Here is a 576,716-nt window from a genome sequence, read left to right on the forward strand (position 1 = left end):
AATTTATGTGCATGTCGGTAATATCGCCAAGTCCAATGGATAGTAATAACGCCTTGGCGTTACCATCCCTACTTGGATAAGGTTGCCTTGGCAACCTTCTCCAGATACGTCGAAGGTTGGAAAAATTAAAAAGCGCTCTGCCGTAGAGTCATAGACAAGCAATAGTGATTCTCATGTATTAGAGTTAAGTGAGATGGAAACATCAGATGAAGAAAAACATGACACTTCATTTTGATAACCACTCCAGATTATGGTACAAAAATCTTATTGTTCTTAAATACTTACTTATTGTTATTTTTCAGCAAATATATCATTTTGAAGCACCTATAATGTTCAATTGTTAGACCGTATTGCATTCGAAATAATAGGTTGGCGATATTGCCAACAAGGGTTGGAAATATCGCCAAAGATGACTTTTTTTTTAAATTGTCCAGTAAATGTGTAAAAATACCCAAATTATTATTTTAGTGGATTCTACGTAATTTCAAGTAGTTCATTGAATAGCGCAAGTTGTGACATCTTTTTTAATATGACCCACTATCCAACAAAAAAATTCTAAACCTTAGCTTGGCGATATTACCTTCAGACACCTTATAATACTTACAAATGCAATTTAATGTGCTTATTCATTTTTTAAGTACTAAAGAAATGAGACAAAAAATGTATTATAAAAATAAAATAATTGTAAGTTATGACGACGACACTGTTTATTTAGTGTTTATATTGCTTGCCGCCTTTGAAACATGAGAAGGTATTTTGACCAGATAACGATATGACTTGAGCCTAAGCACTTCCGAACAATTTGACCAATTACTCTTCAGTATTGCCCAATAAGATACGTTAGAAAGTAGTAAGCCACACCCGCGTCCATGTGGACTAATACAAGGAGTGATCAATTTTGAAGCAAGCAAATGTTTATATGGTTTATCTTTATTTCTATGCTCTTCGTAGAATTATTGACCGGACCCCAAAAATGCTTCTGGTCCAACTGACATCGTAAGAACAGTACCTACCAGACTGGTACTATCATCTGCCATCTGCCTGTATTATGAATGAAAGTTTGCTTATATTAATTAATTAAATACACTTACCTACCTTATATCAGCACGTTGAAAAACACGAAAATTTTCAATAACTTTTAAACTAGTGATCAGAACAGTTTCCACCTTCAAGGTGGGGGTGTTCTGTGGACTGTGGACTAAGCAATGGAATGGTTGACGTGTGCGTCGCTGTGTAGCAACACCGTACTGCTCGTAACAACCATTTTAGTAGATTTTAATAGATTTTAGTACAACCATTTAGTAGATTTTAGTACTCCGCACACTGCGCAGTAGATTTTAATATCTAATAAAATAAAAATCATCAACTTTTAAGGCGGCTTTTCATTTTCAGTATCTAATTTTTCATACTTTGCTGTCAAATTTAAGGGTTTTCTAAAAATCAAATGTGGTACTACTGGAGAATACAATTCTGTTGGTATTAAATGACATTTGACTTTGACAAATCTTAACGTTAACGTTTAACGTGAATGTTATAAAACCTCGATTTAACGTATGTCGCTACGTTAAGTAACAGGAGAACAGAAAGGCGAAAAGGAAAGATCCTTCTATCTAGTTCTATAAATCCCTCTGAAGCCTTGAGTGGGTGGTACTTGTACTTTGGATACGCCTACAAAATGGTGGCCCGGCAATATTGCATGTACCTATTAAAGTTTTATTAAGAGCAGAAGTGTGCTATATAAATTTTAGTATTTTATAAATAGTTTTACATTTTTATAATGTAGTAAATATACATATTTTAAACTTTTTATCTACATTATATCGCCACACATTATATTTGACACTATCGCCACACATTATATTTGACACTATCGCCACCTATTGGCCAATAGACAAAGTTTTGCAATGTGGCTCATACACCGAACGTGGATCAGATGATCTCCTAGAATTTCTGTTATCCGGATAGTAATTTTGTACGTTTAACTTGCTGTTCATGTTGGACTTGAGGTGCTTGATGAATAAAATTTATTTAATAGATATTATTATCATTTATTATTATTTAATAACGCCAACTTCAAGCCCTTTGGTATTACCTATCTACTTACTTCAGTGCCGGTTTATGCACTGGGCGCTTGGGGAGGGCGCCCAGGGGCCCGGGCCCCGGAGGGGCCCGTAGAGACCCGTTCCTTTTCTTAATAAAAAAAGTTTAGTCCGCTAAATAATCTACATATTTTCCAAAATGGAAAAAAAAGACGACGAAATACCTGCGATTTCGAAATGGTCTGATTTTAAGACTGATGACTTTCTAAAAACTGTGAACTTTTAAACCAAAGAGTGATTTTAAACCAAGGGGTGAGAAAATTGTAAAACAATGTACCAAGATGGAGACAAACCTTATTACAGTCGGAAAAATGAAAGAATACCCATGAACGAACATATAAAACACGCTGTATTTTCCTGTCACCGTGTCACAAAGAAAATTGTCCAGTGCAAGTACATGTAACAATAATTATTACATACACTTGCGCTGGCCAATTTTTTGTGTGACACGGTGACAGGAAAATACAGCGTGTTTTATATGTTCGTTCATGGGTATTCTTTCATTTTTTCTACTGTATAGAAGATTAAATAAAAGCAAATTTTATAGAGGAAAACCCAATGAAAGGAAAGAAAATAGAGAGCTTGGCTAATATACGACGCAAGTGTTTATTGTTTCCCGTGCAAATTTTTTTCAATTGAAAAAATAGTTAACTGATTTTGGACGGATTCACTGGAAACATTTGAATAGTTTGCTCAAATCTCACGAAGAAAGTAAATTTCATCTGAACTCTATGGTTACATTAAGAAAGTAAATTTTATCCAAACTCTATGGTTACATTAAGAACAAGATCATCATTAATTGGAGTTATAGTTATAGACGCTGGCTTGAAAGAGTAAGTAGAACGCGAAGCTGACTATTGGATAAGTTTCATAAGAAGAGTTGTTTTCACTACCAAATTACTTGCTTCTCAAGGATACAATGAGGATTTAACAAGTCGTCATAAAGGAAATTACTTAAGTTGTCTTGTATACTAGGCTAAATTTCACTACTTTTTAGCTGAGCATTTACAACGGAATGCGAATAAATGAAAAAGTTAAATTAGCTATCTGTATCACTAAATTTGCAATGAATTCTTGGAAGTAATGAAATCAAAACTTGTACTCTTTTGACACTTTTGACTCTGTAAATGCTTTAGTTAAAAACTAGGGATCTATCATTCATCAAATCTATTTTTTCCAGTTAAGCAATAACAGAGACGAAAAATTAGCAATTAAAAATGAAGCCAAGACACTGCAGAATAAAATGGATACCTTTGAGACAGTTCTGTTCTATTCACACTGATTTGGACAAAAAATTTGCAACGAGGTAATGCAACAAGCAAAACGTGAACGTGAAGAAACTGTGGACTTAAGCGTGTCAATTGAAGTAGAATTAATGACATCTATTTTGAGATTTGTTGAAGACGTAAGAAATAATATTTTAAGGGAAGTTGAACTAGAAGCCAAAAATATTTTTTACGAAGACGAGGATATCTCAAACATATTCTATACAACTGACCTTCAAAGAACAAAGAAGAACAAAACATTTTTCGATGAAGCAGGTGAAAGTGAAACAATTCAAGAGGAAAGAAATATTCGGAATTGAAGTATTTAATGTTATATGCTACAATAATTACTCAAGTTCTTTTAAAGAGAATTAAATGCTACAAAGATGTTACATCAGCTGTTAGATGTTTTTCTACGCTAAATAAAGAAGCAGTCAAGACGTCAATTAATACTTTATGTGTGAAATATAAAAAAGGTATTGATAAAACCAAAGAGAATTTGCATAGTGAAATTACTCATTCTATAACATGCCTATAATATAGTGGACTCACGCAGATGACATTGATCTCGTTGGAGACTCCATATTGTCCACAAAAGACATTTTCAACAAGGTGGAAGGAGCAACAAGCAAAGTAAAGCTGAGGATTATTGAAGAGACGACGAAATATATGTGTATAAATAGATCGACACGAAGAGACAGGATAGGACAAAATGTGACGGTCAACACCTTTAACTTCGAAAGAGCACAACGTTTTAAGTATCTGGGGGCCATAATTACAGCTGACAACGATGTTACTAAAGAAATAAAAGACAGAACCCAATCAGCAAATCGCTGTCTATTCGCACTGGATAAGCTTATAAAATCAAAAAATCTTACAAGAAGTTCCAAGATCAAAATCTATAAATCTATCGTCAGACCTGTACTAACATATGGTTGCGAAACGTGGACCATGACCAAATCAAACGAAGAAAAGCTCAGACGTTTTGAACGAAAAATACTTTTGGACTAAGATGGGCAGGCCACGTGCACATACTTCATAACGAGAGACTTGCAAGACTGGTATGGGAGGAGATTCCTACTGACAAAAGACCACTCGGACGTCCCAGAATGCGATGGAGAGATAACATCCAAGCAGATCTCCGAAAAATGAATATCCCATTTGACCCTAGGTTGATGGAAGACCGAAGAAATTGGAAGAAAGTTGTACAGTCAGCCAGGACCCACCCAGGGTTGTAGCGCTACGTGATGATGATAGCATGCCAAAAGTTGAATAAATTTATAAAATTTGGTGTCATCCAGGATGTAAGGATTGTAGGCAACATTTCCAAGTATTTTACCTTTACTGCAAGTTTATTTCACGATACCAACTTCTACTGTGTCAGGCGAGCGGTCTTTTTCGGCTTTAAAAAGAATAAAAATATATTTAACGCTAAATTTGGGTCAAGAAAATCTAGGCGCATATCACTATTGTATTATAGGAAATGTTGGAGCAACTAAATTGTGATAGTATTATATGACAGATTACTAATGCCTAGTCAAGAAAAAGTCATCTAATCTTTGTCATATGTATTTTTTTAAATATATTTTTTTGTTTGTCATGCGTTGTTTTGTGTAACTTTCTGTTTTTTTATATATTTTTGAATGTACTTTTTCGAATATTTTTTACATTTACTATTCTTCTTCTTCTTGTTTGGTTTAAAAAAATATTGTATGGATTGATATTGTATGAATGAAAATATTGTAAGTTACAATAAATACATTTATTTTCTTGTTAAAAAAACTGACAACGAATAACAATTAAGGGGGCCCCTAAATATTTAGCGCCCAGGGCCCGAAGTTAGGTTAAACCGGCACTGACTTACTTACCTACTTAGATAATCATAGGCGTAACCAGGGGGGGTTTTGGGGGTTGTAACCCCCCCTTCCCCCATTGGGATGTACTTTGAGCTCTATACGCTTAACACCATAGCCCTCAGACACCTTTCAGTAGTTGTAACCCCCCCCCCTTTCAGGTAGTTGTAACCCTCCCCTTAGGATCATCCTGGTTACGCCTATGTAGATAATCCTCTTGATTCCGTCTGTTCGGAATCAAGAGGATTATCTAAGTAGGATTATCTAGGATTATCTATTATCTAATTGTTTATCTTTTGCATCTATTTTTATTTCTGTCCATGTTTTATTTATTTCTCTATAGGTAGCTACCTCTTCCAGGTTTCTGATGGTCTTCCACTTCTTCTGTATCCTGTCCAAAGGAAAAAAACCAGAGGGCACAAGAAGTAGAGGACGACCATGAAAAAGATGGATTGATGATGTGGAAGAAGACTTGAAAGATTCTAAGGGTCAGAAGATGAAGGGAAGTTGCCAGGAATCGACAGGAGTGGCGACTTCTTTGCAAGCAGGCCAAGATCCACAACGGATTGTCGAGTCACTTATGATGATGACGATTTTTAATGTTATTCTTTTTAGGCCTGGATCCCGCGGATCTACCAAAAAAAGTTTACTTATTAATAGCAAGCAAAGCTGAAAATTTGATAATAGCTTAACGGTGTCTAGTCGGACAAACTTTGATGTATGGGAACACTGGAACAGGGAAAGTTTTAATTGTGGAACAGGTTAAAAATTTGGAACGTCATATTACGAAAACTTTGTTACCTTTTCGTTAAACTATCATGTAAAAATCAGGCTGGTATTTATCACCAACTGGTCGTTTTAATAAGTCCGACACGTGGAACATTTCAAATGACAGGAATTATAATTGGTGATAAATAGCAGTCTGATTTTTGCATGAGAGTTTAATGAAAGGGTAACAAATCAAATGGAAGTTCTGTCTGACAACACACATGGGACGTTTTCGTAGTCTGACTGTCTGACGTTCCAAATTTTTAACTTGTTCCACAATTAAAACTTCCCCTGTTCCAGTGTTACCGTATCAAAGTTTGTCCGACTAGACAAGCTATTAGCAAATTTTCAGCTTGCTATTAATCAACTTTTTTTGGTACGCGGGATCCAGGCCTATTTAATCCCATCCCAGTTTCTTTAATCCATAGTATGACCTTTGCTAGATATAGGTCCTATATAGATACGTCTGGGCCTAGAGCACGCCAAATAGAATTCTATTTTGCTGACGTCACAAAATAGAATTTCATAATGGGAGAATCAGTGACGTCACGTTGCCTAGCAACCGTAGATTCTCCCATTATGAAATTCTATTTTGTGACGTCAGCAAAATAGAATTCTATTTGGCGTGCTCTGGACCCTGCGACCCTGGTCTATTGATTTCTGCAGTTATTGTGTTAAGTACTTTGGTTCAGTGCCGCGCCAGCTCGTGGTAGCGCCTGTGTGCAAAACATTTAATGGCACCCAAAATTAACAATTATTTATTGTCACCAGTGGCACACCCAGGGGGTATTGGTTACAACCCCCTCTAGGGCATATGTAAAATATATAAAGAATAGTAGGAAAATGTAGATAAGTACCTAACTTGTCTTTCACAAACAATACAAAAAAATTTCGGTGCCCAAGCCAACACCTTGCAGAAGAAAATACTAGGTGCGCTACTGATTATAACCAAACAAAAATAACTAAAAATTCTCACACATTCAACAGGAAAATAAAGTAAGATTGACGTAACAACATAAATAAACTAAAGATATAAGTAATATGTACCTAAACATGAATACATCTAGCTATTTTATAAAAAATTAACTTTTCGCGTCTTCACTTCGGAAAATCTTTTTTCTACAATCACTTGATAAAGAAGACTTTTTCGCTTGCCAATGGCAACGAAAAGTTGACGTTAACCACAGCACAACCCCACATACAATAGGGCTTTTCATCGATTGTCATTTGTTTCGAGCTTCTGTCATCTGTCACATAATCGGTGGCGACGCGTGACTTTTTCTAAAGTGTTACCAAACCAGATGTAAAAAAATCTTACTTAAAAAAAATTATTTTGAACCTCCCAAATTTAGTTTTTCTTTTCAATCCTGTGGGATAAAATTAAACAAATCACTATTCCCAAATTATAGGTATGTAATTATGTATATATAACAGGTATAACAATAAATAATAAACAAACTAAACATATTATTCTACCATAAAATTAACATAAAAAAAATGAACAAGTAGGAAAAAACATAGTTTTTGAAAACTATTTTTTATTCATATTTTAATTCTTCCACTTTCAATAATATCATTTTTTTTCTTCGAAATTTAAAAAAATATATACAAGGAGAATAACTTTTCAAGTAGTTGATCAATTACGAAATACGTAGCAACACTATTGCATGTTTAAATGCACCACACTGTAATCTGTAATAGGTACTAAACTAATGTTACCAATCCTCAAAATGGTGACAATACTGATATACACAGCGTGTCCGCGCGCCGTCTCTAAAGCGCTGGTTTCCTCGAAAGCAGTGCCGACAACCTGCGATCGTAACACTGCGATGAATGACGTCATAAAAAACTGTACCACGCAAAATAATAGCGTTGGTTTCCAAGGATGCGTTGGAAGCCACCGCTTGCTGAGCTTGCACATTCCATTGCCCCAGTGAAGAACCTTGAATTTTTCACCGTAATCTGACGTAATTCATCGCAGTGCTACGATCGCTGTTTGTCGGTGCCGCTTTCGAGGAAACCCAGGCTTAACAGAGCCGTCGCTCCTTCAAAATTTTCAGAAACGAGCTAGTCTCGAGCGATAGCGAGGTTTCTCCTGCGTTACCACTGCCAGTATTGGTAACGGCATATAATAACGTGCAATGGATTCACATAATCTCGCCAATATTTTCGTGCGTCTAGTTGGCTATTTACTGAATTAGGTACTATTTTAACAAATATTTCTGTTGGTAAAAAATATAAATGGAATTATTTCATAACAGTTATAAAATCTTTATTGCAAGATTTTTAACTGTTACCAATGGTAACAGTGGTTACATGGACGCTTCGCCAGTGCACATAATATTAATATATCTACGCCATACGTCCTTGGTTTGTATCATTGGTAGGTATATGCCAATGACCTATGACGTAGATATATTAATATTATGTGACACATGACAGAAGCTCGAAACAAATGACTGTAAATGAAAAGCCCTATAAGGGCATCTTTTGTAATTTGTTTCGAGCTTCTGTCATATGTTGTATAATCTGTGTATAATATACACGGATTATACGGCATATGACAGAAGCTCGAAACAAATGACTGTGAATGAAAAGCCCTATATGGTGAATATCAATTTTCATTTAATACTGACTCTATAGAGATGATAGATAAATTTGTCAACCGCTCTTTACTGATGGTCGATCTTAAATAATTTTTTATAAGTTTTCATTTAAAAAAATATCGTTCAGCAGTGGCATCAGATATGGGCAGAGTGAGCAAAATGCGAAGAGCTATTGTTAAATTTGGCCAAACTGCAGTAAATTCGTTTAAAAATATTAATTTTAAAAATTTTTACAAACATCATTATGTAATTCTTTTAACAAAGGCTCAAGCTGTATAATTTCTTCAAACAAATCGTCTCCCGCTATGTCTAGCTGATCAGTAAATCTCATTTTTTTACACCAGGCAACACTCCTTATGGAAAAGTGGTCCCGGTCAAATTTGATGAAAGTTTGGTCAATGATACTTCTTGATGTCTAGATTAAAAAAGTCCATGGCACATGGGTCTGAATAACTACTATTCTCGAGTTACAGCCTTCTGAAGTTATTGGATTCGGGTGCTCGGTTTACGTTAAGTGCACTAATTTACGGTCAAGTGAACGAAAATATTTATTATTAGAAGAAGAGAAACTCATGTTCTTCATACATACTTGCATCTTGTATATGAATTTGTGGTTAAAAATAGTTGGATCGTATTTTAGTCTTCAGAAAACCTCCGAAAAGTCTTCAGAAAACTAAAGAAGTGCAGTATAAAATGTGCTGCTAGATCGATATAAGCATTATCATGTTTTCATGAATGCTTCTCAGTTATGCAATACCAGCAAAACTGCAGTTCGGCTTTATCTTTAGAAAACTACTGAACAGTGGCGGATCTAGGGGGGATAGGGGTAATTCCACCGGTAACATGTTCCAGAAATAATGAAATAACTTTATTTAACGAAAATGAACGAGATGGAGCCATCAAAACACATTTATAACCAAAGAGCGGATAGTGTGACGAAAAGACGTAAGCCCAGAGCACGGGCGCCCATATAAAAAATTTTAGGGGGTGGCAAACGTGAAGATGTTGCTCATTATATTTTGTATACTTTGAATAACCATATATAATTCAAAGCACCCGAAAAGCCAGGGGGGTCATTGAACCCCTGCCCATGGGTATGGGCGCCCATGGCCCAGAGTACGATTTAAGGACCAGAGAAGATGAGTTACGGGTGTTAAGAGTACGAAATTGGAAAACCAAGGCGGAGGATAGAATGGAATGGAAGCTGATTCTCGAATAGACCGAGGTCCACCACAGGGGTTCTACAGCCAATGATGATGAGCTTTTAATACAAAATATTATGGAGAATAATTTTATAGGGTTATTTTTATAACAACTATAATATTCATACTTAGGTGTAATCATATAGAAGAAATGGTCAATCGAGAAGGCTTCATAATCATGATTTTGCTAACTTTCCTGTTTTCGACTTAGACTACCTTAAAGACCTTACGATTGGGATATATCAAATTAAACTGGCACTATCTTACATACAAGATAAAATAATAAGAGAAAATGACAAAGAGTTTCAAATTGATAAGAATATGGATGAACCGGGATTCATAAAAATTCGAATATTTTCTAGATTTCGGCAAGCTACAAAACACCAAGTATTCATTTCCGATACGGTTGATGAAGATAATGATGAAGATGAGCCTGTAGAAGAACCGATTAACGGGTACTACTGTACCTGTCAATCTGGTGCGAGAACTGTAGGTACTTGTGCTCATATCACCAGTGTGTTATGGTTTTTAGGCTTTGCAAGACATCAACCCAATGTTAAGTATCCTGATAGGTCGTTAGTTAACACGACATATGATGCATCTAACCGAAATCAGCAGAATGTTAACATACGAATAGTCGAAGATGATTTAAACCAGATTTTTCCATAGACAATTGTAATTAATATTTAGCATTTACAAACTACCATTTACTTTGTTGTTTTTTTGTATTGAAATCAAATCCATGTTCTCTACCTGTCTTATATCTGATATGCGGCACAAGTTTCATGTCAACTAATGTAATTTTTTATGTTTCAACAATTTTTTCTTTAATTATTCTGGAACATGTTACGAGTGGAATTACCCCCATCCTCCCTAGATCCGCCACTGATCAGTAGTTTTCTAAAGATAAGGCGGACCTGTAGTTTTGCTGGTATTCCATAACTGAGAAGCATTCATGAAAACATGATAATGCTTATATCGATCTAGCAGCACCTTTTATACTGCACTTCTTTAGTTTTCTGAAGACTTTTCGGAGGTTTTCTGAAGACTAAAATACGATCCAACAATTTTTGACCACGAATTCATATACAACACGCAAGTATGTATGAAGAACATGAGTTTCTCTTCTTCTAATAATAAATATTTTCGTTCACTTGACCGTAAATTAGTGCACTTAACGTAAACCGAGCACTCGAATCCAATAACTTCAGAAGGCTGTAACTCAAGAATAGTAGTTATTCAGACCAAGGTGCCATGGACTTTTTTAATCTACACATCAAGAAGTATCATTGACCAAACTTTCATCAAATTTGACCGGGACCACTTTTCCATAAGGAGTGTTGCCTGGTCCTTTCTACAAAAAAGTTTAAAGTGTTCTGTAATGTTCAAAATACTTATATAAAAATTTGAAAGAATCAACATGATTTTCCAATAAGGAAAATATTTCAATTAGTGAAATTAATGCTTGGTCGAGAACACAATAAAAGAAATGAACTTTGTATGGTATTTTAGGATCCAAAATCAGTTGGTCTGTATGTTCGTAATCGAACTGTCTGCTTTTATTCCGATGCAGTAGCAGTAGCTGTGGCTGGTTGAACATCCAGTTTCTGTGCAGTTTCATTTGCTGTGGTAATAACATCATTAAATTCTCTATCTCTCCGAAACCCGAACAAGATCTGTGTTAACTCTTGTAAAGCATTTAAGGCCAACTGCATATTTATTGTTTTTGATTGTAAAATTTTGCTAACAAAGTTAACTTTGATCAGAACTTCATACCATATCAAATGCACACGTGGACGGCGCGGCCCTGCTTTGGTTTATATTATATATGAGCCTAGATCTTTGAACTCTCATACATATTATAATCCCGAAGAACCGCCAGATCTTCGGGATTTGCTACTTGCTTACTGTTTGTCACCTTCATATAGGTACTTTGTTTTACTTGTACCTACTCGTATTAATATACCCATTCTTTTTGCTGCTTTTTCCAATGACCCAATGACGTGAAGGATTTTAATAATATCTAAATGTACCACAGATGCCATGTTATCTGTACTACATGAGGTTTATCAAAGATTAAACAATAATCTGCACACTGCCACTGTTTTTTTGTGATTATGCCAAAGCTTTTGATTGCGTAAATCACGACATTTTGATAAAAAAACTAGATTTCTATGGAATTCGAGGTATTTTTTCGAACTGGTTTCAATCTTACTTGGATAATAGGAAACAACTGGTTAGAGCAAATGATACAGACTCTAGTCTCAAAAATGTTGTATGTGGGGTACCACAAGGTTCAGTATTGGGTCCTCTACTTTTCCTTATCTTTATTAATGACATCACTAGCTTAAAAATCGAGGGAAAAGTTTTTCTTTTTGCTGATGATACCAGTATCACTTGGAGCAACTCAAATATCGCAACTCTTCATGCTACTATAACTTCTGATCTACTCACAATAAAATCCTGGTCCGATTCAAATTTACTCTCTTTTAACGTAGATAAAACAGTAGCATTATCCTATATAGGAGCTCTTCAACCCTTACCTCTTCATAACAGCCATATCAGTATCGTTGATTCTGTAAAGTTTCTTGGTATTTTTTTAGATAGCAATCTTAAATGGTCCCTTCATATTGATGTGTTAAGCAAGAAACTATCCTCAGCTTGCTTTGCAATAAGATCTGTTTCGAAGGAAATGAATTTAGCCTCTTCCAAAATAACATATTTTTCTTTGTTCGAGTCCCATCTTCGATATGATCTCCCTATTTGGGTTTCTGGTACGACTGCCCAATCCGATGTTATTTTTAAATTACAAAAATGAGCAATAAGATATCTGTTTGGCCTCAGAAGAACAACACATTGCAGAAGCTACTTCAAAGATCACAGGATTCTAACACTACCTTCTTTATATATTTTAGAAACTGTTTGCTTAATTCGTAAACATCTACATGTCTTTCCAGCAAGACCTAGACATGACTATTCCACCAGAAAGTCTACCTTTGACATTTATTTACCGATCCCGTTCAGTGAGTTAGTAAAGAAATCTATATTATATTCTGCAAAAAAACTTTACAACCATCTCCCTCTACAACTTAAATCTGCAACATCTTTCCCCAAGTTCCGTAAAATGACTAAATAGTGTAGGAAACAAAGGTTGAACCTTGCAAAATGGACACAAGTCCGGTTTTATTTTTTTTCTGGTATATCAAGGGGTGCTTATTATAAGACTAACTTTTTCTGAAAAAATTTCGCCCCGGAACCTCCCTTTTCACCCCTTTAAAGGGGGTAATTTGTGGTTTTTGCGGAACGTAGCCCTTCCTGTAACTTTTACAAAAAATTTCTTTTATAGAAATATGAAGAGGACTATATTTTCTACGATTTATTTCCACACCATCTCTCTATCATCCACCGTTTAGCGGGGGTGGCGCCCTAAAATTGACAAGTTTTTAAAAAAGATGTTTTTAAAAAATATATATTTTTCCCTAACTGTAACGGAAATTAAGAAGAAATCCTGCGGCAATTATTCACAAATAATTGACTGATTTTTTGGTATAGGTTTCACTTAAGGATAATTTCCCTTTTTTTAATTACAGGGTGTTACATTTTAAAAAACCTCTTTTTGTACCATCTGAACCGTTTATGCTAGAGTAAAAAGACTTTCAGCGATTACCCATGTACTGGTGCTATTTACAAATTTGTATAATACACCCCCATTTTTTCCCCGGAACCACCCCAAAAAAGAGAAGAATTAATAAATAAATTGATTTTCTTGGAATCCTTCACACACAATGCCCTTTATTAATATGCTTCATATATAATTTTGTGCAAGTTATTATTACCCATGCATGGACACTAAAAGCGATTTCCTAGTACAACCCCTGTAGCCAAAAACAATAAATAAAATGGGGGGTTGAAATTTTTTTTTTGTTTTTTGCTTTTTGATCCATGTGGACATATGCTTCATCAATAGTGCTTTTCAAAAATATATATGGTTATTGCAACATCCCTGCGCAAATCACCCCTATCCTTGAAAATATACTGCAGAAACTACCCCTATACCTTATCCAGCATGTTTTTACGATTTTCTCATTACCTATTCATTTTTTTTAAACAAAACTTATACAGGTTAAAGACCACTATTTACTCTAAAAATTAGGTCCTATTCATTTTTTTCGTTTAAGCAACCGTTACGGCACAGTGGCGCCGTAAACCTCATATATGCTTTGACGGGCTCCAGTTTTTGTTTTCTTTTTTCATCATCTGTTCGTTTTATTGATAAAGTACTTATGCAAAATAAAACAACACAGTGTAACCTACAAATTATGACTTATGCACATTTTACATTCTTTGCTCCCCAAAGCCACAGTGGTGGCCCAAAATAAATTTTTGCATATTTTCGCCACCTACATGCATTTTATTGCATTAATGCTACCTTAACAGCACAATATTTACCCTTAGGTGGTCGCTACGCAGTGGCGGATCCAGGGAGGGGTGATGGGGGTGATCACTTCCCCCCCTCTCAAACCAAGTGATATTATATTTTTAGCATTACGCTATAATTACTATTTCCGCTAATTTTATTATCTTATTTCTTTCATTATTCTTTCTCAAAAACGAAACAACGTTGTCATTCGAAATGCACATTCAAATACCAGGGCTTTACCCTGTCACAGCTGTTTCTCGTCTATGCGGCAACAAAGTGCACCCTCATTAATTAAGTACTTTATCAGACAATTATTGTGTCAACAACCCACCTAATGCATCGAGATTGTTAACTGCAATAGTAGACGCCAGACCATAAATGATTTATCGTTCGGTCATCTGGTCAACGGGAAGAAAGATAACAAACCGTTTGTGGGTTTTCTATATCAGTCACTAGCCAAGATGTGAACGATAAACACGTATACCGGCTCGACCTTCCGAGAGACTAAAAACGAAACACATTTTCGTTTTAACAATAAAAATTACCATTCGTTTGTACACATTATTTCTTGGTCGTTTTATTACATTTGTTTTAATTAAATTCCGCAACTCACCCCATAGGAATATTGGTGACCCTCGCGAGTATTTTAAACCGCCGCGAAAATTTAAAAAAAGTTAGTTTTTTTAATATACTTTTGCCGGTTAATAAATACAGTGAACAGCAACAATGACGACCAGTGCCAACAATATCTAGTGTCTCAGATCGGATTGCAGTGGCCATCGGGAAATTGACAGCCGAATTAGCTGACATGAAAATCCAGCTATGTAGCTTGTCAATTGCCCAAGCACACACAAAACACTAACAGCAACCACGCACCAGCACCATGCACCACGCACCAGCATCACGCACCAAGCACCACGCAACAAGCGTCAAGCACCAAGCACCACGCAACAAGCGACAAGCACTACGCACCAAGCATCACGCACCAAGGACCACGCAACAAGCGTCAAGCACCAAGCACCACGCAACAAGCGCCAAGCATCACGCACTAAGCAACACGCACCATGCACCATGCACCACGCACCACGCACCAAACACCGACGACAATGCTCACATTCATTTACTTTTGTCGTCCGGGTAAATAGAAAAGAAATGACCAGCAAAACAAACAACAACAGACCGGGGAGAACAGCAAGATTTAGCGGAAGCTACCAAGAAAGTGTTAGTTGTGACAGTGTAGACACAGTGTAGTAAGTGACTTTTCGTTCTCCTCGTATAAACTTTGCGTTCGTTATTTTTTTTCTATTTTCAATTTTCATTATATGTAATTTGTATATATTATATATTAGCTATCGTTTTAGTCTCTCAGAGGGGGGTATTTAGCATTACGCTATAATTACTATTTCCGCTAATTTTATTATCTTATTTCTTTCATTATTCTTTCTCAAAAACGAAACAACGTTGTCATTCGAAATGCACATTCAAATACCAGGGCTTTACCCTGTCACAGCTGTTTCTCGTCTATGCGGCAACAAAGTGCACCCTCATTAATTAAGTACTTTATCAGACAATTATTGTGTCAACAACCCACCTTAACTGCAATAGTAGACGCCAGACCATAAATGATTTATCGTTCGGTCATCTGGTCAACGGGAAGAAAGATAACAAACCGTTTGTGGGTTTTCTATATCAGTCACTAGCCAAGATGTGAACGATAAACACGTATACCGGCTCGACCTTCCGAGAGACTAAAAACGAAACACATTTTCGTTTTAACAATAAAAATTACCATTCGTTTGTACACATTATTTCTTGGTCGTTTTATTACATTTGTTTTAATTAAATTCCGCAACTCACCCATCGGAATATATTCAAAGATTATAAAAATATTCATTTATTTTTATAGAAATTTAACCAATTGGCACCCCCTCTTAACGATTCTGGATCCGCCACTGTCGCTAAAGCATAAAAAGTCATTCTTATAAAAATAATATTAATATAATATAAGTATTTCTATAAAAATAAATGAATATTTTTATAATCTTCAAATATAATATCACTTGGTTTGAGAGGGGTGGGGGTGCCATCACCCCCATCACCCCTCCCTGGATCCGCCACTGCTTAGCGACCACTTAGGGGTGAATATTGTGCTATTAAGGTAGCATTAACGCAATAAAATGCGTGTAGGTGGCAAAATATGAAAAAATTTATTTTGGGCCACCACTGTAGCTTTGGGGAGCAAAGAATGTAAAATGTGCATAGATCATGATTTGTAGGTTACACTGTGTTGTTTTATTTTACATAAGTACTTTATCAATAAAACAAACAGATGACAAAAAATAAACAAAAACTGGAGCCCGTCAAAGCATATATGAGGTTTACGGCGCCACTGTGCCGTAACGGTTGCTTAAACGAAAAAAATGAATAGGGCCTAATTTTTAGAGTAAATAGTGGTCTTTAACCTTGTATAAGTTTTGTTTAAAAAAAATGAATAGGTAATGAGAAAATCGTAAAAACATGCTGGATAAGGTATAGGGGTAGTTTCTGCAGTATATTTTCAAGGATAGGGGTGGTTTGCGCAGGGATGTTGCAATAACCATATATATTTTTGAAAAGCACTGTTGATGAAGCATATGCCCACATGGATCAAAAAACAAAAAACAAAAAAAAATTTCAACCCCCCATTTTATTTATTGTTTTTGGCTACAGGGGTTGTACTAGGAAATCGCTTTTAGTGTCCATGCATGGGTAATAATAACTTGCACAAAATGATATATGAAGCATAATAATGAAGGGCATTGTGTGTGAAGGATTCCAAGAAAATCACTTTATTTATTAATTCTTCTTTTTTTCTGGGTGGTTCTGGGGAAAAAATGGGGGTGCATTATACAAATTTGTAAATAACACCAGTACATGGGTAATCGCTGAAAGTCTTTTTACTCTAGCATAAACGGTTCAGATGGTATAAAAAGGGGTTTTTTAAAATGTAACACCCTGTAATTAAAAAAAGGGCAATTACCCTTAAGTAAAACCTATACCAAAAAATCAATCATCTATTTGTGAATAATTTCCGCAGCATTTCTTTTTAATTTCCGTTACAGTTAGGGAAAAATATATATTTTTTAAAAACATCTTTTTTAAAAACTTGTCAACTTTGGGGCGCCACCCTTGCTAAACGGTGGATGATATAGAGATGCTGTCGGAAATAAATCGTAGAAAATATAGTCCTCTTCAAATTTCTAACAAAAGAAATTTTTTGTAAAAGGTACAGGAAGGGCTACGTTCTGCAAAAACCATAAATTACCCCCTTTAAAGGGGTGAAAAGGGGGGTTCCGGGGCGAAATTTTTTCAGAAAAAGTTAGTCTTATAATAAGCACCCCTTGATATGCCAGAAAAAAAATAAAACCGGACTTGTGTCCATTTTGCAAGGTTCAACCTCTGTTTCCTACACTAAAAGCCTATTTATCTGAAAGACCATATTATTCAATAGTAGAGTTTCTTAACCAATAACTAAGAAAGTACAGTATTCTTATTTATAAGTAGAATCTTAATCTATATTTGAGTGTCATATGCAGCAGCTTAACTTAACGTATTAAATTTCTTAAGGTAGATTATGCAATTTGCAAATTTTTTTAAATTTTTTTAAATTTTGCAATAGATTGTTACTGTTTTTGTTAGTCGACCACAAACCTCCGAGTAAGGCGGTCGCATTCAGTCCAGAATATTTTAAAACATTTTATATTGTAAACGTTAATTTCGATTTTGTGTACAAAATGTGATTATTTAAATGTGATTTTAATTACCTACATGTTTTAATATCAGTAATTTGAACGTCTCCGTAAACTTGTTTAAATAAATAAATTCAGTTTTTATTTTTAATTACATTTTTACATTTTAAAAGTAAATAAGTGTTTTGGAATCGAGCTAGTTATCATAAGGCAATTAGTGATAATAACTGAAGAAAATATCCAACAATTTCATACCAGTGGAGTGGAGTTAAAAAGGGATATCAAATGAAATGGTGTGCCAACTCATCAATCCGGATATCAGGTGAATAACAATAATATGTCTTATCAACAATATTTTTTTCCTACGTCAATGTCACAGCCCCAAACGGGTTACCATGATCAAAATCAACAGGCCATATATCAGCAAATGCCAGGCTCATCTACTCAAATGCAACCAATTTTCCCACAATATCTTTCACAACCAAATCCTTTACCTCTCCCCCAACACTTAGTATATCAAAATCCACAAAATCCACAGGTAGTCCAACACATGAATGAACAAGCAGCTCCTAACTCTGAATCTGAAGATAAATGGGAGAAAGTAACAAATAAAAAAAGAATAAGAAGTCCCGAAGTGGAAATATCCAGGAAACAAACAAAATTAAGTGATTATTGGCTGCAAAAGCCACTAGAAACAAAAAACTCGTATAGTATGCTTACGGAAGAAAACGAAGAAAGCCAAGACGAAGCAAAAGATCAAGAAAACAATACAAAACATGTACCCAAGCCCCCACCGATAACCATATATAATGTAGGTGTTGTCCAACACATTCATGATCTACTGAAACAAACCACAGGAGATAAATACACTATTAAAACCATTAGTTATGAAACAGTAAAAGTTCAAGTCGTTGAGGCCGAACATTTTAAAAAATTGATCACTGAACTTGATAAAAGGAATACTCAATACCATACTTTTAGGCCAAAAAGCGAGAAAACATTCAGGTTTGTCATAAAAGGACTGCATCATGGTACAGATACTAATGACATAAAGACAAATCTAGCAGCACAAGGCCACGAAGCAGTGAACATTCACAATATAAAACATTATGTATCAAAAACCCCCTTGCCAATGTTTTTCATTGATATCGTATCGAAGGAAAACAACAAAGAGGTTTATAAAATAGAAAAATTAGGAAACAATATCATCAAATGCGAACCTCTTCGTACGAAAAGAACAATCCCCCAGTGTACAAGATGCCAAGACTACGGACACACCAAAACATACTGCCGCAAAGTACACAGATGCGTAAAATGTACAGGCAATCACGAAACAAAAGATTGTCCTCGGAAATCACGTGATGACAAAGTAAAATGTGTCAATTGTAACGGTGACCACCCGGCTAACTATAGAGGATGCCAAGTTCACATTCAACTACAGCAGAAGCTATATCCTACACTAAGAGAGAAAAGAATCATGCAACCGCATATCCAAACAAATAATACTCAACAAATACAACCTGATTTAACCTATGCTCAAATAGTCAACAAAAATCAACCACAGTGTAGCTATAACAACCAAACAATACCAGGACCTAACCAACCTAATAACAACTTAGCCAAGCTGGAAGAAATGATGCAAAAACTCATGGAGCAAATGGGCACAATGCTCAATTTACTTACTACTGTCATCAATAAGATTGCTTAATGGCTTCACAACTTAAATATAAAATAGTAGTCTGGAACGCAAATGGCCTTTATCAACGGGCTAAAGAACTCAAAACATTCATACTTAATCAAAATATTGATATATTATTAATTTCTGAGACACACTTTACAGAAAAACACTACATGCGGATTCCCAACTACAAGTTGTATTATACAAATCACCCAGACGGTAGAGCTCACGGTGGAAGCGCCATGATTATACGTGATTCTATTAAACACTCCGAAATGGAAAAATATAACAAAGACTACCTGCAAGCAACCAGCTTAACAATTGAGGAAGCACACGGCCCAATAACAATATCTGCCTTATACTGCCCACCTAAACATGTCGTTAAAAAAGAACATTTCCTAAAATATTTTAACACTCTAGGGAACAAATTCATTGCAGGTGGAGATTATAATTCAAAACATCCGATGTGGGGTTCTAGACTAACAACTCCAAGAGGCAGAGAATTAGCTAAAGCAATGGTAGAAAATAACCTGCAACAAATTTCTACTGGCGAACCAACTTATTGGCCGTCTGATTTAAACAAAATACCTGATGTCGTTGACTTCTGCATCACAAAAGGCATCGATACCAAAAAATGTAAAGCTGAATCATGCTTTGATTTATCATCAGACCACTCACCCTTTATAATAACAATCTCCGAAAAAATCTTAAACAAAGAACATCAACCAACTTTGCATAACACCAAGACTAACTGGTCCCAATTTAGAGAAAAACTAGACAGCCTGATCTCACTAAATCTGTCCTTGAAAAATGAACTCGAACTTGAATCAGCTGTAGATAAACTAACAGAAAGCATACAAATTGCTGCATGGTACGCGACTCCCAGCTACGAACCATCTCAAAACAGAAATAATGTGTCTCCCACAATTAAACAAAAAATTTTAGAAAAACGACAATTACGTAAAAATTGGCAACAGTCAAGAACGGCAGAAAATAAGAAAAAACTTAACAAAGCAACAAAGGAATTAAAGGAATTAATCCATGAAGAAGAAAACCATGGAATACAAGAATATTTAGAAAATTTAACACCAACTGAAGCTACAGATTATTCACTCTGGAAAGCCACGAAAAAGCTCAAACGGCCCCAACAGCATAACCCACCAATCAAAGATGAGGCAAACACCTGGGCTAGGAACGACAAAGAAAAAGCTGATCTTTTTGGCAAGCACCTTCAAAAAGTATTTACGCCATATCCTTCTACAGTATCTACAGAGGAAGAAACAGAACTAACCAGATTCCTAACAGCACCGTTTCAAATGGATCTGCCCCACACGAAATTTACAGTCAACCAAGTAAAACAAACAATAATAGATGAAATCAACATCAAAAAAGCCCCTGGATTTGACCTAATCTCTGGCAAGATTCTAAAAGAAGTCTCGGATAAGTGCATAAAACTAATCACCTTTATATTTAAAGCAATTCTGCGTCTAAAGTACTTCCCTAGTTCATGGAAAGTGGCACAAATCCTAATGATCCTTAAACCAGGAAAAAGACCGGAAAATGCATCTTCATACCGGCCTATAAGCCTTTTGCCTATGATTAGCAAAGTCTTTGAAAAAATGTACGTAAAAAGGTTGAAAACAATAATAGACGAAAATAAAATAATTCCAGAACACCAATTCGGTTTCCGAGACAAACACGGAACCATAGAACAAGTGCATAGGCTAGTCAACCAAATAAACGAGGATTTTAACTCCAAAAGATACTGTTCTGCTGCTTTCCTTGACATATCTCAGGCTTTTGACAAGGTATGGCACATAGGGCTACAAATAAAATTAAAGAAGCTCCTACCCTATCCTCACTTCCAGCTCTTAAAATCCTACATAGAAAATAGACACTTCCTTGTGAAGCACGGTACCGAGCACACCAAGATATATCCCATTCACTCAGGCATCCCACAAGGCAGCGTTCTCGGCCCAATTCTGTATCTTTTATACACAGCGGACATTCCAACATCTAGTACAACTACAGTTGCAACGTATGCAGACGACACTGCTATCCTGGCATCCCACACAGATCCAACAACAGCATCAAGGAATCTTCAATCAAACCTAAATAGAATTCAGCAATGGATGAAAGTATGGCGCATCAAATCTAATGGAACTAAATCATTACATGTAACATTCACGCTACGCAGAGAAACATGCCCCCCTGTATATATTGATAATTGTCTAATTCCTCAATCCGAGGACGCCAAATATCTTGGCATGCACTTGGACCGCCGCCTTACTTGGAAAAAACATATTTTTACAAAACGAAAACAGCTTGGACTTAAATTGAGAAATATGTATTGGCTCATTGGACGCAATTCCAAACTATCTCTGGATAACAAAATTTTACTCTACAAGTCCATCCTCAAGCCCATATGGACTTATGGGATTCAGCTATGGGGCACTGCTAGCGTCTCCAATACAAACATCTTACAGAGATTTCAAAACAAGGTGCTGCGTTCCATAGTCAATGCGCCATACTATGTATCCAACGAGGTGATTCAACACGACATCCCCCTAGAATCCGTGAAAGAAGCCATACAACGTTTTAGTGTTAAATACTTTGAACGAGTGTTAGTGCATCCTAATGCGTTTGCCAGACAATTAAATGTGCGGGACGTCTTTGAAGTGCGTAGACTAAAACGGCAACTGCCGTCCGACTTAACCAACTGAACGTAATCAAAAGTGTATTCAGACTGATAAAATTTTAGTTTTAGAATTGTAAAGAGGTTACTCACTGGAGTAACTCTCTACATGTCTGTATTTTTTACCATAACAAATGCTTAATGCCCAATGGGCAGATTGTTGTACTCAATGGAGTTAATAATAAAAAAAAAAAAAAACTGTTTTTGTTTCACTTCATTATATTTTATTGTTTTCACCCATTTTGAAAAAATGTGAAATCTTTGTATTATCCACGTCCGTCTGTCCGTCTGTCCGTAACCACAACTCCTCCGGCAATATAGCAGCTAGAATGACAAATGAGGTGTCAAATGAAAGCTGATAATCCAAGGATGGTACTAAAGGTGAGATATTTGACCTTGGCGGTCTGTCCGTCGGTCTGTACGACCGCGAATATAACTCCTCCATCATTATACCAGGTAGAATGACAAATGAGGTGTCAAATGAAAGCTTATAATGCAAGGATGGTACTAAAGGTGAGATATTTGACCTAGGTGGTCTGTGCGTCGGTCCGTACGACCGCGAATATAACTTCTCCGTCATTATACCAGGTAGAATGACAAATGAGGTGTCAAATGAAAGCTAATAATCCTAGGATTGTACTAAAGGTGAGATATTTGACCTAGGCGGTCTGTGCGTCGGTCCCTCCGACCGCGAATATAACTCCTCCGTCATTATACCAGGTAGAATGACAAATGAGGTGTCAAATGAAAGCTGATAATCCAAGGATGGTACTAAAGGTGAGATATTTAACTTACGCGGTCTGTACGTCGGTCCCTCCGACCGCGAATATAACTCCTCCATCGTTATACCAGCTTGAATGATAAATGAGGTGTCAAATGAAAGCTTATAATCCAAGGATGGTACTAAAGGTGAGATATTTGACCTAGGCTGTCTTTCCGTCGGTCCGTACGACCGCGAATATAACTTCTCCGTCATTATACCAGGTAGAATGACAAATGAGGTGTCAAATAAAAGCTGATAATCCAAGGATGGTACTAAGGTGAGATATTTGACATGGGCAATCTTTCCGTCGGTCCGTAGGACCGCCAATGTAACTCCTCTGCCATTATACCGGGTAGAATCACAAATGAGGTGACAAATGTCAAAGTTTAGTAAGAATGACTCAACATTAGTAAATTCGTATATCAATCCACGCAAAGTTACACGTAAAATTCAAATATCGTCTTCCAGTTCTACTTTCGATTACTTTGGGTGAAAACCTAGGACTTACGAAGTCCAATTACCTGTTTATATTGACGATTTATATCATTTTAGTAAATTGTATTTGTTTTGTTCTTATTTATGATTCTTGTAAGCTTTGTCTATAAAATTGTTAAATTTTTCATGACAATAAAGCATATTTCTATTCTATTCTATTCTATTTCCAGCACAACATATACTGAAGATCGATGAATATATTATTCAGATTTGGCAGGTAAAATTAAAGGCAGAAAACTTGATTTATCTGTAAAATAAAGATAACGAAAGTCTAAAAACATTTATTTTACAAGTAATTTATTTGCTCATAAAAAAACATTATATTTTGGAAACCCTCTTCGTAGTTATTGGAATCTAGTAGAAGTCGACTTGATACAATCCTTTAGTAGAAGTGAAGCAAAGCTTTGGTACTGTAGATATGTCGCTTTTAACCCTTGTTGTTTCTGTTTCTTTTCGATCTTTTTCCTGAGCTTTTTTCTTTTGAGGGCCTATATCAAGGCTATATACAGCTCCTGGGAGAAAGTTTACACTTGCAGCTGTCTGGAAAAACAATGGTACTAGTACACTTTAGAAGACCAAAAATAATTATTTTTTTCTCAGAACTTTTATAAAAAATGAACATAACACCTTTTACATATTAATATCTAACTCTTAGGGAATACAAAAAATATATCTTTTTTCATTTATGCAGGTACACTAATTTTGTAGAGGGCGCAAAAGTCGAGGCCTCGAAAAATGATGGTGGACAGTTAATCTCAGGATTGGAGTATCTGAAACAAAAAAAAAGTACTGCAATTGAAAAAGGTAGGTTTCTTACGTGATAATGTACCAGAATATGACCAAAAAATAAAAAATAAATATTTTTTAACCATGAAAAACTGAAGAAAAACGGGCGATTTTTTCACAAAATTTTTTCAAATTTCCGTAAAATCTTTTTTTGCGGAATTTTTCACTAACGGTGGTAAATTATCACGTAAGAAACCTTCCTTTTTCAAATGCCGTAAGATTTTTTTATTTCAGAGATCCCAATCCTGAGATTAACTGTCCGCCATTGGAAGTACTTTATTTGAGGCCTCGACTTTGGCGCCCTCTACAATAATAGTGTACGTTCATAAATGAAAAAATATATATATTTTGTATTCTCTAAGAGTTAGATATTAATATGTAAAAAGATTTATGTTCATTTTGAATAAAGGTTCTGAGAAAAAAAAACTAGAAAAAATGCTTATTTTTGGTCTTCTAAAGTGTACTAGTACCTTAACCTTAATAGGGCTTTTCATTCACAGTCATTTGTTTCGAGCTTCTGTCATGTGACACATAATATTAATATATCTACGTCATACGTTATTGGTATTTTACTATTTACATACAAATCAAAGACGTATGACGTAACGTCATACGTCTTTGATTTGTATGTAAATAGTAAAATACCAATAACGTATGACGTAGATATATTAATATTATGTGTCACATGACAGAAGCTCGAAACAAATGACAATCGATGAAAAGCCCTAAGTATAGGTACATCTTAAGTATATAATCTAATAAAAGGCTAGGACGACACGTCAAGCGGAAACACAGTTTGTCCGGGACGATAACTCTAGCGCCACCTAGGAAAGAAATCTGTACTACCAACTCAAATTTTCCGTGGATCGTGGATTTAACAATTTTTTAGTTAATAAAAGATAACTTTTTATGAGTTTCAATTTTGAAAACTTCTTTCGTTCGAAGCGTTAAAGACACATATAAGTACCTACTGTTAGAAACAGTTTCATAACAACAAAGACATTTGGAACAGATTCTATCAGGTCCATATCAAGAATAAACTGTGCCATCTTCAATGCAGTCCAGTCCAATTTCTGGCCTCTTCATCTATGTTTGCAGCTTTTATATGGTGGCGAAGTCCTTTGATTTCACTAACAATTTATTGCTTATCGAGTAATTGAAAAAGGTAAATAGGTACTCTCCCATATATTTGGGTCTAAAAGTGTCCACCGAAATACAAAGATGAGAATCTATAAAACTTTAATTCGACCAATAACATGCTATGGCAGTGAAGCCTGGGTCCTGAAAGAAACATCCAAAAACAAACTCGACACATTTGAAAGGAAAGTAGGGGAAGTATACCTGAGACGGCATACTGGCTGAGATGGCATATCATGCGTTTTTCGTAAACTATTCCAAATTTGGTGCCTAGTGTGACAGTTTTCAGTTCCTCAAGTTAAAATTTGTCAACATTGTTGAACTTATGCATGTTAGTTTTATTTTGACAGCAGTAGCCTTTGGAATGTTAATTAAGTAGGACAAAATATTTATTGACTTTTTTTGTATCGCATTATAATTCGCGAATCTTTACACCTGAGTTAAGTTTTTAAATTTTGTGATGTTCCTTTACCTTATGCCTATCACGCCTGTATCGATATATATCTTAAAAATGTGCTTAAGAAAAATTAGGTTAAAAAAACGGTATGATTGCAATGTTGCCTGAGATGGCATAGTAAGCAGGTGGATAAGATGGCATAGGTATGCCATCTCACCCTTATGCGTTTTTACACTGCATTAATTTTGTTATATGATTGAAGTTTGTCGTTACAGTTATGGATCGTTTTAAGAGGAATTCGAACCGACAAAATCGATTCCGTCGATATTGAGACAAGTGACGAGGAAGATGCTGCTTACATTTTTTTTAATGGCCTCTTTTCATTATCTCGTTCTCGAAAAACCTGACTAAGATGTGCCAAATGACTAACCTTGCCAAATTTGTGGCAAGTGGTCATATTCCGAATGTGCCGGTGTACCCAAGACTACAAAAAAATTATTTGTGACTTATGAGTCGAGATTAGTGCCTTTATTTCAAGGGTATGCCATCTTACCCACATGTATGTGGGTGAGATGGCACATGTAATACTTTACAATTTATTTTCTCAGAAAAAAACTATAATATGTACCTTGTTAAAAATTAATGTTATATTTATGTAAATGTTCCTAGCACTGACTTTGATTTTTATTACATGTCTAACTCTATCGATTATCGATTACAAAACATTTAAAAAAAAGTATGCCGTCTCAGGCATACCTCCCCTATTGAGGAGAATACTAGGACCTGTGTGGGAAAACGCGGGATCTTCCAAAGTCGATACAACAACTAACTTTATCAACTTTATAAGGAAGCACCCCTGTCAGACTTCATTTTAGAATACAAAGATTGCAATGGGTCGGACATGTGATAAGAATGGGAGAGGATAGGCTACCAAAAAGAGCAATGAATGCTAGAATGCAGGGAAAGAGACCGGTTGGAAGGCCAAGGAGGTGCTGGGAAGACACTAAACAGCGACGCACAAGCCCTTTTAGGAGTCCGTGTATGGAGAAGAGCAGCCTCAGACAAGCAAGGGTGGAGGCAAAAAATAAAGAAGGCCAAGGCTCAGTTTGGGCTGTAGTGCCGTAGAAGAAGAAGAAATAGGTACTCGACCTTAATGATTTTGAATTTTTCGAATACAGTCTCCATTCTTTGTATTCTAGTTTGTAGCTCTTCTCTTGGTGTAGCTTAGCTAAATATGCAAGCATAGATCTTTTAGTTTCATCTTCAAGCGGAAGTCCGGCATCTTCGGTTGTTTCTCTAAGTTTTTAAGCGTCTCCTACTTTTTTTCAAGAGAGATTACCATTTGATCACATTTCTTCAAAGCAAAGTGGAGAGCCTTCGTGACTAAGTCGTATCGACTGTCTTCCAAAAACACCTTCAAACTTCGGAGTTTTTTTTTACATTTTCGAGGCTTAAACCTTCTGTCTGTAAATACCTCTCGGTACTACTGTTTATTTCTTGCAAAATGTACTCCCATAAATGAAGGAATCCAAGAATTTTGAAGTCACAAATCACAAATGTTCGATAGTAAATTTTCAACAGAGCCCCGTCTGTTAATATTTTACGTTATTTCTTAATTTTCATTTTATAATTTTTATGCCAATTTGAGGTCCCCTACATACCAGTGGCCCGGGGCGCACCGCCCGCCCATAGTTACGCCATTGGTTATGCCTATATTGGAGTGACTGTAGAGTGCTGTAGATGGCAATTGATCGGATCCCTATAATCACTGTAAAATATAGAAGAAGAATAGCACTAGAGCTAACTTCAGGTTGTAGGTTGACAAAGTTAGGTTATGTTTTTATTTATTTTGCTTTTGACTTTTAAAGAATATTTAAATGTAAAACAAATTTGAACATGTCAAAGAAAGGAGTGAGCGCCGAAGAAAAGCGAGATCGCATGTTGCAACTATTTTACGAAAGAGGCGAATGCTTTCAACTCAAAGAATTGGAAAAACTAGCGCCTAAAGCTAAAGGTATAGTAGCCAATTCCGTTAAAATCGTCTTAGAACAACTAGTCGAAGATGGATTAGTTGACACAGATAAAATAGGCACATCGGTGTATTTTTGGGCATTTCCAAGTAAGGGTGTAACTGCCCGAAAGAAACAACTAGAAGATTTGAAGCAAGAGCATGAAAAACTGGTTCAGAAACTCAAAGTTGTTGATGAAGCCTTAGAAGCCTCCAAAGGAGAAGAAGATAATGAAGAAAAGTGTAAAAAGGTGTTGGAAGAAATCAGTGATAAGGAATTAGAGCTTAGAAGTTTACAAAAAGACTTGAAAGATCATGAAGAAAACGACCCTGAAAAGTTCGAAGAGATGATCAAGAAAACAGCCGAACTAAAAGATGCTGCCAACAGATGGACTGATAACATATTTGCAATTAAATCGTGGTGCAAGAAGAAGTTTATGCTGGAAGACAGTGTGTTAAATAAACAATTTGGGCTTCCCGAAGATTTCGATTATGTTGAATAAGAAATGTAGATAAGAACCTTTTATATTTTTGTAGATAAAGAAACTCTCAATGAACATTTATATTTTTATAAATAAAATAAGTGAAATACAGTAGGTAAGCATTTTTATTTTGTTCTTCATCAGTTTATGAAGATTATCAGTTGTGAGATATTGGAAGAAAGTACAAAAAATGTAAGCTTAAGCTGGTTGCATCTTTTTCAAACTGACCAGAAAACGAAAGAGATGCTTCTACCTTTGCATGCTTTTGGACAACATTCAGGTAATTATTTAGGGATGTATTTTGCAGAATTTTTCAATGTACAAATCAACATGTAGACGCAATATAAATTGTGAGGAAGTGCAGATCATTGAATTTCTCCCTCCTATTGAGCTACAGCCCAAATCGGGCTCTGACCTCCCCCAGCATCCACCTCCAAATATCTTTATCCCTGGCTGCTCTCCTCCAACCTCAATGTCTCATTTAGTCATTATCCAGTCTTATAAAGATTGCCCAACACAATCTTTATATTTTTGCATAATTTGATTTAGAGGCTTTTTTGTAATAGTGATACAAATTGTGCTTGAACCATACTCTCCACATACCACTCTCACAGATGGGTTGCAATAGCCTTCTCGATCATTTAATATATCATATGTTACAGTTCAAGTTGATTATCCAGTTGGAGTTGACTTTTCCTAGTTTGAGTCAACTCAAACGGCTGGTTTTTGTAAAAGTTGATTATAAATATAAAATGAAGATTTTTATTCAACATTTACTAGTAAAAGTAGACTGCAACTAGTTAAAGTATACTCTTCCCAATGCCATTTAGTAAAAGTTGATACACACAAACAACTGATTCTAGGAGGTAAATTATTCCAGTTTGATTTTTTTGCACAAACTTACTCAAAAAGAGGTCCTTATAACGAATCCACAGGGTGTCAGGTGGTACTGTAATCGAAAAATTGTTTAAACAATTTTTTTTAAACAAATTCACAAAAAAAATTCACTTCGGATATTTTTTTTAGATCATTGATTTGGGTCATTCGGAGCAAAAGAGGTCTTTTGTGATTTTTCTGTAAAATTTATTGTTCTCGAGCTTTACGCGATTTAAAATTTGAAAAATGCGAAAATGACCATTTTCAATGCTTAATAACTCAGTTAAAAATTATTATTATGACCCCCCTACAAGGTACTGAAGAAATATTTGTCATTATTGTATTACTAAGCTGTTATTTTTAATTATTAACAATGAGCGCTAGGAGCGTATTAAGGCGGCTGTCAATGTGAGTACGACTGAGATGCACCATTGGATGGTCGGAATGGAGGATCTTTGACGGTCGCCTCAATACGCTTTTAGCGCTCATTGTTGATAATTAAAAATAACAGCTTAGTAATAAAGTAGAGTAGAGTATTTATTGGTAATAATGTACAAATGTACTTTTACAGGTCAGCAATAATTAAAATTGTCTAAAATTACATTAAAAGTTGACAGTACTTCAGTAAAAAAAACCTATTACTAAAATTTAAAAACTAAACACTAATTAAATTACAGGACAAAACAAAATTTAGATCTGAAGTACTCCTCAAATGAGTAGAAAGCACCCATCAGAAGATAATTTTTAATTTGTCTCTTAAATTGGTTAAAATCAAGACTTTTAATAGATATTGGTATACAGTTATAAAATTTCAATGCTAGGTATCTGGTTCCATTTCTGGTCCTCTCAAGTCGACTGAAGTCTGGTACAAGGGCATCATGATTTCTAGTCTGATAAGTATGCTGTTGTGTTTTAAAATAATGACAAAAATTTCTTCAGGATCTTGTAGGGGGCTTTAATCTTTGATTAGGTGACTTTCTGACTTTCATAATAATAGTTTTTAATCGAGTTATTAAGCCTTAAAAATGGTCATTTCACATATTTCAAATATTAAATCGCCTATAACTCGAAAACTATCAATTTTAGAGAAAAATCACAAGAGACCGTTTTTGCTCCGAATGACCAAAATAATCTAAAAAAAGAATGTGTGTGTACTTTGTACGCACGTAAAAAGATATTCTTCTATTATATAATAGGTAATTTAAACGAAGTAAATATACTTAAAAGGTTATTTGTACTTATTTTATTTAAAAATCAAACTAACTTTCTTATCTACCACTTTCAAAAAAGAAGAATATCTTCAAAAGTTATATAATAATATACTTACAATCATAAAATCTATAAAAAAAATAAAAAAATAATAACTTGCTTGGGGCTTGAACCCACTTCACGTCTACCGCGCCGTACGAAAGTTGACGCCATTTCAAACTGCACCAAACTCTCGTATACGTCATGTGGGAATATACACAAACTAAACGTTAACACCATAAATTTATATGAATTTAATAAAATTATTAGTTTGATTTTTGTCGAAATAAAATACAACAAAATATAGAGTAAGAAAACGATATATGAGATGAAAATTTGTAGAAAGTTTGTTCGTAATCAGATTATGTAAATTAAAGCATTGCCTACTAATAGGTAACTACATTATTTTGTTTACATTTTCCAAATAGATAGGTATTGAAACTATTAGGTATTTCCAACTGAAACATTTAGAATTACGTACCTGCGGCTTTTCAAAACTATTTAAAAAGTCACTATAATTATAAATTTGATTTTATTTCTGTCCACACATCAATAAAAACTAATATTATACAATATTTTTGTTTACCGATAACCTCCATATTGAACAATTATTGACAAATCATTTCAAAATTTCAACACCCAATCAGAGCCCGTATAACAACTAATACCATACTGTCGGTGTGCGCATGCGCGCGGATCAATTAAATTTTACCCTCAATCGATTCGCCGCTAAAGAAGAATATCTTCAAAAATTTGTCCAGAGTGAAATACTTAGTTCTTTATAAAACAGTTCGTGAATTATGCTTTTTGCGCTCGCACGCGATGTTTAGAGCACGATCGGGCCGAGTGCTATACATCGCCTAAGTGTGCAAAAAGTACTTCACGTACAGTTTCATACAATATTTTATCTACCAAAAAACAAATAAAAAAACTGCAACTCTTCGTCACTGGAATACATTCCTATTTTACAATTTTTTAGAACTTTGACATTTAAAAATTCAAACTTCTGTCAAACCACAAAACTGTCAAAACTTTTTTGTAATTTATTGCTCACATATCATCACCATGGCAAGGAGAAAGTTAAGGATATTTGATTATATGAAAGTGTGCTAAAAAACAGTGCGAAAAAGTAAATCCCATTTAAAATACATTATTACTTCAGGCACACTTTAAACCCTTCATGTACTGCTATCTATATTTACAATTTTCACACAATAAAAACTTATACATAATATGAGGTAGAGTAGATAAGAATTATTTTTGTGAATTTGGTTAACAAAAATTGGTTAAACAATTTTTCGACCGCGGTACCACCTGACACTGTGTATTTGTTATAAGGATGTATTTGTTTGAGTAAGTTTGTGCAAAACAATCGAATCACAATAATTTACCTAACGAGGGCGACGTTACAGCCTGGACTAATAAGTAGTTGAAACGGTCAAAACAAAGAGACGCACACTCATCAAAAATGCACGTGAGATTATACTCGTATAAATTGTATAATCTACTTTTACTAACAAGAGTTAGGAAGAGTCAACTTCAACTAGTAAAAGTTGATTTAAATTTTTCAAATCAACTTTTACTGCTCGTTTCAGTTGGTGTTGACTCGAACTAGGAAAAGTCAACTCTAACTGAGAATCAACTTGAACTGTAACATACATATATAAATTAAAGACTTAAGGTGATACAGTAGCGATCAACAGGTAGCAAAAACGCGTTCCAAGATTGCGGCTGTAATTTTGAATATTTTTTCGAGATATTTGGCACACGTATTCGTAATATAATAAAGAATGGCGGTACAGAGCCAAATTTGAAAAATATATTAATATGTAGAAATTACTCTGTAATTAAATACAATATTAAAAAAACGAGCCTGTACCGCCATTAAGAAGAACAAAAAAATACACTTTCTTCAAATAAACTTTATTATCCGATGCCTAGATTTTGTGTCATTTTGGAACTACTAAAATTTTTTATTTCATTAGTAGTTCCAAAATGACACAAAATCTAGGCATCGGATAAAAAAGTTTATTTAAGGAAAGTGTATTTTTTTGTTTTTCTTAATGGCGGTACAGGCTCGTTTTTTTAATATTGTATTTAATTACAGAGTAATTTCCACATATTAATATATTTTTCAAATTGGGCTCTGTACCGCCATTCTTTATTATATTACGAATACGTGTGCCAAATATCTCGAAAAAATATTCAAAATTACAGCCGCAATCTTGGAACGCGTTTTCGCTACCTGTTGATCGCTACTGTTTCCTCTTAATAACAAACGGACCCTATACCAAATTAACACAGGATCCAACGACACAGTTGGACAACAGGATATATGTATAGAATTTGTTATTCAAGTTTAAAGTTTACTTAACAGATTATCAAAGAAAACAAATTAAATCTCATTACAGCGAGACACCTCATTTCTATGGAATACCGAAAGTTCATAAAGTGAATACACCACTTAGACCTATTTGTAGTAATTAAGTACCATTAATTCTCTTTGCAGTGATGAATTGTCAAAATTTTTACTTATACAACTATTCGCAAATAATAAAGACATATTTTTAAATAAATTATCGCTTGAATTTAATTGAAATAATATTTTTGTAACTTTTTACATTAGTTTATTTACAATTGTGACATTAGATAAGACTTTAAAAATAATCAAAACAAACTTAGTAGATAATGATGATACATTGACAACTAGAACAAGACTAAAAATGTATAAGCTATAAAGGAGTTCTTGACATTATGTACTGATAATACCTGTTTTCAACTAAATAATGTATTCAAAAAAAATTTTGATCTAGTAATGGGCTCCAAGATTTCTAGACATCTAGACCTGATCCACAGTATATAGAGGTTCCACAGTAAAATCACTCTTCTGTCGGCGCTTTGATCTCAGGAAGTAATACCGGCAGTACGCAATTGGTAATTCACCAATGGTGGAAGCGGGTTTTCCCTGTTAAAAGCCGTACGTTTCTATGAGAATAGCAATGCGAGAGTGGGGCAAAAGCGACTGCCAACATTGCGCGGTCGCCATGCGCGACTACAGATTTTACTTCCAATTTTTCGGAGAGTGGTTCTACTGTCCCTCTTTATACTGTGCCTGATCACATCCGAAATGAAGAAATAAGAAGAACAGGAAGGATTTTCAATAGGAATGTAATGTGCATGAAAGATGAATGATGGCCAAGATAGGCCTTCCTTAAACTATGTTCCATGGAATAGGAGAGGAAGACCAGTATGAGAATGGAAAGAAGGAATCAGAGGAATAATGAGAGATAGAACCTTAAATGAGGGGGAATGGACCCATCAAAAAGGTGGAGATCGAAATGCAGGATGCAGCAAACGATGTAGGACCCCGTAGATATAGACAGAATTTATTAAATCAGTAAATTTACCTAGAATTAAAAAAATTGTGTAATTTCTTTTTCCATACTTACTCCTGCGGTTTGGAGATCAACAATTCTGAGAAGATGGGGATCTGCTCCACCCATGGCAATGAAATCCTTGGATACATACTTTCCACAATAGAGCTAAAGGAATAAGCATATTTAAATTGAAATAACTGATTACATTTAGGTCTTACTTTTGCTGTAAAAATATCTGGTTCTAAAGTGGCGATTCTCTTTCCAGAGGCATAGTCCCAAAGCTGTAACGGGTCCACTGATTGAAAACTGCAAGTCAATATCTAGAAAAAATTGTTTCATGGTTTTAAAAGATGAAATAAACAAATCAAGTTAGTGTAACATTTTTTTGACCACTTAAAAATTGAGCTTATTGCTGCATAAGTCAGCCAACACACGTTGTTGTTAATTATTTCTCTCATCTGTTTAATTATTCTGTAATGTTAGAACTCAACGAATTATTAAAATAGATAACAAAACCTAAATTTTAAGTCTTTAAGCATGTGTTTAGGTGGTCGAGAACCAAAGTTATGGTAGTTTTAATTTTAACTTTAATCTGACCTATCAAATACATGAATGAAAGTACTGCTGGTAATATAAAGCCACAAACTATGCGTCTCTGCATAAGGTCACCTCCGGAAGGTTAAATATCTGTAGCGATACGATACGCTTCATATATTATTTTTTTAATTGCTAATTTTAAATACTAACTTTCTTTTTTAAACGAAAATAATATGGGTCATTTAAAATTCACATGTGTGTCGTACCTAACATACAAAACCAGATTGAATAAAATTAATGTTTTTTTCTGGGAAACAAATTCCCCATTAAATAGTTACCTTATCAGACCTTAATAAATCACTTTTGAAATGCATTCGCATTCGAATCTATTCCAGCCTCTTTATGTCAATAAATTAGTCTTTAACTTAAAACCACAGACATGTGTTTTCAGTCAGTCAATCCACAACAATGAGTCGATGCTCAACCCTCGCCATAGGCGTTAACCAGGATCATCCTAATTGGTGGTTACAACTATTTTAAAGGAGGGGTGTTACAACTACTGGAAGGTCTCCGAGGGGTATGGTGTTAAGCGTGTAGAGCTCAAAGTACATTCCAATGGGGGGGGGGTATAACCCCCAAAACCCCACTGGTTACGCCTATGACCGTCGCTGGGCCAAACAATAACCACCCTCTTAAGAGATAATATAAACGAAACACGCTTGTTTACCCAAAAATAAATAAATATTACTGTTCGTTGTTTTTACACTTATTTTAATTTACCTAAGTTAATTGATTCCGTCAACACACCACTGAACATATCGAATGCACGTATTTTACGTATTGGATCCCGCGTACCAAAACAAAGTTATAATACGCCTGCGCCCGGATCGTAGGTTTTAACATATAAAAATTCACCCTCATATCGCGCGTAAAGAAGTATAACTTCAAAAAAGTTTAATAATAGCAAGCTGAAAATTTGTTAATAGCTTAACGGTGTCTAGTCGGACAAACTTAGATGTATGGAAACACTGGAATAGGGGAAGTTTAAATTGTGAAACGTGTCATCCTGGCAAGTTTATGTTATGCTTGTGAAAACTAGCAGGTTGTTGAAGTTATACTTTTTTAGGCGGGATTGAGAGTAAAATTTCATAATACTGCGCGCATGCGCACACAGACAGTATGGTGTTTAGTTGCTAAATCTTTCAAGTTATGTATAAATATATCAGTGCAAGAAAAGGTGTGAAAAGAATATAATATTAGTGTTTTTAGTAAATATATTTATTATAATTTTTGTGTCTTTGGATTTGTCTTCCTCAGGAGTAAGATGAGTATTATTAAAACATTTTATTGTATATTTATTATACTTCACACCTTATGTCTGTTTGTAATCGTGAATTGTCATTAGGTACGTCCGAACCGATACAGACACAGTCCTCGTAGCATATTTGATATAGCATTCGGCCAGAGATCGAGAGGTCTTGAGTTCGAATCCGGAGCAATCCTATACTTTTTTTTATTATTTTGAAAGCGGTAAGCACAAAATTAGTGTTTAAAAAAATTAAAACAAACTGTTTAAAGTAGGTATATTTATTTTTAAGAAATCATATAATAGAAGTATAACTTCTTACGTGCGTATAAAGTACACACACATTCTTTTGTTAAGTTTATTCAATAGCAAACTTTATATAATATATGAAAAAATGTTTGGCCGACAAATAATATGTTGGGCATTTTAATAAGTCCGACACGTAGAATATGTCAAATGACAGGAATTATGTTGGTTGTGAATAGCAGTCTGATTTTTGCATGAGAGTTTAATGAAAGTGTAACAAATCAATTATTGGAAGTTCTGTCCGACAAAATACATGGGACGCTTTCGTAGTCTGACGTTTGAAACCTGTAACCTGTTCCACAATTAAAACTTTCCCCGTTCCAGTGTTCCCCTTTATCAAAGTTTGTCCGACTAGACACCGTTAAGCTATTAACAAGTTTTCACCTTGCTATTAATAAACTTTTTTTTGGTACGCGGGATCCAGGCCTTTTGATACGTCTGATTAAAGTTAAAACTGCCACAACTTTGGTTCTCGACCACCTAAAGGTTTGCTTTGTATCAGTTACCTCTGTACCCTTCTGGTTGATGTCCAATCCTTCGCCGCAAATATGAACATTGGATATGTGTCTTATTGCGTAAGGTTGTCTGAGATCCCAAAATTGGACGACATTGTCCCATCCGCCTGTGATTAATTCGTAGTTATTCTTGGGATGAAAGCAAGCGCCAAAAATCCTCGACATGTGTCCGTCGTGCTTATCTGGAAATTCGCTGTAAAACTTTGAGATATTTGGTTAAATAATAACATAAATTTAAAAACTGTTCAAGAAAAATTGATCAAAAAGACAGAAAAGAAACTATCCTATCAAAATGAATACACTGTAATTCTACGCCCCGTTTAGGCAAAAGAGTTTGCGTAAATGGTTTGCAACGGTTTCCACCTTTAACAAATATAAAGACTATAGCCCGATCAAAGAACAATCTGACCCAAAAAAATAAATAAAGGAAGGATGAAAATTTGGGAATAGGTAGTTGAAATTGTCTATTATTATATAAGAAAAAGATTACGATTCTACAGCACCTCCATTTTAAAAAATTGGAGGGGAATACCCCCTCTCGAAGATGAAAAAAATACATTCAAAATAAGACCGGAATTGGATAAAATGACTAATTCTAAACAACTTTTCTTCTATAGAGTTTTTTCACTAAGTCAATACTTTTCGAGTTATTTGCGAGTCAATATATTCATGATTAACAAAATAAAACATGTTTTTGGACCGTTTTTCGGAGATAACTCAAAAAGTAGGTATATTAGCGAAAAAATATTCTTAGCAAAAATATAGCCCATAAAAAATTGAAAAAAATGGTGTATACATGAGGTCTGTAGACCCAGTAGAAGCAGAGTTGCAACTAATGAAAAGTAGATTCTTCTTCGTCAAATTCCAAATCGAATATTTCAATGTGAAATAACCCAAAAAATGGAGCACTTTTAGGGGAAAATACATTTTAACTTTTTTAAAGTGTTTAAAAAAAGGTTTACTTTTGTTTTTTAAAAAAACTTGTAATATTAAAAGTAAGTGAATTACGCTCAAAATATTGTTGGTCCCTTTTATTTTTTGGTAAAATAATCGCGAAAATCACCATCTAATTAGCATCACATATAAATTTTAACATTACTACTTCACAAGTTACTTTGTCTATGTATTATTTATATGACCTGTAAGTTTCATCGGTTCAAAGTGTTTCGTTTTGAAAAAGCTGTAGTTAAAATGGCTTGAACGAGTAACTAATCACGAGTTTAGGCAAATTTTCAACAGCCATAGCATAACCAATTTTTGTCTAACAAGAAAACAAAAAATCAAAAAAATTCAGAAAATCAAAACGTACATTTTATTACTCTTTGAGATTTTTGGTATTCGTAATTGTTTTTAAGTTAATTCCATAAACAATTACGATTTTTTTCAAAATAAAAAAAAATGTTTTATTTTAAACCCAATTTTTTTCAAAACTGAGCACTTTGAACCAATGAAACTTATCGATAATATAAACAATACGTAACTAAAGTAACTTGTACAGCGGTAACGACTAATTTTATTTGAGAAGCTAATTAAGGGGTGATTTTCGCCATTTTTTTACCAAAAAATAAAAGGGACCAACAATATTTTGAGCGTAACTTACTTACTTTTAAAGTTAGAAGTTTTTTTTTTTAAACAAAAATAAACTTTTTTTAAACACTTTAAAAAAGTTGTAATTAATTTTCCCCGAAAAGTGCTCCGTTTTTTGGTTATTTCACATTGAAATATTCGATTTGGAATTTGACGAAGAAGAACTTACATTTCATTAGCTGCAACTCTGCTCTACTGGGTCTGCAGACGTCACGCATACACCATTTTTTTCAATTTTTTTTAAGCTATATTTTTACTAAGAATATTTTTTTTGCTAAAATACTTACTTTTTGAATTATCTCCGAAAAATCGTCCAAAAAATTTTTTTTTTGTTAAAAATGATCACATTAACTCGCAAATAACTCGAAAAGTATTGACTTAGTAAAAAAACTCTATAAAACAAAAGTTACTTAGAATTAGTCATTTTATCCAATTCCGGACTTATTTTGAACGTATATTTTTTCACCCCCGAGAGAAAATTTTTCGTATTTTACAATTTTTGTAAAATGGAGGGGATGTAGAATTGTAAACTTTTTCTTATATAATAATAGACAATTATTTCAACTACCTATTCCCAAATTTTCATCCTTCCTTTATTTTTTTGGAGGTTTTCGTAAAATTGGCGTTCCCTGATCGGGCTGCGAATTTACAAAACCTATACTATTTCAGTCATGGGGCGACTGAATTCGAGTAGGTTTTGTATGCAGAATATTAGTTACATATCCTATGCTATTTCGGTCCAGAAATTGACTGTATCGGTGTAGGATTTGTAAGCGAAATTTTTTACATACATATTATTATTGAGCAAATGTCTATACTGTTTCAGTCATGTAAGTAAAATTAATCAAATATTTACTGTGGATTTATTATTATATCATAAAATTTAGATATGTTTTGAAAATTAAAATTAATAATATATTTGGGAAATATTAAAAATTAAAAACAAATGAATAATTACTAATGTACGAATATTTACCCTGTAAGTTGGAACCATATGGAAAACTTTTTTATTCAATCATCTGATATCAAGCTTTTTCAATAGTATACGAGGGATGTCAAAAAATATCAATTTGTCTCAAGAGTAAAGTACCTTTATATTTGATCAAGAGTAAAGTACCCTAATCTGGATCCATTGACCCCACCAAGAGTTAGATTAACCAATAACTCTAATAGTCGATATCTTTTAGCCAGATTAAGGGAACCGGATATCTTAAAGGCCATTAAACTTCATCTTGCTTATTTACACGACCAACCTGCATCAGTATTTTATGATGGGTATACCAACACAAGTGTTAAATTGTTTCTGGCTTCCGAAGGACTTCCTACAAAGAGTGAAGATCTACGAAAAATTCTTCTAGATTTTAATGATGCTTATGGAATTGGTGCAGATGAGGTAGACGCTGATCTTGCTGCTTTTAGGTCTTTTCTAACTTCGGAAAGAATTATTCACCTACAAAAATCAAGGGAATGCCACCGAAACTACTATTCCGCTGCCTCTCCAAGACGAAATTTTTAAACATCACGACGTGTTCTGAGGGACTAGAATCCTCAAATTATTTTAGTGATAACAACTTTAGCATGGTTCTGATTAATATTCGTTCTATAAGATATAAAACTGATGAATTATTTCTGTTTCTAGAGGAATTAGGGTTTCCACCGATAGTTGTGGTTACTGAGCACTGGCTTGAAGTCAACGAGCCTTTTTTTGTAGAAAAATATTCCACTATTGCTAGGTATGACCGTCCAAGTTCAGCTCATGGAGGCACCCTAATTCTTTCTACAAATAATGATTTTTCTCTAGTAACAAAATATGACTTTCTATTAAGTGAAGCATTCTTTGAGTTTTCCTTAGTTTACAGTAAGAACCTTAATCTTCCGTGGAACTATTTTTTCAGAACCTGCTTAATTTGTTAGATGACCTGCCACATAAAAGCAGAAAAATTTTATGCGGGGACTTCAACATTAATTATGCTGCTGCTTGTGCTACACAAATATCCCTGGTCAACATATTTGAATCATATGGTCTATCAATGCACATTGATTCTCCTACAAGGATTTCAAAGACTTCATCTACCATAATTGATTATATTGTCTCAGATTTCTCACCACTTGATGTCTGCGCTACAACTGTTAATGCGGGACTATCTGATCATGAAGCGGTTTATACGAAGTTTAACATCTTTAGCAAGTACTCCTCGAAAACTCGACGTTTAGGCAGGATTTTTTCCGGTCGGAACTTTCGTAAATTCCAAAATTTATGCTTAACCTCTGAGTGGCACTTTCCTTCCTTGGACGTCGATCATAATTTCAGTGATTTTTTGAATAAGCTGGTCTGTATCTTCAATACAGCATTTCCTTTAATCACAATTAAGCAAAAACATCGCAAACCCTGGACTACCAAAAGTGTCCGCATATCAGCCAAAAACATGCGTTCACTACTGTATATCAAGAAATTTACTACCAACGTCTCTGTTATTGAATATATCACCAAGTACAGGGCAATCTATTTAAAACTTATAAAATCGGCTAAAAAATTGTATTATCAAAATCGTCTCAGAAGCTCCAAAAGTGTTGCAAAAGAAACTTGGTCCATAATAAACGATCTTCGAAGTAAAACTCACACAGCTCAAACATTTTCCCTTCCAGACCCAGAAAATCTAAATGAATACTTTGTTAATGTGAGTAAAAATATAACATCAACTATTGTGTCACAACAAGATCCCATTTCCTATCTCCCTAATTCAAGAAAGGTTTCGAATTCATTCTTTATAAGACCGATTGGTAAATCTGAACTGATCCAAACAATCAAGAGTATCAAAAGCAAATCTTCCTGTAGTACCGATGGACTATCCACAAATATTTTCTCAAATCTCCCAGACAATGTGTTGGGAGTCCTCATCTCTCTAATAAATGATTCTTTTGAGAAAGGTAAATTTCCAGAGTGCCTAAAGACGGCCATCATTATTCCTCTTCATAAGGGTGGTGAAAAATCTATTGCCTGCAATTATAGACCTATTGCATTACTACCGGTACTCTCCAAAATTATTGAAAGACTCATAAAAGCCCGACTTATGTCCTTTCTCGTTGAGAACAAGATTTTATCACAAAATCAGTTCGGCTTTTTAAATAATAAATGTACCACCGATGCCATGTTTTCTGTACTACATGAGGTTTATTAAGCATTAAACAATAATCTCCACACTTCCACTGTTTTTTGTGATTATGCCAAAGCTTTTGATTGTGTAAATCACGACATTTTGATAAAAAAACTAGATTTCTATGGAATTCGAGGTATTTCTTTGAAATGGTTTCAATATTACTTGGAAAATAGGAAACAACTGGTTAGAGCAAATTATACAGACTCTAGTCTCAGAAATGTTGTATGTGGGGTACCACAAGGTTCAGTATTGGGTCCTTTACTTTTCCTTGTCTTTATTAATGACATCACTAGTTTAAAAATCGATGGAAAAGTTTTTCTTTTTGCTGACGATACCAGTATCACTTGGAGCAACTCAAATATCGCAACTCTTCATGCTACTATAACTTCTGATCTACTCACAATAAAATCCTGGTCAGATTCTAATTTACTCTCTTTTAACGTAGATAAAACAGTCGCATTACCCTATAAAGAAACTCTTCAACCCTTACCTCTTCATAACAGCCAGATCAGTATCGTTGATTCTGTAAAGTTTCTTGGTATTTTTTTAGATAGCAACCTTAAATGGTCCCTTCATATCGATGTGTTAAGCAAGAAACTATCCTCAGCTTGCTTTGCAATAAGATCTGTCTCGAAAGAAATGGATTTAGCCTCTTCCAAAATAACATACTTTTCATTGTTCGAGTCCCATCTTCGATATGGTCTGCCTTTTTGGGGTTTTGGTACAGCTGCCCAATCCGATGTTATTTTTAAATTGCAAAAAAGAGCAATCAGATATCTGTTTGGCCTCAGAAGAACAACACATTGCAGAAGCTACTTTAAAGATCACAGAATTCTAACATTACCTTCTTTATATATTTTAGAAACTGTTTGCTTAATTCGTAAACATCTACATGTCTTTCCAGAAAGACCTAGACATGACTATTCCACCAGAAATTCTACTTTTGACATCTATTTACCGATCCCGTCCAGTGAGTTAGTAAAGAAATCTATATTATATTCTGCAAAAAAACTATACAACCATCTCCCTCTACAACTTAAATCTGCAACATCTTTCCCCAAGTTCCGTAAAATGACAAAAGCCTATTTATCTGAAAGACCATATTATTCAATAGCAGAGTTTCTTAACCAATAACTAAGAAATTACAGTATTCTTATGTATAAGTATAATCTTAATCTATATTTGAGTGTCATATGCAGCAGCATAACTTATTAAATCACTTATTAAATTTCTTAAGGTAGATTACGCAATTTGCAATTTTTTTTAAATTTTGCAATAGATTGTTACTGATTTTTATTTGACTTTATTATGTTTTATTTATATTATTATTGTTATTGTTTGTTTTTATTTATGATTCTTGTAAGCTTTGTCTATAAAATTGTTAAATTTTTCATGACAATAAAGCATATTTCTATTCTATTCTATTCTATATATTTCACAAGATTGAAAATTGTTATTACGAAAATTTGTTTGGACTTAAAAATAATTTTCTAATATGCAACTACATTCTTCTAATTAAAAAAAAATGAAATTTTTTCTCTAAAGATACTTTACTCTTAACAGAAATTCATATTTTTTGACATTTCTCATATACTATTTAAAACTTACTAGTAGTAATATCAGATGTAATAATGCAAAAGTAATATCAGATGATTGCATCTTCGGTTTTAGACCATGCAGAACTTTTTATGAAGAATATGTTTCTTTTTTTCGTAAAATCAATAATAAAAAAAGTTTTCCATATGGTTTCAACTTACAGGGACATACTGTATATATTCGTATATTAGTAATTATTCATTTGTTTTTAATTTTTAATATTATCCAAATATATATTATTCATTTTAATTTTCAAAACATATCTAAATTTTATGATATAATAATAAATCCACTAAGTAAATATTTAATTAGTTTTACGTACATGACTGAAACAGTATTGGGACCGTGCAAGTTCGGAAAAGCGACACCTGGTTTCTTCGCTCTGTACTTTTATTCGCACTTTTAATTATATTGGCCAATCATATGGTCTTGGTTGCTGGATAATTGTCAAGGCCATAGTCCAAAAAAATAATAAGAAGAAAAAATAAGATTCAGGTTATGTTATTAAAACGTAAACAACGTGTCAACGTATGTAGTAAATAAAATTAGTTATTAAAATGCAGTAATGCAAGCAAAATACAATTACATAATTACATTTACCTTTATATAATAATTGCATATCATATCAATATTGTGGATCAATATATAATTTTTCTTCTTCATTGACAGTAGATATGAAATATACGTCAATTTGACAATTTCAATTGACAATGAATTATTTAAGAAAGTTACAATATTTCTCCGCTATTCTCGCACGATCGTTTCTCGTATCGCCTCCAAGTACTTGCACACCGCGAATAGACATTTGCTCAATAATAAAAAATTTCACTTACAAATCCTACACCGATACAGTTAATTTCTGGACCGAAATAGCATAGGATATGTAACTAATATTCTGCATACAAAACCTACTCGAATTCAGTCGCCCCCATGACTGAAATAGTATAGGTTTTGTAAATTCGCGGTCGGGCTACTAGAGAAAACAGCCCAGTCAAAAACAGACGATTCCAGGAGTGTTCTTCGAGTATCGACAAGAACGCGAAACAAATCTCATTTGATTAGTCAAAATAGTCAAAACGATCACATCAATCACTTATTTTGTATTTGCTGTCTTTTTCTATAAATAACAAACGTTTGTTTGTACAAATAAAATGAAAGTAAAGATGATTCAGATTTGATTACAGAACAGGGCCTCGACTATGTGCTTATACATATTTAGGCTTTAACTTAGCCTCATCGGAGCACCTATGTAGAGGAACTGAACTGGAATCAAATCTTTTCATCTCTTCGGTGTAATTATGGTACATAGTTCTGCGTGGTTCTGTTATCAAATCTGAATCATCTTTACTTTTATTTTATTCGTATTCACTTTTGTGAGCATAAAAGGAACTAGTTCACTAAAGATTGTTATCACGGTGAACGGCAAGTCGTAGATGCATTTGTAGATCTCTTGTCTACTAATTCACCACTCTGTTTCCATAGTTCTGTATTTTCCATCTTAAAAAGCGCAGAGGATAACAATTTGAATTTTAGTTCCTGCCTCTTCTGACTAATTATTCATAGATGGAGCTATATAGTTGCATCTTTGGTGATTATTTTAATAATTACTCCGAAGAGATGAACATATTTGATTCCAGTTCAGTGGACAATGGTTTTTCTAAAATCCAAAATTATCCAAACTCGAAAAATCACAGAAATCAATTAATATATCATATACAGGATGTTTGGTAAAGAATGGGCCATAGCTTAACCTTAGATTCCTTAGCTTAAAATAATAACCTAAATACAGGGTGTCAAAGTTAAACTTTTATTTTATTTATTTTTGAATATTTCCTGACAGGCATGGGGCAACAACACGAAATTTGGTAAGTGGTGCAGGTATTGTACAATCTACTAAATTATGTTAAGCAAACGTTTCCGGCTACTACCAGAGGCGTACGACGGGGGAACAAGAATAGTTAACCCTTCCCAAATTCTACGTCACTGGCGGAATTGCTACTTTAGTGCAATTTTTTGATTCTCCAATACTTTCTATGTAAAAAACATACTCTTCACTCGTAACGATAAAGCCATTAGTTTTCGAGATGTTTGAAGCTAAAAACGAAGGAGCATGATACATTAATCAAAATAAGTGTGCCTTTTCATTTTTAACTTCAAATATCTCGAAAACTAATGACTTTATCGTTACAAATGAAGAGTATATTATTTGCATATAAAGTATTCGAGAATCTAAAAATTATGCTAAAATAGCAGTTTCATCAGTGGCGTAGAATTTGGGAAGGGTCAACCATTCACTTTCCCCTGTCGTACGCCTCTGGTAGTAGTCAGAAACGATTATTTAACATAATGTAGTAGGGTGTACAGTGCCTACACTTTCTGCCAAGTATCACACGGATATGTCACATTATTTTAAAGTATTCTTTTTCTTAAATCATTTATTCTTTATTTAAAACTTTAAGAACTATGTGTGCTCGGTACTATAAAACTATTTGACGTATCCTTATGGTATTAGGCAGAAAGTGTAGGTACTGTACACCCTACTAAATTATGTTAAATAATCGTTTGTGGTTAATACCAGAGGCGTACGACAGGGGAAAGTGAATGATTGATCCTTCCCAAATTCTACGCCACTGATGAACCTGCTATTATAGCATAATTTTTAGATTCTCCAATACTTTCTATGCAAGTAATATACTTACTCTTCATTCGTAACGATAAAGTAATTATTTTTTGAGATATTTGAAGTTGAAAATGAAAAGGCACACTTATTCTGATTAATGTATTATGCTGCTTCGTTTTTAGCTTCAAATATCTCGAAAACTAATGGCTTTATCGTTACCAGTGAAGAGTATGTTTTTTACATAGAAAGTATTAAAGAATCAAAAAATTGCACTAAAATAGCAATTCCGCCAGTGTGTAGAATTTGGGAAGGGTCAACCATTCATGTTCCCCCGTCGTACGCCTCTGGTAGTAGCCGGAAACGTTTGTTTAACATAATTTAAATATTCAAAAATAAATAAAATAAAAGTTTAACTTTGACACCCTGTTTGCCCCCAAACACGAATGAATGAGTTAATTTAGCCTATGAATCGAGGCGTCTATGAAGAGGAACTACAAAACAAAGATACTTCGCTCAAAAATTGAAGAGAGATGTAATTGGCTTGTAGGGAAGAAAAGATGGCTTTATATTCTAGGATAGATTCCTATCGCAAATTATGACAAGAGTAAACAGAGTACTTACTATTTTAAATCAAAAATAAGAAATTACCTTGGAACCAAAATTCTTTCTTGAGTTCTGGTCTCTTCGTCGTAAAAATGAACTTTCAGATCATCGCCGTATGTAACAAATTTTGGGAATCTTGGATGATAGGTCAGTCCGAAGGTTTGCCGTTTTTCTCTTATTGTATAGAGACATTGATTGAAATTGTAGCTCCAGCATTTCACGCAACCGTTAGCATCTGAAATGATTGGTAGGTTTTAGATGAGTTTTGAAATTATGATTTTACAGCCAGCTTATAACTAAGCTTGCGTACGTAGACATTGGTTGGATTAAGAAGTTTAGTGTTTATGTTGCTGGTCCCAAGCTCGAATAAAGAACAAGGTCACGACAGTAACATCATCACCATTGGCTTTACAACCCATGATGGGTCTTGGCCTGTTCGATAATCAGTTTCCGTTGCTTCCAACCATTCGCCTTGGTTTTCTAATTTTGCACTCTTAACACTCTAAGTGGTCTTCCACCTGGTCCTTAAATCTTGTTCTGGGTCTGTTTCTTCTCCGCACTCCATCCGGTATTTGGTTATAAATGTGTTACAACGGTTCCTCGTTTATTCTCTCTGCGGTTTAGCCACCGTAGCTTGTTTATTTTAATGGACCTACCAAAACTATACTAAATTTACAATCAAGATGTAGTAGAAATAAACAAACCAAGACACGTTAAATGTTACTAGGAGCACTCCCAAATTATAATTCACAATGTATATAGATACATTGTAAATCCCAAATAATGATTTTCAAAGTTTAAACATTGCAAATTATGATTCGGGAGTGCTCCTAGTAGTATTTAACGTGTCTTGGTTTGTTTATTTCTACTGCATCTTGATTGTAAATTTAGTACCTATAGGTACAAATATGTTGTCAAAAAATGTGATGTCAAAAACATATTTTTTAACCACAGAGACCAACACAAATATACATTAAATAACACCCGTGGACACAGATCTATGATAGATTATGCTGTAACCAACAGAGATATACATCCATCAAGAATAATCAACGTAAGATGCTTCAACTCAGCAGATGTAGGGAGCGACCATAGCTTAGTATTATGTAAGATAGGAATCATTATGAAATATCTCACACCCAAGAGGGCAGCACCAACACAAATAAAAATCAAAGTCGAAGGACTACATACGGAATCCACGGAATACTTATACAGGAAAATAATATCAAAGAAGATTTCTGAGAATGGAATATTAGAAAGCGATAACATCGATGAAAGCTGGCAAAAACTCAAAGATAACATAATCAACGCTGCAGCCCCGTGGTTTAGAGAGGAAGTTAAGATAAACTGTGAAAAAAAGAAGAAAGCCTTTTTACAATACAGAACGAAACAAACACAACAAGCATACAACCACTACCAACGAATCAGAAACGAAACGAATACTTTAGTGAGGCAAATAAAAGAGAGCACTGGCAGAGTTTCTCAAAACAGATGGAACACGACTTCTACGGAACACAAAAAGAAGTATGGAGAATGATCAGAGGGCAAAGAAAGAAGATGAACTAATTAATAAAAGCGAAACACATGTAACAGGGGCAGACTACTTCCGATCTCTATTTGCTAAAGGCGACGATAATGAACCACCAACACCTGAAGTTACAACAAACGAAGAAATAAACATCGAAGAGGAAGAGGTAAAGAAAGCATTAAGAAAATTAAAAAATAGAAAATCTCCAGGAGAGGACAGATTATCGAACGACCTCCTAAAGTACGGAGGACAAGATCTAACTAAACAACTATTAATACTAATACAAAAAATAATAGAACAAGACGGAATACCACAAGAATGGAGATCAAGCATCCTAATAGGTACTTCTCTTCAAAAAAGTAGACAAATCGGACCCGGAGAATTACAGAGGAATTAACTTATTAAACACAACATTAAAATTAACAACCAAAGTGATAAACAAATTGAATGAAATTATGAAGGTCATGCACTGACGCTATATTTATAATGAGGCAAGTTCAAGGGAAATCGTTGGAATACAACAAACCGGCATATTTATGTTTCGTGGACCTTAAGAAAGCATTTGACAGGGTCACATTAAACGACGTTATACATTTGTTATGCTCGAGAGTTGTACCTCTAGGAATAATTAAAACGATCGCAAACATCTACCAGAACAACACAATAAAAGTAAAAGTGGATGATGAATTAACTGACCCAATTGAAGCCGGCAATGGGATAAGACAGGGGGAATCCTTGAGTCCTTTATTGTTTAACCTGATCATGGAAGAAATAATAAAAAAAGTAAGAACTAAAAAAGGATACCAAATGGGAGAAAAACAACTTAAAATAATCTGCTATGCTGGCGATGCAATACTAATCTCTCAAAGTGAAGATGATTTACAACGTATGCTGCACCAATTCAATATAATCGCCAGAAAATTTAACATGTTAATTTCCTCACAAAAGACAAAATGCATGGTTATAACAGCAGATCCAATAAGATGTAAATTGGAGCTGGAAGGTCAGATAATAGAACAAGTGATGGATTTTAAATACCTAGGCATCACACTATCTAGCTACGGAAGGCTCGAAACAGAAGTGGAAGATCAAGTGAATAGAGCAAACAGAGCCGCAGGTTGCCTGAATGACACAATATGGAGAAATAAAAATATCGGATAACAAATGAAAGGCAGAATTTACAAAACTGTCGTTAGACCAATCATGACATACGCGGCAGAGAGACGATCCGACACAGAGAGGACAAAAAGATTGCTCGAAACAGCGGAGATGAAAACCCTTCGAAAAATCAATGGGAAGACTCTATGGGACAGAGCTAGAAGTACAGATATACGACGGAGATGCAAGGTGTATAACATTAATAACTATGTAAGAAACAAAAGAATAGAATGGAATGACCACATAAGCCGAATGAAAACAAATAGGATAGTCAGGACAGCGAGAGACGGTTCCCCAATAGGAAGATGATCAGTGGGAAGACCACGAAAACGATGGAACGACAACTTACTAGAGGCACATTGAAAAAACAGACAGATTCATGTCTATACAAAAAGAAGAAGAAGAGAAGAAGAAAGTACAAATATGTCTGAGAATTTTACGTTCAACACAGCCTAATCCTTTTTCATCGCTTTGTGTCATCATCCACCTTTCTGACGCTTAAGTGAGGACGGAATTGATAAGAGTTCTGAGGCCTATAACGTACCTGGGCTAAAAAAGAAAGCATACTTGGAGGAATTTCTCTTTCCTCTAGTAGTTTTTCAATTCCCTCTCTCCAGCTTCTTCTCGCCCTTCCTCTTTTCGTTCTCCTTTGTGGTATGAACACACAAGGAATTTGTTACAACATAGACAAAATCCTTGCTGCAGTCAAAACGAAAAAATCTCCGATCACAAAAATATACATGAAATAGTACTTACATGTTCCTGTGTAACAATTGGTGATCGGATAGACTTTTGAAACCGGTCTGTGCTTGATGCAAGTACAAGGGGCTCTAACGTTCTTCACATCGTCGTCTTCCAGAGTAAACGCGTGTTTTCCAGTAAGAGTTTGATATACCCTGATGACACCATCTGTATAACCAACGGCTATATAATCAAACTCCTCGTTATATTTGCAACATAACGCTTCTCTCGGGCCATCACTAAAAAAGGATTTTGATAATATTCAAAGATGATTCAAAGAGTTCAGGAGGCTACTTCCCTAAGAAAATAAGTACACAGTGATGTGGTGCATCTAATATTAAAATCGGGAAATACGGATCCATCAGAAGTACATCTTAAGAATATATAATGTTCGTGGTGCGACAAGTAGGTACATAGCTTCTCTGTATTTTGGCTCTACTGTCGCAAGAGAAATATGCTATCATGTAATATACATTCTTCTAGATGACCTATGTCAAAATCTCAGCCGAATCGGAGTAGTAGTTTTGTTTGGAACGCGTGTGGAAGTGGGCGTGTCTAGGGATTTTATTAAAATGAAAAAAGAGCAAAGTCGGTCGATGATTCGTTTCTTGCTTTTGGAAGAGAAATCGAACTGCGAACTCAAAGAACCCTTGAATTCGGTGAACGGTGACTCTTCTCCAGGGCCGGCGATAACGGGCCTACAAGGGATGCACTGCAGGCGGGCGCCCCTGTTTGGGGGGGGGCAAAATGAGCTTTTTTTCTGCTGGTGCTATACAAAATAGTAATTTAAAAGAAACCGAAGGGCGCCTATGCTTGTTTTGCAGGCGGGCGCCTTATACCCTAGCGCCGGTACTGCACTTCTCCTTCGATAATAACCATCAAAAATTGATTCAAGGAGTTTCATCGTGGACGTACGTCGATTTTTGATAAGTCGCACCTAGATTAGGGTGACCAAATCATAAACCTGATAAAATGGCACACATCCAAGAAACAGTAGCGCACCTAGAATTTTTCTCTGGGGGGTGGTTGGCTTGGTCATCGAAATTTTTTTGTATTGTTTGTGAAAGACAAGTTACATTTTCCTACTGTTCTTTATATATCTTTCAAATGCCCTGGGAAAAGGGGGTTTAAACCGCAAATCTCTCCTAAATGCGCCTCTGCCAAGGAAGGTTTGAGGCGATACCCAAGGTGGGGCGATTGAAATATGGCCTTTTAGCTAATTTGGGACCTATAAATCGTTTTTAATTTACCTTTGAATATATAATTTACGTACGATCAATACTGCGAAACAGACAGATCTCAAAAACTCCGCCAGAATGACATGGATCAACAACCTGTCAGAACAAAACAGGAAAGAATACAAAATAGCGAGAAACAAAGCCAACTCAACAAATAAAAAGAAGGTTAATGACTGATTTCGGTGGAGGATATTGAAAAAGACAAAAAGCCATAAAATAAAACAATTTAAAAAAAAGTCAGACCACAAAAAATACCCCCAGCATTAAAACAAGAGGACTAAAAAACCAAAAGGGAGAAACCGCATTTGAAGACAAATAGATCAGCGAAATATGTATAACGAAAAAATGCTATTCACTATGAAGAAAACACACTGCGATGAAGAAGTAAGGCCGTACAAGATAACGACGAAGTAGAAATTTTCACAGAAGAAGAAGTACAAAAACAAATATTAAAAACCTAGGAAACGGAAAAGCAGCAGGAGAAGATGAAATAGCAGTAGAATTAATAAAATACGAACGAAGAGAATTACATAAAGAAATAAACCAGCTAATACAACAAATATGGACAAAACAGACTAACAGACAATTGGAACTCAGGTATTATAGTACCTATATATAAAAAAGGAGATCAGGAGAAGTGAATGCATATTACGAGAATAACAGAACGGGTTCAGACCAGGGAGGTAGATTGCATACATACTGTGGAGCAAATAATTTAAAAATCGAGAGAGCACAACAGCGAAATGCACTTACCTAACATGTATTCGTAGATTTTAAAAGTGCTTTTGATCCAATCAATCGGACGAAAATCATGGAGGAGCTAGAAAATGTTGGAATCCCAGAGAAATGCTAATAGTGAACCTAAAGAACACCAGAGCAAGGATCAGTTTCAGCGGAACAATTTCTAAGGAGATCAATGTAAACAAAGGCATGAAACAAGATGATTATATTTTCCCGACACTATTTAATCTGATAGTAATCATAAGGAGGACAAACTTTGCAAACAAAAACATTATTACGGATCAACTTCAACTAAAAAATGACACTTATAAGAGCAGTTGGAAAATTAGATAAGGAAGCGAAGAGAATAGGACTAGAGATAAACCAGCATAAAACAAAATACATGACGACAGGGAAGAATAATACAACAACTCAGAAATATCTTATAACACAGAACCATAAATTTGAAACTGTATCCACCTCTAAAAACCGGAAAAGAAAGAACAGAGGAAAGAATTATGAAAGGCAGAAAACATATGGAATTAATAGAAATCTGCTGAGAAGCAAAACTCTTAAGAGTATAATAAGAAGAAGAAACTCTAAACAGTATAATATGAAGTCTATATAAGACCTTAATAAGACCTATTAATATAGGATGGAAATAATGATGATGAACAAAAAAAGAAGAAGATAGCTTTCTGAAATTTGAAAGAAAAATAATGAGAACAATACTGGGCCAGAATGTAACAAGAGAGGGGGAAATAACAATGAAAACAAATTCCGAAATTGAAGAAAAATTAAAGAGAGAAAATATAGTCAGATACATAAAATCAACCCAACGCAAATACGGGACATTTAGGCGTCCCGAGAGACTCTTTCGAGACCCCGGGACAAATCGTTAAAAAACGGGACAATCCCGTTTTTACAGGTCGTTTGGTCACCCTAACCTAGATGCCCCCACCACTGAGGTTAACGTGAGAAAAATCCACGATCTCGTATGCTAACCTAGCAGACCGCTGAGTAAAGGTGCACGAGGTAGCTGAGACCGCAGACATCTCAAAAGATCGCGTGGATCATATTGGGCATGAAATTTGGTGTATGAGAAAGATGGCGGCGCGATGGTTGACGCGTTTGTTCACTGAGGAAAACAAGCGTAACCATGAAACCACCTGAGACCAGCATCCTAGGCTGTTTAAGCGTAATATGAAGGAGTTTTAACGTTGTTTCATAACGGGCGACTAAACATGGATCCACTGGTATATACCAGAGAGCAAGGAACAGTCGATACAGTGGACATCACCCCGCGAACGTTCTCTGAAGAAGGGAAGACTGGCGAAAAAAGGTAATAGCCAACGTTTTCTGGGATTCACAAGGTATAATCTATATCAACTTCTTAGAAAAGGGCAAAACGGTCACAGTACTTTTCTATGCCGTCTTATTGGGTCGATTAGATGACTAATTGCAGAGAAAACAGCCTCAATTGGGGAAAGAAAAAGTGCTCTTTTTTACCACACCGGCTCACACCTCCGCCGTCGTAATGGCCGGAATTGGACTAGGAACTGCTGTGTCCTCCACCGTATTCTCCAGATTTGGTCCTGTACGACTTCTTTTTGTTTCCAAACTTGAAAAAGTCACTCCCCGGTTAGAAATTGAAGTCGAATGAGGAGATCATCGCTACGGAGACGTTTACTTTCATAACTCGAGAAAACGTATTTTTAAGACGGGTTAAACAAGTTGGAACAGCTCTGGGTCAAGTGTACCTACCGATAAGAAAGGAGAATACGTTCATAATAAGAGAAATATATCACCACTTTTCCAAAATTTTCGTTTTTCTTTTGTATGCTAAGTACTTATTGAACTGTCTTATTAGCCGAAGCAACGAAGCACTAAAAAGTCCAAAACTTAAAAATTTTGTGCAGTAAGATGAATCGTCATGCAACTTTTGCATTAGATTCAGGAGAGTGTCAAGAAAGTTTGTGAACTAAATTGATCTCCGGCAGACGAAAATTTCCATAAGAAAAATGCATTCAAAGTGCATCTCGAAGAGGTGGAAAATGAAAAATGAAAAATTTTTAACTCAGAAAATACTGACGGAAATGAGTTAAATTTTTACACTTAGGGGTTTTAGAGGCCGCTGAATACGAATTTCATCTCGGTGATGGACTCTAAGGTACCTGGCGCCCAGTGAGGAACTATATACGTTGCCTGGAGTTTTATGTTATAATCATTCAAATTCAGTCAATAATCATTACTCGGGGGGTTTTGCTGGTCGCTGAGCGCGAATTTAATGACGGCGATGGTCTCCCAGGTACATGGTTGAATGAAAATGAAAAATTTATATTCAGTGACCTCCAAAACCCCCTAGTAATGGTTATTGACTGATTTGGAATGATTATAACATAAAACTCCATGCGACGAGTTCCACACTGGGCACCAGGTACCTTGGAGTACATTGTCGAGATGAAATTCGTGTTCAACGACCTCCAAAACCCACGAGTATAAAAATTTCCTGAGTTATAAATTTTTCATTTTCCATCACTTCGAATCAACTATTTTCAATGGAAAATAAGCAACAATTTTACCAAAAAAATGATTTTATTAACTTATTATTATTAGGTATTATTTTGTATTTTGACAACGATACCCTACTTGGGTGTCGAAACGTTAATAAAATCTTTTTTTTGGTAAAATTGTGGCTTATTTCCCATTGAAAAGAGTTGATTATAAAAATGCCACAAGGAAATAGCTTCAGAACAACCATCTCTTAGAAATGCACTTTAAATACATTTTTCTTTTGTAATTTTTCATCTGGCCGAGATCAATTTAGTTCACAAACTTTCCTAACTAGTCCAGAAAGCCACTGCGCATTCGCTAGGAAAAATATTCCGATTCGGATTTTTTGCACAATCTTACTCAAAAAGGACCCCTTTTAACAAATTTGCATGTTGCCAGGACCAAAACTAGGTCAAAAATTTTTCAAACGTTTTTTTTTGTTTTTCCTTAAAATGATTTTTTTTGCATGGAACAAAGTTTTTTTAGGTTTTTTGGATCATTCCAAACAGAAAAGGTCTTTAGTGACTTTTCTCTAAAGTTGATAGTTTTTGACATATAAGCAATTAAAAATTGAAAAATTGCGAAATCGGTCATTTTTAACCTTCAAAAACTATGTGAAAAACTGAAAATTTAAATGTTGACAAGGTAGGTAGATATTCTTTGAACATCGATTGATGAAATACCGAAGAGTTTTTTGCAATACAATATTCAAAATTCCTTTGTTTTTTAATTGCTAATCAAGCGTGCGCGACACTATTTTCCACCGTTGCATGTGTATACAGTATGGTGCAAATGAAAGGAATAAATTCGTTATTTCGTTCGATTTTTATTTTTTAAGTTATGATATTGTGGCATATATGGTATACTCCGAAAAGGGTCGATTTTTATTTTTAAGTTTTGATATTGTGGCATATATGGTATACTAGTGACGTCATCCATCTGGGCGTGATGACGTAATCGATGATTTCTTTAAATGAGAATAGGGGTCGTGTGCTAGCTCATTTGAAAGGATCTTCAATTCTCTATTCCGTAATATAAACATTTACATAATTATTTATACAGGGTGTCCAAAATTTTTTTATTAAATTTAATTATTTGACAAAAAAGAAGTAGAAGGACACCCTGTATAAATAATTATGTAAATGTTTACATTACTGAATAGAGAATTGAAGACCTTTCAAATAAGCTAGCACACGACCCCTATTCTCATTTAAAAAAAAATCATCGATTACGTCATCACGCCCAGATGGATGACGTCACTAGTATAACATATATGCCACAATATCATAACTTAAAAATAAAAATCGACCTGTTTTGTGTTTTTCTTCTTAAAATCTCCGGTTTACGAAATAACGAATTTATTCCTTTCATTTGCACCATACTGTCGGTATAAAATAGTGTCGCGCACGCTTGATAAGCAATTAAAAATCAAAGGAGTTTTGAATATTGAATTGCAAAAAACTCTTCGGGATTTCATCAATCGATGTTTAAAGAATATCTACCTACCTTGGCAACATTCAAATTTTCAGTTTTTTATATAGTTTTTGAGGGTTAAAAATGGCCGATTTCGCAATTTTTCGCAAAAACTATCAACTTTAGAGAAATGTCACTAAAGACCTTTTCTGTTTGGAATGATCCAAAAAACCTAAAAAAACTTTGTTCCATGCAAAAGAAATAATTTTAGGAAAAAAACAAAAAAAAAAGTTTAAAAAATGTTTGACCCACTTTTGGTCCTGGCAACATGAAAATTTGTTAAAAGGGGTCCTGTTTGAGTAAGATTGTGCAAAAAATCCGAATCGGAATATTTTTCCTAGCGGATGCGCAGTGGCTTTCTGGACTAAACACTCTCCTGAATCGAATTCAATAAGTTGCATGACGATTCATCTTACTGCACAAAATTCCTAGGTGTAATGCTTCGTTTCCTCACCTATATTATAAAGAAGGTGGTTCACAGTCAAACTTACATTTGAGATACGACAGTCATCCTTCCGTCAACATTTCTGAAATCTATTAGTTTCTTTGACTTTCTAGTGCCCTTATCTTGACTATCTCCAGGGATTTCTTCGAGTTCTTCTGTGCTAAAATTACCCGTACTATCAATGCCAAGCACTTTTCTTTCTTCTTTTTCTTTTTCTTTTAACTAAAAGGATATATTTAATTTCGAAACATTGGTAAAAAAAGGTACTGGTTCAGGTACTCTCCCTTCCTCACAATAAATGGTTTATTCTTTAATTAGTTTTAGAAATTGAAGCAATAAGAAGAATGTAGGTACGCTAGAGAGAAATGGGTAATATAAAACAAAGACCGCATAAAGAAACATAGGTAAAAGAAAGGCAATGAAATAATAAAAACAACCATTGCAACAAAAGGTCTCAAACAGGGATTCGGTCCATCACCAACACTTTTTAACATATACTTACATAAGTAGATCAGGCTTTGAATACATGGTATAAAAAATGTGGACTATCTGACGAAGTCTGCATATTTATATTCTTAACTAGTTTTGATGGGAAATAAGCAACAATTTTACTAAAAAATGATTTTATTAACGTTTCGACGCCCAAATCGGGTGTCGTTGTTCCGCTAGGGATTCCATTTACTATGTTTGCACATTTACTATGTTTTTCTTTTCGCACATTTACTATTGAATCACTAACGCGAGAATTTTACTGTCACCATTGCATGTGGTTGTCTTTTTAAAGACGGATATTCTTGAGTTGGGGTTGATTTCATGTAATCGAATGAACTATCTTTCAGTAAAGTCGTCCCAGGAATGCTAATCATAAATATTGGCAATATCATTTTATAGTCTTCTACTTTAAAATTGCCGATATAAATGAGTCAGATTAAATAAATTATTAGAAGAATTTTTTTATTAAGCAACAACATTTTTGTTTAATTCATTAATATTTTTTGTATTTTGACAACCACACCCGATTTGGGCGTCGAAACGTTAATAAAATCATTTTTTTAGTAAAATTGTGGCTTATTTCCCATCAAAACTAGTTAATTGCAAAAATGCCACAAGAAAATAGCTTCAGAACAACATTTATAAGTATTCTTATTTTATATTATAAATGGTACGGAAATTAAAGGAAGATATGGAGATTTAAGATAAATATGTGTAAGACAGAAGTAAGAAATAATAGACTTGGATCCCGCGTACCAAAAAAAGTTGATTAATGGCAAGCTGAAAATTTGTTAATAGCTTAACGGTGTCTAGTCGGACAAATTTTGATGTATGGGAACACTGGAACATAGGAAATTTTAATTGTGGAACAGGTTAAAAATTTGGAACGTCAGACTACGAAAACGTTCCATGTATTTTGTTGGACAGAACTTCCAATTGATTTTTTATTAGGTTTGTTCTAGCAAACAGTCAAACTAGTCAGAAACCGTCAGCAAACAGTTGGTCAGTGAGAGAACATAATACAGTCACCCTCTACTCGCGTTGGTCCACTATTCGCTGATGGTTTCAAACCGTTTGAAACTGATGCTAGAATAAACCTACCATTTCATTATAGACCTGGATGCCGCATACCAAAAAAAAGTTGATTAATAGTATGATACAATTGATCCAAAAGATGGCATAACCCAGACATCCAAAGTGAAAGTTATCCTCCAACACAAAATTGTTCTATATGGTCCACATTTCCACATAATGTTCAGAAAAAAGTCACACCATTTTGAGCGTCGGGTTTGGGGGGAGAGGGGGAGAAATCGGTAAATTCGTAGTTTTTAAGGTTTTTCGAACATGGACAAGATTAGAAAAACTCAAAGAGCCATGGAACGACAGATGCTTGGTATCTCACTCATAGATCGGCAAACAAACGAAGCAACCCGAAACAAAACAAAAGTAAGGGATGCCGTGGAACAAGCGGCTAAATTAAAATGGAAATGGGCTGGACACAACGAACGTCTCGAAAATGGTAGATGGAGCAAGGAAGTTAGAAACTGGCGACCGTACGAAGCGAAGAGACCAAGAGGAAGACCTCAAATGCGCTGGAGCGATGACATCAGAAGAGTTGCAGGACCAATGTGGAAACGCCTCACACACAACAGAGATGAATGGCGAGAAATGGGAGAGGCCTTTATTCGACATTTCGAATAGAAAAAAGGCTATAAAAAAAAGGTTTTCGTCAATATTTCTAAAACTATGCGGTTTAGCTTGAACAACTTTCTATACAAAAATATTCTACATTAAATTTTAAATAAAAAAGGCCCTTTGCATAATGGTTCTAAAATGAAGGGTTCCAAAGTTACGGAGGTAGTATAATATAATTGGTCCAAAAAAAGGCCTAACCCAGACATCCAAAGTAAAAGTTTTCCTCCAACACCAAATTGTTCTCTATGGTCCACATATTGTTCAGTAAAAAGTTATACCATTTTGAGCGACCGGTTTGGGGGGGGAGATGGGGGAGAAGTCGGTAAGGGAGCGTTCAAGTATTACGTAACGCAAGTTGGGGGGGTCAAAAATTGCGTTACGCAATAGTTAAACGCCCATTACAGTGCGTTACGTAGGGGGGAGGGGGTCAAAAATCTTCAAAAATCGCGTTACGTAATACTTGAACGCTCCCTAAATTAGTAGTTTTTCTTTTACGTTTTTCGTCAATATTTCTAAAACTACACTTTAGCGTAAACAATGTTCTGTACAAAAATGTTCTACATAAAATTTAAAACAAAAACGGTCCTATACATAATTGATATAAAATCAACAGTTCCAGAGTTACGGAGGGTGAAAAGTGGTGGTTTTCAATACGTTTTATATTTTTTGGGCAATTGATGATGATTTTGGGTGGTGAGGTTGACGTTTCTTCAAGGGCTTATCACTAACATACCATCGGCCACTGAAATAGCAAATTTTATTTACGAAACACAATCCTGTTGGTGAAAATTTCTTTCATCAGCAATATGTAATATTATAAATTGCCCAAAAAATATAAAAAGTATCGAAAACCTCCACTTTTCACCCTACCTAACTCTGGAACCATTGATTTTATAACAACTATGAATAAAACCTTTTTTGTTTTAAATTTTATGTAGAACATTATTGTATAGAACATTGTTTACGCTAAAGCATAGTTTTAGAAATATTGACGAAAAACCTAAAAAAAGCTACTAATTTACCGACTTCTTCTTCATCTCCCCCCCTCCAAACCGGACGTTCAAAATGGTGTAACTTTTTACTGAACAATATGTGGACCATATAGAACAATTTGGTGTTGGAGGAAAACTTTTACTTTGGATGTTTAGGTTAGGCCTTTTTTGGACCAATTAGAGGTACATAAGTACTATACTACCTCCGTAACTTTGTAACCGTTCATTTTAGAAGGATTATGCATAGGGCATTTTTTATTTAAAATTTAATGTAGAACATATTTGTATGGAATGTTGTTCATGCTACACCGCATAGTTTTAGAAATATTGACGAAAAACTTAAAAAACTACGAATTTACTGATTTCTCCCCTCTCCCCCCCCCCCCAAACCCGACGGTCAAAATGGTGTGACTATTTTCTGAACCTTCACTTTGGATGTGTCTGGGTTTGGGTCTAGTTATACCATACTACATAATATAGTATACATAATAGCAAGCTGAAAATTTGTTAATAGCTTAACGGTGTCTAGTCGGACAAACTTTGACGTATGGGAACACTGGAACAAGGTAAGTTTTAATTGTGGAACAGGTTAAAAATTTGGAACGTCAGACTACGAAAAGGTTCCATGTATTTTGTCGGACAGAACTTCCAATTGATTTGTTGGCATTTCATTAAACTCTCATTGCAAAAAATCAGACTGGTGTTTATCACCAACTGGGCATTTTATTGGGTGGAACACGAAGAACATGTCAAATGACATGTTGGTTAGTAATAGCATTCTGATTTTTGCATGAGAGTTTAATGAAAGGGTAACAAATCAATTGGATGTTATGTCCTACAAAATACATGGGACGTTTTCGTAATCTGACGTTCCAAATTTTTAAACTGTTCCACTATTATTAAAACTTCCCCTGTTCCAGTGTTTTCGTACATCAAAGTCTGGCCGACTAGACACCGTTAAGCTATTAACAAATTTTCAGCTTGCTATTAATAAACTTTTTTTGGTACGCGGGACCCAGGTCTGTAAGTACTTATTTATGTATTGAATCCGAGGTTAGAGATTTGAACCTAAGTTTAGAAGACACTATTAAGAGTTTTAAGACTTTTAAGTATTTAGGATCAATGCTGAGCCGAGATGGTACTTGTATAAAAAATACATAAAGACGAAAATAGCACCGTAAAAACAAGCCACGAGAAAAACGACGCAAAGAAAACAAAAAATAAGGATCTCAGAGCATAGTGCTGAATATTACCCTATATGGAGCGGAAGTATGGACAATGACAACAACAATACGAAATAAAATAAGATCAGTTGAATTTATTTTTATGAGAAGATGTCTACAAATCACTAGAGAGCATGTAATAAGAACAGAGGAAATATGGAAGAGAATGGAAATACAATGCTCTAATGTTCAATTATATAAAAGTTGGAGAATGGAGCCCTGCAGTGGTACGGGCGTATACAAAGAATGCCATAGCACAGGTAGCCGAAAAGAATATTGGACTGGGACCCGCCGAGAAGAAGACCCAGAGAAAGACTTGCTATGAGATGGAGAACACACATAGGAAATGCTGTGACATATAGGGACCTCAGAGAATGTAACTGGGAGAATATGAAGGACGAAAACGGCCAGCTCATAATGGAAAAAGAAGAAGAAGAAGATTATTTATAATAAGTAAACTCATACCCTAGCAGTAGCAGAAGGACTTTCGGTTGCAGTACTTGGCAAAATAGGTTTGCGAAGATTATTCCTTGGATGAGTAGTAACAAATTCGTATGGAAGCTTCTTATTCACTGCTTGGCTAAAACAATTAACATAATTTTTTAATGCTTTAATGCCTGGTTGCACAACAGATCTTAAGCTTAAGACGTGCCTTAAGCTCAGTTTATGAAACATACGAGTTGCACCATTGAGTCATAGATCAATTTTCAGCTTGAACCGATGTTAGTCTCAACTCCGCGATGTTCTCAGCTTAAGTTGCCGTCTGAGTTTAAGATATAGTCCTAGACAGTCATAATATACAGGGTGTCCAGAAACACTACCGACAAACGAAGACAGGAGATTCCTCAGATAAATTTAAGACATTTTAACCAATTCTTCTAGTCCGAAAATGCTTCCTAAGGGAGCTAGAGCTCTTTGAAGATGGCGTCTTGTAATTAGTATTTCTTAAATAACTCCAAAACGCCTTTATTTAGAAAAATGAAAATTGGTACATTTATCTTCTAGAGATAAATCGATAACATTTATTGTGAATTTCTAGTACTGGCCATAGGCGTCCGTTTTGGGTAGGGCAACGGTTATTTTATCGCATAACTTTTATGTCTTTAACTTTTAAGCATTTTTGACACTGGATTATTAAATTATGAGGTATGCTAGTACTAAAAGATACTCTTGCTTTAAGTCGGTAGAACACACCGTTTTCTAGAAAAATCGATTTGAAAATTTTTTGTTTTTTGAATTTCCAAAAGAAATTAAAAAAAAAACCAATAAAAAAACGAAAACTAGTACGTTTATTTATATTCCAGAGACGAATCGATTTCATTAGTTGCAAATTTCTAGTACCGGTCATATCCGTCAGTTTTGGGTAGGTGAAGGGTTATTTTATCGCATAACTTTTTTGTCTTTAATTTTTAAGAATTTTTGACTTTAGATTATTAAATTGTGAGATATTTTTCTTTTGAATTTTTGACTTTAGATTATTAAATTGTTAGTATATCTCACAATATAATAATCCAGTATCAAAAATGCTTAAAAGTTAAAGACAAAAAAGTTATGCGATAAAATAACCGTTGCCCTACCCAAAACGGACGCCTATGACCGGTACTAGAAATTCACAATGTATGAAATCGATTTATCTCTGGAAGATAAATATGTGTACCCATTTTTGTTTTTCTAAATAGAAGCGTTCTGGAGGTATTTAAGAAAAATTAATTACAAGACGTCATCTTCAAAGAGCTCTAGCTCCCTTAGGAAGCATTTTCGGACTAGGTGAATTGGGTTAAAATGTCTTAAAATTATATGAGGAATCTTCTGTCTTCGTTAGTCGTTAGAGTTTCTGGACACCCTGTATAAGCTGAGCTGGGTTAGGCTAGAACTTAAGATCTGTTGGTGCAACCAGACATAAGAGCTGTCGTTATTTAAAGAGGGTACAAATACGCATTTCATTACAAAACTTACTTTTTCATTTTGAATGTTAATATTAAAGGTTTTCCAAAATATTAATTAGGATTATGATCACGATAATTTATATAAAAATGACAATATTCTACTTAATATGCCATATTAGTTGTGACATTACTTCTTCTTTTTTTATTAAATTTTTGATTATAAACAAACAAAATAGTCCATTGAAAAGTTCTTTTAGAGGACGCAATTGTAGCCTTACTTTATTCAATACCTAATGTCTTAAAATATTCTACTTAAGAGGATCGGTACGTTTTTTAGGCTGCAGTGCTATTCAAATGGGGATTCATTTTTTTCGAATCCTGAGAAAACTAATAAGTATTTTTAAAAAATTTAAACGCAGACTGAAAGATTACGTTATTAGCGAGGGCCTAAAGTCCCTGAGAACTTCTATATTGTTTATTTTAATAAGTTACAGGGGTGAAAAACTAAGAGAAAATTTAGTGTTATTTTTAATTTCAAATATCTCATTCAAAATAAACTTTTTATTTATTCTAAGGGACTTTCGGCCCTCGCTAATAATTTAGTCTTTCATTCTGCGTTTAGATTTTTCAAAAATATTTATTGGTTTTTTCAGGATTCGAAAAAAATGAACTCAATGTCCGTGGTAATATTTTCCAAATCTATCTTTGTCATACAACGCACTTAGTCGAATAGAATATTGTCAGTCAGACACTGACAATCAGTGACAATTTTAAATAATTATTTGACATGAATCGGGAATATTTTTAGTTGTTGATTAAATAATATTGATATATAGTGTATTTGATAAATCATTGATTTAAGAGGTGAACTTTATAAAAGTTATTTATTGTGTATTATTTATGGAAGATAGAAGAAGAGAATACATTAAGATATATTCTGTGATCCAAGTATTTTTTTTTAAAGATGTTCAAAATTGTAAGCGCTCCATAGTAACAATATATTATTAAAAAATCACTTTAACACTTTGCTCTTTTCTCGATTGAGTATTAGTTTTTGTTGTAGGTATATATTATTACAATCACTGAATACATAGCTAGTGAAAAAATTATCACATTTATTAACTGAATTGATAATTTGCAATTATACAAAAAATAACAGTTATTCAAGAACATTCAAAAGCCATCTCTTTAAGCTAGTTATGACATTGTCAAGTAGAATGACATTCTAGTAATATGTACATATCCATACCAGTGTGAATTTTACTACACGTAATTTGCCATGTAAAGACAGAAAAGTTAGGGATAGCCGTAAAATATTTGCGAATTATGTACCCATAGCCTTAAGAGGATCTGTACGTATTTTTGGCTGCAATGCTATTCAAATGGGGATTCATTTTTTTCGAATCCTGAGAAAACTAATAAGTATTTTTGAAACATTTAAACGCAGAATGAAAGATTACGTTATTAGCGAGGGCCGAAAGTCCCTGAGAACTTCTATAATGTTTATTTTAATAAGTTACAGGGGTGAAAAACTAAGAGAAAATTTAGTGTTATTTTTAATTTCAAATATCTCATTTAAAATAAACTTTTTATTTATTATAAGCGACTTTCAGCCCTCGGTAGTAATTTAGTGTTTCATTCTGCGTTTAGATTTTTCAAAAATATTTATTGGTTTTTTCAGATGTCCGTGGTAATATTTTCCAAATCTATCTTTGTCATACAATGCACTCAGTCGAATAGAATATTGTCAGGATAATGTCAGTCAGACACTGACAATCAGTGACAATTTTAGATATTTAACATGAATCGGGAATATTTTGAGTTGTTGATTAAATAATATTGATATATAGTGTATTTGATAAATAATTGATTTAAGACGTGAACTTTATAAAAAGTTATTTATTGTGTATTATTTATGGAAGATAGAAGCAGAGAATACATCAAGATATATTCTGTGATCCAAGTATTTTGTTGCGAAAGATGTTCAAAATTGTAAGCGTTCCATAGTAACAATATATTATTAAAAAATCACTTTAAAGGCCGCGTCTCACCATCAAATAATTTGATCAAACAGTTTGAGCAAACTTGACGTACTTGAGGAAGTACGTCAAAGTGACGTCACAATTGCAGTTTTTTTGAAATTCTAAAAATCTGTGCTCTCACTATCAGTCTAGTTTGATCAAATTTTTTGTATAGGGCTTTTCATCGATTGTCATTTGTTTCGAGCTTCTGTCATATGTTGTATAATCTGTGTATAATATTAATATACACGGACTATACGACATGTGACAGAAGCTCGAAACAAATTACTGTGAATGAAAAGCCCTATTGAGTTGTCTAACTTGTTTGTACTTTATTTAAAATTAAAATTTTTCATTATTATCCGCAGTGAACACTCAGGATGTGACGTCACTAACTGTCACTTTCAGTTTGCTCAAACCAGTTTGATCAAATTATTTGATGGTGGGACGCGGTCTTAACACTTTTCCTCTTTTCTCGATTGAGTATTAGTTGTTGTTGTAGGTACAGTTACGGTCACTGAATAGTTTACACATTAATTTTTATATTGTAATACTGTAAAATTGCAGTTTCGTACGGATTTGATAAATGTCAAAGTCAAAAAATTTTAAACAGTCAGTGCTTGTCAGAAGTTTCGCGAGTGTTGAAAAATAGAATAAAACGATATCAAATTCCTCCAAAATAGTTAGAATGCATTTAAATGATGCGCAAAAAGCAACAGAAATTGCCAAACACGAAGAAGGTTTGGTCTAGGGTTACCGATGAAAAAGTATTTCAGTCATATAGCAATGGCCGAGTAAGAGTTTATAAGATGGGAAGCAATTGAGCAGGCATGTGAAGAGTTTGGTAAATATAATATGAGGGAATTGGTGTTATCTAGCTATGAACAGAAGACTGCAAAGTTGTATTGCAATAATGGGGCTTCCACCAAAAATTAATTATTGTTTAGTATTTATCATCGTTTGTCATTATTTAATATAAAATAGATGTAAAATAAAATGGTTATTTTAAAACCAGACTTCCTTATTTTCGTTATTAAGACCATAATCTATTTTAGTCAAAAAAACTTCTTTCTATACTTTCCATTTTGTTAAGTTTTGTAAAATATATTTACGAGTATAATATTTAGGTTTTTTAATTCTAATCAACCTATTCTAGGTACACCACTGGCAACGTCACTTTGACGTAAACGGTGCGTTTACACGTTTACACGAGGTAAAAATTAAAAAAATCGGCTCCTAGATACGTAAGCCTGTAAACTATTCAATGACCGTAACTGTACATATAAACTATTACAATAACTAAATACATAGTTAGTGAAAAAATTATCATATTTATTAAGGCCCGATTGTTCAATTGGAGATTATCTTCAGATTAAAAATAATCTTCAATTAAACGTAATATTGCGTTGTTCAATGCAAGTTTAACACTTAACCATCTGTTAACCAGAGATTATCTTAACCGCCCAAAAACGAAGGATTAACGGTGTTAACCTTATTTTCTGGTTTTAAATTAAATATTGTCAAGAAAATTCCAGATTAAAACAACCATAGTTATTGTACTAATATATTGTGTTGGTATTGCTGCTTTTAAATCGTAGATAAGATTTAAAATAATTTATTATAATTTAGTGTCTACATAAAATATAATTTTGGCTATTGCTAATAATGGTGTCTTTGATTTTGAAGATGGAGATATCACAGAAGACGAAGAGTTCTTAGTTGTTGTTAATATAATTTTTTCCTCTACGAAAAAATCCTGTTCTTCGAGTAAAAGGAAATAATTTTCATAAGTGGTCAGATAATGAGTTTTTGAATAGATTTCGTGTACCAAAGGAAACAGTTTTTATGATTGTTGATCGTATAAGAGGCAGGCTAGCTCATCCTACAAATAGGTAAACTATTTATAATAGTTAATTAACAAATATATAAAATTATCGGCCAAACCCGATTTTAGGACAAACTAGATTGGCCTATTGGGCTATTTTTTCCCGTAATTTGTAACTGCATCACTTTCTTATTCTCGAGAATATGTTTATATTTTTTAACAAAAGATATTATTTCTTCTTCATCAGCCGTAAAGCTCTAATCCGGTAATACTATATTATTTATCTATGGCTCTAATATTTCCCTTTCTTTTATTATTTTTATATAATACCATTTTTTGAAATTTAAATTTAAAACCATAGAGTTATATATTAGCATAGAGAGAGTGTCATTCAGAGCGAAGTGACGACACCATCTTTTTTATTTGGATTAGTGTTGTTTCACTCTTACGTATAGTAAAGCTGCTACAGTTGTCCTCCTTTTCCGTGCCTATATTCACACTGAATTTCATCATAGATTTTCGATACAATGTGTTAGAAAGAGATGCAGCAAACCAGTCCATGAGATCTTGTCGTCAGGAAGCGCGGAAGGTAGGCTCCCTCTATGTTAATATATACATCTATGTTTAAAACACGAAAATAATCACTGACATGGGAGCGTCACTGCGTCAAAAGTCATGAACACCACCATAGCCACCTTTACTTAACGTAAAGTAAAGGTCTATGACACCACCGTTTATACCACAGAACACAATTTTCAGTACAATTTTCGTGAGAAAATTTGTTCCAAGCCGTTAATTAATAACTGGCAACATTGCCACTGCTTCAGTATTTGGGTTTAATAAATCCGAAAGTTAACCTGCATTGAACAACTTAATTAGAAATAATCTTCGAATTAAATTTAATCATGGTTTACTTAATCCATGAGTTAACCATTGATTGAACAACTGGCCCTAACTGAATTAATAATTTGCAATTATACAAAAAATAACAGTTATCCAAGAACATTCAAAAGCCATCTATTTATGTTATGACATTGTCAAGTAGAATGACATTCTAGTAATATTTACATATCCATACCAGTGTGAATTTTACTACAGGTAATTTGCCATGTAAAGACAGAAAAGGTAGGGATAGCCCACGGGATAGCCGTAAAATATTTGCGAATTATGTACCCATGGCCTTAATATGCCATATTAGTTGTGACATTACTTCTTCACTTTTTATTAAATTTTTGATTATAAACAAAATAGTCCATTACACAGTTTTTTTAGAGGACGCAATTGTAGCCTTACTTTTTTTATTTTTGGTATTATTTTAAGGAAATTTTTTGGAAAGTAGTAAGTATTAAAATTAGTTTAATATTTAAATAAAGTAGGTATAAATAAACTATTTATAATATATTTATTTCGTTTTAATCATATAATAAAGGTAGGTATAACGTCTTAGGTGCGTACAAAGTAAACACACTCTTTGTTTTTAAATTGAATATTAATTTATTTTGTTGTATAATCCACTTCTGCAATAAATGTGATATATTTGATTTAAACTTTTTTCAAAAAATATATATAAAAAGATCATATAATAAAATAATAATACAAAAAAAATAAAAATAATGTTTACCACAAATTAAAATATATAATAAAAAAATATAATATAATATGTATCAAAAAAAAATATTGCAGTATGTACTTATGTTATGAAATAAGAAATTTATGACTATGAATCTGCAATCAGTCACAAACAAGTCTGGCTAATTGGCTCTGCCGAAGCCATTTTTCAAGAAAAAAAAAACTTTTTTCAGGATTTTCTTGTAATTTGACAACAATGTCAACTTAGATCTCTGACGTAGATAATTACGTACAATGACTGTACCAACCATAATATAGAGGTTCAAGAACTAGGTCGATTTTTATTTTTAAATTATGATTGTTTGGCATATATTTGTCATACTAGTGATGTCATCCATCTGGGTGTGATTTGTTTTGAATTAAATTATTTGATACAAAAAGAAGAATCTATGTAACTTATTTAATTCAAAATACATCTTACTCTGCTGCCAGAAAACAGAAAAAAATGTTTTTCACAAATAAACATAGCTTTTCGCTTAAATGCAATATTCACGCTGCCAACTAACTGCCTCTTGGTAGTCTAAACATTTAATTTAAGCGAAAAGCAATATTCATTTGTCAAATATTTTTTTTTCTGTTTTCTGTATACAAAAACAGTAAAATGTATTTTGAATCAAATAAATCAAGTACATTTTTCTTTTTGTGTCAATTATTTTAATTTAAATAATATTTTTTGGACACTCTGTATAAATAATTGTGTTAATGTCTATATTACTGAATACAGAGTTAAATAACCTTTCAAATGAGCCAACACCCGACCACTATTCTGATTTAGAAAAATCATCGATTACGTCATCACTCATCACGCCCCATCATATGATGTCACTAGTATGATATATATGTCAAAAAATAGTGATTTAAAAATAAGAATCGACTTGTCCCGGGATTTTTCTCCAAAGTGGCATATTCTCGAAAAAATGAATTTATTCCATAATCATAAACTATCTGTATTATAACTTTACATAAATACTATGTAACTTTTCTGTTATAAGCTTAATTAAATCCATTTACCCAAGTCAGCATCTTTGTAATTAACTATTTAGATGGGAAATAAGCCACAATTAGATTGAAAAAAAAATAATTTTATTAACGTTTTGATTTGGGCGTCGAAACATTAATAAAATTATTTTTTCAATTTAATTGTGGCTTGATACGGACCTGTTATTATTTAAATAAAAATATGTTGACAGATATCAGTAGCACCAACATAACGACATAACGATTTATAATTCAAGGAAAAACGTTTTTAATGCAAATGCAAATTCAAGCTTTAAAATATCGTTATAATTGAATATTATGCTAACGTTTTATATTATTTTTATTCCATATTTCCAACTATCTATACATTTTTAAAGTTTACCATAATCTGCCTATTTATTAATAACATCTTGTATCCGTGGATACCACGGTTCAGTCACGTCCAGTCAAGTATTTTTTTAATAAAAGAAATGCCGTATAACCTTTAACTTCCAAAAAAAAACTAATTTTATATAACATTTTGCAAATATAAGAAATACAAACATACGTTTTAAAATATATCTTTAAATTTCGCGCGTTGTAATCACCTATTGCCAACACCCAGAAATGAAATTCAAGTTTTCAAGGTTAAAAAATATCATATTTTGTTGAAGCAAGCAAATTTTTTTGGTAAGTTTACATGACAGGAAGTACTTAAAATATACATCCAGATTGTTTTTTAATAATTAAAAACACACTATTCTTGCATAAGTTAGAGATAGTGTCATGGCGAAGTTTGAAGCCTCTAATGGCCATGATGAGGTACGTGTTTATAGTTGGATTCCCATACAGTCCTAACCATAGTGGAAGAACCTTTAGAGCCTTTGTATACCCCGTAGAGCTTTGAAATGATGTGTATTCGCATGCGAATCAATTGCGATGAGTTAATGTGTCTCTAAAATGCGAATGTGCCTAACCTCACGTACTCATAAACAAAGAATAAAGCTGCAGCAAATGGAAACGTCTAAACTCTTATATACCTTTTTAAAACGCTACACAAGCCTTCAGGCCTCTGAGTAATGAAGTTATCTTCTTTTTCTACAATATACTAGACACTAATTTTCCTATTATCCACTCAATCTTACATTTTATTACTATTTCATTCATGTCTTTTCATCCATATAATATCTAATAGTTGTCCAGAGTATGTAATTTCATTATATTGTGCAATTCTATACTTTTGGGACTACAGTAAGTGGTTAATGACCTTCTTTTCACAATTTGTGTTCCTGCATTCTCTTCTTTCCTGCAGAGAGATTTCGTAGAAAGCACAATTTCTATCACCTTCATATTTCTGGGCTCTGAGTAATGAACCTACGTTCTTTTTTTTACAATATACTAAACATATACTCTTCTAATAACTACATTATCTTCACTTTCTCATTATTTCATTCATAAAAATATTTCTATCCATATCTAATACTTTTTCAGAATATGTAACACCATTAATATTATGTTGCAATTCTATACTTTTGGGACTACTCTAAGTGATTTGGCTTCTTCTTGCAGTGCCCTGTCCAATTGTCTAATAACTTTGTTTACGGTAGCTCTAAATAGATTAGTGGTGATCTCTTGATACTACTCCCAACCTGGACCTCTTCTGCCAGCAATCTTGTCCTGTATTACGAGCTGTAGGTTTATGTCTTTGGATGTCTCATTACATCACCAAAATATTGTAACTTTTGAATTTTTATCGTTTTATTTTTATCATTTTATTTTTTATCATTAGTAAGTGGTAAGTGAGCTTTTTTTACAATTTATGTTCCTGTATTCTGTTCTTCATTGTAGAGATTTCGTAGAAATCACAATTTCTATCATCTTCATGTTTTTGGGTTTGTTCATGTCAAATACTTGGACATTTTCTGTGTTTTGAGCATGATCTGGTTAATGGAATCTGTAGCTTTGAAACTGTCATTTCAGTTGTTTAATGTTTTCATATTATATTTTCTTTTATTTTATTGTCCGCTCCATTATATTTTATGTACTTCTAAAGAACTTGTTGTCTACTTGTATAGATTTATAGATTGTTTAGATAGCTTCAGAGTATCTTTTCTACATGTTGTTGTTACTTTCTTAGTCTGTTTCTCGTAAACTTAAATTTAATTTATAAGAAAAATGTATATTTGATCTAAAATAACATTTACAAACTCCCCACATTTTTTTTTGCATTTGGTGATTCCCCTACAGTCCTAACCATAGTGGAACAGCCTTTGTATACCCCGTAGAGCTTTGAAATGTTCTGTAGTCGCATGTGAATGAATTGCGATGAGTTAATGTGTCTCTAAAAGGCGAATGTGCCTAACCTCACATACTCATAAACAGAGAATAACGCTCCAGCAAATGGGAACATATATTATAAATTTTAAAAACGCTACACAAGCCTTCAGGGCTCTAAGCAATGAAGTTATCTCCTCTTTCTACAATATACTAAATGTAGATATTCCTAATAACTACTTAAACTTACACTTCTTATTTCATTCATAAATCTTTCTTCTTCTTTAAGTGCTTTCTCCCAATCGGAGGTTGGATATCACCATCACTATCTTTTCTCTATCTACTACTGCTCTGAAAAGTTCTATAGAACTGCATTTAAACCAGTCCCTTCAATTCTTCAACCATGACACTCTCCTTTTTCCTATACTCTTGCCTCCTCTGTATTATCAGTCTTAGCATTTCATATCGCTGTGCCCTGATTACATTTTCCAGATCTTGTCACTTTCTTATTTTTATTGTGTTTATTATTTTGTATTCTTTGCCCATTTCTTGCAATATACTTCTGTGTTCGCTTTCTTCTATGTCCGTACTATTCTAAGCATTCTTCTGTAATACCACATTTCAAATGACATAGCATTTCTATCACCTTTCTGCTTCCATCTTGCAAAAATGTAGAACTAGTAGAACCTTACCAGGCACTAAATTTATCTGTTTTGTCCTTTGTTAAGTGTATATGTTAATTTAAGTTGCCACCAAACTATTTCATATTAAATGACATTCGACATAATACCTTCTTTTTATTGACGAAATGCCCCTGAAGATGCTCTAGATAGCGAAAGTATGCTTGGGCAAGATTAAATAAATTCAGTACTTGATATCTGCCTTTGCCTTTGTAAAATTCATATCTATATTGCTTCAATGTCCAGCTTTCAACTCCATATTGCGGTATCAAAAGCATGTAGCATCTCAGAGTTCTTACTCTCAGTTCTAATCTAAGGTCTTCGTTGCAGAGAATTGCTTTAATTTTTACAAACGCATTTTTTGTTATTTCTATCCTGGCCCTTATTTCTGTAGTTTGATCATTATTGTCTGAAATTCAGATTCCTAAGTATTTGTATTTATCAACTACTCTTTCTATTGGTCATCATCATTCTCTTTGCCTTATCCCTATGAGGGGTCGGCTTCCCTAATTGCATTTCTCCACACAATTCTATCTTGGGTCATATCAATGTTAATTCCCTTTACCAACATGTCCTGCCTTATTGTCTCCCCCCAGGTCTTTTTTGGTCTTCCTCTCCTACTCCTTCCAGGAATCTGCACTTCAGCTATTCTTTGTATTGGGTGATATGACCAAACCATCTTAACCTATGCTCTCTCATTTTGGCATCAATTGGTGCCACACCTAGACTTCCCCTAATATACTCATTTCTAATTTTATCCTTCTTTCTCACTCCACTCATCCATCTAAGCATTCTCATTTCCGCCACATGCATTCGTTGTTCCTCTTTCTTTTTCACTGCCCAACATTCAGTTCCGTGCATCATAGCCAGTCTTATGGCTGTTTTATAGAATTTTCCCTTCAGCTTCATTTGAATTTTTCTGTCACACAACACACCACACCACTCGCTTCTTTCCACTTCATGTTCGTAAATTGTAGAGTTGAGGAACAAAAATGGGAGATTTAAGGAACAAATAAAACGTTGTTTACCCAATGGCTGTATTTTAAGGACTACTTGTTAAACAAACGTTGAAAGCAACACACTATACAGTAAATAGTAAAGCGGCCAGTAGATGGCAGTGCTATAAAAATATTTAATTTATTTATCTATATCCAACACTCCCACTAGATAAACAAATTAAGAAAATAACATTTATCAAATGTTTATTACACTATCTTAACTAAACCAATCTCTTTCAAAAACTTATTATGTTTCACAGAACTCAAGCTTTTTGTCAAGAGATCAGCTGGCATGTTAGCTGTGTCCAAATATTCCAGCTTTATCAAACCTTTGTTTACAGCTTCTTTGACAAAATGATATCGGATATCAATGTGTTTCGTCCTTCTATTCAATACAGGATTTATTGCTAATTTATGAGCTCCCATATTATCATTATATAGTATAACGATTTCATCAATACCCAACATCTCATACAACAAATTTTTTAAAAAAATAGCCTCTTTAGCAGCTTCTGATACTGCTATGTATTCCGCTTCTGTGCTTGACAGAGAAACACTATTCTGTTTTCTGCTTTCCCAGACAATAGGTCCACCAGAAAACTGAAAATAGAAGCCCGTATAAGATTTTCTGTCATGAGAATTACTCCCCCAACTGGCATCTACATAGCCTTTCAAATAATTATCATTTTTTGAAAAAGTTAAACCATAGTCTTTTGTAGCCTTTAAATATTTTAATATTCGTTTTACATGCTTCCAATGCGTTTCTGAATGATAATTATTAAATTGACTGAGATAACTTACAGGATATGAAATGTCTGGTCTTGTCAAAACTGACAAATACATAAGACCACCTATTAAATTCTGATAAGGCACTTGAGCAGATGCATTATCGTCTCTATTCAAATTTAAACTAATTTCCATTGGGGTAGAAACCTCTTTCGAATCCTCCATATTGAACCTTTTTAACAACTGTTCAATATAGGATTTTTGATCTAAAGTTATAACACCATTCTCTTTATTATGAGTTACTCTCATACCTAAACAATTCTTAATTTCTCCCAAATCTTTAATTCTGAAACATTCATTTAATTTCAACTTTAAATTATCTGATTCATCTGAATCATTAGAAAAAATAAAAAAATCATCAACATAAACAGAGATAATGGTTTTTAGATTATTTTTCATCTTTGTGTATAGACATGGCTCATAATCAGATTTCTTATAACCTAGATTAATTAAGAAATTATCAACTTTTTCATACCAAGACCGAGCTGACTGTTTTAAACCATATATGGCTTTCTTTAGCCTTAATACTTTATTATTTTCAATTTATAAACCTTCAGGTACTGTCATAAAAACTTTTTCTTTTAAATCACCATTTAAAAAAGCCGTCGCAACATCAAGATGAAAAATATCCAAATTCAAATTTGCTGACAAAGCAAATAAAAGTCTTAATGTAGAATGCCTTATGACTGGAGAAAAGGTTTCATTATAATCAACACCAAATTTTTGAGTGTAACCTTTTGCTACCAGTCTTGCACGATATTTCACTTTACCTGAGTTATCAACCTTTTTCTTGTATACCCACTTACACTTCACTACACAACCATCTTCAGGAACATCAACCACTTCCCATGCTGAGTTATCCTCGAAAGACTGCAGTTCTTCTGTCATAGCCCCTAACCATAAGTTACTATCTGGTCTAGACATGGCATCCTCGACACTAACCGGATCAGAGTCACTATCCGAGCACAAATAAGTCACAAACTCATCAAACCTTTTTGGCTTAGGTATTCTTGTTGATCTCCTGATTTCATCCACTGGCAAATTCGGCAAGTCACATACATAATCGGGATCATTGTTCTCAACAATTTCATCAGTCGATGTGTTCTCTTCAACCTGATGATTCTGATCCTGACATGATGTATTATTATCTCCCACTGAATCTAACATTTCTTTTGCCCCATGTTCACCTTCTAAATCAACATGAATCACTTCACACCTTTTTGTGTCTTCCATAATTTGTACGTCTCTACTTACTATTATTTCTTTAGTGGTCGGATTATACACCCTGTATCCTTTCGTAGTCTCAGAGTATCCTACTAAAATGTGCAGAATAGCCTTTTTCTCCCATTTTGATCTTTTTTCTTTTGGAACATGTACCATCACCTTGCTGCCAAATATTCTAAGACCACTAACGTCAGGTTTGCTATCTGTCCACATTTCAAATGGTGTTTTCTTTAAGCCGGAAGCCAGCGATCTATTTTTTAGATAAACAGCTGTGTTTACAGCTTCAGCCCAAAACATTTTTTCAAGATTAGCATCAAACAACAGACATTTTGCCTTTTCTATGATTGTCCGATTTAAACGTTCGGCTACACCATTTTGTTCAGGAGTGTAGGGATTCGTTTTTTGATGTATAATACCATTTACAGTTAAATAATCTTCAAATTCTTTTGAACAAAACTCTCCACCATTGTCACTTCGCAAAGTTTTTATATGGACACCCTTCTGGTTTTCTGCCATACTTTTAAAATTTTTAAAACAATTAAAAACTTCACTTTTTGTTTTAATAAAATAAATGAATACCATTTTACTAAAATCATCTTGGAAAGTAACAAAATATTTAGAGCCACCTAATGATTTGTTTTCCATGGGCCCGCATACATCGCTGTGAATAAGCTGTAATAAACTACTGGCCCTGTGACCTTTTTCTGGAAACGGTAATCTCGTTTGTTTCCCCTCACAACAAACTATACAGTTTTGCTTGTTAATATCAATTTTCCCAGTCACATTCAGTCCATCTACTATTCCATCTTTCATTTTATTTAGATATAGGCTATTTAGATGACCGAAACGTCTGTGCCAGGTGTCCCCAGTTACAAATAAACAATTTTTACGATCTGAAATACATTCAGTATTCAATTTATAAACACCATCTATCAATTCAGCTGTTGCAATAATTCCATTTTTATTGTATATTTTGCAACCTGCATTTTCAAATATAACTTCATTTCCATTTTTAATCAATTGAGAAACAGATAAAAGATTTGTTGTCAGATCAGGAACATATAATATATTATTGATGCTTACCTCTAATCTCTTTTTATCAACAATTGTGGTTACCATCATATCACCAGCACATTTCACTTCCAAACTTTCACTGTTAGCCACAGTTATATTGGAGGAACTTGCATCTCGGATATTTGTCAACCAATCTTTTCTCGCTGTAAGATGCGTGCTGCATCCAGAATCGACATAAAAATCTGTAGATTTAAAGTTTCCACTTAAGAATGTTGCACTAAACGCATTATTATTAGCACTAGGGCACTTATTCATATAATGACCTTTTTGTTTACACCGGAAGCAGGTTATGTTTTTCTTGTTAACTTTTTTGACATGCTTAGTGCTAACTTCACTCGACTTTGACATAAAAGCTGTCTGCTTTTCACTGTTAGTGCTGTCTATCTGCATATCTAGCAATTTAGATTTGATTACATCAGTGGTAATAGATATCCCCGAATGTTCAATTGCCAATAACATTGGAGTATACTGTTCCGGAAGTCCCGCTAGGAGAAGCGATCCCAACCACAAGTCATCAATTTGGAAACCAGTCCTATTCAACTTCTGTGCAGTTTCGATCACCTGATTCACATAGGATTCCATGGAACTGCAATTTTCCAACCTTAGTGATATGAGTGTTCGAAGCAATCCTATTTTCCTCGAAAAACCTGAGTCTTCGAATAACTTTTTCAGCTTATCCCATACATCTTTCGCCGTTTCAGCTTCTTTCACATGCAAATATATGGATGGATCCAAAGTCAATATTAACTTAGCTTTGGCTTTGGCAACAAGCGTTGTGTCTTGTTCAGTTCCCTGAATACACTTTGTTAGTCCTTCTAGAACAAAGACATTCTCAACCGCGAACGACCAGTCCTGGTAGTTATCTCTACCGGTTAAACGCGGCACACTTGTAAGATAATTCACCGCCATTTTCGATACTGTTAATAACCACGTTGTTAACCAACAAACCGACTAACTAACTTTTTATCGAATGAACACACACTGTTTTGATTTGAACGACCAGAAAATCTTCCACTTAATCGTTTGAGCCCATAACCTGTTCGTAAATTGTAGAGTTGAGGAACAAAAATGGGAGATTTAAGGAACAAATAAAACGTTGTTTACCCAATGGCTGTATTTTAAGGACTACTTGTTAAACAAACGTTGAAAGCAACACACTATACAGTAAATAGTAAAGCGGCCAGTAGATGGCAGTGCTATAAAAATATTTAATTTATTTATCTATATCCAACACTTCATCCATCCAGCCGTAATTGTACTGCATGCATCTCCATCTATTTCTCCATTGCTCTGTAATACAGATCCTAGGTACTTAAAACTATTGCTTTTCACAATCATTTCACCATCCAAAGATACCATTTTATTTGTAGTAGCTCCATCTTTAAATGAACATTCCAAATACTCTGTTTTTGTCCTACTAAGTTTTAAACCTTTTTCCTCCAGAGCTTGTCTCCACTGTTCCAGTTTTTGTTCCAAGTCTCTTTCACTATTTCCTACTAACACGACATCATCAGCATACATTAAGCACCATGGAATGTTACCCTGTAGTTTCGCTGTTATCTGGTCCAAAACTAATGAGAATAAATACGGACTAAGCACAGAGCCTTGGTGCAATCCTACTTTCACATGAAATTTATCAGTCTCTCCCACACCTGTCCTAACACTAGTCGTTACTCCTTCATACATATCCCTCACAATCTTTACATATTCACCAGGGACTCCTTTCTTATTGAGTGCCCACCACAGAATCTCTCGAGGAACTCTATTGTATGCTTTCTCAACATCAATGAATACCATATGAGCGTTTGTTTCCTTACTCCTGTATTTTTCCATCAACTGCCTTATAATGAAAATTGCATCTGTTGTTGATCTACCCTGCATAAAGCCAAATTGATTCTCGGATATTTCGGTCTCTTCACGTATCCGTCTATCAATTACTCTTTCCCATATTTTCATGGTGTGGCTAAGCAGTTTTATAGCCCTGTAGTTTGTACGTTGTTGTATATCTCCCTTGTTTTTGTAAACAGGTACCAGTATACTGCTTCTCCATTCGTCTGGCATTTGTCCAACTTCCATAATTCTATTAAATAGACCTGCTAGCCACCTTGTTCCTGTCTCTCCCAATGCTCTCCATACTTCTCCAGGAATATCATCTGGTCCTGCCGCTTTTCCTTTCTTTATTTTTTGAAGCGCTTGAGCCACTTCATCGTTTGTTATTTTGGTGACCATTTCTGCTACTGTCTCCGTTGACTCTACAGGCTGTCTGTCAAATTCTTCATTTAATAAGCTGTCAAAGTACTTTCTCCATCTCTTTTTGACATCCCTTTCATGAACTAGTATTTTATTATTTTCATCTCGGATACATCTAATCTGATTAAAATCTTTTGCTTTCTTTGCTCTCTGTTTGGCTACTTTATATATCTTTTATATATCTAAACCTATGTATAGGTTTGAATACACTTCTGCTTTGGCTTTTTCTACTGCTACTTTCGCTTCCTTTTTTCGCCACCATATAGTTTTGAAGATCTGTGTCGGATCTGGTTTCTTGCCACTTTTTATATAATTTTCTCTTCTCTTTTATTTTTCCTTGTATTTCGTTTGACCACCACCAAGTCCCTTTATCCTCAAACTTTTTTCCTGACGTTTTCCCAAGTATTTCAATAGCAGTCTCTCTAATACTACTGGCCATTTTTCTCCAAATTGTATTAGGGCTTCCTTTCATGTTCAAACATATTTTTTCTACTATTCTTCTCCTGAATAGACCTTCTTTCTCATCTTTCAGCAGCCACCACTTGATTTTTTGTGGTCCTCTCCGATATTTTTGTTTAGTTTCGCTTTTTACTTCGATGTCCAGAACAAGCAGCTTATGTTGTTGGCTTACTGTCTCACTAACTATTATGTTGCAGTCCTTGCATTCACGTATGTCTTCTTTCCTTATCATGAAGTAGTCTATTTGGGATTGATGTTGTCCACTTTTGTAGGTAATAAGTTGAGTTTCTCTCTTTTTAAAGAATGTGTTAACAATCGCCATATCCAATGCTGTTGCCAATTCAAGCATGTCATCTCCAGCTTCATTTCTAATTCCAAAGCCTAATCCCCCATGTATTGTTTCATATCCTGTCTTGGTTTGGCCCACATGTGCATTGAAATCGCCTCCTATTATAACTTTCTCCTCTGCTGGAATATCACTCAGTATGTCTCCTAATTGATCATAGAAAGCTCTTCTTTCATTCTCATCCAGACCTGTTTGGGGAGCATACACACACACACACACAACATTCAATACCTCTTTCTATTAGGTACACTACTCTTTCTATTGATACATTTCCCAAATGTATATTTGTTTTCTTAGTTATTATAATATATTTTTGGTCTTTTTTATATTCATTTTTAGTCCACATTTTTCACAGAAGCTGTATGTTGTGTTTAGTATTAATTGGAGGTGTTCAGTAGAGCTGCCTATAAAACTTTCTATCTATCTAATACTTTTCCAGAATATGTAACTTCATAATATTTTGCAATTCTATACTCTTTGTAAGTGCTTAGTGAGTTTCTTTTCGTAATTTGTATTCTTCTGTTCTGTTGTTCATTTCAGAGAGATTTAACAGAAATCACGATTTCTATCACCTTCACTTTTCCGTGTTTGTTCATGCCAAATATTTGAACAAAACGCCCCTTTATATTTAACCCTCTAGTGCCCTAGTCCGCCTTAAGACCGTAATAAAAGTTTCCAGGCTTACTATTTAAGTATTTTATAGCCAAACCAGCCTCTGGACTAGATTGGATAAGCATCGACTGTTAAAAATTTGGCCGATCAGACAAATTTTTATACCGTAATTTTCAGTTTAGTGAGAAATTTGGTAGTGGTACTAAAAAAATTCGGGCACTAGAGGGTTAATTTGTATACACTCTTGGACATTTTTTGTGTAATTATGACATTTTTGATTATGATCTACTTAATCGAATTTTTGGTTGCATCATATCAGCTGTTCAATATTTTCTTTCTGTATTTCTTTTTATTTCATTATTTTCTCCATTATATTTCATGTACTTCTATTGAACTTGTCCTCTTGTATATATTTATACACTCACCGGCACAAAATTCCGCCACCCAAAAATTTTGATTAAGTTTGACAATCTATACCTTTCTTATTTGTATTCCGATTTTCAAGATTTTTGCAGCATTTTGTAGGTACATCTATTGATGTTGTTTGTTATTATTCCAGTAACAAACATTTTTTGCTTAGATAGCAATATACGGGGGTGAATGTATGGAAGTGTTGTATTTTCTCCTAACTTTAAAAAATTCTGTGGAAAAATTTAAGGGCTGATTTTAATTCATACTCCTTTTGTATTATCCTGGAGGTATCACTAAGGTTTTGGTTTTTGAATTATCCGAATATCTCTTTTTTGTAAGAGCTGTAAATAAAAACACTGCTTTAAAGGTTTTTTTAATTAAAAATATCAAAAGCACTAAAATTAACAAAACAAAACAAAATTAACAACAAAACAAAACAATTCAATAGCTGGTATGTCCACTTCTTGCAGCAACTACTGCTCGCAATCTGTTTGGCATCGAATAAAGATGTGTTATCCTGGCCTGGGAATAGCCCGATATTCCACTACCAAGGCCATAACTGTACCAAATTTTCTGGACGCCTAGGATGACGGAGAATAGCTTTTTTTTAAGTCATTCCATAAATTTTCAATAGGATTGAGATCTGGGCTGCATGCGGGCCATTCCAATCTTATCAATCCAACCTCTATTTTATGAGTTCATCAGTGTTTTTATTTAGAAAAAATGGTACAGCTCTTACAAGAAAAGAAATATTCCGATAATTCAAAAAAGAAAAATTTTATTAATGCCTCCGGGATGATATGACAGGACTATGAAACAAAATCAGCTCTTCCATTTTTCCACAGAATTTTTTAAAATTTGAGAAAATACGACGTTTCCATTCACCCCTGTATAATGCCATGCAAGCAAAATTTTTGTGTTACCGGAATAATACCAAACGATATCAATACATGTACCTACAAATTAGTCCAAGAATCTTGAAAATCGGAGCACAAATAATAAAGTTATAAATTGTAAAACTTAATCAATAAATTTGGATGGCGGAATTTTGTGCCGGTGAGTGTCGATTATTAATTCAGATAGCTTCCGAGTATCTTTTCTATATGTTGTCACTTTCTTAGGCTGTTTATGGTACACAAAAATGTAATCTATGACAAAAATTTATATTTGATCTAAAAAAATATTTCGAAATTCCCCCCACAATATTTTTTGCATTTGATAATTGATAATCCTACATTGAGATAAAATTCCAATATTTTGATGTGAGATACAAACCTTAGATGACGATATATTGTGTAATGTTCCTCAATAAAAGAATAGTTATGTCACAGTGTTGTCTTGAGTTTATATTTAAAAACTGTTTTAAACTTATATAATGTTGAATAAGTATTGTGTACATATTATAGAACAATAAATTAGAGGCAAGTACAATAATTATATTGAGACCTATTAGAGACACGTTGAACATCTCAACAGTAGTCCCTTCTATCCTTGTAGATTTTATGCTAGTGGCTATTCTGCTGTCGTAAGCAAAAACGCAGTATCCACACTGGAAATTAAAACTATAAATTTACAGTGTATATACTGTGTTTTTGCTTACGACAGCAGTATGTTATAATTATAATGCATTAGGTATACTGCCGTCGTAAGCAAAAACGCAGTATCTACACTGTAAATTTACAGGGTACGATACTGCCAAAAAGGCAGTATCTATACTGTAAATTTACATTGTAGATACTGCGTTTTGGCTTACGACAGTATCTACACTGTAAATTTACAGTGTAGATACTGCGTTTTTGCTTACGATGACAGTATTGAACACATTGACTGCCACAGCCATTTTAAGAAATCTGGAGTAAAAAAAAACAAATTTATTTAATCACATTTGGTTGGTTCCAACACAACGAAAAATTGTCATGTAATGATCACGCTCTTGCACAGTAAACTAAATATGTTCCAACAAACAGATGATCAGTCATAGCATAGCATTATCCTTCTGATTGTTCCAACAAAAATTGCGCCCTTCAGTGATAGTTTCCTGAAGATCATTTCAGTATACGGATAAATGCAAGGACTTGTTGGTTTGACCTACTCACTGTGATCGGTTTTCGAATTACCATCACTGGATGGTACAAATGATGAACATGCGCATAAAAACAGTACAAACAGTTCAGTGATGATTTCTAGACTAACAAAAGTTGTGTGTTGGAACAGACCTTATATTACTACGAGATAACTTGTTGGCGTCCTTCCTAGAAAAGAACGCAATCTACGAGTTATGTTGTAGATGGCAGTCAATGTGCTACATCTTTTCGCTAATAAACTTTTTTGTTTTTAAGATTTTAATATAGTGAAGTTAAATAATGAGACGTGGAAAACCTCATCAACCAATTTACAGACCAGGAAGTGGCCCTTTAAAGAAATCGGGTAACGTAGAGGAAACAGAATCAGATTCCAGTGTTTTATATAATCCCAGACATAATCAGTTTGAAAATACGCACGTAGATAGTTCCAAATTTAGAAGTGAAGGTAGTTCACAAGGAGATAGACTTAGGGATTTTAACAGGGTTACTTCAGAATTAGGGGATCTTTCTCTTAATCATGAAGTAACTAAACGCCCAAAAAAACCTGACCAAGTAAGATATTCATTTTAGTTCAAACTTAGGGCATCATTGAGATAACGTTTCACGTTTCAGTGAAGATAGCTACAAATGGTGCATGAGATAACGAGATATTAGTGTTTGGCAGTGTTGCCATATCCTTGTAATAAATCGAAAAAGAGCATGTGATATATAATAATTAATTTATTAAACATGAAAAACATAACGGTAAAATAACGAGAACAATTTTTAATGTTCTGTACTTAATTGTGTCAGAATACTGAAATTTCGGTAAATGCATAAAAATGCAATGTGGCAACTAGTGCTTTGAGGTTTCTGACTCTGACCTTATTGTCAAATTTATCTGCTAATCTATCAAAGGGCAATTGCCAAAAAATTTTTCTGTTAATTAACTGAAATTAATATTGAAACAAACAAATATTTATTCGTTCATGTTTTATACAAATTAAAAAACGCAGAATCCATAAAATAATATAATAAAGCTGTACTTTTTCAAAGCATTCTCTCTACATTATAAGGACAGGTGGACAGGGCAACACTACCAAATGCAAATATTTCTTTCTGTGGACATTCGTTGTAGCTATCTTCACTGGAATGTAATACTGTACGATGTCCCAATCTAACTTAAAATAATCATTCTTCATTTTGCTATACGCTCTGAGCTTCGCTGGTGTCGCTCCTAGCGGACTACTAATTCAACTTTCACCGGTAATTTTTAAATTGATTATTTAATTGTTATCGCTTAATATTTACAACGCAAAAAAGTAATTAAATTGTAATCGATTTTTTAAGATTTTACTAATCATTTTGACGTTTTATTGATAAAATATGAATTTCTTACTTCGGATACTTTCACAATTATCGTGTAGATGGCGCTAAGATTAATTGATTAATTTATAAGTACATATTACGGAACATTAAAAAAACTTAAATTCAGTATTTAAAACGTAAGTATATTTAAGGTAAAAATATATACCACAGCTTTGACCAACTAATATTTTTTATAATTAATGTTTTTAATTTTAATTTTAAATTAATCACTTTAACATTTATGTCAAATTTCCGGTAAACGTTTACAGACTTGCCACTACTGGCGCTCGCGAATTTGTAAATATCCCCTCTACGTACGAGCTCACAGCGTATAACACTACTGCACATCTCTATAACTTTTCTGATTGCTCCGTATACAGTTAATATCTTCTTTTCCAGATTCGCTACGTGCCTAGACCTATTGCTCAACAAGCTAGAGAACAAAATCAGTCACAAGACATGAACCGAAACACATTTGCTCATGCGAATGGCGTCGAAAAAACATCCGATGCCAGTGATACAGTAGGTCATAAGAGAATGCCATATTCTGAACGGAACCAGATGGATCAGAGAAACAACTGGAGGCACGAATCTGCCAGGCAGAAACAGATGGGAGAAGGCAGAGGTATGTGTGATAACATTTTTTTCTTTAGTTCTTTATTATATTATATAGATTACAGAACAATTGAAGACCTATTTACAAAAACAATGTAACTGTATTTTTTAGATTTCTGTAATTTATTAGTGTAAAAACCTAATTTCTATAAAAGAATTTGGAAATTTTAATGACATTATTTATAAATATTATAGATATATGTAATAATATCTATAAAAGTATATATAAATAATATTATTAAAATTTCCAATTCTTTCATGAAAATTGTATTTTTACAGTAAAAAATTACAGAAATCTTAAAAATACAGTTATGTTGTCTTTGTAAATAGGTCTTCAATTATTCAGGATACTTTCACATTTACAACATTAATGCTGTAATAGTATTGGGACCGTGCAAGTTCGGCAAAGCGACCTCTATTTCTACGCTCTGTACTTTTATTCGCACTTTTAATTATATTGGCCAATTATATTAGTCCTGGTTGCTGGATAATTGTCAAGACCATAGTCCAAAAAAATAATAAGAAGAAAAAATAAGATGCAGGTTATGTTTAGCAAACGTAAACAATTGTATGCAGTAAATAAAATCAGTTATTAAAATGCAGTACTGCAAGCAAAATACAATTAATTAAATTTACCTTTATATAATAATTGCATATTATATCAATATTGTCGAGCAATATATAATTTTTCTGCGTCAATGACAGAAGGTATGAAATATACGTCAATTTGACAATTTCAATTGACAATATGAATTATTTAAAATAGTTGCAATATTTCTCCGCGACTCGCGCACGGTCGTTTCTCGTTTCCCTTTCCAAGTACTTGCACACCGCGAATACTGTCCAATGAGTCACTTCACATGAATTATCATTCATGACAAGTTATTTACAGATTAGAATATTATTTATTAGAGCTTAGAATTAGAATATTATTTTTGTTATTCTGTCCGAACTTGTCCAAAAATAGCTTCAGATAATTTTAATAAGTCACAACTTGGATTTTTGTTAAAGAAATTTCTTCCGAAGATTATTGTCACATATTCATTAAATAATTCTCAGATTTTCATTAAAAAATGCTTTATAGCAAGTGTACAGTAGAAACATGCCTCTGTATGTTTGCGTACAATGTCATTTTGTTGTTTTCCTCACATGCTTTTAACAGTTTTGCACTAATCCTATTTGTTCCTTGGCTATTATTGTTCTTTTAAGTCTTGAATTGTCTTAACTATTTCTTGTTCTGTTGGTCTGTCAGGGGTATTTTCGCATCTTAACATTATTTCTTCAGCTTCTTCCTGTTGTCACTTCTATTTAACGTTTCTCTAAGAAACTCTTCTGTCCAGACATTGCATCTTTAGGCTCACTAGCAGTATTCCTTCCCGTTATCTGACATACATACTCTTGTTATACTAACTTTTTTTGTCTTGCTTACTATGCCGTTTTTAAACTAGGAGAAGTAATTCAAATTTAACTCACCCTAATGCTTGTTTGTAATTGGACCAACCTCAGGAGAGTTTACTCCACTGTTATGAAATTTTGACACTGTTGACATTATGAAATTTTGACACTATTGGCATTTCGTAAGTTATGTCAGCGTAAGTTATATCATTATATTTATATGAAGTTATATCAGCGAGTTTTTGGGATTTGTGCGTTATTCCTTTAATTTTTAGATTTTTAGTCTTCTTTTATATAAAAAACAGTACTTTTAGAACTCTTTAGCGACGTATTTAATGATTTTCTAACCAAAAAAAGAAGATGTATTTGGTGGTTTTTCTAGTGACATTATTGGGCGTGAATCTGTATTTTGAGTTTACTCCTCCTAGTTTAAAACATGGTATAGAAATACTTAATTTGTTTGTTTAGCAAGTTTTATTCAATATCTCGTATTTTTCTTCCATTATATCTCGTCTTTTCAGTGCGTTCCCTGCATTCATTTAAATCTTTCTTCGCTTTTCTGTATAGTTCTCTGTGCTTGCTACTTTATGATTGCTTGTCTTCATTTGTTTTTGCTTGAGAACATAATTACTAATAATATAATTATTCGCTGTGGTATCTAAAATAATTCTATTCAACTTTTTTTTTCTAAATCTATTACTGGCACGCCAATGGAGTATTTATTTACTATACTATACTATGCTTTTACTATTCGCTAATTTATATTTCAAACTATTACTTTCATAATTAACACAACTTGAATAAAAACATTAATTGTTTGCTAATTCTTATCAATACATAGATTGTTCACTTGTATTTCCTTATCTATTTTTATTATACAGAAAACATTTGACCTCGAGACATGTTCATAAAAATATTATTGGATGCAATAATAAAACTATTGAATTTTGCCTCAAATTTATTGATTGTTGTGTTGTGTAATTCCCAGAAACATGCTGGTTAAACAATGAAATACGTAATTACAATCTATTTATACCTACTTTTGTATTATCATTGTATTTATAGAGGGTATCAGGTTACGACAAATAAAGTTTTTATTGATTTTTGCAATTTTTGAAGTGAAAAATTCAAGATATTTACGCAGCAAGAAACACCTCTCACTCTCACCTCTACAGTTGCAGACCTTTCTTCTGTCACCTTTTTATGGATCTTTGATATGAAGGCTATTTTCCATTCTGGTGGTGGTTTTAGGCCTCTCAAAAAGCAATTAAATATAACAGCAAGTGGTGCAATAGTGAGTCCGGTCCGTACTTTAAAAGTTCAATGGAGAAACCTGTAGGTCCAGAAGTTCATCCATTTTTCATTGTCATTAGGACTTTCTCTACTTCAATTGGTGTTAAGTTTAGAAATATAAAAAAGGTGTGCGACACGGATGTGTTCTCTCCCCTCTCTGAACAAATTTTTAAAAAGCACTGGATGAAGCAATCGAAGGCATAAAAATCAATGGAGAATTGACAAATAACATCCGATATGCGGACGATACCGTCGTACTTACCAGTAGTATCGATGAACTTCAGTATGTTATGGACAGGGTACAAAGAGCGAGTGAAGAAAGAGGACTTAACCTCAACATAAATAAAACAAAATGGATGCTGGTCAGCAAAACTCAAAAACCTGCCAGAAAATTGAAAATTAAAAATCAACTAATTGAACACGTTGACTCGTATATACAGGGTGAGGCAGATAAAGGGCCTATTAGAAATATCTCGAGAACTAAAGGTAACAAAGATATTCTAGTTCAATCAGAGAGTGCAGCAAGCACCTCTACCGGTTTCGAAACTTATTAGTCTTTCATAAGAAGGCACATACGCTGCTCTCTCTGACCCAACCAAGGCAAACCCCGGCGTGAAGTTACGGATTGCAACGAACGAAATGGCAGGGATGCCCTAGCGGCAAAAAGACTAAGTTTTCAATCTAATAGCACATAAAATAATACCAAAAATATTACTCTACATCCCACCAGATTGAAAACAATGGGAACCTTCTCTGGTTACACCTCTGAGGCTTCTAAAATTTGCAAGCCATAACGGATGCTGAGACTAAAGAAGATGAGGGAATTTTACAATTTATAATTCACGTCCCATCTCCTCAGCACGGTAAAGTTCCAACGAGAATGGTTCCCTTCGTACTCCAATCAGAGTAAACATGTAAATAAAAAATGAATAACCATTTTCAATTTCGTTTCAACACGAAACTACAGCCGCATCATATTCTAGTTCAATCAGAGAGTGCAGCAAGCACCTCTACCGGTTTCGAAACTTATTAGTCTTTCATGAGGAGGCACATATGCTGCTCTCTCTGACCCAACCAAGGCAAACCCCGGCGTGCAGTTACGGATTGCAACGAACGAAATGGCAGAGATGCCCTAGCGGCAACTGTTAGCAAAATACTAAGTTTTCAATCTAATAGCATATAAAATTAGTAGACTATTAGTTAGCACATAAAAGTCTTACAATCCTGCTATTTAAAAAGGGCGACAGAAAGGACATAAAAAATTACAGACCCATCTCACTGCTGTCGCAAACTTATAAAACTATTCATGAGGATTATCAACAACAGGCTAACACACAAATTGGACTCATATCAACCAGTAGAGCAGGCAGGATTCCGAAAGGGATATAGCGCCACTGACCATCTTCTAACAATTAGGACACTAATAGAGAAAGCTAACGAATACCATATAGATCTGCACTTAGCGTTCGTTGACTACGAAAAAGCATTTGACAGCGTGGAAATGTGGGCAATAGAAAAAGCTATAAACAACTGTAGAATAGATTCCAGATACAGAATGCTAATACATAATATAAGAAAGCAACAATGACAGTACAATTGGAAGAAACCACAAAACCCATACCAATTAACAGAGGAGTGCAACAGGGAGATGTTATTTTTCCTAAACTATTTACATTAGCACTGGAAGATGTTTTCAAAACAATGGAATGGACAAACATGGGAATAAACATAAATGGAAAGAAACTAAACTAAGATATGCAGACGATGTACTAGTAATAGCATCAAGTTTTGAAGAACTACAAACTATGCTAACCGAACTAGCAAATGAATCCGAACAAATAGGCCTAAAAATGAATTTTGCCAAAACAAAAACAATGACAAACACACAAGATAATAGAAACGTAATACTAAACGACACCACAATAGAAGCGGTTAATGATTATATATTATATATTTGGGACAGATAATAAAAATAAATAAGGAAAACCAAATAGCTGAGGTAAAAAGAAGGGTCAGATTAGCCTGGGCAGGATTTGGGAAATTAAAATGGGTCCTAAAGAATAAAAACATACAACAATACTTAAAAACAAGAGTATTTGACCAGTGCATACTCCCAATTCTCACATACGCATGCCAAACATGGACCTTGACCAAGGCAAACATGGATAAAATAATGACACAACGAGCCATGGAGAGAGCAGTGTTAGGAGTAAAATTAACAGACAAAAAGCAAAACAACTGGGTAAAAAATAAAACAAAAGTCAAAGACGCAGGACAACATATAGGCAGCCTAAAATGGAGCTTCGCAGGTCATAACTCTAGACAAACGGAAAATAGGTGGAATACCACGATACAACAATGGAGACCATGGACAGGAAAGAGAGCGACCCCAGATGAGATGCGGAAAAGGCCTTTAACTGATAGGAGGAACGCACTGGAAACAGAAAGCACTAAACAGAAGCGAACGGAGGAAACTGGGGGAAGCCTATGTTCAAAATTGGACGAATTAAAGGGCAAAAGAGGAAGAAGAAGCCCATAAAATAATACCAAAAATATTACTCTACATCCCACCAGATTGAAAACAATGGGAACATTCTCTTGTTACACCTCCGAGGCTTCTAAAATTTGCAAGCCATAACGGATGCTGAGATTAAAGAAGATGAGGGAATTTTACAATTTATAATTTACGTCCCATCTCCTCAGCACGGTAAAGTTCCAACGAGAATGGTTCCTTTCGTACTCCAATCAGAGTAAACATGTAAATCAAAAATGAATAACCATTTTCAATTTTGTTGCAACACGAAACTCTAGTTTGAATCATAGGTGCTTTACTTCAGAGGCTTTTAATATCATATCTAATAGTTCAGTTTTTTGAATCTCTTTGGTTTTTAGTTCATTTCGTTGTAGTATTTTACGTCAAATGTCGACTTTCATTTTATATAACTCCCTCAAAACACAGGAACTCGCTTGTTTCGTATGAAATTCCGATTTTTAGTTTTTTATTTAAACCATTACCCAATTGGCATCCATCCAACACGATTTGTATTTGTATACTAGTCTAGCTATCATGAATCAGACAGTCGCCTAACATAACCGCAGCGTAACAATTTCTGAAATTAAAAAGTTTAATTAATCGGTCCACTCGTTTTTCGTTTATTTATTTTTTGTGTTGTGATAATGGGAAAGGATCAAGGTAGGGCGGATCAATTTTTGCTTTTTTTATTTTTCGGTGGACTAGAAAAAGTTTTTTCACATCGAGATAGATTGTTCTATTTCTGTTTTGTTTTGAATTGTTGTTCAGGTTCAAAGACATTTAAATTATACAGTTTTATCGATAAATTTAATCGCTTCCTCAGATGTACAATTCGATAAATTATTTATTTTTCATTAACTTTTTGTTTGTAATGCTGTATTAAGTACTTTCTTGAGATGCAACAGAAAATATTATTTCTTAGAACAATATTATTTCAGAGAAGAAAGAATTTCTCAGTACTTATGAGTAATAGGTGTTTTTTGCAAGTTTTTTTTGTTTTTGAATGATTTTTTTTACTTAAATAAAATTCCAAAATTAAAGTAAAGATGATTCAGACTGTTCCTGACTATTCCTGAATGTTTGACTTAAAATTTCAAAACTTCTTTTAAAGTATTGAAGTATTTATATTTTTATTGAAGTATTTTTATTGAAGTATTGTCTCCGAAATCTTCAAAATACACCTTTACTATCGTATCCAAACTGGGGCCTTGTTGTGCTTTACAAACCCGTACAATTTCAGATGGATCCATGAATTAGTTTAAAAGTGATTTATAATTTGTCTACTACCTATCCGGTCGTGTCTGTGGCTCTAGTTCTTTATTTCTGGTGGTCTGAAATCTCCTTCAACTTTGTCCTGCGATCGTATCATGGTCTCCCTTTTTGGCCTTTCCGCTTCTGGCGTCCAGACTGCAAAACGTCTGGTACCCGGTGAGGTGAGGTTAGGTTCAGTATGAGTGGGCGTCTAGCCATCCTTCCATTCGACTATTGTGCAACACCACTAGGTTAGTCTTAAGTTGTACGTTCAGCCCAACCTTTTTAACAAAGTCTATTATGGCACTTTGGTGACACTTCTACGAAATCGTACGGCTTTAGTTGATCATGCTCAAATGTGTTGAGCCTTATCCTATCCAACCCTGGGCAGCTGTACAGAACGTTTTCCGCCGTCTCGCCATCAACCTGACATAATATACAATTTGCATTTTCTGTGAGTCAAATTTTGTTCATGTGCCCCTTGAGGCAACAGTGTTCTGTTAGGAGACCTACCATAGTTCGTATCTAGTAGATCTTAGAGATAGATCTAAGAGTAAACTTAATTTGTTGCAATTTCCGATTCAATCAGATTCTGAATACAGTTCCAAACTAACTTGGAGTCAATCTGATTCGATTCCGGTGCCTTTAATGCCGCTTGGCTATCACATATAATTTGTATAGATCGTCCCTGCAGTTCTTCTTTATTAGTTCCTGCAGGTACATCTCTATAGCATAAATTTCCGCTTGGAAGATATTAGTTTGATTACCTAGACTTTCACTAAGGCTTGGTTTTTCTCTACTCCATATACTCCAGCTCCAATTCCTTCATCAATTTTAGGGCCGGCAGAGGTACCAGCATTGTTCTGCCATTATGAGATTTATTTTATTCGACTCACCTGCGTTTCTTCCAAAAAAAAAATAGCTTTTCGAAATTATATTTAGATTGCATTGCATGTGGTACCATTGCCAACTTTGGGCAATTTTTAATTATCCCCCCAGACTTGATCCCAACATCCTTTTGCACTGATTCCTGGCCTCTTATCCACCTTCTGGATGCTCCTACATTCGCCTCCTTCTCCATCCATATTTGTCATGAAGGGAGGTCAAGCATGACCTCCATGGAGGCGGTTGGGATAGTCGACATCGTTCCTGTTATGATTAGGCATGCTTCTCGTTGAAGCTTATTCACCTTCTCTTTGGTGGTCTTTTGTTGGAATTTAAACCACCATATTAGTGCGCCCTACGTAATCATAGGTCTGACTACAGTCATATATAGCTAGTACATCTGATTATTTCTCACATATCCTTCGACATGTTAAAGGGAAAGCCTTGCTTTGTTGGTTATTCTTACCAAATGGGCGTTCCATGTATGCCGCATGTCTAGTATTATGCATGCCACAGTAGGCATCCAGATGTTATCTAAGTTCCGACTCCTTGTGAAACTGACTACTACCGTTTTAATGGGATTGACAGGGAGTTGTCCCTGTCGCACCATCTAGTAATGAAATATTTAATGTTCTTTGGAGTGTGCTGGACTGCACTTGTCCCAGTGTGCGTAAAGGAACGAGATCAAGTCATCATCAGTCCACCAGGAGTGACCACAGGGAGAAAGAACTGTCCCTGTAGGCATCCCCCAGCTGTTTTGGCCAAACTCTCCTCTCCTTGTAGTTCTGTTAGAATCAGTCTATTTTCCAGCATTGCTTTGATCCAGTTGCATACGGTAACCAATATTCCTTTTGATGATGCTGCATCATAAAGAAAATTTGGTATTGCATTATTAAATGCGCCTGCATTAATTAAAATTTCTGCCATTGTCACGTCTTTGATTAAACAACTTAAAAATAATCTTTTGTTGCAGGAGTGAACAATGGTTCCGCCAACTCCAACTGGAACCGGTCACGCGACACCCGCAGCGTCGAACCTTCCGGGCCTCCAAGTCGCAACTACAACGAAAAAATCCAGTCAAAGCCACCTAGTGGCAGAAGACATAGTTTAGTCGGAATGGATCAATTTAATAACCTGCCTCCAAGGTGAGTACTTTTATACCATACGTTTAGTTTTCGAAACGCTAAAATCGGCAACATTGCATATGGGAATGAGTTGAATTGCCACTGTAGAATCGACGAATGACTGAATAAATCCGCGCGACTCGTGTGCGGGAAGCGGGGCAGCAGTGTTGCCATGTATTGAGTGTACCCAATATGTATATCTAATTTAAAAGTAAACACACGGTATTATATTGCTTAATTGAAAATACATGAAGTGACGGACAAACGAGAGTTGCTAAGTGTAATAATGCTTGAGGAAAGGCACTATCTGGAAGAAAGTTCTTTTCAATGTTAAGGGGACAATAATAACACATCTTTACCGGACGACGTCTCCGTTTATTCTGATTTTCTAATTAAATATAAAAATGTATTCTTGCAATAATTACACCAATTACTTACAGAACAGAAGAGCGACATTCCTTAAACTACATATGGTCCACGAAATAGAAGACTATTTCCTTTTATTGTGCTGATATATACCACTAATTATTGCCTTTTGTTCACCAAAGTTTATGTTGTAGGTTGCAAAAGAAATATTTAGAAGAGAATAAAATCAAAATACCACCTCAGCCACCGACGGAAGAAAATCATTGGGACGGAAGTAGCGTCACTTTTCAGAAAAATCCAAATTATTCTCAAATGGGGGGAGCTTACTATACACTGCCCATGTCGCCAGCTTCCCATCACCATCAAAACGTAAGTGAAATATTACAATAGAAATTTTAGAATTACATTTGTTGTTCTGAAGCTATTTTCTTGTGACATTTTTATAATCAATTACTTTTAATGGGAAACGTTAATAAAATCATTTTTTTGGTAAAATTGTGGCTTATTTCCCATTAAAAGTAATTGATTACATTTGTGTCAGACAATCAACCCTGTGATGTATCACTCAAGGTAAAATAACGTAAAGTTATCCTGTAGCTAAGTTCTAATCGTCGAATTGGTGTGATGTATCATATTTAACTTAACTACTTGCTTCACTTCTTGAGTTATCTGATGTATCCACTGTCATTTTATAACGCAAGTTATAAAATGATATAATCGCGTATAGTGTAGGAAACAGAGGTTGAACCTTGCAAAATGGACACAAGTCCGGTTTTATTTTTTTTCTGGCATATCAAGGGGTGCTTATTATAAGACTAACTTTTTCTGAAAAAATTTCGCCCCGGAACCCCCCTTTTCACCCCTTTAAAGGGGGTAATTTATGGTTTTTGCAGAACGTAGCCCTTCCTGTACCTTTTACAAAAAATTTCTTTTATAGAAATATGAAGAGGACTATATTTTCTACGACTTATTTCCGACAGCATCTCTCTATCATCCACCGTTTAGCAAGGGTGGCGCCCCAAAGTTGACAAGTTTTTAAAAAAGATGTTTTTAGAAAAAATATATTTTTCGCTAACTGTAACGGAAATTAAAAAGAAATGCTACGGAGATTATTCACAAATATATAATTGATTTTTTCGTATAGGTTTCACTTAAGGGTAATTGCCCTTTTTTTAATTACAGGGTGTTACATTAAAAAAAACCCCTTTTTATACCATCTGAACCGTTTATGCTAGAGTAAAAAGACTTTCAGCGATTACCGATGTACTGGTGTTATTTACAAATTTGTATAATGCACCCCCATTTTTTCCCCGGAACCACCCAAAAAAGAAGAAGAATTAATAAATAAAGTGATTTTCTTGGAATCCTTCACACACAATGCCCTTCATTAATATGCTTCATATATCATTTTGTGCAAGTTATTATTACCCATGCATGGACACTAAACGCGATTTCCTAGTGCAACCCTTGTAGCCAAAAACAATAAATAAAATGGGGGGTTAAAATTTTTTTTTTGTTTTTTGCCTTTTGATCCATATGGGCATATGCTTCATCAATAGTGCTTTTCAAAAATATATATGGTTATTGCAACATCCCTGCGCAAACCACCCCTATCCTTGAAAATATACTGCAGAAACTACCCCTATACCTTATCCAGCATGTTTTTACGATTTTCTCATTACCTATTCATTTTTTTTAAACAAAACTTATACAAGGTTAAAGACCACTATTTACTCTAAAAATTAGGTCCTATTCATTTTTTTCGTTTAAGCAACCGTTACGGCACAGTGGCGCCGTAAACCTCATATATGCTTTGACGGGCTCCAGTTTTTGTTTATTTTTTCGTCATCTGTTTGTTTTATTGATAAAGTACTTATGTAAAATAAAACAACACAGTGTAACCTACAAATCATGACCTATGCACATTTTACATTCTTTGCTCCCCAAAGCTACAGTGGTGGCCCAAAATAAATTTTTTCATATTTTCGCCACCTACACGCATTTTATTGTGTTAATGCTACCTTAATAGCACAATATTCACCCCTAAGTGGTCGCTAAGCAGTGGCGGATCCAGGGAAGGGTGATGGGGGCGATCACCCCCACCCCTCTCAAACCAAGTGATATTATATTTGAAGATTATAAAAATATTCATTTTTTTTTATAGAAATACTTATATAATATTAATATTATTTTTATAAGAATGACTTTTTATGCTTTAGCGACAGTAGCGGATCCAGCATCGTTAAGAGGGGGGTGCCAATTGTTTAAATTTCTATAAAAATAAATGAATATTTTTATAATCTTTGAATATAATATGACTTGGTTTGAGAGGGGGGGGAGGTGTTCACCCCCATCACCCCTCCCTGGATCCGCCACTGCGTAGCGACCACCTAAGGGTAAATATTGTGCTGTTAAGGTAGCATTAATGCAATAAAATGCATGTAGGTGGCAAAAATATGCAAAAATTTATTTTGGGCCACCACTGTGGCTTTGGGGAGCAAAGAATGTAAAATGTGCATAAGTCATAATTTGTAGGTTACACTGTGTTGTTTTATTTTGCATAAGTACTTTATCAATAAAACGAACAGATGACGAAAAAAAAAACAAAAACTGGAGCCCGCCAAAGCATATATGAGGTTTACGGCGCCACTGTGCCGTAACCGTTGCTTATACGAAAAAATGAATAGGACATAATTTTTAGAGTAAATAGTGGTCTTTAAGCTTATATAAGTTTTGTTTAAAAATAATACATAGGTAATGAGAAAATCGTAAAAACATGCTCGCCAAGGGATAGGGGTAGTTTCTGCAGTACATTTTCACGGATAGGGGTGGTTTTCGCAGAGATGTTGCAATAACCATATATATTTTTGAAAAGCACTATTGATGAAGCATATGCCCATATGGATCAAAAAGCAAAAAACAAAAAAAAATTTTCAACCCCCCATTTTATTTATTTTTTTTTGCTTAAGGGGTTGCACTAGGAAATTGCTTTTGGTGTCCATGCATGGGTAATAATAACGTCCACAAAATGATGTATGAAGCATATTAATAAAGGGCATTGTGTGTGAAGGATTCCAAGAAAATCAATTTATTTATTAATTCTTCTTTTTTTTGGGGTGGTTCCGGGGAAAAAATGGGGGTGCATTATACAAATCTGTAAATAGCACCAGTACATGGGTAATCGCTGAAAGTCTTTTTACTCTAGCATAAACGGTTCAGATGGTATAAAAAGAGGTTTTTTAAAATGTAACACCCTGTAATTAAAAAAAGGGCAATTATCCTTAAGTAAAACCTATACCAAAAAATCAGTCAATTATTTGTGAATAATTGCCGCAGGATTTCTTCTTAATTTCCGTTACAGTTAGGGAAAAATATATTTTTTTAAAAACATCTTTTTTAAAAACTTGTCAACTTTAGGGCGCCACCCCCGCTAAACGGTGGATGATAGAGAGATGGTGTTGGAAATAAATCGTAGAAAATATAGTCCTCTTCATATTTCCATAAAAGAAATTTTTTGTAAAAGTTACAGGAAGGGCTACGTTCCGCAAAAACCACAAATTACCCCCTTTAAAGGGGTGAAAAGGGAGGTTCCGGGGCGAATTTTTTTCAGAAAAAGTTAGTCTTATAATAAGCACCCCTTGATATATCAGAAAAAAAATAAAACCGGACTTGTGTCCATTTTGCAAGGTTCAACCTTTGTTTCCTACACTAGTAGTTATGTAAGGATTTGTAAGGTTAGGTTTATCTTTTGATTTGTTTTTAGAAATGTAGTTAATAAATGGCAATTAAAAACACGTAGATAATAAAATTAAAACAATGTTGTTCTGAAAAATTAAAACAATAATTAAAAATAAAAAAATAGACCTAATTTAAAAATAGAAGGTACTGTACACTTTTAAAAATAGAAAAATTATACAAAATACAAATTGAGAGATACAAGAATAAAAAATATGTTTTTAAATTTATAAACATCCAGGGATTTTACTGTTCTAAGTAACCTACTTTTACTTTTATGGTGGTATACCTTCCCATCGTTGTTCCCATCATTCTCTCTCTCGCTCCAACTTGTACTATTTCTACATAAAGTTCTCTTTGTTAGGCAGAACAATACTTACTTCCTTTTTTAACTTCTGGGAAGTAACTCGTCTAATAACGGTGAGCGATACATCACACGGAATTTACGTTAAAAGTTATTGAGACAATTATCTGTCAGAGTTATTTTAACTTAACACAAAACGTTAAAATTAGCTTCGGTGATACATCACAGGGCTGAATGATTTAATGGTTAAAATTTAACACAAGTTAGGGACATTAGTTTCTTGATTTGTATGTTCCTGTGCCCTTTTGCTGTATTTTACTACCCTCTTAAGACATTTTAGGTCATTAGATCAAAACAGAAGTTCAGATTTGCGGGAGAAGATCAAAAAAATAGCTAGGTTCACACCTTCATGTCACACACTTTTTTAAATGGAATTCTTCTTCTTCATGTGCCTATCCGTGATGAATGTTAGCGATCATCACGGCAATCGTTATTAGACGGAGAGGTAGCGCTGAAAAATCTATTTGAATTTACTAAAGCTAGATTTTTCACAGTTGATTACTGTGAGTGTGTAGAGAAACATACTGCGGTCGGTCAAGCGAAACGTAGAACAGGGGTTACTGAGAGGGTATCAAAGTTGCTTTCCTACGAAGGTAATTAAATCCATTTACTAAGGCTGAAAATCAATACACACATTCTAAATTAAATATAAATAAAAGTTATTATAGTTGGGCAGCTGTATGATGGGACAGAGCCGGTCGGTCGGCCCCAATAGTCGATTGAGGAAATAAAGCATTTTGGCTCGCAATTTTTTCGTCCAGCATGGATTTACTTGAAATTTTCACAGAAGGTAGGGAATAGTCCAAGGATCATTTTCTATATCATGCCGCTATCAAAAAACCCTCTAAAAAAGTCGATTTTTTCGTCGAAAAAAACTGTTATTTTCAAGCGCGAATAACTCGAAAAATATTAGTTTTACGAATAAAATGCAAAAAACATTTTTTTCTTAGAATCACTTTTTCCATCGAATTACATGGTTAAAATGTAATAAAAAATTCCCACCCCCGAGATGGGGTGGCAACCACCCCCAAGGTTTTAGCGTATGATAGCGGCAGAATATATAAAATGATCCTTGGACTATTCCCTACCCTCTGTGAAAATTTCAAGTAAATCCATGCTGGAAGAAAAAATTACGAGCCAAAATGCTTTATTTCCTCAATCGACTATTGGGGCCGACCGACCGGCTCTGTCCCGTCATAGAGCTGACCGACTATAATAACTTTTATTTATATTCAATTTAGAATGTGTGTACTGATTTTCAGCCTTAGTAAATGGATTTAATTACCTTCGTAGGAAAGCAACTTTGATACCCTCTCAGTAACCCCTGTTCTACGTTTCGCTTGACCGACCGCAGTATGTTTCTCTACACACTCACAGTAATTAACTGTGAAAAATCTAGCTTTAGTAAATTCAAAGAGATTTTTCAGCACTGCCTCTTGGTCTATATCTCATCTGCAGCAGTGGGGAAAACTGCACAGATGTTGTGGTGAATCAGGTTCTAAGGTTCTTTAACCATGATGTTCTTCCTGAACCTCGCTTTCCAAATATTTTTCCTTGCAGGATGGCCTGTAAGAGGCCATATCTGGATTCATTTTGCATAATGTGTCCGAAGTATTGTAACGTTCGCGATTTGATGGTGATCAGTACCTCTCGGTTCTTCTTCATTCTTCTGAGGACCTCCTCATTATGACCCCGTCAGTCCACGGGATTTTAAGTATTTTCCGATGTAGCCATGTCTCAAATGCTTCTAATTTTCTGCACATATCTTCATTCAATGTCCACGAAAAAAGGTCAGAGAAGACGTAGCATCGCAGCATTCTTACTTTTATACAAAGAAATATATATTGTGGCTCTTGAAGAAGGCCCCATGTGGTTGAAGGTTTTTTTTTACTAAGTTAATGGCACTGGCATAGCCAAAAGGCCAGTCATGTTTACTTATAGTTTTATCAACCATTGCTTACTTACATTTATAATATGTGGTACATTGAGTAACAATAATTTGTATACAATACAATAATAGTGTGTTAGTAAATGCCTAAGGATTTTGTTTACGTATTTTTATTTTTTTATGTATTTTTTTCTTTTTTTTTTTTTTTCTTTTTTTTCTTTTTTTAAATTTTTTATTTCTCTTCGTTTTATTAGGATTTATGTATATTTTTTTGATTGTTTTGTTTGTTTTGTTTTTTTTTGTTATTTTTTTTTATTTTTTAGTACATATTTTTTTTGTTGTTGTTTGCTTGTTTTTTTTTATTTATTGTTTTATTATTTTTTCGTTTTAGGCTTACAATAAAAATTTTTTTGTCTGTCGCAGTACTGCTTACAAAGTAATGTTAGTAGATTTTACATACTGATATATAATATTATAAATACTATTATCCTCTAATGTCAATAGATTTGAAACATTTATTGGAAATTTCATGTTGTAAGATATTCAATTTTGATAAAGCTTGTCAATTTCTAATTTTTTTAAACGGCATTCTAAAAGAATAGGTTGTAAATCGGCAATTTCATCACACAGACATTTATTATTATCTAACAAACCTATTTTACATTTATACACTGCAAATAAGGCATGGTTACATCGCATTCGACTTATAATCCGAATAATTAAACGATTACATATTATATTCTCAAACCATGGTTTGTCCCTTATTTTTGGTTGTATATTCTTAAAAACTGTCCCTTCTCTCCTAATTCATATTTTAGCTGCCAATTTTCCTTTAGTTCCTTTCGAAAAATTGGAATAAAGTCAGACTCTGGTATTTTTGATCCGAGTATTCTTCCATTTTTCGCATCATTTTTTGCTAAAGAATTCACTTCATTTTCATCTATACCTGAATGGGCTTTGATCCATGAAATATAATTTTTTTCCCCTACTTAATACATTGTGATACAATTCCAAAATATCAAGCAGTATATAATTTAAATTAGGATTTAAACAAATGTTTTTAAGGTTTTCTACAGAACTTTTAGAGTCTGTGAATATAACAAATGTATCATCTTCTTGTTCTAAACACATACTAATTCCTAGTTTTATGGCAATAAGCTCTGCACTGAAAATTGACAACATTTTTGGTAGTTTGTATATTAACTTAATATTTTTAGAAGGGTAATAAACGGCACAACCAACTCCATGTTCCGATTTCGATCCATCAGTATAAATTTTTTCATACTCCTTCCACTTAACTGTACAATCCCGATAATATTCTTTTTGTATAATATCACTGTTTTGACACAAGTATCTAACATTAATATGACTCTTTAGGGGATACAATTGGATTGATAAAGTTGTTCATATCTGTGCAGTGGCGGATATAGGAAAATATTTTGGGGGGGCCCAATAACCGGGGAATCCGGGGGGGGGGGGTATGGAATAAGCAGAGGGGGGTTCGGGTATACTCCCACGAAAAAAAATTTAAAGAATTGGTATATTTTTATTTTAATTTAATATTTTAAGTTTACAACTTTATTACAACTTTTTTATTTTAAGTTTACAACACAAAATCAAGGTTTCTTGGTACACTCGCAAACTTGTCAAGAACTTCTTCATTGCTTATTTTAAAGTCTCTGTGGATTGAAAGCAACGCTAGCCCATTAAGCCTATTTTCCGAAGTGCTATTTCTCAAGTATGTTTTTAGCCTTCTTAAACTTGAGAACGATCTTTCCACGGTTGCCACAGAAACAGGCAGAACTGCTAGCAGTTTTAATAGAACATAAATGTTTGGGAAGAAATCTTGGTCACATTTTTCAAGAGAGCTTACGGCTGACTTGGGAAGATTTTCATACTTCTCTTGGCTCCACCTTTCTTTCCACAGCATGAACTCGCTTTCCACAACCTCTTTATGGGACAAATCCTCTTCATAGGAATTGAAAGCAGGTTCCAATGCACAGAAATCAGTTTTGATACAAAATTCTGGAAGGATGTTTTGTAAGGATGCAACTGTTTCCTTGTGAGACTCAAAGCGTTCCTTCAGCGAATTGCAAAAATCGTCTAGGTAAGGTAAATAAACAGCTCGGCGATAGTACTCTTCTTGGGTACTGTATGGAACGTTGTTGCGGGCTGTTTGAAGGCGGCAAATTCTAGGAACCTCCTCTTTAATCTTAAGTTTGTCAGCCCGCTCCTGTATTTGACTATACAGGACTTTAAAGTTGTTATCGGCATTTTCCCTTTCTTTTGAAAGCAGATCTAAGACATTCGAAACATTTTTCACAGCCTGTGTGAGATCTAAGTTCTTTTTTTGAAGATTCTCAGATAAGTTATATGTTTTAGACAGCATATGGCTCAAAACAAAAGTATTTACAAGAAATTGAAATTGAGTGATAGAACTACCTAGAGCGTGTGCCTTAGGCGCTGAGTCACTTGATTCTTCTTCAATTTTCAAAAGGGAAAGACTGACGGGTTCCAATAGTTCCTTAAATAAAAGCACCGAGTCATGCCTCTCCACCCATCTTGTTTCACATAAAGAAATAAGTTTCTTTTTCTTTTGTTCAGGACAACATTCAGTAATGGTTAATTTTAATACTTCAGTTCTTTTGGCTGACTTATGGAAGAATGCGCAGACTTCTTTAATAACGCCCATGCAATTTTTTATAGAAGGTATGTTACTTGCATCTGATAAACATAAGTTTAGGGTATGTGAAGAACAGTGTGTGTACAACGCTAGAGGCAGTTTCTGTTTGATGCACGCTTGCACCCCTCTGAAGGGCCCTCTCATCGTGGAAGCACCATCGTACCCTTGGCCTCTCAATTTGTTCAGGTCAAGCCCTAAGCTTGACAAGGTATCCAAAACTGTGTTAGCTAATGCTGCCCCAGTAACGTCATACACTGGAACAAAAGTCAGGAAATCTTCTCTGATTTTATATGATGAGTCGTCGACATACCGTACACAAAGAGAAAACTGTTCAACTTGACTAATGTCAGTTGTTTCGTCTGCCAAAACAGAGTAAAAAATAGATTTTCTGACATTTGTGACAATCTGACTTTGAATCAAATGACCAAACGTGCTAATCAGTTCATTTTGAATAAAAGAACTTGTGTACATACTCTTACCACCACTGCTCAATAATTGAAGTTTTAGATCATTGTCTCCACTGTTAGCCCTGTATCTGAGCAAAGATCGGAAATTTCCATCATTTTTTTCTGGCTCTTCTAAGCCTATTCGTCCACTGTCACGGTGGCCTCTTAGTGCTATTTGTTGCCTCCCGCAAAATCTTATACTTTCTATTATAGGAATAAGCTTTTTCCTGTTTTCTTTAATATCTATTATTCTTTGAGCATTTAGTTGATTGATAACACTCTCCGATTTTTTAGTTACAACAGATTTTGTATTTTGAGCTACCAAAATTGATCGTTTGTGATATGTACATTTTTCGTGTTTACCAAATACTTCTTTTGCCTTTTTCAAATTAGTGAAAGCCTTATTTACCAATGCCCCTGACATTTGGTGGTCTCCTTTTCCTACAGTTTCGGAGTGAGAAAATATTACGCAGTATTTACAAAATGACCCAGATTTTTCCTCGGAATATGCTAACCACTTAAATTCTTCTAGCCATTTCATTTGAAAAGATCTAGCATGGTTTGAACTAGAAATAGTAGGAAATTTATATCCAATCGGAGGTTTCCAAACATTTTCTAACAGTGAATTTTTTTCTTCATTTGTTAATAGGCCTTGGGCCCGCATATACAATTATTATTTATGACCACACCGTTGAAACTTTTTGTACTTGTTATTTGGGTGGAGTCGGACAAATTTTGAGCTTGGCGCATTATGGTAGTGGGGCGTTTGTCTGTCAAGCGGTGACGAAGTTGTCAATTTTATGCAAGAAAAAAATTTATTACCACATTGGTCATTCTATTTTAATCAATGGATTTTATCATATAAACAACGAAAACAATTTTGTCGGACAAAAATATTGGGGCATATGACGCGTCGGACACGCTAAATATGTCAAATTTATGAAAATAATAAATTTATTACCACATCGGTACTTTTAACGGTATCTATCATAAAACCTTTTTACAATAATGTGGTAACCTTGTCGGACAATTTTCACGGGGCATATGCGCAGTCGGACGCACCGAAGATGTCAATTTCCTGAAAATTTTTTATTTATTACCACAGATGTCATTTTTATTTTGTACTGTTCTTTTACATGTGTAATGCATATTGGATCACTTGTCGGACAAAAATAATGGGGCGTTTTGGTACAATTAAAAGAAGAAGTAATTTTTATGCATACAGGGTGTTTGGTAAAGAATGGGCCATAGCTTAACCTCAGGTTCCTGAGGTTAAAATAGGCCGATTTAAGCTAACTTACCTTAGTACAAAGTTTATAATAGCCGAGATACAGGGTGTCAAAGTTAAACTTTTTTTTTATTTATTATTTAATATTTCCTGATAGGTATGAGATAACAACATGAAATTTTATATTTGGAGGTTTCTTGGGTCGAGAAATCTAAATTCCTTACCAAAAATTATGCATTGCCCAGAGGGCGCCACATATGCCTTTCAGCACTCATTTATTACGTTCAATTTTTTTTATCCCTCACTCTGTATAATTTTGACATTAAAATTTTTATTTTCCTATTAGTTTTACTTAATAAAGGTATACTTCTTTCATCTTCCTAAACTCAACCGTTTTCGAGATAAACGCATTTTAAATATGCGATACACCATCATTTTTAGCATAATATCATTGAAGTTACACCCGAAAAATAACTTAAAATTTATGAAAATAATAAATTTATTACCACATGGATAATTTTAACGGTATCTACCATAAAACCTTTTTACAATAATGTGGTAACCTTGTCGGACAATTTTCACGGGGCATATGCGCAGTCGGACCCGCCGAAAATGTCAATCTCCTGAAATTTTTTTATTTATTACCACAGATGTTATTTTTATTTTGTACTGTTTTTTTACATGTGTAATGCATATTGGATCACTTGTCGGACAAAAATAATGGGGCGTTTTGGTACAAATTAAAAAAAATTAATTTTTATACATTTTTGACTTCATATTAAATTACGTATTTTTCGGCTCATATTACCCGTATGCGCGCCAATGGTGAATATTAAATTCTTAACTGTAGTTAAAAATGTGCAATAACTACCTCTTAAAACCCACCAAATTTCATTTGCATATCTCAACTGGTTTTAAAGCAATAAATAAATCGTCAGTTTGTCAGAAAAACTTCAACACCCCATATCTCGGAAACGATGCATTTGTGGACATACGTTTTTCTCGTAAAGCAAACTGACTTTATTCTGTCATGCACAATTACTCCTTAAAGTTTGCCATTTAAAAACACACTTTGTCTATGAAAAACATGGCTAGTTATTAAAGTCCTTAACTTTTTTATTATCCAACATAAACGAATGAATGAAAAAACTGAATGTTGAGAAGGAATGAGGCTATAGTTAGGTATTAATTTTAGTATTTTATAGATGCTAGAATATTCCACGGGGTGATGCGAACTTTGAGAAAAAACATTTTTCCCTTTTTAAATAGAAATTGAATAAAATTTCTGAGATCGGTAACTTTTGAATGGTATATACAATTTTCAAAATTACAATGGGATAAGACAGGGAGATTCCCTGAGTCCTCTGTTGTTCAACCTGATCATGGACGAAATAATAAAAAAAGTAAGAACAAAAAAAGAATACCAAATGGGAGAAAAACCACTTAAAATAATCAGCTATGCAGACGACGCAATACTAATCTCTCAAAGTGAAGATGATTTACAACGTATGCTGCACGAATTTAATATAACCGCTAGAAAATTTAACATGTAAATTTCCCTAAAAAAGACTAAATGCATGGTTATAACAGCAGATCTAATAAGGTGTAAATTAGAGCTGGAGGGTCAAATAATAGAACAAGTCATGGATTTTAAATATCTAGGCATCACACTATGCAGCTACGGAAAGCTCGAAACAAAAGTGGAAGATCAGGTGAATAAAGCAAACAGAGCCGCAGGTTGCCTGAATGAAACAATATAGAGAAATGAAAACATCAGAAAAGAAGTGAAAGGCAGAATTTACAAAAGAGTCATCAGACCAATAATGACATACGCGGCAGAAACACAACCTGATACAGAAAGGACAAAAAGAATGCTATAGAAACAGCAGAGATGAAAACATTGCGAAAAATCGATGGTAAGACGCTGTGGGATAGAGCTAGAAGTGCAGATATATGAAGGAGATGCAAGGTGGACAACATTAATAACTGGGTGAAACAGAGGTGTAACCAGGATGATCCTTAGGGGGAGTTACGTCTACTTGAAGGTCTCTGGGGGTATGGAATAATAATTGTGTTAAGCGTATAGAGCTCAAAGTACATCCAAAAGGGGGGTTATAACCCCCAAAACCACCCCCTGGTTACGCCTATGGGGTGAAAAGCAGAAGAGTAGAATGGAACGACCACATAAGCCGAATGACAACAAATAGAGTAGTAAGGACGGTCAGAGAAGGTTCCCCAATAGGAAGACGATCAGTGGGAAGACCACGAAAAAGGTGGAATGACAACTTACTGGAGGCACATTGAAAAACAGACAGAGTAATGTCTATATAAAAGGAAGAAGAAGAAGAAGAAGAAGAAGAAGAGAAGAATTTTCAAAATTAAACATGCTTTGGAAAGGTAATGTTCAGTACTAAAGGAAGCTGTAAAGTCGGACTTAAATTTTCTAAATTTTTGGGAGTTTTGGGGACGAGAACGAAAAACAGACTCTAAATGGGACGTAAAATCCACACCCTTGGACCAAAATGGATGGTGGACATATATCTCTTTTCCTATATTTTAAGATTGGATTTGGCCCAATTTTTTCAATTCAGTCACATTTAGAAAATCGAAAATTTCTTGTATAATATAGTGTCGCATGTACGGGAACAGCCGTTCTCTGGGATATAAAAAAATAATAAGCATCAAGGAGACTAAAGCGAACTATAAACAATTTTTCTCGGTTAGATCTACATAGATCAAACTGAAAATTTGTAGAAATACACCTTATAATATTTATAAGGACGTAACGTAGAGAACATTCCTTCTTCTTCTTCTTTCTCATAATCCTTAGTGCCCTTCAGGGCGTCGGATGTCGGGTTCCGCCTTGTAGAGAACATTCTAAAATTTTAAAAAAAATTTCCGAAATTTTCCCTCTTGTCGGAAAATCTTTTTGGAAAATTTTGTGTACAATTCTTTGTCATGCCCTTTTAAGTGTAGTACTTAGCGTGTGTACCAATTTTTAGCTAAATCGATTCAAAAGTAACCGAGAAACACTGTTTTAAATTTTTTTTGATAATACCTCTTCGTCGATAGCCTAAAAGAATTAAGATTTCTGTTAGTTTGCCCCAACATTTTTGTCAGACAATTATATTTTTTGTTTAAGAATAACTTGTAACCTACTACTTTTGTCGGAAAAATGGTTGTAAAGATAAGGGATGCACGAACCCAGCATAATTTGAAAGTATACTTTACTAATAAAAATAAATTTTTTGTCCGACTGTCGAGTTGCCCCAATATTTTTGTCCGACACTTCGATTTTTTGATTAAGAATATAATTACTTATAACCTACTAATGTTGTCGGAAAAATGGTTTTAAAGGTAAGGGTTGCACGAACCCAGTAAGGTTCAAAAGACAGTTTATTAATAAAAATTAAATTTTTTGTCCTACTTTGGATTTGACCCAATATTTTTGTCGGGCACTTAGATTTTTTGATTTGGAATATAACTACTTATAACCTGATACTTGTGTCGGAAATTTTTTTTTATTTCTAGAAAAAAAACTACAGCACGATGTTTGTCGTTGCTCAAGGAGTATGTACACAAATTATCAGATCACAATTTTTCTAAAATTTTCCCTCTTGTCGGAAAATTTTTTAAGAAAATTTTGGGTTCCGATCTACGTCATACCCTTTTAAATGCTTTACTAAGTGTGTGTACCAATTTTCAGCTAAATCGATTCAAAAGTAACCGAGAAACACTGTTTTAAATTTTTTTTTTGATAATACCTCCTCGTCGATAGCCTAAAAGAATTAAGTTTTCTGTTCGTTTGCCCCAACATTTTTGTCAGACAATTATATTTTTTGTTTAAGAATATAATTACTTGTAACCTACTACTTTTGTCGGAAAAATGGTTGTAAAGATAAGGGATGCACGAACCCAGCATAATTTGAAAGTATACTTTACTAATAAAAATAAATTTTTTGTCCGACTGTCGAGTTGCCCCAATATTTTTGTCCGACACTTTGATTTTTTGATTAAGAATATAATTACTTATAACCTACTAATGTTGTCGGAAAAATGGTTTTAAAGGTAAGGGTTGCACGAACCCAGTAAGGTTCAAAAGACAGTTTATTAATAAAAATTAAATTTTTTGTCCTACTTTGGATTTGACCCAATATTTTTGTCGGGCACTTAGATTTTTTGATTTGGAATATAACTACTTATAACCTGATACTTGTGTCGGAAATTTTTTTTTATTTCTAGAAAAAAAACTACAGCACGATGTTTGTCGTTGCTCAAGGAGTATGTACACAAATTATCAGATCACAATTTTTCTAAAATTTTCCCTCTTGTCGGAAAATTTTTTAAGAAAATTTTGGGTTCCGATCTACGTCATACCCTTTTAAATGCTTTACTAAGTGTGTGTACCAATTTTCAGCTAAATCGATTCAAAAGTAACCGAGAAACACTGTTTTAAAATTTTTTTTTGATAATACCTCCTCGTCGATAGCCTAAAAGAATTAAGTTTTCTGTTCGTTTGCCCCAACATTTTTGTCAGACAATTATATTTTTTGTTTAAGAATATAATTACTTGTAACCTACTACTTTTGTCGGAAAAATGGTTGTAAAGATAAGGGATGCACGAACCCAGCATAATTTGAAAGTATACTTTACTAATAAAAATAAATTTTTTGTCCGACTGTCGAGTTGCCCCAATATTTTTGTCCGATACTTTGATTTTTTGATTAAGAATATAATTACTTATAACCTATTAATGTTGTCGGAAAAATGGTTTTAAAGGTAAGGGTTGCACGAAACCAGAAATGTTTAAAAGACAGTTTATTAATAAAAATTAAATTTTTTGTCCGACTTTGGATTTGACCCAATATTTTTGTCGGACACTTAGATTTTTTGATTTGGAATATAACTACTTATAACCTGATACTTGTATCGGAAATTTTTTTTTATTTCGAGAAGAAAAACTACAGAACGATGTTTGTCGTTGTTCAAGGAATATGTACACAAATTATCAGATCACAATTTTTCTAAAATTTTCCGTCTTGTCGGAAAATTTTTTAAGAAAATTTTGGGTTCCGATCTACGCCATACCCTTTTAAATGCTTTACTTGGTGTGTGTACCAATTTTCAGCTAAATCGATTCAAAAGTAACCGAGAAACACTGTTTTAAAATTTTTTTTTTGATAATACCTCCTCGTCGATAGCCTAAAAGAATTAAGTTTTCTGTTCGTTTGCCCCAACATTTTTGTCAGACAATTATATTTTTTGTTTAAGAATATAATTACTTGTAACCTACTACTTTTGTCGGAAAAATGGTTGTAAAGATAAGGGATGCACGAACCCAGCATAATTTGAAAGTATACTTTACTAATAAAAATAAATTTTTTGTCCGGCTGTCGAATTGCCCCAATATTTTTGTCCGACACTTTGATTTTTTGATTAAGAATATAATTACTTATAACCTACTAATGTTGTCGGAAAAATGGTTTTAAAGGTAAGGGTTGCACGAACCGAGAAAGGTTTAAAAGACAGTTTATTAATAAAAATTAAATTTTTTGTCCGACTTTGGATTTGACCCAATATTTTTGTCGGACACTTAGATTTTTTGATTTGGAATATAACTACTTATAACCTGATACTTGTGTCGGAAATTTTTTATTATTTCGAGAAAAAAAACTACAGAACGATGTTTGTCGTTGTTCAAGGAGTATGTACGCAAATATCAGATCACAATTTTTCTAAAATTTTCCCTCTTGTCCGAAATTTTTTTGGGAAAATTTTGGGTACAGCTCTACGTCATACCCTTTTAAATGTTTTACTTAGTGTGTGTACCAATTTTCAGCTAAATCGATTCAAAAATATCCGAAAAAATCTGTGTTAAAATATTTTTGGATAATACCTCCTCGTCCATAGCCTAAAAGAATTAAGTTTCCTGTTCGTTTGTCCCAACATTTTTGTCAGAAAATTACATTTTTTGTTTAAGAGTATAATTACTTTTATCCTACTGCTCTTGTCGGAAAAATGGTTGTAAAGATAAGGGATGCACGAACCCAGAATAGTTTAAAAGTATAGTTTATTAATAAAAATTAAATTTTTTGTCCGACTTTGGATGTGCCCCACTATTTATGTCGGGCACTTAGATTTTTTGATTTGAAATATAACTACTTATAACTTGATACATGTGCTGAAAATTTTTTTTTAATTCGAGAAAAAAAATACAGAACGATGTTTGTCGTTGTTCAAGGAGTATGTACACAAATTATCAGATCACAATTTTTCTAAAATTTTCCCTCTTGTCGGAAAATTTTTTAAGAAAATTTTGGGTTCCGATCTGCGTCATACCCTTTTAAATGCTTTACTTAGTGTGTGTACCAATTTTCAGCTAAATCGATTCAAAAGTAACCGAGAAACACTGTTTTAAATTTTTTTTTGATAATACCTCCTCGTCGATAGCCTAAAAGAATTAAGTTTTCTGTTCGTTTGCCCCAACATTTTTGTCAGACAATTATATTTTTTGTTTAAGAATATAATTACTTGTAACCTACTACTTTTGTCGGAAAAATGGTTGTAAAGATAAGGGATGCACGAAGCCAGCATAATTTGAAAGTATGCTTTATTAATAAAAATAAATTTTTTGTCCGACTGTCGAGTTGCCCCAATATTTTTGTCCGACACTTTGATTTTTTGATTAAGAATATAATTACTTATGATCTACTAATGTTGTCGGAAAAATGGTTTTAAAGGTAAGGGTTGCACGAACCCAGTAAATTTTAAAAGACAGTTTATTAATAAAAATTAAATTTTTTGTCCGACTTTGGATTTGACCCAATATTTTTGTCGGACACTTAGATTTTTTGATATAGAATATAACTACTTATAACCTGATACTTGTGTCAGAAATTTTTTTTAATTGGAAAAAAAAAAACTACAGAACGATGCTTGTCGTTGTTCAAGGAGTATGTAAGCAAATATCAGATCACAATTTTTCAAAAATTTTCCCTCTTGTCCGAAATTTTTTTGGGAAAATTTTGGGTACAGCGCTACGTCATACCCTTTTAAATGTTTTACTTAGTGTGTGTACCAATTTTCAGCTAAATCGATTCAAAAATAACCGAAAAAATCTGTTTTAAAATATTTTTGGATAATACCTCCTCGTCCCTAGCCTAAAAGAATTAAGTTTCCTGTTCGTTTGCCCCAACATTTTTGTCAGACAATTACATTTTTTGTTTAAGAGTATAATTACTTGTATCCTACTACTTTTGTCGGAAAAATGGTTGTAAAGATAAGGGATGCACGAACCCAGAATAGTTTAAAAGTATAGTTTATTAATAAAAATTAAATTTTTTGTCCGACTTTGGATGTGCCCCACTATTTATGTCGGGCACTTAGAGTTTTTGATTTGAAATATAACTACTTATAACCTGATACATGTGCTGAAAATTTTTTTTTAATTGGAGAAAAAAAATACAGAACGATGTTTGTCGTTGTTCAAGGAGTATGTACACAAATTATCAGATCACAATTTTTCTAAAATTTTCCCTCTTGTCGGAAAATTTTTTAAGAAAATTTTGGGTTCCGATCTGCGTCATACCCTTTTAAATGCTTTACTTAGTGTGTGTACCAATTTTCAGCTAAATCGATTCAAAAGTAACCGAGAAACACTGTTTTAAATTTTTTTTTTGATAATACCTCCTCGTCGATAGCCTAAAAGAATTAAGTTTTCTGTTCGTTTGCCCCAACATTTTTGTCAGACAATTATATTTTTTGTTTAAGAATATAATTACTTGTAACCTACTACTTTTGTCGGAAAAATGGTTGTAAAGATAAGGGATGCACGAACCCAGCATAATTTGAAAGTATACTTTACTAATAAAAATAAATTTTTTGTCCGACTGTCGAGTTGCCCCAATATTTTTGTCCGACACTTTGATTTTTTGATTAAGAATATAATTACTTATAACCTACTAATGTTGTCGGAAAAATGGTTTTAAAGGTAAGGGTTGCACGAACCCAGTAAGATTCAAAAGACAGTTTATTAATAAAAATTAAATTTTTTGTCCTACTTTGGATTTGACCCAATATTTTTGTCGGACACTTAGATTTTTTGATTTGGAATATAACTACTTATAACCTGATACTTGTATCGGAAATTTTTTTTTATTTCGAGAAAAAAAACTACAGAACGATGTTTGTCGTTGTTCAAGGAGTATGTACACAAATTATCAGATCACAATTTTTCTAAAATTTTCCGTCTTGTCGGAAAATTTTTTAAGAAAATTTTGGGTTCCGATCTACGTCATACCCTTTTAAATGCTTTACTTGGTGTGTGTACCAATTTTCAGCTAAATCGATTCAAAAGTAACCGAGAAACACTGTTTTAAAATTTTTTTTTTTGATAATACCTCCTCGTCGATAGCCTAAAAGAATTAAGTTTTCTGTTCGTTTGCCCCAACATTTTTGTCAGACAATTATATTTTTTGTTTAAGAATATAATTACTTGTAACCTACTACTTTTGTCGGAAAAATGGTTGTAAAGATAAGGGATGCACGAACCCAGCATAATTTGAAAGTATACTTTACTAATAAAAATAAATTTTTTGTCCGGCTGTCGAATTGCCCCAATATTTTTGTCCGACACTTTGATTTTTTGATTAAGAATATAATTACTTATAACCTACTAATGTTGTCGGAAAAATGGTTTTAAAGGTAAGGGTTGCACGAACCGAGAAAGGTTTAAAAGACAGTTTATTAATAAAAATTAAATTTTTTGTCCGACTTTGGATTTGACCCAATATTTTTGTCGGACACTTAGATTTTTTGATTTGGAATATAACTACTTATAACCTGATACTTGTGTCGGAAATTTTTTTTTATTTCGAGAAAAAAAACTACAGAACGATGTTTGTCGTTGTTCAAGGAGTATGTACGCAAATATCAGATCACAATTTTTCTAAAATTTTCCCTTTGTCCGAAATTTTTTTGGGAAAATTTTGGGTTCCGATCTACGTCATACCCTTTTAAATGCTTTACTAAGTGTGTGTACCAATTTTCAGCTAAATCGATTCAAAAGTAACCGAGAAACACTGTTTTAAAATTTTTTTTTGATAATACCTCCTCGTCGATAGCCTAAAAGAATTAAGTTTTCTGTTCGTTTGCCCCAACATTTTTGTCAGACAATTACATTTTTTGTTTAAGAATATAATTACTTGTAACCTACTACTTTTGTCGGAAAAATGGTTGTAAAGATAAGGGATGCACGAACCCAGCATAATTTGAAAGTATACTTTACTAATAAAAATTAAATTTTTTGTCCGACTGTCGAGTTGCCCCAATATTTTTGTCCGACGCTTTGTTTTTTTGATTAAGAATATAATTACTTATAACCTACTAATGCTGTCGGAAAAATGGTTGTAAATAAAAAAATTTCAGGAAATTGACATCTTCGGCGCGTCCGACTGCGCATATGCCCCGTGAAAATTGTCCGACAAGGTTACCACATTATTGTAAAAAGGTTTTATGATAGATACCGTTAAAATTATCGATGTGGTAATAAATTTATTATTTTCATAAATTTGACATATTTAGCGTGTCCGACGCGTCATATGCCCCAATATTTTTGTCCGACAAAATTGTTTTCGTTGTTTATATGATAAAATCCATTGATTAAAATAGAATGACCAATGTGGTAATAAATTTTTTTCTTGCATAAAATTGACAACTTCGTCACCGCTTGACAGACAAACGCCCCACTACCATAATGCGCCAAGCTCAAAATTTGTCCGACTCCATCCAAATAACAAGTACAAAAAGTTTCAACGGTGTGGTCATAAATAATATTTGTATATGCGGGCCCAAGGCCTATAAGCTTTGAGTAGAGTTGATTTGACAATAGTGTCCAATATCATATTTGTTTGCTCTTACTTGTAATAAGCCTAACTGGTTACGGTCCTCTGCTACTGGAAATAGATCGTAGTAAGTAAAATGTACTGGCTCCGTTAAGAACGACTCTGAGCAAAGTTGCCGTTTAGGGAGATCCCAAAAAAGGAAGGGGAGAATAATGCACGGACGTAAGTGAGGGGTTACCATAATTAGCACCTACTTCCGAGTCCGAGCTTTTTCCCCTTTTTCTTGTTTAATGTCTTAACAATTTTTCTATTACATATTTTTCAAAAATTTTGGAATTCATTTGACAATGATAATCTCCACTATAAAATAGTAGTGTAGGCTCTATAAACCAGTTATGCTCCTTGGATAAATCCTTCCGAACAGCCAGCATGCACAACAAACAGTATATATCAATCTCCATAAAATCAATCAATCTCCATCCACTTCAATATTTTGTGTTAACTTGTATTTTTTAACTTCATCAACCATTTTTCATTTATTTATTTTTATTTCGGGAGGGGCCCGGGCCCCCTCGGCCCCCCCCTTATATTCGCCCTTGTATCTGTGTACATTGTTAATAAAACTTCTTAACTAATAACGGTGTTTTTTTCTTCTCCCAATATTTAGATGTCAAAACCATACTGGCTAAACTGGATATTTTAGCCAATACCTTAAATTTCTGACAAATTAACTGTAACACGAATTTGTCAGATAAAAATCTTCTACGCAGGTTCAGTGGTGGTTCACATGTTTCAGCTTCCATGACGTCTGTAGGCGTACTTTCCAAGTATCCAATACTGAGTCGAAGACATTTGTTTTTTATTTGATCTATTTTTATAAGATTTGATTTCGCTGCTGAATGGTAAAATAAAGAACCATAATCTAAAATAGATCTAACGAGTATTTTATAAAACAGTAACATTATTTTTGGATCCCCTCCCCATGAGGAATGACTGAAAGTTTTTAATAAATTTACACTATTTTCTGTTCTTTTGATTACATAATTTATGTGTTCTTTCCAATTTAATTTACAATCTAAAATTAATCACAATTAATACAATTAATACAATGTGGTTGAAGGTGGATCTAGCTTTTTCCATTCTTCATTTATTAAGGTGGTAAAGCCATTAAAACTTAAAGATTCATTCATGTTGCAGCTGCGTTTCGGATCAAACACGCTACCTGGTAAACCGAGAGGCAGGGGAAGGCTGAATTACGAACAAGAAATGCCCCCACCAGGAACGCCATTTGACTCAATGACACCAGATAGAGTTAGAAGTCCAGCCAGCTCGCGACCTTGTTCACCACCGTCCGTCAGAAGTCCCCAGAGTAGACCCTTGACTCCAGTCAATGATTATTCAGACAACAGACGAGGACAAAGGAGACAAGATGATATGGGGAATAAGGGACAGGATCGAAGAGATAATCAAAGAAGAGAATATGGTCATAGAAGGTTCGTATACAAATAATCATACATACAATCAAAAATACAGTTTTAAAGAAAATAAATTATTAGTCTAAAACATGTTTAAACTTTCTTGAGTATTTTGTAACCAGAATAAAAACCGCTAAACGCCTTAAAAATGAGTGGCGCATACAATATTCCAGCTACAAAAGATCTGATATGAATATTACGTGGCGCGAAAATTGATTTTCATTTTATGCCAAACAAAGTTCTAGTTTTATTTTAAAAGATTTTTTCATAATTGCTCAATTTGAAGAAAAACGCGCCACAAAAGAGTAACTTTGATACAGTTTGAATTTTGAAACTCTTTTGTGGCGCGTTGTACTTCAAATTTAGCAAATATTATGGAAAAATCTTTTAAAATAAAACTAGAATTTTGTTTTGCATCAAAATGAAAATAGATTTTCGCGCCACGTAATATTCATATCAGATCTTTTGTAGCTGGAATATTGTATGCGCCACTCATTCTTCAGCGTTTAGCGGTTTTTTATTGTTGTATCAGGAGTTTTTCAAAGTTATTTATAAATTAAATGTATGAAGTTGAATGCAATGTTTCTCGATTACACGTTAAGCTTTATAAATGGTCGCCTTTGTCGCATTATCTCCCAAATGATCTAGTGTCCATCGAATGTACACTAGATTTTTTTCTATTCGAAATAGATTGAAAAAAATATTGGGATGGCCGGTAAATATACTCGGATTGCCCGTTGCCTGATCAAATTTAGCGCAATTGTCGAAAAACCAAAATTTTCAAAGTTTGTTTTTCAGTTTTTTGGCTATACTGAGCCGTGTGTATGTCTGATCCTGACGGCTTAGATACCATTTGAAAGCATAACTCAACACTATTGATTTGGTGTATTTGCGGTTTCCTGTCTCTTCGTGAACGGAAGATATATACCCCCCAAAAATATGCCATTTTGTACCTACCAAGTCCTATAGCTGGCTTATGGTTGGTCAAAATTTAAAAACTACACCGGTTCTGAATCGGCCCTGACTCCCTCTTCAAACACAGAAAAAAAATTCAGATCGGTTTAACTTTTCCAGTCACATACATACATATCCACAAACATTTTCCCTTTTTTAAATAGAAATTTAGTCATATTTCTGAGCTCGGTAACTTTTGAATGGTACAACCGATTTTCAAAATTAGACATGCGTTGGAAAGGTAATGATCAGTACTATTAGAAGCCGCAAAGGTCGGACTTAAATTTTCGAAGTTTTTGGGAGTTTTGGGGACCAGAACGAAAAACAGACTCTAAATAGGAAGGGCCGTAAAATCCACACCCTTGGACCAAAATGGATGGTTGACATATGAATGGGTGAGTCTTTTCCTGAAGTTTAAGAGGGGAGTTGGCCCAATTTTCAATTCAGTCAGATTTAGAAAATCGAAAATTTCGTGTAAAACCTCGATATAACGGACTAGTTGGGGGGACCGAATGTCCGTTAAAGCCGAAAGTCCGTTATATACAAATAGGTTTAAAATCAACCAATTTTTTTTTAAATATATACTGTATTTGGATACAGTGCACAAATCTGAAGTAAAAAAAGGAATTAAGTTTTGCTTCCTACTTTTTTCTTTTCTACTTCATCTAAAAACTTTCTGCAATATAGATACTCGTTTTGTTGCCAAATTATTCACTGATCCATGGGTTGAATAAGCGATGTGTTTTTTGGTAAGAACATAAATATCTACTAATTTATTAAAGTTGCCATCTTCTGAATGTCAAATATTTTCAAGGGGCAGGAGCGTTGTCTAAAATCAATAAACATTTCATCTATTTCTACGGCATTTCCCGTTTCTTCTCTTGAAATTTTCTCACTGCGGGAACAAATTCTTTAAAGACCAATTTTTGAAAATATCTATGATGAACCATGCCCTATTAGAGCTATAATATGAAACGGGTAGATGATGCATTATATCTTTGACAACTCTAGGTTTACGAGATTTGCCAATAATTATAGCATTCAATTCATGCGATCCATCGGCGTTAGCACAAAGTATTATCGAGATCCTGTCCTTGCTAATTTTTCTTCCAGAATTCGATTTCTTTGCATTTATTTTTTACATTTGATCGGATTTTTTGTCCGTTATATCCGAAGTCCGTTAAATAGAGGTCCATTCTATCGAGGTTTCACTATACAGGGTAGTTCATCTTATTCGCCTCGGCCTCTGTACGGAAAACCACTTGATATTTTAAAAAAATTTTTTCACAGAAATATACAGGGCCTTTAATACTACAACCTAAAAATAATGTGAATTATACAGGGTGTTCCAAAAAAGAGTGGTATATCAAAGTTATATTTTTTCTTATGGAATGCCCTATATCTGATGACATTATTGAATTGACCTTAAAAAATAAGCTATACTTTCATAAGGGTTCCCTATACCTAAATACAGGGTGTTTTGATTTATTTCGATTTGTATAAAAATGTAAGGTTTTAGAAAAAAATAAATATCTACGAATCTCAGAAGCAGTAACAAATTCTTTCTTGGATCTTAATAATAGACTATTTAGCATACTTAAACAGATGCTTATTGCAACAAAATTTCTTACAGGGTGGTCAAAATATGAGATTGTTCTATTAACAAATTCAAGCTGTAATAACTTACTTATTTTAAATGGAACACCCTATATCTTACTAGTCTATCGCGTAGAAAATTTATTTAGCTTTCAATTTGTATTAGGGTTTCCTATACCTATCTTTTTACAGGGTGGTCAAAATATTAGATTGTTCTATTAACAAATTCAAGCTGTAATAACTTACTTATTTTAAATGGAACACCCTGTATCTTACTAGTATATCGAGTAGAAAATTTACTTAGCTTTCAATTCTTATTAGGGTTTCCTATACCTATCTAGCTTCATTTTTTAAATATTTAAAGATTTCCTAATTTGTAAGCTTTAAAAATTAGAATTAAGTACCTATGTCGTGGTTATAATGATGTAACCAATAAAAAACGGTACCGTTTTTAAAAAAAAAACCGTTTTTTATTGCAAAAAAAACGAAGCCTTCGTTTTTTTTGTTTTTTTTCGTTTTTTTTTTATTTTGATTTTTTAAGTGGGTACAGTTTATTTAATGACAAAAACATATAATAAATATAATATTCTGTATAATTTTATAACAAAATAAGTATTATTTCGTTTCATAATTAATTTCGTATAAATCCTTTAAATAAAAAGACCATGGGTATAAACAAAATAAGAAGAGTTTATTCGTTAACTTGCAAAATCAAAGCAAAAATAAGTAATAAAAATTTATCAAATAAAAAAAACAACGTCTTAATGATTGAAAAGGTTCAATTAATTAACCGAATCCCTTAAAGAACACTGATCCGTCCCGTCGCTATCTGCATTTTCTTCAGACTCTGAAGCTTCCTCTTCATCACTTTCAAAGACAGACTCCGACTGATCTGAATTGGATATTATCATTGGTTCCGGTTCAGATTCTAATGCAGGATTGACTGTGAAGCTAGGATAGCTGCAATTGTGTCCTCATTCCATAGAAAAGCCTTTTTGAATAGTCCTTCTTTTGCAATAAAATTGACAACGTCAGCTAAGACGGCTGCTTCATCGACATCTGGCATCTTCTGTGCTACCTTGTATATGACTTCTGTCGCATCAGTCTACATTAAATAAAAAAATTAATAGAAATATAACTAAAACCCACTATAACCTAAAAAAAATTACCATCTCATCTGAGCTAAGTTCGCAGCCACGATATTTTGGATCCAAAAGGTTAGCTACAAAATGAACACTATAAATAGCAAATTTCTTCCGATTTTCAAAAATTGCCCTTGTATCTGCTTCCTCTTTGGATAACAATGGACTTTTAGTGACATTTTCTAATGAGGTGTTAACCATTTTTTTTAATAAATGCAGACATTTTGAAATCGTTGGTGTGTCACCTTCTACAGAGGTAATTGTGTTAGCAATTGGTTCCAGAAGCATAATGTATCCTTGTACCCGGTCCCAAAATATATCGCTTAGAGCATTTTTTTTAAAGATGGGTGTTTGCTTACTGTCTTTTCAACTTCTTCATTGATAGCCATCCTTTTTATTATTTGTTTGTTAGCAAGCAATGATTGTAGACAAAGAACTAATGATCCCCATCTGGTAGGCACTGGGAGTTTAAGACTGCAACTTATTTTTAATTCGTTTTTTTTTCCTTTACCCACGCAGATAATATGTGGCTTTGTCGGATGGCCTTTGTAAGGGCAACAGCCTTGGCAGTAAACGATTTCAGACTTGTTAAATTTAGCACTAAATATTATTATATATATAGTTATTTAAATAAGCACTAAACACAAATATTTCCGGCACAAGGCAAGTAAATCACAAAATAACAACAGAACACCTGCAAAAGCTAATCGGTAATTCCCCGGTTTTCTCAGCGCCAACGAATACGAGCGTCCTGCTAAATTTCGGTGATTCCCCAAAAGCAACGACGTAAAAAAATAATAGATAAAGGCAGTAAGGGTTTAATGTTTCAATATTTTTTAAAAAGGAACGTCAAACACTGAGTTTCTAGATGTTTTGGATATAATATTGAAATATTGGGTGATTTTTAGGCTTACAAACAACTCCTAATATTGATATTGTTAATATTACGTTGATAAACTAATAAAAAACAATTAAAAACAAAAAAAACACGTTTTTTATTGTTTTTTTTTCGTTTTTTTTTAGAATTAAAAAAAAAAACACGTTTTTTTACATCACTACGTGGTTATGTACAACACATCACCAACACCGGCAATATACTTAAATATCTTAGTCAAGATAGTTTCATTAATAAAATACACATTTTTATTATTTAATCACACAGAGTGTTCTTATTTTAAATGACATACTCGATATTCTATTCTTTATAATGGAAGATATTTAAAATCTCTTCAATTCCATGTTAACATTCTCAATACACATGTTATTCTGTAAATATAAATTCCCATGTTATTCTGTAAATACCCATTTTTACATATTTTTGTACAATAGGCTCGTTTTCGTCAAAGTAGCCATTGCATTTAATTGTTTGTAATTGCGATTTAAAGATTCAAACAAAAAGTGGCGTTCTTAAATTTACTTAATAACCGTTGGGTTAAGATATGGAAAATACTTATACGGAATGAAATATAATTTAAATATCTTCCAGAATACGGCATCTAATATAGGGTATGCAGTTTAAAATAAACATATTATTCAATTATACATGTAGGCCAAAATCAACTAAAATAATACAACACTCTGTGTGATTACATGATAACAATGAAAATTTTATTATTAATGACAGTATCTTGTCTAAGTATATTGCCGGTGTTGCTGATGTGTTACATAAACACGACATAGGTACGTATGTAATTCTAATTTTTAAAGCTTACAAATTAGGAAATTTTAAATATTTAAAAAATGAAGGGAGATAGGTATAGGAAACCCTAATAAGAATTAAAAGCTAAGTAAATTTTCTACTCGATAGACTAGTAATCTACAGGGTGTTCTATTTAAAATAAGTAAGTTATTACAGCTTGAATTTGTTAATAGAACAATCTAATATTTTGACCACCCTGTAAAAAGATAGGTATAGGAAACCCTAATACAAATTGAAAGCTAAGTAAATTTTCTACTCGATAGACTAGTAAGATACAGGGGGTTCCATTTAAAATAAGTAAGTTATTACAGCTTGAATTTGGTAATAGAACAATCTCATATTTTGACCACCCTGTAAGAAATTTTGTTGCAATAAGCATCTGTTTAAGTATGCTAAATAGTCTATTATTAAGATCCAAGAAAGAATTTGTTACTGCTTCTTAGATTCGTAGATATTTATTTTTTTCTAAAGCCCTACATTTTTATAAAAATCGAAATAAATCAAAACACCCTGTATTTAGGTATAGGGAACCCTTATGAAAGTATAGCTTATTTTTTAAGGTCAATTCAATAATGTCATCAGATATAGGGTATGCCATAAGAAAAAATATAACTTTGATATACCACTCTTTTTTGGAACACCCTGTATAATTCACATTATTTTTAGATTATAGTATTAAAGGCCCTGTATATTTCTCTGAAGAAATTTTTTTAAAATATCAAGTGGTTTTCCGTACAGAGACCGAGGCGAATAAGATGAACCACCCTGTATATATAGTGTCGCGTGTAAGGGGGTGTGTGTGTGTGCGCCACTGACGAGAACTGCCGTTCTCTGGTAATACATAAACAAGAGCTATTTGTCAGTAATATAATAAAATTTATAACCAAGGTCATTCAAAGTCAAACCACAGTTGTGATTTCCTAAAAAAATGTACATTTTGGATATTATCACGTCGACTTCGCTACGTTGAGCTTTCGACCCCGCCTCTAGAGTTTTTATCTGGACTTATGTGCTCATTATCCTTCAGACAGTGAGTGTAGTAGTGCATTCAGGGAAGTGAGACAAAATTAGACCTGGTGAAGATTCTAGAGGGAAATAACAATATAATAATAAATATAGAGGAACAGGGAGACATATAGGATATAGGGGAGAGAGAGACTAAGATAGAGGTAGAGGGAGACAAATTTGGAAGGGCAATGAGACAAAGATGAGGAAGATGAGACCAAGTTAGAAGGAGAGGGTGGTAAAGATAGATGGAGGGGGTAGAGGGGGAGGAAGAGGTAGAGAGAGTAAGAGTGATAGACAGATATATAGAGAAATAAAGAGATATACTAGAAAATCTGGTAGAAGGCGGAATTGTATCTTCGCATTTACCCTGTGTAAGCTAGCATCAGGTGATGAAAAACTTGTTATAATGATTTATTGAAATAAAAAAGAACAACTTCAAAAATGAACTGATTATTTTAAGTGCAGTCCGGTTATACAAACAAAATATAATTACAATTAAATAAACGGACACAACGACGATATAAAAAATGCCGGTAGTTTCGCGTAGTCTTTCACTTTCAGTTCATATTTGTATTGTGTGAATATTACGAATCGAATGTCTAATATGATCTCATTTAATATGGTTCGACTTTTGACCGTGAATTCGTACACTTCCTTGAAGATCATAATAGGATGTCGCCAGTCAATCCTGGAATTTGCTAAGTGGATAAAAGCAGCACCGTGCATACGGGTTTTAACACAGCGGCGTAGTATTAATCACTGTTGCGCAATTAAAAACAAAAATAAATTTAAAAGTTTGCTTGAAACTCTACATATACAGAGAGAGATAAAGATCGCCAAAAAAAGATGCTTTTGTTTTAAATTGTTTTTTTACTTATTGTTTCTATATTATCGATGGCTTAGTGTGAAAACCTCGTATCTCATTAAATTACAATTTTACAGGAGAGGCAAAAAACTGATTTTTTGCATAATATAATCTAAAAACAAAAACTACCCTTACATATTTTAATTTGAGCACATTGAGACAAATATCTGATCTTGGCCCAGAGCTGAAAGTGTTAAATGTTGCTATTAAATTGAAAATAAAAATATTAACTATGAAAAACACGTAAATATCCTTGCAGTACATAGAGCATTTGCCCAAGTAACTATGATAACCTCGTATATCTTGATATACGTGTTTTTCATCTAAAATGAGGTTGTGTTTATGATTATTTACGAGGTTTTCATTTTTCATAGCTTATTGCACACCTCCAAATACTAGGTTGATACAGTACAAATCTTTTGACTTAAGGTTCATAAAATGTTTCTATATACCGGACTACCTTTTGTTGTTCACAAAAAAACATTTCTCCAAGTCGAATTTTTTAAGCAAACACTCCAAATTAAGTACCAAATTCGTGGTTATAAATATACGTGGTATTCACACTAAATCAAGAGAGCAATTGATATACGTGGTTTCCTTTTTCGGATGTAAGAAAATAGTCTGGTGTATTTGGATTTTTTCTAACAGTTGTAAATCGTGAGATACAAGGTTTTCAAACTAAACCACCAAAATGTCATTTTCGAAAAAAAATGAGATACGAGGTTTTCACACTAAGCCATCGTTATGTAGAATTTATTTTTTTACGTTTTAGGGATGGCAAAAATTTCCCCAGAGAAAGAGACAATTTTAACAATAGGGAAAACTTCAATAGGGATAGAGACAATAATAGAGACGGTTATAGAGAGCATTACAATCAAAGGTGGGAAGACGATTATAGGGAACCACGCCAAAAAGATCGAAACCGAGATGGACACAATAGAGAAAACCACAATAGGGACAATTACAATCGAAGAGATCGAGACCCGAGAGATCCTAGAGACAACAGGGACAATAGAGATAACAGAAATAATAGAGATCATAGGGACGTTAGAGACAATAGGGATAATAGGGAATACAGAGATAATAGGGAATACAGAGATAACAGAGACCACAGAAGAGGTGGAGGTAAGGATAAATTAGATTTTATAAACTTTTCTTTTGTTGCTCATGATATTTTTGACTCGTAGGTGGCGGCCACAGGGATAGACGAAGAGACCATCGTAGGGACAGAGACAGAAGAAGTAGCAGTAAAGATAACTATACCCAGCCCGCTCCCAGCGTAGCTCCTGAAGAAAGCTGGGACGATCCACCAAGCATACAACCAGCGCATTCGATTGCCGAAGTGCAGCCTCAAAGTCAAGCCCGTCCAGAACAACTAGATTTTCACATTAGCTCCGAGGCTATCAATAGTTTGATTCCCAGCATGATATCTTCAACTTTGGTAGGTATAAAACACAAAACTTTGGATCATTCAGCTAGACAAGCTTTACAAAATTTAGCTGTGATAGTCGTCACTAATCTGCATTGCCAATTGCAATCTCTCAATTAACTCAAATTTTTGCTGTCCTATTTCATCGCTTTCTATAATTCGTTTCTTTCCATTCAATACGTCTTCAATTTCGACAGATGTCACTTGAGATTATACAGCTGAATCTGCATATTGGAATAGCCTTCGTACTAAGCAAAACTATTCTTATAACCGGGATATTCTAATAACTGATCATTAATGGCTAGTAGAAACGTTTCAGGACCTCAAATTTCTATTCCTTAAACCGGGATATTCCTATAACAGGTATTCTAATAAGCGGGTTCGACTGTAGTTGACAAAGCGATACCTAATGACCACCCCACAACCAGGTAGATTCAGTGAGATGGTTTTGGCCCATTTCACTGCTCCCTTTTTAGATCTGTTGTGGTCCTCTAGTCCTACATTCACAGAATAATCAGCCGAGAGATCTATTTAGAAAAATACGCTACTTAACAAGAGACTTTAAAGCCAGAACTTGGGCCATTGAAGACAACACTGGAACTCCGAGAACAAACAGAGAAGATATAACAGAGACATGGAGATCGTATTGCAGGGACCTATGATCAACGCCAAGAACCTGTTAACCAAATCTCTGACGAGGTGGAAGAAGAACCTGATTTACATGAAAATTAAGTAAGACTCGTGATCAGTAAGCTCAAATATAATAAAGCACCAGGTCCAGATATGATAACAGCCGAAATGCTTAAAGCCACAGAAGAAACTGGCGTAAAATTACTTCATCTACTCTGTAACCAAATATGGCATTCTAAACAAGGGCCTGAAGACTGGACAAAATCTACAATAACGACAATTCATAAAAAAGGCAGCTTCATAAATGCGACAATTATAGAACTATTTCTCTTAAAATCACATGCCAGTAAAATAATGCTACATATAATCAATGAGAGACTAAAAACATTCCTTCAAAGAGAAATTCCACAAGAGCAAACTGGATTTACCAAAGGTAGAGGTACTCGAGAACACCTGTTGAATATAAGACAGATAATCGAAAAATCTAGGGAATTCAATATTCCACTGTACATAATATGCTTTATAGATTATCGTAAGGCGTTCGACAGGGTCAAGTGGAGACACTTATGGCGAATACTAAAAGAAGTAGGCGTACCCAACACCTTATTTCGCTTATAACTGAACTATACGAACACACTACTGGATCGTTTAAAGTGCTTGACACACTTTCAAACGAATTTCATCCAGAACGGGGTGTCAGACAGGGATGTATACTATCTCCACAATTATTCAATATACATGGAGAGCATATTATGGAAGAGCACTTGAAGGATGGAAAAAAGGCATCTCAATAAATGGTCATAAAATAAACAACCTACGTTTCGCAGATGCCAGCCCAGATGGCAGAAGTCGCCACAGCAAAAATGACCACAATATGGAAGGACTGTCAAATTTCAAGTGCGTTAAAGATGAGGTTGACCAACTGCTTAATATTCCCAATACTGACTTACGGATGTGAATCTTGGACCCTGAGAAATTCGGAAAGAAGAAAGATAGACGCCACTGAAATGTTCTGTTGGAGACGAATGCTACGAATTCCTTGGACCGACCATAGAACAAATAAATCAGTTTTAAGAGAGCTAAAAGTTAGCCAACGACTCTCCAGTAAAGTCCATCTCCAACAATTAAAATGCTTTGGACATGTTATGAGAGCAAACACAGAAAACATGGAAAGGCTCATTATACAAGGAAAGGTGGAAGGCCAAAGATCACGAGGAAGATCCCCAACAAGATGGATCGGTCAAATTACAGGAATATGCAAAAGACCTATGCATGAGTTAAAAGAAATGACCAGAGACAGAGATCTTTGGAGACGGACAATACACGACATCACGTCGACCACTACACTCCCTCCGGGGGGTCAGGATTGAAGAGAGAGAGAGAGTCCTACATTACATTCTCTAGCCTGACCCTTTTTAAAAGGGTCGAGACTGAACATTCCATGTAGTTATTTTCCGGTAGAAAATTGCTAAAGGCAAGAATGCAAGGAAAAAGACCTGTTGGAAGACCAAAAAAGAGATGGGAAGACGAAGTAGATGAGGATGCCAAAAACCTCCTAAAAACGCGTCCATGGAGAAGAACAGCAGTAAATCGAAATAATTGGAGAAGCTTGCTGAAGGAGGCCAAGGCCCGATTTAGGCTGTAGTGCCATTGGATGGATGGATTTTCAGGTGGCTTTTCTTCGCCTAATACAAAGAAATGCACACCTGCCAGGCTGTCACACTGATATAAAATCTGCTCTACTGTTTCTTCTTCTAGGTGACAGATTCTGCATCGGTCATCATCTGCCAATCGCATCAGCTTCAACTGCCAATTCAGCTTACAGTGCCTCGTTAGCAGACCTACTATGGCTTTGACTGTTTTTCTCTCCTTGCTTATTAGGTCTACCGTAAATTTTGGCGAATGTTCTATAATGAACTATTTCGCCTGTCTTTGTCCTGGTGAATTCCTCCACCATCCAGAGATTTCTGAGCTACTCACTTTCTTGTAGCCGTTCTTGTTACTGCCTTTACAAGGTCTCAGAAGGGTTCCGGTCCAACGAATGGCATCGATGGTTTGTTGTTTTGATTTGATGCAAATGGCCTTGTTTGGCCATTTCGTGCCCCGATATCCAGGCTATCATAATCATAACCTTGTTATTTGGCTTACGGGTTAATCCATGCCAAGTGGTCCAATATAAATTAAGTTGGTTGCTTGACTATTTTTAATATTTTTTATTTTTCTATCTTTTAAACTTCAGTCCATAGAGACTACAGAATTCCATTTATTTTATTTTTAAAAAATTTAGTTTGCCGGTGACGGCCATTTTTGTTAAAGCGTATCGATCATTTTCAGGGAAAACATGGCTTCTTTCTTTAGCCAATATTTTTACTGAGATTTGTCCTAGAACAATAAATGAAAAACCAAACTTTTTAGAAAAGTATGCTCTAAAAAACGGCCTATAGCATTATTTAATTTCAAACTACCCTTAAGGCCTTAAATGAACCTCAAAGTTTGAATAGGTGAACTGATAAAATTCCATTTTCAGCATTTTCTTAACAGCATAAGGCAAGCCGATATAGGTTTGTAATTTTTTTCTGGAAAAGACATACGTACATACGTTAAATAAAAAAGAATGTGTGTGTGTACTTTGTACGCACGTAAGAAGTTATACTTCTATTATATGATTTAAACGAAATTAATATACTTTTTATTTATATTTTATTTAAATATTAAACTAATTTATACTTACTACTTCTCAAACATTTTTATTAAAACAGTGCCAAAAATTAAAATAATAAAAGAATAAAACACACACAAACACATTAAAAATGCCACAAATGATTTCTGAACATTAATTGTCGGAAATTTTTTTAACTAAATACGTATTTTCTGAAAATAAAATTATATAATAAATATACTTACAATCATAAAATGTATAAAAAAAAAATAAAAGTTTTTATTGGGATTCGAACCAGCTATCAGCGCGGTTGGTATATTGGGGTTCATTCGCCTTAAACGCTTCGCCACGGAGGCAATGTGTCATTATGTGCGAAGATCGACTAACTAAACGGATTAAGCTTTTGACATTTTTGAATTAAATTAAATTATTTTGATTTTGAATTGAAAAAATACAACAAAACATAGAGTAAGAAAACAATATATTAGGTGAACATTGATAGAAATTTTGATCGTAATCAAATTATGTAAATAAAAGTATTACATACTATGTATTTTGGTAGGTTCAAATAGGTAGGTACCTATGATACATTTACAATTATTACGTGCCTGTTGCTTTTAAAAACTATTTAAATGTCACTACAATTATAAACTTTTTTGTTTCTGTCCTCACAACAATAAAACTAATATACAGTTGAGTCCGCGAGTCTTTACCCGTGCGTCATCATTTAAAGCATACGAAATAAGTCGGAAATTTATTTCACGTAACAACAACTGACAGAAAGTGGCTACTGTTCCGATTACGGGTTTTATTTTAAAATTTGACGTTATCAAATATATAGAACGTCAAATGTAAGTTTTGCTTCAAAATTTTTGTGCAGAATTACAGCTACATTTGAAGTAGCTTAATAAATTATTTTATTATTATTGATTAATAAATAAATAAACAATTTATAAAAAAATTCAATAACATATTTTATTTTTGTTATTTTATTCACTTTGACCGGAATCTAAACACAATCATTTCTTTACTGTGTGAGTAACGTTAGCTTTGTATGTTTTAAATATTAATTGCCAAAATATAATTATTTACCTTAAAATTTCAGAGCCCAATATAAAATTAGTTGTGAAAACAACTGTTTGTGTAATATAAAGAAACTTCAAAACGCAAAAATTAGACAAAAACCGCAAAAAATTCAACTGACTGACAGCCACAAAAATAAACAAAGCAGAAACGTCAAACAAATTGTGCTTAAAATATGAAAACATACCGAATCGTCTTTTTTTGTACCTATCTCTTTTCAATGCATTGAGTCTAGATGGTTCATAAAAATAACATGTGTTTTTACTTAATAACAAACGGCAGCTGGTTTGTCATGAGTTTCATGCGTGAAAGAGAATGATGCTAGATAAAAAGTTTGTGTTTTATCTCGCCAGGTATTAATGACGCACGGGTAAAGACTCGCGGACTCAACTGTATTATACATTTGTTTACCTTTATATTGAACAATTATTTATTATTGACAGATCATTTCAACACCCAATCAGAGCCCGTATAACGACTAATACCATACTGTCGGTGTGCGCATGCGCGCAGATCAATATAAATTCACCCTCAATCTCAATCGCGCCTAAAGAAGTATAACTTCAAAAAAAGTTTGAGACTTGAGTAAATTTTTTCAAAAAAAATCTCAAAAACGTAATTTTTTGAAAAATCTCAAAGTTTGACCCCTTATATCTCTGATGGGCACGGATGAAAAAATTTGAAATTTGGCTGAATGTTAGCCCCTAGCAAGTAGAATAAGGAGTAAAAATTTGGAGTTGCAGACTTACGTCATATGGGAGTTACAGGCCTGAAAAAATGGTAAAAATCAAAATGGTCCAAATTTGAGCGTTTGCGGGCAGGGTAATTAAAATTCAAATAAACTGTCTAATGAAATAAAAATTAATCTATTTTCCAAAGAATAGAGTTCACCTTGATATTTGGCAGTTATTAGATTTTAAGGGAATGCAGAAACAGGTCGATTTTTATTTTTAAATTACAATTTTTTTATATATATTTCATACGTCTCCATGACGTGTCATCGTCAGTGACGTCATCCACCTGGGCGTGATGACGTAATCGATTATTGTTTTAATGGTAATAGGGGTCGTATGTTATCTCATTTGAAAGAGTGTTCAATTCTATGTTCAGTAATATAAACAATAATATAATTATTTATACAGGGTGACCAAAAAATAATTTTTGAATTAAATGAACTGACACAAAAAGTAGAATGTATGTAATTTATTTAACTCAAAATACATTTTATTTCTGTCATAAAATAGAAAAAAAAAATATTATTTGGCAAATAAACATTGCTTTTCGCTTAAATTAAACAAACTGTCAAGAGGTAAGTGGGAGGCTGTTTGTGATTTAATTTAAGCGAAAATAAATGTTTATTTGTGAAATAAACATTTTTTTCTATTTTCTGACAGTAGTACAATGTATTTTTAGTTGCCACAAGACACTTATTCCCATTTAAAAAAATCATCGATTACGTCATCACGCTCTGATGGATGACGTCACGTAGTATGAAATATATCCCAAAAAGTTGCAATATAATAAAAATAAAAATGGACCTATTCGGCATTTCCTTAAAATCTAATAGGTAACTATTGCCAAATATCGAGGTGGACTCTTTTCTTTGGCCCACCCTGTATAAATTTATATTCATTGTGAAATCTGGTGAAAATAGATTAATTTTTATTTCATTAGACAGTTTATTTGAATTTTAATTACCCTGCCCGCAAACGCTCAAATTTTGACCGTTTTGATTTTTACCATTTTTTCAGGCCTGTAACTCCTATATGACGTAAGTCTGCAACTTCAAATTTTTACTCCTTATTCTACTTGCTAGGGGCTAACATTCAGCCAATTTTCAAATTTTTTCATCCGTGCCCATCAGAGATAGGTATAAGGGGTCAAACTTTGAGATTTTTCAAAAAATTACGTTTTTGAGATTTTTTTTTTGAAAAAAGTTACTCAAGTCTCAAAGCTCAAACTTTTTTTATTTAAAGTATGTACGTATGTCTTTTCCAGAAAAAAATTACGAACCAATATCGGGTTGCCTTATGCTGTTAAAAAATGCTGAAAATGGAATTTTATCAGTTTACCTATTCAAACTTTGAGGTTTATTTAAGGCCTTATGGGTAGTTTGAAATTAAATAATGCTATAGGCTGTTTTTTAGAGCATACTTTTCTAAACAGTTTGGTTTTTGATTTATTGTTCTAGGACAAACCTCAGAAAAAATATTGGCTAAAGAGCGAAGCCATGTTTTCCGTGGAAATGATCGATACGCTTTAACAAAAATGGCCGTCACCGGCAAACTAAATTTTTTAAAAATAAAATAAATGGAATTCTGTAGTCTCTATGGACTGAAGTTTAAAAGATAGAAAAATAAAAAAATATTAATAATAGTCAAGCAACCACCTTTGGACCACTTGGCTTGGATTGACCCTTACGGATTCAAAATCGAATATTTTTCCCTACATAGAAATGAGTCTATTGAATGTCGAATGTAATATTTTAAGTTATTCAAAAAACTTTCTCAGCATTTATTGTAATTATTTTACAACCTTTTTTTTTATAAAATTTAGGATTGGAGTGAAGAGGTGGAGCTGCAAGATCGACTAGAATCTGAATATTTGAGTGACGCTCTTACGAGAAGTTCTTCGATAGTCAGTCTGCAAGAAGTAGGAGGCATGAAATCTTTGCCTGTAAACCTTAACGAACAGCCAGCTTCAGCAAGCAAATCTAGAAGGTATGTATATCAAAAATAATTGTTTTCTCATTTTTAATATTGAAATTGTAACCTACTATCAACGGAACGCCAATGTATAAGCTATAATCAACTTTGGGAGTCCATGTGCAGTCTACAATTAACAATTTCGTTGGCTCTAGCCAGCTCATAGATTCTAAAAAGTATATTCGGCCTCCACCAAAAGATACAGCCCTAAACTACAATAAATTAATACATAATTCAAAAAGTATGTTGAACAAAGTACAAGAAGTGCTTAACCAGCTCGATGTTGGTACCAGTTATATACAACCATTTGTCCAGTTGTTAGCTTCATAAACACTCCTGTTTCCATTCTTTCAAAATTCATACTCAATCTTATTAACAACATGACGAACTTCACCCTCGTTTCTCAGTCAAAAACACAAGTCATCTTGTCAACAATCTCCAACAAATCCGACTTCGGCCAAACATTACCATGCTTTCATTTGATGTTAACAATCTTTTTACTTCAGTCCCAAAACAAGAAACTATTAATCTGGTACACTCTCTTCTAAGAGCAAGTTCTCCATTGGTATCGTTATGTTGATGATTGTTTATTGATCATCTCAGGTAACTCGAATACAGCTGATTTATTACTTTCTAAAATTAATCAAATCCACCCCAATATTAAATTCACCATGGAATTAGAGGCATTCCAATCAATTAATTTTCTTGACCTTACTATTACCAGATTAAATGACCACTTCGATTTCAGTATCTTTAGGAAACCGACACAGACTGACCACTTCATACCACTATCTTCTAGCCACCCAATGTCACACAAATTTTCCGCCTTTCAGTTACATACACCGCCTTGAAACCATTCCCTTATCACAATCCAATTACAATAAAGAATTTAAACATACTTCGTCAAATAGCCTTTAATAACGGTTACGATCCACACATCATAGACAAGCTCATTCATAAAAGACAGCTTAAAGTCTTAACACATGCTGCGTTCCATGGGGATTTGACAACCAAACCTACTTATGCTTCTATACCCTTCCACCAAGATAGGCTATCTGGGGATATTTCAAGTACATTATTATCAAAATATGTATGTATGTATTATCAAAAATCAGTAGACAACATCCAAATTTCTTTTAAAGTATCCAACAACTTGGGACAATCTCTATCCAATTCTAAAGATAGTATCAATTACATGAATCGTAGTGGTGTTTATAGACTACAATGTTCTGACTGTGATGCTACTTACATAGGAAGAACTTGTAGATCACTTGCTTCTCGCTCTCTTGAACACACCAAAAGAGAGAACACCTCTACCTTTTCTCAACATCTTAAACTTAAAAATCATACTTTGAACATCCCAGATGATGTCTCTCTACTTCACAACATCCCACAGAAAGACTTTTTAAATTAGACTTGTACGAGGACCTAGAAATAATCAATGAAAAACAAAAAAGTCCGAATTGTGTCAACCGCCATGTTTCGTTCAATCGGGACTTCCAACCGCTCTATCGACAACTTTTTTCTTAACACATTTACAATATTACTTCTCCCCCCCCCTTCTACTGCTTCGTTCACATGTTCACTTTCACACTTATAATTTATCTGGTACAATTCACAATAATCTTCTTTTTATCTTCACCCATCAAACCATTTTCATCTATTCATAACATACATATAAATTACTGATATCATCATCCACACAAATCCACATTATATAAATTTTCATCTATATACAACCCACCACCATATTCTACATATGACTATTCTCACCCTATCTATTCAATCTTCTATAGTAAAACCAAATCAAAAGTCTAATTTTCTTTCTGGGTCCCGTTCATGTTCCATTCTCATTAATTTCCTCATAGACATTTCATACCCATCCCCTCCCCTCCCTACTGTCATCTTCATCTTATGGCGGTTTGGTTTTTAAACCCTTAAGGATCCGGGCAGCCTGCGGGGACTTTAGGAATTAGTCGCCTAAGGTTGAGCCTGTGCTTTTTTAATGATACGTCCCCCTAGATTATTTAGGACTTTTTTACACCTCAGTCACACCCATTGTGACCTTTTTTTAAACTTACACAAATTCCAACAGCCATCAATAAGTTAAATAAATTCGATAACTTTAAATCAACACAAAATTGCTTTTTTAAATCTTAGGTCTTTTGACAACAAGATTTGTTTACTGACTTTAGTTTTCGAATGCAAACATTTGTGTAATGTGGTTTGCCTAACCACATCCACTGACAATATACGTGAATACATTTTTAACTACAACATCTAGTTTATTATATTTTAAATGATTATTTTTCACAATGGAGTGAGTGTTGTTACATCATTTCTTATTTTAACTAGCTGTACATCATAGTCTTTAAATATGACAGGTTAATTTTTCAACTTCCTGTGGAACTGTCACTTCTGTCATGTCATCGTTCAGGAGTCTCCATCTATTTCATTGTCACTTGCTGCCATACTGTCACTATGTGAACAAGTCAAACCATAACTCAGATGTTACCTGGGGCGTATTAGTGAAATATTTCTAACATCCATGTTTAAGTTAGCATTTTTAACCGATGTTTCCTTGATGGATCACTTGTAAAGGGCTTTGACCCACATATACCTTTTATAAAGGATTTTATTGCTTTTTTTGTACCAGTTAGTTTAATAACGATAAAAAATAGACTGAGAATAGTAAAATCAATGAAAGAAAGTCAGTACAAGTAACATTTACCACCCGCCCGGAAATCTGCCCTCCACTCACACTTAACAATACATACATCCCCGTCAGCACCGAAGTGAAATATCTTTGATTGCATATCGACCAAAGGATAACATGGAATAAACACATCCAAATAAAACGCAGACAGTTGGATCTCAAGTTTAGACAAATGTACTGGCTCCTTGGTATTACATTCAAATTGTTATCAAATAACAAACTACTATTATACAAAACCATATTGAAACGAATTTGGACGTTTCTCAGAGTATCCAGTTTGGCTTTTATTTCTTCAAATGTTGTCCCATTTTAAGTGCAGGTACTTAATTACTGAACATTTTCCATTTTTCTTTCCAAAAGAAATAAAAAAATCGCCTTCTTTAGCCGACTATTACAACCAAACAAATTGTTTTTGCCCAAAATATAATATTTTCCATTCGTTAAATGACAGATGTCACAATTTCATGCAGCGCCATCTATCGTAGGTTAGACTAAAGTCAAACCATCCTCATATCACCAAGAAATATATAAAATGTCATTATTTATTCTGACCAGAAACATTTAAGACATTCCATTACATATTCATTTATTTGTAGGCGAAATAGGAGAAGAAGCAAAAACAGGTGAGTCAAATGTTTGAGTTTTTTTGGCAATCTAACAATTATGATCTGTCGTCTAATCCTAATTTTGTATTAAATCATTAATTGTTCTTCTCGCGATATACAATCCATTTAATATTATGATCTTTCACCTATTTTTGACCAATTTTTTTAGTTTTGAACAGTAGAAGGATCCTCCTATTTTATTATTTTTCAGAAGTCGCGTTCGTGACGGCAGCACCTCCCAAACTCGGAACACGAATCGTACCAGACAGAACTCAACTACGAGCATAGACAGTACCTACGATAGCTTCAAAGTACCTCGAGATCCATACCCTGGTTCGTCAAGGAGAAGTTCCCGGGATACTAGGGACACGAGTTACGACAGGTACCACAGCAGTTCGAGGAATGCCAGTCGGGATAGTAGTTGGGATCGTCACCCTCAAAGTAAGTATTCGTTTTTTTCTATCTAATCAGCCTTAAATATCCATCCTTGGACATAAGTCTCCTCTTCCTTCTTCCAGCCTCTCTATCTTTCATCATTTTGCATCCATTTTGATCCGGCGTGTTTCTCAGGTCATCTGACCATTGCATTTGTGGCCTTCCCTTTTTCAGTTTGTGGTTCCACGGTCTCCAATGTATAATCATCTTAGTCCATCTTCCATCCTTCTGCCGTAGGGTATGTCCGGCGAACTTCCATTTAAGCTTTGCTAGTTGGGTTGAGACATCTTTCACTTTTGTTTTGTTACAGATCCATTCGTTTCTTTTCGGTTTTCATGGTTAAGGGCATAGGCGCAAAATGTCGCCTGTAAGAATTTTCAATGCGTTTTAAATGTATTAATTTTTTTCGAATCCTTACAAAAGTAATATAATATATTAAAAGAAAAGAAAAGATGGTTCAGATTTGATAACAGTACTACAGAGCCTCTACTATGTGCTTATACATATTTCGGAATAGCCGTTTCCTCATCGGAGCACCTGGGTAGAGGCACTAAACTGAAATCAAATCCTTTCATTCTTTCCGGGTAATTATCAAAATAATTACCAAATATGCTACTAGCACCATCTATGAATCAAAAGTCTAATAAGTCAGGAAATAAAATTCGAAATTATTTATCCTCTGAGCTTTTTAAGTTGGAAAAATAAAGTATAACAGAGTGGCGAAATACTCGACAAGGGAAATCTAAATTGCATTTCACGTCCTGTCATTCACCGTGATAATAATTTTAGCGAACTATTTCCTTTAATATCCACCAAAGGTGAATAAAGTATAAATTAAAAGAAAAGAAAAGATGGTTCAGATTTGATTACAGTACAGAGCCTTTATTATGTGCTTATACGTAATTCGGAATAGCCGTTTCACGGTGAATGACAGGAGACGTGAAATGCAATTTAGATTTCCCTTGTCGAGTATTTCGCCACTCTGTTATGCTTTATTTTTCCAAAGCTCAGAGGATAAATAATTTCGAATTTTATTTCCTGACTTATTAGACTTTTGATTCATAGATGGTGCTAGTAGCATCTTTGGTAATTATTTTGATAATTACCCGGAAAGGATGAAAGGATTTGATTTCAGTTCAGTGCCTCTACCCAGGTGCTCCGATGAGGAAATGGTTATTCCGAAATACGTATAAGCACATAGTAGAGTACTGTTATCAAATCTGAACCATCTTTATTTTTTTTTAGTTTATATTTTATCCACCTTTGGTGCATATTAAAGGAAATAGTTCGCTAAAATTATTATCACGGTGAATGACAGGACGTGAAATGCAATTTAGATTTCCCTTGTCGAGTATTTCGCCACTCTGTTATGCTTTATTTTTCCAACTTAAAAAGCTCAGAGGATAAATAATTTAGAATTTTATTTTCTGACTTATTAGACGTCTAATAAATACTCTTGAAAAATTTAAACGCAGAATGAAAGATTACATTATTAGTGAGGGCCGAAAGTCCCTGAAAACTTCTATAATGTTTATTTTAATAAGTTACAGGGGTGAAAATAAAAGAGAAAATTTAGTGTGATTTTTAATTGCAAATAGGTATGTCATTCAAAAGAAACTTTTTATTTATTCTAAGGTACTTTCGGCCCTCGGTAATAACGTAATCTTTCATTCTGCGTTTAAATTTTTCAAAAATACTTATTAGTTTTCTCAGGATTCGAAAAAAATGAATACATTTAAAACACGTTAAAAATTTTGACAGGCGACATTTTGCGCATTTCCCCTTAATTCTCAGCATTTATCTTTCCATGGATCTTCCTGTATTTGCTATTTTTTCCATATTTTCTTATGTGAACGTTCAGGTCTGAGCCATGTATCAGGATAGGGAGTATACATTGATTGAAGACTCTTGTTTTTAGGTATTGGGGATATTTAACATTATACTGAATTACTGTTGTTTTGTAATGTTTATTATAAACTATATTCATGGATAAATCTCGGAAATATAAATTGTTGAATCGTCACACAATCATCGGAAAGACTCTTTAACTTTATATTCTTGATTTGTTCTAGGCAAAGGATCTATCAGTGGCAATTGGCGTGAAGACATGGAAAGAAGTAGAAAAAATAGCGACAAAGAAGGCAAACCTACCATGGAAGATATAAAAAATGTCGATGCGAATACCAAAAAAGCTGGAGTGATAGTGCTACCTTCCCAAAAGCAGGAAGTCAATCCAAATGCAGCACCTACCCTTAGTATTGAAGACCATCCAAGGTAAGTTAGAGTTGATTACTAACACACTCAAATGAAAATATGCTCTTATTTATTTAGGTTTTGAGTTGAATTTGGCAACTCAAGCGAGTAAGTTTTGCAGCTTGGGATGCCTGATTTTGAATTAGTTTAATGTCATCTGTCATATACAGTATGAAATCGTGACTGCTCAATTGTCTAGAGTGATAATTGTTCTATAGCAGTATTTATTCATTTTGAGAACCCAAGTTCTGTGTTCTACTTTCCTACAAACAGAAATACCCCAAGAACAAACTGGACTTACCAAAGGTAGAGGTACTCGAGAGCACCTTCTGAACATCAGACAAACAATTGAAAAATTTAATGAAATGAATATCCCTCTATATATTTGTTTTATAGATTATGGCAAAGCGTTCGATAGGGTCAAATGGCAACACTTATGGCCGATACTAAAAGAAGTAGGCGTACCACAACACTTAATTTCGCTTATAAGTGAACTATATGAACACACTACTGGAACAGTCAAAGTGCTCGACACACTCAAACGAATTCCAACCAGAACAAGGTGTCAGACATGGATGTATACTGTCTCCACAAATATTTAATATATATGGGGAGCATATTATGAGAAGAGCACTTAAAATATGGGAAAAGTGCATCTTAATAAATGGCCGAAATAGAAGCAACCTACGGTTTACAGATGACACAGCCCTTCCTGCAAATAGTCAAAAAGAGTTAAGGATCTCATAGGACTGGTTTAAAGCGAAAGTCAAAATGTCACATATCTCGTCAAAATGTTACATGGTGCGTCATCCACATGTCACATCTAACGTCAAAATGTCACACGTCATGTCAATGACGTCATGTCAAAACGTTAAAATGACATCTAGAATTCCTACTTTATGTTGGTTTGAAATGTTTTTCATAACTACACTAACACTTTTTACACTAACATGTAGTTAGGGTCAATGGTGCAACATATTCTGGTGTAAAATGTATTAGAATACATACTTCACATTTTACTCTAATTTGAAATTTTCTCAATGTACAGGTTGTTGAAACAATAAACGTATGTACACAAATGCTTTGTTTCCGAGATACAGGGTGTTGATATTTTTATTTCAAACTGCCAATTTTTTTATTGCTCTAATACCGGTTAAGATATGAAAATTACATTTGGTGGGTTTCAAGAGGTAGTTAAACACAGAATAAAATGATAAAGGTACTTTGTGCAAGAGAACTGAAATTAGACTTGAGAGTTAGGCTGGCAAGGTGTTATATTTTCTCGACTCTGCTTTACGGGATAGAAGCATGGACACTTAACGCATCGACTACTAAAAAGTTGGAAGCATTTGAACTGTGGGTGTATAGAAGAATCCTGAAGATATCATGGACCGAGCATATAACAAACAACGAAGTCATGAGAAGAGTCAACAAAAGACTGGAAATATTGGAAACCATCAAGACACGAAAGCTGCAGTACCTGGGGCATGTTATGCGTAATGAGAGATACAACATACTTCAGTTGATTATACAGGGGAAAATCCAGGGCAAGAGAAGTGTAGGAAGTAGACGAATCTCGTGGTTGCGTAACTTGAGTGAATGGTACGGATGCACATCAACCGAACTATTCAGAGCAGCAGAATCTAAGATCAGAATAGCCATGATGATTGCCAACCTCCGTCGCGGAGATGGCACATGAAGAAGAAGAGGTAGTTATTGCGCATTTTTTGGTAAACAAATAACAATTTTATATTCATAATTGGCGCGCCTACGGGAAATGGTATGAATTTTTTTATAGAAAAAAATATTGCGCCACTGAGATATTTCAAATTAAATATTATTTTTGTATTCCACGTTTAATTTATGAAAAAGGACCCTTCTATTTTTTTCCTATAGTGCACCGTTTTTATGCGAAAAAATAAAACATCGTCGAGCGTGTTTTTCATTTCTTAATACATTATCAAGAACTCTCCAATATGATAATACCAAAGTAGAACAATAACAGAAAATATTACTAAAAATATTTCAACTAGGTGCAAAGCTACAACAAATGTTCAAAATTACCCCCTTTAAAGGTGACAGAATAATTTTATATTCACCATTGGCGCCCGTACAGGTAATGGCCTGAATGAAAAATGTTAAAAAAAACAGTACGTCAATGAGAAACGTCAAATTAAAAATCATTTTTGAATTCCTCGTTCAATTTACAACAAAAAATCATTCTTGTCTTTTTTTATATGCGGCGCCGTTTTTATACAAAAAAATAAAACATCTTAACGCTTACAGATTATTATACATAGAAACATATACATAGAAACATATTATACATACAAATTATTATACATATTATACATAGAAACTTATTTCAAATACTTTGTAAACGTTAAGATATTTTATTTTATTTTATTTACGACAAAAACGATTTTTTGTCGTAAATTGAACGAGGAATTCACAAATGATTTTTAATTTGACATATCTCAGTGGCATACTATTTTTTTCTTTAAATAATTCGGGCCGTTACCGGTACGCGCGCCAATGTTGAATATAAAATTACTGTGTCACCTTTAAAGGAGGTAATTTTGAGCATTTGTTGTAGCCTTGCACATAGTTAAAATCTTTTTAGAAATATTTTCTGTTATTGTTATAGTTTGGCATTATTATATTGGAGAGTTCTTGATAATATATTACGAAATGAAAAATACGCGCGAAGATGTTTTATTTTTTTTGCATAAAAACGGTGCACCATATGAAAAAAAGACAAGAAAGGTTCTTTATCATAAATTAAACGTGGAATACAAAAATAATTTTTAATTTGAAATATCTAAGTGGCGTACTATTTTTTTCTTTAAAAAAATTCAGACCATTACCCGTAGGCGCGCCAATGATGAATATAAAATTGTTATTTGTTTGCCAAAAAATGCGCAATAACTACCTCTTGAAACTCACCAAATTTAATTTTCATAGCTTAAAAGGTCTTAGAGCAATAAAAAAATTCGCAGTTTGAAAAAAAATTCAACACCCCTTATCTTGGAAACGAAGCATTTGCGGACATACGTTTATAGAGCAAACTGTCATTATTTTTTGATGTATATTTTCATGTAAACCCCTAAAGTTTTTCATACTTATTTACTAACACCCTGTATAAGTATATCTTTATGACAACCATAATCTACTTTTCAGGTATCCTGAAGCACGAAAATCTCCAGGTCAACAAAAAAGCCTCTACGATCCCAACAATCCCACAAAACCGATCCTAGTAAAATCCTCCAGTGTCAGAGTCAGCGTACCCGGATTTTCCGACAATGCAGAATCATCTCCACCACAAATGTACACTACAGATCAATTCGGAAACCTGAGGCCTCCGTGGTATGACGAAAACACGGAATCGTTCAAGACTTGCCACTATCCTGACCTGTTGAGGGACATCAAAAGGGCTGACAACGAACTGCAGTACGTCGTTGATAAGGGACTGCTTTTAATGCACTGGGACCAGGTGAGTGTAGATCTAAAACCCTTAGACCTGTCATAATTTTTGTAATACACAACTCCAAGAAATTAACGCACCACTTTAAAAATGAGTCTTTTTTAATGTCTCGAATTTTCTGAACCTGTTGTCCGATTTAAGTGATTTTTTAACATTTTATAATCCCAAATCATGATTTACAAAGTTTATACATTGTAAATTATGATTCGGGAGTGCTCCTAGTAGCATTTAACGTGTCTTGGTTTGTTTATGTCTACTGCATCTTTATTGTAAATTTAGTATAGGACAATTTACAGAGGAGAAAAATACAACTTTTTACGACTCAAAATGGAAGGGAAAGTGGAAGGAAGAACAGGTCCAGGAAGAAGAAAATGCTCCTGGCTAAAGAACGTAAGAGACTGGACAGGCATGGACACACATTCGATACTAAGATCCGCAATATAGAGAGCAATTTGCTGTAGTTATAGCCAACCTTGTTTGTTTGTTTTTTCTTTAGATTGTAATTTTTTATTGAATCATAAACATAAAGTACATAGGACAAGGTTATGCATGGAAGAGCACTGTTTTGTCGAAATGTTCCATGACCATTTTGCATAAATGTGGCCGAATTTCGTTGATGTAGCATTGAATTTCCTCCGTCAATGCACGGAAGGTTGTAGGCTTGTTGACATAGACTTTTTACTTCAAATAACCCCATAAAAAGAAATCCTCTTCTTCTTCTTTTTGTATAGACATGACTCTGTCTGTTTTTTCAATGTGCCTCTAGTAAGTTGTCGTTCCATCGTTTTCGTGGTCTTCTCACTGATAGATCGTCTTCCTATTGGGGAACCGTCTCTCGCTGTTCTGACTACCCTATTTGTTGTCATTCGGCTTATGTGGTCATTCCATTCTATTCTTATGTTTCTTACCCAGTTATTAATGTTATCCACACCGTCGATTTTTCGAAGGGTTTTCATCTCCGCTGTTTCGAGCAATCTTTTTGTCCTTTCTGTGTCGGGTCTTGTTTCTGCCGCGTATGTCATTATTGATCTGATGGCTGTTTTGTAAATTCTGCCTTTCATTTCTTTTCCGATATTTTCATTTCTGCATATTGTGTCATTCAGGCAACCTGCGGCTCTGTTTGCTCTATTCACTTGATCTTCCACTTCTGTTTCGAGCTTTCTGTAGCTAGGTAGTGTGATAGAGATATTTAAACTAGATACTTAAACTCCATTACTTGTTCTATTATCTGACACTCCAGCTCCAATTTACATCTTATTGGATTTGCGGTTATAACCATGCATTTTGTCTTTTTTGAGAAATTAACAAGTTAAATTTTCTGGCGGTTATGTTAAATTGGTGCAGCATACGTTGTAAATCATCTTCACTTTGAGAGATTAGTATTGCATCGTCTGCATAGCAGATTATTTTAAGTTGCCTTTCTCCCATTTGGTACCCTTTTTTAGTTCTTACTTTTTTTATTATTTCATCCATGATCAGGTTGAACAATAAAGGACTCGAGGAATCCCCCTGTCTTATCCCATTGCCGGCTTCAATAGGGTCAGTTAGTTCATCTTCCACTCCTACTTTTATTGTGTTGTTCTGGTAGGAAAGAAATCCAATGGTGTTAAATCACACGATTTAGTGGGCCAATTCTGATCACCGAAACGACAGAGTACACGACCAGGAGCAATGTCTTACGCAGTAACTGACTTATTCCAGAGGCTGTATGGCATGTGACACCGTCTTGTTGAAACCACATGTTGTCTACATCAATATCATCATTTTTCAAACAAAGATAGACAGTTAGATTTGGTTTTGATTCAGAGCACATCATAGGCTGTTCTGAGAATTCCAAAAAGATGAAACTTACGTAAACATATGATGGTGATCTCTGAAACGAAATTAAATCTTAATCTTCTGTAACAATCTTATCGGACTCCTCACGTTCCCTTGTACATTATGAGAGTTTATTTAACTTTATGTGTGTGTTTTCAGGTGGACAAATTGCGAAGTTTCATGAAGGAAGCACTGGAATACCTCATCTGCAAAGCCATTAAGTTCTGTCAAACTGAAAAGGTCGAGCAACATTTTTGGAATATTCTTTATCACAACATTATCGAAGTTACTAGGAAAGCAATCAAAAACGATCCCGACAATAAGGAAAAATATAAAGGTAAGTCAAAATAACTCTTTGCCAACAAGTTTTTTTTGTTCTCCAAAATTCTTGTTGGTCAGTGACAACGTCCACTTACATACGTTAGGCATCCACAAAAATTCGCCGCTCTCTCTCTCTCTAACATATTAATTTCCCTATCTCTGTATTCCTACAAACTTTGGTACACTACACTACTATCTCCTGACTGCGTTACTAGATTCTCCTAGTCCTGGAATAAGATTATGAGATTAAGATTTTTATCAGAATCAGAAGATGAATTAATATTAAATAATATCCAATATTGAACTGGGTCAAGATTGTGTAATATCGACTAACATTTACCTTGATTGTTTATTTAAATATTGAGTGTCGAATCCTTAAGCCACGGCCGCTGAATAAGCACCCGTGTATTTGTAACAATAACACACTTTGATTATTGAAAATAATATAATTAAAAGATCAGAATAAACTTGGTGTTCGTCGAGTGAAGATGTTTTATTATCCCTTAACTACTTAACATTGAAAAGAACCCTTAGCCACCACCTTAGTTACCAGTTATATCAGAACTTATTCAACATCCTGACCTTTAAGTTTTAATTTTCCATATTAACTACTATATTTATTGAGAATATTCTACAATTTTAATTAGATACGGGTCATATTTGACGTTTCAATGTCTCAAAATCGAATTGAACAAATTATTATAAAAATATAAGAAGAATTTTTGCTGTTTCCAATTAACAAAACAAAATAAATTGTTTAGTGGGTAAGTTGTAAATTAATAAAAACAAAAATAAAGTATTTTTAATTAATAGTGTGGTTTGTTCCCTCTAAATATGGCAGTTATATATAGAAATGCCACAAAAATAGTTTCAGAATTGTAATTATTTTCCAATTGACTAAAAGCAATATGACCAAATAGGCCCACTGATGCCATATGTATTCCACACCCACTGACGTCATAAGCTACGTACACTGACGTCACAAACCCCGTCTACATGTATGGGGTCAACCCTCTCCACAGCACACTCCCACCTAGCAATGCACGTTCCGTGTTAACGAGTGAAACGACGATTGTCGCATCAGCCAGTGATAGGGAGCGTAACTATATGTCATATGACGGTAAATTCAAAAGACCTGTAAAATTAACTGGGATTGAGAACTCATTTTAATGTAAAGGATAATCAATATAACCTTAAAATAACAAAATCCTTATCCTATATGATAATATTTATATCGTTGATTGATATGTATTTATCAATCAATAGACAAGGCGAAGACGGCGGGTTCGTTAGAAAAAATATTCCAATGAGATTTTTTGCATAATCACATTCGTGAGACATCGCAGAATAAGGTGTAAGAAGTCGCCCACATGAAAAGTGGTCCAAATTTTTTTTAATCAAATTACAAAAATCAATATTTTTGGCCCGTACAAATTTTTGTTGGGGTTTTTGGACCATTCTGGACAAAAAAAGGTCTCTTGTAATTTTTCTCTAGTTGATCGTTTTCGAGTTATAAACAATTTAAAATGGTAAAAAACGAAAAATGGCGATTTTCAAGGCTTAATAAATTGGTTAAAAGTTATTACTTAATCCTGATAATTTGGTATATTATGTACATATGAAAAAAGAAGAAGAAGAAGATACATAATGGAAAATGTGGTGAGCAACTTGGACAGTCCATAGCGGCCAGCTTTTGAACTGAGTAGAGAGCTGTAGAAGAGTTTGCTATGGAACTCTAAGCACCTCATTGCCTTCCTTATGTGTGAACAGAAAACAAAAAAAGTTGTGACTGGCTAAATGACACCCAAGTCTATGCCATAAAAAAAAGTTATTACATATTATGAAAGTCAGAAAGTGACTAAATCAAAGTTTAAAGCCCCCCTACAAGATCCTGAAAAAATTTGTGTCATTATTTTATTACTAAGCTGTCATTTTTAAGTAATAATAATGAGCGCCTGCACGTATTAGGCGGCCGTCTATAATGAGTGCGAGAGACATGCCATTCCGGCAGTCTTACTCGCACTCACATTTACAGCCGCATCAATACGATCTTACGGCTTATTGTTAATAATTAAAAATAACAGCTTAGTAATAAATTAATGACACAAATTTCTTCAGGATCATGTAGGGGGTCTTTAAACTTTGATTTAGTCACTTTCTGACTTTCATAATAATAATTTTTAACCGAGTCATGAAGTCTTAAAATTTTTAAATTGCTTATAACTCGAAAACCATAAAATTTAGAGAAAAATTACAAGAGACCTTTTTTGTCCAGAATGGTCTAAAAAACCTAAAAAAAATTTGTCCGGGTCAAAAATAATAGTTTTTGCAATTTGATTTAAAAAAATTGTTAAAAAATTTGGACCACTTTTCGCGTGGGCGAGTTTTTGAACCTTATTCTGAGGTGTATTACGAACGAACCCGCCGTTTTCGCATTGTCTAGAACGTTTATAATTCGTATACTATTTAGATTTTCTTGTGTTATTTTGAGGTTATATTTATTTTCCATTACATTAAAATGCCAAAGTGGTTAAAAAATTAAAGAATAAAACATAGAATACAATCTTTATTTATAAAAATGTTTATATGTATGTTCATAAAATATGTTTGTTATCAATTATCAATGTAAAACTTAACACACAACTACCTTATTACTCATATATTTACACAATAATATTATTTATTCATCAGTTTAAACCACAGCATAATTGTATAAATTTGGAATAAAACACAACTGCTGTAATTCACTTTACACTTTTTGTTGCTGGATGCACTATTTAAACGCTATTTATGAAAAAATAAAACAAATAAATATGGCGTCGTATTTTTCTTAAGGAAATGAAAACTGACAAAGAAAGTGACAGAACGAGCTGAACGAACGACGTCCAGAAACCTGCAGAAATAAGACTAGCAGTGCCATCCCGTGGAAGGGCGCAAACTAACAAACGTGCGTTGACCTTGAATATCCCTGTTACATTGCTAGGTGGGGTGTGCTATGACCCTCTCTCTAAATTTGTTGATGTGATTCCGGCGCTTTTAACGCTTTGATATGTGACTGACTTAACATGTCAAGGGCATTGGAGAAGCATGAAGACAGTTGAAGAAAAAACGTCGACTACATTTTGTGGGCGGGGCTTGCACCGTAAGTGGGCGTGTCACGTCAGAGTGGAGTGGGGGACCTAATTGTGATTTACCAAAAATTTACTAACCTAATTTTTTTTGTAGGTTTTTTACTATATCTAATAGACGAAGGTACCAAATATTTCGAGAAGCTTCTTTCTGTTCTCGAGGAAACATTCGATTTCAAACTCAACAACTTCTTGAAAGACAACAATATGGCGTCCCACAAAGGTCTAGGTCTTGTGGGCATGGCTCTGATATCCGCCCAGAAATTGTTTCTGTTCTTGGGAGACCTGGGAAGGTATAGAGAAGAGGTGAACGAGACTTCAAACTATGGAAAATGTAGACAGTAAGTTGTTTGTGTCAAATTATTAATTGACGTGTGTTAATTCTTATTTTTTTATAGGTGGTATATCAAATCTCACGAGATCAATCCAAAGAACGGCAAACCTTACAATCAACTGGCTATATTGGCCGTTTATGCTGTAAGTATATTGTTACATGTGATACTTTTTTAATAAGACTTTTTTTAGTAAACACCTAAGGTGTGTTCATACCTTCATACCACTGAAATCTGGTGATAATTGACCAATTACCAATTCTTCTTGAACAAAGTGAAAAAATAGTATATCAAAGTGTGTAAATAATTTATTTCTTTAGCTGAGCACTTTCGACATAAACTTCATCATCCGAGCTAATGCTTCAATAAAAAAGGAATCTTGTAAGAAAAAGAAGTACAAAACTCTTTTTTATTTACGTCAATTAGTAAAAAGTACTACTACTTGAGGCGTATGCATGAGCATCTTGAAAATATTAATCTGCATTACAATATGCAATGTATGCTTTTGTTTGATTTGTCCTCTGTACAACCCCAAACAGGAAAAACGGCCACATAAACGTTACAGCACAAAAAACTTTTTTCTACGACCGTTTAATAATATGCTCATTATTCACTATTTTTGAATAGATAATAACACCTATTACTGTACCCGCAATAGTTCATTACTCACGGGCTGAAGTTACTTACGGGTCATTACTCACGCGTTGAAGTTAGATTCAAGTGGTGTATGGCACTTTTAATATACTTATTATTAGCAAATAAAATTACTTAAACTTGTTTATTTAATAAAATAATCATTCTAATTTATATCAACAATTAACTTCGAAAAATATTTAAAGGAATTTTAACTGTAACAATAGATCAGTATATTTTTTACGTTTAAATTTCAACATTTGACATTTTAAGATTGACGTTATAAAAAGATTTAGATTTTTATTGGGAGCAAAAGTTATTTTTCATGTAGTCGCCTTAAAATCTGTCTTATTTTTAAAAGCCACCGCCATTATATACCATGACACTAATGACATTTCTATGATTTTAACAGTGTTGCCATAATTATACAGTATGTCCCTGTAAGTTGTATCCATATGGAAAACTTTTTTATTATTAATTTTACGAAAAAAAGTTATTCTTCATAAAAAGCTCTGCATGGTCCAAAACCTAGGATTTAACCATCAAATATCAAATTTTTTGAATATTATACGAGGTATGTCAAAAAGTTTGAATTTCACTCAAGAGTAAAGTAGCTTTATTTTTCACAATATTGAAAATTGCTATTATGAAAAGTTGTTTGGAATTCAAAACTACATTCTAGTATGCAATTACATCCTTCTAATTGAAACATTTTTTTTTGAAAAATTATGGATAACATTATTTTCAGTTATTTCAATTCAGATAACTCTTTTATTATTAATTTTACGAAAAAAGTGATTGTTAATAAAAAGTTCTGCATGGTCTAAAACCTATAATATAACCATCTTATGTCAAATTATATCAATTTTATACGAGGTATGTCAAAAAATATGAATTTTGCTCAAGAGTAAATACGTTTATTTTTCACAATATCGAAAATTGTTATTATGAAAAGTTATTTAGAATTAAAAACTATGTTTCAGTATGTAATTATATCCTTCTAATTGAAATATTCTGAACTATAAAGGTACTTTACTTTTGATCTAAATTTATCTTTTTTGACATACCTCGTATAAAATTGATAAAATTTGATATAAGATAGTTGTATTTTAGGTTTTAGACCATCCAGAACTTTTTATTAAGAATCACTTTTTTTCGTAAAATTAATAATAAAAGAGTTATCTGAATTGAAATAACGGAAAATAATGTTAGTTATCTCTAATTCTTCAAAAAAATTTTTTTTTTTCAATTAGAAGGATGTAATTGCATACTAGAATATAGTCTTTAATTCCAAACAACTTTTCATAATAGTAATGTTCAATATTGTGAAAAATAAAGCTACTTTACTCTTGCGTGAAATTCAAACTTTTTGACATACCTCGTATAATATTCAAAAAAATTGATATTTGATGGTTAAATCCTAGGTTTTGGACCATGCAGAGCTTTTTATAAAGAACAACTTTTTTTCGTAAAATTAATAATAAGAAAGTTTTCCATATGGATACAACTTACAGGGACATACTGCATAAAATATGTTTTCTTATGAAAAATAAAATCTTTCGATTTTAAATAATGTTAGTAGTTGATAATTATATTTTTTACTAATTAAAATAAAAAAGGTCGTAGAAAAAGTATAGTATTCTACTCGAATGTAATGGCTATTACTCACTCTGATGAATTACGACACTCGCCTACGGCTTGTGTCGCAAACTTCATCATCGTGAGTAATAGCCATTACATGCTCGTTGAATAATATACTATTATCATTTTATAATATTTTCAAGATGTCCCCGCATATGCCTCAAGTAGTGGTACTTTTTACTAATTGACGTAAGTAAAAAAAAGAGTTTTGTACTTCTTTTTCTTACAATATTCCTTTTTTTTATTGTAGCATTAGCTCGGATGGTGACGTTTATGTCGAAAGCGCCCAGATAAAGAAATACATTATTTACACACTTTGATATATATTTTTTCACTTCCTTCACTCATTCAAGTGTGTATAAATTTATCAGTCTTTCAACAATTCTTCTTTGACTTAATATTACTAAATGATACTTATATTCTAAGTACTTATTAACCCTATGGTGTCATCTTATTTTCTCTAATAACTATGCACTATAGCTAATACCCAACTAAGCACTATGCTCTGCTTTTACCCTAGTTAACAATTTACACCCAAATTAACTCAAAATTGTTTTTTTTTCATTTGGGTCTTCTTTTTAATCCAATATTATCGATGAGCTGGATGGCCTCGATGTTTTCATGACAATGGAGCCGCTATTCATGACCAGCTGCCATCTTCTTGATAACCTTATCTACATCTTCCGTCTCAAAGTACTCGTGGAGGTGGATATTTCTGATATACCAAAGAGCATCAACAATATTCCTTAAGAGGCTACAGTAGCGATCAACAGGTAGCAACAAACGCGTTCCAAGATTGTGGCTCTAATTTTGAATATTTTGTCGAGATATTTGGCACACATATTCGTAATATAATAAAGAATGGCGGTACAGAGCCCAATTTCAGAAATATGTTAGTACGTGGAAATTACTCTATAACTAAATAAAATATTGAAAAAAGGAGCCTGTACCGCCATTAAGAAGAACAAAAAAATACACTTTCTTCAAATAAACTTTTTTATCCCATGCCTAGATTTTGTGTAATCTTGGAACTACTAAAATTTTATATTTCTAACAAGAAATCGAACATGTTATGACTAAATAACTAATTAGGCAACATAGAGAAATTATCACTGTCATTTTGACAAACCTGCGTCAGATTTTCTCTAATCTGTTCTGTCATCTTTATCGATATCTGTTCAGTGCAGTAGTGTGTTAATTTAAGAATTCGTTTTTGTTGTTTCATAGGAAAGTAGTGTTTATTGATAGTTAATTTATTATATATTTGTTGTTGTTGTATAAGTTGTTGGCCTCTTTGAAAGAATAGATTGTTGTTAATTGTGAGTTTTATTTATATGTAGGTAGGTAAGTATATTTTACGTAAAAATATTTCGAATTCTAATGCAAGTATATAAAGCTTTAGGGGGATTTTTTATTCTAAAAATATTATCAATAGTTTAACAAAATGGAAAAAGTAAATCAAACGAAAAATAAAGTGAAACCTTCCAAGAAAAAGTCCATAAAAAACCGTGCCAAAATTATGCGAAAATCGAAATTTTTTTCGCTTCAAAACAAAAAATGATTATTTATTATTGCTTTATTATTAGATATTTCATGCAAATACCGTTCTAAATACCTATCTTAATATACAATTTTCACCCATTTTGGTTTATTTGTATAAATATCTATTTATTAATAATAAAATCGTTTTCTATTACTTCCATTTAGCGCGACTATGATATTGTCAAAATATTAATCTTAGATAATGTCAAAGATTACCACTGTTGCCAAAGTTTATGATACTATCTCCCGAAGTTATATTTTGTTGCTACCTGTTGATCGCTACTGTTTACTCTTAATACTTTGTTATGAAATCTCTGGATGATCTGGTTATTACTTAAATTAGCGCAGCGCCATAGTTGGCAATCATACATTTGTTTGTATAGCAGTTGTTTGTTATATATGGATAATACTGAGTTTCTTTTTTTTAATTCCAATCTTTCTACATTTAATTTCAACGAATTGTTGTTAATTATGTGTATTTTCATTTCAGAGAAGAAAATTAGATGCTGTATATTACTACATGAGAAGTCTGATGTCTTCAAATCCTGCACCTTCTGCTAGAGAAAACCTCATATCATTATTCGAAGAAAATAGGAAAAAGGTAATAGATAAACCCTTATAATTTATTTGTTTGCAATTGGCAGCTCATTAACTTGTTATAAATGAGCATTGTTATAAATGAGCATTTTTCCAAAAGTAGATAAGTGCGGCCAAAATTATACATACTACTACTACTCCGGTCAACTTACGCATCCGAGGCTACAAAAATTACCATCAAGCTGAAAATTGGCAGGATTGTTCAAAATACCATCATAAATGAAATCTGAAAAGTCTTCGTAACTCCGACCCGTGCTAAAAATTTTACGCGGGGTCAAAGGTTACCAAATATGGTTTTTAGCGATTTTCAGCGAAACGGTAAGTTTTATCGTAAAATTAGTTCTAACAAAAAATGTACATCAGATAATTATCTATAAAAAATGCCTTATTACTTTTTTTCCTGAGAGCCACCGTTTTTGAGATATAACGATTCAAAAAGTGGTAATCGTCATAATATGCGCACACGTTTCCACACCACCTTTGAGGTAGTGTACTTAGCGCGTTTTTTTAACGTGGTTTCCCCAGTAGACCTATTCCACGGATCTGTTATGATTCTGTTTAATTTAAAGCTATTTAAAAATTGATATTGGCAAGGGTTAAAAATAATAAAAGTTATATAAAGCGGTATAAATTAAAAAAAGGTGAATCTATCAAACTGGTTCATAATTTTCTAATACTTCTGCTTCCCTTGTTCTTCTTCTCATTGTTCTTCTTCCTCTTCTTCATCTTATAGTTCTTCTTCTTCTCCTTCTTCTTCTTGTTCTTCTTCTTCTTCTTGTTTATCCTGGGTGAAAGTAAATTGTCCCAATAATGACACATCGCATAGCTCCTCGATAGAATCAAATGAATCCTCAATTGTTGGTGATTCAACATTGGAACACGACCGGTTTTGACAATTAGCGCATGCTACCGAACAAAACAGTCCAACTTCTTTGCAACCACATATAGCGCTACATCCCTTTTTACAGTCGCAACAAATTGTGTTCAGGAGTTTTTCCGGCGCAGGGGGGAGTAAAGTTTGAATTGGTTCTAATGAACTGTCGACTAATTTCCATCCCCAATCTTTTGGATCTAGCTGATAACCAAGCCACACTTGAACTTGGTAATAAACCCGAAAAAGATGTTGATGAGCAGCCGCTGAGGTTGGAGGAAGACAAGATAGCTGCACTTGTTTTTTGTTTCGAGTACTTTTAAAAAAACATGCATATCGAAACTTAATCTAAGCACGTAGTTTTCTTAGGCGCTCCATACATAGAGAGAAGAAAGCTAATTTCGTTGGAAATAACTTCTTGTGGAGTTGAATTAGTTTTTTTTTAAAAACTTCAGCACATTCAAGTAAATCTTGTTTTTCAAACATTTTAAAAACAGTCGTTTTACCCCTCCTGAAAAATGAAGATGTCGTATCACAGCCAGTTATTGCGTGTAAAAATAGTATATGATTTTGACATTTTGCAAAAGTAGATAAACTTTTCGATGAATATATTTCCGATTGGTGTTGAGCTTTTCCAGGTTTTCAAAAAAAAAAGATAGTTTTTTCGATTGGAGTTCTACCAGTGACTAATACGAGCAAGTCTACATCTTCACGTACAACAATAGTTGTATTTGTTAAATTGAATTGCTCTATGGCTGTTTCAATTATCATTACGTCAGCATCATTATTAGCTTGTTTTACCGATATATTTTCAGCAATAAACTTATCTTTGAGCATTGAAATGAACCGAGATTTGTTGTGAGTATTTGCAAGAAATTTCTGTTGAGTGGTAGATCCTGTCATAGATTGATCAAATAAAATATTAGAAGATGAAGATGTTGCTGAAGTTCTACGACGTTGTTCTGCAGCTTTAATATTTCTCGTAAAATCATTATAGCCATCAAATACGACAGTTACTCTGGGACCAAAATGACGCCGTACATACTGAACGTATTTATCTAAGATAACGTTGAATGTTTCTTCGCTATCCCACACAATGCGATTTCGCCACCCAGGAAGATTACGGTGTAATTTGCATAGGTATTTATTAGTACTTAGCAATAAACATTTTGCCTAGAAAGTTGTCTTTCATTATTACGTTCAAACCCTTCTGAGAAAAGAATAGGTAGAGTGATTAGATTAGCCGACGAACGTGTTTATTCCGACAAAACCCATCTTTACAAATTGAACTAAGGCGCATAAATAAAAATAATTATTATAAGTTAATACTTTGTCATATCAATTTACTATTTTTGTTAGGATTTAGCTGTAAAATTCAAATAATTCTTATTATTTTCGCGTTACATTCACTTATACAGCGTATACATTGCATCCCTCGGTAGACCGCAAGCCGTATAGTAGAAACATTATCATATTTATAATCTTATATTATTATGTGTAATATAAGTTAAATTGACCGATAGAATATTATGTTTACTTGTATTACAGCTTCAGTGATGTATATACCTGGTGTACTAATACATATATTATGACGATTAGAAGTCTTTCAACTCTTTGAATCGTTGTATCTCAAAAACAGTGGCTCTTAGGAAAAAACTATTAAGATATTTTTATAGATAATTATCTAACCTACATTTTTTGTTAGAGCTAATTTTACGATAAAACTTACCGTTTCGCTGAAAATCGCTAAAAACCATATTTGGTGACTTTGACCCCGCGTAAATTTTTTAGCACGGGTCGGATTTATGAGGACTTTTTAGATTTCATTTATGATGGTATTTTGAACAATCCTGCCAATTTTCAGCTTGATGATAATTATTGTAGCCTCACTCCTATTTTTGAGTCTAAGTAGACCGGTCTATACGATAGTATCAATCTTTGTTGAAATGTTTCTATTGTTATTATTTTTCGAGGAGTCCACCCAAAAGTACAAGGTATTTAGGATAACCTCTCTCTAGTCGTTTTCTCATTACTGAGTGTCATGATTGCCTAACATAAGAGCAACTATCTCTTTCCATCAGCCTCTATTCTGGGCTGCTCTCATGGACTGAGAGAATGTCTTGGCCACTGGCTTTCTGTACTTGTTCTGTCCATCGAGCAGATGGGCGACCTCTGCGTATACGACCTTCAACATTTCCCGAAATTATGAGTACCTCAAGATTATCATTACTTCGTTTTGCAATATGTCATAGAAACTTTAAGACAAACTTCAAGACAAAGAGTTGAGTTCTTGGAGGATTGTGTGATTTGTTCCGTGCTCTATCCATGAAATTCAAAGCATTCTGCTTCAGCACCACATCTCGAAGACGTCAATTCTTTTCCTATCGTCCGATTCGGTCCGATTCGACAAGGAACGATCTTTCCAAGGTTTGAGGTATTTTTGTCTGCGATATAGATATCGCTATTTGAAAGTCTTGATTTAGAAAATCTATCTATTATAGAAAATATAGTTGTAATAATATTGTAGAAAATATAGTTGCTTGGCTTCGCATTGCAACTGAATAAAAATGGTATACATTTTTATTTTATATTAGTATTACTCCTATAGAGTAACTAGGTCCATTTTCTGTTGGAACTTTACCAAGCTGTACACGGGGTTGTGAATTGCAACATTTTAGAATTCCCTCTTGTCTTCAATGCAGCATCCATCTGGCTTGCAATTTTTAGAAGCCACGGAGGTGTACCAGGAAAATGGTTCAAAAACTTTTTCAATCTTTTAAAAATATTTTATAAATATTTTTATTAGGTTGAAAAACTTAGACTTTCATTTAGCAGATGCCGCTACGCGCCTACTACCTTCACGTCAGTTGCAATGGGGGGACTAATAAATGTCGAAAATTTTTACCTGGAGTAGAGATAGCAGCCTATGCATTCTCTGAAGAGCCTCTAACAAGAGGTGAAATCGTCGATATAGTCGGTTCGCTAAACTCAGACGCAAATGGCTAATGATTTTTGTACGTAACTTTTTTGTTTTTTGCCAATTTTGACAAAATTTGCAAAATTACTAAATATTTAATAATTATTAACTATTTAGTAATGATTTTTTTGGCAATTTTATCAAATTGCCAAAATTACTAGCTTAAATCACTAGCCAGTTGAGTCTGAGTTTGGCGAACAGACTATAAGAGTGGTGACCGCGCTCTATAACTTAAGTAAAAATTAAGACAGTTTTGGCTTCGCACTGCAACTGAATAACAATGGTATACATTTTTATAGTTGTAATGATTTAGATTTGATTTTAAATTTAACATTGAAAGCAATCTAGATCTAGATCTTGAATATGCTGAGCTTCTGTTCGTATTTCTGGTTGAGGGCTATTGGTCGATGTATGGTATGGTATGAGGTTGAAAAATTAGGATAGGGTCTTGCATTATTTGAAGCCATACAAGTAAGAGATACGTTATAAATACTCTGCATTATACAGGGTGTTTCATTGGGAAAATAACATACGTTAACTGTAGAAAGAGGACACTTAGGCGGTCTCAAGAATACCATACTTAATGGGTCTTACTCCATTAATAACAAAGATACTGGGTGTTTTATCTATTTTGCCATTTTCTTATTTGGTTCATAACTTTTTAACCACACTCTATATTTATTTTATATTTGGCACGCAAATATTCTTTAGGGTGTGCAATAAAGTAATTTTGTTCTGAAGCTATTTTCTTGTGGCATTTTTGCAATTAACTAGTTTTGATGGGAAATAAGCCACAATTTTACTAAAAAAATGATTTAATTGACGTTTCGACGCCCAAATCGGGTGTCGTTGTCAAAATACAAAAAATATTAATGAATTAAAAAAAAATGGTGTTGCGTAGTAAAAAAATTCTTCCAATAATTTATTTAATCTGACTCATTTATATCGGCAATTCAGACATATATTATACATTTTAAAGTAAAATTGTAAAAAATATGAAGTAAAGATATTCCGACCCAAAAACAACACCCTGTACATTAAATTTTTTTATAATGGATTTTGCATTTCTAAAGAGGATGAAAAACTAAATTTAATGATATACTTTGAATTTTCGGCAAAATGATTTTTCTGGTAAAATTTTGAATTTGAATTCTGAAATTATGTGAACTAGAGCTTGAAGTAGAAAAAAAATTGAAATATGACTTACAACTTGTTAACCACACTGTATATTTATTTATATTTAACACGCGAATATTATTTAAGGTGTCCAGTCAATTAATTTATTTACAATTATAAAAAATCCAGGGCCGGAAATAAAAATATTGGAAAAATATTCCGACCTAAAAAACACCCTGTATATTAAATTTTTTTAAAATGGATTTTTAATTTGAAAAGTAGATGAAAAACTAAATTTAATGGTATACTTTGAATTTTCGGCAAAATGATTTTTATGGTAAAATTTTGAACTTGAATTCTGAAATTATGTGAATTGCCAAGTTCGAAGTAAAAAAAATTAAAATACGACTTAATCTTAATTTTAATACCATTATTTAATCTAAATTGGTAAGATATTAACATTTTAACTGTTTTGTTTTAATTTTTAGATACTTTGACTACTTTGTTGATTAAAGTGATGTATTTTTATAGACCTTATTATTTATTCATAATTTAAAGATTATTCGCTATAAACTATTTGTCACACATAATAAAAAACACTGAAATGTTAACATTTTACCAATTTAGATTAAATAATAATGTTAAATAATTAAAATTAAGGCGCATTTTAATTTTTTTCTACTTAGAGGTCTCGCAATTCACATAATTTCAGAATTCAAATTTGAAATTTTATCAGAAAAATAATTTTGCCGAAAATTCAAAGTATACCACTAATTTTAGTTTTTCATCCTCTTTTCAAATGCAAAATCCATTTGTTTTAATTTAATGTACATGGTGTTTTTTGGGTAGCAACAGTTTTACAATATTTTTTAATCCGGACCTGGATTTTTTATAATTGTAAATAAATTAATTGATTGGAGAGATTAGAGAATATTCGCGTGGCAAATATAAAATAAATATACAATGTGGTTAACAAAGTTGTAAGTTGTATTTCAATTTTTCTCTACTTAGAACTCTCGCGATTCACATAATTTCAGAATTCAAATTCAAAATTTTACCCAAAAAATCATTTTACCAAAAATTCAAAGTATACCACTAAATTTAGTTTTTCATCCTCTTTTCAAATACAAAATCCATTTTAAAAAAATTTAATGTACAGGGTGTTGTTTTTGGGTCGGAACATTTTTCCAATATTTTTTAATCCGGACCTGGATTTTTTACAATTGTAAATAAATTAATTTATTGTACACCTTAAAGAATATTTGCGTGCCCAATATATAATGAATATACAGTGTGGTTAAAAAGTTATGAACCAAGTAAGAAAATGGGAAAATAGATAAAACACCCAGTATCTTGGGTATTAATGAAGTAAGACCCATTAAGTATGGCATTTTTGAGATCGCCTAAGTGTCCTCTTTCTACAGTTAACCTATGTTACTTTCCCAATGAAACACCCTGTATATAAATACTCGCTACGTTAAGTCCTTTGCGCGCTCTGAGCTCAAGGCCCTTCTGGCATGACTTCATGTTTGATTTTTCTATGTTGTTGAATTCTATTTGCTAAAAAATATCACGTGACACCTTGCACGTCTCTGTAAGTTAAGATGTATGGGCGCTATAGCGCCAGGTCTTTTTGACATGATTCCATGTTTGATTTTGTTGTCGTTGAATTTCATTTGCTAAATTATATCACGTGACAACTTCCAAGTCTTTGTAGTTGAAGCCGTTGAAGTGCTATAAGGCCCTCTTAGCATGATGCCATGTTGTGATTTTATCGATGTTTTTGATGTCCATCTTACACTACCTCCTTTTCAACAATACCCCTTCTTTGCTGCCAATTTCAAACAAATACAATTGCTAAACTTTTATATTAAAAACCCCTTATTGCATTGGTTTAATGAAATTTTTAAAACGGTTGTTTTTTTACATGCTGCATTACAACTACAGTATCATCAGTTATGTGTACGTATTTTTTAAACCTAAATGTTGATGTCTGTAATATTTATGAGGGTTTTTAACACAAGGGAAAATTAGTGTCAAGACGGACGTGTTGTCAATTTTCTAAAAGTAAATTTTGCTGGGAATATTGTCAGGCATCTCTATATCAATCCAAAAACATACAAGGAGAGATAAAAACTGCATTGTGAATGCAGCAATTTTTATATAGGATAAACTTCAATACCTCTAAAGGATAAATGAGGAGGAAGGATACATTATAAACAGAGACTTTTACGGTTTCCAGATATGCAAACATGCCTGGGATAATGAGCACCGAATGCAATAGAAAGATGCATCAATGGCCATGAAACAAATGGAAAACAAAAAGAGAAAAATTAAAGAAGCAGCCCTCATCCTACTAAATAAAGAAAAATGTGTAGCAAACACATCACTAAATAGAATGTAACATAATTTGGTTGCCAATACCGAAAGAAGAAGTCAGCAATTGGGAGGTATTCTTTTTCTCATAGGTATCTTTCAGTGCGTCACAGTTTTTCGATTTCTTTCTAACGCATTAAATTGTATGTGACAGAAAACAAGGCACGTTCGTGATTACAGACATTTATAACATTTATTCTAGTTGTCGATAGATGGCGCTATAATCGAAAAAAAAATGATTTACGAATTATATAATATATCTACGAATATACAATCAGCCCTATTCTGTAACTTTTAACAAATCGAATAGAAATGACCAAGTCGAATCGTAATTACCCAAAATCGGAATGTTTGATATCTATCGCGTCATTTTTGTGTTTGGACTGGTATTCTGTAACTCATATCGTAATCGAAATCTCTGACTTCTATTTCACGCGGTTCTGAGGAGGTGGCAACCGCGCATTAACCAGCGAAATTAGTGTTCTGTAACCTGTTTGTTACTTGAAAAATGACACCGTTGCCATATCCTCAATGTTTTCACACTTTCTTCATACTATCCTCAAAGTTTTGAAAAGTAAATAAAATATTAGTGTAAATACTGGATGCAAAAAGCTCAAAAGAGGATAAATGGTTTTAAATTAGAGTTAATTAAAATTGATATAAAAAAGAAGATAAACTGATAAATAAAAAAGATAAGTGAAGATAAGAAGTATAAATGCTTTTAAATCAAAGATATTTAAATTGATGTTATTAATTCATTGTTATTAATAAATTATTTAAAATTGATATTACCAATAATATGCAATCTTTAAGGCTGTATGACACTATGCATTTTCTTGTATCATTTCTAATATCGTTTCTGATATACATTTTCTTGTATCGTTTCTTGTACGTACATTTGTGCCCTGTATGACACTATGCAAGTTCTTGTATCGAAAATTGTATGAAATTCGGCACGTGATTGGTCGAAATTTTGTTTGTCACCTGTGTCACGTTAAATGTTACATTGATTGGTATGGTAGTACTGCGTCTACAGCTGATTTTAAGGATTTTATAAAATCTATAAACTTTTAAAAACATAAATATAACATTTTAATGTTAACCAGAATTTTTACGTTGACTATTGATTATTTGTGTTTTTTATTTTGTTTTGATATTTGTGCTAAAATATTTGCATTAGAATTATCTTCAGTTTGATCCAAATTAGGAACTATTGTATTTTCCTCTATTAAAAAATTATGCAACATGAAACCCAAAGTTCTACATAGTTTGAACTTTACTAGGAGCTAAATATATGGTTATTAGTAGAACAGTAGTCCATACCAAACGGTATATTAAGTATCAATAAAAGATTTATAAATAATACCTACAAAAACGCAAATAAATTCATCAAGACATAAATCATATAATCTCATTTTCAGCCGTCATTATAACATGTAGATGTTTTACCAGCAGGTTTTACGTTTTTGCTCTTTGAGCAGAAATTGGCGCAGTTCTTGTACAAGAATCTGTGCCTGACACAAATTCTTGTATCGTTTCTAATATCGTTTCTTGTATCTGTGTATGACACTATGCATTTTTTTGACATATCAGAAACGATACAAGAAAATGCATAGTGTCATACAGCCTTTAAGATTTGATTCCAGTTGAAATAACTGCTAAACAACTTTTCCCAAAAATGACATCTTTTCTATAATTTGTTCAGACTATGAGCGTTGACTGATAAATATACAAGTATACTGGTATAATATATTTATCAATTAACGCATAAGAAGTCTATCGTATGCTATTCTTGTGCATTATGCCATTGATTGAAATTGTACAAGAAATATGCGAACAAAATATGGCAACACTGTGAATGGGAAACATTCAGACGCCAAGTAGCAAATAAATAAGGTTAGGTCCAATTCATACTCGTACAACATGTCTAAATGAAATATATATAGTTCTCTAAACAAATAACACCACATACTAAAAATTAAGCAGCTAAAAAAGGTACAAATACTATAAATAATTGTAAATAAGTAGTAATTAATTATTTATATATATATATAAAATATAAACGTCAAAACAAAATGCGCTTGCGTCAACCACAATTCCGATAATCGAAATCTCATCTCGACAGGGTAAATGCTGTCGAAGTGATTTCTATTCACATTACGATTGTAGAGATTCCGAAGTAGTTATGGAATACGGATTTGGACTATTTCTATTCGACTTGGCCACTTCTATTCGATTTTACTGACTTTATCATCGAAATGAGTTACAGAATAGGCATGAATAAAATAAAATATCTGTACAATTTATAAGACTATACAAATCAAAGAAAATAACATTTTATAAATGCAATAAACACAATTGATTTGTTTTTATGCCAAATTTCAAATAAAATGTGACAACTGTCAGATTTAACTAAAATGTCATGTTAGAATAAATGTTATAAATGTATAATTATCACGGACTTACCTTTTTTTCTGAATCATTTGTGACGCACTGAAAAATGCTCATGAAAAGGACTTTACCAACGTTAATGAGTTAATATCATTTCGGAGATACATCTTCCTATAATTAAAGTATATTTTCCAATCTTATCCACAAAAACAAAAACTTGTGTGTAATTTTCCCGTTTGCATTTTTTTACAGTACGAACAAGGCGAGAAGAAACGAAGAGAAGAAAGGCTGGAACGTCAACGCCTACAAATGAAACAAAAAGAATCCGAAGATGCCAGTATCGCACCTGGCTCTCTTAGAAAAGAAACTTGGATACACCCGGAAGGTAGAAGAAAAGTGTACAGGACCAGTCAGGCGAACATCGAACAAAATTATTCGGATGAAGAGGATTTATCTGCTTTGAGTAGTGTCGAGGTAAGGCTTTTACGTATACAGGGTGTTTCATTAACAATTGCCCATATCGTAACTGGAGAAACCTTAGTAGACCAGGGCGCATCTGTAAAAATATTAGTACATTTTGACGTTGAGACGTGACTCAAATTTTTTTGCAGAAATTGCTTGAAAATAACTCAAGTAATAATATTTGAGTTATCCTCACTCTCAAAAAGGTCCGGAACATTGTTTAAATAATCAAAATGTCAAAAAATTAAGGAAAAATTCGATTTTTTTCTTCGTTTTTTAATTATAACTTTAAAAATATTCATTTCCTACAATATAGAATTGGTTAAAAAATTAAAAAATAGTCACCCTTGTTGCAAAATAGCAATAATTGCGAAAAAACCATACAAAAACAAGTATTCGCATTTTACGTTTTTCAACCATTTATGCTACACTTAGGACCTTCATATTTCACCCAAAAAAACTATATGATACAGTAAAATAATACTGTAAATTTCATTAAGATCGGTTCAATAGATTTTGCAAACTAAATTTTGCAATCTATCTAGAAGTGTACTGTACCTTTCATTTACAATTTGCAAAATTAAAATCGATTAACTACCACGGCGTCAGGATTTTTTTTAATAAACATTAATTATTGGTGCTACGCGCAGGTAGTTTGCTCTGATTGGGCATTCCAACGACCTTTGATAATGTTTGATACATTTTAATTGTTATTACATTTCGATATAAATAAATAAATAAATTTGTTGCAAAATAAAAACACAAACTCTATCCTTTGAAATAACACTTTTTTTAGCAAAAATTTTCTTTGTTCATATATTTTAACTTAGAGAATAAAAGTTTATTATTTTTAAACATATGCAATTGTTTAAACCGAAATGGGACGTTTCGATGCCGCCGGTTCATCGCCAGTCCATTTCATCGCCGTCATATCTCGCATTTCCTAGAATTCCTTATTAATACTAAAAATAACTAATAATTGTAACTGTAGAAAATTCGGAAATATATCAGATAGCGATTAATTGACTGGCGATGAATCGGTCGGCATCGGCATCGAACTGGCGGCATCGAAACGGCGGCGATGAAACGTCCTAGACCCGTTTAAACAGTATTTCACAAACAATAATAAAATTAGTTTGATTTTTGTGGAATTAAAATATTAAAATACAACAAAATATAGAATAAGAAAATAATATATTGGATAAAGATTGGAAGAAATTTTGGTGGAAATCAACTTGTGTGAATCGAACACCGCTGTCCTGCGCGTAGCATCAAAAATTAATTTTTATTTAAAAAATTTCCTGGCGCCGTGGTAATTAATCGATTTTAATTGTGCAAATTGCAAATGAAGGGTACAGTACACTTCTATAAGCAAAAAAAAATAATTCAACTTGCTATCTGCTTTATTTTCAGTCCTGCAACATTAAGAGGATCGGTACGTTTTTTCGACTGCAATGCTATTCAAATGGGGATTCATTTTTTTTTCGAATCCTGAGAAAACTAATAAGTATTTTTAAAAAATTTAAACGCAGAATGAAAGATTACGTTATTAGCGAAGGCCGAAAGTACCTGAGAACTTCTATAATGTTTATTTTAATAAGTTACAGGGGTGAAAAACTAAGAGAAAATTTAGTGTTATTTTTAATTTCAAATATCTCATCAAAATAAACTTTTTATTTATTCTGACTTTCGGCCCTCGGTAATAATTTAGTCTTCCATTCTGCGTTTAGATTTTTCAAAAATATTTATTGGTTTTTTCAGGATTCGAAAAAAATGAACACAATGTCCGTGTAATATTTTTCAAATCTATGTTTGTCAGTCAGACACTGACAATCAGTGACAATTTTAAATAATTATTTGACATGAATCGGGAATATTTTTAGTTGTTGATTAAATAATATTGATATATTATAGTGTATTTGATAAATAATTGATTTAAGAGGTGAACTTTATAAAAAGTTATTTATTGTGTATTATTTATGGAAGATAGAAGCAGAGAATACAATAAGATATATTCTGTGATCCAAGTATTTTGTTGTTAAAGATGTTTAAAATTGTAAGCGTTCCATAGTAACAATATATTATTAAAAAATCACTTTAACACTTTTCCTCTTTTTTAGATTGATTATTAGTTTTTGTTGTAGGTACATATAAATTACTACAATCACTGAATACATAGCTAGTGAAAAAATTATTACATTTATTAACTGAATTAATAATTTGCAATTATACAAAAAATAACAGTTATCCAAGAACATTTAAAAGCCATCTCTTTAAGCTAGTTATGACATTGTCAAGTAGAATGACATTCTAGTAATATGTACATATCAATACCAGTGTCAATTTTACTACACGTAATTTGCCATGTAAAGACAGAAAAGGTAGGGATAGCCGTAAAATATTTGCGAATTATGTATCCATAGCCTTAAAAAAAAAATGAATTTTTTTTGCGAAAGCTAAATTGCAAAATTTATTTTGCAAAATCTATAAAACCGATCTTAATGAAATTTACAGTGTTGTTTTAATATATAATAAAGTTTTTCTGGGTAAAATATGAAGGTTCTTATAAATGGTATGAATGGTTTGAAAAACGTAAAATGCGAATAGTTGTTTTTGTATGTTTTTTTTTCGCAATTATTGCTATTTTGTAACAAGGGTGACCATTTTTTAAATTTTTAACCAATTCTATATTGTAGGAAATTTAATTACCCAACTTTTATGTCAATACAACTTTTCTCAAAAGTGAATAGTTTTAAAGTTATAATCAAAAAACCAATAAAAAAATCGAATTTTTCCTTTATATTTTGACATTTTGATTATTTAAACAATGTTCCGGACCATTTTGAGTGGGAGGATAACTCAAATATTATTATTTGAGTTATTTTCAAGCAATTCTGCAAAAAAAATTAAGTCACCTCTCAACGTCCATCTCAAAACAGATGCGCCCTGAACTATAGCACAAATTGCGAAGATTTAACCCAAAACAATTAAATAAAATATTCTTCCTTACCCAGGTACAGAGTGTTTTATTACAAATGTTCTAAAGTGATTTTAGCCCATGGTTAAAGCACCTTTTAATATTTTTTGTTCAAACTTGACACACAGTTTACACATGCTTGGGTACTTTAACTAGTGTTAAAAGATAGTTTTCCGCTGTTACCCGAGGCGTGCTGTAGAGATATATACTTAATTTTCGCCCCTTTTCCCCTTAAAATCTACGCCACTGTCGTAATAATCATTTCAGCATGTTTTTTTGATTCTTCGTTACTTTTTACGTAAATATCATCCTTTGTCTCAATGCGATAGAGTAAGTAGTTTTCAAGTTATTTGCGTTTTAATTTAATAGATTCAATAAGATTATGTATTTTAAAACGTTTTTATATATAGTATTTTTACTACAAAAGCGATATTAAGTAAGTCAAAATTTTTGACTTAAGAGAACTGTCAAAACATTAGATTTTTGTCAAAAATTTTGACCTACGTAATATCGCTTTTGTAGTAAAAATACTATACTTGGCTTGGTTGGTGTCACGGACTCCGCAAATTTTGTAATCCATTTTAAAAATAGTTCTAGGCTACGTAGGTACCTACCTGAAATTTTCAGAATAGCTTTGAACTAGCTAACAATGCAATATTCAACTGCTATTATACAGGGTCATTGATTAGTAGGGTAAAGCTCCGTAGATCCGTTATAGTAATGGATAGCAATAAAAGTTAATTACAAAAATTGTAGCCAACTTTGAGCTTCACATTACAAAATTAGTTAGACTTTTACAGGGTGTTCGATAACATAGTGGCAGATCAAACTTATGTTTTTTTAAATGGAACACCCTATATTTTATTTTATATTCGAAATCTTCTTAACTTCTCCATTACAAAAATATAAAGGTTTGGTTTGTTATACAGGGTATTTACAAAGTTATAACAAATTTTATATGAAAATCGTAACAAGTTCAACACCCTGTATAAATAAAAATAAGCACAACGGCAATGGTTTATTAATGCCATATTTTTTTACTTATTGTCAAAATTTTCATAAATGACTGATATTCCTGATTTTATTTATATTTAATACAGGGTGAGTCAAAACGCAAGTACATTATTTTCTCAGTAATTTTAAATGAAACACCCTGTATTTTATATCACTATCGAAAAGTACTATTACCATACTTTAATTCATATGTAACATTCCCTATGTCTAAATTTATTAGTTTTTGAGATATTTTCATTTTTCAGGTCAAATTATTAATTACGGGTCTAAATCTTTCCAAATTTTAGGTAAACCATGACTAAATTGTCTAAAACTGACAATTTACGATTACTGATTATCAATCTCTAATCAAAGTTGGCTACAATTTTTGTTATTAACTTTTATTGCTATCTATTACTATACCGGATCTACGGAGCTTTTAAATTCATTGATTGATCAATCAATGGATAAATCGATTTTTTTTTATTTCAAACTATTTTAAGAATGTGGATAATGCAATGATATTTTAAAGTACCTACGTTAATAAATCGATATAGTCGGTTCGCTAAACTCAGACACAAATGGCTAGTGATTTTAGTAAGTAATTTTGCCAATTTAGTAAAATTGGCAAAAAAAAATTATTACTAAATAGTTAATAATTACTAAATAGTTAGTAATTTTGCCAATTTTGTCAAAATTGGCCAAAAATAAAAAAATTACCTACCAAAATCACTAGCTAATTGTGTCTGAGTTAAGCGAACTGACTATATCTACAAATTAATGGTGGGTCAGTGGCATTAGACTGCAGACCGAGAGTTGCCTAGTTCGAACACGGCTGTTGCGTATATTTCTTTAATTTTTTTAATAAATAATTAAAATTTGATATACCTAAAATTCATATTTTTTAAGTTAATTACTATATATAAATATTATATATACCATTTTAAACAACCGTGGTATTATAAAAAGTACTTTTTTATACTAGTGTAATTTTTGGAATTATAATTTTAACAGTTAATACACCTACTAAAAATTCATATATAATTCTTTCGAAACATGTTGTGTCCTATATACAGTGCTAGTCAAAAGTCCGTACCCCCCCTCTTATCTTTTGAACGGTTTTACCTATAATAATGAAATTTGGATGGAGGAAATTAACTGACGTAAGCTTCTTAACTAGTTATGACAGGTGACGTAATAGTGACAGATGACGTTACAGAGCCACTGTGACCGATAATTTTAAATGGGACCTTATGGCAAGTGATACCTCGTTTGAAAGGTATTCAAAATACCTACTCAGCCATACTAATTTTTTTGTGTTTTAGTTGATTTTGATTTTGGTGAATAAATTAAATAAATATAATATTGTAGCTTCGCATTTAATTAATAAAAATTCAAAAGTACGCCTATGGTTTTTTTGTCAAAAAAGTTGACGTTTTCGATTCTCTAGTAGTTTTTACGTCAACGTCAACCTTTTTGACAAGTAATCATAGGCGGAATTTTGAATTTTGAATTAATTAAATGAAACTACAATTTTATATTTATTTCATTAATTCGTCAAAATTAGCTTAAACTTAAACAATATTAGTATGACTGAATAGGTATTTTCAATACCTTTCAAACGAGGTGTCACTTGCCATAAGGTCCCATTTAAAATTATCTGTCACAGTGGCGCTGTAAAGTCATCTGTCGCTATTACGTCACCTGTCATGACTAGTTAAGAAGCTTACGTCCGTTTATTTCCTATCTCCAAATTTCACTATTATAGGTATAACCGTTCAAAAGATACGAGGGGGGGTACGGACTTTTGACTAGCACTGTATAACAAAACCGTGTTATTATAAAAAATACTTTTTTATTATAGTATAATTTTTGGAATGTTAAGCATTTTATATCGTCAAATTATTTTATATTCTCTCCTATAAATAATAAAAACGTTTTATTATAAAAAAGTTCTTTTTTATAAAAGTGTAATTATTAAACACATAATCTTATTAAATATAGTTTTCTTTATAGTCGGAAAAATGAAAGAATAACAAACGTTTGTTATAGAAAAAGACAGCAAATACAAAATAAGTGATTGATCGGATCGTTCATGGGTATTCTTTCATTTTTCCGACTGTATGTAGTCTTATGGAATGTAGTTTATTTATGTAGTCTTATGGAATCCATTATCTTTAAACGCAAATAACTTAAAAACAAACTACTTACTTTATCGCAATGAGACAAATGGATGATTTATGTAAAAAGTAACAAGGATTTTATTATAATAAAATTTTACGAGTATATAAATAAAATCTTTTTTTGGTAAAATTGTGGCTTATTTCCCGTTATAAATAGTTGATTAAAAAAAATGCCACAAGGAAATAGCTTCAGAACAACAAGTAACAAGGAATCAAAAAGCAAGCTGACATGATTATTACAACAGTGGCGTAGATTGTGAGGGGGAAAGGGGGCGAAAATGAAGTATATATACAGCACGCCTCTGGTAACAGCGGAAAACTATATTTTAAGACTAGTTAAAGTACCCTAACATGTGTAAACTTTGTGTCAAGTTTGAACAAAAAATATTAAAAGGTGCTTGAACAATGGACTAACATCATTTTAGAATACATGTAATAAAACACTGTGTATCTCGGTAAGGAAGAATAATTTATTTAAGAGTTTTGGGTTAAATCTTCGTATTTTGTGCTAAGGTTTCTTCAGTTACAATATGGACAATTGTTATTGAAACACCCTGTATATATTCTAAGGATTTCCACAGTTTTCACTATATTCCTTCACTCAACCGCTCTCTCCGGTTCTTTCTATTTTGCCAATCCCCTTCCTTCAAATTTCTTCGTTCCATTGCTTCGTCCACTTCATCTCTGAAAGATCTTCTGTACCGGGACTCTGTAACTTTTATAGCGAAAGCGTAAGCGTGATTTCCGAACGCTTTCATCAAGTTATACTCTGTAAACTGCTGTCGGATGACGCCGGCAACACCGAATGGAGTTCGGAAGTAAAGCGAAACGTGATTATTTGTGGTTTCGTTTCACCACGTTTAGCGCTTAGAGTGACGTATTACAAGAATAAATTGACAATTTTACTTGGTTTTGAGGTTGTTTTTTACCACATACCACGTTTCGTTTTTTTGGCCGTTGTTGTTTACAAATACATAGTGTACTTGAGTTTTCAGTTTTCACAAATACATTTTTTTAACATAGAAATATATATAATGTTATCCATCAACGGTTGCAATTCATTAAAAAGGTAATGGAATAAATCTTTATTTAATCTAAACAACTCTATGAATCGTAAATCCGGCAAACCAAAATAATCACTTCTATCCCTTAAAAATCTACCTTCTTCACGAAGCAGCCGTAACTGATCCCTACGTTCTTGTTCGTCGAAAATTATTAAATTTATAGGCAACATTTTATTTAATTTCAACATTAAACACTTGTTTTTGTTTACCTTATGCTTTTTTGGAATGCTGTGTCTAGGTACACGCTAACGTGTACGCAAATAAAAAAGTTAGGTACACGCTTAAACGTCATCAAGTCAATTACGTCATTATTTAGCGTGTACTATGACTAGGTTTTTTGGTACACGCTAATTTGAGCCGCGTGTATGCTGTGGTATAGTATCTGTAAGTATCGCGAGTGTCAGAGTGTGGTTAGATTTTGTCTAATCACGTTATGTTTACACTTTGTAAAGAGTTTTTGTAAAGAGTTTTTAAATTAACTATGAAGTGTGGACAATTATTTAGTTAAAATAAGAAAATCTACGGTTTCGTTTTGATTAAAATTCATTCATTGAAATTCATTTCAATTATTTAGTTCTTTTAATGAGTTTAACAACATTCTAAAACAGTATGAAAAAGATAAGGGACAAAAATTCAGAAGTAGCAGAAGTAATAAGATAAAATATACAGGACAATTGATTAGTGTGAATAGTGTGATAAAGCTCAGTAGTTCCGCTACAGTAATAGATAGCAATAAAAGTTAGTAACAAAAATTGTAGCAAACTTTGAGCTTCATATTATAAAATTAGTTAGAATGTTACAGGGCGTTTTTAACATAGTGGCAGACCAAACTTATGTTTTTTTAAATGGAACACACTATATTTTATTTTATGTTCGAAATCTTCTTAACTTCATCACAAAAATATAACAGTTTATTATGTTATACAGGGTATTCACAAAGTTATAACCAATTTTCTATGAAAATCGTAACAAGTTCAACTCCCTGTATAAAGAAAAATAAACACAACAGCATTGGTTTATAAATTGGTATAATTAACTTATGTATAAAAATTATTTTAACAGTGTTTTGTACATGTCATGTCAACTAAATATTTATTTTGCCTACCTGAATACATACTTTTATATACACATTGATTTAATATTACAATAATTACGTTTGAACATCTGAATAGTTCTGCTTCCCTTCCCTTAATAACAAATATTTTTCTATCAAACAAACACTAACATCAAAATAGCGTGTACCAAAATATACAGTCACTGCGCACGCTAAATAATGACGTCACTTGCTTGATGAAGTTTAATTCGCGTGTACCTAACTGTTTTATTTGCGTACACGTTAGCGTGTACCTAGACACAGCGTTTTTGGAATTATAGGTTAGTTAAATCTGTCAAATATGTAGAATCACATCACATTTCCACAGGACGGAGTTTATCTATGGCATAGAACAAGACAATTATTACAGAACTCTAAAATCTTGAAACGACGTGCTGTGTTGCCGTTAATTTTTTCCCAATCGTTCGTTTCAATTCGGTCCAGTTCGTAGAGTATTGCGATAGTATAGCGAAGCGAAGCCACACAATACAGAGTACGATTCGAACTGAACCGTTGCTTTGCTACGCTTCGCTACGACTTGCTTACGCTTTCGCTATAAAAGTTATAGAGTCCCACTGCTGGGTCTGTATCTCTTCCTTCTTCCTTTCGGGCTCCTCTCTGTTATTCTGCTTATCCAATGCTTTTTGTCTGCTCATCTGACATGTCCGTACCAGGTTAATCTCTTCTGGTCCATGTAGTCAATTATATTTGCGCTCAGTACCATTCTTTTTTTAATCTCTATGCTACTTACTCTATCTCTTCTTGTTACTCTGCAGCTTCCCCTTAGGATTCCATCTCTGTTGCTCTTATTTTGTTTTCGGATTTCTTATTCATTGTCCAATATTCACACCTATAAGTGAGGATACTTCTTCTCATGGTTTTATATGTTCTTCTTTTTGTTTTTATACTGATGTTCTTATCACATAGTACCGGGTTCAATTTTCGTATGCCGTTTCTTGTTTGTCCCCTAGTCTATTTTTTATATCTTCTTCAGTTGTTCCTGTGTTTATTATTTTTTACGCCTTTTGTTAATATTTCTTGATAATAGGCTTTTTTTACATTACTTGTTTACACTTCTTTTCCTAAAATAAAAAAAAAACTTTTTTTTATACTTTTAGACATAAGTACTGTATATTTTTTAAATAATTGGAATCTACTTTTTTTCCAGGTAAATAAACGATTTATCGTGAGCTATCTACATGTACAGGGAAAGCTCATCACAAAAATCGGGTAAGTAAGATAAACTGACTCTTTAAATCTTTTGCGAGAAGAGTTTTCTTTGGAAACTAGTTTTCTTAGGGAACAGATTTGATAATAATGAATAATAAATTTGTTTTCTAGTCAAATAATTGCGATGGTTTCTGTTACAGTTTGGAGAGTTTTCAAGAGACGGCGATGCAGATGTTGAAAGAATTCAGGGCTCTTTTGCAACATTCTCCAGTCCCCATCCCTTGTAACAGGCTCCTCCAATTGCTGGCCCTTAATATGTACGCCATCGATACTACTCAGCTGAAGGGTGAGTAGTTATTTTTTCCTTGTATGCTATTTGATTCTATCAATTAATTATATGTGATTCATCTATAATACAAGGTTACACACTAATTTTTTTTTAGTGTGAACGGTTTATTATTAAAAAAAAGTATAAAACAGTTACATAATTCCAGGGTATTATTTTTTTATTAATGTTGGGCTATATTACTTATTATTGTACAAAAATCATTATTATTACGATCTACGGTTAACGGACTAAGCCCGAAGTTAAGTATGTTTACATAATGCGCGCGCACATATCTAGACACACACACACGAACAAAAAAATTTGGTCTGTGTATTTATAATCAGTCATTTAGTGAAATTATATTTCAGAAATTATAATCAAAATCATTTTGTAGGGATCATTTAACCAAGGGTATTTTAAAGGGATGACATTATTGTAATGTTCATACTCCCTTTTTAGTTACTGATCCTGTTTGGTGAAATATTTTTACTAGTTTTAATACGTATGAGTGATTGAGTTGCTATTTTGATGAAGCTGATTAAATAACCAGGAGAAAAGAAATTATTTTTGAAGTTATACTGCTTTAAGCGCGATTGATAGTGAATTTTTATTATCCCACGCGCCTGCGCACACCGACAGTATGGAGTTAGTTGCTAAATCTTTCATTTTATGTAAGTATGTACCTATCAGCACAACTAAGGTGCGAAAAGAATATATTAGTGTTTTTGGTAAATATATTTATTATAATTTTTGTGTCTTTGGATTTGTCTTAAAACATTTTGATTAAAACATTTTTATTTTTATACTTCACTTGATCTATTTGTCACCGTGATTGGAATTATGTCCGAGAAGTGATGTAAACAGAGCCGTGGTAGGTTATTGGTATAGCATTCGACTACAGATCAAGAGGTTCCGCGTTCAAATTCGGACAATTCATACCCCCTTTTACTTTATCGTACTACATACGCAGTATGAGTATTATAGATAAAGTTATAGGATCGTGCAAAAAATTTTTTTTCAGATTTCACTTTTTTTCGACGTTTTGAGTCCCCCTGAGTCTAAAAATCAAATAAAAAAAACATGTCGGAAGTATGTACGTATGTACGTACGTATGTCGCCACCGCCCAGCAAAAACTACTGGACCGATTTCGATGAAATTCGGTATGAGTAAGTTTAAGAGAATTTTGTCGAGAAACTAAGCTTTTGAAAAAAACCTCTCAAAGGGGGGCCGAAGTAGGGGGGTTATTTGGGGCCCATTTTTGCAAATTTTGACCGAAACGAATGAAATTTAACTTAAAGTTAGCTCATCGATAGGTAAATAGAAATACGGAATTTGACATTTCCAAGTCCAAAATGGCGGCCAGCATGGCCAACCGCCCACCCGATACATTTCCCTACCAATCTAAAAACTTGTTTAAGATAAATTTAATTTGAAAAAACATTTATATAGCCTAATAATGGGGCTATAACAAGAATATTATCGTTTTTCAAAAAAAGTTATGGGTTGCCTATATTTAAGGGGTCAAAACTTGACATAAATTTGAACTAAATTTTCTCAAAAATGACTCCAAGGAATTTGTTTATTTTTTGATATATTTTTGATATCCTATCGGTAAATTGAATAACATTGGTCAGATTTCTTAACTCCTCATAGGAGGGGAGTTATGAATTTTGTATAAAAAAATATTCGAGTGCCCGTAACTACCTCTGTAATAGAAACTAAAATTTGAAATTTGGCAGACATATATAGTACTTTGTTATCTATTAGCACAATAAATTTTACCCACAATATGGCTTCCGGTTTAACCGGAAATGAAAAAAAATCTTAATTTTTTACATACGCCCTGTATATTTTTACATATTTTGAAAGCATGTAAAATTATCTTTCCAATGACATAAAACTCGTTGCTGTAACTCGAAAGTTACAGAAAATTGAAATTTTGCTAGAATCTTGTGTGTGTCCCCTCTCACGCGATCATAGCAGAGCATTATTATAGGGCAGTCAATGAGGGTATTTGGCTCCGAATTCCATCCTACTACATCGATGTACTTGATATTTTCACAGTAAGTAGGGAATAGCTCAAGAAACAAAATCTACCCTATATACTATGGCGCTTTTATCTTGGGGCAATTCCCACCCCTTCAAGGGGGTGGAAAATTTATTGGTCAAAATAAGCATGGAAGTGGCTAGAGAACCTATTTTTAAGCAAAAACTGATCTATACTTTTTTTTGAGAACTCAATACTTTTTGAGTTATGCGTAGTTGAAAATTGGCCATTTTCATTTAAAAATGACACGTTTTCGGACGGTTTTTGTGAATACCTTAAAAACTATGCATCAAACTAAAAACACTATATAAATTTCTTTTTTAATTATAAATAACAAAGAGATTCGTTCCTTCGTAAATTTTCTATTTATAATACAAAAAGAGATATGGTAGGTAAAAAGAGTTTGTTTTTTGGTGCATGCTCAAAGTGCTCATGCTTTTGTAGTGTTTGAAAAGGCCTTTAAAACGAGCACCGTTAAATGTCGGTTACATTCAAACTAAGCGAGATATGGTGCAAAAAAATATATGACTAATGTACTTTAAGGAAAAATGAGAAGTACATACATTTAACCCCTCATTCACCAGAATTTAAATGCATTGTTTTTCTTTTGTAATACCTCTTAATATAGTGTTATTTCTACTTTCAAAAAGTTGGACGGGTGAAAAAAATATGATCAAATTATAGAGCGCATTTTTAAGTTTTCTTAAAATTCTTCCTTTTGCTCCATGCAATTCGAAAATAAAAATGTTCTATCCCCGAGAAGTGGTGAGAACCGCCCCCATGATAAAAGCGCCATAGTATATAGGATAGACTTTGAATTAAGAGATTGGGCTTTGGGCTACTCCCAAAATTTCATTACAATCCATGCAGTAGAATGCAAATATTGTAAACTATTAATTTCTCAGAAAAATGGACTAATTTGAAATGAAAGTATGACTAATATTCTATTGATTTATGCAATAATCTATAGTGTGTCCCCGAACATTTTCTCAAATGCGGGAATTAATGATGCGTAGAACCATAAAATATTTTCAAGTATACAAGGTGTTTCTAAAATATCAAAATAACGAGTAACTTTGTTATTTTTATAGAATGCCAGTATCTAGTACGATAACGATACTAGATCGGTACGATAAAGTTCTCGGGCGGTCCTTCCGTCCAGCGTTTTTTATATTGTTTTAATTAAAAGTTTTGAAAGTGGTTTTGAAAGAATTAAAATCAGTTTAATATTTAAATAAAATACAAGTAAACTGTTTAAAGTATATTTATTTCGTTGAAATCATATAATAGAAGTATAACTTGTTACGTGCGTACAAAGTACACACACATTCTTTTTTTTTTCAATGAAAAAGCCTTTTAATTTTTTTTAGAAAAGTCTCCTTTTTCCCTATTACACAAAAAGCCCCCAGATGTAGTGCGATTTGCTATTACTTTAAGTTTTTATAATGTCTTATTTAGTGTGTGACTAGTTTTTCTGTTTATTTTTGTTTTGTGTCTGTTTTTATTTTATCCATCTTCTTCTTTTCCAAGTGCCATCTCCGCGACGGAGGTCGGCAGTCATCATAGCTATTCGGACTTAGAGACGGCTGCTCTGAAAAATTAATTTGATGTACTGTACATCCGTATCATTCTCTTAGATTGCGCAGCCATAATATTATACGTCTCTATATGCTCCTTTTTCCTTGGATCTTTCCCTGCATAATGAGTTGGACCAAGTTGCATCTCTCTCCACGTGTAATATGTCCGAGATATTCCAATTTTCTGGTTTTGATTGTATTTAACCTTTACCAATTAGGTCTTGTCTTTGACAATGACCTAATTAATTAACCCACTTACCACCTGTGGGAGTCATATGTTGCCCTAAAGCCGCATCCATAGGAATTTTATCCATCCTTTGGATTTTAGGATGTTTATATTTATATGAGACTTTTAGTCTATTTGTAAAAGGTTTCAACCTTTGTATTTTTGGGTGGCTCACCATGTACTTGTTGATGATGCTCTTGTTACAGAGTGAAAACGTTTTGTTTATATGTTTGTAGCCCTATAGGGGCTTTTTAAACTAATATACCTTTTACCAAGATAAAAATTTTTTATTAAATTTTACTTGTTAATAAAATTATTTTTTCCCATTGAAAATAGTTGATTACTTAATATCTACCATCAAATAACAAAAATAATATAAAAATCTAAAAGGAAATTAAATTTTAAACGTACGAAAAATTGCGAAAGGTGTATCTAGAGCAAAAAATAGAGGAACGCTATGTTTGCTATTTAATTGAATTCAATTCTCGATAATTAAAGTATTTATTGTGGATTGATTATAAGCGATACCTCATGTCACCGCTGAATGCATACCTATACAACAGTCATCCATTTCGCATGCATCCAAGATTACATTCTCGAGTTTGAAAATCTAACAACGGATGAAAATTCCTCTAGAAATGCATGTTTATGTGATTTTAATCCAGGACTATTAGGAATCAATCAGGAAATAATTCCTGCATAATGAATTGAGCAGATTAATGGCATTATTCGTTAGGCTACGTCAAAATAACTAAATTCCAAATGGTTACGAAGAGACAGAATATCACGTCAGAATAGTCAGTCGACAAATTGGGTAACAAAACATTTTATAATGAATTTCATGATTTTGAACAATTCTTTCTTCTTTATTTATTTATATGTTTACAAATAATACATATTCGTAATGGCGCGTCCGCATTGGTAAATTTTTCGTGCGTATTGAACTAATGTTGTTCTGAACCTATTTTCTTGTGGCATTTTTGTAATTAACTAGTTTTGATGGGAAATAAGCCACAATTTTATGCCACAATTGGATGCGTTGTCAAAATACAAAAAATATTAATGAATTAAACAAAAATGTTGTTGCTTAGTAAAAAATTCTTCTAATAATTTATTTAATCTGACTCATTTATATCGGCAATTCAGACATATGTTATACATTTTAACGTAGGAGACTTTAAAATGATATTGCCAATATTTATGAGTTGCGTTCTTGGGACGACTTTACTGAAAGATAGTTCATTCGATTACATGAAATCAACCCCAACCCAAGAATTTCCGTCACAAAATATCTTAACTGTGATCTGTCTTTAAAAAGACAACCACATGCAACGGTGACATTAAAATTCTCGCGTTAGCGTTTCTATCGTAAATCACGAGGGAAAACCAGGAAAAAACCTGGTGATACTATCCCGACATCTTGAGTATTAGGTCTTACTCTTGTTTACTCCTAAAACTAATACCAAATTCTGACCTTAATATGTACATATGTTATTTTAAATTATAAATAATATTAATAATACTTAGATATATAAATAATAGCAACATATAAAATATGTACCTACTAACTTGATATGTTATTGACTTACTAATCGTGGTATTTTCTTACTAATCTTACGATTAGTAAGTCAATAACATATCGAGTTAGTACATATTTTATATTTTGGTAATATTTATATATCTATGTATTATTAATATTATTTATAATTTAAAATAACATATCTACATATTAAGGTCAGAACTTGGTATTCGTTTGGTTGGAAGCAGATTTGTTGATCGTTACCTCGGTGAATTGATATGTTGTGGAGTGCAACTATGTAGACTCCCCATGTCTCTACATTCATCACCCTTTTCCTTGCAATTTTTAGAAAGATGGGAATAGGTGTAAGAGAGAATCTGTTTCCGAACTAAGAAATCCAAAGATTTTATTATTTTTAAACATTTATTTGTTTGAAAATGGAGTCTTTTGGGTTTCGACATTTTGTTAATAGAGGTCGCTATAGCGTCTTAATGTTAATTATATTGTGTAATTGATCATCATTATAGTTGCTTTCCTGATGAGAACAAAAGAGTTCGAAATGGTCCATAGAAAGATGGTAATGATCTCTAAATCGAAATTAAATATAATGCCTTTTATCTATATTTATTTCGTTGAAATCATATATTAGAAGTATAACTTCTTACGTGCGTACAAAGTACACACACTTTTTTTAATATTATTTTAATAAAAAACTTAAACATTTTTGACTGGAGAGGTCTGTGTCACAAATAGGAAACTTTTTTGCTTATTTCCCTGAATGACTGGGAATAAACCACAATTTTACTTTTGACAACGATTTCCGAAGTGGAACTGGAAACGTCAAATAAACTTATTTTCAAGTATGCTTATTCCCAGTACAAATAGTAAATCGTGATAACTTTTCGTAGCAATCAATGAAATCGGTATGAACTCTTATATTATAATTAGACAAGTACTGATACATATGACCTAGTGCATAAACTATGGGAATAATTTCTCGATTTAAATGATTCCACATCATCGCGTCAGTTCCATACGAACAGCTATTTCCGCTATTCATAAAATCTTTAGATAGTCCAGGTTGTAAGGCTGCTCCAATATGAAAAATGTTTTTCGATATCTTTGCGGATTCCTGTTATCTTTGCGGATTCCTGTTCGCTTCCAAAAACTGACCATTTTTGAATATTTATTTATTTATTTTTTATTTATTTATAGTACTATACAAATGACCTGGCCTCTTGTGACTAATCCAGGTCGTTTCCTGATGGGACTACAGTAGTTTATCTTTACATTATTATTACTGTAAGAATTTTCTATATTTGACTAATTAACAATAGCCCTAATCTACTACTAATTATGAAAACTACAAATTGTAAACAATTCTAATGAACAAATAATAACAAATAAACAAAAACTAATAAACAAAAGATAAATTATTAATTTTTTTTGAACATATAATTTTTATAAAAGTGCTCCCATTTTTCATTCTCAGATGACAAATAGTCACGAATAATTTTAAGTGCAGGTCTAATCGACTTTATGATATTCTCAATGGTATTTCGGTGAGTCTCAGACCATTGAGTTTTAAAATTTCTGGTTTTTAGTTTAATTTTTTTTTGTTCGATTAATAATTTTTTGATTTATTTTATTTTATTTTATATTTGACATTAATTTTTAATTTTTTTTTATTATATAAATATTTATTTAATTATTCCAATATTTTATTTTATATTTTTATATGTAATTTTAATTTTTTTTCTGTATAATTTCTTATTCAAATTCATAGAGGTTGGTTAGTATTTACTTGATTTCTTCTTCGTCTAATATTATATAATTCTAATTGTTTCTTTTATATTATGTCCGCTAAATTGTTTAGTGTATTAAATAATTCTTTATTTTGTATTATATTTTCTATATTTATGCCAACAAGGTTTCTTCTCATTCTTTGTAGTTCTTGTGTATTTGTTTGTCTTTCGCAATTAAATACTATGTGTGCTGGTGTGCCTATTTCTCCACATTCACAATATTCATTGTCTTTTAAGTTAAATCTATGTAGGTATGTAGGGTACGGACCGTGCCCTGTAAGAAAATGTATTAATCCTTTTTTTGGGTTAAAATAATTTGGTATATTATTTAAATTTGGAGTGAAATTATAGAGATGTCTTGCTTTTTTGAATAGGAACACACAAAGGAACCGTATCAGAATCATTTTCAACGAAAACTTTTTGTGTATAGATTTGCAAAGTCTGTTCGTTTGTGCGTCGCCGCTCCCGCAATATTTAGAGGCCACCTAGCGATGGATTCCCATGTAGTTTTGTCTTTTGAATCCAAATCCGAAAACAGCATTTCGCTACCTCTAACCATCTTCGGGATATCCGACCTCAAAGTCGTCATTGTGACGTCACAAGCCTTCTTTAAATATTTATTTTCTTCCGACATAGAAACGTCAACTCAACTTGTTTTCGTTTGACGCAACTAAGCGTCAACATAAAATTAAAATGTCAAATAAATACATTTTATTTATTTATGTTAATGTAATGTTAAATTATAGTTCACTATTTTTAACGAAAACTTTGTTTATTTTGTATTCATTTATTTTTTCAATAAAATAGTCTAAATATGAATTTTCTTGCAAATATTTATATAAACAAATATAAATAATATGGCATATCCGCTTCAACGTCACATTCGGCTATTCGCGCTGTGCAAGTACTTGGAAGGGAAACGAGAAACGACCGTGCGCGAGTCGCGGAGAAATATTGCAACTATCTTAAATAATTCATATTGTCAATTGAAATTGTCAAATTGACGTATATTTCATATCTTCTGTCATTGAAGCAGAAAAATTATATATTGCTCCACAATACTGATATGATATGCAATTATTATATAAAAGTAAATTTAATTAATTGTATTTTGCTTGCAGTACTGCATTTTAATAACTAATTTTATTTACTACATACAATTGTTTATGTTTGCATAACATAACCTGCATCTTATTTTTTTTTCTTATTATTTTTTTGGACTATGGCCTTGACAATTATGCAGCAACCAGGACTAATATAATTGGCCAATATAATTAAAAATGCGTATAAAAGTACAGAGCGTAGAAATAGAGGTCGCTTTGCCGAACTTGCACGGTCCCAATAAACACCTGCGCCTGTAGTCGGAATCATCACGGCCTGCCCGAGACGCTTGTTTTATTTGACCTGTCTACTCAATGATATATAATATTATGTAGTATATTATATTTATGTATTATTATGTACAGCGTGTCTACTTAAGTTGGACACATATTATGGGAAACGTAATTTTTAAATTTATGAAAAAAACTTATTCTTCATCAAAAGTTCTGTATGCTCTAAAACCGAATATTCAATACTATAAAAAGTTGTTTGGAGTTAAAAACTATGTTCTAATATAATATGCAATCACTTGTATATCCTTCTAATGAAAAAAAAAAAAAAATATTTGAAAATTTTTGTCAAATTACGGATACCAATATCATTTTCATTTATTTCCCTTTTATTATTAATTTTACGAAGAAAAGTTGTTCTTCATAAAAATATCTGCATGGTCTAAAATCTAAGATGCAATCATCATGTTATCAATTTTATTCGAGGTATGTCAAAAATATGAATTTCGCTCTCGAGTAGAGTACCTTTATAGTTCACAATATTTAAATTAGGATATAATTGCATATTAAAACACAGCTTTTAATACTAAACAACTTTTCATAATAGAAATTTTCCATATTATGAATTTAAATACGTAAATAAAGTTTTCGTTATGATAACGCTGGCATTTTCAGCTTGTTCCTACTGGAACAGTCTTACAACCTGGACTATTTTGTAATTTCGTCCATCGAACGGTATAACTGCGAATTAATAACCTATCAAATAGCAACATCGTGATACATCAAACAATGAGGCAGTACGAAAATGCGCCCACGGGGCGTTATCATCTAAGAGTGGCCTTCTGCCGTTTAAGTAAGTAGATCCGTCTTTACGGAATGCGGCGCGGCGCGTCACTAGCGACGCCATCTTGATTGATTAAGGCACTTTATCCGTCTCTTAACGTGTCTTATCCCATGACCGGTGTGCTCTTGCTCTGGTCTGTCTTCTTGATGCATCGCCGCGTTCAGCCAATTTGCTTACATCACATTTGCAATTTATATTTGCGAATGCGAGCCGCGGCATTTCTCTTCTTCTTCTTGCTTGGCATTTGAAAAAGCAAAGTTAAATAACCCAGGAGTATGTACACTGTCTATAGATATACAAAACGTATAGACGTTAACAATTTGAGTTGAGCTTAGTATTGCTGTATGATAATTTGCATAACGGTGAGACAAGAAGCACTGAAAAAGGTGCTCAGAAGTTTATATCCGATTTCGATGTGTGGCTTAGATAACACACTATATAGAATAGTGAACCAAAAGATGAAGTTTAAAAAATGTGTGTACTTTGTGAGCACGTAAGAAGTTATACCTCTATTATTATGATTTCATCATTCAATATTTTCAATAAATATATTTTAAGCAGTTTAATTGTATTTTTATTTAAATATTAAACTAACTTCAATACTTAATGTACATAATACCAAAAATTAAGAATAACGTTAATAATACGTCATTTTTTATGAACTGTAGCCTCCCGCAATTACTTTTCCTTGACGAATCGTAAAAATCTAAATAAACGTCAGATTTTCTGCATAAATTTTTAATTTTCTTTTCATCATATATTTTAATACTAATTATCCTATTTCCAACGACGACAAATCCAAAAAACATTCGCTATCCTTGTCGTACAACGCAATGAGTCGAATAGAATATGGTGACAAGACAGTGATAATTGTAGATATTTGACATGGCATCGGGAATATTTTGAGTTGTTTATTAAATAATATTGATAGTATATTTGATAAATAATTGATTTAAAACATGAACTTAATAAAAAGCTATTTATTGTTTATTACTTATGGAAGATCCAAGCAGAGAATACACCAGGATATATTCCGTGATCCAAGTATTTTGTTTTTAAAGATGTTCAAAATTGTAAAGGTTCCATAGTAACAGTATATTATTAAAAATACACTTTATTACTTTTGTTGTACAGTGTACAGTATATAAATTATTACAATCACTGAATACATAGTTAGTGAAAAAATTATCAGTAGTAATTGCACAAGAGCTCTAAAATTCTATATTAGTTTTAGAGATCGAGTGCAATTTGTTGCGATTATTTCATGAATAAAACTGTTCAAAACCAAAATTTTATTGTAATTTATTTATGTAAGTACAAATTAGTACAATTAAACACACAGTTATTATAATTATTTGACGGTTGAAAGTCACCAGTTTTATAATTTTTAAAACATTAATTGTCATTAATGTCACTGAATGTATTTTTTCATAGCAACGAAGGGCATCTGACGTACAGTTGAGTCCGCGAGTCTTTACCCGTGTGTCATTAATACCTGGCGAGATAAAACTACTTTTTATCTCGCATCATTCTCTTCCACGCATGAAACTCATGACAAACCAGCTGCCGTTTGTTATTAAGTAACAACACATGTTATTTTTATGAACCATCTAGACTCAGTGTATTGAAAAGAGATAGGTACAAAAAAGACGATTCGGTATGTTTTCATATTTTAAGCACAATTTGTTTGACGTTTCTGCTTTGTTTACTTTTGTGACTGTCAGTCAGTTGAATTTTTTGCGGTTTTTGTCGAATTTTTGCGTTTTGAAGTTTCTTTATATTACACAAACAGTTGTTTTCACAAGTAATTTTATATTGGGCTTTGAAATTTTAAGGTAATTAATTATATTTTGGCAATTAATATTTAAAACATACAAAGCTAACGTCATTCACACAATAAAGAAATGATTGTGTTTAGGTTTTAGTCAAAGTGAATAAAATAACAAAAATAAAATATGTTATTGAATTTTTTTATAAATTGTTTATTTATTTATTACTCAATAATAATAAAAAAATTTATTAAGCTACTTCAAATAATGTAGCTGTAATTCTGCACAAAAATTTTGAAGCAAAATTTACATTTGACATTCTGTATACATATTTGATAACGTCAAATTTTATAATAAAACCCGTAATCGGAACAGTAGCCACTTTCTGTCACTTGTTGTTGGGTGAAATAGATTTCCGACTTATTTCGTATGCTTTAAATGATGACGCACGGGTAAAGACTCGCGGACTCAACTGTAATATACTTGACGACGGGCAATTATCAAAAATTATCAGTTTAATTTGTATTCTGTAGCTTTCTATTGGTCAGAATCTCCTATGAATGAAATAATCATATTAATATAACGGAATTAATAATTTATGCGATTGTACAAGTAACAGTTATCCAAGAACATTCAAAAGCCATCTCTTTAAAGTTAATGATGACATTGTCAAGTATGTCAATGTTTACATATCGACACCATTGAGAATTTTACTAATACACGTAATTTGCTGTGTAAAGACAGAAAAAGTAGGGATAGCCGTAAAATATTTGCGCCTATACTCATAAGTCCGGCAAATTGCCTACACTGTTAAGTTGATTATTTCTTTTTTGAAACCTCATATAGATTCAACTTAATACTGGTAGCACCATTCCCTACATATATAATTTCGATTATATACGCATTTCCTTTCATCATTTTTTTACGATCGTTTAAAAAGTCTCGTCTCGTGAGGTCCCGTCAAATATACAACTCGTTCGTACGCGCAAAAAGATGTTCCCAAGATGTTCCAGGAACGCACACCATCAGACAGAAGAAAGAGATTATATATGTATTACAATTCTCGGAAAAGCCAAGATCTAAAATACTACTTTTGACACATCGCCAGACTAAAGACGATATTAAAGCGATGCAAAAAGATTAACGAAACAAGATCTTTCGAGAATTCGCTTTGTTTTTGCGTATAAATGTAGTAAAGATGGTTTAGTGTTCATAAATAATTAACTGCTCCAGACAGAAAGGATATCATTTTATGGTTTTCTTATATTTAGATCTATTAGATGAATGTAATGATTCGTTGTGTTAACACAGAAATACCAACTGTTTTGGATTTAAAATCAAAAATGGGGTATATACACATTTACACCTTACTTTGTGTACAACCCGCATTGGTGTTTGGTACATTTCATGTCAAATCACTCAGGCAAAAAATTTTGGATCTCCGATTTATCTAAAAATTGGTATATAGCTTCTGCGGGACGTTAAAATAAGATATTTAAGGTCAAAAAATCTTCTTCTTTTTTTCTCAAAATGTTATTTTATGCGATTTTACAGTGATTTGGTGTTTATTTAAACAAATTTGCAGTTTCTGTTGCAAAGTATCAATGAAAAACATAATATTTTAATAGAACGGACTCAAAAATGTCATTATATGGCATTATAACAAGTTATTTTTATTCAAAACAAGGTTTTGCTCAAATTTTATAGTGTAGAAAACGTTAAAATACCGTTTTTTTTTACATTTTTCTCCATTCCCAAAATACATCATCGTCGATTTGGCTGAAAATTTTGCTACGGATAGCCAAAACATGGGACTTTAAGTGGTTAGAAGGATTTGAATTACATATATTACAATACCAAAAAAGTTACATGCAGTAATATCAGACTCAAAAGTATATTAGTCCAGTCGGAATAGCATTTGACCTTGCTTGCCGAGCTGCCCAAAATTTTATTTTTCTAATCTTTAGGGGAGTCAATAGTAGCCTAAATTTAAAATCACGAATGAATTCCTCCGTTACGTTAGCCGCCATCTTGATTTTAAAGGAGAACCTGTTTTGCTCAATATCTCCGCCATTTTTAACTTTTCGACAAAAATGGTAGAAACTGAAATTGTTCCAAATAAGTCGTATTTACAATTATTACAATTTCTTTTTAACAATTTTTGTCGGGAGGTCGATATTTTCGTGTTAATTTTACTTACAGTAGACGCCTATATTTTTGACTATGATATTGCATGTAACTTTTTTGGTACTGTAATATAATTCAAATCCTTCTCACCACTTAAAGTCCTATGTTTTGGCTATCTGTGGGCAAATTTTTAGCCAAATCGATTATGACGTATTTTGGGAATGGAGAAAAATGTAAAAAACGGTATTTTAACGTTTTCTACACTATAAAATTCGGTCAAAAAGTTGGTTTGAATCAAAGTAACTTGTTATAATGCCATATAATGACATTTTTGAGTCCCTTGTATTAAAATATTGTTTTCCATTTATACTTTACGATAGAAAATGCAAATTTGTTTAAATAAACACCAAATCACTCTAAAATCACATAAAATAACATTTTGAGAAAAAAAGAAGAAGATTTTTTGACCCTAAATATCTTATTTTTACGTCCCGCAGAAGCTATATACCAATTTTCAGACAAATCGGAGATCCAAAATTTTTTTTGCTCCAAAATTGAGTGATTTGAAATGAAATCACCCGTTTACAAAAAGCTTGAAGACATATTAATATTTATAGTCGTTATTAATCAATTTTTGGGCTCAAAATTATCAGTAGTAATTGCACGAGAGCTCTAAAATTATCGATTTGTTTCCCGATTGACACTTTGACAGTTTTAATTTCACGAACCGAAGGCGAGTGAAATTATGTCAAAGGTGTCACGATGGCTACAAGTCGATAATAATTTTAGAACTCGAGTGTAATTCGCTGAGATTATTTCATGAATAAAACTGTCTTTTTAATTCATTTTAACTAATATTTTATTGATATCTTCACCTGAATATTTGCAAAACCTGTTTCTTGGCATTCTCTGTGACAAGTTGTAAAACATTAATCATCATTAATGTCACTGAATGTTCATTTTTGCGTAGTAACGAAGGGTATCTGACGTAATGCTTGACGACGGGAAATTATCAAAAATTATCGGGTGTAATATCACAAGAGAGTGAGAATAAATTGACAATAATGCGACAGTTTTTCGAAAATTTGTTGTCTATTGCCCAATGACAACAAATTTGAGTAAAAATGAAGCATTATTTTCTTATTTATTCTTACTGTCGTGTAATATTCGTAAGATTATTTTTTAATACGTATATTATGGCTATTTTCTTAAATGTGACAGTTGTCAAAACTAGGAAACTGGTTGCCATTAAACAGAAACAATCTACTTAAAAAAATTCTAAAATTTTGCACTTTGTGTTTCTAGCATGTCGCGAGGATTTAAATTCCACATCCTTAAAGGGATCTATGACTCGGTTAAATTCGTTATAATATAAATCTTGAATAAGTTTGGCGGTTTTGTTCCACATTGTTTTAATCACTGCTTCTTTATAGTCTTCACCATCATTACACCTTTTCATATTGAATGCCCAGTCTTTTAAAATGAGGGCCAATTTTGGGACAGTAGTATCTTGTTCCAGTTTGTAACCCCTTTCATCACAAAATTCTTGGAATTGCTTCCAAATTGAATTGTTGCTAAGTAAAGTATTCTTACTTGCATTTGCTGTAATTTCTATGTTTATTTCTTCCACGGATGCAGAATCAAAACGTTTACTTTCGTTCATTTTATTAACTGTGACAGTTGTCAAAACTAGAAAACGTCACAGTATAATGAGCGGTTGTCATGAAACAGAAACAATCTACTTAAAAAAATTCTCAGTAGTACTTGCACAAGAGCTCTAAAATTCTATATTAATTTTAGAGATCGAGTGCAATTTGTTGCGATTATTTCATGAATAAAACTGTTCAAAACCAAAATTTTATTGTAATTTATTTATGTAAGTACAAATTAGTACAATTAAACAAACAGTTGTTATAAATATTAATTTGACGATTGAAAGTCATCACTTTTATAATTTTTAAAACATTAATTGTTATTAATGTCACTGAATGTATTTTTTCGTAGCAACGAAGGGCATCTGACGTAATATACTTGACGACGGGAAATTATCAAAAATTATTGATTTAATTTAGATTTCTGTAGCTTTCTATTGGTCAGAATCTCCTATGAATGAAATAATCACCGTAATTTTCTACAGTAGCTAATTCTCAGTATAATTTTAATCTGATTGGACAGAATTAAACACGTTATCAAATATCTTACTATACGATTGGAAGTGAAAATCATTAAAAAATAATCGCTGTAATTTTTATTTCTGTAGCTTTTTATTGGTCAGAATCTCTGAATGATATAATCAGTAGTAAATACACGGGAGCTCTAAAATTATCGATTTGTATCTCGATTGACACTTTGAAAGTTTTAATTTCACGACCGGAAGGGGAGTGAAATTATGTCAAAGTGTCACGAGGGCAAACAAATCGATAATTCGAGCTAGAGAGTAATTCGGTAAGATTATTTCATGAATAAAACTGTCTTTTTAAATCATTTTAGCTAATATTTTATTGATATCTTCTCCTGAATATTTGCTAAACCTGTTTCTTGTTGTTCTCTGTGACAAGTTATAAAACATTAATTATCATTAATGTCACTGAATGTATTTTGCGTAGCAACGAAGGGCATCTGACGTAAAATACTTGACGACGGGAAATTATTAAAAATTATCAGTAGTAATTGCACAAGAGCTCTAAAAGTATCGAATTTTTCCCGAGTGACACTTTGACAGTTTTAATTTATGTCAAAGTGTCACGAGGCCAAAAATTTGATAATAATTTTAGAGATCGAGTGCAATTTGTTGCGATTATTTCATGAATAAAACTGTTCAAAACCAAAATTTTATTGTAATTTATTTATGCAAGTACCATTAAACAGACAGTTTTTATAAATATTTGACGATTGAAAGTCATCACTTTTATAATTTTTAAAACATTAATTGTCATTAATGTCACTGAATGTATTTTTTCGTAGCAACGAAGGGCATCTGACGTAATATACTTGACGCCGGGATATCAAAAATTATCACTTTAATTTTTATTTCTGTAGCTTTCTATTGGTCAGAATGTTCTATGAATGAAATAATAGCTGTAATTTTTATTCTTGTAGGTTTCTATTGGTCAGAATCTCTATGAATGAACTAATCGCTGTAATTTTTATTCTTGTAGCTTTCTATTGGTCAGATTCTCTATGAATCAAATAATCGTATTATACTCCTGCACCCTGTATTAAATCATGACTTGAGGAAGTTTGTACTATAATCGGCGTATGAACAAAATATCGAGAACGTATTGGTACCAAACTGATAATAATTCTACTTCCTCATATCTGTAAATATATCTGTAAAACTCAATACTAAGTAAAGTAACTGGTAAATTTTCTTTCATGCCATTCTGAATTATCGGCAATATTAACATGTATATTCGCATGCTGAAGTAATGGCAGCCTTTTAGCCACGGACATTAAACTTAAAATTCGTGTCAATGATTTTAAGCTTCTAAAATCCTCAACTGCTGGGTTTCATTAAGAAGCACGCCACGTCCCGTTAATGATAGCGATTTTATCTTCCGAGAATTCGACACTTTTTATTGTTTCCTCTTTTTTTATTGCGTGCCTCTTACTAGTCCAGGAGCCAGAGTATACTCTTTTGGTTCCATGGGGGTTCGGACAAATAATTCCGGACATAAAATCCCCACAAATTATCCCTGGACAAAAAATGCCCAGACAAATAATCCCCGGACAAAAAATCCCCAGACAAAAAATCCCCACAAAAAATCCCCACAAAAAATCCCGGACAAATTTTGAATATAACATGATTAATTATACAGGGTGTCCAAAATTTTTTTTTAAATTAAATTAATTGTTTAAATAATAATTCAAATTTTTTTTTGGACACCCTGTGTAAATAATGATCTTAATGTTTATAGTACTGTATAGAGAATTGAATAACCTTTCAAATGAGCTAGCACATGACCCCTATTCTCATTTAAAAAAATAGTCGATTACGTCATCACGCCCAGATGGATGACGTCACTAGTACCATATATATGTCAAAAAATCATAATTGAAAAATCGAATAACTTTCGTATTTTACATTTTTTTCTAATTCTGCAAATAAATAGGGCTTACAATACCGGAATTCCGGGATCCCGAATACCGGGATTCCGGACGATTTTTGTCCGGTATTCGATACCGGTATTTATAATAAAAATACCGGTATTTCGGTATTAGCTTAATTTATAAAAAGTGAATTGATGCACAATAAACTTTCTTCTAAGATATTTTTTGCTATTACAAGAAATTATTTTTGAAGATAAACAACCAATATCATTGTAAAAAATATTTATTAAACACGTTTATTACACATACAAGTCAAGTATAGCGCTTTCTAAAAGCGTGAATTTTGTTAATTTAAGGCGAAGGGTTATATCATCTTCTACAACCAAATTATTAAATCTCGTCTATACAAATACATAAAATGAGATTTAGCTAATGCCTCGACAAGGCTCACTCATTTTCTGAATTATTACTAATAATTGAAAATATATAGCGGTCTAAATACAAAGTAATCCATATAAAATAATTGTCACAGTTAGTTAATCTTTGTATTAATATATTTTAAAGTTAAATTAATTTACAAATAGCAAATTTCATAAGTAAAAGTACTATCCTATTATGTAAATGCAAAATTTATCCTAGAATCAAATATATAGTTTTTCTATTTGCACATTTTTTGTATCTATCATTTCTACTCTCTATGTAATGTTATAAACAACATCTACTCATTTCAAAACAAAATTTAATAGGTTTCATAATATATATTATTTAATAACAAGTCGATATAATAAATTAGGATAGTATAAATTTAACGTGTATATTTTTTATTCATAATACCGGTTTTAATACCGGGATCCCGGTATTTTAAATTTTAAATACCAAATACCGGTATTGAGATTTTGGCTCGGTATTGTAAGCCCTATAAATAAAGCAGTTTACAAGGGGATCAAAATATAGTGAATAACCCTGTACATTCATTGGGACCGACCGACCGCCTCTGTCCCGTCATAGAGCTGACCGACTATAATAACTTTTATTTATATTCAATTTAGAATGTGTGTACTGATTTTCAGCCTTAGTAAATGGATTTAATTACCTTCGTAGGAAAGCAACTTTGATACCCTCTCAGTAACCCTGTAGTGAATAACCCTGTATATTCATTGGGACCGACCGACCGCCTCTGTCCCGTCATACAGCTGACCGACTATAATAACTTTTATTTATATTCAATTTAGAATGTGTGTACTGATTTTCAGCCTTAGTAAATGGATTTAATTACCTTCGTAGGAAAGCAACTTTGATACCCTCTCAGTAACCCCTGTTCTACGTTTCCCTTGACCGACCGCAGTATGTTTCTCTACACAATCACAGTAATCAACTGTAAAAAATTTAGCTTAGTAAATTCAAAGAGATTTTTCAGCGCTGCCTCTCAGTCTAATATTCGATAGTCGTCCATGTTAATTACATCAATTTTCGGAACTGTTAAACCGATATGTGTGTACAGAGTTATGTAGTTCGAAGGAGATTTATCAAGATGTAACCGTTCCGAAGTTTCGGCTGGTCCGGATCATTAAGATTGCGGGCGTTTGGGTTATCTAAATAACGACGGTGTCGTCGATATATCTGTGAAATGTAGAACGTGTTATCTAGATTCTTTATGTTTTAACCGTACTCTTAATTTAGAGATTAAGTACAGTTTTTTTAATCAAATATATGATAGTGAAGAATCGTTAGGTTACTTTGGCATATTTGAGATAAAGAATACACACGAATCTTTTCAAGGCCTTCTTTTCTTTGTGGCGTATTCTTGTGTTTTGCAATTTGGATTAAAAAACGAAGTGTATGGTTTTATTAAAAAACGAAGATTTAAAAAATATACACGGTGTAACTGGAGAAACCTTAGCACAAAATACGAAGAATTAACCTAAAACACTTAAATAAAATGTGGTTCCTTACTGAGTTACAGGGTGTTTTATCTAAAAATTTAAAAACTATTTTTGCTCTGCATTTGTAAACTATTCGACGTATCCTTTTCATACTTGGCAGGAAGTATAGGTACTGTACAAACTACTAAATTATGTTAAACAAACGTTTCTGGTTATTACCAGAGGCGTACGACGGGGGAAAGTGAATGGTTGACCCTTTCCAAATTCTACGCCACTGGCGAAATTGCTGTTTTAGTTCAATTTTTGGATTCTCCAATACTTTCTATGAAAATAATATACTCTTCATTCGTAACGATAAAGTCATTAGTTTTCGAGATCTTTGAAGTTAAAAATGAAACGACACGGTTATTTTGATTAATGTATTGTGTCGCTTCATTTTAAATCTCAAAGATCTCGAAAACTAATCATTTTATCGTTCCGAATGAACAGTATGTTATTTAAATAAAAAATATTGCAAAATCAAAAAAATTACACTAAAATAGCAATTTCGTCAGTGGCGTAGAATTTGGGAAGGTTCAATCAGCCACTATCCCCTGTCGTACGCCTCTGGTAGTAGCTAGAAACGTTTATTTATCTTAATTTAGTAGGGTATACAGTACCTACACTTTCTGCCAAGTATGATAAGGATACGCCAAATAGTTTTAAAGTACTGGGTACAAATAATTTTTAAATTTTAATCATATGAATCATATCATAAATTAATCAAAACAACTGTGCCGTTTCATATTTAACTTCAGCTATCTCGAAAACTAACGATTTTATCGCTACCAATGAAGAGTATACTATTTACGTGTAAAGTATTGGACAATCTAAAAATGGCACTAAAATAGTTATTCCTCCAGTGGCTTAGTATTTGAGAAGGGTCAACCATTCACTATCCCCTGTCGTACGCCTCTGGTAGTAGCTAGAAACGTTTGTTTATCATTATTTAGTAGGGTGTCTAGTAGTCGAACTTTCTGCTAAGTATGAAAAGGATACGTCAAATATTTTTAAAATCCTGAGCAAAAATAGTTTTTAAGTTTTTAGATAAAACACCCTGTAACCCAGTAAGGAACCACATTTTATTTAAGTGTTTTGAGTTAAATCTTCGTATTTTGTGCTAAGGCTTCTCCAGTTACTATATGGACAATTATTAATGAAACACCCTGTATAGACTTTACAAATAGTGTTAAGAGGAATTGCAACATCATGTTGTCATTTCTAACTTAAAAATGACTGGACCCATTTTGATGATTTCTAATTTGTTGGATGTGTCTCCGCCTGGAGATTGTGTGCAATTAGCATCATCATTACAGCGTCATCTACATATCTAATGATATTGATACACTTCTCCAAAAAATTAACGCACCATCTTAAAAATGGGTCATTTTTGATGTCTAGAATTTCCTAAACCTACTGTTCGATTTAAGTGATTTTTTATCATGTTATTAGTCATATTCTTTAACAATATCGCTGTAAAAATATTGTTGTTATGACAGGTAAATTGTCATTGTATACTGGCTGGGCCAATCAAACTACGTTTGTATTTAAAGTTTGCAACCCTCTGTGGAATATTCTAGCATTTATAAAATACTGAAATTAAAATCCAACTATAGCTTCACGTTTTCTTAACATTCTGTTTTTTGATTAATTCGCTTATGTTGGATAATAAAAAGGTTAGGTACTTTAACAACTAGCCATGTTTTTCATCAATACAGGGTGTTTTTAGATAAGTACGACAAACTTTAAGGGGTAATTCTGCATTAAAAATAATGACAGTTTGCTTTATAAACGTATGTTCGCAAATGCTTCGTTTACGATATACGGGGTGTTGAAATTTTTGTTACCAACTGATGATTTCTTTATTGCTCTAAAGCCGGTTGAGATCTGCAAATGAAATTTGGTGGATTTTAAGAGGTAGTTATTACGCATTTTTTGACATACAATTAAAAATTCTATATTCACGATTGGCGCGCCTACGGGTAATATGACTCCCGGTAACACTTTGTGAGCAATTGATAGGTTTTGACGGTACTTTTCCCATCAAATAACAGTGAAGAACCAATACACGAAATTTCTTTGAGTCCATTGTTTTCAAAAATCACAAACGTAATAAATAGTACTCAAACGGATTAAAAATCCTATACACTAAAATTGATAAAAATTATGCAAGCTGTTTTCGAAACTCACTGTGTATAAGTTACAAAAATAAAACTTAAAAGAAAACCTTCAGAACTACTGTTTGATTTTTAGATTACAGATGGCACTTCAACCAGTCTTCTTATTCTGTCTGCAAGACTGTCGCCTATCAAAACAATATTTCTACGTATTATTCCTTGCTCTTCGCTAAATCTCTTAGCAATTATTTATGCGTACATTAGAAACAACACTTATATCGCCAACGACTAAAAGAACAAGCAGATTGAACACGAATACGAAATAAAACAATATTTATGTAAATGTCTAACCACACATCATACATCTGTAGTAAATAAAATGTGCCGCATACTTATAGACCTGGATCCCGCGTACCAAAAAACGTTTATTAATAGCAGGCCGGAAATTTATTAATAGCTTAGTGTCTAGTCGGACACACTTTGATGTATGGGAACCCTGGAACAGGGGAAGTTTTAATTGCGGAACAAGTTACGGGTTTGGAACGTTATACTACGAAATCATCCCATGTATTTTGTTGGACAGAACTTCCAATTGATTTGTTACCCTTTCATTAAACTCTCGTACAAAAGTATGACTGCTATTTACCACCAATATATTCCCTGTCATTTGACACTCAGTTGGCTTTCACCTTTCTCTTTGTTAAGACAGAGAAATCGACTCAACCACCCGCATGTTTCGTGGAATAGTCATATGATACTTTGAGGTATCTCTCTAAATACCATCCATCGCCAGGATTTAGTATACAAGTCAATGTAAGGCTTTTAGTCGAAATTTAAGGGTTTAAACCCATGTATTTTTGGTGGCTTAGCATGTAGAGCTTGCAAAGAACACTGATGATACTCTCTTTAGAGCGAAAACGTTCTGTTTTTTAATGTAGCCCTTAATTGGGGTTTTAATATAAATATACCTTTTACACAGAAGATATTTTTCTTCAACTTTTTCATATATTATATAAAGTTTGCTATTGAATATACAGTGCGGTGGAATAAGTGTTGCCCCCCCCCCCTGTTAACTTGTTTATTTTAAGAATATAAGCAAGACGCTCGGACAGGTCGATTTTTAAACTAACCATAGTATATTATAGCATCAACGTTTCGAACTTTACGCGATCCCTCTTCAGGTAACAGGTATAAGTTTGATTTTTTAAAATGGTAAGGTACATCATGTGACACCTCATTTAAAAGCTCTTAAAATACTGATTTCAAAAATGTATAATACTTTAATCCTGTTTGAGAGCGTAGGCGCAAAATTTCGGTCGAACTCTTTTTAAACGCATTTATTTTTTTCGAATTCTGAGGAAACTAATAATTATTTTTGAAAAATTTAAACGCAGAATGAAAGATTGGATTATTACCGAGGGCTGACAGTCTCTTATAATAAACAAAAAGTTTCGTTTAAATGATATATTTGAAATTAAATATCACACTAAATTTTCTCTTTTTTTCACCACTGTGACTTATTAAAATAAACATTATAGGAGTTCTCAGGGACTTTGGCCCATCGAGAATACTGTAATATTTCATTCTGCGTTTAAATTTTTCAAAAATATTCATTAGTTTTTTAAGGATTCGAAAAAAATGATTGCATTTAGAAAGAATTCGACCGAAATATTGCGCCTACGCTCTCAAACAGGATTAAAGTATTATACATTTTTGAAATCAGTATTTTAAGAGCTTTTAAATGAGGTGTCACATGATGTACTTTCCCATTTAAAAAAATCAAAGTTATGGCTGTCACCTAAAGAGGGATCGCGTAAAGTTCGAAACGTTGATGCTATAATATACTATGGTTATTTTAAAAATCGACCTGTCCGAGCGTTTTGCTTATATTCTTAAAATAAACAAGTTAACAGGGGGGGGGGCAACACTTATTCCACCGCACTGTATGTACTTACTTAAAAACAACCTGCTAGTTTTCATAATCATAAACGTGTCAGGATGACACGTTCCACAATTAAAATCACGTTCCACAATTTAACACTTCCCCTGTTCCACTGTTCCCATGCATCAAAGTTTGTCCGACTAGACACCGTTAAGCTATTAACAAATTTTCAGGTTGCTATTAATAAACTTTTTTGGTACGCGAGATCCAGGCCTATTAATTTTTACTCGGGGACCGCCGATAATGTCCTACGAATGACATTCATAAGGTTTATTCGCGTAAAAGTCCATAATAACTGTACTTTTAGGCCGTAAATTCGCGGTAATTGTTGACATTTACTCGGCTTAGAGAAATGTGCTCTAAATGTGCTCGTCTTGGAGAAGACTGAAGATGTGTGCACATACTATTGTATTGTAGTTTTAATATCGCTACGTTCATACATATTACTCTGGGCTAATTAGCAAAATTCATGGAAAAGTTATTTACCAGCAATTTTATTGCTGGAATCGAATTATAAGATCCTATATATTAATAATATAGGTATGCAAAGTCCGCAGATAGTGTGCTACTTTTTTTATAAACAAAATGGCGCCGACAAATCGTATTTTTTTCAATTATTGCTCTATAACTCCGAAGATTTTAACTTTACAACAAAAACACCTTAATAAAAATTCACCGCAATTAAATTCTGCATAGAGATATGTTTTTCACGATTTGCTCCGACGAAAATTTTCCTCGGAAAATGCGGGTTTTCTTAACAAAAACTATAATTTTCAAATAAAGTTTTAGGTAAGTAATTATTAATCAATAATTAAATAGCTTAGTGACATCAACGATTTCTTGGTATAGATTGTAATTCCAGAAGCCGGTGAAAATTAAACGAATATTTTAGCAACAATTCAATTGTTAATTAACAATTTACGATCGCAATAATAACCAAAATAATCATGATACATTGATCAAACTTATAAAGATTATAAAGATGAGATGCTTGTTTAATATTTTATCGACAAAATATAAATTTTTCTTTTTTTTGCATAATCTTTAAATTTTGAAACAAAAAATAGTTATAATACGTAGTCTAATTAGTAAAGTACAAAGAAAGGTTATTTACCAGCAATTTTATTGCTTTAGTCGAACTATAAGATCCTATATATTATTAATATAGGTATGCAAAGTCCACAGATAGTGTGATACTTTTTTTATAAACAAAATGGCGCCGACAAATCGTATTTTTTCAATTATTGCTCTATAACTCCGAAGATTTTAACTTTACACCAAAAATACTCAAAATAAAAATTCACCCCAATTTAATTCTACATAGAGGCATGTTTTTCCCGATTTGCTCCGACGAAAATTTTCCTCGAAAAATGTGGGTTTTCCCAACAAAATCTCGAATTTTCAAATAAATTTTTTGGGCCAGTAATTATTTATTAATAATTATATAGCTTGGTGAAATAAAAGCTTTCTTGGTATAGATTATAAATTCAGAAGCCGGTTAAAATGAAACGAATATTTTAGCAACAATTCAATTGTTAATTAACAATTTACAGTCGCAATAACAACCAAAATAATCATGAGACATTGATCAAACTTAGAAAGATTATAAAGGTGTGATGGCTATTTAATATTTTGTCGACAAAATATAAATTTTTCATTTTTTTCCATAATTTTTAAATGTTTAAAAAAATTGTTATAAACAAATTAACATTTCTTAGAAATTGTTTATTATATTCTAATTTTAAAAAATACTTAAAATGCGTATTTCATAGGTCTTGAAAATGAATGCTTTAAAAAAATTTTCCAACCATTTGCAAAAAAGTTAGGAAACAGCAAAATAAATATACGATATCTCCATTGTTTATAATTTGTTTTAATTGTTTCAAAGCTTAAAAGTGAGTCTATGGTACAATCTAATTACTCACAAAGAATGTCAAAAATTAGTGCAATGGTTATATTTTAATCAAAGATTTAAAATACTTTTTTTTGTAATTTTTAGCGCGAAAGTAGGCTTGATACAGAGCCGGAGATAAAATGTTCACTGGAAGCGACTGACACGCTTAAACTCGAGGGAGGTGTGTATGTGGGCGGGTAGCTACGGTACTGTATTATTCTACTTTCGCGCGTGTAAATTACAAAAAAATATATTTATAATCTTTAATTAAAATATAACCATTAAGCTGATAATCGATATTGTTTTATAAATAATTAGCTTGTACTTTAAACTCACTTCTACGCTTTGAAAGAATTAAAAAAAATTATTAACACTGTAGTAATATGTTTACTTTGCTGTTTCATAACTTTTTTGCAAATCGTTGCAAAAAAGTTTTAAAGCATTCATTTTCAAGATATTTGAAATGCGCATTTTAGCTATTTTTTAAAATTAAAATATAATAAAAACTTTCTGAGAAACGTTAACTTGTTTATAACTATTTTTTTTAAATTTAAAGATTATGCAAAAAAATAAAGAATTTATATTTTGTCGACAAAATGTTAAATAGGCATCTCATCTTTATAAGATTTCAAAGTTTGATCAGTGTATCATAATTATTTTGGTTATTAATGCGACCGTAAATTATTAATTAACAATTGAATTGTTGCTAAAATATTCGTTTAATTTTCACCACCTTCTGGAACTATAATCTAAACCAAGAAGGCTTTTAAGTCACCAAATTATTTAATTATTGGTAAATAATTACTTATCCAAAACTTTATTTGAAAATTAAAGATTTTGTTGGGAAAACCCGCATTTTTCAAGGAAAATTTTCGTCGGAGCAGATCAGGAAAAACACGTCTCTATTCAGAATTTAATCGCGGTGAATTTTTATCTGAGTGTTTTTGTTGTAAAGTTAAAATCTTCTGAGTTCTAGAGCAATAATTGAAAAAAACACGATTTTCGGGCGCCATTTTGTTTATAAGAAAAGTAGCACACTATCTGAGGACTTTGCATACCTATATTATTAATATATAGGATCTTATAATTCGATTCCAGCACTAAAATTGCTGGTAAATAACTTTTCCCAAAAATGGCCTATTTTCCGATAATCAGCCCAGACTATATTTAATATTTTGAAGTAGCATTTATGTAAGAGAAAAGGTTCATTTGGATAAAATTTGGTATGGTGCTTAAGAGGTCAATTGGACATATCGAAATTATGGGGTACGGTCAGCAATGTGATGGCGAGCATTGTGTTGACCTCTGACCTCTGTATAACATATGAGGCAATCAGAAAGAGAGTATGGAGATGTACGTTCAATCTAGAACCCGCTAGTTTATCCTTTTCGCATTGAGTATGTACGCAATGCGAAGGGAAGCAACTCAATGAGCATGAGCATTGGGTACTACATACAAGATAAAAGCAAGAAGACTGTATTAAGTTCTATTTAAAACCAGTAAAATAAAACACAAAGTAACATTATATACATTTAATATTAAAAATCATTAATATCTACAATTCAAATATGGCGTGACAAACGAGACAAAAACCTTTATGTACGGTTGAGAATAATTTATACACAAAGCGACAAAGTCCTTGAACAATAAAAAACATTTTAGCAGAACATATTAGCAGAATGGCTTTACAAGTTGTGAATAAAGTATCCATAAACCAGGTGAACCATACGGGAGTATAATACAAGATAAGACACGTGCAAATAACACAGGCCTACAGAAAAAAAAATTGTTTTGGTGCCGTGAATCCTTAAGCTGATTTTTACTATATTAGGGGCGATAAATCGAAATATGGATTTCGTTTTTTTTGTATCAGCTCTAGTTTTATGGATATGACAAAATCCGAAATTAGAGCTTTAATATTTGAGATAATGAAGAATGTGCTATTCAAAGGAATGTACATTGTTAATTAAACTTATTCCTCAGTATATATTTGTTGTCCTCACTGTATTATGCCTTATTTATGCAAGAAATAATACTTTAATATCGTTACATTACTATTTTATAAGGAAATAAAACAGCTTGGAGAGTATTTTTAAACTTTTAAAATGATACATTTACCACTTGTAAACCCATTCAGCCTCCACCTAATAATGGCTCATAGCCCATGGATCATGCTTTTTTTACATAGGAAGGAAGCTTCCCCAGATAAGTATGGAAAAACTTAAAGCTGGAATCTTTGCTGGATCACAGATCAGACTTCTTACAGAGGATCCGGCTTTTGTGGGGTCAATGAATGAGGTAGAGAAAAACGCTCGGCTTTCATTTGTGGATATTATGAAAAATTTTCTGGGAAATCACAAAAATGAAAACTATGCTGAGCTGGTAAACCGTTTGCTGAATAACTTCCAATCACATGGATGAAATATGAGCATCAAAGTCAACTATCTTCACAGCCACCTGTACCGTTTCGCTGAAAACTTAGATGACACAAGTAATGAGCAAGGTGAGACACTTCACCAAGAGATAAAAACCATTGAGGACCGCTACCAAGGAAGATGGGGCATGGGCAGCCTATGGAAAACTCAAAGACATATTTAAAAGCGATATACCAATTTCTTTAAAACGTAAAACATCTGACCAATGTGTGTTGCCTGTGGTGACTTATGGTGCCGAAACTTTGACATTGATAGCTACAACTTCTAAAATGCTGCAAATAGCTCAGAAAAAAATGGAAAGGTCAATGCTAAGTATATTGCTTCGTGACCGAGTTGGAAATTAAGACTTAGACTAAGAACATGAGTTACCGATGTAATTTCCCGAATTGCCACCCTGAAATGGAATTGGGCCGGGCACGTCGCCCGAATCAGTGATTGGAGGTAGACGAAGAGATTACTGAGTGGAGGCCGAGATTAGACAAAAGAAGTAGAGGAAGACCGACTACTCGTTGGACTGACGATCTCAAGAAAATGTCAAGGAATTGGATGCAAAGTGCTCAAAATGGAGCACAATGGACAAAAATGAGGGAGGCCTATGTCCAGCAGTGGACGCAAAGGGCTGGATGATGATGAAATGGCTTAAAATATACGTATTTTTTAATTGTTTGGTTTTTTTTTTAATTTAGTATATCCATATCAGCATATTCGTATTTTAATGCATAAAAGCTGGCATGACCTACGTTATCTTGAAAACTAGAGCTGATAGAGCAAAACTAAGGCCATATTCGGAATCAGCACCCCAATTTTACCCAAAATCAGCTCTAAACACTTCAGCACCAAAAACACTGTAGGCCTGTGAATTCGTCATGTGATTCTAGGTGTAGCTGGAACAGTTCAGGTGGTCCGACGCTGACTTTTTTCATGAACATTTTCCTTGATTTAAGCTGTCTGGTTTCTGGCGGTTCGTCAAACCTGTATAATTGGTAACTTTCATCGAAAGTTTGCCTGAACTTTTCCACATATTGCGAGGTGCATCTACGAACGTCTGGAGATGCGAATCCAGCTGACCGGTACAGTATAGGGATAGTGGGGTAGATTTCATACAGCCGGTAGTTATTCTACATATTTCATTAAACACGTGTTTAGATGCACCCCAAACGGGACAAGCATATTCCCCTGCTGAGGAGTAGCATAAAGCATCAGCTGTTGACTTTAAGACTTGTGAGTGTGCATCCCACTTGTTCCTTACAAGTTTCTGGAGAAGGTTGTTTCTCGTAGTAACCTTTTTGTCTTGCGCTCTAACAGTGGAACTTGTTAGAGACCGGTCTAGTATGATTCCAAGATATTTGAGCCTATCAGTTTATTCCAAGTGTTGTCCCTCATAAGATACATTCAGTTTTACATGCGCCAAATGGTTGTTGAGATGGAATGCACATACTTGGGTTTTGGTAGGGTTTGGTTTTAATGAGTTTTGCTTGTTAGGTTAGGTAGTAAGTTTAAGTTTAAAGCCTCTTCCATTGTCGACTCTACTTATGTAAGAGTTTTCGCTTGTACGGCGATACCAGATCGTCGGCATAAACAAAACTGTACAATTTGTTATATACTATATTTGCCTTATATCCTTTTTCTCTCGCTTCTTTCATCTGTTTTCGTAATATTTCTCTGTGAATCTGAATTTATTTGGGGTAGTCTTCATCTATGAATATGTTAGTTCCCTTTAATTTATGAGTTGCCTTGATTATTTCTCTTTTTTTATTCCAATCTGTTAGCTCTATTAGCATCGGTCTTGTTTTATTTGCCATTTTCTTTCCATTTCTTCTAATTTCACTTATATCATTTTTTTCATCAAGTTCGATATCCAGTTTTTCTATAACTTTCTGGCTTTCCTTTTTCATAATGGATGTATCCTCATTTTCTGTTTCTCCAATCCCGAAGATTACTATTTTCTTTTTTCTTATTTCTCTTTCTAGGTCATTTATTCTGCCTTCTTGCATTTTCAGTTCTTTCTTTAGTTCTCTATTTTCTAGTTTGATTACCAGGTATTCTTTTTTAATGTTCTCTATTTCTGACTGTAGGCCATCTATTTTGTTTTCCATCCTGATGTCCCTGCCTTCCATGCTTTCCAATTTTTTCATTATTTTCTCCATTTTTCCTTGTTATATCACGGACTTATTTATAAACCGGCGAATATAGTGTTCATCCGAATCCTCGTACCGCGATAAGAACTTTCGCCCAGCAACCCTTCAGAGGTTCAGTGCTTCTCAGTACCATTTATTATCTACATAATTTAAGGTCGACTACAGTTAAATATAATGTAACACCGAAAGTTATTTTGTAACTCTTCGAGGATATGTTTGTCCACCTCTATTAGTCTAAGATCCGAACCTAAATCGACCTTCACCGGGCTGATAATAGAATGAAATATATTTTATAATCAATTAAGTATATTAGAAAATATATTAAAAATAGGTTCGCTAAAAAAATCCTGGACAGACTATTTTTAATTATTTTTTGAAAAATGATTTTTATTAAATATTGCAATATCAAGATAATAAGAAAATTTTGTCCTGACTGAAAGTGTGAAACGTATAGAATGTGCAGCTATTGGGTTGTCATTATTTACCTGGGCGAACTACTGGGTTGGCAGGTATAAACAGGTATGTCGATGCCAGTTACTTTCACTTGATTGGATAATAGAAAAAATTTTATATCACCATAAGCGCTGTTTTATTGCGAACACGTTGATATAGGGTTGTCTGCAAAAAATTCGGTCCTACTAGAGGTTTCCGAATTTTAAAGATTTGAATTTTATCACGCGCGGAAATGTATGACAGAGGTAAAGATCCGAGGTAAATATACAATGTAATACTAAAGGACCCAACATCGCAGTCGCCTGTGATGGGACCCTGAATATAAGAAAGTGCGCATGCTCGGTATGTAAACTGTAGAGGGTAGAGGTACCTCGACTACCCTCCATATAGTTTTTTTATACGAACATTTTTTATAAGTTTCATCAGTAAAATCACTTAAAGACTCGTCCGAGCCACACAAAAAACACTTTTTAGCCATTTTTTATCACAATAATACAGAATAACACGTGTTTTCGATGCAATCCAATATTATAGCTACTCCAAAATAATGCGCACTGTTTACTATATGCAGCGTTGCCAGGCCCAAAAAATTTATTTCCCCAAATTGTGTTTTAAAAGTTGCCAGATTTTCAACAGAATTCCCCAGATTTATAAGGTTTTTTCCAATTCGATACAAAACCGTTCTTAAATCGTTACGCGCATGCACAGTAACGAAAATTTATGCGCAGTTACACATTGTTCGTTACTGCGCATACTCGTAACTGTTAAGAACGGTTTTGTTTGGGGAACCCCAGGGAATATTAAGGCCGCGTCTCACCATCAAATAATTTGATCAAACTGGTTTGAGCAAACTGAAAGTGACAGTTAGTGACGTCACATTCTGAGTGTTCATTGTGGATAATAATGAAAAATTTTAATTTTAAATAAAGTACAAACAAGTTAGACAACTCAATACAAAAAATTTGATCAAACTAGACTGATAGTGAGAGCACAGATTTTTAGAATTTCAAAAAACTGCAATTGTGACGTCACTTTGACGTACTTCCGGAGTTTGCTCAAACTGTTTGATCAAATTATTTGATGGTGGGACGCGGTCTTCATTGTTCGCGGTAGTCACAATTCATCAAACTGTATTTAGGCCTATATGTGGAATCAGTCACCACGATCTTGTCGTTGTAAAACATTTAATATTCACATAATTACTGGACTTTCTAAAATAACTATCTTTTACTAAATTTAATAACATATTTTAGCCAGTTGGATTTCCCCAGATATTAGTCATTTTAAAAAAGTTTTTCCCCAGTCCCCAAAGTTTATCAATTTTCCCCAGTTCTGGGGAAAATTCCCCAGACCTGGCATCCCTGACTATATGGAGGGTAGTCGAGGTACCTCTCCCCTCTACAGTTTACATACCGAGCATGCGCACTTTCTTATATTCAGGGTCCCATCACAGGCGACTGCGATGTTGGGTCCTTTATTATTACATTGTATATTTACCTCGGATCTTTACCTCTGTCATACATTTCCACGCGTGATAAAATTCAAATCTTTAAAATTCGCAAACCTCTAGTAGGACCGAATTTTTTGCAGACAACCCTATATCAACGTGTTCGCAATAAAACAGCGCTTATGGTGATATAAAATTTTTTCTATTATCCAATCAAGTGAAAGTAACTGGCATCGACATACCTGTTTATACCTGCCAACCCAGTAGTTCGCCCAGGTAAATAATGGACAACCCAATAGCTGCACATTCTATACGTTTCACACTTTCAGTCAGGACAAAATTTTCTTATTATCTTGATATTGCAATATTTTAATAAAAATCATTTTTCAAAAAATAATTAAAAATAGTCTGTCCAGGATTTTTTTAGCGAACCTATTTTTAATATATTTTCTAATATACTTAACCCGCCATTACACGCGCTATGAGGGAATCCCTCACCATATTTGTTTATAATCAATGAAATTGTGTAAACTAATACGATAATCTTAAGCACCCAGGAATGCCTTTATCATGGTTCATGAGAGGGTATGAAAAAGTTATAGAATATTTCAGGCGGTCAGTGTGCTGTGTGTATATCGTTAATTAATACAACATACAAGATTATATCCATAATACTGTTTAGAAGATTAACTCCATACGCAGAGGAAATAATAGGCGACTACCAAAGCGGATTCAGACCGGGAAGGTCGACTATAGACCAGATCTTCGTTTTACGCCAGGTGTTGGAAAAAAACTGGGAATTCAACCGCGATGTACACCAAATCTTCGTGGACTTCAAACAAGCTTACGATTCTGTTAGCAGAGAAGCATTGTGGGAGACTATGGTAGAAATGGGAGTACCTGGAAAACTGGTACGATTAGCAAAGGTGAGCACGGAGAACGCTTCCGCACGAATCAGAGTTGGCAGCAACACGTCGGAGGAATTCCTCATTGACACCGGACTTAGACAAGGAGATCCTCTCGCCCCCCTGCTGTTTAACTTCGCACTGGAACATGCAGTAAGGAAAGCTCAGCCACAACTGACAAACGGATTTGCCGCCCAAGGATCAAAAATACTATTAGCCTTTGCGGATGACGTGGACACAATTGCACAATCCACCAAAGATGCAAAAGAAGTTTTCACCCTATTCGAGAACGGAGCCAAGGAAGTTGGTCTTAAGGTCAAAGAGGACAAGACCAAGTACATGGTGGTTACGAAGAACCCAAGACCAAGGGTTAGACAAAACGTAACAATTAATGAATACAATTTTGAAGTCGTCAAAGAATTTAAGTACTTGGGAGCGATCATAACATCTGAAAATAACTATGAAAAGGACGTGGCAGCCAGGATTATTGCAGGAAACAGGGCATATTACTCGTTAAGGACCCTACTTAAATCAAAAATACTCTCAAGACCAGCAAAAATAAGAGTATATAAGACAATAATTCGTCCCACAATAACGTATGGAAGCGAAACCTGGACTCTGAATCAGCGGGAAACAACAAAATTACTGGTACTTGAAAGAAAGGTACTGCGGACTATCTATGGGCCTTGCAGAGAAGAGACAACAGGAGAATGGAGAAGAAGACACAATGATGAACTCCAGACAATATACGGAGATGAAAACATAGTACGCTACATTAAATCAAACAGAATACGATGGGCGGGTCACGTACTAAGATCAAGTGACGAAAAACTTCTAAACGCCACATTCTGGGAAAGGCCCGATGGAAAAAGGTCAGTTGGTCGCCCAAGAAAGAGATGGAAGGACGCAGTAGCCAGCGATCTACGCAAAATGGGAGTACAGCAATGGGAAATAGCTGCTCAGGACCGACAACAATGGAGGGAAATAGTAAACGCGGCCAAGACTCACATAGAGTTGTAGAGCCAAATGATGATGATGATGATGAGTGTGCTGTGTGATAGTTGAAAGGAGAGGCATCCCTCTTCAAGTGAGGGAATTCCTCACTGCGCGTGCAATCACGGTGAAATCACGTTTCTGTTATCTCAAAGAAACTTTTAGGTTTTTATTTAATATTTAGGTAGGTTTAATTAAAATATTATTGTTTGGATTAGCTTAGGAACAGTGGCACACCGAGCGGGGGGTTTGGGGGTTAAAATCCCACCCAGAGCGTATAGAAATATATATAAAAGAAAGTAGGAAAATGAAACTTGTCTTTCACAAATAATATAAAAAACTTTCGGTGTCCAAGCAAACCCCCTCCCCCCCCCCCAGAGGAAAATTCTAGGTCCGCCACTGGTTAAGAACCCATGTTTAAATTTACCTATTCTAATTGGGAAATAAGCCACAATTTAACTTGAAAAATTGATTTTATCGACGTTTCGAATTCCACCTCGGACGTCGTTATCAAAATACAAAATATTAATAGTTAATTATATAAATGCCACAAAGACATAGCTTCAGAACAATTGTTAATTTTAATTTGTAGATTTAGTAAAATGAATTCGCGTAAAGAACGTTAATTTATTCAGTGGCTTGCTGAAATTGAAAATTAAGAAAACTTGCTTTTGATCTATGTATCTATATTATTTTCACTTTTGTTTTGTTAAATTAATAAAAAAAAAATTGGTTTACGAGACTTTCTATAATATGTGAGTAAAACCCATTTTATATTTATACTCGCTACTTCAGTACAAAAGGGCCACAAATCAAAAAATACGAAAATCGCGTTTATTAAAAAAATCTAACCTTAAGCAGTCATATTTTTATATACCACTGAAACCCCCATGTATTTTACGTTTTTTAATATCGAAATAACACTTGCGCCCTTTTTGCATTTTTGTGTTTGAAAGAAAAAATATGGACAAAACCGCCACTTTGTTAGTTGTGTCCTGGCAGTCGAAGTGAACGCACGTTTCCTTTGTGCTAAAGAGCCACATTTCAAAAAACCCTAGTCGTTGTTACCGTTTTTATAAACGAAAGTGCCACATTCCAAAATACGTCCGTTTGGCACAGAAGATTCACGTAAGTACATTATTATCTCTTAAGCAAAAGAGATGTGTAACGAAATACTGTCATTTTATACAAAATATTCGCATAATATATATTTTTTTTCTCAATCAAAAAGGATGTATTACAGAATACGTTCATTTTGCTTATGATATTCTCGTAGTTAGTATATCATTTAAAATAAAAAAGCCATATATTGGGACACGACTGTTTTGCATTTTTTATGACAGTCAAATGTTATTATTAGAAAGTAAACTGCCGTTGTTTTATTTACTTGCACAGTAGACTCTCCATAACGAGAACTGAAATGGCGGGCCAAGACTCTCGTTATAAGCAGATCTCGTTATATCAGACAGCAATAATATTGAAATGTTTTGATGCCTCTTATGTAGTTTATTAACCCCTTAATGTACACGCTCTGATACGAGAGCGTGCCTTATTGGCAATTTTGTACACGCTCTGACACGAGCGACCATTAACCCATTAGACCTATTTATGGGATACTAAAAGTTTAATTTTTTTCAACCATTAAAATGTTTGCTTAAATTGTAAGAAAAAAATTTACCCTGTATATTTTATGATGTAGTAAACTGATTAATACACTTTGTTTGATTATATTACAAACACCCATTCAGTAAAAAAATTATAAACATTGGTCAAATTTTTTTACCTCGTCTAAATTTACTCATAATAATGAAAATTTCATTTCGGCACTATTTTTGTCTCTCTATGGGTTATTATTGTTGAGTAAGGTTTATTACATCCGATAGTCATAAATAAATCTGGTAAAAATACATTGTTGAACAGTAACTCGGAGTGTACCTCGGAGGTCCAGATTTATTTATTATATCTAATAACTTGCCCTAGGAACCGTTGACAATTGATACATTGAATTTTGTTGAATTGTTAAAAACTGTTTTTATTGGAGACACTAAACAGCTGTAAAACATTGATACCTTTTTGATTATCCAGCTAGTGTTAAGACATTAAGTTATAAATTGTACCTTTTAGTAGTAGTTTTGGAATTAACTTTTGTTATTTTTGTAGACTGACATTGTAATATTTTTTTTGATAAGATAAGACTTTTTGTAATAATTTTACTCAAAATCTACATTAATTAGTGACAAAACCATTGATTAAAATGTTTGTTTTTTTGGTATGTGTCCGTTTATTTCAAATTCCTATCATGACATAAGAAATATTTTTTATACAAAAGGGCCATATCTGCTAATATCTCTCTCAGGAAAATACTTACACTCTATCTAAATACAATATCAGATACAGTTTAAATTTACCTTTCTATCAATATATTACTTGCATATAAATGATAAAAAATAAAAGAAAAATGAACCAAAAATAAATATCAAAACTTTGAGTAGCTCCTCTGTAAAAACTGTGATTTTGATTTGTGGCCCTTTTGTATTGAAGTAGCGACATGTTGACATTCATTCTTCCTCGAAATAAGTCGAATTTATGTAGGTGAGGGCGACGCTCATACGCGTGCAACCACGTCACAATAGAAGACGCGTGTAACGGCGGGTTAATTGATTATAAAATATATTTCATTCTATTATCAGCCCGGTGAAGGTTGATTTAGGTTCGGATCTTCTACTATTGTCTACTAAATTTAAATAATATAATGTAACACCGAAAGTTATTTTGGAACTCTTTGAGGACAGGTTCCTCCACCTCTATATTAACTAGTTAATTACTTATTGTTTACTATTTTTTTTTTCGTTGGTATCCAAAAAGTTTGTCTGTACAGATTATTAAATATTATATATTTTGTACTTACAGTTTTTAAAAACTATATTTATCTTCCTCACCAATTTCTATACCTTTAAGCACAATCACCATTCGTTTATTAGCGTTTAAAATACTCGTAATTTCCCAAAAATTGAGTTAAAACCACGGAGCTTTTTAAACACACCTTGTCACTTCGGCTAGAGATGTATTAATTCCTACATTCCTACATTTCTACTTATAATACCTACACCCGAGAGGGTAGAAGGTCTAAAGATTATATTATACAGGGTGCGCCAAACCTCTGGTCTTCTTTGATTACGGCTAAACTATGACATATACAAAAAAATGTTTATAACAAAACTAATGTGTATCAAAGAAGTCTATAATTTAAAATTATTTTCAATTATACAGGGTGAGTCAGAACGACGGTATGAACCAAAGTTGTATTTTTTTAAATGGAACACCCTATATATTAAATCATTTTTGAATATATTATTTAAAAATATGAAAAATTTGTATAAGGTCTTATAGGCCTAAAGTTAATAATTTTCGAAATATTTACATTTTTATTGAGAAAAATTGTAATATTTATAGGGTTGTGGATTATGTTTCCAAGGAAATAAAAATTTAGGTGATAGGTCAAAGTTTTTAAAATATAGTGTTATTTTTAAATAATTTAATATTTTTTACTTTTAGCCATAAAATATACAGTGTGATCACTATTTGCAAATACAAAATTTTCTCATTTTTTTTAAATGGGACACCCTGTATATTAGTTTTGAATTTTATAGTAAATATTACAACCTTTCTTTTGGTATAAGGTTGTATGTACCTAGCATGTTTCGTTTTGTAGATATTTTTAAAAAACTATAGATTTTACGTGTTTGCGGATTTTTTATTTAAATTTTTTTTTGCAAAAAAAATAATTATAATCTGGTTTTAGAAACATACACTAAAATATAAAATATGAAAATAAAAACGTAATTAAAGATTAAAATAAATCGTATGCTAGTACAACTCAATTGAATTTAATAATTTTAAATTATTTTACAAAAAATATTTTACCATATTAATGAATGCATAAAATAGTTACTAAATTAAATAAACAACCAAATTTTAAACCAACCATAGTAATTTTTCTACTACAGCAACTTTCCTGTACCAAATTAATTGTTAGTTAAATTGTATTTAGTTAAACTTTTAAATTTACTTACATACATCTTGAGAATATAAAAATTATTATAAAGTATGCTTTGAAACAAATGAATGTTAAATGTATCATCCAAATTATTTATTAATATAAATAGTATTTACTGGTGTCACAAAAACTGGTAATACTTTTGTAGTTGAAATTTTTGTAACAATTTTTTATATTTTAAATTTTAATTTTTTAACCGAAAAATGTTTGGATATGACATTTGTTTTGGGCGAAACCATTAGAAATTATTACCAGCTTTTGTGACACGAGTAGGTACATAGATACTATTTACTTCTTAATATACTTCCATAACGTTCATTTGTTTCAAAGCATACTTTATACGTTCTCAAGATGTAGGTAAATTAAAAAGTTATTAACTGATCTTACTCGTAAATACAATATAACTAACAATTAATTTGGTACAGGAAAGTTGCTGCGGTAGAAGAATTACTACGATTGATTTAAAATTTGGTTGTTTATTTAATTTAGTAACTAATTTATGTATTCATTAATAAGGTAAAATATTTTTTGTAAAATAATTTAAAGTTATTAAATTCAATTGAATTGTACTAGCATACGATTTATTTTAATCTTTAATTACGTTTTTATTTTCATATTTCATATTTTAGTGTATGTTTCTAAAACCAGATTATAATTATTTTTTTTGCAAAAAAATTTTTAAATAAAAAATCCGCAAAAACGTAAAATCTATAGTTTTTTTAAAATATCTACAAAACGAAACATGCTAGGTACATACAACCTTATACCAAAAGAAAGGTTGTAATATTTACTACCAAACGCAAAACTAATATACAGGGTGTCCCATTTAAAAAAAATGAGAAAATTTTGTATTTGCAAATAGTGATCACACTGTATATTTTATGGCTAAAAGTAAAAAATATTAAATTATTTAAAAATAACACTATATTTTAAAAACTTTGACCTATCACCTAAATTTTTATTTCCTTGGAAACATAATCCACAACCCTATAAATATTACCATTTTTCTCAATAAAAATGTAAATATTTTGAAAATTATTAACTTTAGGCCTATAAGACCTTATACAAATTTTTCATATTTTTAAATAATATATTCAAAAATGATTTAATATACAGGGTGTTCCATTTAAAAAAATAAATCTTTGGTTCATACCGTCGTTCTGACTCACCCTGTATAATTGAAAATAATTTTAAATTATAGATCTCTTTGATACACATTAGTTTTGTTATAAACATTTTTTTGTATATCTCATAGTTTAGCCGTAATCAAAGAAGACCAGAGGTTTGGCGCACCCTGTATAATGTTCTTTTGGCGAATATTGTATAAAGACTGTTGCAAAATTTCGTCATTAAATCTGTCTCTCCTTCCCATTTCCCATTATTTTATTTATTTCATACGTCTATATTTCTTTTAGAAATTGAAAACTCCCTCTATATACTATTTCAATAACTATGACAGCAACATATTAGCGACACTCGGTAACAAAGCAACAAGTGATAAAACATCCAGAAATGTTTTGATTCTTCCGGGTAGCATAAAACGTACCGAGGAAGGAGGAAAAATGGCTGATTCATCCGCAGGTATCAGCAAGTACCGGAGTACCGTTAAATTTAAATAAAAGTCACAGTTACACAAACGTTCCTGTATCATATATCTTGCTAGACCTGGCGGTAAACGTTAAATATGTAACGTGTGGCTTTCACGGCCGTTTCAAACTTCGCATAACAGAAGTGAGAGAGATTCTAATCGCATCTTTATTTTGAAACCAAGTCCGGATTTATCGCCGTATCGCTCTTCGACACCAGAAATTATTTATCTCAAATGCATAGATAGGTATACACACAGAAATGTCTTAAATATTGTGTGGAGGCATAGCGGGTGGTGATTCTTGGAATGTATCATAGGAAAGAACTAAGCTGTTTAATTCCCGATTGCCTAATTGTGTTGGGTCCTATTTTACAACAAATTTTAAAAACTGGGTAAAATTTTCAGCTCTTCGAATACGAAAGAAAGGTTTCATCTAAATTTCATCTTTCATTTTTCATCTATATACTTTACTTGTTCTTTGTCTCTTGGTCACTTTGTCCGAAAAATCTTGTAATATATTTTAAACATACTTCCCGGCTATCTAGAAATCTGAAATTTGCAGAATAGCTCATAACTCGATGATAATTCAATATTCAATAGCTTTTACATGGATGCATTGTGTTAGTATTCCAAAAAATCGTAGTTATTTTAATACTGTTGCACTAGAACTTATATGCCAAGTGTTTATCTCCATACCTATCTAGTCTAGAGTAATAAGGATTTTCTCGGGACACTCAAAGATCCAGGTAGCTGACTACTTTTTTAGTTATTGTATACCTATAGGAAGAAAACCTATCTGTTTCCTGCCTGAAGTTCGCGACCGTTTTTTAATTATTAACAATTTAGTGCAAAAAACGCGATTTTTTCGATTTTTTGCACTCCATTCAAAAGGTAAATAGTTGACATAAAATTACAAAATTCAGTTTTTTAGAACATTGAAAAACCTTCAAAATGCCGATTTTTGAAAGTTAAAAAGTTAATTTGTTGCTACGCAAACTGCAAAATAAGTGAAAATCGTTATTTGTTAATAACTTTTACTAAAACTGCCTTAGAACTTTAGTGTTTCACCCAAAGTTGGGTATTGGCGTATTTAACAAACCTTTAAAATTTAAGACCGATCCATTAATTAGTTTAAGAGTTATTCTATTTGTTTATCCCAGAGACCTTTATTTTGCAATAAGATAAGACAGAAAATAATGAAGATAGGGCAATTCTGAGTATGCCAAATGAAAGTAGAAGAGTAATAGTATCAAAATGTATTAAAAAAAGATAAAAAATAGTTAATATAGTCAAAAATCATAATGTCAAATTTTTGAAATTTTGTAGTTTATAAACATTTAGAATAACTTTAAAAATGTTGTCCGTAAAAGCAATCTTTTTATATATTCGAAAAGATAGTATTTTAACACGAATTTTCAAATAAAAAATTTAGCCTTGATCCATTTGGTACAAAGTTAGCCATATGTTTTTTTTTTAATTCACAGCTAATTTGTTTATAATAATTAAGGAATCTCATTAATGCCATTTTAAAGAATGGTATTTGTATTTTTTCTTAAAAAAATTGCACAAACAATGTACCATCAGAGCACCCTCTACGATTTTTCAAAAATGTAGTTCAAACGATTACTAGGATCCACTACAAATCCACCGAGTTAAAATACCGAAAAAGCAATTTCAAACGAATATAATTTTCTGTATCTCCGGATCAACTCAATGGATTTTGATCTTTCTTTTTTTAATTTGTATGTAATTTCTACGTACATTACAAATATGTAATTTGTTTATAAATTTATTAATTAATAAACAGTCTAATTTGTTTAAACAATTCTTGAAAAAATATTTTTTTTACAAAAATCAATTTTTTTAAATCATAGTATCATTAATGATCATAGAAAAAGTTAAAGTACACTTTAATAAATAAATGATTTTTATTAGATAATTATTTATTGAAGATAATTAATTTATTAAAGTATACATTAACTTTTTCTATAAATAAAAAAAATAATAAAAAAAATATATTATAAAAAAAATAATAAAAAAAAATAAAAAATAAATCACTAAGAGGTTCTAAATCTCCGAGAGGATGAATCGGATTTAGTTCCTACCGTAGTGAAGAAAAAAAAAACAAAAAAAAAACAAATTAATATAGTTGTAAAACAAAAATGAATAACCATTTTCAATTTCGTTGCAAAACGAAAATACAGCCGAACCATATTCCAGTCCAATCAGAGAGTGCTGCAAGCACCTCTACCGGTTTCGAAACTTATTAGTCTCTCATCAGGAGGCACATATGCTGGTGGGATATGTTATATGCCATTAGAGTGAAAACTTAGTCTTTTAATATAGTTGTATTTATTAACATAGTAAGTAGACATTGTTATTTGTAAGCTTTATTTTTTATTATTCTTTATTTTTAAGTGTATACTGGACAATTTTATACTTATGAACGAATAATAATTTTATATGTAGTTACGTGCCTAAAGGTTCTAAACCAAGGCCAGAATCAAAACAAAAAAAAAACTTTTTCTATGATTAATAAAGATATTTAATAATATCTTTTTTCTATGATTAATAAAGATAGAAGTATAATTAAAATCATGGATTTTTGGGAAAAATTATTTTTTCAAAAATTGTTTAAACAAATTAGACTGTTTATGCATTTATATTTGTAAGGTACAGAAAAATTACGTACAAATTAAAAAAGGAACGATCAAAATATATTCAGGAGATACCGAGGTATAGAAAATGATAGTAGTTTTAAGTTTTTTTTTAGTTTTTGAACTCATGCATTTGCCAACTCCCCCTTCACTTACCACGACTAGTCACCAATTGGACTACATTTTTAAAAATTCGTGTGAAATACCAGCTTTTCTAATATGTAAAATGATTTTGTCTACGGACAATATTTTTAAAGTTATTTTAAATGTTTATAAACTACAAAATTTCACACATTTGGCATTAGGATTTTTGACTGTATTAGATAATTTCTTATCTTTTTTTATTACATTTTGATAGCATCAGTTTTCTACTTTCATTTGGCATACGCAGAATTGCTCTATTAGGGGAGTGCATTTAGATTTTCACTTCCGAAAAAATCAAACAAGATAAAACTTTCTGTAATTTCATTAAGAAATGTTTAATAAACAACATATCAAAAAGTTCTACTCGAGAAGTGGGTGCTTCATTTTTTATTAAACAAATGAACAGCGAAGTTAGATATTTTTTTAAATAACTCCGAAAATATAATTTTTAGAAAAAAACTGACTTGACCATTGAAAAATTCAGAAAATTTTACAAAAAAAACCTTATATAAAGATTTTTCTAAAATTAAATCTCTAGCTTCTGTAATTTTTTATTTATAACGCTAAAGTCACCCTTCTCACACACATTGGCGCACTGTAAACTAGCGTTGGAAGAAGTGCACGGTTGAGTTTTTTAAATGTAATTCTTTAACTAATGGATCAAAAGAAATTTTACAAATTGGACATGAAAGAAGATCAAATAAGCTATCTTATGGTTGTAATAAAAAGAAATAAAATGTATGGACATAAGTACGGTGTGGGCGGAAAGTGAGCCTTACATGAATTTTGTTTAAAAATGATTTAAAAATGTCTAACTAATACAATTTTACTTATAAAACTCTCAAATTTACACAACTTACCTCTCAATAAACTTACTAAACGATATTTTGTTAAAAAAAAATCTCAAAAATTTAATTCAAATAATACGATGTCTCAAAAAATGTAATTTTTGAAAACTTCGTAGTTTTACAGAATTCCCACCACTTTAAGACGGTATTACTCAAGTTTGAATAAATCTAATACAATTTTTTTGATATTTTTTTAAAGCTTAGGATATAGTCTTAAAAAAACACTGAATTATTTTAGTTTAAAAGTGAAATAAACAATTTCTTTTTGAGAAAACTAAGAAAGATAACAAAAATGTAATACAAAAACCGAAAATTACCAGATGAAAAATGTATATACAGAGTGATCAAAACTTTTTTGTGTAAAACTTACCTAAAATACATTTAATAATAAGCTTCAACAATAAAAATGTTTAACAAAAAAATTTTTTTTAGCTCTTATACAGTATGTCTGCGTAACTTGGAACCTATTGATAACTTTTTTAATATCAGTTTTACGAAAAAAAGTTATTCTTTATAAAATACTCTGCATCGTATATAACATAAGATACAACCATCAAATATCAAATTTTCTTAATTTTGTACGAGGTATGTCAAAAAATATGAATTTCACTCAAGAGTAAAGTACCTTTATATTTCACAATATCAAAAATTTTTATAAAGAAAAGTTGTTTGGAATTAAAAATTATGTTCCAATATGTAATTATATCCTTCTAATCGAAAATTTGTTTTTTTAAAATTTGTTTCAAATTAATTATACCCAACATCATTAAATTTTCACGTATTATTTATGATAACTGTTTTATTATTAATTTTATGAAGAAAGTTATTCGTCATAAATAGCTGTCCATGGTCTAACACTTAATATGCAAATATAAAATATTATATTTTATCAATATTTTACGAGGTATGTAAAAAAATTATATTTCGCGCAATAAATATGTACCTTTATAGTTCACAATATTTCGATTAGAAGAGTGTAATTGCATATTGACACATCGTCTAAAATTCTGAACAACTTTCCATAATAACAATTTTCAGTATTATGAAAAATATAGGTATTTTACTCATAACCGAAATTTGTTTGATTGGCTTCTACTTCTTTTTCATTTAAATATCCGCCATTTTGGATCCGCCATTTTGAAATTTAAATTTTTAATCTTTAATTCAGATTCAACAACCTGTTAAAAATAAAGACAATAAATGTTTTAGAAAAATGTTCTTTTTATGTTCTTTTTAGAAAATCCGCATTTTGGATCCGCCATTTTATAGTTTATAATGTTAACAATTAAGTTTGGTTTATCAAAGCTCTCAAAAATAAATATACATATGTAGAAATAAATACATTTTGTAAAGAAATTATTATTTTACAACTATTTTTTAAGTTATACGCCAATTTGGATCTGCCATTTTATAATTTAAATTATCAAAATTTGATTCAGGTTCAGCAACCTCTCAAAAATATCCACATATATGTAAACAAACACGTTTTATAAAAAAAATTCGGATTTTACAACTACTTTTTAAGGATTTTTAGGAAAAAATCCGCCATTTTGAATCCGCCATTTTGAATCCGCCATTTTGAATTTGCAAATTGTAATGTCAGATTCGGGTTCAGCATAATCAAAACTAAAATAAAAACATTTTTTATCAAAATAAAATGTTGAATTCACCCATATTCTTAACATCATTTATACAAAATAATTGTTATTGTTTAAACAATTAATAAACAATTAGCGGCGAAATTTGTGAGTAGAACTTTTTACTTTAACATATTTATAAACTAACAAAAAAAGTTTTAGAAAAATATAACCTTGTTTGATTTTTTCCGAAACATTGTATCTTTTCATTCTAATTGCACTCCCCTATATCTTCATTATTTTCTGTCTTATGTTACTGTAAAATAAAGGTCTCTGGGGTAAACAATTAGAATAACTCTTAAACTAATTAATGGATAGGTCTCAAATTTTGAGGTTTTGTTAAGTACCCCAATACCCAACTTTGGGTGAAACACTAAAGATCTAAGGTAGTTTTAGTAAAAGTTATTAACAAATAACGATTTTCACTTATTTTGCAGTTTGCATAGCAACAAATTAACTTTTTAACTTTCAAAAATCGGCATTTTGAAGGATTTTTAATGTTCTAAAAAATTAAATTTTGTAATTTGATGTCAATTATTTAGCTTTTGAATGGGGTGCAAAAAATCGAAAAAATCGCGATTTTTGCACTAAATTGTTAATAATTAAAAACGGACGCGAACTTCAGGCAGGAAACAGATAGGTTTTCTTCCTATAGGTATACAATAACTAAAAAAGTAGTCAGCTACCTGGATCTTTGAGTGTCCCGAACATGGTCTATTTCTAGCTTATTACCCTGGAGCAGTGATTCTCAACCTGTGGGGCGCGCCCCCTAGGGGGGCGCTCTTTTAGTAATGGGGGGGGGGGCGTAAGCATATAAAAATACACACCAACAACATTACCTAATTTACTAAAATCAAAGCAAAACAAAATTCTGACAAAATAAAAAATAAAATACACATGAACACTAATGAGGAGTTATAATCACAAAGAGCACTCAATACTAAAAAGTAAGATTTTACTGTTTTTTGTCAAAATACTCAAGGTACAATATTATTGCATAGATATATTGTTATTGTACGAGGGGGGGGGGGGGCGCGGTGAAAATAATTATGGAAAATTGGGTCGCAAAGGGTAAAAGGTTGAGAAACACTGCCTGGAGTAATCATCCAATATGGTCTAGTGGCTACAATACCTGGCTTTCAGGCGGCTCGGGTTAGATTCCCGGTATCGAAAATCCTGTTTGTTTTTAAAATTGACATCTTGATTTGAAAAATAATTGTTTTTACAATACTTTTTTTATACTGCCTTCTATAAATAATAAAAACGTGGTATTATAAAAAGTGATTTTTTTATAAAAGTGTAATTATTTAATAGATATCTCCTATACGAGGCCCACCTACAACGTGATAACAAACATTCTTTCCTTTTTTTACGTCTTCTGCACCTGCAGAGTTACGCAGACGGTCCACCATATCATTACCTGGAGACGGCTGCTGTATAATTTTTTATTTGTTTTCATCGTACGATTTTATTTAGTACTAGTCTATATAATTTGTTCCAAATTATCGAAAGCACTTAGATGAACTGGGGGCTGTGAACGTTTGATTTGTGTGTCTACCCTAGATGATGTATTTTTTATTCAAATTTCGGCAACGCTCACAAAAACTAATATAAATACATACTAATGCAAAAACTAGTTTGACTCTGTTTTGCTCTGAGAAAGCACTCACTATAGACAATTAAACGTTTTCAGTAATATTGGGTTTCATAATTTCCTTTTAGTGTAGGAAACAGAGGTTGAACCTCGCAAAATGGACACAAGTCAGGTTTTATTTTTTTTCTGATATATCAAGGGGTGCTTATTACGAGAAAAACTTTTTCTTAAAAAATTTCGCCCCGAAACCCCCCTTTTAAGGGGGTAATTTGACATTTTTGCGAAACGTAGCCCTTCCTGTAAGTTTTGCAAAAAATTTACTTAATAGTAAAATGAAGAGGACTATATTTCCTACTATTTATTTCCCGACATCATATGTCTATCACCCACCGTTTAGCGTGGGTGGCGCCCCATAGTTGACAAATTTTTAAAAAATATGTTTAAAAAAAATATTTATCCCTAACTGTAATGAAAATTAAGAAGAAACCCTGCGGCAATTAATCACAAATAAGTGGCTGATTTTTTGGTATAGGTTTCATTTAAGGGCAATTGCATATTTTTTAATTACAGAGTGTTACATTTTAAAAAACCCCTTTTGATACCATCTGAACCGCCTATGCTAGAGTAAAAAAACTTTCAGCGATTATCCATGTACTGGTGTTATTTACAAATTTCTATAATTCACCCCCATTTTATGTCCGGAACCACCCAAAAAAAGGAGAATTAATAAAGAAAGTGATTTTCTTGGAATCCATCACACACCATTCCCTTTATTAAAATGCTTCATATATCATTTTGTGCACGTTCTTAGACTTTTTTTGCTTCTTTACTTTTTTCTCCTATATGTCCATATTTTTCAAAATATTCTCGTAATTATTTATATCCATATGTATGAATCGAATGGACTGTCACCCTGAGAAACTCATTCTTTTTCTTTTTATATTTTGAAGAACTGCATTCAAACAAGATTTTTTTGTATTTTCAGAACTAAACAAGACATATGCATCAAATTAGTTCGTCACCCAAAATCCGTCGTCTATAGTCACGTAGTCACATTGGAATTTAAATAACGCTTATGTCGTCACGTAGGCCTCTAATTATATTTTGTAAAGCTATTTAGAGCTCACAGAATATTGATCATATTATCGTGTAAAAGTCAGAAAAGATATATTTTTTAAGTAAATTGTAATTCTTTTAGTCGATATACAGTGAGCACGTAAAGGTTGGAATAAATTCATTTTCTCAAGAACGGACGATTTTGGAAAAAAATCCCGAAACAGGTCAATTTTTATTTTTAAATTTCGACTTTTTGGCATATATATCATACTAGTGACGTCACCCGTCTGGGCGTGATGACGTCATCGATGATTTTTTTAAATGAGAATAGGGGTCGTATGATAGCTCATTTGAAAGGTAATTCAATTCTTTATTCAGTAATATAAACATTAACATAATTATTTATACAGGGTGCCTAAAAATTTTTTTTTGAATTAAATTTATTGACATAAGAAGAAGAATGTGTGTAATTTATTTAATTCAAAATACATTTTACTGCTATCAGAAAACAGAAAAAAACGTTTTTTCGCAAATAAATGTTGTTTTTTGCTTAAATGCAATATTAAAGCAGCCACCCACCAGCCTCGTGACAATTTGAACATTTAATTTAAGCCAATATCAATGATTATTTTTCAAATATTCATTTTTTTTCTGTTTTCTGAGAGCAGTAAAATGTATTTTGAATTAAATAAATTACATAAATTCTTCTTTTTGTCCATAAATTTAATACAAAAAAATTTTTTTTGGACACCCTGTATAAATAATTATCTTAATGTTTATATTACTGAATAAAGAATTGAATTACCTTTCAAATGAGCTATCACACGACCACTATTCTCATTTAAAAAAATCATCGATGACGTCATCACGCCCAGATGGATGACGTCACTAGTATGATATATATGCCAAAAACTCGTAATTTAAAAATAAAAATTGACCTGTTTCGGGATTTTTTTCCAAAATCGTCCATTCTCGAGAAAATGAATTTATTCCAACCTTTACGTGCTCACTGTATATTTTTTTTATTTAAAAAGTATAGCCGCATCCACCTATGGTGATTAGCGGCGGCTACAGAATACAAAGGTAAATTCTATAAAATATTTCTATGGATTTTAGAAATGTTACAATGTTGTCCATTGAGTAATTAGTGCCCAATAAATTACTTATACATTAGGTATGTCCACTTGCACAAAACACGATTCTTAATGTAAGCTTTTATATCACTCGCGGTATTTCGGCACTCATCTTTTCTATATCAGCACATACGGCAATTTCGCTCGCGCACTGGTTGGCTTTTTCGTTGCCTACAATGCCAATGTCGGATGGTACAGTGGAACCTCGATTATCCGTCAGGGCACCGGACCAAGGGTATGACGGATAATCGAAAAGGCGGTTAACAGAACATTGAAAAAAATTAAAAATTCATAAAATACAGCTCTCTATTGGTGTGTTTTGTTCGACAATATAAGAGAGATTTGTGTTCGTACAATCGAATCAATTTGGTTTAAAATATTCTGAAATCTTTGTTTGTTTGTATTGCTTAACATTTTGCAATGCCTGAATTTCTTAATCGGCGTAACATCATGTTATCTACTTTATTGGCATCTTTTTGTCAAGGATACAACTCGATGAATTGTTGAATGTGCGATGCAGCTTTCTAGGTTCTTTACGCAGATTTTTGTCAGTTGCAATAGTATCATCGACATCGCCACCATCAAATTCGAAGTCTGTGTCAGCTTCTGAATCTGCTTCCTCCGCCTCTGTTGCCGTTTCAACGATTTCATCATCTGTCAACAATGGATAGCTGTTTGCATCCTCACCACAAATTAACCATTTAATATCACATAACCAATATGTCATCTTTAGACCACGAAAACAAAACAGTTAATTCAGCCTTAAAAATATGGTGATAGCATAACTCTACATTTCAGCGAATTTTGTTTGGCTTATCGGCTCAAACACAGCAATGCTCAAACAAAGTGAATTTATGACATAAGTATTTTTTACTTACCTATGTAGTCAATACAACTTATCTACGGACCCTGACGGTTAACAGAGGTGACGGTTAATGGAGAGACGGATAATCGAGGTTACACTGTATCTATAAAAATCTGATTCGTCTAGCGTTTTCTTGAGCCTGCATCAGTTCGAATTTTATGTGTTTCTCAATAGGACATTGCGGATAGATCTGTTTAAGGGTTTGAAGAGCGCTTAGTAAGTCACTTAAGTTAACTGAATTAGAAATGCCATTAGAATTCATATGCATGATAGCTTTGAGCACTGCATAGAGCTTAGCAGATAAAATCGCAATAGAAAATTCAGAAATAAGTGATTGAAAGGTTGGTAGTCGATGGAAAAATTTATCTATATTCTACTCCAGTAGCTTAGTGAATTTTATTATATGAAAATGTAAGTTTACTGGCTAACATGAGATGACTCGCCCTCGGATTCAGAGACCTCGTTACCCAAGTGTCGTAGGATTTTCTTTCTGAGAGTAATGATAAAACGTTTGCATGATTTGTTTTTCAATTGTGTATAAACTTCAGTTAACATATCATGTAATCGCATTAGGTCGGGAGTAAAATCTTGAATAATGATATCAATAGGATTTTTCGCGCCAGTAATATTGCTAATAAGAAGGTTCAGTTGGTCATAATTGAGGACAAAAGGGGTCGAATGATTTTCAATAAAATTTTTGACAGTTTCAAGGTCATATGATTTTGATGATTTCGATGCTACATGCTCCTCGTCGCTTTTAATCTTCTTGGCTTTAGGTTTAGATGTAGGTACAGTAAAGGGTTTTTCTGTATGACTTGTTTCTGGAGAAGTGAGAACCTCGCTGATACTACGTTTCGACTGAAGGTCGACATTAATGGCTATGGAGGTGTCGATGGTGCTAACTTCTTGACTTTCTTCTATATTAGGATTGTTCAGATTATTTGGTGAGCTTTCTTCGACGGGAATTTGTTCGTGAGATAGAATTGTGGCTGTAGGTTGAGGCATAGTTTCGGGTGAGGAAGAAGAGATCGGTTGAGTATTATTTGAATTTGCTATTGATTCCATTTTATCGGGACAGTTTGTGGCGATGTGTCCAGCCTTTTTGCAGGTATAACAGGCCATAGTTTCTAAAGAAAATTCGATATGTTGTATTATCGAAGTCTAAAAGGAATGAGTCGGGTAAGGAGATATTGTGAGGACTAACGTATATTTGTCTTCTGAAGCTCAAAATATGATTGTATTCAGGAAGATTAGAACTTATTTTTAGGAAGGTGACTGGGGAGAGAAGATTAAGTCCTATTTTTTGTCAATAATCAGTTAACAAACTGTGTGGTATACTGGGACATACGCCTGATAAAACGATACGTTCGGCTGGAGATATCAGTCTTCTAGCTTGTACAATATTATACTCGATTTTTATTTGTGCGTGCTTTTGCATAAATTCGTCCACCAGTTGTTTGCTTGAAAGGTACATACATATCCGATTGTTCGATAATCGAGACGAAAATATAATATTTTTTGGGTGAATTAGATTGCCCAACGGAATTAAGTAATCTTGCAGCTTCGTATTTTATAAGCCGCTGAAGACAATCGCTTGCAGTTTCGACGGGAAAGGTGTAGAAGTTGCTAATGAATATGTTTTATTGGTATTTGTCTGCGGTTGTTGTACATGTTGCGAGTCAGAGAGACTCTGAATGTTAGGTTCCATTTTTAAATTTAACACGAGACATGTGTTCAAAACTAATACGGACCTGACCAGTAATTAAGCATGTAATTAAACCAGTAACAAAACTGGAATAAATTGTAGCTTATATCCTACTTTATTGATGTTATTAAATAAGAATTAGCCAAAACTGGTTTACCACGTTTTGTTAAACAAAAATAATACGATGGATGCACTTACTGGTGTCTAATAAACTTGTCACTGAACTTAATCGATATATTGTGTGTATATTGGTCTTTGTTCTTGGAAGATATTGTAGTAGCAATAGTTTTTGGATTTCTTATTTATTTACTAATTTTCACACCCACAAGTCAGGATACTTCTTGTCTTGTATTTTCTTCTCTTTGTTTTTATACTGACCATATATCTTATCCCACAGTACCGGTTCCAATTCCGCTGTTTTATTTCCGTATTGTTCGTTATTACGTATTCAATTTTCTTTAGGTTTATTTCCATTACATTCTTGGTATATTCTTTTTCAGTTTTCTCATCATAAAGCCTAGGTCATCTTCGTCTTGTACGATCACTATTTGGTCGTCAGCAAAACTTCAGGGTATATAGGTATTCTTTTCTTACTGGTATGCCCATTCCTTCGCATTTAATTTTCCATGGTTTCAGGCTTTTTTTCCAGGACTATTTTGGGTAGGGAATGTGGAACAACCATGTAGCAGTCTCTTTGTCGTCTTAAATAACATATTCTATTGCCTGTTTTGATAGCTACTTTGTTATTCTTATAGTGTTTTTATTAATATTCGTGGAACTTCGATGTCTTCCATTGTTTCTCACAGCTTGGTTCTAGGTGCCTTCTTCAGATTTACAAAAGCTAGATGGACGGATCTATTTTTGGCCATTTTTTTTTCTATTAGTTTTTCGCCCCGGTAAATGTGATCTAAGCATGCTTTTCCCTCTGTGTACCCTGCCTGGTCTTCTCCGATTTTTTCTTTATACCTATTTCTAATTTTTTCTTTATGATCTCTCCACAGTCTGCCCATAAACGATATAATGCTGATTCTTCGATAGTTTTCGCAATTTTTTCTATTTCGTTGAAATTAAAAAACCCACCTTTATTAATAATACAACATGGCGCCCTTAAACGGAAAATAACATCAAATTTGTTGTGCTACGAAGTTTCCCTAGTTGAAGTCAAATAATCTTTTTACGATCTAGAAAAATTCAAGATGGAGGTGACCCTACCCAATCCGATGAAATTTGAGGGCAATATAGCCGAACATTTCAGACAATTTAAGGGAGTAGGCACAAATTCTTGGTCCAATGCTATTTAAATACATTCATTATTTTCGCATCCTGAGAAACTATTAAGTATTTTTGAAAAATTTAAACGCAGAATGAAGGATTCTATTATTACCGAGGGCCGAAAGTCCCTTAGAATAAAGTTTCTTTTGAATGAAATATTGAAAATTAAAAATTACACTAGATTTTCTCTTAGTTTTTCACTTCTGTAACTTATTAAAATAAACATTAAGAAGTCCTCAGGGACTTTCGGCCCCTGCTAATAATGTAATCTTTCATTCTGCGTTTGAATTTTTCAAAAATACTTATTACTTTTCTTAGGATTCAAAAAAAAGCATTAGACCAATATTTTGCTGCCCACTTAAGGGGATGGGTACGAACTTTCGCTTCAATGCTATTTAAATGGGATTCCTTTTTTGGAATCCTGAGAAAACTAAAAGTATTTTTGAAAAATTTAAACGCAGAATGAAAGATTACGTTATTACCGAGGGCCGAAAGTCCCTTAAAACTTCTATAATGTTTATTTTAATAAGTTACAGGGGTGAAAAACTAAGAGCAAATTTAGTGTGATTTTTAATTTCAAATATCTCATTCAAAAGAAACTTTTTATTCATTCTAAGGGACTTTCGGCCCTCGGTAATAATAGAATCCTTCATTTTGCGTTTAAATTTTTCAAAAATACTTATTAGTTTTCTCAGGATTCGAAAAAAATGATTACATTTAAAATACATTGAAAATTTTGACAGACGTTAAAATGTTCTTTTCCTCTTAAGCAAAACTTGAAAAATTACTTGATTGCTATTGAAAAGACTATAAAGTCAGAAAAATGAAAGTTGCAATCCCTTTAACTTTAATAGGTGAAGGAGTTGTGGTTATAAACACTTTGAACCTTACAGATGAACAAAAGGGCAATTTTCAAACAGTATTAAACGAACTAGAAGCAAGTCTATGTAGGTATATCAGAAATAAATGTTTGAAAGATTTGTTTTTTATTCACATAATCAGGAAGACGGGCCTTTGGAGATCATTTTTATACAGATATAAAAAAATAGTTCAGTCTTGTGAATTTGGATCCGAATTAGATAAAGCTTTACATATGACAGGATTATCGTGCGCATAAACAGCAAAGAATTGAGAGAAAAAAATATTCGTTCAGAAGAAACTATCTTTAAAAGACGCTGCCATGACACGAATTATCATCCTTAATATGACATCTAACACAAAACATAAATTTAATAGAATAATACTTAGACATAAATATGACAGAAATAAAATGTGAATAGGATCAATAATAGAATAGAAATATGCTTTATTGCCACTGAAAAATTTTACAATTTTACAAAATACAGTCAAAAGAAAAATAATATCAATAACAAATAATAATAACAACTACAATTTCCTTAAATTAGATAAATCGTCAATGTACAGTATATAAGATATAAAAAACAATTTATTGCAAAATTTATATAAATTGCAAATTGAACGTATGTACTTACAACAAATAAATAAATAAATAAAATACAACATTAGGAACTGACAAGTTTAAGCTACTGCGTATGAAACCCATTTTTCTTAGTTATTCATTAAGAAATTCTTCTATTGAATAGTAAGGTCTTTTAGATAAATAGGCTTTTGTCATTTTACGGAACTTTGGGAAAGATGTTACAGATTTAAGTTGTAAAGGGAGATGGTTGTAAAGCTTTTTTGCGGAATATAGTATATATTTCTTTGCTAACTCAGTGGATGGGATCGATAAATAAATATCAAAGATTGAATTTCTGGTGAAGTAAAGATGATCGGGCCTTGCTGGAAAGACATGAAGGTGTTTACGAATTAAACAAACCGTTTCTAGAATAATATAAAGATGGAAGTGTTAAAATTCCGTGATCTCTGAAGTAACTTCTGCAATGTGTAGATCTTCTGAGGCCAAACAGATATCTTATTGCTCTTTTTTGCAATTTAAAAATATCAAATTGGGCAGCTGTACTAGAACCCCAAAAAGGAAGACCATATCGAAGATGAGACTCGAACAAAGAAAAATATGTTATTTTAGAAGATGCTAAATTGAGTTCCCTTGAGACAGATCTTAGTGAATAGCAAGCTGAGGTGAGTTTCTTACTTAACGAATCGATATGAAGGGACCATTAATTTGAGGTTGCTGTCTAAAAAAATACCAAGAAATTTTACAGAATCAACGGTACTGATCTGGCTGTAATTAAGAGGCAAAGGTTGAAGAGCTCCTTTATAGGATAATGCTACTGTTTTATCTACGTTAAAAGAGAGTAAATTAGAGTCAGACCAGGTCTTTATTGTCAGTAGATCCGAAGTTATAGTTTCATGAAGAGGTGCAATAGTTGAGTTGCTCCAAGTGATGCTGGTATCATCAGCAAAAAGAACAATTTTCCCATCCATTTTTAAATTAGTGATGTCATTTATAAAGATAAGGAACAGAAGAGGACCCAATACTGAACCTTGTGGTACTCCACATACAATGTTTTTGAGACTAGATTCAGTACAACTGATTTGTTTTTTACAGCTAGCTGTCAACACTAAGAGTTTTGTATATTTTTAATAAAGGAATAATTGAGGCCATGAGAGCCAGAGTGGCCTAAGTGATTTTAAAATTACTTTACATAATCAAAGAAAATGATCAGAAGCTATCAATGTCCGATTGTTTTAATAATTGTATGTTGACCAATAATGATTCTTGGTCATCATAAAACTAGTAAAACAATCAGCCATTGTTAGCTTCTAATCATTTTCTTTGATTAATGTAAAGTAATGTTAAAATCAGTTAGGCCACTCTGGCTCTCATGGCCTCAATTGTGACTGCCGTTCCGTTATAAAAATATTTTCAAACTGATCTCATGCAATCAAAATATAATCAAGTATATTCAAATGGGAAATAAGCCACAATTTTACCTAAAAATGATTTTATTAACGTTTCGACGCCCAAGTCGGGTGTCGTTGTCAAAATACAAAATAATACTAAATAAACAAAAATGGTGTTGCTTAGTAAAAAATTCTTCTAATAATTTATTTAATCTGACTCATTTATATCGGCAATTCAGACACGTATTATACATTTTAAAGTAGACGACTTTAAAATGATATTGCCAATATTGATGAGTTGCGTTCCTGGGACGACTTTACTAAAAGATAGTTCATTCGATTACATGAAATCAATCCCAACTCAAGAATATCCGCCACAAAAAATCATAGCATGTGATCTGCCTTTAAAAAGACAACCACATGCAACGGTGGCACTGAAATTCTCGCGTTAGAGATTCCATAGTAAATCACGAGGGAAAACCAGGAAAAACCTCGTGATACTATCCCGACATCGTAAGTATTTGGGTTTACATTTAGTTTATTCTCAAAAATAATACCAAATTCTGACTTGTTATTTTAAATTTTAAATAATACTAAAATACTAAATATGTACTAACTCGATATGTTACTGATTTACTAATTGTGGTATTTTCTTTCTATTGACTTCCTCCTTTAATATAGGTAACCACATCCTACTGCATTCTACCGAGGAATTTGCGACACAATTGGTTTCATTTAGCATAATTAGAGCCGCTTCTTTGATTTTTCTCTTTTTACTATCTGCTTCTTTCAGGACTATACTTGAATCTCTCCACTGAACTCTATGTTCATTATCCCATGCGTGTTGACATATTTGAGATCTATCAAATTCTCTATTTTTTATATAGGACTGATGTTCATTTACTCTAACGTCTAATGGTCTTGACGTTTCACCTATATAAAATTGTTCGCATTCACAAGGTATTTTATAAATACAATTCTTTGTTCTTTCTTGTTCACTGTTAGGTTTAGTTTTAGATAGAATAGATCTCAATGTGTTTGTTGTTTTGAATGTTGTTGATATGTTGAATTTATTTCCTATTGTTTTAAGTTTCTCGGATAGTCCTTTTATATATGGTATTGACATTTTCCTCGTATTATTTCTTGTGAATGTTGTAGGATCCCGTTCTAAGTTGTTCTGTTCCATTCGATCCAATCTTGATAATTCCTTATTTATAAACGATATGGAATAATCATTTTTTAATAAAACAGATGTTAACAATTGTTTTTCTTCTAAAAATGAATTTTCGTTAGAACAAGTAATTTTGGCTCTATCATATAAGGATTTAATGATTCCCTTTTTAACGTTGATGTTATGATTTGATTTGTAATTGAGATATCTGTTGGTGTGTGTTGGTTTTCTATACACTTGAGTCTCATATCCAGTATCCTTCTTTGAGACCAAAACATCGAGGAAAGGTAGGGTGTTATTGTATTCCTTTTCCATTGTAAACTTTATTGTCTCTTCTTGATCGTTTATAATATTCAGGAACGTATCCAACAATTCCGATCTATGAGGCCATATGGAAAACACATCATCATATCTCCACCATACTGTGGGTTTTAAATTTTGTTTAGAAATGATATTAGTTTCGAAATCCTCCATAAATATATTAGCCAATAATGGAGATAAAGAAGAGCCCATTGCGAGACCAAAATTTTGTTTATAGAATTCATTATTTAGTTGAAAATAGGTATTATTAGTACATAATGTCAATAACTCCATTATAGCTGATACATTTAGTCTTGTCCTAGTTGTTAATGTATTATCATTTTCTAATTTCGTTTTGATTATGTTTAAAGTTTTATCTAATGGCACATTTGTAAATAAACTGTTTATGTCAAAACTTACTAAAATATTATTTGGATTAAATTCAATATTTGATAATTTGTTTAAAAAATGTTGTGTATTTTTTATAAATGTGTCATTATTATTTGCAAATGGTTTTATAATATTTAATAAAAATTTTGATAGTTCACTACAAGGAGAATTGATAATACTACAAATAGGTCTAAGTGGAATATTTGCTTTGTGAATTTTCGGTACTCCATAAAAATGTGGTGTCTTACTGTAATGACGTGTCATTAATTTTCTTTGATAGTACGTTAGGTCATTTTTAAATTTGAATAAAGTTCTATAGATTTTGTTTTCCAGTGTCTTCGTTGGATCCTTCGTTAATTTGGTATAAGGTCCATTTGTAATTAGATCTGTAATTTTGCCCTCATATTGTACTTTATCCATTATTACAGTTGCATTTCCTTTATCCGCTGGTAGGATTATTATGGAGTCATCATTTTTTAAAGTTTTTAAAGATTTCATTTCCTCTTTGCTGATGTTCTGTTCAATTTTATTAGATTTTTCCAATTTAAGTTTGCATAGTACCCTATATTGTTCTTTTTCATGAGTTGGTATTATATTATTTCCCATTTGAATATACTTGATTATAAAAATGCCACAAGAAAATAGCTTCAGAACAACAATCAAAATATGATACGTTTTCATTTATTGGCGCCATATAATCTTTGTTGGATTTTTCGCTACTAGAAATGTGCTACAATTTTGGCAACGTCGCTCTCCATCACCTAGAAATGTTATTCAACTCATTGTAACAACCTTGGCAAGGTTACGGCCACAAGAAATAATCTTTTCTTTGGACTGTCTCCCTTCCCTCCGCGAGTCATCTCTCTTACTATCGTCCCGTCCCGTTCCGCGGATGCACAATTACATACGAAATTAACATTTTTGGAATGTTCGGTTTTTTTCGGGGGTCGTTTTTTGCTCCGTAGGCGCTTTCGCCAAATATTACGGTTATGTCATGTCAGTATCGACAAGCGAGCCGATCTAGATATTATGTTTATGTATATACCTATATATGCGGCTATGATTGCTGTTGTTGTTCTATGTAACGGTACAGTGGCTTAAGACAAGAATCGATGGTGTTCTTGTCGTAAAATTGTACTGAAATCGACAATTGACTGTTTGTTAATATGTCATCCGCAGAGGCGGTTCCTTAATAAGAACAAATGTGCACGTCCAATAATTTTCTAAATAAACAATTATTAAATTTTATCATTCTTCAAATTATGTTTATTCTATAACTATAACCGGATAATTTATGTATATTATTATAAGTAATAATATTATTAATTATATTATAATATAATAGTAGGGGAGGAAAGTATGCTAAATTTGCAGTTACTCGAGCGTTATGGGGACCTATTGGGTTGTGAAGAGTAGGTCCTAAAACCAAAAAAGTTAAGTTTTCCATAAAGTGGGGAACTTTCCATTTTTTAATTTAATTTTCAATTTCCAACAATCGTTTTTTCCGATTATAGCGCCATCTATCCATAATTCGAAAAATGTCTCGAATAAAAGTTACTTATTTTGACGTAAGGAATTCATATCTGCAATAAAAAATGAGGGCTCCTATTTAACATTTCTACATTCCTATTTAAGATTTTAAAGTAACTCCCCACCCCGCCCTCGTGGGGGTCGTGTTTGGTGGCATTCGATAGATTTTTAAAAAATATTGAATACGTGTATTTTTCCTGATGTTCATTTCGCGAAATTTCGCGCGGGATTCTTATTTAAAATTTTAAAATACCCCCCACCCCAACCCCTTTGTGAGGGTAGTGTTTGGTATCATTCGATTGAATTTTAAAAAATATTGAACACATATTTTTTAGTTTTTCGATCTGACGTTTATTTCTCGAAATATTCGCTTTTTTCTTGTGAAACTTTGTGACTCACCAATTTCCTTACGCCCCGCTCAAACCGTCAGATTTTTGAAATATACACTGTTCTGCATGTACTTAACTTACCATATCTTAATCAGACGATTTCGAGTTTTTCTAAAGATATTTTTTTCGGACCCCACTTAACGAACTTCCCTGTATTAAGATCCAATATCAATATATGGTAGAGGTACATTTACAGTGTACAAGGTTTCTCCCCATATCATAATTTGACGTGCTCGAGTAACTGCAAATATTCCCGCTTGGGTCCCCTACCATTATGCTTCATTAATAATTTAAATTAATTCAATAAACTCCTAACGCCGTCTGCTAACGTATGAAAAAAGCATACTTTATTTTTTATTTTGACAGAAGCGTCAAAGTCAACCCAATTATTAATATTTCCAAGATTATTTCATTCATAGGAGATTCCGACCAATAGAAAGCTACAGAAATAAAAATTAAAGTGATTATTTCATTCGTAGGAGATTCTGACCAATAGAAAGCTACAGAAATAAAAATTAAACTGATTATTTTTTAATTATTTTAACTTCGAATCGTATAGTAAGATATTTGATCATGTGTTTAATTCTGTCCAATCAGATTAAAATTATACTGAGAATTATCTTCTGTAGAAAATTCCCGATAGAATTTTTTTGTTTACCAATTTCCTAGTTTTGACAACTGTCATATTTAAGAAAATATCCATAATATACGTATTAAAAAATAATCTTACGAATATCACACGACAGTAAGAATAAATAAGAAAATAATGCTTCATTTTCTACTCAAATTTGTTGTCATTGGGCAATAGCCACTCGAGCCCTACGGGCTCTCGTGTCTATTGCCAGACAACAAATTTTCGAAAAACTGTCGCATTATTTTCAATTTATTCTCACTCTCTTGTGATATTATACCCGATAATTTTTGATAATATCCCGTCGTCAAGTATATTACGTCAGATGCCCTTCGTTGCTACGAAAAACTACATTCACTGACATTAATGACAATTAATGTTATAAAAATTATAAAAAGTAATGACTTTCGTCAAATATTTATAACAACTGTGTGTTTAATTGTACTAATTTGTACTTACATAAATAAATTATAATAAAATTTTGGTATTGAACAGTTTTATTCATGAAATAATCGCAGCAAATAGCGCTCGATCTCTAAAATTATTATCGAATTTTTGCCCTCGTGACACTTTGACATAATTTCACTCCCCTTCGGGTCGTGAAATTAAAACTGTTAAAGTGCCACTCGGGAAAAATTCGATAATTTTAGAGCTCTTGTGCAATTACTACTGATAATTTTTGATAATATCCCGTCGTCAAGTATATTACGTCAGATGCCCTTCGTTGCTACGAAAAACTACATTCACTGACATTAATGACAATTAATGTTATAAAAATTATAAAAGTGATGACTTTCAACCGTCAGATATTTATAACAACTGTGTGTTTAATTGTACTAATTTGTACTGACATAAATAAATTACAATAAAATTTTGGTTTTGAACAGTTTTATTCATGAAATAATCGCAGCAAATAGCGCTCGATCTCTAAAATTATTATCGAATTTTTACCCTCGTGACACTTTGACATAATTTCACTCCCTTTCGGGTCGTGAAATTAAAACTGTCAAAGTGTCACTCGGGAAAAATTCGATAATTTTAGAGCTCTTGTGCAATTACTACTGATAATTTGTGTAAAATCTAACTAATAAATAAATAATAAAATTCCTTTATTCCTTTTTTATATATTTGTTTAAAAATTATTGTCCGGGATATAAAAAAAATAAATGACGTTTATTAAACGTCATTTAATGTTTACATTATCGACAAATGACCGGACAGACTACTAGATTTGTCTCATTAGGCTTTTATAAGATTAGATAGGTCCATTTAGTTCCTTTATTTTCTGGTGGATAAGTTTGTCATGGTATTTTTTCTTCTAGTGTTCTATCTCTTCACATATTTCTGTAAGCCACTTCCCCTTTGCCTCCACTATCTTTCGTGTTATTTGGTTATAAAATTCTTTATACTTACTGACATCTTTATTCTTGTGTTGTCTTCTCAAATTCATCATTTGAAGGGCTTAATGTGAAACAATGAGAAGCCTCGAAAAGGTAAAAGTAAGATATGAAAAAAAAAAATTAAATATATTTAATTTGGCTTTATATTTGGCTTTATATAATTTATATTTCGATGCATCATGCCCTATGGGACTATAGTTGACAACAATAATCAAAATACTTGAAACTCGAGAAAAAAACAGCCTTTATTTAAAAAAATGTGGCTTGTTACATTATTCCATTAATAATAAATACCCAAATTTTAGATATATGTAGATTCAGAATTTTCTATTATTTTTCTATGAGTTCGGGGTGGTTTCAATCCTATAGGTGTTAAACAGTTGGAATTTTTGACGGGTGTGTTTGGTTTTTATTGACGGACTTTGTTCATTATCCTACAACCAAATGCAATAATATAACAAGCCACGTCATAAGCCACTACATTAATCTTGAATGGTAATAATGTGACAAGCCACACTTAGGAAAAAATTACATATCGCTGGATTTTCACTACTTGTGTCACTTCTAGATAGTACATAGTCAAGGTCACGGTCACTGTCATCAAATGTCAAGTCAACTTTGCTATTTTTCTTTCTAGAATCGTTAGAACTCAATAATTATCCGAAACGCTTCCGCCCATGTTCGCCATTTTGATGTGGCTTGTCATTATATCGAGTAGATACTAGAACAAACTAGGCCTATGCAATAGTGTGACCATAGATTTATCGGGCCCTCTATTAACGAAGGGCTGAGATAATTTGTAAGTGGCTTGTTATACTATTACTTTAACCAAGAATAACACTAACTCTTTTTGAACTTATGTGTGGCTTGTCATTGTTTCACATTAAGCCCTTCATTTGTAATATTTCATCAATCTTCCATGGTTTGCTTGCTGGTTTGTGTTTTTTAGTTTGTCTTTAATTTGGTTAATTCTTGTTTTAAATTCATACCACAACTTGTCAGTTGAATATCAGATGAAATATATACCACTACTAGACGGCGAAATACCATTCAGAGATTATTAATAATAAAAACGACATAACACTGTGAAATACATTAAAATAATCTACTAAGATTGGTAACAGCATCTATCTTCATTTTCTACATACATCTAAATGGCATTAGACATAACGACTTAATGTACTTTAATCGACTTGTGTCGTGTATCTCCACCAGCGGAAAGGACGTCGTGATGTCGATATGTGTATAAAAAGTAAATTAAGAGAAATTAGTTACTTTATTAGCAATTAACTCGGGAATGTTATAAATATGAAAACGAAATGAAGAAAGTAAAATGTCGATGGAACTCGATAATGCAAATAGGCCTGGATCACGCGTACAAAAAAAGTTGATTAATAGCAAACTGAAAATTTGTTAATAGCTTAACGGTGTCTAGTCGGACAAACTTTGATGTATGGGAACACTGGAACAGGGAAAGTTTTAATTGTGGAACAGGTTACAGGTTTCGAACGTCAGACTACGAAAACGTCCTATGTATTTTGTCGGACAGAACTTCCAATTGATTTGTCACCCTTTCATTAAACTCTCATAGGCCAGGAACCAAGCTTTTCACCTTGCAATTTTTACAGAATGGATCGATTTGCTTGAAAATTTGAGAACAAGTAGTGGATAGCCCAAGGATCAAAATCTATATGATACTGAAAGGCGCTTTTACCATGGGGGTGGTTGTCACCCCATCTCGTGGTGGTTGCCACCCCATCTCGGGGTGGAAATTTTTTATTATATTTTGACCGCAAAAGTCGATAAAAACATTCAGTCTAAACAAAAAATGCTTTATACATTTTTGTAACAAAATTAATAGTTTTCGATTTATTCGCTATTTATTCGACAGTGTTAGTTTTATATCGAAAAAATCGATGTTTTTCGATAGGTATACTCATTTACGATTCACTGAATTTTTGCCGTAGAAAAATTTTTTTTCAAACCAAGTTCTTGGAAATTAAATAACCTACAATTTTATACTAAAACATTTTTTCGTATCTCTGATGCTAATTATTCTATTCTGAAGAAAATGTCTTTTTTTACCAAACTACAAAAATTCGTTATTCGCTTTTTAACTCCAGTTTTTTTTTTAAATCTAATCGTTCTAAGCCAGTCAAACTTCTAGAATCTATTAATAATACATAAATAAATAAGAATGAATAAGACCAATGCCTAAAAACACCTATATAACTTACAATATTATGCTTCCAATTGGATTTCTCCTTTTTTTTTTCAAAAAAATATATTGATTTTTTAACCGTAACTTTTTTATGTTTTATGTTAGAAAGCTTGGTAAAAAAGAATGTTATAGGTTTTGCAAGATCTCTAAGCCTATTAATATTAAATCTTTAAAGTCCTCAGTCGCAAAATGAGGTGACTTTGAAAGGGTGAGTAAAGGTGGTTTTTGCATGTTATTACAAGTTTTAATTGTCAATAGCTCACTCAATTTTTGCCGTAGAAAAAAGTTTTGCAAACCATTTTCTTGAGAATTAAATAGGCAACAATTTCATATTTAAACATTTTTTCGTATTTCTGATGCTAATCTTGCTATTCTGAAGAAAAGGCCATTTTTTTTAAACTACAAAAAGTCGTTATTCGCTTTTAACTCCATTTTTTTTAAAAACTAATCATTCTAAGCCGATCAAACTTCTAGAACCTCTAATACCCGGTTGCACCAACAGATCTTAAGCTTAAGTCGAGAATATCATGAGAATTAATATAATATAATTATAATATATTAAAAAAAATAAAAACCTTACTTTGTAAAAGTTATGTGTATTTAAAATCCCTAAAAAGGGCTGTATCACAAAACGTTTTCGGAATCAATATTTATACATATTCCTTTTACAAAATAAGGTTTTTATTTTTTGTGATTTATGGTATACAGCCAGTACAGGAATTTTTCCTTGTGATATTTTTATAATATATTACAATAAGAATGTCATAATATAATAATAGATAATACAGTCGAACCCGCTTATTGGAATAGCCGTCGTGCCAAGAAAAAATATTACTATAACAGGGATATTCTAATAACCGATCATATAAGCCTAGTAAAAACGTTTAGGGACCTCAAATTTCTATTACTTAAACGGGGATATTCCTTTAACCGGTATTCTAATAACCGGGTTCGACTGTAATTGATAATAAGGTAAGAATCTAAAATTATGATGCAACGTAAGTGATACTCAAGGAGGCCCTATTTATAAGTAGAGCTTAGCTAAGCTGGAGCTTAAGATCTGTTGGTGCAACCAGGCATTAATAATACATAAGTAAAAAAGACTAAATTAAGGTCAATGACTAATTTTAATTAGGGTGGTGATTATGGGATTGCTTCCGATCACTTTTTCGCTGAAAAAAGTAGGGATTGACATTCTTTTCATTATAAGTCACTTGATTTTTGAGCTAGAGACTTTTTTATTTGTGGAGATAGATATTTTTAAATACTTTAAATTAGTTTGAACAAGTTGTCCTCGAAAAATGCATAGTTTTCCCGTCTTTTGACTTTGAAACTACAATATTTAGCATTTGACGAAGAAGAGCCAACATATAATACAGTATAGCTCGATTACTATGGGTCTTAAAGAAAATTTAATAAACGGTTTTGTTTATTTTTTCAAAAGGTACATTTTTGTTAAGTAAAGTTGTTTTGATAAAACGAAAACTTTTGGAGTTATTAGCATAAAACTTATTAAAAACATTGATTTTTTCGATATAAAACTAATACTTTCGATAGGGAATAAATCGAAAACTACCAATTTTATCAAAAAACTGTATGGAACGTTTTTTGCTTAGAATGAACGTTTTTACCAACTTTTGCGATTAAAATATAAGATAAAATTTGCACCCCCGAGATGGGGTGGCAACCACCCCCATGGTAAAAGCGCCTTTTGGCATGATATAGATTTTGATCCTTGGACTATCCACTACTTATTTTCAAATTTTCAAGCAAATCGATCCATTTTGTAAAAATTGCGAGGTTTTGTCCTATTTTAAGCTTCATTCCTTGGACTATCATGCAAAAATCAGAATGCTATTTACCACCAATATAAATCCTGTCATTTGACATGTTCTACGTGTCGGACTTATTATAATGCCCAACATATTTGTCGGACAAACATTTTTTCATTAATTATATGTATAAAGTTTACTGTTGAATAAACTTAAAAACAACCTGCTAGTTTTCACAATCATAAACTTGTCATGATGACACGTTCCACAATTAAAATCACGTTCCACAATTAAAATCACGTTCCACAATTAAAACTTCCCCTGCTCCAGTGTTCCCATACATCAAAGTTTGTCCGACTAGACACCGTTAAGCTATTAACAAGTTTTCAACTTACTATTAATCAACTTTTTTTTGGTACGCGGGATCCAGGGCTAAAAGCGAATAGCAAGAGAACTTTTAATTGCTGATTAATAGCAGAACAAGGAATTTAACATTATAACGTCACAAACTGCAGTAGGAAATGAATCTCATGACGCTATAGCCTTTTTCAATCATTCATTAAAGAGTACAAACGAAATGTGGATGACCAATAAGCTAGATACGACAGGTATTCATAACAATGTTTATTAACAATATCTACACTATCTACAGCACAGGGTGTCACAAAAATATTGGCATTAAAAAAGATTGGCAATAATACGCATCCCTGTCTCACCCCACGTCTAATTTCAATTACCTCAGAAATCATTGTTATCAAAAACATTTTTATAAAAAATATGCAGGTTGTCCCGAAAAGATTGGTCATAAATTATACCACAGATTCTGGGGTCAAAAATAGGTTGATTGAACCTCACTTACCTATATACAATAGGTAGTGCACACAAACAAAGTTAGAGCCCTGTGAAGTTACAAAATGAAAATCGATTATTTTTTCATATATCCAAAACTCTTAGAGAATTTTTATTGAAATTGAACATGTGGCAGCAACATCTAAACATGTTCCTTATGACAGGAACATCTAAAAAAAAAAACAACAGTGAAATTTGTACACCCCATAAAAATTTTGTGGGTTTTTGTTCCCTTAAACCCCCCCCCCCAAAATGTTGTGTACGTTAAAATTAAATTATTATTGTGGTACCATTAGTTAAACACATTATTTCTAAAACTTTTTTGCCTCTCAGTATTATTTAGATAAGCCAGTTTTTATCGAGATGCGGTTTCTTTTTTAATATGCTTACATAAAAATTTGATGGTGGTTTCGTTCCTTTAAACCCCCCAAATGTTTGTGTACGTTCCAATTAAACTATCATTGGGGTACCATTGGTTAAACACAGTATTTTTAAAGCTTTTTTGCCTCTTAGTATTTTTCGATAAGGCACCTGTTATCGAGATGTGTATCGTCAGCGAATGCGTGAATTTGCGTCGATCTATTAAAAATAGTTCCATTCATTCTAAGCCACAATACCTGGCGAAAAATTGCCTGACCTCCTGCTTCTTCAAACTATAAAAAGGGAATGAATTCAATTCTCACGCATGGAAGATTTTTTCACAGGTAAAAATTCCTCCACTGGCTAAAACACTCAACGCTAATAGCCTGAGCCGAATTTTTTAATATTGCTCCAAAACGGTTTAAAACTTTTTTTATGAAAATTCCACACCTGTAATTTTGAACCAATCAAAATACGTTATTTTGACAGATCACCATGGCAACGGAGGTATTTTATCGGAAATTTTTTGCTCGTGGGGTACCCAACAGCGAATTATAGTGGAAATTTTTTGACGTTTACAATAACAGAACATTTTTGACAGACTGGTTTTTATTTGTTTACATAATTTAGTTTTGATTCATTTTAGTTACAAAGCTAAGATGTTTTCTATATTCTTCGGACACCTCCTCTCTTCTTAATGGCGAAAATGCAGGACTTTGAATGTTTTCAATTAAGTTTCTATGTCTAATAAAATATATATAATATTTAGACACTAATTTATTTACCTTTTTCCCATTCAGTACTTTCAATTTTGCGTAGTTTAGTTTTAAAAACGCCAAAAAATAATTTTCTATCACTTGTAGTTACTCAAAACTTATGTAAAATTGAAGAATATACTATTTTCTATCTTGAAATGGTATTCCCATGCAACTACAATGAGTAGAAATTACGAATTTGAAAGCCTAAATAATTGCTGACAAAGCTATGGCGCGCTATTAATCTGTTCATGCAGCTTTGGATTTTCAAATGCAAATTTGGTGTGGAATTTTCTTACCGAATACCACGCGAAGTCAAGTTAATATCCGGAAATTTTTTTTTGATCATGAATATTTTTAGAAAATTTCCCTCGTCTGCGACTCGGGAAATTTTCAAAATATTCATGATGTCAAAAAAATTTCCGGAAATAATTTGACCTCTAGTGGTATTACTAGTGAAAATTTATATTATGTGTTAAATACAGGGTGTCCCGGAAAATAGTGCGTTCCTTCAAGGTATGGGCTAAGTGCACCATTTAGAGCAAAAAAGTCTAATAATTTTTTTTTGTTAAGTCAACCGTTTTCAAAAAAATAATTTATTAATTTTAATGCATTTGATTAATGTCCACAGAAAAGCAAATACAGCCGGCAGCGCTGCGTTCCTTCTGTGCTAAAATAATTTTACTGTAACTCAACTATCATGAATCATCGATCATAGGCATAATATACATTGATAAAATACTGATAACAGTAATAGAAAAACAGCATAATATTTGTGTTTATTAAATATCTAATAAATAAGGTTTGTATAGTGTTTTAACTTACATAAAAATTTTTTATTACAATAAAGCTACGTCTTCAAGAAGCATCGATAGAACATGTTGCAAACATTTGAGTACCTGCATTTCTCCATTCAATCTTCTGGGAAGTTCGAATGGTTCAATTAGATGATTATAAAAAATATTCCCAGCCCACAAATTCATACTTTTGTCAACCACGAAAGTTAAACACACCATTCGTAAAAATAAACTTTATCTGCACATAACACTTTACACAGAAATTCGGGTTCTCTGAAGATCTTATTTTACTTGGAGGTAAATAGCCTTGCTGTAAATCTTGCACTAAACGTAATTAACATAATATCATGATACTCGCTATCGAAATCATGACAATATCACAACAATAGGATGTACCTATTCTGGGGTTACAGGTGATTATGATATGACTGTTTGTGTTTACAATTTGTATATTTTTATCTAAGCTGTGTCAAAATAAATAAAACTGCCGTGTTGCCAAATGTAAATTTTAGTAAAATACATTATTTTAATTTTTTGGGGCAACAGATGACTTTAGAAAAAAAATTTATATGAAAGTTTTCTTTTAAATGGTGCATTCTACCCACACCTTTAAGGAACGCACTATTTTCCGGGACACCCTGTATGTAAAAGTAGCGAAATATCTTTTTCCCGATTTTTCTAAAACTAAAATGGCATAGCTCAATGATTGAAGTACTTTTCACTTAGTGAACTAACTAAAGCTAACAAACCACTTACGAGCTCCCCAGCATTTTACACTAAACGCTTTGATACACGGTGTGTCGTGTACTTAATTTTTGTGATAAACGAACAAACGTGATCATCTCATATATCGTAAAATCTGTTGGAAACCTTATCTGCAAATGAGATAATATCCTGGGCAGTTATTATATAGGATATACGCAACTGAATATACTTGACTGACTGAAATTACCGGGCATTAAACAAATGCTAAGAAAAGAACAAAAGTGTAGGTATAAGTTGCGTGATTCTATTCACTTACCATAAATGAAGCAGTTGAGGGAAGATTCAGAAAGTGTTCCAGTGGCGGTGGCAAAGGAGATTTTGTTATTTATAACATTATTCGAGGTCTTTTTAATCTTAACTTCCATTGGTCATTTTACAAGTCTTCCTTTAGGTCCCTTACACGGATAAAAATCCAAGGCATGTCTGTACACGTAACTGAACAAACGAAAAAAAAACTCACTCTATCTTGGCTACCGAAAGAAGAATCCTGAGGAAATTTTTGAGGAAACAACCGCACTATCCATCAGTATTAGTCCACCCCTTTGCTAATCTTTCCACTATAGACCACAAAATTCGTTCTCTCAGTAAGAGATATGTCTTACGCACTATTAAAAGCTCCAGTCCAGTACCAGAACTAAAGAGGCCCTGAAATCTCCTTGTCGTCGCCGTCTAGTCTAGGGCACATACCAGGCGCTCCAAAAAAATTCTATTCCATCTAGCTAAACTTTTACACTTCCTGATAAGTACTTCGATACCCTATAAGATGCTCCTCTTAGATATCGCAGGTAATACTAAGCTGCAAGCCAAAAATGCGGATTAAGAGCCGTTCCAATGTATAGCTGGTAACATCTGAGGTTCGTTCTGCTCACGGTTTGGTTGGCTTCTCCTTTCCTCCAAAAACCACAGCACTCTTAATTTCTGTGGTATTGCATACCACCTTCAACTTCCTTGCTTCACTAGCATTTCTGCCACTCCACCAATTTGTGAATAACGCTGCTCGTCCCCATTCTAAGCTTCCTCTCATAACAAAAAAAGGGGCCAGCAGATCTGCATTTAAGGCGAAAGCCTAAGCGAGGTTTCATAACATTAGATCCCTTTCTTTCATCTTCTGACAATATTACATACTGTGTTGGTAACTATAGTTTTTCTCGCATTCCATGGACTAACGAGATAGATAGCTTGATCGATTTTTGAGTCAACCGCTTTCTTTATGCGGTGCAGGATAAGTCTTTCATACAGCTTATTAGGCCGACCAGGGAACACAAAATTTTACGAAAACCTCCAAAAAAATAAAGGAAGGATGAAAATTTGGGAATAGGTAGTTGAAATTGTCTATTATTATATAAGAAAAAGTTCACAATTCTACATCCCCTCCATTTTACAAAAATTGAAAAATACGGGGTAAAAATTTTGTTCTCAGGGGTGAAAAATATACGTTTAAAGTCCGGAATTGGATAAAATGACTAATTCTAAGTAACTTTTGTTCTATAGAGTTTTTTTACTAAGTCAATACTTTTCGAGTTATTTGTGAGTGAATGTGTTCATTTTTAACAAAAAAAAAAAATGTTTTTGGACGGTTTTTCGGAGATAACTCAAAAAGTATTTTAGCGAAAAAATATTCTTAGTAAAAATATAGCTTATAAAAAATTGAAAAGAATGGTGTATGAGTGACGTCCGCAGACCCAGTAGAAGCAGAGTTGCAGCTAATGAAATGTAGGTTCTTCTTCGTCAAATTCCAAATCGAATATTTCAATGTGAAATAACCAAAAAACGGAGCACTTTTCGGGGAAAATTAATTACAACTTTTTTAAAGTGTTTAAAAAATGGTTTATTTTTGTTTTTTAAAAAACTTATAGCATTAAAAGTAAGTGAGTTACGTTCAAAATATCGTTGGTCCCTTTTATTTTTTGGTAAAAAATGGCGAAAAGCCCCTCTTAATTAGCTTCTCAAATAAAATTAATCGTTACCGCTTTACATGTTACTTTACTTATGTATTGTTTATATTATCTACAGGGTGTTTCATAATTAATTGTCCATATAATAACTGGAGCAACCTTAGCACAAAATACGAAGATTTAACCTAAAACACTTGAATAAAATGTGGTTCCTTACTGAGTTACAGGGTGTTTTATCTAAAAATTTAAAAACTATTTTTGTTGAGCATTTTAAAACTATTTGACGTATCCTTTTTATACTTGGCAGGTAGTATATGTACTGTACAAACTACTAAATTATGTTAAACAAAGGTTTATGGCTATTACCAGAGGCGTACGACGGGGGTAAGTGAATGGTTGGCCCTTTCCAAATTGTACGTTACTGGCGAAATTGCTATTTTAGTTCAATTTTTGGATTCTCCAATACTTTCTATGAAAATAATATACTCTTCATTCGTAACGATAAAGTCATTAGTTTTCGACATATTTAAAGTTAAAAATGAAACGACACGGTTATTTTGATTAATGTATTGTGTGGCTTCATTTTTAATTTCAAATATCTCGAAAACTAATAATTTTATCGTTACGAATGAAGAGTATAATATTTACATAAAAAGTATTGCAAAATTAAAAAATTACACTAAATTTTATTATTTTATTATTTTATTATTTTTAAATTTTAATCATATGAATCATATTTATCATAAATTAATCAAAATAACTGTGCCGTTTCATATTTAACTTCAAATATCTGGAAAATAATGACTTTATCGTTACCAATGAAGATTATATTATCTATGTAGAAAGTATTGGAGAATCTAAAAATGGCACTAAAATAGTACTTCCTCCAGTGGCGTAGAATTTGAGAAGGGGCAACCATTCACCGTCCCCTGTCGTACGCCTCTGGTAGTAGCTAGAAACGTTTGTTTATCATAATTTAGTAGGGTGTCTAGTAGTCGCACTTTCTGCCAAGTATGAAAAGGACACGTCGAATAGTTTTAAAATTCTGATCAAAAATAGTTTTTAAATTTTTAAATAAAACCCCCTGTAACTCAGTAAGGAACCACATTTTATTTAAGTGTTTTAGGTTAAATCTTCGTATTTTGTGCTAAGGTTTCTCCAGTTACTATATGGACAATTATTAATGAAACACCCTGTATAAGTTTCATTGGCTCAAAGTGCTCAGTTTTGAAAAAAATTGGGTTTAAAATAAAATTTTTTAATTTTGAAAAAAATCGTAATTGTTTATGGAATTAACTTAAAACAATTAGGAATACCAAAAATCTCAAAGAGTAATAAAATGTACCTTTTGCTTTTCTGAATATTTTTGATTTTTTGTTTTCTTGTTAAGGAAAAATTGGTTATGCTATGGCTGTTCAAAATTTGCCTAAACTCGTGATTAGTTACTCGTTCAAGCCATTTTAACTACAGCTTTTTCAAAAAGAAGCACTTTGAACCGATGAAACTTATCATATAAATAATACATAGACAAAGTAACTTGTGAAGTGGTAATGTTAAAATTTATATGGGATGCTAATTAGCTAATTAATTATATTAGGGGGTGATTTTCGCGATTTTTTTACCAAAAAATAAAAGGGACGAACAATATTTTGAGCGTAATTCACTTACATTTAATATTACAAGTTTTTTTTTAAAACAAAAGTAAACCTTTTTTTAAACACGTTAAAAAAGTTAAAGTGAATTTTCCCCTAAAAGTGCTCCGTTTTTGGATTATTTCACATTGAAATATTCGATTTGGAATTTGACGAAGAAGAACCTACTTTTCATTAGCTGCAACTCTGCTTCTACTGGGTCTACAGACCTCATGTATACACCATTTTTATCAATTTTTATGGGCTATATTTTTGCTAAGAATATTTTTTTCGCTAAAATACTTACTTTTTGAGTTGTCTCCGAAAAACCGTCCAAAAACATGTTTTATTTTGTTAATCTTGAACATATTCACTCGCAAATAACTCGAAAAGTATTGACTTAGTGAAAAAACTTTATAAAAGAAAAGTTGTTTAGAATCAGTCATTTTATTCAATTCCGGTCTTATTTTGAATGTATTTTGTTCATCTTCGAGAGGAGGTATTCCCCTCCATTTTTTTAAATGGAGGGGATGTAGAATTGTAAACTTTTTCTTATATAATAATAGACAATTTCAACTACCTATTTCCAAATTTTCATCCTTCCTTTATTTTTTTTGGGTCAGATTGTTCTTTGATCGAGCTATATATAGATGGCAGAGCAGTGGTAAGGGGTAAGACCCCATTTTAGCAGTCCCCGTTTCAGCGGTTCTCGATTCCACCGACCCTTTTCAGCAGTCCCCGGTTCAGCGGTACCCATTTCAGCAGTCCCCTTTTCGGCGGTTCTCGATTCCACTGACCCGTTTCAGCGGCGTTTGGTTCTTCAGCATGCCGTTTGAGAGGCATCGTTCAGGAAAATGAGTAAAAACAGGACCCTCTTGGGGACAGTAGTTTTAACAATAAAAAATGAATTTTATAAAATAAACAATAAATTGTCCCAAAATCACCCTATATATAGCTTTGCAATTGCATAAAAAGTAGGGTAATATAGTAAATAATTTGCAAAAAATTTTTTAGATTAATTCATGCAATAGTTTTTGTAAAATTGTAAAAGTTTATCCTAGAGGCTAAATATTTATAACATTATTCTACATAAACCAATTTACTTAGGATGATTCTGCGGGTACCTATCGAAAGAGGGAGAGCGGGTTTATCAAATCAATTTGTTAGAAGTAAAAAAAAAATATTTTTTCTACTAGCATGCGAAAAATCATATTTTCCGCACCAAAAAAACAGTGAGTAAAATTCATTTTTTTTACAACCACTACTCAAAAAGAGCTTTTTCTACGCCCCATTTTTAAAGTTCCTAATATTACACCGGTTTGTTGCACTTAAAACGGCTGTTTATAGTTAGAGTGACAAAATGTAAAAAGGCATTAAAAAAAATGCCACAGCGTTACGTCTTCACGGAATTATCATCAGTTATTCCTCATCTACCGTTTAAAACTTTGAAAACCCTGTAGAACATTTTTACGTGAAATCGATGATTTTTTTCCCCATTAACTGGGGTATATACCAGATACTTAGATATTACCTGTATATTTTCAAACAAGAATAGGTTAAAATAGTATCCTACAATAAAACTAATTACTTATCATTGTCATATTATTATTTTCTTATTGAGACCGCTCTATTGGGGACCGCGTTTATGGGGACCGCTGAATCGGGCACCGCTGAATCGGGGTACCGCTGAAACGGGGACCGCTGTATTGAGACCGCTCAATCGGGGAACGCGCTTATGGGGACCGCTGAATAGGGGTGAAACCGTGGTAAGGTGTATAGGCAACTCTTTAGTGTTTCTGGTTCTTACCCAGTTTTTGGTATAATCATGACTTTTGCTTTTCTCCACAGTTTTGGTATTTGGAGTGCCGTTCGGAAGTTATTGAACAACCATCGGATCCAGATTTTCGTCACGGTACCAAAATGTTTAATTTGCTTTACGCATATATCATCGACCCCTGCGGCTTTCCCATTTTTAAGAGAATTTAGTTCTAGTGGAATTCAGCGAATTTAAAGAAAAATAAAAGTGTGATGTTTGTAACGTTACATATTTTTTCTGGTTTTCTAATAGAAGCAAAATACTAATTTTATGTAAACCAACAAGATTATAAAATTAACACATTAATGATGTACTTAACTTAAGTATTGCCGTATTCCGACCATATGACCTGTAAGGCCGATGCCACATTATGCGTTTTGACCGGATGCGTTTCCGACGCATCCGGTGAAAACGCATAGTGTGACAGATCGGTCCGGTTGCGTTGGAAGCGGATGCGTTTTGAGTCATCGGTACGCGCTTACTACCTGCACCAGACTAAACGCATAGTGTGACAGGTCGGTCCGGTTGCGTTGGAAACGGATGCGTTTTCATCGCATCCGTTCAAAACGCATAATGTGGCATCGGCCTTAATAGTCTCAGCCAACCACATGAAATGTCTTCAATGCAGGAACCAAACCATAAAATTTAAATTCACCACAAGCCAAATTCTACGAAACATTCTCGAGTAGGAATAATAGGAAGAAACCATAAATTATCCCAAGAAAGGAATCTCAACCTAACATCTCCAAAATTAAAAAGATTACCGATTACGGTAGCAGTCAAAATCCACAAAATACATTTTTCTACAACCGTGTTAAAAATGCAATTTTTAGCACTAGTCCTGTCGCCAGGGGGGGTACAACGGCCTCCTTTATTCAGATGGACTTTTTTTACGGACCCAAGTTTTTTTTATGTATTTTGGCCCGTAGAACACGAATTTTTTGGGTAACAGTTGATCCGGATGTCGATAAGATTGTTATAAACAAAGAAGTTGAGGAATTACATAACAGCGATTTCTCGCAAAACAAAACATTTTTTTGTATTTTTTGGGCCATTCTAACCAAAAAATGTTCCTACAAATTTTTTCGTAGGATACATAGTTTTCGAAATAAACGCGGTTGAACTTCCAAAAAATCGAAAAATTGAAATTTTTTAACCTGAATAACTTTTGAATAAAAAATAAAATAGCAATTCTGCTTACCGCATTTGAAAGTTTAAGTCAAATTATATCGGTTTTCAATATTTGCATTGCTAAAAATTTATTTTTTTATTGTTAAAAAAAGCTATAAACACATAGTGTTTCCCGTGCCTAATACATGCGTTTTAACGCATGCTACGTAGAAATAGCCTCGCACTCACTTTTACCTACTCTACCTACTCGTTCGATTTTAAATGAGAAATCATTGAAAACATCACTCAACACTAGGTGTTTATAGCTTGGTTTAACAGTAAAATAATAAATTTTTAGCAGTGCAAACAATTAAAACCGATATAATTTGACTTGAACTTTCAAATGCGGTAAGCAGAATTGCCATTTTATTTTTTAATCAAAAGTTATTTGGGTTCAAAAATTGCAATTTTTCGATTTTTTAAAAGTTCAACCGCGTTTATCTCGAAAACTATGCATCCTACGAAAAAAATTGTAGAAACATTTTTTTGTTAGAATGGCTGAAAAAATACAAAAAAATGTTTTGTTTTGCGAGAAATCGCTGTTATGTAATTCCTCAACTTCTTTGTTTATAACAATATTGTCGACATCCGGATCAACTGTTACCCAAAAAATTCGTGTTCTACGGGTCAAAATACATGAAAAAAACTTGGGTAAGTTCATCTGAATACAGGAGGCCGTTGTACCCCCACTGGCGACAGGACTACACTCCATACGAGCGTTAAAAATGCTACTTTAAGGCACTAGTGCTTTAAAATTTTTATGGCACTACAATTCGTATTGACCGTATAGACAATTTTGATGTAATGTCAAAAAAATATAAAAATGGAATGTCAGTCAAGTTCAAGTAAAAGTTTTTGTAGATATTGTCCTGTAATTACGTCTGTAGAAAAATATTGTATGATATGCGCGTTAAAAAGTACATTTTTAAGGCACTCCTGTAAATTGCAGAACTCGCTATCGCTTATTCTGCAAACTTTCACATGCGTGCCTTAAACGTGTACTTTTAACACTTATATTATAAATAACTATTAGGCAACTTAAAAGGCCTACAGAAAAACTTAGAATAAAAGCATTCGCCCCCGACCTAATTGACGTTTTTCGTACAAGCGAAAAACTCAAAACTCATTATCACAACAAAAAAACAATCTAAATGAATACTTACAAACGCCTGAGCTCAAATAGAGAACTGAACTGAAGTCTCAAAATAATAGTACATTCTTTCACGGTTTTTGTTGTAAATTTTAAAGAACCGCTTGGATTGACATGAAATTTGGCATACGCATAGCTAACATGCCAAAGAAAAAAGTGATATGGTGCCGATGTGTGCATTAGCCCTGGGGGTGAGTTTCACCCCATCTCGGGAGTGAAAAAATATATGTCCAAGGCAAGTCCCGAAATGGATAAACTGACTAATTTTAAGCAACTTTTGACCTATAGAGTTTTTTCACCAAATCAATACTTTTCGAGATATTTGCAAGTGAATATGTTCATTTTTCAACAAAATAACCACGTTTTTAGACGGTTCTTCGCAAATAATTCAAAACGTTAGCATTTTGTCGAAAAAAATATTCTTAGCAAAACTATAGAATATCAAAAAGTGAAAAAATCGGTGTATATATTAGGTCTTTATACCTAGCAAAAACAAAGTTATAGCTAATGAAAAATAGGTTCATATTCGAAAAATTTCAAATAGAATAATTCAATGTGAAATATCCAAATAATCAAACAATCTTGGGGAACACACATTCCAATTTTTTTAAAGTGTTTAAAAAAAGCTTTATTTCTGTTTTTATAAAAAAAATTTCTAGCATCAAATGTAAGCAAGTTACGCTCAAAATAAAGTTGGTCCCTTTTGTTTTGGCAAAAAAATCAGTTAAAAAAAACCCCCAATTAGCAAGTTAAATGAAATTAATCGTTACCGCTTCACAAGTTACTTTAATTATGTTGTGTTTATATGATCTGTAAGTTTCATCGACTCAAAGTGTTTATTTTTGAAAAAATTTGGTTTAAAGTAAAATTTTTAAAAAATTTAATTTTGAAAAAAATGCTTTTTTTTCAAAATAACCTAAAAATTGTTAGAGATACCAAAAATCTTAAACTATAAAAAAAGTCTGCTTTACTTTTCTGAATATTTTGTATTTTTCTGTTTTTCTGTAAGACAAAAATTGGTTAAGATTCGGTGTTTCTAAAAATGCATACACTCGTCATAAGTGACTCGTTCAAGCCCTTTAACTACAGCTCTTTCAAAAATAAGGACTTTGAACCGACAAAACTTACAGATCATATGATCAATACGTACGCGAGTAAAAATCTTGTGAAGTGGTAACAATTAAGTTCATTTGAAATGCTAATTAGGGGTGATTTTCCCGATTTCTTACCAAAAAAGGGGACAAACTTTATTTTGAGCGTAACTTGTTTATTTTTGATGCTAAAAATTTTTTTAAAAAACAAAAATAAGCATTAAAAAAAACACTTTAAAAAAGTTAAAATGAGTTTTCCCCAAAAAAGTGCTTCGTTTTTGGTTATGGCACGTTAAAATATTCGATTTGGAATTTGACGAATATGAACCTATTTTTCATTAGCTATAACTCTGCTTCTACTAGGTATAGTGACCTAATATATACACCATGTTTTTTACTTTTTTACGTGCTATATTTATGATAAGAATTTTTTACATATTCACTCGCAAATAACTCGAAAAGTATTATTTTATAAGTTATATTTAAAAGTATTATTATTTTAAGTTTATTTGGACGAAAGGACATTGCGGAGTCGAAGGTAATGAAATTGCGGATATAGCCGCAAAAAGTAGTCACAGTTGCCACCATATGGACAAAGTATTTAATTTAAAAGATTTGAATAATGCTCTCCAACCTAATATCAGAAGGAAATGGGAAACTGATTACAAAATAATTGCAAATAAATCTACAAACCCTTATTTCAGAATTCACCCTACACTTCCAAAAGACATTCCTCATTTCACCTTTAATTATAATAGAGCACAAATGTCAGTATTGACTCGTTTAAAATTGAATCATGCTCGCTTTCCATCTCATTTATATAAAATTGGAATACTTAACTCTCCTGTCTGTAGTTGTGACAATGTATCCATTGGTGATCTAAATCATATATTTCTAGAATGTTCTCTGAACTCTCAATCTTCTTCAATTCTGTATCAAGAACTAATTCATCACGAGTGTCCATTGCCACTAAATATTACAGCTCTCCTTTCTTCCCCAGATAAAGCGGTACTAGATTCCATCATTAATTTTATCAGAAATTCAAAAATAGCGGTATAGTTTAGAAATAGACAATATGAAATCATTTAATGTAATTAAGAATTTACATGTTTTGTGGCAAATAGATTTTGTCTGATGCCAGGATCTCTCACACACACACAAGTATTATTTTGGTGAAAAAGCTTTATAGAACAAAAGTTGCTTAGAATTAGTAATTTTATCCATTTTCGGACTTATTTCGAACATATATTTTTTACCCCCAAAAAGGGGGTGAAACTCACCCCTAGAGCAAAAGCACACATCGGCACAATATCACTTTTTTTCTTTGACTTGTTAGTGTTAGCTATGTGTATGCCAAATTTCATGTCAATCCAAGCGGTTCTTTAAAATTTAGAGGTTTTGCAATATTTTACCTTTAAAGAACGTACTATAAGATTGTTTAAAGAATGTTATATCGACAGAAAGAGTAGTGTATACTGCTACCATAAAAGTATTATAAAAATCAAGTGGCTATTGTAGAAGTAAATTCGAAATATGTCTTAAGAAATTAAAATACAATTTTACAACAAAACAAGTATGTATGTTACTTTAATAGTACCACATGTGACGTTTATAACATTACATATGTTTTTTGGTTCTCTAATAGTTTCTGGGATTTATTTACCTTTCTTCATTCCAATTAGCATATACTCTGTTTCAGTCCACTGATGCGTAATATCCTTTTATAGCGTTAATGATGATAGTAAAAGAAAAAAAATCTTTTTATGACCAAACGAACAATAAAACCTCACCCTTGGCTCCGTGTTCGAATGTAACTAAATTGGCTGCTGAAGGTATTCCTCAAGAAAAGCAGCAAAATACTAATTTGATTTTATATCCTATCGCGACAGCTTCTACGTCGACTTTAATAATTAAGTATATAAGTTCGAATTAAATTGGCGCCTCTTTACTATTAACTTTAACTATTTCTTTAACTATTTCCTCCTGGGTATGTTCTATTGGATTTTTTTCCAATTCCGCTCGTTTCGCTCTTGATTTATAGTGATGGCTTTTCGCGGAGTTTACTTCTTCTTCATCAGGTACAAAGTGCTGAGCGTCATAAATCTGCTTCGATCAGTGATTTTTACACATTTAATTGATTTCAGACACAGAGAATCCAACAAATAATAGGAAGCTAGGACAAATAATCCCCAGACAAAAATCCCCACAAATAATCCCCGGACAAATAATCCCCGCACAAAAAATCCCCACCAAAAATCCCGGGCAAAAAATCCCCAAGAAATATTTGCTGCCGAATAGTTCTCTATTCGAGGTGTGCAAGTACTTGGAGGGAATACGAGAAACGATCGTGCGCGATTAGCGGAGAAATATTGCAACTTTCTTAAATGATTCATATTGTCAATTGAAATTGTCAAATTGACGTATATTTCAAACCTACTGTCAGTGAAGAAGAAAAATTATATATTGCTCCACAATATTGATATGATATGCAATTATTAGATAAAGGTAAATTTAATTAATTGTATTTTGCTTGCAGTACTGCATTTTAATAACTAATTTTATTTACGACATACAATTGTTTACGTTTTAATAACATAACCTGAATCGGACTTTTTCTTCTTATTATTTTTTTGGACTATGGCCATGACAATTATCCAGTAACCAGGACTAAATATAATTGGCCAATATATTTAAAAGTGCGAAAAATATTGCTGAGCGTAGAAACCAGGTGTCGCTTTGCCGAACTTGCACGGTCCCAATAAGATTTCCCGTGATTGCAATGGACGCAAATGTTTTTCAGCCTCAGTGCATAAGAGTTATAGCAATCGCCATGAAATCTGTTTTAGGCACGAAAATAATGATTAGCAATCAAAATTAAGCATGAATTTAAATTTCGATTACCAAATTTCGCATTCCAATTGTGGGCTGTTTGGCTATGGAAATCATATTTTAATTATTGGCTTAAATCTTTTGCTCACTCTGCTTTGAATAACTCTGTTCAAAACATTGCCTATTCGTGATGATAACCGCTGGTCCTGAAAACGATAATCTTGTTTGTAATACAAAAAACCCTGTTCCTTTTTGCAAATTTAACGTCAAAAAATTTAGTCAGCATTATCAATGACGTTATAGCTCTTCGAGAGTCGTCTCCAGATCTTCTCTGACAGCATCTTTCCACCTTTTTCTACGCAGTCCTACAGACCTTCTCCCGGCTGGCCTCTCCCCGAGGAGCTATGTCTGGTTTGATTTTTGGATACATTTTTAAAGTTTTTTTATGAATGCACACAGATCCTCAATTATGTTTTTTAAAAACCGGATATCGAATAGTAATGCACATAAAGGGTACCCCCCGTTAAGATAGGCAAAATGCCCTCACTCTCAGAATTCAATCTTTTTAATTTTTTTACGTTCTGTGCAATTAAAAAATGAGATAACGCGGATTTCTAGCTCGCCACCCCCCTTACCCCTCCCCCCACAGCCTAAAACGTAGATATTTAGATTTAATTTTTTTTAGTTGGCTTGCAATTGATATAAAAATTTCAAAAAATTCACACGTGTAACTGAGGCTTTTACAAAACATGTCCATTTTTTATGGACCCTTAGGTCGAGTGTACATAACCTCAAATTTTTTTTAACTTTTTTAAAACCTATAACTTTTTTTTGGAGGGGGCTGCAGGTCCAATTTTTTTTGCATTTTGTGTATTTTATCAAAAGCTATCTCTCTGATTTTTTTCAGATTTTTCCGTCAGGAGCGCCATCTTGAAAAATCCGGAAAACTGTTTTTTCAGGGGGTTTTTAGTGATTTTCTCCATTTTATAGACTGCAACATAGATCAACTCAAGGTTTTGTTAATAGATTATGTATAATTTGAAATAAATGAGTATTTTAGGATTATCAAAAATTGGACAAAATACCTTTAAACCCCCCCAAAAACCATGTTCTTTTAAGTTATGTAAGGGTTTTTGCGGGCTTAATGATATTTTTTGAGGTCAATACAGCCTGAATATATTTTTTATTTTTTTACGTTCTATATGATTTTAAAAAATTAGGACTCACCGCAATTGTAGCCCACTTCCCCTATTCCCCCTCCCCCACAGCCAAAAATGTCAATTTGTCGATTTTATTTTTTTTTAAGTTGGTTTGCAATTAGGTTAAAAATGTTGTTCTGAAGCTATTTCTTTGTGGCATTTTTGTAATTAACTATTCTAAATGGGAAATAAGCCACAATTTAACTAAAAAATGATTTTATTTTCCATCTGTAATGCGATAGAGAGAATTCGATGATCTGTGACGCACTGAAAAAATGGTTTGGGACGATCTATATAAATAAGTCAGATTAAATTAAATTATTAGAAGAGTTTTTTACCAAGCAACCTTTTTGTTTAATTTATTTAATATTTTGTATTTTGACAACGACGTCCGTGGTGGACGTCGAAACGTTAATAAAATCATTTTTTAGTTAAATTGTGGCTTATGTCGCATTTAGAATAGTTAGTACCTAATTATTAAATTATAAATTACAAAAAATTCACACGCAGAGCTGAGGCTGTTACAGAACGTCTATTTTTATGGACCCGAAGGTCGAGTGTACATATTATAACCTCATTTTTTTTTTGTTTTTTTATAGGTACGTATAACTTTTTTTGGCGATGGCTGCTAATTTTTTTTTTGTCTTTTGTGTATTTTACAAACCATCTACGTTTGGCTCCTAATGCAATTAGTCCACGCTGTATGCTTGTCCCGTTAGGTAAATTATTCCGATTATTTTTTTTGCACAAACTTACTCAAAAACAGGTCCTTATAACAAATCCACAAGGTGCCAGACAGTACCGCGATCGGAAAATTGTTTAAACATTTTTTTAAACGAATTCAAAAAATCAATTTTTTCACTTCGGACAAATTTGTTTTAGATTCTCTGGATCAAGCTGAGCAAAAAAGGTATCTTGTGATTTTTCTATAAAATTAACTGTTGTCGAGTTACATGCAATTTAAAATTTGAAAAACGCGAAAATGGCCATTTTCAAGGCTTAATAACTCGGTTAAAAATTATTATTATGAAAGTCATAAAGTGATCAACTCAAAGTTTAAAGCCCCCCTGCAATAGCCTAAAGAAATTTTTGTCATTATTTTATTGCTAACTATTATTTTTAATAATTAAAACTGAGCGCTAAGCATGTATTGAAGCGGCCGTCCGCGAGAGAGAGATGTACAATATTTATTGGACGTTTTAAAAAAAATATCGATTGGAAGTCAAAAATACGTTTTAAAAAATAAAAAAGGAATTTTGAGGTTATATGTATGTATTGTACACTCGATCTACACGGGTCTATAAAAAAAATGTTTTGTAGACCCCTCATAAAAATTTTAAATTAATTGCAACTTTAAACAAAAAAAAAAAAAAAATTGAAAAATTGACGTTTTTGTGGGGGTAGGGGGGGGTGGTGTGCTAAAAATGCGATTAGTCTTATTTTTTATTCACATATAACGTAAAAAAAATGAAAAAAAAATTCAGTCTGTATCGATCTCAAAAAATAATATCATTAAGCCCGCAAAAACCCTTACATAACTTAAAAAAAACATGGTTTTTGGGGGGTTTAAAGGTATTTTGCCCAATTTTTGATAATCCTAAAATACTCATTTATTTCAAATTATACATAATCTATTAACAAAACCTTGAGTTGATCTATGTTGCAGTCTATAAAATGGAGAAAATCCCTAAAAACCCCCTAAAAAAACAGTTTTCCGGATTTTTCAAGATGGCGCACCTGACGGAAAAATCTGAAAAAAATCAGAGAGATAGCTTTTGATAAAATACACAAAATGCAAAAAAAATTGGACCTGCAGCCCCCTCCAAAAAAAAGTTATAGGTTTTAAAATAGTTAAAAAAAAATTTGAGGTTATGTACACTCGACCTAAGGGTCCATAAAAAATTGACATGTTTTGTAAAAGCCTCAGCTACACGTGTCAATTTTTTGAAATTTTTAAATCAATTGCAACCCAACTAAAAAAAAATTAAATCTAAAAATCTACGTTTTTGGCTGTGGGGGGAGGGGTAAGGGGGGTGGCGAGCTAAAAATCCGCGTTATCTCATTTTTTAATTGCACAGAACGTAAAAAAATTTAAAAAATTGAATTCTGAGAGTGAGGGCATTTTGCCTATCTTAACGGGGGGTACCCTTTGTTCCCAAAGCACTAAAAAAAGTCAAAATAATCGAAAAGCTTTGTATAACTTTCCTCGCGATGCGTGGTTCTGGCATTGAAATTGAAATTAGCAATAGGGAACTTGCACTAAAAAATTTTTTTTGCATAAAATTGTTAATTTATGTTTAAAAATGTTATATTCAAAATATTACGTCTTAACAATGAATAGTGTACGTACAACATCTGATCAAAGTTCTGCGCCTAAAATTTCCGTTTCAAACAACTTCAAAAGCGCTAGCTTGGGTCTGACGTCACAGGCCACTCTTATCGTTTTTGCCCGTTCGGTGGGCTATTGATTTGAATGCAGTTTGCAATTGCCAGTTGTGCGTGTCGAATAACTGTGACGTTTGCTCGGTATTTATGTTATTGTATTTAGTGTAGTTTAGTGTATTTATTGTGTAATATACTTTATCAAAATGGAAAACAAATCTGCGCAATAGAAGTACTGTATAGTGCCGGGATGCAAAAGCACAACTGTCAGAACATCCAACAAACATTTTTTTACTCTACCAAAAGAACCAAAACGTCGATTAAAATGGCGAAAGGCATGCAGGCGAGATAAAAAGGATATTCACAAAAAAGCATAGGTCTTTATGTCTGTGAGGATCATTTTGATGTAAGTATTTATCTAATTAGCTACCTATTTTCTATTTAAAAAAAATATTAGTTATCGTTTCATGAAAAGTGCCTACTTATACTTGTTTATTTGTTGCAGTTGGAACAAGATATGGATAACTATATAAAATTCAAGATTATGGGTGGTCCCAAAATTATTAAGTCAGGTGTTGTCCGCACATATTTGATTGTCAACCAGACAGAAAACGAGCTTTTTCTCAGCCTGTGAGGGAAGCAGCCCTTAAAAGGGTTAAACGACAGCTTCTTGAAGATGCCGCTTCTACATTTAAGTCTGTTTTAGAGGACAATGATGATAAGAGACAATGTGATCCTAGTTTCACAAACTTAGTACAATCAGGACCTGAATTAAACCAATCAGCTTTACCTCAAAAACTGAATAATGCATCAACACAGACTCACATCAAAATAAGAAGTAAAGGTATTCAGTGCATTCAAAGGAGTGTTACAGTCGGGTTGTCGCCATTGAAAATACATAATAAGGATACAGGAACTTCACCTATAAAAGACTTGCAAATATTTGAAGATACAAAAAGTGAATCAGGAAGTTCTGTATTTGAAGATTATAGTGAATATAGTGGTAGTGACCACTGTTGGTACAATGAAAGTGATTCTTTATCTTGTGATGAAGATACGAAAGAAGAGGAAGCAAAACAATTTAAAAGTTTGTCTTTGAAGTGTACAGTGATGAAGTTACAATACAGACCTAGACTGTATATGGGGCTACCAGAATGTGCATTTTACACGTTTCAATTAATGGAAAAATATTGTAAAATCAAACAATGCATCTATTTTTAACTCTTAAAAAGATAAGAACAGGACAAACATTTATGTCTCTTGGAGATGATTTCGGCATAAGCGAAAGCAATGCATCGAGAATATTTGCAAAATCTGTTCCATTACTTAGTAAATATTTAAGATCTTGTATTTTTAATCCCCAAGTGAGTTCAGTTGAATTAAACTTACCCTTAGCATTTCGAGCTCGTTATAGTAAAGTATTTTGTATTATCGATTGCTTAGAAATTGAAATTGAAAAACCATCAGAGTCTGTTAAACAGTCCTTAACATGGTCTGAGTACAAAAAGTGCAATACTCTAAAATATTTAATTGCTTGCACTCCTGATGGGATTATTAATTTTATTTCTACTGCTTTCGGTGGAAGAACGTCGGATGCAGTTATTCTTGAAACATAGTGGTTTTTTTAAATGTTCATCCACTGAAAGTGGCGGTAATGGCTGACAGGGGTTTTAAACACATAGAGCATTTGTTAGTTAGCAGAGATTGCCAATCAATTAGACCACCAAGTTTATCTTCAAGTACAAAACTTACAAAAAGTGATTGAAACAAAAAGAGTAGCTAGTTTAAGAATTCACATTGAACGAGTTATACGTAGATTAAGAGAATTTGCTTGCTTAGCCCCCCATGCCTGTATTGATAGCAAATTGATATCACATACAGATAATATAACAAAAATTGTTTGTGCACTCATAAATTTACAGTCAGGAGTAATATCGGGAAAGTAATTTTAAATTGATTTTTTTGTATATCTACTCAATGATTTTGTAATCGAAATACAAGGAAAATACGATCGAAATACTAGGAATTTTCAATTAAAGACGATTAAAATGTACTATTGTACTTAATCGCTTTCTTTTGAAAACCCCTCGTGAGTAATAGTACTTATACGTTATAAGCACATTAGTAATTTCTAAAGATTTATAAATTTCACTTTAAAGTAAATAAACTGTTTGTAGAACTATGCAAGAATACAAATAGTAGCTGGTAATTTCCATTTAAATACGATTAAAATGTAATACATATACCCGTAATACCTAATCGCGTTGTTTCCGACTGCTAGCTAGCCCGGTTGACCGTGGCCTCTGACGTCAGACGAATAGAAGGACGTTCAAGAGCCTCCTGAGATTTTTGAATTTTATAGCATTTTCAAAACGTCGTAATTAGCGTACGGGTTAAAAATATTTGTTTTTTTCGCATGCAAGCGTTTTAAGATCATGTTACCTTATGTTTTTTAATATTATTTTCATATTTAAAAATTTATGCAAGTTCCCTATTGTTTTGATACATACCAAATCTTATACTGATATATTATCTGCTCTCATGTACTCAGGCTGAAAAAAAATTGCGTCGATTGCATTCACGGAAAAACTTTTAGGGAACTATTCGGCAGCAAATATTTCTTGGGGATTTTGTGTCGGGGTTTTTTTGAGGGGATATTTTGTCCAAAAAAATTTGTGGGGATTATTTGTCCGGAATTTTTTGTGGGGATTATTTGTGTGGATTTTTGTCCGGGATTATTTGTCCGAACCCCAATAAGAGTTATCAGTTATCTGATATGTAACCTCCTCCGCAGATTAGCAATCTCAGGAGTTGCGATCTCAAAAGAAATATTAGTTTCAGAAAGTCTAACGTTTTTTAGGCATACCTACATGTCAAATTTTAGCCCGATACGGCCATTCGTATATTTATTGACAGCTGAATAAAGTTGAAGTGTTGAAAAAATGGATTCGGGACAAATAATCTCCGGACAAATATTCCCCGACAAAAAATCCCCACAAATTATCCCTGGACAAAAAATCCCCGGAGAAAAAATCCCCGGACAAAAAATCCCCACAAAAAAATCCCGCACAAATAATCCCCACAAATTTTTTTTGGACAAAATATCCCCACAAAAAATCCCGGACAAAAAATCCTCAATAAATATTTGCTGCCGAATAGTTCTCTAAGTTTTCCCGAAATTTTACCAAATTTCGAATTCCAATTCCATGCCGAAAACATCAAATTTTACATGACAAAAAATGTGAGGTTTTTTTAAAAATCTTTAATAGCTGCTCAGGGAGAGGCCAGATGGGAGAAAGTCTGTAGGTCGGCCTAGAAAAAGGTGGAAAGATGCAATCAGCGAAAATCTGGAAAAAATGGGAGTGAGACAGTGGGAAATAGTGGCACAGGCATGACAAACATAGTGGCACAGGCAGTAAACGCGGCAAAGACTCTCGATGAGTTATAACGACATTGATGATAATGACTAAATATTTTTGACATTGAATTTACAAAAACGAACAGGTTTTTTGCATTACAATCAAGATTATCGTTTTCAAGGCAGTGGAAAACGAACAGGTTTTTTGCGTTACAATCAAGAGTATCGTTTTCAAGGCCCGCAGTTATCATCACGAATACGCAACGTTTTGAACATAGTTGTTTAAAGCAGAGTGAGCAAAAGATGAGTGAATAATTACAACGTGATTCCCACAGCCCTTAGCCCATTCCCCATATCTTCCACGATTTTTGAAAAAACTTACACTCTTGTCATGTAAAATTTGAAGTTTTCGACATAGAATTGAAATTTGAAATTTGGTAATCGAAATTATGTACAATTCATGCTTAATCTTAATTGCTATTCATTATTATGGCTACTGCTATCTATACCTCTCATGCATTGAGGCTGAAAAACATTTGCGTCGATTCCATTCACGGGAAATCTTTAAGAAAATTATTCGGCAGCAAATATTTCTTGGGGATATTTTGTCCGGCATTTTTTGTGGGTATATTTTGTCCAAAAAAATTGTGGGGATTATTTGTCCGGGGATTTTTTGTCCAGGGATAATTTGTGGGGATTTTTGTCCGGGATTATTTGACCGGGGATTATTTTGTCCTAGCTTCATTTCGTAGTGGTCGTACATCTACATTGGATGAACCATCCACTGATTACACCGGAAAATAGTCCGCAAAATGATTCTAACTGATCGTATAGTAAAGTTGCCTGGATTGGCAGAGGCCACAACAATTAGTAAAGAGCGTACTAGTCATATTTTGAACAAAGTTTTGAATCTGAAAAAATTATCCTGCCGATGGGTGCCGCGTTCGCTAACCGTTGACCAAAAATATAAACTTGTGACCACTTCTTAGCAGTTTTCATTGGTCTTACTCGCAGTCAATTCTAGTCCAAATATTCCTGTCGTCAAACAGCAGTAGGATCATCTATTTTTGATCAGACTCCACCTTCAAGAACATTTTCCGAGCAATTACATATTGAGCCAGATTAATTATATCTGATAAAAAATATTGAAAAGCATTTAGTTCTAGCTCATACGATTAAGTGGTTGCAATATTTAATTATTAATTAAAACTTATTTATAAAAAACTTCTCCTACATAGGCTCCTTTTTCCTTCATTTTTGTTGCCTATAAATCCAAGCTCTGGTTAATATTGACTAAATTTACCACAAAAGCAACCAAAATTAACTAAATAAAAAAAAATAATAAAAAAATGAAACAAAAATAAATTTAAAAAAATGATTAAATTAAAATATCTATTATCTAAAATAATCTAATAACTAAAAAAAATACAAAAAAATATATAAAAAAATTAAAACAAAAAATTTAAAGAAAAAAATCACTAAGAGGATTTAAACCTCCGAGGGGTATTTTTATTTGTAAAATGTATACACTATGTGTTCTTGATAAACATTATTTATAATATTTATTAACATAGTATACATACATTTATAAACATGGTAACATATAATATTTATTAACATTAGCTGTAATGAGTAGGTAAAATAAGAAGTAAAATATTGTAATATTATTATAATAACCATATTTCACTAAAATTGGCAATATCTTTAATGCATTTACTTTTGATTGAGACTGGCTGAATGACTATAGTCCAAGCAAAAAAAAATAACTAAAACAAATCCAAGAAATATCCTATTTCAGCCATAAAAACATTCAATGGGTCTCCTATATGTTTAGTGATGTATTCAACCCTGTCAGATCAGTATATCGGTTCCCGTTACAAAGTAACAGTGACTCGTATTCGGTACCACCAGCGCTCACAACACCTCAGCGTGGTACTCCAGAGGAAGTTCACTAGCCTATTGAGATGTCAATGCGCTAACGATTGGTTTTTGTTTATTTCGACGTTAGGATTTACATAGCTCACTCGATTCGTAGAGAACTATTATCGGTACTCATAAATTCCAGCGGAAGAATTTGAGGAAAAAACCCTTTATGACTTAACTACTTACGACTTTTTCAACGTTAGACTCAACAAGAGAAATTCGAACGCTCGAGCTTAGCCAAACTGCTGGCGAGGCGCATAAAGACAGTTGAGCAGTTTGTGTTATCGTTATTTTACCGAAGCAAAATATACATACAATACATACATACATACATACATACATACATACTAGTGGAGTCACTGAAGGTGGATAGGAGCTATTACCTCCGATTTCGTTGAACCTCCATCGATTTGCATGAAAATTGGTGAGTGGTTAGAGGATATCTCAAGGAACAAAGGTGACATGGTGTTAACTTGCGCTTTTTCCCGGGGGGTGGATGCCACCCCTTCTCGGGGGTGAAAATTATTTTATTAAAAATAACCCCATAATTCGATAGAGGGACAAATTTCTAGCAAAATTTTTTATATAAAGTTATTAAAATAAATCAAAACTTTTTGAGTTATTAAGGATCAAAGATTTTAATTTTTCTTTAGAAAAATGCATGTTTTTAACCAATTTTTCACTAATAACTCAAAAAGTGTAAGTTTTTACAAAAAAGTTATTATTATCAAAATTGAAGTTAATAAAAAATGAAATAAACCCTTTACTACAAAAACCTTTTAATGTTAACTTAAAGTGAGTTATAGGTAATTGAATGTATATCGGCGAGTAATAAGTATTCAAGCTGAAATAACGGGAAATTGATGCATTTTATAACATAAACTTATTAACATGTGTCAAAGTACTTAAAAATATCTATTAAATGAGCCCCAAAAACATGTTGATAGCGTTAAAATTTATGCTCCAAAATATTTTCAAAGTTTATCTTTTAAAATTTTTTTCCAAAAAATGTTATGGTTTTTTTTTAATAACTCCGTTCGTGTTTACGATATCAGGTTCATCTAAAAACTGTTTAAAATATAATTCCAAGTGCTATTTAAGTACCTTGAATCTAATCTTTTAAACCCCTTAGTTTTTAAAAAATTAAAGGTTAAATGACCCCGGTTGTATGGTTCCCACAGCAAAATTTAAGATTGAAACGTGTCTATCTCGGTTATTTTTACCCCATAGAAATAGTAAAACAGGTAAAATATTTGGCACAGAAAAAACTAAAATTTGGTTACATATAATTTTTTACGTATATTGAGTATTTTTGGAGTTATTATCAAAAGAATATGAGAATTACAATAATTTTAAAAATTATGATTTTTTTAAATTTCATCTTTTTTTCAAAAATATGCATTCTAAACCCGTCAAAATTATCGAAAATATTTCTTATGCTAATATAAATAAGTTCTTGTAAGGATTACTATAAATTTAATTTTTGTGGAAATGGCTAATGTTTTATTTTTCACTTTTTCCTAAAAAATTTCGAAACGGTTCTTTTATTTTCAGTATAACTTGCTTAATTTTGGCGCTATTACCTTGTTCTGAAGCTCATTTGATAGGTATTCCGAAGTACTTTGGCAAATGTTTAGCAGGAATATTTTATATATTGCATCGTTTTCCCGTTATTTAAGCTTGAATACTTAGATTTGAGTACTCGTCGAAAAAAATACACATTCAATTGCCAATAACTCACTTTGAACTAACATTAGTTTAGTTATTTATGTGAGGAATGTATTCAATTTTTTATTATCTTCAATTTTAGTAATAATAACTTTTTTGTTAAAGCTTATAGTTTTTTATTTATACGTGAAAAACCGATTTAAAACATGCATTGTTTTACGAGAAAATAAAATTTTTGGTCTTTAATAACTCAAAAAGTGTTGATTTATTTTAATAACTTTATATAACAAATTTTGCTTATAATTTGTCCCTCTATCGACATATGGTATTATTTTTTATAAAATAATTTTCACCCCCGCGAAGGGGTGGCAACGACCCCTAGGGTAAAAGCGCAAGTTGACATCATGTCACCTTTGTTCCTTGAGGTTTTCTCTAATTACTCACCAATTTTCATGAAAATCGATGCAGGTTCAACGAAATCGGAGGTGAAAACCTTCAGTGACTGCACTATACATACATACATACATATTATGCAGTGATGAGTGCGTTAATAACCGGCAAAATAACGGAAGAGACGAAAAACATAATACGTTGTGGAATAAAATGGGAAACTAGTAGAGGTGCAAAATTATTAATAGAAACTTATAAATTTAGATTATATGGATTATTTCATTCATAGGAGATTCTGACCAATAGAAAGCTACAGAAATAAAAATTAAACTGATAATTTTTGATAATATCCCGTCGTCAAGTATATTACGTCAGATGCCATTCGTTGCTACGAAAAAATACATTCAGTGACATTAATGACTATTAATGTTTTAAAAATTATAAAAGTGATGACTTTCAACCGTCAAATATTTATAACAACTGCGTGTTTAATTGTACTAATTTGTACTTACATAAATAAATTACAATAAAATTTTGGTTTTGAACAGTTTTATTCATGAAATAATCGCAACAAATTGCACTCGATGTCTAAAATTGCCAAAGTGCCACACGGGAAAAATTCGATAATTTTAGAGCTTTTGTGCAATTACTACTGATAGTTTCCCACCTTTAGACGTATCGGAGTCAAACTGTGTCACTTTCCTAATAGGTATACAAATATACTCGGGTGCAAAAAAATCGATCCACTGAAAATTTGGTCATTTTTGATGTCTCGAATTTCCCAAACCTGTTTCATTATCAATATCGCTGTAATAATATTGTTGCTAGACAGGTAAACTGTCATTGTATACCGGGTGTACGAATCAAACTGTGGTTTTCTCAAAGTTCGCATCAGCCTGTGGACTATTCTAGAGTTTATAAAATACTGAAATTAAAAACCAACTATAGCCTCAGGTTTTCTTAACATTCTGTTTTTAGATTCATTCTCTTATGTTGGATAATAAACTTAGGCACTTTAACAACTGACCATGTTCGTCATCAGTACAGGGTGTTTCAAAATAAGGGCGGCAAACTTTAAGGGGTAATTTTACACATGAAAATAATATCAGTTTGCTTTATAATTATATGTCCGCAAACGCTTCGTTTCCGAGATACGGGATGTTCAATTTTTTTTACAAACTAACGATTTATTTATAGCCTAATAAAATAAAAAAAGTCAAAATGTAAATTCGTACAGGTTAAAACAAATTTTATATCAAAGTTTAGGTGGGTACAAAAAATATTTTCAAGAAAGTATCCAAATCATACAAGGGGATCATTGTTTAAATAATTAAAAAGGGGTCATTTTTGCAAAAAAAAATACTTTTTTTAACTGCTGAGGTAATTTACTTATTAATGAAGGTCTATGGGATTTTTTTCTGCAAAATTGAAGGATAAATCTTTCATATAAGGCTTACTAAATTAAATTTGACCCCCTATTTATTTAAATACTTGTATATAAAACTTTAAAAACAAATTTGCAAAAAATTATTTTTAGCGTTTTAAATAAGCACTATCAAATATCTTATTTTACAGAGTAAGTTGCGCTATATTACCAGTATTAATAAAAAAAAAATTGGTCGAAAAATATTTAATATTTTTTGAGATAATGAATTTGTTTTTTAAATGTTACTATATTTTCAATTGCAAACACGCGGTTGTTACCAAAGACATATTCACCTGCTTAAGATCTCTTTATTTTTATTTTTATTTATAGTTTCGATAAATGCATTGAAAATTTTAAATTTCGATTAAACTCCCCCTAAAATGGCATTTGAAAATTATTTAAATTTTTTTATAATTTTTTTTAATAACGTCGCGGGGATTAAGTATTTTGAAATGCCGTTTCGATAATTGGGTTCCTGGGAATTTTTTACTAATTAACAAAATTTTTTAGCCTTTTCTTCTTCTTTTTATTCTTGGAGTTATATTACTACGGGCCCTTTTAGGGTTAAATTTTATTAGGAATATCGAATGTCTGAGTTGTAGATTATATACCTAAAAATATTAAGATTTAACTAAAATCTCTTAAATAAAATTTGGCTACCTACTTTAGGTACTTTAAAACTATTTGACGTATCCTTATCATACTTGGCAGAAAGTGTGGCTATTATACACCCTACTAAATTGTGATTAATAAACGTTTCTAGCTAGTGCCAGAGGCTTACGACAGGGGATAGTGAATGATTGAACCTTCCCAAATTCTACACCACTGAGTGAATTACTATTTTAGCGAAATTTTTCGATTCTCCAATACTTTGTATGTAAATAACTTTATTGGTATCGATAAAGTCATCAGTTTGAGAGATATTAGAAGTTTAAAATTAATGAATGAATGAATCAAAATAACTATGCCGTTTCATTTTTAACGTCCAATATCTCGAAAACTAATGACTTAATCGTTACCAGTAAAGAGTATATTAGTTACATAGAAAGTATTGGAAAATCGAAAAATTTCGCTAAAATAGTAATTCCCTCAGTGGCGTAGAATTTGGGAAGGGTCAACCATTAACTATCCCCTGTTCTACGCCTCTGGTAGTAGCTAGAAACTTTTATTTATCACAATTTAGTAGACTGTATAGCATCCACACTTTCTGCCAAGTATGATAAGGATACGTCAAATAGTTTGAAAGTACTTGGTAAAAATAATTTTTAAATTTTTAAATAAAACACCCTGTAACTCAGTAAGTAGCCATATTTTATTTAAGTGATTTTAGACAAATCTTAATATTTTTAGGTCTAGAATCTACAACTTAGAGATTCGACATTCTTAATGAAACTTAACCCTAAAAGGGCCCGTAGTAATATAACTCCAAGAAAAAAAAAATAAGAGGAAAAAAAGACAAAAAAATTTGTTAATTGGTAAAAAATTCCCAGGAACCCAATTATCGAAATGGCATTTCAAAATATTTAATCCCCGCGACGTTATTAAAAAACAAATTATAAACAAATTTGAATAATTTTCAAATGCCGTTTTAGGGGGAAGTTTAATTGAAATTTGAATTTATCAATATATTTATCGAAAACATACAAAAAAATAAAAATAATAAGATTTAATACAGGTGAATATTTCTTTGGTAACAACCGCGTTTTTGCAATTTAAAATAGAGTAACATTTAATAAACAAATTCAATATCTTAAAAAATATTAAATATTTTTGGACCAATTTTTTTTTGTTTAATACTGACAACATAGCGCAACTTTTTCTTTAAAATAAGATACTTTGTAGTGCTTATTTAAAACACTAAAAATAATTTTTTGCAAATTTGTTTTTAAAGTTTTATGTATAATTATTTAAATAAATAGGGGGTCAAATTTAGTTTAGTAAGTTTTATGTGAAAGATTTACCCTTTAACTTTGCAGAAACCAATCCTATATACCTTCATTAGTAATTAAATGACCTCAGCAGTTAAAAAAGTAATTTTTTTGCAAAAATGACCCCTTTTTAATTAATTAAACAATGATCCCCTTGTATGATTTGGATACTTTCTTGAAAATATCTTTTGTACCCACCTAAACTTTGATATAAAATTTGTTTCAACCTGTACGAATTTACATTTTGATTTACATGTAGTGTAATTTTATTTTACTAGACTATTATCGCTTTAAAACCAGTTGAGATATGCAAATAAAATTTGGTGGATTTTAAGACGTAGTTATTGCACATTTTTTGACATACAATTAAGAATTTAATATTCACCATTAGCGCGCAAACGGGTATTATGACCGATAAATATTACCCGTATGCACGCCAATGGTAAATATAAAATTCTTAATTGTATGTCAAAATAATGTGCAATAACTAGGTCTTAAAACCAATCAAATTTGAATTGCATATCTTAACTGGTATTAAAGCAATAAATAAATTGTCAGTTTGTAAAAAAGAATTGAACATCCCGTATCTCGGAAACGAAGCTTTTGCGGACATATGATTAGAAAGCAAACTGTCATTATTTTCATATGTAAAATTACCCCTTAAAGTTTGCCGCACTTATTTCAAAAAACCCTGTACTGATGACGAACATGGCCAGTTGTTAAAGTACCTAACTTTTTTATTATCCAACATAAGCGAATGAATCTAAAAACAGAATGTTAAGAAAACCTGAGGCTATAGTTGGGTTTTAATTTCAAAATTTTATAAATACTAGAATAGTCCACAGGGTGATGCGAACTTCGAGAAAAAAAAACACAGTTTGACTCGTACACCCGGCATACAATGACAGTTTACATGTCTAGCAACAATATTATTACAGCGATATTGTTAATGAATAAGGCTATAACATGGTAAAAAAATCACTTAAATCGGACAACAGGTTTAGGAAATTCGAGACATCAAAAATGACCAAATCTTCAGTGGATCGATTTTTTTGCACCCGAATGTCTTCTTTGGGTACAAATCATGAGTCTTTTGGAAGTAATTTCCTTTTCCAACAGATAGTATGTAAAATAAAGAATAATCACAAAGAAATACTCTCAAATATTTTTTACATAAACTAATGAAGGAAATAAGACAACTACTAGCGGAAACAAACGCCATACTCAAAAATTCGTAGAACTACATAAAACAAAAAATAACTAAAACGTGACATCAAAAAAAGGAACGAGAACTTCATAGAGCTTAAAATGTGTAAGACCAACATTGGGCATTAAGATAATTATCTAAATTAAAGACACCAATAATAAGGAAGAGAACAAATAATTTAAAGTACCAAAGATAGATGAAGACTTGTGATCGAGGAACTGCAAATTATGGTGGAGGAACTCGGACACATCTCCCAATACGTCGTTTGGCCTAAAAATGGATATGATAACAACAAAGACAATGACCACCACATATAACCCCAGACGTATAACCATAAATTTCAATCAGATAGAATAAGTCCAAGAATATACAGGGTGTCCCGAAAAGATTGGTCATAAATTATACCACACATTCTGGGGTCAAAAATAGTTCGATTGAACCTAACTTAGCTTAGTACAAATGTGTTTATAAAAACAGTTACAGCTCTTTGAAATTACAAAATGAAAATCGATTTTTTTTTTTCAATATATAAACTATTATAGATTTTTTATTGAAAATGGACACGTATCATTCTTATGGCAGGGACATCTTAAAACAAAATTATAGTGAAATTGGTCCACCCCATAAAATTTTATGGGGGTTTTGTTCCCTTAAACCGCCCCAAACGTTTGTGTACGTTCCAAGTAATTCATTATTGTAGTACCGTCAGTTTTTAAAACACAGCGTTTTTAAAACTTTTTTGCCTCTCAGTATTTTCTCGATAAGCCAGTTTTTATCGAGATACGGCTTCTTTTTTAATATATTTACATAAAAATTTTATGGGGGTTTTGTTCCTTTAAATCCCCCAAATGTTTGTGTACGTTCCAATTAAACTATTATTGTGGTACCATTAGTTAAACACAGTGTTTTTAAAACTTTTTGCCTGTTAGTCTTTTTTTGATAAGTCACCTTTTATCGAGATGTGGCTTCTTTTTTAAAATATACCTGAAAATATAAATTACAAATAAATTTTCAGATTATTAACAGGTCTCTATAATCGGACTTAACCATATACAAATATGTGGTGGATTCGACAAATATTCAAAATATCTCGATAAACACTGGCTTATCGAAAAAGTACTAAGAGGCAAACAAGTTTTAAAAACATTGTATTTAACTAATGGTGCCACAATAATAATTTAATTGGAACGTACACAAAAGTTTGGGGGGGTTTAAGTGAACAAAACCCCCATAAAATTTTTTTGGGGTGCTCAAATTTCACTATAATTTTTTTTTAGATGCTGTTGCTATGAGAATGCCACATGTCCATTTTCAATAAAAAATATGTAAAAGTTTTCGATATATGAAAAAAAATCGATTTTCATTTTGTAACTTCAAAGGGCTGTAACTTTTTTTGTGTGCATTATTGTATATAGGTAAGTGAGGTTCAATCAACCTAATTTTGACCACAGAATCTGTGGTATAATTTATGACCATTCTTTTCGGGACACCCTGTATAGAATGTTCTTTTTTTAATGAACGTGTTTCAGTCAAATTTTCGATCCACGTAATTATAAAGACGTACAATAAAAAAATACAAAAGTATTTTACTTGATTATTTTAAGTTTTATTTGTTCTTTGCTCTTTGTTAAATAACTGTAGAAGCATGCCACAGGCAGCAAAAAAGGTGTTTAAAGGTTGGTAATCTGGGATAAATATTTAACAACATTTAACAATAACTCGTTAATTAACAAAAAAAAGTTTGCGCCTTATTATTAAGGTGTTGTAAAAAATCCAATTAACTGTCTCTTCACAACACACAATACAAACATTGCTCGTAATATAATAAAAAAAAATGCTACAGATAATAAACTACATTTTCGGACTTTGAAATCTGTTTAGAAAAACATAGGACCATCTGACAGTACCTCCATACGTATTTTTCATTAACTATGACTTAAAACGATCAGATAGGTACCTGTAATTGTTCCCCCTATTTCGTGTTCTAGATTGGATTCTATTTACGCACATTTATATGTGAACTGCCCGACTCTCGTAGTACAAGTATTTACAATTTATGTTTCATAGACTTCGAAAAAGCATTTGATTGAGTAAGACACGATCTACCATTAAAATAATTGCAGGAAGTAGGTTTAGATAGGAAAGACATCAAACTATTAAAAACTTATACTGGCACCAAAACGCCAGAATTAGGATCGAAGGTTCCACGTCCGCAGAAGTAGAAATTAGGAGGGCTTAGCCAATGATATTATGTTTTGTCACCCCTGCTATTTATAGGGGAGTGCATTTAGATTTTCACTTCGGAAAAAATCAAACAAGATAAAACTTTCTGTAATTTCATTAAGAAATGTTTAATAAACAACATATCAAAAAGTTCTACTCGAGAAGTGGGTGCTTCATTTTTTATTAAACAAATGAACAGCGAAGTTAGATATTTTTTTAAATAACTCCGAAAATATAATTTTTAGAAAAAAACTGACTTGACCATTGAAAAATTCAGAAAATTTTACAAAAAAAACCTTATATAAAGATTTTTCTAAAATTAAATCTCTAGCTTCTGTAATTTTTTATTTATAACGCTAAAGTCACCCTTCTCACACACATTGGCGCACTGTAAACTAGCGTTGGAAGAAGTGCACGGTTGAATTTTTTTAATGTAATTCTTTAACTAATGGATCAAAAGAAATTTTACAAATTGGACATGAAAGAAGATCAAATAAGCTATCTTATGGTTGTAATAAAAAGAAATAAAATGTATGGACATAAGTACGGTGTGGGCGGAAAGTGAGCCTTACATGAATTTTGTTTAAAAATGATTTAAAAATGTGTAACTAATACAATTTTACTTATAAAACTCTCAAATTTGCACAACTTACCTCTCAATATCTTACTAAACGATATTTTGTTCAAAAAAAATCTCAAAAATTTAATTCAAATAATACGATGTCTCAAAAAATGTAATTTTTGAAAACTTCGTAGTTTTACAGAATTCCCACCACTTTAAGACGGTATTACTCAAGTTTGAATAAATCTAATACAATTTTTTTGATATTTTTTTAAAGCTTAGGATATAATCTTAAAAAAACACTTAATTATTTTAGTTTAAAAGTGAAATAAACATTTCTTTTTGAGAAAACTAAGAAAGATAACAAAAATGTAATACAAAAACCGAAAATTACCAGATGAAAAAATGTATATACAGAGTGATCAAAACTTTTTTGTGTAAATCTTACCTAAAATACATTTAATAATAAGCTTCAACAATAATAAATGTTTAACAAAAAATTTTTTTTAGCTCTTATACAGTATGTCTGCGTAACTTGGAACCTATTGACAACTTTTTTAATATCAGTTTTACGAAAAAAAGTTATTCTTTATAAAATACTCTGCATCGTATATAACATAAGATACAACTATCAAATATCAAATTTTCTTAATTTTGTACGAGGTATGTCAAAAAATATGAATTTCACTCAAGAGTAAAGTACCTTTATATTTCACAATATCAAAAATTTTTATAAAGAAAAGTTGTTTGGAATTAAAAATTATGTTCCAATATGTAATTATATCCTTCTAATCGAAAATTTGTTTTTTTAAAATTTGTTTCAAATTAATTATACCCAACATCATTAAATTTTCACGTATTATTTATGATAACTGTTTTATTATTAATTTTATGAAGAAAGTTATTCGTCATAAATAGCTGTGCATGGTCTAACACTTAATATGCAAATATAAAATATTATATTTTATCAATATTTTACGAGGTATGTAAAAAAATTATATTTCGCGCAATAAATATGTACCTTTATAGTTCACAATATTTCGATTAGAAGAGTGTAATTGCATATTGACACATCGTTTTTAATTCTGAACAACTTTCCATAATAACAATTTTCAGTATTATGAAAAATATAGGTATTTTACTCATAACTGAAATTTGTTTGATTGGATTCTACTTTTTTTTCATTTAAATATCCGCCATTTTTGATCCGTCATTTTGAAATTTAAATTTTTAATCTTTAATTCAGATTCAACAACCTGTTAAAAATAAAGACAATAAATGTTTTAGAAAAAAATTCTTTTTATGTTCTTTTTAGAAAATCCGCATTTTGGATCCGCCATTTTATAGTTTATAATGTTAACATTTAAGTTAGGTTTATCAAAGCTCTCAAAAATAAATATACATATGTAGAAATAAATACATTTTGTAAAGAAATTATTATTTTACAACTATTTTTTAAGTTATCCGCTATTTTGAATCTTCCATTTTATAATTTAAATTATCAAAATTTGATTCAGGTTCAGCAACCTCTCAAAAATATCCACATATATGTAAACAAACAAGTTTTATAAAAAAAATTCGGATTTTACAACTACTTTTTAAGGATTTTTAGGAAAGAATCCGCCATTTTGAATCCGCCATTTTGAATTTGCAAATTGTAATGTCAGATTCGAGTTCAGCATAATCAAAACTAAAATAAAAACATTTTTTATCAAAATAAAATGTTGAATTCACCCATATTCTTAACATCATTTATACAAAATAATTGTTATTGTTTAAACAATTAATAAACAATTAGCGGCGAAATTTGTGAGTAGAACTTTTTACTTGTAACATATTTATAAACTAACAAAAAAAGTTTTAGAAAAATATAACCTTGTTTGATTTTTTCCGAAACATTGTATCTTTTCATTCTAATTGCACTCCCCTATTAACCTTTATTCCAAGTACATAAAGTATATTTATACAGCTCCCTGTATTGGGAGCTGTGTCCGAGTTCCTCCACCATAATTTGAAGTTCCCCGAATGTGCTCGCTATAATAGTCGACCAAGAGGACCAACGTCGGAAAAAAATCATTTTAAGACGGCTGATTCTTTCATATATTGTTCCCTATGCTTCCTCGAACACCGTACCGGCCATCTGGCTACTGATACAGGTTGCGTTCATTACTGCGCAGCACACTTGTACAGGTAAACATATCGAATTTAAAATTATTGTAAGACAAAAATTTTTTTGTCATTACTTTTTAAACATTATTAGAACTATTAACTGTAATTGCCAGACATTTCTGTGGTTTAAAAAGTAATGACAACAAAATTTTTCGTCCTAAAATAACTTAAATTCAATATACAGGGTGATTGATGAGTGTGATAAAGCTCAGTAGATCCGCTATAGTAATAGATAGCAATAAAAGTTAATCAAGTATATTCAAATGGGAAATAAGCCACAATTTTACCTAAAAATGATTTTATTAACGTTTCGACGCCCAAGTCGGGTGTCGTTGTCAAAATACAAAATAATACTAAATAAACAAAAATGGTGTTGCTTAGTAATAAATTCTTCTAATAATTTATTTAATCTGACTCATTTATATCGGCAATTCAGACACGTATTATACATTTTAAAGTAGACGACTTTAAAATGATATTGCCAATATTGATGAGTTGCGCTCCTGGGACGACTTTACTAAAAGATAGTTCATTCGATTACATGAAATCAATCCCAACTCAAGAATATCCGCCACAAAAAATCATAGCATGTGATCTGTCTTTAAAAAGACAACCAAATGCAACGGTGGCACTGAAATTCTCGCGTTAGAGATTCCATAGTAAATCACGAGGGAAAACCAGGAAAAACCTCGTTTTCCCTCGTGATTTACTATGGAATCTCTAACGCGAGAATTTCAGTGCCACCGTTGCATTTGGTTGTCTTTTTAAAGACAGATCACATGCTATGATTTTTTGTGGCGGATATTCTTGAGTTGGGATTGATTTCATGTAATCGAATGAACTATCTTTTAGTAAAGTCGTCCCAGGAACGCAACTCATCAATATTGGCAATATCATTTTAAAGTCGTCTACTTTAAAATGTATAATACGTGTCTGAATTGCCGATATAAATGAGTCAGATTAAATAAATTATTAGAAGAATTTTTTACTAAGCAACACCATTTTTGTTTATTTAGTATTATTTTGTATTTTGACAACGACACCCGACTTGGGCGTCGAAACGTTAATAAAATCATTTTTAGGTAAAATTGTGGCTTATTTCCCATTTGAATATACTTGATTATAAAAATGCCACAAGAAAATAGCTTCAGAACAACATAAAAGTTAATAATAAAAATTGTGGCCAACTTTCAGCTTTACATTACGAAATTAGTTAGATTGTTACAGGGTGTTCGATAACATAGTGGCAGACCAAACTTATGTTTTTTTTAAATGGAACACCCTATATTTTATTTTATATTCGAAATCCTCTTAACCTCCCCATCACAAAAATGTAAAGGTTTTTTATGTTATATAGGGCTTTTACAAAGTTATAACCAATTTTTTATGAAAATCGTAACAAGTTCAGCTCCCTATATAAATAAAAAAAAAGCACAACAGCGATGGTTTATTGGTGCAATATTTTTTTGTCGATTGTGAAAATTTTTAAGAATTGTTGATAATGCTACTTTTCCTTATATCGAATACAGGGTGAGTCAAAACGCAAGTACATTCTTTTCTCAGAAATTTTAAATGGAACACCCTGTATTTTATATCACCATCGAAAAGTATCATTACCGCACTTTAATTTTTGTATAATATTCCCTATGCCTAAATTTGTTAGTTTTCGAGATATTTTCATTTTTCAGAGCAAGTTATCAATTAAGGTGTTCTATTTAAAATTACTGAGAAAATAATGTATGTACTTGCGGTTTGACTCATCATGTATTCGATATAAAGAAAATTAGCAATATCAACCATTTTTATAAATTTTGACAATCAACAAAAAAATATGGCACCAATAAACCATTGCTGTTGTGCTTATTTTTATTTATACAGGGAGCTGAACTTATTACGATTTTCGTGGAACATTGGTTATTACTTTGTAAATACCCTGTATAACATAACAAACCTTTATATTTTTGTGATGGAGAAGTTAACAGGATTTCGAATATAAAATAAAATATAGGGTGTTCCAATAAAAAAAACATAAGTTTGGTCTGCCACCCTGTAACATTCGAACTAATTTTGTAATGTGAAGCTCAAAGTTGGCTACAATTTTGAATACTCTGAATACCTTGTCTTGGTTAGACATTTAAAGCTCCCTATGAAGTTCTCGTTCCATTTTTTGATGTCACGTTTTAGTTATTTTTTAATTTTGTTTTATGTAGTTCTAGGTATTTTTGAGTAAGGCTTTTGTTTTCGCTGGTAGTTGTCTTATTTCCTTCATTAGTTTAGTTTTTTTGCTTATTTTGTTTTCTTTAGTCCTTGTTTTGTAAAAAATATTTGACAGTATTTCTTTCTGATCATTCTTTAAGGTAAACACTATCTGCTAGAAAAGAAAATGACTTCCTTGCAAAAGACTCATGATTTGTACCAAACGAAGACATAAAATATATTTTTATAGGAAAGTTAATAGAGAGATATCGAAACCCTATTTAACATCGTCCTTTAATAAAAGATCCTTTATTTTGACATAAATAACCATGCTTATATGTCAAAAGTGTCAAAATAAAGGATCTTTTATTACCAAACGACGGTTTCGATATCTCTCTAATGTATTATAAAAATGTTATAGGTATACTCTTTATCCCCTATCTCTTATAACAGCCCCATATGATTTAAAACATGGAATAAAAGTGGAGACAGTAACCAGCCCTAATTGACGTCCATTAGAATATGTATTTCAACTGAAAAGTGATTTTTCACTCTAATCCTTACTGTGCGTTTCCAATAAATTCCAAGTTTCCACGTGCCACTCCTAGCGGAGATTGGAAATCATCATGGCCACTGCGACTTTGTTAGCAGCGCGCCTAAAAAGTTCAATCGAACTGCACCCGAACCATTCATGTAGATTGCGAAGCCACGATATTTTTCTTCTTCCCACACTACTTTTGCCTTTAATTTTGCCCTGCATGATATTTCTTAAAAGTTCGTACTTTTCACCCCTCATAATGTGCCCCAAGTATTCCATCTTTCTAGTTTTTATCTCATTTATAATTTCGCATCTTTTGTCTAAAGTTTGGAGTACTTGCGTGTTAGTGACGCGGTCCATCCATGATATTTTGAGAATGCGCCTATAGCAGCACATCTCGAATGCTTCGATGTTTTTTATGGTCGACTGTTTAGTGTCCAAACCTCAACTCTAGTGATGAGCGAGACTGGTCTTGGTCTTGCGGTCTTGGTCTTGGTCTTGCAGCAAGACCAAGACCAAGACCGCCTTTTGGTTGCAAGACCAAGACCAAGCTTGCAAGAACAAGACCAAGACCAAGACCGAACCTTGCAAGACCACGCAAGACCAAGACTAACCTGCAAGACTCTTGCACTTTTTTGAGAAAAATTGGTTTTTATTATTTAACTTTATTTTTTAGTTCAATAATATATTTGTTAGAAACCTTAAACAATATCGAATTTTTAAAATACATAATATTTTGGTTATATTTTTAAGTAGTTTTGATTAAGTCAAACGGTTTGCATTTTCTCAACCTTCAAAGTGTCCAGAAGGCAAGTTTTCAAACGGCGATACAGTTCAAGGACAATTGAAATTACTTGTAAGACAAAAAAAATGTAATTATAGATAGGGTAATCCATTTAAAAAAAATGCAATTAAAAACGGTTTTTATGTACCACTAGTTTTCGCTTTTTTGTCTAATAAAAATACTGACACTTATCTCAATTCTTTTCGCATAATCGAGGAAAAATGTAGGTCGTTAAATTTAAAATTAATACAAAAAATATCATAATAAATTTTGAAAAGGGATTCACAATGCTGTGAAAGCATTGTGGCCTGAATAAAAAATAACTGGTTGTCGATTGTAATGTGTCAAGCTTGGTATCGCAAAATCCAAAGCTTAGGTTCAGTTTCTGAATATAATGACAAAAATTCCGATACTGGGAAATTTATAAAATTATTTTTTGGATTAATTTTTTACAATCAACGAAAGTTGGAAGTTGAATTATTTGTGAAAATCCCGGATGACAAAAGCGCAAAGAAGTTTACTGATTTCATAGTTGAAAACTATTTGGAAGAATCTAGGTTTTCCCCAGAAAGGGCCAGTACTACAAATAGTATGTGCCGCACTTGAAATGCATGCGCATCATTTCAGTGTGTTTTAAATTCTAGTTTTTACTACCCACATCCGAATATTTTCAACTTTTTAAATGTCATAATGGGTATTCAATCCAAAAATATGTGAAAATAAAAAGTGCGAATAACTCGTGTTACGAGAGCAATGTAGTTTAAATAAAATTAAAGAACTGCAAGATAACAAATTACAGAATTAAGCGTTTATAACTCCCCATTAGGTATAGTTATTATGTTATAGTATTAGGTCTATAAATAGGTATGGTAAATATAAACGTATTTACTTAAAAGTATGTTTTAGTTAGTTTATAAAAAAAGTTAATTATATTAAATAATGATTAAATAGAGTTAAAAATATTTGATTTTTGTGTTCTCTTAAAAAAATTTAATTTATGTTCTTAAATTTGACCCTCGTAGGATAAATACTACAGTGTTCGAGTGAAAGGTGCAGATCATTATCTGTTAACAACTATAAACCGTTTATCCCTTTTCGTAAAATCCGTGAATTGAAGGTCCTCGACCATTTGTGGCACCTTTAAGAAGCTCTTTTTCTTAACATTTTATTAAAATACAGGGGCAATAAACAATAATCCAGACTCAAGACGTGGTCTGAAGGCAGGCGGCAGGTATCGACAGCATGCAAAACACAACGTGACACAACCGAAGGCCGGCAATTGCAACAAGGGTTGTAAATGCAGGTTTTTCCTACTGATAAACATTACCTTTATAAAAATATACTCTAGTCTCTTTATATAGAGAGAAATAATTAGGTCATTAGGTGAATGTATAATGTTAAAATTGGTATCCGTTTGAAACTATATTCTACATTCTGTTAAAATTTTAAAGCAAATAATATAGTTTCATTCTTCACATCTTTATTTATTTCAATGTACATTGTATTCGAAATTGTTTGGTTCAAATTATTACTACCAAAAAAGCAAGACCAGCAAGACTCTTGCAGCAAGACCAAGACCAAGAACAAGACCGGCTAGTGCAAGACCAAGACCAAGACTGCCTTTTAGCTGCAAGACCAAGACCAAGCTTGCAAGAACAAGTCTTGGTCTTGTTCTTGTTTTGCTCATCACTACTCAACTCCATATAAGAGAGTGGAAAGGACATAACACCGCAGCATTCGTATTCGCAACTTAATGTTGATATCACGATTGCAAAAGAGTTTGCGCATTCTATTAAAGACTGATCTAGCAAATCTGATCTGATAAATATTTCAGTGAATCTTTATTCCGTAGTCTTCAACAAAGAATCTATGTACATATTATATTCTTAAGTGCTCCAAAATGTATAAACATTATCTTAACATTATACAATTCTGCATCTCTACAACACTTGTTTTCCTTCCGTCATTTACAAATCCGATGGAAAATGCTAATTTTCGGTGACTCACTCCCACCTGCGATGCAAATCACTTGTATACCAAAAGGCTTTTAAAGAAATCACTTTGCCCGATCGTCAGTTTTCTCGTTGTACGAAAGTGATTTCATTGCAACGGTATGAAAAAAGTCGCCAGCATGGCAATGCGGCTCTTAGTCATCGGACCGCAACAAAATACGAACAAAATAAAACAAAACCACTGACTTCACTGACCAGAGAAAGGGAAGGTAAGTGGATATGATACACATAGGTAGATACTTTTATTCAATTCGAAAGACTACGGGGTGGCTCTTGAGTTTTTAAGTTTTTAGCTCAGAGAAAACTATTAGTAATACAGAGCAAAGAAACTGCTTGTCAGTAGAAACACAATTAATAGAAAATAGACATATATGCATCGTTGAGGTAACTATAGAAGAAACAAACTGAGATGAGGGAAAACATAATTCAAATTCGAATCATTAACAGAAAATTTTTTAACACAAGCAATGTATATAAAATACTATTCAATTACAATTCAACCTATAGTATATAAATTATTAATATCTCGCCGTAGCGATGACTGTCGCGAGTTCAATGCTTTTTCCCCATCCAAAAAGAAGTGCTATACCTATATTATACAAAATTGGAAAGAAATCCTTTGTAAAAGGTATAACATTTTTTTATTAAAAATCCCTTAAAAGGGCTATTTTCGATTTTTATAAAAAATCATCATATAAAAAATCATTAAGTTGCCATTAAGTCATTGAAATGTGATCAACTCAATTTGGATCCCACGTGTTGGGAAACCTGTATACCTTACCTTAGGGCATTATCCTCTTTGCCATGTGACCATCACAGGCCTTTTTATTGAAGTATACACTTTTAAGGCATCTATATTTTATGTAAAGGGTTTTTACCCAGATATTTTTCTTTTGTGGCTCAGCTAGCATCCAGTTTATCGAACACTGATGATGATTTTTTATAAAAATCGAAAACGTTTTGTTGTGATGTAGCCCTTTTAAGGGATTTTTAATAAAAAAAAATTTTATACCTTTTACAAAGGATTTCTTTCCAATTTTGTGATTGATGGTATACAGCCAACTACAGGAAAACTTTTTCTTTTCCTTGTGGATTTTATATTATACAGGTATCAGCGCGCTAATAACCGGAAAATAACGCAAAAGATGGAAAACATATTAAGTTGTGAGATAAAAAGAAATGAAACTAGTAGAGGTGCGAAATTTAGCGATAAAAACCTATAAATTTACATTATATTTATTGTTTCCCACCTTTAGACGTATCGGACGAGTTTGGCAACTGCCACTGTGATAGTGACAGTTTTAGTTGACATACTCCTCTGATATAATCCGGTCAACTTAGACATCAAAATAGTTGGCAAATAACAAAAATTGCCGGAGAGCCAAATTTTGGTGGAGAGCTAGAGTTTATCATAACAAATAAAGTTTTAAAAGTCCCCATCGATCCCATGTGTGCAACAAAAGTTATTCGGGGTCAAAGGTCAAAATTTGAGATTTTTTGGATTTTTCTCGAAAACGGTAAGTTTTATCAAAAAAAGAACATCAAACCAAAGTTGTAGATCATAACATTCTCTACAAAAATAGTCCTTACAATTTTTTTCCTAAGAGTTACTATTTCTGAGATATCGCGATTTTAAAAGTTACTTTATACATTATATGCACATACAAGCCACGTATACATATACATAATGTGGCACTTCAAGTATAAATGCCTATTTGTGTCTTTTATATAATATATTATACTATTCTGAAAATATTTCTTCAAAAGATAATTAGTTCCAAACTGAATTCCATCTATCCACGTGACCTTGAAAAACATTTGGCTATACCATTGTTTAAAAAATAACAGATTGTCGATTGTAACCAATGGCTACAGTATTGTCCGTAGGCCTTGTTCATATTATCTGTTTCTTTTAGTGCTAAAGGTTCAGTTCAAGTGAATATAAGTACTTATTACAAGCGTCTACCATTTAGCAGACATTACGGGCTTACAGTGACACTGGTAGTTGACGGCTACAGTGACTCGACAAAGAATATTAAAGCTGCAGAACAACGTCGTCGAACTACAAAAACATCATCGGGTTCCGAGATTATCTTTGATGAAAATATAACAGTTCCAGCGAATCAACAACAATTTTTCGCTAACATTAATAATAAATCTCGTTTCATTTGCATGTTAACTGACAAATTAACTGCTGAGAATATTGAAGTGAAACAAGCTAAAAATGACGCAGATGTCCTTATAATTGAGACAGCAATTGAAAAATTTAAGGCAACAAACACAACAATTGTAGTTGGTGAAGATGTTGATTTGTTAGTACTGCTTACTGCAAGGACTCCAGTAGATAAAGTTATTTATTTTCTGAAACCTGGAAGAGCTCAACAGCGAACAGAGATATATTCGTCGAAAAGTTTATCGGCTTATCCCAAATGCCAAAAGTACATTTTATTTTTACATGCGATAACCGGCTGCGACACTACGTCAGCAGTGTACAGAAGGGGCAAAACGTCAGTACTTAAATTATTCGAAAAAAAAAAAAGATTTGAGTGACTGCTGTAAAGTTTTTACAGAACTTTGTCTTGATAAATACCGATACTTAACTTTTGTAAAAAATACGCGAAACAAGAAACAAGTACAACTATCATGTCTTCCTCCAACATCAGCATCTGCTTTTCAACATTTGTATCGAGTACATTATCAAGTTCAAACATGGCTAGGCAATGAACTGAATCCAAAAGACTCGGGTGGGAAATTAATAGATAATATACTTTGGAACTTATTAAAACCTTACTCCCACCTGCTCCAGAAAAACTCCTTAACACTATTTTTTTGCAATTGCAAAAAAGGTTGTAGTGCCAAATGTGGATGTAAAAAAGTCGGGTTGCTGTGTTCTCTAGCGTGTACCAACTGCCAAGGTCAGACTTGCTCAAATGTCCAGTTTAGTACAACAGAGGAAGACTCCTGTGATTTTAATGAAGAGACTCAGTCAAATTTGAATAAATTTTGAACATCCAGCAAGAGGAAGAGGAAAAGATGAAATCGAAGAAGACTTTCAAGAATATAAATCAGATTAAAATATCCAAAGAAATCAAAACAATAGTTAACCTAATAATCAATAGCAATATCAATAATCAATATCAATAATAAGGTAATATCTAGAACTTGACCGATATTGTTTCCTTAAATTATCCTAAAATTGTCAAAACAGTTAGTGGAGTAGGCCTACAGGGGAAACCACGGTAAAAAACGCGCCGAGTACACTACCTCACGGATGGTGTGGAAATGTGTGCATATGTACCATGTAAATGTGACTCATAGAATCGCGATATCTCAGGAATGGCAACTCTTAGGAAAAAATAGTAAGGACTATTTTTGTAGAGAATATTAAGATCTTCAACTTTGGTTTAAGGTTCTTTTTTGATAAAACTTACCGTTTTGGAAAAAAATCCAAAAAATTTCAAATTTTGACCTTTGACCCCGAATAAATTTTGTTGCACACATGGGATCGATGGGGACTTTTAAAACTTTATTTGTAATGGTATACCCTAGCTCTCCACCAAAATTTGGCTCTCCAGCAATTTTTGTTATTTCAAATGTCTATATAGACCGGGTTAATATGTCTAGAATGAGAAATAAGCCATTAAAAAATGATTTTTATTAACGTTTCGACGCCCAAATCGGGTGCCGTTGTCAAAATACAAAATACTATTAATATAAATAAAATGTTGTTGCTTAGTAAAAAAATTCTTCTAATAATTTATTTAATTTGACTCATTTATATCGGCAATTCAGATACATATGATACATTTTAAAGTAGAAGACTTTAAAATGATATTGCCAATATTTATGAGTTGCGTTCCTGGGACGACTTTACTGAAAGATAGTTGATTCGATTACATGAAATCAACCCCAACTCAAGAATATCCGTCACAAAAAAAATCATAGCATGTGATATATATCATACTGAAAGAGGAAGTCAATAGAAAGAAAATACCACAATTAGTAAGTCAATAGTCGAGTTAGTACATATTTTATATTTTAGTATTACTTATATACCCATGTATTATTGATATTATTTATAATTTAAACAAAATTATAGTAAAGTCAGAATTTGGTATTAATTTTGAGAGTAAATTAAATGTAAGACCAAATACTTACGATGTCGGGAGAGTATCACGAGGTTTTTCCTGGTTTTCCCTCGTGATTTACTATGAGATCTCTAACGCGAGAATTTTAATGTCACCGTTGCATGTGGTTGTCTTTTTAAAGACAGATCACATGCTATGATTTTTTTTTGTGACGGATATTCTTGAGTTGGGGTTGATTTCATGTAATCGAATGAACTATCTTTCAGTAAAGTCGTCCCAGGAACGCAACTCATAAATATTGGCAATATCATTTTAAAGTCTTCTACTTTAAAATGTATCATATGTATCTGAATTGCCGATATAAATGAGTCAAATTAAATAAATTATTAGAAGAATTTTTTTACTAAGCAACAACATTTTATTTATATTAATAGTATTTTGTATTTTGACAACGGCACCCGATTTGGGCGTCGAAACGTTAATAAAAATCATTTTTTAATAATATTGTGGCTTATTTCCCATTCTAAATAGTTAAAATTGTAAAAATGCCACAAGAAAATAGCTTCAGAACAACAATATGTCTAGAGGTGGGGAACAATAAATATAATGTAAATTTATTGGTTTTTATCGTTACATTTCACATCTCTACCAGTTTCATTACTTTTTATCTCACAACTTAATATGTTTTCCATCTTTTGCGTTATTTTGCCGGTTATTTGCGTGGTCATCACTGTATACGCGTTGCGTGCGTCCTATACTATTTAAATATACATAAACATAATATATAGGTAATATACATACATCATTTATTTCGACGAAGCGATGACGGTCGCGAACTCAATGCTTTTTCCCCATCCAAAAAGTGCACAACGTCGATAAAGAAGTTTTCACTTCAAAAATTGGAAGCATTCAAGTTGTTGTGCTTCCTTGGGATCCTAAAGATATCGTGGGTCTTGCACACCTCCAGTGAAGATGTTCTTCGACTGATGAATAGGGACCGACTGCTCTTACACCATTATAAAAAGAGGAAAAATCGAATACTTCGGCCATATAGTTGTGTATGTGTTGATAGAGGACCGAAATACCACCTATTTGCCTTTTGACAGGAAAGGGGCTCCCATGGTGATGTAGTCTTACGATGGGAGAATTATTTTGCGCAGCAGCCAATACAGATTTCGGGAAATTTTAAACATGTTGCGTGGGAAACACAAAGAAAAAAAATAATTTAATTGGCAATAATCTGTCAGTGTCTTTTATTCTGATGATATTGAAACAAAGTTTCGAAGGAGCAACTCGGAAATAAAGAAGTTTAATTCAAGATAATTTCTAATTAACGCTTAGGATTGTATCAAAAATCGATTTGTGGCTGACTAGGTACTTGAAAACAATTATTTCAACTTAGACGTCGATCCTCCCTGTAGGCGTTTTGTGACAGAAGAAGCTCCTGCAGCCGGGGGCTCGGGGTCCCGCCAAGTGTCCCCACTTGACCTTTGCAAGGCTGTTTCAAGGTCGATCGTTGGCCGATCTCACGAGGCCGAGGCTTCGTATACACTTTGCTCTCATTATTCCTTTACGGCGTGTTAGTTGTTTTGCTTAGAACAAGAAGAAGAGGAGAGTTTTCTTAGTTGTAGTTTCTTATCGGTGTACACACACACCTCAGGTCGTTTCTGTCTAACGCTTACGCGAGAGGTTTATTTGTAACGGCGAATCCATCCCCGGCGCTTTCGAGAAAACACTTTTTTATGGCGCTGCGGTGTTGCCGATGCCGCCGAATTATGTAATTGGCAGGTTGGTACTAACTAACGGATGTTTAACAAAATGTATCGGACAGTAAAATCAAAAACAGCATCATAACACGTATAACATATCCATAATAGTCCGGGATCCCAGGCTCATTTTCACCATTTATTACTAATAAGCTAATTTTTCGTGAGTAGCTTCATTTTTCAAGGTCTTATCAAAGAGTCCCCCCATTCCAACATGTATCATTAACGAGGTCATGAAAAATAATTACTAACCATCCGATTTTTTTTCTGTTGGTTAGTTAATATTTATACAGGGTGTCACAAAAAGATTGGTCATAAATTATACCACAGATTCTGGGGTCAAAAATAGGTTGATTGAACTTCACTTACCTATATACACACAAAAAAAGTTACAGCCCTTTGAAGTTACAAAATGAAAATCAATTTTTTTCGATATATCGAAAACTCTTAGAGATTTTTCATTGTAAATGGACATGTGGCATTCTTATGACAGCAGCATCTTAAATAAAAATTAAAGTGAAATTTGTGTACCCAATAAAAAATTTATGGGGGTTTTGTTCCCTTAACCCCCCCAAACTTTTGTACGTTCCAATTTAATTATTAGTGTGGCACCATTAGTTAAACACACTGTTTTTAAAACATTTTTGCCTCTTAGGACTTTTTCGATAAGCCAGTGTTTATCGAGATATTTTGAATATTTGTCGAATCCACCACATATTTGTATATGGTTAAGTACGATTATAGAGACCTGTTAATAATCTAAAAATGTATTTATAATTTACATTTTTAGGTATATTTTGAAAAAGAAGCCACATCTCGATAAAGGTGACTTATCAAAAAAAGACTGAGAGGCAAAAAAGTTTTAAAAACACTGTGTGTAAGTAATGGTACCATATAAATAGTTTAATTGGAACGTACACAAACATTTGGGGGGTTCAAAGGAACAAAACTCCCATAAAATTTTTATGTAAATATATTAAAAAAGAAGCCGCATCTCGATAAATACTCGCTTATCGAAAAAAGACTAAGAGGCAAAAAAGTTTTAAAAACGTTGTTTTTAACTAATGGTACCACAATAATGAATTAATTGGAACGTACACAAAAGTTTGGGGGGGGGGTTTAAGGGATCAAAACCCCCATAAAATTATTATGGGGTGGACAAATCTCACTATAATTTTGTTTTAAGATGATCCTGCCATAAGAATGATACATGTTCATTTTCAATAAAAAATCTTTAAAAGTTTTCGATATATTGAAAAAAATCGATTTTCATTTTGTAACTTCAAAGGGCTGTAACTTTTTTTATGAGCACATTTGTACTAAGGTAAGTTAGGTTCAATCGAACTATTTTTGACTCCAGAATGTGTGGTATAATTTATGACCAATCTTTTCGGGACACCCTGTATAATTTAACACCCACGTTGTCCTACAAATTGCTTGATCCGTTATTCCGGTCCTCCAATTAAATACATATTTGAAATTCGTGAAATTAAAAATCAACTTATTTTCTGCTATTAGAGCTGAGTTACACTGGTACAAGTAGGTATGCGTACAGCAGTGTGTTAGCAACGAATATAGATGCATATGCCTTTTCATCACATTTTTTTTGTGCGCATGACAATTCTTGTCGGACTAGCTGTACATACTTGTTTTCTTATAGGACATTATTTTATTTGCATGAAAAATACACTTACCTTTCACGTGATACCTTTGTCCTACAGTTACTAATAAAAAAATGGTCTTGTGGTATTAAAAACTTTTGAACGTAGGACCAGGACAACGTACCACAAAATTTGTAGGACAATGTGGGTGTTAAATAATATAAATATTAACTAACCAACAAAAAAAATCAGGTGGTTAGTAATCATTTTTCATGACCTTGTTAATGATACATGTTGGAAAGGGGGGATACTTTGATAATACCTTACATTTTGTAGGACAAACATTTTTTCGTCTAATTTAGATAAATATCTTGAAAATTAACAAAAAACAACCAGTTAGTAATACATTTTTGAGAATCGTCAAATCAATATTATTTCATCCCCGCTACCCTTGTTAGCTACCACAAACGGAAATTGTTATAGGGAAAAAAGTTGGGCGTTCCGTCAAAATGAAGACAATCACCAAAAATTAGCTTGTTAGTAATAAATAGTGAAAATTGGCCTGGGATTCCGGACTATAATTTTATAATCAATCTTTCGAAAAAACAAACTTAATTTGTGGAGGCTGTAGATTTGAGGTTTAAATAACGTAGTAGTAGTATTGTAGTAGTACTCTGTTTTCATGGGCTAGTTCCAATAAATTACTAAAAACAGGAAATGTTTTGTCAATGGTTTCCACACAATTTAAATCATAAAGATATCCTGAACATAGCAGTTTTCTATGAGTTTTGATTTTCCAAACTTGTTTCAGAGAATAGGAGGTGATATTCATATGCAAATTTTCATTTATGACTTCCCCAGCATTAATCAGTTAGACGATAAGTCACAAAATCAGTATGCGCAGCATCCCATATAGGTATATTCCAATGAGCTTCTTCTTCTTTTTATATAGATATGACACTATTTCTCAATGTGCCTCCGCCCTCCAGTAAGTTTTCTAGCCATCGTTTTCGTAGTCTTTCGTAGTCTTCAGCAAATGTAAGTTTGTACAAACCTTGCATCCCTTTGTGGGATGGAGAGTAGCGCTTGCTACCAAGCAGCGAAGACACCACCGTCTTCCAGGACCAAAATGAAGGAACCAAAGTGAGATTTTTTTGGTTGTCGGAACCTCGGCTAGGTAATAGCTATTTGTATAACAAGGGAGGAAAGTGCTACTTTTCCTCCCGAGAATGAAGTTTACTGCCCGACGCGTAGCGGAGGGCAGTAATCATTCAAGGGAGGAAAAGGTACTTTACTCCCATGTTATACATATGGTTTTTCCACCTTCCTCAAATAACAAGTCATTTTTTTATTTTTACTTAGTTTATTTATGTAACTAACCAACAAAATTTATTAGAACTAAAACTAGCAAGTAGGTACAATATAACTGTCAACTGTCAAATATAAGTCAAATTATTAATGTAAACATTGTTAAATCAAAATAACAATTTACTGTTTTTTACCATTCTGCAAAATAATTCTGTTTTATAAATAAACGTTAAATGTATAGATACTTACGTAATAGAAAATAGATATTGTACAGGGCGTCAATAAGTTATATTTCATGAATGACGTCACTTTTACTTTTCCTCCCTAGGGAGGAAAAATATTTTCCTCCCTAGGGAGGAAAAGTACAACTTTGCTCCCTACAATCAGGTCCGGAAAAGTATACTTTCGGTAGAGGTAGGTGGAAAAAGAATTGTTTTGCAGGTACCTATTAGTGGGTGTATAATTACCCAAGCGAATTTACAATTTCAACTAAAGACACTTGTTACACTATTGAACTATTGTTCTATTGTTTGTAACAATGTATGAACGATCAGTTCATTGTTCGATAGTTATTTTTGTTAAGCGAAATATTGGTTAACTATACGAGGGGAAACAAAACTAACAAAAAGTATGTTGACATTTCAACAATACTTATGTGCAAAACTGCGACACATATCTTTTTTACACCTGAAAGTGAAGTATCTAATATTGAAAAGTGAACTATTTTTAATGGGAAATAAGCCACAATATTACCAAAAAAATGATTTTATTAACGTTTCGAAGCCCAAATCGGGTTTCGTTGTCAAAATACAGAATACTACTAGAATAAACAAAAATGTTGTTGCTGAGTAAAAAAAATCTTCTAATAATTTATTTAATCTGACTCATTTATATTGGCAATTCAGACGTATATTATACATTTTAAAGTAGAAGACTTTAAAATGATATCACCAATATTTATAAGTTGCGTTCCTGGGACGACTTTACTAAAATATAGTTCATTCGATTACATGAAATCAATCCCAACTCAAGAATATCCGTCACAAAAAAATATAGCATGTGATCTGTCTTTAAAAAGACAACCAAGTGCAACGATGACAGTAAAATTCTCGCGTTAGAGATTCCATAGTAAATCACGAGGGAAAACCAGGAAAAAACCTCGTGATACTATCCCGACATCGTAAGTAGTTGGTCTTATATTTAATTTAATTCCAAAAAACTAATACCAAATTCTGACTTTAATATGTTTAAATTATTTCATGCAATTGAATGAACTATCTTTTAGTAAAGTCGTCCCAGGAACGCAACTCATAAATATTGGCGATATCATTTTAAAGTCTTCTACTTTAAAATGTATAATATACGTCTGATTTGCCAATATAAATGAGTCAGATTAAATAAATTATTAAAAGAATTGTTTTTTACTTAGCAACATTTTTGTTTAGTAGTATTTTGTATTTTGACAACGAAACCTGATTTGGGCTTCGAAACGTTAATAAAATCATTTTTTTGGTAAAATTGTGGCTTACTTCCCATTAAAAATAGTTGATTACAAAAATGCAACAAGGAAATAGCTTCAGAACAATATTGAAAAGTGGGAAGATATGGGTCTGACAAAAAATATATCGAGTTCAAATATAGAGAAAACGTTTCCGTTTGTATGAATGAATTAAATGGTTCCTTTGAGTTAGAATTGCTAATCTAAGAGTTATTTTTGGCGCTTGATCTATTGTAACAACAATATTTTGGTGTGTTTACAAATCGCAGGCAGGAATTAACCTCAGACTAAGGAACTTTACGGTTCATTGTGCATGGAATGGTACGAAGGCTGAAACCATATTTTTTACTATCTCGTTTCTTCTCGTAAATAATATTCCATGTCGAATTGTTAACACATGGCCAATGAGAAATAGTTTGGAAAAAGTAACGGTATTTGATACACCACAGCAACAAATGCAAGTTTGTACAAACCTTACATCCCATTGTGGGATGGAGAGTAGCGCTTGCTACCAAGCAGCGCAGACACCACCGTCTTGCAGCAGATCAGGAACAAAAGTGAGATTTTTTTGGTTGTCGGAACCTCGGTTGGTTAAAAGAATTGTTTTGCAGGCATTAGTGGGTGTATAATTACCCAATCAAATCCAAGCAAGTTTGCAGTTTTAACTAAAGACACTTGTTACACTATTGTTCTATTGGTTGCAACAATGTATGAACAACCAGTTCTTTTGAATTTCCTTGTTTTTTATCCTGCTAATTTATGAGTTATTTTTGGTGCTTCATCTATTGTAACAACTAACTTTGAATCCATACTGTATATACATTGACGCAATTCATAATTACAGCAACGCGAAGACCTGTAGTTAGTACCTACATTTTTTCTTAATAATAGAGAATGAAGAAGAACCGTTAATTCGCGTCGATGTGTTGTGAAATACGTGGACCAAGGTCGTATCTTCCTTTTGGACCATATCATTTAAAAATATTTTGGTGTGTTTACAAATCGCAGGCAGGAATGAACCTCAGGCTAAGATTACGGTTCATTGTGCATGGAATGGTACTTGGTACGGAGCCCGAAACCATATTTTTTACCATCTCGTTTCTTCTCGTAAATAATATTCCATGTCGAATTGTTAAGACATGACTCTAGAGTCGTTTAAAGGAAATAAGGATTTAATTTCTAACAAGTTGAAATATCTGAAAAAAGTCGTAATAACCGTTGGTCGATGTGTGACCGCGTAGTTTACAAACAATTTTTGTACCGCTACGCTATGGAACGCTTTCGCCTTTTTTTACTCGAAAATAACGCAACTTTTATTGTTTAAATACTTGACTATACATTAAAATATTCTTATCCTTTATTACCTACATCGCATATTACACTTATTAATCATTGAACATTTTTGTTCAACATTATTTACAATATTTATTTTTAATTATAGATAGTCATCATCATTATTATCTTTGCCTTACCCTATGCGGGGTCGGCTTCCCTAATTGCATTTCTCCACACAACTCTATCTTGGGTCATAGCAATGTTAATCCCCTTTACCAACATGTCCTGCCTTATCGTCTCCCCCCAGGTCTTCTTTGGTCTTCCTCTCCTACTCCTTCCAGGAATCTGAACTTCAGCTATTCTTCGTATTGGGTGATTGGCGTCTCGACGTTGAACATGACCAAACCATCTTAACCTATGCTCTCTCATTTTGGCATCAATTGGTGCCACACCTAGACTTCCCCTAATATACTTTTTTCTAATTTTATCCTTCTTTGTCACTCCACTCATCCATCTAAGCATTCTCATTTCCGCCACATGCATTCGTTGTTCCTCTTTCTTTTTCACTGCCCAACATTCAGTTCCGTGCATCATAGCCGATCTTATGGCTGTTTTATAGAATTTTCCCTTCAGCTTCATTGGAATTTTTTTGTCACACAACACACCACTCGCTTCTTTCCACTTCATCCATCCAGCCCTAATTCTACTGCATGCATCTCCATCTCTTTCTCCATTACTCTGTAGTACCGATCCTAGGTACTTAAAACTATTGCTTTTCACAATCATTTCACCATCCAAAGATACCATTTTATTGTTAGTAACTCCATCTTTAAATGGACATTCCAAATACTCTGTTTTTGTCCTACTAAGTTTTAAACCTTTAATCCTCCAGAGCTTGTCTCCACTGTTCCAGTTTTTGTTCTAAGTCTCTTTCACTATTTCCTATTAACACTACATCATCAGCATACATTAGGCACCATGGAATACTACCCCGTAGTTTCGCTGTTATCTGGTCCAAAACTAATGAGAATAAATAGGGACTAAGCACCGAGCCTTGGTGCAATCCTACTTTCACCTGAAACTTATCAGTCTCTCCCACAGCTGTCCTTACACTAGTCGTTACTCCCTCATACATATCTCCCACAATCTTTACATATTCGCCAGGGACTTCTTTCTTATTGAGTGCCCACCACAGAATCTCTCGAGGAACTCTATCATATGCTTTCTCAAGATCAATGAATACCATATGAGCGTTGGTCTCTTTATTCCTGTATTTTTCCATCAGTTGCCTTACAATAAAAATTGCATCTGTTGTTGATCTGCCCTGCATAAAGCCAAATTGATTATCGGATATTTCGGTTTCTTCACGTATCCGTCTATCAATTACTGTCTCCCATATTTTCATGGTGTGGCTAAGTAGTTTTATAGCCCTGTAGTTTGTGCATTGCTGTATATCTCCCTTGTTTTTGTAGACAGGTACTAATATACTGCTTCTCCATTCGTCTGGCATTTGTCCAACTTCCATAATTCTATTAAATAGACCTGCTAGCCAACTTATTCCTGTCTCTCCCAGTGCTTTCCATACTTCCCCAGGAATATCATCTGGTCCGACTGCTTTTCCTTTCTTTATTTTTTGAAGCGGTTCAGCCACTTCCTCGTTTGTTATTCTGGTAACCATTGCTGTTACTGTCTCCGTTAACTCCACAGACTGTCTGCCAAATTCTTCATTTAATAAACTGTTAAAATACTTTCTCCATCTCTTTTTGACATCCTTTTCGTGAATTAGTATTTTTTTATATCTCGGATATATCTAATCTGATTAAAATCTCTTGCTTTCTTTGCTCTCTGTTTGGCTATTTTATATATCTTTGCTTCGCCTTCCCTGGTATCAAGTTGATCGTATAGGTTTGAATACGCTTCTGCTTTAGCTTTTACTACTGCTACTTTCGCTTTCTTTTTGGCGATCATATAGTTTTGAAGATCTATGTCCGATCTGGTTTCTTGCCACTTTTTATATAATTTTCCCTTCTCTTTTATTTTTCCTTGTACTTGATTTGACCACCACCAAGTCTCTTTATCCTTAAACTTCTTTCCTGACGTTTCCCCAAGTATTTCAATAGCCGTCTCTCTAATAATATTGGCCATTTTTCTCCAAATTGTGTTAGGGCTTCCTTTCATGTTCCAACATATTTTTTCTACTATTCTTTCCCTGAATAGACCTTCCTTCTCATCTTTTAGCATCCACCACTTGATTTTTTGTGGTCCTCTCCGATATTTTTGTTTAGTTTCGCTTTTTACTTCGATGTCCAACACAACCAGCTTATGTTGTTGGCTTACTGTCTCACTAATTATTACCTTGCAGTCCTTGCATTCACGTATGTCTTCTTTCGTTATCATGAAGTAGTCTATTTGGGATTGATGTCCACTTTTGTAGGTAATAAGTTGAGTTTCTCTCTTTTTAAAGAATGTGTTAACAATCGCCATATCCAATGCTGTTGCTAATTCTAGCATGTCATCTCCAGCTTCATTTGTAGTTCCAATTATAGATAGTCATAAATAAAAAAATAAAAACTCTGAGATGCCATTGAACATTCAACAAAATGAGAAAAGTATTATGCAGTAGAGGCCTTAGTTCCTCAAGTAGCACTAACCTCCTCAACTAACTAACTTAGCAACTCAAAATAAGAATATTACCTTCATATGTGTTTTCGGTGCTGCTGTATGGGGTGGAGGCCTGGACCTTAAAGAAAAAAATAAGCGATCGACTTGAAGCATTCGAGATGTGGACCTATTGAAGAATATTACAAATTATTAGAAATAGTAGATAATAAAAGGTACAAATAATAGTAAACAAACTATTTATTTTAACCGAACCGTATTATAATAATATACAAACAAAGAAATTAAGATGTGTCTTCTACAACGTATACTTCAAGACTACTTATCGAACGCAGAACTAACACTAACATACAGTTCTGGCATTTACATCCCTTGTAACATGTGCAATCTTAGGTAAGAGTTTATCGCCCTAATGCATTCGGAGAATTGGCCCAGCCATGAAGAGAGACCCCACATGTGTATTCTAACACTTAACAAAAATAATAAAGTTGAATTCCAACACAAATAAGTTGGGTAACAAGTGTTGAGTAACACGTGTTGAGGACCTCAGAAAAATGAAAAAGGAAAAGGAAATCATGAATACGATTAACATAAGAAAGTTACAATATCTCGGCCACGTTATGAGAGGGGATAAATATGTATTGGAAGAAGACGCATTCCTGGCTAAACAATCTGAGAAAGTGGTATAATTGCAGTTCCATTGACTTCTTTAGAGCTGCAATCTAAAAAGTGGAAATAGCTGTGATTTACCAACCTCCTTAGAGGTGACGGTACCTAAAGAAGAAGAAGCCATTGACTGCAACATTATTAGTAGAGACCCAAATATTATATGCAACAGAAAACAGCAAATATGTGCATACTTATGCAGAAAATTGTTGAAAATATGCACAATTTTTAAGGAATATGCATAATAACGCAAATATGCAGATGTTAATTGTCTTGTTAATAAGTTTTATGAATGAATCCAAGTCGTTAGTTTTAGACTAATTATAGATTCCGCTGCTAATAGAGTTAGTACTAATTTTTTCTTAGTTTCATTGTACATAACACTATTTTCTTATTTTTGCTTTAATATTTTTTAAATGTTTTTCTCCAATTTGGCTTGTGTTACTCGATTCTACTCAATTTCCGACCATTACCATTCACGCCAAGAATAAATACATTTCCAGCGAAGTAACTGTCCTATAAAAGTCTTACTCAGTCACGATTTTCTCATCTAAGAAATTCCGTGTAAAAATTCTATTTACACTTGTAATTCCAGTTGTTAGTTTATTTTATCTCGGCTTAAATGCTCTTTGAGTCATGAAATTTAAATCCCAACCCCTAAATTATGGTCATACTATCGCGCAGTCACTATCAGCTTTTACCGCTACAATTTAATCCTGGACATAGAGGGATACAACTTTCCCATCAAGAAATCTGATGACTGGCACGTCGCTTCGAATTTTTTCATGAGGGTTTTGGATTTATTTTGGTTTATGTATTGGATTCTTGATTTATTTATTTTAAAATGTATTCATTTTATAAAAAATAATAAGTTGTGTGTTGGCAACAAAAGAATTGGTATGGTGTGTTACGCAGATGATGCAGCGATTATTGCCTAATCACAAGATGATCTTCAGAGACAGCTCTGCAATCTACCTCCCAGGAAATTAACCAGAGGCAGCTTCGTAATGAAACAGATCGAAAGATCTCCAAGAAGTAAAAGAAGAAAAGAAGAAGAATATGAAAATCGAGTATTTCCCCCTCGAGCTCGATTAACAGCTCTCATCTTTTCTGGCATAGACTGGATCAAAGCAGTAACCTCGTTTTGCGATATTTTGTTCCCACTCATTTACAGCGCTTGTTCTGACGCTGCCACAGTTTTGAACTCATCATAATTTTCCCTAACTACGCTCTGCAAGTTGTTCCACAAAAATGCTCTATGGAGTTAAGGTCTGAACTTTTTATCAGCGGAGGTCTATGGATTGTCTATAAGGTCTGGGAGGTTTTTATCAATATTCTTGATTGTTTTCATAGTCTGGATTTGCCCTTGAGTGGCTCTCCATTTGTTTTGATGATTCCTTATCAGCCATTTTTGAACCTCATTTCTTGCTGCAACTTTGGTGGTGACACACATTGATTCTGGACCCCAATTTTTGACCCTTCGCTTCGTTATCGATCATTCGCTATCTGTGCACTAAACAGATACGAAGCGAATACGTTCGATAACGAAGCGAAGGGTCAAAAATCGAGCACCTGGGCGCATATAAAGGTTTCCCTTCAGCTTTGTTTTCCCAATAAATCTTCTCGTCCATTCCCATGCACCCCTTCACGACCAGGAATCGATATTAAAGACACTTTTTTGTCTTTTGCCAGATTGTTGAGGACATCTTTGCAGTTCCTTATCAGTTTTGATTTGGTAAGTGGGTTCTTTATGGCCAGAATAGCCGTTTGATTATCTGTCTAAATGTTGATTCTCTTTGTGATGCTACTTAAAACTAAAGAAAAGTAGGTGGTTAACTACTACAGAAAAAATAAAAGGAGTTAGCTCATGAAGTATAGCGGTCAAGTATAGCGGTCAAAGAACAAATACCCAACCAGGAAAATGAAGTCCAAGAAATAATGAATGGGAGGAAAAAATGTATCGAGTGACAAAAAATAGGTCGAATACAGCTCCTTAAGACTATAAATTCGCCAAAAAGAAAGCAAAAATGAGCAAAAATGAGCTTGATGCCAGGGATGGTAAAAGAAAGGTTTGGAAAATCGACAAACATGGAGCAATTTTTTTATACCGACAAGCTGTGGGTACTTTGTTTTATTTTAACCTAAGTTGTACCATTCAATAGGTCCTAGTACACTATCTTGTGGTACAATCACTTTAATTTCTTTCAGCCCAAACGACACCTCCTCCCACTTGACTCTGAAAAATCTGTTTAAAATGTAAGATTCCAATAATTAAGAGTATTTTCGGGTAGTACTCTTTTTACTTTGTGACTGAGATCCTTATGAAATACTCAATCGAAAACTTGAGCAAAGGCGGCTGAACAAATTTTCTTTCCTTCAAGCGTTCTTTCCATTAAATTAGTTATTCTATGTATTTGATCAAAAGTCGAATGACTTTCCCTGAAACCAAACTGATAACTTAAACTGGTATAAGGTTCCGTTCGTCCATTATTTGTTGTCATTTATGTAGCAATAGTTTTCAAGTAGTTTAGAAATTACTATAGGCAACAGAGATATATAGTCCGTCCGCTATAACTTTTCCCATGCGGTACGATTCATTTTCAATCAAATTAAGTCAAAACAGAAAGTGAAACGTACGCCGATGTGTGTAGTATACAGTAAACAAAATGTATATACACATCGACGTTCGTTTCAATTTATGTTTTGACTTAATTTGATTGAAAATGAATCGTACCGCATGGGAAAAGTTATAGCGGACGGACTATAGGTCTGTATGATGAAACTTTATTTTGCAGAATAGGTCATCTCCTTCGTTTGGTTGGAATGTGTTTTTTAAATAATCCGCAAAACTTTTAGAATTTTGTATATTGTTTCTGGCTCAGGTACCATCTATTTGAAGGTTGTACTTGATTGGTTGCTCCAGTTTCTTAGTAGCCTTCCATAATGAATAGTCAGTGCTTTTTTCATACTTCAATTCGCTAAGATAACGTCCAATTGATTCACTGGTACTTTTTTGGTTTTCTCTTCTCTGAAGTTTTTGCATTGCATTGTTTAGTTCTGTTTTATGGGATGGAAATCTTGTTTGTTGCCACCTTTGTCTCAGCTTCAAATTTTTCTGAGATTATTTTTCTTATTTGTTTTGGATATATTTTTTTTCTATTTGTGCTAGGATGAGTGGTGTTCCATTCTGACTCTTTAATCTTTTTTTTTTTTGAATATCTCAAGTTATTTGATTATTTTTAACTTCACAGAAAGATTACTAATTTTGTTCCCAGTTCTTGTTTGAAGCTTTCCCAATCAATCCTTCTTAGTACGTCCCTAAAGGTAACATATTGCAAAACCTCTAAATTTTAAAGAACCGCTTGGATTGACATGAAATTTGGCATAGACATAGCTAACAAGTCAAAGAAAAAAAGTGATATTGTACCGATGTGTGCTTTTGCCCTAGGGGTGACTTTCACCCCCTTTTGGGGGTGAAAAATATATGTTCGAAATAAGTCCGGAAATGGATAAAATGACTAATTCTAAGCAACTTTTGTTCTATAATTTTTTTCACCAAGTTAACACTTTTCGAGTTATTTGCGAGTGAATATGTTAATTTTTCTACAAAATAACCACGTTTTCAGAATGTTTTTCGCAAATAACTCAAAAAGTTAAGTATTTGGTCGAAAAAAAAATCCTATCAAAAATTTATCACGTAAAAAAGTGAAAAACATGGTGTATAATATATTAGGTCAACGTACCTAGTAGAAGCAGAGTTACAGCTAATGAAAAATTGGTTCATATTCGTCAAATTCCAAATCGTATATTTTAACGTGCCATAACCAAAAAACGAAGCACTTTTTTTGGGAAAAACTCATTTTAACTTTTTTAAAGGGTTTAAAAAATGCTGATTTTTGTTTTTTAAAAAATTTTTTTAGCCTAAAAAGTAAACAAGTTACGCTCAAAATAAAGTTGGTCCCTATTTTTTGGTAAGAAATCGGGAAAATCACCCCCTAATTAGCATTTCAAATGAAGTTAATTGTTACCACTTCACAAGTTTTTTACTCGCGTATGTATTGATCACAATATGATCTGTAAGTTTCATCGGTTCAAAGTCCTTATTTTTGAAAGAGCTGTAGTTAAAAGGGCTTGAACGAGTCGCTCATCACGAGTGTATGCAAATTTAGAAACACCGAATCTTAACGAATTTTTGTCTTACGGAAAAACAAAAAAATAGAAAATATTGAGAAAAGTAAAGCCGACTTTTTTTATTATTTAAGATTTTTTGGATCTTAACAATTTTTAAGTTATTTTGAAAAAAAGAAGTTTTTCAAAATTAAAATTTTTAAAAATTTTACTTTAAAACCACATTTTTTCAAAAATAAGCACTTTGGATCGATGAAACTTACAGATCATATAAAGACAACATAAGTAAAGTAACTTGTGAAGCGGTAACGATTAATTTCATTTAAATTACTAATTGTGAGGTGATCTTCCTGATTTTTTTTTGCCAAAACAAAAGGGACCAACTTTATTTTGAGCGTAACTTGCTTACATTTGATGCTAGAATTTTTTTTATAAAAACTGAAATAAAGCTTTTTTTAAACACTTTAAGAAAGGTGTAATGTGTTTTTCCCAAGAATGCTTCATTATTTGGATATTTCACATTGAATTATTCTATTTGGAATTTTTCGAATATCAACCTATTTTTTATTATCTGTAACTCTGCTTTTGCTAGGTATAGAGACCTAATATATACACCATTTTTTCACTTTTTTATGGGCTATAGTTTTGCTAATAATATTTTTTTCGACAAAATGCTTACGTTTTGAATTATTTGCGAAAAACCATCTAGAAACGTGGTTATTTTGTTGAAAAATGAACATATTCACTTGCAAATAACTCGAGAAATATTGATTTGGTGAAAAAACTCTATAGAACAAAAGTTGCTTAAAATTAGTCAGTTTATCCATTTCGGGACTTATTTTCGACATATATTTTTTCACCCCCGAGATGGGGTGGAACTCATCCCCATCTCAAAAGCACACATCGGCACCATATCACTTTTTTTATTTGACATGTTAGCTATGCCTATGCCAAATTTCATGTCAGGCCAAGAGGTTCTTTAAAATTTACAGCAAAAACCGTGAAAGAATGTACTATCTGTTTACTACCCTAAGCCATATCTCCTTTTGTATAGCTTCTTCACTGATTGTTGGAAGGATGGGAGAATGATCTGAATTCATATCACATATCTCTTGTATTTTCAAAAAGTTTGACGCTATATTCCTAAATGTGAAAAAGTCAAGTTTGCTATTTTGGTCATATCAGTTGGCCAGTAAGACGGATTTCCAGTGGATATCGCATTGCAATTTAGTTGTTTATGTACCTTAAGTAGTTATCTACCTTTTGTGCTTATTAATCTTGATTCACATTCCGTATGTTTTGTATTAAAGTCTTCACCTAGCACAAATCTATTACAGTTGAGTCCCCGAATCTTTACCCGTGCGTCATCATTTAAAGCATACGAAATAAGTCGGAAATTTACTAAACGCAACAGCAAGTGACAGAAAGTGGGTATTATTCCGATCACGGGTGATAGTATTAAATTTGACGTTATCAAATAAATAGAATATCAAATTTAAGTTTTGCTTTAAAATTTTGGTGCATAATTACAGCTACATTTGAAGTAGCTTAATAAATTCTTTTATTATCATTGATTAATAAATAAATAAACAATTTATAAAAAAAATTGATAACATATTTTCTTTTTGTTATTTTATTCACTTTGGCGGAACATTAAACACAAGCATTCCTTAACTGTGTCAACAATGAGGTTATTTGTACGTTGTCAAAATTTATCGTAAAATAACATAAACTTATCATAAAATTAGTTGTGAAAACAACTGTTTGTATACTATAAAAAACTTCAAGATGCAAAAATTCGACAAAATAACAGCAAAAAATTCAACAAACTGACAGCCACAAAAGCAAAGAAACCAAAACGTCAGAAATTGTACTTAAAATATGTGAAAACATCCCCAATCGCCTTTCTTTTTATCTATCTCTTTTCAATGCACTTAGTCTAAATCGTTCATAAAAATAACATGTGTTTTTACTTAATAACAGGCGGCAGCTGGTTTGTCATTAGTTTCATGCGTGGAAGAGAATGATGCTAGATAAAAAGTATGTGTTTTATCTCGCCAGGTATTAATGACGCACGGGTAAAGACTCGCGGACTCAACTGTACCTATGGAGCTCAAGAATAGAGCAAATTAAGCAAAAATAAAAAAATCAATTAGATTAGATTGCATTCGAGAGGAAATTTAGTGCACTAAAAGGATGTCAAAAAATTATGGAAAAAGTACTTATATGACTGTGAACCCTGAAAAAATATTACCTAGGTTTGGTTCATTTTTTCATGGCTTTGGTAAGTGTCCCCTTATCTCCCGCTTGGTCTGCGTGCCAATAATATTAGTCCCGTTCTAATAAATTATATAGCAGACGAGAGCGCGTTTTGCGCGCTTATACTCTCATTTTCATGATATAAATAACACGCTACACCTACGTTTTTCTGGTCGGGGCATAAAAACAAAAATTGAAGAACAAGAAGATGGAACCAGTCCTGGGAAAATCTACGGTACGGTAATTTAATCGACGAGAATTTAATGGTGTACTCTTAAAGTGGAAATATGGATTGCTTTTACTAGAGAAGGGACTGTTGCACTACTGAATTTATTATTTTGCATTAACTTTGCTACTATACATCTATAAGAAACTTATCCTTCTTTAACTGATGTTTATATACATTACTATTTGTTAATTAGCCTATATTTGTCCACTGCTGAGCATAGGCCTCCAGTCAAATGCTCCACCTATTTCTATCGTGAGCTGCTTGCACCCAGTTTGTGGCGATGCGCTTTATTTCATCGGTCCCTCTAGTCTGTGGTCGTCCTCTGCTTCATATGCCACATCTTGGTCGCCCTTCCAGAATCTATCTGGCCATCTATCATCTGTCAATCTGGCAACATGTCCGGCCCAAGCCCATTTAGCCATGGCCATTCTTTCAACTGCATCCGCGACTCCTGTTCTTCTTATTTCTTACTTACTTACTAGCTGACGCCCACCCTTCACATGTTAGCCATATAGTGGCGCGCTGACCAGTATAGACGAGCCGTTTCTCGTAGGCGATCTTCATCCTCCTCGGGTGGGGCTGTTATCAGGGCTGGGCACACTGGGAGGTGAGTAGCGTCCATCTGGGGCTGATTACATAGTGGACAGTTGTCATTTTCGCGGACGCCGATGCGATGTAGATGGGAGGCCAGGTAGTCATGCCCCGTAGTTGTTCTGAACACGGCTACACTAATGGATCTCGGCAAGTTGCGAGGGATTGGTGACTCTATTAGGTGGGCCCAAGATTTTCCAGCACCGGCTTGTATTTGCTGCTCTTTTATCTTCGCTTTGATTCCTCTTCTAATGGTGGACTTTGCTGATGTGTACGATTGGAAGCTAGGGGGCTGTGGACTAGGGATCCATTGTAAAGTAATCAGCCACCCTTTTTCAGCAAGTTCGATAGCTGGACGCGGCAAGATATTGTTTTGGCACAGTCGGTATATCAATTTGTCGACAGGGCGAGGATTGCGGCTTGGCAGTCGATGAAGAAGGCACCTTTTTGGGAATGTTGGAAATTCTCAAGATTTTTAGCAGCTTCGGCTATAGCAGCAATTTCGCGGTCGTAGTTGGTGAGAGGGGCACCCACAGCTATGGAGCCTTTGGAGAACGTTGAGACATATCCTGCTCCTGTTTTTCCCGAGTCCGGCATCGAGGAGCCATCGCAGTAGATGTGGAGCCACTCATGCGCTGGGTACTTGGTGTGTATCGTCTCTAGGGCGGCTTTACTTAGGACAATGTCTGACGATAAGTGCTTCGGGTCGTTATGGTTTTCAAGACGCAATTCTGTGTTTGGTAGACAGCGGGCCAGTGTAGTTTGAGCTGAGAAGGGGGCGGCTTCCGACAGGTCAATGTGGTATTTTTCCATGATTTGATTTGCTGCTGTAAGCGGAGTGGTTTGTGTTTTAAGACGTGAGGCTGCTTGTCTGTATTCGTCCCATTTTTGTGGAAGTATTCCTCTTTGCCTTTCCCAGAAGGTTAATGTTGCTCTCTGCGGTATTGTATTGGTTCAATACCGGTCTGGGCTTCCATTGATGTAATCGGTGTTGATTTTGGAGCACCGGTGATGACGTGAAGGGCAGTTTTCAAGCTTGGAGGTGGTGTTTGTACTCGCAGTTATTGTAGCTTCACTCCCATATTCTAATATCGGCCGGACATAGGTTTTGTATGTTGTTACCAAGACATCTTGCGTGGCGCCCCACTTTGTTGCTGTGAGACGTTTGAGCAGTCGACATCTCTTTGTGGCTTTCTCTGCAGTGTCATCGATTTGAGGATTCCACGTCGTTTTCTTACCTATGTACACCCCCAAGTATTTTGTTACATCCTGTCTTTCCAGATCGACTCCTTTGTATGTCAGCTTGACAGCAGTCTGTTTTGTTGAAAGGATAAGTACTTGATATACGGCTTTGATTGTACTGACAGTTAGGCAGTTTTTATCCGCCCATTTTTCTAAATTTTTCAGAGCCTGGTTCTTATTTCTAGGTTTGATACTTTTATTCTAATGGTAATATCACCCAACATTGATCTTTCCATAGCGGATTTTATAGCTTTTATTTTATTTATTGTTCTTTTGGTAGTGTTTCTGCACCATAATTAAAAAACGGTAAGCTGCATTGGTAAAAACCGTTCTTTTTAAACCAACTGGAAGATTAGATTTGAAAATATTCTTCAATCTACACCAATGGCAGAATATGTGAGACCTATCCGTCTCTGTATTTCGGTTGTCTGATGATCTCGAAGCGAATCTCATGCCCTAGATATTTGTAAGCTATTACTTGGTCCATGTGATAGCTTTTAATCTGAATTTTATCGCCGACTACAAGGTTGGTCCTAAATTTTGTCTCTGAAGTGTTAATTTTAAGACCAATTGTTTTTTACTCTTCATAGAGCGTTTCCAGCGTTTTTGTAGCTTTATCAACTCTCTATATCAGATATTAAAATGATACCATCGACAAATCTTAGGTGGTTCTAGAGCTTCACGATACGATACAATATCGATACTTTTTAAATATTGAGTATTGTATTGGTTATGCCAATGAAGTATCGTATCGAGTATCGATATCGGAAATACTTTCTTATAAAAATATCGTATTGATATTGATTTCGATACGATATCGATACAATACTCGATAAAATATCGACATAAAAAGGATTATACATCAGAGCTGTGTTGTAGGCCCTCTATGCCCACTTTTGCATGCTTGGTAAATGGACATTATTCTAAAAATATTACGAATATTGCTTATAACTTATATGTATATTCTTATAAAGATTGAATATGCCTGAATACTTCTTTGAAAGTGGACAAATACTTACTAATTCTGTATTGTTTAAAAACTACTTTTGAAAATATAGGGAAATCCCCGGAGATTCGGAATAAATCGCAATTCAGTATTTGTTAAAAATTATTTTTGAGTCATTATCACTTACTTCCATAATATTGCCACAAATGCCACATGATATAAAAGTGTAATCATAACAGACATTTACTCACTCTCAAGAATTTCAAGTTCATGCACTTAAGTGTAAAATATTATAACAGCTAATGCTTGGGTTGCAGATCACTTATACTTTTATGTAATAAATAATTATGATCCAAATACCTATTCCACAGAATATAATCAAACAACTGTGGCGTTTTATTTTTTTCTCGGTATCAATATTTTCAATAATATCGAGGCAAGCGTATCGACAATACAAGAGTTTGGTATTGACTTCAGATAATGAGTATCGTATCGACATTAATATTGCTAAGGTATGTATTGTATCGTATTGGTTTTCGGTACGATATCAACACAATGTCGATATTTTTATAGAATAGCGTTAAACTCTAGGTGGGTCAGATCCTCTCCAATTACGAGGGTCGTTTTTTTTTCAACCTCCGTTTGTCCATAAAAAATTCCCGTGAAGCGTTTCGCCATTGCGGTGCGCAGTGGGCGACAGCGCATCTCCCCCGCTACACTCTACATTAATCCCGACTTCCAGGCATCAGTCTGTACTGTGCTACACACGAAACAACATGGCCGCGACAATTAGTTCTCCCGCCAAGTGTGAATTACGCGCTGTCATTCGCTTTTTGCAGGCAGAAGGCAATAGTGCAGCTGCAATTCATCGAAGGATGTGTCAAGTGTACGGAGAAGGGTTTATGAGTGATGGAGTTGTGCGTGAATGGTGCCGAAAATTCAAAGAAGGACGAAATGATGTGCATGACGAAGGGGGTCAAGGTCGCAATTCTGTCGTTACAGATGAGCTTGTTCAACGTGTTGATGAAGCGGTGAGAAACAACCGTCGCTTCACTTTAACATCGTTGGCAATGGAATTTCCACAAGTTTCATTTGACACACACACTTGACACATCCTTGATGTGTCAGGTGTGTGTGTCAAATGAAAGCGAATGACAGCGCGTAATTCACACTTGGCGGGAGAACTAATTGTCGCGGCCATGTTGTTTCGTGTGTAGCACAGTACAGACTGATGCCTGGAAGTCGGGATTAATGTAGAGTGTAGCGGGGGAGATGCGCTCTCGCCCACTGCGCACCGCAATGGCGAAACGCTTCACGGGAATTTTTTATGGACAAACGGAGGTTGAAAAAAAAACGACCCTCGTATATTAATTCCCATATTATGTTCTCGCTTTATTCGCTTGAACCAGGACGTGCGTCCTGGTCCTCTCTTCAGTCCTGTTTTTTCTCCCACTTTCTCTTGTATAACTAATCTTCATCATAATAGACTTCTTTATGCAGGAAAGAGACCTGGATTCAGATAATTGACGTTATAGGATGACATGTAGACTAAACTGCGGGAAACAACAATTGCTTCAGGATAACGTTAATGCGGAATTATGCAGTGTCACTTAATGCACGGGGAGGGAGCTAATGTTTCTCTCCCCCGAGCTGTATGTAACAATGACTGTCGATTTCTATTTTCATGAAACTCCATAATTTAGAAAGTGGTATTGTCAAATGTATTTAAACATCAATTTGTTCAGACAAAAATGCATCCTCGCATCATCATCTTAAACACCAAACAAATTTGCGTCACTTGTAAACACAAACCATGCATAATATCCACGTAGGTACCACCTATAATACCATTATAAATGGCATATCTAGAAGCTATATTTCAGTCGTGATTCACCTCGACGCACTTCGTATATTTACAGTTTTTATTTGGATTTTTTATGGTCTTGTTCTAGGGAGTGATGCGTAAGACCCGAGGCTGTGTAATCAATATACCATTAACATTATTCATGATGGAAATTATTTAAAAAGAGAACCAGAAACGTACGACAAAAAGAAAATAGAAAATTATCAGGAGCTCGATGGTCAAACAACAAAATAGACCAGTCAGTGACCACTATTTCTAACGAATTTTTATGGAAACGACAAAAACAACATAATACAATGAATAGAAAAAAAGGAAGACTTACTAACTAGGACTACGAGGGGACAAGCAAGGAGCCTTCAAAAGATCAACATTGCCACATTAAGTACAAACCAGCAAACTCTATTGACGGCTCCCCCGGAAACGTCTACTAGTAGACGGCTAATCCTTCAAACAAATCAATTCAGGTGGCAGACATTAAGCTAGAACGGTTTTCTAACCATAAACAAAATAGTACATTCTTTCACGGTTTTTGCTGTAAATTTTAAAGAACCGCTTGGATTGACATGAAATTTGGCGTACGCATAGCTAACATGTCAAAGAAAAAAAGTGATATAGTGCCGATGTGTGCTTTTGCCCTGGGGGTGAGTTTCACCCCATCTCGGGGGTGAAAAATATATGTCCAAGATAAGTCCCGAAATGGATAAACTGACTAATTTTAAGCAACTTTTGTTCTATAGAGTTTTTTCACCAAATCAATACTTTTCGAGTTATTTGCAAGTGAATATGTTCATTTTTGTACAAAATAACCACGTTTTTAGACGGTCTTTCGCAAATAACTAAAAACGTAAGCATTTTGTCGAAAAAATATTCTTAGCAAAACTATAGCCTATAAAAAAGTGAAAAAAAAACGGTGTATATATTAGGTCTCTATACCTAGAAAAAGCAGAGTTATAGATAATGAAAAATAGGTTCATATTCGAAAAATTCCAAATAGCATAATTCAATGTGAAATATTCAAATAATGAAGCATTCTTGAGGAAAAAACAGTTCAACTTAAATTGTTTAAAAAAGCTTTATTTCTGTTTTTATAAAAAAAAAATTCAACCATCAAATTGGTCCCTTTTGTTTTGGCAAAAAAAATCAGGAAGATCACCCCCCAATTAGCAACTTAAATGAAATTAATCGTTACCGCTTCACAAGTTACTTTACTTATGCTGTGTGTATATGATCTGTAAGTTTCATCGATTCAAAGTGCTTATTTTTGTAAAAATTTAATTTTAAAGTAAATTTTTTAAAAATTTTAATTTTGAAAAAATTAAAATTTTAATTTTTTAAATAACTTAAACTTTGTTAGAGATACCAAAAATCTTAAACAATAAAAAAACTCGGCTTTACTTTTCTGAATATTTTGTATTCTTTTGTTTTTCTGTAAGACAAAAATTGATTAAGATTCGGTGTTTCTAAATGCATACACTCGTGATAAGTGGGCCGTTCAAGCCCTTTTATCTACAGCTCTTTCAAAAATAAGCACTTTGAACCGATGAAACTTACAGATCATATGATCAATACATACGCGAGTAAAAAACTTGTGAAGTGGTAACAAGTAAGTTCATTTAGGGGGCGATTTTCCCGATTTCTTAAGAAAAAAAGGGACCAAATTTATTTTGAGCGTAATTTGTTTACTTTTAATGCCAACAATTAAAAAAAAAAAAACAAAAATAAGCATTTTTAAACACTTTAAAAAGTTAAAATGAGTTTTCCCCAAATAAGTGCTTCGTTTTTGGTTATGGCACGTTGAAATATTCGATTTGGAATTTGACGAATATGAACCTATTTTTTATTAGCTATAACTCTGCTTCTACTAGGTATAGTGACCTAATTATACTTGAAACAGTTATACTTTCTTTGTGTATCTTTAAAATACCATACCATGAAAACAGACAGCAATTTACCATCACATGAGCATGATACAAGAGGCAAACACCTCTACATGATTCCGAAAATGACAGAGTCCTTCTGTCAAAGAAGTTTTCTATTTCTAGCCCCAAAAATATATAATCATATCCCCAGTGATATCAAAGATACTAAGAATGTTCCTCTATTTAAAAAGAAATTAAAATCGTTTCTGATGGAACAAACAAGACATTTTTGTAACATCATTATAGTAGCTTAAATTTACATACATTAAAAAACAAAAAAAAAATGAAACTCTAGAGTCACTACCAATTTTTCTACCTATATTTCAAATTTTATATTGTTTTAAACTTGATTTATTTTGCTTATTTTTTTTTATCATATTTAATAAAACATGCGTATATAATACACCATTCTTCAAAAATATTACTAACTAATTAAGCCATACATTATTGTTTAAAAAATAATAATTATTATTCGTGCTTTATTATTAAACAAAGTATTTATTTTATTATTTTCATTATATTATTTGTTCTACGTATCATATTTACTAAAACATAACTGTGTATTTACAATTAAAAAAACGTACCTATCTATTTATTGTATTATATTATATTGTATTATGTTGCTATTTATGTTATTTACGTTAATATGTTATTATTTATTATTTTATATCCTATTTACCGAAACAGGTGTATCCACACCTCTCGGAGACCTTCGGGTTAATTTATTCACTTAATATGTAAATATCTAAAAAGATTGTACCTATTATTGTTGAATAAATTATTATTATAATTACACAATGTTTTTTTACTTTTTTACGTGCTATATTTTTGATAAGAATTATTTTTTCGACCAAATACTTACTTTTTGAGTTATTTGCGAAAAACCATCTGAATACGTGGTTATTTTGTAGAAAATTTAACATATTCAGTCGCAAGTAACTCTGTGTAAACTTGTTGAAAAAACTTTGTAGAACAAAAGTTGCTTAGAATTAGTCATTTTATCCATTTCCGGACTTTTTTCGAACATATATTTTTCACCCCCAAAAGGGGGTGAAACTCACCCCTAGGGGGTGAAACTCACCCCTAGGGCAAAAGCACACATCGGCACAATATCACTTTTTTCTTTGACTTCTTAGCTATGTGTATGCCAAATTTCATGTCAATCCAAGGGGTTCTTTAAAATTTAGAGGTTTTGCAATATTTTACCTTTAAAGAACTTACAGTGGAACCCCGATAAGTCGGCCCCCGATAACCCGGAAGTCCGGCTAACCCGGACCGATTTTCATCAGATAAACATTTTGATTTTCAATATTTTGTATTTTTCAATTTAATTGTGGCTTATTTCCAATCAAAATAGATAATTATCAGACAAACCTTTCAACAATAAAAATGTATGTAATATAATATTTGAGAGATAATGTGTATCTATGTGTGTAATTTGAACTACAATATGTATGCGATATTAAAAATGACTCATAGCACACGCCGCAGAAACAACAGCCACCTGTCTGTAGTATCTATTCCTTTTTATTTCAAACTGTCAGCATTGTTTAGGAAAGACTATTTAAAAAATTCTTTTATAAACAATGGTCTTTAGTATTGTGTGTCTTGTATTGTTCGCTTCCATTTGCTTACGTTTGGGTTTGGTGTTTTTTTAGTAATTTTAATGAGTAGGTACTCTGCATATTTATAAATATATTTCATGTTATTTCAATTCCAACGGAGTTTATCTGTAAGTATACCGTATTTTATTAATTTTTACCATATTCTCCGGCTATCTCGGATTTTCGATAACCCGGATCGGTCGCGATTAATCCGAGTTATCGAGGTTCCACTGTACTACAATTCATTGAGAAAAAAAGCTGAAGTACATAATATGGCACTGGAAATATCTGGAATAAGAAACATCGTTACATAGTTCATATTTAACTTTGCTTAACGTACAAAACTTCCTCACGTGGCACATACATTGTAATACCAATTTAAATAACTTATTCCATTTATACTGTACTGCGATTAGTCGCATCATAAATTCTTACCAGACATGTTTTAACATGGTCAATTATGTATATCGCAAACAAGTAACCAATAAAGCAACACAAAAAAATCGACCATTTAATTTATATCTATAAATACTGGCCTATATCATCGAACTCTGATAGTACCTCATAAATAGTACCGACGGACATTCCAACGTTGGCAATACGCAACTATGGCGCCGCCATCTAGATATGCTAGATTTTTAGCTTCTGTAGAGATGCTTGAAAATGGACATGACAAATAATAGCAAAATAGCATGAAACCTTGTTAAAAAACTTAGCGGTAGTACTAAGGGACATAAACCATCTTGCAAGATTAGAACAAACCAAGTCTCCACTCAACTACTTGTGAATGGACGAACTAAGAACTGATATAATGACCCAAGCATTAGAAGAAGACGGAATCGGGAGACAAACCACCTATGAACAGGGATATATGATAGATGATATAATATGCAAAGAATAAATCAAACGCCTAGTCCAAGGATCAAAACAATAGATCGTGCAGCTCTATAGCACGTGCTGTAAAGCCTGCGAAATTCCAAAATCATGGAGAAGATTTAAAATAATAGCCTTGTTAAAACCAGGAATGGTCCCAGAAATCCAAGTAGCTGTAGATCTATTTCCTGTTGTGTCACTTTTTCAAACTATACGAGACGCTCATCCTGGCTATAATAAATAAAAAAAAACCGTTAACAAGTACCTCATCGCAAAGGAGGATTCAGACCCGACAAATCTGACACTGGCCAAGTCCTCGTACTAACAGAACACATTGAAGAGGGTTTCGAAGAAAAAAATATAACATGAGCTGCCTTCGTAGATGTAACAGCAGCATGAGACACAGTAAGGCACAAGACACTGCTCCACAAATTGTAAAACAGTCTGAATGATCACCATCTACTTAGGGTAGCACATTCTTTACTGTAAAACAGACGTATTTTCGTCAAGCTGAAAGGCAAAGTAAGTAAGTAGAGAGTTCAAGAGGATGGCCTCTCACAGGGAAGTGTTCTAGTACTAGAGCTTTTTAATATATTAAAAACAACCAACCCACCAAGCACTTCTTCCTCAAGCACAGCTTGCAATATATGTAATATTGTACAATAGGAAGATCTTGCAGATACCAAATTTACACTCTAATAATTGATTGATCCATGTGGGATTGGCAATGTCTGGAATAAAGAGCATCTGTACATAGTTCTTATTTTGCTTTTCTTGATGTAAGAAACTCTCTCACGTGGCACATACATTGTAGTACCAATTTAAATAACTTATTCCACTTACACTGTAGATACTGCGATTAGTCTCATCATAAATTCTCACCGGACATGTTTTAACATAGTCAATTATGTATATCGCAAACAAGTAACCAATAAAGCAACACAAAAAAATCGACCATTTAATTTATATCTATAAATACTGGCCTATATCATCGAACTCTGATAGTACCTCATAAATAGTACCGACGGACATTCCAACGTTGGCAATACGCAACTATGGCGCCGGCTAACCTCAGCATCATTTCAAAAATATCCACTGGCCATTAGCCATTGCTATTAGCCCTCTTCTTCTTCTTCTACTTGAGCTTCTTCGATATGAGATGGGGATAGGCACACGCGTTCGATTTTGAGATTTGCGTTTTGATACGCATGATACAGCGAACAGTGCGTGCGTGTGATTCAACAAGTAATGAAAAAAAAAGATGTAAAGTGCAAAATACACTTGAAAAATATTTTTTCTAAGAGCGTGCAAAATGTCTACTTTCGCGCACGCATTTTAGTTTAGAAAGTTTCACTTTTCCGCACGCGTGTTAATTTAGATATGTTATAAGGCCTTAAAGTAATTATAATACATGCAATAAACTAATATTTAGATATTATTTACTAATTTATTTCAAATATATCTTATTGTGTTCCTAATTTAATGAAATTAACGCGACAATTCGATGAAATAAAATTATTTTGACATAATATTCGAAAGTCAAATCGGTAGACAATAACAGTCGTTTTGAATCGTCGTCATGGAAACCAAGATCGTCGTCATGCTAACTAATTATATTGAAAGTTTGGTTTTGACAACCTTGTCAAAGAATTAATTTGTGTATGTATTTTCAGTAGTAATTGCACAAGAGCTCTAAAATTCTTTGTTAATTTTAGAGCTCGAGTGCAATTTGTTGCGATTATTTCATGAATAAAACTGTTTAAAACCAAAATTTTATTGTAATTTATTTATGTAAGTACAAATTAGTACAAATTAAACACACAGTTGTTATAAATATTTTACGGTTGAAAGTCATCACTTTTATAATTTTTAAAACATTAATTGTCATTAATATCACTGAATGTATTTTTGCGTAGCAACGAAGGGCATCTGACGTAATATACTTGACGGCGGGAAATTATCAAAAATTATTGATTTAATTTAGATTTATGTAGCTTTCTATTGGTCAGAATCTCCTATGAATGAAATAATCATATTAATTAAATTGATTGATTAAGATTTGGTAATTTTTTAAAGACTCTTAGAAAAAATATTGTTCCCAACTCTTGCACAAAGTCTCTTTTCCGCACTCGACTGTTTGCCGAACTCCCGCTTCGCGTCGTTCGGCAAACTGCAATCGCGTGCGGAAAAGAATGTCTTTCTGCACTTGTTAGGAAAATAACTATATTTTTCTTTGTGTTATATCTGGATTTGTATCTTGATATTATATCTAGAAATTTGCATGTATACTTTGAATTCAAAAATCAAATATAAAGTGGCATAATTTTGTGTAACCCAATTCACCTAGTCCGAAAATGCTTCCTAAGGGAGCTAGAGCTCTTTGAAAATGGCGTCTTGTAATTAGTTTTTTTTTAAATACCTCGAGATTCCAGAATGCGTATATGTATTTAGAAAAACGAAAAACGGTAGGTACGCCTATTTATCTTCCAGAGATAAATCGCTAGAGCCAGTCATAGGCATCCATATCAGGATTATTAAATTGTGAGATATTCTAGTACTGAAGGGTACTCTTGCTTTAAGTCGGTAGGATACACAGTTTTTTAGAAAAATATATTTGAAAATTTTTCGTTTTTTGAATTTGACAAAAAAAATTTCAAAAACAATCTGTTTAAAAAAAACGAAAACTGGTACGTTTATTTATCTTCCCGAATCGATTTCATCAATTGCGAATTTATAGTACAGGTTATATGTGTCCGTTTTGGGTAGGTCAACGGTTATTTTATCGCATAACTTTTTTGCCTTTAATTTATAAGCATTTTTGCCTTTTATTTATAAGCATTTTTGACACTAGACTATTAAATTATGAGGTATTCTAGTACTAAAAGTTAGTCTTATTTTAAGTCGGTAAAATACACCGTTTTTCTTTTTTGGATTTTTTTTCACAGTCTTATTTAAATGGATCTGCTAAAAAATATTTGGCAGAATCTGCAACAGGTACTTAGGTGTCATCTATCCTTATATGCTGATACTGTTCTCTCTTATTGGCAAAGTTTAGATGGTGTCAATTTTGTTCCATTCTTTTGTCCAATCTTTTATTTTATCTGTTGAACTTGTAAGTTTCCGTGCAACTTCTTTATTATTTTGTCCAATTGATAATATAACCCTGTTATCCACTAAGATTGTTTTGTCCAATTGATAATATAACCCTGTTATCCACTAAGATTGTTATCTATCATATCGTCCTACAGGTCAGTGATGTTATTGGTGTATAAGGTGCACAGTACCGGTTCCAATACATTACCTTGTGGTATTCTTACCTATAAGAATATATTTTTAAAGTGTCGGGAGTCTTAGTTGAGTGTGTTGTTGTATTGTAAATTGGAGTTCCAATTATTCTTTTAATGTTTTTAGTAAAAGCTTTTCAAAAGCGACAATACAGGAAGTAGAGATAAAGCTGTGTTAGACGAAACTTCATTCTGCCGTTTTCCAGCTTTGCTACTATGCTTTTTTTGCTCCTCAATGTTTATAAATAAAATTGAGTCAAATTTTTGAAAAAAAAAGGAAGAACTTCGTTTTAAAGGGTCGTAGGATACATTTTTTTAAATCGCATCAAAATACCGGTGTTTTTGAATACCAGAATACAAGAAAGATATTCAAGTCCTGCTAACTTGTATTACTTTAATCTTTTAACTGGGTCTGGTTAGATGATGATGTTTCCAGGATCACTTAGGTCATTATACAGGAGATAACGTACATTGTGGGATAAAGTGTGCCCAACCGGGCAGACGTCAGCTTTTATCTTCGTATAAATACGACAATATTACTGTTTCTATGTTGTCCGAGCCTGGTATTTTTAATTCAACGTCACGTCGTGACACTTTGAATAATTTGCCGAAGGCGCAAGGTTATCATGGTTGTGAGGTAGCACATTGTTTAATGTTTACTAATAGTAAATACAATCGTTTTAATAAATTCTTCTACCAAGAACTGATATTGAATTGATCTATATTGAAATTATAATCTAATTTGGTATAATGCTAATTACCAGAGAACGGCAGTTCTCGCCAGTGGCGCACAACACCTCTACATGCGATACTATTTATACACACGAAATTTTCGATTTTCTAAACCTGAGAAAATTGAGCCAAATTCCATCTTAAAGTTTAGGAAAAGACTCGTCCATCCATATGCTACTTCTCCATTTTTGTCCAAGGGTGTGGATTTTACGGCCCTTTCCATTTAGGGTCTGTTTTTCGTTCTCGTCTCCAAAACTCCCAAAAATTTCAAAAACTTAAGTCCGACCTTTGCGCCTTCTGATAGCACAGATCATTACCTTTCCAACGCATGTTTAATTTTGAAAATCGGTTATACCATTCAAAAGTTACCGAGCTCAGAAGTAGGACTCAATTTTTATTTAAAAAGGGGAAAATGTTTGTACATATGTATGTATGTATGTATGTATGTATGTGGAAAAGTTACACCCATCTGAATTATTTTTTCTGTGTTTCAAGAGGGTGTGAGGGCCGATTCAGAACCGGTGTAATTTTTGACTTCTGACTACCCGTAAGCCAGCTATAGGGCTAGGTAGATACAAAATGACAAATTTTTTGGGCGTATATATGTTAGGTTCAAGGAGAGACAGAAAAATCGCAAATACACCAAATCAATAGGGTTGAGTTAAGCTTTCAATTGGTGTCTAAGCGATCAAGCTCAGACATACACACAGCTCAGTATAGCCGAAAAATTGAAAAACTAAACTTTGAAAATTTTGGTTTTTCGACAATTACTCAAAATTTTAACCGACGAATTGCGCTAATAACTGAGCGTTTGTAGAAGGGCTCTAGGCGAATCTAACGGTGTTTACCTCATATCCGGGAAAATTCGAATTTTTAAATTATAGGCTTCATAAGTATAATCAAATCTATTTCCTATGGGGAAAAACGGTTTTTCAAGCTCAATAATCCCTGTAATAGCTTTAGTCTTCATACTTGACCTTAGATGCATCAGATACTACTTGTCAATACGTTTCAAACTCATGTTCAGTGATCAAAATCGGTTAAGGCGTTTAGAAGTTATTAAGCTACAAAAGTATAATCCAATTAACGATTATTCCCGAAATGGTTTATGTAGTTGTAGTGGTTACGACGCTAAATTTGATCTGCAACGGGCAATCCGAGTTCATTTACCGGCCATCCCAATATTTTTATTCAATCTATTTCGACTAGAAAAAAAATCTAGTGTACATTCGATGGACACTAGATCATTTGGGAGATAATGAGAAAAATTGCATTCAGCTTCATACATTTAATTTGTAAATAAGTTGAAAAACTCCTGACACAAGAATAAAAAACCGCTAAACGCCGTAAAAATGAGTGGCGCATACAATACTCCAGTTACAAAAGATATGATATGAAAATTACGTGGCGCGAAAATGTATTTTCAATTAGATGCAAAACAAAATTCTAGTTTTATTTTAAAAGATTTTTCCATAATATTTGCTAAATTTGAAGTAAACGCGCCACAAAAGAGTTTCAAAATTCAAACTGTATCAAAGTTACTCTGTTGTGGCGAGTTTACTTCAAATTTAGCAAATATTATGGAAAAATCTTTTAAAATAAAACTTGAATTTTGTTTTGCATCAAAATCAAAATACATTTTCGCGCCACGTAATTTTCATATAAGATCTTTTGTAGCTGGAATATTGTATGCGCCACTCATTTTTACGGCGTTTAGCGGTTTTTTATTCTTGTATAATAATACCACAACCCTACACTAGAGGTCCTAATATCACTAGACTCGCAGTTGTAATTTCGAAACAAAACATAAAAAATGTTCTATCTCGATTTAAACAACTGTACCCTGGGAAATCAATGTATTTTTTAAAGACTATTTTTATTAACACTATCACTAACCTTTAATTCTTGTTTCAGATCCCCAGTTGCAATGCCAGCCTGGCTACAGATCGGAGCTCCAGGAGCGCGCCTTGATAGTGTCCTTGCAAATGTTCAATCTTATCCTTGAACGATGCGTTAGTACTTTACAAGATTACATATCATCCCATAACGACTTTTCCCATATCTCCTTCCCTCCAGACGCCAATGTCCTTCTTCCCGCCGTCAAAATTTGGTGCGATTGGTTGTTGTGCCACACAGGAGTGTGGAACCCGCCTCCGTCGACACAGGATTTTAAAGTGGGGTAAGTCTCAACGTTATCCAACTATTTCATGTCTATCACACTTTATTTAAGGACACTCGAAGTCTCATTTAACGAAAATGTTAGCATTATGTCACATACAGTCGGAAAAATGAAAGAATACCCATGAACGAACATATAAAACACGCTGTATTTTCCTGTCACTGTGTCACAAAGCAAATTACCCAGCGCAAGTACATGTAATAATAATTATTGCATGTACTTGCGCTGGCCAATTTTTTGTATGACACGGTGACAGGAAAATACAGCGTGTTTTATATGTTCGTTCATGGGTATTCTTTTATTTTTCCTACTGTAGCTCTGTAACCAAAGCACTTAGAGACCTATTTTTATTTTATTTTGAAACTAGATGTATTATTTAGTCCCGCGTAGATTTTTATAAAATTAAAGAGAAAGAATCCTTTATTTTAAATTTTTTTAAAATACTCAAACAAAAAAACACAAAAAAATTTAGATTTTATTTTTTATTTTACTTGTTTTTATACATTTTTCAATAAAATTGGAAAAAAATCCTTTGTAAAAGGTATAAAATTTTATTAAAATCCCTTTAAAGGGCTACATCACAACAAAACGTTTTCGATTTAAAAAAATCATCATCAGTATTAGATCTAAAAATAAGTATAACCGATTTAATGAATATAAAGTTGGTATTTAAATTTTGACTAAGGTTAGAGCAAGTTGGTTATACTTACAAACTGTACTTACAAAGTGCATACTTCAACAAAAAGCCTAATGATGGTCACATGGCAACTAGGATAATGCCCTAAGGTAATGTATTGAAATTTCCCAACACGTGGGATCCAAATTGAGTTATTTACATTTCAATGAATTAATGGCAACTGAATGCGAAATGAGTGATGTTTCTGAAAGGTGTCAAAAGACAGACGGACAACGTGACGTAGAAGTTACCCTGTATTACCACAGCCAACTAATTGTAGTAAAATATTTTTTTAAAAGTTTTTTTACACAGTAATAACAAACATCAACAAAGTTGTGGCTATAATTACCTTTAAGTACCTTGACTATGTAAGGTGTAGGTAGAGTATAAAATGATTTTTATAATGTAAATAGAGAATTAGCCAGAATGTATGCAGCCATCTATACATAATTCAAATGAAGTTGAATTAATTAGCAAATAATGGATCCATTTATGTTAAAGAACATCTGGGACCAAATAATTAAGTGGAAATATTTTTGCTAAGATGTTTCATTTATATGAATAGGTTGATGATTGTGGTTCCTATTTAAAATTGAAGTAAGTCCAACTGTGTTGATGAAAATTTAATTTACTATGAATTAAAAGGAGTTGTTGGTTTAATTGTACTAATGTATTGTATTTTTCAATAAAACTTTACGCGGGACTTGATATAATCTATCTACAACTACTGTAAAAATTTGGACCTTCTATCATCTAAGGATCCAAAGATATTTGACATCAAAAGTTAAAAACCTAGTACATATTCGGGAAATTGCAAAAACAAAAACACTCTAATTAGACCAGGCCGGATCTGTGAAAAAACGTCTATTTTTGGATGTGCGAGGTGGCATTCGGATTTTTGCAGATAAAGTTAGGTGACAGCTTCAATAATAATAATTGACTTATGCTCCTTCTCAAATATGCCCGGAACATTAATAAAATAATTAAAATATATAAAAACTTTGAAAAACATCGATTTTTTTCTACTTTCTTTGCTTATAACTTTAAAACGATTCGTTTTGGAAAAAAGTCGTTGGGATGTAAAATAAAGATAATTGAATTTTGTATCATATTCGTCCGGTTAAAAATGTCATTAAATTATTAACCTTTCTGCAAAATAGCAATAAATACAAAATAATGGGGCAAAAAATACTGTTTTTATTCAATGTTTTTCAAGCACTTTGGTTGCACTTAGAACCTTCGTAATTCGCTCAGAAAATTCTTACAACCTACTTAAATCGTCCACCAAATTTCATTAAAATCGACTTAATAGATTTGGCATAATAATTTTGCAATCTATTTTTTTTTAAGTTAAAATTTTTTAAAAACTTTCTGGACAAAAAGTAGACCATTTAGAAGTTTGCTAATTTTTTTACATATAAAGAGGCGCTCTGCCTATCTAATGCACTTTACAGAACTAAAATTGGATTATTTAAGCGGCCTCAGCAATGTTTTAAAGTTATAAACAATTTTTTGGTTTATTAACAAATACAGTGAGGACGTTTGAGTTGGAATAAATTCATTTTTCAGTTATTTATCAAATAACATTTTTTTCTGTTTTAGCACAACAGTAAAATGTATTTCGAATTAAATAAATTACCTATATACTTTCTTCTTTTTGTCTCAATTAAATAAAAAAAAACATTTTAGGGCACTGTATAAATAATTATGTTAATGTCTATATTAATGAATAGAGAATTAAACAACCTTTCGAATAAGCTAGCACACGACCCCTATTGTCATTTAAAAAAATCATCGATTACGTCATCACACCCAGATGGATGACGTCACTAGTATTATATATATGCCAAAAAATTGTAATTTTTTTTAAATTTTATTCTGGCCTTGGTTCAGAACCTTTAGCCACGTAACTACATATAAAATTATTATTCTTCGCTCATAAGTATAAAATTGTCCAGTATACACTTAAAAATAAAAAATAAAAAAAATAAAGCTTACAAATAACAATGCCTACGTACTATGTTAATAAATACAACTATATTAATTTTTTTTTCACTACGGTAAGAACTAAAACATATATAGGTTACAAAATAATATAATTAATTACAGTAAATATCTCATTCATACATTACATAATACAAAAGAAATACCTATTCATTCAAACGATTAGTTTTACATTCACACTTTTAATTTAATTTTTTGAAGAAATGTCATAATTAGTTTAAAAATTTTAATGTTATCCACACTTAATAGCACATTTAAGTCTAGGGGAGTACTTAAACCTGCTTCCAGCAATTCTTGTAGCAGCCACATACTTGCATTGAGATTTAAGGGACATTTATAATTTACAATTTATATTTAAATTGTAATTTAAATATAAAAATCGACCTGTTTCGGGATTTATCTCCAGAGTCGCCCGTTCCCGAGAAAATGAATTTATTCCAACTCAAACGTCCTCACTATATTTGTTTATAAGCCAAAAAAATGTTTATAACTTTAAAACAGTGCTGAGGCCTCTTAAATAATCCGATTTTAATTCTGTAAAGTGTATTAGATAGGAAGAGCGCCTCTTGAGATGTAAAAAAATTAGCAAACTTCTAAATGGTCTACTTTTTGTTCAGAAAGTTTTTAAAAAAATTTAACTTTTTTAAAAACATTTAGATTGCAAAATTATTATGCAAAAGCTATTATTCGATTTTAATTAAATTCGGTGGACGGATTAAGTATGTTGTAAGAATTTTCTAAGCGAATTACGAAGGTTCTAAGTGCAACCAACGTGGTTGAAAAACATTGAATAAAAACAGGCTTATTTTGCCCCCTTATTTTGTATTTATTGCTATTTTGCAGAAAGGGTAATAATTTAAGACATTTTAAACCAGTCGTATATCATACAAAATTCAATTATCTTTATTTTATTTCCCTACGACGTTGTTCCAAAATGAATCGTTTTAAAGTTATAAGCAATGAAAGTTGAAAAAAATCGATGTTTTTCGAAATTTTTAAATATTTTAATTTTTTTATTAATGTTCCGGGCATATTTAAGAAGGAGCATAAGTCAATTATAATTTCTGAAATTGTCACTTAATTTTATCTGCAAAAATCCAAATGCCACCTCTCACATCCACCTCAAAACAGATCCGCCCTGGTCTAAATAGGCTATAAAGCTACCGGTACACGGTAAGTTAAGTGCAGACTCTCAAAAAAGAAATAATTTTGTAACCATGGATATTTTATACTATAATGTGTTATATATCGTTAGAAAGAGAAGATTTTAGTGAGTAATTTTCAATCATAACCCAAAAAAACTTAAAAAATCTAAATTTTCGAACTTTGGCTGCCGTTAATGAAATTAAACGAAAGTTTTCTCCAACAAATCGGGAAAATGACACTACATGATCTTCTAAACATTGTTAAATATACCTTTCAGCTTTTAAATTGCCCCCTCGAGTTGTAAAAGTTCTGTATGAGCCTCAGCATGTAATTATTAGGGCTCATATTTGACCGATACCGATTAGAAGTAATTTTAATAACAATATATATTTGTCCTTTTCCGAGACGAATGAAGGCGGAATGTGATCGTTTCCCTTTCGTTTTCTATATTCGTCGTCTGCTGTCTTATTAATTGAAAAAGTCGCAGATTAAGGATGTACCAGTAAGAACTTTCAACGCGAAAAGTCTCAGGTTTAAATTACTATTTACCATTTTAATTTTTATTAAATTGGTGGATTCTGCATCTAAGACTCTTCAATTTGTTTTCAATATATATTTATTTTGGTCTGTTAAGCAAAGCTGTAAAATTTTATAGACAGAATCTCAGAATCCCAGAAACATTCCTAGCTCTTCGACTGACTGAATTCCTCCATTACTCAACGTTTTTCCTTTAAAACTTCGGACCTGGAGTTCAAACAAGCATTTAGTTTCGCTAGATTTGAGCATCAGATCATTAAAGGTTTTCACTCGTTGGCTTAAAACATTCCACCAGAAGTTTAAAAAAGGGTCAACGAAAGGTATAAAATGGTTTACAAAGGAGCTGAAAATTTTAGGTGTGTATCAGCTTAAAAATTGGGACTGAAAAGACCAACTGTTACATGTTGAACACCCGTTAAGATGGTATGGGCATGTAATTCGGATAATTAAGTCGCGGTTTCCAAAAGTAGCATGGAAACGTGAAAAACTTAAAACAAGCTAACAACAAGAAAACTCCCAAAGCTTGGAGAAGAACGAGGGTGGCGTTTATTCCCAAACTAGGAAAAACAGATTACAACCTAGCAAAATCATACATGCCTATAAGACTTCATTCATGGAAACCATGGAAAAATCTTGAATGAATACATCAAGAAAAGCAATATTAATAAATACTTACTGAACCTGCAGCAATGGGTGTCTCAAGCAGGGAACTCGGGTGAACGGCTACTTTAGAGGCTACTACAGGTCTCATTCCGCTGGAATTATACATTTCGACTGTAGCTTTAACGACCATCTTGAGATTTAAAGCAAACAATATTTGGAGACCAAATTATGTATTGAATAGTCACACAAAGACTACTGGGACAACTCTTGAGGAATCCATCTTTATGACGAAATCAGATATAGTGACACCAGCATTAAGTTTTACACTGAGAAGATTATATTAGAAGGCAAAATCGAAGGTAAAAGTGATATAAGAAGAAAGAAAAATCCTGACTCCGAAACATCAGATATTGGACCCACACAACAGGGAATTACTTAATTCATCAAGCCCAGAACAGAGAGAAACTTGTATTGATCGACAACCTCGATAGAGGTTGTGGATCTCCACTTAGGAGGAGGAGAAGATTAACAGAAAAAGTCCCAAATATTAATGGTAACTCAATATGGTTCACTGAAGATCTAAAACTGCCCATGGTACTGGTTCAGGACCATGGGCAGTTTTTGGGCAGACATGTAATTATAATAAATCGTATAATAGCCTAGGGCACTATATAACTGTCCCAGGCCAAAATTTTTTGCTTTGGTGGACGCATTCAGGAAATCATGGATGAAGACCCCAAAGCAAAGAAAATCAACATTTACACGAGATAGTCTAGAGCAGGGGTTCCCAAACTTTTTTGTACCACGCCCCCTTTTGTTGAAATGAAAGTTTCTCGCGCCCCCCCCCCCTCCTTTACAATAAATTATATGCTCCTAAATAGGAACAAAACAAAAACAAATAAGAATTAGCTTGAAAACAAAACATTTAATTATTCTGCCATGAGATACAACAATATCAGTTTCCATAAAATCCAAAAATTATTAATAAAAGAAAAATAGATTAGGTTGGTTAGTGAGAGGGATGTGCTTGCATTTTATTTACGTGTATGCCTATTCGTGGCCGAGTTTTAGTAAGTGCACAACACAAGTCACTAGCAACATCAAGTTTATTCCGATACTTTGTTTTAATTGCCACAAGTGTTGAAAATCGCACAAATAGTTACTTGAAAAAGGCAAATATAAATGAAGAGCTTCCCGTGATACAATAAGATACACTTTGAAACATTTTAACCAAAATGAAGGTTTTTCCATTATAACAAAATATTTGGCAGAGGAATCATGCAGAAAATCATTTGGATTTATTTGCAAAGCGTCTTCTTGAAGTGACTCAGGCAGGGAGTCTATGTTGACATGGAATGGATCAGTTGACATTCTGTAAATAAAATTGTCACAAGTGTTTGGGAAGTATTTCTGGAACTCTTCATTTAGGCTCTCCAAATGATTTGATATTTCGATTTTCAAACTTGATCCTTCATAAATATCCTTGAAGCGTGTTTCTTCTGAGATTGGCTCTACTTTAGAGAAATTTGAATAATTTCAGGGGTTTGCTGATATTTTACGCCTCCAAAGTTGAGTAATTAAGCCTCCACCACAATGAGTAACTACTATATTTGAGTCTCCACCCTGCAGTTTTAGGTTAAGGCTGTTCAACGAGTCAAACATGTCTGACAAATAAGCCAATATTACTTGGGTACAATGTTTTTTAAAGGCCATGTTTAGCTCATTTTGCTTTTGATGTTCCCAGGTGATTACTTCATCTCAAAGGTCAAATAATCTTACCAAAATGTTTCCTTTTGAGAGCCATCGTACTTCTATATGAAGTAGTAGTGTTTTGTAATCACTTTCTAAATCTTCACAAAGAGTTTTAAACAGTCGAGTATTCAAAGCACTGTTTTTTTATGTACTTCACTACTTTAATACACAACTTTAAGGCAGCCATAAGTTCATTTGGAAGGGTTTTTGCTGCCAAGGCTTGTCGATGTATAAACAATGTATCCCAATCACATCAGCATTTTTCTCTATTACTAATTGCAAATAGCCTGAGCGAAAACCAAGCATTGAAGGTGCGCCATCTGCGTACATAAACTAATCAGTTTTTGCCAAGAGAGTTCATGTTTGTCAAAAAACTCTCACACTGCTTTCATAGCATTAGTAGCTTTTGTCGTGGTCTCCAGTCTCCAACTCTGTAGAAAAAAGTAGCTCGTCTTTCATTCTTTCGTTTTGAATATACCGAACATAAACAATTAACTGATAACATTGTACTATGTCAGTACTCTAGTCTAGCTGAATAGCAAAAAATGGCGATTATTTTACTGCATCAACTACCTGGTTTTGTATGTCTTCGGTCCTATCATCAATGCGGCGTTTCACAGTGTTGTCAAAAAGAGTTATTTGAGATAACTTTTGCTTACTCTGCGTTACCAGACACAGTTTAACAACCGGTTAATTTTGAGTTTTAGAAAAATAACTAAATTTAATTTAATGTTCAACTTGTCTCGCGCCCCCCCTGATATGACCTCACGCCCCCCAATGGGGGCGCGCCCCCCCAGTTTGAGAGGTGGCTCATATTTTTTTTGCAGAAATTTCTTGGAATTAACTCCTATAATAATAATTGGGTTATCCTCCCACTCAAAAATGTCCGGAACATTGTTTAAATAGTCAAAATGTCAAAAAATGAAGAAAAAATTCGATTATTTTCTTCGTTTTTTGATTATAACTTTCAAAGTATTCACTTTAGAGAAAAGTTGTACTGATATGCAAGTTGCATAATTAAATTTCCTACAATATAGGATTGCTTACAAATTTTAAAAATTGTCACCCTTGTTGCAAAATAGCAATAATTACGAAAAAACTATAATAAAACAAGTATTTGCATTTTACGTTTTTCAACCATTTATGCTACACTTAGGACCTTCATATTTTACCCAGAAAAACTATATAATATAGTAAAACAATACTGTAAATTTTATTAATATCGGTGCAATAGATTTTGCAAAATAAATTTTGAAATCCAGCTTTCGCACAAAAAATTCTTACCGTACCTTTCATTTGCAATTTTTAAAATTAAAATCCAGTAACTACCACGGCGTCAGGAATTTTTTTAAATAAATATTAATTTTTGGTGCTACGCGCAGGACAGCGGTGTTCGATTCATCATCATCATCACTGGCTCGACAGCCCTTTCTGGGTCTTGGCCTGTTCCAGGATTCTTCTCCATTCTGATCTGTTTCGTGCTTTTTTTCTCCAGTTTTTTATTTTTAAGGTTATTCTTCTATATGTAAAAAAATTAAACTTGCTGTCTGCTTTATATTCAGTCCTGCAAGATTTTGAAAAAATTAATTTTTTTGGCGAAAGCTGGATTGCAAAATTTATTTTGCCAAATCTATTCAATCGATCTTAATGAAATTTACAGTATTATTTTCTTATATCATAAAGTTTTTCTTGGTAAAATATGAAGGTCCTAAGTGTAGCATAAATGGTTGAAAAACGTAAAAGGCGAATACTTGTTTTTTATCGTTTTTCGCAATTATTGCTATTTTGCAACAAGGGTGACAATTTTTAAAAATTTTAACGAATTTTATATTGTAGGAAATTTAATTGCGCAACTTTTATGTCAGTACAGCTTTTCTCAGACATGAATACTTTCAAAGTTATAATCAAAAAACGAAGAAAAAAATCGAATGTTTCCTTAATTTTTTGACACTTTGATTATTTAAACAATGTTCCGGACCTTTTTGAGTGGGAGGATAACTCGAAATTTATTATATGAGTTATTTTCAAGCAATTTCTGCAAAAAAATATGAGTCACCTCTCAACGTCCAAATGTACTAATATTTTTACAGATGCGCCCTGGTCTATAGAGGCTATTTTGACAGTAAAGACCCATTAAAGCAAAACTGGTGAGAAACTGCAAAGATCTCCTTAACAACCTGGCAAAAAAACAAAGGGTCTTTAATATGTCGCCGGGTCAGTAAGGAGTGCAAGGGAATGAACGAGCAACAGATTTATTGGCAAAACAAGACTCGAGAGAAACCTTTGTATTTGTAGGCCCAGAAGTGGCTGATAAGGAATCATCTTCAAAAGAAATGGAGATTCACCACGCAGCTTCACTGCAGTTTTTTTATGTCTTATTGCAGTTTTCTTTATTTTGCCGTTATTTCTACTTCTTCTTTCTCTCCCAATTCTTCTCAATGTCTCGTTATTTGTAACTCTGTAACGCATGCTATACTATTCTAACTATACTATACTATACTATACTATATGCTGCTATACTATACTATACTACCTGCTATACTATACTAACGCATGTTAAACACAGTTAGTTTTGCTTATTGTTACTACATCGTAAAATTTAGTGTCCATACTTCGGCACCATAATAAAGTAAATTGATTACGATTATAAATATACTTCTGGCTTTTACAAGAATTTCTTTCCAGTCGTCCCTATCCATCACCTTTCTCCGCCAAGCACGTACATTAGGGTGCATCGAAAAAGGCGAAAAAACAAATTTTTTTTGCGATGGAAAAGTAATACCTCACAAAAGTTGCCCAATCAACTGTCAAGTATTTTGGTAAAATTTTTTCGAAATTGAAAAATATCTTCTGTCCCCCCAAGACAATTAAAAATTTTGAAAAAATGTTAACAGACGAAAAAAATTTTTATTTCGAAACGAAAATGTAATAGCTCACAAAAATTGCCTAATACATTATTTAGTATTTTAGTAAAATTGCGTTGAAATAAAAAAATATTTTCTGCCCCCCACGGCAACTAAAAATTAGAAAAAATACATTAATAGGCGAATTTCTTTTGTAAGGGAAATGTAATACCTTATAGAACTATACCGAATAAATAAATTCGGTTTAAATTGGAAAATATTTTCTGGTTCCACAAGGCAATTAAAAATTTTACTTAAGAAAAGTATACTAAAACATTCTTTTTATAACAAAATAGCCTAAGTTATCCGTCTCCCTGACGTCACCCAAGTTTTTTAATACTAAAATAAATATAAATCAAAGTAAAAAATTAGGTATATAAATATTACAAAAAAATATGGTAAAAGCATTCTATTCGAGGATGTCTTCCGATTTAGCATTAAAGTGAAGCATAGTTTTTCTGGAATCAATTTGAGTTTTTATAAATACATCCCTCGAAGACGCTCCACAAACTGCTAGAGAAGCTTGTGTCACAAGCTTTACACATCGTTCTACACATTGTTTGTGGCAGTGATATTTCTCAATTTCAATGTTAAAAGGGTCTAAGTTAGGATTCTTAATAAAATCTCGCAGATTGTCTCTCGAAAATCTAGAGAATATAGGTGGTCTTTTAAGGTGATATTCTTGTTAGTTAATTACTCAAAGTAGTCGTTTGAATCAAAATTTTTATCGGAGAAAGTTTGAAGACCCTCACGTTTTTTGATTTGGTCACTGGCAAACTTCTTTTGATGTCCAGGGGGTAGATCATGTGAATGTAGCAGACATACAAACCACTGAAGCGGTTTTTAAGATGTTCTTCTAACAGTCGTATTACATCACCCTTAACGCCAGTATTTACGACTGTTTCGTCACATGCAACAGCTGGATTTGATACTCTCTGATATACCAGACAGCGGATACTCATATCCGAAATATTTGCACCCTGGCTCATGCATAAGTGTTATGTGTTCTTCCACGATCGATTGACCATAAAACTTGGTACTGTTTTTTACTTGAGCTAAAGTTTTGTCTTTGCGTCGGTAACTTTCTTCTTTTAAATGTTAAATTATTAGAATTAAAGCCTTTTTCCATATTTCCTCCAATTTAATTGCAACCTGTTCGGCAATACCAGAAAATTCTGACTCTTTTTTGCTGAGTTTTTTATCCTCTTGCAACAACAAAACTTCATCGCTTATTTGTATTTCGGTAAAACATTTTCAGGTATTATTTGGTGGTTACCCAAAAATGGGGCGGTCCACAGCACATCTTGATTTTATTCCCCATGGTCCTGGTTTATCTATTTTAAAAATCTTTAATTTACAAACAACAATAATAACAAAGTAAGGCATCGCACCAAACAAGTGAAAATTACACGTACGGACTCACGAAGCGGGACATTTCAAAGGAATTGGGGAGACTGAAAAAACAAATAAAACTTTAATTAAAATTGTAACTGACAACATTTTAAGTTTTCTTTAATTGATCTTAGATCGAGTTAGCACATATTTTATTCCAAATAATATAAATTGAAATTTCCATAAAAATCAGATATTTAATAAAATTCAAGGTCGTTGGGGGGCAGAAAATTCGCTTAGAAAAAAAAATTAAAGATACTAATATGCTGAAAAATAACACTAGCAACTTTTTCACGCTATTAGATATAAAATTTCTAACTTTTATTTTTTCGATGCACCCTAACGTACATCTCTAAGGTCTTCAACGATGCTATCAAAGAACCTTATTCTGAGTCTTCTTATTCTTCTCTGACTAATGGGTCTGCCAAGGAGCGTTTTTTTAGCTGGATCATTTTGTTTCACCCGGGGTCAATCCATGCCAAGTGGTCCAATATAAATTAAGTTGGTTGCTTGACTATTTTTAATATTTTTTATTTTTCCACCTCTTAAACTTCAGTCCATAGAGAGTACAGAATTCCAGTTATTTTATTTTTAAAAAATTTAGTTTGCCGATGACGGCCATTTTTGTTAAAGCGTATCGATCATTTTCACGGAAAACATGGCTTCGTTCTTTAGCCAATATTTTCACTGAGGTTTATCCTAGAACAATAAATCAAAAACCAAACTTTTTAGAAAAGTGTGCTCTAAAAAGACGGCCTGTAGCGTTATTTAATTTCAAACTACCCTTAAGGCCTTAAATGAACCTAAAAGTTTGAAGAGGTAAACTGATATAATTCAATTTTCAGCATTTTTTTAACAGCCATAAGGCAAGCCGATAATGGTTTGTAATTTGTTCTGCAAAAGATGTACGTGCATACTTTAAATAAAAAAAGTTTGAGCTTTGAGACGAGTAAATTTTTTCAAAAAAATCTCAAAAACGTAATTTTTTGAAAAATCTCAAAGTTTGACCCCTTATATCTCTGATGGGCACGGATGAAAAAATTTGAAATTTTGCTGATTGTTAGCCCCTAGCAAGTAGAATAAGGAGTAAAAATTTGGAGTTGCAGACTTACGTCATATAAGAGTTACAGGCCTGAAAAAATGGTCAAAAATCAAAATGGGCAAAATTTGAGCGTTTGTGGGCAGGGTAATTAAAATTCAAATAAACTGTCTAATGAAATAAAAATTAATCTATTTTCACCAGATTTCACAATGAATACAAATTTATACAGGGTGGGCCAAAGAAAAGAGTTCACCTTGATATTTGACAGTTATTAGATTTAAAGGGAATGCCGAAACAGGTCGATTTTTATTTTTAAATTAAAATTTTTTTTATATTATATTTCATACGTCTCCATGACGTGTCATCGTCAGTGACGTACGTCATCCACCTGTGCGTGATGATGTAATCGATTATTGTTTTAATGGTAATAGGGGTCGTATGTTATCTCATTTGAAAGAATGTTCAATTCTCTGTTCAGTAGTATAAACAATAATATAATTATTTATACAGGGTGGCCAAAAAATAATTTTTGAATTAAATTAATTGACACAAAAAGTAGAATGTATGTAATTTATTTAACTCAAAATACATTTTATTGCTGTCATAAAATAGAAAAACTAGACTGCATAAACTTCACTGATGATGCATAAAAATGCTGAAATAGTTGCTATATGGAGATGGTAGTCCAACTCTAAATCGAATATAAACAAAACCTGCCTTGAACCCTTTTTAATCTTTTTCATTTTACTCAGTTTTTGAGTATTTAGAAACTGTCTTTCGGTCCTTTTCCTAGACGAAGAGAAGGTAAATGCGTGGCCTAAGTGTCCTTTATTTGCTTTCTCCTATTTTCGTCGTCTCTACGTTATTATATATTGTAAAATCCGGGGATATGGGATGCAGCCAGAAAGCAGTTTATTAACGAAAAGTCTTAGATTTAAAATATTGTTTATTATATTTTTATTTCAATTATTCTAATTGTTTAAAAAGTAGTAAACTTTGTATCTGGGGCTTTTCGTTGTTTTCCTCGTAATACGAGAGATGTCGCTGGATTGCGTCTCAAAAGGTGGGTTCATTGCATCGCGATGGTTTGCCTTAAAAGAGGCAGAATGTTTGTATTCCCTTCAGAGTTGTGACTGCATAAACTTCACTGATGATGCATAAGGATGCTGAAATAGTTGCTATATGGAGATGGTAGTCCAACTCTGAATCGAATATAAACAAAACCTGCCTTGAACCCTTTTTAATCAGAAAAAAAAATTATTTGGCAAATAAACATTGCTTTTCGCTTAAATTATATGTTACAAACTGTCAAGAGGTAAGTGGGAGGCTGTTTGTGATTTAATTTAAGCGAAAAGAAATGTTTATTTGTGAAATAAAATGTTTTTCTATTTTCTGACAGCAGTACAATGTATTTTTAGTTGCCACAACACCCCTATTAACATTTAAAAAAATCATCGATTACGTCATCACGCTTTGATGGATGACGTCACGTAGTATGAAATATATTATCCCAAAAAGTTGCAATATAATAAAAATAAAAATGTATCTATTTCGGCATTTCCTTAAAATCTAATAGGTAAATATTGCTAAATATCGAGTTGGACTCTTTTCTTTGGCCCACCCTGTATAAATTTATATTCATTGTGAAATCTGGTGAAAATAGATTAATTTTTATTTCATTAAACAGTTTATTTGAATTTTAATTACCCTGCCCGCAAACGCTCAAATTTTGACCATTTTGATTTTTGACCATTTTTTCAGGCCTGTAACTTCTATATGACGTAAGTCTGTAACGTAAGTCTGTAAATTTTTACTCTTTATTCTACTTGCTGGGGGCTAACATTCCGCGAAATTTCAAATTTTTTCATGCGTGCCCATCAGAGATATAAGGGGTCAAACTTTGAGATTTTTTTTGAAAAAATTTACTCAAGTCTCAAAGCTCAAACTTTTTTTTATTTAAAGTATGTATGTACGTATGTTTTTTCCAGAAAAAAATTAAAAACCAATATCGGCTTGCCTTATGCTGTTAAAAAAATGCTGAAAATGGAAGTTTATCAGTTTACCTATTCAAACTTTGAGGTTCATTTAAGGCATTAAGGGTAGTTTGAAATTAAATAATGCTATAGGCTGTTTTTTTAGAGCATACTTTTCTAAAAAGTTTGATTTTTGATTTATTGTTCTAGGACAAACCTCAGAAAAAATATTGGCTAGAGCGAAGCCATGTTTTCCGTGAAAATGATCGACACGCTTTAACAAAAATGGTCGTCATCGGCAAACTAAATTTTTAAAAAATAAAATGATTGCAATTTTGTACTCTCTATAGACTGAAAAATAGTCAAGCAACCACCTTTGTACCACTTGGCTTGGATTGACCCCCGGTTTACATGCCCTAACCACATCAGATGTTCTATCTTATTTGTTCGTGATTTCTATGTTCTTGAAAAGTAGCAAACAATCTTACTAATTACTGTAGAAAAAAATCCAGCATTTGAAAAGCAATATCACGTTTATAAAATAACTTTTAATCGTGCATCCATCAGTTTACAATAATTGATATTGTCCTAAAGTTGTCATTTGGTGGAATTGACTCCCCTTTATCTTGATGTATTGTTCATTGACGACGTTGTTACAGATCTCCCGGTGATTGTTGGAGCAGGTTGGCAACTTTGATGAATTTGTTGGAGCAGATGGATCAAAGTCAGGCAGTGAGTTTCGCTAAAGAGCCACAAGAAGGTCAGTATTAATGAATTTCGCTTAATTTATCACTTGGCTTGAGCTGGTATTTTGCTAAGACAGCGGGGGTGTAAATGAATATAATGATTAGATACATACTTCCGTATGCGATGAAACATTTATCAATAATTATCTCATAGATTAATTAACTGGAATAAGATATCACTATTCAGTTTATAGCGAATATACCTAGTGAGGATAAAAATTAAGCTAAATTGAACCAAAACATGAATCAATAATAGTTAATTATACAGAAATATCACATGTCTACACTATCATTCCGTTCACAAAGATAATTCTTTTAAATTAATTGTAACTTAGTAAAAATTTATTTCCATAAAATGTCTTGTGTTCTCACCCTTCCCTTACAGCTTTTTATATCTAACTTCTTATTCATCTCTTCATCTAACACTTCCCTTTTCCCTTTAGGCCAGCAAATGAAGCATTTTTGCTCGCATTTTTTTCGTCCAGCATGGATTTACTTGAAATTTTTATAAAAGGTAGGGAATAGTCCAACGATCATTTTCTATATCATGCCGCTGTACGCTAAAACCTTGGGGGTGGTTGCCACCCCATCTCGAGGGTGGGAATTTTTAATGCATTTTAACCATGTAAATCGATGTAAAAAGTAATTCTAAGAAAAAAATGTTTTTTACGTTTTCTTCGTAAAACTAATATTTTTCTAGTTATTCGCGGTTGAAAGTAACAGTTTTTCGACGAAAAAATCCACCTTTTTTGAGGGTTTTTTGAGAATGACTCGAAAAATATGCATTTAATCAAAAAAACTGTAGATATCAAAGTTGTATCTTTTAGTAACACAACCTAAATTATTTTTCTATAATATTTTTACGACCAATACGAACGGAGATACGGCATGTTAAAGTTAGCTTTTTTCGTCAAATGCATAATTTGAAATATTCAAAGCCAAATAACGGGAAAACTTTACATTTTTCGAGGAAAACTGAAATAATATTTTTTCAAGCATACAATTAGACCTTTCAAAAAATAATAATAAAAAGTTTGTAGCACAAAAATTGAGCGACTTATGATTAAAAAAAAAAGGTCGATACCTGCTTTTCTCTACGAAAAAATCAGTGAAAGCCACCCCCTAACTACCCTCCTAATTAAAAATTGGTCTTCACCTTTCTTCAATTCCTTTTATATTTGCATCAAAAATAGATTTTTTGCAATTTCGTATTTTTCATCTTTTTCTTCAAAATATCTCCGAAAATACTGGAGATACGAACAAAATGAGACTACTAAATTGTAGCTTTTTTAATAACTAAAATTTCCTTGTGCATAGATTTTCATTACAGTGAATAGTTAAGAGAGATATAGCTGTTTAAAACCTCTATTTACGAGCAAATACCCCCTTATTCGAGCCCGTTAAACCCACCCCAATTAAAAACTAAGGAATCTTATGAAATTTAATTTACATATAGCCCGGGAGGTAGTGTCAAATTTAACCGGAGCATTTTAGCATGGCCGTTTTCTTTTTATTTAGTTAGGTGTTCCAAAGCTTATTAACAAATGATGTGTTATTAGCTTATTAACAAAGAAACGGTAAAATGTGAAACTTGATGGAAAAACGCTACACCTTATAATATGTCAAATATTTATATATTATATGAATGTTTGTCTGTATGCCCCTTATCGAATCGTAAACTATGCGTTTGATCATATGATGACCTCAAGCAAAGTTGTTGTACATGAACCCGGGAAGGTTTCTGAGTTAATACGACCAATCTAAGTAATCATTATTTACGCAGACACCACAAAAACCATATTGTTTATTAGAAAAAAAAGTATACGCAATATTTTTGAGTATTTTATGGCTTTCTGGTAATTTTTAGGTTTTTAATTTTTAAACATTATTTTTTAGTTCTAAGGCGGTACGAAGTTTGCCGGGTCAGCTAGTTAATAATAAAAAATATTCTTGAACTATGTAGTTTGCCAAAGATTAAAAAGTATAAATCATTAATTTATGAATTTTAGATTGTAAGAAAAAAGCGTCAGCTGAATATATATGATCAAATGGAAAGTTTACGATTCTATAAAAGACATACAGACTGTTTTATATTGTGTCGTATAAATAATAAAAACGTGGTATTATCAAAAAATAATTATTTTCCAAATCAAAATGTCAATTTTAAAAACAAAAAAGATTTTCTGGGCCAGGAATTGAACCCGAGTCGTCTGGGTGAAAGCCAGTAGCTAGGTACTCTTGGCTATTATAAACGTAAGTCATGGAGATAAATATTTGACATATAAGTTGTAGCGTTTTTCCTTCAAGTTTCACATTTTACCTTTTCTTGGCTAAAATCCCCGGATTTGGGCCAGCTGACACATAATTTGTTAATAAGCTTTGGAACACGTAACTAAATAAAAAGAAAACAGCCATGCTAAAATGCTCCGGTTAAATTTGACACTACCTCCCGGGCTAATAGTTTTATAGCTCTTCAAAAATCCTATAAAATCATTTTTGAAAAAACTTTTTATGGCCAAAAATGAAGGAGCTAAGTTTATAAAACGAATTTTTGTTTTCGAAAAATTTGAATAGTCCGCTTATATAATTTTCAATGTATGTAATATAGTCGGTTCGCTAAACTCAGACACAACTGGCTAGTGATTTTAGTAAGTAATTTTGCCAATTTAATAAAATTGGCAAAAAAATAATTACTAAATAGATAATAATTACTAAATAATTAGTAATTTTAGTACAAAAAACAAAAAAATTACCTACTAAAATCATTAGAGTTGTGTCTGAGTTTAGCGAACCGACTATACTTTCTCCACCTGCCTGACCTCAGAGTAGGATATGGAAAGATATACTTTGGTAATTACGTGAGAGAATGGGTCTAGGACATAAATTCTTCCAGGTATCAGGCTATTGGAAGATAACTAAGGTTCACTTGGGCTGGGTCGCAGTTTGAAGTAGATCTATCTTCTACTGGGAACGTAAAAGAGTAGGTTTCTACCTGCTACCTGTCAAGAAACCATACAACGATAGAACTTTTATATGACAATTGCCACATCCCACATCTACTGACGTGACGCAAAGAAATAACGCTATAATTCAAATTATCGAAACGAGAAGAGTTAAATGCATTAAAATATTTGATAGACAGATAAATGAAGACACAGACACCCCTTAGAAAGATGGGGTGATGTTCAAAGTTAGAGACACTGTCTGCTGGAAGTACTGTATCGTTCTAACATTTGTTTCTAAACACAAGTTCAAGTTCAAATTGCTGTTTTCATATTTATCGAGGATCTTAATTCCACATTAAAAACCCAATTTAAGAAAAAAATATAACTGCAAAGCCATTGTTTTTTATTCTCACACCAAACAATAAAAAAGATTTCTGGGAACTTTCTTAAATGTACCAAAGAACGGTAATCACATCGGTTATCCATAACATAACAACAAGTCCGTTTCTCGCTGCTATTGTCCGACCGAAATTTTCGTGTCTTACGTGTATTTAAATTGAGTTATTATTTTAATATTCCGTATTAGTGTAACTGTTTTTTTGTTATTTATTATTGAGCGCAATTAGAAAGAAACGTACGAGTGGGCGTCTTTATATCAGTATCTCACTGGTAAAACTTAATAGTCTAAGATCCCACTGCAGAATCACTATCTTCATTCATAAGTTAGTTAATTAAAATCACGTTTTTATGTAAATTTAGGGGCCGGTTATTCGAACCCTAATCAAAAATGGAATCAACTGATCATTATCAAATATTTAATTACTGTCATTAACTGTCAATGTCAACTTTGTTTGGATTGCTGAAAACATAATTGATTACAATTATGAGATTTATTGATCAATTATGTTAATAACTTATGTTAATTAATAATTAATTAATCAATCAATTATGTTAATTATCATAATGATAATTAACATTACTGTTTTACTGTTTTTATGGATGGCACATTGAGGTCTTGCTCTATCACATAGTTTGGCACGTACCAAGGGGCATTCAGCATTGTTTTAAGGACTTTGTTCTGGACTCTCTGCAGTATTTCTAGGTTAGTTTGACTGGCTGTCCCCCAAAGTTGGATACCATAGTTGTCCACACTGGTTTTAATATAGTTTTATATATCAGCAGTTTGTTTTCAAGAGATAGCTGAATTTTATTACATTTCTCGGAATTTTATTCCTAGTTGTTTTCTTTTTGTAAAAATGTGCTTTTGCCAAGTTAATCTCCTATCAAGATGGATTCCTAGGTACTTGACAGTATCGGTTTGTGGGAGTTGCGTTTCATTTAGATGTTACAGATGGACATGTTTGTCTTTTCATGGTGAAGGTTACATGGATGGATTTACTCTCATTCGCCGTTATCTTCCATTTTTTAAGCCATCTTTGTATATTATTAAGGTCTTTCTGAAGGGTTCTGGATGCTGTATTTGGATCATGGTGAGAGACTAGTACAGCAGTGTCATCAGCAAAAGTTGCACACGTTGTTCTGTTACTTGTGGGTAGGTCAGCAGTGTAGAGCAAGTACAATATCGGTCCCAAGACACTTCCTTGTGGTATTCCGGCTTTTATTGGTCTTAGGCTTGTGTATTCATTATCCTGCTTGACTAGGAAATGTCGGTTGGAAATATAGCTTTTTAGAGTTTGATAAAAAGGATGGGGAAGGTTTTTCTTTAGTTTAAAGAGCATACCAGCATGCCATACCTTGTCGAAGGCCTGACCAATGTCCGGGAATGCAGCAGAACAATACATTTTATTTTCTAGATCACTTCTGATGTGTTTTACCAGTCTATGTACCTGTTCTATCGTTCCGTGTTGTGTTCTGAACCCAAATTGGTGTTGGGAATTAGTTTCCTTTCTTCTATAACTGGGGATAATTGTTTAACCCGGCACCTACCACGTGGGGTGCTGCTAGCACCCCATAACACATTTTTATCAAATATTTGGTATTTCAAGTTTGTTAACCGTGCTGTGCGTCATAGTAGCTTTATATAATATTATATAGCATAGATCTGTTTGCGTTTTAAGTGGTTCTTTAGTGCCATTCTGAACTTTTAGCTCTAAAGTGGAATCGGGGTGTCATCATCTGGCAGTTTAAGTTTTAAATTTTTTTTTGTGTTTTTGATAAACAGGTCAGATTTACATTTTTTATTGTAACAACTGATTTAAATCATTAATATAGTCTCTATACTCAATAAATCTTAATTTTTTTAGATATTTTACTTCATTTTATTTATTATGGGTTGGTACTTGCTAATTTGCTTATCACACCTTTTTAATTTTATTTTTTAACTTTTATAATATATTAGTAGCTAATAAGTTAATAAAGCATGTTTTTTTTATATACTTGTGTAACTCAACACAATATTTTGTTTATAAAGTAAAATTTTTAAGGGGTGATGTGAGCACCCCACGTGGAAGTTGGCGCCTTGCAAAGCCACGTGGCAGGTGCCGGGTTAAGGAGAAGTTTTTCCAAGATTTTTGATAGAAGAGGTAGCAGGCTTATTGGTCTGTATGAAGTCACCTGAGTTTTTTTTTCCCTGGCTTAGGTATGAGAATAATTTGAGCAACTTTCCATTGTTCTGGGTAGTAACCTAGCCTAAATATTGCATTAAATACTTGCGTTATCATTTTCAGACCTTTGCATGTCAATTGCTGCAGTACTTTCCCGTTGATCAGGTCATACCCTGGAGCTTTTTTTGGACTGGGCACTTACTTGCTTCCATACAGCCATGATGTGAACAAGTCAAATTGAGCTCAATGGTACCTCGAGCATGAAACATTGGATATTTTAAACATCCGTGTTTAAGTTCACATTTTATTTCTATGTTCCTGTGACGGATTAATTATAAAGGGTATTTACCAAAACACTGATGATGATCGGTAAACCGATTGAAAACTATTTCTGTTTCGTGATGTAGCCCTGTATAGGGATTGTAACAAATATATATTTTATAAAGGATTTTATGGTTTTTGAAGTTATTCTTCTTTAGGCGCGATGCGATTGAGAGTAAAATTTCATAAATCTGCGCGCATGCGCACACCTACAGTAATAGTTCGTTGCTAATCGTTCAAGATAGGTATGTATGTAAAGTTGACACCATCTTATCGTCCGTTCGGCAAATTCAAACAAAAATATAACTCCAGACGATCTTTTACCACCTTTAGTCCAGACAAATTAATATATGTATTTAATATATTTTTACCACCAAAAATGAGATGTTTTAATCAAATATTGCTTCAATTATAATCTGCAGAATAATTTTGAATCACGTTCCGCTAATGAACTTGCTTTTTTGTCCTTAAAAGTAGAAAAAAAGTTTCAATTCTGTTGCTTAATATTTCATCTAAATATAATCGTCTATCAATTTTAACTATACTAATCCCCAAGTATACATTTTCAAGTGTTAAACTGATTGATTTACGATGAGTAACCCGGTTGTAAAAATACCGGCATGTGCCTTAACAAAGGGACATCGGTTTACTCGAATTTCATAACATACAAATGTTATCTGTTTTAATTTGCCGACGGGCGAAATATCTATGGACCCGACTTTATTTGCATCAGTGCAAATAAGTCATTAAAAGAATATATTAGTGTTTTTAGTAAATGTATTATTTATTATAATTTTTGGAGTTGTCTTTCTCTGTAGTAAGATAATAAAATATTATGTAGCTATAACATTTTTATATGTCTATTTGTCACCGTGTTGTGTAATTATATCCGAAACTTACGTGTCATTTAAAGAAGCTCGGTGGCGTAGTTGGTAGAGCGTTGGGTCGGTGATTGGAAGGTCGCACCGGTCGCGGGTTCCAATCCTGGACGATTCATATTTTTTTTAATTTTTGGTTGTTTTAATAAAATTTTTTTGAAAGTGGTAGATAAGAAAGTTAATTTAATATTTAAATAAAATACAAATAACCTGTTAAGTATACTTACTTCGTTGAAATTATATATAATAGAAGAATTACTTCTTACGTGCGTACAAAGTACACACACATTCTTTTTTTGTAATAAATGGTATACAGCCAACTACAGGAAATTTTTTCCTCGTGGATCTTAAACGGTTACACTAACTGCTCAAAGTGATCCTAAATCGATTATCCACTAATGCCTCTCGTAGATACACTGCCCAGCCCACATTAACGTCGAGTATTAGTGCGTTTAATCGATACAATGCATTTTCATACAACTCCCGGTCGAGAGGCGGTTGATTATCCAAGAAATTAACATTAATAAATACATTAAGAACAATAAGAGCCCAAAGAAAAACCAATTACAGAGTAGTGTATACAAACTGACATGTGATATAACTATCCAAAAATTTACATAGGTCAAACTGGCAGAACATTTAACAAACATATGGCAGAACACTTTCACTTTCTAGATTAATAAACAGTTTCAAATCCTCCATATTCAATATAAAGGCCACAATCTTATAAAAAAGAATGTGTGTGTACTTTGTACGCACGCAAGAAGTTATACTTCTATTATTATGATTTCAACGAAATTAATATACTTAACAGGTTATTTTTATTTTATTTAAATAATAAACCAACTTTCTTTACCTACCAGTTTTAAAAACATTTTATTAAAACGATACCAAAAATATAAAAAAAAAATATGAATCGTCCGGGATTTGAACCCGGGACCTCTTGATCTCCGGTCACATGCTCTACCATTGAGCTATATCCCTTTTGCTTTGACAGGTTACAAGATTTCTCATACATACTGACAAATTTAATACAAAAATATTTTAAATATACTTACTATTATTATAATAGTATATCAACGATATAGTATTCAACGAGCATGTAATGATGGCTATTACTCACGATGATGAAGTTTGCGACACGAGCCGTAGGCGAGTGTCGTAATTCATCAGAGTGAGTAATAGCCATTACATGCGAGTAGAATACTATACTTTTTCTACGACCTTTTTTTATTTTAATTAGTAAAAAAATTAATTATCAACTACTCGAGATTTAAATTATAATAATTTACAAGAATACCTAAATGCTATTTACCCCTAGTACGTGGCTGAATAATTGATTGCCTACTATTACCAAATTATTATTTATTGTAAAAATACAACTAGAAATAGTCAATATAAGTTCTATTTGTTTCCGAAAAATTATAAGCTTAAATTTGTACCTACTGTCAATTAATCTAATAAATAGGAAATGGCTGTTGTCGGTGGACGTATTTCAATAGTTATACTTAATATTTATTTACATTTAACTATAGAGTGTCCCAAAAGTAGTGGAACGGTCGCATATTTCGCGAATTAAACATCGGATCGAAAAACTGAAAAATACGTGTTCAATCATTTTCAAAAATCTATCCAATGACACCAAACACTAACCCCCACTACACCCCTTGGCGGTGGGGTGGGGGGTAACTTTAAAATCTCAAATGGAAACCCCTAGTTTTCTTGCAGATTTGGATTGGTTACGTAAAAGTAAGTAACTTTTATTCAAGACATTTTTTCGAACTGTGGATAGATGGCGCTACAATTGGGAAAAACGATTTATCCTGATACCATAGGTAAATTATAGAAACGGTCTAATATCTCGAGAAATACACTTCCAAATGAGAAACAAAAAAAAAGGTTTTTAATACTTTTCGAAAACCTATCGAATAACACTAAACATGACCCTCCAACCCACCCCCTAGAGGTGGGGTGGGGGGTAACTTTAAAATCTTAAATAGCAACCTCCACTTTTTATTACAGATTCGGATTCGTCATGAAAAATTAAGCAACATTTATTCGAAACATTTTTTAGAATTGTTGATAGATGGCGCTTTAATTGGAAAAATACGATTTATTAGCGCCATCTATCAGCAATTTTAAAAAATGTTTCGACTAAATGTTATTTAATTTTTTATGACGAATTCGAATCTGCAATAAAAAGTGGGGGTTGCTATTTAAGATTTTAAATTTACCCCCCACCCCATCTCCACGGGGTGGGTTAGAAGGTCATGTTTGGTGTTTATCGATAGGTTTTCGAAAAATATTAAAAACTTGTTTTTTGGTTTCTCATTTGGAAGTGTATTTCTCGAGATATTAGACCGTTTCTATAATTTACCTATAATATCAGGATAAATCGTTTTTTCCAATTGTAGCAATATCTATCCACAGATCGAAAAAATGTCTTGAATAAAAGTTCCCTACTTTTACGTAACGAATCCAAATCTGCAAGAAAAACTAGGGGTTTCCATTTGAGATTTTAAAGTTACCCCCCACCCCACCTCCAGGGGGTGTAGTGGGGGTTGGTGTTTGGTGTCATTGAATAGATTTTTGAAAATGATTGAAAACGTATTTTTCAGTTTTTCGATCCGATGTTTAGTTCGCGGAATATTCGACCGTTCCTCTACTTTTGGGACACCCTATATAATATAATAATATAACTATACATAATATGTTATAACATATTTTTACACAATATAACTTGAAAAATAAACACAATATTAGTTATAATTTCCAATTAACATAAACAAAATGAGCTAATGTCACTGTCACTAAAATAAATGATAAACGTCAAAAATTTTAGTAAACAAGATATAAACGTAAAAAATATACTGACATTGTTACAGTTAAAATTCCTTTAAAAATTTTTCGAAGTCAATTATTGATATAAATTACAATAATTATTGTATTAAATAAACAACTTTAAGTAATTTTATTTGCAGTTTGTATACGATTAATATTAAAAGGGGCATGTGTCACTTGAATCTAACTTCAGCCCGTGAGTAATGACCCGTGAGTAACTTCAGCCCGTGAGTAATGAATTATTACTCACAGGTACAGTAATGGGTGCTATTATCTATGAAAAAATAGCGAATAATGAGCATGTTATTAAACGGTCGTAGAAAAAATATCTTATTCCCGAGGATGACAAATGCAAAGACACAAAAATTATAATAAATAATGTATGTATGTATGTATCGGTTTTAGAACGTCTTTCGACGTTGTCCGATGCCTAACTTCCACGTCCTTCTATCATCTCATTGGCCATCTCATAAGATCCCTTGTACTCATTGCTTTGGCTGCCCCTTCTTTCCATGTCTTTTTGGGTCTTCCTCGTTTTTTGCAGTTTGGTGGTACCCACTGCATGATCTTTTTGGGCAATATTGTGTCTTCCATTCTTTGAACATGACCATACCAAATCAACTGTTTCCTCTCAATGTCTGTTGTTAAGTAACAATCTATTCCAATTCGTCGTATTACTTCCTCATTTCGAACTTTTTCCCTACGGGATATACCTAACGATCTTCTAAACACATCCATTTCTACAGCTTCTAATTTTTTCCTGTTGTTCTCGGTTATTCTCCAAGTTTCTGTTCCGTAAAGTAGGCTGCTTTTAATAAGTGTTTCATAGATATTGTATTTTCGCTGTATTCCTATTTGGGAGCTCCAAAGTATTCCATTTAGACAGCCAATTGTTCTTCTAGCTTGTGTTACCCTTTTCTTTATTTCCTCATCGTCTTTTCCCGTTCTATCGAAGATTACTCCCAGGTAAGTGTATTCACTACAGGATGTGATTTGTTATCATAAATAACCTATAATGCACCTATAGAGATCGAACAACAAGCAGGATTCCGAGCAGGAAGATCCTGTATCGACCACATCTTCACGCTCAACCAACTCAATGAAAAAAAAGTAGCCAGAGACAGAGAAATACATCTACTATTCGTTGATCTAACTAAGGCATATGATACCGTACCACTTTGTAAATTATGGCAAGTCCTGGAAAAATCCCCTATTAATATAACTTTAATAAAAGCAGTGCAACAATTCTATAACAATATCCAAGCAAACATAAAAATCAACAGCAGATTATCCAATAGCTTCATGGTGAATAAGGGACTACGACAGGGATGCAGCTTATCGCCAACACTGTTTAAAATCTATATAAATGAGGTCCTGCATAAGTGGCGCAAATCGTGTTCTGGAATGGGGATACAGATAAACGACGACTCAACATTATACACACTGCATTTTGCTGACGATCAGGTGGTGATTGCCCAGGATAAAGATGATCTAATATTTATGACAAACCGGCTGTTTCGAGAATACAAAAAATGGGGCCTATACGTTAATATGAAGAAAACCAAATATATGTGTATAGGAGGACAGAAAAGTGAGTTACATCTAGAGGATGATATGGTTATCGAGCCAAGCTCTGATTATGTATACCTTGGAACGAGAATCCAACAAAGTGGAAGGACAGAATTCGAAATAGAGGAAAGAATTATGAAAGGAAAGAAGGTAATAGGAGCTTTGAACTCGCTACTTTGGTCAAAAACCATATCAAAAGAAAAGAAAACACAGCTTTATAATAGCATCTTTAAAAGCGTGGTACTGTATGGATGTGAAACCTGGCAACTGAATAAGCGAACAGAACAGAAGTTGCTTGCACTGGAAATGGACTTCTGGCGAAGATCGGCCTGCATCTCCAGAGTCTCACATATAACGAATGAACGGGTACGAGATGTTATGAATAGAAAAACAAACATAATTGAAGAAGTCCAACAAAAACAACTTTGTTGGTATGGCCATGTACAAAGAATGGAGGAACATCGACTCCCAAAGCTAATAATTGAATGGCAACCCCCGGAAAGAAGGAAAAGGGTCAGACCGAAAACAACCTGGATAAGTGGAATCCAGAAAGCCATGTCTGAGAGAGATCTCCGACCAGGAGATTGGACAGATCGACGCGGCTGGAGAATAGGAACCGGAAGGCGCAGGACGCTATAAACCGGTGTTATATATAAATAATAAATAATACATTTACTAAAAACACTAATATATTCTTTTCACACCTTTTCTTGCACTGATATATTTATACATAACTTGAAAGATTTAGCAACTAAACGGCATACTTTCTGTGTGCGCATGCGCGCAGTATTATGAAATTTTACTCTCAATCGCGCCTAAAGAAGTATAACTTCAAAAAATATTATCTACAGACCACAAAATCTATCTTTGTACAACACATTTGCAAAGGACGTTTGACAAAGTAGAGAGAAAAAATTACTGGTAGAAAGATAGAAAGAGTAAGTAAGAAGTAACAATTTGAGGAATGTGATTTTAGGAGCCTATTTCTAAAAGTTCGTGTATAATATATTTTGAACGATCTTAAACGGTTACACTAACTGCTCAAAGTGATCCTAAATCGATTATCCACTAATGCCTCTCGTAGATACACTGCCCAGCCCACATTAACGTCGAGTATTAGTGCGTTTAATCGATACAATACCGAGAGGCGGTTGATTATCCAAGAAAGTGGCATTAATAAAATAATCGGCTGTGGCATTCTGTGTTTGTTTGTTGGAGAGGTCATTAAAACACATTCCCCGGTAATTGCCCACTACGAATTACACAACCGTTACCTTTTCGATATCAATCTGTCGTACGGGACGTATTTAGGGTTTCCGGTTATCTGCTATACGGCTTTTTTTTCTTCTTAGTTACATGCTGGGTAAAGGCCATTCGCTACAATATTTTGATGGTTTTATTATTTTACGGGATAATTAATTGCCTATTAACAAAAAAAACATATAAATACTAAGTAGCCAGTGTTTTTAAATATAACCTTTGATACTGTATATCATTTATTTTCTACTATCGGCGATTTGGTAGAAAAGCAAGAAAAGGCGAGTAAAAGATGACAAGAATAAAAAACCGCCAAACGCCGTAAAAATGAGTGGTGCATACAATATTCCAGCTACAAAAGATCTGATATGAATATTACGTGGCGCGAAAATGTATTTTCATTTTGATGCAAAACAAAATTCTAGTTCTATTTTAAAAGATTTTTTCATAATATTTGCCCAATTTGAAGTAAAACGCGCCACAAAAGAGTAACTTTGATACAGTTTAAATTTTGAAACTCTTTTGTGGCGCGTTTACTTCAAATTTAGCAAATATTATGAAACAATCTTTTAAAATAAAACTAGAATTTTGTTTTGCATAAAAATGAAAATACATTTTCGCGCCACGTAATATTCATATCAGATCTTTTGTAGCTGGAATATTGTATGCGCCACTCATTTTTACGCCGTTTAGCGGTTTTTTATTCTTGTAACAGGAGTTTTTCAAAGTTATTTATAAACTAAATGCATAAAGTTGAATGCGATGTTTCTGGATTACACGTTAAGCTTTATAAATGGTCGCCTTTGTCGCATTATCTCCCAAGTGATCTAGTGTCCATCGAATGTACACTAGATTTTTTTTCTATTCGAAATAGATTGAAAAAAATATTGGGATGGCCGGTAAATGAACTCAGAATGACCGTTGCCAGATCAAATTAACATCGTAACCACTACAACTACATTAACCATTTAGGGAATAATCGTTAATTGGATTATACTTTTGTAGCTTAATAACTTCTAAACGGTTTAAGCGATTTTGTTCACTAAACATGAGTTTGAAACGTATTGACAAGTAGTATCTTATGCATCTAAGGTCAAGTATGATAACTGAAGCTATTACAGGAATTATTGAGCTTAAAAAAACCGTTTTCCCATAAGAAATAGATTTGATCATACTTATAAAGCCTATAACTTAAAAATTCGAATTTTCCCGGATATAAGGTATAGACCGTTTGATTCGTCTAGAGTCCTTCTACAAACGCTCAGTTATTGGCGTAATTCGTACGTTGAAATTTTGAGTAATTGTCGAAAAACCAAAATTTTCAAAGTTTAGTTTTTCGGCTATACTGAGCCGTGTGTATGTCTGATCCTGACAGCTTAGACACCATTTGAAAGCTTAACTCAACGCTATTGATTTGGTGTATTTACTGTTCTCCTGTCTCTTCTTCAGCCGAAGATATATACCGCCAAAAAATATGCCGTTTTGTACCTACCAAGTCCTATAGCTGGCTTATGGGTAGTCAAAACTCACAAACTACACCGGTTCTGAATCGGCCCTCACCCCCTCTTCAAACACAGAAAAAAATTCAGATCGGTTTAACTTTTCCACACACATACATACATAATACATACATATAGTCCGTCCGCTATAACTTTTCCCATGCGGTACGATTCATTTTCAATCAAATTAAGTCAAAACAGAAAGTGAAACGTACGCCGATGTGTGTAGTACATAGTATACAGTATACAAAATGTATATACACATCGACGTTCGTTTCAATTTATGTTTTGACTTAATTTGATTGAAAATGAATCGTACCGCATGGGAAAAGTTATAGCGGACGGGCTATATCCACAAACATTTTCCATTTTTTAAATAAAAATTGTCTCATATTTCTGAGCTCGGTAACTTTTGAACGGTATAACCGATTTTCAAAATTAGACATGCATTGGAAAGGTAATGATCGCTTCTATTAGAAGCCGCAAAGGTCGGAGTTAAATTTTCGAAGTTTTTGGGAGTTTTGGGGACGAGAACGAAAAACAGACCCTAACTAGGAAGGGCCGTAAAATTCACACCCTTGGACCAAAATGGATGGTTGCCATATGAATGGGTGAGTCTTATGTGAGTAAAAATCTGAAAAAATCAGTACGTTTTTGGACATAACGATGTATGTTTATAATTTTTTCAGGTTTTTTAAAGCAAAGGATCGCTCAGTAAACGCTAAAAATATGACGGGGGGAACACCAAAAAATGGGTTTTTGCGAATTTTGAGGAATTTCCGGCGAGAAAATGGCAAATCTGTCCCAGCCATTCAAAAGAATACACTAAAAACAATTATGTCGCAGCTAGCCAAAAATTACCTACATAACCTAAAATTTTTTTGAAAAATTAAAAAAATTTTCCTGAACTCAATTTCGATCCAAAAAATCTGAAAAAAATCCGTATGTTTTTGGGCATAACAGTATACATTCACAAATTTTTTTATATTTTTTAAAGCAACGGATCGTTAAAAATTTTTTTTTTTTGAAAAAACACCTTTTTTACGTTAAAGGACACCTGGGTCCACATAGGGAGCTAAAAATTTGGTTAGGGGTTTTTAAATATGTACTTTCTATTTCCAAATCCCAAGTAAGAATCCAGCCGAGTGCAGATTTTACCATCTTATCTCGCTATAGCCTTTATTGCCATTGGAACCAAAGCGTAATTTAAGGAGGCCAATAATTATCAAATTCTAAAGCCAGGATCTAACGGCCCGTCGAGTGCCACACTTCGTTCCAATTGTGGGTATATCACGATTCAAAGAAGCTCGGAAACTCTATTCAGGAAGGGTGCAACTTGCCTTATCCCCCATTTAACTTTGATGCTCTCCGATTGTGTGTTATCTATTTTATGTGTGCTGTCTTGTTATGATATACGTTTTTTATTATTGTTATATCTCGCTTGTACATTTGCTTTTTTTTTGAAAATTGTCATGAGTTGGTCGTGATTGACTCTGTCAAACGCCTTTCCATAATCTATAAAGTAGGAATACACATATTTATTCACGTCCAAACGGCGTTGCGTTAATACTTTCTAACAACAAAGACTCACTAATTCCAACTACATTGCGAAATGTACCTTGTTCATTGTACGACAAAGAGCAACTTTGATGACAGAATAGGCAATAAATGCCTTAATCCTGGAGTTTATTTCTCTGGGTCGTTATAATTAGATCACTCAACATATCTATTGCTATAATGTCCAATTTGTTACGGGATAAAATATTTTTGCGATCTTTTCATTCTTTTATTCTTTTATTTTTTTTTTATTTAAATTTATGTGTCTCGGCAGCAATGGCCATTGACACAAACAATATTGGTTATACAATAATTAATTACAATAAGGACTTAAAACTAAATATTATAACAGTTAATTTCTAAATCTTAAATAACATTAGGTAAAAATTATGAAGAAAAAAAATTGGATATACAATCATTGGATACTATAGAGACGTACAACTAATTATAAAATTGCTTCGGTCTTCTTGGGATACTTCGGACGTTGTTTAGTCATAGTAGCAGTTGCATATGAACTAGTAAGATTACTGGAAGAATTGGATCCAGACATGGTGTTGCTAACAGTGGGGGAACATTGATTTAAATTGTTACTCATGTAGTCAAAAGTAACTTGAATTTGTTTATATTAACGCTTTGGATGTCTGGAAATAAGTGATAAACTTAAATACATCACTGAAATACTGGTTGCCTAACCGTTGGCGTCCGTTGGGACGGGATAGCAACAGTGAAAAACTATTGACAGTTTGACACTGAATCTGTTTAAGTTGGAAGATTATTAAGTAAAACATCTCTTACTGACCGAAGTTACAGCTTGTTCTTGATGATTAACACGTAACACAATTGTTATTAGTCACTATTTGAGCGAAAACTAATTTTGATAACTAGTATTTACAGTAATAATTACAAATTTCGGCACCAATTTACAGATCGATACATACACGTTCTGACGTTAGTTTGACAGTCCCTTTTCATTCTTGAAGTTCCTACTTTTATATCTTTGACAAGTTGCACACTTCTGGGTAATCTCCTTGGGAATGCGGTAGTCCTGTCGGCAGATATAGTTTTCTCGAAAAACCAGCCAAACTTTTCTGCTGCCGATAAGTTCATTGTCCTCATGTAATTTTTTTTTATAATTTTCTCCGCCAATGTCTGGGTCACCAAATATAGATCTTTTCCGTCTATTCTCTTAAAAATATATCATTTTCCCTCTCTGTTCTTCTCCTTTCTCTTTCCTCCAGGTCTTCTTGGTTTGTTCGTATCTCATTTAAAGAAAATACACCTTTGTCTTGTGTTTGTTTAGTCCCACATTTAACGTAACTGCTTCCTTTTTTCGTGTGTCTTCATCTCATGTGAGAGCGTCGGCTATGATGTTATCTTTTCCTTTGATGTATCGGAACTCAAAATCATATTCCTGTAATAACAGGATGCCTCTATGTATTCGATTATTCACTAATCGATTCTTCATGATGTGGACCAACGCTACATGATCCGTTTAGATTGTGAATTTAGCGCCCAACAGATATAACCTTAATTTGTTCACACAAAATAGTACGCTGGCAAACTCTAGTTCTGTCACACTATATTTTCTTTCATGTGTTTTTGTCACCCGAGAGATAAAACATATTGGCACTTCTTGTTCGTTTTGTATTTGCGACAATACTCCTGCAAATTTTTGGATAGACGCATCTGTTCGAAGTATAAAGGGTAGATTATAATAATATATGGGGTGATATATGTTTGTTTCTTTTGAAAATTCTTCTTTTAAAATTTGGAACGACTTCTCCTGTTCTTCTTTCCAATTCCATTGTATCTCTTTCTTTAGTAATTTTAATAAAGGTATTTCCTTTTGACTTAAATCGGGTATTAATCTTTTGAAATAATTAATCGTGCCTATCAAACCTCTTAACGTTTTCAAATTTGTTGGTCTTGGGTATTCGTCGATGAGCTTGACTCGGTCTTCAGCTAAACTAATTCCTTTCGTGTCCAATTTGAAGCCCAAATAGATCACTTCCTTTTGGAAAAATTGAAATTTTTCGATGTTCAATTTTAATCAGGCTGTATCCAGGGTTGGCAGGTTTAAACCAACATGCTTAAAAACTTGGTTTAAACCATGGTTTAAAAATCAACTGTTTTTTTAAGAAAAAAACCTGGTTTTTTTATTGAACCTCCAAACTGATGTTTTTATTTAAAGTTTTTTATACAGCTGCCGCAAATGAATAAAATTAAGATAAATAAATTCTATTTGTTACTTTCGAACTTATAGGGGAGTGCAATTAGAACGAAAACATGCATTGTTTCGGAAAAATTCAAACAAGCTTATATTTTTCTAAAACTTTTTTTGTTAGTTTACATGTTAAAGTAAAAAGTTCTACTCGCAGATTTGGCCCCTAATTGTTTATTAATCGTTTAATTAAACAATAACAATTGTTTTGTATAAATAATTTTAAAAATATTGATAAATTCATTATTCTACTTTAATCAAATATGTTTCTATTTTGTTTTTGATTATGCTAAATCCGAATATGGCATTGCAATTTAAAAATTCTTATACAGAAGCTCTTATACAGTGTGTCTGCGTAGCTAGGAACCACATGGAAAACTTTTTTATTATCAATTTTACGAAAAAAAGTTATTCTTAATAAAATGCTCTGGATAGTCAAAAATCTAAAACTCAACCATCAGATATCAAATTTTATCAATTTTATACGAGTTATGTCAAAAATATAATTTCGTTAGAGAGTAAAGTACCTTTATATTCCAGAATATCAAAAAATGCTATTATGAAAAGTTGTTTGAAATTAGAAACTATGTCTAAATATAAAATTACATCATTCTAATCGAAAAAAAAAATTCAATTTTTTCTCAAATTACGAATGCTCATCATTTTATTACAATTATGATAACTATTTTATTATCACTTTTACGAAAAAAAGTTATTCTTCATAAAATCCTCTCCCTGGTCTAAAATCTAAGATACAATCATCAGATATCAAACTTTTATATACGAGGTATGTAAAAAATATGGATTTTTCTTAAGAGTTAAGTGCCTTTATTATTCACAATATTTCAATTAGAAGGATGTAATTGAACACTAAAACAACTTTTTTAATTCCCAAACAACTTTCTTAATAACAATTTTCGATATTGTGAAATGTAAAGGTACTTTACTCTTGAGTGAAATTCATATTTTTTGACATACCTCGTATAACATTAATTAAATTTGATATTTGATGATTGCATCTTAGATTATATACGATGCAGAGTATTTTATAAAGAATAACTTTTTTTCGTAAAACTGATAATAAAAATGTTATCAATAGGTTTCAAGTTACGCAGACATACTGTATAAGAGCTAAAAAAAATTTTTTGCTGAACATTTATTATTGTTGAAGCTTATTATTAAATGTATTTTAGGTAAGTTTTACAGAAAAAAGTTTTGATCACTTTGTATAAACATTTTTTTAGCTGGTAATTTTCGGTTTTGGTATTACATTTTTCTTATTTTTTTTTTAATTTTCGTAAAAGGAAATAGTTTATTTAATTTCTAAAGTAAAATAATTTAGTGCATTTTAAAGATTACATCCTAAACTTTAAAAAACACTTATAAAACTGTAATAGATATGTTCAAACTTGAGTAATACCGTCTTAAATTGGTGGTAATTCTATATAACTACGAAGATTTCAAAAATTACATTTTTTTGAGACGTCATATCGTTTAAATTAAATTTTTGAGATTTTTTTTGAATGAAACATCATTTAGTAAGATGCTTGAAAGGTAAGTTGTGCAAAATTGAGAGCTTTATAAGAAAAATTGTATTAGTTCCACATTTTTAAATCATGTTTAAACAAAATTCATGTAAGGCTCACTTTCCGCCCACACCGTACTTACGCCCATACATTTTATTTCTTTCTATTATAACCATAAGATAGCTTAATTGTTCTTCTTTCATGTTCAATTTGTAAAATTTTATTTGATCACTTAGTTAAAGAATTACATTAAAATAACTCAACCGTGCACTTCGCCGTACGTTAGTTTACAGTGCGCCAATGTTTGTGAGAAGGGTGACTTTAGCGTTATAAATAAAAAATTATAGAAGATGCAGATTTAATTTTAGAAAATTCTTTATATAAGGTTTTTTTTTAAACTTTTCTGAATTTTTCAATGGTCAAGTCAGTTTTTTTCTAAAATGTATATCTCGGAGTTATTTAAAAATACATCAAATTTCGCAGTTCATTTGTTTAATAAAAAATGAAGCACCCACTTCTCGAGTAGAACTTTTTGATATGTTGTTTATTAAACATTTCTTAATGAAATTAATGAAAATCTATATGCACTCCCCTATTAGCTATTTTGAAAATGTTTTGATACGTTTGAAGATGTTTTTTTGTTATTTTAATTTTTTGTGTGTGTAAATAAAAATAAACGTTGTCTTAATCATTTTTTTCATTGTTTATTACTACTATTTTATAAAATAATTTATTCGTTTTTAAAGTATTTAGACTTATGATACTTTGTATCAAATAAACCTGGTTTAAGCAAAATAAACCCTGGTTATTTTGGTTTTTTTGAAAACACCTTGGATTTTGCCTACCCTGGCTGTATCCAATTCTACCAGAATTACTGTTATATATTTCAAATGACTCTGTTTTTCTCGAGTGACCGTACTCGAATCGAACTATTCAAAAATTCTCTTATTAAAAACAGGGTTGGAAAAAACCCGGGTTTTTTTTAAAGCCCAACCCGACGGGTTTTTTAGGGTTTTTTCGGGTTTTTTTGGGGATTTTCAGTTTTTTATTTAGATTTGATATATAGTTCCTGCTCTATCAAAAGTTTTACAAAAATTATGCATTTTATTGCAAAAATAATAAAATAACAAAATATGCTTACAAAATAAAGCAATGTCAGCAATTTATAAGCAACTATCACATATATGTTGAAATTAGGACAGAGAAGGAGCAAGAATTTGATAAAAATATCTCCAAAATATTAGATAATGTCGCCATATATAGAGAGGCTCTGTATTTGCAAAAACATCTTGCCGTTATTGTGAAAGCTCTAGACAGATTCCAAAGCGATTCTGTAAACATTTCTGATGCAGTAGAAATATGGAAAGATGCCCTCGACCATGATTTGTTACAGTCATACAGACAAGAAATAAAAAAGAGATATGACTTTGCCATTCAACCATTTCACCTTTTTGCAAATACTATGGATCACAAATGCATAGGAAAACGACTTACAGGGGAAGAAGAGGAAACAGTCGAACAATGGGTTGCATCGAATCTTTCTGATGAGTTTTTGGCAGTGATGTTGTCATTCAAGATAAGGATACAGATATGTTCCCCGCAACACTTTTCAAAGAAGAACTTGTCAAAAAATTCTCAGCAAAGAAATGGTGGAAGCTGATATCAATAAAAAATAAAAAAAAAAACAAATAAAATACCATATGAATTTTGTATTTATATGTTATCTTTGTTCTCATGTCCAGCTTCATCTGCATCTATTGAGCGGATTTTTTCTTCATATGGATTAATATGGACTAAGCTTCGCAACAGATTGGGTGCCGATAGAGCTGCAAACTTGGTGAAAATATATAATCATTTAAGAACCGAGTCCTCGTCCTCGACCGAGTCTAACGAATAACGAATGGGAATTGGGAATGTGACAAAAATACAGATTTTGATTTTCCTGATAACTAATATGCTTTGCTGATGCTTTGTTTAACAAGAAACTTGTTTATTTTTTTATTTGTCTATATACCATGTTTAAAATAAGTGTTTTATTAGTTTAGTTTCAGTTTCTCTCGTTTTGTATTCACCTACTACTTACTTCATGGTATTTATGCTAGTTTTTGTTTTTATTCAGAAATAAATATGACGTTCATTCAACTGAAAATTTGCTGTTTTTGAAAAAACCCCAAAAAACCCAATAATAGTGGGTTTTATCAATTGAAAAAACCCGAAAAAACCCGCTGGGTTTTATAAGATGGGAAAATTCTATGCCAACCCTGATTAAAAAAATAAAGCAAGCTATATTATTTAATCCCGATTATCGTTCTAAAATTGAGAAAAGTAACTTCCGACCCGACCATCACGACTCTTGACCGCAACATTTAAATAAATTACGGGTTGGCAGGGTTCAAATTGCCAAAATACAATTTGGCAGTCGAGATTATGCACGTACAGGCAAATTGCAAGAGACGCAATCAAAAATGCAATTTGCCCAATTTGGGCGATGGGAAAACGCCTCATTCTTATCTTTAAAGCCTCGAAATTGGCCCGTCTCGTCGACGTTTTGTAATTAACATTTCAAAAGTATCTTCTTTTAGATGTAAATTCCTCAATTAGTTGGCGAAAATCTCGCAAAATGTAATAAATATTCGTTTTTTTGTTGTTTTATGAGTATAAACGATTTTTTGTATAATTGGTTATAACCTATAATTGCGTAATATGCATAAATAATATTATAAAGACTTAATAATGTATGACAAATACACTCCTGATCAATAAAATCCGGACACTCCCATTTTGGTTGTTTTTTAATTTTGTCTGTGTATAGTGGTTTTAATGGGGAGGAAGTAATGGTAGGGGAGCAAAGTATGCTAAATGTGCAGTCACTCGAGCGTTATGGGGACCTATCGGGGTGTAAAGAGCAGGTCCTAAAACCAAAAAAAGTTAAGTAAAGTTTTCCATTTTAGTGGGGACTTTCCATTTTTAATTTAATTTTCCATTTCCAACAATCTTTTTTTTTAGATTATAGCGCCATCTATCCATAATTCGAAAAAATGTCGCGAATAAAAGTTACTTATTTTTACGTAAGGAATCCAAATCTGCAATAAAAAATGGGGGCTCCCATTTAAGATTTTAAAGTATCCCCCTACCCCACTTCCGCGGGGGTCGTGTTTGGTGCCATTCGATAGATTTTTCAAAAATATTGAATAAGTGTATTTTTCAGTTTTTAGATCTGATGTTCATTTCGCGGAATATCGCTGGATTCGTATTTAAAATTTTAAATTTACCCTCCACCCCTCTCCGTGGGAAATCGTGTTTGGTATCATTCGATAGATTTTTGAAAAATATTGAGCACGAATTTTTTAGTTTTTCGATCTGTCATTCCTTTCGCGAAATATTCGCTTTTTTCTTGTGAAACTTTGGGACTCACCCATTTCCTTACGCCCCGTCAGATTTTTGAAATATACACTGTTTTGCATGTACTTAATTTACCTTATCTTAATCTGACAATTTCGAGTTTTTCTAAGGATAGATTTTTTTTTCGGCCCCCACTTAACGAACTCCCCTGCATTAAGAGCCAATATATTGGAAGAGGTACATTTTCAGGGTACAAGGTTTCTCCCCATGTAATAATCTGACGCGCTCGAGTAACTGCAAAAATCCCCGCTTGGGCTCCCCTACCATAAACATGAATAATAAAAACAGTTCTTTTACTTAATGTTTTTAAATGATCGGGTCACCATAGATACAACATTTTGACATTTGGCACAAAATGATATTTTATCTTGTTTACTAGCAACAGATTTTTGCATTTTTCTATGGCGTATTTCTTCGTTTGGGATTCGGTCTCTCAGGGAGACACCCAACATCTGGCGCTCCATAGCCCTCTAGTTACGCAAATCTTGTTCACTACTTTTTTGTGAGTGTTAATGTTTCCGCTAGTGAGTATGTAACACACACCAGTCAAAATTTTCCTACGTAAGTCCGATTTAAGGGCGGGGTATGGTTTGAAATCAACAAATCAAGCACATTTTGTGAATTTTTTTCGAAGCTATGGTACAATTATTTTATTTTTAAATAAAATAATCATATTAAGTACAATTCAAAGAATATTTAGACAAAAATTCAATCCAAAATATTGAAAAATAAGCCATTGGTGACAAATTTTGACAGGCAGCTCACAAAAAAATTGATTTTGCGGTGGACATCAGAACTCGACACTCGATCATACGAAACAAAAAATTCAAAAATATTTAATTAGATTATGAATTTTGCAAGGTCACAACGTCAAGTTTTTTATTTTTAATGATTTTTGAATTTTTGGTATCATTCAGAAGTCAAAAAAATGAAATTTTTGGTAAAAATTTTGTGAATATCAACAGATTTATTATTGTTGCACAAAAACTAAGCAAAAAAAGAAAAATATATCGACGTTGTTACCTCATGAAATGTCTAAAGAAAATTTGTGCAAAATATCAGGTAGAACGGCCGAGTAGTTTTTCAGTTACAATGTCCACCGCATTTGAAAAAGCAGTTATGAGAAAAATGCGTTTAAAGTTTTTACAACTGCATCTTCATCTTCTTATTTGTCTGCCAAATCGTAAAGTGATGCACATTGAAATATGTTTTTTGAATCAAGGAGTAATCTACAAAAGAGAAGGCGAACAATTGTTTAACGTTTCTCACTACGCTCAAGCGTGCTGGCGTGAAGTCGCGGCAAAGCGAGTCGAGGGTAGGGATATTCAACACGCTGTATCTCTGGTAATTTTACTCCGATTATTTTGAAATTTTCGAAGAGTATTCTTGAAAGTATGCACTTTTATTTGAAATAATAAAAAAAATTAAATATTTCAAACCGTACCCCCCCCCCCCCTTAAATACATAGTTCAATTTACCAAACGCTGCCCAGGCTAATCATATTCCGCGTGAGAGCTCACATGCCTAGTTATCTCTGCCCAACCGAATTTTGTGTGCCAAGTACTTATAACTTAAGTATATAAGATATAGATAGTATCCTCAATATATCTCCCATCTACCACAATATTACGATTTACATAGCACCAGATTAGTCATTATTTACATCTTGTTCATGTTAATCTTTAGTCCGACCTCTAAGGAAGCGTGATATAATTTGTTCAACATTACTATTGCGTCATCAATACGGGCGGCTATAAGGACGATGTCATCACCGAATCTCAAATGACTGAGTTTCTCTGCATTTATGTTGATACCATATTCGTTTACATCTGCCTTCTTACTACTTACTACAATTATGTTCTAAAAGAGTCGTGAATATCTTTGGTAAGATGGTGTCTCCTTGTTCACATAGTCTTACGCTAGCCGTTGCATTTTGGTAGATATATTTAATTATGTTAGTGTAGCGATGGTCTATTCGGCATTCTGTCAATGATTTTAACAGTTTCTGCTGGCTTATAGTATCGAATGCTTTCTCGTAGTCCACCAGTCCACGAATATCAGTGCTATGCCGGTGGTGTGTGTTGACGGAATTAATTAAAAATAAGTGTAACAACGAAGAGTAATATATTTATTTATTTTGGGTAAACAAGCGTGGTGTTTTTGCTAATATCTCGAAAGGGTATTGTTAGCAAGAGCGAGGGTGTGTCTGAATCGTTCGCATGCTGTGTAGAGACTGACTTGCCGGACCACCAACTATTATGTCAACTGGTTTTCGGTTTTGCGATAATGGCCAGAAGGGCCATAAATTACTGCATCTGCCTTTTAAAAGATGAGAACCTTTTTGTATTTTAAGAAGTTGACATAAAGAGTGTGGCAATCTGGCATCGTAATCAATTAGTGTTTCCTTGAAAAAAAAACAGTAATCTTATACAATCTGTTTAGCGATACATTTTTGTTTCTCGAAATCAACGGCCCTTGTTGACATATGGTTTGTGTATTACATATATGAATTTTAAATGACTAATGTTGTTTCGTTTTGAGAAAAGTTATTAAAAATTAAGAAAATAAAATTAGCAAAAATAGTAATTAAAGCGTATCGCTATAGTGCCAATGGTTTGTCGATTTCTGCAGACTTTCCTATCGGGTTCTTTATTACTAGTAGTTCGTTTTATATCCCGATCTAAATCCAGCTTGTTCTCTAGGTTATGATACAACGTTTCCATAAACCTCAGAAATGCCCCTCGTAGTATACTAATTCAAAAATTAAAATAATGGTTATGGAAGTAATAGTGTTAATGTAGCAATTAAAATGCCGGATGGCTATCGTTAAATTATTTATTTACGCAAATAAACGTACGCCTCTTTAATTTTCCGTTCATTTTACACAAAATCATCCTGGTCGGAAGGCGGCTATTTGGTCAGGTAATCGCTGGAATAGCGATTCTCGATGCAGTTCTCGCTGTGATTGGAATGTGTAATTGGTTAATGTGAATGTGTACGAGTACTCGAAACGTACGAGACAACATAGACCATTAAGGTCAGTGTCGCTATTAATAAACGAAGACGACTAAAAATAGCCATAACTTTGTAACGTTCCATTAGATATTATAGCTATATACATAGTTTTATGCATTACGAGAGATGATCCTGTAGTTTTGTGACAAAATAATCCCAAACAGTAATTATCTTCGACAGGGGATTTTTGTACAAGTCTTCGAATTCCTCTGGCAAATAAAAGGTAACAGTGTTATAGAGCAGCATGTTTGAATGGATTAGTTTGAATGAATTAAGATTCATTTAAGACTTACTGCGTGTGGGAATTTCCCTATAAAACAAATTAACGTCACCAGCCATTTCGAAGGTAAATTAAGAAATGCTTAAAATCGTGGGTGTTTTGACAATTTATAGCCTCTGGTAGTAAATGAAAAGTGTTCTAATGGGTTACTCGGAGAAAAGATTATAGTTGAGATAATTACCGGACGTTTTTAATGACATCGCGGATATTTGAAAGCAGTGTATGTCTAGGCCGTAGGAAACTGTCTACATACCTATTTAGAAAAAATAGTTATCGGGTGAACGTATGCTATTCTACCCTCTAGACTCTAGACTAAATAATAAAACTCAAAGACTAGCACAGATTTGTAGAGGAGTGTACCTGTAATAGTGCAGTCACTGAAGGTGAATATGAGCTATTACCTCCGATTTCGTTGAACCTCCATCGATTTGCACGAAAATTGGTGAGTGGTTAGAGGATATCTCAAGGAACAAAGGTGACATGGTGCCAACTTGCGCTTTTACCCTGGGGGTGGATGCCACCCCTCCTCGGGGTGAAAATTATTTTATAAAAAATAACCCCACAATTCGATAGAGCGACAAATTATAAGCAAAATTTGTTATATAAAGTTATTAAAATAAATCAAAACTTTTTGAGTTATTAAAGATCAAAGATTTTAATTTTTCGTGAGAAAAATGCATGTTTTTAACCGATTTTTCATAAATAACTCAAAAACTATAAGTTTTTACAAAAAAGTTATTGTTGTCAAAATTGAGGCTAATAAAAAATCAAATAAATTCCTTACTAGAAAAACCTTTCAATGTTAACTGAAAGTGAGTTATAGGTAATTGAATGTATATTTCTTTCGTCGAGTACCCAAATCTAAGTATTCAAGCTTAAATACCGGGAAAATGATGCATTTTATAACATAAACTTATTAAACATTTGTCAAAGCTAATTGAAATATCTATCAAATAAGTGCTCGAACAAGTGCATTAAAGTTTATGCACCAAAAATGTTTCAAAATGTATCTTTTAAAAATTTTTTTAAATAATGTTATTGTTTTTTTGTAAATAACTCCGTTAAATTTTAAAGTAGCAAGTTCATCTAATGACTGGTTAAAATTTTATTCCAAGAGCTATTAAAAAACGTCAAAATAGTAATTTATACCTCTTACTTTTTTAAAAATAAAAGGTTAAATGGCCCCGGTTACATGGTTCTCGCAGCAAAATTGAAATTTTAAACGTTTCTATCTCGGTTATTTTTTACTCTACGAAAATAGTAAAATGGGTAAAGTATTTGTTACAGAAAAAACTAAAAATTAGTTATTTATCATTTTTTACGTATATTGAGTATTTTTGGAGTTGTTATCAAAAGAAAATGAAAAGTACGATAATTCTAAAAATTCTGATTTTTTTAAATTTATACCTTTTTTTCAAAAATATGCATTCTAAATCGGTCAAATTTGTTGAAATAATTAACTATGATAACATAAATAAATTCTTGTGAGGATTACTACAAATTTTAATTTTTGCGGAAATGGCGTATGTTTAGTTTTTAACTTTTTCCTAAAAAAATCGAAAGGGTTCTCTTATTTTTATCATAACTTGCTTAATTTTCATGCTATTAACTTCTACTGAAGCTCATTTGATAGGTATTCCGAAGTACTTTGACAAGTGCTTAACAAGTATATTCTATAAAATGCATCGTTTTCCCGTTATGTAAGCTTGAATATTTAGATTTGAGTACTCGTCGAAAAAAATATACATTCAATTACCCATAACTCACTTTAAAATAACATTAGTTTAGTTCTTTAAGTAGGGAGTGTATTAAATTTTTTATTATCTTTAATTTTGGTAATAATAGCTTTTTTACAAAAGCTTATAGTTTTTGAGTAATACGTGAAAAACAGCTTTAAAACATCCATTTTTTTAAGAAAAAATAAAATCTTTGATATTTAATAACTCAAAAAGTATTGAATTATGTTAATAACTTTATATAACAAATTTTGCTTAGAAGTTACCCCTCTATCGATTTCTGGTATTATTTTTAATAAAAAATTTCACCCCCGAGAAGGGGTGGCAACCACCCCCAGGGTAAAAGCGCAAGTTAACATCATGTCACCTTTGTTCCTTGAAGTATCTTCTAACTACTTACCAATTTTCATGAAAATCGATGAAGGTTCAACGAAATCGGAGGTGAAAACCTTCAGTGACTCCACTATAAGTAACTTTAAAATCTTAAATAGGAACCACTATTTTTATTGCAATTTTGGACTCCTCATGAAAGAATAAGCAGCACTTATTTAACACATTTTTTAGAATTGTTTCTAGATGGCTCTAATAAATTGCATTTTTCCGATTATAGCGCCATCTATCAACAATTCTAAAAAATGTTTCGAATAAATGTTACTTATTTTTTTATGAGAAATCCAAATCTGCAATAAAAAATGGGGGTTCCTATTTAAGATTTTAAAGTTACCTCCACCCCCACCTCCGGGGTGTGGAGTGGGGGGTCGTGTTTGAGGTCGTTCGATAGGTTTTTGAAAAATATTAAAAACATGTTTTTTGGTTTTTCATTTGGAAGTGTATATCTTGAGATATTAGACCATTTCTGTAATTTATCTATGGTATGACGATAAATCGTTTTACCGATTATAGCGCCATATATCCACAATTCGAAAGAATGTCTCCAATAAAAGTTGCTTACTTTTACGTAAGGAATCTAAATCTGCAATAAAAAATGGAGGTTTCCATTTAAGATTTTAAAGTTACCTCCCACCCTGCCTCCAGGCGGTAGAATGGGGGTCGTTTTTTTAAAATATTAAATACGTTTTTTTCAGTTTTTCGATCCGTTGTTTATTTCGCGAAATATTCGACCGTTCCGCTACTTTTGGGACACCTTGTATAAGTCTGGTTATTCTTTGGATTTTCTTTTGTATAATGTAATGGCCTGATCGTTGAACTTTCGCCTCTCATCCATTTCTCATTTTGTCATCTACGATTTTTTTCTTCATTTCTGATGATTTGAGCAATTTCTCTTGTACATATGTTCCATTTTCCAAGCTCCTGGTCCGTTACATCCGTTTGAATAACATTATTGAAGTTGTACGCTTGAATTTTGTTGTACACTCTGTTTTGTGTACTTCAAATCTTCTTTAACCTGAGCTTAATTTTGACAATATTGAAAGAGCTACTTTAGTTGGAAAAAGTGTTGAAAAAAATCATGACTAAATCAGCACACGCAAACATCCAATTGACTATTGAAGATACTGTAATTGAGAGTGTGGATAACTACAAATACTTAGGAACATGGATAACATCAAATGTAGAACAGACCAAAGAAATTAAGACACGTATTGAAATATCATTCATTAAAAAAGTTTCTCTGTTGTCGGAATATAAGGTTAGAACTACGCCTAAGGATGCTTCGATGTTACGTGTTCTCTACTCTTCTTTATGGCTTGGAAGCGTGGACATTAAAACAAGTCCATCTGAATAAGTTTGCCGTCTTTGAATTTTGGTGTTACAGAAGAATCTTACGAATTATATATATAACATCGGCTTACAACGTTCTTCGACGTCTTCCGATTTCCAATCTCCATCTCGTTCTGTCATTCCATAGATCGTCCTCGAGTTCTCTGTCCCTGATTTCTCTATCAACTCCTTCTCTCCAACTTCTTCTAGGCCTTCCTGGTCTGCGCCTTCCTCTTGGTTGCTATTCGAGGATCTGTCTTGATATTCTATTCTACGGCATTCTCCTTACGTGTCCGTACTAGCTGAGTTGTTTCGTCCTGATGTCGTCAACAATAGTATGTGTAACCCCCATGATTTCTCGGACTCTCTCGTTTGTTATTCTGTCGCGTCTAGATATTCCCGCCGAACGACGCCAGAAGTCCATTTCTGTTGCTCTAAGCATTTTCTCTGTTCTGTCTTTTAGGGGCCAAACTTCTCATCCATATGTTGTGATGCTTTTTATTATAGTGTTATATATATTTTTTTTATTTTCCTTAGAAATATTTTTATCCCACAGTACGCTGTTCAATAAGGATATGCCTTTCCTTCCCTGTATATTTCGTTCCTTAATAGCTGCATCTAATTTTCCGTCTTGAGTGATCTTTACTCAATACCAGGTATTTGTAATCTTCACATAATTTTATTTCTTGATTTTCCTCTACTCGGAGGCTATGTTGGTCTCCTCCGATACTCATGTATTCAGTTTTTTTCCATATTCACTTCTAGACCCCACTCTGTAAACTCTTCTAATAGTTTTCGCATCATGTAACTAAGATCTTCAGAGTCCTGTGTGATGATCACCTGGTCATCCGCAAAGCACAGCGTGTACAAAGTTGAGTCCGTTAGTGGTATGCCCATATTCGTACATTTTCTCTTCCATTTGTTGAGTGCTGCTTCGAGGTATATTTTGAATAGTGTTGGTGAGATACAGCTTCCTTGCCTTAGTCCTTTAGTTACTGTGAATCCAGGTGTTATGAGATTTCCCGTTTTAATTCTTGTTGTTTGTTGGTAGTACAACGTTTTTACGGCTTCAACCAATTCTATATTTACATTTGTTTTCTCCAGTGCCTTCCATAATTTAACCAGTGGGACACTATCATACGCTTTTTTAAGGTCTACAAACATCAGATGGACTTCTTGGCCACGAGCAACTTTCTTTTCAATTATCTGAGTAATGGAGAAAACATGATCTATTGTAGATCGACCTGCGTGAAAACCAGCCTGTTCTTCGGCTTCCATATTTTGGTATTCTTCTTCTATTCGATTTTTAATAAGTTTTCCATATATTCTGCTGATACTACTAGTGACTGCAATTCCTCTATAGTTTTCAGGTTTTGATTTATCTTACGAATTATCATGGATTCAAAGAATGTCAAACGTGTAAGTAACTAGAAGGATAGGAAATAAACCGGAAATAATATTAGCTATCAAAAGACGAAAATTTGAGTACTTGGGACATATGATGAGAGGGCAAAAATACTCATTATTACAACTTATTATGCAAGGAAAAATCCGAGGAAACCGAAATGTGGGAAGACGAAGAACATCCTGGCTTAAGAGCTTACGGGAATGGTTCGAATGCAGTAGTGCAGAGCTATTTAGAGCAAAAGTCAACAGGATCCGCACTGCCAATGATTTCCAACCTTCGATAGAAGATGGAACTTAAAGAAGAAGAAGAAAGAGGTACAAAGGTTGGATTGGCTGTCTTGTATCTGATAGGTAGACCATTGATTTGATTTATCATCTCCCATTTTTAAAAGAAGCAAAAAACGAACAATTTCGATGTCTTCAGAAAATCATAAATAATTTTTATTGTAGACCTAGCACCTTTTGATCTTTTTATGAAAATATCTATTGTAGCCCGATCATGGAACACAAAATTTTACGAAAACCTCCAAAAAAATAAAAGAAGGATGAAAATTTGGGAATAGGTAGTTGAAATTGTCTATTATTATATAAGAAAAAGTTTACAATGCTACATCCTCTCCATTTTACAAAAATGGAGGGTAATACCCCCCTCTCGAAGGTGAAAAATATACATTCAAAATAAATCCGGAATTTAATAAAATGACTAATTCTAAGCAACTTTTGTTCTATAGAGTTTTTCCCCAAGTCAATACTTTTCGAGTTATTTGCAAGTGAATATGTTCATTTTTAACAGAAAAAAACATGTTTTTGGACGGTTTTTCGCAGATAACTCAAAAAGTAAGTATTCTAGCGAAAAAAATATTCTTAGTAAAAATATAGCTTATAAAAAATTGAAAAAAATGGTGTACGCGTGAGGTCTGGAGACCCAGTAGAAGCAGAGTTGTAGCTAATGAAAAGTAGGTTTTTCTTCGTCAAATTCCAAATCGAATATTTCAATGTGAAATATCCAAAAAACAGAGCACTTTTTGGGGAAAATTCATTGTCATCTTTTTTAAAGTGTTTATAAAAAGGTTTATTTTTGTTTTAAAAAAAAAACTTGTAACATTAAAAGTAATTGAGTTACGCTCAAAATATTGTTGGTCTCTTTTATTTTTTGGTACAAAAATCGCGAAAATCACCCCCTAATTAGCTTCCTAAATAAAATTACTCGTTAACGCTTCACAAGTTACTTTACTTATGTATTATTTATATTATTGATAAGTTTCATTGGTTCAAAGTGCTCATTTTTGAAAAAAATTGTGTTTAAAATAAAACATTTTTTTTAATTTTGAAAAAAAAAATGGAATTGTTCATGGAATTAACTTAAAAATTATTAGTAATACCAAAAATCTTAAAGAGTAATAAAATGTACGTTTTGCTTTTCTGAATATTTTTACTTTTTTGTTTTCTTATTAGGCAAAAATTGGTTATGCTATGGCTGTTCAAAATTTGCCTAAACTTGTGATTAGTTACTCGTTCAAGCCATTTTAACTACAGCTTTTTCAAAAATAAGCACTTTGAACCGATGAAACTTACAGATCATGTAAATAATACATAAGCAAAGTAACTTGTGAAGTGGTAATGATAAAATTCATTCGGGGATGCTAACAATATTTTGAGCTTAACTCAATTACTTTTAATGTTACAAGTTTTTTTAAAAAACAAAAATAAACCTTTTTTAAACAATTTAAAAAAGTTGAAATGAATTTTACCCAAAAAGTGCTACGTTTTTGGGTTATTCCACATTGAAATATTCGATTTGGAATTTGATGAAGACGAACCTACTTTTCATTAGCTACAACTCTGCTTCTACTGGGTCTACAGACCTCTAGCATACACCATTTTTTTCAGTTTTTTATAATTCAGTTTTTATATTTTTGCTAAGAATATTTTTTTCGCTGAAATACTTACTTTTTGAGTTATCTCTGAAAAAACCGTCCAAAAACATGTTTTTTTCTGTTAAAAATGAACATATTCACTTGCAAATAACTCGAAAAGTATTGACTTGGGGAAAAACTCTAAAGAACAAAAGTTGCTTAGAATTAGTCATTTTATCCAATTCGGGATTTATTTTGAATGTATATTTTTCACCTTCGAGAGGGGGGTATTCCCCTCCATTTTTGTAAAATGGAGGGGATGTAGCATTGTAAACTTTTTCTTATAATAAAATAATAAACAATTTCAACTACCTATTCCCAAATTTTCATCCTTCCTTTATTTTTTTTTGAGGTCAAATTGTTCTTTGATCGGGCTATTGATCCTGCAGAAATTTTTAATAAACTATTAAATCTACCGCAGCAACATAATATTAGTTCATTTTTTTAATAACGTTTATTCACGAACACTGCTCCAATTGCCTACACCAAAACCTGTCAAAAGTTGATCGTCAATAATTATTATTCGCAATTTCCGATGGTAACGAACCCATTATCGCTTGTTTGTTGTGTCAATTTGGAGAAGAATCTCATTTACCTTATTAATTTCCGAATGGTGGGAACCTGTTATTTTTTTTTCTTCATTTCATTTCTGCGATGTCGTAAACCATATTTGTATTTCGCACGATGTCGTCTCAGACTTGTGGGTTAAGTACACATTCCGAGAACGATTTGTTTTCTTCTTGCAATGTATCAATATATACTTAAGCCGTCATGATCGATTTTTCGCTTACATTTTTTGAATAAATAACGCTGTATTTGGAGCGCAAATTTTAACATATGGGAAATTTACAAGTATCAAGTCAACGGAGTTATCACTTTTGTAGAGGGGACCGCGAATTTTTATTTGATTTTGGTATATTATTGTACCCTAAAAAATTAGCCTATAGCTATTTCGAGCGCTGAAAACCATAAGGGTCCAAGCGCCATTTCAGAAATTTTTAAGGAAACAAACTAATTTTAAACTGTCATAACTTCTTTATTTGAAGGACTGTAAATGTTAAAATTATTTTATACTACAGTGTGCCAAATTATGACAACGCCTAAAGTTAGATAATGGCATAAGTAATATTCTAATGTGTGATTTTGTAACATTTTTACGACCTATGTAGTGTACTTGGTACCTTAATGTACTATAAGCCTTGTACTTGGAACCTTATGGAATTATAAGATAAACACTTCATAGAAAATTTTCAATTTTCCACAATATTCTTAGCGCAATTCCTGAAATTAAGCAAGAATTTTCAAAATAACGCCAATATTTATCCTTAAATTGAAAATCCTAACAAAAAACAATTAAAAAATATTTTTTCTAAATTAAAAACAGAAACTTGGTTAAACTTGAAATGAAAATAAAGAAAAAATACTTACACATTGTAGAAAAATGTACCGAATTAAACTTATCTTGTTTTTATTGAATACATTACGAATCAACAAACGTTTTACTTTATTTCTGACGTAAAATGTCGCTTGGAACCTTATGGACCGAACCTGAAAATATTTCACGTACTTGAAACCATATTTCATTTTTGATTACACCGCCATCTAGAAACAATTCTAGAGTCCTTTACAAAAACCGATTTTGGTATGGTTCTCAACACTCGATTTGTTAGCCCTCTAGGTGACTCTGGGTCTGACTGAGATATGCTCCTTGAAAGGGTCAAAAGTAGCCCTTTTTACCCTATATTTGAAGAGCTATATATTTGAGCCCAGTGGACCGATTTTTGCACACAAGGTCTCATTTTCCTTGTTATAATGTCAACTTTTTGATGAAATAATTTGGAAAAACGCAAAAGATACGTTTTGTTTTCTAGGTTAAAAAGAACGAAAAGAAAACTTACAAAATTGTATGATTTTCAGTTAATTGTCAAAATTTAACTAAACGAACGAGAAAAAAGAATGTGTGTGTACTTTGTACGCACGTAAGAAGTTATACTTCTATTTATGATTTAAACGAAATTAATATACTTTTATTTATATTTTATTTAAATATTAAACTAATTTATACTTACTACTTCTCATACATTTTTATTAAAACAGTGCCAAAAATTAAAATAATAAAAGAATAAAACACACACAAACACATTGAAAAATGCCACAAATTATTTCTGAACAATTTTCGGAAATTTTTTTAACTAAATACGTATTATCTGAAAATAAAATTATATAATAAATACACTTACAATCATAAAATGTATAAAAAAAAATAAAAAAATTAAAGTTTCTATTGGGATTCGAACCCACTTATTAGCGCGGTTGGTGTTGGAATTCATTCATCCACGGAGACTATACGTCATCATGTGCGAAGTTCAAATAACTAAACGGATTAAACTTTTGACAATTGTGAATTAAATCAAATTATTTTGATTTTGAATTGAAATGATTTAGAATTGAAAAAATACAACAAAACATAGAGTAAGAAAACAGTATATTAGGTGAATATTGATAGATATTTTGATGGTAATCAAATTATGTAAATAAAAGTATTACCTACATACTATGTATTTTGGTAGGTTCAAATAGGTAGACCTATGAAATTTTTTATTAGGACACCTGAAACATTTACAATTATCACGTACCTGTTGCTTTTAAAAACTATTTAAAAGCCGCTACAATTATAAACTTTTTTGTTTCTGTCCTCACAACAATAAAACTAATATATTATACAACATTTGTTTACCTCCATATTGAAAAATTATTATTGACAGATCATTTCAACACCCAATCAGAGCCCGTATATCGACTAATACCATACTGTCGGTGTGCGCATGCGCGCATATTATTAATAAATAATCACCCTCATATCGCGCCTAAAGAAGTATAACTTCAAAAAAATGTAAAAACCGACCAATGAAAGTGTTTTTAAATACCTTTCAAATGAGCATTTGTAAATTAAAATAATTTAGTATATTCGAAGATACAGATGAAAAATAGCCAGTTTTTCGAAAATTACATTTGTTACCAACAATCTCTACTTAATGGATTTCTTGGCCCAAGCTTTTAACGATTTTTTTGAATGTCTAAAAATTGAGCTTTTTGCTTCATAAGTAAACCAACACACGTTGTCGTTAATGATTTCTCTCGTCTGTTTGATTACTCTGCAATATTAGAACTCAACGAATTATTAAAGTAGATAACAAAAAAAAATTGTAAACGTCTAAGGAAGCCTTTGGTAGTCGAGAATCAAAGTTATCTTCTTCTTCTTAAAGTTCCATCTCCTAGCGGAGGTTGGATATCATAATGGCTATGGTCACTTTGTTGGCTGCTGTTCTGAACAGTTGTAATGAACTACAGTTAAACCATTCTCTAAGGTTCCTCAGCCAGGAGATGCGTCTTCTTCCTATGCTTCTTCTTCCCTTGATCCTTCCTTGCATAATAACTCTCAGCAGCTCATATTTCTCTCCTCTGGTAATGTGACCCAAATATTCTAGTTTTCTTGTTTTTATACTGTTCATAATTTCTAACTCCTTATTTATACGTCGTAGCACTTCAACATTGGTAATCCTTTGAACCCACTGAATTTTCAACATTCTTCTGTAACACCACATTTCGAACGCTTCTATTTTTCTTATGTGTTGCCTTTTCAATGTCCAAGCTTCCATTCCGTATAGTAATATAGAAAATATGTAGCATCTTAGAGCCCTCAATCTGAGAGGCAACTGAAGGTCTTTGTTTGTAAGCAGTGTCTTCATTTTTATAAATGCTTGCCTTGCTAATTTCTTTGCTTTGGTCATTTTTGCCATCAACCCAGGTTCCCAGATATTTGTATGTCTTTACTTTTTCTATTTGGGTTTGCTCTAGTATTAACCTTTCATTTCCATGTTGTGTTTTTGAGACAATCATAAATTTAGTTTTTTTTCTTGTTTATTTTGAGTCCATATCGAATACAATAATCGTTAATTCTATTTAACAATTCTTGTAGCGACTCCAGGATGTCTGCCATTATAACGGTGTCATCAGCGAATCTTATGTTATTCACTATTCTTCCGTTTATAGAGATTCCATCACTTAGTTCCGCTATCGCTTCCTGAAATATGGCTTCACTGTATACGTTAAACAGTAGCGGCGACAGTACACAACCCTGTCTTACCCCTCTCTTTATATCAATATTCTCGGACTCTTGTTCGTCTATCTTTATATTGGCCTTTTGATTCCAATACAGATTGATGATAATTCGTCTCGTCTGTCTATATCTCTGTTATGCCAGTTTTAATTTTAACGTTGTTGACCAATTTTTTTTGTTACAGGCTGCGACCAAGTTCGTCTTCCAGAAGACAGCGTCTTAAGCGGCTTCACTCCCCTTCTCTATACCGCAGATGACGCAGTCTACGTCAAGAAAGACATCGATTTGGAATCTGCCCACTTCACCCAACGCCTTAATAAACTGCTTTTCTTTGGAACGGTCTACCTTTGCGGCGTCGATCCTCCAGTGTTAAAATTAGAAATAGAAGACGAAGTCAGGGAGTACGTTTCGGTCGTGTGTACGAGTAATAGTAGGGATTCACCGCCAAACACGGAGTTGGTAAGTAAAATAACTTTAAAAATTGGAAAAAAAATCCTTTGTAAAAGGTATAAAATTTTATTAAAATCCCTTTAAAGGGCTAAATCACAACAAAACGTGTTCGATTTTATAAAAAATCATCATCAGTGTTAGATAAACTGGATGCTAGCTGAGCCACCAAAGAAAAATATTCGGGTAAACACCATTTAAATATATCATAGATGCGTTAAAAGTGCACACTTTAATCAAATGCCTTATGATGGTCACATGGCAACTAGGATAATGCCCTAAGGTAATGTATTGAATTTCCCAACACGTGGGATCCAAATTGAGTTGTTTAGATTCCAATGACTTAATGGCAACTTAGTTGCCATTAGCAAAAGGTAACTAAGTTGCCATTAAGTCATTAACAACTCAGTTTGGATCCCACGTGTTGGGAAATTCAATACATTACCTTAGGGCATTATCCTAGTTTTAATGTGACCATCATAAGGCATTTTATTAAAGTATGCACTTTTAACGCATCTATGTTATATTTAAAGGATTTTACCCGAATATTTTTCTTTGGTGGCTCATCTAGCATCCAGTTTATCTAACACTGATGATGATTTTTAATAAAATCGAAAACGTTTTGTTCTGATGTAGCCCTTTAAAGAGATTTTAATAAAATTTTATACCTTTTACAAAGAATTTTTTTCCAATTTTTGTGATTGATGGTATACAGCCAACTACAGGAAAAACATTTTCTTTTCCTTGTGGATTTTTAAAAATATGTAACTTTAACTTAGAAAAAGTAAGGATCCGAGAGGTTGGCTGTATACCACAGTTTGAATAAACTTACAGTGCAGTAAAAAACGGGATGTGACAGTCCAAGAGGGAGAAGCTGAGAAGCATAGCTTTTTTGCGCGCGATCTGTCGTTTCAGTCGATTTTCCAAACGGATTACAATTTCATCAGAACATTTTCGGTCTTAATGGACCATCATCAGTGAAAACATAGTTAGTAATTGAAACTAGCGACTTAAAAAGGTGTAATAAAATTTGGATTACATTTTAAATATATTAAAGAGCAAGTAAAACGTTACTACAACCTTCTCCTCGTTACATAAAAATACACATGCAGCTTGAAAAGACCGAACTTTTTCGAAATTGCGAAATACAGAGGAAAAGGCCGAATATATTGTCTGCAGTCTTTGAAATCTACAGTCCACAGTGTAGCAGATGTAACAATAGCATACATAATTTTGCCTTCAGCTAATGTTCTTCTACTGGGAGCAATATTGCAATTGTTACGTTTATTTTCAGAGGCCGAACAACGATGTGCTACTGGAGAGCTTCAGCGACAACGAAGAAGAGCAGCTGGATCAGACGATTACACCGGGTGCCTCCAGCGAAGTGCGAGACTTGCTGACCCGAAAGGTTGAATTAGAGAAGAGGAAGAGGAGTCAAGAACTACATATGCAACGAGTCAAGGTAAGTGCTGCTTATTCCAAATGTGTTTGTGTAGTTACATTTTAGGTTAGGTTAGGTTTTATAGTAGACAATTGAATAGCCGTCCCGAATAAGGTTGTAACCCACAAAAACATGTTTTGACAGGAAACGTTTTTTTCTCTTGTATACCCTCTTATATTTGAAGGGTGCAGGGAAAAAAGGAGGAATGTCAGAAATTTTCATTTTTTGTTTTAATAATTCATTAGATAGGTTATATTCTGTACTTTACTATACGTAAATAACACTGGTTAAAAATGGGTTGTGTCATGAGCATGAGATAACACTAATAATACAATGCCTATAAAGGAGAAGAAGAGGGAATGTCACGGTGTTACCCGTTAATTAGGGGGAATGTCAGTTGTGAAACACGCAGAAATAAGTGAAAACACATTGTTTTCGTGTGTTCCCACACAATAAATTTTCCAAACATATGATTTTGAAAAAATAAATACCATCAAAACCCTTCATTTGTAATTTGATCTTATGTGATACTGAGATCTTCGTTAATTTCTCTCTATCTTGTCTGATGTTTTCATTTCTGAGTTTCTAACTAACGATATTGTTTATCAATTATTTATAAAGATCAAAGCATCAGTCTTTATCTTTGAGTACCGTGCTCAAATTTTAGGCGTGGGTAGCTTTCATGTTAATTTACCGATATTGTTCTCAATCTTTCGCGGCATGTAACAATTCATTAGCTGATGAGCCAGTCCATTGACGAAGGTTTCGGAGCCATGAATATTTCTTCGTCATGACCACATCTCGAAGGCTTCTAATTTGTTCATCATATTAACCTTCATGATCCAGGTTTCACATGCCCATATAATAATACAGGATACACAGTACTGTAACGAACTTGATTCTTAATAGACTAAGAAACTCGCTGAAAAAGTAATAAATTTTGTCCCCCATTCTGACCGCATAATACTGATACAACTACAGGGAAAACCCATGAATATAAATATAATCCAGACTTACTGCTGATAAATCAAATTCTGAAATTGAGCGCTGGTACACAGAATTGGAAACCATCATTAAACTAGTTCGAAAAACTGAAATAACCATTATAATGGGAGACTTTAACGATAAAGTTGGGGATGAAGCAGTGCCAGAAGTGGCTAGCAAATGGGGACTAGGTAAGAGAAATGACAGAGGCGACAGATTGATAGAATTCTGTCAGCAACATGAATATGTAATTACTAACACCTGGTTTAAACTACCACCAAGAAGGTTATATACCTGAAGTCCCCACAGGATAGAGAGCATAACATCGTCCGCAACCAAATTGACTTTATTCTTGTCAATAAAAGGTACCGCAACTCTTTCAAAAGCGTAAAAACTTTCCCTAGTGCTGACATTGGTTCCGATCATAATCCAGTAGTGGCGCAGATGGAAGTGCGACTAAAAATATGTAAACCACCACAAAAGAAGACTATTAGAATCATATCCGAACAACTCAATGATGAAAAAACCAAAAAGAAAACAGAAAAGCAGCTGAACAATAAACAGCACTAAAGGAGAAAGCACCACAAGAAGAAGAAGATTCTTAGTTGTAAGTCCAGCTGAAAATTGCACAGTATAGATTCAAGTTTCATAAATGTTCCTCTTACAAATTTCTCTACGAGTTTTAATCTCTTTTTCAGGATTTAGTGTCTTGTTTATCCAAGGATCAGTCATGTTCCATTTATTTTGAATAGATCATTTTATGCGAAACAATTTTATTTTTTGGTTTATATCACTTGACTGGAGAGTTACACACAACATATTTACCTTGCTTGACCGTTAAAGAAATGTTTTACCGGACAGTTACTTTAATACCCTCGAAAAAAGGAATGCGACGTTTGCTAAAGCGACATCTGTAGTTATAAACGTGAAAAGGCGTATCGGAAATGTGTCTAAAACGTTTGTTGTCGTTATCTTTAAGTCCGAAGCGACAAGAAATACAACGAGAAGTAGTAGCAAGCAGTAACTGCACATTTTCCCAACAAAACGACCACTTAGATGGAAATGATAAATTCAACAGGTAGAAGAATTTGTCTACTAATATCGTTGCTTGCATATTGCGTGTTTGTTAGTAGTAAACAAGCGCGTCGGTCGTTTTACGTAACTTCTGTTTATATCGTTAGCCAATTGATGTAAATCACGGGGTTCGGGTTCGGATCGGAGCTAACCCAACAGGAATACCGACAGTGGCGTTCGTGAATGAATAGCACTGTGAAAATTGTGACATACACACAACAACTACATCTGGAAACACATTTTAGTACGCATGAGCAGTTTCCATAATCTTATATGTCTCATGTATGCTGCGGATTTGAACTATTGAAGTCTTTACACACTTTAAATACTCCAAAATGATATTTATATTTTGAACGACCTTTTATGCAACGTCTGTATTTAAGAAATGCATAAATTTATAACTCAAAGAGTCCCTGAGCGAATAGTAACAACTGAGACCCAATGGTTAGTTAGTCTTTATTAATAAGACACATTTTTTTAATATAGGAAGAGTACATGAATAAACAAGAAAAGGAATCTGAAATTCTTCCATTTCATATGATACTCGTTAAATTATCGTATCTACATTATTTTCTGATGGGACAGCCGTAGCTCAGTGGCTAAGCCATTGGCGTTCTGAGCCAGAACGCATTAGTTCGATCACCGGACTAACGACGACATTTTCTTTTCTAAAAATGATACGAGCCGTTCCCGTGATTCGGAGAACACGTTAAGCTTTAGGCCCTATTGGGCTAGTGTATATCAACACTAGTTATCTGAAACAGGATTAAAGATTCAATTGACGCCAGGATAATCCGACCAATCTCCCTAGCAAAAATGCCGTAATTATTATTTTTATATTATTTTCTGATTCATGTTATTGTATAAAAATATCTCTGGAGTAAACAAATTTAATGACCTTTAAACTAATTCATATATAGATAGATCTGAATATTTTTGAGGCTTTTTAGGCACTACAAGATCCAACTTGATTCAGTGTGAAAGATGTAGGCTTGTTTGCTTTTAATGGAGCATAAATTTAATTTTTCGACTTTGGGTATATGGCATTTTGAAACTTTCTAATTTTTAAGGAAAAATTTCTGGATTATTTTTTTCAAAAACTTACCTTTTTATTGGTAATTAACAATTCCAACACATTGCTTTTTCCGTACTACATTGGTAATAACCAAAAGAATAACACTGATTTCTCTGCAAGATCCATAATATATAGGTTTTCTTTCTATATTTCTATAGATATATATTAACAAACAAACTTGCTAAATACCCGGATTATTTCCAGGAAAAAAGACCATTTTTTTATTTTCCTGAACTATAAAGTAGTGGGGAGATTACAAACAGGTAATACAAATAAATGTAGTCTCTTGTAATAAATAGTCTCTTAATACCTACAATAATACAATTTTTTCAGAAAATATTTCTTATATAGTGATGGTGTCTTGTTATTTCTTTGAAATACATTAAATATACTTTACACACGTAATATAAATATACAAATAAGTTTGTAGGGTGGCGATAAAAATATTGTGAGAAATGATCGTAGAGAAATAATTGAATTAGTTGTCTCACGAAATTAGAAAAATTAATAGAAAATAAATACATTGAAACGTGGAAGCTTCTTGACCCGTACACCGCCCCCTCCACGATGTAAACCAGGTCTATCAGAGTTTAGCATCGGGTCTCTAATCAACGGAGCTGAAGGTGGGACAGTCAACCTGAAAATTAAAAAAGTATTCACAATAAACAGCACTAAAATAGTAGATGAAACAGTTACATGGCACTGAATATTATTTGTGTGCGGAATAGCCTTATTATTTCCAAAACTAGTTCGATGAACATTCACACAAACATACACAAACAGAACAAGAAAGAAAGAGAAACTAGATATGACTCTAGGCTATAAAGTCTTATTAGATCGCGAATGCAAATGAAACTTAAGTTAAGTCTGTAAACAGATACCACCTCCAAGATATACATATTGAACTTATACCTCCATAGTTATATTCAAATTGAATGACGAAGTGCTTGGCTAACAGTCATCAAGGATAAAATCAAAAACATGTTGTGAAGGACATGCGTAGCGCATATTAGAGAAGCGATTCATGTCACCAAACGAGATATCGAAAAAATGAATTCAGAGCAATTGCGTCTTTACCTTACACTAATTAATACAATTAATCCAACCGATCCATGTGTAGTGTTTTTGATAAACTGACAAAGTTTCGAGCCGATACGGACTCTGACCTTAACGGAAAAACAAACTAAAAAATTGAGAATTTATTACTACAACAGCGGCCAAAGAAGAAACACCATAAACAGAAATTAACAAATTAGTTTCTAACTTTTCAATTCTGACATTGAATGCACCCACGAATAGTATCTTTTCAAAAGGCTTCAATTTTGCTGTTGCAACTGCACTAATTCCTGTAAAACATATCATTAACTAGGTAGAGACGACTATTACTAATCTCCCAGCAGAAATAGCCAAGATCATACGCCAAGACGTATCAAAAATATTAAGAACAGCCAAAACACTAAAAAGAAATTTAACACACGAAGAAAAAGAAGCCTTACATAATTTGAACAATAACAAAGAAATCATCGTGCTTCTAGCTGACAAAGACAACGCTACGGTACTAACGAATATTCAAGACTACGAAGCAAAAATAAACGACGTCCTAAATGATAGAGCATAAGTATCAAAGAATCTCGTCAGACCCTACAACATATCTAGAGAAAAAAAAAGCCAAGATTAAAGCCTCGGACATTTAGAAAGAACATCAGTTCCATATCATACCTGGAGAGAAGTCGTCAAGATGTCCAAAACTTTACGGCCTACCCAAGGCACAAAAGGCAGTATTACCGTTGCGACCAATAGTTAGTTTTATCGGATCTTCTCTAGAACCACTGGAAAAATTTCTGGCTGAACAGCTACAATCATACCCAGAAGAATATATGCTGACATCTCAGTACGACATTTTCTCTTGCACGTTGCTGTTTTTTGTACAAAGGGCCTAGCCGGGTAAGTTGATGAAAACTGCCCCCAACTCGATTCGAATTCCATATAGGTCACCGTTTAGCATATATAGTGAAACTCACTTTCTGAAATTTTTAGCCCCCTAAGTGGTCATGTGACCCTAGAGCCTAATTAGGGTTTTTATGTTTTTATTTTTTATCTCAGCCGCATCGAGAACTAGCGAAAAACTTTAAATAAAAAAGTTGTAAGCTTTAAAAAGTTCTGTCCGAAAATTTTTTTTATATATTCTGGCGGGAAATTTAAATTTTAGAACGATTTTAAAATTTTAAATGAGTATAAAAAAATAATTAAGACATTCGTTTTCACGAAAAAAATATATAACGTGTATTTTTGCATGTTTCACTCTGAATTTTTTCAAATTTTTAAAATTGGTGAAACGCACCTTTAAAAATAAAAAATCGCATTTTTTCGGTTTTTTGTTTCGTTTTTTGATACAATTTTATACATGTTTTTCAAAAAAGGTAACACCGTCACCGTTCTTTTTAAAAAGAAATACAATAAAAATTTTCTCTTTAGAATAGGTAAAAAAACTGAAAAATAATTGAGGTTTGCTTAATAAAAATTTTTTGTAATGCCATCCATTTTCAAGATACAGGGCGTTGAAGAAAACAAAATTTTACACATTTTTTAAGATTTTGCCGAAACTACTGGCAATATTGTAATAAAATTTGGCGAGTTTTAAGAGGTAGTTGTTGTGTATTTTTTGACATACAACTAAGAATTTTATATTTATCCTTGGCGCGCATAGGGGTAATGGTCTGAACTTTTTAAAGAAAAAGGATAGTACGCCACTGACATATTTCAAATTAACGATCGTTTTTTAATTCCTCGTTCAGTTTGTGACAAAAAATCTATCTTTCTATTTTTTCATACGACGCGCCATTTTTATTAAAAAAATAAAACATCTTAACCCTTACAAAGTATTCGAACTTCTATAGTACGCATCTACATATATAAACTCGTACATCCATTATAAAAACTAATTCGAATACTTTGGAAGCGTTAAGATATTTTATTTTTTGCAGCAAAACGGCGCGTCGTATAAAAAAATGAGAACATAGTTTTTTATCACAAATTGAACGAGGAATTCAAAAATGATTGTTTGAAATATGTCATTGGCGTACTGTCTTTTTTTTCTTTGAAAAGTTCAGACCATCACCCCTATGTGCGCCAATGATGAGTATCAAATCCTTAATTGTATGTCAAAACAGGCACAATAACTACCTCTTAAAACCCGCCAAGTTTTATTACAATGTTGCCAGTAGTTTAGACAAAGTCGTAAAAAATGGGTAAAATTTTGTTTTCTTCAACGGGTATCCTGAAAATTGATGGCGTTACAAAAAATTTTTATTAAGCAAACCCCATTATTAAACATTATTTTTCAGTTTTTTACCTATTCTAGTGACGGTGTTACCTTTTTTGAAAAACATGTATAAAATTGTATCAAAAACCGAAAAAATGCGGTTTTTTATTTTTAAAGGTGCGTTTCACCAATTTTAAAAATTTGAAAAAATTCAGGGTGAAACATTATGCAAAAATACACGTTATATATTTTTTTCGTGAAAACGAATGTCTTAGTTATTTTTTTATACTCATTTAAAATTTTAAAATCCTTCCAAAATTTAAATTTCCCGCCAAAAATTAAAAAAATAATTTTTCCACCTACCTCTACCGAAAGTATACTTTTCCGGACCTGATTGTAGGGAGCAAAGTTGTACTTTTCCTCTCTAGGAAGGAAAATATTTTTCCTCCCTAGGGAGGAAAAGTAAAAGTGACGTCATGGTATTTCATTCATGAAATATAACTTATTGACGCCCTGTACAATATCTATTTTCTATTACGTAAGTATCTATACATTTTAATGTTTATTTATAAAACACCCTGTATTTTGCAGAATGGTAAAAAACAGTAAATTGTTATTTTGATTTAACAATGTTTACATTAATAATTTGACTTATTTTGACAGTTGACAGTTATATTGTACCTACTTGTTAGTATTAGTTTTAATAAATTTTGTTGGTTAGTTACATAAATAAATTAAGTAAAAATGAAAAATGACTTGTTATTAATTTGAGGACGGTGGAAAAACCATATGTACAACATGGGAGTAAAGTGCCTTTTCCTCCCTTGAATAATTACTGCCCTCCGCTACGCGCCGGCCAGTAAACTTCATTCTCGGGAGGAAAAGTAGCACTTTCCTCCCTTGTTACACAAATAGCTATTTTTCGGACAGAACCTTTTAGAGCTTACAACTTTTTTTATTTAAGGTTTTTCGCTAGTTCTCGATGCGGCTGAGATAAAAAATAAAAACATAAAAACCCTAGTTAGGCTCTAGGTGGGTCACATAACCACCTAGGGGGCTAAAAATTTCAGAAAGTGAGTTTCACTATATATGCTAAACGGTGACCTATATGGAATTCGAATCGAGTTGGGGGCAGTTTTCATCATCTTATCCGGCTAGGCCCATTGTATGGTTTTCTTAAAAAATGCAGCTGCACTTCTGTTACCATGAACGATACAAGTACGAACTCCATATGTTCCATTTTCACATCTCGGCTACGCCTCTGTTTAGAACGACAATAGTATTCTCACGATTGTTGGCCCCGTCGTCAGGCATTATAGCCACTAATTTAGCCGGTGTGCCTCCTCTTTTCTTATTCTTCTCATTTTCTTCTCTCGATTTTTTCTTGTTGAGCCTTTTAGCTGGCCACACATTTCGTATGGGAATTGGGTTAGCATAATGGCGTGTCTAATATTTTGCTATTATCACCGCTTTTGCTTCATTGTTAGTATGTAATATGCAAAGGTGGCTTACGAGGGTCATCTCAATCACTTTAGGATTGTTAATAGCATCGTTTAATATATGTAATACATAAAGATGAAGGCATATTGTTATTATATCATATCAAACTGACGTTTGATGTCAATTGAATTCAACTTTGAATTTTCACCGTTGCGTTGTGTGCTTATTTATTTATCATATCGTCGGTGATACGGTAATACGTCCGATGTCAAAAATTAAAAATTTTCAGGAGAGGCTACTAAAAACATGATATTTGGAAAATTCTTCAAAACTGTAATAGTATTATATGGTATTATTATCTTGTATTTTGGGGATATATTGAAAATAATAATACCTATCTTTAAGGCATTAATGTGGAAAGAGTTATGACCACGTAGAACGTATTGCCATAAATAGATATTACACATATAGGTAAGGCTGCTGACATAGAACCTATTGCAAATGATGTGGTCTAAGTTAAACTAAATCCAAAGAATAAAGGGAGAAAGGGAAATAAATAAATAAACTGCTCGTCAAAAGTTAGGGATATAGAAAATTATGCTGATTTTCATAGTTGATTTTTTCGCGAACAGACGGATTCCGCTATTTTTTTTTTATTTTAGCCTTTTCTTTAGTATTTACACAGTTGTGCGAAGGTTTACTCAAACTTATTTTTTGTACTTATACCGGGTGGAAGAAAAGAAATGTTCTTCTTTAAATTAACTTTTCCTCCATATTTACTTTTTAACAGATGACATTTCTAACATCAACTCATTATCCCTTAACTTCTACTAGTCTTCCAAAATAATCTACTTTAACTTTTTCCACAGTTTTTATTAAATCGACCAGTCACAACTCTAACTCTATTGATCTCTTCCACCCAATTTCATAACTTCTTGCCATTTGATCAGGTTTTCGTTATAGGTCCAACTAAACTTCAGAAAAATATTTATAAAAGGCTTTTATACTAATTCGTCCACTCTCTTATCCATAGGATGTGGGGTCTGGTTTCTGGGGCGCCCATCCTTTTTCATCACTCCTCATTACAGTAAACAATTCTGATATCAAATCACAAATTATTCACTACCTTCTAATTTTACACATATTGCTTGTTTTCCAATACACCTTCATACATCTATCCAGTTTTAAACCTGTTCAATTCAACTCGATAACTTGGTATAAAAAATAAAAAATAGAAAAAATCCCTATTTCATAAACATGTTTAGTCCTAGATGCCTATGTTACATAAAAGGACCTCATACTTTTGCCAGGTTATTAGTTCAATTGATATTCTCCTTCACTTCCAATATTAACACTCAGGTACCTTAACCAATTAATTCACATATCATTATATCATATCAGTTTCCTCCTGTGACTCATACAACTTATCTTAATTTCGACACTACTTTAATATCAGACTTCCATTTACTACAGACTCTCTAATTTACTCTGCCATTAGTACAATTAAACCAAACACTCCTTTTAATTCATAGTAAATTAAATTTTCAACAGCACAGTTGGACTTACTTCAATTTGAATAGGAACCGCATTCATCAACCTTTGAATTATGTATAGGTGGCTGCATAGATTCTGGCTAATTCTCATTATAAAAATCATTTCATACTCCACGTTCATCTTACATATTCAAGGTACTTACTTAAATGTAATTATAGCCACAACTTTGTTGATGTTTGTTATTACTATGTAAATTTTCATTAAATATTCTACTAACAATTAGTTGGCTGTCGTAATACAGGGTAAATTCCACGTCACGTTGTCCATCTGTCTTTTGACACCTTTCAGAAACATCACTCATTTCGCATTCAGTTGCCATTAAGTCATTGAATTGTGATCAACTCAATTTGGATCCCACGTGTTGGGAAACCTGTATACTTTACCTTAGGGCATTATCCTGTTTGCCATGTGACCATCACAGGCCTTTTTATTGAAGTATGCACTTTTAAGGCATCTATATTTTATGTAAAGGGTTTTTACCCAGATATTTTTCTTTTGTGGCTCAGCTAGCATCCAGTTTGTAAGTATAACCAACTTGCTCTAACCTTTGTCAAAATTTAAATACTAACTTTATATTCATTAAATCGGTTATACTTATTTTTAGATCGAACACTGATGATGATTTTTTATAAAAATCATTGATGGTATACAGCCAACTACAGGAAAACCTTTTCTTTTCCTTGTGGATTTTGTTCTTCTTATGTTAAATCAGAATCGTATTGTAGTCTTATGTATTGTGAATATGTTGTTATTTGAACGTCCCTAATATCTTTAGAAACAAAAAAATAGACGGTTTTGTAATTTAACATGTGTTGTAACCGAAACCAAAGTTTGAGACACCTTGTAGGGAGAAAAAGGCACATAGGTGAGTATACCTCGATATTATGTTGTAGTCTCGTATTTTGTGAATATTTTATTGTTTTAGTTTCTCTGATATCTTTAATAACTAGACGGTATTACTCTTTAATATGTGTTTCTATGTTTTACATGTGTGATGTGATGCATGTCGTCAGTTAAAACACATATTAAAGAGTAATACCATCTAGTTTCTTTGTTATTAAAGATATTGGAGAAATTAAAAAAATAAAATATTCACTAAATATGAGATTACAACATAATATCGACGTATACTCACCTTTGTGCCTTTTTCTCCCTACAAAGTGTCTCAAACTTCTGTCTTTGTTAAAATACATGTTAAATTACAAAACCGTCTATTTTTTTGTTTCTGAAGATATCAGGGACATTAAAACAATATGTTCACAAAACATAACACTATAATGTTCGATGTATACTCAGATTTGTACCTCGTCCTCCCTACAGGGCGTCTCAAACTTAACATAAGAAAAACATATCTTTTCTTCCACCCGGTATAAGTACAAAAAAAAGTTTGAGTAAACCTTTGCATAACTGTGTAAATACTAAAGAAAAATCTAAAATAATAAAAAAAAATTAGCGGACTTCGTTAATATGTTCACGAAAAAATCTACTATGAAAATTCAGCAGAATTTTCTATATCCCTAACTTTTGACGAGCAGTTTATAATTAATCTTTACTAATTACAAAACATGTGCAAATAGAAAACTAAGTTTAGCTGTTGGTAATATTAACATAAACTATGCAAACAGGTAGATGCATTTAGGCATCGATGTGGTTATTATAGAAATGGTGATCTTCTTCTTCACGTGCCATATCAAAATGGCGACCACCATCGCGAAGGCTTCTGCAATATGGAATAATTGTCCTGCATTTGACATCTTTAGTCCATTCACGAATGTTTTTTAATCGAGAAACTTGTTTTCTTCCTATGGTGATGATTACCTGGTATTTCATTTATTGTAAATGAACAAATTTTAATATTTCTATGGGTAATGGTGCTTGAATATAAGAGTGTTTTATTTGGTGAGATGTTCAATTGCATGGGTCTTCTAGACACATCTGCCCATTTCATGCTAAAATCAGTTTTATATTTTATTATACGTTCCACTGGGTCATAGTGAAGTCCCACGAGATCACTAACGCATAGATCACTTTTTTTATTTCCGGGACTTAAATATTCTGCGAAACTCTGCAGTACAGTGATTCAACTTTTGACAAGCTATTGAGAAATTCTGTTACCCATTTTCCTTTTTTCTTCTACTTACTTCTGGTTTTATGCTGGTTTGTTTATATTTTCCCTCGCAGTTTTTCTGAAAGCCCAGGTACGATTCACTCTTAAGCCTAGATAAAGCATTTTTTGCACGTTTTCACTTAGTTGGATCACCATTCCCTCTCCTTGGACGTTTTTTTTCTGACGGCAAACTACAAATAAATCACCAGTAACAGGATCGAACTCTTCTTTAGTAGAGCTATCATCCGATAGAGCGGAATGCAGGCTAATATCATCAGGAGTATTCTGAGCCAGCTAGGTTCTGGATCACTCTATACACTTTCGTCAGATAAATCTTTAGATCTGAATTTTGTTTTCAGTTCTGCGGTGTTCTCATCTAGGATTGTCTGCTGATGTAATCCAGAGCCAAACTAACCAATTTTCTAGCTCGATTCATACTTGACATATACACAGGTACCTTTCAATATTTATCAGCGGTAGCTGCACTCTCAACACTATCTTTAAGCAAAATACGTTGTCACATAGAACATATTGCAGTCAGTCAAGCCGCCCGGCCGACTTATAACGTTTTGCAATAGCTTTAAAATCTAGTTTGTAATCGGATATTTACATGGGACGTATTGCAGGAGCATAGTCAAGGTAATAATAACACTGTTGGTTAGATAAACCAAATAACCGAAATTTTTGACATAGGACGTATTGCCCTTTCACCGACGATATGGCCCTTGACATTTGACACATATTTACATTACACATTGCTTAGAACATAATACACATAGTACATGTTTATAAACGTGCATATTAATTATTTATATAGGCTATTGACCCTTAGGTGTCATCTGGCCTGTCATCGTATAATCTTGTGGGACACCCTTGTGTGATTTGTCTGATGGTTGTGACGGGTAGCTCTATTCGACCAGTCCCAGTAAAACAAAAGTTAAAAATATATTCAAACTAAATAACAAATTAAAAATAATTTCTATATCATATGTACAATAAAATAAAATACGAGCCTTCGTAAATGAAACCAACGGGCTGGGGTCCGACGTTGATGCCAGTGTCAGGTCCATCTTTAATCACTACTTAAACATCGTGAGAACGGCCGATCAGTACTCGGCCCAGGCGAGGTGTCGCAGTTCTGTCATTTTTGGCGGAATTTTATACTTTTAACCAGTGTTTCATGTCCAGCGCGCACCGATGGTATTGGTAGATTGTTGGTGGGAGTGAGGACACACAGAAAGAGGGCTAACTGTTGGCAAACGATGAAGCGTTCGATGACGTTATCGTTACACCGCCTTCTCTATGAAAAAAAAAATGTAGTATACATTTTTTTAGAGCGTGGACCTCTCTGTTGACTATCAAGAAAATGTTTCTAAATCTTTGAAGACATTTCCTACAGTTTCTAACATAGTTTGATATTTGTTTGAACATCTCACGCCAGTAGTAATTTGGCACTATTCGGCAAATGGTTTTCGTAATTCCTACGGGAATGATGGTGGCCTCTGTTGCCAGATCAATACTCTACAGTGTTGACTTCGGATTCTGTCCAGCATAGAATATGTGTTGCGTACTTGATCAAACATCATGAGGTCGAACTCTTCTTCTACGGCGGTCTGTGCCGAGGTCGTCTGGACCGAAGTACAGATTTCTAGACCGAATAGTATTCGTTAAACGAATACCTTAGCCTTAGACAGACAAATAAAAAGGGAAGACTGGGCGAACTTCTTAAAGCAGATAGAATACAAAGATAAATATGGAGAACGATCAGTGGACAAAGAAAAGAGATGAACGAACTAATAAACATGAGACATATTCAGAAGGAAACATGGGCAGCCTATTTTCGATCTCTATTTGCTAAAGGTGATGATAATGAACCAACAACATCAGAAGTGACGACAAACGAAGAAAGAAACATTGAGGAGGGAGAGGTGAAGGAAGCATTAAGGAAATTCAAAAATAGAAGATAAAAATGTATACCATTTTTATTCAGTTGCAATGCGAAGGCAAAACTGTCTTATTTTTCACTTAGTACAGAGAGCGCAAACCAGCACTCTAAATCGACGATTTTCGACTCTAATTGGAGTCATCATCAGAGAGGCGTTTTGCTGCTTTCTGCTCCAAGTGACGAAACTCCGAGAGATTATCCCCGCATTGCAACTGATGTTATGGAGTATAGCGGCATCTGTTAAATGAAAGTCAAAGTTTTCAACCTAAGAAAAATATTAAAAATATTTAAAAATATTCAAAATATTTAAAAATATCCAAAATATTTCTAAAAGATATTTAATTGACAACTTATTGGACCATTTTCCTGGTAACATCTCCATGGCTTCTAAAAATTGCAAGCCAGATGGATGCTACAGCGAAAAAGACAAGAGGGAATTCTAAAAATTTGCAATTCACGACCCCGTCTGTTTAGCTGGTAATATTGGATATTTTTGGATATTTTTAAATATTTTGAATATTTTTATTAGGTTGAAAACAGAAACACAGAGAGGAAAAAAGATTGCTCGAAACAGCAGAGACGAAAACATGTAGAAAAACCGATGGTAAGACGCTATGGAACAGAGCTAGAAGTACAGATATACGACAAAGATGCAAATTGGAGAAGGGCTGAGTAAGAAAGAGCAGAGTAAAATGGAAAGATCGGATAAGCCGAATGACAACAAATAGAGTAGTAAGGACGGCGAGAGACGTTTTCCCAATAGGAAGACGATCAGAGGGAAGTGTCGAGCAACGAAAACGATGGAACGACAACTTAGTAGTAGATACTTTGAAAAACAGACAGAGTCGTGTTTACACAAACGAAACAAGAAGAAGAATTTGTTCAACCTGGGGTGGGATCACGATCGATAGAATTCTAATTTACTGACGTCACAAAACGAATTTTACAATGCGAGAATCAACGGTTGCTAGGCAACGTGACGTCAGCAAAATATAATTCTACTCATCGTGATCCCACCTCAGGTCGTCTATAGTATCTTTTTTTGTTCTCTATTTAGATCCTTCTTCTTCTGTACCTCTCATCTCCGCGACGGAGATTGGCAATCATCGTGGCTATTCTGATCTTAGATGCTGCTGCTCTGAATAGTTCGGTTGATGTGCATCCGTACCATTCCCCCAAGTTACGCAACCATGAGATTCTTCTTCTTCCCACACTTCTCTTGCCCTGGATTTTCGCCTGTATAATTAATTGAAGTATGTTGTATCTCTCATTACGCATAACATGCCCCAGGTATTGCAGCTTTTGTGTCTTGATGGTTTCCAATATTTCCAGTCTTTTGTTGACTCTTCTCATGACTTCGTTGTTTGTCACATGCTCGGTCCATGATATCTTCAGGATTCTTCGATACACCCACAGTTCAAATGCTTCCAACTTTTTAGTAGTCGACGCGTTAAGTGTCCATGTATCCCGTAAAGCAGAGTCGAGAAAATATAACACCTTGCCAGCATAACTCTCAAGTCTAATTTCAGTTCTCTTGCACAAATTATCTTTCTCATTTTATTGAAGTTTGTTCTTGCTTTCTCTATTCGAACTTTGATTTCTTTGGAGTAATCGTTTGTGTGATTAATTATTGTGCCAAGATAGTTGTAGTTTTCAACTTGTTCTAAAGTTTTACCTTTAATTGTCAGGCTTTTATCATTATTTTGGGTTTTTGATATCTTCATAAATTTAGTTTCCTTGATGTTTATTGATAATCCATATTCTTCTCCATACTCAACTATCTTGTTCATTAGCTTTTGGAGGTCTTGAAGGTTGTCTGCTATTATGATAGTATCGTCCGCATATCTAATGTAGTATAAATAATGTAATGTCATTTAGATCCTAATGTAATATAAATATGATCGTGTTGAATATCCCTCGTAGATCAGGCTCAACACCTTCCCCTCCACTCGAGTTGTTTAATTTTCTTGTCAATAGCAGTCGCTGGCTGGTGCTAAAATGCTTAGCATCACTAAAAGGTTGTATTCGGAAAGCGGAAAGGTTAATGTAGGTTGTAATTGTTTATGTTGGTGCAGCTCAAAGATATCTAACAGCAGTTCGTTAATGGACTACCTACTTTTCATGGCGCACAGGTCAAACGGCCTTCTTACCATCGCAATAGTAGAGTAGGCAGGGCCGTTACCTCTAGCTACATCAATATTCTTCTACCCTATTGTTAACTTTGGTCAGTTGCGGCGTATACCAGATATACAGGGTGTATGAAAAGTAGCGGGATGGTCGAATATTGCTTGAAAATTTGAAAAACACGTGTGTCAGTGTTTTTCAAAAATCTATCGAATGGCACCAAACACGACCACCCAACCTCACTCCACAGAGCGGGAAGGGGGCAACTTTGAAATCTTTTCATTCCCCGTTTTTCATTGCAGATTTGGATTCCTCATAAAAAAAATAATTAACTTTTATAAGCAACATTTTGTATCATTGTTGATAGATGGCGCTATAATCGGAATAAACGATTTATCGTTGTACTGTAGGTAAATTAGAAACGGTATATCTCGAGAAATATACTTCCAAACGAAAAGCCAAAAACACGTGTGTAATATTTCTTAAAAATATACAGGGTCTAACAAAGATACACGTCATAAATTAAACCACATATTCTGGGACCAAAAATAGTTCGATTTAACCTAACTTACTTTAGTAGAAATATGCACCTAAAAAAAGTTACAGCCCTTTGAAGTTACAAGATGAAAATCGATTTTTTCGAATATATCGAAAAATATTAGAGATTTTTTATTGAAAATGGATATGTGGCATTCTTATGGCAGGAACATCTTAAAGAAAAATTATAGTGAAATTTGTGTACCCCATAAGAATTTTATGGGACTTTTGTTCCCTTAAACCCTCCAAACTTTTGTGTACGTTCCAATTAAATTATTATTGTGGTACCATTAGTTAAATTCATTATTTTTAAAACTTTTTTGGCCCTTATTATTTTTTCGATAAGGCAGTTTTTATCGAGTTGTGGCTTCTTTTTTAATATGTTTACATAAACATTTTATGGGGGTTTTGTTCTTTTAAACCCCTAAAAATGTTTGTGTACGTCCAATTAAACTATTACTGTGATATCATTAGTGAAACACAGTGTTTCTAAAACTTTTTTGCCTGTTTGTATTTTTTCGATAACGCACATTTTCTCGAGATGTGGCTTCTTTTTTAATATGGCTCAAAATATACCTAAAAATGTAAATCATAAACAAATTTTCATCTTATTACGAAGTCTCCATAATCGTACTTAACCATATACAAATATGTGGTGGATTTGAAAATTATTCAAAATATCTCGATAAAAACTCGACTTTTCGAAAAAGTAGTAAGAGACAAAAAAGTTTTTAAAACATTGTGTTTAACTAATGGTACTTCAATAATAATTAAATTGGAACATACACAAGTTTGGGGGGGTTTAAAGGAACAAAACGCCCATAAAATTTTTATGGGGTGTCTAAATTTCACTATAATTTTTTCTTTAAATACTACTGCCATTCGATATATTGGAAGAAATCGATTTTTATTTTGTAACTTCAAAGGGCTGTAACTTTTTTTATGTGCACATTAGTACTAAGGTAAGTTAAGTTCAATCGAACTATTTTTGGTCCCAGAATATGTGATTAAATTTATGACCTGTATTTTTGTTACACCCTGTATAATGACACCAAACACGACCCCGCACTCGTAGCCCCTGGAGATGGGAAAACTTTGAAATCTTAAATGGAAAACCAAATTTTTTATTGCAGATTAGGATTCTACGTGGAAAAATAGATACGAGGTACCTATTTGAAATATGCAAAAGAAAAATGCTGGATTTAAACCATCACATTACAAATGCTCTGACGACACTGGAAATCTGTTCTATTCTGAGTAAGCTTCTTATGTTTGCGAAAGTTATTGTATTTCCAGTAGGATCTGTTTCCTGCCTGGATTTTTTTCATTTAATACTGTTCTTCTATCATTAGTCCCTTAACTGAGACCCCGAGATATTGATAGTGTTCTACCTTTTCAAACTCATATTCTCCAATATTTGACCTGGGCCTAGATTCCGTGCAGTGTAGATGTCTACACGTAGCTGTCTACTGTAGCTATCTATACTCCAAGGCGATAGTAGTTTTTGTTGGCATTCTAAGCACGTGTGACAACGTTTCGGGAAGTTTCGGCAATGTACTAGTCAAACGAGAAACATTTATGGAAATCTGTAGACATTTAGTATTTGATGTTTAACACAGTAAACACAGCTGTTACAGCGTTGCCACTTTTTATGTAGGAAATCTATTGCATGTTTAGCTACAATCTACTAATACTTACTAAAATAGATTAAAACTTTATTAACTTATTTGTATATAATTGAGGTTTATTTATATAATAAAAACAACAGCTAACTTAACTAGAAATTAATATAATGTGAATGTTTGTGAAAAAACCAAACTTTTTTTACATTTTAACTGGGAAACAATGACTTAGGTTACTTCTAATTAATCTTTATCAGTTTCATATTTAATATTTTTATATAACATTTTGTCATCCATTGATTTTAACATCTGCATGTCTGGATCTTTGGTACAATTCCCAACCTCATTCATTCCTTCTTTGGTAAATAATCTTGAAAATACATTATTATTCAAAAGTTTATTGCGATCATACGTTTTAATACGGTTTAAAACGGAAAAAATGATTTCCAATTTTATATTAGAAACGAGTAAATGCAGCATTTTTTGCAAAGTTACATTATTTAGATATTTTAGCTTTCCGTCGTTAGCTTTTAATAGCCTCACCGAATGCCAGAACTCTTCAATATTACCAGAAATACTACTTACAGTGCTGCTTGAAACAAACAAGTTTTGTGTGTATACCCAGACTCCAGTTTCATTTCTCTGGATTCATTATTATCTACGTACTACGTCCTGAATCTTATTTTCGGTAACGACATTAGGAAATTGTAACAAAAGTCTGAAAATTTCATTTTCATACTTTCATTTCATTATCTAATTTCATTTTAGTCCTAACAAAATGTTGATATATACCAAAAATCTACTAAAAAATATTGCCTACTGAATTTAAAACAAAATATCAAAAATATAACCAAAAAGTAGAAATATACTGAATGTGGCAACGCTGAGCTGTTACTTGGAGTAGAACTCAAAATACCTTCTTTCTTTGTCACGTCTCGACACCTCGCTTTCTGGTGAACGCTTCGAGGCGAATATTTTGATACACGGAATACCAGTCGTATAGAAACGAGTCGATTGATAGATTTCTACACGTCTCGGAATCCCAGTCCTGTATTCTTTCTTGAGCATATTAGGTATTTAGTTTTAATTTGATGTATGGCTCAAACGGTTCATGTAGGTACCAGGAAGATAAAACTCAACAAGGAAATAAAACTGGCGTTTATGTTTACAGATGTGTTACAGTTATTCTGCAAGTTCTCGAAAATTATTTGCATAGCATTGGTATTCCTGATGTGCACACCAAAACGTATGGTCTTCCCGTGATCCACAAGTAGGAAAAATCATCGTCAAATAAATAAACAAGCTCCATTTGATTCGTACGAGAATATGCTTTAAATACCTTATTAATATTAGAATGGAGCGGCTTCCTTTTGGAAAATCGAGTAAAGTAATAAAGCAAGTGACATCGTGCCTCTGATTTCCGAGAACGAAATGGGCTGAACTACGTTAATATTCTATTTGAAAATAATCACAGTTACCTTCTTGTTCAGTCGCACGACGGCGATCTTCGTAAATCTGCTGCACTTTTTCTCGATAGTCTTAGTCCGATCTGAAGATGTTCGTATATGGAAAAAACGCAACTCTTCATTTTGAACACGGAAAAAATGTAACTCTTTGTATACAAATTAGATGAATATTAGAATGTACACTGAGCATCCAAATTAACGCACCACCTTAAAAATTGGGACATTTTTGATGTCTCGTATTTCCTAAACCTGTTGTCCGATTTTAGTGATTTTTTAGTATATTGTAGCTTTATTCTTCAAGAATATCGATGTAATAATATTATTACTAAACAGGTAAGTGTCATTGTATACCGGGTGTAAAAATGATAGTGTGTTTTTTCTTCAAAGTTTGGAACAACCTGTGGAATATTCTAGCGCTAGCGTATATTGTATATAAGATATTGAAATTAAAACTCAACTGCAGCCTACGACTTTCTTAACATTATGCTTTTTACTTCATTCGCTTATTTGGGATAATAAAAAAGTTAGGTACTTTAACAACTAGCCAGGTTATTCATCAATACAGGGTGTTTCTAAATAAGTGCGACAAACTCTAAGGGGTAATTCTACATGAAAAAATAATTACCGTTTGCTTTATAAACATATGTCCACAAATGCTTCGTTTCCGAGATACGGGATGTTGAGTTTTTTCTTACAAACTGACGATTTATTTATTGCTCTGAAACCGGTTGAGGTATGCAAATGAAAGTTGGTAGGTTTTAAGAGGTAGTGATTGCGTATTTTTGACATACAATTAAGAATTTGATATTCACCATTGGCGTGCATACGGGATGTATCTAAAAATTTTAAACCCGTATGCACGCCAATGGTGAATAAAAAATTCTTAATCGTATGTCAAAAAATGCGCAATAACTACCTCTTGAAAACCACCAAATTTCATTTGCGTATCTCGACCAGTTTTAGAGCAATAAATAAATCGTCAGTTTGTAAGAAAAAATTCAACATCCCGTATCTCGGAAACAGAGCATTTGCGGACATATGTTTATAAAGCAAACGGTCATTATTTTTTCATTCAGAATTACCCCTTAAAGTTTGTCGCATTTATTTAGAAACACCCTGTATTGATGAAGAACATGGCTAGTTATTAACGTGCCTAACTTTTTTATTATCCAACATAAACAAATAAATCAAATAAGAAAATGTTAAGAAAGCCTTAGGCTACAATTGAGTTTTAATTTCGATATTTTATCTATGCTAAAACAATTTACCTGTCTAGCAACAATATTATTATAGCGATATTGCTAAAGAATAATGCTATAACCTACTAAAAAAATCACTCAAATCGGACAACAGGTTTAGAAAATTCGAGACATCTAACTTGAATAATTCATCGAGTGACCCGCTTTTTATGATCGCTAGTGTATTTATGATTATTTATACGTTTAGTAGATATACATGATATAGCCTTTGCAAACATTATTCACGACGAAACAGATGTTAGAGATGCCCTCTGGCTCAAAAATCTTTTAATTCTAGTCCGCAATGCCGGAATATTAGAGGGTGGATCGGTCTGCCTCCTTTAGCATTTCCCATATGCACGCATCAGGTGGCCTTAGGTCTGGTGAGTGGGTATCTTACAAAATGATCGCGCAGTATTCGAGGAGACTCCTTGACCATGTGTCAGGTTGTTGCCCGGTCCTGCTGGAACCATTGTTGATTTTAAGCTTGGACCATTTTCGCGAACTTTTTCGCTAGTTGCTAGTTGTTAAAGTACATATCTAACTTTTTTATTATCCCACATAAGCGAATGAATCAAAAAGCAAAATGTTAAGAAAGTATAAGGCTACAGTTGAGTTTTAATTTCAATATTTTATATACGCTAGAATATTCCACAGGGTGTTCCAAACTTTGAGGAAAAAACCCACTATCGTTTTTACACCCGGTATACAATCACAGTTACCTCTTTAGCAATTATATTATTACACCGATATTATTGAAGAATAAAGCTTTAATATACTAAAAAAATCACTCAAATCGGACAACACGTTTAGGAAATACGACACATCAAAAATGTCCCATTTTTAAGGTGGTGGGTTAATTTTGATGCTTAGTGTATACTGCGTTTAAATAAAAGAGCAACAACTAAGGTGTAACGTTAATACTGATTCTTCACAGATAATTAAGGTCACTTATCAATTTTGACTTTTAAACTATTAAGAGACTGAGAAAATTCTCTATAGGTCGGAGTGTAGAATCCTTGGTAACTTTTTGAAGAACTGCCCGGAAAAACGTTGTGACAAATTTTTATAAAGTGATGACTTAGTGAAAAAACACTTTTTATGTGTTAAGCAAACTACTGACGCTATTTATTAGCATTCATTTCAATTCATTAATAGTTAAGAAATACAAATAAGCAACACCTAGATTCACAAAATTTGGAGAGTAGGTAATATGATTAAAACAGTTTTTTGTAGAGTTTCACGATATTCGATGAAAGTATCGATATTGTATTGATATCGTATCGAAAATCAATACGATACCGAAACGCCACAGTTGTTGAATTATATTTCGTGGAATAGGCATTTAGCTAAGTGATCTGCAACCCAATCATCAGCTGTTATAATATTTTACACTTGAGTGCTTGAAATTGAAGCTCTTGAGAGTGACTAAATGACTGTTATGATTACACTGTTTATATCATGAATGTGGCATTTGTGGCAATATTATGGAAGTAAATGATGATGACGCAAAAATAATTTTCAACAAAAATAATGAATTGCGATTTATTCCGAATTTTCGGGATTTCCCTATCTTTTCAAAAGTAGTTTTTAAACAATAGATACAGAATTAGTAAGTATTAGTAGTTTCAAAGAAGCATTCAGCCATATTCAATTTTTATAAGAATCTATAAGTTATAAGAAAGATTTGTAATATTTCTAGAATATTCTTCTTCTTCAGCCTGTGTCCATCCACTGCTGGACATAGGCCTCTTCCATTTGCTTCCATCGATTTCTACTCTTGGCAATTCTCATCCACTGTTTGCTCGCGACTTGTTTGATATCATCTGCCCACCTCTTCTGCGGTCTGCCTACTCCTCGCCTGTTCTCTCTTGGTCTCCAGTTTGTTGGTCTCTGTGTCCATTTTTCGGGATTATCTCGGGCAACATGTCCGACCCATTGCCACTTGAGTCTTGCTATACGTTGTGCGACATTTCTAGAATAATGCCCCCCGTTTGCCAAGCATGCAAAAATGGGCATAAAGAGCATACACAGCTCAGATGTATAATTATTCTTTTTATGTCGATATTTTATCGAGTATTGTATCGATCTCGTATCGAAATCAATATCAATACGATATTTTTCTAAGAAAGTATTGCCGATATCGATACTTCATTGGCATAACCAATACAATACTCAGTACTTCAAAAGTATTGATATTGTATCGTATCGTGAAGCTCTAGTTTTTTGTTATGATCAAACAAATTTCATTTTGGCGTTTGCAACGATTTTCCGGGCAGGTCTTCATTTGTTGCCTGAGCTTTTTACACATTTATAAAGACAGAGGCCGTTAAATAGCGGACATGGGAGAATCTACAATATACATCGACCACCTGCCCGCTTATCTAGATAAAATTCTAACAGAATTCTGCATTCTTAGTACTCAAATATGAGTAAAATATGAGTAAATTGCCAAATCGTGGTATTTCCATTTGAACTTTCTTGTCTTGCAATAGCTTTCTCGATTAAACTTTAGGTTGCAAGTTCATAGTTCCTTGTGACCATGCAAGTTATTGATGATTTGTATATTTGGATGAGATTATAAATTAGCCAAAGGGACTATTTTGAGTCGCAGTCTATTATAGAAAGTTACCTGACTAACAACTGTAGTGTAATTATCAGTATAATATCATATTTATTGACAGTATCATCAGTATCATATTTATTGACAGTAGCTGTCAATAAAACCATATTCTTACCCCACACTTTAACCATTTATTTACCATCGTCGATCGGACAAAAGGGCATTAGAAAACAATTCGATCCTGATGTTTACATCGAATTGTCCACAACCCTTGGATCCTAAGGTACCACTGAGCCACAGAGGGGATAAAGCTACTGGCTTGTGATGAATAGAATAAGATTAAAAATGCAGTTGGCGCTAGGGCATTCCTGCCATTTCGTTCGTTGCAATCCGTAACTGCACCCCCGGGTTTGTCCTGGTTGGGCCCGAGAGAGCAGCATATGTGCCTCCTGATGAGAGACTAATAAGTTTCAAAAGCGGTAGAGGTGCTTGCTGCACTTTCTGATTGAACTAGAATATAATGCGGCTGTAGTTTCGTGTTGCAACGAAATTGAAAATGGTTATTCATTTTTGGTTTACATGTTTACTCTGATTGGAGTATGAAGGGAACCATTCTCGTTGGAACTTTACCGCGCTGAGCAGTTGGGACGTGAATTATAAATTGTAAAATTCCCTCATCGTCTTTAGTCTCAGCATCCGTTATGGCTTGCAAATTTTAGAAGCCTCGGAGGTGTAACCAGAGAAGGTTCCCATTGTTTTCAATCTGGTGGGGTGTAGAGTAATATTTTTAATATATTTTTAATATATTTTTAATGTTGAAAAGTTAGTCTTTAGAATAAGATTAATTTATTTTATTTTAGTCTATTATATTCATCTTCATTTTCCTACCTTTTAAACCTTCCTTGGACTTCTACAAATATTTCAATATCGAAATTAGCCAAATGGGTACAGTTATTCTGTAGCTGTTATAAAAAAGGACGTTTATTAAACGTCATTTAAGGTTTATATGCCAAGTTAACGTCCCGGACAATATGTGTTTTCGAGAGTCCTAGCCTTTTTTGAGATTAGATGTATTTTTAACTATAGGGTAGAGAACTCTTGCCGTTACCCCCGTAGAATGCTTTATTATTAAATTGAACAAAAAATGAAAATTGGTAAACCCGAAACACTGCCACAATTTCCAACGTTGTCGATCGGCCGCATCTGCCGCGGGACGGGCCTAATCGTAGAATTTTTGTGAATAATGTAGTAGGCTGTGAATAGGTTGCTGGGGCACACCTGAATAATTCATTTCGCAAAACGAGAGCCGGCCGGGCCGGTGGCGCACTTTGAATCTTTTATTAACTTCCACTGAGCCAGTGAGCTTCGAGTGGCCGCTGCCGCCAATTTTTATACATTTTTCATTATCATCGTCGAGGTCGACGATATTATCAATTCATTTTGTGCTCGATCGATGAAGTTGTCGACTGCATTCCTGCGCTAATTCCCTGATTTTACAATTATTTGGAAATAATAATACTCTTACTTAGTTTTTCCGTGACCCATATAGTCACATACACACACCTAAACTTATATGGAATCACCATGTATTTCAAAGTAATATTTATTTCTTTTGAAAAAACTTGTTATTGTTGCGAAGATTAAAGGTTTTTATTGAAAATAAACAAATATATAAGACAATGGGACAGTACAGCCCGGTACGGTATAGATTATTTGCTTGAGTTGCAAGTTGAACGAAAATAAATAAACCAACTTTTGCGTCCAAAAACGAAAATATGCCTCATGTGGGGTTATAGAACTTGCAACGAGGAAAGATTATTGGTCTTGTGGAGAAAGTAATGTTCTCAGATGGATATAGCTGCAGAGCTAGGCGTAATACAGGGCGTTCTGTCAAAAAAATATGCTAGATAACAGGAACTAGGAAAGCTCAAAAATAAAACAAGGGAAAGTCACCAAAAGTAATAACGGCTCTCCACGTTTAGTTGTCCAATCAGCTGGAAGACACCCAACCATTTCTCACCTGCAGCTCCAAAGACAGCTTTTGGAAGCTACAGGTGTAACTGTTTCAGTTGAAACGATAAGAAGAAGAGTTTGTACCAAGAAGCATACAGCAGGAGACAGTTATGGGTTCTAAATTGGTGTCTTCACCACGAAAACTGGAACATTGGGAATTGACAAAATGTGCTATTTTCAAAAACAGTCAGGATTTAGTGTAATCAGATGGAAAATCTGGAAGGTCGAGGAAGACAAGCAAGGACGAAAACTGTCAGATCTGTTCAAAAATATACAAGGGGAAGTGTAATGTTCTGGAGAGGAATTGTGATCCGTAAACAAACTCCTTTAATTTTCATCCAATCAACTTTAACTGCTCACAGGTATGTTGGTAACCCGTAGTCAGGCTCTGGAGAGGTGCAACAGGAGAAAATTGAATTTTATTGCTTGATAATCGACCTCTACATACCATTAGAGTGACTTCAGACATCATTGAAGCAGAAGGTATCCCTTGTTTGGAGTGGCCTGATTGCACACCCGAGCTTAATCCTATAGAGTATTTGTGAGATATGCTTAAAAGAAAAGTTAGAGCTCGCCGGGATAATCCACAAAACACCGCACTGCTAGTACAGGCTGCTTTTAAAGGATGGAGCAACCTACCACAACAAAATCTTGATAATTTGATTAGGAGCGTGCCCACGCAAACTGAAGCTTGCATAAGGACTAGAGGTGATAACACTGACTACCACCAAATACAAAAAAAAAACAAGTTAAACATTATTCGTTTTACATTGAAATTTTGTATGCTATTGACTTTAAAACAACTACTTTCAATTTGTTTGTTAATAGTTATTTATGATATTGTAAGTGTTAAAAGTACACGTTTAAGGCACGCATGTGAAAGTTTGCAGAATGAGCGAAGCGAGTTCTGCAATTCACATGAGTGCCTTAAAAATGTACTTTTTAACACGCATATCATACAATATTTTTTCTACAAACGTAATTACAGGACAATATCTACAAAAACTTTTACTTAAACTTGACTGACATTCCATTTTTATATTTTTTTGACATTACATCAAAATTGCCTATACGCTCTGAGCTTCGCTGGTGGCGCTCCTAGCGGATTACTAATTCAACTTTCACCGGTAATTTTTAAATTTATTATTTAATTGTTATCGCTTAACATTTACAACGCAAAAAAGTAATTAAATTGTAATCGATTTTTTTAAGATTTTGCTAATCATTTTGACGTTCTATTGATAAAATATGAATTTCTTACTTCGAATACTTTCACAATTATCGTGTAGATGGCGGTAAGATTTTTAGATTAAATTATAATTACATATTACGGAACATTAAAAAAACTTAAATTCAGTATTTAAAACGTAAGTATATTTAAGGTAAAAATATATACCACAGCTTTGACCAACTAATATTTTTTATAATTAATGTTTTTAATTTTAATTTTAAATTAATCACTTTGACATTTTTGTCAAATTTCCGGTAAACGTTTACAGACTTGCCACTACTGGCGCTCGCGAATTTGTAAATATCCCCTCTACGCACAAGCTCACAGCGTATACGGTCAATACGAACTGCAGTGCCATAAAATTTTTAAAGCACTAGTGCCTTAAAGTAGCATTTTTAACACTCGTATGGAGTGCTAAAAATTGCATTTTTAACACGGTTGTAGAAAAAATACTTTATCGTTTTATTTAATTGTTATGTATTTGTTATTAAATTGCTTTAAAATAAATATTGTTTGACTTCGTGTGTTCGTTTTTGTTTAATTCGCACGGAATAGTAAGAAATATCAGATGATTCCATGTAAGTATGGGTGTGTGTATTCAAATTATTCACCCAACCATCTCGTACTTTTATTGGCATTACTATTTTAATTATTATCAATGCTAAATAGACTCTCATCCGACTACACATTTCGAGTAAAAATTTTTCTTTCAGTTCTCTGATGTGGTCGTACAAAGCGTCGCTAAGTGGGAACTTTTAATTAGAAACAAAGCCAAAGTATAGGCCAGGGATTGAGGAATAGATTAACGAAAAATTCGCACATTAAGGGCGTAGGCGCAAAGCCTTGGTCTAATGCTATTTAAATGCATTCATTTTTTTCGAATCCAAAAAAAACTAATAAATATTTTTGAAAAATTTAAACGCAGAATGAAAGATTACATTATTACCGAGGGCCGAAAGTCCCTGAAAACTTCTACAATGTTTATTTTAATAAGTTACAAGGGTGAAAGACCAAATACATAATAACAACTAAGAAAACAAACATACAAATAAGCATACACTTGGAAAATGTACCGATAGAAAGGGTTGATAAATACAAATACCTATAATAAATTTACATTAAAGATGCAGTAGAAATAAACAAACCAAGACACGTTAAATGCTACTAGGAGCACTCCCGAATCATAATTTACAATGTATAAACTTTGGAAATCATGATTTGGGATTTACAATGTATGTATATACATTGTGAATTATCATTCGGGAGTACTCCTAATAGCATTTAACGTGTCTAGGTTTGTTTGTTTCTACTACATCTTGATTCTAAATTTAGTATAGGAACAAGACCTTGAATTGGAACTGAGAGTAAGAGCTTCGAGATGCTACGTGTCCTCGATACGGCAATATGGACTGGAAAGCTGGACATTGAAGCAAGAACACATAAATAAGTTACAGTCATTTGAAATGTGGTGTTACAGAAGGATGCTTGGAATAGTATGGATACAGAAGAAAACGAACACGGAAGTATTGCGAGAAATAGGCAAAGAACGCGAAATAATAAACACAATAAAAATAAGAAAGTTACAATATCTGGGACACGTAATGAGGGGACAGCGATATGATAAGACTGATAATTAGTGTTGCCCAAAATCTTGGTCTTGCAGCCTTGGTCTTGCTTGTTCTTGCGTTTTCGCAAGACCAAGACCGCCTAATTTTAGCAATACCAAGACCAAGACTTACCGTGCAAGACTTAAGCAAGGACAAGACTAAGCCTGCGAGACTCTTGCGTCTTGCAGTTAGAACTGAGGGTCGTTTTAGGGAGTATATAAGTTCGGCTATATTCTTAGATACTCTATGAGAAACAAAAACAAATTGTGAAAATTTTTTGAAAATTGGATTTATGCGCATTACGAACAATATCATAAACATACATAGCGAATCAAACTATCCATTAAAAAATACTTGACACATTTGACATGTACTCAGAGGTCATTATTATAATGTAAAAATAAAATATTTTGTACAATCTTTTCCAGCAGCCGACTTCTTCGCTCTGAAATTAATTGTCCAGGTTTTGAGAATAGTCGTCTTCTAATCATAACATAACATTCCTGTTTCCCATACAGTAGTAATATCGAATATCGTATAGAAATTTTTTAAAATGTGTCACCTTAGATAATAGAAAATATACTTAATAAGTATATAAGTAATTCATTTTTTTCATTATTAGTTTTCTAGGAATTCAAACACCAGAAATCTTGACGGTATACATAATTATAGTAGGACTATTATGTATTGTTTATGCTGACTGTGCTATGAGGTCACTCGGCTAAACAAAATTTGCCGAAACAGCGCGGCTATTATTTAAAAGTATGATAAGATAATGATAAGAGACAAAAGTATGATCGAAGCGAAGATCGGTGGGATATGCGCATTTTATCAACGAAATTCGATATTTTGAAGACATTCCAGAAGCGGCTACAGATAAAATGTTTTAACAACCCATTAATCAGATAATGTCGGATATCGTGTAAACAAAATACCGAAATATTATTTTAACGATGATGTACACTTCTCCAAGAAATTAACCACCTTAAAAACGAGTCATTTTTAATGTCTCAAATTTCCTAAACCTGTTGTCCGATTTAAGTGATTTTTTTTAATATGTTGTCTTATTCTTTATAAATATGTATTGCTGTAATAATATTGTTGCTAGATCAATTATTGTCATTGAATACCGGGTGTACCAATCAAACTGTGGTTTTTCTCACTCTGTGGAATATTCTAGCATTATGCTAACTTAGTATTCAAGCATGCAATAGGATACTGAAATTAAAACCCAACTATAGCCTCATATTTTCTTAGCATTATGTTCTTTTATTCATTCACTTATATTGGATAATAGAAAAGTTAGGTACTTTTTTATCTAGCCATGTTTTTCATCAATACAGGATGTTTTTAAATAAGTATAGCAAACTTTAATGGGTACCTAATTCTGCACAAAAAAGTAATGACAGTTTGCTTCGTAAACGTTTACTTTATAAATGCTTCGTTTCCCAAATAGGGGGTGTTGAAATTTTTCTTACAAACTGACGATTTATTTATTGCTTTAAAACCGGTTGAGATATGCAAATGAAATTTTGTGGGTTTTAAGAGGTAGTTTTAATTTTAGTTAGTTAGAACATAGGCAGGTATCACTTAGATCGTGGGTTCAAACCCCACCCGGTGTCAGTTGATTAGATATTTATTAATTTGGCTAGTCTTTACTATGGCTGTGATATTCAAGCTTAAAATGTACCTCTCTCTTACGTTGTTCTAAGATATGCAATAGGCTAATGGACAACTGCGAGACTTGCAAGACTGTTGCTGCAAGACCAAGACCGGGAGCGCAATATCAAGACCAAGACCAGGTGTACTGGCGCAAGACCAAGACTATCTAAGTCTCGTCTTGGTCTTGCATTTGGGTAACACTACTGATAATACAGGAAAAGATAAGAGACGGAAGGAGGATTGGAAGAAGGAGAGTGTCATGGTTGAAGAATTTAAGGGACTGGTTTAAATGCAGTTCTATAGAAATCTTCAGAGCAGCGGTAGATAGAGTAAAGATAGTGATGATGATATCCAACCTCTGATTGAGAGACGGCACTTAAAGAAGAAGGTGCGAAAAGAAGAGAAAATTGAGTGTGCTTTTTAATTTCAAATATTTCATTCAATACAAATTTTTTGTTTATTGCAAAGAACTTTCGGCCCTCGGTAATACTGTAATCTTTCATTCTGCGTTTAAATTTTTCAAATTATTTATTAGTTTTCACAGGATTCGAAAAAAAAATGAATGCATTTAAATAGCATTGGACCAAGATTTTGCGCCTACTCCCTAAAAGGTATTTCACATCATTTTAAACACAAGTATCTTCTGGGTTGTTCTTTAGTATCTGATGATTACCAATTTAATCAACTTTAACCTCATACCGTAAACTCTGTCCACATTTTTCGCTTTTGTCAACTGGACCAACGCCATGACCCAATTCTAACGTTGTGCCCCACATAGCAGCCACAAAGCATGCGGTTGTAAATGCAAGAGCTTTTGCACAACACAACACGAATTCCACTTTGGGTTTTAACAACGTGAACTTCACGTTTTCAATTAAAAAATGCATAACATCAAACTACTCAGCAATCACAATATACCTGGTGAAAGCGACGGGTGAGAGGGAGATAAGGGGAGAGTGAAAAACTGATCGTGGAGTAGTTTAGAACATTAATTAATAGGAAAAACAATTAGTAAAAATACTAGGAAGAAACTAAAGAACGACACGGGCATTACATCCTTCGTAAAATGGAGAGTATATGAATTTTTTTTATTTGAGGAGCAGACTTTCAAATCGCAATTTGTCCATATTTTCACATTATGACTTACGAGGTGGCGTTGTATTCGACAAAACATCCTTTATTAGATTACATACTCTTAGACATTCTAAGCTTACTATTTCACGTATATTTTTGGCTTCAAAAATCAAGTAGACAAACAAGACGCATTTTGTCCACTACCGAGAGACAAACAAATAGCACTATTTTGGACAAAATGCGATTCGTTTGTCTTGCAATGCTTTTTTACCACGTAACGACTCTATTTTGCATTTTGTGTGACAGATATTTTAACAAAAACCATTTGTTTTTTATAAATGGCTTGAGCATAAAGCAGGAAGAGGTGTGGTAAAAATAAGTTCCGCGTTGACTGACTTCGTTGATTGAAATATTAATATGCATATTAATCCGTCCAATACCTCAATCAACGCTGACTTTCTAAAAAAGACTGATTTAAGAAACGACAAGTTCGCATGCTAGACTCTGATTTTACTCTCGAGAGTTGTGTACAGAAATATTGACTTTTCTAAAATGTTTTTAAGTTTACTTCAGTCAAAGTAACATATGGTAGGGGAGCAAAGTATGCTAAATGTGCAGTCACTCGAGCGCTTTGGGGACCTATTGGGTTGTGAAAAGTAGGTCCCAAAACCAAAAAAAGTTAAGTAAATTTTTCCATTTTAGTGGGCGCTTGCCATTTTTTAATTTAATTTTCCATTTCCAACAATAGTTTTTTCCGATTATAACGCCATCTATCCATAATTCGAAAAAATGTTTCGAATAAAAGTTACTTATTTTTACCTAAGGAATCCAAATCTGCAATAAAAAATGAGGGCTTCTATTTAAGATTTTAAAGTAACCCCCCACCCAACATCCATGGGGGGTCGTGTTTGGTGCCATTCGATAGATTTTTCAAAAATATTGAATAAGTGTATTTTACAGTTTTTCGATCTGATGTTCATTTCGCGAACTATCGCGGGATTCGTATTTAAAATATTAAATTTACCCCCACCCCTCTCCGTGGGAAGTTGTGTTTATTATCATTCGATAGATTTTTAAAAAATATTGGACACATATTTTTTAGTTTTTCGATCTGTCATTCATTTCGCGAAATATTCGCTTTTTTCTTGTGAAACTTTGGGGCTCACCCATTTCCTTACTCCCGACTCAAATCGTCAGATTTTTGAAATATACACTCTTTTGCATGTACTTAACTTACCTTATCTTAATCTGACAATTTCGAGTTTTTTTAAGGATAGATTTTTTTTTCGGGCCCCCCTTAACGAACTCCCCTGTGTTAAGAGCCAATATATAGTAGAGGTACATCTCCAGGGTACCAGGTTTCTCCCCATATGCTAATCTGACGCGCTCGAGTAACTGCAAAAATCCCCGCTTGGGCTCCCCTACCAATAATACATACTGCCGGAATTGCCAATGAAGCATGCTGTTAAGAAAAAAAAACTGGATAGCTTATCACAATTTTTAGTTAGTTTATCTGGCAAAGAATGGGCGTTAGATCCAGAGTTAACGTGGTTAGATCCAATTTTGAAAGATAGTACCGTGAAAATATAATTGAAAAAGATCAGACCTGCGATCAATGTGAAGATGAAGAAGAATATTGCTGCCTTCTGCAGGATGACATCCATGCCATATGATTTTTTAAAATTTTTCTATGTTGCTTTCCAAACACGCAGAAATGCATCTTTTGTTCATATTTCTATTTTTTTTTATCATTTAGGAACAATCAACCTACATTTTGTCCTTTAAAGACAATCAAATAGCGTATTCTCCATCAAAAAATTTTTTTTTTGAAAAAACTAATAAAGTTTGTTGCTACTTATAAACAGGCCAAATTGGTAATAAAAAAGTACATTTTTTCATATTTTATGTGATTCTTTTAACTTTATTAATAACGGAGTGGCAGTTTTTCTCATTTCCTGAAAAATGCAAAAAATGGACAAAGTGCGATTTGAAAGTCTGCTCCTCATTTACACAAATATATCCGCATCAACCACTAAGAGTTATTAGTGGGGGGACATACACAGACAATATGATACATATTATCACTTTGTGATGATCAGTTCAAGGTACAGTCCGTCCAATATACTTACCGTTGCACGTCATCCGCATCATAGCCCGTGACGTCACACGATACCAACACGAAATATTTAGGCGGCAGGTCTGTTCCTTTTTAGAATCATTTAGCCGAGTACACGGGAATAGTTTATTATATAGATACGCATAGAAATAATATTGGAAGATTTCTATTAAGGTGCATTTAAAGAAACATACCCTAACTTGTTTCATTTAATTTGTATAAGAGGAATATAAAGCGTTTTTATAAAGCACACTTGTTCGGATTACACTCGTAACTGCGATCGAACAAAGGTGACATTTTGGCATAAATTGGTAACATTTATTTAACAGTTGCGGTGATGGCACTTCATATTTGTTTTTATTCTTTACTATAAGCATTTGTTTTATTATATTTACTGTTTTTATTTATTTACTTTAACGTATAAGATTGTAACTTAATTCTTGTTTTCTATTTCTAAAGTTTTTATTTATTTACATTGAATATTAGTTTCTTTTGTTGTACAATCCACTTCCGCAAAATTATGTGATATATTTGATTTAAAATAAATTCAAGAATTTTTTGTAATTGGCAACAATGTCAACTTAGGTCTCTGACGTAGATAATGACGTGTAACGGTAAGTGTATTGGACGGACTGTATGTGACTTGTGAATTACTATTTTAGTTGGGAATAAGCCACAATTTTAGTTTGAAATTAAGTTTATTTGATCTTGGATTTCCACTTCTGAAATCGTTGTCAAAATACAAAGATTTTTTTTTTTCATTTTTTAGTTTATGTTATGTTTGATTCTGATTTTCAAATTTTGTTGACTGTTGTCTATTTTCTTTGTTTTTAACGATATCAGGGAAATTAAAAAAAGAACAAAATGTTGACAAAACATGAGACTACAACATGATTTTAATATTATACTCACCCTTGAATTTTATCCTCCCTACAGCGTATCTCAAACTTAACCCAAGAAGAACGTTTTCTTTCTTCCACCCGGTATAAGCCCAAAATAGATTCTGCAAAACATTTGCCCACAGTGTAAATACAAAAGAAAAAATCCAAAACAATAAAAAAAATTAGACAAGTCCGTTAATCTGTTCAGAAGAAATCGATTATCAAAATCGGCATAATTTTTGGTGGTGCAAAACTTTTAATAGTACATTCTTTCACGATTTTTGCTCTAAATTTTAAAGAACCGCTTGGATTGGCATGAAATTTGGCATACGCATAGCTTACATGTCAAAGAAAAAAAGTGATATTGTGCCGATGTGTGCTTTTGCCCTGGGGGTGACTTTCACCCCCTCTTGGGGGTGAAAAAATATATGTCCAAAATAACTCCGGAAATGGATAAACTGACTAATTTTAAGTAACTTTTGTTCTATAGAGCTTTTTCGCCAAGTCAACACTGTTCGAGTTATTTGCGAGTGAATATGTTCATTTTTAAACAAAATAACTACATTTTTAGAAGGTTTTTCGCAAAAAACTCAAAAAGTAAGTATTTTCTCGAAAAAAAAAGTTCTTAGCAAAAATATGGCCCGTAAAAAAGTAAAAAAAAATGGTGTACGCGTTAGGCCTCTGGGCTTCGTAGAACCAGAGTTATAGCCAATTAAAAATATAATAATATTCACCAAATTTCAAATAGAATATTTCGAAGTGAAATATCCAAAAAATTAAGCACTTTTTGGGGAAAACCCGTTAAAACTTTTTCAAAGTGTTTAAAAAAAGCTTTATTTCTGTTTTTGTAAAAGGTTTCTAGCATTAAATTTAAGCAAGTTCACTCAAAATAAAGTTGGTCACTTTTGTTTTGGCAAAAAAAATCGGGAAGACCACCCACTAATTAGCAACTTAAATGAAATTAATCGTTACTGCTCCACAAATTATTTTATTTACGTTGTGTTTATATGATCTGTAAGTTTCATCGATTCAAAGTGCTTATTTTTGAAAAAAATTGGTTTTAAAGTGAAATTAAAAAAAAATATTTTGAAAAATATGCGTTTTTTTCGAAATAACTTAAAAATTGTTAGAGATACCAAAAATCTCGAAAAACAAAAAAGTCAGCATTGCTTTTCTGAATATCATGTATTTTTTTGTTTTTGTGCTAGACAAAAATTGATTAAGATTTGTTGTTTCTAAATTTGCATACATTCAACCCGTTCAACCCGTCTCGTTCAACCCGTTTTAACTACAGCCCTTTCAAAAATAAGGACTTTGAACCGATGAAACTTACAGATCATATAAACAATACATACACGAGTCAAGAAACTTGTGAAGTCGTAACGATTAAGGTTATTTGAGATACTAATTAGGGGGTGACTTTCCCGAAAGGGACTAACTTTATTTTGAACGTAACTTGTTTACTTTTGATGCTAGAAATTTTTTTTATAAAACAAAAATGAAGCTTTTTTTAAGTTTTCATAAGTTTTCCCCGAAAAGTGCTTTATTTTTGGTTATTTCACGTTAAAGTATTCCATTTGGAATTTGACGAATATGAACCTATTTTTAATTAGCTATAACTCTGTTTCTACTAGGTATAGAGACGTGATATATACACCATTTTTTAAATTTATTACAGGCTATATTTTTGCTAAGAATGTTTTTTCGACAAAATACTTACTATTTGAGTTATTTGCGAATAACCGTCTAAAATCGTGGTTATTTTGTTGAAAAAATCAACATATTCACTGGCAAATAACTCGAAAAGTATTGACTTAGTGAAAAAGCTCTGTAGAACATAAGTTACTTAAAATTAGTCAGTTTATCCATTTCCGGACTTATTTTGGACAAATAATTTTTCACCCCCAAAAGGGGGTGAAAACCACCCGTGGGGCAAAAGCACATATCGGCACAATATCACTTTTTTTCTTTGACTTGTTAGCTATGTGTATGCCAAATTTCATGTCAATCCAAGCGGTTCTTTAAAATTTACAGGTTTTGCAATATTTTACCGTTAAAGAACATACTATAAGTTAAGTTTATTTCCCACAAACGATATTAAAAATAAAAAGTGGTCAAAATAAACGTTCAATGGTACCTAATAAAAAACTAAACATTGTTTCCATTGCTGCCAAGTCGCATTTTCATCAAAGGTACTCCTTCTACACAGTATCGGTATAATTCAATTAACATATTTTCCGGTTAAAACAATTTAGATATCAATTCACTATCTTCGGCTTAATTACCTTCAAACATTTCCATAAATCATCTTTCTCTCGTATCTCTGTCCGTACATTTGAAGTAGTTGAGCCCTAGATCTTAAAATAGCTGAAAGAAATCAATTAGACAGTCTCTATTTCTGAAAGAGAGTGGAAAACAGATAAAGAATCTCGACTCGGCGAGGCTGTGGCTATGAAAGAAAAGAAGCAAGCATATATATGGCTGTTACCTTCGGGTATCATCAATAATTCGGATTGCATCAACTTCCTAGTGTGATGTTATTCTTGACCTCGTAAATTTTGAACCGTTCTTACGGCTTTTGCATTGAAAATAAGATGCACGACATTGTACTTGTTCGATAGACTGTATGCATCGAACGCCACAACATAAGTTGTGTATTTTTCATATAGGAAGATGACCGAGTGGATTCTGTCATCCCAAGACGCACCTTCCCACATCATTACTTTCTTGTGGCTTTTACTCAAAATTTGTTCATGTATATTAGGGTGGGTCGTAAAAAAAATAATGTTTTATTTTTTAATCGCTATACCGCGGAGAACTTGCCTTTGGTGTATACAGCGTGTGTCAGCCAAATGGAATAAATTCAATAGTTCAAATGCTAATTGTTTTTTTGAAAAATTCTGAGACCTGTCAATTAGTATTTCAAATCTAAATTTTTTACATACAATAATAATGTATACAGGGTGTCCCTATTTAGAGATATGACGTCATCGTTAATTTTCTTAAATGGCAACACTGTTATTTTAGTGGCTATTTAGATAGAGCGTGTAAACTTATACATAACTGCAAAATATCAAATTTTTATTTTCTAACATTTACAAGATAATAAAAAATAAAGTTATGTCTGTAATGTGGAATAAACTTAATAGTTCAAATAATAATTGTTTTTTTTTAAATGTTCAGACCTGTCGATTAGTATTTCAAATCGAAATTTTTTACATACAAAATAATGTATACAGTGCCTCCCAATTTAGAGATTTAATGTTATTTTTTAGGGTCCCGGTGAATTCGTAACTATTTTAATCCCCCATCCTAATTACAGGCCAATTGGTAACTCTGACCCTCTCAGGTAATTTTTCGGTAACTGATCAACTACCGGTGAATTCGTAAGTAAATAAAGGTATAATCTTTTAGACTTGAAATAAACATATGGAAAATCTCTTTGCTTTTAAATTATCAGATAGATTTAAATAATTTATCATTGCTAAACATCTAAAAAATATTAAATTTACAATTATTTGATAAAAACCAAGCTCGTGTAGAGCTATACTTGATGGAAATAATATTTTAACACGTGTTAATGAAACACTATAATATTGTTTCAATTATTTTATTAAGATATTTCAATTTTTGCTATTTTTTATAGGTACATATAGTACAAATATAATGTTTTTAAGCAAACCAAGAAACATTCGGTTTAGATTTAAGGTATTAGATTTAATCAATGGTTTCGAATTCACTTGAAGAAAGTTTCGGGTTGGCAGGTCAGGTAAAGAAAGTTACGAATTGGCCGGTGTACATTTTGATTTGAAAATTGTTGTCATTAAAAGTTACGAGTTGGCGCGTGTCCATTTTTTATTAGCTTGTAAATGTTACGGAATAAAAATTTAATATTTTGTAGTTATGTATAACTTTACACACCCTATCAAAATAGCTATCAAAATGATAGCGTTGCCATTTAAGAAAATCAACGATGACGTCATATCTCTAAATTGGGACACCCTGTATACATGATTATCATATGAAAAAAATTTCCATTTGAAATACTAATCGACAGGCTTAAGCAAAAAAAAACAATTAGTATTTAAACTATTGAATTTATTCCATTTGGCTGACACACGCTGTATAAGTAAAATGGAAAGTAAAATAAAGTTATACAGTGAGCACGTAAAGGTTGGAATAAATTCATTGTCTCGAGAATGGACGATTTTGGAAAAAAATCCCGAAACAAACCAATTTTTATTTTTAAATTACGACTTTTTGGCTGTGTTATTACTAGTGACGTCACCCATCTGGGCGTGATTACGTCATCGATGATTTTTTTAAATGAGAATAGGGGTCGTGTGATAGCTCATTTGAAAGGTAATTGAATTTTCCACTCAGTAATATAAACATTAACCTAATTATTTATACAGGGTGACCAAAATTAAATTAAATTTATTGACATAAAAAGAAGAATGTATGTAATTTATTTAGTTTAAAATACATTTTACTGCTCTCAGAAAACAGAAAAAAAATGTTTATTTGAAAAATAATCATTGCTTTTCGCTTAAATTAAATGTTCAAACTGTCAAGAGGCAGGTGGCTGCTTTAATATTGAATTTAAGAAAAAGGCCATATTTATTTGCCAAATTTACATTATTTCCTGTTTTCTGATAGCAGTTAAATGTATTTTGAATTAAATAAATTACACACATTCCTCTTTTTATGTCAATAAGTTTAATTCAAAAAAAATTTTGTTGGACACCCTGTATAAATAATTATGTTAACGTTTATATCACTGAATAGATAATTGAATTACCTTTCAAATGAGCTATCACGCGACCAGTATTCTCATTTAAAAAAATCATCGATGCCGTCATCACGCCCAGATGGGTGACGTCACTAGTATGATATATATGCCAAAAAGTCGTAATTTAAAAATAAAAATTGACCTGTTTCGGGATTTATTTCCAAAATTGCCCGTTCATGAAAAAATTAATTTATTCCAACCTTTACGTGCTCACTGTATATTGAACCCCCAGCGCATCATAATTAAAATTTAGTTTTTTTCAGAAATCAACACATTTTTCAATTATTGTTATAATCTTTAGCCAATAATACTTGAACGTGCTATAGTGAAAACTGTTTAGTTAATAGTTTAAAAAATAGGAAATAAATTTAAAACAGACAATATCTTTTAATTTGCGGTAGCGCAAAGTACTCAAAAATTGGTAAAATTCACATATTAGCACCTTAAAACAAGGTGTGGTCTAGTATGTTGTATTGGGTGTTAATAGCACAATCCATTTTTTGTTCTTTTCCTTTACACTCCATTTAATTGGAATATAATTATTATAGTGTGTTTAAAGTTATAAAGGATATAAATAAAACAACTTATAATTTTAATAACATGTTTAATTGAAACAAAAAAGAAACCAAATTGTAGCTAGACAATGTCAACAAATTAAATGAAATTTTGACTTTAGAAAGAGTCTTTTACTCACTATTTCTGAGTGGGTACGTTGAAGCTGCGCTTGCTGTCAAACTTTGGCATCGAAGCTCTGGATGCTACGGCAGATCTTATGAAACCATCTCGTTTCTTAGCAGCGACGACTTTTTTTGATGCTTCAGTCACTAACTTGAAGCAGCGTTCCATGGCTTGAGTATGACATGGAAATTTTCCAAAGTTCCAATCCTCGAGTGTTCCACCAGCAGTGATTTTAGCCCAAACTTCATCATCAGAGACTCTCCATAACAGTGGTGGTAATGTAATTTCAGTGGTGGTCCAATGAATTAATTCAGTATAGTCAGTCGCATGAAAGTTGATTTTTGGAGGTCGAAAAACCCTAATTGATTCTGTGTTTGTAGCTAACATCCTTGCTTTGATTATTCTTCGGAATCCTAATTCTCGTATGTGCTTCCTTTCATCAACTATCATCCTCAGCAGCAAATTTTCTATCAAATCAACTAGATTTCTACCAGAGAATTTTATTAAAGTAGTTGATCCTGTAATCGAAAGAAATGCATTTTTTCCCACTCAGAAAATTTGTTACTGAGGATGATAGTTGATGAAAGGAAGCACATAAGAGAATTAGGATTCAGAAGAATAATCAAAGCAAGGATATTAGCTACAAAAACAGAAACAGTTAGGGTTTTTCGACCTCCAAAAGTCAACTTTCATGCGACTGAATATACTGAATTAATTGATTGGAACGCCACTGAAATTACACCACCACCTCTGTTACGGAGAGTCTCTGATGATGAAGTTTGGGCTAAAATCACTGCTGGTTAAACAATAGAGGATTGGAACTTTGGAAAATTCCCATGTCATACTCAAGACGTGGAACGCTGCGTTAAGTTAGTGACTGAAGCATCTAAAAAAGTCGTCGGTGCTAAAAGTTGTTTTATTTATATCCTTTATAACTTTAAACACACTATAATAATTATCTTCCCATTAAATGGAGTGTAAAGTAAAAGAACATAAAATGGATTGTGCTATTAACACCCAACTCAACATACTAGACCACACCTTCTTTTAAGGTGCTAATATGTGAATTTTAACAATTTTATTAGTATTTTGCGCTACCGCAAATTAAAAGATATTGTCTGTTTCAAATTTGTTTCCTATTTTTTAAACTATTAACCAAAGAGTTTTCACTATAGCACTTTCAAATATTATTGGCTAAAGATTGTAAAAATAATTGAAAAATGTCTTGATTTCTGAAAAAAAATAAATTTTAAGTATGATGCGTTAGCTGGGGGTTAAATATATAACTTTATTTTACTTTGCATTTTACTTATATACCCCAAAGGCAAGTTTTCCGCGGTATAGCGATTAAAAAATGAAACAATTTTTTTTTTCGACCCACCCCACTGTGTATATTCCAATAATCAATTTAGTATTTTCGGTGGAAATAAGCCACAATTTTACTTTAAAATTAAGTTTATTTGACGTTTCTAGTTCCACTTAGTAAATCGTTCTCATTTTTTAGAACAAATTCTTACCAAAAGTATTCACTTGCATGAAGATACCACAAAAAAATAGTTTCAGAACAATACTCCAATAATCAGTCGAATCAAAGGTTTTTAAGTACACATATTTTATTGTTAGATATTTCTTGGCGTTGGTAATGATAAAGTCTTTCAGGGATTTTTTAATATGTATAATTTATTTTCTTATAGGCAAATTAACATTTTAAAATGAGTAAAAACTTACTTTCTTGTTACACGGTCTCTACAACAAAGTCTTACCATTTTTAGGCGCCGACTTCGAGTATTTCGATTATAACGCAACACGTCGAGATTGATGAAAAACAGCTTTGACATGTGACGACATTCTCTAGACATTGTTGTGTGAATACATGAGCATAATTCGTTAATTTGGAGTCAATCATCCACGACTAACGGCTTCGTTATTGTTCATTAGGTTTTTCAAACAACCGAATAAATTGATGAGCAGCGTTTGTAACGGACGATTAGATGTGAAAATATCGACAGTGGCGCGGATCATTGGCAAATCAATGACATCCTTTGGTGTTTCTTTAATCACGATAATAACAAGTAATTGGACTTCGTAAGTCCTAGGTTTTCACTCAAAGTAATCGAAAATAGAACTGGAAGTCGATATTTGAATGCTTCGTGTAACTTTGCATCGATCGATATACGATTTTACTAATTTTGAGTCATTTTGACTAAACTTTGGGTCATCATTGTTTAAACAGAACTAAACCTAAACTATTGTTACTATAAACTAAACATTATAACTATAGACTAAACATTGTTAAAACCGGAACTAAAGATCAAAACAACTTTTCAATACGCTTCGATTGATGTGTTACATGTACTATTTCTGCGACTGTAACGGCACTTCTGGTTAGCACTTTTTAAGCGGAAATGATATAAAATCCAACACCAAAATTTGTTCTTATCTTGCTAAGGCACGTCGAATGATATATCGCTTATACTATTTCGGTGACTTTAGAACAGTTCATACGATTGCAACTCTAAAACTGGAAGTCTGATGTCAAATTTCTCATCCTTAGTACCATCCTTGGGCTATAAGCTTTCATTTGACACCAAATTTGTCATTCTATCTGTATTAATAATGGAGGAGTTGTATTCGCGGACGGAAAGACAGATGAACAGACAGCCATGAAACCAGAAGTATATATTTGTTCTCATCTTGCGAAGTAGCGTCGAATAATATATCACGTTTACTATTCCGGTGACTTTTAAACAGTACTTCTGGTCGCATTTATAAAACCGGAAGTCATAGGTCAAATTTCGCACATTTAGTACCATCCTTGGGTTATAAGCTTTCATTCGACACGTCAATTGTTATTCTACCTGGTATAGTGACGGAGGAGTTATATTCACAGTCGGACAGACAGACAGTCTAGGTCAAATATCACACATTTAGTAGCGTTCTTGGATTATAAGCTTTCATTTGACACCTCATTTGTCATTCTACGTGGTATAATGGAGGAGGAGTTATATTCGCGGTCGGACGGACCAAGGGAAAGACAGCCTAGGTCAAATATCTCACATTTACTACCATCCTTAGATTATAAGCTTTCATTTGACACCTCATTTGTCATTCTACCTGGTATAATGACGTAGGAGTTATATTCGCGGTCGGACAGACCGACGTACAGACAGCCTAGGTCAAATATCACACCTTTGGTACCATTCTTGGATTATAAGCTTTCATTTGACACCCCATTTGTCATTCTACCTGGTATAATGAAGGAGGAGTTATATTCGCGGTCGGACGGACCGACGGAAAGACAGCCTAAGTCAAATATCTCACATTTACTACCATCCTTGGATTATAAGCTTTCATTTGACACCTCATTTTAGTCCAGGAACCGAAGCATTTCACCTCGCAATTTTTACAGAATGGATCGATTTGCTTGAAAATTTGAGAATAAGTAGTGGATAGTACAAGGATCAAAATCTATATGATGCCGAAAGGCGCTTTTACCATGGGGTCGGTTACCACCCCATCTTAGGGGTGGAAATTTTTTATTATGTTTTAACTGCAAAAGTTGATAAAAACATTCATTCTAAGCAAAAAATGTTCTATACTTTTTTTGATAAAATTAATACTTTTCGATTTATTCGCTATCGAAAGTGTTAGTTTTATATAGAAAAAATCAATGTTTTTCGATATATACTCATTTACACTCAATTTTTGCCGTAGAAAAAATTTTTTCAAACCAAGTTCTTGGGAATTAAATAACCTACAATTTCATATAAAAACAGTTTTTCGTATATCTGATTCTAATCTTTCTATTTTGAAGAAAATGACATTTTTTACCAAACTAAAAAAGTCGTTATTCGCTTTTAACTCTAGTTTTTTAAAACTAATCATTCTAAGCCAGTCAAACTTTTAAAATCTATTAATAATAAACAAATAAAGAAGAATTAATAAGGCCAATGACTAAAAGCAAAGCTAACTTACATTATTATGCTTCCAATTGGATTTCTTTTTTTTTTTTGAAAAAAATATATTGATTTTTTAACCGTAACCTTTTTAATTTTTATCTTAGGAAGTTTGTTAAAAAACAGTTTTGTAGGATTTTACAAGATCTATAAAACTATTAATACCAAATGCTTTTAAAATCCTCAGTCGCAAAAAGTGGTGACTTTGAAAGGGTTAGTAAAGGTGATTTTTGCATGTTATTACAAGATTGAATTGTCAATAGCTCACTCAATTTTTACCGTAGAGAAAATTTTTGCAAACCAAGTTCTTGGGAATTAAATAAGCTACAATTTTATATTAAAATATTTTTTTGTATCTCTGATGATAATCTTTCTATTCTGAAGAAAAGGGAATTTTTTACCAAACTTCAAAAATTCGATGTTTGCTTTTGACTCCATTTTTTTTAAAACTAATCATTATAAGCCAGTTAAACTTCTAGAACGTATTAATAATACATAAGTAAAGAAGGCGAAATAAGGTCAATGACTAATTTTAATCAGGGTGGTGATTAGGGGTTTGCTTTCGATCACTTTTTTGCTGAAAAATATAGGGTCTGACATTCTTTTTATTATAAGCCACCTAATTTTTGAGCTAAAGACTTTTTTTTATTTCTGAAGATAGATATTTTTAAATACTTCAAATTAGTTTAAACAAGTGATCCTCGGAAAATGCATAGTTTTCCCGTCTTTTGACTTTGAAACTACAATATTTAGCATATGCCGAAGAAGACCTAACATATAATAAAGTATAGCTCGTTACTATTGGTCTTAAAGAAAATTAAAAAAAACAGTTTTGTTGATTTTTTCAACAACATTTTTGTTAAGCAAAGTTGTTTTGATAAAACAAAAACTTTTTGAGTTATTTGCAGAAAACTGATTAAAAACATTAATTTTTTTAATATACAACTAACACTTTCGATAACGAATAAATAGAAAACTATTAATTTTATCAAAAAAATGTATAGAACATTTTTTGGTTAGAATGAATGTTTTTACCAACTTTTGTGGTCAAAATATAATAAAAAATTTTCACCCACGACATGGGGTGGCAACCACCCCTATGGTAAAAGCGCCTTTTGGCATCATATAGATTTTGATTCTTAGACTATCCTTTACTTATTCTCAAATTTTCAAGCAAATCGATCCATTCTGTAAAAATTGCGAGATTTTGTCCTATTTTAATCTTCATTACTTGGACTATTTGTCATTCTAGCTGGTATATTGACGGAGGAGTTGTGATGACAGACAGACAGACGGACGTGAATAATTCAAAGTTTTCACATTTTTTCAAAATTGGGTGAAAACAACACTATTTACTATTATTTATTGATTGACATCTAACGATATCATAAGCTAAAGGATACCATATAGATCTGCACTTAGCGTTCTTCGACTACGAAAAAGCTTTTGACAGCGTGGAAATGTGGGCGATAAAGAAAGCTATAACCAACTGTAGAATAGATTCAAGATACAGAGTGCTAATACATAATATATACAAGAAAGCAACAATAGCAATACATACAGAACAAGTAAAAACTTCATTTGTACAATGGTATAAAAAGTTTATTGAAAAACTATAAAAAAATCATCCAAAAGGATTCGCAAAACGTTTTCGATCTAGATCAGATCATCTTCAGTGCGTTCTGCTTAGTAGATGAAACTAGCAACCTTATAAAATAGGTGACATCGAGAAATATGATTTACATGTTGAAAATCTGATGTTAGTAGCGACTCTAAGTTGATGTTAAAAGATTAATGTAGTGCTCAAAGGGCAACATGGTTCACTGCTCGATAAGAACGTGTGGTTCTTGCCAGTTCAATGGACACAGACCAACTTTTTTTTTGTTTGACATGTTAGCTACGTGCATGCCAAATTTCATGTCATTCCAAGTGGTTTTTTTAAATTTAGGGCACAAACCGTGAGTAAACGTACTATACACCGTTATTTTTGCAATAATTTATTAATAAAGCGCTGGTTTCCTCGAAAGCGGTGCCGACAAACTGCTACCATAACACTGCGATGAATGACGTCATAAAAAACTGTACCATGCAAAATAATAGCGATGGTTTCCAAGGATGCGTTGGAAGTCACCGCTTGCTGAGTTTGCACATTCCATTGCCGCAGTAAAGAACCTTGAATTTTATACACCGTACACCGTAATCTGACGTAATTCATCGCAGTGCTACGGTCGCAGTTTGTCGGTGCCGCTTTCGAGGAAACCAGCGCTTAACAAAGTCGGAACGTGGTTTCAGCTATCACGACTAGTGACAATCGATTTAGCGTATAAAAATACTATGAAAAAGACTACAAACTTGCTGTAGATAACGCATTTCGAGCTTTTCGACGAGTAAACAATTATTTTTTTATTAACAAAATAAGAACATATTTTGAGTAATCGCGACTAGTCGCATTCGATTCAGCGGCCAAAAATACACCAGAGAAGACCTTTACACTATCAATTTATTTACAGGGCTTCTAATAATTCCTGAAAACACCTAATTTTACCATAAATTGTTAATAATAATTAAACGCACCACATTTGGGCTTCCAGACCACTTCCATTGGATTCAGCGATTCAAAAAACCTATAATACCACCATCAAATCGAGCTAAACGTGCCCACGGGACCCCCTATGTTGCGACTAGACTAGAGGGAGTTACGTTTAGCTTTTAATAAATTATCTCTATTCTTTTCTGTTCTGCGCTATTTGTGTTGCTTTTTGCTAAGATTTACCTTCATTTTGTAATATCTCTTCAATGTCGAATAAATAAATTGATGAGCGACGTTTGTAACGGACGATTAAATGTGAGAGTGGTGCGGGTCGCGGATCACTAGCAAAACAATCATTTGGTGTTTCTTTAACCACGACAATAACAGTATTTATTGCTTATTGATTTACATCTTCAACATGTTTTGATTAAAAAGAACAAATTAAATAAGTCGGTCAACGGCATAAACGATTTTCTTCCTTTTTGTGTGCTCAATCTTGAAACACATTCGCGATCATCATGGCCCATTTTACTCTTAGTCCAGGAAGCCACTGCGCATCCGCTAAGAAAAATATTCCCCCTTTAGGACCCCTTTTAACAAATTTTCATGTTGCCAGGACCAAAAGTGGGTCAAAAATTTTTTAAACGTTTTTTTTTTTGTTTTTCTCCTAAAATTATTTTTTTTGCATGGAACAAAGTTTTTTTAGGTTTTTGGATCATTCCAAACAGAAAAGATCTTTAGTGACTTTTCTCTAAAGTTGATAGTTTTTTACATATAAGCGATTAAAAATTGAACAATTGCGAAATCGGCCATTTTTAACCCTCAAAAACTATGTGAAAAACTGAAAATTTGAATGTTGCCAAGGTAGGTTGATATTCTTTAAACATCGATTGATGAAATCCCGAAAAAAGTTTTTTGCAATACAGTATTCAAAACTCATTTGTTTTTAAATTTCTAATCACGCGTGCTCGACACTATTTTCCACCGTTGCATATGTATACAGTATGGTGCAAATGAAAGAAATAAATTCGTTATTTCGTAAACCGGCGACTTTAAGGAAAAAACCCAAAACAGGTCAATTTTTATTTTTAAGTTATGATATTGTGGCATTATATGGTATACTAGTGAAGTCATCCGTTTGGGCGTGATGACGCAATCGGTGATTTTTTTAAATGAGAATTGGGGTCCTGTGGTAGCTCATTTGAAAGGTTCTCCAATTCTCTATTGAGTAGTGTAAACATTTACATAAATATTTATACGGCGTATCCAAAAATTTTTTATTAAATTAAATTATTTGACAAAAAAAGAAGTAGAAGGACACCATGTATAAATAATTATATAAATGTTTATATTACTGAATAGAGAATTGAAGAACCTTATTGAATCTGATATGAAGCACACGACCTCTATTCTCATTTAAAAAAATCATCGATTACGTCATCACGTCCAGATGGATGACGTCACTAGTATACCATATATGCCACAATATCATAACTTAAAAATAAAAATCAAACTGTTTCGGGATTTTTCCTTAAAGTCGCCGGTTTACGAAATAACGAATTTATTCCTTTCATTTGCACCATACTGTCGGTGGAAAATGGTGTCGCGCACGCTTGATTAGCAATTAAAAAACAAAGGAGTTTTGCATACTGTATTGCAAAAAACTCTTCGGGATTTCATCAATCGATGTTTAAAGAATATCTACATACCTTGGCAACATTAAAATTTTCAGTTTTTCACATAGTTTTTGCAGGTTAAACATGGCCGATTTCGTAATTTTTCAATTTTTAATCGCTTATATGTCAAAAACTATCAACTTTAGAGAAAAGTCACTAAAAACCTTTTCTGTTTGGAATGATCTAAAAAACCTAAAAAAAACTTTGTTCCATGCAAAAAAAATAATTTTAGGAAAAAAACAAAAAAAAACGTTTAAAAAATTTTTGACCCATTTTTGGAGCAAATTTGTTAAAAGGGGTCCTTTTTGAGTAAGATTGTGCACAAAATCCGAATCGGAATATTTTTCCTAGCGGATGCGCAGTGGCTTTCTGGATTATCTGTCTGCGGTGGTTCTGAAGAGTTCTACAGTTGAGTCCAGGGTTCTTTACTCGTGCGTCATCATTTAAAGCATACGAAATAAGTCGGAAATTTACTAAACGCAACAGCAAGTGACAGAAAGTGGCTACTACTCCGGTCACGAGTTATATTATAAAATTTGACGTTATCAAATAAATGGAATGTCAAATGTAAGTTTTGCTTTCAAATTTTAGTCCAGAATTACAGCTAATGTCGATTCGCTTATCTGAGACACAAATGTCTACACTACAATCACAATAAAGATGCACTAGAAATAAACAAGCACGAGGAGCACTCCCAAATTATGATTTGGGAGTGCTCCTCGAACATTCAACGTGTTTGTTTGTTTATTTCTATATAGTGCATTTTTATTGTGATTGTAGTGTAGACAGTTGTGTCTCAGATTAGCGAATCGATATTACATACGTAGCTTAATAAATTCTTTTAATATCACTAGAGATTATAAATAAATAAAAATAATAAAATTTAAAAAAAATTAATAAAAAAATTCAATAACATATTTTCTTTTTGCCATTTTATTCACTTTGGAGAAACTTAAACACAACCATTCCTTAACTGGGGGAACCAGTTAGCTTTGTATGTTGTAAAAATTAATGGCTAAATAAAATACACTTACCATAAAATTTCAAACTCCAATATAAAATTAGTTGTGAAAACAACTGTTTGTGTAATATAAAAAACTTCAAAATGCAAAAATTCGTCAAAAAAACAGCAAAAAATGCAACACCAGACTGACAGCCACAAAAGCAAACAAACCAGAAACGTCACAAATTGTACTTAAAATCTGAAAAGCGTCTTTTTTGTACCTATCTTTTTTCAATGTACTGAGTCTAGAGGTTCATAAAAATAACATGAGTTTTTACTTAATAACAGGCGGTAGCTGATTTGTCATTAGTTTCATGCGCGGAAGACACTACTAGATAAAAAGTATGTGTTTTATCTCGCCAGGTATTTATGACGCACGGGTAAAGAATCGTGGACTCAACTGTATTGCTGTTTTTCCACTCCACTGCTTTAAATTTTTTTACCAAGACGTGCGTCGTCTCCTCAGTCCTCTTTTTCCTTTCACTTTCCCTTGTATAACCAATCGCATCAACTCATATTTTTCATTTCTTAGTATGCGACCAAAGTAGCTCATTTTTCTTTTCCTTCATAGTGTTGAGTATGTGTTTTTCTTTTTCATCTTTCTTAATGTTTCCGTGTTTGTTACGTGTTGTGTCCATGATATTTGCAACATTCTTCGCTAACCCATCTTAAAGCTGGCAAGTTTTTTTTAATTGCGTCCGTAATTGTCCAGACTTCAACTCCATATAAATGACAGACAATACGTGACATCTCAATACTCTAGTTCAGCGATACTCAACATTTTTCTTTCCTGGGCCACATAGTAGCTATTGCCACAGCTTGCGGGCCGCAGTCAAGATGAAGTAGTATACAGGGTGTTTCATTGGGAAACGGAAATACTGGAATGGTGAATAGAGGTAAATGAGGCGGTTCTAGACATACTAAATTTATTGCTTCACCGACTTTATAACCGAGTTACAGGGTGTTTTATCGATTTTGCCTATAACTTTAGAACCACCTTGTATATTTTTTTGATATTTGTTACACATATGTCACATTTAGAACCCAAATCACCCAACTATTAATCACAAGAAAAATCCAGGTCCGGAGTAAACAAAATTTTAAATCCATTGTGACCTTGAATCAACATCCTGTATATTGAAATTTTCAAAACCAGTTTGCACATTTGAAAAGAGCTTTAATGGAGCTTCCATTTTTTGCGCAGATAATTCAGTGATTTTAATTTTGAAATTATATCACTATTCCCAGTTTATATCATCTTGGTCTATTTTCTCTCATTTTGCCATGAGTGAAAGTGAGTATGCTCCTCCTAGTTACTTTCCCTCTCGTTTTTAGGCACTGTTGTCTGTAGGTGAGGGTCGATCCAGAAGCATTCACAAGATTATTTTTGTAGGTTGTTTTGTGTAATGTGTGGAGCCACGCATTTTGGAGTTTTCGTTTGGCTTCCTTTGCGCGAAGGTGGAAGGCTCAAACTTGGGTTTTAGAAGGATTGGGTCTCAGAGAGTTCTGCGGGTAGTACGCAGTCATTGTGTTGGCAGCTTCGAGTTTCTCTTTTACTTCTTAAAAACTGTGAACTAACGCACATATTGCGAGATAGTCAGAATTCAGGAGGTGCTTGGTTTCAGTCAACGTGGGTTCGTCGTTTATATACACATGAAAAAGCATTTGTGCTAAAACATTTCTTTGTGGGATACCTTTCTTTTGAACTATCCACCTACTTAATTTGCGCTACAGCACGACGAGCAAACGTTTGTTTTGAAGTGAGGTATATGCGACCTTAACTAGATGGTGGTTTTTAGTAGTGGCATACTCCTTGTTGTAGAATAAGAAGCTTGTCAACTTTTTTTTCTCTTCTAGCCAGCACGAATTTCTCGTATAGTTTGAAAAAGTGGCACAACAGAAAACAGGTCTGTAGCTACTGGGATTTTCTGGGTCCTTTCCTGGTTTTAACAAGGATATCATTTTGGAGTTTCGCAGGTGTCTGATTAGTTTTCCGAAAATCGTGATAAACCGTTTTTTGCCCTTCATAGTAGAAGGCCGTGAACTTGAAGGATTCTTGCAACAAATTCATAATTACGCATATCTTCAACATGAGCAACTAATTTTCCGAAATTTTCTATAGTGATGATAGTCCATAAATAAGACTCCATAAATAATTCCCTCTGTCATGCTGACCATACGGAAATAAGAAGTAACAAACAAAGTCGCCTCGTCAAAAAAAAAACATTTAACAAAATTGCGAAAAGTTAATTATTTTTATCTTAAAACGAATCAATTCACTCAAGAATGTAAAACAAAAAAGAGAATGTAGAAAAAAATAACTGTTAAGAAAAATTGGCATTTTGAAAGAATTTGGTTGTGAAATTATTCCACTAGGGGCTTGAAATTAACGGTTATACGACAATCTTTTGATGAACCTTGTATAAATGGTCATTTTGTCTACAGCTTTCTCAATTAAGGTGATACAGTAGCGATCAACAGGTAGCCAAAACGCGTTCCAAGATTGCGGCTATAATTTTGAATATTTTTTCGAGATATTTGGCACACGTATTCGTAATATAATAAATAATGGCGGTACAGAGCCCAATTTGAAAAATATATTAATATGTGGAAATTACTCTGTAATTAAATACAATATTAAAAAAACGAGCCTGTACCGCCATTAAGAAGAACAAAAAAATACACTTTCTTCAAATAAACTTTTTTATACGATGTCTAGATTTTGTGTAATTTTGGAACTACTAATGAAATAAAAAATTTTAGTAGTTCCAAAACGACACAAAATCTAGGCATCGGATAAAAAAATTTATTTGAAGAAAGTGTATTTTTTTGTTCTTCTTAATGGCGGTACAGACTCGTTTTTTTAATATTGTATTTAATTACAGAGTAATTTCCACATATTAATATATTTTTCAAATTGGGCTCTGTACCGCCATTCTTTATTATATTACGAATACGTGTGCCAAATATCTCAAAAAAATATTCAAAATTATAGCCGCAATCTTGGAACGCGTTTTGGCTACCTGTTGATCGCTACTGTTTCCTCTTAAAATTGGACTAAAAATAAAATAAAATAAAAAATATTCAAATTGGGACAAATATTAACCTGTTGAATAAATATTAACCGTTTATTGTACACCTTTACGTATTTCAGTGTTGCGCAAGCAATAGTTATTATAAGAAAAGTGTCGAAAAAAAAATGTATTCTACTTATATCTTTACGAATTCCATTAAAGTTGTCTCTAAGCGCCTACTTAACGTGGTCAACATCTTCGAGGAGGTGAAACTAGGAAGTAGTCGCACGCACACCCACGCTTTCCCACGGCACCGGGCACCGAGACGTGATATGGACGACGACGAAGACGGCGTTCGTGAACGGTCCGTCCTGGAATTCTGCTGTTGGTGATCCTTTTGTATTGCATATAGTTCAAGAGATAATTCACGAAAATATCTAGAAACTGAGCGTTTGGATTAGACGAAAATTGTTTTCAAAACAGAAGATAATAATACAGTCCAACAAAATAAAAAAAATTTAAAAAATCTAACACATTCGTCAAAGAAAAGCGTGGTGCGTCTTCATCAAATAAACGGTTTTCGCACCAAGCTTTTCTTTAACGAATGTATTAGATTTTTTCAATTTTTTTTATTTTTTGCTTTTTAGTTGATTTTTTTTTATAATATGTTTAATTTTAGTCACTCGTAAATAAAGAAAAGCGTTTCTTAATAGTTATTTATGAAACCGTTCGTGAAGTATGCTTTTTGCGAACGCACGCGATTTTTAGAGCACGAGCGACAAAGGAGCGAGTGCTATACATCGCGTAAGTTCGCAAAAAGTACTTCACGCACAGTTTCATACAATATTTTATCTACGATAAACAAATAAAAAAACTGTAACTCTTCGTCACTGGAATTCATTTCTATTCTACAATTTTTAGAACTTTGACATTTAAAAATCCTAACTACTTTCAAACCACAAAACTGTCAAAAATTTTGTTATAAGTCATTGCTCATATTGTCATCACCATGACAACGCGAAAGTTAAGCATATCTGATTATATGAAAGTGTGCCAAAAAACCCATTGAAAGTGTGCGAAAAAGTAAATCCTATTTAATACATTGTTACTTCACGCACTGCTATATATAATGACAGTTTTCACAAACTAAAAACGTATATATAATATGACATAGAGTAGATAAAAATATTTTTCTATGGATGCTATACAATGTGCAACTTCTCTCACTACTTACATACATTCAAAACGAACAATTTCTCAGGAAGTGAGAAGACTCGGCCATTGCAGTGAGAAATATTTTTTCTCACGGGTTCACCGCCGGTTTACATACATATGATCGCCATTTCCATGGTAACATGCACAATAAAAACACAATTATTTTTGTCAAACAAAATGTGTTCATACTTGTCAAAACCTATCAAAAATTACCTTTTAAGACTGTTCAACTGTGAATTATAATTTTAAATAAATAAAGTATATAAATATGAAGAATATTAAATACCTATGTGTATATATGTATTTTATTTCAATTTAGGCATATAATATACTTAAAAGCACCTAAATTATTTAATTTTGAACTATTGACAAACACGCATCCATGGAAAAAATACAGTGTACAACACGAGAGAAAATGACATATTTCTCTCTCGCTTGATTTGCGGCACTCGCTTCGTGCCTCGGCTCGTGCCAACAAACTTCTGCGCTCGTGAGAAATATGCCTTTTTCTCTCTTGTTGTACAATATACTATTTTTTCATATTTGTTTATTTTTTTAAAGTTTCTTCAATGTAAAAAACAAGAGAATTTAAGCATTTTCCGTTAAAATCGTTCTTTTATTTAAACAATTAATAAACAAAAACAATTTTTATTGACTATTCGTGTATTGTTCCCGCGAATGCATATGTCTGCAAATTTTTAGTCATTTGCATTGAAGAAAAGGCGTTCAAATGAACGTCAAAAGATTTGACCCAAACGATTTAACTAAAGAAAAGCGTTTAATTAATTAATAGGACGAAACGAATTCTAATGTTAATTGTAGCACAAAACGTCTCTACCGGTGGTTTTTCTAAGACTACGATAAAAACACGAATTTTTTTAATTCGAGTTTTGGTTGAAGTTTTGTTTCGTATCGTATTGAAATTTGACACGAATAAACGCCGATTTATATATAAACAAATATAATGAGCGTTCAAAATTTGAAACTTTATTGTTTATTTATGAAGCATAAAGTAAACAATTAACGTAAAAAGTAAAATTATGTATAGGTCATATCATTAGCTACAATCCGTAAAAGTTTCAAGTTTCTACATTGTAAAAAAAACAAGATAATTTAAGCATTTTCCATTAAAATCGTTTTTTTTATTTAAACAATTAATAAACATAAAAAGTTTTTTTATTGACTATTCGTGTATTGTTCCCGCGAATGCATATGTCTGCAAATTTTCATTCATTTGCATTGAAGAAAAGTCAGTCAAATTAACGTCTAAAGATTTGATGCAAACTATTGAAGTAAAGAAAAGCGTTTAAATAATAATAATAAAAACAAAATATTGGTTCCGCAGAAGAACAAAACATTTCAAAAATAAGACGAGGAGTACACTGAAACTAAACGTTTCACGCTTATGTTTATGGTTATGGTATATCATATTATATGGGGATGATTATATATGGGGATGAGCCCTTCAGACACTTATACCTCCTACGGCGGGTCCATTGTATCACCCCTATCTTACGGACCAGGTCCACAAGAACCTGGTCTTCGGCGTTTCTGGGGCCCAGGCTGCACCGGGCTCTTATGCTAACCCCCCAGAAACCTTATGGCCTCACAGAAAGCTACAAGTCTCTTAAAAGGCAACTCATTACCTTCGGTTCGTTACCTTCCACACCTGTGTGTCATGTACCCATACCTAGGGCTTACAATAACAAACTAAAATCTGAATACCGGTATTTGATATTTGAAATTTGAAATATCGGGATACCGGTATTAAAACCGGTATTATTATTAAAAAATTAGAAGAGCATCATTAACACTTAAGGACAGCCAAAGTCCGAAAATTGATTTTTTTTTGAATTTTTTGTTTTTTTTTGGTTTATGATTGAAAATTATTCTCTGAAATCTTCTCTTTCCAACGATATATAACACATTATAGTAGAAAATATCCATGGTTACAAAATTATTTGTTTTTTGAACGTCTGCACTCAACTTACCGTATACCGGTAGCTTTATAGCCTATTAAAGTGTTTTATATTTTTGCGATTTCCCGAATACTAGGTTTTTAGCTTTTGATATTTTTATTTGATATTTTTAGCATCCTTAGATGATAGAAGGTCCAAATTTTTACAGTAGTTGTAGATAGATAATATCAAGTCCCGCGTAATAGCCCGATCAGGAAATACAAAATTTTACGAAAACCTCCAAAAAAATAAAGGAAGGATGAAAATTTGGGAATAGGTAGTTGAAATTGTCTATTATTAGGTATATAAGAAAAAGTTTACAATTCTACATCCCCTCCATTTTACAAAAAATGGAGGGGAATACCCCCCTCTCGAAGGTGAAAAATATACATTCAAAATAAGACCGGAATTGGATAAAATGACTAATCCTAAGCAACTTTTCTTCTATAGTATTTTCTTCTATACTTTTCGAGTTATTTGCGAGTGAATATGTTCATTTTTAACAAAAAAAAAAACATGTTTATGGACGGTTTTTGGCAGATAACTCAAAAAGTAAGTACTCTAGCGAAAAAAATATTCCTAGTAAAAATATAGCTTATAAAAAATTGAAAAAATGGTGTACGCGTGAGGTCTGTAGACCCAGTATAAGCAGAGTTGTAGCTAATGAAAAGTAGGTTCTTCTTCGTCAAATTCCAAATCGAATATTTCAATGTGAAATAACCAAAAAACAAAGCACTTTTCGGGGAAAATTCATTACAACTTTTTTAAAGTGTTAAAAAAGGTTTATTTTTGTTTTTTAAAAAAATTTCTAACATTAAAAATAAGTGAGTTACGCTCAAAATATTGTTGGTCGCTTTTATTTTTTGGTACAAATATCGCGAAAATCACCCCCTCATTAGCTTCCCAAATAAAATTAATCGTAGCCGCTTCACAAGTTACTTTACTTATGTGTTGTTTATATTATCTACAAGTTTCATTGGTTCAAAGTGCTCAGTTTTGAAAAAAATTGGGTTTAAAATAAACCATGTTTTTTAATTTTGAAAAAAAAAATGGAATTGTTCATGGAAATAACTTAAAAATTATTAGTAATACCAAAAATCTTAAAGAGTAATAAAATGTACATTTTGCTTTTCTGAATATTTTTCCTTTTTTGTTTTCTTGTTATACTAAAATTGATTATGCTATGGCTGTTCAAAATTTGCCTAAACTCGTGATTAGTTACTCGTTCAAGCCATTTTAACTACAGTTTTTTAAAAAATAAGCACTTTGAACCGATGAAACTTACAGATCATATAAATAATACATAAGCAAAGTAACTTGTGAAGTGGTAATGATCAAATTTATTTGTGATGCTAATTAGGGGGTGATTTTCGCGATTTTTTTAACAAAAAATAAAAGGGACCAACAATATTTTGAGCGTAACTCACTTACTTTTAATGTTACAAGTTTTTTTAAAAAACAAAAATAAACCTTTTTTTAAACACTTTTAAAAAGTTAGAATGAATTTTCCCCGAAAAGTGCTCTGTTTTTTGGTTATTTCTCACTGAAATATTCGATTTGGAATTTGACGAAGAAGAACCTACTTTTCATTAGCTACAACTCTGCTTATACTGGGTCTCCAGACCTCAAGCATAAACCATTTTTTTCAGTTTTTTATTAGCTATATTTTTGCTAAGAATATTTTTCCCTCAAATACTTACTTTTTGAGTTATCTCCGAAAAACCGTCCGAAAACATGTTTTTTTTTTCTGTTAAAAATGAACATATTCACTTGCAAATAACTCGAAAAGTATTGACTTGGGAAAATACTCTATAGAACAAAAGTTGCTTAGAATTAGTCATTTTATCCAATTCCGGACTTATTTTGAATGTATATTTTTCACCTTCGAGAGGGGGGTATTCTCCTCCATTTTTGTAAAATGGAAGGGATGTAGAATTGTAAACTTTTTCTTATATAACAATAGACAATTTCAACTACCTATTCCCAAAATTTCATCCTTCCTGTATTTTTTTTTGAGGTCAGATTGTTCTTTGATCGGGCTACAATGACAAAGATCCGAATATTCCAGTCAAACGTCATACCTGTTATATATCAAATACTAGGTCTGGATCCCGCGTACCAAAAAAAGTTGATTAATAGCAAGCTGAACATTTGTTAATAGCTTAAGGGTGTCTAGTCGGACAAACTTTAATATATTGGAACACTGGAACAGGGGAAGTTTTAATTGTGGAACAGGGTAAAAATTTGGAACGTACTACGAAAACGTCAGATGTATTTCGCCCGACAGAACTTCCAATTGATTTGTTACCCTTTCATTAAACTCTCATGCAAAAATCAGACTGCTATTACTAACCAACATGATTCCTGTCATTTGACATGTTCTTCGTGTTGCACTCATTAAAATGCCTAGTTGGTGATAGACACCAGTCTGATTTTTGCATGAAAGTTTAATGAAAGGGCAACAAATCAACTGGAAGTTCTGTCCGACAAAATACATCTGACGTTTTCGTAGTCTGACGTTAAAATTTTTAACCTGTTCCACCATTGAAACTTCCCCTGTTCCAGTGTTCCCATATTTCAAAGTTTGTCCGACTAGACACCGTTAAGCTATTAACAAATTTTCAGCTTGCTATTAATCAACTTTTTTTTCTTATGCGGGATCCAGACCTATACTCTATGGATTTGAAACCTGTAAAGTGACAAAAACCCTTACAGACAAACTGCTGGTCTTTGTTAAGAGTAAACAGTAGCGATCAACAGGTAGCAACAAATATAACTTCGGGAGACAGTATCATAAACTTTAGCAACAGTGGTAATCTTTGACATTATCTAAGATTAATATTTTGACAATATCATAGTCGCGCTAAATGGAAGTAATAGAAAACGATTTTATTATTAATAAATAGATATTTGTGAAAATAAACCAAAATGGGTAAAAATTGTATGTTAAGATAGGTATTTAGAAAGGTATTTACATGAAATATCTAATAATAAAACAATAATAAATAATCATTTTTTGTTGTGAAGAGAAACAAATTTCGATTTTCGCATAATTTTGGCACGGTTTTTAATTGACTTTTTCTTGGAAGGTTTCACTTTATTTTTCGTTTGATTTACTTTTTCCATTTTGTTAAACTATTGATAATATTTTTAGAATAAAAAATCCTCCTAAACTTTATATACTCGCATTAGAATTCGAAATATTTTTACGTAAAATATACTTACCTACCTACCTACATATAACTAAAACTCACAATTACCAACAATCTATTCTTTCAAAGAGGCAAACAACTTATACAACAACAACAAATATATAATAAATTAACTATCAATAAACACTACTTTGCTATGAAACAACAAAAACGAATTCTTAAATTAACACACTACTGCACTGAACAGGTATCGATAAAGATGACAGAACAGATTAGAGAAAATCTGACGCAGGTTTGTCAAAATGACAGTGATAATTTCTCTATGTTGCCTAATTAGTTATTTAGTTATAATATGTTCGATTTCTTGTTAGAAATAAAAAATTTTAGTAGTTCCAAGATTACACAAAATCTAGGCATGGGATAAAAAAGTTTATTTGAAAAAAGTTTATTTTTTGTTTCTTCTTAATGGCGGCACAGGCTCCTTTTTTCAATATTTTATTTAGTTATAGAGTAATTTCCACGTACTAACATATTTCTGAAATAGGGCTCTGTACCGCCATTCTTTATTATATTACGAATATGTGTGCCAAATATCTCGACAAAATATTCAAAATTAGAGCTGCAATCTTGGAACGCGTTTGTTGCTACCTGTTGATCGCTACTGTAGCCTCTTAACAAATAATGTCTACGAAGAATTGTTTCTCTCTTCTTTTAAGCTTTCTTATTGTTACAATTCTTATAATTATTATAGTTCTTATTATAATTGATTTAAACGGTTTTAGTTGTGTATCAAGCTACTAGACTAATAGCCCTGCCCTCGTCGCCTTAACATTGCGAATGTCAAGTGGACGAGACGAACCGAAACCGAGAACAACTTTTTTCTCGAACGTGAGTTGGTCACGTGTGACGTACACGATTTATATGCAGTTTAGATGTTTGATTCGCGATTTTTAATTAGAATTAGAATCAGGACTAAACGGCCAATAGAATTTTACTATACCGTGTTGTGGGAAGTAGATGTTACGTAGTAAGGTCATCGGTAGATCTATCAAGAAAAAATGTATTAGGTACTAGAATGAGATGCACTGATGGTGGAAGAGCGGATCGTATTTGATTTTTTAGCGGTCCATAAGCAAATTAGGAGATGTTTTGTATTAAACTAAAAAGGGGTAGTTCCCTAGGTTGGCTGTATACCATATAGTTAAAAAACTCTAACATGAAGTAAAAACCACTTCTATGTAAAAGGTATATGTATTTACTAAAAATTTTAAAAAATCCCAATGGATTGAATAAAATATGTCCAAATCAGAACGTTTTCGGATCTATCAGTTCATCATCACTGAAACTAAAATAGAATAAGTAATCCCACTATTAAAATTGAAAAGATGGTTGCAATTTTGAAAGTTAAAAAAATGTGGTTATGATTACTTACACAAATACTTGCTAAATAGCCCCAGAACCAAACAATGGTTGTAATTATAATTCAATCTTGGTAATATAATTGTAATTATAATTCAATATTGCTTATCAAAAAGTCCCTTCTGCCACCTCAAATCGTACAAAATCATAAATTTGTTTGTCCTTTCTACAACCAACACCCGCTGTGCTTAGAATAAACGTCCTATATGCTAAATACTTAGTTAAAGCGTCCTATCTGCATCAAAATTGTGAAGATAGGACTTTTTGGCTAAGTACGTCCTGTTGAAATTATTCAACTGGTGAAACTAATGTTGACCTAGCGCCTATACGAAATATAATATGACTAGGGAAATTACTGTAAATCATCTGAATACCCGATCGCTTCTCATACAGATATTTGAAAAATAATTGGGTGTGATAATTTTTGTTGATTTATTGAAATATAAAATACGTATGCCTCTTAAATATGCATTAATAAACTTATCTAATGAGAAAATGCAGTTAGTAAAATTATTGATGTCTACTCTCGCGTTTCTACTATGGTTTGCGGTCTACCGATGGATGCAGTGTATAAGCTGTATTATATTACGATGCTGACAAAAAAATCTTTATAAAGTAAATAAAACGCATAAATCATAAGAATTATTATTTTAATTTTACAAATGAATACCTACCTAATAATAATTTAATTTGTCATATCAATTTGCTATTTTAGTTGAAACAATTTTGTGGCTTGTTCCCAACTAAAATAGTAAATTGATATGACCAAGTATTAATTTGTAAAATTAAAATAATAATTCTTCTGACTATGCGTTTTATTGATTTTATAAGATTGTTTTGTCGGTACTGTATATGTGTGGGCTCATCACCATAATCTTTTGGCACCATAATGAAAGGCACCTTTGTAGGCGAAATGTTTATTGCTAAGTACTAATAAACATTTATACCTACTACTACTATTTACGAATACACAATAAAATTTATGCAAAAGTTTCTTTACTACATATTATGCAAATAACACCCTAATATTTTCCCAGGGTGTGCGCAAATATCAAGCTCTCTTTTCAAATAAAATAGCCTGGTAGATTTACTTTCATTTAATTTTTCTTGCATTTTGTTATTTTGTGCAAATCCTTCAGGTAGATCGCACTCCCCGAGGTAGACCGTATACTATTAGTAGCATCGTAAAACTTTAATTGCCATTCATATTTAAACTAAAAAAGTCCTATCTGAAAAAATAATAATTCTAAATAACCTATACATTCTTAATACTTAGTTAAAAAGTCCTATCTATCAAATGTCAAACTTGGGGTTGTTTTAGTGATTGCTGGTAAATGAAAAAAAAATTTAATCCTAATTAACTACTTATGTGCAAAAAACCAAAAGTCTGCTTTTTAAAATGAGGATGGCACAGTATTATTTACAAATATTGCTTTTTCTCAAAAGGCTAATATTGTCAGTTAGGACGTTTTTACTTAGCAGGGCAGAGTTGGTCGCCCAAGAAAAATATGGAAGGATGCAGTAACATGTGATCTATCTAAGATAGGGGTACAACAATGGGAGATTATTGTATAAAACCCACAAGAGTGGAGGAACCTAGTAAACGCGGCCAAAACTCACTTGGAGTTGTAGAGTCAAGAAAAAGAAGAAGAAGAACAAAGATGGAACCGACGTAGTAAAGCAAAGTAAAATTCAAAAATGAATAACCATTTTCAATTTCAAAAGAAAATAGTAAATCCTTTATAAAAGGTATATATTTAAAATACAGCCGCACCATATTCTAGTCCAATCAGAGAGAGCAGCAAGCACCTCTACCGGTTTCGAAACTTATTAGTCTCTCATCAGAAGGCACATATGCTGCTCTCTCTGATCCAACCAAAACAAACCCCAGCGTGCAGTCCCGGATTGCAACGAACGAAATGGCATAGATGCCCTAGCGGCAACTGCTAGCAAAAGACTGTTTTCACTCTAATGGCATATAAAACAACATAATGTTACTCTACATCCCACCAGACTGAAAACAATGGGAACCTTCTCTTAAAGTATAATTATTTTGAAGTTCTTCGATTTCTTCGTTACATTTCTCCTCTAAGTATACTTTGCTTTTGTCTTTTATCTCATTGCTAATAGTTTTTGATGAGAGTGTTTTGTCACCCTATCAAGAGTATTTATCTGCAGGTATTCTTATAAATAGGATAGCAATCAGTCTCTACTGAAACTAGAAATTCCTCTATACTTTAAAATATTTTCTATTAAATTGTTAATATCAAAGCATACACAAACTTTTTAAATTAAACGCATTCTTGTATGAAACTCCATAAACTCGTTTCCGACGAAGTCGCTCGAAATTCTTAGAAAAAAACACACTTTTAAAACACAATTTACCAGTCTGGGAATTCCGCTGAATACCAAACAGTACGGCTAGGTACAATTTGACGAAAATTTCGATGTGATGCCCTGTGATATGACGCATACAAATGAGGCTAAACAAAAATTTTAGACCAGGGCATTTAGAACAAAAAAACACCGGAATAAATCGATTTTTAAATACAGCATCTAGAGACTTACAACTTTTTGCATTATGTTCCGGATGACTTCAGGAAAAAAGTCTACAATACAAATACTGGCGAAAATTCGTAATTGCATTTTAGTCTGGGCTGATTATCGGAGAATAGGCCATTTTTGGGAAAAGTTATTTACCAGCAATTTTATTGCTGGAATCGAATTATAAGATCCTATATATTAATATTATAGGTATGCAAAGTCCTCAGATAGTGTGCTACTTTTTTTATAAACAAAATGGCGCACGAAAATCGTGTTTTTTCAAGTATTGCTCTATAACTCCGAAGATTTTAACTTTACAACAAAAACACCCAAATAAAAATTCACCGTGATTAAATTCTGCATAGAGACGCGTTTTTTCCGATCTGCTTCGACGAAAATTTTCCTCGGAAAATGCGGGTTTTCCCAACAAAATCTTTAATTTTCAAATAAAGTTTTAGATAAGCAATTATCTACCAATAATTAAATAATTTGGTGACTTAAAAGTCTTTTTGGTTTAAATTATAGTTCCAGAAGCTGATGAAAATTAAACGAATATTTTAGCAACAATTCAATTGTAAATTAATAATTTACGGTCGCAATAATAACCAAAATAATTATGATACACTGATCAAGCCTTGAAATCTTATAAAGATGAGATGCCTATTTAATATTTTGTCGACAAAATATGATTTTTTTATTTTTTTGCATAATCTTTAAATGTTTAAAAAAAATAGTTATAAACAAATTAACGTTTCTCAGAAAGTGTTTATTATATTATAATTTAAAAAAATAGCTAAAATGGGTATTTTAAATATCTTTAAAATGAATGCTTTAAAACTTTTTTGCAACCATTTGTAAAAAAGTTATGAAACAGCAAAGTAATCATATGATTACTACTGGGTTTATACTTTTTTTTAATTCTTTCAAAGCATAGAAGTGAGTTTAAAGTACAAGCTAATTATTTACAAAAAAATATCGATTATCAGTTTAATAGTTATATTTTAATTAAAGATTATAAATATATTTTTTTGTAATTTACACGCGCGAAAGTAGAGTAACACAGTACTGTAGCTAACATTTTCACTGGGAGCGACGACCGGCCGCGTGATGTACACTTTTAATAAATAATGCATGCTGCGTGTCAGTCGCTTCGAGTGAACATTTTAGCTCCGACTCTGTATCAGGCCTACGTTTGCGCTAAAAATTACAAAAAAAGTGTTTTTAATCTTTGATTAAAATATAACCATTGCAGTAATTTTTGACATTCTTTGTGAGTAATTAGGTTGTACCATAGACTCACTTTTAAGCTTTGAAACAATTAAAACTAATTATAAACAACGGAGATTTCGTATATTTACTTTGCTGTTTCATAACTTTTTTGCAAATGGTTGGAAAATTTTTTTAAAGCATTCATTTTCAAGACCTATGAAATACGCATTTTAAGTATTTTTTTAAATTAGAATATAATGAACAATTTCTGAGAAATGTTAATTTGTTTATAACAATTTTTTTTAAACATTTAAACATTATGCAAAAAAACGAAAAATTTATATTTTGTCGACAAAATATTAAATAGGCATCACACCTTTATAATCTTTCTAAGTTTGATCAATGTCTCATGATTATTTTGGTTGTTATTGCGACAGTAAATTGTTAATTAACAATTGAATTGTTGCTAAAATATTCGTTTCATTTTCACCGGCTTCTGAATTTATAATCTATAACAAGAAAGCTTTTATTTCACCAAGCTATATAATTATTGATAAATAATTACTGGCCCAAAAAATTTATTTGAAAATTCGAGATTTTGTTGGGAAAACCCACATTTTCCGAGGAACATTTTCGTCGGAGCAAATCGGGAAAAACATATCTCTATGCAGAATTAAATTGGGGTGAATTTTTATTTGAGTGTTTTTGGTCTAAAGTTAAAATCTTCGGAGTTATAGAGCAATAATTGAAAAAAATAAGATTTGTCGGCTCCATTTTGTTTATAAAAAAAGTAGCACACTATATGCGGACTTTGCATACCTATATTAATAATATATAGGATCTGATAATTCGATTCCAGCAATAAAATTGCTGGTAAATAACCTTTCTTTGTACTTTACTAATTAGACCAGCGTATTATAACTATTTTTTTTCAAAATTTAAAGGTTATGCAAAAAAAAAGAAAAATTTATAAAAATCCACAAGGAAAAAAGTTTTCCTGTAAAAAAATTTATATATATAAAAAATTTATATTTTATCGATAAAATATTAAATAAGCATCTCATCTTTATAATCTTTATAAGTTTGATCAATGTATCATGATTATTTTGTTTATTATTGCGATCGTAATTTGTTAATTAACAATTGAATTGTTGCTAAAATATTCGTTTAATTTTCACCGGCTTCTGGAATTACAATCTATACCAAGAAAGCTTTGATGTCACTAAGTTACTTAATTATTGATTAATAATTACTTACCTAAAACTTTATTTGAAAATTAGAGTTTTTGTTAGGAAAACCCGCATTTTCCGAGGAACATTTTCGTCGGAGCAAATCGTGAAAAACATATCTCTATGCAGAATTTAATTGCGGTGAATTTTTATTAAGCTGTTTTGGTTGTAAAGTTAAAATCTTCGGAGTTATAGAGCAATTATTGAAAAAAATACGATTTGTCGGCGCCATTTTGTTTATAAAAAAAGTAGCACACTATCTGCGGACTTTGCATACCTATATTATTAATATATAGGATCTTATAATTCGATTCCAGCAATAAAATTGCTGGTAAATAACTTTTCCATGAATTTTGCTAATTAGCCCAGAGTATTTACAGTGCGTAGTACAATGCATCCAAATGTGCATAAACATATCAAAATCAATATATTAAGGGTCAGATCTTGTTACTCGGGAGTTTTTGGTCGCTGAACATACCCGTCTCAACCGACCCCCGGATAGTGATGTTGAAAAAGTAACTATTCGTTACAAAGTACTCGCTACTTACGAATACCGAAAGTAACGATTACTATACAGAGAGGCAAATCATTACTTTGATTACTCTGATCTGATTACTTCATTACTTCGTACCAATCGTATCAGAGCAAGTACCTATTTGAGTATTGTATCTACAATCGGAATCGGACCGGTATTCCACGAGTGTTCGGTATCAGTACAGTTAACTAAAATTTTATCTATGAAGTGCGAAGGCTATGAAGAGTTTTACAGGATTACAGGGCGCTGAGAAGTAGCTGAAACAGAGGGAGGTAAATCATTTAACAAAGCATGCATCCAGAAACAGACGTCAATACGATAAAATACGATTTGTCGAGGTAGATAATTCACAGATGTTTGTTCCTTTGAAAATAAAAATGCAACACATTAGATTTTAATAATAAATACACACTATTCCTATCAGGCGTAGAAAAAAAATACCTAGCTTAGATTGACCGGAAAAAATGTAGAAATGATAATATTTCCAGACTATGATCATCAACTTTAATTTTACATGTAGGTATGGCATTGTTTTTATTAGACCACTAAACATTTAACACTAAAAACACAGGAATAAATCTATTTTTAAATATAGTAGGCACCTAGAGACTTGCAACTTTTTGCATTGTATTTGGGATTAGGGTTACGTCTGGAAAAAAAGTCTACAATAGAAAAATGAGTGGAAATGCATTATTACATTTTAAAGTGTATAAAACGCATCGAAAAATGCATAAACATGATAAAATCATTGATGGATTCGACCGTTACTTGATGGAAGTTCATTTTATCTAACAGTAAAACACTGAAAACGTTTGTTTTCTAACTTCCACAAAATTTATTATAACTAAGTGACTACAGCTGTTATACAGTGAGAAAGGCACTCCGCCGAAACAGCTGTAGTCACTTAGTTATAATAAATTTTGTGGAAGTTAGAAAACAAACGTTTTCAGTGTTTTACTGTTAGATGATAAAATCAGTATATTAAGGGCCAGATTTCGGGGTATTTGGGGTCACTAAACACGAATATGCAATCAGAACCGACCTTCGAAGCACCTGGGTGCCCAGGGTTACTGCTAAGGTACGTCATCTAGAGTTTCGAGGGTTTGTTTTTGGCACTTAATTGATGCAAACAGATTACTCGAGATTACTGATATTGTGGAGCAGCAATGACAGAACAATTAACAACATTAATTAACAAAATCATAAAATACAATAAAATACCGGAAGAATGAAGAACAAGCGAACTAATTCTACTATTCAAAAAGGAGATAAAAAGCAGCCAGAAAACTACAGAGGTATCAACTTGTTAAATACTACCCTAATGTTAAAACTTACAACTAAATTTTTACAAGACTTAATGAATCAGAGTTTAGCAGATGAACAACAGGGTTTTCGTACTGGAAGATCGTGTAACGATGCAATATTCGTCATAAAGCAAATTACTTAGAAATCACTAGAGTATAATAGAGCAGCATTTCTATGTCTGATTGACTTGAAGAAAGCATTTGACAGAGTAGAGTTAAGACTCACAAGTGTAATCCATCTTGTGTGTAATAGAGAATTTCCCTTAGATGTCATAAAAACTATTGAAAAAATCTACCCTAACAACAAAATGGAAGTCAGAATAGATGGACAACTTACAGAATCTATAGATATAGGCAGCGGAATAAGACAGGGACACTCATTATTCCTATACTCTTTAATTTTATCATGGATGAATGTTTATGTACTTTTGGATGCATTTTATACTGCCATTATGCATTTCCACCCATTTTTCTATTGAAGCCTTTTTTCTGTTTCACTATTTCCCTAAAAATCATTTATTTTTTCCTAAATGCCTTGGTCTATGTGTATTTTATTGTTATTATCCAAAAATCTAAAATAATATCTGCCCGGGCCAAAAAGTTAGTAGGATTTATAAAAAAATTCATTTTTAATTATTAATTAGTCTGGACAAAATTATGTCGGGCACCCCTTGTTCTTAAAATAATTTTTAACACAATAGATTACATATCATTTCATTTCTATCCATTAAATAGATCGGTGAAGGTGGTTGTTATATCGGATCTTATACGAAATACTGAGAAATGCGATTTTCGATATGATTACCGGTACTCAAATACAAAAGTAATCATAGTAATCAAAATATCCTACTAATACGAAATAAGTACTGAAAAATGCGATTCTTCATATGATTACCGGTACTCAAATACAAAAGTAATCAAAGTAACGAATACTGTAAATGATTACTTTGTACAAAAGTAACGATTTGTAACGATTACTCGAAAGTAACTATAATCAACATCACTACCCCCGGAGCACCTAGTTACAGGATCACTGCTAAGGCTCTTCATCTGGGGTGTCGAGGGTTTTCAGCACTAAATTGATGCAAACAGATTGCTCGAGGTACTCCTAGAGCACCTGGTGCCCAGAGTCATAGTTAAAGCACACCGTCTTCTGGATTTGCGAGTGTTTTTGGCACTAAATTGACGCAAACAGATTACTCGGGTTATTTTTCTGAGTACGAAGACATAGATGAAGGCGTAATGAGTATCTAGTGTCCAGGGCTGATACAAATAAATAAGAATATAATAATTAATACCGTTTGTTCCTAAAAACCAGCTATTTATTTATTTTTTCAAGAATTTGAATATTAACAATTAATTGACGTATTTATTATTTATAACATTAATGCCTTCACCAGTGCCACTGTCATCAGCATTTAGAACGGTGGAGTCGAAACAATTATTACCTCCTAAACAATTTTACTGTACTGCCAACCTATTATTGACAGTCCATGTCGCTGACACCCTCACATCTTACCATAACCTGTGTTACAAAATACCATTCTCATTTAGGGGGGACCTGGGTCATCCGTATCTCTGTTTTTATTTATTTATTCATTGCTAATTTACAATCTACTTCAAATAAAGTAATAAGTAAATATGATATAAGTTTTTGGCTTGTGGCAGGTGACGTCCATTGGCGACTTCCTGGAATTCACCTAGCAGCTAGATGTTCTGGTCAGTCTTTTTAGGCGTCTGTCAATAAGTAGAGGGTTGAATAATTCGTATATGAGATGGTTTGGATGGTTTGTGCTGCGATTCATGTATCTTATGGAGTGGTCAGGGATCATATCATTGATCATTCCCATTAAAAATAGTTGATATCATTGATGTAAAGAATGTTGAGGTCTGCATGACGGGTTTGGTTTGACACGTACCATGGGGCTTAAGCTAACATACGCATAGTCTTTGACTGGACTGTCTGTAGTATTGGATGGTTTACTACGGCCCCACAGCTTGATTCCGTAAGTCCACACTGATTTGAGTATTGTTTTATGATGTGGTCAATTTCTTTTCTAATGAAAGTTGCCATCTTCTGTTGATTTGCCAGCTCATATTTTTAGCTTTTAGGTCGAGGTGTCGTCGTTTGGCTACAATATGTGATTTCCAAGTTTTTCGTCTAGATGAAGGCCCAGGTACTGTATCTCTGTTTGCTTCCATTTAGTGTCAGAAAGCCTCGAAATTCCAGAAGATGAGATGCGTAGTAGTCACCGTTTGCACTAGGCGCTCCGACGGTCGATTCTGATGTCATATTCATATATATTCAGCAACCCCAAAAGCCCCAGAGTAACCTGTTTGCATCAATTTTGTGCTGAAAACCCTCGAAACTCCAACAGATGATGTGCCTTAGCATTGACCCTGGGCGCCAGGTGCTCCGAGTGTTGGTCCTGATGGCGCATTATGTTCAGCGAATCCAAAAACCCCCGGAGTAATTTGTTTTCATACATTTCATACATACATTCGATAACCCTCGAACCTACAGATGACGTGCCTATTCGTGTAGAGCGACCCGTAAAGCCCCGTGTAACCCCCATGTAAATATACCCCTTAATTTACTGATTGTGACATGTTTAGTGCACTTTTGGATGTACTGTAAGTGTAATTATGTATTTTCCGTGACCAGACATCTCGTAACGCGACAATTCGTAACCGGACAACTGGTAAAGGACAACTCGTAACGGCGACATTTCGTAACAGCGACACTTCGTAACGGCGACAGTTCGTAACTATACAAATTCGTAACGGGCAACTCGTAACATCAAAATTGAATTATTCTGTTTATTTTTATTAACGTGGAAACAAACTGTTATTACAGTTATAATTGAAATTATGTTGTATCAATTTAACGAATCAGTACCGGGATAAACATGTTTAACACATTTTGTATTTCGTGTTTCAGAATATATTAAAAGTTTTTTAACATAAACAAATATTTAAATACATACAAACTTTTAACAATATTTTTAAGGTTTATCACTCTTAGGTCCGGTTTCACCAACAACAAATAAATCAATGAATAGCAGCTATTCGTCGAATAAAATTTATTAGGCGTTGTATAATTCTAGGCTCAGTGGAGGTTGCTCTTCAGATAATGAAAACACCAACTAGTAATGCGAGATTGTATTTATAAGACCGACACTAAGGGTAGTTACCCCGGGAGAACTTTGAGTATTGACTTGTGACTTTTACGCGTTTTAGTTGAAGACTCTAATGATACTACATAGTGATTGAAGTTAAAGGCACCTCTGTCCTGGTTAATTGATTCTTGAGAATGATTCTAAAAATGTATTTTCTCTTGTTGGCAACATGAATTGGGTCACACAAGAGAACAAAGGTTTATACTTAGTCAGCTAATTTAATGTTCATTGCCAAAATATTGTTTATAAATTGCTACAATTAAACAAATTAAATAATCCGCACATGTTTAAATATTATAACAACTTGGCTCGTGTGATGTACGGGGTGATAAAAATATACTGTTCAATATCGGATATGAATAATGAATGTTTGATATTGGACAGACGTTTATATTTTTATTTTGCTTCAATATAATTTTGATAATTTAAAGTTAAACTGACGAATTTACTTTCTTATAAATATTTAAAGCGAGATTAACTTGCCAATTTGTTCGAAGAGTAAATATTTATTTGATCAATTAATAAAATAAGTATTATTTGACGTGAGTGAAATGGAGAAATGTCAGTTTATTGGTTGAATAACTTTATTAATAGAATAAATTACTATTTGTCGTTGGTGAAACCGGCCATTAGTGTTCCTTAAATTTGCATATACCTAAACAAAGGAATAATGAAGTAATTCGTGAAATCTTTAAGCCGACAACCGTCCATAGACGAAATATAAAATGCCTTAAAAAGTTTATCCTTGTAACGTGGTAGGTACGTTAACCCTTAGCATTGAACAGAACTTTTACGAAATAAAATATAATATAGTTTATATTAGTGTACATATGATCGGCATTGACCGCTAATGAACTATGTATGTTGTGATTTAGTATTGTATATATAAACCAACAAGAAGAGGCGACGATTCATTAGATCAATGGTTAGTCACGCGATGAAGAAATAATACGCTAGTCGTGACATTGTTATTGTTTACATATAGACCGTTGTTATGTTTAAATCGAACACTGTTGAAGTTCAAATATATTTAGTGAGAATGAAGGTATTTTATTATACATTCAATTAATCCAATTAATCAATTAATTACCAGCTCATCCTGATACTGATTCGTTAAATTGATAAACACCTTCTTCTTAAAGTGCCTATCTGTTCCGGATGTTGGCGATCATCATGGCTATCTTGACTTTGTTTACCGCAGCGTGGAACAGTTCAGTGGTAGTGGTGTTATACCACTTTCGTAAATTTTGAAGCCAGGAAATCCGTCTTCTTCCCGGTCCCCTTTTACCATTTACCTTCCCTTAGAGAATCAGTTGGAGAAGGCCGTAACGTTCTTGATTTCTCATTACATGTCCTAGATATTCTAATTTTTTGTTTTGATGGTTATGAGAATTTCACACTCTTTCCCCATTCTACTCAGGACTTCCACATTAGTAATTCGGTCAACCCAGGATATACGTAAGAAGCGCCTATAACACCACATTTCGAAAGCTTCGAGCCGATTCATAGATGCAACAGATAGTGTCCACGCTTCCATTCCGTAGAGCAGAACTGTGAATATGTAGCTTTTCAACAGACGGTATTTTCTTTTAAATGATATGTCTCGATTGTTGAAAATGGGTCTCATTTTAACGTATGCTGCTTTCGCTTTTATTATTCGCTGTTTAATTTCTGTCGAGCGGTCCCATTGGCTATTTAAATTCGTACCCAGATATGTATATTGCTTAAATCTTTCGATATTCTGTTGGTTGACTGTAAGTTGAGCGTTTAATACTGTTTTTTTACTAATTGTCATAAATTTGGTCTTCTTTATGTTAAGAGCTAGTCCATATCTGCTGCTGACTTCTGTTATACGATTTGTTAATATCTGTAAATCATTCAGATTATCGGCGAAAACTATGGTGTCATCTGCATATCTAATGTTATTCAACCATTCACCATTTTAACTATTTAGAATGGGAAATAAGCCACAATATTATTAAAAAATGATTTTTATTAACGTTTCGACGCCCAAATCGGGTGCCGTTGTCAAAATACAAAATACTATTCTGACAACGGCACCCGATTTGGGCGTCGAAACGTTAATAAAAATCATTTTTTAATAATATTGTGGCTTATTTCCCATTCTAAATAGTTAAAATTGTAAAAATGCCACAAGAAAATAGCTTCAGAACAACATTAAGAAACCATTCACCATTTATTAATACTCCCTTCACACAACCGTCTACTAAAGCTTCCTTAAATATCCATTCAGAGTAAATATTGAATAGTAGTGGAGATAAAATACTGCCCTGTCGTACTCCTCGTTCTATTGCAATTTTATCAGTTAACTGGTCTTCTATTTTCATTTTTGCCGTTTGATTGTAATAAATGTTTCTAATAAGTCTTAGATCTTTGTTGTCAATTCCAATTTCTTGCATTAGAGTTAATAATGTGTCATGTTTTACTCTGTCAAAGGCTTTCTTGTAATCTATAAAGCATACGTATATATCCCAATTTACATCCCTGCATCTCTGAAATAGCACTTGCACAGCAAAAAGGGCCTCCCGTGTTCCCAGAGCATCACGAAATCCGAATTGTGTTCTTGTTTGTTGTTCCTCGCACTTTGTATAATATATTCGTTTGTGAATGACCTTTAGAAATGTTTTAAGTAAATGGCTCATAAGGCTTATAATTCTGTAGTCTTCGCACTTTCTCGCATTGGGTTTTTTTGGAAGATTTATCTTCTATGGCTAGTTGATTGTAGCCAGTATTGGGGAATTATGCCTGTGTCATATATTTTGTTAAATATATTTGTCAACCATTTTATGCCGTCGTAGTCCATAAATTTTAAGAATTCGGAATGAAAATGATCAGGGCCTACTGCTTTACCATCTTTGGTACTTTTGATGGCATACGTTACTTCTTCAACTGTAAGTGGAGGTCCATTTTCGCAATTGGTGTATGTTGTGATGCCAGTGTTACTTCGTATATCTTGAAAAGTTTTTTCCACGTTTTTAATCCAAATATCCCTTTTCTGTTCTATTTCCAATACTATGTTTCCCTGATTATCTGTCAGAAATCCAGTGTTCTTGTGTTTATATAAGCCAGCAGCTTCTTTGATCTTTTTATGGAGGTTAAACGAATCATGTTTTTGTTGTAATAACTCTATCTCTGTACATTTCGAGCTTAACCAATTTTTTTTTTGCTATTTTAATAGCCCTTTTAATTTCGTTATTTATTTTGTTGTAGTTATTCTGATTATCTTTAACTTTTCTTCTGTTTTCCATCACACATAGAATCTCCTCTGTCATCCATTCTTTTTTCTTTGTTCTTTCAGGTCTTAAGTATTTCTCTGACATTTCTTGACTTACTTTGTGTATTTTTTCTAGTTCTTGTGTTATCTATTTCTGTATGAACCCACGTTTCTTCTTTTAGGCGTTTTTGTACCTCTTCTTTTACTATTTTATTTTTCAGTTGATTAATATCGTATTTCCGAATTTTTGGTCTTCGAATTTTCTTTAAACTAAGTTTCATTTTGGCGACAAGTGGATTATGATCCGATTTTATGTCGAATCCCGGGTACGTTTTTACAGATGTTATAGTTTCTAAATCGTTTGTTGACAAGGATATAGTCTATTTGATTTCTTACTGTGTGATCTGGAGTATCCTGAGGAGATTTCCACGTATACAGTCGTCTTGGAGGAAGATCATAAAAGGTGTTTGTGACTACGAGCTTTTCTTCAGTTGCAAAGTCAATCAAACGGTCTCCACGTTCGTTACGCTGTCCTAGCCCAAGGGATCCTACTAACTTTCCACTTTGTCCTTTGCCAACTTTGGCATTAAAGTCGCCCATTATTAGTAGAATTTCGTTTTTCCGAATCCTTTTGACAATATTAATAAGGTCACTGTAAAATTCTTCTATAATTTCTTCTGGGGCGTCCGCCCCAGAAGAAAATATGATAAACATAATTTCATCTATAACTGTAATAACAGTTAGTTTCCACGTTAACAAAAATAAACAGAATAATTCAATTTGGACGTTACGAATTCAAAAATCTATGCATTCCGGTGTCTTTTGTTCTAAATGCCCTGGTCTATTTGACTGGTGGAAATTTCGATACGATGCCCTGCGATATGACAGTGCATACAAATGAAGCCAAATAAAATTTCGGTGTCGCGGTCTTGAACTTGAACTGGTTTCAGAGGCCGTGGCCGGAATCCGAGCCTCGAGCCGCAGGTTTTGCAGGGACATGGACAGGTGATTTGATCTCTTTCGAGAATCTGATTCTGGTCATTTGCCAAACTTGTTTCTACCCGCTGTTCCGGAATTGATTCAAAACATATGGCGCTCAGATATGGTTTTACGTATATTTTCTAAGTAAAAAGACTAAAAAAATCAAAATAAACTTTGAATTAAACTACACTCCTGGTCAAAAATATCCGGACACTTGCATCATTTTAAATTTTATTTAACCTTTAACTACACGCGCTGGCGTACTTTGTACGCCAGATATAAGAATTCTACTGCAAATTATTTAAAAATTTAATTTTTGACCTTGTTTATCTCTCTAACCTATCACTGGGATGTGCTTTACAATTTTGTTTTAGTTTCGTTATAATCGGCGTTCTGGAAAGATCGTAATTTACATTTTATTATTTGTTGTTTCCGGTGGTGGACAATATACCCCAGGATTATATTACTACAAGTCGTAATATAAGTATATATTTTAATTGTTTTTTAGTCATTATGGCAAAAAATATATTTTTCTTTGTAAACAATACTTTTTCTCCTGTAAAAAATCACATTTAAAAAAAATTTTATTAGTAATTTTATTTATCATGGAATCCAGTTATTCCATGATTCCAGTTATAAATCCCAATTGGCTTACTGAAAAGGAACCCCAAGTATTCACTGATGCCGAATAAGGTTTATAACAAATAACTAAGTGTATTTTTTCAAAAAATATTAAACAAATCCACTGTTTTTAAGTGTATTTTCTTGTGGCGTACAAAGTACGCCACGCGTGTAGTTATGTTATAACTTGATGCGCGGGTAGTTAAAGGTTAATTCTGTAGGTGTTGAGTGGTTTAAATGGACAGGAAGTAAACCATAATTATAGAAATCGTTTATTTAAAACAGTAAAAAAGTAATAATATGAAAAATAAGTAATCTAAACGAAAGTAATAAGTAACGCAAAAAATTGCCATCGTACGAAAAATTAAACAAAAAATAATAACATTTTCATTACCCGCAGTTGGTTGTTCTTTAAGTTTCGTATCGGGTATTGCCTACCCTACATCTGCGGGGGATTTCAATACGCCTAGGCATACTTGCATAAGGTGCTTAATCCGTTCTTGCGGTATATCATCCCATTCGTCATACAACGCTGTTTTCAGCTCTTAAATCGTTTCTGGCAATGATTGTTTCTTTTTAATCTTTTTCTCTAATCATCATCATCATCATGCAACCTCTTCTGTCCACTGCTGGACATAGGTCTCTCCCATTCTTCGCCACTCTTCACGGTTCTGTGCTTCTTGTTGCCATTTCTTGGATATTCGGTTAATGTCGTCCATACAGCGTGTTTGTGGTCGTCCTCTGCTGCGTTTGTCAGTCAATTAGTTTTCTGGTCCATCTGGAGTCTTTCAGTCGCGCTATATGACCTGCCCAATTCCATTTCAGCTTGGCTATACGTTCAACGACATCAGTGATACCTGTTCTTTTCCTTAAGTCTTGGTTCCTTATTTTGTCTTTCTTTGTCACGCCGAGAATCGATCTTTCCATGCGCCTTTGTGCCGCTCGCATTTTTTTTGCGATTTTGCATTTTTGCTAAAAATGCGAGTGGCTTTTTCTAAAAATGTCCCATAAATGTTCTTATAGATTCATGTCATTACTACAAGCGGGCCAATATAAAACTAGAATTATCCATGATGTGGACGCGCATTATCCTGCATAAATAAGAAATTATCCCCAACAAAAGAGGCGTAAGGGACAACACTGTCTTCCAGGCACTGTCGTATGTATATGTCTGCTGTTAGAGTTCCATATTCAATAAAAATTGATTCAGTGCGTCCGGTTAAGAAATACCCGCTCTTACCATAATACCTCTCCCACCAAACGACGTTCTAGGGGAAATACAAATCGTTCTCCGGGTCTCCTCCATACACGTTCGCGTTCGTCTGGAGATCGTAAGGAAAAACGGGACTCCTCAGAAAACATTACAACACTCCATTGCTGAACAGTCCAATCCCTGTGATCATTCGTAAATCTCATCCTGTTAGCTGCATGAGCTGCTCTTAATTTAGGTCATGCTACTGGATTATGAGAACGCAAATCACTTACTTTCATGTCAGACTCTTCTTACCATGTGCAGTTCTCGAGTTCCTCGAGCTTCGAACAAACGACTAGCAAGAACATTTTTTACGTTAAAGAGAGGTTCCCTAATGCAGACATTAAAAAAAAAACCTTCATCACGATGATCTCTGAACCTTTTCAGCCTGATCCTGGTCTTCTAGTGTATTCTCCAGTCTGAAGATACTCCATAAGTTCATCATGGACTGTACTTTTGGCAATATTCAAATGATTTTCATTATATCGTATACTGCGACTATCTTCATGTAATGCCACAACTTTTGCATTATTTTCGGGAGTCATATTAACACGATTTGAAAACAATAATGAACAGTAATCTGAATTTATCATAATAAATGTGAAACTTTTTTGTCCTCTCATTGTCAGATTCATTTTTATCAGCATTTTACTGATGGCTTCCCAAGAAGTTATGTTTTTCACTTTTAATTACTACATTTTTTGCCTTATCGACTAATGAAATAATTATAAAATATTTTTAAATTAATCTTATTACATTTAGTTCTTATTTGTTGTCTTCTTCTTGTTGTTCATTTCATTTCTCCATAATTATCGACATTATGTCATTCAGTTCAATTAAACCAAATATTTTTAAATCGTTTTGTAAGTAGATTTTTGCAAATAAGTAAATAATTATACCACATGTTTTTAATTAGTCAAAATTTTACTTCCTTTGCCAATAGCGCACCTATAAATTTCCTTTTGGGGGGGATTGGCTTGGACACCGAATTTTTTTTGTATTGTTTGTGAAAGACAAGTTACATTTCCCTACTATTCTTTATATATTTTTCAAATGCCGGGGGAATAACCACCAACACCCCCCTGGGTGCACTACTGTCCTTTGCATTAAAGTGGAAAACGCTCATTTCCAAAAATTTCATTTTGTATTGGATAAGAGGATCTGTTGATAAAGAACAAACAAAACAAAAAAAAAACAACAAAATTATATTTCATATCTCATATTTTTTAAGTTTTGTAAAAAGGAATATTTTAAGAAAAATCTACTGTTGTTAATTTGGAATGCATGCTTCCCAGTTAAATTACCATACGTTGTGCGTTAAACAAGATAAATATAAGCACGATCTTGAACACGATAAACGAAAAAAATTAAAACACGGCTAAAGTATGTGCGTCAACGTCTAGTATCTACTGTAGGACTGCACAAATTGAAAGAAGAAGAAAAAGAAGAAAAGTTTCTCAGCAGCCACATGACGCGGTATCGCCCTGTAGGTGTATATACAAGTATATGTTGGATTGCTACAAAAGATTTATTGCCCACCATAGATCGTACATTATCAGTGTAATCGTTGGAATGTCTCGTGCATAATCCTCCACTGTCGTTCGTCGTATTCCTTCTGGTGTAATTAGTGTTTTAGCGTCAGAAAAACACCTTCGTACACGAAAACTAACTAAACATTTGTCTGCATATTTGTATTTCGTAAAACTTTTAAACTACAGCAATTTTATGTGCATTGGTTGACGAAAAACCGGACAGTTAATGTTTTTGTGATTACTCGAAAGTGATAAAGATATAACGGCATAACTTTTTAACAAAATATTCTAAAAGTAATTTTGACTGCAAAACTAACAGGATACTTGTTCTTCCTAGAAAATGCACAGCTCAACATTATTTCTTAAATTGATGACATCAACTCTAATCTTTCAACTATGGTGTGGTAAAAAAACCCACAGTATAGGGAGATAATTATGTAATGTTTCCTCCATATGATCTCGTCCATGAGTTCAGTGCTTCAATCAGAAGCACTGAACACATTTTTGATTGATATTAACTGTAAAGAAGAATTAATCAAATTCGCCATGGAAAATAATACATGACAAGGACAATAACTCACTAGCATTTCTGGAGGTATTAATCATAAAGGAAGATATAGGATATAAGATATGTCTACCACAGCAACAAGTATTTAAATTATCACTAACATCACAGCATTAATATTAAAAATGGAACTATCAAATCACTATGTGATGGAGCTCAAAATACCTGCTTCAAAGAAAATTCCTTTCAGAAAAAATACTTACTAACAAAGATTTTAACCAAAAATGATTATTCATTGCCATGTATAAATAAGGAATTCCACAAGATTAAAGAAAGAAAACTGAACACTAAAAACGATCCACAAATGCTTACAAAAAGGGAGTTGAAGAAAACAACAATACCAAATTAATGTAAAAGGTCTATCAGTAAAATTAGAAGGAATAGGAAATAAATGCAATAAAACCGTTTTATTGTGGCATGTTTAAGTTAAATATTGATTTTATGGGATTAACCTGTAATCGTTTATAATGAGGGAAATAATATGAGCTCATGAGACATATTATGCCCTCATGTTATCTGCTGAGTTCATGGGTATCACTTGTCTAGATATAATGAGTGTTTTTCCGATTTCTGTCGAAACTTCCCAAATTGTTCATGAGACACAAGTACGTGTAAGACATTACGGATGCTTGTGTCTTCTCTGACAAACATACATTATTATATCTCCTGTCTCTCGTTGTTGTGTTTTTAATCGCTTAAGATAGGAATAGGTCTGGATCCCGCGTATGAAAAAAAATTGATTAATAGCAAGCTGAAAATTTGTTAATAGCTTAAGGGTGTCTAGTCGGATAAACTTTGATATATGGGAACACTGGAACAGGGGCAGTTTTAATTGTGGAACAGGTTAAAAATTTGGAACGGTCAGACCACGAAAACGGCACATTTATTTTGTCCGACAGAACAGACTTAAACTCCCCGAACAGAGATTAAACTCTCATGAAAAAATCAGACTGCTATTTATCACCTGTCATAATTCCTGTCATTTGACATATCCTACATGTTCCACTCATTAAAACGCCCATTTGGTGATAAATAGCAGTCTGATTTTTGCATGAGAGTTTAATCTCTGTTCGGAGAGTCTAAGTCTGTTCTGTCGGACAAAATACATGTGCCGTTTTCGTGGTCTGACGGTTTCAGATTTTTAACCTGTTCCACAATTAAAACTTCCCCTGTTCCAGTGTTCCCATATATCAAAGTTTGTCCGACTAGACACCCTTAAGCTATTATCAAATTTTCAGCTTGCTATTAATCAACTTTTTTTTCATACGCGGGATCCAGACCTAGAAAAATATGATACTCTCTGACTTAAGCAGTTGTTGGACTTTCGTGTTTGTTGTACCGATACCGTTTAAATTAAACCATTCACAATAAAATAAAAAGAGTCAGGTTTATTTCAGTCATAAGGATAGAAATAATAATAATGAATATAAACTGCGCGTCATAGAAAACGGGCACCCTAAAAAATGGGTCATTTTTGATGTCGCGTATCTCCTAAACCTGTTGTCCGATTTAAATGGTTTTTTGAACATGTTATAGCCCTAATCTTTGTCAGTATTCCTGTAATAATATTTTTGCTAAAAAGGTAAATTTTCATTGTATACCGGGTGTACGAATCAAACCGTGTTTTTTTCTCAAAGTTCGCAATACCCTGTGGAATATTCTAGCATTTATAAAATACTGAAATTAAAACGCAACTATAGCCTCAGGTTTTCTTAACATTCTGTTTTTTGATTCATTTGCTTATGTTGGATAATACAAAAGTTATGTACTTTAACAACTAGCCATGTTCTTCATCAGTACAGGGTGTTATAAATCTAAAGGGTTATAGGGATTAAATAAGTTCGACAAACTTTAAGGGGTAATTCTGCATTAAAAATAATGACAGTTTGCTTTATAATCATATATCCGCAAAAGCTTCGTTTCCGAGATACGGGATGTTAAATTTTTTCTTACAAACTGATGATTTATTTATTGCTTTAAAACCGGTTGAGATATGCAAATGAAATTTGGTAGGTTTTAAGAGATGGTTATTGCGCATTTTTTAACATTCAACTAAGAATTTTATATTCACTATTGGAGCGCATGCGGGTAATATGACCGATCATATTATTCGTATGCACGCCAATGGTGAATAAAAAATTCTTAATTGTATGTCAAAAAATGTTCAACAATTAGGTCTTAAAACCCACCATATTTCATTTGCATATCTCAACCGGTTTTAGGGCAATAAATAAATAGTCAGTTTGTAAGAAAAAATTCAACATCCTGTATGTCGGAAACGAAGCATTTGCGGACATATGTTTATAAAGCAACCGGTCATTATGTTTTCATGCAGAATTACCCCTTAAAGTTTGTCGTACTTCTTTAGAAACACCCTGTACTGATAAAGAGCATGCATAGTTGTTAAAGTACATAACTTTTGTATTATCCAACGTAAGCGAATGAATCAAAAAACAGAATATTAAGAAAACCTGAGGCTATAGTTGGGTTTTAATTTCAGTATTTTATAAATGCTAGAATATTCCACAGGGTGTTGCGAACTTGAGAAAAAAACACAGTTTGATTCGTACACCCGGTACACAATGAAAATTTACCTTTTTTGCAAAAATATTATTACAGGGATATTGACAAAGAATAGGGCTATAATATATTCAAAAAAATCACTTAAATCGGACAACAGGTTTAGGAGATACGCGACATCAAAAATGACCCATTTTTTAGGGTGCCCGTTTTCTATGACGCGCAGTGTATTAATGAATATTAATATAATAATGAATACATATTATGAGCGAAAAGTACGAACACCTCTCTCTCTCTCTCTCTCTCTTGTCGTTTCCCCATTACTGAGGATCGTGATTTCTTCCAATATTCCTAACGATGTTTCCCCATTGGTCTCTATCATCAGCTGCTCTAAGAGCTTCGCAGAATGAGTTTCCAGCTGAATTCTTTATTTGGTCGGACCATCTAGTTGGTGATCGTCCTCTTGATCTTCTCCCCGGAACGTTTCCAGAAACGATTAATCTCTCCAAACTGTCGTCACCTCTGCGAACCACGTGACCAAAGAATTGCAGAATTCGTTGCAGACATATTGTAGACAGCCTTTTTTTAATATTGAGTTGGTTTAGAATGGAGACGTTTGTCCTATGAGCTATCCATGGTATGCGCAGCATTCTTCTCCAGCACCACATCTCAAAGGCATCAATTTTGTGGCGCTCGCATGCGCGAAGAGTCCAAGTCTCTGCTCCGTATAGAAATATTGAGAATACAAGGGCATTCACCAGTCTCATCTTGATATTTTGAGAGATAGATCTGTCTTTCCAAACTTTAGTTAGGCGACTCATCGCATTTTTTGCCACGAACACACCTCACAAAGGCACAAAAACGCCATTCTAAAAGTGCAGTAGAAAGAACGACATTACCACGGAATCTAGGAGGAAGAGGACTTATGGATATAGGTGAGCAATTAGATAAACAAATTGCTAATTTAAGAAATTATTTTCAGATGCAAACTGAGGGAACCAGAAATGCGCATAAACCACCTCACTAAAGACGAAAAAATGCGCACCTGGATGGCTAACCCTCTGCACGGGCGACATCCCAATGAGGTCAGCCAAGACTATGTCGACAATACAGCGTCGAACTATTGGTTGGCATCAGGAAAGATGTTCCCTGAAACGGAGGGTTCATTACTGGCCATTTAGGATCAGGTTATACCAACCAGAAACTACCTGAAATATATCGTCAAATACCCTCAGGTTCAAAACGACAGATGCCGATATGGATGTCAAGTCCAAGAAACCATCCAACATATTACAGGGGGCTGCCAGGCATTTGCTACAACTGAATACAAGGAACGGCATGACGCAGTGGGAAAGATCCTTCATCAAGAGATAGCTATCAAGCTGGGACTTCTCCAAACGGACCATCTCCCATATTATCAATACGTCCCTGAGAGTATGCTTGAGAATGACAACTACAAGCTATACTGGGACCGCACTGTGCTCACAGACCAAACAGTGGCACATAATAGACCAGATCTCGTACTAGTTAATAAATAACAATAATCTACGTAGTAAATTTACTGAAAAGATCGCCAAGTACAGAGATCTGGAAATTCAAATACGAAGACAATGGAGAATGCAAAGTACCCAGACGATACCTATTATTATGTCTACTACTGGAGTCATTCCGAAGAACCTCCTCGAAAGCATAAAAAGGCTGGGTCTAAATGAACATCTTTACAAGACCATGCAGAAAGCTGTACTACTCGCAATGGCCAGATGTGTACGAAAATTTTTGGGAGATACACCTGCATACCAAGCCATCTAGGGCTCGATAACACGGAAAGAGTCCCACCAGAGCTCAATCCTTTTGATACCGTAGGTATCTGGGATGAGTCAATTTTCCCCTTAGAGGGATTGTGAGCCGTATGGCTAAATCTGATGAATATATAAATATATTTAACGACTATTTTGTGAAAATTTCGAAAAATAAGCGTTTATCGTTTAATAGATAATAGTCAATAGAACTTAAAGACATTTTTTGTTACAGAAAATTCTTAGCCAGTCAGTAGTGAGTGTTCACGTGGAAGTAAGGCCGAAATACCTAGTCCCAGACACCAATTGTTTTATCGATCACATGAATGGTATCAGTGCCATTGCAGAATCCCATTCCTATACGCTTATGGTTCCTATAGTTGGTAAGTAAATACATTTTATCTACTCTATATCATATTATGTATAAGTTTTTAGTTTGTGAAAACTGTCATTATAGATAGTAGTACGTGAAGGGTTTAAAGTGTGCGTGAAGCGTGAAGTAACAATGTATTTTAAATGGGATTTACTTTTTTGCACTGTTTTTTGGCACACTTTCATAATCAAATATTCTTAACTTTCGCGTTGTCATGGTGATGTGAAAGTTCTAAAAATTGTAGAATATAAATGTATTCCTGTGACGAAGAGTTGCAGTTTTTTTTTATTTGTTTTTCATAGATAAAATATTGTATTAAACTGTGCGTGAAGTACTTTTTGCTCACTTACGAGATGTATAAGACACGCCCCGCTCGTGCTCTAAACATCGCGTGCGTTCGCAAAAAGCATACTTCACGAACTGTTTCATAAATAACTATTTTTCAATTTTCTTTGATTTCTTAGTGTTGCTGGTTATTTCGCTGTTGTTATTCCAGTACATATTAGTTTTTGGTTTGTATCCTTGTTTTATTTTTGTTTGTTAAATTTGTATGCATTTCGTGTTTCGTCTTCTCTGACAAAAGAAACTCTTTCGTGTTTATTTTCATGCCAATTATTTCTGCGTTATCTCTTTTCTGTCTACACAATTCACCTGTTCGTCTTTTACTTTTATATACTATTTTTCTTTCTCTAATTCGTCTAGTCAAATATATTCTAGGTGCTTCATTTGGTTCTTCAATGCCGCCTTACATTCATTATCAAACCATTGTGGCCTTCCATTCATTTGTATATAAGTGGTTCCACTTATATACCTACAAATAAATGGACTCAGCGAAGTTCGATGGATAGGTCCCGGAATATATAGAAAAGAAGGCGGAAAAGTGGAAGAAGGTAAAATGGTGTCTGCATTTTGGTTGTTCCACATTAAAATCTTAAAAAAACAACCAAATCACAATTATAATACTTCAATGCAATGCAATAGGACAAGTTCGACGCACAGACAGTGTTGAAGAATTTGGACTAGGCAACAGTAATAACAGAAGTGACAGGTTATAGGAATATTTTGAAGATTATGCAATGATAGTCACTAACACATGGTTTAAATTACCTGAGCGTAGAATGTATACATGGGAAGCACCACATAATGTACACATTACTGTAAAGCCAACAAGAAAGCAAAAAGACTATAAACAAACGATTCAGAAATCTGTTAAAGGTCATACATAATTTGTTAGTCGCTAAAATGGAAACTAATTTAAAAACTGGCAAGAAAAAAGTAAGGATAAGACCAATAGATAAAACTAGATAGATCAAGACCAAGCCCAGATATTAACAATTTTATTTCATTGTCTAAGGAATTACAAAAACTCTGAAACACTTTTGGAATAAAATCATCAGACATAAAGATATCATCACTAACACCTGTATCCAGTAGGTACCTTAACCTTCCGATGACCAAGTGGGGGAAAATGACCCCAGGTCAATAATGACAATTAACAAAAAAATGAAGTTTTTTTTTAATTTTTTTAAAGTTTTTTTTTGCATGGACTTTATGTCATTCAGCCAGTCACAACATGAGTATTAGTGTCATGTGTAGTGTGTATGTTGAGTAAGTGTCTTGTTACTTTGCAAAGTCGACGTCATTAGCGTAAAACTACTTGGAATTACACATAATAGACGGTATTTTACTAAACATCAACTTCAGAATATATTTTTAATTCGTAAAATATAGGGAATTTTTTTTATTTTAAAATATGAGGATATCTAGAATGATATTAAAGTCAAATAAAAAAATAATGAATTAAAAATTGGAAATACTTTTGAATTTATTAAAGAAAAACATACGCTGGGGTCCCAATTTCCCCCGCTTGGTCATCCGAAGGTTAAGGGAGAAATGTATTAAATGTGGTAATAATATCATTAAAATGTGACAGCTCCTAAAACTCCGCTCGTGTCCATAATGAAAACTGACGTTCTAAAGTTACTTCCAGAAAAGATGAAATTTTGTTCCGTGTCCGATTCATCACATTGTTTCCCTAATGTATTAGCCGGAATACTAGATTTATTCATTAAGAGCTCGAAGCAGCAGACGCTTTTATAAAGGTTAATGACGTTAGTTCAGTGTACTTCATTAATTTTTAAAGCGAATTTAGCTGATTTAGAGACTGCAGAGGATTCGAAACGAACGGACTAAATGCATTTTCGGAATCTCTTTAGAACAAATTACGTTTCTATGACAGATAATAGTTTCAGACAAGTTTGTAGTCAAGCGGAGCGGAAAGTCAGTTAACAACTCCAACTTCGAAGTTTCGGCTTGGCGCAGCGTATTCGTTTGTAACAGATTCGGAATCTATACGGGAAGATTAGAGGTGTGGAAGGTTTGTCGATGACAAAGTACCAGTGACTCCTGAAAGTATTTTATTCTTCTGAATTTCAGGATTTGGATATTTGTTGCTTGTTTGTGGCATCAAACAATCTATTCTTTTTCTTAGGGCGCCTATTTGTTCCTATTGTTGGCGATCAGCATGGTTGTCCTAACTTTGCTTGCTGCTATTGGGAATAGTTCGGTTATAGACGCATTGCACGACTTTCTCAGTTTTGAAGCCAATATATTCTTCCTGGTACTCTCTTTCCAAACATCTTGTCCATAAGAATGAGTTGCAACAAGCCATCTGCTCATTTCTCATAATACGGCCAAGATATTCTAATTTTCAATATTAAATTGTGTTAGTAATCTCGCATTTCTTGTCAATTCTACGCAGGGCCTCAATATGTAGGTGTCATCACATCTCTAAAACCTCGAGCTTTTCTAAAAGAGGATCCGAAAGAAGGTAAAATGGAAGAGGCTTCTCTTCTTCGTTTACTAACGTAGAAAACACGTAACGTAACATACAAAAACCATATACATACTTATTTAATATTTCTCGCTTATATTAACTTTTTACTGAACTATATGTGGACATATGAACAATTTGGTGTTGGAGGATAACTTTTACTTTGGATGGGTCTAATTTATTGGGTCTAATTATACCATACTATTATTAGTTAATTCAGAATTAACAGTCCTATTACTAATTATTATTAACCTGTCTACGAGAATACTAACTTAATATATGATATTCATGAGATACGTTCCACCTCTATAGATTCAAATTCTCCTGCTGGAAAATAAGATACATTCACCAAAACTAAACGTCTGATCAGTCTTAAGGTCCCATTTGGTGCCGTAGTGTTAGATGAGTTTGAATTAACGCAGTTTGCAGTTGACTGATTTTATTTCGTCTAAACATAACGAACAGATTGAGATAGGAAAACTGTAACTTTTGGGCATGTCGTCAACAAAACCGGAACTGAGAAATAGGGAACTTCGTTCGCTAATTCCCACTAAATTTTAGTTTACAGTAAAGTCGACAATGTGTACCAAATCAATAAGAATAACTGTAAGCCAAACCGCACACCAAAGAAACATGAAACGAAAAACATGAAACATGAAACGAAAAACATGTTTCATGAAAAGAAAACAATGCTAAACAAATCTCCAAAGTCCGCCTACCAATGAAACGAGTGTGATTCATGCTCATGACACATTTTTATTTTCGAAGAGTTTCATAAATGGCCGGACATATAATTTGTTTAGCAGTGGTTTATTTCCATGAAACGTAATTTACGTTTCATGTTTCTTTGATGTGCGGCCTGCCTTAGGGAATATATAGGGTCGTAAGTTTTTATATAAAATACCTCCACACTTGAAGAGTAAAGTTTTCAACCAGTGCATTTTTCCTATCATGGCAGATGATAACCAAACCTGCAGCCTACGACAAATATGAAAATACTCGTCACAAGATAAAGGGTAACGGGGTATGAATGCCACATAGAAAGAGGAGCGACAGGGTAAGATAAAAAATAAAACTGGAGGATATCACAACTAAAATTGCCAAACTCAAATAGTGCTTCGCAGGCCACACTGCTAGACAAAATTACCAACGTTGGAGACAAAAAGACCAAAGAAAGCCACAATACAACATTGAACGATCTTATAAAGGTAGACGACCAAGAGTAAGACCACAAATGAGATGGGTAGATGAGTTCAAAAACGTAGCCAGAACAAATTTGAAGTATGTTACTCAGGATAGAGGTCGATGGAAGGAGTTGGGAGAGGTCTATGTCCAAAAATGGACGGTAGAAGGCTAAGAAGAGGAAAAAGATGATGATAACCAACCAAAAGAAGAAGACGCACTGAGTTATCCGATATAATATAAGTGTAGACCTCCATATCTTAGGGAGGTTGTTGTTTTATTTTTTAATGTTGTAATTGCCTCCAGAAGTTCTTGAATTTTTATATGGTCACTTCTATATTAAAGATTGTTATTCTAAGTCGTTTGATAAAACTCCCAGAGTTTTATCATAGATTCTTATGGTGTAGCATTTTCTATCAATGTTTTATAATATACTTAAAAATTCATATACCCCCAATCCCTTTTCATTTAACGCCTCGCACGTCAAAATTGAACCAATAACAACAAAGATACGATATAGTGCCTCTTTGACCAGCTATCATGTTTATTTTTTGTCTTAAAAATTCATCTACGCTCAATCATTCATCTACGCCTCGTACGTCAAAATTGAAATAACAATGAAGATACTATATAGTGGCCCTTTGGCAATGCTGACTTGTTTGTTTTTCCTCTTGAAAATTCATCGGTGTCCAATTACCTTTCGCTTAACGTATCACTCGTTCCAATCGGACGAATGACAACGATGATACGATATAGTACCCCTTTGGCAATGTTGCCGTATTTGTTTTTTCTATGAAAACCGTAATCGCCATTCCCTCCCCTTTCCAAGGAGCTCGCTTACTTGAAGATCCGACGAGCCGTCTCAGCTCCACCACAAAAAGCGTCAAAAATTAACAGAATGGACATTAGCGCTTTCTTTTGATGGGATTTTACATAAAGGCGGAGTAGAAATATACAGAGTGTCCTCATAGTCCTTTTACTTTAATTATACAAAATTTGAGTTGCGTATTTTCAATGTCACTAATAAACGTTCCCAATTTTTGCCGATGTTTTCCACGTTTCCCTGTAGGTATAACATGTTTTTGTTTGTTCTGTCGTCTTTTACAAGTTCTTGTGATATGACCATTTTTTTAACTTTGGCTCTGTTTTCGTTAAACAAATAATATACAAGAAGAAAACAATTTCTGCCTGTCGTAGTACTACTTAGCTCTGCAATCTCACGTTTCGCTAGTGTATCATTTCCCCAGTTTCCAAAAAAGACAGTAATGAGCAGAAAGACTCAAGGAAGATATGCCTTGCATTCGCCCTGACGACGTTTCAAACTTAGGGAAACGCCAAAGACCCATATTACTCAGCGTGCTCAAACAATGGACAACTTCATTATACAGGGTGTCCCAAAAAGATTGATCATAAATTATACCACAGATTCTGGGGTATAAAATAGGTTGATTGAAAGTCACTTAGCCTATATACAATAGTGCACACAAAAAAAGTTACAGCCCTTTGAAGTTACAAAATGAAAATATTTTTTTTCATATATCGAAAACTCTTAGAGATTTTTCATTGAAAATGGACATGTGGCATTCTGATGGCAGCAACATCTTAAAAAAATTAAAGTGAAATTTGTGCACCCCATAAAATTTTATGGGGGTTTTGTTCCCTTGAACCCCCTCAAACTTTTGTATACGTTCCAATCTAATTATTAGTGTGGCGCCATTAGTTAAACACACTGTTTTTAAAACATTTTTGCCTGTTATGACTTTGTCGATAAGACAGTGTTTATCGAGATATTTTGAATATTTATCGAATCCACCACATATTTGTATATGGTTATGTACGATTATAGAGACCTGTTAATAATCTGAAAATGTATTTATAATTTACATTTTTAAGTATATTTTGAAAAAGAAGCCACATCTCTACAAAAGATGATTAATCAAAAAAAGACTAAGAGGCAAAAAAGTTTTAAAAACACTGTGTTTAACTAATGGTACCACAATAATAGTTTAATTGGAACGTACACAAACATTTGGGGGGTTTAAAGGAACAAAACTCCCATTAAATTTTTATGTAAATATATTAAAAAAGAAACCGCATCTCGATACAAACTCGGTTATCGAAAAAATGCTAAAAGGCAAAAAAGTTTTAAGAACGTCGTGTTTAACTAATGGTACCACAATAATGAATTAATTGGAACGTACACAAAAGTTTGGGGGGTTTAAGGGATCAAAACCCCCATACAATTTTTATCGGGTGGACAAATATCACTATAATTTTGTTTTAAGATGCTCCTGCCATAAGAATGATACATGTCCATTTTTAATAAAAAACCTTTAATAGTTTGCGATATATTGAAAAAAATCAATTTTCATTTTGTAACTTCAAAGGGCTGAACATTTTTTATGAGCACATTTGTACCAAGGTAAGTTAGGTTCAATCGAACTATTTTTGACTCCCGAATGTGTGGTATAATTGTATAATTTATGACCAATGTTTTCGGGATACCCTGTATAAAAAGGCGAATAAATAAACAAACAAGCGACTCCAGACATATAACTGTAAATGGCAATGAGACAGAATAGGTCCAAGAATATATCGTCTTCCAAATTCTGAAACTTGACAAAGAAAACCAAAGTGCAGAAAAACATTGGATACCTTACAAAGGTAGACCACCAAGAGGAATACCACAGGTAGGTGGGTAGATGACGTCAAAAGAATAGCCGAAATAATTGGAAGTATGTTTCTCGGGATAGAGATCAATGGAAGGAGTTGGGAAAGGTCCAAAAATCTACGGTGGAAAGCTAAGAAGAAGAAAAAGAAGAAGTAGGAGATGATGATGATAATCAACCAAGAGAAGGACCATTGATTTATTATATGGGGCATAAGTATAGCACTCTATATCTTAGAAAGGTTGCTGTTTTATTCTTTGATGTGATCTTTCCCAGAAGTAAAAATTTGTCTTCCGTATCAATCGTTTGCAATGCGACTAATAAACTTTTCTGAGTGCTGATGTGTTCCACATTTTCCTGTATAATATTTTTGTTTGTTTTGTTCACTCTTATTTTAAAAGTTCTTATGATCTGAACGTGTCTTTTTTTCAACTTTTAATTTCATTGTCGTTAAATAAATAATATACAAGAACCAAACAATTTGTACTCGTCTTTTTACTACTTAGTTCTGCTTGCGTTCCGCTATACAGTGTATAATTTCCCCAGTTTCCAACAAAGACAGTAATGAGCCGAAAGGCGCAAGGAAGATATGCCCTGCATTCGCCCTGGCGACGTTTCAGACTTATGGGAAACGCTAAAGACCATATTACTCAGCGTGTTCAAACAATGGACAACTTCATTATATAAAAAAGGCGAATAAATAAACAAACAAGCGACTTCCCGAGTACTTTTGCCTCTCGACGTGTTCACATACACACATAAACACGAAAACCAATGAAGATGCAAATTTTTGCATAGACCATAATACGGAAGCTCCTTGGGTTACCTATCGGTTCACACGCGAAACTTGTACGAGCGTGCACACTCACACTCTGTAGAGGGTGTTGCTTTCTTTCTCGTGTCTTGAAAATTTTGATCTTTTGTCAAATTAACAAGAATAAAAAACCGCTAAACTCGATAATAATTAGTTACGCACACAATATTACAGCTACAAAAGATTGGTATTTCCTAATCTTCCCTTTTCTCAAACTGTAAGCTTTATCAAAGGTAGATACTCTTTTGAGACGTTTTACTTCAAATTCAGCAAATACTATGGAAAAATCTTTCAAAATAAAACTGGAATTTTATTTTCCATCAAAATGAATACATTTTCGCGGCACGTAATATTCAGATTAGCTTTTTTGTAGCTGGAGCATTTTGTGTACCATTCATTTTTACCGCGATTAGCGGTTTTTTATTCTTGTATGAGAAGTTTTTCAAATTATAAACCACTAAACCATTATCGCCCAAATGGTCAAATGGTCAGTCATCTCAATTTTTTTTAAATCTATTTTTTTTGTGTACCGGGTGTCCCAATAAGAATGGCTCTCGGCCATATCTCAGGAACCGTTTATAGTACAGCTTTGAGAAAAAAATATTTATAACAAAAGTTGCCTCGGGAAAAGTCTGGGAATTATTTTCATAATTGTAGGTTCACCGCTAGAGGGCGTAATTAAATATCAAAAATTAAAAAATCAAAATTTTACAAAACTTGTCTATTGAAAGGGCACTGAAAATTCGATAATCGTATTCTTCATAAAATTCTGCGCATATTTTATTTCACAAGTTTAAGTCTACCTTTGCAAATAAGAGGTGACGGTGAGTGGGAACCTTGTTATGAAAAAATGGCTGTAAGTCCGGTTCTGCTAAATCGAATTTTGGAAACTTGGTTTTGTTGAAAATTTTTTGCTCAATTAGAAATCCAATGAAATCAATTAATTTGTGGTCATCTGATTGAATACAACCAATAAAACCAACATTATACTGAAAACAGATCCCATGGGCTGTTTTCACTCAATCATATAGCTATGGATACCTACATTTCGTTTCATTTCGATTTTGACATTTCAAATATTCAATATTTCAAAATGTCACGATTTGGTTGTAATACTGATGAGAATATTAATGAAATTATCGAATCAAATATACCAAAGAATACTGTTTACAGTAAAAAATTTGTATTTTAATTGCACATTTAAATAAATTGTTTCTGCTCTGTATTTTTTTTTTCATAACCAGCAAAAAATTTTCTATCCGAATAACCCTCGAACATTGATAAATGCTCAAAAATTGTTTAACAACTTTCTCAAGCTTGTTGCTTACAGGCAACAGACCTCCGCCTACGGCGTCGGTCTGTTTCCCAGCAACAAGCTTTCGAAGTCTGTTATAAAATTTTTTCGAACAATTATCAATGTCCTTGGGTTATTACTACTGAAAACAGCTCTTTTTCGTCAATGTAAAAGTTATAATTTTGAAACAGCCTATTAAGTAATATGCCAGCTAGGAGGCGTTATTTAATTATTTTGAGAAATCTAGATTTCTTTGGAAAATATTAAATACAAGTATGTATTTTTAATCCTGTATTACAAAATTAGATCAAATTAGCAACATAATAGCGAAAACCGCATGTCGATACCTTTTTTCTGTCTCGAGATATCTTAAGAAACGTGTAAATTTTAAACCTAACCGTTACTGTCACCGGTAAACGAAGTAAAGGAAAGGTAGTGTGCTTTGGAAAAAACAAAGAAACATTTTTCAGATCTCAACGTATATAATTAATTTAAACAACAATAAGACAAACAACACTAAAATATAACAAAGAAATAAAAACAACTACTTAGTGACGGCTTAAATGTTCAAATTATTGCCTATCATTTTTGATAGTCAGATAATTGGACCCTTTCTTTTCGATAATGCTATTATTGGTGAACGCTATCTAATTTTTTTAAGGAATGAATTGCCTCTTCTTCTGCAAGATGTACCGCTAGCAGTTCGTAGTTGTTTCATCACGATGTTTGTCCCGCGCATTTTTCCAGAATAGTAAGATATTTTTTAGATGAGTCATTCGCTGATAGATGGATAGGACGTGGAAGCCTATTTTTTGGCTAGCCAGATCACCAGATTGAACTGTTTTAGACTTTTACTTATGGGGGCGGATTAAAGACCTTTTTTGCCGCTAGGCCCACTACTCGAGAAAACATGATCCAGAAAGTAGGAAACGCCATGCAAAGCATTGCGAGAGCAGAAATTGAGACTGCTGTTCAATATACTCTTAAAGAGTAAAAATACTTGCATCGAAAATTATGGGACATAATTTGAACATTTAAGTCGTCACTAAGTAGTTGTTTTTGTTTCTTTGTTATATTTTATAGTGTTGTTTGTCCTATTGTTGTTTTAATTAATACACGTTGACATCTAAAAAATATTTCTTTGTTTTTTCCACAGCACACTACCTTTCCTTAACTTCGTTTACCGGTGACAGTAACAATTATGTTTAAAATTTACACGTTTGTTAAGATCGCTCGAGATAGAAAAAAGGTATCGACATGCTGTTTTCGCTATTGTGTTGCTAATTTGATCTACTTTTGTAATACATGATTAAAAATGCATACTTGTATTTAATAAATTATTGTTCTATATAGCACAATACAAAACGAAAATCTATCAATTTACTAGAACTACCAACCTAATAAATGTTAAATATTAAATTACGAAAACACTTGTTTATAGAGCATCGATCCGATCGAGTTTACTTTACATCATGCACCTATTGTTTTCCCTGTATACAAGCCTCGGAAGCGATTGAGCCGCGGTGAACGTTTCAAAACCGAATCATTTCAGAGGCACCGCCATAGGCTAACACCTTTTCGCATACAATATCCCCAGCTGTCTGCTTACTACTACATGATATTCCGTCGTTACTACCATCCATGGGAATGTGTAAAATATGCTTTTGTTATCTAGTTATACACAATGCCGCCAACTCTCGAACAAAATAGTGCAATTTGTTACATGGTTCGAAAGACAAGCCAGGCCCACTGGCTATCATTTGGTTATGTATGTAAATTATTGTAAACTATTTCGAGTAAAGGTTCCTGACAGCTCTTGACTCGGAGCTAGAGTTGATTGTTGGTGTTTAAGTTTAAACAATCAATAGGAATATTTAAAATGCTATAACATATCGGATGTTTTAGTTCGAAGATTACTTTTGACAGAGAACATCCTAGAGCGTGTTTACTTATGCATAATATCTATATTATGACTAGTTCTGTTGTATTTTTATAAACATCTTCACCAGTAGACCACCCCGGTAGGTCAGTTAAGATAATGCTGATTTACTGTAGTTCTGTGATACTGAGGATTGAATTTTTTTAGGTACTGAGACAGATGGAAGTCGCTAGGGGCCAAATCTGGTGAATACGATGGATGCTCCAACAATCGAATGCTAATTAATAGATTTTAGCTATTGACTTTGACAACGGATTTCTTCTGCAAACCGGGTCTTTTTCACTAAGTTTTTGCTTCAGATAATCTAAAAGATTACAATTATGTATATTCAGAATCTATATTTTACCAGTTTGCAAGTAATCCACAAACAAAATCCCTTTCGTGTCCACAAAAAAACTTATGTTAACCTTCTTGGTCGATTTCTGGACACGAAATCGTTTCGAATTCGAAGAACCAGGTTCACACGACTTTTGTGCATCTTGTTTTGATTTAAGATCATAGTAATAAAAAAGTATTGAGTTAAAAAAAGAATGTGTGTGTACTTTGCAGGCACGTAAGAAGTTATACTTCTATTATATGATTTCAACGAAATTAATATACTTTAAACGGTTTATTTATATTTTATTTAAATATTAAACTAATTTTAATACTTACTACTTTTCAAAATTTTTTTATTAAAACAGTACCAAAAATTAAAAGAATAAAACACACACAAACACATTGAAAAATGCCACAAATGATTTCTGAACAATAATTGTCGGAAATTTTTTTAACTAAATACCTACGTATTTTCTGAAAAAATATATATATAATAAATATACTTACAATCATAAAATGTATAAAAAAAAATAAAAAAATAAAAGTTTCTATTGGGGTTCGAACCCGCTTATTTTTGCGCAGTTAGTATTGGAATTAATTCATCTTACACTTTCACCCACGGAGACACATGCATCATGTGGGAAGGTCGACGAACTAAACGGTTTAAACTTTTGACAGTTCTGAATTTAACCAAATTATTTTGATTTTTGTAGAATATTGAAATATTAAAATACAACAAAACATAGAGTATGAAAACAATATATTAGGTAAATATTGATAGAAATTTTGATGGTAATCAAATTATGTAAATCAAAGCATTACATACTATTTTGGTAGGTTCATTTTAAATTTTCCAAATAGGTAGGTACCTATGCAATTTTTTATTAGGATACTGAAACATTTACAATTATTACGTACCTGTCGTTTTTAAAAACTATTTAAAAAGTCACTAGAATTATAAACTTGCTTTATTCTTTGCCATCATAATAATATAAACTAATATACACAACATTTCTTTATCCATAATCTCCAACAATTATTGACATGATTTTAACACCCAATTAGATCCCGTATAACGTTTGAGCGACTAATACCATACTGTCGGTGTGCGCATGCGCCCAGGAAAATAAAAATTCACCCTCGTGCCTAAAGAAGTATAACTTCAAAAAATATAGAACAGTTTTTGCATAGAATTAGGTTCTCTAGCCACTGCCGTGGTTATTTTGACCAAAAAATTTTTCACCCACGATGAGGGGTGGGAACCACCCCTAAGATAAAAGCGCCACAGAATATAGGGTAGACTTTGTTTCTTGAGCTATTCCGTACTTACAGTGAAAATATCGAGTAAATTGATGCAATAGGATCGAATTCGGAGCCAAATACTCTCACTGACTGCACTAATAGTGAAAAATTTAACACCTTTCTCTTTGTTACAGTTCTAAGTGAATTAGAAGGTCTCTCGAGAGGCGGCAAAGGCCCCGCCCCGGACTCACGTAGCGCTTTGGATCCGCAGCACGTGAAGAGAGTAGCAGATTGCGCCAGAGAAGCCTTAGAATTCCTCAAGAATAGACACGCCTCAGTGAAATGCGTCACGACCAAAGGCGCTATCCTTCCGTCCACGAATTTTTCCACAGAAGATGACACGATGTGGGACAATAGTTTTAAGAACGACGATAAGATTTTAACTACGTGTTTAGGTTTATGTAAGGGGAATGCACAGGAGGTTTCTGAGGGTAAGTGTCCATCTAGTAATGTAACAATCTCCCAGAAAAAGGTCCCAAAAACTAAGTTTTCTTTCAGTTCCGTCTTTTAACAAAAAAAGTTTTGTCAAACCCGATTTACATAAATCAATTGCTTCCTAAAAGAATTGCGTTATAAATTCGTTTGTATATTAGGAAGAAAGCTGTTTTAGTCTGCCTCTTAAAAAGTATCGACATTATTTGTTTTAGAGAACCCTGTTCTTACAGCTTCTTCGATTTTGTTTATAACGGAACATCTGCATACACTTGCGAATTATTTTAGAGTTGAGAAAATTTGTATATTGTCTCTAGGATGCGAACCTAACTGTTATAATATTTTTACTGGGAACTGCCAAAAAGCGATGTCAGCATTTAGATAGAGCGTGATGTGTTGTTTCGTTATTGGTGGAAAAATCTTTCGACGGCATGAACTGTTTTGTGTGTCCTGATTCGATTGGTTGGATGAGATGATGCGATCGCCAATAGATTTATTTCGCCAGGGAATTGCGATTCATTAGGCCATCGAGTGAGCAAGTCATATTTCAGGGGTTTCTCCGTTCTTAGGGAGCCGTTAATATATTGAGAGAATGTTTTTTATTGTAAAACTTACGATCCTTTTTTTGTTCCAGGGGAACCCCGCAATCTTGTGCGGGAGGTGGTACTTCTGACGGAAGACAGAAACCTGAGGGTGAAAGCCTATGCGCGAGACGTTCCCGTTAGGGAACTGCCCGATTTCATGCGTTGGGCCGGACTGGGATGAACCTAATAGAAATAAAATAAATAATGCCAAAGCAGCTGCTCTCTACATCACATGTAAGGTGCTCCATTAGTCTGGTAAGTTTTATTGAAAGTCTGTTGAGTATTTTTGCTACAGAGAAATAATCAACACATGAATGTGAAAAAATGTGCAAGATATTTCGTTAAATGTTTTATAAGTGTAGCTATAATTATCAATAATGACAACAATGTAGTATAGGAGAGGGGAGTAGTTTGGAATACCGAATATTTCTAAAAATAGATTTACTCTCGAAATCATCACCAATACTGTCGCTTGTCACTCTCACTTTTGTCATTAACATTTTATTTATTATGTTGTTATTTAAAAAAATGTGTTTTAAATAAGGCATAGGTGGTTTAAACCAATAAGCAACCAATGGAATTTCATAAAAAATATTTATTTTTAACTCTTAAAAATAGATTTTTAAGATTAGGTTTCAGTCATTTTTTCTTATGCTCTATTTACAAAAACCACAGATATAATCTACTTTTTATACTGCTCTAAGTACTCTCTGCCTGTCAAGGTTAGCCCACAGTGTTTTTGAATCCAATTTGTCCCCTACTATTTTTTGGAGAATTTACAGAAGGTACGTTTCTTCCTCATTCTTTAGTTGTTCGCATCCATTATACTACTACGCTTGAATATCAGAATGAAACCACTTATTACTGGTAACATTCTAATCATCTCTAGGTCGAAAAGATTAGCATAGGGTCTTTAAATGTTTATTTTTTCTTGTTTTTTTTTGTTTTGTTTTTCTTCATTTCGCTTTTTCTTTTAGTCCAGTATCTAACTCTTTTATATGCGAAGCAAGTTTTTACAGAAGAAAAGCAGAATAGAGTGAAAGTTATTTACTATAGCTAATTACATTTAGAGTCGTTTGACAATATCACTTATGCACCTAGTACTCAAATGTAAATCAGTTATACACGAAGACGGAGTAGACAATGGCATCTCCAAGTTTTGAAACACAATGAGATATGCAACCATATTCCTAGTACATAACAATACTGGTTCTCCTTGCCGTACATAACAATACTGGTTCTCCTTGCCTATCAGTGACGAATGTTGCAGACATGTTGTGTTGAACCAGGTTCTGAGGATCTTTAACCAGGATGTTCTTCATCTTCCTGGACCTCGCTTTCCAAATATCTTATTTCGTGCAAGATAGTTTGTAGGAGGGCATAACTGGAATCGCATAATGTGTCCGAAGTGTTTTAATTTCCGAGATTTGATGGCGGTCAGTACCTCTCGGTTCTTCTTTACTTTTCTGAGGAATTCCTCATTTTTGTGACTCCAAATTGCTTCCAATTTTCTGACCATGTCTTCGTTCAAGGTCCACGATTCAACACCATAAAAAAGGACGGAGAAGACGTAGCATCGCAGTATTCTTACTTTATACCAAGAAAGAGGTTGTGGCTGTTGAAAAATTTTCCCATCCGTTTGTAAGTGGATTATGTAGTTTCATAAATAACTTCTACAGTCTTGGTCATATGTGTTTAACACTACTGCTTTTCTTCATTTTTCTTCTAGACATCTCTAAAAAAATTCTTGTACGTCATATTTACATCTCGTTGTCATGGACCCCCTTCATTTTGAAATCGACCTCTGGGTGTCTATATATGTAGACGAATGTATTCTAGCAAATTTTAAATAAATAAAACTCTCAGTTCGAATTTATATACGACTATTTATTTAAGAACTTTACAACTCGGAATTATATTATCAACTCAATTAAACTAACACTAATTAAAATACGTTATTCCAGAATAATCTACGCCCATCTCTATTTCACCAGTATTCTGAACGCCACTTTTCTACACCCTCGCTACGCGCCGCTTCGCGAGAATGGGAGAATGTCGAGTCAGTCGAGTTGCGGCCGTTATTTGAGGTCGGTCAGAAGTAACTTTTTCGTTACAGTATGATTTAGCGGCACTGTTCATAAAGGCAATACAGTGACAAGAACTCCGGTTTTATACAGGGTGTTTGGTAAAGAATGGGCCATAGCTTAACCTTAGATAGGTTAAAATAGGTCGATTTAAGCTAACTTACCTTAGTACAAAAGTTGATAATAACCGAAATACAGGGTGTCAAAATTAAACTTTTATTTTATTTATTTTTGAATATTTGCTGACAGGCATGGGACAACAACACGAAATTTGGTAAGTGATGCTGGTACTGTACACCCTACTAAATTATGTTAAACAAACGTTTCTGGCAACTACCAGAGGCGTACGACGGGGGAACGTGAATGGTTGACGCTTCCCAAATTCTACGCCACTGGCGGAATTTCTATTTAAGTGCAATTTTTTGATTCTCCAGTACTTTCTCTGTAAATAACATACTCTTCATTCGTAACGATAAAGCCATTAATTTTCGAGATATTTGAAGCTATAAACGAATGAGCATAATACATTAATCAAAATAAGTGTGCCTTTTCATTTTTAACTTCAAATATTTCGAAAACTAATGACTTTATCGTTATTAATGAAGAGTATATTATTTGCATAGAAAGTATTGGAGTATCTAAAAATTATGCTAAAATAGCAGTTTCATTAGTGGCGTAGAATTTGGGATCAACCATTCACTTTCCCCTGTCGTACGCCTCTGGTATTAACCAGAAACGATTATTTAACATAATTTAGTAGGGGTGTATAGTACCTACACTTTCTGCCAAGTATCATAAGGATATGTCAAATAGTTTTATAGTACCGGGCACACATAGTTCTTAAAGTTTTAAATAAAGAATGAATTATTAAAAAAAAGAATACTTTAAAATAATTTGACATATCCGTGTCATACTTTTCAGAAAAAACAGGCACTATACACCCTACTAAATTATGGTAAATAACCGTTTCTGGCTACTACCAGAGGCGTACGACAGGGGATAGTGAATGGTTGACTCTTTCCAAATTCTACACCACTGATGAAACTGCTATTTTAGCATAATTTTTAGATTCTCCAATACTTTCGATGCAGATAATATACTCTTCATTCGTAACGATAAAGTCATTAGTTTTTGAGATATTTGAAGTTAAAAATGAAAAGGCACACTTATTTTGATTAATGTATTATGCTCCTTCGGTTTTAGCTTCAAATATCTCGAAAACTAATGGCTTTATCGTTACGAATTAAGAGTATGTTATTTACAGAGAAAGTACTGGAGAATCAAAAAATTGCACTAAAATAGAAATTCCGCCAGTGGCGTAGAATTTGGGAAGGGTCAGCCATTCATGAGCCCCCGTCGTGCGCCTCTGGTAGTAGCCAGAAACGTTTGTTTAACATAATTTAGTAGGACGTACAGTACCAGCACCACTTACCAAATTTCGTGTTGTTGTCCCATGCCTGTCAAGAAATATTCAAAAATAAATAAAATAAAAGTTTAACTTTGACACCCTGTGTTTCGGTTATTATCAACTTTTGTACTAAGGTAAGTTAGCTTAAATCGACCCAATTTAACCTCAGGAATCTAAGGTTAAGCTATGGCCCATTCTTTACCAAACACCCTGTATATAAGTTTTTATGCATTTGATTATAGTTACACTTTTAAAACTTCGTAACGAAACATCTTGCAAAAGACATAACTTACTTTTTCTGTCTCTTTCAGGTGAAGTCGCGTTGTGTTAAGAACAAATTTGAGTATCACAAAAAATATTATAAAAGGGAACGAAAAAATCACATCACATATTCAGTTTTTTTTTTCGGGTTGTGTCGCTGCATTCCTCCTTTACTCGGTTTACTTGATTTTTTATTTTATGTAGTTTACAGGGCGATTCAAAAATGCGGAAAAGATAGCCTCACAGATTGTTGAATAAATATTATATACAAATTATATACATATTTAAATGATTATTATGTAAATTATGAAGTGTAATAAAGTATTATGTTACTTTGTGGTACTATGTATTTTTATGATATATCAAATAGCGACAACTATACATTTTGAGTCTACTTATTAATTCTAAGACCATTGATAAGGAAAGGCTTCAAAACGAGCTGCTTTGAATTAACAGCTACACTCTATGTTTGCTGTGTCAATATTTATGAGTATGAGATGTACATATTTCGTGCTATCTTCATATGGTACTACAGTCATATGGTACTACTCATGGTACTACTACTACCAGTAGTACTACAGTCCTAGTTGAGTCTTTACCTTCCCTAGTTTAGTTGAATATCTTATAATTATGAATATAATACATCTCATATTTATGAAAATGAGATGCATTTCTTGCTATCTTCATATGCTACAGTAATGTGGGAACTCATTATCACCAGTGATACTACAGTCCCAGTCCCCAGTTGAGTTTCTACCTTTCCTAGTTTAGTCCTAGTCGTTTCGTTCTAGCCTAGTTGTACTAGTCGTTTCTGTTCAAACATTTGAACTTATTTACTTGGTTAACTAATTTATCCTCACCAATCAATGTTTTAAATCTCGTGTTGATGTTTGCATGATAAATATCATATACTAAAACTGATAATACAGGGTAAAATAGAGTGCAAACGCGGACCCGGAAGAAGAAGACACTCATGGCTTCAAAACTTACGCCAATGGTTTGGACTAATATCGATCGAGTTATTCAGAAACTCCGCTAACAAAATTAAAATTGCTATGATGATAGTCAACGTCCGCAACGGACAAGGCACATGAAGAAGAAGAAGAAGTTGATGTTTGCTAACAAAATTTTCTGTTAAGATCTCCTGAGATGTACTATAACAATAACTTCCGTAAAATTTTAGGCACAGGTCTCCTATCGATATTTCTATGTTTTAAGAATTTATACCAGGCTTATACCAAGGTGCTACCATATTCAGTAAAAACATGTATCATTTTTCTTATAATATTTACCCTATATGTGCAGTCTTTTTACTTTTTTACATAATCAAAAAGTTCCTTATCCTGGAGGCCCGCTTTTCTGAATACTTTCACATTTCTGGCTTCGCCCACCCATGATATTCTAAGCATTCGACGAAGACACCACATTTCAAAAACTGAAAGTTTGTTAATGGATCTGGCCTTTACGTCCATTCTTCCATTCCGTACAAAAGAATAAGCCAAACGTTACACTTTGACACCTTGTACAGTCGGAAAAATGAAAGAATACCCATGAACGGTCACATCAATCACCTATTTTGTATTTGCTGTCTTTTTCTATAACAAACGTTTGTTATTTATAGAAAAAGACAGCAAATACAAAATAAGTGATTGATGTGATCGTTTATGGGTATTCTTTCATTTTTTCGACTATATCTCAGGTTGAAATCCAACTTGAGATACAAGGTCAATCAGAAATTTACTTCTTCTTCTTCGTGCGACTAGGATTATTCCTGTTTGTCTGCCTCTTATCCTGTTTCAGTTGTTGTTGACTGTACATTGTCTTCCACCTTTTCGGCGGCCTTCCAACGGGTCTTCTGCTATACGGCTGGCTTGTTGTTTTTACAGATGTTCGCTAATCTATCTGGCTCCATTCGGTTTACATGTTCGTTCCAGTTTTCTTTCTTGTTTTTATCCACCTGTTAATATTTTGAATTTTGCATCGTTCTCGTATACTTCTGTTGCTTTGTCTGTCTCTTGATATGCCCGTTATTGATCTTAATACTTTCATTTCGATATTGTTGATTTGTTGTTTCGTCTTTCTTGTATAGTCTGTATAGTTTCGTCGACCTTGTCTCCGCTGCATATGTTAGGTCTTACTGTTGTCTTGTATACTTTTATTTTGCTTTCCGTGGTCAGATATTTGTGTCTCCATATGGTTTCTCGGAGGCAACCACTTACTCTTGCCGCTTTTGTTGCTTGTGTTGTGGTATCTATTCTTATATTCCTGTCACTAGTGATCTCTACTCCTAGGTAATTGAATTTCATTACTTGTTCTACAATTTTGCCGTCTATTTCTAACTTGCATCTACGCGGCTCTTTACTTATCACTATACATTTAGTTTTATTCTACTGGTGATATTCTCATATAAAGTTTATTTGCTGTGATATTGAAAGTGTGGAGCTGCCTTTGTAGGTCATCCTCGTTATCAGCAATTAGTACTGCATCATCGGAATAGCATAGTATCGTAATTTTATGCGCTCCCATGTGGTATCCATGTCATTTTCTTACTTCGTGAATTATTTGATTCATCACCATATTGAATAACAATGGGCTGAGCGAGTCTCCTTGGCGGATTCCTCCTTTTAGTTATATGCGTTATGTTTCTCCTGTTGACATTATAACTCTGGTCTTGTTGTTCTTGTTAATTTCATTAATAGCCTTATTATTTGGTGGTCTATTTGTTCAGTTTGTAATAAATTTAAGATATCATTTCGCCTCATCCTGTCAAAAGCACTTTTTAAATCTACAAAGCACATGTATGCTGGTTTTCCATATTCAATAGACTTTTCTACTATTTGTCTGATAATAAAAATTGCATCTCTTGTGCTGCGGTTCTTCCGGAAACCTTATTGTTCATCTGCCATGTTCGCTTTTTCCTCGATTTTATCTTTTATGACTGCCGTCAACAATTTTAATGTGCTGTTCATCAGACTAATGCCTCTATAATTTTCAGGATTTTTCGAGTCTCCCTTTTTGAGTATCGGTAGCAGGAGACTTTACTTCCATTCCGCTGGTACTACTCCGATATTTATTATATCGAAATTTACGTAGTCTCAAAAAAGCATTTCCGGCTTGTTCCACTCTGCTCTTTGTTTAAGTCTCTGGATCCCAACTATAGTTAAGCTTAGCAGACCACCCAAGTCTATAATCATTGTTTTTGTCTTCTTGTAGTATTCTCAAAAAAGTTTTAAAAGTGGTTCATTTCATTAGCCGGTAATTATTGCATATTTTCGCACGTGTGTTTTGAGTAGCGCGATAAATGTAGAGCGAAGCCAATCTTTTGGAATCTGGTCCATATCGTAGATATCGTTAAAGAGCTTTACAATAATGTCTAGACTTTCTTCATGAAGTGACTTGATTGCTTCTGAATACACAAAATATCATCTGCTCCTGGGGGTTTTGGTTAATTTTTAATGGTTTGATAGTGTGTACAACCTCAGAATTCAAATTACTCAAGCCGTCTTACCATGGTCTTCCAATTGTGGCGGCTTTTGTGTTCTGTTATTATTGAACATATTGAGAGTTTTATTAGACCAGGGCATATTTTTGGATGTGCGAGGTGGCATTCGGATTTTTGCAGATAAAGTTAAGTGACTTTCAACTTCAACAATAATAATTGACTTATGCTCCTTCTCAAATATGCCCGGAACATTAATAAAAAAATTTTAATATTTAAAAATTTCGAATAACATCGATTTTTTCTACTTTATTGCTCATAACTTTAAAACGATTCATTTTGGAACAAAGTCGTAGGGAAATAAAACAAAGATAATTGAATTTTGTATGATAAACGACTGGTTAAAAATGTCTTGAATTATTACCCTTTCTGAAAAATAGCAATAAATACAAAATAAGGGGGCAAAATAAGCCTGTTTTTATTCAATGTTTTTCAACCACTTTAGAAAAATCTTACGCCAAATTTCATTAAAATCTACCTGATAGATAGATTTTGTAGAATAATTTGGCAATCTAAATTTTTTTTATAAATTTCAAATTTTTTAAAAACTTTCTGAAGAAAAAGTAGACCATGTAGAAGTTTGCTAATTTTTTACAAATTAAGAGGTTCTCTACCTATCTAATACACTTTACAGAATTAAAATCTGATTATTTAAGCGGCCTCAGCACTGTTTTAAAGTTTTAAAACAATAATTTTGGCATTTTCTCGAGAATAGGCGTCTCTGGAGATCTTTCCCGAAACAGGTCGATTTTTATTTTTAAATTATTCTAATTTTTGGTATATATATCGTCATACATCTGGGCGTGATGGCATAATCGATGATTTTTTAAATGAGAATAGGTGCCGTGTGATAGCTCATTCGAAAGGTTATTCAATTTTGTATTCACTAATATAAACATTAACATAATTATTTATACAGGGTTTGAATAAAAAAAAAATTGAATTAAATTAATTCCAATATTTAGATTACGTCATCACACCCAGATGGATGACGTCACTAGTATGATATTTATGCCAAAAAATTATAATTTAAAAATAAAAATCGATCTGTTTCGGGATTTATCTCCAGAGTCGCCCATTCTCAAGAAAATTAATTTATTCCAAATCGAAACGTCCTCACTGTATTTTTTCATTTAGCCAAAACATTGTTTATAACTTTATAACTAACAGTGCTGAGGCCGCTTAAATAATCCGATTTTAATTCTGTAAAGTGTATTAGATAGGTAGAGAACCTCTTTATATGTAAAAAAATTGACAAACTTCTAAATGATCTACTTTTTGTTCAGAAAGTTTTTTACAAATTTGAACTTTTTAAAAAAAATTTAGATTGCAAAATTATTATGCAAAATCTATTAGGTCGATTTTAATGAAATTTGGTGGACGGTTTAAGTATGTTATAAGAACTTTCTAAGCGAATTATGAAGGTTCTCAACCAAAGTGGTTGAAAAACATTGAATAAAAACTATTTTGTCTCCCTTATTTTCTATTTATTGCTAATTTGCAGAAAGGGTAATAATTTAAGACATTTTAAATCAGTCGTATATTATACAAAATTCAATTATCTTTATTTTCTTTCCCTATGACTTTGTTCCAAAATGCAATAAAAGTAGAAAAGGAGCATAAGTTAATTATAATTATTGAAGTTGTCACCTAACTTTATCTGCAAAAATCCGAATGCCACCTCTCACATCTACCTCAGAACAGATCCTCCCTGGTCTATATTGAGAGTATAGGTTTTCAGCCTCGGTGAAACTCAGCCTTCTTGGTCATACTTGATCTTACACTGCCTGCGTTGTTTCATCATATATTTTGGGGTTACTCCTAAATGTACCAACATGTCGCTTATCTGGGTACATTTAGGAGAAAATGGTGGACATACAACTCATACAAGATAAAAAAAAAGGTTAGGCTTCTAGAGTTGTAAATATATATTGATAGCTTTCTGAAAACAAATTTTTTGTCACAATAAAGTTCTTGAATAATTGAGATATGCTATGAATTCAGATTTGACAATATTTACAAAAATGTACAAATTACATATTTGAATGCACTACAATAATTTGAATACTTACACTGCAAATAGTTGTCGCTATTCGATATGAACTGGTAATTTTTGTATTTCCCTGTACATTATCTTATGTGCCATTCTCCTTTATAGGTAATTCTATGAATTTTATACAAAAAAATTGTGAAAACTCTAATTGTAGAGAATAATTTTAAATGTTTTAGTGTCGGGAATCGGGGACAACTTTTTACAAATTTGGGATATAAAACTCAAAACTTTAAACTTTTTTTAATGCCATTCTATTAAAATTATAATTTTAGGGCTGGGAAGAATATTGTTATTTATTGTCAAGCATTTAATGCCATAAGATTGTTGCGAAATTTGGTTTGATGCAAAAATAATACTAATGAACAAGACGTTTTGGAGCTTCTACTAGTGTAGGCTTCAGGTCTTTATGCGTTTTGGAGCTTCGAGAAAAACATAAATTTCAATACCTATATACTAAGAAACTTTGGCTTCAAATGTTTGTGTTTATGTTTGGTTCTATTAAAGTATATCGTTTTTAGGTATGAATCACACTACTTTTTTATCTGTACGTCAACTTTTTTCTTTCTGTATAATATTGTGTCTTTTGCATAGTTTCTTGAGATAATCGCTTCATTTTTGTCAGCTTTCCAACTTCTACGTGATTTTATTCTTTATTGTTGTTCAATCGTTTCGCCGAATTGCCATTCTTATTTGTTTTATGAATTATAACTATAACGTAAAACCAAAAATAAAGAAAATATGGATTACTCCTGTGCACTTCCAGTTAAGCGTGTCAGTGGCGTAGTCAGGGCCGCGTTTAGGTCAATTGACGCCCTAGGCAATTCTCTAGTAGCCGCCCTTCAAACATGTACCATTTTTGCCAAAAAAAAAAAATGCAGAAATTTTTATTTAAATAAGAATACACTACAAATGGATTTAAACTACGATGTTTATATACCTATGACAGAAAAAATTGTCATTCCACTTCGATCACATCAGAGACTTCTTTTCAAAAAAAGACTTTTCAAAAAAAAATTTTTTCTTGACAAAATCGATAACTTGTTAACACGTTCTTGCGTCATACTTGATGGGAAATTTTAATTCTTGACATTTTAGAAAATGACCTTTCAGCGGACACGTTGGCAACGGCAACTGGGATGCACAAATAAATGTACAAAGCAATGTCAAAATTAGGGAAAATATCTTTCAATAACTCTTCTTTAAATAGTAAGATAAGTATGTCAATTGGTGATTTTATTGTGGTAACCAAATGACTCTTTAACTGAATGCATTCGTGTATGAATGATGTATCTTGGTCGTCTTTATTTTGTATCAGATTTTCAGCTTCTTTAATAATTTCTTCATTGCTTAATTTCGGCAAATATGTTAGTAACACGAAAACGTTGATAGATAAGTCGATAAGATTCCAGACGTCTATTCAGGTCTCTTATCAGAGTGTCGATTATAATATAGAATGTGTGGATTTTTATCTCATCACTAGCTGAAAAGTTTGGTTCATCATCGGCCTCCTCGTCAAATTGAATTTTTCTTTTTCTCTTTCTTATTTCTTTATATTTTTTATTTGGGCACAATTTTTTTGGTTTCCTTGCGGAAAGTAATTTAAAAGAGCTTCATACTCTTTAATGACAGAACCCAGATCCATAATTCTTATATAAAAATATTTTTTTTACAGTATTTTTGCCGCCCTCTCGTAGTGTGCCGCCCTAGGCAACTGCCTATATTGCCTAATGGATAAAGTGGCCCTGGGCGTAGTAAATGTGATCACGAAATAAATAAACTAAATTACAATTTGATATCGGTTTTATTATTGGTGCAGGTTGATTATTTTTTGGTTTCGTGGTTGGTTTATTGTTTCTTATGTTGATTTTGTGTGCAATAATTCTATTATGTAAATACTAATGCTTCTGTGCAAGATGCGACAAAAATATTGAAAAAAAAAGGTGACGAAATAACAAACATAAAATAAATACTGTTTTATATTCATTTTGGTTTGTCTTATGTTGAATTCAATTTGAAAAGAATTGTTATTGGAGAGTTGTTGAGATACTACAATCCTAATTCATATTTAGTAAAATGTTGAGTGGGTTGCACATGTGAGTACATGTTAAATGAAATAAAAAAGAAGACGTAGTCACAATTATTTATTGTTTAAATCGGACGACCTGTTTCGATGTCTACAATATGCACATCATCATCAGGTCCGGGTAACAGTAAACTAAATGCTACAAATTACAAAACCAGTATTTATTTCATTCATATTTAATATTTTCTTATTTAAATATGTCTTCTTTCTGCTAGTGATACCGTATGTCCCCTATGTGTCATCAGTGCCGAGTTTTCTTAAATCTGTAACTAGTTTTCCAGTCCCTCGATAGTTCTTTCATTTCTCTCATGGTTTTTCCTCCCTGACTGTCTATTTAGAATATTTGTTCTATCCACGTTTTGACAGGTCCCCCCATCGTTTTGTTCTTTGTTCTTTTTTGTTTCGTGTACCCTTTTGGCAGGTCTACTGTCATCCATTCTGCAAATGTAGCTACACCAACTTAGCTGGTTGCTCTCTGTTGTATGTTTAATATGCATATTGAAAATGAAATCACAAAAACAAGGTATCTTTCTCAATATTCATTTTGCTTCGTTTTTCATTTTGATTGGACAACAAGGTCGCTGTTGTTTTTTGTTGGAGATATAAGTTTTAGTCATATTAGTCATATCTTTACAAACAAAACATTATGTTTTTACAGTCCTGATGTTTTTAGGAGATGGATTAGTTTTTCATGTGACACTTTGTCAAATGCCTTCTCGAAATCGATAAAAGATGCCTACACATGTGTATTAGAACTTGCAAACTAAGTGCTTCCCTCGTTCCCAGTGCTCTGAATCCAAATTAAACTTCACTTAGGTGTTCTTCAATTTGATGTATATGTACAAGTGAATGATGTACATTGATGTACATGTGATGAATTTGATGTATATGTACAAGTGAATGATAGTAAAGAATACTCTAAGTACATGGTTCATCAAACTGATTAATCTATAGTCCGTCCGCTATAACTTTTCCCATGCGGTACGATTCATTTTCAATCAAATTAAGTCAAAACAGAAAGTGAAACGTACGCCGATGTGTGTAGTATATAGTATACAGTATACAAAATGTATATACACATCGACGTTCGTTTCAATTTATGTTTTGACTTAATTTGATTGAAAATGAATCATACCGCATGTGAAAAGTTATAGCGGACGGACTATACAGGGTGTCCAGAAACTCTACCGACAAACGAAGACAGGAGATTCTTCAGATAATTTTAAGTTAATTGAACCCAATTCACTTAGTCCGAAAATGCTTCCTAAGGGAGCTAGAGCTCTTTGAAGATGGCGTCTTGTAATTAGTTTTTCTTAAATACCTCCAGAACGCTTCCATTTAGAAAATCAAAAGTTGGTACGCGTATTTATCTTCAAGATATAAATCTAATCCATCCATTAAAAATTTTTAGTACCGATCATAGGCGTCCGTTTTGGGTAGGGCAACGGTTATTTTATCACATAACTTTTTTATCTTTAACTTTTATGCATTTCTGACACTGGATTATTAAATTATGGAGTATTCTAGTACTAAAAGGTACTCTTGTTTTAAATCTATAGGACACACCGTTTTCTAGAAAAATCGATTTTAAAAATTTTTCGCTCTTTGAATTAAAAAAATTTTTTTCAAAAAAAAACTGTTTAGAAAGACCAAAACTGGTACATTTATTTATATTCCAGAGATAAATCGATTTCATTAATTGCGAATTTCTAGTACTGGTCATAGGCGTCCATTTTGGGTAGGTCAACAGTTATTTTATAGCATAACTTTCTTATCTTGAATTTTTGAGCATTTTTGACACTAGATTATTAAATTATGAGGTGTTTGAGTACTAAAAGTTACTCTTACTTTATGTTGGTAAAATACTTCGTTTTTTGTTGAAAAGTTCTTTTCATTTTTTTTTTTCAAATTCCAAAAATGAAAAATTTCAAATCGATTTTTCTGGAAAACGGTGTGTCCTACCGACTTAAAGCAAGAGTACCTTTTAGTACTAGAATACCTCACAATTTAATAATACGGTGTCAAAAATGCAAAAAAGTTAAGAACAAAAAAGTTATGCGTTAAAATACCCGTTGCTCTACCCAAAACGGACGCCCATCTACTAGAATTTTGCGATAGATGAAATCGATTCATCTCTGAAAACTAAATATGCATACCAATTTTCGTTTTTCTAAATCTAAGCGTCTTGGAGGTATTTAAGAAAAACTAATTTCATGACGCCTTCAAAGAGCTCTAGCTCCCTTAAGAAGCATTTTCGGACTAGATGAATTGGGTTAAATTGTCTTAAAATTATCTGAGGAATCTCCTGTCTTCGTTTGTCGGTAAAGTTTCTGGACACCCTGTATATTCTTCACATCTTCTAACGTGGGTTTTTTTTAGGAAGTAGAATAAATATTGATAGTAGCCAGTCTTCTGATAAGTGACCAGTCTCATATGTATATGCCGTTGAATAGTTTAGTAAGAGCTTTGATTGGGTGTGGGTGTGCCTCTAATAGCCTTAAAATTTCACCAAAATTTCACTGCATTAGGTCCTGGTGATTTCCCTTCTTTTATTCGCTTAATGGCCATAGTTACTTCTTCGTCTGTTATTTCTGGGCTGTCGGGATGGTTTATTTCAGGCGGTCTTCTAGCCCAATAAAATAAAATAAAATCAAAATGTAATTTCGTACAGGTTGGAATACGTTTTTATCAAAGTTTAGGTCCAAACAAAATATATTTTCAAGAAAGTATATGATTCATATGAGGGGATCATTGTTTAAATAATTAGAAATGGGTAATTGTTGCACACAATTTACTTTTTTAACTGCTGCGGTAATTCATGGTTTTATTAAGGTTTTGACAATTTTTTTCTGCAAAGCTGAAGAAACAATCTTTTATATAAGACTTACTAAATTAAATTTGACCAATAATTTATTTAAACAATTTATATCAAAATTAAAAAACAAATTTCCAAAAAAATATTATTTGCATTATAAATAAGCACTATAAAACATTTTGTTTTGCAGAAAACCTTGCGCTATATTACAAGTATAAACCGAAAAAAAAAAAATTTATTGCTAAATATTAAGTAGTTTATGAGATATTTAATTTGTTTATATACAATTACCATTTTTTCAATTGCAAAAACGCAGTTGTTGCCGATAGATTATACAAGTTTTTAAGGTCTCATTTTTTTTGCTTTTATGTATATTTTTGACAAATGTATTGACAAATCAAAATTTCAATTAAACACTAAAACAATTTGTTTAAAACTTGTTTTTTTAATAACATCGCCGGGATTAAAAAAATTTTAAATTATTTTTCGATATTCGTGTTCCTGGTAGTTTTTGACACACTTACAATAGAAAAAATTTTTCTAGATCCATTTTGTGCCGAGATAGCTTTTCCAAGTTTAAAAATTCATAATTGGTTTATTTATCAATATTAACATTTTGAAGTGCGTGAGTACATCTATCAACCCTACTACTCAACAATGTCATTTATATATAAAATATAGAGTTAAAATATTAGAATATTTTTCATTAAATGAAACTTTTTGCATGAAAAGTGGTGCAGTGGTACTTTGCAATATATCCGTTAATAATGGGCATATTTCAATGTTTTTTTTTTTAGTTTAGGGTAGCAGATAAAAATAATATCATCTAAGTGACACTTTTTACAATTAATATTCGTCAATTTGTTATAAACAATTTTTTTCGAAGTTTATTTTCTCTAGATATGATAAATAAAAATTGACACAAAAGATTAAAAAAAAATTAACAAAATAATACTGAATTAGCATTAAAAATTTGCTATATAGTTTTTTCCGTGTACAGTATTAAAGTATAATATACCTATGTATTTTATATTTAATTTCATAATCTTTGTAACGGGTAGTACACTAAACATTGTGTATATATTTGTTAATTTTTATTCACTACATATATTTATATAGAGGTTGTCTTCAAGTTTTTTTTATATATTTTCGTTTGTATTTACATTAACTTTTTTTTGCCAATGATTTCTACAAAGAAAAAAGTTTTTATGTTTATTTAACAAAATTTTACTGTTTTGTTAAATTTTTTAAATAAAAATTTATTTTAATACTGTTTGGTGGTTATCTTTGGTGCCAACTTATATTTATCACAAATTATAGAAAAAAAAATTTTGAAAAAAATATTGTTTATAACAAATTCATGAATATTTATTGCAAAAATGTGGTCATCTTTTCATGTGGTTATCTTTGGTGCCAACTTTGATTTATCACAAATTATAGAAAAAAAAATTTGAAACAAATATTGTTTATAACAAATTCATGAATATTTATTGCAAAAATGGTCATGCATATGTTATTATCTTTATATGCTACCCCAAATTAAAAAACAATATTGAAATTGGCTCATTATTAAATTAACGGATATATTTCAAACTACTCCTCCGTCAATTTTCAGGCAAAAAGTTTTAATTATTTAAGGTGCTATGAAAATCATTATTTTTCAAAATATTCTACAATTTTTATGGCATTATTAAGTAGTAGGATTAATAGATGTACTCACGAATTTTTAAATGTTAGTATTGATAATTAAACAAATTATGAATTTTTAAACTTGGAAAAGCTATCTCGGCAAAAAATGGTTCTAGAAAAATATTTTCCTTTTGTGAATGTGTCAAAAATTACTAGGAACACGAATATCAAAATAATTTCAAAAGTTTTAATCCCGGTAATGTTATTAGAAAAACAAATTACACCAATTTAACGTCGTTTTGGAGGAGTGTTTAATTGAAATTTCGATTTGTCAATACATTTATAGAAAATATACATAAAAGCAAAAAAATGAGACCTTAAAAACTTGTATACTCTATCGACAACAACCGCGTTTTTGCAATTGAAAAAATGCTAATTTGTTATAAACAAATTAAATATCTCATAAACTACCTACTCAATATTTATTAACCAATTTTTTTTTTCAGTTTATACTGGTACCACAGAGCAACTTTTTCTGCAAAACAAAATGTTTTATAGTGCTTATTTGTAATGCAATTAATATTTTTTTGAAAATTTGTCTTTCAATTTGTATTTACAATTATTTAAATAAATTATGGGTCAAATTTAATTTAGTAAGTCTTATATAAAAGATTGTTTCTTCAGCTTTGCACAAAAAAAATGTAAAAACCTTAATAAAAACGTGAATTACCGCAGCAGTTAAAAAAGTAAATTTTGAGATAAAATTACCCATTTTTAACTATTTAAACAATGATCCCCTCGTATGAATATCTTTCTTTCTTGAAAATATCTTTTGTTTTGACTTAAACTTTGATAAAAAAATTATTCCAACCTGTACAGAATTACATTTTGATTTGCATGTATTGTAATTGTATTTGATCGGTTTATTCGTGCTATATCTTCGAATAACTCTTGCATGTATTATTTCCCCATATTCTTAATTTATCTTCAATTGTAGTCAATATCTGGCCTTCGATGTCTACAACTATGCCTGTATTGTATTGTATTCTGGTGTTCTGCACCTGTTTAATCTTTTTGTGCATGTGGAAATCGTCATGTATTCCAATTTCCGTATATTCTTATTTTTGACATTTGTACCTTTTAATTTTCTTCGCTCTTCCATCATCTGCAATGTTTTATCGGTCGTTCATTCTTGCTTCTTTTCTTTTTTGTTCTTTACCATTCATCTATTATTTTTTCTTTTGTAACATTTTTAAATGCAGCTGTTTCTGACGAATCGTTGTATTCATAAGCACGGAGGTCATATTTGCAATCGAATTCAATATCTGATTCATCCAAACCATTTTCAGCAGTTTCAATGTCAAATCATCATAAAATGGCTAGTGGAATATGCAAATTTTATAGGTTTTTTGGACAACCTGTAAATTGATAGAAAAAACTCGACATCATTAATATAAATTCATATTAAAAGACAATAAAGCGGTATTTTAGCCTAAAACGTGCTATTAACAAATAAAATGATCGTTATTAACAAACTTCCGTATAACTGCACAATTTTAAATGGACGTATGATTGATAGCGAATCGATTCGCAAAAAACTGAACGTTATACTCATTTTAGAGTATTTTATGTTGTTGCTAATATTACTTCCGTTACTAATAATCATAAGTTATGTAATAACCGTTAGCCGAAAATATATCGATTAAGTGTCTGTGTCCTTCGCCTTAGATTTTTTTTATTTGGTGTAGAGGTGGAAGGATCCGGAATCGTTACTTCAGTGGGAACCGAATGAATCACAAAAACTTTTGCTCTTTTTACTTTTCCAACTTCTTCTTCACCTTTATAAGCAATTCTGTTTGTTCATTGGCGGATTGATACCTCTATGGAAGGTTGTCACTCCATCTTTTGCGCGGTCGGCTGATACTTCTTCTACCGATTGGTGATTTATCTCTTGCTATTTTGATGCATTTGTCTGATGCATTTGTCATTACTGGTCTTAGACTGGCTTTATAAATTCCTGTCATCTCAGTGTTAATATGTCGGTTTCGCCATATAGTGTTATTAAGGCATCCTGTCAGTCTATTTGATTTTTGTACTTAATTTCTCATTTCTTTGTCCATGCCTCCATAGCTGGACAATGTAAGCCCATTACTCGTTCAATACTGATGCCATCAATTTCAATTTTACATCTGATTGGTTCTTTACTGATTACTATAGTTTTAGTTTTCTGAGATGAAATTTTCATATTAAATTCTTTTGCTCTTATGTTAAATTTGTGGACTAATCTTCGCAGACTATTTTCATCTTTAGCTATCAATATTGCGTTGTCTGCGTAACACAGTATTTTAACTTCTTTGTTTCCCATTCTGTATTTTCTTCCTTTGTTTGTGCTTTTGATGATTTCATCCATGATTAAATTTAAGAGCATATTGCTCAATGAGTCTTACTGTCTTATTTCGCTGCCTGTATCTATGAGTTTTGTTTTTGTTTTTTATTTTCATACAATGCGAAATGGCAAGTAGTTATATCGAAATAAAGATTCAGTACCAAGGAATCGAATCATTAAAAAGAACTATCTTTAATTCACCTCTAGGTCGAAATAGTTTTCTTACGGTACGACATTCATAAATTCTTTTTAATGGTGTTCCAATTTTTAATAAACTGTCAAAATTTTATTGCAATTCTTTGGTACCAAATCCTGGGAATTTCAGTTCACGTCGTAATAATCAGGAAAATTAAAAATTTAAATATTTAGAAGACTATAAGTATTTTTTGTGTGTCTTATTCAACCAGAAAATAGCAAAATTCCTCTTTGTAAAAGGTATACATATTTAAAAATCCCTAAAAAGGGCTACATCGCAACAGAATGTTTTCGGAAGATTCCATCATTAGTGTTTATCACCTAAAATAAGTTAATGCAAACGTGAAGTTAAATTTTGACTAATGTTAAAATTTTTTACGAGATTCTTATTTACAGGTCACATTACATGTTTATGAATATTGAAATACACTTGCTATCATAAAAAGCGGATCACTCGATGAATTACTCAAGTTAGATGTCTCGAATTTTCTAAACCTATTGTCCGATTTGAGTGATTTTTTTAGTATGTTATAGCTTTATTCTTTAACAATATCGCTATAATAATATTGTTGCTAGACAGGTAAATTGTCATTGTATACCGGGTGTAACAATCATACTGTGTTTATTCCTCAAAGTTCGGAACACCCTGTGGAATGTTTTAGCATAGATAAAATATTGAAATTAAAACTCGATTGTAGCCTTAGGCTTTCTTAACATTTTTTTTATTTATTTGTTTATGTTGGATAATAAAAAAGTTAGGCACTTTAACAACTAACCATGTTCTTCATCAATACAGGGTGTTTCTAAATGAGTGCGACCAACTTTAAGGGGTAATTCTGCATGAAAAAATAATGACCGTTTGCTTTATAAACATATGGCAGCAAATTCTTCGTTTTCGAGATACGGGATGTTGAATTTTTTCTTACAAACTGACGATTTATTTATTGCCCTAAAACCGGTTGAGATATGCAAATGAAATTTGGTATGTGTTAAGAGGTAGTTATGGCGCATTTTGTGACATACAATTAAGAATTTTATATTCACCATTGGCGTGCTTACGGGATGTATCTAAAATGTTTATAACCGTATGCACGCCAATGGTGAATATAGAATTATTAATTGTATGTCAAAAAATGTACAATAACTGCCTCTTAAAACCTATCAAATTTCATGTGAATATCTCTACGGGTTTTAGAGCAATAAATAAATTGTCAGTTTGTAAGAAAAACTTCAACATCCCGTATCTCGCAAACGAAGCATTTGCTGACATGTTTATAAAGCAAACTGTCATTATTTTTTCATGCAGAATTATCCCTTAAAGTATGTCGCACTTATTTAGAAACACCCTGTATTGATGAAGAACATGGCTAGTTATTAACGTGCCTAACTTTTTTATTATCCAACATAAACAAATAAATCAAATAAGACAATGTTAAGAAAGCCTTAGGCTACAATTGAGTTTTAATTTCAATATATTATCTATGCTAAAACATTCCACAGGGTGTTCCGAACTTTGAGGAATAAACACAGTATGATTGTTACACCCGGTATACAATGACAATTTACCTGTCTAGCAACAATATTATTATAGCGATATTGCTAAAGAATAAGGCTATAACATACTAAAAAAATCACTCAAATCGGACAACAGGTTTAGAAAATTCGAGACATCTAACTTGAATAATTCATCGAGTGACCCGCTTTTTATGATTGCTAGTGTATTTATGATTATTTATACGTTTAGTAGATATACATGATATAGCCTTTGCAAACATTATTCACGACGAAACAGATGTTAGAGATGCCCTCTGGCTCAAAAATCTTTTAATTCTAGTCCGCAATGCCGGAATGTTAGAGGGTGGATCGGTCTGCCTCCTTCAGCATTTCCCATATGCACGCATCAGGTGGCGTTAGGTCTGGTGAGTGGGTATCTTACAAAATGATCGCGCAGTATTCGAGGAGACTCCTTGACCATGTGTCAGGTTGTTGCCCGGTCCTGCTGGAACCATTGTTGATTTTAAGCTTGGACCATTTTTGCGAACTTTTCCGTATGACCGAAAATAGTACTCCACGATAAAAAATTTTGTTGCAAAACTAAGAACTATCCTGACGCACGTAATCTATTTATAACTGTAAAACAACTTAAGGGTTCTTACCCATATATCTCGGTGGTTTAAAACATGTCATGTGACCGGCAAGTATAACCATCTTGTAATTTTTTTAACCTTAGTCAAAATTATTTAACTTCACGTTTGCTTTAACTTAAATGGTTATACTTAATTTAGGTGATAAACACTGATGATGGAATCTTACTTCCGAAAACATTCTGTTGTGATATTGCCCCTATTTTTCATACGCATATCTCTTCAAAAATCTTATAAAGCACTCGCTAAAGCTCCTTGTTAAATTATGAATTAAACAATAGTACAAAACCTTAATTATACTAAAGCTTTATTTATCTGTGAAAAAGTTGTAGATCATGAGTTATATATCCCAATATTACGAAAAATTTCCCCCTTGTGTTTTAATTTTTATTTTGTTATAGGTCTACTTTTTAAATTCATTTTTCTTTCTTTATTACAAATCGGATTTTTCATATAACACTTAGAGTGTAGTTCATAATGTACTTATCTAATTTTTTTAAATAAGATTAATTGTTGTGCCATCATTAATTGTTAATTTTTCTTGGCAAAAACACTTTTTACTGTATAGTTTTAAATCTATTCGACTATTAGATTATTTAAGATTTATATACAATTTTATTCATGTTGCAATCCTTTGCTCAGGAACTTAGATAGAGTAATTGAAATAAAATGTTTCAATAATTGCTTTGTGCTTTTTAATTATTCCCGTACTACCCTTTCTTCAAAGAAAAGAAGATTACACAATTTTTGGACCAATTGGAAAGAGGTACAACTTCTCTAATAAACCAGAAAGTTGCAAAAAAGTAAAAAAGTAATTGGTAAGTACCTACATATACTTTAAAACCTTTAAAATGAGCTGTGTTAAAAAATTTTTTGGTACATTTATTTATTTCTTCTTCTTTACGTGCCATCGCCGCGACGAAGATTGGCAACCATCATTGCCATTTTAACTTTTGACACTACAGCCCGAAAGAGTTCAGTTGAGCTGCATCCAAACCATTCTCGAGTTTTCCCAACCATGACATTTTTGGTCTACCTATGCTGCGCCTTCCTTTAATCTTTTTCTGTATTATTAATTTAAGGAGTTCATATTCCAATCTATTGAGACATCGTTTATTAAGAGTCCATGTCTCCACACCATACGAAAGAACAATATATAACACTTTAGTACTCGTTTCCTAAGATTTAGGCTGAGGTCTCTACTACATAATATTTGTTTAATATTATTGAATGTATTTCTAGCCTTTTCTATTCTATCTCTGTCACCACGTGTTATATGACCTTAGTATTGCAGTTTTATTATTTTGGTGGAATCCAGTATTTCCCTGCTGTTCTCTATTCTTCTTAGTAGGTACTTCTTCATTGGTTATTCTGTCTGTCCAGGAGATTCACAGCATTCTTCGACATGTCCACATTTCAAATGATTCCAATCTATTGAGACATCGTTTATTAAGAGTCCATGTCTCCACACCATACGAAAGAACAATATATAACACTTTAGTACTCGTTTCCTAAGATTTAGGCTGATGTCTCTACTACATAATATTTGTTTAATATTATTGAATGTATTTCTAGCCTTTTCTATTCTAACTCTGAATTTATTTATTAATAAACGATAATAGTTATTTATGATATAAGTGTAAAAAGTACAGTTTTAAGGCACGCATGTGAAGGTTTGCATAATGAGCGAAGTGAATTCTGCAATTCACATGAGTGCCTTAAAAATGTACTTTTAACACGTATATCATACAATATTTTTTCTACAAACGTGTTAAAAATGCAATAATACAGTTTAAATTATATTTAAAAAAAAAACCTTTAAAAAAAACTTTGATACATTGAAAGGAGATAGTTTTAAATTGCATCGTATATTACGGACCTTAGCAACCATTGTTGACTTAATTGTTTACGGAAGTTTTGAAGCATCTGTCAGACGTCTGTTAGTTTTTTAAAACGCGGTTGTGGATTTTTCGTTAAAATTCAAGAAAATATAGAAAAAGATCAATTTCAAGATATAGAGGTAGCGGTCAGTCGAGCTATCCTGGATTTGTTGCCGAGAAAATCCAGAATGCAATATGATATCGCTTATAATAAGTTTGAGAAATGGTGTGAAGCGAAAGGCGTTTCTGAGAAATATACTGAAAATGTATTTCTGGCGTATTTTGAGGAGAAAGCAAAGGTGTGGAAGGCATAATCTTTGTGGCCGTATTATTCGATGATCAAATCTGTGCTACGTATAAATAGCGACGTAGATATCAGCAACTATTTTAAGCTTATCGCATATTTAAAGTGTCAAGCACAAGGTTACCCGCCAAAAAAATCAAAAATCTTGACTAGAGACCAAATTGACCAGTTTTTGAAGTGTGCATTAGATCAGGGGTCGGCAACCTTTTTCGGATGGCGGGCCATGTTCAAAATAAAATATTTTATGCGGGCCGCATATTCAAATGTAACTTAAATAGTCTTCTTCTTCTTCAGTCTGTTTGCATCCACTCCTGGCCACAGGCCTCCATGAGTTCTTCACTTCTCTCTGTTTTGTGTTATTAGTGCTAGTTACTCCCCACTTGTGTTTTGATATCGTCTAGCCATCGTTGTTGCCGTCTTCCACTACTAAGGCTGTACTCGTCTGGTCTCCGATGTATGTTTCTCGTCCACATTTCGTTGTTTTGTCATGTCACGTGTCCTACCTAGTTTCATTTCATTTGCGCAATTCTTCCAATTACATCCTACACCTTCGTCCTGCTTCATATGTCCTTATTTTCGTATATGTTTTTTCAGAGATACTCGTAACATAGCTCATTCGATGGACCTGTGTTTTCCTTAATCTATACAGAGTGAATTTTATGTATGTAATGCCTTAATTATCTCGGAAACGGCTTGCACCATTTTTATAAATTTTGGTATGTAAGGGTCTTGTGACACGGCCGATATTATGGTGGTATTTATATAGTTTTCGGATCTTCCGTTTTCTGAACTTTCTTATTTGAAATGGGACACCCTGTATCTTTTTTGCGTTTTGAAGTCCTTAAGAAATGCTGATTAATTTTTATGTATTATTCCGTACACCTAAATGCCATAATTTCGTCGTTATTGCTATATTTATCTAACAAAAAATTTAAAACAAGTTATAAAAATCAATTTTCTCGGCCCGACCAGACATTATTTTAGGTTCTTTGGATCATTTTAAATAAAAAAGGTCCCTAATTTTCTCTAAAGTCGATCGTTTTTGAGTAGTTATAAATATTTTTTTACTGAAAAAACGGAAAATGACGGTTTTCAAGGCTCAAAATCCCAAGTAAAAAATATTACTTTTGTAATTACAACCTAAATTCAAGTTCAAACCTTATTATGTTCAAACATTATACGCAGTTTGGGCTTATTTCATTTTTAAAAGATTGTTTTTTAGTTGTTAATGCAGCATGACTGCCAGTTATCTCATAAGCGATTCATTTATACTCTTCTTAAAAAATAATATTTTGGAATAAAACATGCCAAAAATTTTTATGGGGAGCTGATAGAAGAAGGCTTCAAATTTAATTTAGGCTCTTCGTGATTTCAAAAATAATGTTTTTTATTTATGTTTTTGAGCATTGAAAATTGTCATTTTTCGTTGTTTTCAGTATTAAATTGTTTATAACTCAAAAAAGTTCAAACGTACAAAAAGGTTCGTTGTTTTCAGAATTAAATTGTTTATAAGTTTAGAGAAGAATTGTTTTAAAGAACATTTTTTGTTAAATAAATGTAGCAATAACTCTGAAATTGCTGCATTTAGGTATAGGGAATATTACATAAAAAATAATCAGTCTTTTTTAAGGACTTCAAAATGCAAAAAATATTCTGGGTGTCCCATTTGAAATAAGAAAGTTCATTAGATTTTCAGAAAAATGGAAGATCTGACAACAATATAAATACCACCATAATATCGGTCGAATCACAAGACCTTTACACACCAAAATTAATAAAAATCGTGCAAGCCGTTTCCGAGATAATTGAGGCATAAAACTAAATCTGTATATTCATTTTTCATATGTTTTAAGACATTTATAACTTTCTCGTTAGTAAATTTGGTAGTATTTCAGATCCTACATTTAATATTTCCATACCGTGGTTTTCTGGTTTTGCTACCGTGGATGAGTATAAATCTGTATAAATAGTAATCTTCAACAATATTTATTATCTAATTTTTGTCGTTTTAGTGATTCCATTTTTATCTTTTATCTGGTGTATTTGTTGTCGGTCTTTACTACTTATTTAGAGTTTTTAACACTTTCGAACTCTTGTTTTTCTCTCTAATATTTTCGATTTGTTCGGTGTTGTTGTCCCTTATGTCTTGTCTTATTCTTTTTCTTATTGGCTTATTAAGTTTCTTATATTCTAGTGAATTTCGGTCCATGCAACTTCTGTCCATAATCATCTTTTGTGTTTCTGTCTTTAATTTATTAAAATTTGATAAAAAGACGAGACATATAACTAAAGGTTGTCCACAAGGTTCAGTGTGTGGGCCTATTTTTTGGGACATAATGTTAGAAGAACTGCTGGAACGGTTAGCTGTGGATCCTGAAGTTCTAGGGAGCATAGCGTATGCGGATGATTTGCTGCTTATCATAGATGCTAATTCAAGAAGAGAACTAGAAATAAAATCAAATGGAGTACTGGAAAATATAAATGAATGGATGAAAAAAGTTAAACTAACTATATCAGAAACAAAAACAACATATAGCCTTATAAAGGGAAGACTTGAAAGAAATCCAAGTATACAAATAAGGGGGAAAGCAATAAAAAGAACAAAAATAACTAGATATCTTGGTATCATAATCGATGAACCAAGACTCTTTACAAACCATATAAATAGCGTCTGTGAGAAGGCAGCGAAAGTCATGCATTGCATTGCAAGCCTAGCACAAAGGGAGTATAGAATTCCGTTCCAGCATATGCGCGTATACCTGAGTACGATACTTGCCTCAATTGTAGGGTACGGTGCAAGTGTATGGGCACACAGACTAAGGGCCAATTTCTCATATCGAGTTCAACTCCAGTTTAACCTGAACTTCTAGTAAACGTCAGTTTAAAGTCAAAATCGTCTTTCTCAATTCACGTTCAACCGATGGCAGTTTAAACTTGAACGATGCTTGAACGGTAGATTTCGGCCGTTCAAAGATTTCAGAACTCAGTTCAGATGATTCCATGGACTACGCATGCGTTGTATTAACACGAAACGCTGTCATAATATAAATATATCCTATTTTATTATATTAAGCCTAACGATAAACGATAACATTATTTTTGTTTTTATAATATTTATTTATAATTATTAAAATGACTATTTGACTATAAATACTTAAATTTAACTTTATTCAAAAACAGCATAAAAATGGTAGTTCAAAATGGCGACAGTATTTTACCTTTTGCCATCTGTTGGCGTTTCTCGAAAGCTGTAGAACGAGCGCTGACATGAACGCGCAATGAGAAATGCATTTCAAACAAAACCACAGATCACGGGTGAACCTGGTTCAACTGAACCATAGATTAACGCAGGCATGAGAAATCGACCCTAACAAATAATACAAATATTGAAAAACTGAATAAAGCACAAAGAGGTTTCCTTGTTAGAATGACAGGAGCCTTCAGTACTACAGCAACATCAGCTTTAACAGTATTGACTGGTGTAATGCCCATGCACTTGGAAACACAAAAACGTGCATGTAGATATTGGCAAAGAAAAGAAAATTATGAAAAAATAATACAATTAATGGGAATAGAAATCAGAACAAAAAGAGAATTAGAAGAAATATTAAATAGAAAATGGCAAAACGAATGGGATAATTCCCCTAAAGCAAGACGTCTCTATAATTTTATTCCAAATTTAAATAATATACCAAATTATTTTAACCCAAAAAAAGGATTAATCCATTTTCTTACAGGGCACGGTCCGTACCCTACATACCTACATAGATTTAACAAATCAAGTAAATAATATCCAACCTCTATGAATTTTAATAAGAAATTATACAAAAAAAATTAAAATTACATATAAAAATATAAAATAAAATAAAATAAATCAAAAAAAAATATTAATCAAACAAAAAAAAATTAAACTAAAAACCTGAAATTTTAAAACTCAATGGTCTGAAGCTCACCTAAATACCATTGAGAATATCATAAAGTCGATTAGACCTGCACTTAAAATTATTCGTGACTATTTTTAGATGAATAGTGCTGGCATTTCTCATCTGAGAATGAGAAATCGGAGCACTTTTATAAAAATTATATGTTTAAAAAAAAAAAGTAATAATTTATCTTTTGTTTATTAGTTTTTGTTTAGTTGCTGTTATTTGTTTATTAGAATTGTTTACAATTTGTAGTTTTCATAATTAGTAGTAGATTAGGGCTATTGTTAATTAGTCAAATAGAAAAAATTCTTAAAATAATAATATTGTAATAAACTACTGTAATCCCATCAGGAAACGACCTGGATTAGTCACAAGAGGCCAGGTCAATTGTATAGTACTATAAATAAATAAATAAATATTTTTCATAAATTTGTTGTTTTTTTCTAAATTTGTATTAGTGCTTTGGCAGGCCGCGCAAAAAGTTGCAAAGGGCCGCATGCGGCCCGCGGGCCGCAGGTTGCCGACCCCTGCATTAGATGATGAGTATCTTCTGATGAAAGTAGCTGTGATTGTGGGAATATTTTGTGCCTGTCGCAGGGAGGAGCTTTGTCAGTTGACTATTGACGATGTGAAAGATATGGGTACTTCATTACTGATTAAAATACCAGATACTAAAACCAATGATTCACGAAGTTTCACTATTATTGAAAAATTCTATTTGGATATTTATCGAAAATATGCGGCTCTTCGACCAGCAAATGTCGGACATCGGCGATTTTTTCTGAAATACGTGAAAGGTAAATGTACCAGAAATCCGATTGTAATTAATTCGTTTGGAAAAATTCCTGCTGCTATAGCAAGATTTCTGGAACTTCCAAATCCGATCCTTTATACGGAGCATTGTTTTCGTCGCTCTTCAGCGACCTTACTTGCTGATGCTGGCGCAAATTTGACGACAATTAAGGGTCATGGGGATCCTCTACCGTTGCTGAGGGGTACATCGAGGATTCTTTGGAAAATAAGAATTTGATTGCCCGAAAACTGCTGCCGGTGCAGCGAACATCACCAACAACATCCGAAGATATTGTGGCCTCAACTTCGACTGGAAATTTAGTTATTTCTACTTATTCCGCCTTAACCATGGAAAATGGTAAAACTGCAGTGCAAGAAATTCATTTTTCAAATTGCGCAAATTGTACTATTAATATTAATGTTAGTAAATTAATTGCATTGTTAACACGTTTGTAGAATAAAAAATTATTTTAAACTTTCATGGGTCTTGTGTAGTGGAAAACATTTGGCAAAAATTTTTAAATGATTCGTTGAATAGTTTTTAGACGATTCAATTTATTTATCCCAAATTTTCAATTTATTAGATATCTCAAAAATTAATATTTTTTACAACGCTAAAAACTAAGGAAGAGTAGTTGTTCTATTTATTATCATATAGAATGGTGAAAAAAATATATAAAATTTAATTTTGAACGAGTTATTTTAAGCTAATAAAAATAGTGATAAGCTTAGCCCAGGGCTTCCCAAATTGTGCGTCGCGACGCCCTGGGGCGTCGCCGAGTTGTCCCAGGGGCGTCGCGTGTCAGAGCGGACTTTTATTACAGAAAATATATTTATTACAATACTCATATCCTGCAATTGGCAGATAAAGTTACTGGGTTTCAGAATAAGTCGCTCTTATGGAAGATAAAATTAGAAGATCAATAAATTGACTGTTTCCCTGCTTTACAAGGTATTCTACAAGAAAAATCGATAGAAATCCTCGGTTCATCTTTAAAAAATATGTTTATACAACACTTGTTATCATTGTGCGAACACTTTTAGAAATATTTTCCCGAAGATCTGGAGTAATATGACTTGGTCAAAAACCCTTTCCAGTTATCCACATTATCGACACTTTCAACAGAGGAAGAAGAACAACTGACATAATTGTCGTGTGATTCCAGCCTAAAGCTTCAATACGACAATGCCACACGGTTTGAATTTTGGAGCTCAGTTTCTCATGAATATAATGCCATCAGCACTGCAACATTAATGTCCGGTTGCACCAAAAGATCTTAAGCTTAAGTCGAGAATATCATAAGAATTAATATAATATAATTATAATATATTACAATAAGAATACCATAATATAATCTATATATATAAAATTCTCTTTCGCAGGCTTTGTTGCCAAACTCCTCCGAAACGACTTGACCGATTTTCATGAAATTTCGCAGGTGGTCTCGACCGAACATGGAGTAGGTTGTTGTCTATATTTCATAGACGTACGTCATAAGGGGGCTTTGCCCCCCCCTAATATTTTTTTTTATTTTTCGACAAACTGATTTTTCTTAATTATATATGATTCAGAAGCAAAAGATACATACAATCCTAAATTTTCACTTTTCTATCTTTAACCGTTATTTTTTTAAAAAAATTTCGTGGTTTAACATCTATATATATAAAATTCTCTTTCGCAGGCTTTGTTGCCAAACTCCTCCGAAACGACTTGACCGATTTTCATGAAATTTCGCAGGTGGTCTCGACCGAACATGGAGTAGGTTGTTATCTATATTTCATAGACGTACGTCATAAGGGGGCTTTGCCCCCCCCTAATATTTTTTTTTATTTTTCGACAAACTGATTTTTCTTAATTATATATGATTCAGAAGCAAAAGATACATACAATCCTAAATTTTCACTTTTCTATCTTTAACCGTTATTTTTTTAAAAAAATTTCGTAGTTTAACATCTATATATATAAAATTCTCTTTCGCAGGCTTTGTTGCCAAACTCCTCCGAAACCACTTGACCGATTTTCATGAAATTTCGCAGGTGGACTCGACCGAACATGGAGTAGGTTGTTATCTATATTTCATAGACGTACGTCATAAGGGGGCTTTGCCCCCCCTAATATTTTTTTTTATTTTTCGACAAACTGATTTTTCTTAATTATATATGATTCAGAAGCAAAAGATACATACAATCCTAAATTTTCACTTTTCTATCTTTAACCGTTATTTTTTTAAAAAAATTTCGTGGTTTAACATCTATATATATAAAATTCTCTTTCGCAGGCTTTGTTGCCAAACTCCTCCGAAACGACTTGACCGATTTTCATGAAATTTCGCAGGTGGTCTCGACCGAACATGGAGTAGGTTGTTATCTATATTTCATAGACGTACGTCATAAGGGGGCTTTGCCCCCCCCTAATATTTTTTTTTATTTTTCGACAAACTGATTTTTCTTAATTATATATGATTCAGAAGCAAAAGATACATACAATCCTAAATTTTCACTTTTCTATCTTTAACCGTTATTTTTTTAAAAAAATTTCGTGGTTTAACATCTATATATATAAAATTCTCTTTCGCAGGCTTTGTTGCCAAACTCCTCCGAAACCACTTGACCGATTTTCATGAAATTTGGCAGGTGGATTCGACCGGACAGGGAGTAGGTTGTTATCTATATTTCATAGCCGTACGTTATAAGGGGGCTTTGCCCCCCCTAAAATTTTTTTTTATTTTTCGACAAACCCATTTTTCTTAATTGTATATGATTCACAAGCAAAAGATACATATAATCCTAAATTTTCACTTTTCTATCTTTAACCGTTATTTTTTTAAAAAAATTTCGTGGTTTAACATCTATATATATAAAATTCTAATTCGCAGGCTTTGTTACCGTACTCCTCCGAAACCGCTTGACCGATTTTCATGAAATTTGGCAGGTGGATTCGACCGGACAGGGAGTAGGTTGTTATCTATATTTCATAGCCGTACGTTATAAGGGGGCTTTGCCCCCCCTAAAATTTTTTTTTATTTTTCGACAAACCGATTTTTCTTAATTGTATATGATTCACAAGCAAAAGATACATATAATCCTAAATTTTCACTTTTCTATCTTTAACCGTTATTTTTTTAAAAAAATTTCGTAGTTTAACATCTATATATATAAAATTCTAATTCGCAGGCTTTGTTACCGTACTCCTCCGAAACCGCTTGACCGATTTTCATGAAATTTGGCAGGTGGATTCGACCGGACAGGGAGTAGGTTGTTATCTATATTTCATAGCCGTACGTTATAAGGGGGCTTTGCCCCCCCTAAAATTTTTTTTTATTTTTCGACAAACCGATTTTTCTTAATTGTATATGATTCACAAGCAAAAGATACATATAATCCTAAATTTTCACTTTTCTATCTTTAACCGTTATTTTTTTAAAAAAATTTCGTTGTTTAACATCTATATATATAAAATTCTCTTTCGCAGGCTTTGTTGCCAAACTCCTCCGAAACGACTTGACCGATTTTCATGAAATTTCGCAGGTGGTCTCGACCGAACATGGAGTAGGTTGTTATCTATATTTCATAGACGTACGTCATAAGGGGGCTTTGCCCCCCCTAATATTTTTTTTTATTTTTCGACAAACTGATTTTTCTTAATTATATATGATTCAGAAGCAAAAGATACATACAATCCTAAATTTTCACTTTTCTATCTTTAACGTTATTTTTTTAAAAAAATTTCGTAGTTTAACATCTATATATATAAAATTCTCTTTCGCAGGCTTTGTTGCCAAACTCCTCCGAAACCACTTGACCGATTTTCATGAAATTTCGCAGGTGGACTCGACCGAACATGGAGTAGGTTGTTATCTATATTTCATAGCCGTACGTCATAAGGGGGCTTTGCCCCCCCCTAATATTTTTTTTTATTTTTCGACAAACTGATTTTTCTTAATTATATATGATTCAGAAGCAAAAGATACATACAATCCTAAATTTTCACTTTTCTATCTTTAACCGTTATTTTTTTAAAAAAATTTCGTGGTTTAACATCTATATATATAAAATTCTCTTTCGCAGGCTTTGTTGCCAAACTCCTCCGAAACCACTTGACCGATTTTCATGAAATTTCGCAGGTGGACTCGACCGAACATGGAGTAGGTTGTTATCTATATTTCATAGACGTACGTCATAAGGGGGCTTTGCCCCCCCTAATATTTTTTTTTATTTTTCGACAAACTGATTTTTCTTAATTATATATGATTCAGAAGCAAAAGATACATACAATCCTAAATTTTCACTTTTCTATCTTTAACCGTTATTTTTTTAAAAAAATTTCGTGGTTTAACATCTATATATATAAAATTCTCTTTCGCAGGCTTTGTTGCCAAACTCCTCCGAAACCACTTGACCGATTTTCATGAAATTTCGCAGGTGGACTCGACCGAACATGGAGTAGGTTGTTATCTATATTTCATAGACGTACGTCATAAGGGGGCTTTGCCCCCCCTAATATTTTTTTTTATTTTTCGACAAACTGATTTTTCTTAATTATACATGATTCAGAAGCAAAAGATACATACAATCCTAAATTTTCACTTTTCTATCTTTAACCGTTATTTTTTTAAAAAAATTTCGTGGTTTAACATCTATATATATAAAATTCTCTTTCGCAGGCTTTGTTGCCAAACTCCTCCGAAACGACTTGACCGATTTTCATGAAATTTCGCAGGTGGTCTCGACCGAACATGGAGTAGGTTGTTATCTATATTTCATAGACGTACGTCATAAGGGGGCTTTGCCCCCCCCTAATATTTTTTTTTATTTTTCGACAAACTGATTTTTCTTAATTATATATGATTCAGAAGCAAAAGATACATACAATCCTAAATTTTCACTTTTCTATCTTTAACCGTTATTTTTTTAAAAAAATTTCGTGGTTTAACATCTATATATATAAAATTCTCTTTCGCAGGCTTTGTTGCCAAACTCCTCCGAAACCACTTGACCGATTTTCATGAAATTTGGCAGGTGGACTCGACCGGACAGGGAGTAGGTTGTTATCTATATTTCATAGCCGTTCGTTATAAGGGGGCTTTGCCCCCCCTAAAATTTTTTTTTATTTTTCGACAAACCGATTTTTCTTAATTGTATATGATTCACAAGCAAAAGATACATATAATCCTAAATTTTCACTTTTCTATCTTTAACCGTTATTTTTTTAAAAAAATTTCGTGGTTTAACATCTATATATATAAAATTCTAATTCGTAGGCTTTGTTACCGTACTCCTCCGAAACCACTTGACCGATTTTCATGAAATTTCGCAGGTGGACTCGACCGAACATGGAGTAGGTTGTTATCTATATTTCATAGACGTACGTCATAAGGGGGCTTTGCCCCCCCTAATATTTTTTTTTATTTTTCGACAAACTGATTTTTCTTAATTATATATGATTCAGAAGCAAAAGATACATACAATCCTAAATTTTCACTTTTCTATCTTTAACCGTTATTTTTTTAAAAAAATTTCGTGGTTTAACATCTATATATATAAAATTCTCTTTCGCAGGCTTTGTTGCCAAACTCCTCCGAAACGACTTGACCGATTTTCATGAAATTTCGCAGGTGGTCTCGACCGAACATGGAGTAGGTTGTTATCTATATTTCATAGACGTACGTCATAAGGGGGCTTTGCCCCCCCTAATATTTTTTTTTATTTTTCGACAAACTGATTTTTCTTAATTATATATGATTCAGAAGCAAAAGATACATACAATCCTAAATTTTCACTTTTCTATCTTTAACCGTTATTTTTTTAAAAAAATTTCGTAGTTTAACATCTATATATATAAAATTCTCTTTCGCAGGCTTTGTTGCCAAACTCCTCCGAAACCACTTGACCGATTTTCATGAAATTTCGCAGGTGGACTCGACCGAACATGGAGTAGGTTGTTATCTATATTTCATAGACGTACGTCATAAGGGGGCTTTGCCCCCCCTAATATTTTTTTTTATTTTTCGACAAACTGATTTTTCTTAATTATATATGATTCAGAAGCAAAAGATACATACAATCCTAAATTTTCACTTTTCTATCTTTAACCGTTATTTTTTTAAAAAAATTTCGTGGTTTAACATCTATATATATAAAATTCTCTTTCGCAGGCTTTGTTGCCAAACTCCTCCGAAACGACTTGACCGATTTTCATGAAATTTCGCAGGTGGTCTCGACCGAACATGGAGTAGGTTGTTATCTATATTTCATAGACGTACGTCATAAGGGGGCTTTGCCCCCCCCTAATATTTTTTTTTATTTTTCGACAAACTGATTTTTCTTAATTATATATGATTCAGAAGCAAAAGATACATACAATCCTAAATTTTCACTTTTCTATCTTTAACCGTTATTTTTTTAAAAAAATTTCGTGGTTTAACATCTATATATATAAAATTCTCTTTCGCAGGCTTTGTTGCCAAACTCCTCCGAAACCACTTGACCGATTTTCATGAAATTTCGCAGGTGGACTCGACCGAACATGGAGTAGGTTGTTATCTATATTTCATAGACGTACGTCATAAGGGGGCTTTGCCCCCCCTAATATTTTTTTTTATTTTTCGACAAACTGATTTTTCTTAATTATATATGATTCAGAAGCAAAAGATACATACAATCCTAAATTTTCACTTTTCTATCTTTAACCGTTATTTTTTTTAAAAAATTTCGTGGTTTAACATCTATATATATAAAATTCTCTTTCGCAGGCTTTGTTGCCAAACTCCTCCGAAACGACTTGACCGATTTTCATGAAATTTCGCAGGTGGTCTCGACCGAACATGGAGTAGGTTGTTATCTATATTTCATAGACGTACGTCATAAGGGGGCTTTGCCCCCCCTAATATTTTTTTTTATTTTTCGACAAACTGATTTTTCTTAATTATATATGATTCAGAAGCAAAAGATACATACAATCCTAAATTTTCACTTTTCTATCTTTAACCGTTATTTTTTTTAAAAAATTTCGTGGTTTAACATCTATATATATAAAATTCTCTTTCGCAGGCTTTGTTGCCAAACTCCTCCGAAACCACTTGACCGATTTTCATGAAATTTCGCAGGTGGACTCGACCGAACATGGAGTAGGTTGTTATCTATATTTCATAGACGTACGTCATAAGGGGGCTTTGCCCCCCCTAATATTTTTTTTTATTTTTCGACAAACTGATTTTTCTTAATTATATATGATTCAGAAGCATAAGATACATACAATCCTAAATTTTCACTTTTCTATCTTTAACCGTTATTTTTTTTAAAAAATTTCGTGGTTTAACATCTATATATATAAAATTCTCTTTCGCAGGCTTTGTTGCCAAACTCCTCCGAAACGACTTGACCGATTTTCATGAAATTTCGCAGGTGGTCTCGACCGAACATGGAGTAGGTTGTTATCTATATTTCATAGACGTACGTCATAAGGGGGCTTTGCCCCCCCCTAATATTTTTTTTTATTTTTCGACAAACTGATTTTTCTTAATTATATATGATTCAGAAGCAAAAGATACATACAATCCTAAATTTTCACTTTTCTATCTTTAACCGTTATTTTTTTAAAAAAATTTCGTGGTTTAACATCTATATATATAAAATTCTCTTTCGCAGGCTTTGTTGCCAAACTCCTCCGAAACCACTTGACCGATTTTCATGAAATTTGGCAGGTGGACTCGACCGGACAGGGAGTAGGTTGTTATCTATATTTCATAGCCGTTCGTTATAAGGGGGCTTTGCCCCCCCTAAAATTTTTTTTTATTTTTCGACAAACCGATTTTTCTTAATTGTATATGATTCACAAGCAAAAGATACATATAATCCTAAATTTTCACTTTTCTATCTTTAACCGTTATTTTTTTAAAAAAATTTCGTGGTTTAACATCTATATATATAAAATTCTAATTCGTAGGCTTTGTTACCGTACTCCTCCGAAACCACTTGACCGATTTTCATGAAATTTCGCAGGTGGACTCGACCGAACATGGAGTAGGTTGTTATCTATATTTCATAGACGTACGTCATAAGGGGGCTTTGCCCCCCCTAATATTTTTTTTTATTTTTCGACAAACTGATTTTTCTTAATTATATATGATTCAGAAGCAAAAGATACATACAATCCTAAATTTTCACTTTTCTATCTTTAACCGTTATTTTTTTAAAAAAATTTCGTGGTTTAACATCTATATATATAAAATTCTCTTTCGCAGGCTTTGTTGCCAAACTCCTCCGAAACGACTTGACCGATTTTCATGAAATTTCGCAGGTGGTCTCGACCGAACATGGAGTAGGTTGTTATCTATATTTCATAGACGTACGTCATAAGGGGGCTTTGCCCCCCCTAATATTTTTTTTTATTTTTCGACAAACTGATTTTTCTTAATTATATATGATTCAGAAGCAAAAGATACATACAATCCTAAATTTTCACTTTTCTATCTTTAACCGTTATTTTTTTAAAAAAATTTCGTAGTTTAACATCTATATATATAAAATTCTCTTTCGCAGGCTTTGTTGCCAAACTCCTCCGAAACCACTTGACCGATTTTCATGAAATTTCGCAGGTGGACTCGACCGAACATGGAGTAGGTTGTTATCTATATTTCATAGACGTACGTCATAAGGGGGCTTTGCCCCCCCTAATATTTTTTTTTATTTTTCGACAAACTGATTTTTCTTAATTATATATGATTCAGAAGCAAAAGATACATACAATCCTAAATTTTCACTTTTCTATCTTTAACCGTTATTTTTTTAAAAAAATTTCGTGGTTTAACATCTATATATATAAAATTCTCTTTCGCAGGCTTTGTTGCCAAACTCCTCCGAAACGACTTGACCGATTTTCATGAAATTTCGCAGGTGGTCTCGACCGAACATGGAGTAGGTTGTTATCTATATTTCATAGACGTACGTCATAAGGGGGCTTTGCCCCCCCCTAATATTTTTTTTTATTTTTCGACAAACTGATTTTTCTTAATTATATATGATTCAGAAGCAAAAGATACATACAATCCTAAATTTTCACTTTTCTATCTTTAACCGTTATTTTTTTAAAAAAATTTCGTGGTTTAACATCTATATATATAAAATTCTCTTTCGCAGGCTTTGTTGCCAAACTCCTCCGAAACCACTTGACCGATTTTCATGAAATTTGGCAGGTGGACTCGACCGGACAGGGAGTAGGTTGTTATCTATATTTCATAGCCGTACGTTATAAGGGGGCTTTGCCCCCCCTAAAATTTTTTTTTATTTTTCGACAAACCGATTTTTCTTAATTGTATATGATTCACAAGCAAAAGATACATATAATCCTAAATTTTCACTTTTCTATCTTTAACCGTTATTTTTTTAAAAAAATTTCGTGGTTTAACATCTATATATATAAAATTCTAATTCGTAGGCTTTGTTACCGTACTCCTCCGAAACCACTTGACCGATTTTCATGAAATTTCGCAGGTGGACTCGACCGAACATGGAGTAGGTTGTTATCTATATTTCATAGACGTACGTCATAAGGGGGCTTTGCCCCCCCTAATATTTTTTTTTATTTTTCGACAAACTGATTTTTCTTAATTATATATGATTCAGAAGCAAAAGATACATACAATCCTAAATTTTCACTTTTCTATCTTTAACCGTTATTTTTTTAAAAAAATTTCGTGGTTTAACATCTATATATATAAAATTCTCTTTCGCAGGCTTTGTTGCCAAACTCCTCCGAAACGACTTGACCGATTTTCATGAAATTTCGCAGGTGGTCTCGACCGAACATGGAGTAGGTTGTTATCTATATTTCATAGACGTACGTCATAAGGGGGCTTTGCCCCCCCCTAATATTTTTTTTTATTTTTCGACAAACTGATTTTTCTTAATTATATATGATTCAGAAGCAAAAGATACATACAATCCTAAATTTTCACTTTTCTATCTTTAACCGTTATTTTTTTAAAAAAATTTCGTGGTTTAACATCTATATATATAAAATTCTCTTTCGCAGGCTTTGTTGCCAAACTCCTCCGAAACCACTTGACCGATTTTCATGAAATTTGGCAGGTGGACTCGACCGGACAGGGAGTAGGTTGTTATCTATATTTCATAGCCGTACGTTATAAGGGGGCTTTGCCCCCCCTAAAATTTTTTTTTATTTTTCGACAAACCGATTTTTCTTAATTGTATATGATTCACAAGCAAAAGATACATATAATCCTAAATTTTCACTTTTCTATCTTTAACCGTTATTTTTTTAAAAAAATTTCGTGGTTTAACATCTATATATATAAAATTCTAATTCGTAGGCTTTGTTACCGTACTCCTCCGAAACCACTTGACCGATTTTCATGAAATTTCGCAGGTGGACTCGACCGAACATGGAGTAGGTTGTTATCTATATTTCATAGACGTACGTCATAAGGGGGCTTTGCCCCCCCTAATATTTTTTTTTATTTTTCGACAAACTGATTTTTCTTAATTATATATGATTCAGAAGCAAAAGATACATACAATCCTAAATTTTCACTTTTCTATCTTTAACCGTTATTTTTTTAAAAAAATTTCGTGGTTTAACATCTATATATATAAAATTCTCTTTCGCAGGCTTTGTTGCCAAACTCCTCCGAAACGACTTGACCGATTTTCATGAAATTTCGCAGGTGGTCTCGACCGAACATGGAGTAGGTTGTTATCTATATTTCATAGACGTACGTCATAAGGGGGCTTTGCCCCCCCTAATATTTTTTTTTATTTTTCGACAAACTGATTTTTCTTAATTATATATGATTCAGAAGCAAAAGATACATACAATCCTAAATTTTCACTTTTCTATCTTTAACCGTTATTTTTTTAAAAAAATTTCGTAGTTTAACATCTATATATATAAAATTCTCTTTCGCAGGCTTTGTTGCCAAACTCCTCCGAAACCACTTGACCGATTTTCATGAAATTTCGCAGGTGGACTCGACCGAACATGGAGTAGGTTGTTATCTATATTTCATAGACGTACGTCATAAGGGGGCTTTGCCCCCCCTAATATTTTTTTTTATTTTTCGACAAACTGATTTTTCTTAATTATATATGATTCAGAAGCAAAAGATACATACAATCCTAAATTTTCACTTTTCTATCTTTAACCGTTATTTTTTTTAAAAAATTTCGTGGTTTAACATCTATATATATAAAATTCTCTTTCGCAGGCTTTGTTGCCAAACTCCTCCGAAACGACTTGACCGATTTTCATGAAATTTCGCAGGTGGTCTCGACCGAACATGGAGTAGGTTGTTATCTATATTTCATAGACGTACGTCATAAGGGGGCTTTGCCCCCCCCTAATATTTTTTTTTATTTTTCGACAAACTGATTTTTCTTAATTATATATGATTCAGAAGCAAAAGATACATACAATCCTAAATTTTCACTTTTCTATCTTTAACCGTTATTTTTTTAAAAAAATTTCGTGGTTTAACATCTATATATATAAAATTCTCTTTCGCAGGCTTTGTTGCCAAACTCCTCCGAAACCACTTGACCGATTTTCATGAAATTTGGCAGGTGGACTCGACCGGACAGGGAGTAGGTTGTTATCTATATTTCATAGCCGTACGTTATAAGGGGGCTTTGCCCCCCCTAAAATTTTTTTTTATTTTTCGACAAACCGATTTTTCTTAATTGTATATGATTCACAAGCAAAAGATACATATAATCCTAAATTTTCACTTTTCTATCTTTAACCGTTATTTTTTTAAAAAAATTTCGTGGTTTAACATCTATATATATAAAATTCTAATTCGTAGGCTTTGTTACCGTACTCCTCCGAAACCACTTGACCGATTTTCGTGAAATTTGGCAGGTGGACTCCCTGCTGGATCCCGAACAAAACGGTACTATTTTTACTTCTCTAGCGCAGTCCGTTTCCGAACTGCGTTATGCCGTGCTTTAGCGCGAACCGTAAGTCGTAGAAAAATTCTGAGCACAGAATAAGAAACAACGGGAAATTTTATAATAGAAAAGTGCAGCAGATTAACTTTTGGACTCAAATTGGATAAAATATGAATTTTTTAATTTTACGAAATTTTCAAAAAAACTTGCTTTCGCCTGGGCAAACCATCCAGTTTATGCATGTTAACTAGATGAACAAACGAAAAATATCGTGAACACTATTGCGTGTCTTAAATGATCGATAATATTTTTTGTTATTGTCATAATTAATTAATATTTAGAATTTTAAGGTATGAATTAAAAAAATAAAATTTATTTTACATTTAATATTTGATGGGGGCGAGTTAAAAGTGCACTGAGTCATGCAGTGCTCTATGGGTGCAACTTATTATTGTTGCACTTTTAACACAATACGTTACACGCATTGTGTTAAAAGTGCAACAGTATGTTTTTGAATTCCTGAGAGAGAAGGTGTGGTCATATCAAAGGAATGTTATATATGTTTCATATCTCTCAATGCTACTCACTGTGTTGCCTATTCAAAATGGAAGAATATGTGTTTCAATTTATAAGAGAGATGGTGTGGACATATCAAAATAATTTTATACAAATTTGTTTAATATTTCTCAATACAAGTTACTGTTTTGCTGAAAAAATGGAAGAATATGGGTTTGTTTATTCATGAGCGAGATGGTTTGGTCATATGAAAAGAATGTTATATACTATATAACATTGTTTTCGAATATATAAGATATTATGTTTAATATTTCTCAATGCAAATCAGAATTTGGCCGGCTTAAAGGGGAAGAATATGTGTTTGAATTCGTGGGTGAGATGGTTTGGACAGATCAAAAGAAAGTTATAAAATTATGTTTAATATTTCTCAATGCAAATTACTGTTTTACCGACTTAAAAGTGGAAGAATATGTGTTTGTAATTTATGAGGGAGATGGTTTGGTCATATCAAAAGAAAGTTAAGTATATATGTTTAATATTTCTCAATACTACTCACTATTTTGCCTACCTAAAAGTTGAAAAATGTGTGTTTCAATTCATGAGTGAAAGAGTATGACGTATTTGATTTCATTTGAGAGATGGTTTGGTCATATCAATAAAATGTTATATTTTTAATATGTCTCAATGCAAATTACTGTTTTGCCGACTTAAAAGTAGAAGAATATGTGTTTTAATTGATAAGAGAGATGGTTTGGAAATATACAAAGAAAATGATGTCCTGATCCCGCTTATACTAATGATTCCAACGGACTTACCGTTAGAAAATTGCAAGAATAACTTCGTTTAAAAAGTAACGAGTTTTCAGGTTTGGCACACGGAAAATTTTTGCGCGTAGGGAAACCGTCATCGTTATTTATTTTGCACCAAGAATAGAGTATTGTTTATAAAAAAGCATTACATTGATGCAAATTTTTGTCATACATTATTTTTTAGATTTTCTGTTAATTTACTTAGTGAACTTTGAGATATCATTATTTAATTCACAATAACACCGGTACGAAGTTCGTCGGGTCAGTAATTAAAATAAAATTAAAATTATATACAATTTTGTTTACTTTGCTGGTGCAGAATTTAGACACACAACCCTATGACGTCACGACGCGTTTTAGGCTAGCTGCAATAATTTTAATTTAGAATTGTCTTTAGGGGCCAAACGGAACACAAAAACAACTTTTTATCTTTGATAGGTACATGTTTTAAATTATTTTATGTTGCGATTTATAAGATTCTTTTCGAATTTCAAATTTATGCAAGTTCCTTATTGAACTAGAATCAAAATTATAACACATTATCTAATTATGACCCACTATCTAAGGTGCAACGAAGTTCACCGGGTCATCTAGTCTATATATATAAAATTCTCTTTCGCAGGCTTTGTTGCCAAACTCCTCCGAAACCACTTGACCGATTTTCATGAAATTTGGCAGGTGGATTCGACCGGACAGGGAGTAGGTTGTTATCTATATTTCATAGCCGTACGTTATAAGGGGGCTTTGCCCCCCCTAAAATTTTTTTTTATTTTTCGACAAACCGATTTTTCTTAATTGTATATGATTCACAAGCAAAAGATACATATAATCCTAAATTTTCACTTTTCTATCTTTAACCGTTATTTTTTTAAAAAAATTTCGTTGTTTAACATCTATATATATAAAATTCTCTTTCGCAGGCTTTGTTGCCAAACTCCTCCGAAACCACTTGACCGATTTTCATGAAATTTGGCAGGTGGACTCCCTGCTGGATTCCGAACAAAACGGTGCTATTTTTACTTCTCTAGCGCAGTCCGTTTCCGAACTGCGTTATGCCGTGCGTTAGCGCGAACCGTAAGTAGTAGAAAAATTCTGAGCACAGAAGAAGAAACAACGGGAAATTTTATAATAGCAAAGTGCAGCAGATTAACTTTTGGACTCAAATTGGATAAAATATGAATTTTTTAATTTTACGAAATTTTCAAAAAAACTTGCTTTCGCTGGGCAAACCATCCAGTTTATTCATGTTAACTAGATGAACAAACGAAAAATATCGTGAACACTATTGCGTGTCTTAAATGATCGATAATATTTTTTGTTATTGTCATAATTAATTAATATTTAGAATTTTAAGGTATGAATTAAAAAAAAATTTATTTTACATTTAATATTTATTTGATGGGGGCGAGTTAAAAGTGCACTGAGTCATGCAGTGCTCTATGGGTGCAACAGTATGTTTTTGAATTCCTGAGAGAGAAGTTGTGGTCATATCAAAGGAATGTTATATATGTTTCATATCTCTCAATGCTACTCACTGTGTTGCCTATTCAAAATGGAAGAATATGTGTTTTAATTTATAAGAGAGATGGTTTGGACATATCAAAATAATTTTATACAAATTTGTTTAATATTTCTCAATACAAGTTACTGTTTTGCTGAAAAAATGGAAGAATATGGGTTTGTTTATTCATGAGCGAGATGGTTTGGTCATATGAAAAGAATGTTATATACTATATAACATTGTTTTCGAATATATAAGATATTAGGTTTAATATTTCTCAATGCAAATCAGTATTTTGCCGGCTTAAAGGGGAAGAATATGTGTTTGAATTCGTGGGTGAGATGGTTTTGACAGATCAAAAGAAAGTTATAAAATTATGTTTAATATTTCTCAATGCAAATTACTGTTTTACCGACTTAAAAGTGGAAGAATATGTGTTTGTAATTTATGAGGGAGGTGGTTTGGTCATATCAAAAGAAAGTTAAGTATATATGTTTAATATTTCTCAATACTACTTACTATTTTGCCTACCTAAAAGTTGAAAAATGTGTGTTTCAATTCATGAGTGAAAGAGTATGACGTATTTGATTTCATTTGAGAGATGGTTTGGTCATATCAATAAAATGTTATATTTTTAATATGTCTCAATGCAAATTACTGTTTTGCCGACTTAAAAGTAGAAGAATATGTGTTTTAATTGATAAGAGAGATGGTTTGGAAATATACAAAGGAAATGATGTCTTGATTCCGCTTATACTAATGATTCCAACGGACTTACCGTTTGAAAATTGCAAGAATAACTTCGTTTAAAAAGTAACAAGTTTTCAGGTTTGGCACACGGAAAATTTTTGCGCGTAGGGAAACCGTCATCGTTACAGTGGAACCTCGATAAGTCGGATTAATCAGGACCGCGGCCGATCCGGTTTATCGAAAATCCGAGTAAGCCGGAGAATATGGTAAAAATTAATAAAATACTGATACTTACATACAGATAAACTTCCATTATAATTGCAAAAGCATGAAATACATACATAGCACAGTAGGTACATCTAAATTACGTACAGTGGTATACAGTATTGTTCATTTCTTGGTAAAAAACTCATACAGTAACATTTTTATTGTTGAAATGTTTGTTTGATGAAAATCGGTCCGGGTTAGCCGGACTTCCGGGTTATTGGAGGCCGACTTATCGGGGTTCCACTGTATTTATTTTGCACCAAGAATAGAGTATTGTTTATAAAAAAGCATTACATTGATGCAAATTTTTGTCATACATTATTTTTTAGATTTTCTGTTAATTTACTTAGTGAACTTTGAGATATCATTATTTAATTCACAATAACACCGGTACGAAGTTCGTCGGGTCAGTAATTAAAATAAAATTAAAATTATATACAATTTTGTTTACTTTGCTGGTGCAGAATTTAGACACACAACCCTATGACGTCACGACACGTTTTAGGCTAGCTGCAATAATTTAAATTTAGAATTGTTTTTAGGGGCCAAACGGAACACAAAAACAACTTTTTATCTTTGATACATGTTTTAAATTATTTTATGTTGCGATTTATAACATTCTTTTCGAATTTCAAATTTATGCAAGTTCCTTATTGACCTAGAATCAAAATTATAACACATTATCTAATTATGATCCACTATCTAAGGTGCAACGAAGTTCACCGGGTCATCTAGTAATATATATATAATTGATAATAAGGTAAGAATCTAAAATTATGGTGCAACGTACGTGATACTCAAGGTGGCCCTATTTATAAGTAGAGCTTAGCTAAGTTGGAGCTTAAGATCTGTTGGTGCAACCAGGCATAAAGGTTTTATTACCATTTGCGACTTTTACAATATAGGGTGAGGCAAATAACTAGCCTATTAGAAATATCTCGAGAACTAAAGCCAACAGAATCATGAAAATTGGAATAAAGGGGTTTTGAAGGATGATCTATTAAATGAAAATATTTTCATCTCTTTGCAACTTCCGGTTATACCGGAAGTTGCTTATAACTTCGTTTTTTTAAATGGGACACCCTGTATATTTTTACATTTTTGGATTCTCTTTGATGTCTTCTTTCTTAAAATATGAGGTTTTGTAATATTATACAGGGTATTTTAAAAGATAATTACGTTTTTTTATTAATTTCGTAGCAACATTCACACCCTGTAGAATTGTAGTTGTTTGACATCTAAAACTCTACTTACGTTCAAATGATTTTTAATATAGTCTACTATTGTTAAAAATCATTAGTATAGCTAAATTTTAAATTTTAGTATACAGGGTTGGTCTAAACTCGGAATGAGTATTTTCTGAGGTTTCTTAAATGGAACACCCTGTATTTTTGTATTGTAATGAAATGATATTTTATAGTACTTTTTTATTTCTTAAGCATTCCCTATACCTAACTGCTTTAATTTGTGAGTTATTGGCGATTCAAGCTAAGCATTAATTGCAACAAAAAATACGTAAAATTTTATGAGGTTGGCCGTGAAAATACTCAATCCCAAATAATTTTTCAGAAATAAAAACATATTAATCCAGACTGATCCTTAAAATTACCAATAATGGTTTAGCTATCAAAATACCTACGTAGTTACGATTGTTGGTGCGATTAACAATTAAGCACAAATTAAAGCAGTTAGGTATAAGGAATGCTTAAGAAATCAAAAAGTACCATAAAATATCATTTCATTACAACACTAAAATACAGGGTGTTCCATTTAAGAAAACTCAGAAAATACTCATTCCGAGTTTCGACCAACCCTGTATACTAAAATTAAAAATTTAGCTATACGAATGATTCTTAACAATAGTAGAGTATAACAAAAATCATTTGAACGTAAGTAGAGTTTTAGATGTCAAACAACTACAATTCTACAGGGTGTGAATGTTGCTTCGAAATTAATAAAAAAACGTAATTATCTTTTAAAATATATTACATAATAATATTACATAATAATAATATTACAAAACCTCATATTTTAAGAAAGAAGACATCGAAGAGAATCCAAAAATGTAAAAATATACAGGGTGTCCTATTTAAAAAAACGAAGTTGTAAAGAGATGAAAATATTTTCAGTTAATAGATCATCCTTCAAAACCCCTTTATTCCAATTTTCATGATTCTGTTGCCATTAGTTCTCGAGATATTTCTAATAGGCCCTTTATTTGCCTCACCCTGTATATAAGCACCAGAGACGACGAAAATACATAGAAGAAAGCAAATAAAGGACACTTTGGCCACGTATTTACCTTCTTTTCGTCTAGGAAAGGACCGACAGACAGTTTCAGGTACTCAAATCTAAGTAAAGATGAAAAAGATAAAGGTAGTTTTTGTTTTTATTTGATTCAGAGTTGGACCACCATCTCCATATAGCTATTTCAGCATCTATACATCCTCAGTGAAGCTATGCAGTCACAACTCTGAAACAAATATCAACAACTCTGCCTATTTAAGGGAAAACATCGCGATGCAATGATTCCACCTTTTGAGACGCAAAACAGCGACATCTCTCGTAATACGAGGACGACGAAAAGCCCTAGATACAAAATTTACTACTTTTATACAATTAGAATAATTGAAATAAAAATAATAAACAATATTTTAAATCCAAGACTTTTCGTTAAGAAACTGCTTTCTGGCTGCATCCTGTATCTCCGGCTTTTACAATATATAAGCATAAGAGACGACGAATATAGAAGAAAGCAAATAAAGGACACTGGCCACGTATTTACCTTCTTTTCGTCTAGGAAAAGGACCGAAAGACAGTTTCAGGTACTCAAATCTGAGTAAAGATCAAAAAGATAAAAGCAGTTTTTGTTTTTATTTGATTCAGAGTTGGACCATTATCAAAATATAAATGTTCAACTAGTTTTTTTGTTATAACTATAACCTGTTACTAGGCTAGTACTTACTAAAACTGGTAAATTTTATTGTGGGTTAGGTTCAGAGGCGTCACAAAAAAATACCAAAGTCTCAAGGGTGTCACAGTACGAATAAGTTTGGGAAGCCCTGGCTTAGCCAATATTTAACTTTACTTCCTATGTATATCTTTGGATCCATACACCTGCGACAGAGAGAAGTGCTGCCCTGTATGGCTAGCCCTATTTTTTCGCATATAAAGCTCCACATAGGATTCTGTGATGTCTCTTGCGATTCTTCTTATCAAGTTTAGATCATCTGCGTACATTACAATCCGCTTAATGTAGGAAACAGAGGTTGAACTTCGCAAACTCGACATAAGTCGATGACGTTTCGCAAAAACTTCAAATAACCCCCTTTAAAGGGATGGAAATGGGTATTCCGATTCCGGGGCGTAATCTTTTAAGAAAAAGTTTGTCTCATAATAAGCACCCCTTGATATATGTACCAGGAAAAAAAATAAAACCGGACTTGTGTCGAGTTTGCGAAGTTCAACCTCTGTTTCCACACTATTAAACTTATTAAACAATAAAATGTTTGGGTTTACGGACATTTTGCTTGTAACATAAAATCGTATAAAAACTTTCAGTCGTGAGAGAAAATAGAGGACCCATCTAGACCTTAAACCTGCAGGATAGTTATCTTTTTTGTAATTGTTTTGGCATAAAACAATCATTTTGCTTGCTTCAAGTTCATTTTGGTAAACAAGTCCGAAACTTTATTATTACATGATAAAAATCATGAATAAAGCTAACATAAGCAGGATGTTTCAAAATTTTCTTACATTCAGTCAAGTTTAATTTTTAAGTCCTTACCCCCTTATTTTTTTCCGTCGAAAAATAATACCCTCTAGCTGGCTTCAATTCTGTCTTAATAAGATCATAGGGAGTTCGAGATCGAGGTTATTTAATAGAATCCTGTAATTCGTATTAACAATACAATTTCAACCTCAAATGTCAAGAAATATCTACGACTACATAAAAATATAATTAAAAATGATTAACAACCATTCATTTAATAGTTTCGTGTTTAATAAAAATAAAGATCAAATCTGAATACGTCCTTTTTAAATAAAATTCAATTTCTCATGGTTAAATTTTATAATAACATATATCTAATTCTGAAAGTAACTACGAAAAAAAAAAAGAAGAAGTGTTCATGCAATTTTCCAATTTGTTATCGCAAATTCTCAGGATACGTGAAGTAATTAGTATCTGTTATGTTTTGAAAATAAAGTTGAAGGTAATGTGCTTTTCTGTAATAAAATATAACAATGAAAGAAAATGGAAAAATAAAATTATGGAACTAATTCAGAAGATATTCAGTGGCGTTTCAACTGTTTAGTATGAGAGAATATAAGCATCCAAAATGTCTAAGAAACACATAAAAAAGTAATGTACCATCGTAATGCCTGATTAGTCAGCAATGAATTCACCTTAGTTTCAGTGTAATACTAGGGCAGTCCGATAAGTACTCAGCCTCTCCGCCGGATGGCGCCACTGTCGCAAATGAAGTGTCTTCTTTTTCTTCTTTACGTGCCATCTCCGCGACGAAGGTTGGCCATCGTTGCTATTCTCACTTTTGACACTACAGTCCGAAAGAGAAAAAATATGTCCAAAATAAGTGCGGAAATGGGTAAACTGACTAATTTTAAGTAACTATTGTTCTATAGAGCTTTTTCGCGAAGTCAACACTTTTCCAGTTATTTGCTAGTGAATATGTTCATTTTTCAACAAAATAACCACATTTTTAGACAGTTTTTTGCAAGTAACTCAAAAAGTAAGTATTTTGTCAAAAAAAAACGTTCTTAGCAAAATATAGCATGTAAAAAAGGAAAAAAATGGTGTACGCGTTAGGTCTCTGGACCTTGTAGAACCAGAGTTATATACCAATGAAAAATAGATTCATGTTCCTCAAATTTCAAATAGAATATTCCGACGTGAAATATTCAAAAAATTAAGCACTTTTTGTAGACAACCCAATATAACTAGGTTTTTAAAAAAAGATTTATTTCTGTTTTTATAAAAAGTTTCTAGCATTAAATTTAAGCAAGTTACGCTCAAAATAAAATTGGTCCTTTTTGTTTTGGCAAAAAAAGATCGGGAAGACCACCCCCTAATTAGCAACTTAAATAAAATTAATCGTTACCGCTCCACAAATTATTTTACTTATGTTGTGTTTATATGATCTGTAAGTTTCATCGATTCAAAGCGCTTATTTAAAAACAAAATTGGTTTTAAAATAAAAATTTTCAAAATTTTAATTTTGAAAAATATGTTTTTTTTTTCAAAATAACTTAAAAATTGTTAGATACCAAAAATCTCGAAAAACAAAAAAAGTCATCATTGCTTTTTTGAATATTATGTATTTTTGTTTTTCTGTTAGACAAAAATTGATTAAGATTTGGTGTTTCTAAATTTGCATACATTCGTGATCAATGACTCGTTCAAGCCCTTTTAACTACAGCCCTTTCAGAAATAATGACTTTGAACCGATGAAACTTACAGATCATATAAACAATACATACAGGAGCCAAAAAAGTTCTGAAGACGTAACAATTAAGTTCATTTGAGATACTAATTAGGAGGTGATTTTCTCGATTTTTTTACCAAAAAAAAGGGACTAACTTTATTTTGAGCGTAACTTGTTTACTTTTGATGCTAGAAATTTTTTTTATAAGACAAAATGAAGCTTTTTTTAAACACTTTAAATAAGTTGTAATAAGATTTCCCCGAAATGTGCTTCATTTTTGGTTATTTCACGTTAAAGTATTCCATTTGGAATTTGACGAATATGAACCTATTTTTCATTAGCTATAACTCTGCTTCTACTAGGTATAGAGACGTGATATATACACCATTTTTTACAGGCTATATTTTTGCTAAGAATGTTTTTTCGGCAAAATACTTACTATTTGAGTTATTTGCGAAAAATCGTCTAAAAGCGTGGTTATTTTGTTGAAAAAATGAACATATTTACTGGCAAATAACTCGAAAAGTATTGACTTGGTGAAAAAACTCTATAGAACAAAAGTTACTTAAAATTAGTCAGTTTATCCATTTCCGGACTTACTTTGGACGAATATTTTTTCACCCCCGAGAGTGGGTGAAAACCACCCCCAGGGCAAAAGCACATGTCAGCATAATATCACTTTTTTCTTTGACTTGTTAGCTATGTGAATGCCAAATTTCATGTCATTCCAAGCGGTTCTTTAAAATTTAGAGGTTTTCCAATATTGTGCCGTTAAAGAATGGACTAAATACTATAATGAGAATAATAATCCCTCTGTGGGCTATTTATATCCTCTTATAATTCGGACTTTGAAAGTAAACGATACGTGAGTCTCTGCGAGGTTACACAAACTCCGTCAATCAACCTTCGTTTTGTTTGTGTATGTAGAAACAACATTTTTTGTAACAACCTAATTACTTAAATTATATACATTTTTTATATGCATATTATATTATACAGTAAGGGTTTTTTTCCTTAGATACTGTACACATGTAATCGAATGAACTATCTCTCAGTAAAGTCGTCCCAGGAACGCAACTGATAAATATATGCCTGAATTGCCGATATAAATGAGTCAGATTAAATAAATTATTAGAAGAATTTTTTACTAAGTTAACAATATTTGTTTATTTTATTAATATTTTGTATTTTGACAACGACATCCGATTTTGACGTCGAAACGTTAATAAAATCATTTTTTTAGTTAAATTGTGGCTTATTTCCCATTTAGAATAGTTGGTTAGGAATGTAGTGTGAGTTACTCTGAATCATATTTCATGATTTAATAGGAAGTCGGTATAAACATATAGCACTTATACCATTAGATTATTAGATCTAATTTTGGTCCAGTTAGCACGTCATTTTCGTACAAAAAAAATTGGAAGATATATGTTTCGCTTTACTATATCCGCTAGTAAAAGTTGTATTTAAAATAAAACCGAAGAAATTGCAAGCGTCAACGTTCAGCGATTCTTCTGAGTCGTCACGACAGGGTACAAGGCCCATGAACGGGGAACACCACTGATTATTTCATACATGCATGAAGAAACAAAGTAATTCTGTTATGTGTGTTGGTAAGTATAAAATGGTAATAAGATAATGGAGCTTACCTGTGTTCTCCATCGAGATCCCACGGCGGAGATTATCGCCTTGCGCACGAAAAGTACCAAGTCAAGTTAGTCCAGGCTGTATGCTCGCCCCCGTTATGTAAATTATTCCGATTCGTTTTTTTTTGCACGAACTTACTCTAAAAGCCCATTAGTCCGTTCTTTAACGGTAAAATATTGCAAAACCTCTAAATTTTAAAGAACCGCTTGGATTGACATGAAATTTGGCATACACATAGCTAACCAGTCATAGAAAAAAAGTAATATTGTGCCGATATGTGCTTTTGACCTGGGGGTGGTTTTCACCCCCTCTTGGGGGTGAAAAAATATTCGTCCAAAGAAAGTCAGGAAATGGATAAACTGGCTAATTTTAAGTAACTTTTGTTCTATAGAGTTTTTTCACTAAGTCAATACTTTTCGAGTTATTTGGCAGTGAATATGTTCATTTTTTCAACAAAATAACCACTCTTTTAGACGGTTTTTCGCAAATAACTCAAATTGTAAGTATTTTGTCGAAAAAACATTCTTAGTAAAAATATAGCCTGTAAGAAATTAAAAAAAAATGGTGTATATATCACGTCTCTACAACTAGTAGAAGCAGAGTTATAGCTAATGAAAAATAGGTTCATATTCGTCAAATTCCAAATGGAATAATTTAACGTGAAATAACCAAAAATTAAGCACATTTCGGGGAAAACTCATTACAACTTATTTAAAGTGTTTAAAAAAGCTTCATTTTTGTTTTATAAAAAAAATTTCTAGCATCAAAATTAAATAAGTTACGCTCAAAATAAAGTTAGTCCCTTTTGGTTTTGGTAAAAAAATCGAGAAAATCACCCCCTAATTAGTATCTTAAATGAACTTAATCGTTACGACTTCACATGTTTCTTGACTCGTGTATATATTGTTTATATGATCTGTAAGTTTGATCGGTTTAAAGTCCTTATTGAAAGGGCTGTAGTTAAAAGGGGTTGAACGAGTCACTGATCACGAATGTATGCAAATTTAGAAACACCAAATCTTAATCAATTTTTGTCGAACAAAAAAATACATGATATTCAGAACAGCAAATCTGACTTTTTTTGTTTTTCGAGATTTTTGGTATCTCTAACAATTTTTAAGTTATTTTGAAAAAAAGCATCTTTTTCAAAATTTAAATGTTTAAAAATTTTACTTTGAAACCAACTTTTTTTTAAAATTAGCACTTTGAATCGATGAAACTTACAGATCATATAAACACAACATAAGTAAAATAATTTATGGAGCGATAACGATTAATTTCATTTAAGTTGCTAATTAGGGGGTGGTCTTCCCGGTTTTTTTTTTCAAAAACAAAAGGGACCAACTTTATTTTGAGCGTAACTTGCTTAAATTTAATGCTAGAAACTTTTTGTAAAAACAGAAATAAAGCTTTTTTTAAACACTTTAAAAAAGTTGTAATGGGTTTTCCCCAAAAAGTGCTTAATTTTTTGGATATTTCACGTCGAAATATTCTATTTGAAATTTGGTGAATATGAATCTATTTTTCATTGGCTATAACTCTGGTTCTACGAGATCCAGAGACCTATCGCGTACATCATTTTTTTTACTTTTTTATATGCTATATTTTTTCTAAGAACGTTTTTTTCGACAAAATACTTACTTTTTGAGTTATTTGCGAAAAACCGTCTAAAAATGTGGTTATTTTGTTGAAAAATGAACATATTCACTCGCAAATAACTCGAAAAGTGTTGACTTGGCGAAAAAGCTCTAGAGAACAAAAGTTACTTAAAATTAGTCAGTTTACCCATTTCCGAACTTATTTTGGACATATATTTTTTCACCCCCAAGAGGGGGTGAAAGTCACCCCCAGGGCAAAAGCACACATCGGCACAATATCACTTTTTTTCTTTGACATGTAAGCTATACGTATGCCAAATTTCATGTCAATCCAAGCGGTTCTTTAAAATTTAGAGCAAAAACCGTGAAAGAATGGACTACATCAGAAATGACTATCTACAAGTTATTAAAAGCCTCATCGAAAAATGTATCGATTACAACAAACCACTCGTCTTAATATTTGTGGATTATGAGACAGAATTTGACACAGTAAACCATCAGAAAATGCTAGAAGCTTTAAAATAATGCCGAATAGATCATCGCTACACCACTGTCATCAAAAATATCTACGATAATGCTACGGCACGCGTCAGACTCGTGCCGTAGATACCTTAAGTTCAACAGCCATCGTGGAGTTCGCCAGGGTAACACCATTTCGCCAAAACTGTTCACAACATTGTTGGAATACATGTATTGGATTATAATGATTACTCAATAGGAGTTCCTTATGATAAATCCACAGGGTATCAGGAGGTACCGCGGTAGGAAAATTGTTCAAACAATTTCTTTTGAACAAATTCAAAAAATCAATTTTTTCACTTTGAAAAATATTTTAGATTCTTTGGACCATTTTGAGCAAAAAAGGTCTCCCATGATTTTTCTCTAAATGACGTAATTTAAAATTTGAAAAAACGCCGAAATTAGGCTATTGATTTCATGTATTATACAAAGGAACTACAACGTTAACGGGGTTTTATTATTTCATATGGTCAATGAATCTCAATATATGAAAAAACCGCGGAGTGCTACCATTTAAAGGGGTGCGTTTTTGAGAAATGGGTGAATTAGTCCCTCGGCACAGGTTACATTAGGGTGAGTTCTATGCACTTTTGGTACAAACACGTCTACATAAAAATTGTTCCTGGTTAAATTTCCTATATAAATATAACTTTTTAAAGTCAAAGATAGTTTTTTTTTACAAAAATATATTCAAAAGAAAAAGCACAAAGAAACCCAAAAGAAAGAAATTTTGTTTTTTGTCCCATAACTTTTGTCCACGGTGATATAGGTATAGACATTGCTTCACAGAAAAAAATCATACACATTTTGTCTTTAAAATTAGGTTTAGTAGAGGTCATTATGATTTACAGTTTTCGAAATATGATTTTTGAAATTTCGCCACTCACAGCAATTTTGGGCATTTTTCCTTGTTATTTCGCAAATATTGTTATGTAACTTTTTTCTACGTAACTTTAGGCATATGCAATGGTACATGTAAGAGGAATAGAAATCAATTACCTTTAAAATGTTCTACTGTATAATGTTGTACGACTTCTTTTAAAGAGGTTATCTTTTTCAAGACTTTATAATTTTAACGAGTTTTTATATTTTTTAGGATTATTTTTTAAATTTCCCATTATAACTTTTTTGTTCTACATTTAGGTATATATTATATAATAAAAAAGAAAGCTTATTCTGTTTACTTTATATTCTGGTGTATAATAAAAAATTCTAGGATTATTTCTTAATAAGATATGCTTTTTCAAAATGTAATAAGTACTTGCAACGATTTTTGATTTTAGGATTATTTTTTAAATTCCTCATTATAACTTTTTTATGTGATTGTGCGTTATGATTGAATCTTATTTTTTATAGGTAATACTTTGGATCCACTTGACTCGGCCGGGCAAACTTCAAAATATGGATTAATTAAAATATTTACTGTCAAAGCTCCTGCACCACAAGCTTTGTTTGAAAATATAGCATGTAAATGTACCAAAGGATGTACAAAAAACTGCGGTTGTAGGAAGATAGGAATTAGTTGTTCAATATCCTGCAAAGGGTGCATGTGCAATGTGCATGGGTACTAATTGTGGGAACTCTAAGATAACTGAGGTGTCAGAGAAAGCTATTGAAGCTAATGCTAATGAAGAGATGTACTTTGATTTTGAAAATTTTTTAAATCGCAACGTTTAAATAATTTTAACTAAAGTGATGTCTTCTAAGACTAATGTTTATGTAATTTTTGTAAAAGAAATAATTTTAAATAATACAGGTAAAAAAATATCAAAGAATCATTCGCTTTCCATTACATATTTAAATATAGATGAATCACCATTTTAAAGAACAGAAAGTAAGCCCTTTTCATTGAGCAATATATAGTATATTCATACAAGAAAAAAAAAGTTATAATGAGAAATTTCAAGAATAATCGTAAAAAATGTAAAAAATAATATTTTTTTATATTAGGTATTATATAATATATAATATAATATTAAATTATATACCGGGTGGTGAATTGGAAAGCGGGCCATAGGAAACTCAATGTAAAATTCTAAGCTGTTAAATTCCTGCTTCCCTAATTATTTTACATCAAAAGTCATCAGAAACTATTTGTAGAGAATTGAAATCTCTATTGAAAACAACTGTTAATATTGTTCTATGAACAATAATTATTCAAAATTTTGTAAAAATATAATACAATTTTCAGAGTAATACGCCAAAGCTAGGCCACACATAATACAATAATGTGTATAAGATTGCATTTGTTGACAATGAATTTATTATATTAACAATTAGAACTGTCAATTTTTTTAATTATTTTATCATTTTTTGTTTAAAACACAATAAAGTTGATAAGATACCCTTAGTTAAGGAGAAAGTATTAATAATAAAGATATTTTCTTCAGTCAATAATGTGCTCAATGTCAGTTAAATAGTAACGTGTGGCCTAACATACCCACACATACCTACTGCGGTAAATACATTATATTTTTCAAAATTTTGGAATGTGTTTAAATCGTAGAACAATTGTAACTTCTGTTTTTAATACAGATTTCAATCCTCTACAAATAACTTCTCATGACTTTTGATGTAACATAATTAGGGAAGCAGGAATTCAACAGTTTAGAATTTTACATTGAGTTTCCTATGGCCCGTTTTCCGATTCACCACCCGGTATACTGTATATAATATAATATTATATAATATATTATATAATAGTATTATTTTATTTTTATATTATACTATAAAAAATCGTTAAAAGTATAAAAACTTGAAAAACCATAATCTCTTTAAAAAAAGTCGTACAACGTTACACAATAGACCATTTTAAAGGTAATTGATTTCTATTCCTATTACGTATACCATTGCATATACCTAAAGTTACGTAAAAAAAAGTTACAGAACAATATTTGCGAAATAACAAGGAAAATTGCCCAAAATTGCTGTGAGTGGCGAACTTTGAAAAATCATATTTCGAAAACTGTAAATCCTAATTACCTATACCAAATAACATTTTAAAGAAAAAATATGTAGGTTTTTTTTTCTGTAAAGCAATGTCTATACCTATATCCTCGTGGACAAAAGTTATGGGACAAAAAACAAAATTTCTTTCTTTTGGGTTTGTTTGTGCTTTTTCTTTTGAATATATTTTTGTAAAAAAAAGTATCAGTGACTTTTAAAAGTGATATTTAGATAGGAAATTTAACCAGGAACAATTTTTATGTAGATATGTTTGTACCAAAAGTGCATAGAACTCACCCTAATGTAACCTGTGCCCAGGGACTAATTCACCAATTTCTCAAAAACGCACCCCTTTAAATGGTAGCACTCCGCGGTTTTTTCATATATAGATGTACGTTGACCATATGCAATAATAAAACCCCGTTAATGTTGTAGTTCCTTTTAGCTATCTTATTTTGAATATAATCAATAGCCTAAATGGCCATTTTCAAGGCTTAATAACTCACTTAAAAATTATTATGAAAATCAGAAGGTGACCCAATCAAAGTTTAAAGCCCCCTACAAGATCCTGAAGAAATTTTTGTTATTATTTTATGACAAAGCTGTTATTTTTATTTATTAACAATTATTGAGGCTAAGCGCGTATTCAGGCCGTCAATGGTGAGTGCGAGTGAGATGCAGCATTGGACGGTCGGAATGGTGCATCTCTTTCGCACTCACCATTGACGGCCGCCTAATACGCGCTTAGCGCTCATTGTTAATAATAAAAAATAAGAGCTTAGTAACAAATTAATGACACAAATTTCTTCAGGAGGAGGCTTTAAACTTTGATTTGGTCACTTTCTGACTTTCATAATATTAATTTTTAACAGAGTTATTAAAACTTGAAAATAGCCATTTTCGCGTTTTTCAAATTTTAAATCGCGTATAACTAGACAACGATCAATTTTAGAGAAAAATCAGAAGAGACCTTTTTTGCTCATGACCCAAAGAATCAAAAAAAATTTCCAAAGTGAAAAAATTTATACTTAGTTGAAAGACTGATTCTTGTGAAAAAATTGATTCTTTAAATTTGTTAAAAAAAAAAAAAGAATGTGTGTACTTTGTACGCACGTAAGAAGTTATACTTCTATTATATGATTTCAACGAAATAAATACACTTAAAAATTTATTTGTATTTTATTTAATTAATAAACTAATTTTGATATTACCACTTTCAAAAATTGTTTATTAAAACAATACCAAAAATTAAAAAAAAAAAGGATAACAATCGTCCGTGTCAGGATTTGAACCCGGGACCTTCGCGTTATGTAGTCGAATGCTCTACCAATAACCCATCAGGGTTTTGTTTTTACGGCTTCTGGGACGTAATTACAAATGACGGTGACAAATAGATCAAGTGAAGTATTAAATATAAAAATATTTAAAATACTTATTATCTTACTCCCAAGAAAGACAAATCCAAAGACACAAAAATTATAATAAATATATTTACTAAAAACACTAATATATTATTTTCAAACCTTAGTTGCGCTGATACATACATAAATTGGCTGATTTAGCAACTAACAACATACTGTCAGTGTGAGCATGCGCCAGGGAATGTAAAAATTCACCCTCGTGCCTAAAGAAATATAACTTCAAAAATTTAAACAATTTTCCGAACGCGTTACGGTCTGGCACCCTGTGGATTTGTAATAAGGACATATTTTTCAGTATGTTTTTGCAAAAAAAATTAATCAGAATAATTTACCTAACGGGAGCAAGCATACGGCCTGGACTAAGAGGGAATATTTTTTAACGCCGCCTGTCTAGATTTGTTTACTGGAACTAAAAGGCTTTTCGAACACCGCCACAAAATTACATATTTTCACAGAAATAGTTTATGGCTGCGAATGATACTTATAGGATGATGGACTAATACAAGCCGCAGCGTCAAAATGTGAATGACTTTATAAAAGTGTAAAATATTTTTGGATTTTAAACAATTTTGAAGCTTCTGCATTTTCGAATAGTGAAACAGTTTAAAAATAAACGATGTACAGAGAGGGGCGAAATTATGGAATAAATTCATTTTCTCTAAAAAGGACCATTTTGGAGAAAAAATCCGAAACAAGTCGATTTTTAAATTACAATTTTTTGGCATATATTTCATACTAGTGACGTCATCCATCTGAGCGTGATGACGTCATGGATGATTTTTTAAATGGGAATAGGGGACGTGTGGTACGTCAAATTAATTGACGCAAAAAGAAAAATGTATATACCTAATTTATTTAACTCGAAACATTGTACTACTGCCAGAATGTAGAAAAAATGTTTTATTTCACAAATAAACATTTATTTTCGCTTATTATTTTTTTTATTTATCCAATGCATCGACAACTAATGGCCATTGGCATGGTAGGTACTGTGAATTTTTGCAGTTAGGTACCTATTTAATAGTCACCTAGTGTCATGTGCAGTGTGTGTGTTGAGTAAGTGTCTTGTTACTTTGCAAAGTCGATGTCATTGTCTTTGTAAAAGAGACGTTAATTGTATCCGAACGTCTGCGGTCCCTCCGGTGAGAACCGATCCCACAAAAACAGAAACTATTTTAATTTATTAAAAATAAAAATGTATACCATTTTTTTTTATTCAGTTGCAATGCGAAGGCAAAACAATCTTATTTTTCACTTAGAGTACGGAGCGCAGTCCAGCACTCTGAACCGACGATTTTCGACTCTTATTGGAGTCATCTTCGGAGAGGCGTAGGCCTGCTGCTCCATACTCGAAGTGACCAACCATGAAAGCTTATCCCTTCATTGCAACTGACGTGTATGGATTAGGTGACTAGCGTCATCTGGCAATTGAAAGGTAAAGTTTTCAATCCTAATAGCAACATTAATAATATTGAAAAATATTAAAAATATTACTAAAAGATTTTTAAATTGAAAACTTATTGGTCCATTTCCCTGGTGACATCTCCAAGGCTTCTACAATATGCAAGCCAGATGGATGCTGCAGTGAAGACAAAAGGAAAGGAATTCTACACTAGGTAATTCACATTTCATTTTTTATTTTCAGTTATTAATTATTTATAACCAGCTGACCTGGCGAACTTCGTACCACCTTAGAAATATATAAAATGTACTAAAGTTCACATGCTTTTTAGTTCCAAAAAATTGCGCTTTATTTATCGTCATGGTATCCTCTGGAGGACATCCTCTCCTTTGTATTTCTCCTTGGTGATTGTGGCTCAGCAAATTAATAATAAATTTACTTGAGAGTTACATTGAGAAAGTAAACTAACAATTAATCGCCACTACTACTTTCGATACATAAACAACTATATTGCTCTTTACTGAGTAAGAAGTGACACCGTTAGACACCTGGTGAGATGACTGGTCTTTCAACTGATAATTATTACTGGTCAGTTATCGAACTTTGTTAGAAATTATTAAGTTACTAATCTGGCTATTAACAAATAAGAGTAGGTCATAAAAGGGCAAAAATTCAGTGTTGTATGTATTTTTTAATTATTCTTGTTCCTTTGACACCATAAACCTGGATTGGTCTCTGCCTGTATAGTTGTTATGTCCTTGTCCATTGTCGTACATTCATAGTTTTCAGGTCGTCTTCAACGTCAAACAACCATATGGTTCTAGGCCTTAATTTATTTCGTTTTCATGTCGACATCTATTGTAATATTTTCGTTATTGTTTTTGTATCTTCTTGTCTCTAGACATATACCAGCCATAACAGTCTTTCACTTCTCACAAATTTTACAATATCATACCCTTCATTGAATTCATTAATTTCGCCGATTCTCGATACTCGCGGGGTTGGCATCTAGGTTCATGACTTTAACTAAGATCATCATACGATCAAATGCATAGTTTGCGAGTCTATAAGGAACATACATACATACATAGGTACATACATACAAACATTCATTTTTATTTATATAGAAGAGGTAATATTTAGATGGCTATTTTAGGTGAATAATTAGGATTGTATGTATCTTTTGATTCTACATCAAATAAAATTAACAAAGAACAGTTTGTCCAAAAAAATAAAAAATAATTATGGGGGCAAGCCCCCCTTTTACTTAGATTGGTCGTACCAACTCAGAAACCATCCCGGGTTCATGTACAACAACTTCGATTAAGGTCATCATACGATCAAATGCATAGTTTGCGAGTCTATAAGGAACATACATACATACATACAAACATTCATTTTTATTTATATAGATAAACGAAAAATGTTTGACCCTGGTGAGATTCGAACTCACGACCATTGTGATCTTTCGACCCAAAGGTAGGCTCTCTTAGCAAAAAGTGTTTATTTTTGTTAAATCCGTCAAAAAGGTTGAGAATTCTTATTAAGTATTTTTTTTTATTTTGTAATAAATTTTCAATAAAAAATATGACACTAAGACAAACAAATTTATTTAGGTTTTTTGTTTCAAATCACATAATAAATCAATTTTAATTTGTTTGAATCATCGTCTTTTTCAGGGGGTTATTTGGTTTTTTTTATGCATCTTTTAAGGGATGCAACGATTGCCTAAAAGTGTTTATTAGTCGAGGAAATGAAGCTGAAAAAATAGCAAAACCTCGCAATTTTTTCGTCCAGCATCGATTTGTACAAAAATTTGGGATTAGGCTCATTACACCCTCTAGTTCATTTTCTATATTGAGCCGTTGTACGCTTTGGTTTTTTAAGGGTGAAAACTACCCCTAATTGTAAAAAATTATATAACATTTTAAACTTTAATATTGTCAACATTTGGTTCTTATTAGTTACATAATGATTGTTTTATGCTTTAAGATATACTATCATAATATTTCAACCCTTAAAACCACCCTTGTTGGAGCTATATATAAAAATTAACTTATCCTAAAAGAATAATTATATAAAAATAAAGAATAATAAAAAAAAAATTATATAAAACATTGTAAACTTTAATATGGGTAAAATTTGGTTTTGATTGGTTAAATAATGATTGCTTTATACTTTAGGATATGATATCATAATATTTCAACCCTTACAAACCACCCTTAATAACATTACAGTTTTTATAAGTAGATATTTTAATAGATCTATACAGAAAAAAAGTAGAATTAAAGAATTACAAAAACATTTATTTGCACAAAAATACGAATTTACAAATATGTACAAATACAAATAGTTTTTTAGTCATCTTCCAGTATACGAACCGGTTCTGTGGTATTATACATACATTGAAAATTATCCATAAACGGAATATCCGAATTTTTCGAAAAAAAAAATTTGTTTTATAAACACAGCTCCTTCATTTTTGGCGATAAAAAGTTTTTTCAAAAATGACTTTGTAGGATTCTTGAAGAGTTATAAGACTGTGTAAACTAAATTCCGTAAAATCCCTTAGTTTTTAATTAGGGTGGGTTTAAAGGGCTCGAACAAGGGGGTGTTTGCTCTTAAATAGAGGTTTTAAACAGCTATATCTCGCTAACTTTTCACTGTAATAAAAATTTATACACACGAAAATTTTAGTTATTATAAAAGCTATAATTTAGTAGTCCGTAATTTTTTTCGTATCTCCAGTATTTTCGAAGATATTCTCAAATAAAAAAATGAAAAATGGGAAATTCCAAAAAATTATTTTTTTTTAACTGCAATTTTTCTAAAATTAGGCGTTATAAATAAGCCAAATTTTTTGGGTGTATTGATATGACAAATATAAAAGAAATTACAGAAAGGCGAAGACCAATTTTTAATATGGAGGGTAGTTAGGGGGTTGTTTTCACTGATTTTTTTCATAGAGAAAAGCAGGTAGCGACCTTTTTTTGATCATAAGTCGTTTAATTTTCAGGCTAGAAACTTTTTATTATTATATTTTGAAAGGCCTAACTGTATAATTAAAAAAAGAATATTTAAGTTTTCCTCAAAAAATGCAAAGTTTTTCCGTTATTTTACTTTGAATATTTCAAATTATGCATTTGACGAAAAAAGCTAACTTTTAACATGCCGTATCTCGGTTTATATTTGTCTAACCGATATTACAGAAAAAGAATTTGATTTGTGTTACTAAAAGATACAATTTTGATATCCACAGTTTTTTTGATTAAATGTATATTTTTCGAGGTATTCTCAAAAAACCCTCTAAAAAAGTCGATTTTTTCATCGAAAAACTGTTACTTTCAAGCGCGAATAACTCGAAAAATATTAGGTTTACAAAGAAAATGTAAAAAACATTTTTTTCTTAGAATTACGTTTTACATCGGTTTACATGGTTAAAATGTAATAAAAAATTCCCGCCCCCGAGATGGGTTGGCAACCACCCCCAAGGTTTTAGCGTACAGCGGTATGATATAGAAAATCATCCTTGGACTATTCACTACCTGTATAAAGATAAGGATATAAACACCGAATAGCGATAAAGGTATTTATTGATAGAACCGACACTAGGGTAATTCTACCCCGGGAGTACTTCCGAACACTGACTAATTACTGATACGCGATTAGCTAAAGACTGATGTAGACTGATGAATGCTCTTTCTCTAGGCCAGATATCTTGGTTTTATAGAAGCTTAAATTGGGTCATTGGTGACACGATGCCCGCGTGATTTGTATATTTAATTAAGGTAAATAATTCTACTTTTGTCAGCACTTTCGTGTCATTTCCAAATTATATTGTTGATAATTGACCAATTTGGATCTAAACTAATAATCTACGTGTGTGAATATAAAAACAAATAAATTCGTGCAATCTACTGGGTGGTATAATTATTCTGTTCAATATCGGATATGAATTCTGAATATTTGTTATTGGACACTACCTTCTGTGAAAATTTCAAGTAAATCCATGCTGGACGAAAAAATTGCGAGCCAAAATGCTTCATTTCCTCGACTATATGTGCTAAAGATATATCTTTTCTCAAAGTATTTTTACCTATGGTTACCTAAACCGCACTGATGAAGACCAATGAGAAATATGCATTTACAGATGATTTCATATTTTTATATTATTTTTCATCATGTTTTGCGAGGTATAGTGTTATGGTAGGGGAGCCCAAGAGGGGATTTTTGCAGTTACTTGAGCGCGTCAGATTAACATATGGGGAGAAACCTGGTACCCTGCAGATGTACCTCTACCATATATTGGCTCTTAACATAGTGAAGTTCGTTAAGGGGAGCCCGAAAAAAAAACTATCCTTAAAAATACTCGAAATTGTCAGATTAAGATAAGGTGAGTTAAGTACAGGGCCGGCGATAACGGGCCTGCAAGGGATGCAATGCAGGCGGGCGCCCCTGATTGGGGGGCGCCAAAATGAGTGTCTTTTTCTGCTGGTGTTACACAAAATCATAGAAAAATTAATTTTTTGAATATGGTTGAAATAACAAACATAAGTTTGGGAGTGTGACGTAGTGTTTCGCGCAGGTGGTTTCTACCAGTGGCGGAAGGAAATTTAAAATAATTTTTAATACGTATATTCAATTAAAGTAAATAATTACCAAACTGGCCGTTTCCATGATAACGTAACACTAGTAAACAAGAACCACTGCGCATCGTCGAGTTATGAATCATATTCCCAAACTTAAGTTTGTTGCATGAGATGCCAGTATAACAGAATAATAATGACAATAATGATATAATACGCTTGGTTTCTTACACTGATGGCATTGTGAAGATCAACGAAAATTTCTTTTTTCGTTCCTTTCCAACAAAAAGATTTATTGAAATTGATGATTCAATGGCCGCGGTTGATACGAAAAAATGTCAGAAATATTGTAGAAATGGAATATTTCCATTGACTATAGGTATGCGTGGTCAAAGATTTGAGATTGGAGCGAATATGAGGAGGAAAAATGGGCTACAAAATTTAATTCTAACACAAAATCCTCTGACTTTTTTTGTTCCATGTACTGCGCACACATTCAATTTAACAATAAATGACTCTGCAAACAGTTCAAGACATATATACATAACTTTTTTTCATCGTCCCCAAAACGTTGGAATATTTTATTACAAGTTATATCAAATTTAAATCTAAAGTAATCGTCAGATACGCGCTGGGAAAGTAGTGTATGTCTTACAGTTAAAGGTTTTTATTTGAAGTTTAATAATTTGGTATCATTTACTCAATAGAATTAATCCAATAGTAAAGCTATTCAAGAGGAAAATATAAATATTCGTTACTTATGAAATCTATCGAGAAATTAAATTATGTTTCTGAATATCGACACGATAAAAATTATAACAAAATTTTGGAGGCTGCAGAACAATTAAGTGAAAATGTTGGTATATGGAGAAACAGAATTCAAATCTATATTAGAAGTTCGACAGTTAAAAAAGAAGCGTCAATTTGTTTATGAACAACCTAAAACAGCCGAAGAGAGGGTTTTTATACCCTAGTTTTTTGTTTTTTATACCCTTATAGATACTCCTTTATGGTAATTAAACGAACTTTTTGACTTATTAGAAAATCACTTTAAGAGCACACAGAAGCGATCAACAGGTAGCAACAAACGCGGTCCAAGATTGCAAAAGTTCTGCGAACTTTCAAAAGTGACGCAACAGTGCGTCGGTAATTCGACACTGACAGTGACGTTTATACTATCAAAAACAATCATTTTTATATACATAGGCGCGAAATGTTGCCAAGTCAGTGACGTTCGATTTTTTGTTATAAAAAAATCGATTTTTAGTAGTTCCAATGTGATACAAAATCTAGGCACGGGATAAAAAAGTTTATTTGAAGAAAGTGTATTTTTTTGTCTTTCTTAATGGCGGTACTGGCTCCTTTTTTCAATATTTTATTTAGTTATAGAGTCATTTCCACATACTAACATATTTCTGAAATTGGACTCTGTACCGCCATTGTTTATTATATTACGAATATATGTGCCAAAAATCTCGACAAAATATTCAAAATTAGAGCCGCAATCTTGGAACGCGTTTGTTGCTACCTGTTGATCGCTACTGTTTGCTCTTAATACGTAGCTTTAGGTTTTTATACAATGTGTTCGAGACAAATAACAAAGATTTAAGAAAACACTGACAATTTACAAGTAAGTTTGACACACGGTGATAACAAAGGTGTTAACTCCATAGAATTTTTCGAGGAAATATTGATATATATATATATATATATATACAGATATTTTTAGTGCAAGTGCAAATACGACAATACCAGTAAATCCATTAAAAATTTTAAAATTTATAATCTCAAATCCATTATCTTTTTCAAATTTTGCAATGCAATAGAATTAATTTAGTCACGGCTCCAGTAAGCGTAGTGAATGGCGAACACTCATTTTCAAAATCCTATGGATAATTTTGTAGAAATTTAAATAAGGAAAATAATGTTTTTAAGATATTTTCATCTTAATTACATTTTGTACCATTGCCAGAAGATAAAATATCATATAGGTACCTAATTAAACCGAAGGGCGCCTTAGCTAGTTTTGCAGGCGGGCGCCTTATACCCTAGCGCCGGCACTGGTTAAGTACATACAAAAGAGTGTATATTTCAAAAATCTGAGAATTTGAGTGGGGCGTAAGGAAATGCGTGAGTCAAAAAGTTTCACAACAAAAGCGAATTTTTCGCGGAGTGAACATCAGATCGAAAAACTAAAAATACATCTTCAATATTTTTCAAAAATCTATCGAATGATACTAAACATCAAGGTAAATTTCAAATTTTATATACAAACCCCGCGATTTTTCGCAAAATGAACATCAGATCGAAAAACTGCAAAATACACTTTCAAAATGTTTTTGAAAAATATATCGAATGGTACCAAACACGACCCCCGCGGAGGTGGGGTGGGGGTTACTTTAAAATCTTAAATGGGACCCCCAAATTTTTATTGCAGATTTGGATTCTTTACGTAAAAATAAGCAAATTTTTTCAAGACATTTTTTCGAATTATGGATAGATGGAGCTATAATCGGAAAAAACGATTGTTGGAAATGGAAAATTAAATTAAAAAATGGAAAGTCCCACTAAAATGGAAAATTTTACTTAACTTTTTTTTTAGTTTTAGGACCTAATAATCACAACCCAATAGGTCCCCATAACTCGAGTGACTGCGAATTTAGCATACTTTGCTCCCCTAGCATTAGTCACTTTGTCATATGGACAATTATTTTGCTGCATTTTGTTTTCCAAAAACTAAAGTATGATGGAAAATTGACAAATTGTCTACCTGCCATTTTTTACTCTCGTTAAATTCAGCCCCCTAGGTCTTAATTGGACCAGATTCATTCAATTTTCATGAAAATTCGGAAAATGCATAAAATCCATCTCCGGAAATATATTGTTGACCGGCAAATTCTGCAAAAATTAGTACGTAGCAACAGATAATCCCTTTTAGAGGTGCTAATCTGATTATATTCGCTGAACGGTAGACGAGATCAGTCCTAGCGGCTCACTTAAAACATGACACCGCGGCATTGCATTTACATTATACGCTGATGCGTTCTCAAAAAGTGGATGGATCGTTTTTTCTTTGTTTGGTGGTCTAGGTTGATGCACTTGTGCTCTCTCGTCACTCTTTGTTTCAATTCACAATTCTCTAGCAAATAACAAACTCAAACATTTGCTACTGTGTAATAATTGCCTTGGGAATGAATACGGTGAGCCGTACGAACTCAGGTGCAATCACAGGAGCGGATTTCGATACTTATTTTTTTTTATCGATTACGTAAAAAATAGATACCAGAAAATAATTGGTATTTAAGTATGTGAAAAATAATTTCCGATTATTAGTACATACATTTCGGAAATTATAATACTAGACCAGGGCGGATCTGTGAAAAACGTCTATTTTTGCACGATTGATCATTTTTGACTGTTTACCGTGACAGATTTTACGTCAGTAGGTGACATTTACTAGCAACTCGACGGTAAGTAATCCAACTCGACGGTAAGTACTCCAACTCGACGGTAAGTAATTCACATACCGTCGAGTTAAAAAATCTCTTAATTTAAATTAAATTTTTTGAAAGAATAAAGAAAACTAACGAATTATTTATTAATATTGAAACTTATGGTACAATTTGTTAAATTATTTAATGAAATCCCACTTGTTTGGGCTGTGGTTTCACTTCTAACAGAAACTCCTGCAGAATCGCATGCATTAGTAGTATTACAGTAGACTCCCGTAAGTTCGGCCACCTCGGGACCGGACCCTAGGCCGAACTTAAAAGTGGCCGAACTAACCGATGCTTATCTAAAAAATGCCCATTTAGTGTTTGTATGGATCTAGCAAAAACAAAACACTTGTACATTAAGTAGAAGACAACACAGAGGAATACTCTGACATATATTTAACATAATATATGAAAAGATAGATCGTTACAAAAATACTATAAAACAATACTTACAGAACTCTAGGCCTAATAAAATTTAAAAATATTGCACATTGGTGGTTTGGCTTCTTAAACACCTAAAAAAAGTCAGTAATTTTTTCTGAATTTTCTTTTCTAATGATTTTTTATGTGCAAAGTGTGTGACTAATGCTCAGAGAGCCGGCCGGACTAAGCGGAGACCGAACTAACCGAGGCCGAACTTACGGGAGTCTACTGTACTAGTATTGCACAATATTTTTTCGGCAAAATCTATTTTATTTTGAAGAGAATCGTCTATGTAGCTGTCTGCCACTGTCGATGAACGCCAACCTCCATGACGCTTTAATCCGAGGACATCAAAACCTTTATTAGCCAAAAGCGTTGCTGATGTCCTCCTGAAACGAATGGCCAGTATAGTTCTCGGGATTAGGCAAATTTAAGAATTTGGCAATTTGAGAAGGTCAGCCCCGATTGTCCTTTTCCCTATTACTTGAGCACAACATTTTCCTTTGGCGTATCTTAAGAACAAATGATTTGATTTTACTTGTAATGACGAAGTTTTATATACTTTTGCAGAATTTGTAAATATGGAATTTTATCGTCTGGTTTATTAAGGACTGTAAAAGTACGCTGGATGTTCGTTTTTGTATTGGGTACTTTTACAATCATTAAACCATCGGTTTGTTGGATGTCATTCATAGTAATATTATATAATTCTTCTCTTCTACAGGCACCAGATATTCCCAATATCATTGCGACCTACAAATTATGAAAAAATCTTCATTAGAGTATTTCTTGTACCTAAACTAGCTTATATTACCTTGTGAACTAGAAATTCTTCATCCGGTGCTTCCATCAGAAATTTTTCAAATTGCTCCCGTGTTAAATGCTCGCTTTCTTAGGCCTATAGCCAACATTTTTTCTCTTCAAATACGCGATCAAAGTTGAAAACTTGGAAATATCAATGCCATCATAAAGAAAAACGGTGGATTTAATCATTGAATATTCTTTTCAGAGGCTTCCAGGAGCTTTCAACTTCATATGTCTTTGAACGAAATATGCCAATAGTCTTTTCTTCGATTCTTAAATTCTTGCCTTCGCACCATTTTTTAAAACTTTGGTAGGTATTTTGATAACGGATTTTGGATTTTTAGGGAATAATTGCGGAACACCCTTCTTCCCAAGCCCGTTCAATTTCTTCAAATTCACTTTCGCTCATATTTTAATTTATAATAATCAAAATTGTACTTAAAATTATTGACAACTAAATAAAAACTCAATTCTCCATTGTTGTTATGCACCCTAGTTTTTACCTAACAACCAAAGTATCTATCTTGATAAAATGAATGAAACTAGTCAATATGACGAAAATGTTTAATTTTATAATTTATAATGGTATCAATCGTGCAAAAAACGTTATAAGCATGTCGAACGTTAAGGGTAACCGATCTCAGACAATAATTGGAGTCGTCGCTCCGCTCCTCCTCCAAACAATTGTCTTCGATCGGTATAAAACCCTTACCGTTCTCCATACTTAATATACTATTTTGGATGTGCGAGGTGGTATTCGGATTTTTGCAGATAAAGTTAGGTGACAACTTCAACAATAATAATTGACTTATGCTCCTTCACAAATATGCCCGGAACATTAATAAAAAAATTAAAATATTTAAAAATTTCGAAAAACATCGATTTTTTTCTGCTTTCTTTGCTTATAACTTTAAAACGATTCATTTTGGAACAAAGTCGTAGGAAAATAATATAAAGAGATAATTGAATTTTGTATGATAAACGACTGGATAAAAATGTCTTAAATTACTACCCTTTCTGCAAAATAGCAATAAATACAAAATAAAGGGGCAAAACAAGCCTGTTTTTATTCAATGCTTTTCAACCACTTTGGTTGCACTTAGAACTTTCGTAATTCGCTTAGAAAATTCTTACAACATACTTAAATCGTTCACCAAATTTCATTAAAATCGACCTGATAGACTTTGCAGAATAATTTTGCAATCTAAAGTTCAATTTTTTTTAAAAACTTTTTGAAGAAAATGTGGATTATTTAGAGGTTTGCTATTTTTTTTTTAAATATAAAGAGGTTCTCTACCTATCTAATAGATTTTACAGAATTAAAATCGTTATAGTAGATTTTACAGAATTAAAATCGTTATAAACTTAAAAATTAATTATAAAATTAAAGTTATAAACAGTTTTTTTGGCTTATAAACATATACAGTGAGGACGTTTGAGTTGGCATAAATTCATTTTCTCGAGAATAGGCGTCTCTGGAGGTAAATCCCGAAACAGGTCGATTTTTATTTTTAAATTCTAATTTTTTGGAATATATATCATACTAGTGACGTCATTCATCTGGGCGTGATGACGTAATCGATGATTTTTTTAAATGAGAATAGGTGCCGTGTGATAGTTCAATCGAAAGGCTATTAAATTTTGTATTCACTAATATAAATATTAACATAATTATTTATACAGGTTTGTATTAAAAAATGTTTTGAATTAAATTAATTCCAATATTTAGATTACGTCATCACACCCAGATGGATAACGTCACTAGTTGATATTTATGCCAAAAAAATTTAATTTAAAAATAAAAATCGATCTGTTTCGGGATTTATCTCCAGAGTCGCCCATTCTCAATAAAATGAATTTATTCCAACTCAAACGTCCTCACTGTATTTGTTTATAAGCCAAAACATTGTTTATAACTTTAAAACAGTACTAAGGCCGCTTAATTAATCCGATTTGAATTCTGTAAAGTATATTAGATAGGTAGAGAACCTCTTTATATGTAAAAAAAATGACAAACTTCTAAATGGTCTAATTTTTGTTCAGAAAGTTTTTTAAAAATTTGAACTGTTTTAAAAAAATTTCGATTGCAAAATTATTATGCAAAATCTATTGGGTCCATTTTAATGAAATTTTGTGGACGGTTTAAATATGTTGTAAGAATTTTCTAAGCGAATTATGAAGTTTCTAAGTGCAACCAAAGTGGTTGAAAAACATTGAATAAAAACAGTATTTTTTGCCACATTATTTTATATTTATTGCTATTTTGCAGAAAGGGTAATAATTTAAAACCTTTTAAACCAGTCGTATATTATACAAAATTCAATTATCTTTATTTTTTTCCCTACGACTTTGTTCCAAAATAAATCGTTTTAAAGTTATAAGCAATGAAAGTAGAAAAAATTGATATTTTTCGAAATTTTTCCAATTCTGATTGAATTGTATATGGATCTAAATCCCCAATTATTTTCAGCTTCAATAAATATCTAAAACAATAAAAGAAATAATGTTATTGCTTGCAAAATTCATCAATATTGATAAATATCAGAGAAAAATGAACATTGATAAAAATTGTTTGCCCTACCTTTCTCCAAACATCTGGTGTCTCCAATAATAATTTCCTTAAATAATCACTTTGCAGTGTGGTAAAGTTTATAAAGTTCACAAAATACAGCAAACGAAATCCAAATGAATCCAAAATATGACGATAAACAGTGAAATGATGAAATGAAATGATATTACAAAATTACAAACATAACCTCTGTAACCTGTATGCCATGTGCCATGCCAACCAGAACCAGAAGTCACGTGGTTTGGATTGCCTAAATACATATACACGCGCAGCAAATTTGAAAATGAATGCAAATTGAATAGTAAATGGCCTCTCTTAAAATATAGGACATTGGTAGTATGTTCATAGAATGTCTTGTGGTAACATTCCACGAATAACTTAATCAGATATTCACCGAATGTTCCTTGAATGTCCAGTACATTCAAACATTAATAGAACTTTGATAGTACATTCCTGGAATGTTTTGTGTTGTTAGGGAAGTTGTATAGCTATTAGGCCTATTTAACGTTTAAATAGTAACGGGAATAGTAAATACTACATTACTACATTTTATTTTGATTGGGCCTAGTTCAAGGTTTCTGTCAGCTGCGAAAGAGATAATTAATTTGACTTCCTGTCTTCGTTGATTGCTTGAAGTCAAAGCATGTTTTTTTTAAGTAAACCGATCAGCCTTCGATCAAAATGTCCGTATATTATTAAACATTATATTTTGGATCATTCTAAGGAGAACTTCAGTTTTATGGAACATAGTATGGATCTAAAAGATCTTTTAGTTTTCCGATTTTCTATTGGATGTGGATTGTAGAATCTAATCTCTGTGAAAGCCTTCGTTAGCCGTATTTTTTGTATGAAGAAAAAACCCACGTGTTGCTTCCGCATGGATCTTCCATAAGTTGGTATAGAAGCTGTAAATTATATTGCAAATATTAGTTGGAGACCTTTGTCCGCTGAAGTCGCAAGTTAAGCATATTTATTCCGATTGTATGTTGGCCGAAATGCAAAGTAATGAGGTTTTTGGATGCAACTGTGTCTTTTGGTTCTTTGTAAGAATTTTGATGGTGTAAAGACAACCCTCCCTGATTTATCTGTTCCTAAGATAAATAATATTTTATTAGTTCTTTAAAGTCATATAAAAATAATTATTTGACAGTTTTATTTTAAAAAAATCTAAACGGGAACTGGTGTATGTTTTCAAAAGACTGATAGTGTGTAAATAAATTTATTAAATCAGCTAAGTACTTTCAGCATATTAATGCCATCATCAGAGCTATCCTATAAAAAGACTAAGTTGGAAAATCTTATTCATAAAAAATTATAAAGTGAAACTTACGTCTTATAGGTGTAAAAACCTCAAAAGAAGAGAAAACTTCGAACAAACACATTCTATAGTTTAAAATCAACCCAGGGATATAACCACTGGTTAGGGTAAAAACCCTTAAATGTTTAAAAAATCACATTTAATGTGTTTTTATAAAATGGCTACCATTCTTACAAACAACAGCTGTTACTGACAATAGTCAAAAACGACAGGCTGCTGACGGAAACAATAGTTCCTAGCGACATCTGTGTTATTAAAATTATTTAAAATTTTTTGAAAATGACTAAGTTGTCATATGTAGCTTACTAATTGGTATGAAGTTGAAGTTAATAAGAAAAACTAAAGTTAAATTTAAATGACAATTGTTAAGTTTAAAGTAAAGTTAAATGTGAAAATAATCAAATTATCAAAGTATTATTAATTATTAAAAAACCAAACAACCAGTCAGTTCTGACCAAATATAGAAGTGAGATAGATGAAAACCAAGGAGAAGCACCGTTGGACAAGCTCAGAGTTCCAAAACTGTTTGAAAACAATATTATTATTAAAAAAGCCAAATCGAAAATATTTACTTAATTGTAATCAATGAAAGAAAATTCAAATATGTTATAAAGTAATGTTAAAAAACTAGATCAATTGTTGGGCATGCTGAATATAACAGTATTAAAGAAACTTCTTAAAGATTGGATCAAATTTACAATTTAATTGAACCTGGGTGTTAACACAATTTTGAGGATTTCTTTTTAATTCCCTGCTAATTTCTAAGTCTTCTAATAAATTCATTTTTGTATAGTTGTTAATGGGTATACTATGTAGAATCCTACTATCTCTGTGGGGACTGAAGTTATGTTTAGAAGCATGTAAGTGATTGCCAAAACTAGATTTGTCAATCTTAGACAAATGTTCTTTGATGCGTGTTTCCAAAGGTCGCATAGTTCTCCCCACATAGGTAACAGGGCAGTCTCCACATTACAATTTGTATATACCACTTTTTGATGTTTTCCAATTTTATCTTTGGTGTGAGAAAAAATAGATTTGATATTTTCCTTACATTTGAATGATAGTTTAAGGTTGGGGATGTTATTTAAGATTTTGGCTATATTATCTGAAGGATAACCTATGTATGATATTGATCTATACATAACTGCTGTAGTGGAATTGTTAAGGACAGAATTGTAAGCTAGAGATCTATTCCTTTTACTCCTTAATTTGTTGAGGATGTTATCAACTAAAGTAGGGGAGTAACCATTACTATATGCAAGTTGTTTGATAATATCTAATTCTGAATTGAAATTAGTATCTGATAATGGTAGACTAAGTAAACGATGGATGTAGCAATAAAAAGTTTTATTTTAAACTAATGTAAAGAGCTCTTAGGGACCTACTTATTTGAAACCTCTTATAACCTGTGTATTTACTTATCTAATTTATAATTCTCACATATTTTTGCTGGCGCCCTGTTTGTTAGATATTCCTAAAATCTACTTTGAATAAATCATTTTAGGACTGACTAAAATGATTTCTTCCTATGTTTTCCAACCCATCCCAGATAAGTCTCAAATCTCTAGGTCTGACTCTTAATATGGTTTCTGTTTTTCTTAGTTAGCTATAGTTGTTACAACGAAAGTGTCTTCCTTGGTAACATGGCCTTGGCAGCTTTTTATTATTAAATATATAGATTTATATCAAGTAACCATTATCTCCACAAATACTTTATCAGCATAAACCACCTTTCATTTTTATTTTCAAGGACTTTCCCGTACAATGAACCCTTTTCTAAAGCCTCATCTTTACCCTCGAGAGTCCGGTCCTGCCTTATCATTCATCAGTACATAGTACCTACACGATACGTTTTTCGATGCATCAAGATCGTCAACCAAACTCATCGACCTGAATCGACGGCGGTAAAATCGAGTAAAGTACATGTCATGCCTTATTCGGGATATTTCTCCATTTTTTCGAAATCCCTCTATTCTCTTGTCGCTAAATACCACTATCCGATCCTGCTAAGCTAACCGATCTGGGTGCTTTACGTTTGAAGGGTTACGACGATTCGAAGAATACTTTTTTTATCCAGATTGTCTCAAGTACAATTGAATGATTATTTAAAAAAAAATCATCGATTACGAAAGCTTCCGGCTCAAGAGCTCGATCTTATACATCAAAAAAAGAACCTATATACCAAATTTGGTTGAAATCGGACTTTTCGTTCAAAAGTTATCGTGCTTTGAGTCACATATAATATATAGTCGTCATTTTGAATGCCCGTCTTTTTTGTAAAAGGCAAAATCTGAGATGGCTTCATATCTACATTTGAACCTTTGTATGTGCAGTATATGTGGTCCAAATTATATGCTTCTACCAGCAAACACACAATTAATCTTATAGTATTTGCACGAATATGCCGCACATACATAGGTACATGTCGTGAAGATAAGTTAAGCATTTATTACATGGTAATTAACATAAAAAGTTTAAAATATTTCCTAAAAAATATTTTTACGCTCTTTTCAATGCCAGTATCATCTTTTTGAAAAATTAATATATACAGGGTGAAAGAATTAAAAAAAAACAACATATTTTTACATAAAAAATCAAGAAAAACACAACTTTTGGTAAACCGATTCTTCCGGTTCAGGACCTCGATCTTATACATCAAAAAAAGAACCCATATACCAAATTTTATTGAAGTCGGACTTTTCGTTTAAATGTTATCGTGCTATTAGTCACACATGTATCGTCGCCATTTTGAATGTCCGCCATTTTTGTAAAAGGTAAAATCTGAGATGGCCTCATATCTAATTTTGAACCTTTATATGTGTAGTATAAAGATGTGGTCCAAATTATATGTTTCTATCTTGCACGAATCTGCCGCACTATGGCTAATATTGCCACACCAGATAATATTTTCTGTGTCATAGTAGACCTCAAATAATTTTTAATTCTTTAATTTTGAAAATGATCTCTCACCAGAAGCAACAGACACAGGTAAAGCGAGGATGATTCTTCATGAAATAGTGATATTTGGTAAAGATGAAGTTATATTATTTTCAAATATACATATATTGAAGAATGTCAAGAGAATTTGATGAGTTAGGCAATGAAAGTATGTACATAATTATATAGGTAGGTAGCTTTTATTTCGCTAAATAAATCAGTTGCATCAATCTTTACTCTCGCCTCCGACTTTACCTGATCAGCTATCTTTTGTTGAAGGGCAAGACAGTTTTTTAAAATATCATTGTCATTTAATGTAAAAATATCTCTAACACAACCAAAAAAATCATAATCCGAGATCATATCAAATCGACTATTTAAGGAACTTGATCAATTTTATTCTAAAAAAAAAATAATATTTTAAACGCTGTTTTTGGATCTCTCATCTCTATGTTCATAATCGAAAGATCTTGGTTTATATTTTCGTCTCACAATATTTAACGAAGGAAAATCTTGTTCCATTTCAAGATCCAAGACAAGATGTTCCATGCTAATTTTTCCGCTTGATCAATTATTCCCTCAAAATAATTTTGATCTCTGAAATGTTTAAAATGATTTATGTGTTTTAAATAGTTTTGGCATAAGTACTTTAATGTTAATTGTTACACTTTGCGTCATTTTGCTTACAATATTAATCTGTAATAAAATAAACATACCAAATATTCACACTATTTACAAATAAATTTAAATGATTGGATATTTAATATGTAGTAAAGAACTTGCTTTAGAATTCTTCTGCTTTAAAACTCTACTTGCTCATAGAATTTAACAAGTGGTAGTTAGTTTAGAAATTAATATAATGGTACCTACATAATATTTTTATATTATTATCTATAACATTTTATACAAATACGCCATCACTTATTTATCAAATTGGGTGTTTCTATTAAACTACAATTTATTTAACCCAAAACCCAACCTAACCACCGTCAAAATTTAATTTTCAAAATTTTGATTTCTCCCCTCAGAAAAACTCCAATGCCAAAGTTTATGAAATTATTTCATTTTCAAAAATCCACGAAAGATTCCAATCTGGACAGAATACTACAATCCAAAAAGTTTTGACCTCTAAACAAAGTATAACAATTTAGGGATACTGCAAAATGGTATTCGCATATTATATTGTTTTAAAAATACAATAATAGCAGTAGTTACTAACACCAAGTATAAAATAAGATTTTAATTATTTTTTTAGTAATAACCCAATATTTTATTTTTGAGATTTCTTTAGGCGTTCATGAAAAATTTAAAATTAAAATTGTATAAAAAGTTAATATCTTGTTAAAATAAATACTTCTTATTTTGCCAAACCTTCGGTTTGGCGCCCTTTTGGGGTTACGCCAGCGTGCGTCGCACGCTTTGCACGCCCGGTTACGGGGGCCCTGGTTCCCGTGAATGCATATTTTGTCTGCAAATTCTCATTCATTTGCATTGAAAAAAGGCAGTCAAATTAACGTCTAAAGATTTGACCCAAACGATTGAACTAAAGAAAAGCGATTAAAATGCCCACAAATATCCATATTATGTAGTATAGAATGTAAACCCAACGATAACAACATTGTAAGTCGTTTGTTGCTCGATAAAAATAACTGTTCGCATCTATCGAAATCGAATTCAGTTATTTTAATCAAACCCTTGAGATCCGTGAGCTATTACAGCAGGCAGGCTATCCGCCATCCTCTGAGTTGCAATGCCAATTATCATAGGTGTAAAAAAATTAAGAGCTGCGTGTTGGATATGAATTGTGTCTATAATTATAAATGCATAATTCACTTAAACGGTAAAAGCAACATATTTTCAGTTTATAGCTAAGAAGAACTTCAGTTCAGTCTTTAATCTCCTGAGAACTTCAATTAGGCAACCAGCACAGCTCGCCGCGCCGCTTCATGAGAAAAACAAGCGATTTCGATGATTTATTGCTTCTACAAGGTAGGTCGAAAAGTTCAAGATTGTAGATTAGTGAGACATTATTAAAAATTAAATTTGAAAGAAACTTACGTGTATAGAAATCGGCCCACTTAAAAATTTGTTCATTTTTGATGTCTCGTATTTCCTAAAAGTGTTGGCCGATTTAAGTGATTTTTCTAATATGTTACAGCCTGATTCTTTAACAATCTCGCTGTAATAATATTTTTGCTAAACAGGTAAACTTTTATTGTATACCGGGTGTACGAATCACACTGTGTTTTTTTCTCAAAGTTCGCATCACCCGATGGAATATTCTAGCATTTATAAAATACTGAAATTAAAACCCAACTATAGCCTCAGGTTTTCTTAACCTTTAACTACACACGCTGGCGTATTTTGTACGCCAGATATAATAAATCTACTACAAATATATTTAAAAATTTAATTTTTTTAGACCTTGTTTATCTCTCTAACCTATCACTGGAATGTGCTTTACAATTTGATTTTAGTTTCGTTATAATCGGCGCCGGCGTTCTAGGAAGATCGTAATATACAGTTTATTATTTGTTGTTTCCGGTGGTGGACAATATACGTTACGATTATATTAAGTCGTAATATAAGTACATATTTCAATTGTTTTTTAGTCATTATAACACAAAATATATTTTTCTTTATAAACAATACTTTTTCTCCTGTATAAATAACATTTCAAAAAAGTTTTTATTAGTAATTTTATTTATCATGTAATCCAATTATTCCATGATTCCAGTTATAAATTCCAATTGGCTTACTGAGAAGGAACTCCAAGTATTCAATGATGCCGAATAAGGTTTATAACAAACAACTAAGTGTAATTTTTGAGAAAAAAAAATAAACAAATCCGCTGTTTTTAAGTGTATTTTCTTATGGCGTATAAAGTACGCCACGCGTGTAGTTATGTTATAACTTGATGCTCGGGTAGTTAAAGGTTAATATTCTGTTTTTTGATTCATTCGTTTAAGTTGGATAATAAAAAAGTTAGGGACTTTAACAATTAGACATGTTCTTCATCAATACACGTTGTTTCTAAATAAGTGCGACAAACTTTAAGGGGTAATTCTGCATGAAAAATATGCACCCATATGCATGCACCCACAAATATACACCCATAATTCTGCATGAAACCATATTTTATTTCATAAAATTTTATAATTTCATAAAATGAATTAAGTTCTTTAATTCAATATCAGTATTCATATTTTCAATATTTAATTATATACACGAATTTTTATCGCAAAATAGTAAAAATGTCATTAACTACGAAATGCCCTAATAATTTAAAAGTCTATGAATTCGACAAAAAAAAAACCAAAAACCAAAACGACACCAAAGGAAATAAGGGTGTATTTCCTTCACGGTATTGACGGTACTACTGGAATTGAAAAGTAGGATGCAAGTCTGATGGTTAGGCGTTCCAAAAAAACCCTTTAACAACAAAAAGTTTTCTTTATCACTGTTCGAATGAATTAGAAGAATAATTTTAGACTTATCCACGCGTGAGTATTTCACTACAAAAAACAATTAACGTTATCAGTCATCTCGACGAAAAGATAAGAAATGCTATGGTATCGTGCTGTTTGACAATTTTTTAGGTTCGTCTAGCAATTGAAAAACAAAACCAAAGGGGTACTCAAAGAAAGGATTTATAGTTCGAGATAAATTATTACTCAGATGTTTTTAATTAATATAAAGGGAAATTTGAAAGTAGTGTGTGACTAGGTAATAAAAACTGTCTACATACTTAAAAAATAGTTATCGGTAATAAGTGTACCATTCTTTCCACTAGAGTAAACAATAAAACTCAAGGACTATAGACTAGGACGCATCTGTAAAAATATTAGTACATTTGGATGTTGAGGGGTGACTCATATTTTTTGCAGAAATTGCTTGAAAATAACTCATATAATAATATTTGAGTTATTCTTCCACTCCAAAAAATGAAGAAAAAATTCAATTTTTTTCTTCGTTTTTTGATTATAACTTTAAAAGTATTCGTTTACGAGAAAAGTTGTACTAACATTAAAGTTGCGAAATTAAATTTCCAACAATATAGCATTAGTTAAATTTTTTAAAAATTATCACCCTTGTTGTAAAATAGCAATAATTGCAAAAAAAACATAAAAAGACAAGTATTCGCATTTTACATTTTTCAACCATTTATGCTATACTTAGGACCTTCATATTTGACCCAGAAAAACTTTACGATACATTAAAACAATATTGTAAATTTAATTAGGATCAGTTTAACAAATTTTGCAAAATAAATTTTGCAATCCATCTTTCGCAAAAAAAATTATTTTTTCAAAATGTTGCAGGACTGAAAATAAAGCAGACAGCAAGTTGACATTTTTTTTACATATACAAGAATACTGTACCTTTGATTTTCAGTTTGCAAAATTAAAATCGGTTAACTACCACCACGTCAGGAATTTTTTTAAATAAACATTTATTTTTGGTGCTACGCGCTGGATACGTTTGCTCTGATTGAGCATTCCAATGACCTTTGATAACGATTGGTAAATTTTAATTTTTAGTACATTTCGATATAAATAAATAAATTTGTTTATTGCAAAATAAAAACACACACTCTGTCCTTTGAAATGACACTTTTTTTAGCAAAAACTTTCTTTGTTCATATATTTTAACTTAAAGAATAAAAGTTTATGATTTTTAAACATAATATGCAATTGTTTAAACAAGATTTCACAAACAATAATCAAGTTAGTTTGATTTTTGTGGAATTAAAATATTAAAATACAACAAAATATAGAGTAAGAAAATAATATATTAGATAAAGATTGGAAGAAATTTTGGTGGAAATCAACTTGTGTGAATCGAACACCGCTGTCATGCGCGTAGCACCAAAAATTAATGTTTATTTAAAAAAATTCTTGACGTGGTGATAGTTAACCGATTTTACTTTTGCAAACTGAAAATCAAAGGAACAGTATTCTTCTATATGTAAAAAAAATTCAACTTGCTATCTGCTTTATTTTCAGTCTTGCAACATTTTGAAAAAATGAATTTTTTTTGCGAAAGCTGGATTGCAAAATCTATTGAACATATCTTAATGAAATTTACAGTATTGTTTTATTATATCATAAAGTTTTTCTGGGTAAAATATGAAGGTCCTTAGTGTAGCAGAAATGGACGAAAAACGTAAAATGCGAATATTTGTTTTTTATGTTTTTTTTTCGCAATTATTGCTATTTTGCAACAAAGGTGACCATTTTTAAAATTTTTAACCAAACCTATATTACGCAACTTTATGTCAGTGGAACTTTTTTCGGAAGTGAGTACTTTTAAAGTTATAATCAAAATACGAAGAAAAAAATCGACATTTTCCTTCATTTTTTGACATTTTGATTATTTAAACAATGTTCCGGACCTTTTTGAGTGGGAGGATAACTAAATTATCATGACATGAGTCAATTCTAAGCAATTTCTGCAAAAAAATTGAGTCACCTCTCAACGTCCATCTCAAAACAGGTGCGCCCTGGACTACTAGCGTAGATGTGTACAGGTCTGAACAAAATTTTAAATGTAAGAAAAAATAACATGTTACCTCAACAGAAGACGAAAAACCAATTGGCAAAACTATTCTACCATATGTAAAGGGTGCAACAGAGAAAAAAAAAGGAGAGTGCTGAGACAGAAACGTTTTATATGCAAAAAATTATGTTTCTGATAAAAATACAAAGCAAAATCAGCTGTATGTCTTATACCTAGGCTGCCGCTCATATACCATTTAAAGCTTTCAAATAGGTGTATAGCGATACGCTTTAATTACTATTTTTGCTAATTGTAATTTTAATATTTTTTCTCAAAAACAAAACAACGTTAGTCATTCAAACTGCATATTCAAATACGAAGGTTATGGCCTTACCCTGTGACATCTGTTGTTCGTCTATGCGGCAACAAACTGCACCCTCATTAATTAAGTATTTTATCAGACAGTTAATGTGTCAACACTAGCTATGCATTCGAAATTATTTTTTCTTAAAACCGTAAAAGTAGATGCCAGACTTGATAGTGATTTATGTGATCATCTGGTCAGGGGAAAAGGAATACAAACATTATCTTCGTTTGTGGTTGCTTTCTTTAGTCACTACGCAGCATGCGAACCATTCACACATACCGACGCGACCCTCTCCGAGAGACCTAAACGAACACATTTTCGTTGCAAAAATAAAATTACCGTTTGTTTTATTATATCCATTTTTAATTAAATTCCGCAACTCACCCATCGGAATATTGGTGACCCTCGCGAGTATTTTAAACCGCCGCGAAAATTTAAAAAAGAGTTAGTGTTAATAATATTACATTTTTGCCGGTTTTTTTTTTAAATACAGTGAATATCGAAAATGACGGACGCTAACACCAGTGCCAATACCAGTGCCTCAGTGGATCGGATTTCAGTTAAAATCCCACCTTTCTGGCCCAACGATCCTGAAATATGGTTCCTGCAAGTAGAAAACCAATTTACACTGGCAAATATAACAAGTGATGCAACCAAATTCAACTATATAGTTGCCAATTTAGACACAGCCTACATATTAGAAGTTAGGGACATCATTGTTTCACCACCAGCCACAGAGAGGTATGAAAAATTAAAATCAGAATTAATTAAGAGACTTAGTGCATCACAGCAACAAAAGATTAAAAGACTACTCGAGCATGAAGAACTGGGCGATCGAAGACCTTCGCAGTTCTTAAGACATTTACAGTCTTTAGCAGGCACAACGGTACCAGAAAATATTGTAAGGTCTCTGTGGTTAGGTAGACTGCCAGCGTCTACACAGGCTATTTTAGCTACTCAAGCTAAAGCTAGTTTGGACGCAGTTGCCGAGCTAGCTGACACAATATCTGAAGCGATAGCTCCTAGGGCCCAAATTTCAGAAGCTTCTAACGCTCTTGAAAGTACCATAGAGAAATTGACAGCCGAATTAGCTGAAATGAAAATCCAGCTATCCAGCTTGTCAAATGCTCAAGCACAAGCTAACACATACCGTCGAAACCGCAGCAACTCAAGAGGCAGACCTTATCCTAGAGACAGGAGCTACAGCAGGGAACGTAATAGTGACATTTGTTGGTACCACTACCGTTTTGGTGACCAGGCTCAAAAGTGCTCTCCTCCGTGCAAGCACCAGGGAAACGTCGCGGGCAGTCGGTAGATGCGGCATCCGATCGAAGCCCAAAGTCTCGCCGCCTTTACGTAACAGACTATGATACAAAAAAACAGTTTTTAGTCGACACCGGTGCCGATCTGTGCGTTTTCCCGCGGAAATATGTACGGGGTGCACGCGAAAAGACTTCATACGAACTATACGCGGCCAATGACACTAAAATCGCGACATACGGCTATGTGAACTTGACATTAAACATCGGACTACGGCGTGATTTTACGTGGCGATTCGTAGTGGCGGAAATTTCAAAGCCCATTATCGGAGCCGATTTTCTTTCCCATTTCGCGCTCCTAGTGGACATTGCTAACCAGTGCTTAGTAGACAGTACGACAACCCTTCGAACAAAGGGACTCGTTAAAGAGTGTTTCGACGGCAGCATAAAGACTATCGCGGAAGCGTCGCGTTACCACGAACTGCTGCTACGATTTCCGGAAATCACGCGACCCGCCGGTATCGTGAAAGACATTCAACATCAAACGAAGCACCACATCGATACAACACCAGGTCCACCCGTTTTTTCGAAGCCTCGACGATTAGCACCTGACAAACTGCAATGGGCTAAAAAAGAGTTCGGCTAGGCATCATAAGACCATCGAAAAGTAACTGGTCTACTCCACTGCACATGGTCCCGAAGAAAGGTGAGGAATGGAGACCCTGCGGAGATTATCGACGTCTCAACCAAAAAACAGTTCCAGATCGATATCCAATTCCGCACATCGAAGATTTCGGTCAGGCGCTAGCTGGTAAGACAATTTTCTCTACAATAGATTTAGTGAGAGCATACAACCAGATACCAGTAGCCACCGATGACATACCAAAAACCGCCGTTACCACACCATTTGGGCTGTACGAATACTTATATATGCCTTTTGGTTTACAAAACGCAGGACAGACATTCCAGCGTTTCATAGACGAGATTTTACGTGGTCTAGACTTCGCTTACGCCTACATCGATGACATTCTCATTGCATCAGAATCCGAAGAGCAGCATATGTCGCATTTAGAAGAGATTTTCAAAAGGCTCAAGCAGTTTGGCGTTGTGATAAATCCAGCGAAGTGTCAATTCGGCAAAAACGAGATTACCTTTTTGGGATACACAGTATCAGACGGAGGGCTCACACCTCCACAAGAAAAAGTAGCAGCTGTACAGAATTTCACTCAGCCAAAAACAGTGAAAGACCTACGCAGATTTCTAGGTATGTTAAACTTCTACCGAAGGTTCATACCCAATGCAGCTGAGCTACAAGCACCACTACATGATGCCCTAAAAGGTAATGTCAAAGGAAAAGCACCAATCGAATGGACACCACAGCGAATCCAAGCCTTTGACGACTGCAAAAACAGTTTAGCTAACGCTGCTTTACTGAGCCACCCTGTAAACGATGTTGATATCTCCATCACTTGTGACGCTTCTGATTTTTGTGCGGGAGCTGTACTACAACAAAAAACGAATACAGGTATGAAACCTTTAGCTTTCTTTTCCAAGAAATTCTCACCTAGCGAAAAGAAATATAGTGCATACGACAGAGAACTATTAGCTATATATCTAGCCATAAAACACTTCAGACATATGATCGAAGGCAAGGACATAACGATATACACAGACCATAAACCAATCACCTTCGCCTTTACTCAGAAGCTAGATAAATGTAGTCCTAGACAGTTTAGATATTTAGACTATATAGGACAGTTTTGCACTAACATTCAGCACATTTCTGGTTTAACAAATATTGTGGCAGACGCACTATCTCGAGTCGATAGCATCAAGAAAGATATTGACATCACTGATTTAGCTCTCGCACAAGAAACTGATCCAGAACTGCAAACTTTTTTAAGTGAGAAAACATCACTACAAATGAAGAAAATACGTTTTTCCGAGCAAAACGTGAGTTTGTACTGCGACATATCAACATCTACAGCCAGACCATTTATACCGAAACCACTTCGAATGGCAATTTTTCGCACCATGCATAACCTAGCACATCCCGGAATCAACAGTTCTGTGAAGATGATCACACAGCGATATGTTTGGCCATCCATTAAATCAGATGTGAGGAAATGGACTCGAGCGTGTCTACAGTGCCAAAAAGCGAAAATATCGCGCCACATTGTTTCACCTAGTGGAAGTTATTTACCACCTTCCAGCCGATTCGAACATGTCCACATAGACATTATAGTGATGCCGATTTCAGAAGGAAACAGATACTGTTTAACATGTGTCGATCGTTTCACACGTTGGCCAGAAGCTTTCCCGATGCCTAATCAAGAAGCAGACACAGTAGCCAGAACATTTTTTTCTGGTTGGATAGCTCGTTTCGGCACTCCCAAGCGCATCACAACAGATCAAGGCCGACAATTCGAATCGCATCTTTTCAAGTCATTATGCAAATTAACTGGAACTTCCCATTTAAGGACAACCGCCTATCATCCGCAAGCAAATGGTATGGTAGAAAGTTTTCATCGACAGTTAAAAGCAGCAATTCGATGTCATGAAAACATCCGATGGACCGAAAGCCTACCTTCAGTGTTACTGGGCATACGAGCAGCGTGGAGAGAAGATTTAGGTACTTCCGCCGCCGAACTCGTGTACGGAGAACCATTGTGTTTGCCAGGTGAACTATTGTTTTCGTCACAAAGAAACACCGACGACAATGCTCACATTTATTTAAAAACACTTCGAAACCATTTCGAAAACCTCCGTCCTACGCAACCGTCGCATCATGGATCCAAAAGTACCTTCATTTTCAAAGACATGAAAACCACCTCTCACGTTTTCATCCGCCGTGATACAATCAAAAGCAGCTTAGAAAACCCATATCACGGTCCTTTTCCAGTTGTTAAGCGAGATGACAAGACTTTTGTAGTCCGGGTAAACGGGAAGGAATCAACAATTTCCATAGACAGATTGAAACCTGCTTACGAACTTCACGACTCTACCCATCACGAAACAAAAGAAATGACCAGCAAAACAAACAACAACAGACCGAAGAGGAAAGCAAGATTTACTGGAACTTACCAAGAAAATGTTAGTTCAAAGTGAATCAAGTGATTTTTTTTCTTTCTCCTTGTATAAACTTTGCATTATTTTTTTTTTCCTATTTTCAATTTTCATTATATGTAATTTGTATATATTATATATTATCTATCGTTTTAGTCTCTCAGAAGGGGGTGTATAGCGATACGCTTTAATTACTATTTTTGCTAATTGTAATTTTAAGATTTTTTCTCAAAAACAAAACAACGTTAGTCATTCAAACTGCATATTCAAATACGAAGGTTATGGCCTTACCCTGTGACATCTGTTGTTCGTCTATGCGGCAACAAACTGCACCCTCATTAATTAAGTATTTTATCAGACAGTTAATGTGTCAACACTAGCTATGCATTCGAAATTATTTTTTCTTAAAACCGTAAAAGTAGATGCCAGACTTGATAGTGATTTATGTGATCATCTGGTCAGGGGAAAAGGAATACAAACATTATCTTCGTTTGTGGTTGCTTTCTTTAGTCACTACGCAGCATGCGAACCATTCACACATACCGACGCGACCCTCTCCGAGAGACCTAAACGAACACATTTTCGTTGCAAAAATAAAATTACCGTTTGTTTTATTATATCCATTTTTAATTAAATTCCGCAACTCACCCATCGGAATAGGTGTATAAAATTTTTTCGTGAAATCGATGATTTTTCACAGATAGACGGAACTAATTCATTTTAAAAAAAATTGGAAAAAATCCTATGTAAAACGTATAAATTTCTTATTAACAATCACTTTAATGGCTACATCACAACAAAACGTTCTCGATTTTATAAAAAATCATCATCAGTGTTAGACAGATTGGATGACAGCTGAGCCACCAAAGAAATATTCGGGTAAAAACCCTTTAAATAAACTTACGTGCATTGAAATCGGCCCATTTAAAAATTTGGTCGTTTTTGATGAATCGTATTTCCTAAACCTGTTGACCGATTTAAGTGATTTTTTGAACATGTTATAGCCTGATTATTTAAAAATACCAATATAATAATATTGTTGCTAAACAGGTAAATTTTCTTGTATACCGGGTGTACCAATCAAACTGTGTTTTTTTCTTAAAGTTCGCACCACCCTGTGGAGTATTCTAGCATATATAAAATAGGTACCGAAATTTAAACCCAACTATAGCCTCAGATTTTCTTAACATTCTGTTTTTTATTCATTCGTTTATGTTTTATCATAAAAAAGTTAGATGCTTTAATAACTAGACATATTCTTCATCAATACACGGTGTTTCTAAATGAGTGCGACAAATTTTAAGGGGTAATTTGTCCGCAAATGTTTCGTTTCCGAGATACGGGATGTTGAATTTTTTCTTACAAACTGACGATTTATTTATTGCTTTAAAACCAGTTGAGATATGCAAATGAAATTTGGTAGGTTTGAGTTGCCATTAAGTCACTGGAATGTAAACAACTCAATTTGGATCCCACGTGTTGGGAAATTCAATACATTACCTTGAGGCATTATCCTAGTTGCCATGTGACCATCATAAGACATTTTATTAAAGTATGCACTTTTAACGCATCTATGTTATATTTAAAGGGTTTTTACCCGGATATTTTTCTTTGGTAGCTCAGCTAGCATCCAGTTTATCTAACATTGATGATGATTTTTTATAAAAATCGAAAACGTTTTGTTCTGATGTAGCCCTTTAAAGGGATTTTAATAAAATCGTATAGCTTTTACAAAGGATTTTTTCCAATTTTTGTCATTGATGGTATACAGCCAACTACAGGAGAACATTTTCTTTTTCTTGTGGATTTAAGAATTTAATATTCACCATTGGCGCGCATACGGGTAATATGATCGATCATATTACCCGCATGTACGCCCATGATGAATATTAAATTCTTAATTTTATGTCAAATAATCCGCAATAACTATCTCTAAAAACCTACCAAATTGCATTTGCATATCTCAACTGGTTTTAAAGCAATAAATAAATCATCAGTTTTAAAGAAAAAATTCAACATCTCATATCTCGGAAACGAAATATTTGCGGACATATGTTTATAAAGCCAACTGTCATTATTTTTTTATGCAGATTTACCCCTTAAAGTTTGTCGCACTTATTTAGAAATACCGTGTATTGATGAAGAACATGTCTAGTTGTTAAATGTACCTAACTTTTTTATTTTCCAACATAAACGAATAAATCAAAAAACAGAATGTTAAGAAAACCTGAGGCTATAGTTGAGTTTTAATTTCAGTATTTTATAAATGCTAGAATATTTCACAGGGTGATGCGAACTTTGAGAAAAAAACACAGTTTGATTAGTACACTCGGTATACAATGAAAATTTACCTGTTTAGCAACAATATTATTACAGTAGTATTGTTAAAGAATCAGGCTATAACATGTTTAAAAAATCACTTACATCGGCCAACAGGTTTCGAAAATATGAGACATCAAAAATGACCAAATTTTTAAGTGGGCCGATCTCTATGCACGTAAGTTTATACAGTCGGAAAAATGAAAGATTACCCATGAACGATCACATCAATCACTTATTTTGTATTTTCTGTCTTTTTCTATAACAAACGTTTGTTATTTATAGAAAAATACAGCAAATACAGCAAATAAGTGATTGATGTGATCGTTCATGGGTATAATCTTTCATTTTTCCGACTGTATAATATGGTAAGTTGCCATTAAGTCATTGGAATGTAAACAACTCAATTTGCATCCCACGTGTTGGGAAATTCAATACCTTACCTAAGGGCATTATCCTTGTTGCCATGTATCCATCCTAAGGCATTTTATTTAAGTATGAACCTTTAATGCATCCATATTATATTATTTAAAGAGTTTTTACCCGAATATTTCTTTGGTGGCTCAGCGGGTATCCAATCTGTCTAACACTGATGATGATTTTTTATAAAACCGAAAACGTTTTGTTGTGATGTAGCCCTTAAAGGGATTTTTAATAAAAAATTTTATACCTTTTACAAAGGATTTATTCCAATTTTTGTGATTGATGGTATACAGGAAAAACGTTTTTCTTTTCCTTGTGGATTTTAATTCATTTTTACTTCTAAATTGTACCTACTCACTAGCCTTGTATCAACCTAATAATGTTTCCGATATAACAAACTAACCCAATTATTGATCAATGTCTCGCTTCTCCACATTACCACCTGTCAATGCCATAATAGCCGCTATTTGTATTGAAATCGCTGCAATCGCGCTACTCAGTTTCAATTTGTATCTCAGTATCCACTCGAACGTATGTGGTGCAATTTTTTAAGAGCCTAACGGGAGCCTATTATATAAAGAAGCAATTCTTTTGTTAAAGGACATTGCTCGGCCACTGACAGATTAACAATACACTTTGCCTCAACACAGAGGCGGTGCTGCGTCAATTTGTGGAAATGCGTTTAAGCGATTTGTGCACGAAGAAACAATTACAGAAAATTGTTGTCGTGTATTTTGTTAAAGAAGGACAAACAGTAGATAAATTCGATGTTTTACTGTGTACTTCTTTATATTGTAACGTTATTAACGTCACAGGTTTGTTTTTTTCTTTAAGTAATTATGTATTATTAATTAAACGTTTTTATTTAGTTCAATCGTTTGCGTCAAATCTTTAGACGTTAATTTGACTGCCTTTTCTTCAATGGAAATGAATGAAATTTTGCAGACATATGGATTCGCGGGAACAATACACGAATAGTCGATCAATTTTTTTTATGTTTATGAATTGTTTAAATAAAAAAACGATTTTAATGGAAAATGCTTAAATTCTCTTGTTTTTTACAATGTAGAAACTTGAAACTTTTACAGATTGTAGCTAATTATATGAACTATACGTAATTTCACTTTTTACGTTATTTGTTTACGTTATGCTTCATATATAAAAAATAAAGTTTCAAATTTATCCAGTTTCTGTCCGATTTCTATCCAGTTTTCAGCGAAAAAAGTTATGGCACCGCAGAGGGACGAATGCTGCCCTTAGTATTGTCGTGGGCTTCGACTGTCGATAAAACGCAAGGTTCGACTGTTGACTACGCTGCGCTGTCGTGAACTTGGGCCCGAAAGTGTTTGCGTAAGGACAGGCTTAAAAGCCTGCATTGAGCCTGCAAAGCTTACGTTTCATTGAGCCAAGTGCGATCATTAAGGTACGTATCCATACAAGGGTGAACCCCGCTCGGTGTAGCTGCTCAAATGGATACAGCATGCGCTCCCTTACATATAAACCGCAAACCGGTTGAAACGAAGAGTGAACGCGCCAAGCGGCGATCACCGACGTATCCACTAAGTGGAGCTACTACACCGAGCGAGGTTTACCCTTTTATGGATACGTACCTTTAGACGGCTTGCGCATCGAAGAACTGCATTGCGAGAAATTAACAGCGTCTACACCGTGCAATAGTAAAGTATTACAAGAGATGGAAATACTGAGAAAACTGTAATAGTCGTAAATAATGATTTTGATTTAAGAAATGTATGAAGAAATTACAGGAAATGTACAATGTATGTATCAAAAGTTAAAATAAATGCAAAAAGGTATCTGTCATATACCTACATCCTTTTTTTAAACATGACGATATATTTTAATATTTGAAAAGTGTAAGATTAAAAAGTAAAAAATAAAACAATATGAAAAAAAAATTTAAGAAACGCTTTTATTTAGTTATGAGTGACTAAAAGTTAAAATATAAAAAAATCAACTAAAAAGCAAAATATAAAAAAAAAATCAAACTCGATTATTCGAAAAAAAAAACGTTCGTTAAAAAATGAAAAAATGTAACACATTCGTTAAAGAAAAGCGTGGGGCGCGTCTTCATCGAATAAACGGTTTTCGCCCCACGCTTTTCTTTAACGAATGGGTTAGATTTTTTCATTTTTTTAACGAACGTTTTTTCGAATAATTCGTTGAGTTTGATTTTTTTTATTTTTTGTTTTTTAGTTGATTTTTTTATATTCTAACTTTTAGTCACTCATAACTAAATAAAAGCGTTTCTTAAAAATTTTTTTCATATTGTTTTATTTTATTGCAATTTCTGTTTAGTTTGTTCATTTTTTAACTTTCTGTTTTGTTTTACTCTTTTTTTTTCTAAAAATATTTGGCGCTCAACTCTTCTATCTATTAAATATGCTGTCTAATCGTTATTCTTCATTTTCAATTTCCATTTATCCTATTCCCACCTTACTTACTTACTTTCCTTGTCCGGAACACCAACAACTTTAAATTCTGTACTTCCAATGGTTGGCCACATAGATGGTCCTGTCAATTGCTATAATTAAGTCTTCTTCTGTGCAGGTCTCTCTCATATCTGTGCATGATAGTAGATGCCGGCTGGTCTGAATCGCGCCACAGTCGCAGGTATCGTCCTCCTGGTATCCCCATTTTTTCAGGTTACTAGCACAACGTGAAACGCCGGTTCTTAGTCTGTTTAGCGCTTTCCAAATCGGATACGGTAAATTGTGTCCAGCGGCCATTTCCTCTGAGGGAGGAAAATGTGTCTCGGTAGCTGACGCTTGCCATAGCTGTATTCGGCGCGTCTCTGGCGCTTCGGGGATGGATCTTGATGTTTTCAGGAAGCTTTTCCTAGATCTTAGTCTGTTTGGCTAAGTTTGGTGGTCATGGGTGTGACTTCTGTCATGTTGACTGCCGGAGCGGCGGGATCGTTCCCAAGATTCCGAATCAGCTTCCAGTCACGTCTGCTGTTTTGTTTCATGTCCAGACACGTGACCAGCTTGCACCACCATTCCGTTCTGTTGGCGGATATCGCATGTAACATTTCCTCCTCAGGCTGTATTGTTGCTTCCGAGAAAGGGTCTTCTTCATATAGCTGTTCATATCTTTTAAGTAGGGGTTTAGATTCTTCATTGAGCCCTGCTATGTACTCAGTTCGACAACCTCTAGGGAAAAATTTCCATGATACTTGTTTTACAATTTCTACAAATTTATCGTATGAATCAGGGGAAGGTTCTAGCTAGGAAACTTGTTGATCCAATGCTTCAGAGAATTTTTCCCATTTTGCTTTAGTAAAGTTGAACCTTCTCTTGAAAGGAACAATTTCGAATCTGATTGCCCCGCTGGAAAGACAAATTATTGGTCTGTGTTGTGTCTTTGGGAGGGCGCTTCCAACGATTTTTGTCACTTGGTCTCCAATTCTGTCGGTGACAAATATATTGTCTGGGTTGTAACCTCTGCGCCAGCTTCTGCTGTTAAACGACGCAGGCTGCTTTGGATCGTGAATTAGTTTTAGGTTCATGCTTTCAGCCCATTTTTCTAGTTCTTCGACATTGGAATCTGTTTCGTTATAACCCCACGCGACACTGTGACAGTTGAAGTCACCCAGTACGAATTTGATTTGCTGTGACTGAAAGTCACTCGGTTCCTCAAAACCAAAGTCAGCGTTTGGTGGTTTGTAGATTGACGATACTGTACAGGACTTTATCTCCACTGTAAAGATCTCGATGTCATTTTGATCTGTTAGATATGTGGAAGCTACGTCGATATCTGGTCTGACGAAGACTGCGCTACCATATTGGTCGTGTGGTCTCTCCAGTATAAGCTTCATACCCCGAATCCTTGATCTGCGGCTTGCAGTACCTCTATGGGTTTTTTGAACCAGTAGAACATCGACACCATGTTCTCTGCACATATTTAGACAATAGGTCTTCTTTATCTGCTAATAATCCTTCAATATTAATTGAGATCGTCATCAAAAATGGACTTGATAAAGACCGTTTTGATTCTGATTGCATCAGTGTTGTTGGTGCACCGATGTTGAGTATTCCCATTCACCCATGATATATTCTCCGTATTTAGGCCCCGTATCTACTGCATAGACACATATAAAATGTCCTACTCCAAATCGATACAAATTGTATTTGTCAGTTGGCAACTCTTGACTTCCGTCTGTCTGTCTGTCAGTTTCACTTCTAAAACTATGAAAGTGGCAATATTTTTTCTCCCCCTTTTTATCTATTTAAAGTGGAATTTATGTCCATAACCTCATTTATATTGTTTAAATCTCTTTTGGCCATATTAAAAATTTTGCTTGTCCCCTTTTTCGGGTGGGACTTTCCGAACCACTTTATGCATTAAAAAGTTATTTATGATATAAGTGTTAAAAGTACCCGTTTAAGGCACGCATGTGAAAGTTTGCAGAATGAGCGACAGCGACTTCTGCAATTTACATGAGTGCCTTAAAAATGTACTTTTTAACACGCATATCATACAATATTTTTTTCTACAAACGTAATTACGGGACAATATCTACAAAAACTTTTACTTGAACTTGACTGACATTCCATTTTTATATTTTTTTGACATTACATCAAAATTGCCTATACGGTCAATACGAACTGCAGTGCTTTAAAAATATTTTAAAGCACTAGTGCCTTAAAGTAGCATTTTTAACGCTCGTGTGGAGTGCTAAAAATTGCATTTTTAACACGGTTGCAGAAAAAATACATTTTAATATCAATAAAAAAAGTAAATCTTGCCTAATAGTCCAGAGAAATAAGATTTTTCTCGTGACACATCCCCCTCCAGACCGAAACTAAATTTTTTGAGTAGTATAGACATCTATAATAATAACTTATATGTTTCCTGCAGTTGATTTTGATGATATACATAGTTATAAACAAATGAAGATCAAACATCGGTAAATTTTCGCTTGTTTCGTCTATTACCAAAAGGTTAATCATTTTAAACAAATTTGAGAGTAAGAAACTCATAAATCGTATAAAAAACTTTAATATGGCGTTCTCTGAATATGTCTATCCTTATCGGTTGCTTAGAAAATTGCAAAATAAATCATAAATTTTGAGTTTTTATAAATATTCATAACTTATGTAAAAATTAACTTAAAACCTTCTTATGACACGGAATGCTGAGACTTCTCGTGCTTAAATCATACCCTAAATTTCAAAGCAAATGGTAAAATAGTTTAAAAGTAATTTAATTTGTTTATACCAAATTCATTTTTTTGCAACACTATAAGTCAGAAAATTATGAGGTTACAGTAATACTTCAGACACTTTATGAAAGAAGAACATTGTCATTTATACTATTAACTTAATTAAAAAAATGACAAAAAGTAATTTTAAACAGTGTAAAATTATTTTGCAAAAACATGTCAATTTTTTACTTACTTGTAAACAATTAGAATAACTTTTTAACCGTTACCCGTAGAAATATTATGTGTTTCATATTTAGGGACGAAGTTAGCCCCCCCCCCCAAAATAATTTTGCAATATTTAGAATTATTTTTTGTCATTTTTTTAAATTAAATTAATAGTGTAAATCTTCTTCTTTCATAAACTATCCAAAGTATTATTGTGACTTCATCATTTTCTGACTTATAGTGTTGCAAAAAAAATGAATTTTGGGATAAACAAATTAAATAACTTTTAAACTATTTGACCAATTGCTTTGAAATGTAGGGTATGATTTAAACACCAGAAGTCTCAGCATTCCGTGTAATATGAATGTTCTAAGTTAGTTTTTACACAAGTTATGAATATTTATAAAAACTCAAAATTTATGATTTATTTTGCAATTTTCTAAGCAACCAATAAGGATAGACATATTCAGCGAACGCCATATTAAAGTTTTTTATATGATTTATGAGTTTCTTACTCTCAAATTTGTTTAAAATGCTTAACTTTTTGGTAATAGATGAAAAAATCGAAAATTTACCGTTTTGTGATCTTCATTTGTTTATTCAACTATTTTCAATGAGAAATAAGCCACAATTTTACCAAAACAATGATTTTATTAACGTTTTGACGCCCAAGTCGGGTGTCGTTGTTAAAATACAAAATAATACTACATTAAATAAAAATGTTGTTGCTAAGTAAAAAATTCTTCTAATAATTTATTTAATCTGACTCATTTATATCGATACATCAGACATGTATTATACATTTTAAAGTAGAAGACTTTAAAATAATATTGCCAATATTGATGAGTTGCGTTCCTGGGACGACTTTACTAAAAGATTGTTCATTTGATTACATGAAATCAACCCAACTCAAGAATATCCGCCACAAAAAATCATAGCATGTGATCCGTCTTTAAAAAGACAACCAAATGAAACGGTGGCAGTAAAGATGAAGCAAACTAAGTCCGGGCTTTCTACAATTTACAAAGCAAACGGATGACAAATGGATAGACATGGGGAATGTACAATGTGCATTCCACGACACGTCATATAAGAATAATTCATATAAGAATAATTATTTTCATTAAATCATTAAAAATTGGCGCCGTTCGGCGCCGGTCCTGTCTGCAAGAAACAATCATCGCAGCGTCCATTGAATGTTCATATTTTGTAATAGTGAGTAAAGCCCTCGGGTCACCAAACGGATACATTGTAATATTCCTGAAAGATAACTGCAAAGTAGTGGCAACAAAACAACACGAAAAATATTAAACGTTTGATTTACAGCCCGTACTGATGTGAACTGTCGCCATATTGTGCAAGAATGCGTTTGTCAGTTTTCAAACAACATTAAACCAAGTTAAGAAGTGTGAAGAGGAAATATAATAAAGAAAGGTGTGTATGTGCATATAAAATACTGCGCATTTTTTTCTTATTTTTTACAAAACAATTTTATGCCGCATTTGTTCATAGACGTGCCTTCAGGTTTTGGATTTAATGGAATTATGGTAATAATTCAAATATTTGCAATTTGGCTCTGCAAGTTATAGAAGCAAAGCACAATATCTATAATTGGAAGCAATTGGTAGTTGAGAGTGCTAATACTTTAAAGCTGTGCCTTGGTGTACTTTGAGTAGGCCATATCATAACAAATCGAAATGATAACTGTACATGATGTACCTGGATGGAAGTTTGTGCAACTACAGCCTTCCAGGTTTTCTAACTACCTTTTGTCTGTACACCTTCCCAGTTTCCTACGAACTTTAGGTTTATAAGTTATTTTTCCTGCTTATCCAACAATTTCACAAACCATTAGTTTGCGACGGTCATCTGTTTCTGTGGAAGTGTAGCAAAATAGAAAAAGCTTAAGCAGAAGTATTTAAAAATCATGTTATTAAGCATATTGCAGGCTTTACGAGCCTTTTTATTTCTTTACTGAATATCAGGACCTGTATCACCGTTAGAGTGATGCCAGAGTACTGCATATCACTGCTTCCACCAGTCACTCAATTTACTGGTTGTTGATCATAATAGGTTGGTTGTTTCTGATGTCCAATCGCATTTATTTGATCTTCTAGGTCATCCTTCTTTAATTCTTCAAGTGATTTGTTTACTTGGAGTTGCATATTCTGTTTTGTATGTGCTAAAATGGTAAAATGCATATATGTATCATCAAAGTAATCTAGATCTTCCATTTTGTTTGTCAATCCCCAGAAATCCCCCCTAAATTCCTCTATTAGACTTTACCTTTGTTAGTACGGAATCCAAAACATTGTTAACAGTATTGGATGAATGGAATGAAATGATATCAATAGTAAGACAGGAAATACACAGCCTTGTTCTATTCCATTTAACACAGCTCTTGGGTCAGATGTTATGCCGTTGTGTAGAACTTTGCTTTCTGTACTATATAGGGTGAGGAAGATAACTGGCCTATTAGAAATATCGCGAGAACTAAAGACAACTGAATTATGAAAATTGGAATAAGGAGGTTTTGAAGACTGATCTATTTAATGAAAATATTTTCATCTATTTGCTACTTCCGGTTATACCGGATGTTGCTTATAACTTCGCTTTTTTTAAATGGGACACCCTGTATATTTTTACATTTTTGGATTCTCCTCGATTTCTTCTTTCTTAAAATATAAGGTTTTGTAAGATTATACAGGGTCGGTTAAAAGATGATTACGTTTTCTTATTAATTTCGTAGCAACATTCACACCCTGTAGGATTGTAGTAGTTTGACATAATAAACTCTATTTATGTTCAAATGATTTTTAGTATAGACTACTATTGTTAACAATTATTAGTGTAGCTAAATTTTTAATTTGAGTATACAGGGTGGGTCGAAACTCGGAATGAGTATTTTCTGAGTTTTCTTAAATGGAACACCCTATATTTTAGTATTGTAATGAAATGATATTTTATGGTACTTTTTACTTCTTAAGCATTCCCTATATCTAACTGCTTTAGTTTGTGCTTAATTGTTAATCGCACCAACAATCTTAACTTCGATGGTATTTTCATACCTCAACCACTTTTGGCAATTTTAAGTATCAGTATAGATTAATATGTATTCATTTCCAAAAAATTATTTGTGACTGAATATTTTCACGGCCAACCTAATACAATTTTACCTATTTTGTGTTGCAATTAATGTTTGGTTTGAATCACCAATAACTCAAAAATTAAAGAAGTTAGGTATAGGGAATGTAAGAAATTAAAAAGTACCATAAAATAACATTTCATTACAATACTAAAATACAGGGTGTTCCATTTAAGAAAACTCAGAAAATACTCATTCCGAGTTTCGACCAACCCTGTATATTAAAATGAAAAATTTAACTATATCAATAACTTTTAACAATAGTAGACTATATTAAAAATCATTTGAACATCAATACAGTTTATTATGCCAAACTACTACAATCCTACAGGGTGTGAATGTTGCTACGAAATTAATAAGAAAACGTAATTATCTTTTAACCTACCCTGTATAATATTACAAAACCTTGTATTTTAAGAAAGAAGCAATCGAGGAGAATCCAGAAATGTAAAAATATACAGTCTAATATACAGTAAAAATATATGTCCCATTAAAAAAAAACGAAGTTACAATCAACTTCCGGTATAACCGGAAGTAGCAAAGAGAAGAAAATATTTTCATTAAATAATTCATACCTCAAAACCCTTGTATTCCAATTTTCATGATTCTCTTAGCTTTAGTTCTCGAGATATTTCTAATAGGCCCTTTATCTGTCTCACCCTGTATACTGAAACTGAAGCACTGTATGCTTCTTTAATGATATTTATTATTTTTTCTGGTACTCCTATTTCTTGTAGTACTTTACATATGGCCATACGAATATGTCTGAACATGAACGTATCAAAGACTCTCATGAAGTCCACAAAGCATATGAAAAGTGGAGAGTTAAATTGCTGCGACTGTTCTACGATTACTCCCAGAGTGTTAATTTGGTCTATGTATAATCAGTTTCGTCTGATGCCGGCTAGTTCCTTTATTAGCATTGTTCTGTACTAGTGTCATGCTTTTCCATAACGTGTCCTGGACCTGGAAGGTTGGCGTTGTCAGCGTCAACCCTGGAATTAAAGTCTCCCATTATTACTTTAACATCTAACTTTTAATTTGTTCTCTTAATGTTTAATTTGTAAAATGCTTCTTTTCTTGTGCAGTTGCTTGTTCTGTTGGTACCACTGAATCAGTGGTACCTTTCTTAATTTGGTCGTAATCCTTGCAGTGATTATTTGCTTTGAAATTGGATTCTATTCCACAAGGAAGTTTTTGGAAAAAAATTGAATAGTTTCCCTAATATTTAAGAAAGCATATAAACCTGTGTCAGAAAATTATAGGCCAGTTACGGTACCCAGTAATGTATTGTGTAAATAAAAAAAATATTTATAAAAGAATATTGTCTTTTCTTAGTAAATATACCTTGTATAATAAATTAACATCAGAATGGGTTATTACCGAGTAACTCAACGGAAAGTGCATCCACCACTTTTTTTTAATTTTTATTCATAGTTCATTAGATCATTTTCTGATTTAACTAAAGCGTATGACTCATACCATAATACTTGGCTTACTTACTTAAGCCGTCCTCTTGTACCTTACGGTGTCGACGTAAGTGGAGAAATCAGACGTCTCCATGCCTTTCGGTCAGTAGTTAGTCTTTCTGCTTCTCTCCACTCAATATTTCTTTTTATGCAAGCCTTTCCAATATTTGCGTTCCACGTTCTTGCTGGCCTGCCTCTTCGTCGTTTGTTGTCAGATGCCGCTTTCCATACCCTCTTTACAGTTCTACCTTCTCTCATTCTCGCCGTATGTCCGAACCACGATAACTGTTTCGTTTCAAGTCTGTCTAAGGTCCTTCCAACACCGCACCTTTCACGTATGTCTTCATTTCTTATACGATCACGTCTGGTCACCCCGGATACTGTCACCCGGAATTTTACTACGGATGTTGTCGTTCACTGTCCACGTTTCACTACCGTAGAGTAGCACCGGCTCGTATACAGTTTGAAATACTTTCATTTTTGTTTTCAGGCTTACTTCTTTCTTCCTAACAAAACTTTTATTTAGTGCATAGTATAATTTTGTTGCACTCATTACCCTGCTGTTTATTTCTGGTTCTATATTTCCTTGCCCATTCGTTGTTGATCCTAGATACTTGAAGTCATCTACTTGTGTAATGGTCTCATTATTCAGCTTTACATTTATATTTTCTTGAGTTTTCGATATTAATAACGCTTCTGTTTTTTCAATATTTATTTTCATCCCAAATTTCTTAAGGGCTTCATTCCAAACATTCACATTCACTTGCAAGTCTTTGTCTGATTTTGCCACAATTACCAGGTCATCAACATATATAAACTTGTTGAAGTTTATATACTCCAACCCTAGTTCTTTTTACCTTACCCCTGCATTATTTTGCAATTTCGTACATTAGAGTGATGAATAACAAAGGACTCAAAACACCACCTTGTTTTACACCTGTCCTTTTGTAGAATTGTAGAGATGATGTAGAATTGTAGAAATGTACATTATTACGTGTACTTTATTATATATACTCTTTATTGCTTGGATTAATTTCGGTTTCACACTACGGTTTAATATTTCCCAGATCTTGTTACGTGGTGCCCGATCAAATGCTTTTTCCAAGTCCATAAAACAGAGAAACAACTTACTGTTATGCCCTAGGGCTTTTTCTGATAACTGTCTCACCGTGAATATGAGATTGATTGTACCTCACCCTGGCCTAAAGCCGCATTGGCTGTCATCCAGTGTGGCCTCGATATTTTCTCGCAGCTTTTTCTCTAGTATTATTTCGTAGATTTTACTAGCAACTACCAACAATGATATTCCCCTGTACTTACAACACTTATGTTTATCACCTTTTTTGTGTAATGGTAGAATAGTTGCAAGAGTCCAATCTCTAGGTATGCATCCGGTACGCCTGTATGACTCAATAAATTTAAAAAGTGGCAGTTTGTAGTTGTGACATTTTTTGAAATGGTTAGAGTCTTATCTATAATATAGATATATTGTATGGCAAAATTAATGAGTGTCTGTCTAAATTAAGTAAGGTAAACGTACCTATTATCGGCACCTTTAGCACGTTAAGCGCAATGGAGCTTCATTTTAATTAGTTTAGTAATCAAATTACCTGAACAACGTGTATTCAGATTATTGTTTTGGCTAATAAAATATATCACAATTACACATAGAATATTTACTTAATCTTAAAACAAACTGATACTATTTAAAAAATTAATAAAATGAAAAGTGTCCTAAGTCCCCATTATCGGCATTCTAAATTAAATGCACGCTCTAATTTTCGGCATATAAAAGATCCTTTTTTCGGCATGAATTAGATACCTAAAATTTGAATAATTATATAAGGTAGGTACCTAAATATCTAGTTTGATACTATTGAAGTAAATAAATTATTGTATGTAAATACATTAAACTTAAAATTCAAATAAAATAACGTATTTCTCAAAAGCTAAATATATCTGCAATCTTTAATGTTGCGGTGAAAACTTCATTAATAAACAAACATTGTTTAAGTAATCTTTGACACAAGCATTTCAGTTCTTCTCTTACATCTTCGGTTAGACCAGTTTCTTTTCTTGTGTGAAAATAGGCCCTTCATGACATTCTTCAATTTAGTCTCTGTCCTGCGATTAGAAATGATTTTATTAAAAGTTTGTGAAAGAGCAACTTTTTTTCCTATCGTTTTCTATTTTATTTTTGGATGCGCTTTTCTTTCCGTTGAATTTTTAGCTGTTCTTTTTGTTTTTTTCTGCTCTTCTATTTTCTTGTAATAGATATTGTTGCCCCTGAGATTGTTTGTATTTTCTAAAAAGGTCCCTATTTCAATAAACAATTGACGAATTCGATTTTCTGTTAGAGTGTTTCTAACACAAGCGAGGTGTTGGGAAATTCTTGTAGCCAGTTCGAGATGCCTTTTTAAAAATAATTCGTATCATTTTCGTCCAGGCCTACTTTCTTTAAGCAATAGCTGAACACTATCCAACAACTGAGTTTTTGTTGCAGGGAATCGACAGGCTGCAATTCGAAATAGTCATGCTACCAATAGGTGTTCTTCTTCTTCTGTTAGTGTGGTCCCTGGTCCAGATTTCTTCTCTAAAGAAGTTCTACCCCTTACTTTACCGTTTAAAGTTGATCTGGCTACCTTATACAACTTGCTAGCTGTTTTAAATGGCATTCCTGACTGAACAGCTACATAACAGCTTTGTTTATATCTTATAAAGAATAATGAATTCTCTTTTTCTTTTCCATTGCTAATTTCTGAATTTTAGTCTAAAACAAAGAATTTCCAATTACCGGCACGTATAGGCATGTATTATCGGCAGTGTTATACTCGGTCAAATTATGACTATTTCTAGTAGAGATATGGGATGCCGAAAATTGGTACAAAGAATCATCGTTTTTTATTGCATATAATGACCAAACGTTTGTCATAATAAGTTAAAAGGTGACGCTAAAATCAACTTATATACAGTATAATGCATATAACCAATCATCGGCACTCTAGCCGATGATGGGATCATCTGCTAATATTTACGTACCTATTATCGGCACCAACAAAATACTGTAAAAAGCTATAGAAAAACAGTTTTTGACCAAAGAATAATTAAAATCAACTAGTTCTGAACATATAAAACTTAATAAAACGGGTATTCTAAATTTTAATCAGAAATTATAGCATTATATATCTTACATGTTTCTTAACACATACAAGAAGAAACACTTCCCATGAGAGCTTGGCGTCAACAGGCCAATATATTTTTGAATGTTGTGATTACAGTTTTCGTCTGACAATTGACATATTTTTCATACGCGTGGATAAAGGTCCTTATAAATTAGTGAAATACTTTCGTTCAACAATCACGCGCAAGAATTCTTATTTTTTTCGATTATGTAGAATTACTGCCGATCATTGGGGCAGTGTCGAAAATAGGAGCGTTTACCTTATATGGCATTCATCTTTAGAGTTCCTCCACGATTAATTCTGGATCCTTTCATTTTTCTATGTTATATCAATGATATGCACAAATATTTGAGTACAGAAAATATCTTTTTGTATGCTAATTAGAGATGTTGAAAAAGTATCTATTCGTTACAAAGTACTCGTTACTTACGAATACCGAAAGTAACGATTACTATACAGAGAGGCAAATCGTTACTTTGATTACTTTGATTACTCTGATTACTTCTTTACTTCGTACCAATCGTATCAGAGCGAGTAACGACTATTGTATCTACTTTGATTACTCTGATTACTTGGTTACTTCGTACCAATCGTATCAGAGCGAGTAACGACTATTGTATCTACTTTGATTACTCTGATTACTTCGTTACTTCGTACCAATCGTATCAGAGTGAGTAACGACTATTGTATCTACAACCAGTACACTTGATTACTTTCTGCCAATCGTATCCCACCGAGTAAAAACAGGTCGGTGAAGGTCGTTGTTATATTGGAATACGTATACCTATACAAAATACCTACCTACTGAGAAATACGATTCTCGATATGATTACCGGTACTCAAATACAAAAGTAATCAAGGTAACGAATACTGTAAATGATTACTTTATACAAAAGTAACGATTTGTAACGAATACTCGAAAGTAACTATAATCAACATCACGAATAGGGCTTTTCATCGATTGTCATTTGTTTCGAGCTTCTGTCATTTACTGTATAATCTGTGTATAATATTAATATACACGGATTATACGACATATGACAAAAGCTCGAAACAAATGACTGTGAATGAAAAGCCCTATGCTAATGACACAACTCTCGTGGCATCTGCGAAAAATCCAGAGGAACTAATTTCAAACTTTAATACCGTATCCTACAAATTTACGTCTTGATACATACTTAATAAAAACTAATATGCTACAAGAAAATATTTAGGGAGCAATGTTAAAAATCTTCGGTATCTTTAATTTTTTATCTCTGCTAAAGAAGAATTAAAATTAAACATGCATATATACGGTACAATGGCACAGTAGACGAACGTACGTATGGATGGGGTAATCGAGCATACTTCTCTGATTACAGATGGCGCCGCACATTTTCTTAGTTGCTGGGATGCCAGTACCATCTAAATATCTACGGTCAGAAAATGGTACTACCTCACGGTGTTGCCGTTTGCTGAAGAAGTATCAGATCAAACTGGAACATGAAGTAAAAACCACTTCTATGTAAAAGGTATATTTACTAAAAATTTTTAGAATCCCAATGGATTCAATAAAATGAGTTCATCAGAACGTTTTCAAACCTATCGGTCCATCATCAGTGATTTGAATACTTGCAAAATAGCCCCAGAACCAAACAATGGTTGTGATTATAAATAAATCTACATTATGTTGAAATAAATTTAAAATGGCTAAACGCCGATGTTAAAGGATTAAACCTCTGGGAACATGGTGAAACTCTACCCGAGGTTTAATCCTTTAACATCGGCGTTTAGCCATTTTAAATTTATTTCAACATAATGTAGATTTATTTATAATCACAACCATTGTTTGGTTCTGGGGCTATTTTGCAAGTATTCAAATCACTGATGATGGACCGATAGGTTTGAAAACGTTCTGATGAACTCATTTTATTGAATCCATTGGGATTCTAAAAATTTTTAGTAAATATACCTTTTACATAGAAGTGGTTTTTACTTCATGTTCCAGTTTGTTTAACTATAAGGTATACAGCCAATCCAGGGAACTACCCCTTTTTAAGTATCAGATCCTTACAACTAATTATATACATATAATATGTTTCATGAAGTGTGTGATGGGGATCACAGGGAATAATATCATAGGACGATAAGAGTTGTTTATGGTATGCCTATTTTTTGTCTGTTATGGCGATTTCTATTTCTGAAGTTGACCAGAGAGGTTTGTCTTTTTTCCTGTCTTTTCGCTGGGGCCCCAAAGCTTCAAAGGCGGTTTCATTTTTGTTATTTATGATTTCTTCGATCAAGGGAAAGAGAGGAATAGGAAAGAAAATACTATCGTGGTTAGGATACATCCGATAATAGACAGAGCTTTGAACAGCTAACAAGAACAGCCGAACACAAAGAAGAGTTTGCAATTGTAGTAGCCAATCTTCATTGAAGAGAGGGCTCTTAAAAAAGAGGGTTAATGTCTGATGCAGAACAATATGTTATATTTTTCAATTTATTAGTTAGACGCAGTTTGTATAGAAAAGGCATTCAATTCTATTGTAGGCTGTCCAAGTTGTAGCAGCTTAAGGTACCCAAACTTGTCATATTTATTGGTTTGTTAGGTTATTAGTACAGGACAAGAAAGTGACATCTGCAAAGAATGAGATGATGGTCAGTTCCTCACACTGGTCCCATTAGGATTCTTACTTCTTCAAATTTTATTTCTTGCTACACCATGACGAAATATATTATTGATTTCGCATTTTTGCTTGGCTGGGCCCAAGTATATTTGGGAATATCTACGCAAATCTATTTGAGAATCTGTGTTCGTAAAATCCATTGAAAATTTTTGTGGAGTTTCATTCGAAATACTCTATTAGCCTTTTGACACTGTCATTAGTTCTATTTTCTGTTTGGTTAATTTGCTTTTCTGTTTGACCAAGCATTAAAGTGGCCTAGTAGCACAGTCTTTTATTGTTCCTATATTACCAATTTAGTCTTTTTGCATAGTGTTAGCTGGACTAGACACTCCAAATAGTTCAATGTCTTGCCTTTGCCATGAAAGCAAAGCTTTGATTATTTACTTGGAATCAACTTTCAGGTTATTTCTGAGATCTTTTCTTAATAATATCAATACCCCTGACTGCGCTCATATGTCTTTGTTTACTACACTATAAAGGTGAACATGTCCGTTAATTTTTTCACTGATTTGGTATTTTTTCTTCGTTTGTTTTTGCTTTTTGACCCATATGGACATATGCTCCATCAATAGGGTTTTCATAAGTATATATGATTATTGCAACATCTCTGCGGAAACTCCCCTATCCGGGGGAGTACCTAAACAAAAATAAACTGCATAAACTACCCCTATCCCTTAGAGAGCATGTTTTGACGATTTTCTCATTACCTATGCATTTTTTTAAAACAAAACTTATACAAAATTAAAGACCACTATTTTCTCTACAAATAAGGTCCATGCATTTTTTTCGTATAAGCAACCGTTACGGCACAGTGGCGCCGTAAACCTCAGAAATGCTTTGGCGGGCTCCTGTTTTTGTTTTTTTTCCTCACCTATTCATTTTATGGATAACGTACTTATGGAAAATAAAAGAACACACTGTCTGCTACACATTATGACCTATGCATATTTTATTTTCTTTTCACTCTAAAGCCACAGTGGTGGCCACCTCTAGTTTTTACCAAAAAATCAGCCACTTATTTGTGATTAATTGCAGCAGGGTTTCTTCTTAATTTTCATTACAGTTAGGGAAAAATAATTTTTTTTTAAAAACATCTTTTTTAAAAATTTGTCATCTTTGGGGCGCCACCCCCGCTAAACAGTGTGTGATAGACATATGCTGTCGGGAAATAAATAGTAGGAAATATAATAGTCCGCTTCATTTTACTATTAAGTAAATTTTTTGCAAAACGTACAAGAAGGCCACGTTTCGCAAAAACCACAAAAATTCCCCTTTAAAGGGATGGAAAGGGGGAGCAAATTTTTTAAGAAAAAGTTAGTTTCATAATAAGCACCCCTTGATAGACAAAAAAAAAATAAAATCGGACTTGTGTCCATTTTGCGAGGTTCATCCTACACTATTAAAAGAATACTGATATTTGATATACCTTTCCGAATGGGAATTAAATTCACAATATCATAACCAAATCTCAAGAGAACATCTGACAACGCCGTATCTTACATTCCGTGTATAGGTAGCTAGACCTTCTTGTTGGGATGCCATCAGCATGTGCATCATTCCAATACAATTGCTCGCATGCCGTCATCTTGCCATTGTTTGTAACGTACCTTAATGTTCTGCGAACCATCCACAATTAAAATATTTAAATTTAATTATGTTATTCATTCTTGTTTGTTGTTTTTTGTGAGAATCCGCGGAATAGCAGAGCAGCGTCTTGAAATCTCGTCCATGAACTTGGTATTGTTTTCTGGCCGAGGAAAAGAGTCGAACGAAGCAGCGTATTACGTTTTTTATGTAACGGTTGCGTAATTGTACCAGCCTCAATTAGGAGTAATTAGTTCGATATAGATTTATATCTGCACGAAGTCGACAATAAGAACGCACAGACCGTGTTATTTCTTTATTTCGATGTTAGCGCAGGATTAATATACGTTAGGAAGAAGAAATTATAGACAATTAAGAAATAGACTTTGTTAAAAATGATAAAAATAATTTAGAAGCTTCATATCTATGAAAGAAATGACGAGAGAAACTATGAACATCTGAGGAACACAAAGATATTCATAGAGCTCTTTTTATGATATAAGACATGATCATTATTCTCTTGTTCTTGTACCTTTAGCTATATCTATGCTAGGTGACCTTCCCTAATTACGTTTCCCCATAAGTCTCTATCTTGTGTCATACCAATATCATTCTATTTCACAGATATCTCCTGCCTAGATATCTTCCACTAGGTTCTCTTTGGCCTTCCTCTTGAAGTGTTGGACTCTCGCTACATTAGCTCAATTGACGTCTAATGCGGACTTTCCCCAAAAGTACTTTTTAATTTATTATATACCTTAACACATATGCAACTGACTCAGGTCGTGCCTCGAACTATATAACGAATGCTGTATAATACTAGAAATTGAATTGAATTTATTCCGGTGGTGTGTGTTGACGGAATTAATTAAAAATAAGTGTAACAACGAACAGCAATATATTTATTTATTTTGGGTAAACAAGCGTGGTGTTTTGCTTATATCTCGAAAGGGTATTGTTAGCGAGAGCGAGGGTGTGTCTGAATCGTTCGCATGCTGTGTAGAGACTGACCTGCCGGACCACCAACTATTATGTCAACTGGTTTGCGGTTTTGCGATAATGGCCAGAAGGGCCATAAATTACTGCATCTGCCTTTTAAAAGATGAGAACCTTTTTGTATTTTAAGAAGTTGACATGAAGAGTGTGGCAATCTGTCATCGTAATCAATTAGTGTTTCCTTTAAAAAAACATTAATTTTATACAATCTGTTTAGGGATACATTTTCGTTTCTCGAAATCAACGGCCCTTGTTGGCATATGGTTTGTGTATTACATGTGAATTTTAAATGACTAATGTTGTTTCGTTTTGAGAAAAGTTATTAAAAATTAAGAAAATAAAATTAGCAAAAATAGTAATTAAAGCGTATCGTTATAAATTGAACACTGTTTATTTATTTTCTTCCCTTTTGAATATGCGACTTGCATTCCTATACAAGGTCAGAAAATATGTTCTAGTGTTTGCCAATTATCTTTATAATATCACGTTTGCCATTGAACTAAAATCAAATCGAACACATGTAAAACAGAATTTGTAAAATTGCTATGTGTCCTTATGTCACACTGTCATACTATTTTCAAGAACTTACAAATTACAAGACGAAATTAATCTTAAAATATACCTATTCTTCTTCTTCTTAAAGTGTTTTCTCCTCAATGGAGGATGGCTACTACAATTGCAAATTCTTGTCTGTCTTGAGCTGTTCTTATTAGCTGTTCAAAATTTAGCTCTGTCCATTGTCGGAAGTTTCTTAGCCACGATAGTTTTTCCTTAAAACAACAAAAAATGTATCATAAAATATCGATGAGATATTTTATGATAAATATCAGGTGCATTCCAGTGCCCCTTAAAGGAAAGATACAGTGAAATTCAGGCGCCATATATTGCCCTTTACGGAAAAAGAACAGAGTCAAGCTAGGTTGCTTCGATATAATCCAGATTACACTAGTCAGTGAATAACTGAATGGTTTTGTATTAACCACTGACATACGAAAGGATATTTTCATTACTCCATCTTTATCATCAAGTTCTGTCTGATGAGCTAATAATAACGAAACACGTATCACAGAATGGCAGCTTAGACTAAGTGTGAATATTGTGTTCATATGTTATTGACGATTATTAATTATGTTATTTATTCTTGTTTGTTGTTGTTTGTGAGAATCGGTTGAACAGCAGCGTCTTGAAATCTCGTCCATGAACTTGGTATTATTTTCTGGCCGAGGAAAAGAGTCGAACGAAGCAGCGTATTACGTTTTTTATGTAGCGGTTGCGTAATTGTACGAGCCTCAATAAGGAGTAATTAGTTCGATATAGATTTATATCTGCACGAAGTCGACAATAAGAACGCACAGGCCGTGTTATTTCTTTATTTCGCTGTTAGCGCAAGTTTAATATACGTTTAGAAGAAGAAATTATAGACAATTAAGAAGTAAACTTAGTCAAGAATGATAAGAAATTATTTAGAAGCTTCATGTTTCATAAGTAAAGACAAGAATAGGGAACTTGCACATTTTTTTTACATAATAATGTTCAGTTTTGTTTAAAAATGAGATTTCCAAAATTTTACGCTTCAAAAACTCGTAATAACTTAGAAATACAAATTTAAAGTCTTCTGCGGTATAAAATAGTTCAAACGACCCGTGACGTCACATAGTTTTATTACATAGTTATGATTATGGTTATATTTTGGTATATTCTTCTCCTTCTTTAGTTTATTGGCCTCAACCTACTTGGGTATTTGGCCAGCTCATCATCGCGAAATCACGGAAGAACATTTATATTCTAAGATGAAAATATTATATTCTAAGATATGAATCGCGATTCAAGGGACTGGACTGCGCTCCGTATTCTAATTGAAAAGTAAGATTGTTTTGCCTTCGCATTGCAACTGAATTAAAAATAAAATTTTTATTTTATTTTTATATTGGTCTTTACTCCTTCGAGTAACTAGGTCCATTTTCTGTTGGAATTTACCAGCTGAACAGACGGGGTCGTGAATTGTAAGTTTTTTGAATTCCCTCTTGTCTTCTTCGCTTCAGCATCCATTTGGCTTGCAAATTTTAGAAGCCTTGGAGGTGTTACCAAAGAAATGGACCAATAAATTTTCGATTTAAAAATCTTTTAGTAATATTTTAATATTTTCTAAATATTATTAATAATGCTATTAGGATCGAAAACTTCATCTTTTAATTGCCAGATGACGCTAGTCACCTTACTTTCACTTCAGTTGCAATGGGTGGGAGAACCTCTCAGTGCGGATCAATTAGGATATGGAGAACAAGTCTACGTTCTTTCCGATGAGGCTCCAATAAGAGCCGAAAATCGCGATTCAAGGGACTGGACTGCGCTCCGTATTCTAATTGAAAAGTAAGATTGTTTTGCCTTCGCATTGCAACTGAATTAAAAATAAAATTTTTATTTTATTTTTATTTATATTCTAATGACATTTATCGTATGTCATTGTAATAATATATACCAGTTTGTTGAGATTGGAGGGGTTTGATACAGTTTTTAAAGGAAAGGAAAGAAGGTTTACTATGGAAAATAAAACCATTTTTAAAAGTACAAATTTTCTATGAATAGTTCAAACGATCAAAAACACTTGTAACGTCACATAACTGTATTTTCTACTGACGTTTATAATGTCTTATTTAAAATTATATACAATTTTGTTTACTTTGTTGGTGCAAAATGTAAACATATAACCGGATGACGTCATAACGCATTTTGGGCTGGCTGGTATAATTTGAATTTTTAATCGTCTTTAGGGGCCAAACGAAAGACAAAAAAACTTTTTTATATTTGATACATGTTTTAAATTATGTTCTGTTGTGATTTATAACATTTTTTTTCGAATTTAAAATTTTATGCAAGTTCCCTATTTAGCCGTGGTGATAGAAACTATGAACATCTGAGGAAAACAAAGCGATCTATACAGTCCTGTTTAAAACATTTTTATATACGTCACTTGTTCTTCGCCTCTTTGCCACTTTTTCCGGGAAAAATCTTGTATCGATTTTAAACATACTCCCCGACCATCTAGAGACCTGAAATTTTCAGAACAGCTCAGAATTCGAGGACAATGCAATATTCAACAGCTTTTACATGGTTGTGAAAAAGTCCTTTGGCAATTTTTATTTATTTTTGTTCACATAGAGTTATTAGTCTGGTACCATTATCATTTACGCTGTCATTGCCAAATTCATCTGTGACTGTATTCTATTATTTGCTACCTGTCCTACTGTTTAAGGCTTACATGATTATTAGTTTTCGAGCTCTACCGACTTTAGTAATATCTGAGTGTGGTTTCTCAAAGAAATCAATAATTGTTCATTTTTATCAGTCTCTCACTGATGGCCCGCTTATAGTCATACAATTCCAAAGTTTCTTATGTATTAGTATAGCTTTTCCCTGTTGACCTCTTTTATCATTTGGTTTCCACTGTAGAAGTAATCAAATTCTCCAATGTTTTCTGTTAAGTTAATTTTATTTTTAACGTATTGAAGTTTTTTATACGATTTATGAGTTTCTTACTCTCAAATTTGTTTAAAATGCTTAACTTTTTGGTAATAGACGAAAAAAGGGAAAATTTACCGTTTTTTGTTCTTCATTTGTTTATAACTATGTATATCATCAAAATCGGCTGCAGGAAACGTTATTATTATAGATGTCCATACTACTCAAAAAATTTGGTTTCGGCCTGGAGGGGGTTGTGTCACCAACATGATGTTTTTTTTCCTTATTTCTCTGAACTATAAATAATTATTTATATCCATTAACTCAATCTGACTCGGGAAATAAACGGGGATAAAAGATCGCATTCCTATGATTGATTTTATTCCAGCAGTAAACTGTAAAGTTTGATGGAAAATCACTTAATGTTCACTTAGTATGTAAAACCAATGTGAACGAACTGTAGACTATTCATAGTGTTAACCATTATTGTGAGCTAAGTGTCTATATCATCATAAATAATCTAAAATAAGTACCCCATAAAGTCGACAAGTCTCACAATAACCACATCGTTATTGGGTGACATAAAGAGCACATATATTGCTAACTACTAACTACAATAATCTGTGAATAGGAATATCCTATAGGGTGATATTCGTATATAACATCATAAGAGAAAAAATTTTGCCGGCTATATTTTCGACTGGTATGAAAGTTTGTTGCCTGGCAATTTTCGCGAATTAAATTTTGACAGTTAAATCACGAGACGTCAGTCGAGTGATTTTGTCAAAATTTCATAAGCGAAAATTGCCAAAAGGCAACAAACTTAAATAAAACCAGAAGAAAATTTTGCCGGTAAAAATTTTTCTCTCGAATGATACTCGACAAGGCTATTTCACGAGACAATTAATGCACCCTATCAACAATAATAATCTTCATTTATTTGTTAACAATATTAAATGTAAAATTATTATAAGCTATAGTAGTTTGCCCATTCTTTTCTACCAAAGATGATTTTGTGTATTATTGACCTGTAGCATTTGGGAACTCGAAGGTCCAGGTTCATTTGTTGTTCTGAGATTTTCGATCAGCTTCTGGTGGTGACTGGAATCTAGCTGCAGATATGGTTTTAGAGAGCTTGCATTTGAGTGACCCGTTAATTTAATTAACTCCTGTTAAAAAACACCTTGCTTGAACAAGGCTGACACAGCTGAAGATCGATGAGAATGGTTTGTTATTTTATGTTTTTTTGTGTTTATTCCAATTGGACTTTTGTCCAGTGGATTTTGGTGATAGTGAGATTCTTAACTCCATTTTGTAGATAGGGCAATGATTTTTCATAAATGAAATAAAATTGTCTTTGAAGTCTGTAATGAAAATTAGAATAATAATAAGGGTAAGGGTGCCTCACAAAGGCACAAAAACACCATCCTAAAAGTGCAGTAGAAAAAACATTACCTCGGAATCTAGGAGGAAGAGGACTTATGGATATAGGTGAGCAATTAGATAAACATATTGCTAATTTAAGAACTTATTTTCAGATGCAAGCTGTGACATCCATTCTACATCGCGCTATTTGCGCAGTAGATGACACAACACCGATCAAAGTGAAGGAACCTGAAATGCGCATAAACCACCTCACCAAAGACGAAAAAATGCGCACCTGGATGGGTAAACCTCTGCACGGGCGACATCCCAATGAAGTCAGCCAGGACTATCTCTACAATACAGCGTCGAACTATTGGTTGACATCACGAAAGATGTTCCCTGAATCGGAGGGTTCATTACTGACCATTCAGGATCAGGTTATACCAACCAGAAATTACCTGAAATATATCGTCAAAGACCCTCAGGTTCAAAACGGCAGATGGCGATATGGATGTCAAGCCCAAGAAACCATCCAGCATCTTACAGGGGGCTGCCAGGCATTTGCTGCAACTGAATACAAGGAACGGCATGACGCAGTGGGGAAAATCCTTCATCATGAGATAGCTATCAAGCTGGCACTTCTCCAAACGGACCACATCCCATATTATCAATACGTCCCTGAGAGTATGCTTGAGGATGGCAACTACAAGCTATACTGGGACCGCACTGTACTCACAGACCAAACAGTGGCACATAATACGCCAGATCTCGTACTAGTTAATAAACTAACAAGACAAACAACACTAATTGATGTGGCGATACCTAGCAACAATAATCTACGTAGTAAATTTACTGAAAATATCGCCAAGTGCAGAGATCTGGAAATTTAAATACGAAGACAATGGAGAATGCAAACTACCACGATACCTACTATTATGTCTACTACTGGAGTCATTCCAAAGAACCTCCTCGAAAGCATAAGAAGGCTCTAAATGAACATCTTTACAAGACCATGCAAAAAGCTGTACTACTCTCAACGGCCAGATGTGTACGAAAATTTTTGTGAGATACACCTGCATACCAAGTCACCTAGGGCTCGATCACGGAAAGAGTCCCACCAGAGCTCAATCCTTTTGATACCGTAGGTATCTGGGATGAGGCAATTTTCTCCTTAGAGGGAGTGTGAGCCGTATGGCTAAATCTGGATAAGGGTAAAGGGTTTCAAAGCTGAAAACCATGGAATGAGTTTTTGACGAGTGAGAAATTTAATATCACGATGCATACAATAGTCCATAAAACTGTTAAGGGTGCACACTACTGCACACTCTCTCCTAACGTTTATCTTTATCCTTATCCGTGTATTCTAGTCGGGTTTTGTAAAAAAAAACAGTGAGTGCCAAATTCAGTGACAATTACTGAACAATCACGGAGGATAAACTGGAGGATAACAAATTTAAGTGGAAGGGTCTTTCAAACTTCTTAAATACTTGTTGATAATTCCCCAAATTCTCCAATTTGTGCACAAGGAATTTCATGTTCTTTTGGGATGATGTCTGAAGGATTGAACAATATTGTCGATTTTGTCAGTGACACCTTTGCAATAAGAAATTTTATTTATATATAAAATTTATATAATATACATAATCAGAATCACCTTGTAGAAATCTAATAATAATCAAAGTTGACGTAGGCATATGCATATTACGGCACAAACTGCATTATTGGTAGAGTTACTTCTTCCGCAGTGTGTGTCCGTAAATAGAGCAAGAAAGAATCCGAAAAGAGTGCTATGCAAATGTGGTCGGATCGGATGGTGTGCAGGTCTTCGTTGGCCGTGGTCTTTCTGCAGGCTCGTTCTGCAGAAATCTAGAAGGCGTGGCACGGTCTTTCAATTGACAAGTGCATGAAGGTTTTTGCGTTCTCACGCGCTGCTGATGTCTCTCCAATAGTTGGTTTATACAGTGGCGGTCGGAATCAGGAAGAATCTTATGACCCACCTAAGATGAAATTGAAAAATGACTACGATGAATTATTTTTGTTTTTACTTAAACAGTAATCAGTTATAGACCAGGGCGCATCTGTAAAAATATTAGTACATTTAGATGTTGAGAGGTGACATATTTCTTGTAGAAATTGCTTGAAAATAACTCATATAATAATATTTGAGATATCCTCCCACTCAAACAGGTCCGGAACATTGTTTAAATAATCATAATGTCAAAAAATGAAGGAAAAATTCGATTTTTTCTTCGTTTTTTGATAATAACTTTAAAAATGTTCATTTTCGAGAAAAGTTGCACTGACATAAAAGTTGCGTAATTAAATTTCCTACAATATACGATTATTTAAAAATTTTAAAAATTATCAACCTTGTTGCAAAATAGCAATAATTGCGAAAAAACAATAGAAAAACAAGTATTCGCATTTTACGTTTTTCAACCATTTATGCTACACTAAGGACCTTCATATTTCACCCAGAAAAACTTTATGATACATTAAAAAAATATTGTAAATTTTATTAAGATCGGTGTAATAGATTTTGCAAAATAAATTTTGCAATCCAGCTTTCGCAAAAAAATTAATTTTTTTAAAATGTTGCAGGACTGAAAATAAAGCAGACAGCAAGTTGATTTTTTTTACATGTAGAAGAATACTGTACCTTTTATTTGCAATTTGCAAAATTAAAATCGGTTAACTACATACCCCGACGTCAAGAATTTTTTTAAATAAACATAATTTTTGGTGCTACGTGCAGGACAGCGGATACGTTAGGTCTAATTGGGCATTCCAATTACCTTTGATATTTATTGATAAATTTTAATTTTTAGTACATTTCGATATAAATAAATAAAATTGTTTATTGCAAAATAAAAACACATACTCTGTCCTTTGAAATAACACTTTTTTTAGCAAAAACTTTCTTTGTTCATATATTTTAACTTAGAGAATAAAAGTTTATTATTTTTAAACATATGAAAATGTTTAGACAATATTTCACAAACAGTAATCAAATTAGTTTGATTTTTGTTGAAATAAAATATTAAAATACAACAACATATAGAGCAAGAAAATAATATGTTAGATAAAGATTGAAAGAAATTTTGGTGGAAATCAACTTGTGTGAATCGAACACAAACGAACCAAAGATTAATGTTTATTTAAAAAAATTCCTGACGCCGTGGTAGTTAACCGATTTTAAATTTGCAAATTGCAAATGAAAGGTACAGTATTCTTCTATATGTAAAAAAATACAATTTTCTATTGTTCGTCCGCTGTAACTTTTCCATGGGACACGATTCATTTTCAAACAAATTAAGTCAAAACATAAAGTGAAACGAACGTCGATGTGTATATACATTTTGTATACTGTATACTATATACTACACACATCGGCGTACGTTTCACTTTATGTTTTAACTTAATTTGTCTGAAAATGAATCGTGACACATGGGAAAAGTTATAGCGGACGAACAATATCTGCTTTATTTTCAGTCCTGCAACATTTTGAAAAAATGAAGTTTTTTTGCGAAAGCTGGATTGCAAAATTTATTTTGCAAAATCTATTGAACCAACCTTAACGAAATTTACAGTATTGTTTTATTATATCATAAAGTTTTTCTATGTAAAACATGAATGTTTTAAGTGTAGCATAAATGTTTGAAAAACGTAAAATGCGAATAGTTGTTTTTTTTTGGTTTTTTTTTTTCGCAATTATTGCTATTTTGCAACAAGAGTGACAATTTTTAAAAATTTTAACCAAGCTTATCTTGTAGGAAATTTAATTATGCAACTTTTATGTCAGTACAGCTTTTCTCGAAAATGAACATTTTTAAAGTTATAATCAAAAAACGATGAAAAAAATCGAACTCTTCCTTAATTTTTTGACATTTTGATTATTTAAACAATGTTCCTGATCTTTTTGAGTAAGGGGATAAGTCAATTATTATTATATGAGTTATTTCCAAGCAATCTCTGTAAATAAATATGAGTCATCTGTCAACTTCCATCTCAAAACAGATGAGCCCTGGACTATTACGCTATCAGTTAATAACAATTTTTTAGGGTATTTAGAATATAGGAAGACTGGACGACTTAACAAAAGTGTTAGGGGTTATAATTTAATATTGAGAATTGCAGAATAATGAAAAAATACAACAGTGCATATCTTTAAAAAAAGTAGAGAAAAGAAGTCCTGCAACTAGCGTAGAAACACAATGTTAAATATCTCACTCACTAAAGACAGGAACGCATTAGAGAGTCGCGGACGCGACTCATCGCGAACAAGATAGTGAAGGACTTGAGATTCTCATTAAAGATTGAATCAAGTCATCCTCCCGTCCGTGACTTCCAAATGCATACATGAACATTAAAAACAACGTAAAGAATCTGAGCTAGATTAGTCCGCGACGAGTCAAGTCGCGTTCGCGACTTTCTAATGCGTTTCTGCCTTAAAACTCCTTACAAGATCCTTACTTAACGTAACGGTTGCGCAGAGACAATTGAAAGAGTCTTCCTCTCCCTGTGCCACTCCTATCGGAGATTGGAAATCATCAAGGCTACCCTCACTTTGTTTACAGCTGACCTAAAAGTTCATTAGTGGTGCAGCCAAACCACTCTCTCAAATTCCGCAACCATGACATTCTTCTACGGCCTGGATTCCGTTTTCCTTCTATTTTTCCTTTCATTATATTTTGAAGTAATGCGTATTTATGACCTCTCATCAGGTGACCCAAATACTCCAGTTTTCTTCGTTTTATCGTTAACAAAATTTCTGGGTCTCTTCCTATCCTTCGTATTACTTCAAGATTTGTGATTCTTTCAACCCAACTTATCTTCAGCATTCGACGGTAGCACCACATCTCGAGACTTTCAGTATTTTTTATGTTGGTCTGCTTGCGGGTCCAGGCCTTTACACCGTATAATAGCGTGTTAAATACGTAGCCTCTTAGCATTCTTAATCGTAGAGGGATGTTTATATCTCTGTTGCAGAAGAATTTTCTCATCTTTATGAAGGTGGCCCTGGCATTGTTTTGGTCTCCGCAGTTTCGTTTATTAAAGTTCCTAACTTGATACTTTTTCAATTTGAATGCCGTTTATACTAATATGTGCGTGTCATGTTGTGTCATGATTTTACTGAAGACCATATACTTGGTGTTTTTGTTATTAATGTTTATGCCATAATTGTTGCAAGCAATATTTATGTTTGTAAGTAATCGTTGTAATTCTTCTACTGTTCTTGCAACTAGTACAGTGTCGTCTGCGTATCGAATATTATTTACAACCTCTCCATTGATTACGATTCCTTCATTTGCTTGCAAAAGGGCTTCCTGACAGATGCTTTCACTATACACATTAAATAGCAGTGGTGACAAAATGCATCCCTGTCTTACTCCTCTACGTATTTCTATTGCTTTTGATATCTCATTTTCTATTTTGATGTTAGCTTTCTGATACCAATATAAGTTGAGAATTATTCGGAGATCTTTATTATCTATGTCTTTTCTTTCAAGAATGTCG

General features: G+C 32.9%; 6 protein-coding genes across 9 annotated transcripts; 3 read left to right on the forward strand and 3 right to left on the reverse strand.

Moving 5' to 3' along the window:
• Positions 1-23,838: 23,838 nt before the first annotated feature.
• LOC114326190 (uncharacterized) lies at positions 23,839-62,441 on the reverse strand. Its single transcript, XM_028274460.2, has 9 exons — positions 62,326-62,441; positions 60,835-60,949; positions 56,014-56,189; positions 49,554-49,777; positions 46,157-46,346; positions 36,539-36,740; positions 34,102-34,203; positions 33,956-34,048; positions 23,839-24,112 (listed from the first exon to the last, which is right to left on the reverse strand). Exons 1-9 carry the CDS (start codon positions 62,331-62,333, stop codon positions 23,927-23,929), a joined length of 1,296 nt encoding a protein of 431 aa, XP_028130261.2. The 5' UTR covers positions 62,334-62,441; the 3' UTR covers positions 23,839-23,926.
• On the forward strand, positions 27,708-28,496 carry LOC114326191 (meiotic nuclear division protein 1 homolog). Its single transcript, XM_028274461.2, has one exon. The coding sequence runs from the start codon at positions 27,789-27,791 to the stop codon at positions 28,401-28,403; it is 615 nt and encodes a 204-aa protein (XP_028130262.1). The 5' UTR covers positions 27,708-27,788; the 3' UTR covers positions 28,404-28,496.
• A 3,678-nt stretch (positions 62,442-66,119) lies between the features above and the next one.
• Positions 66,120-76,113, reverse strand: LOC126883842 (uncharacterized). The gene is made up of 2 exons (XM_050649518.1): positions 75,733-76,113; positions 66,120-66,158 (listed from the first exon to the last, which is right to left on the reverse strand). The coding sequence occupies exons 1-2, from the start codon at positions 76,111-76,113 to the stop codon at positions 66,120-66,122; spliced, it is 420 nt and encodes a 139-aa protein (XP_050505475.1).
• Positions 69,181-481,993, forward strand: LOC114326188 (telomerase-binding protein EST1A-like). 4 transcript variants are annotated; one of them, XM_028274455.2, is made up of 28 exons: positions 69,181-69,377; positions 82,141-82,437; positions 83,632-83,857; positions 92,178-92,349; positions 92,889-93,063; positions 114,078-114,373; positions 122,392-122,744; positions 122,807-123,060; positions 129,977-130,140; positions 133,438-133,464; positions 133,658-133,887; positions 135,954-136,155; positions 139,315-139,627; positions 141,596-141,773; positions 144,983-145,226; positions 145,284-145,362; positions 149,524-149,634; positions 159,614-159,835; positions 169,302-169,363; positions 169,504-169,649; positions 311,842-312,106; positions 326,794-326,894; positions 363,838-364,112; positions 365,395-365,562; positions 447,247-447,394; positions 459,870-460,166; positions 460,802-461,006; positions 464,555-481,993. In XM_028274455.2, exons 2-27 carry the CDS (start codon positions 82,165-82,167, stop codon positions 460,930-460,932), a joined length of 5,112 nt encoding a protein of 1,703 aa, XP_028130256.2. In that variant the 5' UTR covers positions 69,181-69,377; positions 82,141-82,164; the 3' UTR covers positions 460,933-461,006; positions 464,555-481,993. The 4 variants fall into 4 exon arrangements, with proteins under 4 accessions (XP_028130256.2, XP_050504811.1, XP_050504810.1 ...); XM_050648853.1 differs by having other exon boundaries at positions 69,370-69,509; XM_050648854.1 differs by lacking the exon at positions 133,438-133,464.
• LOC126883373 (uncharacterized) lies at positions 117,576-118,994 on the reverse strand. The gene is made up of 2 exons (XM_050648858.1): positions 118,075-118,994; positions 117,576-118,010 (listed from the first exon to the last, which is right to left on the reverse strand). Exons 1-2 carry the CDS (start codon positions 118,333-118,335, stop codon positions 117,834-117,836), a joined length of 438 nt encoding a protein of 145 aa, XP_050504815.1. The 5' UTR covers positions 118,336-118,994; the 3' UTR covers positions 117,576-117,833.
• A 59,389-nt stretch (positions 481,994-541,382) lies between the features above and the next one.
• Positions 541,383-542,192, forward strand: LOC126883843 (uncharacterized). Its single transcript, XM_050649519.1, has one exon. It carries the CDS (start codon positions 541,383-541,385, stop codon positions 542,190-542,192), a length of 810 nt encoding a protein of 269 aa, XP_050505476.1.
• The last annotated feature ends 34,524 nt before the right edge of the window (positions 542,193-576,716 follow it).

Source organism: Diabrotica virgifera, chromosome 4, assembly GCF_917563875.1.
Source record: "Diabrotica virgifera virgifera chromosome 4, PGI_DIABVI_V3a".
NCBI lineage: Eukaryota > Metazoa > Arthropoda > Insecta > Coleoptera > Chrysomelidae > Diabrotica > Diabrotica virgifera.

What these genes read in the sequence shown, in the direction of transcription:
- LOC114326190 (XM_028274460.2), bottom strand. An exon ending in GTCCTTCTGCTACTGCTAGG is followed by an intron (nt 56,190 to 60,834) that starts GTATGAGTTTAC and finishes ATATCCTTTTAG; the next exon opens with TTAAAAGAAAAAGAAAAAGA. An exon ending in TTGATCTCCAAACCGCAGGA is followed by an intron (nt 24,113 to 33,955) that starts GTAAGTATGGAA and finishes TTGTTTTTCCAG; the next exon opens with ACAGCTGCAAGTGTAAACTT.
- LOC126883842 (XM_050649518.1), bottom strand. Translation starts at nt 76,113, where the DNA reads ATGCAGATAGACAGCACTAACAGTGAAAAGCAGACAGCTTTTATGTCA. An exon ending in TTGATAAAAAGAGATTAGAG is followed by an intron (nt 66,159 to 75,732) that starts GTAAGCATCAAT and finishes ACCTATTTGTAG; the next exon opens with GATGAGCTAGCCTGCCTCTT.
- LOC114326191 (XM_028274461.2), top strand. Translation starts at nt 27,789, where the DNA reads ATGTCAAAGAAAGGAGTGAGCGCCGAAGAAAAGCGAGATCGCATGTTG.
- LOC126883843 (XM_050649519.1), top strand. Translation starts at nt 541,383, where the DNA reads ATGACGGACGCTAACACCAGTGCCAATACCAGTGCCTCAGTGGATCGG.
- LOC114326188 (XM_028274455.2), top strand. Translation starts at nt 82,165, where the DNA reads ATGAGACGTGGAAAACCTCATCAACCAATTTACAGACCAGGAAGTGGC. An exon ending in CTGCTTTGAGTAGTGTCGAG is followed by an intron (nt 159,836 to 169,301) that starts GTAAGGCTTTTA and finishes CTTTTTTTCCAG; the next exon opens with GTAAATAAACGATTTATCGT. An exon ending in CGCTAAAGAGCCACAAGAAG is followed by an intron (nt 326,895 to 363,837) that starts GTCAGTATTAAT and finishes TTTTTGTTACAG; the next exon opens with GCTGCGACCAAGTTCGTCTT.
- LOC126883373 (XM_050648858.1), bottom strand. Translation starts at nt 118,335, where the DNA reads ATGCTTCTGGAACCAATTGCTAACACAATTACCTCTGTAGAAGGTGAC. An exon ending in AACTTAGCTCAGATGAGATG is followed by an intron (nt 118,011 to 118,074) that starts GTAATTTTTTTT and finishes TATTTAATGTAG; the next exon opens with ACTGATGCGACAGAAGTCAT.